A 576,716-nucleotide genomic window follows, 5' to 3' on the forward strand; every position below is an offset into this window, starting at 1 on the left:
ACATCAGAAACAGTACATCACAAAGCTACATGTTGATGGTGTATGTGGTTGCCATCTCACCAGGGGGCACCATAGGTGCCTGGCTGTCCATCAGTGCATATAAATGGACTTGTCCTGCACATGCTATGATGGAAGCAGAAACTGAAGACTACCTCTGCCATGGTGGTAAGCTTTGAAGCCTGGGACTAAGAAGACAGTCAGTAAAATAATTCAGTAGGCTAGGAGCATGCTGCATGGAAGCACTTATAATTGCAGCCTATGAGCAATATTTATCAAAGCTTTGTGTCTCCCTTTCACCAGGCATCCACTCATGGATTTTGGCACGTTCACAGATTCACCATAAGTGGTAGATCTGGGATGCATCAACATGCTACGCCTATCCAAGGGAAGCATAACAAGGAGAAATATCTTTATTTCTCCTCGTCTTTTCCCATTTCAACATGTGCTGCGTTGTGCAACACATTTAGAAAGAGGAAAACCCTCAAAGAATTGGTTTTGTGCAGGAAGGTGTACCTTCCTACACAAAAATAATCCTGCCAGCATCGCAGACACCCTTGCACCATGGTGCACGAGTTTCCCAGGTTTTCATTAAGTAGCACAACGAGAGAACAGGAATGCACCATATATTGTTAAATACGGCGTCCTCTCCCTTTCATGCAAAGTAGCACAGCACGATGTCTTGCTCCTCTGCATTGCTTGACATTTTGATAAATATGCCCCTATATGAGTCCTGCTGCCACATCCTTTCAGCCCTGCGTGTCACTAACTCGAGTACCATTACAATTCATATAAATTACATTCATTATGTAAATCACATATTGGCTTCCCGAAGGCTGTATTTAAGGGGCTTAAAAATATTTAAGGACACTGCACACCAGGATCATGTGTATGCACTGGGTTTATGTAGGAACACTGTGCAGAGGTGGAGCTGGCCCAACCAACGCTTCTGGTTTGTTTTGACAGCAATACATAATTTAATTGGTTTTGCACATAACCTGGCTTGTTTCATAACACATCTTTTTGAAGTAAAAACATAAACATTGATGACATTAGGGGGCATATTCTTAAGGGCTTATCGCCAAGTTAGTGGCACTTTATCGCAGTCAAAGTGGCGATAAACTTATCGCCCTATGAACAAGCTGATGCTAACAGCCGACATCCCCAGTTTTCATGCGATAGCAGCCGCAAAAACAACGCCACAGATGACACCCGCAACTAACGCTAATGATCTGTAGAATTGGCGTTCCTGTGCAAAAATCCGCACCAACACCACTGCGCAACATTCTCAACGACCAGCCAGATTGGAGATAAGATCAAAACATGCGATAAGGCGCGTCAGAAGCAGGGATTTGACACCTGATCTTACCTGATGTTAAGTCAGACGGCAACCTGCACCATAAAAGGGAGCCCAGCCCAGAGCCTCACCTGAAGAACAACAGATGCCATGGAGCTACTAATCATGCAGCTCGGACACCCAAGAGGGCCACAAAACACCCACCGCCAGCACCCCAGGGCCCCTCTAACCCCCTCTCCCCCCAGGGCCCTACCCCGGGCACCCCCGCATCCCTCCCCGCCCCCGGACAAAGATATTTAACTTCAACTTTACGAAATCATGAACAAAACAATAAGCCCGATGGTGCACAATTACAACAATTAATATTCGTGTGTGGTCAGAAAAAGGAGAATCATTCATTCAGCTTTGAATTTCCAAACTAAATATTTCATTCAAATGTAACTCAAAACAACTATTTGGAAGAGTCATGGCGGGTCTTCTCTGGACAATCACAGCCTGCAATACAAAATTCAAGATAAGAAGGTGTGTCATGCGATAATCAAAGGACAGAGAGAGGGAGAAAGAGAGAGAGACAAAGGGAAGGAGAGAGAGAAAGAGAGGGAAAGAGGGAGAGAGAGAGTAAGAAAGAGAAAGAGAAAGAGAATGTTAGAAAGAGAGAGAGAGAGAGAGAGGGGGAAAAAGAGAGAAAGAGAGACAGAGAAAGAGAGAAAAAGAGAGAGAGAGAGAGAGAAAGAGAAAGAGAGAGAGAGAGAGAGAGAGAGAGAGAGAGAGAGGGGGAAAAAGAGAGAAAGAGAGACAGAGAAAGAGAGAAAAAGATAGAGAGAGAGAAAGAGAGAGAAAGAGAGAGAGAGATTGTACAAGGAGCGCAAGGCCGCTCGGGCTCTTGGCTCATACATGCCAACTGTTGTGTGTATATCTCTATTGGTGCACCATACGCCTAAGACCTAGCCTCAATTGCAGCGCCAAAGCCACATCACATTTCCAGAATGCAAGCAGTAGTCAGACTAACATTAGGGATGAAAGCTCCTTTGTCTCAATACATTAGGCGGAAGGACATCTGCACCTCTGGCCTCGGTCTTGCATGCACCCCCTGAGAGAGATACCAAAGCAGACGATGAAGACTCCCACACTCTACGCACAGCAAGAATGAAAGACCAGCGTATCCACACCCCACACACAGAAGTCCGTGCTCGAGGTACTCTTGCATGGAATGTCCTTGACACTTACGTAAAAACAAACCCATAAGTCTAAACGTTGCACACACATACGACTCATTGCTCCGAGCTGTGGCATATCATCCACATAACTGCGGCAGGTCAGAAGAGTGCCGGTCCTACGAGAGCCACCAACACAATGGCAGAACATCCCAGGCACATGCACAATCCCTGTCACTTGGAACTATACCATGCACGTATGCTGCATTTGTTGGGGGCACTGCCACTGGCAGTGTTGAGCATTAGTTACCGTCCAGCCCTGCTTCCACTTTCGATCATGCATATTTGAGTGGCCAATTGATGTCTGTCTATCCAACATAACGGTAGCTGAACTGGATTATGACTTATGTGCGCATCCCCTGTTGGCCCATGTCAAGGAGTGTAACCGTGATACCCCTTCATAGGATGCCTTGATATTTGGCACATGCGCTGGCAGTTGGGCATGGGAGATTGCACAAGTCCTCGTGTGCAGGGACAACATCGAAGTGCTCCCCTATGGGGCTGTGTTGCGGACTGGTGAACGGCGTGGACGGAGCACATCTGTCCGGAGCAGTTAATGGATTGGCTAGCCCTTGTGTTAGTTGAAGTCGACGACATACACTTGGGATTGATTGCCCAGGAAGCTGCGCTCGCATTCATGGACGAGTAACTACGTTCCTGCAGCCACAACTGATTGTAACCCAGAGCACAGGTCCCAACACCTTGTTGCATCTTGGAGAAATGGTCACATATCCCACCACAACAGTGGACATTTCTGCATTCGCCTGGATTCAGAATGCATGTGCGTGCACTTACACGTGTTGACACACACCTGTGCAAGGTGAGGCGGTCCCATGAGCGGAGCTGCACATCGTCGTTTGGCAACGTTCCTAATTCTGACATACTGCTGGAGGGAGAGAACACACACATGGCAATGTATTACTACAAGTGACCTTGTTGGACCCTTACACCTGTTTACTGTCAGCAGACCAGACATTCAGCACGGGCCGGTGGTACAGCACTATGCAGATCCCATGGGATGTGAGTCGTGTCCCCTGACATGGGGCAATGAGCAGACGCCAAACATCACATAACTCGTACAGAAAGGCAAGGTGGGCCGAGACCATTGCCATCGGTAATGATTGGTGTTTATTTTTGCCTCCCTATTTCTTGCACCTCTACATGTTCCTATGCGGTCTGTTATTGTCTGAAACATTGGTCTGCATGTTGTGGCGCTTGTCTTGCCTCTACTGACACGCACATAAAGTCTACGCAACTTCACTAGCGTTCAACTGTGATGAGTGTTGATTAGAATGACAAATCATGTGCCTCCATGAGCACAGGGAGGGACTGACTGACGCATTTCACTTAGGGGTGAGTCCCTATTGCCAGGTCCACCTCTGTGAGCCAGATATTGTGGTTGGGATAGTTGCTGGTAGACCTGTGCTCTTACGTATCTTCAGCAATGTGAGTATGGTGTCCAACTTCTTGCCATGTGGATTAATGTGATCCATCAAAACAGGCTGTGTCCACACAGGTGAGTGTGAGTAGGTATGCGAAGAGATTTTCTGTTCTCACATGTGATGGGGACACTACTTTAGGCCTGCTACCGAATTTAACATTTTTACACACAGCCCTATTTAATACATGGATGTGGGGCTACGTTGGGGGGTTACAAGATTGTTGTTCATGAGCAATGAGGTCACAGCTAGTTAACACCTTCACAATCATCTAATTGGCCATGTGGGTCAGGGTCAAACATGCGCATTGATGTCATTTCCCAGGGTGTACCTTTTTGTACAATTTGACACATCTGTGTGATTTGGAATGTTTTATTCACATTCTGGGGAGTGTCAGAGCTGGAGCAGTACTTGGCCATGCAAACCCCACATTACGTGGTTGCCCAGGGGAGGGTCAACCAGAGTCCTTTGGAGAAGGACAAGTTAATCGAAGAGGAAGAGTTCAGCCTATGGCCTGATTGCTGTGTCATTGGTAACCAGAGCAGATATGGCAGTCCATGTCGGGGTCCAGGTGAATGTCGCGTGTTTCGGGAGACAGTGGAATGATGCAGAGGGCTGAACCAGACAGGAACAGGCCGTATGGCGGGGATCAATGCTACAACCTCTTTTCTCACACAGAGTCATTACCATCCACATCTTACTCCTCTGATATGTCTTCTGTGTCAGGTGTGTGTGGTGGTGTTATGGCTGCATCACTGTGTGCCACTGACACATCAGGGGGTGGAGGTGTTATGGCTGCATCACTGTGTGCCAATGACACATCACGGGGCGGAGATGTGTCTGTCAAAGTTCCTGCAGCAGTCCTCTGGGACAGGCTCTGTGGCAGCAATGGCACGATGAGGATCTGCAGGGCATGGAAGATCCCAGCTACATCTGGCTGGTGTTCAGCCAAGGCATCCATCCTTCCAGCCTGCATCCGCTCCATGGTCTCCATTGTCCTCCCCATCTGTGCCAACCCTGTGCTGTCACCGCTGGAGCTTGTCTCACTAGACAGTTCTTGGATCCAAGTAATGGCTCCAGCGAGGTCAGCCAAGGATTGTTGCAGAGCATGGAACGGACTGTGGGTGTTCGTTAGGGACTGTAAGTGGTCCATGATGGGAATTATACACCCACGTATGGCATCTAGTTTGCCTGCCATGAGGTCAAAACCCACCGCACCTGTTCAGCCAGCCCCCTCCGGCAGTCTAACACACGGCGTTGGAAGGCCATGTGTTTTTCCGTGAGGTACTGGGAGGCAGCCGTGGTGGTGGGTGCTTCCTGCCGTGTGGTCTGTGCAGGGGGTTGGGGCCACCTCGATGCAGCTGGTCTGCCCTGCTCCTGGAGGTGGCGTGTGGAGGCTGTCTACGAGCCGTTGGAGGGTGTCAGAGCAGATGGCCAGGGGGTCTTCTTCATCATCACTGAAGAGATGGCTGGTCTGCTCTGCAGGAGGTGTTGAGTGTCCCTCTGTAATGTAAAGGGGAGATGCAGGGTAACAGTGTGTTCCATGTATGTTGGTGCATGTTTACATACAGACTGCATGACAATGTGCATTGTGACTGTTTTAGAGGAGCTGGCTATTTGATGGGAGACAGTGGACATTTCGACTGCATGACGGATGTGAGGTTGTACTCGTACATTATCATCTCACAGTTTCCTGCTATGCCAGATGTGATTGTCCAGTTTCTACGCACACGCTGCACCAGTTGTGGCCTCTGTTCTGTAGTGAAAGTGTTGCACTTTGTACCACATTGTCGTCAATATTGATGTACTGTGATTGCTATGTGTGTGTGCTGCATTGTGGGTGAGTCGCCCCTGCAGCTCTGATTTAGCGGTTCCTTATCCCTTTGAGGCGGTGTGCCTTTGACTTGTGTGCTTTTACGGTGCTGAGATGTTTGCGACTTGGGTCATTTGTGCTCTTGGACGGTTTTTGTACTCTTGTGCATTGTTTGTCTGCAGATGTGTTGTTGACGTCAGGGGTAGTATGTGCACGTGGATGTGTAAGAGTGTGACCTGCTTCTTTGAGGATGTGATCCTCATTGGGCCACCTCAGTTTTGTGTCGTGCACCATGTCATGTATTTTGACTGCAGCCATGCTATTGGTCATGCAGTGTCACTTGCATTGTCAGTGTGGCTCACTGAACTGCTGCTTTGCTGGATTCAGCACATGTGCATTGGTAAGGTGTGAGAGTGGTGATAGGGAGGGGCATCTTTGTGCACATAGTGGACGGGGGACTACATGGTGTTTCTATGTGTGCTGCAGTGTGGCAAGGGTATCAGGGACATGTTCGACAATCATTGTGGGTGTGCAGTGTGCTACACATAATTGTACATGTGTGCCATTGTGCCCATCTCCACATCCCCCCAGTCCTTGGTCGTTACTCACCCTGTTGCTGTTGGGTCAGGTCATATTGAGCTGTTTCTGGACCCCAACTCCTTGCACCGTCTCCACACTAATGACTGTGGCCACCATTTCCTCCAACTCATCCAGCTCCTCCTGTGGCGCAGGACTCTCACCTCCAGTTGCCGTTGCTGTCTTCAGGTTAGCAGCGAGTTTCTGCTTGGTTTGGCTTTTCACATCATGGCAGCGCCTCTGACCTCCTCCATTGACCTCCTCAACACTCTGCCTGCATTCACGTTGTTCACGATAGACTGCCATATTTCCTTTTGTGTTGCCAATGACACAGTGGAGGTGACAAACAGTTGTTTTGAGTGTTCTATCACCTCCGTGACGATGATCTGGTTTTCCTGCGGACTGAACCCCATCTTCCTCTTCCTCTTCCCTGTGCCCTTCCCTGACAATGGGGTTCCCGGCTGGTCCTACGTGGGGCTTGTGGGGTTCGAGTTGTCCTCTGCACTTGGCCCGGGTGCATCCATAGTGCTACGCAGTTTATTTTGGTTTTGGTGTACTTTTTTTGTTGCTTTTACAGTGCATTTTCCCGCACAACGCTTGGGAATTGCAGGCCTGTCGCTGCTTGTCGCTGATTTTTTTATCGCGGTTGGCCACATCACAACTTTTTTCACGTTTGTGTTTTGCATTTTTTTGTTGTCACAGTGATTTTATCATGGTAATTTGACGCCGTGAAAGTATCGTATGGTACCGCCGTGTTGAGAATGCAACGTTAACAGCGTTAAAATTTTCCCACGATAGACTGCGATGTGTACAGTTGCGTTAAGCTAATTCTGCGATGATTATCACACGTTCTTGGGAATATCCCCCCATATGTTTATGAACTATGATAACCATCTGTTAACACTGCTTCGCTCTCCACCTGTGCTGAACACCGGAGCTGCCTGCACCTTTAGGAGGGAATCACCGTGAACGGGATTGCTGCTGACACTGGTCGCGGGGGTAAACGGAGCACGCTGCACGAGACTCCAATTCCCAGGAGCCCGTGATGGATGTAACCTGTGCTGAGGCCCGCCCCCCAGACTGCCAGCCCCTCATAACAACTTGCGGAACCCGCGCTCTCCACCTGTGCTGAACACCGGAGCTGCCTGCTCCTTTTGGAGGGAATCACCGTGTACGGGACTGCTGCTGACACTGGTCGCGGGGGTAAACGGAGCACGCTGCACAGAACTCCAATTCCCAGGAGCCGGTGCTGGATATCACCTGTGCTGAGGCCCGCCCCCCAGACTGCCAGCCTTATTTAACTTCCATCTTTACCCGCTGCGCGGGATGAGCCGGGCAAAGCCCTGGCAAAGGACGGGCCGTCTGTGGCCGTACGGGGCAGGACGAGGCCGGGCTGGGCCACGGACCTTGGTTTTTGGACATCGTAGCTGAGCTATATCACCCCCGACAAAGTGAGACTTTTTAATTATTTTGCGTATGTTTGTTTTAATGTTTGAATTATAAGGTCGTAGGACAAGGAGTTGAAATAAGCCCTTTACTACTGTAGTTTGGTCTTGTGCCAGTTTCTGTTCCCATAACCGAACTCTTTAGAAATAATCGACAGTGCTAATAATGTCGAAAGCTAAAGCTATTAAAACCCCCCCTGTATCAGCCACGTTAGACAACAATCTTGTGAAAGTTGTGAACAAAATCAATAGTGAACGACGTAAATCGTTCGGCCGGGGGACCTCCTCTGTCTCACCGCCTACATCGCCTATTTTACTGTCTGTATCCCCACCGGATGATAGTTGTGATCCTGATCAACCTGACTTATTAAACATGGAAGATCCAGCCCTTCCATTTATAGAACCAATGCTTAATCAGGACAAACCGGGTGTTTCTTATGATTCTCCAGCTCAGCGCTCCCCGGCCCCGAGAACGCAGAGAGTACTGAGATCATGTAAGAACACACACATTAAACGGGGGGGGGGCGTAACAATAAAAGAGCAGAATCGCCACCCACTAGTGTTGGAAGTGCTACTGAGTCAGTAGTTAACAATGCCACAGTTAAAATAGACACAGAGCAATTAGATCTCTTGATTGGTATTATAGACGCAAAAATTGCCAAGCTAGTTAAACCCCTAATGGCTAGACTTGACCTGATTTCTGCGGAAGTAGTGAGATTAGGTAGCCTTCTGGGACCCCATATTGATATAACTGAAAGTGATAAAGCTGCTGAGAAGGGTCCTGGGGTTAATAATGAGACCTTTAAGTTTCCCAATGGGGGATCTCGTACAGTTGAACCAGCAGTACCTGTAGCCCCGGAAACTGCACGTAAAAACCCTTCGCCAGCAACAGGCCCAGAGAGAAAGATAGGGCGAGCAGAAGTGAAGAATAGATGCTTGGTTAACTCACAACCAGATTTACCACCGGAATGTGCACCGTTTGAGGCAGTCCTGACTAATGTTCCACCTGTAATAGAAACCGGCCACTCAAACAAGCCAGAACCCCACGATTCCCTGAAGAACAAAACTGTGTCATGGCTTAATCGAGAGTGTGGGTTTCCAGTGGCATTATCACACCAGATCTTAACTACTAGAAGAGTCAGCTGGATAGGAAGATCTCATAAGAATATTAGTGGCGACTGTGTCCTTATTAATTTTAGAAATCCACATCTTGCGAATACTGCATTGTTAAGAGCCACCTCTCTACCCCATAACGACCAGGGTATTACACTTCGACCACTGGGATATTTTTACTGGTATTTAACCCAGCAGCCCTTTAATGATTCATTTAGGGGCAGAGGTAACAGCACTGATGGGTCTACTGGCTGTGGGGTTGCCACATCCAACCGTTATCAACCCCTGAGTGGTCTAGACTCCAATGATTGACTCGAACTTAGCCGGGTCCATTCTCCACCTGGTGTAAAAGCTTGTTTACCGGTTGTGGGGGCGGAGGCCGGAAAAGCAGGAAACTCAGTGAGTACACGTGGGGGTGGCAATTCCAACATTACAGACATTTTGGGAGATGTACAAGGTGGCTGCAGTGATGGCATGGTGGTAGCTAAGGTCCCTCGTCCAGGAACCAGGTTTCTTAGCTGGAACATTGCCGGGTTAAACAGTAAGGCAAATGATGCTAAGTGGAGGGACTGTCTTACGGATTGTGATATCATCGGGCTCCAGGAAACTTGGGATACAAAACATACCTTTCTTTTGGATGGGTATGCGGCTTTTTGGTCGCCAGCAGTTGCTTCCCCCATGGGGAGGGCGAAGGGTGGACTCTTAACCCTTATCTCACTAAAACTTCAGGGCACTTACACCAAAGTGGAGACAGGTACACCATACTGCTTGGCTTTGGAAATTTTAACCAAAAAGACCGGTAACTGGCTCATTGTTAATTTTTACAACTCCTTTGATAAGGCCCTTTTTAATGAACATCTAGTCAGTTTATATGATTTCTTAGAATTGTACAATGTTAACAGCACAAATTGTTATTCGGTTATAGTGCTTGGAGATTTTAATGTTCACTGTTGCAACGGTAACTGTTATGTCTGGGACAGTCTAGGACCAGCTAACCAAGACAACATTCATTTTGAGCATTCCCCGCAGGGATCGTATTTAGAAGAATTGGTGGCAGGAAACGATCTGATCTACCCTACCCAATTTAGAGGGGACGTTCCAACTTTTAAAGGCAAAGGTTCTGGGTCAACTATTGATTATATCTTTGTCAGCCTAAAAGTGGCAAATAGGGTTTGCCAGTATAATGTTTCCTAGTCCTCATATGGCGATCATAACCCTGTAAGGCTGACCTGGATAGATGACCTAAAGAAAAAACATATAACTAATTTGACAGCTGGAATGTTAGATTTAAGACCCAACGATCAAGCACGACGCTTGAAATGGTGCCGGGTGGTGCCCAAGGATTTTAAGGACAATTTGCTGGCAAAGGTTGGGCAAGATATGTCTACCTGTCTAACAGATGGTATAGTCTGTGAAGAGGTCCTTATGGCCTATAGTAGAATTTGCACCCAAATCGATAGTGATCTCAAAAAAGTAGTCAAGGGGCAATCTAGGAATGGGGAGAAATGGTTTGACTACAATTGTTCAATAGCCCATCGGAAGCTGATGGTAGCGTTGAAATCCAACCCTCCTGATAAAGCGGAAGTAGCTGTCCTTAGGAATTCATACAAAATGGCACAAAAAATCGGAAAAATGAAATTAGGGAGGAGGCCTGGAATGAGCTTTTATCCATTGGTGTAATTAAAAATAGTGCAAAATTTTGGACTGTGGTTAATAAGCCTTTTTTCCAGGACAAAAGCAACAGTGAGCTTGATTGTGGTATCCAGGAACAAGACTGGTACAGTCATTTTAAACATGTCTATGATGGGGAAGGGATGCCGGTAGGTCCAGCCCTAAATATGGAAAAATATTCATTGTCATTTACAGAGCTAGAGGTAACGCAAGCTATAATGCAAATGACGAGTAATAAGGCTCCGGGACCAGATGGAGTCCCGGCAGACCTTTTTAAAGCAGATGTAAAGACCTGGACAAAGATATAGTATAATGTTTTTGGCAACGCTTGTCATTTGGGCCTGCCTCCTACATGGGCAAGATCTGTTATTATACCAATATATAAGAAAGGGAATAGAGGTCACCCGAGTTGCTATCGCCCGATATCTTTAATTGACTCCTCTGTAAAAGTACTTGGCAGGGTGGTCCTAAGCCAACTGACTGGATGGCTCGAGGAAACGGGAACGCTTTCTGTAGCCCAGTATGGCTTCAGAAAAGGGATGGGCACAATAGATCAATGCCTAAACCTGCAACTATTGATAGGCAAATATACGGTGGCAAAGAAGGGAGCATTATTTTTGGCCTTTGACCGAGTAAAAAGGTCAAAGCTGTGGTCCAATCTTCTAACCCTAGACGTAGACAAAAACATTGTCTACTTTTTAGCGGACCTGCACAGGGATTTATCTAATACGGTGAGGTATGACCAGCAGGGCAATTGTACGGAAGGTATACCCATTTCAAATGGAGTCAGGCAGGGGTGCATTTTGGCACCCCTGCTCTTTACATTATATATCAACAACTTAGATACCACCCTAACTGCCTCCTGTAAAGATATTCCTGTGCAGGGAAACGCTTGATTCCCGCACTTTTATATGCGGACGACGACGCCCTCTTAGCGAGAAAGGCAGTAGGACTCCAGTTATTGTTAGACTCTTTTTCGACCTTTATGAAGTCACTAGACTTAAGTGTAAACTTTTCAAAATCACATATAATGGCCATTGGTCAAAAATCCCTAGAGGTCAAAACCCTTTATTGCGAGGGACATATACTAACCAGGGTCTCGTCGTTCCCATATCTAGGAGTATTATTCGACGACCAAGGATCCTGGGGAACCCAAATCACAGCGAAAAAAACTGTTTTGATCAGAGCCACATCGGCTGTGTTGGGTTTGGCCAGGAAGTTAGGAGCCAGGCCAATGAAGGCCCTAATTCAAATATACAGAGCAAAGTGTATATCACTAGCCATGTATGGGGCCGATTTGTGGGGCATTAAAAACACGAAGGCCATACAGATTGTCAAAGACAGGTTTTTAAAGAACCTTCTAACTGTCCCTAAAACAACAGCCAATTACATTGTCCATCAGGAATGTGGAATTGGCTTTGTTGAAGATGCAATTGCCATCGCACCCCTACAGAAATGGATAGCTACTTGGCTAAACCCTGATTTAGTGCTAAACCATGATTTCTTGAAAGATTGCATGTCACTCGGTTGTGGGTTGTGTATACCCTGGCTCAAATACGTTCAGAAGCTATCAGTTAGGCTGGGTAGACCAGAATTATATAACTCCCCAGAAACATTAGAGAAGGTAGATATAAAATGGTCCAAGGAAACATACCTGCGCTTAGCTATCACGGATAGAGAAGAGAGAGAGAGCTGGTAAAGGTGACAGTAAGGGCCCACCAGCTATGCAAAACAACACTATCCATGGAACCATATTTAGGCTATGTCACAAACAACAATCACTGTTTCTTATTGATCAGATTCAGACTTAATCAATTTCATTTTCTTCTTGGTGAACAGAAAGGTTGGAAGAAGATAGATGATCTTGGGCCCTGTACCTGCGATAGCTTTTCGGGACAGGATATCATACACTTCATATTTTTCTGTGAGCACCTTACTGTCATTAGGAAACGTTTTATTTTTCCAATTTTAATTAATAAAGGCTTTAAGCAAGTGAGATCAGCCCTTCTCTATTTGCAAATGTTGACAGATGTATGGGAAACTTTTAACATTGCTAATTTTTTATCTGCAGCTGTAAGAACCCTGAGGAAAATAACTTAATATTTTATAATCATGTATATTTTTATTATTGTGTTAAAATGAAATTAGTTTGTACTATTTTCATCCATTGATTTTATATGTATTTATGAGCTTTGATTGTGTTTTATACATTAGGGATTTACATTTGCTGACATAATCTGTTTTTTAGAATGCTTTTATGGTTTGCACATAAACCGAATAAAGATATTTGACTGACTGACTGACTGACACTGCTTAAGCTGCCATTTGTTTTCTAATATGCATCAGTAAAATATGTTTACTTGAACATATACATGATTGTGCTGCTGTTCTAACTATCCATGCTTCCCTGTCTATCCCTCTGGAATTGCCAGTGTTTTTATGCTTTTCTTCAGTGCTTAATTCGTGAAATAATGGGGATTTTGGGAGGGGGTTTTCGGGCGGGTGCTAGGGTTCAAGGGCTAGTGTCTGCTCTGATTGGTCAGGGGAATCAGGGAGGGGTCATAATGGGTTTTTAGGGTTATGTGGTGTGGGTGCAATTTTTTGGTCAAGCTTACACAGAGCCTGTGCTCTTAGGTGGTCTGTTGTATCTGTTTTGTGGAGTCTGAATTCTCCCTCGCCTTGCATTTCCTTTTTAATGTGTCATTTAAAAATCGTAGCCTCCAATTGGCTAATGGTTTGTGCATGTCCCACCTTTTTATAAAAGTTGACTCCCCTTGAGGATTGCCGTGGGAGCAAGCATCGACACACACGCAATTCCAACGTGCAGTGCAGCCGATGGAGCCCTGATCCCCTTCAAGTTGCTAGTTGCAGAGTCCGGGCTTCCACCTGGGGGATTCCTAATGCACAGATTGCTCGTAGCCCGGATGGCGATCAGGTGTGGCAACATGGCGGAGGAGCCTGCGCAGCATCTGGTGATCCATTACCTCCACGTCATGGGCAAGGGCAAACACCTCATTAAGTGGTTTGCCACGTCTCAACGTCTACACACAGAAATAGACCTTGCCCCCCTCAGAGGGAAATGGGAGCGAGACATGGGGAGGCTGTTGGCGGACAGAGAATGGGAGCGGATACTCAAAAGCCTGGTGCGCATACCCAGAAACATGCGCTTTCACAAGAACTAAGTCTATATAGTCCACAGGGCCTACCTCACCCCGGATTTAATTGACAAATACTTTCACAGGGCGGACGCAGCCTGCCCCAGATGTGGCGAGATTGCTGCGGCTCTCCTTCACGTCCTGTGGCGCTGTCCGAGGATTGGTGACTACTGGGTAGAGATATGCGCCCGGCTTGTGCAATGCACTGGTCGCGACGCCCCATGCGACTGGCCAGTGTTTCTCTTGCACCATTTCAAACGGCCCCCTACAGCCAAAGCGTCGTACAGATTCCTGGACCTGGGTATGATCACGGCGGTGCGACTCTTGTCAAAAAGATGGAAGGCGAGGGAACCGCCCAGTGTACGGGCATGGACCCTATCTCTCCTTTCGTGGTGCCGGGCAGAATGGACTGCCATTAGGATGGAGGAAACGTTGGGATTGCGCAAGGAGCCCATGCCGGAAAGTTGGGAATGTATGCTTAATGCACTCCAGGTGGCCGAGACGGAGGTGGCCGCGGAAGAGGTTGAGGGCATGGAAGGTGGAATAGAGCACCATGGAGAGGGAGGCACAGCTACCACCATTGACAGCAGCAGCCGCAGCGGCGGCATAGACACCAACGCGCAGGGAGCAGCCCATAGTAGGGATGATGGGAGGGTGTAGCATATGGAGGGTACACACGGGAGGCAGCGGAAGGTGTCAGAGGAGGATGGAGGGGCGCGAAGGGCTGCCCAGACAAACCGGGAGATGCAACCCACATTCACGGAGGGGGTGGGAAATGGGAGGAGGGCCTTGGGTGGGAGCAAGTGGGACTGATCTGTAATGTGTATAGGTGTTACGACTGCATCTTGTTTCTCTTTACTGTTTATTTGCTACAAATGTGGTGGTTAACACTGAACAGGGTTGATATGAACTGGCAAATCAGGTGGAGTGAGGGCGCAAAGGCACACATGTACTGTGGACATACACGAAGGACTGGAGCTCAGCTGCTCCTTGCATATAGCATAACGAACCAATGTATTTGTAGCGATAGATGTCGCCAGTTTAGTGATAATGTAGCACTGGGATGCTTGTAACTATTAGTGTAAACACGGCCTATAGGAGTGTCCATTGTGATTTTTAGAATTTGTTAGTTCCAAAATGCCAATAAAAAGAGTTGACCACTCAAGGCTTCTGCAACATCCACTGAGAGGATCACCGCCATTCTCTCCTCATCATACGTCTCTCCCAGAAATTGTAGCAAGCGGCGTACATTACCAGCAGTATTACGGGTGGAAATAAATCTGGCCTGATCTGCATGAATCTAACGCCCAATATGCGAGAGGATTTGAGTGGGCAGTATAGGGCTGAATATTTCGTAATCCGTCATGAGCATGGACAATGTGCGATTATGGTGAGGGGTCCTCATGGGCCATCCCCAGCTTAAGTAGGGGTAAGATCACCGCCTCGCTAGCACAGGCTTGCAAAACACAAAAATCCCTGGCCTCACAAAAGATCAACAGCAGTCTAGGGGCTAGGACATCAATAACGGTCAAATAAAATAGATGGCCAAACCGTCCATACACGGCGTCTTGTTACGCGCCATCTGCTTGATAGCACACATACTCTCAGATGGTGTGATATCCTGCCCAAGGGAGTCAGCTTGTTCCACATCTATGCTCGGCGTCCACGAAACGGGAAAATTATATGTTTGGTGCAGAGCTGCAGGCTCACACCTCCTCCGCAATCGGTTCCGATACCACACACCCAAACGTGTAATTTGTCACGTTAGGTTATGTGTATGCTCTTACTTAGCACAGCAGCACCAGCAATGGCATGTAGCAGCACTGATTGAACACAGACCAGGAGGCATGGCACAGAATGAGTCCATTCATTGTGATAAAAAGGTGTATCTTGAATGCCTTAGACAAATTATTTACAAAGTGTATCAATGATACATTTGTGTGTCTAAAATGTGTTTGATACTTTTGTTAGAAATCCAAAGGTCTTAAACAACACATTTCTGTGTGGGCTCATTACCAAGAGATGGAGGCCACCAGCATTCAATCCACTGCTCAAAACGTTTAACCACAGAAAACACCTTAGACTTACTAGCATTGAGCTGGTGCAGTTGGCAGTCACCCACCCAGCACCAGCTGCTAAATTAATCCAGAGATTAAGTGCATCCTGCACCCAGTGATTTCTGAGTGCAGCTGACAACTGGGTGTGATAGTACTTTCTGCCATCACATCCTGGACATTGTAGCTAAAGTTTTTCAAATTTGTTTAAATGTTGTTGTAATGAGAATTGCACCCTGTTACACAAACAGTTTATTATTGGGAACCATGGAGGTGGAAGAGTGTGTGCATTACATGAAAGGTTGTGTCCGGAAAGAAACAGTTGGACCAGTCCAGTGCTATGTCCGCTATGCCTGCCTAGTTCAACTTTGGCAGTGTAATGTGTTTGATGGATGTGTCATACACAGCACAGATATTGACTGGGACCACTGCCAACATACATCCCTCAAACAATGCTGCCCTTGTCAGTCCAGCATTTTCTTTGCAACATTGTATTTGTGAATGTATCATTCCATGTGAGTTACTGTGTGTGTTGACTCCTCTGAACCCAGGCAGTAGACAGATAGCAAGCTTTACAAAAAGAGTCTTCATTCTGCTAAACCATCTGCATGCTACAGTACACTAGGGGTTACAGAGAGTGGCACATTGATAAACTTTGCCTACTACACATTTCAGTGTGTAAGAGGTTGTGCTACAGTGTACGGCATGTTTTGCTTTGGAGAACAGTCAGTTGTGACATTTCTTGTGTGGGGATGGTAAACATTCATGTACAGCTATTATTCCAGGAATGACTCAAGCTTCCCAGAGGAATGCCACAATGGTGCCTACACAGGCGCATGACCGATGTTGTGGCACAAGCACAGGGTAGAGCACAGGAATGCAAGATGTACTTGATTCTGTGGCCATTTATGTGTTTGGAAAAGAGTTTTTGCTATGCACTGCTGTAGATTCCTAAGAAACTGTTATTTATGTTAACATATGTCACCATAAACTTTCACATTAGCATATTCTTTTCATACTGACCAACCTTGACCACGTCATTAGCCTCTCTTCCACGTGTGTCTACATTTCTCAGCAGACAGTGTACCCAGTGCTATAGTTGAATGTTACAAACATGACACAAGTGTACATTGTTATAGGCACACAGGGCCCGATTCACAGAATGAACTTAAGACTCAGTCCTAAACTTACTACTATTTTGGTATTCACAGAATGCACTTACTACTTTTGGTATTCACAGAAGTTAGGATTTTGTCTTAAGTTTGTCTTAAGTCTGTCTTAAGTTTGTCTTAAGACAGACTTAAGACAAAATCCTAACTTCTGTGAATACCAAAATTAGTAAATTCATTCTGTAAATGCCAAAAGTAGTAAGTGCATTCTGTGAATACCAAAATAGTAGTAAGTTTAGGATTGAGTCTTAAGTTCATTCTGTGAATTGGGCCCACAGGTGGTGATGACGAACTTGTTCACAAGTTTGACTGTGTTAGTACAATGATATTTTATTTCTGGAATATCATTGACACGTATACATTATTTTTTTCACAATGTGTATTAGTTTAGTCTTTCATGCCAACAATTTTGTTGTGCGAGATTTTTGTTGAGACAGGTGTTGGATATCAGACCTTGTTCCCCTCTGTGAAAGTTTTTTGTGTGTTGTCCAATGACACCTGTGTGAAAATGTAATTTACTGACCACTCTTCCTTTGTCTTTTTATAGTAAAATCTTCCTCAGAGTCTTCACTTTGTTGAGTAGGTGCAGGGCATATTCTGCTACTACTACCACCAGCAGTGGCAGAGGATGTTTGAGGGTACACATGTTCCATCGAGTTGAAATTAGCCCTTTGTTCATTCATCATCATTTGCTGGTTTTTGATGACGGTCATCAAGTCTGCATGAAAGGCTGTCATGGCTGACAGGAAGAGGTCTTGCCGTTGCTGCATGTCTCTCATTCGGATAACAATATCTTTGAGGTGCTGGGCTATATCCCTGTTGGCATTTTGAGGTGGCATTTGGACATGCCTCTCACTCATGATATTGGAAATGTTTTCCAGAGATTGAGACAATCCTGGTGTTTGTGTGGAGGTGGCTTCATCAGTGGCAATGTTTGCCAAATCAGGATTGATGCTTTGAAGTATGGATGGCAGGATGGCAGCGATACTTGGCAATGCCACATGTACCTCACTAAGGAGTTCACGCTGTACAGTTACAGCATTTCTTTGGAACTCACGTTGTGTGTTCTGCCACTCATTCATCATGTTTGTTGATGAAGGTACAGGTGGTGGTGGTGGTTGAGTTTCAACTTCAGCATCAACCACAATGTTGTCACACTGTGGAGGGGGTGTGGGTGACCGTATGGTGGCTCTTTGTACCTCGAGGGTGTCAGTGTCAATGGTGGGAGGATTATCATCCATATCATCCAAGACATTGTTGTCATCCAGTTCTTGTGCAGTTGATGCAGCATCCACTGTGAAAAAATTTGCAAATCTGTTAGTAGTGTTGGCAGGTTTAATTGTAGAAATGTTTAATCCGATCCATGACGTGTGCACTTTTTGTCTCACACTGCAATTGTAAAATGTAGTGTTATTACAGGGTGTTCTGCTCCTTTGAAAACAAACACTTGAGATGTATCATTGTACAATTTTTGAACATTACGGCCCATGGGTACATGTACTCACTCAAAGTATCACACACCCTATTTATCTGAAGTTTGTTGTGTGCCAGCCTATCACCGGCAAAGGACACACTGTTTGTGACGTTGTCAGATTATTTTCTGACAAGACAGGATTTGCAGTTGTCTGAAATTAAGAGTGACAGACACACTGCTTTGTAAAAATTGTTGTTTACATTGGAGTGAAGCACTGACTGTAAACAATACACATTTGCAACAAATTGGATGACATTATTCAACACAATCTCTTATGTCAAACATTTTGTGAATGATCGTAGGAGTCAACCTACAATGATGCCAAGGTAAATGACATTGGTTATTGTGCTGAACGGACTACCCAGGCCCCAAAACCTCACCATGGAACAGTTACCACAGATCCCCCAAATGCCATGCCCATACAGACACAAAGTAAAAAAAAAAAGAAGATATCTGTTCTACACTACTGAGTACATGCTCTTTGATGATCAATTGCAGTGTGCATGTCATATAATTGTACACTCTTACTACACAATGGCCTACCAAACATTGTCGGCACTGACAATTTCACAACTTGGGGAGGCAAAGCTGGTCTGCCATTTTTAATCCAACAAGGGATGCTGTGTTGCAGTGTTATTGCTGGGATGTGCTGTGAGACATTGATGTACACCCAAACATGGTGTTGTTTTTGTGGATGTTACATGTTATATGGAGTGAATACCTAGGGATAAACACATTGCATACTATGCTGCAACAGTACATCATTGTGCTACACCAAACAGGTTTGCAATGGTGGCCTACACATATCTGCATCCTGTCCAACAGGGTGGGACACCGGCATACGCTGTGGAGGGTGTTGTCCCTGAGATGATTATCACTCAAGTTGCACTGCCACTCAAACAACACACATTAGGGATGCATGTTGCATGTCCTTCATGTAATTGCCCAGCTGTCTTGGCAGGAAATGCTGTACCCAAGACTCTTTCAGTACACCTAGCTGTATCTCATGCTGGCAGAATAACCAACTTTGTGAGGATGCATCACATCGCACCACTGTGTGGTTGTCCATTTAAGTGGAAGGGGTGATGCGTAGTGGAGGATGCCCATGGAAATGTGGTGCACAGTGCACCTACATAATTTCTCACTTCAAGAAGGTGTGCATGCAAGCGCAGCAGGAAGACCAGTTACAGCTAATATTATGTTACAGTTTGTTGTCCGACATACCATTGCATTGCCATTGCTTTTACATATGATGCTTACCACTAGGTCTCTTATTACAAGAGTGTAGTTTGAGCTGGATAGGATAGCATTGTGCATTACATTTTCCATCATCAAATGTCCTACCCAAAAAGGAACATTTATTATGGGAGGAGCTACGCTAGCAACCAAGATGGCCGCACAAGCTCCCGGCTCCGTCGACCTCCGTCGCTGGCGGATCTATCCTGAACTTAATCCTGACCTCCCGCCAGACTCCCGTGTGTCTGATTCGTCTCTGAGTCCAGGGGCGCAATCCCGGAGTCATTATAACCTTTTTTGACGAAGTTACACCGTCTGTCATTTTCAGGCCTCCTCCAGACTATAAGCCGGGGCCTCGAGTACTGACCCAGCCGGGTTTCAGTTGAACAACATCGGCCGCGGGTACCAGGCAGGGTCCGGTCTCATCGGAGTGAAACGAATTCTCGATCCTGGTGGTGGTCTCGAGTCCCTGCGTATACTAGCCGGACGGCGACGAGATGTGGATGCCGCGGTGAGTGGGGGTCTGGTTCCTAGGACCCTGCTCCATCCCTCGGGGTCCGCGGGGGGGGGGCCCGCTCTCAGCAGCGGTGTAAAGAGCGCAAACCCTGAAAGTCGCCAGTCGCCTTCGCCCACCCCACTCCTGTTGGTTTCCCCGGAGTAGCCGGCCTCCGGGGTTGGAGACCTGCTTTGGCATCGATTAAGCGGAGATGGATCGGACGACATGTGGACCGACACTGGGGACCGTAATGGCTGCCATCGGGGCTCTTCACTGGCAAATGGAGGCTGCTCTCCACAAATTGACTGTACGCATCGAGACTCTTTGTTCGAGACCGGACTCTAGCCCTGAGTCAGACCCGCAAACATATGGTGACCCCCGCGGAGCTTGATTTTATCCGAGAGGAGAACCCCGAGCATTATCATAATCTGGTGCCAATTGATTCAAAGCAGACAGAAACATTGCCAGCGTCAAACAACCTTGGGACCTCGTCAGGTTGCAACTATTAGTAAGCGCTCAGCGCTCCTCGTTCTTCTTGTTTACTGGCTCCCTCGCGCATGGTGGCTGAAGAAGCGCCCAGCGAGTTGTAGAGCATTTGTTGTTCTTCTGTTAGCTTTCTTGTTAGCTTTCCCTTAATATCGGCTCCCTTGTGCACGGCGGCTGAAGAAGCGCCCAGCGAGCGTTGAGCACTAATCTAAACCAGCTTACATTATTATATCGCCAGCATGAGATGATTACGCGTTTTTTAAAAATTGTATGAATTGTTTTTAAAATTTAAACGCTGTCACAAATCACTTGCTGCACATTACCTGTTTATTGTAAGGCACACGGCGAGTCTCACTACTCCACCACCAAAAGTTTGGCTATGTGGAGGGGACTAGCGCCACTAAAAGGAAGTACTGCACACCCACTTCCGTTTTCACAACACTAGCGGCAGGTCAGCACTCTAGTGCCTCGCCTACCCCGGCCATAAAAGACCTGATCTAGGCGCTTCCCCTCAGATTCAAAGCAGACAGAAACATTACCAGCGTCAAACAACCTTGGGACCTTGTCAGGTTGCAACTATTAGTAAGCGCTCAGCGCTCCTCGTTCTTCTTGTTTACTGGCTCCCTCGCGCACGGCGGCTGAAGAAGCGCCCAGCGAGTTGTAGAGCATTTGTTGTTCTTCTGTTAGCTTTCCCTTAATATCGGCTCCCTCGTGCACGGCGGCTGAAGAAGCGCCCAGTGAGCGTTGAGCACTAATCTAAACCAGCTTACATTATTATTTCGCCAGCATGAGATGATTACGCGTTTTTTAAAAATTGTATGAATTGTTTTTAAAATTTAAACGCTGCCACAAATCACTTGCTGCACATTACCTGTTTATTGTAAGGCACACGGCGAGTCTCACTACTCCACCACCAAAAGTTTGGCTGTGTGGAGGGGACTAGCGCCACTAAAAGGAAGTACTGCACACCCACTTCTGTTTTCACAACACTAGCAGCAGGTCAGCACTCTAGTGCCTCGCCTACCCCGGCCATAAAAGACCTGATCTAAGCGCTTCCCCTCAGATTCAAAGCAGACAGAAACATTGCCAGCGTCAAACAACCTTGGGACCTCGTCAGGTTGCAACTATTAGTAAGCGCTCAGCGCTCCTCGTTCTTCTTGTTTACTGGCTCCCTCGCGCTCGGCGGCTGAAGAAGCGCCCAGCGAGTTGTAGAGCATTTGTTGTTCTTCTGTTAGCTTTCTTGTTAGCTTTCCCTTAATATCGGCTCCCTCGTGCACGGCGGCTGAAGAAGCGCCCAGCGAGCGTTGAGCACTAATCTAAACCAGCTTACATTATTATTTCGCCAGCATGAGATGATTACGCATTTTTTAAAAATTGTATGAATTGTTTTTAAAATTTAAACGCTGTCACAAATCACTTGATGCACATTACCTGTTTATTGTAAGGCACACGGCGAGTCTCACTACTCCACCACCAAAAGTTTGGCTGTGTGGAGGGGACTAGCGCCACTAAAAGGAAGTACTGCACACCCACTTCCGTTTTCACAACACTAGCGGCAGGTCAGCACACTAGCGGCAGGTCAGCACTCTAGTGCCTCGCCTACCCCGGCCATAAAAGACCTGATCTAGGCGCTTCCCCTCAGATTCAAAGCAGACAGAAACATTGCCAGCGTCAAACAACCTTGGGACCTCGTCAGGTTGCAACTATTAGTAAGCGCTCAGCGCTCCTCGTTCTTCTTGTTTACTGGCTCCCTCGCGCACGGCGGCTGAAGAAGCGCCCAGCGAGTTGTAGAGCATTTGTTGTTCTTCTGTTAGCTTTCTTGTTAGCTTTCCCTTAATATCGGCTCCCTCGTGCACGGCGGCTGAAGAAGCGCCCAGCGAGCGCTGAGCACTAATCTAAACCAGCTTACATTATTATTTCGCCAGCATGAGATGATTACGCGTTTTTTAAAAATTGTATGAATTGTTTTTAAAATGTAAACGCTGTCACAACTCACTTGCTGCACATTACCTGTTTATTGTAAGGCACACGGCGAGTCTCACTACTCCACCACCAAAAGTTTGGCTGTGTGGAGGGGACTAGCGCCACTAAAAGGAAGTACTGCACACCCACTTCCGTTTTCACAACACTAGCGGCAGGTCAGCACTCTAGTGCCTCGCCTACCCCGGCCATAAAAGCCAATGCTCCCAGTCAAGCGCAGCGGACGTGCGCAGCGGGCGCGACGTCTGCGCGCCGGAGTCCGCGCCGGGACCGCCGGACCACGGACCCGTTACCCTGATGTACCCCACATCAATCCTTTACACATATACCAATACTCTAGGGATCAGCTACTTTCCATCAGGCAACCTCTACATCTCCCCCACTCCTGTCCCACTCTCCTCAATCCCAATACCATGTGTGGGCCGATTAACTGTAACACCTGCACTCCCCACCCACCTACTCCCGCTCATAACACTATTTTAGCCGCTCTCCTCAATACTCGTTCCCTTCCTAGACACAAATGGGACATTTTAGAGCTCATATCGTCCAAATCCCTAGATCTATTATTTTTAACAGAAACATGGGTAGACCTATCATCGGGACCAGACTTTACGGCTGCTCTACCCTTAGGGTATTGTGTAAGTAGATTGGACAGAAAAGGACAGAAGGGTGGCGGAATAGCCATAGTACGTAGAGAAGAATTCCGCCTCCATACCACACCCCTTTCCCTCAAAGAATGCGAAGCCATGGCCTTTAGTTGCACCTTGTCTAAAATACAATCATTCGCTGGGACACTAGTGTATGGTCACCCTGGTCCACGTACTAAATTTCTTGCCAACTTCCATTCCATCCTGGAAAACTCTATAGGATCGACGCATTACACCATTTTGGGTAACTTAAATTTTCACTTAGAGATAACAAACGATACAGATTCTACTACTATTCTAAATGATTGCCTAGCGGTCGGCCTCCATCAATTAGTCGTAGCCCCTACCCACATTGCAGGACATACTTTGGATGCGATATTCACGAACAATAACGACATCACGGTCTCCAGAGTAGAACCTCTTACATGGACTGATCACTCGGTGGTGTACTTTAACATTAAACTGAACCCTACGACTGTAGTACCAACTAAACCACCACCCCATACGACATCAAGGAACTGGAAAAACCTTAACATCCCTGACTTTTCCACAATGTTAACGGAATTACTGCAAAACACCTACTCTGATCCCGACACAGCATCCAATAACTATCTCACACAAAAACAACACTGCCGAAACCTAGAAAGGAGATGGCGCAAGCATTATTACCCATCTGACAAACTAACTTATAAATCAGCCTTAACCAATTACAAACAACTAATCTTCACCCAGAAGACCAACTATTTTGTGTCACAAATCAACTCCGCACAAAACTCCACTAAACAATTGTTTCAGGTAGTGAACCAGCTTTCCAATCCCCCGGTACCCCCGGAGGATACATCTCAACAACTCTGTGACTCCCTTGCCAAGTTTTTTACAGACAAGGTTATGTCAATCTTTAGCACTTTTTCCCTTTCCACTCATTCTGGTGCATTAACATCTCTGCCTGACCCTTCAAACATCTCAGTTACATTTTCTCATTTTCAAGAAACCTCCCAAGAGTGCATCCAACACCTTATAACCAAAATCAAATCCGGCTCCCCCACTGACCCATGTCCACCTTCAATCCTTAATTTGATCGCACAGATTATTACACCAGCAATTGCCAACATCTGTAACACCATGTTCAGTACAGGAATATACCCCTCAGTATAGAAACAAGCAGTCATACGCCCACTTCTTAAAAAGCCTAACCTAGACCCTGGAGATCCAGCTAGCTACAGGCCTATCGCCTGCCTACCCTTTCCATCTAAGATATTTGAGAGTCTCATGAACACGCAACTCTCCAACTTCATTGAAACCAACGACCTTTTAGATGACACACAGTTTGGTTTCAGACAGGCACATGTCACCGAAACAGCACTCATCAAAGCGGCTGATGAGATTAGGTCTACTATGGACAAAGGGGGAGCGGCGGTCCTGATATTATTGGACTTGTCCGCAGCCTTCGACACGGTCGACCACACCACCTTGGTCGACCGTGTCTCTGCCTTGGGGATTACACACAAAAAACCTCATCTCTTCATTCTTAGAGAACCGATCCCTAACAGTCAAACTAGGACAATTTTGTTCGCCTACTTTTTCACTCCCATGCGGCGTCCCTCAAGGATCCTCGCTAAGTCCGACACTGTTTAATATATACGTGTCGGACTTGGCGAGGGTAATCAAAGCCCACAACATCAGCCTTACAACATACACCGACGACACACAGCTCGTCTTATCTATCCATCAAGATGGTGCTGATGTGGCCGCTAACTTTCAATCGGGCATGTTAGCAATAAGCGACTGGATGGCGGCCAATTGCTTAAAGTTGAATTCCTCCAAGACAGAGATAATGGTCTTCGGTAAACTGGAACCCATCTGGTCTCCCGTTTGGTGGCCTGACAAGCTAGGTCCCCCCCCTACCCCGGTCATCAAGGTGCGGAACTTAGGGGTAATATTTGATGACAAACTGCTATTCACCCACCATGCGAACAATGTATTGTCCACTTCATTTTTTACGTTACGTAAAATAAAAAAGCTACTACCCTATATCCCCAGTACCCATGCAAAAACACTCATTACCTCTTTGATTTTCTCACGTATAGATTATTGCAACGCTCTTTTTCTGAATGCACAGGCCAAAATCACTAACAAACTTCAGCTAGTGCAGAATGCGGCAGCCAGAGTCCTTCTGAAGATTCCCAAATTTCAATCCATCTCCTCCCACCTGCAAAACCTTTATTGGCTTTCCATCAAGAACCGCACCAGATTTAAGTCCCTCTGCATAGCATACAAAGCAATCAACAACATAGGTCCTGCTTTTCTCAGAGAGGCCTTTAAACCCAAAAACAACCCTAGAACCCTGCGCTCCTCTTCCTCTCATTGTGTTAACATTCCTCGCACCCGAAGAGTTAACTGGGGAGACAGATGTTTTGTCATAGCCACCGCCAAACTTTGGAACTCTCTCCCCACCTACATCAAAATCAGCCCCACACTCATGAACTTCAGGAGACAGCTGAAAACGTGGCTCTTCACTCAGTAAATGGCCCTTTCTGTTCAACCACTTTCTGTCTGACTACTTTTGATCTATAGCGCCGAGACACCCACGGGTAGTTGCGCGCTTTAAAAGTCGCATAAATAAATAAATAAATAAATTGTATCTGCGCAACTACAGCGGTCCGCGACTGGAGCCCCTGACCTGCCAGCAAGTTCGGCAAAGTCATCGCCCGTACAGGACTCATTTCTTTCTTTGTTTCTGAACACCTCCATCGATACTCTTCGGATAGACTTTCGTGTTTCTGATAAACTTCGAGACTTGACTCTTCTGACCCTTTCAGGCTATATTGGTCCCCTCACTTTTCTACAACGTTTTGACTCTTTTGCTACTATGCTGGTCCTATCGAAAAGGGTTTGTGTGATGGATCGTAGAGGCCAGGGCTGAACTTGACTGTTTTAATTCTGTACAGTGACTTCCTTTGATACTGCTGAGTGGTATCGATGGGAGTGAGGGCCAGATGGGATTCTGCTTTTTTAGGTTTGGTGTACTGATTGTGTTCGTCAATGGGATTTGGTGCCTCTGTGGTGTCTGGGGCTGGGCGGGATGGTCTTTTCTCTTTTGGTGACTTCCCTATCGGTTTGTTTACAAGTCTGCTTTACCTCGCTTAGTACCATGGTAGGGAACATCTGCTTGTGGCGGGGGGAGGGGAGTCCGAGAGCCTATATCATATCGTAAGACATTCCTTCCCCATCTTTTCCCTTCCTTGGGGTGTAGTCTAGGGGGCGACAGGCACGCTGCTAGTGGGGTTAGGTCGTAGCCATCCGCAGGGGTGCAGGGTGGGGTTTTTTTTATTTTTCCTTTATTTTGTTCTATGACCGATCTTTTTCCCTTTTCCCTTCTTCACAAGAGATGTGGCATATTCTCCTGAGCTCGTTGTTATGCGTATTCGGGTGTCAAGTGTCCATTTTTATATCCTGTATCCTTGGTGGGCGGGTTTTGATAATGCTTGCTTATGGTTCTTTGTATTGTATCGTTTTGACCCAGCTCCGGCTGGTATTGATACTTTCCGGATGCCTACAATTGTATTGTATTTCTTTATTCATCTGCCCGTTCACCTCTGTCATATGTTTTACCAACGATACCCGAAATGTACATTTCTACTCTTGTGTTATAATTAATAAAAATATATAAAAAAAAGGAACATTTATGACACATTACAACCACAGTTACATGAGCTTCATATGACTCCTCTAAAAGGACACTAGCGGGTCGATTCACATTAACTGGCGCATCCCTGCATATCAGCAGGGATGCAGCAGTTATTGGGCGTCACGGCAACACCTCTTTCCCCAACATTGCACACACCATGGTTTAAGACTAGACGGCTATGTGACGCATCTGCTGGCGTAAAGGAGCAACATTGTTAGAGTCACGTTGCAAGGGCAACGCAGCTCCTACAAAGCTTGGGGCACGAAAGTGACACAACGGATGTATGACGTTACAACGCATACTTTTACAACGCATGCCTTTACAACGCGGTATTTACAACGAATACCATTACAACGCATAGTGCTTTTGGGTGTTGGATAGTGAATTATTTAATTTACTATTCCAACTCCAGTCCACGTGGATAGTAGGGAAGGTGTTGGATAGTAAATTAAATATATTCCCTATCCTAGAGCGCCCCCCAGCGCAATGCGTTGTAATGGTTTGCGTTGTAAAAGTTGCGTCGTAAAGGCACTGCGTGGTAAAAGTTACGTTGTAAAGGTTGTACACCGACACAACAGTTGTGCTACTGTGGCATACGGGCATGTGAATCTGACCATAGATATCACAACAAATGTGACTCTGATTTTATATGTATCCCACCAAAAAACCCTAATATAATAATTTGTCCCAGACAACACCCTATTTAAAAATTTTGCATCAGAATACACACTATTGTAATCATTTGCAGACAAGACAATATCAAAATGGCTTATTTATCAACATTAACACACACTTTTGTGATTTTTCATGAAGAAATTTACTGAGAATTATTACATTTGCAACCACAGAACACCGTAGTTTCAAATGTACTCCCCTAAGGGAGTCCTGTTTTGTTTGTCGACACTTAAAAAAGAAATTAGACTAATGCACATTATTTAGGAACAGGACAGCCAATCTAATATTTGTTGACAATGGAAATCCATTACTTTGCTATGTCACAGATGAACACATTACCTAAGCAGGAACTACTGTAACTGCACTAGTTGCATCACAATGCATTCATAACACATACAATGTGATAGCAAATGCCTGCCTGTGGTTACTTGTAATTGACATTTCAATGTGATACGTGTGTTGTTGTGTACATGTGGCATGACGTCCAGAACCATGATTGAAAGCATATACAGGCATTTGCATCAGGAACACACTTATCAGTCAAGACCATTACTCTTTCACACTCCTACGCTGCAACACATGCATACAGAACATCCATCGTGTACACAAACACTAACTAGACATCTTGCAAGACTGTATGCTTATCTTGCACCCTGCACATGTCTAATCTCAGGGAAGAAATGCTTCCACATCAGGGCAATAGTGCCTTGTGCCACCCAGCAAAAGTACACTGCACACAACCCGCTCAAGGCCATCCTCCACAATGTGCATGCACTACACGTGCACACCACATAAACGTGACACTACACTGCTGTTGACTCTTCATTTCTCACCTACTTAACAGACACATACATTTGTTGCGGATCTATGTTCAACATCACCCTCAGTGACAGCTACTTAATTTCACACACAGCCCACATTAAGGGTGAGTAAATGCCATATCCGACAGGCTATGAGGACACTCTATCTAAACATGCAATTGAATGACCCATCAGTGACCATGGTACTACACAACTTACATAGACAGACCAGGCAGGACAACATCCACTTTGGTCCATTTATTTTCAGGCCCCCATGGGCAAGCAGAACACATATTCTCATACAATTGTAGCCACCATTGCACACCAGGCTTACACCCCCCCAAATCAATGAGTACATCATGACCTTGGTCCTCAAACTGCAAAAGACACACCACCATGTAGAGGACACCATTCCCTCCTTTGTCATATTTGTGACATTTAAATAAGAGTGCTCTTGTGAACACAAAGCCACATCACAGGAGACATAGACAGGCACTTCTCCTCCACAGTAGTGACATCCAACAGCACACCCCCACCCCTATTTACATGATCTAGCCTTCATGGTGACTGTCATTGATTCACCATGCCCACAAAACACCACCACCATCATGTATCCACTTCACAATTGTATACTGGACAGCTAAAGACTTGTCATGGAGTGCCTTGTCGTCATCACTTTGCCTACACTTACATACATGACCCCACTGCACATGTCCTCCACCCATTGTTCCCTAACTACCCAGGCACACTGGCACACCACAAGGACAGGCAGACAGTATGTGTCACCACTTGCACCTTATTGGCAACGTCACGCATGACATCCAGACATCCATTTTTGAGTTTTGGTCTCTAGGTTATGCATGTAGGCATATGGATAGTCATGTGCACATGTTTTAAGTGGTCCTTGCACCATCAGCTCTTCAGTTTGTACTTCCACAACAGTATAATTGTGGTGGTGCAAGAGCCTAAATACATTAAGGCCATTTTGTGTGCTCAAGGAGGGATGGACATATGATTGTATTTGTGACATTGATCAATCTAGATATAAATATGTGTCAGACTCATTGTGATTGTTGACCAATACAAGGACTATTATGGCATACAGAAATGTTTAGGTGCTATGACCACCATAACCCATTACAGAGATATGCGCACTTATTTGTACTTACCTGTTGTGTGCTCTGCAGTTTCTCTGGCAGCACTGTCCTGACCGGAGATTCCGATAACGATTTCCTCTGGTATGACTTGTGCCACCTGCTCCTCTAGTTCATCCAGGACCTCCTGGTCTGCTGGGCTGCCTCCTCCAGTTCCAAGGGCTGCCTTGCGGTTTGCCGCAAGTTTTTCTTTTGTGCGGTGCTTGCAATCATGCCACCTTTTTTTGCAGTCAAGGACAGTCCTCTTGGCCTGCGCTACACTATTGATTTTCATTACAATTTGCTTCCATATTGCCTCTTTTTTACCATGGGGCAGCTTTGAATTTACAAACAGCTGATGCTGGTACTTGGTGACCTCTGCCACCAGGATTTCATTTTCCTCATGGCTGAAGTTTGACTTCCGCTTGTGTTTAGCCTCAGCCTGTACATCTGGGCTTCTGCTAGCAGGATTTGCCTGAGGGTCCTGGCTGCTGGTATGTGCTTCTTCCATTTTTGTTTGTCTTCTGTGGTCCACAACTATCGCAATCGATATTTGCGTCACTTATCCTGCAACCTTTTGACGCTTCACGCACTTTCCAGTGTTGCGCCGGTGCCGCAATGGCGTTACGTGTCGCAAACGACCTTATGTGACTTTTCCGCACGTTGCGTCCGGCTGACTTGCGGCACTATTGCGGCACCTACGTCAGTTTGTCTGACGCAGATTGCCATGATGCGCCACGCTCTGTCACCTCATAGATTTGGCGCTTCAGCATTGACTTGCGCCATCGCAGCGGCGACGCATGCCTTTTGACGCATCTCTGCGTGGCGGCAGAGTTGCGTCACTCTTCATAAATCTGCCCCAGTATGTTTACCACCCGTCGCCCACAGCCTGAAGGCGCGATTGGTAACACAACTTTTCTTTACTCGCACTGCATGCAATGAGGAGATATTTTCCCACACGTCGCGCTGACTATCCGCTTTTGTTGTCCTTCTAAACCGCTGAAACACAGTCTCGTTTGCCAAGACTCGTGGACAAACTTTCACGCTGCTCCCACGCCGCTCTCTTCCACCAATCCGCCTTACTTCGACGCGCACCTTTCCCTGTCAACTCCGTTTCCTTTGCCAGGTCAGAGTCCAACATCCGCATGCAGCTCCTTCTTGCAACGCTTCCACAGTCACGACGCCAGCACAGTCTTCCGACAGTCTCACTGCTCATAGACTCACCCGTTGTTCTAGTCTCTCCTCATACCTTCGTTATTCTCAGGGTGTGATGTGCCGATTTCTTCACTTTACAGGTACTTTTTTTTTGTTTTATCCCCGCTGCTTTCTACTCCTACACCCCTCTCTCTGCCAGTGTCCATTCGCCGCTTCCACTTCACGCCTCGATTTCCTTTTCTTTCTCTGTGCGTGTTACCACTGTGGTTCGTCAGTTTCGTCTCAATACTTTCCCTTTATGGTGCGTGTTGAGGTCGTTGTCCTTGTTTACCCTCGTCGCCAGTGTAGTATGTACACAAAAGGAGGAGAGAGGCAGGAACGGAGTAATGAACAGGTTTATTGAGTAGAGTACACAACGACCTCAGCCACAGCTAACACAGAGCCGCAGGTGGCAGCCTCATCACAGCCACAGCGGCACTCACGCTGGAACCCTGAGCACGGTGACATTCGAAGTGATGTCACCGTGGGGTGTTCCACTATGCGCAGCGCTGTGGAATGGGAAGGTGAAATGAGTGGGAGATACCACAAAGTGTTCACAGAAGAGCACATGTGTCTACTAGAAAGCTAGCAGTTGTTCACGGAAAAGCACATGAATCTACAAGAAAGCAGAGAAATTGGAGCACCACGCCTCCCAGTCCCACCATTGTCCTCAACAGTGGACAACCTCAGCCTGGGCGTAATTCATTAGCCATAAGTATTGGTATTTCCAGCGACAACTTGTGTGATCCTAAGCACATTTAACATTCTTATCTAAGGAACTGTCACCTTTGGCTCCAGTGTTTAGTCATGTCAGATTGCTGAAATGGAAATAAGCTCAACATCTCAAGCATTCTACTTTCCGCACAGCCAATGTGTTCTCCGAAAGGGAAATCGTTGTACATGGTGCCACTGCATTTGGCTGCGTTTGGTTTCTGGAATGTGTCTACACAGCTCACTGCGTCAAGTAAACAGCATCCACTCTATAGGCAGCGGTGTCATACGCATTTATTTGCGAATCATGTTGGAGCAGTAATCTGGTTTGTCAATGTCTCAAATATGCACGATAGCTGCATGTGGGCCAGCAATTATTGGGTTGTTGGCCAACTGTGAGTACATCATTATCATGCACATTGCCTTTGCGCTGTTTTTTTTAACTGACACTGTGTGGGGTATGCGTGAGGCTCACCAGTTGAATGCCCACGTGCATGCCTCAATGAGGATCCTCTAATCTCCAACTGTGATGAACCACAGATCCAGCTAGACAGCTCTGGCTGCGCGACACTGTTTGGTGTACGCACTCACCGGGAGCCACCCGGCATGCTAGGGTCCTGCGTGTCACCATCTTTGTTGGTGGCAGCATGCAGGTCTCAGGAATAAGCTTAAGGCGGTGATGGTAGATCCGCTTATCAGCTGTATGGTCAGTCTGTGTGCGATGTTCAAGGATGGCTGGAGAAGTGATGGGGCTTGTTCTGTCACCACTTTGCGACATATGCTGGGGGCTCTCAGCAACTACAGCGAGCGCTCCAGTCACTTAATAAGGTAACTGTGTCTGGTAGTCCTAATTTCGTCATATGTCAAGGTTTTAAAGACATATTTCAGCAGAGGGACTAAAGAGCTTTCTAACTCCTTCACTATCCCCAGTCAATCGAGGCCGGTATTCACAATTACAAAGTGAGTTGTCAGTTGACTTTGTTTTTAGCACTGTAGTACTTAAGTGTTTTTAGGTCTCGCCTGTCAATGCGCTTGCACATTGAGCTTGCAAGAATATAGGGGCTTAACGAGAGCTTAACGATCGGGCGATTCCATGCAGTGCCCGTGAAAAGCAAGCTCAATGCGTAAGCGCATTGACCTCAAAAGCGCGTGCACATGAAAGCCAGCCATCTGCCGCCAGCAGCTTCACTTGCGCTCCGCCCCCTGCTGCATCAAAGGCTTTCATTTAGCACTTTTCACGGCCGCCAGGCCATGTCGCATTTCTCCTCCCCCCTCTCCACAGCAATGCCAAGAGCTTGTTTTCGGATTCTTTGCAGTGCTTCCACTGTAATGAGTATTTGTTCAAGGGCAGTGTGCTTGTCTTTGTTTTAACCGCGTGCAGCTTTGCGTTGGCCCAGGTCGAGGTTTTGTGAGACTGCAGTGTGATAGATGTTTACAGTGACTCGCCCCTTACATTACAAACAGGAGATACTGGAAAAATAAACTTTTTATTGCGTGAACATTCTTGTGTTTGGGTTTTGTAACCTCTGTTCTTCATTAAAGGTGTCAACGTACTTGTGTTAAAATACGTGTCTGTTTCCACCGTTACTTTATAATCCTTGCATAGTTGTTTCGTCGTCTTCCTCCTACTACCATGCCTTTGAATATCGAGTCGGGAACAGTTACTCTGTCGACGGAACACCTGCTCATGGCTTGGAGATGCTGTCCACCTTTTAGGAGCAATCGATGTTTGGCTGCATTGTTCTCTTATTGGCTTTGTCATTTTTGAGTCCTCGGACTGTTCTCCTGTAAGGGGACCGAAAAGGTGGTACTGTACAGTAATTACCCTTTTAGATAGTGTTGCATCCCGATCTGATTTTTTTTTTCCTTTCTGCATATCTCAGTCATTTATCCCATATACCTTCCCGACCTAAGTTTACTTTACTTCCCAGTTTGTTTTGTCGTTTTCTTTACCGGTCTGCTGGTAAAATGTCTTGTAAGCTGCTTGACGATTCTCTCGCCGCCCTCTTTGACTCCTATATCTGGTGTGTGTGTGTGTGTGAGATTTTGGCAGGCTTATATTCGAGTGAAACCCCTGTCACAAGTGCCAATCTCTGTTCTTTTCTGGTTCTAAATCCCATCTACTCTACTAAACTAAAAACACATCCTTGCCAGTAACCCTTTTTTTGGTTACACATTGTTCAGGAACCTCTAGTGTGTGTGTTTTTTTTATTTTTTATATTTTTATTCTTGAATTATATCACCTCATCTCCAATGATTTATTTACTCCTACTGATATATTTTCCGTTAATTAATTTTTGTCTATCTTTGACCTCTTAATCACAGCTATGCAACTTTCCCACAGGAGATAGGATTTGGCATAGCAGCCATAGCTGCAGACTTTGGAACTGGGGAACCAGGTTCAAGTCTCTGCATCTATCCAACATCCTGTGGTTCTCGGCAGATCACTTAATCTCCCTGTGCCATTAGAAAAATGAAATGAATAGCATATGAATAGCATAGCAGCAACATGTCTGGTTTCCATACCCAAAAGGCACTGATGAGGAATAATTACAGTAGAACCATATTGGCTGATGAATAAATTATATTGTACATCAGGTAGTGCTGTACACTACCAGAAATACTGCAATTTTTATTGGCTCCTGGCTGATCGATTTCTACTTGGAAGCTTCATGCATACTAACTGAGACAACCCTCATTAAAATGTTCGCCCAGCTCCCAAAGTACCTGCACTGGAAGACAGACGCCCCACACGCACCCCCCCCACACACACAACCACACACACACAACCCCCCACACACAAAACCCCCCACACACACAACCCCCCCACACACAACCCCCCTACACATACAATCCCTCACACACAACCCCCCCACACAACTACAGGCACACAACTACACACACACACAACCACACACACACAACCATACACACACACAACCCCAAACACCACACACACAACCCCACACACAAACACATGCACACAACCACACACACAACCACACACACAACCACATACACAACCACCCACACGACCATCTATCGCACTAACTCTATCTCAATCGCCCTCAGTCTATCTATCGCCCTCACGCTATCTATCGCCCACACTCTATCTATCGCCCTCACTCTATCTATCGCCCTCACTCTATCGCCATTTAACTATCGCTCTCAATCTATCTATCGCCCTCAATCTATCGCCCACTCTCTATCTATTGCCCTCACTCTATCGCCCTCACTCATTGTATCTATCGCCCTCACTCTATCTATTGTCCTCACTCTATCTATCTATCTATTGCCCTCACTCTATCTATCTATCTATTGCCCTCACTCTATCTATCTATCACATCACCAAAGCATCACTCGGCACGACCACAGCATCACTCAGGAGCACCACAGCATCACTATGGGCTACCACAGCATCACTGAAGGCCACAGCATCACTCGTCAACACCACAACAATACTCAGCGCCATCACATCATCAATCTGTGCAACCATTCAACAACAACTGGTTCAAATATGTTCTCTCAATGTTTCAAGCTTTATTACAAATGTCACAAAAAGATGTATATATTTCACTTCTCTTCGTGGATTTTCGTCACAATAAAATACACTGAACATAATCTTCACAAAAGTTTAAGTTATTGCCATTATAAATTACAATAACTTTTATTTAAGTATTAATTGTTAAAAAAAAATTAAAAGCCATTGGTATCTGTAATAGCAATACATCTAAGTCACGTAAATACAACACATATTGCATTACAAATGCTATAGGTGTCACATTTGCGAAAGTTATAACTATTGGCATTGTAAATGACAAAGCTATTAATTTTGCTATTTTCAAAACCAACACATAAATAAAAATGTGTCATTTACAATACCAATAGCTCAAACTTTCCTAATGTGAGACCTATTGTATTGCAAATGCTTGTTTCCCTTGGATGCGTGCTTGTCTACACCATATTCCTAGTGCGATCACTTTACCTCAATGAGCTGGTCTTCAGCTGCTCAGAGATGCAAACTTTTCCAGATCATCTCTGGCAGTAACTCTTCCCTCAAAGTTAACCTGAATCCTTCCGGTTGTAATTTGAAGTCTATTTCTTGGGGCTAGTGAACTTATGACGTTGTGTCAAATTTGTGTGAGATATCGGTCACTAGAGACCTTGCTGTGTCTTAATTGGATACAGGCCATTTTTAGCAAAGGAAAAAAAAAGTTTGCTGTTTTAGTGTTTACTTTTAGTCACATTTCCCTTTTTTGCCTAAGTATTTGCTGGTAATGCCTCATTCGAGCTTCAATGCATGTTATTGTACTTCTTACTTGTAGACTCGGTTTCCATCACATGACCCTCACATGAGGGGTGAGTATGAGGAAAATTGAATTTTGCCCTGCTATGTGTCCCCTACGTGTTCCCCATCATGTAATATATATGCATGATCTCCATGCATTTTCTTTCCATGGCCGAAAATAAAGACGCATTTGCAGTTGCGTCCAACGTTAATATGTCAGTTATCCAGTCCTCCGTGAAAGCAACGTGATTTAGGCTTTCAGGCCTATGTTGCCAACGTCTTTACATGGTGCACGTTAAATCATCGAGATGCACCCGTTTCTAAGGCTCCACAGGGCCCGGACACAAGATCCAGGCCTCAAGCCTCCTGAAACGTTCCGAGAGATGCAGCCCCGCCCGCATCCCTGACCCTTCCCTTACTTCCTGCCAAGCAACGCGGTGCCCGGCTCGGCCTGGCCTGCTTGCCAAGAATATATTATGCCTACAGTTATCTGTTCAGCTCCCCGGAGTCACATTCCTAGCTAACGAACAGGATAAACATATCCGTCTACAGTCCAGTCTTTCTGTCTCCATGCAAGTGATTTAATGAATTAGTATCCATACAAGACCCATAGCTCACGCAATACATAAAGAAATATATGCATACACTAGTTTTAGTGACAAGCAGCCTTTGCCCTGATGACTTTTAGAATCAAGCAACATGTACTCCAAACACAAGATATCAGATACGCTATAGCTACAGGTCGTTCTGACATCCCAGACTTCAGTCTCCTCTACTAGTGCTAGAAGTCAGCGACCCCCGCCCTCCCCAGTTACACGTCATGACTCGTTTTGCGCGCACCAGTAGGTTAAAGGTTCCAGCTGCCCATGAAACCCCCTACATGTGTCCACCCACTTATGACGCTTCTGTGACGTCTACATCACACACCTCCGTGCACGCCCTGTGCACGCCTTCTTTTACGCCCATATGTTCTTATCTTTCTCTTTTCACTTGTTACGCCTACTGTATTCAATGCAACTGTACAGTTCTACTATATATATTGTATGATGTTAATGAAATGTTGAATATCCCTTCCTGAACCTTAGTAGGTGATGGAACCCGATGTCCATTGGCTCGAGCCACTTAATTAAAGCCCGTATGACTCAGATACCACGGACTCTGCCTCTCATTTATTGAGCTATTCTTATAATCATTTAATGCATAGAAAAATAGTCCCGGTAATTATTATTTACCACATAATGGCGCCCGAACAGGAACGTCCCCTTCCCCACGCGCCGGCGATGTAACGCAGGCCCCCTGACCCCTTCTACAGCCGTGACGGACCCCTTCTGCGCACCTGCAGGTTTTCCTGCTAAAACTCCCTCAGGCCCACGGAGGAGACGGAGACTGCGGTCCAGCATCCAGACGAGGCGGTGAGGAATGCGGAGAGTCCCGACCAGAGCCCAAGCCGAGAGAGCAAGGTCCGAGGTATCCGGAGGCCCACCTGTTTCCGAAGCCCGAAGCGCATGCGTAGTGCGTAGCAGTAACCAGACGTCGTAGCAGTCCAGTCCAGTGTCGAGTTTCCGAGGCCTTCAGTTTGCTTCCCGGTGAGTACCATTGCTGGGAACGCATCTAGACGGGTTCATTAATTTGTGCCCGGTCAAGACGGGTCTGGGTACACAGATCCGGTCCAGACGTGTTCACCTAGGTGGATACGGTATGACGTGTCTCTTTATGAGACCGGTATGTTCTGTACTGTTTTAGCAGTGCATCCAGTAATTCTGTTTTCTAGTATAGTCTCTCGAGATTTCCAGTATTATGTTTTCGATGTACTAGGTAGTATCTGTTCGAACTGTTTTTAATGTGTTTTTGATGTCGTGGTATGAGTGATTTGTCTGCTATTTCATTACTGTGTTCATTGTACGTTCAAATATGCCTCTGTTTTCAAAGTTACGTCAGATAGGAACCAGAAAAGGGATACTCGAAGAATCAGTTCCCGTCCCACCTAGGGACAGTCCCGGACATTTCATGTATCATAAACATAGCTTAGATGCCATACTGTACTTAGACTTATGGGTAGACTATACCAAAAATCTGGAAGAGAAATATAGATGGCCTGTTTCAGGAACCTGGGATGCTGAGTGCATCATGAGAGTAGAGGAAGCATTATGGAAAAAGAAAGCCAGACAATCCCAGAAAGATGCCATAGAATTGTGGCGTAAAGAATCGCATAAAAGAACAGAAAAAGATATCAGGAAAGCAGAACTAAGTAGGGAAGCATCAGAAAAACCCCAAGAAAGGGAACTACTAGAAGAGGGTGAACGAGTTAGAGCAGAACAGTCAGACAGACAAAGAAATGCCCTTATTAAAGGCATGTATCCCCTTCTCGCCGAGGGCCTGCCTAAGGCGACCCCGGAAGCACCCTGTAATTTACCGCCACCATTGGTCCCGACTACGCTACGTCATAAACCGACCGCAGCTGAAATTTTCCTTTCTTCCTATTTAGACAACACTGTCCCAGAATATACTAATACGCGTCCTCCTCCGCCTGCTCAACCTCACAACCCTGTTAATAACGCGATTACTGTTCCTCCAGCCACTGGTCCCGGAAATCCTTTTAATCCGCCAGTAACCCAGGACCAACCTACATTACGTATGCCTACTTTACCAGTCACACTACCAACAGTGACGGCACATCCAGTATTAGTTGATGATCCTATTTCAGGAGGAGCAGTGGGAGGTATCCCTATCACCCCGCCTCAAGTAAAACGAATGACGCTGAGAGACGCAGCATTACAACGTACGCCAAAAGTAACTACATACGCAGCCCTCAAACAATACCTTACTGATTGTAGATATGACCCAGTGCCAGGCGAAGATCAGATGATATTACATTCCATACGTCTACGACGAGTTACAAACTATTTGACTATCTTACCAGAAATGAGGGGACATTTAGACAACATATATCATTTCATCAGAACAGGGGAAAGACCAGAAAGTATTCACGAAGCTATGGCACACAGGAACGTCGAGACTCAAAATATGATCCTGCAGTTTTTGATAAATTGTTTGATAAGGGAACAAGACCAGCCAGGTAAAAACAAAGACGAGATGAAAGCCCTGATAAAATGGAGTGATAACATAGCAGACGGAAAACACAGTAAACAAGGTTGTATAGAATCCATGTATAGAAAGATTCGTAAAGAAATTCTAGACATACACGAAAGGGAGAAAGCAACGAGAGAAACCGAGAAAGAGAATGACACTTCAGACGAAGATGTAGACACAGAGAACCCAGATAGAATAGCGTATGTAGGAAGGGCGAGACCTTTTGACAGACCCACACGCCTAGAATGTAAGAAAACTTTTATTCCAAGCTACTGATAGAGTTTTGAAACAACGAATAGTACCATGCATGAACAGGAACTAGCCCGATCAGCAGTTCAATGGACTAGTAATTCTAGCGCATTTACAGACGAAGTAGTGGCCCAAACGTTTCTGAATCTTTCACCAGACGAACAGCGACTGGTGGGTATGTACATGATCCAACACCTCATTACACTGTACGAAAGTCAGCATTCTGACCCAGGTCCCTTATATAATGTATTGGACGAGTTACTCCTAAACAGATGGAAAGGCCTAGGTACCGATTTGATTAATGTCATTTTAGAACAACGCCACAAATACAGAACGTTCCTGACTCCACATTTCGTTCCTGTTCCACCCCCAGTAAGGAAGACATTTTACATAGACAGACAGAATCCCTTGCGAGAAGTCCATCCTGTTCGGACAGGGGGAGGTGCGCTCGAACGAGTATTTGTTTACACCCCTTTAACGAAAATAGAACTACTGGAAATGAAAAAGTTAGTGCCCTGTCACGATAAAGATCCAGCAGGGTTCCACCGTGTATTAAAAGACATGCTCCGCATGGGAGAATACACGTATCCCGATATCATTAAAATGTTAAAGGTCCTGTTGCCTGCGGGCATATATGAAAAACTTAAAGAAAAAGAATGGGAGGTGGGAGAGAAAAAGATTGACTGGACAGAATTAGAGGACGAAGATAAAACACGAGTTCCTGGTACTGGTCTCGGGGAAAAAGCCAAAGCATTGCCCGAGTTGTTAATACAAGTCTTGCCAAGATTACTAGCCACGAAAAAGGAAGACTGGGATGCCATCTCAGCCTGTAAACAGAAACAAGACGAAGACACTAGTGATTTTTATTCCAGATTTGAGAAATGTTTCATTATTAATAGCGGCTTGAAAACAAGTAGTGAATCGTATCCACATCTTTTTGTTACCAAATTAGTAGAGAATTCTTTAGCACAAGTTAAAAATCGAGTACTGAAAGTTGAGAGTACCTGGCAAGCTAATACCCCGTCCCAAATGTTACAAATGTTACAGTACCACCAGAACCGAATCAGAGAAGAGCAGGAACACGAAAAGAGACGTATGAAAGACACAAAAATGAAAGTACTAGTTGCACAATCTGTTCCGGTGGATAGTCAGAAGAGGGGTACGGCTCAGACTAGTCATTCTGCGGCTCCTGTAAAAGGGACATGCAATTACTGTAAACAGCCAGGTCACTATATAAACGAATGTGCTGTTCTGAAACACAACATAGCTACCGGTAAGACGAAAGAAAGACCGCGTCCTCCTAGACAGGAACATGTTCCACAAAACACGCAACCACCGCAGAACGCACAACAGACAGTAGCAGTACCGCAGCCTATAGCTGCCACACAACATGTTACACAGCAGATGTACCAGTACGCACAGTCAGATTATCCAGATTATCAGCAGTATTCATGAAACAGCCTAGAGAGGGAGGTTGGCTTGCCTCTTATCGAGGTTCCTGTAGATCAAGAGGGTCCCTATGTACACAGCCAGGTATTAGGGAAAGACAGAAAATTTCTGATTGATACAGGGGCAAGTAGAACTACCATCAGTCATGACGAGGTTCCAGGGGCCCCTCTCTCCGGCTCAAGAAATGTTTCCCTGGGATTTTCAGGAAAGCCTATTGTTAATGAAGTATCGAAACCAGTTTCCCTAGAAGTTGGTCCATTGTCCCGAACTACAGACTTGTTACTTACGAAATCATGTCCAGAAAACTTACTTGGTATGAAAACATTGAAAGAACTGGGAGCAGTGATTTGTTGTTCTCCGGAAGGAGTGAGATTGTTTTTACGTGATTTTAAAGGACATTATGTGTTAAGAGATTTTGATCCAAGATTACTGAATGTACCACAGCATTTATGGGCGCACGGTCCTACTGATGTAGGTTATATGCACATTACACCATACCGTGTCACTCTGAAACAAGGAATTGTACTACCGCGAATCCGACAATACAAGTTGCCACCTGAGGCTGTAGCAGCCTTATCGAAAATCATTGACGAGCTCATTGCTCAAGGAGTGGTTGTAGAAACTGACTCCAATGTATGTAATTCCCCTATCATTCCGATCCTTAAACGTACTGACCCAAATGCACCTCCAGTCTATAGACTAGTGATTGACCTTCGGGAACTTAATAAATGTATCATACCCAAGTACCCAGTGGTTCCAGATATCTCTTCCCTATTGACTGCCATTGATTCCGAAGCTGCGTTCTTTACTGTCATCGATCTCAAGAACGCCTTCTTTAGTGTCCCCATCCATCCGGACAGCCAGTTCCTTTTCGGATTCTGTTTAAATGGACGAAGCTATAAATTTACACGTGCACCTCAAGGGTTCACAGAAAGTCCTAGTATTTACAGTCAAGCACTGAAACGACAACTAGATAGTATTCACATGCCAACTGACACTGCCCTGCTCCAGTACGTTGATGACCTATTGATTACAGCCCGTACAGAACGTGACTGCGAACGTGCGTCACTGACAGTCTTGTATTTTCTGGCAGAAACGGGGCACAAGGTGTCCCCTTCGAAACTGCAATTCTGAGTCCAGCAAGTGGTGTACCTTGGTCACTTGCTGTCCAAGAGGGGTAGGCAGCTGACACCTGACCGTATCCAGTTAATTGCACATCTTCCGCAGCCCAAAACACAGAAGGAGGTACGAGCTTTTATCGGCCTCACTTCTTACTGCAGACAATGGATCCCTCAGTACGCATATCTAGCCAAGCCACTGATACAGTTGACAACACAGGAGGCAGCGACATCGACTGTCCTCCCTTGGACCCAGGAACATACACTTGTTTTCGACGAATTAAAGAAAGCTTTATGTCAAGCACCTGTTTTAGCGACGCCATGCTACAGCAAACCTTTTACACTTTTTGTCACTGAACGCGATGGTACAGCATTATCTGTTCTCACACAAGATCAAGCAGGACAACACAAGCCTTGTGCTTATTTTTCTAGCACATTGGATCCAGTAGCCCAGGCTTTGCCTGCGTGCCTCAAATCAGTTGCAGCCACAGCTTTAGCTATCAGACAAAGTGATTCCATAGTGTTAGGACACCCCCTGACAGTACAGGTTCCACACTCTGTGGAGGTTCTTTTAAACCGAACACAGACTCAGCACTTGACCATAGCACGATTGACAGGATATGAACTGACACTGTTTCAGCCACACATAGAGATCAGACGCTGCAACATATTAAATCCTGCTACACTGTTACCCTCGATTACCTCAAACCCTGCAACACATGACTGTGTGGAAGTTATTAACACCATGACGAAGCCAAGACAAGACTTGACGGACATTGCATTACCTGACCCAGACCTGACACTTTATGTGGATGGTTCATGTATGAGAACAAGTACAGGAGAGTTAGTGGCAGCATATGCAGTGACTACTGAAACTGAAGTTATAGAAACACATCGTATTGACACCCTGTCTGCCCAAGCAGCAGAGCTCATCACTCTGACCCAAGCCTGCCTACGAGCCAAGAACCTGAAAGTAAACATATATACAGATTCACGTTATGCATTCGGAGTCGTTCACGACTTTGGAGTCCTCTGGCAAGAAAGAGGTTTTATGACCTCTCATGGAGCCAAGATTCAGCATGGCCCCCTCATTCAAGCTCTGTTAGAAGCAATACATTTACCTACAGCTATAGCCATTATGAAGTGCAAAGCACATACGAGAGTCACTGACACCATTTCCCAGGGTAACGACCTGGCAGATCGAACAGCCATGCTTACAGCTCAGACTCCAGACATTCCAGCTGACACGACAAAGACAGATGTTTCAGTCCTGACGACTTGCATGACAGTCAAGGATCCTACACAAGATGTACTAGACATACAGACACATGCTACTCCAAACGAAATCAGGAAATGGACTGAACAAGGAGGGGTCCAGACAGATCAGGGATGGTTGACGAAGGGAAAAGCCACATGGTTTCTCCCCGACTCTATGGTTCAAGTCATCATTAATACTGCACATAGTCCAGCACACTTAGGAGAAAAAGCCATGTTAGACAGCATCCAGAACCTCTGGTTTAACAAGCATTTACGAGCAGTAGCGAAGCAGAAAGTGCGTACCTGCATGATCTGTTGTCAGTTCAATCCAGGTAAAGGTGTTCCCGTGGAACAAGGTGGATTTCATCCTCCTGACCACCCTTTTGAAGTCCTCCAGATGGATTATATACAGATGGATCGATGTCGAGGATTCAAGTATGTCCTCGTAGTTGTATGCGCTTTGTCCAGATGGACAGAAGCATATCCAGTCCCAGATTATACTGCCGTGACCACTGCCAAGCAGCTGGTTCGTGAGTTTTTCCCTCGATACGGTTTGCCCCGTGTCGTGTATTCAGATAATGGACAGCCATTCTCGTCCGAACTCATGAAACAGGTATCACTTCTGTTAGGGTACCAGTGGAAATTCCACTGCGTATGACACCCCGAGGCAGCTGGCCTCGTCGAGCGACACAATCAAACTCTGAAAACACGATTAGCGAAGGTCTGTGCAGAAAAAGGTGTAGATTGGATGGTAGCCCTGCCGGTTGCCCTCTTCTATATGCGAATGGTCGCCCACTCTAGATCTGGTTTGTCACCCTATGAAATTGTTTTTGGTCGTCCCCCAAACATGTGGGGTACACCTATGCCTCGTAAAATTACCGATGTTGACAGTAACATGCTGACAGATTACCTGGCTTCCTTGATGTCTGCACTACTCTCTTGTCGTTCACAGGTCGCGGCTGCCTTCCCGGACAACACCCAGGTGAAACCGCACGAGGTCGTTCCTGGAGATCTAGTCCTGGTTCGAAATTTTGATCGCTCAAGCCCTCTGGAGCCCCGCTGGAAGGAGCCAAAACTCGTTCTGATGACCACAAGGACCGCCGTAAAACTAGAAGGAAGAAAAGGCTGGCTCCATTCCAGTCACATCAAGCGCTTCCATGGACCGTGTCCAAAGACTTTTTTCAAGGACTGCCCCGATACTGACTCTAAACTTCCCCTGTTAGAGAAAACTCCGCAACAGGAGTATAAAATCAAACTGAGGTCTAGTAAGTCAGAAAGCGTTTAATTGTTTAAGTCCCCCTCGGGTGAAGCGGTTAGACAGGTTTCTGACATGTATGAGATAGACCCACATAGTGAGAGAGATAGACAGAACTTCAAGAAAACGAAATATTGTAAAAATCTCCGAAGCAGATGCATCGTTACATTATTGTTTATGTTTATTCTGAGTCTTACGATCACATGTATAAGTTGTATGTTACATGTATTTTTTCCTCCTCTCGGTTCACATTTACACCTTTCCTCTAATGATACAGTAGAGCACACATTTAGTGAACTACCCCCTCACGAATTATCCTATCGACTTGCAATGCGCAACAATACTTTTATTCGTATGTTACCCTATTCACATCAGACCAGCAATGCCACTAATTGCTGGGTATATGGCCGACTCCCCCCTTACCAGACAGTGAAGGGAGCTCTGCCACTCTTTCCCTATCCGTTTTCACACAATGGTTCGTGTGGAGCATGGTTTACATTGACATCATCTTTAGACGATAAGTCCACAGTTTCCCTTCTGAATACAGTTATGAATAAAACCTGTTTCCCAGACAAGGACGGTCTTCCCCATAGAACAGGGATAGATCTAGAAAATGAAGTATATGATCTAGGTAATTTTTCCATTAACCTCATGGTTTTGAATGTTCAGTCCGAGACTAATTCAGACTTGCCTTCTATAACAGTTCTACCAGTGAAAGGTGAATTATGTTGTTGCAGGGTTTCTGTACTCACACAGAACTGTGCACAGAGGAGTGGAACCTCGGCAAATTAGGATGTCCCAAAACTTACCTTAGCAACCAACTCACCCCTTACCGAGCTAGCTACAGTGTCTCATTGGACATATCAAACACCCAATGTTTAGACAAACCAGAACATGAACTTACAGTACCTCAGGGTACGTGGGACTCATGAACACTCTTTCGTTATATTATCATTACAAACCAGAACATGGAGTAAAGAAGACACATGTGCATTTGAAATGTTTATTTACTAATGCCGTCTTCTCAGGCGCAGTATCTTTGATAATACAAGTATACTTATTATCAGTAGCAAAATTATCAGCATAGTTACTAAGACATAAAAAGCGAATGGTGACAACATGTTAACATGCTGTAATGAATAAGAGTTAACAACACTTATATCTCACCCTCCCTAACACATATATTATATTATTATCTAAGAAGGTCTCTTTGGGTTGTTTTAGGGCGGGCCCATACCTTAGTGTCCTAGCATGAAGGAATCACATCAGCATACACCAGCTCTCTCTGCATGTGCACCGCATCAAGTGTGTTAACAATTCTCGTGCAAAGCAATATCAATCCCGCCTCAAGCCCAAGTTGGCAAAGGCTGCACTTGTGTTATGACTATGAAGGCGTGGAGATCAGACCTCATAACAATTCCATATCGTGTTGCTCCTGAAACTTCAGCACTCTCCGTGCAGACATGTTTTATTAAACAAAGCAGATATCAGAGCAATAACATATTATTCTCACATTCACCACGGCAAACCACTAGGTTGAAAGCTAAGTCAACAATTAAGGGTCGTGTGCAGAAGTTGCAAGAAAGGAAAAATGGCGTTTAAATCTGAAATGTACCTATGCTAACTTAACACGAAATATGGATATATAGGAGCTATACAACACCCCCCCATGATCCGAGAACGGACTAAATAAGGTAACAGAAGTGCCATCACATGAGAGCAGAATCCATTTAAAAACGAGCATGAATAAAAATTCAATTATAAAAACTAATGCTAAAAAATAGCCCACAAATATAATGTGGCTCAAGCCAATAGGCAAGCAAAAATAAAATGTCTTGACCAAAAGTCAATAAAATCAAGGAAATGCTATCAATCAGCATGCCAATCTGAGGCAGTGTCTATGATAAGACCGTATATGAAAAGTAAGCTGCAACAGCCTCAAGGAGGAAGTCACTGTCCTCATCCGAAAACAGTTCAGCCATCCAGTTTAAAAGATGAAAGGAACATACGTGATCTTCCAGCACCGGATCCTCTATAACCATCAGAGGACAGCTCGGTGGGTTTTCAAGAAAACTTTGTTCCAAGAAATTTCGCGCTGCCGACAACACATCCCAGGGACCCATTAGTCCATGTGCCACCGCCAAGGCCATAATCCTTTCGTCAGAACAAACCAACTCGTGAGCAATGATAGGACTCATCAGTTGATCAAAATCGACGTCAGAAGATGCTGGTCCGCAGAGACACAAATCAATGGCCCAAAGGAAATCACAGGTCAGGCAGCGAAATACAGGCTGGACACAGGTGAAATAGGAGAACCGAAAAGATAATCCAAACGCCGTGCTTAGAGTCGCCAACGGCAGTGTGCCATAATAATCAAGCATGCGGTTGCGAAACCGCGTCAGTAGTAGCTGTGCGTGGTCTTGCACAGGAAGGGCATCCATATTTAAAAAGGCAGAAAACCACCAATGCGCCTGCCGCTAAAGCAAGTAAAAACGGGAACCCTCCAAATAAGGAAGAAAAAATAGAATGGAAGAAAGCAGGGATGACTCCAAAAATCTTCTCAAAGGAAGTCACGAGACCACCGCTAACAACTTTAAAAAAATGTGCTAGGCCCGTTGTGGAGGATGCGTTAAAGATAGAACGGACCATGGCTCCGAAATGCAAGGGCAAATCAGTGTTTAAAAGAGCCTGAACCTCCGTGCGGGTGTTAGCAATGTGAAGCACGAAAGTTTCACGGGCCGAGCTCAAGGCCACCTCTTTCTGGGACAATAGAGCTCTTATTCTAGCCATGCCGCTGAATTCTGCTCCCAAGGTCGGTATCTGTGGCCAAATGGAAGACTCCCTATGTTCACGTGTGGGAGGATAAAGAACATTTCTGCAGCAAATAACTCGCTCACTAACTGTTACTATGAAAGCTATACCTTTAATTAAACCACAACAGTTTTCATTATTGAGCATTAAATAACTACCATTCTCTAACAACTTAAACGTGGGGATGATAGCAGGAACTGGCGTGCCCTGTAAAACGCAAGCCATATTCGGGCGGTCCTTATTACATGAACCGTGTAACTGTATGTGTCTGCACATTAAAGAATGATCTGGCGTCTCAGTGCACTCATCCCCTGTTAGATAAACCTCTTGGTCATCCTTGAAACATCTGTATGTGTATGGGAGTGACCAGACCTCATGAAGAAAACCGCTACCTAAGGGTTCAAAACGACCTATTGGCACATATTTCATACAATTTGAAAACTTATATAAAGCAAAAGGCAGTGTTATTAAACCGTGGATAAGCCACGTAGCAGCGGTGGATTCTGCCACAGAAAAAGGTAAAGATTCCAACCTTTCAATATGTAGCATGGAAAAGGAAGCATCACGCATTGAAAGCAAGCGTTGTTTGTCTGTCAAATTAAACGGTGCAAATAAAGAAGAAACGTTCATGTATCCCCAGGGAACTTTACCCATTTTCAGAGTCTGAAGTGTCCACGCAAACTGCATGATTGAACGTAATTGATTTTGACCATGGTATAATACAGATACTTCATCATGTACAATATCAACAACAGACGACACAATATTATCCAATGTGTAAATTCTTGAGGAAAGCACGTTAATGCTATTGTCAACAACTGCAAGAACTTTCTCAAGATTTGCCTGATCAATTGCCCTAAGGCGTGAAGCAGCCTCAATTTGTGAGAGTTTCCAAATTTCATTGTAAACACCATATAACCAGCGTTTCGACCTGCCACTAGCTGGGCCCTTAATGAAATCATTCAAATCCACGTCTGCATTCAGTTTGGAAAGGTGATACTTAACCGCAGGTAAAGTTGAATGTTTCAGCCAAGCTTGACACAACTTGCCAACAGAGTAAGAGGTGACAGTATGACTCAAATCAAAACGGGGATCAGATCTAACAGTCTTAAAACCGTCAGTTATATTTAAAAATCTTTTTTGGCAAGCATCAGCACTACGGTGCCAAAGCAGCCAACCCTTGGGATTCATACTGGAAATGTTAAAGGAGGAATTCAGAAGCAGAGCCTGTATTTCTCTAATGGACAATTTAGTAAAATTACTCCAATTCTCATATTCCTCCAACTCCGGGAAAGACGGGGTGTTTAACCTTTTAGATGTAGCCAATCCAAAGCACGTGGTCTGGGAAATGGTTTCATTTAAAAACCACATATGATTTGGGATGAGACATGCACGGTGCAAAGCCTCAGTGCCTTGTACCTGCCAGGCCCTTGAGCCCCAAACTGATTTAAGGTCTATGGTATCCTTCCATAACTCATACCCTCCAGCAACTAATTTATCCAGGAAGGCCTTTGAATACAACAATTTTGTATTTGTAAGTCGAACCTTGGACAGTGGCTGTTTGTTAAATTTAAAATAAAATGACTCGGGATTGGACTGATTAAAGTCAGTGAAATAAGTATACTTTTTAAGAAACGTTTCTGAACTCCCTTGTTTTGGTGCTGGGCAATGTTCCCACTGAGTAAAATTAACCGCATCCCTACGGGAAGATGTCTTGTGTAAGAAGTGATTGCCATAATGTTGGTAACAGAACAATTCACCATAATTAGCAGATTCTAAATATAAATCCTCAGCATCAAAAGCAGCATAATATTTCAAATCAGAAAACAAACTTTCCACAGCATTAACATCCCAATCATCAGAACGAATGTTTTGTTTCACCACATCCCCCATATTAACTCTTAGTACATTAGGAACATTAACGACTTCCGTTGGGCCATGAATCTGAAAACGAACTGCATCCCACGCGATTCCATCCAGAACAGGCCATGCTGTGATGTTAACCAAAGGCAAGTCTCTTTTTAATCTGTGTGTAGAATGTGAAGAGGAAAGTGGGGCCAAAGTTCCATTTAAATGAGTAATGCAAGTTCTCTCCTCGACATAGTGTCCATTCATAATCCGAAAAAAATAAAACACAAAACCAATTGACATAAAAAGGTAAACTGAAAAAAGGACCAGCCAAATGTATATCCAAGGAGGTATCAAAAAATGTTTTTTAAACAGGCTGGCATATACTGCAATTTTAGAGGGTTTTTTCGAGGCAAGGGAAGCAGAGTCAAATGAAAATCTGGATTCCGTGGCTAAACGAGCTTGCAGGTCAGGCATGGACAAATCAGTGGGGTATGTATAGTCTGTCTCATCAAGATTAGTTCCTGGTAAGTTATTCAATAATGGACTGGAAATAGCAGGTAATTCGATGGCCACCTCAGGTTCATTATTAGAAGCAGTGGGCATAATTGAATTTCTCACAATGGAAGGACAGGAAACAGCCGGTGTCATGCTAAGAAGAATCGGCCACTCTGTGTATCTTGACATTGTCAATAGAAATAAACCTGTTTTCCTTACGACCTGGAAGTGGTGGTAGAATGACTGTTCTTGTGCCCTTCACTCCAAGCACTGGGACTGGAGCTCGATAGGAGGGACCAAACTCTTTCTTGTTGTCGATCTTCTCTCGAACCAGTTCTCCAACTTGGGGTAGCCAGCCAACTACCGGGATCTGCAACGCATCATCCGATGTGGAGGGCAAATGTTCCTTTGCAAGAGTGTCTCTCGTCTTTTGTAGATTCTGTAAAATATTGCAATGTTCATCTGCGTCAAAGGAAGTGGCGCGAACCACTGAGTCTAGACCGTCAAGGTCAGGGACGAACATCTTGATGCCAAAGAGCATTTCGTATGGGGTCCGCCCACCCAGAGACCTTCTAGGGAGATTATTAAGAGCACGCTGCACGCCATAGAGGTGGGCCAGCCAGTTTCTGCCAGTGCCTATAACTCGGGCTGTCAAAGATTGCTTTAAATCACGGTTCATTCGTTCAACTACACTATTACCCTCGGGTCTGTAGGGTGACGAAAACTTGACTTGGACCCCCATCGAAGTCATGGCATCCTTATACGCCTTAGAGGCGAAAGCCGGACCCTGATCCGAATGGAAGGTACCACAGGCAAAAATCCCTATAAAGATACGCAAATCTCTGATGACAGTCCGGGAATCAGCGCTGCGATGTGGCCATAACCACACAAAGCGTGTGCATGAGTCAACTGCTACTAAGATGTATTTATACGCAGTATCAGATGAAAATGGACCGCAGTGATCTAAATAAACACAGCCTAGTGGTTTATTAGAAATGTACAACTGAGTCTGAGGCGGACGCGTAGCAGTTGAAGGTTTAATCTGCTGGCATATGTCACAAAGAAGGACATAATCACGCGTCTGTTTGTACAGTCCCCGCCACCAGAAACGTCGTTGTAGTTGCGTTACAGTGGCTGAGACGCCCGCATGCGCAGACGCCACACCTTCATGAGCCGCTGTAATCAAGTCTGTTCTGCGATCCGAGTTGGGAATCAGCCGTTCCCCAACATCAGGAATTGTCACAAAAGGAACCTTTTCGGGACTTAAGTGGTATTTATACTTCGAAGGGAATCCCGAAGGATGTTTACTTCCCTTCTCAGAGGCAGCAACCGCTGCCAAGATGTCGCTATCAATCTTGGTTTTAGACCTAGTAACCGCTGCAACTAAGTATGTAGATACTGCTGATTTCGCCGCTTCATCAGCAAGCGAGTTGCCAAGAGCGTGTACTCCCACGCGCTGATGACCGAGAGTATGAATCACATAAACGAGTGGCAACATAGCCTTAAGCTCTGCCACTCGAACCCAGATCATTTTATGTTTTATTGTGCTACCCTTGGAATCACGAAAGTCATTTTGAATCCAAAAGAACAAGTTTTCATTGTAAGACTGGACACAGTAGTAAGAATCACTTACAATTAGAGTAGTAACACTTTGATCTGCGTACTCCAAAGCTAGTAATAGAGCACGAAGCTCTGCTAATTGTGCAGTGCAATCGCCCAGGGGCAACGTGTGTACCTCCCTGGAAATGAACTCGTCATTCAACATAGCACCGACCACAATGGCGCATGCGGAAACGTAGGCATGTTTAGAGCCATGCGCAACCTGCGCCGACCCATCAGTGTAAATGATGCAATGGAAGTCCTCCAAAGGTCGCATCGCCAGAGGAGCAGGATGAACGAATTCATACTGCAAGTACTCCTGTGACCGTAAGGAGGCGTCAAAAATAAACATGACATCTGCGGATGACAATGACGCAGCCCACTGAATCCACCGAGGGTGCAAAGCCTTTGAATTTGGTACACTGGCTTTCGTGACTGCCTCCAAATGAGGACAGGGTGTTACCACTAGCATGCGTTTCCCCTGTGACAGAGCACGTTCTTTTAGAATTGCCATCTGTACAGCAGTTAAAACCTTTTCTATGGTGGGAAACCGCATCTCAGCCGAGGTGTACAAGTGTGACTTGTAAGCAATAGGTACTGTGTCACCTTCATTAAAAGTGAGGTAGGTGAAACCCACCGTCCCAGGAATTATTCTTATTACCAGGTTGGTGTGGTTATCACGAGTCAGTAAATATTTAGAAGCGAGCAGATCAGCCTGCAAGGATTGCAAAATGGCTGAATGCTCAGGCAGCCAGCATGATTTTGAGAAAGTTGGTTGTATCAAAGCATACAGAGGCTTGACACGTTGGGCATATTCCGGAATGTAAGTTCTGCCGAAATTCAAAAAGCCCAGTAAGGATTGTAATTTCTTCAGTGTTGTTGGTGCGCGCAATTGTGCGCACTTCTCCAAGAAGTGAGGAGCCAAACCTCTACCTTCATTGTTGAGCTCATAGCCCAAAAACAACACTGTATGTTCAGCAATGTGCGATTTTGCAAAGTTGAATTTGTAACCCATGTCTGCGAAGTTGCAAACAAGAGAATTCACACGACACAGATGCTCCCAAATATCGTCGTCTGTGAGATATATATCATCCACATACGAAAAAGCATCAGGGTCGAGTGCCTCCAGAATAGAGACAATTCGAGCGGTAAATACACCAGGACTATTCTTGTAGCCCATTGGAAGACGCCGGAATTGCTTTTGGACTCCAGCGCTTGTAAAACTGGTCCATTGGGAGCTAAAGCTGTCCAATCTGTGGGCATAAAAACCATTGGATATGTCAAGCGTTGTCTTGAAACGCTTACGCACGAGACTATCCACTAGGGCAGAGCCGTGGGTATTCTGTACTGCACAGTTACGGCAATGCGAGTTCAAATGCCGGTAATCCAAAACCAAACGATATGATCCGTCAGGTTTATTCACAGTAAAAAGGGGATTATTCATCGGTGACACACACGTTTCAATAACTCCCTGATATTCCAATTGTTCAAGGATTACTGCGACGGAAGATTTTGCTTCACGTCGAATGGGATATTGAGGTTGAGGCTGCGGCTGAGACCGCAACGGAATTTCGTGGCAAGGCGACAATTTATCCCAACCACATTGGTTACGGTACAGAGCCGGCGCGAGAGCCCGAGCCCACTCTTCTGCAAAATGCTGCGCATGCTCTTTCGAGACAGTGTTCGCGAAACTGGGTAGGATTACCTCCTCCCCTCGCGGCGCCGCGAGCACAAAAGGTGGGGGCCAGTCAGCCTCCGAAAGTAAAATATCATATGTGGAAGACAGATTCTCCCAAAATACACCTTTAACGGTACGCTGTATGTCACCTTCAATTAACAGGACGATTTCATATAGTCTTTCAGGGGGAGCAAGTCTCGTATCCGCTGTTTCTATCACAACGTAGACATCAGTCGCTGTCACCCTCAGTAGTGGACGCAGCGCCTCTCTGACTATTGTTATCTCCGCCGCGCTGTCCAGCAAGGTCAGAGCCCACGTCAGATTCCGAAGCCGCGTTCTCACTATCTGTGGCATATCGATGCGCTGTTAAGGCTGCGACTTTCTTTTTCGCAAACTGCGGACGCCTAGGCGTAGAATCCTCCTGCTTCACTGCGCCGTCCGTCTGGCGGGACTGACCACGTCCTTGTTGGCCACCACGTCCACGTCCACCCCCTCCTCCTCCACCGGTTTTCTGTGCCGATGCGTCCTGAAAGGAACGAGGAGAGCGTTGATCAGAAACCTGAAAACGATCAGGTGATTTAATCATCGCGCGGTCGCGCAAATCATAAACTTTTTCGGATGGCGCAGGAGCTTCTATTGCAGGAAAAGAACCCTGAGTCTGCATTGTCTGCTTCCCCTGTGTCTGTTTTTTAGGCCAATTTTGTTTCTTGGACTTTGGCTGGGCATCTGCCACTGCAGACTGCCCCTGTGGTTGTTTTTTCTCCTTCACTGGAAAATATTTCAGACCTCTACTCGTGCGGCCAATCGTTTTATAAGCGGCCACCACAATCTTTGCTAACTGGCGGGGTTTGTCGGCATCGGGCAGAGCAGCCAAAGCATTCGACACCTGAAAGTTAACTGCATCTCCTTTAACATTGGAGAGAATGAGATCACTTACAATCTCAAAAGAACCACACAGGCGCATACCCAATTCAACCGCTGCCTCTGGACCGTGATCATTCTGAACACGTCGAACGATTTCAGGCAGGGCAGTCATAGACGGGGTGCCGAAGCACCTTGTATAAACTGCCGCAAATGTTTTTCCCCAGCTGTCACAGTCAGCAAGTTCAGGAGTAATATCCTTCGGGAGAGTAATCGTCAACATTCTATGTTTATCAGCAGGAGTGGAATTCGGAAAAACCGCTTCCAGTTGATCAAACTTCTCTGCTAGCCAGAATGGGAAGTCATCGTTGTCAACAGGACGCGCACCAAAAACCGAATTTACCATCACCGGATTGAGACGCATTCCGCCTCGTTCCAAGGGAGCGGCCGCACCCCCCTGGGGACCACCAGGAAGATGTCGACCGATGTATTGCACTAATGCACGAATCACGGAAATGGAAACTACATGTAGCCGGCGAATTTCTGCCAGGGTACAAGCCCCGTGATTCGGGTGCGGGGTAAAGCCACCCAACGCAGGCCAATTAGTACCTGGAATTGAGAGTGGACCTAACCTCGCACGGGACAAAGAGTGGGGGAGGGCGCCATCAAACCAAACTCGATGCTGCCAATGATCAATAGGTATTTCCAATGCCCTGTATGGCGTATATTCAGCCGGGACATCCGAGGCGGTGTAGGAGTGGTACAAACCAGAATTAGCGTCCACAGCCGGAAACGTAACCCAAGAGTAAAACAACTCGTAAGGAAACGCCGGATCCGCACTCACCACGAAAATCACAGCCATCCCATCTACTGGGACCTGGTACGTCTGAAGATGGTTGCGTATCGCTACGCGACTATGCTGCGCAATAGCCACCGCTGCCGCCATCACAGAATTGGAAACAAGAAAACACAAAGAATACTTTGTAGCACAACTGGGTAGTAATTCAAAGAAACCGTTTAAGTAAGAATCAAGCTTGAATAAAGACCTATTTCAAAAAATAGGTAGGTTTCACCAACACCCCGTTTTCCGGAAACGGATGTGAAGGGGTTAAGGCATGAATGATAAACTACTCGAGTGTCATGATATAAGACCACCGAAACCGTTGGGCGCCATGTTGCAGGGTTTCTGTACTCACACAGAACTGTGCACAGAGGAGTGGAACCTCGGCAAATTAGGATGTCCCAAAACTTACCTTAGCAACCAACTCACCCCTTACCGAGCTAGCTACAGTGTCTCATTGGACATATCAAACACCCAATGTTTAGACAAACCAGAACATGAACTTACAGTACCTCAGGGTACGTGGGACTCATGAACACTCTTTCGTTATATTATCATTACAAACCAGAACATGGAGTAAAGAAGACACATGTGCATTTGAAATGTTTATTTACTAATGCCGTCTTCTCAGGCGCAGTATCTTTGATAATACAAGTATACTTATTATCAGTAGCAAAATTATCAGCATAGTTACTAAGACATAAAAAGCGAATGGTGACAACATGTTAACATGCTGTAATGAATAAGAGTTAACAACACTTATATCTCACCCTCCCTAACACATATATTATATTATTATCTAAGAAGGTCTCTTTGGGTTGTTTTAGGGCGGGCCCATACCTTAGTGTCCTAGCATGAAGGAATCACATCAGCATACACCAGCTCTCTCTGCATGTGCACCGCATCAAGTGTGTTAACAATTCTCGTGCAAAGCAATATCAATCCCGCCTCAAGCCCAAGTTGGCAAAGGCTGCACTTGTGTTATGACTATGAAGGCGTGGAGATCAGACCTCATAACAATTCCATATCGTGTTGCTCCTGAAACTTCAGCACTCTCCGTGCAGACATGTTTTATTAAACAAAGCAGATATCAGAGCAATAACATATTATTCTCACATTCACCACGGCAAACCACTAGGTTGAAAGCTAAGTCAACAATTAAGGGTCGTGTGCAGAAGTTGCAAGAAAGGAAAAATGGCGTTTAAATCTGAAATGTACCTATGCTAACTTAACACGAAATATGGATATATAGGAGCTATACAACAATGTGTTAGAAAGAATGGTTCAGTACACCTAGGACACAGTGATTGTACTACTGTGGTCGAGTACAGTGACAAAGGGAAGTCTACTTTCAAAGCTTCACGTCATTCCTATTTTATATGTGGTCAGACCGCTTATGTACGTTTGCCCCTAGATTGGGATGGAACATGTTACATTGCATTCCTACTGCCACCAGTTTTCCTAGCCCCATCCGATTATCACCAAAATACCCATCTAGTACACGTCAGACATAGGAGGGAGATTGAGTCCCCAATTATCGATCAGACTGAAACTACATTGGAACAGTATACGGATTTCAATAAAGGTTTCTTTTTCTTCATAGGTCCCGTCCAGAATAGTAAATTAATACGCAGGTTAACCAGAACCGTTGAAGCAGTAGTGAATGAGACTACTTCTGCCCTAGGTAACTAAACAGAAGAGCAGTCTGCTATGAGATTTGTTGTTCTTCAGAACCGCCTTGTCCTTGACGTCATCCTGGCCGATAGGGGCGGAGCTTGTAGAGTCATCGGATCTAGTTGTTGCGTTTTCATTCCTAATAACGCACCGTCTGTGTATTCAACAATAACGAGACTTCATAAAATAGCTCATCAGCTACACCAGAATCCAGGCACCTGGACTTGGTCCGGCTGGCTCTGGAGTGTAATATCTGCATGGGCAAGGAAAGTACTGTCATTCCTGGGAGTAGTAGTAATGATCATATTCAGTTGTTGTCTCTGTTTACAATGTGGCCCAGCGATTTGCGGCTTGTGCGCTACAGCCTGTATTCCACGTCCACAATCCCATACCCGAATGAAAAAAGACGAGCAAATGATGCTGTATGAACAGATAGATGGCCTTATGAATATTGATGTTTCCTGAAGGGAACGTAGGGAACAAGGAGGGAATGAGGAAAATTGAATTTTGCCCTGCTATGTGTCCCCTACGTGTTCCCCATCATGTAATATATATGCATGATCTCCATGCATTTTCTTTCCATGGCCGAAAATAAAGACGCATTTGCAGTTGCGTCCAACGTTAATATGTCAGTTATCCAGTCCTCCGTGAAAGCAACGTGAATTAGGCTTTCAGGCCTATGTTGCCAACGTCTTTACATTGTGCACGTTAAATCATCGAGATGCACCCGTTTCTAAGGCTCCAGAGGGCCCGGACACAAGATCCAGGCCTCAAGCCTCCTGAAACGTTCCGAGAGATGCAGCCCCGCCCGCATCCCTGACCCTTCCCTTACTTCCTGCCAAGCAACGCGGTGCCCGGCTCGGCCTGGCCTGCTTGCCAAGAATATATTATGCCTACAGTTATCTGTTCAGCTCCCCGGAGTCACATTCCTAGCTAACGAACAGGATAAACATATCCGTCTACAGTCCAGTCTTTCTGTCTCCATGCAAGTGATTTACTGAATTAGTATCCATAGAAGACCCATAGCTCACGCAATACATAAAGAAATATATGCATACACTAGTTTTAGTGACAAGCAGCCTTTGCCCTGATGACTTTTAGAATCAAGCAACATGTACTCCAAACACAAGATATCAGATACGCTATAGGTACAGGTCGTTCTGACATCCCAGACTTCAGTCTCCTCTACTAGTGCTAGAAGTCAGCGCCCCCCAGCCCTCCCCAGTTACACGTCATGACTCGTTTTGCGCGCACCAGTAGGTTAAAGGTTCCAGCTGCCCATGAAACCCCCTCCATGTGTCCACCCACTTATGACGCTTCTGTGACGTCTACATCACACACCTCCGTGCACGCCCTGTGCACGCCTTCTTTTACGCCCATATGTTCTTATCTTTCTCTTTTCACTTGTTACGCCTACTGCATTCAATGCAACTGTACAGTTCTACTATATATATTGTATGATGTTAATGAAATGTTGAATATCCCTTCCTGAACCTTAGTAGGTGATGGAACCCGATGTCCATTGGCTCGAGCCACTTAATTAAAGCCTGTATGACTCAGATACCACGGACTCTGCCTCTCATTTATTGAGCTATTCTTATAATCATTTAATGCATAGAAAAATAGTCCCGGTAATTATTATTTACCACAAGTAAACGGGTGTTATTCCCATTTACATAGTTCACGTTATTAACCCTTACACGAGGGACGTGTTTATGGGTTACAGTCCCATATCTGCAAGATTTTGACCCTTTCAGCAGGGGTTTCAAGATGGTTCTTAGTCCCATGTTTATGGCTTACATGTTGATACAGCGGTAATTTCTCAATGCAAAACCTCATCTACCTCTATTTTACCTCTGAAAAGGTGTTTGGGCCCTTGCCACCATGTATTACCTTCAGGAGACTTTACATAAACATGAAAAATCTAAATACAATGATTATTTAAGCCAATGGAGAAAGTTGGCGAGTATTTTAAAGGGTTTTATTTTCTTAGTTAAAAATTACTTTTTTTTCTGACCCTTTATTCATTAGTCAAATATCAATCAGGTTACAGAATTAAAAATTAGGAAAATAGCATTAATACAGAACATAATACAGTCTGCATCACATGTAGAAAGAAAATGTGGAGCAAAATGTCAGTAAAAACTCTTAAAGAGTTTCTACGAAAAGAGTGAGTCTTGCAAGGCTAATCAATAATTAATAGTTGGCAAAAATCGCCCATAAAGAGAAATAAATGCATAAGACAAATAAATCTTTTCAAAACTAATTAATTAGTCAAAGGATACATTTAAAGTTTTAGTATTCTAAATCTACCTTCTGTCCTGGTCTGTTCATCTCTGCCACTCTGAGCTACACAAGGAGTGAGACAGCCCGCCCTTCACAGACCACAGAGGAATGTGATCTGCCTTGCCACCTCTCTCTGTCTCTCCTCGGACGCAATCTCCACCCAGGCTGCACCTGCGACGATCACGTACCTAACTCATATGATGGATGGCCTTATCTGCTCCCTCTCAACAGCTCACACGCCTAAGAGCCAACACACCTACAAAGAGGTCATTATTTATACTCTAATTAATTGACTGACTAAACTAATAATGTTGCATTTTTCAGTACAGCTTGTACCTAATTGGTTAGCATAGAGGGCATGAGGGTCTCACCATCCTGTTCTCATTGGAAATTCCAAACCATACCGGTTTTAACAAAAGAAGTGTTAATGATTAATACAATTATATGGTTTAGCAACATTTACAAGGAAAAATGTTTCAGTCTATTTCCTCCTTCCTGTCACATCGCACGCAGGAATGTCACATTCCACAACCACTGACACATTTGCAGGATACCAAGAATGTACAGTGCACATTGGCCTTGACTCCTTCTGTACTTGAGGCAAGCTGGTATAATCTGTGCATGCTCTCTTCTTTCAATACAATTCACAGCCTTACTGGATTCACAGGCAGCCATTTTATCTTAGGTCCAAAAACAAAACAAACACAAAAATAGTATTAACTAGCAGCCCGTCCCGACGTTGTCCGGGTATGAATTGCTGCCGGCCAGTAGTATATTGTTTCCTAGGATTTCGTTTTGATAGCATTTCTTATCTGTGACAGGCCTGTGAAACGCTCCGATTCACAGTGTACTGCTGATGCACTTAAGAGTGTGCGTTCAGTAGTGTGTGAACTCGAGTTTCCCTACTTTATTTTCCTTGCAATATTATATAGCGCGAACTCGACAACATGGCATGAACACAATTTACATTACAGAAGAACACATTCATTTGTGGTAGGCACGGGGAGACAAAGCGATTTGCCTGGAATCACAGGATGTTGAGCTGATGCCGAGATTCGAACGTAGCTCCCCATCTTTAAAGTTAGCAATTCTAGAACTTGTGGTGGGAGGTGTGTCTAAAAGTGTATGTCGGTGCTGGGCATCAATGAGAGAGACCTGTGCATATTTCCAATCGGTGGTGAAAAAATATGAGTATGTTGCTGGAGATGTGGGCCGCCGTGCCACCAATGTACTTACAGGGGAGGGTAAACACCCATTATTCCGCAACTTTCTTTCCGCATACCATCACTCCGCATACTTTCATTACGAAAGTACCATGACTCCGCAATGCCATTATAACGCATGGCATTACATTTTATATGCTTTTACCACGCATACATTTAGAACGAACTTCGCTGTAAATGCATGAATGATAAAAGCATGTTTTTTTTAAAATGTTTGGATAAGGCAAGTACGGGTATAGGGGTATACGTTTTGGTGTACTGAGGTATATGTTTCGGGGTGTTTGGGTATTTTAAGTGTTCAGATATAGGTTTGGGTTATGGGGTACAGGGGTATTTTTAGGGGTCAGGGCTAGGTTTGGGTTTTGGGGTATAGGGGTATTTTTAGGGTTCAGGGGTAGGTTTGGGTTTTGTGGTAAAGGGGTATTTTAAGGGTTCAGGGCTAGGTTTGGGTTTTGGGGTACAGAGGTATTTTTAGGGTTCAGGGCTAGGTTTGGGTTTTGGGATACAGGGGTATTTTAGGGTTCTGGGCTAGGTTTGGGTTTTGGTGTACAGGGGTATTTTTAGGGTTCAGGGGTAGGTTTGGGTTTTGGGGTACAGGGGTATTTTAAGGGTTATGGGCTAGGTTTGTGTTTTGGGGTACAGGGGCATTTTAGGGTTCAGGGGTAGGTTTGGGTTTTGGGGTACAGGGATATTTTTAGGGTTCAGGGGTAGGTTTGGGTTTAGAGGTACAGGGGTATTTATAGGGTTCAGGGCTAGGTTCGGGTTTTGGGGTACAGGGGTATTTTTAGGGTTTAGGGATAGGTTTGGGTTTTGGGGTACAGGGTATATTTATAGGGTTAAGATGGGTTAGTGTTTAAGGGTGTTGGGGTATTTTATAGAGTAAGGGTGGGTTATGATTATGGGGTGCAGGGGTATTTAAAGTAGGGGTGGGCGGAAATGGCGCGAACTTGGAACAATAAATCCGCAATATTTTGTTCCGTCAGATTTCCAATTATTAAAACAGAAACCTCATATATTCAAGGTAAAATATTAAGTATTTCTACATGCTAAAATGCATATAGTCATTTCACAAAAGTGAAATTGGCTTCCAGCAAGCAGTGAGAGAGGTGATGATTTTGAGATCAAGCCCCTGCAAAGCATTATGGGACGAGATTAGCAGTGGGAAGTGAATATTATAGTATCCAAATAATTCTACAAAGAGCTGCAGTTCACCTCGTCGTCCCCAGTTGTCCCCGATGAGGCAAATGCAATAGCATTTGTAATATTACACATCAAGCTGCAGTTCACCTCGTCGTCCCTAGATGTCCCTGATGAGGCAAATGCAATAGCATTTAAAATATTATACATCAAGCTGCAGTTCACCTCGCCGTCCCTAGATGTCCCTGATGAGGCAAATGCAATAGCATTTAAAATATTATACATCAAGCTGCAGTTCGCCTCGCCGTCCCTAGATGTCCCTGATGAGGCAAATGCAATAGCATTTAAAATATTATACATCAAGCTGCAGTTCACCACGTCGTCCCAAGATGTCCCTGATGAGTAAAATTCAAAAACATTGAAACCCTTTCATGAATGCAAAAAATTGATGCTAATCTTATCCCATAATGCTTTGCAGGGACTTTTAGTTGTATTTTTGCCCATAACTGTGCTTGGGGTGGTTCTAAGAGAATGGGACCTCCACAGAATTACTATTTAAAGGGAGCAGGAATGTATAGAACCTGGGAAGAAAAAACAACACTTGTGACGGAATGCCCCCAGCGATTGTCACGCCCCCAGCACACACCCACAGCACAATACAGACACGCCCACAAGGGACTACTTTGCTGGCACGGTTCTTTTACCTTTTAAATGTATATGGTGGGCGTCTGCATAGCCTATGTCCTTCTGCTGCAATTGGCCTTTCCAATGCTGTATTGGGTGTTGTGATTGGTGCTGTGGTTCCTGAGATTACCCGCCTCAAAGGTTTGGGCTCTCTCTTTATTATATCAGTATAGATATTATTAAATTCATTGGTCCATTTTCTGTCTTTTGAGAAGGTTATACCAAGATAACAAAATGTATCTACTTGTTGCACCTTTTCACAGTCAATAAAATAGGCATTAGTAAGTTTGCTTCTTGCCCCACAGGTCATAGTGAATGTTTTCCCCTTGTTAATAATAAGTTTTCTGTCCTTGATAAAGTTGAAAATCTATCAATCAGACGCTGTAATCTACGAGGAGTTCTTGAGAGCAGTACAGCGTTGTCAGCGTACAGTAACACTGGCACAGAAACACCTTTGATCTTGGGGGCATCGGCGTTTACATTTTTTAAAATAGCGTCGATTTCGTTAATAAACAATATAAAAAGGAGTGGGGCTAGTACACAGCCCTGTCTGATCCCACAATTGACACTAAATTTGGGGATACATTCCCCATTAGTACCGTAGCGCACACAAGTTTGTAACTTTTCGTACAGCCTGGCAAGAAAAAAGATTATGCCCTCAGGGGCTCCAAGCTGTAACAAGGTTGGCCATAATATAGAATGGCGACCATATCGAATGCGCTACTTAAGTCTGCAAAGCAGAGGTATAGTGCGCCATGTTTGGCTTCCGTGTATTTGCCAATCAATAAATCAAGGTTTATACACTGGTCCACTGTACCCCGGCCCTTCCTGAATCCATACTGGCTATCGGCCAAAATGGCCTCCTGCTCGACCCACAGAGAAATGGGGCGATAGTTCTTAACATCTGCCCTACTACCCTTTTTAGGGCTCGCCTGCTGTGCGCATAGCTGGCGAAGCTCTATAGGGGCTTAAACAGACTTTAAACAGACTTTACCCAACTTGGCGATTTGGTGCTGTGCCCGTGGCTTTTAGGTCAATGCGCTTGCGCATTGACCTAAAATGCGCGTGCACATCACCAAATCGCCGTCTGTTCCCTCAGCCGCATCCTCCCACACCTTTGAAGTGCTCACTTCAAAGGCCCCTGCTGCTTAACACCCTCTCCGCCCCCTCCCCTGCCCGCCATGTCGCAGTTCTCCTCCCCCCTCCCCACAGCAATGCCCTCCGTCTGTTAGCAGTGTTAGCGAAAACGAGCATACTTCAGTGGTGTATCGTGTCATGTTTATCTAATCTCTGTAGTTGTGCACCCTAGTCCGGAAGCATCTGCACTGTGGTGCGTGTGTTAAACCTAAACTCTTTTTGTGTTATTGTTGAATATGGATAAAGCTGGGCAGTCGTCACTTCATTAGGCTCCACCGGATGGTATTTTTTTTCTTTTCTTGATTTGGTATTTTTAGCAGCTGTCAACGTCACCTTTAATTAGCACGGTGATTTGTTCAAACTGCACATGCGCCTAGGTATTTACATTATTTAACAGTCACGTCACTGCGTTTGCTGCAATGTTAAGTAAACATGTGAGCAGCAAAATGCTATAATAAATATATTAAATAAAATCACCAATAAGGCACGTGCCACTGGCGTTTCATTACAGAGCTTACCCAGGCATGTGCCATAAAGAGAGCAAGAACGTGAGCAAAGTCCCTCCTCTCTACACAGCAACACTACATGTTGGCATGTGTGTATCTCGCCCCAACAATAATGCGTCAGGTGTAAGATGCGTACTGCTTTCTTTCGGCCCCATTAACAGCGTCGCTGAGACGTGAATGAAGAGTAAGCGTGAGTGGCACCTTCACGGCAGCTCTTCGTTACTTTTCCAAAGTGCGCTGCGGTAATACGGAATCAGAGATGGGGGATTTCCTCTTTATATTGTGGCCGGGTATTAAGAGCATAGGGCTGGTGGGAACCAAACGGAAATACGCAAAATATGATGCGATTGTTATTCAATGTTGTTCCTCATTCATTAGTCCACACTTAAAAGGCAATGATGTTAAAAAAAAAAATCTACAAATGTATAGATAAATATGCAGCTGGGTATTAACCGTACAGGCAACTATTGCCACAATATTTCGAAAATGTCTGAACATTTTGGGGAATAACTGGGTGGATACCTCGTTTCTGGCAGATTTTACTGCAGGTTGCCCCTGGCAGTACGAAATAGTCAGAATTTGTTCAATTAATATCTCAAACCTTTCGTTTTATCTGGACCCCCCCTGGTATTTGGTAGCTCCTGGCAATTCTCAGGAATTGTTTCAGTGCTCTAACTTACACTGCAGTGTATTTAGCAAAGTTTGACTAATCCAATAGGGGTCTTTTTAAAGGAGGTGCAATATCCCTGTGGGTTTTGTTGGGGCCAAGTTTGGGAACTCATGAAGGGAATCACGAATATTGAGCTACCTCAATTGGCACATATAACACCTTTGGCCCACCTATCTTGAGGAGGATAAATAAGTAGCCCCACTCCACCACCTCATCCACCACCTCATCCACCACCGCCACATCCACCACCGCCACATCCACCACACCCACCACCATCACTTCCACCACCACATCCACCACCACTTTCACCACATCCACAACCACCACATCCACCACATCCACAACCACCACATCCACCACCACCACATCCACCACATCACCACCACATCCACCATCACCACCACATCCACCATCACATTCACCACCCCCACCACCACCACATCCACCATCACATCCACCATCACCTCCACCTCCACCATGACATCTACTGCCACATCCACATCCACCACATCCACCACCACCGCATCTACCACCACCGCATGCACCACCACCACCACTACATCCACCACCACATCCACTACAACCACCACCACCGCATCCACCACCGCATCCACCACCGCATCCACCACCGCATCCACCACCACCACATCCACCATCACATCCACCACATCCACCACTTCCACCGCATCCACCGCATCCACCACCACCACATCCACCACCACCACATCCACCACCGCATCCACCACCACCACATCCACCACCACATCCACCACCTCATCCACCACCTCATCCACCACCACCTCATCCACCACCACTACATCCACCACACCCACCACCATCACTTCCACCACCACCGCATCCACCATCACCACCACATCCACCATCACATCCACCATCACACCCACCACCACCACCACCACCACATCCACCACCACCACATCCACCATCACATCCACCATCACCTCCACATCCACCATGAAATCCACCACCACATCCACCACCACATCCACCACATCCACCACCACATCCACCACCACCACATCCACCACCACCACCACATCCACCACCGCATCCACCACCACCACATCCACCAGCACATCCACCACCTCATCCACCACCTCATCCACCACCGCATCCACCACCACCACATCCACCACACCCACCACCATCACTTCCACCACCACATCCACCACCACTTTCATCACATCCACAACCACCACATCCACCACCACCACATCCACCCCACATCCACCCCACATCCACCCCACATCCACCCCCATCACCACCACATCCACCACCACCATATCCCCAGATCCACCACCACCACCACCACATCTATATCTGTGTGGCTCTGTGTGTGTGTAGGTGCAAATGCAATGTTCTTGGATTTTCGTCACAATAAAATACACTGAACATAATCTTCACAAAAGTTATTTACAAACGTTTAAGCTATTGCCATTATAAATTACGATAACTTTTATTTAAGTATGAATTATTTACAAAATTAAAAGCCATTGTTATTTGTAATATCAAGACATCTAAGTCATGTAAATACAACACACATTGCATTACAAATGCTATAGGTGTCACATTTGCAAAAGTTAAAACTATTGACATTGTAACTGACAAAGCTATTAATTTTGCTACTTTCAAAACCAACACATAAATAAAAAAAGTGTCATTTACAATACCAATAGCTCAAACTTTCCTAATGCGAGACCTATTGCATTTCCAATGCTTGTTATATATTGGGATTATAATGGATTCCTTCCAGGTTTTTGGTGCCTCGGTGCAGACTGCTGCGTTAAAAACAATAGCCAAAAGAGGACTCCACATCTCTGGGGCTGCTTTATAAACGTCTATAGGAACCCCTGCAGGTCCCTGGGCTTTCCCCCCCTTGCTTGCACGTATCCATGCGCCACCTCATTAACAGTGATTCCCAGAGGTATAATGGGCCACCTACCAGGATCGGTGTCTATACAGCTATCAGAGCCAAAAATATTTGAAAAGTGTGAAACCCATCCGTCGCTAGGTACATTGGAGGTTAACTCAGGTATATTTTCCTCCTTGAGAAAAGGGGAATTTACCGTGGCCCAGAATAATGTTGTAGCGTGGGGTTAGGAATGGACTGGAGACTTTTTCGGGTTAGTGAAGGTTTTATTTTCATAAGTGCTCTTCTACTTCGAGACGTCAGTCTCTCTCTCGCAAACTCCGCCCGGTCCGTGATTGCGATTCCACTCTCCAGCCTGGATGATCTTGCCCTCGTCCTGTCAACTTGTCGGAAGGTAGCACTCTGGTTCCCGGCGTCGTTCAGCCCCAAATGAAAACCAACAGAGGGGAGGCCGTCAGTCTCTCAATCAGTTTATGCGATACCCACAAGGAGACCGGGGGTGTATAGGGACAGCGGTGCTATACAATTATAAACAGTGCTCGGGGGTAGTGAGGAATGAGAGTGTGGGGAAGGGAGGGGTAGAAGGACGCAGGAAAGGTTGGGAAGGATTATCTACAACTTTATACAAGAGGACCTCCTCCCCTTCTCCCGACCAAGGTTGCCAAACGCCGCCGTACCTGTGTGAGCCACACTCCTCCCTCGGGAGTGTGGCACGGCGGTCCACTGGGTCGTTGGCCTCCTGGCACGCCTCCGCTGACTCCTCTCCCGTCTTCTCCGCACTCTTCGCCTTCCTTGTTCCGTTCTCCGTTTCCTCCGCTTTCACTCCCGACCTCCTCGCTCCACTCCGCTTCCTCCTGGGTGACGTTGCACACCGAGTAGAGGGCTTCCGGGTCTTTGACCATTCCGGACCCTCTGTCGTCATATGGGGGCGTGGTTTCGTCCCCGTCGTAGGCCCGGTTAAAGGCACCCTCCTCCTTTTCTTCGGTGTTGGAAAGTAGCGGACAGCTGGACCAGTCCGTCTGAGGGGAAGGATGTGAGGCAGAGTCAGCAACCCACCAATTAATCGGGGATGCCTCTGTTACCACCCTGCTACAAATGTATTATTGGATAATTCAGCGGCTTGGTTAAGAGAGTCCCAAGCCTCCTGCTGTAGCTCACGCTTCCTCAGTTTCAGGGCTTGCTTGTATTCTAGTCTTAATTTAATTATTAGGCGAGGGTCCCTGGGCTTTTTGGCAAGTGCGTGTTTTAACTCAGTTAATAAGCTGGTACACGAATGATCAAACTAACCCGGAACATTACTAATCTGGGTTCATTTTGGTCTGGTGAACCTAGCATCAATAGATTTATTAATGCAGTTAAAAACGTATAAAACCCTTTCAAAATCCGTATTGTTATCAAGAATAAGTGTAATGTCAATCAAATTTTCTTTAACAATGGAGCTTATTAATTCTTTGGCTTTCTCCCTTGACCATCTTAGTCTAACTCCATTTGGTCTGTGGGGCTCCACGTTGGCAAATATAGTTCCTATACCTACAGAGCTTCTACCCCAGAGAGAACAAGCTATGATTATGCAGTTATGATCACCAAGAGAAGTGACTTCAATACTAGGGGGAGCACAAAATGGGGTAATATTAGAAGAAACAATCACATGATCTATGACTGAGCTGCTCTGCTTGTTCTTATAAGTGGGGATAAACTGGCCCCTTTCATCTTTGGCAGAGTCCAGAATTTCCAAGTCATAGCATCCCATAAATTTGTGCAATGTTTCTCCATATCTGTTATGTCTAAAATGCAGGTCATCCGAACCATTATTGTTAGTAACCCCACACACTTTTTGGGTTGACAATTCGCATAACGGAATATTAAAATCACCCACCCAAATAATGTCAAAAGAAACACAACTTTCTACACTAAAATTATCTATTGCGCTAGCCAAGTCATTAACTACTGTCATCCTGGTATAATCAAAAACATTATTATAGTAGTTCACTAATGCGCCCTTGGTCCTCGACGAGCCAGAGAATCTGTGCATGCGCACCCACAGTCAGATATCTTTTTACTATGATTTGCCGACTAATAGAGACCAATATCCAGAGGCCGCCTTCCATAAGAGAAATACCCCTCATAATTAACATCTTCCCTGCACCATGTTTCCTGAAAACAAAGAATATCATGGCTATTGATGAAACTCTTCCAGCCCAAAACATTCCCCTGTTAGTTAAAACAGCTCTTCTATTTGTGCACAACATGCAAAAATGTGCAATGTGCAATAGAGAATAAAACATGCACTAGTGTTAATTTTCAAAGTGCACATAGTTAATACATACTCATAGTAACATGCTTTAATATTTTGGATAGCTTTTCATGCAAAAAGCATTTGCCCCGCATGTAGTGTTTGGTGCATGGTAAATTAATAAACATTATAAGATGTGTTATGAACTGAACATGTTTTGTCTAAATATGCAACAAAGCCAAAGTCGTTTAAGAGAGGAAGAGGGGTGTAGATTAAGAAAATGGGCTGGGAAGAGAGAACACATTCAATTATTATCTTCAAAGCTAAAAAGGCCACCTAAATCACAACTGCAAAAACACATGTTAATTCAGCACAAGTATTTCAGACTGACTGGGCCTCATTTCATGTCTCATGTGTTTTCACTTGCACCAAAATGTGTGTATCAGTTTGAATGCAGTCTATCTGAAGCACAAAACTAAAGCAATGTCTGACTCCAGATGAAATCTGAGCTCCAAGAATGTCTATTCTCTACATGAGGCATCCCTTGATGGAGTACAGTTATTCTCTGTGTTCACTTTTCTGTTGTTTCCCTTTGATTAGGGATTGAATTCTCGAGGAGCGTGTCACCTGTTCTCTGTTTTACAATGTATGGTCAGGTGTATTACACACGTCTTCTGTGTCTTTCATATTTAGTTTTTTAGGTCTCGGCCTTAGAGACGCGCGAAGCTCGTTCTCGGCAGAGAACTATAGCAATCGTTTCTGCCGACAAACGAGACAAGAGCTGGCCACGCGCCCAGCATTCTGAATGGTAGAGGGAGCGACAAGAGCTGGCCACGCGCGGATTTGGGCGCGCGCACGCTCACGCCGACGCCGATGACTGTTCTCTTCCTCAGCAGCCTTTGCCTGGCTACATCTCACGCACCTGATGTGCCGCACCGGGACGGCGGCGCGAGGCAGTGCTTCAAAGCCGCTGCCGAGCGCGTTACCACAAGTTGTTCGGCAGAGCTAGGAGGGACGTTTATAGAAAAAAATGATGAAATACCCAACTTTCTTGCATCTTGAGAACTTCTAGTGCCTGCTACTCAAAGAAATGCAACAGGGGAGTGGTGCGGCGTCCGAGTTTCTCTGCCCAGGCACCTGCTCTGTGGAAGTATTTCCAGATTATTTTAAATTAGAAACCGAGTTCAAAATTGTCTAGAAAAAACCTAAAAGCTTAGCTGTTTAGTTAGATACGTCTACGGTTCTTAGACAGACCTACTCAACTGATTTTTCTCCCCTTAATTTTGAAGCACCGAGAAACAGCTGTGAAAGTCGATCTAACGAAACACTTTGTACTGTTGCTGTACGTTACTCTGTTCAGAACATGTGTAAGAAATGCCACCAAGTCAAAGAATACAGAAAGCACGTGATGTCATTTCTTGAAACCACCCTGAGGTAACCTGGTGGACCTGTTCAAACGGGTGAGATTCGAGCGGGAGGGCAGCAGTGCGTGCCCTCAGCTCAGCACACGTTGTTTTTTTAAATTTAATTTTTTGCAGTTTTTATATAGCGCGGACTCGACCCGAGGTTATAGGAGCGCTTTACACGAGGGAGCACCAGGTGCATCTAACAAGGACACACAAATTACAGCTTCAAACTACAGTTTGTCCACTTTCCCCACCGTGCTTTTTGTGGGCGGGGCGGGGGGCCCTAACTAACAGAAACTAAAGGTTGAGGTGAACTGAGGTGTGAAACTAATAGTTTCCCCTCCCTGGCTGAGTGGTCCGTCCAGTCAAGCAACGGATGTGGCGGCGCTTCAGAGGCTGACAGGAAACCGAAGAGCAGCTCGGGGGCCTGCGAGGAGCTTGCTTCAGCCTCGGTGTCTGTCTGTCTGACAGTCGGAGGCGCGCCGTGGGATGGCAGAGACGGGCTGATGGAGACAGCCGGTAAGGAACAGCGTTTATATTCCATATGGAAGCACCATGAAATGGCAGGGCAGACCAACTTGTGCTACTGTGGGGCTAAAGCGGGCGAGTCAACAAAGTAACAGGAAAAGCCGTGCCAGGGGTTAGGCTTGGCTCTGAGTCTGAGAGACCGTGCTCGAGCCGAGCCCTAAAAATATTTGGCAAGCAAGTCATGCAACAAGTATCATGTTATACTATTAAAATGCAAGCCATTAACTTAAAAGCATTCCTGCCCACACTACCCATATAGGCATTAGTAAACTTAGAGGTAAGGCAGCCATCAGGGGTAACTTTTATATATGGTGTAGGTTTTTATTGCAGACAGAGCAACAATATTGTCTACTGAACAAAAACACGGGATGATTTTGTGTAGCGCACATCTTGAAGGCAGGTATTTGAAGGTTGTTTCAAATGTGATAGAAGATAAAGGAATTGTATTTGCCTAGGATCACACAATTTTGTCAAGCGGGGAAGCCGCGATTTCTTTTAGACTGCACAATTCTAGATGGATCTGTTTCTCGCTTTTCCATTTTATATCAAAGGTTTGGCATCAAAGTTGAGTCCTTTATTTCTTGGTGCATGAGGTGACCCCCTGAGTGGCATGCAGCAGCCGCGTTAAATCTCGTTTTGGGCTCTAGGGGTCAAGAGGACCTCGAACTGTACAGCCAAGCATCTGGCTCGCCCACCTCCAGATGGGGCACACATAGTGCCTAGAGGCGACTAAAAACTAAAGCAACTAAAACCTAAAGCAACATCATCATCCCTTATGGGACTCCCTGCCTTCCTTACAGAACCAATTGTATATATATATACTACGCCTAACCACACACGCAAGCTACAAAAGGCAGGAAGTGTGGTTGGGAAGGTATAGCTTTTTTTGTTTATGGGAAGTGTTCAAAAGCAATAACAATCAGAATCACTTGCACTACTGCACAATGCACACTGCGCCAGTGCATGCACCTCTCCTTTTATTTAAAAGCATTCCAGCTTGAGGCGCACATGCACACCTGTTTTGTGTGTGCCTCCAGGAGGTACATGCGCTCTAACTCTATGGAGTGTCAAGGCAAGAACGGCATGTCCTGTGCCCTGCCCCAGCACAGTCTGTGTGTGTGTGTGTTTGTGTGTATGTGATGTGAGAGTGTGTTCGTATGGGTATGTGTGAGAGTGAGAGAGAGTATGTGTCTGTGTGCATACCCAGAAGCGCACACTGCACCAGTGCACGCGCCTCTCCTTTTATTTAAAAGGATTCCCAGCTCGAGACGCACAACCAGACACACACACACAGCCACACACAGCCACACAGCCACACACACAGCCACACACACAGCCACACAGCCGCCACACACACAGCCGCACACACACACAGCCACACACACAGCCGCACACACACACACAGCCGCACGCACACACACAGCCACACACACACACAGCCACACACAGCCACACACAGCCCCACACACACACAGCCGCACACACACAGCCACACTCACACACAGCCACACACACACACAACCACACACACACAGCCACAACCACACACAGCCACATACACACAGCCACATACACACAGCCACACACAGCCACACACGCACACAAACACAACCACACACACAACCACACACACACAACACACACACACAACCACACACACACACAACCACACACACAGACAACCACACACACACACCACCACACACACACACACAACCACACTGTCAGTGCACACTTTCACCAGGCACAGGCACCATCAGTCGTCAGTGCACGCTTTCACTGGGCTCAAACACCACCAGCCGTCAGTGCACGCTTTTACCGGGCCCAAACACCACCAGCTGTCAGTGCACACTTTCATCAGACACACACCACCAGCCGTCAGTGCACACTTTAACCAGGTACACACACCACCAACCGTCAGTACACGCTTCCACCAGGCACACACACCACCAGCCGGCAGTGCACACTTCCACCAGGCACACACACAGCCAGCCATCAGTGCACAATTTCTACAGGCACACGCACCACCAGCCATCAGTGCACACATCAATTGTTAACGCATCCACAAATAACTATTGTAGCAATCGCAGTATGGTGCACTTTACTTTCAAACATATTCATCTAAAACGCAGCATGCCACCACTGCTACAAAAATAAATACACATTTTTTTGGCCTACAATTTATGACTTTTGGTGCAATTGGTGTTGCAATATTAACCCGAGACCTATTGCATTGTAAATGCTTGTCTTTTAGTGCTTTTAGTTGTCCTTAGTCAGCTATCAAGTTTCTTGTGACGTTCTTTCAAAATGTTTCTACATTTCAATATGCTTTTATAATGAAGGAGGAAGGGTGATATTTCTTGTGTACCTATTTATTATTCCTCTCTGTTTTCTTGGTTGTTCAACCCCTCTCGAGATGTTGTATTTTACCTTGCATCCCTGGCTTGTGGACTATTTTCTTTATGTACATTTTTGTGAATATTTGTTCCCACTTATTATTGTTATTTTAGATTTCATTTAAAAGGGGAAGGATATATTATATCCTGCCGATATACAAAATTTTCTCCTAGGTTACTTTGCTCCTAGCTGCTCAGCCATTGTGAGTGTTCTGAGTGGAATGTTGGTGTGATGATGAATGGAATGTTTGGGTGCCTGTGTGGTGAGGTGTGACTGTTGAAGATGGGCTGAGCAGCTGGCAGGCTGCTCCTGGTGGGGCTGTTTTACATGGACACCAACCCTTAACTTACACTTAATAAAGAAACTACAAAGATACTCCTCTGCTACGTCTGGTACATCACAACAGATTGGTTCGGGGGGTGGTGGATCGCTGACGTTCTTGGCCCTCCCACTCTGACTGAGTGGTGTGATGCCGTTGGCCTGAGGTGTTACATTAGAAAAAGGGGCATTGTAAGATATTGTCAGGTTTGGCAGCATAATAACTTGATGGAGTGTCTGTGCATTACTGTTCTTCCTGAGCTCTGCCACGTACACGTAGGGGACAAGGGGCTTTGAAAGTTCCCTTGCTTTATGGAATTTTTGGACTCTGTTATTGGCTGCTGTACAGGGTGTTTTCTCCTGCCTCATTTTAATTAGTTATACTTATGGGTGGCTGGTTCTGATTGGTCCTGGGTTTTCTGATGGTGAATGGTCTGGTTTTAATTATTGGAGGTGCTGCCTCTGGGTTTGACTTATCGTGGATGGTGTTAAATGGTCAGAGAAGTGTAAGCACTTGGAGGAAGAGGAGGTGGTTGCTTGGTCTTCCACTGCACCTTTCTTGGCTGACGTGCAAAAGATGATTGAGACCGTTGTGGCTGCGGCCTTTCTGGCTAGCGTGTCCAAAGGGCCTAAAAGGAAGAAGTTGGATGCCCCTGTTGCCCCTGATCCTAACGAGGATTCAGATGAGGAAGTGAAGGGTCGGTTTATTCATGGGGCTGACCTTTAGAATATTCTTCAACATGTGCGGGACAGTTTGAGGTCCCCTGATCCCTTAGAGGGTGTGGAGTCGGAGGACGTCTGCGCCAATTAGCAGAGGCAGGAGCCTGAATGTCTTCCTGTTCATAAATCAGTACGGAATGTACTGGAAGGAGAATGGAAGGACATAGATAAATATGCCTTTTGCAGATTTCTGGCTAAAAGATATCCTTTGCAGGGGTTTTTAGAGGAATTCCCTTCAGTGGTAAAGGTGGATTCTTCACTGGCTGGACTGGCGTCGCACAGCCTGTGATTTCAAAGGATGCAGTACCTTTTGATCCTGGGACAAGAGGGTTGAAGGGGCTATGGAGAGGTCCTTTCCGGTTTCCAACCTCGCTGTTTGTTCAGCCGCTTACACTAGTTATCTTAGTTATCTGGCCCAGTCTCTGCTGAAGGACTCTCAGTTTATTTCAGAGGAACTGGTGCAGGAGGAGGATCCTTCTGAGTCCTTGACAATGTTGGAACAGGAGTTGTGTTTCTTGGCTGACTTATCCTTTGATTGCCTTAGTGCTTCGACTGCGGCAGCTGGTACCTCAGTGGCAGGTAGGAGACAGTTGTGGTTTAAGCCCTGGAAGGCTAAAGCGGCACAGAAGACTGCGCTCATGAAGATTTCTTTAATGGGCTTCAAACTGTTTGGGGAACTATTGGAGGCTTTGATAAAGAAAATGGCGGAGGACGACAAATTGTTCGCTTAGGTCCGTTCGTCAAAGAAGGGAAAGTTTGCTAGATATAAACGGGCATTTGGACAGGCTTTTCAGTCTAAGATGGTCACTCAGCCCTTTCGTGGTAGGGGACATAGCTGGGGTGTCCCTTCCTTCAGCAGGGATCCTCATGTGTGCCAGGTCTGTCAAAATGATAACTATGAGAGGTTTACAGAGGAGGGTCCGGTTGGGGGGCACCTCAGGACTTTTTTCCAGTCTGGGAGGTGTTTGTCAAATTTGTTGAGCCCCCTGGGTAGGTGTTCCGGGCTACCCCTGTTCCCAGGTCTCAGGTCGGTGTACAGTCATAATATCGAGTCTTTTATTTCGACTGGACATAATATCGAATCAAAAATATAGAATGGACATAATATCGACTAGACATAATATAGACAACAAAAATATCGACTAGAGAAAATTAATATCGAATAGAATGGACATAATATCGAATCAAAAATATAGAATGGACATAATATCGACTAGACATAATATAGACAACAAAAATATCGAATTTAAGGTAAGTTAATAATAATTTTTATTTTTTGTGTAATATAAGTCTGTAGCGGGTTGTGGGTTTATAGGGGAATAGGGTGGGAAGTAATTTAATTCTAATTAATTAAATATGTTAATTTATTTATTGATATATATTTAGAATTAATTGTTAAATAATTATTAATTGGTAATTAATTAAAATATAATTGGTAATTAATTATAATTGATTAATTGATAAATATTTTAATTTTAGTAATTTATTTTCTGTAGCGGGTTGTGGGTTTATAGGGGAATAGGGTGGGAAGTAATTTAATTATAATTAATTAAATATGTTAATTTATTTATTGATATTTATTTAGAACTAATTGTTAATTAATTATTAATTGGTAATTAATTAAAATATAATTGGTAATTAATTAAAATTGATTAATTGATAAATATTTTAATTTTAGTAATTTATTTTCTGTAGCGGGTTGTGGGTTTATAGGGGAATAGGGTGGGAAGTAATTTAATTATAATTAATTAAATATGTTAATTTATTTATTGATATTTATTTAGAATTAATTGTTAATTAATTATTAATTGGTAATTAATTAAAATATAATTGGTAATTAATTATAATTGATTAATTGATAAATATTTTAATTTTAGTAATTTATTTTCTGTAGTTGGTTGTGGGTTTATAGGGGAATAGGGTGGGAAGTAATTTAATTATAATTTATTAAATATGTTAATTTATTTATTGATATTTATTTAGAATTAATTGTTAATTAATTATTAATTGGTAATTAATTAAAATATAATTGGTAATTGAAATTAATTTATTAATTTTTAAATTGTAAATTAATTTATTGTTAATAGGTAATTAATTAGTATGAGTAGGCAATTTTTATAATTAAATAATTTCATTTTGTATTTATAAATAAATATTTAATATTTTTATACACTTTTTTAATATTTTAATTATTTGTAATTGGTATTACTATTTATGTTATTTATATCTATTTGTGAAGTATTTACTTTCCCTACTATTGCACTCTCTGAAGTTGGAATAGTAATTTTAACCCCTACGCTATCCAACACTTTCCCTACTGTTGCACCCACTGGAGTGGGTATGCAACGTTTACAACGCTACTTTTACTATGCACTACCATTACAACAAAACTTTTAAATTGCAAAAACTTTTACAACGCATACATTTACAAAGTATGTTTTTAAAACGCAGATACCGGTACAACGCATACTATTACAATGTAAGTATTAGTAAGTATATAATTCTTTTTAAAAGGTTATATGTTTGGGATTTTGGGTAAAGGGGTATTTTTAGGGTTCAGGGTCAGTTTTCAGTTTTTGGGTAAAGGGGTATTTTTAGGGTTCAGGGTCAGTTTTCAGTTTTTGGGTAAAGGGGTATTTTTAGGGTTCAGGGTCAGTTTTCAGTTTTTGGGGTAAAGGGGTATTTTTAGGGATCAGGGTCAGTTTTCAGTTTTTATGTAAAGGGGTATTTTTAGGGTTCAGGGTCAGTTTTCGGGTAAAGGGGTATTTTTAGGGTTCAGGGTCAGTTTTCAGTTTTTGGGTAAAGGGGTATTTTTAGGGTTCAGGGTCAGTTTTCAGTTTTTGGGTAAAGGGGTATTTTTAGGGTTCAGGGTCAGTTTTCAGTTTTTGGGGTAAAGGGGTATTTTTAGGGTTCAGGGTCAGTTTTCAGTTTTTGGGTAAAGGGGTATTTTTAGGGTTCAGGGTCAGTTTTCAGTTTTTGGGGTAAAGGGGTATTTTTAGGGTTCAGGGTCAGTTTTCAGTTTTTGGGGTAAAGGGGTATTTTTAGGGTTCAGGGTCAGTTTTCAGTTTTTGGGGTAAAGGGGTATTTTTAGGGTTCAGGGTCAGTTTTCAGTTTTTGGGTAAAGGGGTATTTTTAGGGTTCAGGGTCAGTTTTCAGTTTTTGGGGTAAAGGGGTATTTTTAGGGTTCAGGGTCAGTTTTCGGGTAAAGGGGTATTTTTAGGGTTCAGGGTCAGTTTTCAGTTTTTGGGTAAAGGGGTATTTTTAGGGTTCAGGGTCAGTTTTGGGTTTTTGGGGTACAGGGGTACTTTGTAAAAATAAAGTAAAATTACATTTAAATTAAATTTATTTAATAAAATTAAATTATATTAAATTATATTATAATATTTTTTATTAATTTATATTCAAAAAATTATTATATACTTACCAATACTTACGTTGTAATGGTATGCGTTGTAAAGGTATATGCGTTGTAAAATCTTGCGTTGTAAATGTATGCGTTGTAAAAGTTTTTGCGTTGTAAAAGTTTTGTTGTAATGGTAGGCGTTGTAAAAGTATGCGTTGTAACGTCATACATCCCTGGAGTGGGAATAGTAATTTTAACCTCTACGCTATCCAGCGCTTTCCCTACTGTTGCACCCACTGGAGTGGGAGTAGTAAATTTTACCTCTACGCTATCCAACACTTTTGCTAATGTTGAACTCACTATAGTTGTAACAATAAATTTTAAACATTTTCTAAAATGTTATATATGTTTATTTAATAATATGTTTATATATATATATATATATATATATATATATATATAAATATATGTGTGTAATTTTTGGTGATATAATTTTTTTAATTATATAAATTATTTATTAAAATTACATTTTTTTATTAATTATTTCTAAGTTTATATTAAATATATTTATTACTATAATAGTTTTAACTTAATTTTAAGACATTTAAAAAAATCGATATTTTGACAGTCTATATTTTTGTAAGTCGATATTTTGGAGTCGATATTTTGGTACTTACCTGTTTGAAGATAGGGAGTCGATATTTTGTCAATCGATATTTTTGACTCGATATTTGTGTATCTCGATATTTGTGTCGTCGATATTATGTCAGTGATCCCTCAGGTCAAGTGTTGGGCTCTTTTGGAAGAAGTTCAGAACCTGTTATCAAAAGGGGCTGTGGTGAGGGTTCTTGTGGGAAAACAAGGAAAAGGGGTTAACTCGATCCTGTTTCTGAACAGAAAACCCAATGGATACTACCATCTTGTACTGGATTTGAAGGCTGTGAATTTGTGCATTCCTCACCGGTCCTTCAAGATGGTGATGCTACAGTTGATTTTGGCCTTCCTGTCGGTAGTGGACTTCCTCACTTCTCTGGATCTCATGGACGCCTCAGGTACCCCTATTTTCATGTGCTGGTTCACAAGGCTTTATATCAGTTTCTGCGGTTTTGTGTGGGCCACAACCATTACCAGTTTCAGCTATTGCCATGTGGTCTCTCTGCTTCTCCTAGGGTGTTTACTAAAGTTGTGGCACCCTTGGTTGGGTTGTTACATGCTCAGGGGATCCAGGTATTTCCGTACTAGGAGGACTGGTTGATATCTTCCTCTTCTTTCCTTAAGGCTCAGTCTCATACCCAGTCTCCCAACTCCTGCAGAAGTTTGGTTGGATTCTGAACTTTGAGAAGTCCCATTTCAGCCCCACTCAGGAACTGCTCTTCATTGGTGGGGTCTTCAATATGAGGGTGGGGAAGGTGTTCCTGTCAGATTCTGGTTGAAGAACTGAGGAAGGTGTTGGGCTCCCCATCTTCCACGGCTCGATAGTGGTTGAGAGTGCAGAGATTGATGTCTGCAATGGTGATGACTGTTCCCGGGCCTGGTTACACTGTACCCTCTGGTGAATCATGTTCTGGGTCATAGGTGTCTGGGTTCTCAGAATTACGACCAGTTGCTTCCGGGGGGTGTGGGGATTTCCCGGAAGTTGTCCTGGTGGCAGGAGGAGAGAAATCTCTTGAAAGGCTCTCCGTTTGTTTCTCAGGAGCTGTTGCTGCTGACTACGGATGCCAGCAAGCTCAGTTGGTGGGCTGTGATGGCTCAGGTGTCTGCTCAGGGGCTCTGGTAGGTCAGGGAAGCACGGATATATTCCAACTGGAGGGAGTCGAAAGCCGTTCAGTTGGCCTTGGTGAATTTTCTTCCTTGGGTCCTGCAGTTGGATGTGTTATTGTGAACGGACAACACAGTGGTATTATGTTATGTCAACCCCCAGGGGAGTGCAAAGGTGGTTTTCCTCAACTTGTTAGCTCAGCAGATTTGCCAGTGGGCAGAGTTGAACTTGTTGTCTCTGAGGGCATTACATCTGCTGAGGGTATTGAACTCCGAGGCTGATCATTTGAGCAGGTTGTTTCCCTCCCTGTCTGAGATGTATTTGGATCAGGGGGTGCTTGGAGTGCTCTTGATGAAGTTTGGGGTACCAGTGGTAGACCAATTTGCGACCCTGGAGAACACCTTGAGGGCGAAGTTGTGCTCTCTGAGTCAGTCGGACTTGGTTTTGAGGGTGGATGTGCTATCCTTTCGGTGGGAGGGGCCTTGATGAAAGCCTTTCCTCCGATTGCTTTGATTCAGAGGGTCCTTATGAAAGTCAAGTTGGACCGGGCGTCGGTGATCCTGGTGGCACCAGCCTGGAGCTGGAAGCCTTGGTTTCCTCCGTTGTTACAGTTGGCGGTGGGGCCTTGTTGGCCGTTGCTAGTGGTTCCATGTCCCCTGTTGTTTCCCCCTCTGTCCTGGGATTATCTGGTCCAATTACATCAGGTGGGCTGGCTGTTGAAAGGATGAACCTCATGGCTATGGTAGGTGGTTCAGTTTATCCTATAGTCCCATCTCCCTTCTAGCCTTAAATCTTATGCCCGGCAGGGGCTGTCCCCGGAAGCATTTCAAAATTTGGAAATGGTGGGCGGACTACCGGGGCCTGGACCTAGACCCGCCACCAGAGGAGGATACCCTCCCGACAATGTGAGGACATGTTATATGAATGATTGCAGCTGGTTCGGTCTGTACAAGGCATAGTACTGTATTGCTAGATTATGCGTTAGGTTGGGAGCAGGCACGCAGGGAGGGCATGGGAGGGGGAGGGACGGAGGTTTTCATATTGATTATATTCTGTTCGCCTTTGTTCCTGAAGGGACTCAATTGTTTCATATGTTTTAATTGTACCTGATGACTTTTTGCAGATACATTGATGGTGGCATTAGCCTCGGGGTGACGGAGCTGTGCACGATATGTGACCTCAATTTAAAAATAAAATTTGTTTTAAAAAAAAAAAAATCTTATGCCCGGCATTGAGTGTCTTTTCAGGGCTGGGTTGCGGATAGGCGCTGGTATGCATGCAGGTCGATCCAGTGTGTGTCTTGGATTTCCTGAAGGATGGGTACGAGTTGGGGCTGGCTGTTTCCTATTTGCTGGCTCAGTAGGCTGCGGTGAGGGCCTTTCAGGGTCCGGTCTGTGAGTCTGTTTTGCCTTTGGTGTCACGGGTGTTGAGGAGTTGTTTTCTCAAGAAACCGGTGGTCAAGTCCTTGGCGCTGAGGGCTTTGGTGACAATGAAGGTGGTTTTTCTAGTCTCTATTACCTCAGACAGGAGAGTTGGAGAGTTGGGCTCGTTGCTTTGTTCTGCCCCTGCAGTGACCTACAAAATGAATCTCATGACATAGACATACCTTTGCTAAACGCTTGCCTCAAGCAGGAGGCTTTGGTGAGTTTTAAAGCCAAAAATCTGGTCACCACAGAAAGTGTCAGTGACACTGACACTACACCTGTTGAACAGTGCCAGTTGCTGAAAAGCAACATGAACAACAGGCAAGGCAGAACCACGCGAATAATCGTGATGGCGCTGCCAGGGATGATCTGTGACAGGCAGTTCACTAGTCCAGACTCTGAGGCAGCACCGCACCTCGGATGACTTTAGCACTCCTACCTCAGGCTTCTGTGGCAGGTCGAAGGAATGCCAGTAGGGCGGGCCGGGTGGACGAAGCGCTTTGCAGGGTGTGGTGCTTTCCAGCTGCACTCCTGCTACCGCAGTGCGAGTCCGGGTGTTGTTGGCAGCCACGGTGGGCCTAGCTGGATCGGGTCAGTCGAGCCGAGGTATTCATTAGCTCATGAGTCATCAGGCAGTAACCACTTTTCTGAATTTAAATATTTGAAGGTGCACCGAAAGAGAGTAAATCAGTCTTTGTAGATTTTCTTCCTATTCTTTCTTTATTCAATTTTTTCATAAAAAGACAGCCAACGCGTTTCATTCCCAAATCACAGTTTGTGGAACTTCCTCAGGGCTTATGAGATAAATATAATCATGCACCGTAGCGGATAGGTAGAGCATAGCAAATGAAGTCAAAAAGCTGCAAAAGGACTCCAAGATGGGGACTTGCCACCTTGATAAGTAGATCCGGTCATCAGTTCCGTGGCGCTGTTTGTCATCTATGAATTTAACTGCCGCCTGCTTGCATGCCAGGAGGCAGCCTAGGCTATATAACTACCCACTCACCCTTTAACCCCGTCTGCGCTGATGACGAGCTCAGCTCGTCATGAGTTTTACCTGCCGTGCGCTCATGACGAGCTGAGCTCGTCATGAACCGCGGGGTTTTTAAAACTTCAGAGCGCAGTGGGAAAACCCGCCGCGCGCATGTGGTTAACTATGAGTCTGACAGAACTCACACTGTCGCCTCAATGTCTCTGTAGTAGCCATTGGCAGGCACTACTTGAAGTTCGGGAAATGTATGCCACGCTGTGATTGAATCCAGTGTTACATAATTATATACAAAATACATGCTTACATACGGATGTATGACGTTACAACGCATACCATTACAACTAAACTATTACAACGTAAGATCCATTACAACGAAGATGCTTTTACAACGCATGCCATTACAACGTAAGTATGGATAAGTATTTTTTTATTTTACTTAATGAGAATGAAAGAGTAGTGAAAATGTTGGATACTGTAGGGTCTAAAATTACTATTCTAACTCCAGGGGGGTGTAATAGTATAGTAGGTTTTGGATAGTATAGGGGTTAAAATTACTATTGTAACTCCAGGGGGCGTAATAGTAGGGTAAGTGTTGGATAGTGTAGGGGTTAAAATTACTATTCTAACTCCAGGGGGCTGTAATAGTAGGGTAAGTGTTGGATAGAGTAGGGGTTTCATTAAAATAAATGAAATTAAAATTAAATGAAATTAAAATTAAATTTAATTAAATTATTTAAAAAAATTGTAAGTAAATTAAATTAAAATTAAATTAATAATAATTAAATTAAATACTTACCCATACTTACGTTGTAATGGCATGCGTTGAAATAGCATCTGCGTTGTAATGGCATGCGTTGTATTAGCATGCGTTGTAATGGATCTTGCGTTGTAAAAGGTGTTTTGTAATGGTAGTGCGTTGTTGTGCCCGCGTTGTGATGGTTGTTTCCCCTCACATACATTAAGCAACGTATTTAGCCCCCATGAAGTCTGTAAAGAGAAGTCTGCACAGAAGTGCGAACCGCGCGCTGCCTGCCTATACCACTCAACTTTAGTGTAATTAAAATGAGCAGCTAGCTCTCGGGCCATAGCGTTTTGGCATAGGCTGATATGCGTGTCCTCACATTTCAGTCCAGTGATGTAGACTACCACACTGAAATGTGTGTCTAATGCTTGATGCGTGGTAGTTGGCAGGGCTGCAAATAAAGCAAACCGCTGATTAACTGCTGAGGATTACCTGCTCGCTGGATCTCCTCAAAGGCTACTTTCTCCTGGCTGTGCCATAGTCAGAAGTCACCATGAGCAGACCCCTGAGCCTGTTCTATAACACAGTGAAACTGCAGAGGCAGGAGGAGCCGGAGCAGGAAGACCTATACCAGCCTCCTGGTGACCAAGATGGTATTCACAACAGTAGCGGTCTGGTGTATAATGTCGGCACACCAAAGGGCACCTACCTGCTAATATTTATGTCTGAGCAAATTTGCAGAAAATACTGGGAGATTTGCTGGTCAAGGTGGGATGAAAATCCCTTCTTCAACTTCCACCTGGAATGCCAACTTGTTCTAGAACTCAGTAAATGACCGTGCCTGTCTACAACCAGCATGCCAATGTACAATATCTTTCTAAGAAGCCACTGCACAGTGACAAAATACCCTTCCCACAACCTAGACAGTGACGGTATCTGGATTGGGAAAAGGACAGTCATGTTGAAGCTGAAAGCGGACCCGTTGGACCCAAAAGAAATCAACCACCACCCTCTAGCTTCATCCTAGGGTGAGACTCAGGTTACCTGTACTACCCAGGGCAGCCCAAACTGTGAAACAAATGCATGAAACTGGGCCACATCACCAAGAACTGCAAAGTGGAAATTTGCAAGAACTGCAAGCAGGAGGGGCACACGTACAGGATTAGCAAAGCTGAGGTAGTCTGCAACTCTGCAGTGAAGTAGGCCACCGTTTCAAAGACTGCTTCCACAGAGCCCGGTCCTTGTCTCTGGTGGACAAACCACCCTGGAGGGAGACAGAGGAGTGGGTCACCTCGTCAAGGCCTCCAGTCCATGAACTCAGGATGGTGAAGGAAACCGGGGGAGGAAAAAGCCCCCAAAGCGGACAAACCCAACCAACCAACCTTGGAGTCACAGTTGCCTGAGGATGCCCCACCTGCCATCCCATAGCCCTGTGAGCCAAAAAAAGTGTCCCTCCAACCTGCCCCCAAAAACCAGGGAGAAGGCCCCTGGTCTACACAGGAGCTCAGGAAAAAGAGGCAAATCAACTCCCACACATCGAATAAACCCCACTCCTGAGCACCTACAACCCCTACTCCGTGCTCAAGGAGTCAGAAGAAGAACAACAGTCAGAGATGGGAAGCCTGGACGACAAACACACCCAGGTGACTAAACTAAGGGAGATGAGGCAGCTAGCAAGCATCATGGAGGCTTCCCCATCCCCAGGAGGATCATCAGTTCAATAGAGAGAGACCTCCACAGATGATGACGAAAAAGGATTGCCCCTCATCCCAGAGGTAGAAGAGTTCAAGACAAGTGAAGAGTGTGAGTAAGACCAAGAGCAACGCTAAAACAAGCATTTACAATGCAACGGTCTCACCTTTGCAAAAGTTAGAGCTATTGCCATTGTAAATGACAGAATTTTTATTTATGTGTTGGTTTTGAAAACAGATAAATAAATGGCATTGTCATTTACAATGTCAATAGCTTAATCTCTCGCAAATGCGACACCTATTGCATTTGCAATGCAATAGGTCACGTATTTACGCACGTTTGAGGTATTGACATTGCAAATAACAATGCGTTTTATTTATGTTTCAAAAACCAAAACATAATTAAAATGTCTCTCACACTGCTGTCTCTGTCACACTGCTGTCTCTCTCACACTGCTGTCTCTCCCTAGAACACACATATGCTGTTTCTCACGCTGCTGTCTCTCTCACACACACTGCTGTTTCTCACACACTGCTGTCTTTCTTACACACAATGCTGTCTCTCGAAATGCTGTCTCTCATACACACTGCTGTCTCTCATACTGCAGGTGTGGGATGTGGGTTTCCAGCTCATATCTGGAGGGTGGGCGCTGCTGCGTTGCATGTGTATTTTTTTTTACATACTCCCCAGGGCATTAGTGGTAGCTTCAGAAGCCTTTGTTTTGGGGGAGGGATGTTAGGGGTCAGATCTCAGCCCAAAGCCCCGACCTCTCTTCATGACCTGGTGCCCTCATGCCTCGTAAACGCAACTGGCTTATGATTTTGTGCCTTTATCGACACATCTTCTTTAAGATCCTCCCCCCAAACCCTTCCCCAATTGTGAAATGTATCTGCAAGTTGGCATGCCTGGGCAGTAATGTTGTGGCAGTCAATGGATCACTGCAAAAATGCAGTGTACAATTCATTCATTTTCTAGTCCGCTGCAGGCAGGAAGCGGATAATGCAAAAACTGAGATTTTGCACCTGAATCACATTTGCATACTATAGCTAAGAAAAAGAAAATAATTGCCCACTGCAAAGCGCAAGTTTAGCCCTGGCCCCTTTGAAAGAGAAGTCTCTGTGCCATCCAAACACATCCACCTGCCCCCATGGATGACACTTGTGAAAGAACTGAGGACAAAAGCAGGAAAAAGGAAGACAATAATGTCAGAGTGGGAAAATATCAGATAAACACTACCTCATGTCAGCGCCAGGCAGTGAGGCCTGAAAAAGATCAAAGCTGCCAAGGAAGGGCCCAGATTGGCGTTAATGAGCAACCTGGGAAGTGACCAGAGACTATGGGGACAGAAATAGCTATCAGGCCGTGGGGCTGATCAAAGGCAGAGAAGTCTGAGAGCCAGGCAGCAGTGGGCACTGCCCACAAGTGCAAGCTCCTCGCCCCGCCCACTCGTGCAGTTCACAAACTTCTCACCCATGACATGTTTTCACAGAGTTCACCCATGCCATTGTTTCACTCACACTCCAGAGGCACTTCCCCTGTCCACGACACTGACTTCTCACTCACCCTCTAGTGCCAACTTCTCACTCTACCCCTAGTGCCACACGTCTGCATCGGTGACAGCTTTTCACTATGCCATCCAGAACCTCCCTCTCACTCTTCTCACAACCCCCACCAGTGTCTGTCACAACACTACCCGCACAACCCTGGTTTTTACGCGGCCCAACAGTGCCTCACACTACCCTCATGCAAGAGGCACTCACGCTGCTCACCAGTGACTGATCCTCACACTGTTCACAAGTGCCAGCCCCTCACGCTACATAGCAGTCCCGGCTTCTCACACCGAATACAAGCTTTTCACACTATTCAGCAGTACTGAGTACTCACACTGCCATTCACTGCAGCAGGGTATTCATGGAGGATATTTAGTGTATGTTGAGTATCTGCCTGTGCCCTACACAGCTGTCAGCAGTGACAGATCCCAGACGCAGCCGCTACTGTATTGTGAGATTGAGTTTCTAGCAGGAAGCGCTCTGTCTGGCCTAATGTCTCCAAAAGCCCTTCTGCAGATAGTGCGGGTCACTCATAGGCAGCAGACATGGAAGGCTCGTGAAGAGATAATCCGCCTCTTTTCATCCCTGGGCTGGAGCGGTGTACCCCTTGGGGCGTGGATCGGCGGAGGGGCTGTGCTGGGCTGCTGCTCGGGTGTGCTGGGACGGCTCCAGCCTCCGGGACTGTGCTGCAGCCTGGGAGCCCCGGCCAGACAGGAGCGCGCGCCTCACGGAGTAAGTGGGCCTGGTGAGATCACAAGAGTAGAGCCCTTTGACTAGGGAGCCTCATCACCCCTAGTTCAGGAAGAATGTAGGGGTGTGCGCGTGTGGTATGTCCCTTCCCCCATGCCTTGGATGCATGTACCTCCAGGGACCACGCGGCCACTCGGCCAATGAAACCCCGGTGGGAAAAGACTAAAGAAACGCCTATAGCAATATTGGGTCAACAATCGGGCACACAGACCAATTTGTTATGTTACTCCTCACAGCAAGAGTTATCACGTGTAAAACAGTCTCAATGCTGTGCATTAAGACCATTTGTGCTGCTGAGTATTTATGCATATGTTTGCCACCTAACCTGCCTGAATGTGTCATTCTAATGCGTAAAGAAAGTAAACTCAGCACAGTAAGCTGCATGGCACACTGCTAGGACTAGGTTGCATGATGGTAGTGTGGGGGAGGGGCAAGAGGCGAGAGGAGAGAAGGTCGGGGTAACATGGCGCAGAAAGGTTTCACGGGACGGGCAGAGAGTGCAGGGAACACTCACCACAGACGTGACATAGACAGAAGCAGTAAATGGCAGACGGGCAGCTTATGTTCGTTAATTGTCACAGAGAAGGATTGTCTTGCTGAGTTGGGCAAACTGTAGCCTACATTTTAAATATAAAGATTGGAAAAATATACAACACCCCAGAAGCCCTGGGAGAGAAAACAATGCTATAACCAGTGAGTTCTGCCGTCCCACTTGGACGACTGCCCTGCTGGTGTAAAAGGTTTCTTATCTTCTTTATGGGGCGAAACAGATGGCCCCATAAAGAGGATAAGAAAGCTTTTACCACAGCAGTAAGTCAAGGAAGCCAGTCTGAAAAGGACGGGGCTAAAAGAGAAAGAGGTACGTCACTGGGACCTCTTTTCCAATGGCTGGCCACCGTTAAGCATGAACGGTGACGCCATCCAATGGAAAAGAGGGGCGGGGCTTAACCTTGCTAGTGAAACATACTCAGGATAATTAGATCTCGCAAGCGAGTCTGCGCATGCGCAGCCATCGCAGGCCGAGACCAAAAAACAGCGGCGACAACAGATTACTCGGCAACATAATTATTTAAAAGTTAAACTCATAAACATTAATTAATCATTGCTATTTCATTATTTTTCATGAATGTCAGAAGTCTCATAGACAAGTGCAGGCGTGCTAGCACTTTGAGCTTTCTTGCTAGCCATAAATGGGATGTGTGCATCACACAGGAATGCTCCATCCTCTTGCCAAAATCATACAAGCACTTAGATCAGCAGTAGACCTTAGTGTAGGAACGTGTCCCTTTTTGACATGGTCACCGCCACCTTTTGCCTGGATTTTGATGCAATTTTGATTGAAGTGCACTCAGTTCCTGCTAACCAGGTCCCCAGTACCAGTGCTCTTACCCTAAAGCAAGGTAACTGTTCAATTGTACCCACCCCAATAGGCAAGAACTTTAGCACCTATTAAATGGTACTTCTGGTACCATGGGCATAGGTTCTAAAGAGGGTCCCAAAGGCCTTCAGCATGTATTGGGCCACCCTAAACCACCACTAAACTCACGCAGACTTCCAATGCAGGCTGCATAAAATGATGTAAGCAAATGTGAAAACACCACGTGGCACACACCCTGTGTGCCATGACCACAGACACTGCATGCAATATAAGTAAGTCACCCCTACAGCAGGCCTTGTAGCCCTACGGCAGTGTGCAATATATTCCATGTGAGGACATATCTGCATGAGCAGATAGGCCCCTGTTGAGTCCAATTGTTAGATAGTAGATGTCAACAGGGAAGCAATCTTAAGTATACATACTGGACACTGGTCATTACGAGTTCCCTAGCTACATGATAGCTTCACTGAAACCTATGGTGTTTTGTATCAAGCTCTTTGTCTTAATAAATTCATACTGATGCCAGTAGTGGATATGAACCCACAGGGCACCTTAGAGGAGTCCCCTGAAAACCTACCGGTCTCTTAGCGTGTTGGCTGACTGGTGTCACCCAGTCTGCCATCACCGACATGTTTCTGACCCCCTGCAGGCAAGAGCCCATGCTCTCTGAGGCCAGAAACAATGCATGGCCCGGAAAAAGGTGTTCCCACCTTCCCCACAGGATGGCTAGTCATTTAGTATATCAAGGTGAACCGAGACCCTCCAGGGCAGGTAACCCCGAACTGCTGGTGAATCTTGTTACCTTGAACCCATAGTACCTTAAGTTCTAAAGGGGACCCCCGAAATATGATAGCAAATACTTTTATGCAGTATATATTTCTTTCCCTATAGGAAAGCATTACCACGTAAAAGAGCATTTGTGTGACTTTTTTGCTTGACAGTAAAAATTGATGACTCAAAAAGTACTTACCTGATTACGGAGGGGACGATTCACAGAACTAATCTGAGACAAAATCCTAAACTTACTACTTCTGGTATTCACAGAAGGCACTTACGACTCCTATTTTTACGTCTGAAGTCAGGCGGAATCACTGCACCCAGACCGTATTCTCCACCCAAACCGCACTCTTCGTCTAGGGCCGTACTCTCCGGCTCGAGCCATAATCTCCGGCTCAGGCCAGCTAAAGTGGAATCAATGGGCTGGAATGCAATTTTTACAAAACGGAACATTATGAATGTGTGATAAATGGTAGAGGTCATGAAAAACTGTTTGGGCAGGGAAAAGGGTATGGCCAGACACTACATCATAACCCAGAAAAGTTTGCTCCTTTGCATATGTAGCCATTGGTATATATTATAGCCTTATAGCCCGCCGTAGCGGGCTATACCGGCTATTAAAGGCCTGCTCAATCGTTAAAGGCCCGAGCCGAAGGCGAGGGACTTTAACGAAACAGCTGGACTTTAATAGCCGGTATAGCCCTGCTATGAAGGGCTATAAGGCTATTAGAACATTCTGCCACTAGAGGGCAGAATGTTCTAACAAATTAAACAAAGGGTTCTCGAAGCTCGAGGGGATATAAATCCCCTCGAACTTTGAGAAGCCTTTGTAGAACATTGGAATGTTGCTCTGCGGGCCTTTAACGGCCCGTAGAAGCAGGGAGCACTCCATTGTCTGCAATGGAGCTCCCAACATTCCAATGTTCTAATTCTCATTATAGACCTTCAGTAATGGTCATAGTTGTCGTGTTTTGGCAGCTCCTGAGTTAGCGTTTAGCACAGCTACACGGTCTTTTCGTTAACTTGACCAAAACGAACGGGGGCCATTTTGAATCCTTCTGGCTTCCATTCTCTATGAACACACTGCCTCGTGGTCAGTGTGCCCTTTCGTCCTTCCTCGATACCCATGGTCACCTATTCTGCTCGGCAACAGGCTATTTTTAGTACTGGTCAAACGCACATGCGCACTATGCATCAACTGGTCACTCTTTAGGAATGTTAGCACTAACTGACCAGTGCTATTGAACTCCTCCCATATGCTGGCTGTGTTCCAAAAATGACCTTATATGTACCGAAAATGTGTAACTTGTAACCGCCTATCTTTTTATTGCTATTAAACTGTATAAAAGAGGTCGCGCACCGATGTTCGGTGTGCTACTTCTTACATTGCCGAAGGGTGCTGTAGGAATGTATCACCACCCCATGGGGTCTTAATAAACTTGTCTTTTGCCTTTTCCAGTGTCCGTGCCAACTTCTATACTAAGGTGTTCGAGAGTTTAGCAGAGTATGTAGGCCTGATTTGAACCCAACACCACAATTGGCGACCACGAAGGGACTCATCGGCGACTCGGATGCCCGAAGGAGAGGTCGTGACGAAGGTCAGGAAACTCGCCATGGACGCGTACGCTGCCACTGAGTGACCCGAGTCTTGGCACCCACGGTGTGTTTTTCCTTCCTTCCGATCTGACCTTCCAGGTGGCGCCGGTCTTCGACTGAGATTCTGATCTTGGATTGTCGTGATGTGCCGTTTTGGCTGATTTGACCACAGAACTTGGCAGTTGGACCTTGGACGTTTTGAAAATATTTGGTAAGCTTTTGATTGGTGAGGTAGTCTACTGACACTTACTGTGGCTTTTTGAATTTTGAATTTGAATTTGATTGAAGTTAGCTAACGTTTGAATCTTTGAATTTGAATATGTGAAGTGCACCTCACATAGGCAGGCATGTAGGGATATTTCTCTGATTTATTTGATTTGAACGATACACCGTGTTAGGTGCCATTTTGTGCAGTATCGCGTTTTCGTGGTACTTTTTGAACATGCCTGTTTTTAGCACACTCCGAAGGAGGTGCTGTTTTGAAAATGGTACCAATTATCGATTAAATGAATCACAGCCGGCTCCCCCAGAGGGGACTCCAAATCGTGAGATGTATGTCAAATTCGGTATTCCACCAATAATGTACAGCACGTTATGGCATAAGTATACTAAAACTGATCGTGAATTACAGTGGCCACTATATGGGTCGTTTGACCTTCGAAAGGTTCAATATGTAGAGCAGTGTTTGTTTCAGCGAAGGTCTAGACAAGATATGTTTGATTGCGTGTGTATGTGGGAGAAAGAGGTGCGTGAACGAGTGAAGCGTGAGGAAGCCTTGGCGGAGAAGGTGCAGCGGAAGGCTGCACATGATAAAGCTTTACAGCTACAGGAGAAGGAATTACAGGAAAAGAAAGAGAGAGGGACGCGAGAACACAATTTACAGGTTAATGGTCAATTCCCTATCAGGCGTCCTCTTTATCCGGTCCTTACTAATGAAACAGATGATTTTTCATTACTAGATCGCTGTCCGCCTCCGTACGTCGCACCTACGGCTCCGAACGAGGAATCAGATGAGGATAGTGATCGTACACAGCGTACAAGGTTACATGCGGAACGAACTGCGGAATTACGTTCGTTTGCACGAAAGCTAAATATTAATACTGTTACTGTTTCTGAAATTACTGCACAAATGGAACAGTGGTCTGATCAGGAGCGACTGTATTTCTTAGATCATTTTGGAGATGAGGTTGTTGACCGGTTCAGAAAATATTCTCTAGAGTTAGAACCCAAGGATATATCCAAGGGTCGTGAGAATTTTCGTAAAGGTCTTTTTGTTCTTTCAGATGCGGATGAATTCTTCAAACGTTTGATTCATCTACGGAATGAGGCGACTCGACTACGGGAGTTGGAAAAGTCAAAGAATCCGCCTGCGTCCGGAGCGACGGGGATATCCAAAGAATGCCCTATCTTTGGAACAGATAAGATCGCTGCGATTAATGTTAGACCTATGCGAGAAGCTGCGCCTTTATATGTCCCTCATAAAGGGGATGGCACAGATGATGATAAAAGATCCAAAGACGCGAAAGGGTATTTTGTATATAACTGGGTTTATACGCCTTGGAATAGAGCAGATGTTATGGCGCTTAAGAATGCTTTGCCTGATCCCCGTAAAAATCCTGCGGCTTTTTATGAAAGTGTTGAAAGTGCAATTTCTTCGTGTATTATGACGTTAGTTGATATTGATCTGTTTTTCGGGTTGATATTGCCCCCTGATATGTGGAGAGCGATTCGTAAGTTTGATGACCACACGACTCTCGGGGCCACCTGGAAAGATCTTGTTCAAGCTGATTTGGATAGGGAACCAGCATGTAAGCCGTGTCAATTAATATTAGACCTTCCAGGGGCCATACTAACAAAATTAAAGACTCTTGCTCCCGCTAAAAAGATTGATTGGACTATATTAGCCTCTTGTAAGCAGAAGACGGATGAATCGGTTTCCGATTTTTTCTCTCGCTTTGAGGAAGCGTTCCATGATTACAGTGGTCAATCATTGACAGAAGATACAGGCAGGCATTTATTCGTTGATAAGTATGTGGCTAATCTCCTACCGGAGATTGCGAAACGATTAAAAGCGAGTGAAAGTTCATGGACCACAGCAACCCCTGCTTCTTTATTGACTATGGCTCAATATTATGAACGACAGGAATTGGAGGCAAAAGAAAGTAGTGAAAAGAAAGCGAAGGATTTGAAGACGAAGATAATGTTAGCTCAGGTTCAGGCTACGAGAGGAAACAACAGAGGAGGGCGAGGATCGTACAATAATGCTCCTCCCCCTCGTTCTGGCATTTCTGTGAATCAATGTGCATACTGCAAACAGTTTGGGCATTGGATTGCAGACTGTCCGGTGTTTCGAGAGCAGTGCAATTTGAGGGGGCGAGGAAGTGGAAGGTCTAGGAATAATTATGGAGGGCCAAGAGGATGGGGAACGCATGATCGAGGAGGTTATGGCACGAATGATCGCGGAGGATATGGAGCAAGGGGTCGTGGTCAGACAGATTATAATACGTTTGATAATCGCAATCAATATCAGATAAATGAGGGTGGTTCTGCTGAGCCACGGGATGAGCACTATGCATAGGATTGCGTAGGATGGGGTGTGGAATCGGTTGAGGTACCAGTTGATCAAAGAGGTCCATATATAGAAGCACATGTTTTGGGTTCTACTGATCAATTTCTGGTCGATACAGGAGCTACTCGTAGCGCTTTGTCCAAATACTTGGTTCCAAGGACTCCCCTGTCTGGCGAGGTAATTACAGCTATAGGGTTCGATGGAACACCTACTTCTAGCCCACTGTCTCAACCAGTTGCATTTCATGTTGATAGATTTGCTGCCCCTTGTCCCTTTTTGTTGTCTCCAAATACACCAGATAATATTATGGGACTCGATATGTTAAAACACTTTCGAGCTACTATTCGCTGTGCTCCAGAAGGAGTGCGAGTTGTGTTGAATGAGAATTACCCAGAATTTGAGCGAGTGTGTTTTCTCCATGAATCTGAAGTATTGGCCTCCTTACCAAAAACGTTGTGGGCCACTTCAGACACGGATGTAGGGCAGATGATAATTCCTCCAGTACGTATTACTGTGAAGGAGGGAGTATCTCTACCACGTGTCCCACAATACAAGATTTCCAGAGACGGTGAACTTGCTTTGATACACATTGTGAACGATTTGATTTTGGCAGGAGTAGTTGAGGAAGTCCCCTACAATGTTTGCAATAGCCCAATTTTACCGATCCTTAAAAGAGATACAGATGCTAAGGTCTACCGTTTCATTATTGATTTGAGGGAAATAAACAAGATAGTAGTGCCTCAGTACCCGGTGGTGTCTGACATCACCACGTTGCTTACGTTGGTTCCATCGACGGCAACTACTTTTACAGTCATCGATTTGAAAAATGCCTTCTTTTCGATCCCTGTACATCCTGACAGTCGATATCTATTCGGCTTTACATTAAATAATAAATCGTACAGATTTTGTCGAGTTCCTCAAGGCTATACCGAAAGTCCTAGCATTTATAGTCAGGCATTAAAAAGACAGCTTGATTCCTTTGAATTACAAGATGGAGTGTCTCTTATTCAATATGTAGATGATATCTTACTTGCTGCAGACACACCAGAACAATGTGAGAAGAGTACCTTTTCCTTGCTTTCCTTCCTAGCCAAACATAATCATAAGGTTTCGAAGAAAAAGCTGCAATATTGTAGACCCAAGGTGACCTACCTCGGTCATCTTTTGTCTAAGGAGGGCCGTGCATTGACACCAGATCGAATTCAAGCAGTTTTAGACACACCAGTTCCTCGCACTCAGAAGGATGTTCGTGCCTTTATAGGTTTGACGTCTTTTTGTAGGCAATGGATATTGGGTTTTTCACACATTGTTAAACCATTGTTGGCATTGTTGTCTAAAGATACACCGATCCCCATTGAATGGACGGATGAATGTCAGAATGCTTTTGAACAATTGAGACAAGCTCTTTGTTCTGCACCAGTGTTAGGTACACCTGATTACACGAAGATTTTCACATTGTATGTACACGAGAAGGATGGGTGCGCATTGTCAGTGTTAGTGCAGACACACGGAGACAAACAGAGGCCTTGTGCATACTTCTCGGCGGTACTTGACCCTGTGGCTCGAGGATTACCTGGATGTTTTCGAGCAGTTGCAGCAACAGCAGTAGCGATACGACAAAGTGAGGGAATAGTTTTGTCACACAAATTGTTGGTGTTAGTTCCCCATGCGGTAGATGCGTTATTGAATCAAACGAAAACACAGCATCTAACCAGTGCCCGCCTAACAGGATATGAGCTAACGTTGTTGGCGCCGCACATCACACTAAAACGATGTGCGACACTGAATCCTGCTACTTTACTGCCGGATCCTGTTGCTGAGACCCAGAAGGAAGAACAACATGATTGTGTTTTTCTGATTGAGGAACAGACAAAGGGTCGTATCGATTTACAGGATACACCATTTCCAGATGTAGATGGGGAACTGTGTGTTGATGGATCGTGCGTGAGGTTACCAGATGGTACGACTTCCGCAGCCTACGCGATCACGACACTTAAGACTGTGGTAGAAGCAGCACGAATACCCCAGAAATCGGCTCAAGCAGCTGAATTGATAGCCTTAACGAAAGCATGTGAGTTAAGTGCTGGACTATGTGTGAACATTTACACGGATAGTCGTTACGCTTTTGGAGTAGTGCATGATTTTGGCCTACTCTGGAAGGAACGAGGATTCTTGACTTCACACGGAGTACACATCATGCATGGAGAATTGGTACGCGATCTCCTGAATGCACTATTATGTCCAAAGAAAGTAGCAATAGTGAAATGCAGTGCACACAAAAAGGTGACGGACAAAATAGGACAAGGCAATGCTTTCGCAGATCGCATTGCGAGAGAGACCGCTATGCTGCAAAATAATTTCCCCATGTACGTGGTGAAATCACAAGCCGAGTGGTGGCATGATGCTAGAGAAGAAATACTAGATATACAGAAGTCAGCATCTGAGGCAGAACTTACGAAATGGGCCACTGAAGGAGTATTGGATGATGAGGGTTGCTGGCGTAGTAAAGATATGGAGAGATGGAAACTACCCATGGCCTATTTACAAACAATGGTGCAAATGACACACGGGCTGGCACACATTGGAGCTTTCGCAATTACTAAATTGCTTACACGAGTTTGGGAAAATGCTGACATTGCTAGCACGGCTAAGAGAGTAGTGCAGACCTGTCTGATATGTTTACAGCACAATCCTGGACAAGGGACTCATACTCCTAAAGGAGGGTTTGTTCCACCTACTGCACCGTTCGAAGTACTACAAATGGATTACATCCAGCTGGAGCGCTGTAATAATCTCAAGTATGTCCTAGTGGTGGTGTGTGCCTTCAGCAAATGGATTGAGGCTTACCCTACGAAAGACAATACAGCATTGACAACAGCTAAGGTGTTACTCAAAGAGTACTTCCCGCGCTATGGTGTTTGTAAATTTATGTGGAGTGATAATGGTCCTCATTTCATTGGGAAAATAGTGGAGTACGTCCTGAAAGGATTGGGAATCAAGCAACGATTCCACGCTGTCTTTCATCCGCAATCAACAGGTTTGGTAGAAAGATACAATGCAACTCTGAAGCTGAAGCTAGCAAAGATAGTGGCATCCACATCTCTGAAATGGCCGGATGCTTTGCCTCTGGCATTGCTGTCCATTCGATCAGTGCCACATTCTCGATCTGGCCTCACACCCTATGAAGTGGTGTTTGGAAGGCCGATGAATATTTGGGGAGTTCCAAAACCTCGTTTAATACATGATGTGCCTTGTATAATGATGAACGATTATTTGGCACGATTAACAAATGATTTGTTTTCTATTCATCAACAGGTTCGAGAGGCGCTCCCTGATAACTCCACTGGTGAGGCTTACGATCTTCGTCCTGGTGACCATGTTATGATCCGGATGTTCGAGCGCTCCAGCAGCTTGGAACCGAGATGGCATGGCCCTGAGCAAGTGCTGCTAGCGACTCGGACTGCTGTGAGAGTCACCAATAGGAAGCGGTGGATACATTCAACACACTGCCGACGTGTCTCTCCGGATCTGGTGAGCCCTGTGGTGCTATCCGACTACAGAAAGATTTTGGATACAGAAAAGAGCCCAGCTGTCACGCCTGATGAATTGGAGGGAGCCTTCCCGGACCACGTTGTTTCTGATAAAGTGAAGTACAATCTACGTCCCAGGAAATAAGATTCCTTTTTGTATTTTTGAACTGGTTGGTAACCGCTCTGAGGTTTGTGAAACGAAAGCCGGGAATATCAAGGGGGGGGGATCAGTTCTGCCCAGTGTAGCGACACCCGTCTTGAATCCCGGAGAACAAATCAACGGCAGCCTCGGTCCAGAACCATTGTTTTATTTTTTCGCTTAGTGTTGCTTTTGAAGAGTATTGTTTTGTGAACTATGGCATCTCCTTCGACACGAAAAGGGAGAATTCTTGGTGCTGTTTTGTTTGTCTTGACCGTAGTGGTGATCGCAGTATTAGCTTGGACTATAGAACTATTGTTTCCTGTACGAGAACATTTGCTGCCCACCACTCCAAGTCCATCTGAACATTTTCATTTTACTTTGCCTTTTCACGAAGAAAGACATAGGCAGACTTATTTGAATAACAGCTTTATTCAGATTTTGCATCATACTCATAACATGACCAACATGTCCAATTGTTGGGTATGTGGAATGTTGCCCGGACATCAGAAGAGGGGAGGAACTCCACTCATTCCTCTCCCGTTTTCTCATAATGGTTCTTGTCATGCCTGGTACACTCTTCTTTTCACCCTGCGATGGCCAACGAAAGGTGGACTACTTTTTCGATTGAATAAAATATGCTATAACGACAAAGATGGTTATCCACACGCTGAAGGAACTAAATTTGAATGGGAAGAGTATCGTCCGGACAATGTCTCTACACCTCGTGTATATACGAATCAAAGACTTATAAATGTGACGAGCTTGCATATGATAACAGTCATTGATACAAAAGCAGATTTGTGTATTAGAAATAAAGGTACAATCCCTGTAGGCCGCAGTGAATGTAATATTACACTTACCTTTGATATACCAACTGGAATTGCATTCGTAGCTTCACGTAACACATATTTCATTTGTGGAAATAAGGGATACCATCGTCTACCATTGGGATGGTTAGGAACATGTTACATAGCTTTTGTATTACCACCTGTATTTATTGCTCCTCCCATGTACCACAATGATTACGTTCTGTACCATGATTTCGTACTGAACAGAGTTAAACGAACATTAGATCCTGATGAAATCGACCAGACTGATACCACTTTACAACAATATGTAGATTTCAACTTGGGGTTATTTTCATTCGTAGGAGCTGCACTGAATAGCAGGAAGATAAGGCGGCTTACACGTGTGGTGGAAGCTGTCGCTAATGAAACTGCCTCTGCTTTAGGGAATATTACTGAGGAATTGCAAATTACCAGAATTGTAGCGCTCCAGAATCGAATGGTTCTAGATGTGATACTAGCTGATAGGGGCGGAGCATGCCGCGTCATCGGAAGTAGTTGTTGCGTGTACGTACCAGATAACTCACCTTCCGTGTATGATTCGATTACGAAATTACATAAGATAGCTGCTGAGATCCACCCAGAAAATGGAACATGGACCTTTTCTGGTTGGTTCTGGACCCTGCTTAGTACTTGGGGTTGGAAATTATTAACGATTCTCTGTGTTTTTATTGGAGTATTATTTTCCCTTTGTCTATGTATTCAATGTGGCCCTGCATTATGTTCTGTATGTATCACAGCCTGTATTCCGTCTAAACGAGCTATTGTTAAGCAAGAGAAACTGATCAATGATGAAGTATTGAAAATAATGGCTATTAACATTGATGATGAACATTCTGATTACGTTCACTATGAGGTAGCTTTTGCTAAACGCTAAAAGGGCCGTCTGTCGTGTTTTGGCAGCTCCTGAGTTAGCGTTTAGCACAGCTACACGGTCTTTTCGTTAACTTGACCAAAACGAACGGGGGCCATTTTGAATCCTTCTGGCTTCTATTCTCTATGAACACACTGCCTCGTGGTCAGTGTGCCCTTTCGTCCTTCCTCGATACCCATGGTCACCTATTCTGCTCGGCAACAGGCTATTTTTAGTACTGGTCAAACGCACATGCGCACTATGCATCAACTGGTCACTCTTTAGGAATGTTAGCACTAACTGACCAGTGCTATTGAACTCCTCCCATATGCTGGCTGTGTTCCAAAAATGACCTTATATGTACCGAAAATGTGTAACTTGTAACCGCCTATCTTTTTATTGCTATTAAACTGTATAAAAGAGGTCGCGCACCGATGTTCGGTGTGCTACTTCTTACATTGCCGAAGGGTGCTGTAGGAATGTATCACCACCCCATGGGGTCTTAATAAACTTGTCTTTTGCCTTTTCCAGTGTCCGTGCCAACTTCTATACTAAGCTGTTCGAGAGTTTAGCAGAGTATGTAGGCCTGATTTGAACCCAACACCACATAGTGGTTTACACCCCATTCTCCTTGCAAAGGCCAAGATCACTCCTGATGCTCTAGACAGGATGTATATTTTGAGAATTCGCTGTGCCACCCATGGCCCTTTTTCATCAAACAAAACGCCCAAATAGGGAAATTTGGCAACATTTGTCAGTTTTCCCTCTTTGCATATGAACGTACGATTGCTACGCTTTGTGACACCAGATGACATTAAGTGAAACCTGGAAAAATTTATGGAAAGATCAAGTGAAACCATAAAATCAATAAATTTATTTAAAAGACTTTGCAGCGCCACAGGTGTCCTAGCAAGTAGAACTGCATTGTTTGCATATAGGAGGGCTGGGATGAGTTTAGTACCTACTGTAGGGATGTTTTTGCTTGCAGATGACAGGGCAGCCCCCAAATGTTAATATTTAGGGTAAATTAAACCGGGGCTAAAATTCATCCGTGTCTCACCCCTTGCTTAACAACCTAGGATTCTGTAAGGATGCCATTTTCATTGTATCTGGCCTAGGCAGACAGATTTGAATGGGACCAGTGCAAAAAACCACTAGATCAGCATCCATGCCAATGTCTGACATTAAGTCCATGAATGCCAAGTACATATGTCCCCTTTTGGCGTGTGTATATTTGCCAATCATCATAAGTACATTTGTGCATTGGTCCACTGTCCCCATACCTTTTCCAAAACCGTATTGTAGGTCTGAAACTATGTTGTTTGCAATTTGCATCTAACCATATTGTTAAGCTATCCAAAATCACCTTCCACATGATTTTAGCTGCCGAGTCAAGTAGAGAAATCAGGCGGGCAATAACAGGCAGGGTCATCCTTGCATCTTTTTAATAAATAGGTAAGATAACTGCTGTGGACAATTGGCACTGTATTGGCAGAGTAGAACTTCTGTAGAGTTGAACAAAAACATTCAGTCTCATGCCAATTAATAAAACAATAACCTCACATACCTTTAATTATAAGGTCATCTCACAAAAGTGAAAATGAAAATACAGCAAGCAGTGAGAGAGGTGATGATTTTGGTGTCCTCCCTAACCTAGGGAGAGAACCAAGCAGATGCCTTGAACACAAAGAGCACATCATGCTGAATGATTAGGTGGAGGTCCCATCCTCCTAGGACCACCCCAAGCACAGTCAGTTATGGGCAAAAATACAATCCCAACCAAAGGCCCTGCAAAGCATTATGGGACAAGATTCTAGAGAGCAGTGAATATTATAGCATCCAATCGTTGAGCATACTTTGCTCTTTGTGTTCAAGGCATCTGCTTGGTCCTCCCCCTAGGTTAGGAGTAACCCCAAAATCATCACCTCTCTCATTGCCTAATATTTTTCAAAGTTTACTTATGTGAATTTGTTATATGCTTCTTTAGCATGTAATGTTAAGTTGTTTTTATCAAAGAGTTGTGGGTACAGTAGCTAACTTCATGAGCGAGATTACAGTTAATTAATGATTTCCACCAATGATTGTCAATCAATACTGTTTAGGTCCATCAGTGGGGCAAATTTATTTGCAAGGGGAATAGTTGTATTTACATTTGGGCATTTTAATAAAATTGCTAGTAAAAGATCCGACTTTGTAGGATAGAAAAAATGGAGCAGGACAACCTTAATTCCTGTTTCAGGGACAACCTTAACTTCTGTTTTAGATCCTTGCCTTCAAAGGCTGTGAATCATGGCTTTTGTGTGTGTCAGGTGCGTTAGATTAACCATAATGCGGTCCCCCCGCGGTCTTTTTTTATGGAGGATCCAACCCATTCCACTCTTCTGGCCATGATGACATGTGGTGATAAGTAACGACCGTTTACTAACGTGTTGTCACACCAGTGGATCACTTTCAGTTTACTAACGTGTTGTGACACCAGTGGATCACTTTATGTAGCAGATCATTGTAGACTCCCTAGTTACCTGCTTAAATGGTGGGACAAATATCAGAACGACCATTAGCGTGGCTAACTCAGGGGGCAGATCCAAAAGATCACTTCTCCCCTCTGTCATTTGAGGGAAATGGATAGAGTTAAAACCCTGAGGAAGAGCTGGGTGACGTTTTTGGGATCAGTCTTGTGGGCATCTGTGGGCCCCCGGGGTGCTGCGACCGCACCACCCCCCTCTTCCACCTCATTATTCCATACTCCCAGGCTCCTATACGATTGTCACCCTCCTGTAATGGGTTCTTGATCCCTTTCCATGGCTGCAAACTACCTCCGTGGTCCAAGTGCTGACAGCCAATTGTTGAGGTGGCTGAGGGTGCCGGTCCAGCCCTCTGTATTGACTCGGCACCCCGAGTCACCTCCACCTTTGCTGCTTTTGAGTTGTTGGATAGGTATCGGGATTGCAGCTCACTGGACTGAATAAGCACAGCTTCAATCTTTACCTACTGTGAAATAATAGGTACCAAGAGGGCCTTTATCACACCTTCAATTCTAGGACAACAAAGTAACTACAGACTGGCTCAAGTCTAACTGATCAGGGGTGACTGGACGAGCAACCTTCTTAGGTATCTACACAGTTTTTTCCCTCCTCCTCTCGTCCTTTTACCCGGGGGTTCAGACGGAAGTGTGACTTCTTCTTGGTTACCATCTACGCTGTCTAGCAAATCAGTAGTGATGATCGTATCAGGTGCCATCTCACCTATATCTTCCATTTGCAAAGGTTCGACAAAAGGCAATGGGACCGAAGGATGATTAGTAATTTTCAACAAAATTCTCCTTTCAGTCAAGGCAATTTCACATGGTCTGGGACTACCGGCCACCCCCCCCCCCGCCTTAACACACAGAATACGTTACCAATTTAACAAGTCAACACATGAGTCTTTGGAAGTCAGGGGATCAGAGACCCCCTGGCCGTATTTATTAAAATATGAAACAAAATTAACATTTTAATAAAATAAACATTTACACAATTATTAAATGCAAACTTCAGAACATTAGATTTACATCCATTTTGACACGATATGATGGGCTAACCTTAACAAGTGGCTAGTACAGCGTGGTTCCTAACCGAATCTAACATCCTGAAAATAGGTGTGCATTCTAATAATTTTTTGGTCCTACGGCAAGGTCGCTAACCGGTGTCAGATCCTTTTACAGCTACGCTCTCACGTCCGAGATGCGCATGCGCAACTAGTGCCCGTTTACCCCGTGCGCTCCCTGAACTTCATTTAACCATAACAGGAGGGCCCTTACACTCGCGCACCTTGATGACGTCATAGTGTATGTGCGGGGTGGCTACCAGCCTGAGGAAAGCGTAAACTCCCTCCCCCGCACCCTTCTAAGCGATGGATATCCTGCCCCTGAAGTTCTGGGAGAGACCAGTGGCCCCTCCCCCTTGGCGGCCCCTTTCGTGAATGGGCCCGCCCCCCCTAAGGACCTTAAATTGCTGCTCACCGATTATGACCTTACCGCCACAGGCCAGCATAGTTGACCGACTATCTGGCCCCCCCCCCAAAGACTACACTGCAAAAGGTCATATCCCCCTTGAAAACCCCTCTACCCATGCAACTATGTTCCCTATGAATAGGGCATTTCCTGCCTCTGTTAAATGTACCCCGTCCCGCACATAAAACTGCTCTCCCCAGATGCAACCGTGAGGTATGGTCTGTAAGACCGGAGTTCGGAATAGCTTGTCCAGCTTGTTGTTGACCCTCTTTACCGAGTTATTCAACGCGCTGATTGAGTCCCCCCCTCTCCAGTGCAGTCTCGGTATCAGCTGTGACCATACAATAGTACTACCTGGTAATCGTTTTGCCAGCCACCCTGCTGATATGATTTCTTCCAGGAGGACCCTTCTCCCCAGATCCGTTAAATCATTCCCCCCCAGGTGTAGGATCCCCGCTGAAGGAGGTGAGGTATGCCTTCTGAGTAACTCAGACATAAAATCCCTAAGCTGACTGAGCTGAAGCCCCCCCCTGCCATGAAAGGAAACCCTACAGCCCGCACTCTCCGCCCTCCGTCTACCCGCTTCCGCAAGAAAAATTGGGTTAGCTCGTTTCACATATGAGTGGCCCACTACCCACACTACCAAAGTCTTCTTTGTGTCCTCCTGGCGGTTCCGTGATGTTGATGAATTGTTGTGATGATCTTTGAGCAGTTTCCGTCCTGCGTCACAGGCCCGAGAAACTGTAAATAACCAGACAAAAAACAGCAGGCGTTATACACACGAAGTGGCGGCTGCTTCTTACAAAATGTGCAACCGCACGTAACGCTTATAGGCATTAGATGACCACCTCCCAATCCTTTGAACACTATTTGTGTTCAACCCTCGAGCCGTCGCCTCTGTGGCCGCCCCTATCCGGAAGGAGTGTGTCCCAAATTCTTTGTGGTTGTACCCTGCCTTGGCCATACTCATGGCTAGTACCCTTTGAAACTGAAACCTGGTCAAGGGGGTACCATCCTTATGCATTAGCAATGTTCCCCTAGACTCCTGCGGCCTTTGCCTAATCAATTCCTCCACATGTGTCACCGGGCAGCACCTGTTGTTCTGTGCCCGGTGTAATACCAGGCTTTGACCCCTCGCTTCCTGATCAGTCTTTGATTTCCTAATGTAAATCCGCATTGCGTCACCCCTTATGCTCACATCATGCAGCTGAAGGCCACCTCCACTATCCCGTTTGTTGGCTGCCACCAGTTCGCCTATCCTGAAAGCCCCATAAAATGCCAAAGAAAATGCGGCTCTAAATAGAACTACTTCGGACGTAGAGCTACATGTGTCAGGCAAGGCGAGGAGAACTGCTGACAATCGTTCCAAACCAATCGGTTTCCTAGCATCTATGGAGGGTGCCTGCAAGCGCCGCCACCCCCTCAACGCCTTCTGAACTAAGAAGCTATTTGTAGGATCCTTTGCTCCCTTGGCACGTGCGAAAAAGGAGACTGCTGCCTTGTGCCTGTTAGCTGTCGCCACAGTGCGCCCTTCCTTGTGTAAAGCGCTCATGTACCTGTTGAAGCTAGCTTCTAATTTCCACTCGCTCTCCCAACCCTGACCCAGAAAGTTACAGTAAGACCTGAACGCCCCTTCGTAAGCTGTCCTTGTCTTTGGCGCTAGACTGGCTGCCACGAGGTCTTGTAGCTGGGGGCACCAATCTGCCAGAGAGTCGCTGGGAAATGGGCTGGGGATACCTCTGCCTCCGGCATGTGATCCCTGAATACCGGCATCTTAAAGCGAGAAAGGGCATCAGCTGCATTATTTAAAACCCCAGGGACATGCTTGGCCCTGAAATGTATATTCAATGTCATGCAACACAGAATGATCTCTTTCATCAGGCGCAGTATGAATGGACACCTCGCCGCTTGTTGATTGATGCACTCAACCACGGTCATGTTATCTGACCAGAAAATGACTGAGCGGTTGGCCAAATCCTCCGCCCACACTTTCATTGCCACCCATATTGGGAAGAGCTCAAGGAACCCAATGTTAGCAGTCAACCCGCTCTCTTTCCACCAGGCGGGCCACTTCTGAGCCACCCACTTACTGCCAAGGATTGCACCAAACCCCACACTGCCTGCCGCGTCAGTCCATAAACCCAAGTCATCTGAGGACAGCGTGGGGGCACCCCACAGCACTCTGCCATTGAAGTCCTCCAGAAATGCCATCCATATCCGCATATCCTGGCGAACCTCGACAGATAGCCGTGTACGGTGATGTTTTTCCCGCAGACCCCTCATGGCTTGTGCAATGGAGCGGGAAAACGGGCGTGCCATGGGAATTACTCTCAATGCAAAGTTTAACTGACCCATCGTCTGTTGTAACAGTTGTAGTGTAACTTTCCTGGACTGCAAGCATAGTTCTAGTGTTGCCTTGAATTTCTGTATCTTATCTATGGGTAGTCTAAAGCAGCCCTCTACTGAATCCAATTCAATTCCCAAGAATTCCAGGCACGTCAATGAGCCCACCGTTTTTTCCCGTGCCAGGGGGACCCCGAAGGTACGCATGAGCACGCAAAATTCCTGCAATGCCGACGCACACTCCCATGATCCCGCTGGGCCCAGGAAAAGGAAATCGTCAAGGTAATGCATGACATACCGGTGACCTGTAGATTGTCTCAGGACCCATTCAAGGAAGGAGCTGAACTGTTCGAAATATGCACATGAAATGGAACAGCCCATGGGCTTGCACTTATCCATGTAGTATTTACCTTCAAAGGAGAAACCCAAAAGGCGCTGGTCTGCCGGATGCACTGGGAGCAGTCTAAAGGCTGACTCAATATCTGATTTGGCCATCAGTGCCCCAGAGCCCAAGCCCCTCAACATATCCGCTGCCTGATCAAAGGACGCATATTTAACACTACAAATTGACTCGTCTATTGCATCATTCAAAGATAGGCCCTTAGGTGACGACAAATTGTGTATCAGTCTATACTCGCCCTTCTCTTTCTTTGGTACCACACCCAAAGGCGAGCATACAAAATTCTGTGTAGGAATGACATGAAAAGGTCCCGCTACCCTACCTAAGCGCAGCTCCTTCTCTATTTTGCTCGCCACCACCGTGGGATTGGTCAGAACTGACAACTGGTTCCTGCACTGCGGTGTCCCGATATAACCCCCAGCTGGAATTCGGAAACCATGCGTAAAACCCTCTTGTACCAATCTCGCAGAAGTGTGGTTAGGATACCTATTGAGCCAGGGAATCATGGCCGTCAAAAGAATAGGGGAGTGTGCCATAATGGGATTTATCTTGTTATTCTGGTTTCTTCCTTCCCCTATTACCAGACCCATTGCCTTTTGCCCGGCATGTCGTCTCTGGGTGGGAAGGATGGCCGCATAAATTGCACGCGTGCCTGAATTTGCACGTGCCCGGTGCCCTGTTGCATGTCCGCCTGTTGAAATCCCAGCACACCCCTTTTCCGCCCGCACTGCCTCTGGTTTTCTGGCCTGCCTCCCCACCCTGCGCTGGTCGAAAGGGCTGCTGAAAGGGCTGTTGGGGCTTGGGGGAATAACCTTTGTTCCATGCAGTGCTAGTGCTTGCGCCCTGGCCCTTCTCAAATTGGGAATGCCATGAAATGGAATCAACCTTGTCCCATGCCAAAGACTTGTTGAACTCCCTAGATTTCCTGAAAGCTATATCGTATTCCTTCCACGCGTCCCCCCCATGATTCTCATGGTACATTGTAATCCTGCTCTGATAGCAGGCCATAACCGTTTGCATACCTGGGAAACGTTCCCCGATCACTGCACTATACACTGAAAAAGCCCTGACCCAATTGATGAGAGTCTCTTCCGCCCTGAATTTGTGCAGTTGTGCTCTCCATTCGCTAGGCAACATCATATCCTTCTGTGATTTCGCATATTCCCATTCCCTGTTGTCAATCAGCAATGAAAAGATATTCACATATTTGTCAGCCCAAATTTATTTATTTATTATTTATTTTGTATTCCTATAGAGCGCGATCCTGTCACCCAAAGGGCATCCTGGCGCTTGAACTTCGGACAAACCACACTTTTCATAGCTCAAACATTTTTTGGAAAGAGATGCGTTTTTAACGCTTTCCTGAACGGAAGGTAATCCCTCTGGCTTCTCAAGGAGAGTGGCAGGGAGTTCAAAAGTTTGGCCGCTGCGACGCTAAACGAGCAGCCGCCCATCCTAACTCTCTGAAACCTTGGGACCACCAGCAGTTGTGCCGAAGAGGAGCGAAGAGGCCGCGAGGCGGAGTACCTGGCAAACATGTTCTGTAATAGCACTGGACCCTGTCGATGTACCGCCTTAAACACCAGACACGCCGCCTTATACAGTACACGCAGGTGCACCGGAAGCCAATGAAGGTCTCTCAAAGCTAGAGTAGAAGAGCTGAGATTAGGGCGAGAAGAGCCAGCTTGGCGGCCATGTTCTGCACCCGTTGTAGCTTCCCCAGCAGATTTTTTGGAGCCTCCAGAAGTTGCCCATTACAGTAGTCTAAGCGACTTAGTATAGTCCCACGAACTACTTCTGGCCTGGCCTGAGCGGGGAGAAGGGGGAGAACTTTGCGCAGCATGCGTAGCAGCATCATGCACGTAGAGACGGTCTTGTTGACGTGCAAGTCAAGCTGTAAATTTGGGCCGAAGATCACTCCCAAATTACGAGCTGACTCCGCCGCCGCCACTGGTTCGGCAAAGGTCACCGGCCAAAAATGTTCTGGAAGTACTCGCGGAATCCGGTCCATGGAGCAGTGAAGCACCTCCGTCTTAGTGCTGTTAAATTGGAGGGAGTTAGCCCGCAGCCAATCCGCTGTGGCTGCCATACAACGATGGAAGGTCTCCAGTGGGACCGCGTTATTTCCTTCCAAAGAAAAAACCAGCTGGGTGTCATCGGCGTAGTTAAAAGCCGAGACACCAAAAGATTTTATAAGCTGGACCAGAGGGAGGAGGTACAGATTAAAAAGTATAGGGCTGATGGCCGAGCCCTGCGGGACGCCCTGCCCTACATTCCGTGGTTCCGATCGAAATGGCGGTAGCGAAACCACCTGCTTCCGATTGCCAAGATATGATACCAGCCAATTTTTTGCTCCCTCTGTGACCCCGCACTCCTCAAGCCTCCCGATAAGGGTCCGATGGCACACCGTGTCGAACGCGGCCGACATGTCGAGCAGCACTAAAAAGGCTGCCCGACCACTGTCGACTCGCGAACGAAGGTTGTCCAGTACGGTTACCAGTGCAGATTCCTTCCCGTGCCCAGGACGGAAGCCAAACTGTGACTCATCGAACCATCCAATTTCCTCCAGGAAGCCCGAGAGAGAGCGGGTCACCCACTTTTCCAAGATCTTAATAGGAAAAGGGAGCAAGGAAATTGGTCTGTAGTTGGAAAGACAAGCGGGATCCAGCGTTGGTTTTTTGAGCAGAGGGGACACTACTGCTAACTTCCAGCACTCCGGAACAGTAGCCGTATCCAAGGATTGGAGGCAGATGGAATATAGAGGCTGAAAAAGTTCCGCCTGAAATACCTTCCAAAATTTAGGGGGCAGTGGGTCGAGCGGAGAGCCCAATGACACCAGATGTGCCATACTACAGAATTCCTCAAAGGAAGGACTAGGGAAGGATCTTAGTTGGGGTCGACTGGAGAAGTTATCCGGAGCTACCATACTAAGGACTAAGTCACTCGACTGGGGTCGACTGAATGGCTCGTCCGGAGCTCCCGGACCTGGACCAAGGACAACCGGCCGGGGTCGACTGGACGGGCTAACCGGAGCTCCCGAGCCGAGGTTGCCCAAGCTAATAGACCAATCACTCGGCTGAGGTCGACTGGGTGACCCGCCTGGAGTTCCCAGACCGGGACCAAAATCGGCCAGCCGGGGTCGACTGGACGGGCTAACCGGAGCTCCCAGACCAAGAACAGGAGGCAAAGGATTCTTTAGGCCATCCAGAATCTTAGCGGTCTTTTCCTCAAAGGCACCAGCCAGGGAGTCACACAGGGCCTGTGACGCAACAACCGTGTTGGCCACGCAAACAGGATGTGATAGGTCCCTGACGATTTTAAACAGGGCCTGAGACTTGTTGGGCGCCTGGTTCAGAGTAGATTCCAGAAAAGCCGCTTTAGCCAGCTTTATCTGTACCTTATAGCCCTGAAATGCCAGCCTGAACAAGGCCCTTGCTGGAATCGAGTAGTGCTTCCTCCAAGCCCGCTCAGCGCGTTTACAGCTTGATTTCAGTTGGCTCAATTCCTCCGTGTACCAGGGACAGGCCCGGTTCAGTCTACCTCGAGACTTACGCAGGGGCGCGACCTTGTCTAGCATGTGAGTAATAGATCGGCACAGGGTTAGATAGCCTTCCTCCTTTTAGTCACTCAGACAAAAATTCTCTGACAGCAGAGAAAGTGACGAGGATGAATGTAGTAGCCGGGACCAAGGTCTACCCATTTTTGCCTGTCCGGCACCACCCTCCCCCGACAGATGGACTCCTATCTGGAGGGAGAAAGCAACCAGTGAGTGGTCGGTCCAGTATTGACATAAAATGTCATTGACCACTGCTAGTTGTTCGTCAGCAAAGACCAGGTCCAAGACATGGCCCCCCTTGTGGGTCGCTGATCGAACCAGTTGCTGCAACTGAATATCTCCAAGGGCTTGGCAGAGTGTCGTAAGTGCACCGTCCAGCGGGCCACCCTGCCATAGATTAAAATCCCCGAGGACCAGCAGCTTAGAATGGGTGTTGGACAGGTCATAAATCAGGTCAATAAAATCTGATAGAGAGGGAACAGAGCCCGGCGGGCGGTAACACAGCACGCCTGTAAGCAGTGTTCTCTCGGGGTCCTTTATGGAGAAACCCATTAGCTCAAAGCCCGAGACCTCCCTAATTTTAAATTGGAGGAACCCCAACGTTTCTCTGTAAATAACCCCTATTCCACCGCCTCTATTCTTCGGCCGAGGAGTATGGATGATTTTAAAGCCTGAGGGGCAGGCATGGCCCAGTTCAACCAGGCAGTCCTCACGAGTTCAGGTTTCAGTTAAAAACAAAACCTCCAGCCCCGAGGACTCAATGAGGAAAGCGATCTCTGTATGGTGCTTACAGAGCGACCGAACATTAAGCAGACCGCATGACAGCGAGCGAGGCAAAGATGAGACAGTGGCATTCTGGATCGAGGATGCCTGGTTCGGTCTCAGGTCCAACAGTACAGCCCGAGAGTAAACTAAGCGGGGAGAGTGCGAGTGGCCAGAGGTAGCGGCCCTGTGCGCGCAAATGGGCGCAAACGGGCTTACCTCTGGCGCGCCTACGTCGCGCCCGCTGCGCGCTTGGACCACCATTCTTTTATGGTATTGGACCGAGCGGAAGTCCGCCTCCTGCGTCCCTTGACCTACTCAAGATGGCGCCTGAAGTGCTCCCAAGCTTCACCCCCACCCAAGATGGCGGTCGGACCCGGTAATCTATCTATGTCCCGCCAAATGCGGGTGTAACCGAGTTAAGGTGCAAGTAAGCCTAACCAGATTCCCCGGCCTACGGAGCCGACACCAGGTAAGCAGCGCGATATTAACGAGCTCTAGCAGCTCTAAGCGCGATGACTAGCAGCGCGAGTAATTTTAAAACAGAGCACAGTTAAAAATATTGCAGCAGCAAAGAGCGCGCAGGCCAATAGTTCAAATTAACTCCTTCACACTTTGAGATACATGCTGCGCTAGGCTCTCCCCCCTGGAGGGAATCGCGCCCTCGCCCAGAACTGGCAGGGCAACTTCCTTACCATTGTCGTTGGGTTGCGTTGATTCCACGGTCTTGGCTGCTCCTCCATTGCTCGCTGGACCTATTTGGGGAGAAATTGATGCACCCGGCGTGCTACCCCGCCCACTAGCCAACAATATCTGAGCCACCAAATTTTGTTGGTCAGCTGTTGTTGCCGGCAACCCTCCCCCAACTCCCAACCAAGGAAGCACTGCCGCTATCTGTGCCGCTAATTCTGTTGGCACTGGACACGGCGCGGGCAGCACCGGGGGAACACCACTCGGTATAGGGGTATTTGCAGGTGCGCTTAGTGGCGGGACACCCAGGGGGACCGGAGTGGGGGGTGGCACAGTTGGCGCTACTGGCACTGCCACTGGAAGCTGAGGGACAGGGGCCGGGATACCCGCAGGCGCCCGAGGGGTAGGTGTTGTAACTGGCGGCACATTGGGGGTTGGGCTCGGAGACCCCCCACTGCCACCGGACCTCGGAGGTCGACCCACCAGCTTCTTATTTCTTGCCCGTTTGGGTGGTGTTTCAAACTCACCCCTTGGTTTGGGGGGTACTATTGTCCGCTTAGGTCTTCCAGATGGACCGGCCTGAGCATCCATCCTCGCTCCCAATTCTGCCACTGTCTTCCCCAACTTGTCAACCTTCCCCCATCGCTTATCCATTGCTGACATTCTGCGCATCATTTTTTGAAACATCAAACCCACGCTCGCATTTCCTGGCCCCCGTCTTGCAGACATAGCGCTCTTCACCTAGACTGCACAATAGTTTACTTATGAGCACACCGTGCTCCGTACCTGACCCAGTTGGAGGCACACGAGCTGAGTTCCACAGTCACCCGGGAGGGATCCTCGACTTTAGCTCCTAAAATAGAAATTACGTTAAAAACCCAATTGTGGCTATGTTTTACCTGGAAACGTAATACTTAACTGTAGAAGCTCCGTTAAAGTTAATAACGATTAGCACCCCTGACCATAGCCTACAGCAACAGAGTAATGGATCAAAGGTCTTAGTTAAATAGCATCAGCAAGATCACGCCTAAATCAGCAATTGCATGTGAAAACCCTGTTAAGTTAATAACGATCAAAATTAAAACAAATGACTGTAAGACAGCCCTTGCAGCAGCAGTGCAAACTCTCTAAAGTACAGACATGAAGAGCAGTCGTTCACACCCCCCCCCCCCACTCACTCAGAACAGGTGACTCATCGGACGAGCAGTGAACATATAACCTGCACTGAATTGGCAGAAATAGGGCGGTATTACCGGCTGATGTAGGCAGGAAAAAGATGTATGAACAAATGTGTGCAATAAAGCCTGAATCATGCAATGCCAGTGTTTATGCCCACGTCGTGGTTAGCCGGATGTTCACAATTAGAGCCGCAGTAGGCCAGCTGTCCTTAAGGCCCAACACGCCTGGGGGTTCTAAAGCATGCGGCGTCAGAAAGAGCCTAAAAGGGGGCTATACAATCCACCTACACGTGCGTGAAGGTCAAAACAGTATCTGTTACACGCTTAACCAGAGATGACTGACCGTGACCAAGGGCTCTCCACCGGGCAATCCCCGTACTCGCTTACTAGGATCAGCTGCACTGCCGAGCCCCCACCTTCCCCCGCACAATACCTCTTATCGCAGCTGGTGCCCGCCGATAGCGCTGACCCTCCGCGCACTCAGCTGGTGCCCGTCGATAGCGCTGACCCTCCACGCACTCGTAGGGTCCCGGGTGCCTCCTGCTCGTAACGCCGACCCTCCGTTTCGCGACTCTCCGTGCTCCGCTCCCAATCTGCTCCGCTCGATAACGCCGTCCGGATGTTCCCAGCGAAAAACACAGCGACTCAGCAACCGACCAAATAGGCTCCGCTCCACAGAGATCACCTACAATTAAAAAGAAGAAAATTAAACAGCCCCACGGTGGGGCGAGGAGCGAGCCTGGGAAGCGCGGGCACAAAGAGCCCGCTTCCCGCGCTCCCCAGGCTCTTAACCCCTTCCTAGCTGCGGCCTCGCCCACCGGCCAGGAAGTGCAAAATCACTTCCAGGGCACGGGCGGGGACGCGCAACCACGAAGGGATCGGCGGGAGAGGGGAGGGGCCGGGTCGGGCCCCGCCATGTGTGCGTGGGGGGCCGATTGGCCCCCCCTTTTCTTTCGATACAAGATTTGCCATGTGTTTTCAAAATGATGTGGGCTTAACTTCGTCCAGATTGACGTTTGTTTTCCAGGTTGCAAGGTCCTCGTCTGAGATACAGACACTAATCGACACTAGCTTCCCGCTGCATTTTGGGGAGCAGTTCCATCGTATCTTTAATATTTCTAATACGACAGGGATGGTGCGTTTTTTTTAGCTGTATCGAATCTGGACTGGTAAGCGCCTTTCAGATGATCTTCGGAGTTATTTCGTGTTTCATACACTCCATGTTGGGAAGAGTTTTTGGAGGGCTTCAGCTTGTCCTGCTACTTGTGGCGGTAATCCTGATTAAAATTTTTCTGCTCCGAAATGAACGTCCCAGTTCAACTCGGAATGGAGACAGCACTGCTTGTGCTGCAATGCCATGAGCGCATGGTACACATCTTTGGCACACCATGGCTTCGAGAACTGGACACGCACTGGCTCTTGTCCTTCAGGCCTGTCTGGCTTCACTGCATACAACCTGTATTCCGCTGCCTGCTTTGCAGCCATGAATGCGTATTGTATCTAATGTTCCCTCTAATATTTTTCCTCTGTGTGCTGCAGTGTAAGGTCTATGCGCACTGCAACCAAGGCTATGTGCGCCAGTAAACAGACTGTGCGTGAGGGTGCAGCACCAAATATCACTCCAAACTTTTGCTTACAAAATAAGTGAAAATACGGAGCATTTTCTCACAAACAGATCCAAGTGAATGTTGTTAAGGCAGGTTTGAAACCGTCCCACATGTCATTTTGAAACCTTGGCAGCTATATTGCTGAATTTCTTTTCTTAACCCCTTCGATGCTGATGACAGAGCTGTTCCGTCATCAGCATCGGTTGGGCTGTGCTGATGACGGAACCGTTCTGTCATCAGTACAGCCCTGGGTGGGGAGCGTTGGCGCTCCCCCCCTGGGGCATCGATCCTGGTGCTTGTACCTGGGGTGGCAGCGGAAGACTTTCCGCTGCCACCCCCTGGCCCCCCCACGCTTCCTGGTGACGTCAGCGCGTACAGCGCGCGCCGACGTCATCAGGAAGCGCTGGACGCGCTGGAAGCCATTTGTTTCCAGCGCGTCCAGCAGACAGGTCGGTGTTTGGTGCTCCCGTGGGGCGGGGGGGCGTTTTTCGGTGCCTTGAGGCATCGGGGGGAGGAAGCTGTGTTTCCTCTCCCCTGATGTCCCAATGCACGGCATTCCTGGTGCACGATCGCGCACAGCGTCGCGATCGTGCACCAGGAATGCCCCACTAGCCACCAGGGATTCTGTTTGTTCATATTTATTTGTCGAGGAAGCGACCCCTTGGGCAAGGGTCGCTTCCTGTTGGGGCCATATTATTGATCAGACTTTTCTGCCCCCCCCCCCCGGGGCAGATCGGCCGTTTTTTTGGCCGATCTGCACCCAGGGGGGGCAGAAAAGCCCACTAGTCACCAGGGATTTGTTTGTATTTGAAAATGAAGCGACCCCTTGGGGAAGGGTCGCTTCCTAGTGGCCCTAATTTCTTTTTTAGACTTTTCTGCCCCCCCCCTGGGGGCAGATCGGCCGTTTTTTGGGCCGCATCTGGACCCAGGGGGGGGGCAGAAAAGCCCACTAGACACCAGGGATTGAATTATATTTATAAAGGAAGCGACCCCTTGGGCAAGGGTCGCTTCCTTAGGGGGATAAAATATTTTTCAGACTTTTCTGCCCCCTCTGGGGCAGATCGGCTGTTTTTTTGGCCGATCTGCACCCAGGGGGGGCAGAAAAGCCCACTAGTCACCAGGGATTTGTTTACAATCGAAAAGGAAGCGACCCCTTGGGGAAGGGTCGCTTCCTAGTGGCCCTTATTTTTTTTTAGACTTGTCTGCCCCCCCTGGGGGCAGATCAGCTGTTTTTTGGGCCGCATCTGGACCCGGGGGGGGGGGTAGAAAAGCCCACTAGACACCAGGGATTTTATTATATTTATAAAGGAAGCGACCCCTTGGGCAAGGGTCGCTTCCAGGGGGCATTATAAATATTGTAGACTGTTCTGCCCCCCCTGGGGCAGATCGGCTGTTTTTTTTTACCGTTTCTGGACCTGGGGGGGGGGGGTAGAAAAGCCCATTAGACTCAAGGGTGTTTTTTTTATAGGGTGCTACCCCTTGGCCAAGGGTTGCTTCCTTGGGCCCATTTGTTTTCAAAAGTATGTTCTGCCGTGTCTTTATTTGGCCTCTCTGCCCTCCGTAGGGTTGCTTCCAGGGGGCCCACGTTTATAATGATTTATAATCTGCCCCCCATGGGGACAGACACCCCATTTGTGACATAGCCTGTTGTAATGTGTGTTGTTTTTGTTTCTTCTAATGTGTATTGTTTTTTTTCTCTTTAGATTGTTGCAGTGTGCGGTTCCGTTACTGGTGGTTCTGTTGTTCTGCTGTTTCTGTACTTGCATGTGTTTGGTAAGAGACCTTTTTTTTGTTCAATTGTAATGTAATTGTTTATTTTGCAAAGTGTGTAGTAATACGAGTATGTTTGGTTTCTGTTTGTTGTGATTGTAAAACATGTTTTGCATTTGTTTTTGATGTGTCCTTCTGTAGATGTAAGTTTTTTTTCTTCTTTCTAGTGGGATATCGTAGCCTATTTGCTGTGTCTTTGCAGAGTAGGTGCTGGTGAGTGTAGTTGTGTCTTGTAAGTGAATTGTATATTTTTCTAAATATAGTTTTTTGTGAAAAAGGCTTACATTTTTTATCTTACTTTGCGCAGTGTTGGGGTTGTTGAGTTGTTTGTGCAGACTCCTTTATTTGTAAGGATAATGGCTAGCCGCCGGATTACTGCTCAGCAAGTTGTTGGAATGCTTTTTGATTCTTCCTCTGACCATGGTCCAGAGACTGACTCTGATTCTGAGCCAGAGGTGGGAGGTGAAGATTCAGGTAGTGAGTTTTCTCTACACATGGCTTCATCTGATGATGAAGACACTTTGAGTGCTGATGAAGCTACTTTTGGTGTGGATGAAGTGCCTGTGGTTGCGGAGGACATAGCTGTGCCTGTGGTTACGGAGGACATTGCTGTGCCAATAGTGCGGCAAGAGACATCTGGGCTGCAGCCTGGGGCTGCTAGACTTCCAGTTGGTGTAGTGAGACAAGAGGCAGCTAGGCGGCAGCCTGCGGCTGCAAGACTTGACGTTGAAAGTTCTGACCTCTGGGTTGCACCAGGGATGGTGCAGCCGGCATTGCCTGAATTTACTGGTGTTCTAGGGTGTAGGGTGAACACTGAAAACTTTTTGCCTATTGATTTTTTCAAGTTGTTTATGGATGATGTGTTTTTGGCAGAGATTGTAGAGCAGACTAATTTGTATGCTGAGATTTTTTTGAGGGTGAACAGTGCCAGCCTTAAGCCCCTCGCTAGAGCTACCCGGTGGACTCCCACAAATTTGGAGGAGATGAAAAAGTTTTTGGGTTTAACTTTTTTGATGGGCTTGCTTAGGAAACCATCAATGGCTTCATATTGGTCTTCTAGTCCCTTGATGGCAACAGCTATATTTCCGGCATTCATGAGTCGTGATAGGTATGTGCTTCTGCTTCGGATGATGCATTTTGTTGACAATAGTCTTGCTTTGCCACGAGATCACTCCGATTGTGACCGTCTTTTCAAGATTCGGCCTGTCATTGATCATTTTGTTGATCGATTTTCTGAGATCTTTTATCCTGGGAAAGAAATTGCAGTGGATGAGTCTTTGCTGTTGTTCAAGGGCCGCTTGGTATTTTATTTATTTATTTAATATCTTTATAGAGCGCAAAACCTGTCACCCAGAGGGCATCCTGGCGCTTTGAACAAGAACCATGCACTCTAACCGCTCAAGCCGCTTTTGGAAATAGGTAAGTTTTTAATGCTTTCCTAAACGGAAAATAGTCCTTGTGACTACTCAAAGAAAGTGGGAGGGAGTTCTAAAATTTGGCCGCTGCCACACTAAAGGAGCGACCACCCATCCTCACTCTTTGAAACTTTGGAACCACCAGAAGGTGAGCCGATGAAGAGCGAAGGAGCCGTGGAGCAGAGTACCACGCGAACATGTTTTGCAGAGGAATGGGGCCCAAAAGGTGTACAGCTTTGAACACCAAGCATGCCGCTTTAAACTGTACCCGCAACCCTACCGGGAGCCAGTGTAGGTCTCATAGAGCAAGAGTGGAAGAGCTGGACCTAGGGCGGGAAAGAGCCAGCTTGGCGGCCATGTTCTGCACCCGCTGTAGCTTCCCCGTCAGATTTTTTGGAGCCTCCAGAAGAAGCCAGTTGCAATAGTCAAGACGACTTAGTATGGTCCCACGGACTACTTCCGGCCTGGCATGAACGGGGAGAAGGGGCAGAACTTTGCGTAACATGCGTAGCAACATCATACAAGTTGCAGTGGTTTTGTTGACGTGTATGTCAAGTTGTAAGTTAGGGCCAAACATCACCCCCAGGTTGCGGGCTTATTCCGCTGCCAGCACTGGCTCAAGGAAGGTACTGGGCCAGAAGTTCTCAGGGAGTGCCCGCGGAATCCGGTCAGTGGAACAATGGAGCACCTCCGTCTTTGAGCTATTAAATTGCAGGGAGTTGGCTCGTAACCAGTCCGCTGTCGCTGCCATGCAGCGATGGAAAGTATCCAGCGAGACCGCATTGTTCCCTTCCAGAGAGAAGACCAGCTGGGTATCATCGGCATAATTAAATGCAGAGACACCGAAAGATTTTATTAGCTGGACTAAAGGGCGAAGGTACAGGTTGAACAATATAGGGCTGATGGCCGAGCCCTGTGGAACCCCCTGTCCTATACTCCTTGGCTCAGAGCTAAATGGCGGGAGTGAAACAAGCTGCTGCCTGCCACCAAGATAGGATATCAGCCAATCTCTAGCCGCCTCAGTGACCCCGCACTCCTCCAGCCTCCTGACCAGGGTCCGATGGCAGACCGTGTCGAACGCGGCAGACATGTCGAGCAGCACTAAGAAGGCTGCCCGACCACTGTCGACACGCAAGCGAAGGTTGTCCAACACGGTCACCAATGCTGACTCCGTCCCGTGTCCGGGGCGGAAGCCAAACTGGGCCTCATCGAACCACCCGATGTTCTCCAGGAAGCCTGAGAGTGAGCGGGTCACCCACTTTTCCAAGATCTTAATCGGAAAAGGGAGCAAGGAGATCGGCCTGTAGTTGGAGATACAGGCCGGGTCCAGAGATGGCTTTTTTAGCAGAGGTGACACTACTGCTAGCTTCCAGCACTCTGGCACCGATGCCGACTCCAAGGATTGGAGACAGATCGAGAACAAAGGCAAGAAGAGTTCGGCGTGGAAAGCCTTCCAAAATTTGGGGGGCAGCGGATCAAGCGGAGACCCTGAGGACACCGAGTGAGCCACCTTACAGAATTCCTCAAAGGAAGGAGAAGGGAAAATCCTCAGCTGGGGTCGACTGGGTGGGCTGCCCGGAGCTCCCAGACCAAGGGCAACAGTCCCCGTCTGGGGTCGACTGGGCCGTTCCGCCGGAGCTCCCAAACCATCGGTTGGGGTTGACTGGGTGAGCTGCCCGGAGCTCCCAGACCGAGGGCAGCAATGTCCGTCTGGGGTCGACTGGGCCGTTCCGCCGGAGCTCCCGCACCGATCGGCTGGGGTCGACTGGGTGAACTGCCCGGACCAAGGTCAGCAGCACTTGTCCAGGGTCGGCTGGACATGTCAACCGGAGCTCCCGGGCCGGGAGCCGCAAGTAAGGGGTGTGTTAAGCCCTCCAGGATCTTAGCAGACTTCTCCTCGAAAGCAAGTGCCAACGAGTCGCAGAGAGCCTGCGATGCACGAACCGTATTAGCCGCACAAGCAGGATGTGACAAGTCCTTGACAATTTTGAACAGGGCTTGGGATTTATTAGGCGCCTGAGTCAGGGAGGCTTCTAAGAAAGCCGCCTTGGCCCGCTTGATCTGATCCTTATATCCTCTCAGTGCGAGCCTATACGAGGCTTTCGCCGAGGTGGAGTACTCCTCCTCCACACTCTCTCCGCCCGTTTACAGCTCAACTTCAGATGTCGTAGCTCCTACGGATACCAGGGAAAGGCCCGGTTCACTCTCACTCTCGCTCTGCGGAGGGGCACCATCTTGTCAAGCGAGTCGGTGATAGACCGGCACAAGGAGGAATAGCTTTCTTCCACTGAATTCCTCAAGCAGAAGTTAGCAGGTATTAAGGAGGGCAGAGGGGATGAGCTGAGCAATCGGGACCAAGGTCGGCCCAGTTTCGAAAGTCCCACCCCGGCAGCTTCGGAAGAGTGGTCCCCCAAACATAAGGAGAAAGCCACGAGCGCATGATCGGTCCAGCATTGGGCTAAGATGTCATTAATCACTGCCGAGTGAGCGCCAGCGAAAATCAAGTCCAGAATATGACCGCCCCTATGAGTCGCCGAGCAGACCAGTTGCTGCAGTTGAATGTCAGCAAGGGCTTGACAGAGTGAGGTAAGCACTCCGTCTAAAGGACCCCCCTGCCATAGGTTGAAGTCACCCAGGACTAACAACTTCGAGTGGGTATTTGATAGGTCGTACACTAAGTCAAGGAACTCCGGCATAGCGGAAGCCGAACCCGGCGGCCGATAGCACAACACTCCCGAAATCAGTGTTCTCTCCAGGTTTCGGAGGGAAAAACCCATTAACTCGAAGGTATTTTGGCAATACATTCCTAGTAAGAGGGCACGCTATGGAATCAAACTGTATATGCTGTGTGACAGTGAGACTAGATATGTCTCTAATTTCAGGGTGTACACTGGTAAGGAATCCAGGATTACCCCCCCTGGTTGTCCGTCGACTTTTGGAGTGACTGAGAAAATTGTGTGGGAACTTGGTCGTGGATTTTTTAACAAAGGCCATCATTTGTATGTCGATAACTTCTACACTGGTGTGCGGTTGTTCAGGGAATTGGCCAAAGTGGACACTGTTGCTTGTGGCACAATCCGCTCAAACCGTAAAGGTTTCCCAAAAGAACTTGTTTGTCGAAAGCTTGCTCGGGGACAGTGCAGTGCATTGAGTTGTGAGGAGCTTCTAGCTGTGAAGTTTTCAGACAGGAGAGATGTCTACATGTTGACTACAATACATGATGAAAGCACTGAACCGGTGCCTGTTTGGGGTCAGGTTGCAGAAGTGTGCAAACCTGTGTGCATAAAGCACTACAATAAGTACATGGGTGGTGTTGACAGAGTAGATCAGAGGTTGGAACCGTATGCTGCTCTTCGTAAGGCTTACATTAGAAGTTGGCTATCCATCTTTTCCACTTGGCAACCTTTAATGCTTTTGTTGTGTTCCAGAAATCTTGTCCCCAGTCAAAGATGACTTTTGTAAAGTTTCAGGAGTCTGTAATAGGCAGCCTTTTGTTAGTGGAACAGGCAAGTGTTCCTAGAGTTGGAGTGGTGGAGGATGTTGCCAGATTGAAAGATCGCCACTTTCCTGATACAATTCCTCCTACAATCTCAAAAGACTTTCCCAGTCGGAGATGTAGAGTCTGTTGGCGAAGAGGTTTGCGGAAGGAGATTCGTATGTACTGCCCCGACTGCCCTTCAAACCCCGGGCTGTGTGTACCTGCTTGTTTTAGATTGTACCACATGCAAAATAATTTTTGGGAGTATCAATGGGTGGTAAAGTGAACTGGTTGGTCTTTATTCTTTAAAACTTATTGTTCAGTTTCAAAGTTTGCATTTGTGTAGTCTTTTTAGATTTAGTTGTTGAGTTAGTAGATTTGTATCAATTTGCAATTTGTTTTTGTTTTTCTTTTATTTAAAAACAAAACTAAAGTATGATGTTGGTTTGCGTGTAGTGTCCATTGTAGTGTCCATTGTCTGACGGTGTGCATGGTTTGGCGCTTGGCTGCCGGTGTCTGTGGACTGGTGCTTGTCTGGCGGTGTCTGTGGACTGGTGCTTGGCTGGCGGTGTGTGTGGTCTGGTGTTTGGTTGGTGGTGTGCGTGCTCTTGCGCTTGCCTGGTGTTGTGTTTGGATTTGTCTTTGGCTGGTGGTGTGCGTGGAGTGGTGCTTGGCTGGCGGTGTGTGTGGAGTTGCGCTTGGCTGGTGGTGTGTGTTGAGTGGCGCTTGGCTGGTGGTGTGTGTGGAGTGGCGCATGGCTGGTGGTGTGCGTGGAGTGGTGTTTGGCTGGCGGGGTGCATGGTCTGGTGCTTGGATGGTGGTGTGTGTGGAGTGGTGCTTGGCTGGTGGTGTGCGTGGAGTGGTACTTGGCTGTCTGTGCACGGAGTGGTGCTTGGCTGGCGGTGTGTGTGGAGTGGCGCTTTGCTGGATGGTGTGCGTGGAGTGGTACTTGGCTGTCTGTGCACGGAGTGGCGCTTGGCTGGTGGTGTGTGTGGAGGGGCGCTTGGCTGGTGGTGTGCGTGGAGTGGTACTTGGCTGTCTGTGCACGGAGTGGTGTTTTGCTGGTGGTGTGTGTGGAGTGGCGCTTGGCTGGTGGTGTGCGTGGAGTGATGCCTGGCTGGTGGTGTGTGTGGAGTGGTACTTGGCTGTCGGTGTGCGCTGAGTGGTGTTTGGTTGGCGGTGTGCATGGTCTGGTGCTTGGATGGTGTTGTGGGTGGACTGGCGCTCGGCTGGCGGTGTGAGAGTAGTTACTTTCTGTTGGTCACTACACACACTGCTAGTTGAGTGACACTCCACACAGTCCATCATTTTGTGTAGTTGCAATGTCAGAAATGTGGGCGTGTGAAAGTGATGGGCCCTTGAATGGCGCTGTCTGCTGGTGCGAGTGTTGAAATGTGATGGGTCCGCGGCTGGCGGTGTGAATGTTTTGTATGTGTCACACGTACGAAAGGTGTATGAATGGCCTGTAAAGAGGTTGGTGCCTTGACGTGGCTTTACAGCTCACGAGCTGTGAGTCAGTGGTTCAGTTTATCATACTTTCAATTATACGCAGTGTATTTCATTTTTGTGAAATTACTTGCGAATACAATTGTATGTACTGAATCATCACTCACCCTCGTGCCAAATCCAACCATTATGTGTGTGTGCTTGCGGATTAGATGGCTGTGCAGTAATATTTTTCTTTTATCTCTTTCTGAAGTAGGGTGTACCTTGTCCCTTATTGTGATTGTTGTTATGTGTTGCTTTTCCTTCCGGATGGTGTCAATGGTCTGGTTTGTATCAGGTATGAAAGGTGCGTGAATGGCCGGTAAAACGGTTGGTGCCTTGTCGTGGCTTTACAGCTCACGAGTTGAGAGTCACTGGTTCGGTTTTTATGCATTTATTTATTGACAGAGCATTTCATTTTTTTGAAATATCTTGTTAATAAAATTTTATGTACTGAACCATCACTCGCCCTCGGGCCAAATCCAACCTGTATGTGTGTGTCTTTGAGGAATAGATAGCCGTGCTTGAATGTTTGACTTTTGAGTAACTCTGTTAAGGTGTGGTATCATTTTACTCGGGAGAACAAGGGGAACGCTGCGTGATAGGACATTTTTGCCGGCACGGAGATCCCACGCAAAAAAGTTTGGAAAAGTGATATTTTTACCTAATTTTAAGGTTTGTAAGGAATTCTGGGTAGAAAAACATTGGGGTACCCACGCATGCCATACCTCCCTGGACTCCCCCGGGTGTCTAGTTTTCAGAACTGTTCGGGTTTGGTAGCTTCCAAAGAAATTTGTGTGAGCCCAGTAATGCCACGCTTTCCCACACAAAAATGTGTGAAAAATCTGATTTTTTTGAGCTATAATCGAGATTTGCAAGGGATTCTGGGTAAAGGAACGTTGGAGGATCCACGCAAGCCATACCTCTTTGGAAGCCCCCGGGTGTCTACTTTTCAGAAATGTGTGGGTTTGGTAGGTTTCCCTAGATGGCCGACTAGCACGGGGCCAAAAACCCAGGTAACCCCTCTTGCAAAAGCTGGTGGTTTTGACAATGGTGACATTGTCAAAACCACCAGCTTTTGCAAGAGGGGTTACCTGGCCTGCCCTACATTGCCGGCACGGAGATCCCACGCAAAAAAGTTTGGAAAAGTGATATTTTTACCTAATTTTAAGGTTTGCAAGGAATTCTGGGTAGGAAAACATTGGGGGACCCACGCATGCCATACCTCCCTGGACTCCCCCGATTGTCTAGTTTTCAGAACTGTTCGGGTTTGGTAGTTTCCAGAGATGGCCGCCGAGCCCCGGGCCAAAAACTCAGGTGCCCCCCCCCCAAAATCAAGGTTATTTTGCTATAGGGTATTTTAAATTCCCCACCGTACGATTTGGACCTTTTCCTGTTGCAGCCACTATGCCTACCCACGCAAGGGAGGTACCAATTTTATCGGGAGACCTTGGGGAACGCTGGGTGGGTGGAAATTCGTTGATCCACGCAGATTCCAGAACTTTCCACCACAGAAATGTGCGGAAAATATGTTTTATTTTGTCAAATTCTTAGATTTGCAAGGGATTCTGGGTAACAAAACCTGGTGGTAGGCAGTGGAGTCACCCCATCCTGATTTCCCCTGGGTGTCTACTTTTCAAAAATGTATAGGTTTGCTAGGTTTCCCTAGGTGCTGGCAGAGCTAGGGCTCAAAAACAAAAGGTTGTCTCTTTGTCCAAAAAGGGCAAGATTTCACTGGGAAATTGAGGTGCCACCATGTTACGTTTTGCGCTGTTTCATGTCGCAGCCACTATGCCTACCCGAGCAAGTGAGGTACCATTTTTTTCCAGAGACCTGGGGGAACGCTGGGTGGGTGAAAATGTGTAGATTCACGCAGATTCCAGAACTTTCCACCACAGAAATGTGAGGAAAATGTGTTTCTTTTGTCAAATTCTTAGCTTTGCAAGGGATTCTGGGTAACAAAACCTGGTGGTAGGCAGTCGGGTCACCCCATCCTGAATTCCTCTGGGTGTCTAGTTTTCAAAAATGTATAGGTTTGCTAGGTTTCCCTAGGTGCTGGCAGAGCTAGGGCTCAAAAACAAAAGGTAGTCTCTTTGTCCAAAAAGGGCAAGATTTCACTGGGAAATTGAGGTGCGACCATGTTGCGTTTTGCGCTGTTTCATGTCGCAGCCACTATGCCTACCCACGCAAGTGAGGTACCATTTTTTCGGGAGACCTGGGGGAACGCTGGGTGGGTGGAAATTTGTTGATCCACGCAGATTCCAGAACTTTCCACCACAGAAATGTGAGGAAAATGTGTTTTTTTTGTCAAATTCTTAGCTTTGCAAGGGATTCTGGGTAACAAAACCTGGTGGTAGGCAGTCGAGTCACCCCATCCTGAATTCCCCTGGGTGTCTACTTTTCATAAATGTATAGGTTTTGCTAGAATTCCCTAGGTGCCGGCAGAGCTAGGGTGCAAAAACTACAGGTAGGCACTTTGCCATAAAAGGGTCAATTTGTAACTGCAAAATTGAAGTGTGACCACGTTGCATGTTGCGCCGTTTCCTGTCGCAGGCACAAGGCCGACCCACACAAGCGAGGTACCGTTTTTATAGGGAGACTTGGGGTAATTCAGATTTGTGAATCAACTGTTATTACCAATTGAGCTTTCATGCATTTCTCCCTTTCAATGAAAGACATTGTGTAAAAAAAAAATCTTTTTGAAAAATGACCAATAATTCTCATGCTAGTATGAGTATTCCCAATTTTGAAAATGTGCAATTATATACTGTTTCTGACCTCTATAATTTGTACCCAATTCAGAAATACATAGGTGTCTTTCATACAGATTTTTCCATGTATACATTTTCCAAGACAAAGTGCTCTATACCCAGTAAATGAAAAAATACCATTGCAAGTTGTTGCTCAGTTTTTGGATCTGGGTTCGTCGGGTTCTTGGTGAAACGGTAAATTGCTTTCCAAGAGCTGTCAAAATTAGAAAAAGTTATAGGTGAAAACGTTGAGACAAAAGGCTGTTTTTTTCAACAAATTTTCAATGATTCCAATATTTAACTGTTAGTTTCTATAAAGAAACCTTCATGGATTTAGACAAATGACCCCTTTCTGAATTCAGAATTTTGTCCACTTTTCGAAATTGTACAGCTTTCCAGGATCCATTATTGCTTTCAAACTCATTTCTACCATTAACTGGAAGGAGGGGGAAAGCTCTAAAAATAGCAGAAATAGGCTATGTCCCAGAAAAATGCCACAACTGTGTGAAAAATATCGCTTCTCTGACAAAAGACTGTCATTCCCTAAAAGCTGAGAAAATGGAGATTGCAGCCCCACAAACCCTTTTTTATAACATTTTCAGGAAAAAACCCAGAGGCTTTCATTTGCAGCCCGTTTTTCCCATTTTTCTGAAAAAAACTAAAAGTTCACTATATTTTGGTTAATTTCTGGGACCCCTCTAAGGGAATCCACAAACCCTGGGCGCCTTTAGAATCCACATGATGTTGGAAGAAAAGGACGCAAATTTGGCGTGGATATCTTATGTGGTCAAAAAGTTACAGGGGCCGAAGCGCGCACTACCCCAAAACGCCAAAAAAAGGCTTAGCACAGGAGGGGAAAAGGCCTAGCAGCGAAGGGGTTAATAGAGCTGGGCAGCGGGTTGACTGTGTGTATTTGTTCAAGTTTTCATGTTAATTTCAGCTCATGATGGGCACCGCGATTAACATGAAAACTTTAACAAATGCTCTCTTTGAGCAGGAAAAATAAAATTATAATATGATTATTATAATTTAACTTTTCACAGTTTCAGGGCTGGGTTAGGGTAGGTACGCATCAGGCTTTCGACTAACGCATTTTAATGCTAGTGTCCGCATCACAGCATTAAAATGCATTAGCCTCATATTCTAGCGCCCATCTGACAATACTGCAATTGAGGTACACTGCCAATGAGGCAGCACCAGCACGCTAAAATTATCTAACATATATGAGCATTCAACTGAGCCTTCAAATTTAAAATGCTATGCGTCAGAGATAGAATATTCATGAACAGCGCTGAGCAGGCAGGCCATAATGTTTAACAGATCAATTAGCCGAACCAGCTTACCTGTCTAGTCTGGGGGTACCAGCCAACACGGGGGTGATCCAAGAAGCGGGTCTTGCCTGCTGTTTTCCCACAATCACACCACCCTTTTGGTGACCAGAAGCACACACATGGTTCGAAGATTGGACACACCGGCGGGTGGTAGCTTGGTTTTCCTTCCTGCAACCCCCCAGCAGAGAAGTCACATAACCTGAGCCTCTTGCGCAGGATGTCATAGTTTTACAGCCTGCTGGGCCCATTCCCTCCTAAGCACCCGCATCAGCCTGGACAGAGATTGTTGACAAAACAGTCAACTTCTCTGCCCCTGCCGTGCCCTATGAACATATGAACCAGAGGCACAGTATTGGTCTTGTCACTTGATCCCGGTACTTGATTGTCGTCAGAGCGGCACACAAATGTTTAAGTGCAACCAACAGAGGTAGGAGGTGTTTTTAAAAACAAGCTTATAATCCATATTTTCAGACATTCTGTTTGTATGATCTGAGTTTGAAGCAATAATCACTTATATACTTCAAAACACTTTGTTTTGGAAATAATCTGCGTTGCTACACTTTTCGAATCATCGTCGTTTAACTAGTCTCACCGTCAATTAACTTTGCTTTACCTCTCTAAAGACAACTTTTTTGGGGGGGGAAATAGATTTCGGGAGATTCAGGTCGTTACCCAACCCTTACCTCAGCTACTACCTTCTCCACAAGGATGGGGAGCCGCAGTCTTGCTGCTTTGTCACACGGTAGCTGCTGCTGAGGGCCCAAGGCATGCCCCTACTTCGTTAATTTCCCTGCTTTTTTTATTTCAAACATGCGTCCCAGGATGGCAGAAACAGCCAAGGCCCACAGATAAGGCTCGATGTTCGTGGCGGGTAGAGAACGAAAAGGACTCTGTCTCATCCTTCTTGCCCAGAGAAGACAAGGACAGTGTACACTTATGCTCTGCCGCTAGCAAAAGCACTCACTGATTTCTGAATAATGAATGTAAAAGCGTTAAAGTAACCATGTTGTTCCTGCTTACATTTCACATGCTTTCCCTAAACTTGCATTCCCTATGGGTGTTTGGTTTTTCCAGGATGCTGTTATTTTTTTTTTTAAAAAGGGGGTGGTGATGGACAGAGTATCTGAGTTAATCAGAACACTCCTACCCAGTCAACAGATCAGGGCTTGATCCATCACCGTTTTTTTTAGCTCACTGCACCATCCCAGTTCAGAAGCTGGCTATATGCAAATTAGTCTGTCCCTGGCCCAGTGCATCATGGGAATAGGGCAGACCAAACTACCAAGCCAATTCTTTACTGGAAAGGAAACAAGCTTCCGGGGACCGGTTTCTGGCATTACAGCCTTCTTCGGCCCGGCTTGCTTGAATCCTGATGGTGCAGTGAGCAAGGGACTCACATCTGAGCATAGCCTTCCACACTTGTGGTGGCCAAAATGATTCAAAAAGGGGGTGGTGATGGACAGAGTATCTGAGTTAATCAGAACACTCCTACCCAGTCAACAGATCAGGGCTTGATCCATCACCGTTTTTTAGCTCACTGCACCATCCCAGTTCAGAACCTGGCTATATGCAAATTAGTCTGTCCCTGGCCCAGTGCATCATGGGAATAGGGCACACCAAACTACCAAGCCAATTCTTTACAGGAAAGGAAACAAGCTTCCGGGGACCGGTTTCTGGCATTACAGTCGTCTTCGGCCCGGCTTGCTTGAATCCTTATGGTGCAGTGAGCAAGGGACTCACATCTGAGCATACCCTTCCACACTTGTGGTGGCCAAAATGATTCAAAAAAGGGGGTGGTGATGGATAGAGTATCTGAGTTAATCAGAACACTCCTACCCAGTCAACAGATCAGGGCTTGATCCATCACCGTTTTTTAGCTCACTGCACCATCCCAGTTCAGAACCTGGCTATATGCAAATTAGTCTGTCCCTGGCCCAGTGCATCATGGGAACAAGGCAGACCAAACTACCAAGCCAATTCTTTACTGGAAAGGAAACAAGCTTCCGGGGACCGGTTTCTGGCATTACAGCCGTCTTCGGCCCGGCTTGCTTGAATCCTGATGGTGCAGTGAGCAAGGGACTCACATCTGAGCATACCCTTCCACACTTGTGATGGCCAGGGACAGACTAATTTGCATGTAGCCAGGTTCTGAACTGGGATGGTGCAGTGAGCTAAAAAACGGTGATGGATCAAGCCCTGATCTGTTGACTGGGTAGGAGTGTTCTGCTTAATTCAGAATACTCTGTCCATCACCAGCCCCTTTTCTGAATCGTTATTTTTTTTTAGGCAGCATATTACTCTTGTCTAATGCATAATTTGAATTGTGTCGCATACAGGAGGCAGGGCACAATTAGGTTGTAGCTGAAGGCAGAGCAAGTTTCTCTCAATTTGGTGTTCAGTGGAGGAGAGGATGTGGCACTACAGACAGAGCTGCCGAACTTGGAACTGGGGACCAGGTTCAGCCTTCATGACCAGTCCACTAGGCCACTCTCCTGAGGGAGCATATTCCCTTGCTAAACCTTAGAAGCCCTGGTGTCTTGGCACCAGCATGTGGACCCTAGCCTTGGCAATTGTGGGTTAACCTTAAAGTCTTGTCCACCACAATCCATACTGAAGTTCACCTCCAGTTTTGTGGGCAGGCCTATGAAGCAGCACATCCTAGCGTGACAGTTACTGAGGTCACAGGACCCGTGAGCTGGGTGGCTCAAGGGCGGCGCGATCAAACTGGGTGCTGACTTCGGGTGGGGTGTCATGCTTGCAAGTATATTATGTTTCTAAAAGCACTTGCTGCCTCCTTCCTGGCCTCTAGCAATTTTAGGCAACAATAAAAATGTCATTATAACTCCGGTGATTAATGTTCTTCTTAGAGACAGATGGGGTTTTGTCAAGTGGAAGTTTTGACCCATGTAAAGGTAGCGCAGAGGGCAAATTTGCCTGCTGCAAAGAACATGAATCATCAAGATCACAAAGTGCACATAATGTAAATGGGTCAGGGGGTTATTGCTTTTGTCAGTGAGATCCATTTGGTACTTGCAGTTTATAAGTCAAAATCCTAAAATAGAACAGTGAGCTATTAACTTTCTTTTTTTTTATTTTTTATTTCAAATGTTTTTATTGAATCAGTTTTCGCATATACAATGTATACAGTTGTCTATCTTGGGCTGCTCTTACAATGTGTACTTGGCCCAGTGGTACCGAAGAGAGAGAGAAAAGAGAGAAGAAAACGGAGAAGAGAAGAAGAAGGGGGGGAGGGGGTACAAAGGTAAAACGCTAGACAGCAGAGAATGGCTCAGCAGAGGTATCACAATGCCGGCTCAACTAGAGGTAGGGAACAATCCACTCACCTACAAGACACTCCAAAGTACAACCAGCCTACCAGACAGGGAATTCTACGAGTTCCTAAGAATCAAAGCAGCCATCACCAAAGCAAACCTCTCCAAACACACACCAACCATCATAAAGTTTGCACAGAACCTAAACAAGACAGGCCACCAAACAGCGCAGATCTACAAAATAATCACACCACGCACCACTACTCTCAACAACGAAACAATAGCCTTCTGGGAAGAGACCATCCAGAGACCGCTAAATGAAGAGGAGAGGGCCAGACTATGGACATCGGCGTCCAAAAACAAGATTACACCACAATTAGCACAAACAAAATACTGGATACTACACAGACTACACTGGACACCTGCGAAACTAGAAAGAGTAGGGGCGAGCGACAGCAGCGTCTGCTGGAACTGCCATAAAGCAAGGGGGGACCTAGCCCACATGATATACGAATGCCCCAAAGTCAAAGCGTTCTGGAATAAAGTATACAACCTAATAGACACAATCACGGGATGCCAGATACAACGAGGGCTAGCAGGGATAGTCACGGCTTCCTAGAGGCACAGCTCCAATCCAAAGAAATACGGGACTTAGTCGACGTGCTCCTGGCGGCTGCTGTAAAAACCATTCTGGGGTACTGGAAGACTACCAGCAAAGCCACCTTCAAACGCTGGTTTAACTGGGTAACAGCCAGCAGTGAGCTATTAACTTTCATTTAAGCGCTGCATGTTTTTCCCCAGTCTGATTACCCTTTTGTTGCAAAAAGGGTTCATTTGAATAGAAATCAATTCTGGTTATTTAGGAGAACCCCCAAATCATGGTATTACATTCTAATTTCAGTGTGTTGCTCCAAACCAATCACTATTAAACTATACTGCGTACTAGTATGGAAGTCATGTGACTCCTACACCTTGTAGTACTTTGTCTTATGTAACATGTCCTATACAGAGATTTACACACGCATGGTTAATTGTCTCTGTGTAATGAGTGAGATGGAGATGTAAAGTGCTCTGCCACCCTACACTGGTATGAGCGGCGCTGTAAATCAAGGTAAATTCATCTGAGCGAGAGTATGGTTATGGAGACTTGAGGGGTACTGTTAAAGGGCGGTAGTGAGGGAATCAGTGGTGGAGGGAGTCATTTAGAGGGCACCAACAAACGTTGTTGCACAGGTCTCTACGAGCGCTCATGCCCTTGAGGCATGGCCGCCTCACCCATTGGTCCCTCCGTTGGCCTTGTTTCAGCAGCAGTAGTAGCTGTAAATCACCAGGGGTCGGCAATGCATGATTTGCAAGCACACCAAACTAAGTTCACAATCTTCACAGTATCTCTGCTTCATGCACAAGCACTTTTAACATGTGCTCCCTGCTCTGAGGCCACTGGAATTATGCACCAATGGAGGACAAAAGTATACCGCAGTGTTGATTAAATTATGCACCAAAAAGAGGCTGGAATGTAATGCAGTATATTTTCTGATACTTTATTATTTTTGCATTTTTACCAACGCTACCAGTCTCTGGAAAGATATTTTTCCATTCATGCTTGAACTGCTCTTGTGGAAAAAGGGAGAAGTGCTGATGACAGAAGCTGCATGGCTCGGAGGCAAATGGTTTCACTCCTGCCAAGTACCACGCATCAGGTATTAGACTAACGCATTTCAGTGTGGTACTCTGCATTACCGCACTGAAATGAATTGTCAGGCATATGCATAGTCAGCGTGTCAGCATCTGTCACTGTACTGAAGGCTGCCTAAAAGTGTGGCAGCACGCAGCACGCCTACCGTGGTGTGCGCAGGCAGGCTTGGAGCTCACCTGAAGGCTCACACTCACTGCTACAAAGTAGCAGAAATCATTCATTATACTGTGTCTTGGCGCCGCAGGGAGGATGTCACCTCCTGCTGCCAGCAGGAGTTGAGTTTGTTGAAAGGGGCTGGCTATGCAGGCAGTGCCAAATTCAAGCATGGCGATCACAGCATCGTGCTGCCTACTGCAGCTCACACCAGCCCGGGCCACAGCCTGTGTACTGTCAGCTCCCTGTTGAATTCAATTATTCATTGCCGCACCCAAGGAAGACAGAGAGGAGTAAGAGACACCGGTGCAGTGGCCGCCTCGACAGCCTCACCGCTGAGCAGCCCTTTAGTCTTGCTACGTGCCACGTCGTTGGCAGTGCTCATCTCGTGTAGCCTATACAGTCCTGCATTACACTCAGGAGCTGAACTGTGTAAAACCTGCGGGTCGGGGACAATCGATATTTGCCCGGCGGTATTGCCTCTGTGACCCACGAATTATTAATCAATGAAGAGGCAGGCGCTGGAGACTGGAAAGCAGGAAACAAGGTTTTATTCTCTCCGGAGGAGAACACAGCAAAACAGACAGCAGGTATCGTTCTGAGGTGCTCTAACTTATTTCTGAGGCCTGGCCCCTTATATACAGCCTTTTGCGGTTTTATTACAGTTTACATACTCATGGCAATGCTTTGATGTACGGAAAGACATTCCCGGAATCCCCCCTTCGGGCCCGTTCCCACACACATTTACAGTAGAAGTCCCCACCCTGGTCACAACAGGTGATGACTATCGCGCAGCTGGATATTCCGCCAATTCATGGAATGCGGGGTTCGATCGGATCTCATGGGGTGGGGGCTTTGATCAACTCGGGGGTCCTTTGATGAGGGAAGCTTTCTATTGTACGGGGAGGGGCAAGGAATAGTATCGGCAGAGCTGGGTGTCGGCCTGGGAACGAGGAAGACAAACGGGCACAGGGTGAAAAAGGGGTTTGCATCAAAGGGCCGGGGACCAGGAAAGGGAAGAAGGGAGGTGTTGCGCTGGGAACAGGATGAGGTTCTGAGGCAGAGCCGCGCTGAAGAGGGGTTTATGATTCAAGGCAGGTGCGAGCGGGGGGGGTTGGTCAGCGTGCAGGCTTGGTGAGGGCGAAGGGCTATGTCGGGGGCCAGTGGCATGCAAAAAGGGATGGTCCTGATCGAGGCACCTAAAATGGCGGGCGCGCACGACAAAAGTGTGGCATCAGGGGAAAGGCAAGATGGCGCAGATAATGTTCACCAAACCGTACTAATTTTCCACAGTCCTCCCTTTAACATATTCAAGACATCTTGCTGGTTCATTTTCTACTCAGTTCTATTATGGAGGGCATAAGAAAAAGCAGTAGGAACCCTAGGTGAAGGAGTCGTAAACATTACATTTAAGATCTCTAGTTTTAGGAGGCGGACCTATTGATAAACTTTGATAAACTTGTTTAGCAGGAAAGTCATAGTAATGCAATACAAAAATGATTCGAAATGCGGGCAGTGAGTACATTTCATAAGGTGAACTGATGGATTGTTACATAATTAATACAATGTTGGCTGGGAGAGAAACGAGACGTAGCAGAAATGATAGTGAAGGAATGTTCGAAGTTTAGTAAGTTTTCAGCAATTTTTCGTCTTCTGTTGGCACTGTGGAGCACCGGCGGTGGAGCTACGAGTCCAGCTCTATTCTAAGTTCCGTGTTGCAGGGCACGACCTTTCCTCTCGTTTCTGGTCAAGAAAGGGTCTTTTTCGCCCTGTGTCCTTTGGAATCAATAGTCAAAAGTTCAGGTGGAAGAAGAGGGTACAAATAGTCCATCGGGTAGGTCGGAGAAAAAGGGGGATGGAGCAAGGCCAGATCGGGAACAAACTAGGGGAAAGAGAGATTTCTGGTAGGCGGGCTCATGACCGGGTCTAGAGGGCGGGGACTTCTCAGCACACATTCGAACATTGAGCAGGGGCATCGGGTTAGCCCTTTCCTCTCATTTTGTCGGAGATAGTGCCTCGTCCTGCAGCTCCGTTCAGTCGCGGTCTCGCCTTGGCCCATGTCGCAGACGTTCCATAGTCTGTAGTCAGGCCACGTGCTCCCACATCCGGTCCTTCTTTCCTCCGACAGCCGTACCCTTGAAGGAGTTTGAAAAGACAGTCTTTAGAGAATTGGTAGAGGAAAGTAATCACATAAGTCTATTTCTCTCCCAGCTCCAGGTAAATGAGAATAGAAACGTCCGTTATATTAGGGTTCACAACTGACATATTAATGATCGATGGTGAGCCTGCTGGGTTTACTATGACTTTCCTTCACAACTGTTTACTATAGTCACGACAGTTCATCTGATGGGGACCCACCTTTTTAATACAAGCCTGACAATGCTTATACCGTTCTCTAGGGGTTTATATTTACAAAAAGGGTGTTGTGAGCTATCAACATGGTACTAATAGGCCTCTCGCTGAGGGACGAACATAGGCTAAACATTTTTCATATTATCAATGCATCCTGCCCTTTAACTAAACATTTTCACTTTCGACAAGGTCCATTGTAATGGTTTTCTTCGCTTCGGTCTAAACTTTAACTTTGTAAAACATCATTCTGGTTCCTATGCAGCCTCTCATGGCCTGATTACTAAATTAGAAAAGACAGGGGTCTCATGGGAAGACAACTAGGGACATAGAAAACTGTGATGGGGGGGGGGCATCATCTTACTTTGGGTTATAAGGGTACTATCGGCCGAAGGCCATAGTTCAGTTGGTGAGCATTCAGTGGCGTTTCTCGAATTCCAAACTCTGAAATTTGCCTATATAAAAAAAATCATTTCTAGGAACCACAGCTGGCCTGTGTTAGTCGCGAGTCGACCCACCTTTTACAATCGGGGGATGAAGGATAGTTAAAAAACTCTTATCGGGGGGGGCAACTGAACGCAATACTGGGTGCGTCCTGAGAAGATGGGGAGGTTTCGATTACCTTTATGGTTTGGGTATCGCGACAATTCGGGACGGGGAAGGTCGCGTCATCTGAGGCATTTTATCTCATAATAGGAGCCGCTGACCTGTAGTTCCCTCATTTCGGGTCAGATTAGGGAACCTCAGTCGTCTTACCTGTCCTTTCCCTTATGGCCAATTCTCGGTTTCATCAAAATATTTTTCGGAAAGGAGAGGTGGTGACACAGCGTTAGGGTGATTTTATTAAAGACAAGTTTTGTGCAAATACTGGCGGTATTTGGAGCCAATCGGGTGGTGCGCTAGGGGTGGCAGTCTGCCAATTTCGGAGCTGATCGCTCGGCTGAGTAGGAGCGTGAAGGAGAGAGAGAGAGAGAGAGAGAGAGAGAGAGAGAGAGAGAGAGAGAGAGAGAGAGAGAGAGAGAGGGAGAGAGAGAGAGAGAGAGAGGGGGAGAGAGAGAGAGAGAGAGAGAGAGAGAGAGAGAGAGAGAGAGAGAGAGAGAGAGAGAGAGAGAGGGAGAGAGAGAGAGAGAGAGAGGGAGAGAGAGAGAGAGAGAGAGAGAGAGAGAGAGAGTGCAACAGCAGGCTAAATAGTACACGTGCTACATGGAGAGTGGCGGTGTATTTAAGAAAGGCTATTTAGTGCATTACACAGCAAAGGACATTTACGGGTCTGTGTTAGAATCTTGAAAGCATGCAGTTTGAGGCGGGCGAGCATTTAGACAGGGTAGAGGGGACATGCTTTGAGAAGAGGAAAAAAGGAGGTACCATTGTGTCGCACTTTCTTGCATTCTTGGTCCTTCGACCAGTTGAGTCAACGCTTCAGTCACACACGCACATTCTCTCATAGTTTCGATTCACCCGTGACATGGGTTCATTCGCGCAGCCTGGGTTAAGGGTGATCACTTTTCATCAGATCATACTAGTTTTACGGGCTCGTTTGCTACAGGAGTAGTTTATAGGCGTGCTTAGGCGCCACCTTGCAGCGTTGGTCCGCTTCGCGTATTAGACGGGGCAAGGCTTCAGATCTTCGCCATACCTCGGTTGCGGCCCCTGATGTAACCTGTAGAGGGAGGAAAAAGAGGGGAAGGGAGGGGGGACAACATTCGCGCATATCAAATACATGGATTCGAGAGTCCTTTACTTACCTCATACTCGTCTTTCCTCCTCGGGGTAGAATCCCCGGGGATATGGTTTCTGGAGTCGGGGGGGGGCAGTGTGTCCTTATAGGTCGTGTGCGGGGAAACATAAAAAAGGAAACCAGAGGTGCCTAGTGCGAGGTATCTAGTTAGTAGATGTATCTCACTATCGGGGTCCTTAAAGCTCCTTCAACACTGTGACGTTCTACGGTTCTTCGGTTCTTGGGTCAGCTCTGTTCCCTAATACCTTTGGACGTCGTACTTTGTAACATTTACGTCGTTTTATTTTACCCTTCTTTTACATTCCCTCATTTATACAGTTCGTTTTACCCATCCTTGGAAGCCGAGGTCTTCCTCCACGCGAGAGTTCATGAGTCGGTCGCGTACCTTGGAGGCAGAGTATCGTGTCGTAGATCCGATCCGTCCTCCGGGGCTGGGCAACCATCTTCTAATAACCTTAAAGAGAGCGCATAGTAGGGTGCACAGAAAAGAACTCTTCCGCCCATCCCATATTTCAAATAAAGCATGCAATACCCGTTCATAATTTCAAAAACCTTTATTTTTGCAAAATCATAGTACGTGGATTTATGAGGGTGCAGTCGTATTTGGCCGGACACGGCAATGGCTAAAGTGCGTACAGTGGGGGGTGTTGTTTTGCAGCAATAAAAACATTAGAAAGTTTTAGCAATTCATTTGTAGCAAACTAGAACGTCTATCAGTTGGCCGGGGGCTCGGGGGCGTTTATTTCATAATTTAGAAGCATAGTCAGACTAGTTGCAATCAGATTTCCTATATGCATACCTTGTGCGTGCGTCATAAGCGAGGTTATACATCGGCTATATATATAAAAAAATAGAATACATTGTACATTTATAATCATCATTTTTAACGGGATCCTTTTACATGTTCCTCGAGTGAGCTCTCCTTTCTTCTTGTCAAGTGTACAAAGGGTCATATATGTCTCAGAACATTAAGTTTGTATAGTAAAAAAGGGACACCACGAGGTGTTCGTAAGTTCCTATCGATACCGGCGCCATTTTGGGCGGGGCCGGGTTAGTCCGGAAGTGGCATCAGGGAAAAATGTTTCCTACAACCGGCAGTTGGACCAGAGTCCTTTTCGGCAGTTCTAGAAATCATGCTAACAGAAGGGGTGGCAATGTCATGTTTATTTCGTTGGCGATCAAGGCAGTTGTCCCTTACCGGAGGCATGCAGTGGCCGAGGGTTCCTCCGGGGACCTTTGTAGAATCTTCAAGGCTGTGGAGATGTTGTCGGAGGTGGGGGCTCGTGCTCCGGTGGGCGAGCGACCGAGTTACATTGCTGTTCAAAGTTACTCTAGCGGTCGAGGCCCGCCTTCCAGCAGACCCAGACGCCATTTTGAGGCCCCGCAGCAGTCCCCTCTCATCGAGTCTGCAAGAGTGGAAGAGACCTTTTTGGGGACAAAAATAGAGAGTGGAACTCCGTGTTGTGGAAGCGGGACATTCGGCTGGGGTGCGGCTGTGATGCCCCCACCTGGGGGGCGAGGGAGACTCGTTTGCGCCGTCTCCTTCTCCCGGCGCACTCCAGGCCGCTCTCTTCCATGGGCATGCACGATGGTCTCTCCACACCCTGTGCTCCACAAGGCCCATGCCCAGTGCTACGGAGGTATGGCCACCTGCGGCGCACATTCGGTGCTGCGCAAGTATCGGTGCAGTCATTGCATATTCGGTGCTCCGAAAATATGGGCACCATTGCACGTTCGGTGCTGCGCAAGTATTGGGGCACCATCGCCTGGCTGGGGGTGTTCGGCGTTGGGCCGGGGGCTGGGAGACCTCCTATCCGTGGAGGTGGGGGAGGCTCGTCCGCGTCGCCTCTCCCTCCCAGCCCGACCTGGACACATTTCTGCAGAGGTATGGACAGGGCATCCCGCCACCCAGAGCTGCTGCGGCTGTAACGGAGGGGAAAAGGAAGAGGTGTCTCGTTCTTCTCTGGACCGGGCTTCCTTAGGTTATCGGCTGCAGCCGGACTCAGTCGGCCCCGGGCCCTGGCCATTGGTGGCCGGACCGGGTGGACATGTGGCGGGACTACCTGAAACTATCCAGGGCCGTTGCGGCTGGGCCGAGGAGGCATGTGGCGGGACTACCGGCAACTACCTAGGGCCGCTGCGGCTGGACTCCGCTGGCCCCTGCCTCTCCTCCGGCTCCCCCATATGTTAAGATTTCCTGACCAAGTGTTGGCCGCAGGGCCCGCCTTATATGGGTTGCCGCCGGTTGGGCGTAGCCGTAACCCTGCCCTACTTTGGAAGGTTCCAGAATGTGGGGGGGGGTGTTCTGTTGACTTTCATGTTCTACAGTTTACCGTTCTTGTTTTTCTAGCGTTATTGTGTTTTTCTTTGCTTGTTATGTTAAAATAAAAGTTCGTGTTTATCAGTGGCTTACCGGTTTCGTTTCCCATTTCTTTCTTTCCAGGTTGTTTCATGCTAAAATTTCTATTAACATAGTTTATGTAACATGGAAGCACGTGCAGGGGGATGACGCAGATTCATATATTACGTACACACAAACTCAGACGGGGGGACAGTAAAAGCATGACACACAAGATCCAGAGACAAACATAAAAACAGTTATTGGCCATAATTATCTTTTTCGTCCGTTAATTTAGAGCTAGGCTGGGTTCCCGTCTCAACGTTGTCCGACCTAGGAAAATTCGAACATGTCGCTGAAATCGTTCTGGCGAAATCTGTGCCATCGGGCATAATCAAATGTGGTGGTTCTATCTGGTCTGTCCATGTGAGTCTGATTCTTCTTTGCCTCGCGCTTTTTCTCATTCTGCCGGCCTGTCGTTCCTGTCGGCCCTCTGCCCCTACTCACGCTCAGTAGAGTCGGGCATTGGGCTTTCCAGTGTCCGACATATCTACAAAAAGCGCATTGGTCTTGCCCTAAGTCTGGCCGTCTTTTGCGTAGTGTCGGGGGATAACTTTTGGGTCGTGGTGCCCCGGGGTTGTCCTGTCGATATGTTTCTCTACCTGATTTGTCCTCGTCTTTTCTCTGTCGTTGCATAGCCTCTCTGCGCCACATACCGAGACTGTCGAGCATAATAGGCGTTGTCTTATTATTGCGAAGGGCTATTTCCAACGTTTCTATTTTATCAAGGTCAAAGGACCCTACCAGTGGCCACTGTTTGTCTTGACTTTCTTTGGTATACCTGTGCCACAATTTATTATAGGCTATGGTGACTAATCCATAGTTTATGAACATGTCCTTATTAGGGGTGCCTTCCAGTGGAGCTATATGATCCACCTCTAATACACGGTCCGGGCTGAACCAATTATCAATCAGTGGGGAGAAGACAGACATGACGGCTCGCAACGAGGGACAAAAAGTCAGCACTGCCTATCTTATCACTGTGCGCAAAGACTAGACAGAATATTTCTATTCTACGTTGTTTGCAGGCAGTGAATACCTCATGAACAAAATAACAGAGTAACCAATAACGAGGAACAATCAATAATAAATAAGATAGAGTAGAATCAATGGGGAGAGTAAGTAGGGCGCAAAAGTCTGCGTCCTCTACCCTTTCACTATCCGCAAAGAGGAATCTGTTATTTCCGGTTTGCAGACAGAGAATCTCCAGAAGACAATCTGCGAACAGTAGTTCGGGGTCAAAGAACCCAGTTAATCAGTGAGGGAGAGGGAATCTCCCAAAAACCGTTAATAAATAATAGAGTCAGTGGGGGAGAAAAATAGGCACGACGGCTGCGTTACCTATCCTTCACTGTTTGCAAAAGGGAAAGAGCCTACTGTTTCTCCGCGTGCAGACAGTGAATCTCCAAATAAGTTAACAAAGAGTAATACTAGTATTTTTTTAAACAATCAAGCAATTATTTCGCAATTCGTCGTGTTTACACGACCTTACCCGGACCGTATGGACAGTTTCTTGTCTTCCGAATCCAGCGCCCGTTCGTCCTCTTTTTCTCGTATTTCTCACGGCACTCCTAATGGTTCCCAGTCAGGACCGTAGATCACTCGAGAGAGGTCTGTTCGGAACTAGTGAAGTTCGGATGATCGGCTGCCAGACGAGGGTCTATTGGGCAAGAGCTCTCCCGATCGTTGCAGTCGTTCACTCTGTCGTCGGGACCTCTCCCACTGGATCCACGAGTCGCTGATGGGCCCCACGCTTGGGACGCCAATTGTAAAACCTGCGGGTCGGGGACAATCGATATTTGCCCGGCGGTATTGCCTCTGTGACCCACGAATTATTAATCAATGAAGAGGCAGGCGCTGGAGACTGGAAAGCAGGAAACAAGGTTTTATTCTCTCCGGAGGAGAACACAGCAAAACAGACAGCAGGTATCGTTCTGAGGTGCTCTAACTTATTTCTGAGGCCTGGCCCCTTATATACAGCCTTTTGCGGTTTTATTACAGTTTACATACTCATGGCAATGCTTTGATGTACGGAAAGACATTCCCGGAATCCCCCCTTCGGGCCCGTTCCCACACACATTTACAGTAGAAGTCCCCACCCTGGTCACAACAGGTGATGACTATCGCGCAGCTGGATATTCCGCCAATTCATGGAATGCGGGGTTCGATCGGATCTCATGGGGTGGGGGCTTTGATCAACTCGGGGGTCCTTTGATGAGGGAAGCTTTCTATTGTACGGGGAGGGGCAAGGAATAGTATCGCAGAGCTGGGTGTCGGCCTGGGAACGAGGAAGACAAACGGGCACACGGGGAAAAAGGGGTTTGCATCAAAGGGCCGGGGACCAGGAAAGGGAAGAAGGGAGGTGTTGCGCTGGGAACAGGATGAGGTTCTGAGGCAGAGCCGCGCTGAAGAGGGGTTTATGATTCAAGGCAGGTGCGAGCGGGGGGGGTTGGTCAGCGTGCAGGCTTGGTGAGGGCGAAGGGCTATGTCGGGGGCCAGTGGCATGCAAAAAGGGATGGTCCTGATCGAGGCACCTAAAATGGCGGGCGCGCACGACAAAAGTGTGGCATCAGGGGAAAGGCAAGATGGCGCAGATAATGTTCACCAAACCGTACTAATTTTCCACAACTGGAGACCGAATACTGCAGCGCCACGGGAGAAGTGGCTGAGGACCCTGCTATCTGATGTACATCACACACGTTTGTCTGACGTCATGTGTGCCCCCCCTTCTTAGCTCAGGCGCTTTCCAGTCTGCCGGCTTGTATTATGGTGCTCATTGGGTGCTGGCAGGAGGTGTGTATACAAGCTTGTGAGCAAATATGGCAAAAACAGGCATGTGGCTACTTCAGGGTGTCCCGCTAACTGCACAGTGTGATATGGCTAATGATTTGAAGAACGCGGCATGGTTGTGACTGCCTGTGAGTTGTGGAACTTACTGTCCATCCTCGACGACACTGGGGGCGGGCTGGGGACCGGTGGTAAACTTGAATTGCCGCGGTTGCAGTGGCTCAGTCCTAAGCCTGCCAGTACCTCCAGCCTCCTGGCCAGCCTTGGCAGAGTCTGCATCACTGCCTCCAAGGGAGTGGCACCACCACCGCAGTCCGAATTGACTCCCATCTGCGGCCGAGGCCTAATTAAGTTAAGGTATCTAGCCTGTATGTGGCAGAGCGCGATCAGGCAGCTGCAGCCAGCGTTGCCTCCTGGTGTTAATGCTTAGAAGATGACAAAGGTGGCTAACTGGAACCTAATAATGTGTGTAACTAACTGAGGTTTCATGTTGTTGGTGCCTCGCTGACATTGGTTCCCTGTTGGCAGGTAACTCAAGTACCGTTTGAGAGGCCCAGACACTAAGCTCTACTGATTTTGCTGGGAAGAAGGGATCCACCACAAAGGCTGACAATCTCTGTTTGGCAAAGGCTGGAAGCACTTGTCTCAAAACACAAAACCGAAAAAAACAGCTCCTGAGCATGTGTGAAACACCTTGATTTAATATATTGCAAAGGAGCTCTCTGATATTTGTATGATTCTAAGTATACAACTTATACATGCCTCTGATAAATGGAAGTAATTTAATAATTATTTCTAACACTGTGCACGAGTTAATTCAGTTTCCCAATCCATAAATGAGTGTGATTTTTCATATTTATAGGTTTCCCTCATCTTCATAGCTTGATTTTGCTCGTAAGAAAGTATCATTCATACTCGTTAACATGTCACTCATAATTACTCTGAAATTATGAAAATGTCCACACATGGCAATCTGAAACCTGGGCTGCTATGTGGTTTGCGCTTCTGCATATGCACCTGGAAGCAAATGCCGCGTTTGTAGGCTTCCTGCATTTCTTATCTTAATCAAGCGCAGCTGTGGGGTGATTGTTCGCCTTTGTTAACGTTTTCATGTTAATGGCAGCACCCTTCAGGACCTGCAATTAGCATGTACACTTTAAAAAAAAGGCACACAATCACGAGGTAGCACAGCTCTATTAAGAGAAGAAATGCTGCAAGTCTAGCAACTTTGCTCTACTTTACGCAAGATAATATATAAAAAAAAATTTAAATCTTTTTATTATTTTAAACAAGAAAAAAAGAAATAGACATATCCGGTGCCTACATACATATGTTGACAATGGGTGAACGGGAACGATAGCAGGATAGACGTGTAGCAACAGAAAAGTCTCTGAGAGGTCAGCGCTAGTGAATACGGAATAAGACTTTCAACATTACAATCGACAAACAGTTTAAATGCGGACCCTCACGACCCTCCCACCCATAATATCAAAACAGCAGAAGAATCATGGCAACCAGGCACTAGAATTTGAAAAACAAATCAGGATATTTCGCCAATATTACTAGTAAAGTAAAAACTAAAAAGAGAATGAAAAAAAGGGAAACCATATGAACGATGACAAAAAGAAAACAAAAATCCCATCCCCCCACCCTGCACCCCTGCAACGGCTATCGCCTAACCCCCACTAGCAGTGTGCCGGTCGCCCCAGCTAACTAAATTCTTAAAGTAGAAAGAGAAACCGTGGGGGAGGGCATTTCCATATAAGCTCCCGGTCCCCTCTTCCCCTGCCAGAGATCAGCACCCTCTATGATGAAAAGTCAATAAAATCTGTAGTCAACAAAGGATAAATTAGGGGGAGCCGTGATGTACCGCCCAACCTCTCGCAAGAGCAACAGTCACAAAATCTACATCCATAATACCAACTATAGTCGATCACTCTCAGCCCTGGCCTTCCCGAACCATTATGTGAACCCCTCCCATTACTTCAGCAAGAGAATCAAAGGGAAACAAGCATTTACAATGCAATGGTTTTGCCTTTGTTAAAGTTAGAGCTATTGGCATTGCTCTTGACACTCTGAAGCTCCACTCTGCACTCTGAAGCTCCACTCTGCACTCTGAAGCTCCACTCTGCACTCTGAAGCTCCACTCTGCACTCTGAAGCTCCACTCTGCACTCTGAAGCTCCACTCTGCACTCTGAAGCTGCACTCTGAAGCTCCACTCTGCACTCTGAAGCTGCACTCTGAAGCTCCACTCTGCACTCTGAAGCTCCACTCTGCACTCTGAAGCTCCACTCTGAAGCTCCACTCTGAAGCTCCACTCTGAAGCTCCACTCTGAAGCTCCACTCTGAAGCTCCACTCTGAAGCTCCACTCTGAAGCTCCACTCTGAAGCTCCACTCTGCACTCTGAAGCTCCACTCTGAAGCTCCACTCTGCACTCTGAAGCTCCACTCTGAATCTGCACTCTGAAGCTCCACTCTGCACTCTGAAGCTCCACTCTGAATCTGAAGCTCCACTCTGAAGCTCCACTCTGCACTCTGAAGCTCCACTCTGCACTCTAAAGCTCCACTCTGAAGCTCCACTCTGCACTCTAAAGCTCCACTCTGAAGCTCCACTCTGCACTCTAAAGCTCCACTCTGAAGCTCCACTCTGCACTCTGAAGCTCCACTCTGAATCTGCACTCTGAAGCTCCACTCTGCACTCTGAAGCTCCACTCTGAAGCTCCACTCTGAAGCTCCACTCTGCACTCTGAAGCTCCACTCTGAAGCTCCACTCTGAAGCTCCACTCTGCACTCTGAAGCTCCACTCTGAAGCTCCACTCTGAAGCTCCAAAGCTCCACTCTGAAGCTCCACTCTGAAGCTCCACTCTGCACTCTGAAGCTCCACTCTGAAGCTCCACTCTGCACTCTGAAGCTCCACTCTGAAGCTCCACTCTGAAGCTCCACTCTGCACTCTGAAGCTCCACTCTGAATCTGCACTCTGAAGCTCCACTCTGCACTCTGAAGCTCCACTCTGAAGCTCCACTCTGAAGCTCCACTCTGCACTCTGAAGCTCCACTCTGAAGCTCCACTCTGCACTCTGAAGCTCCACTCTGAAGCTCCACTCTGCACTCTGAAGCTCCACTCTGAAGCTCCACTCTGCACTCTGAAGCTCCACTCTGAAGCTCCACTCTGCACTCTGAAGCTCCACTCTGCACTCTGAAGCTCCACTCTGAAGCTCCACTCTGAAGCTCCACTCTGCACTCTGAAGCTCCACTCTGAATCTGCACTCTGAAGCTCCACTCTGCACTCTGAAGCTCCACTCTGAAGCTCCACTCTGAAGCTCCACTCTGCACTCTGAAGCTCCACTCTGAAGCTCCACTCTGCACTCTGAAGCTCCACTCTGAAGCTCCACTCTGAAGCTCCACTCTGAAGCTCCACTCTGCACTCTGAAGCTCCACTCTGAAGCTCCACTCTGAAGCTCCACTCTGAAGCTCCACTCTGAAGCTCCACTCTGAAGCTCCACTCTGCACTCTGAAGCTCCACTCTGAAGCTCCACTCTGCACTCTGAAGCTCCACTCTGAATCTGCACTCTGAAGCTCCACTCTGCACTCCGAACTCTAAAGCTCCACTCTGAATCTGAAGCTCCACTCTGAAGCTCCACTCTGCACTCTGAACTCTAAAGCTCCACTCTGAATCTGAAGCTCCACTCTGAAGCTCCACTCTGCACTCTGAACTCTAAAGCTCCACTCTGAATCTGAAGCTCCACTCTGAAGCTCCACTCTGCACTCTGAACTCTAAAGCTCCACTCTGAATCTGAAGCTCCACTCTGAAGCTCCACTCTGCACTCTGAACTCTAAAGCTCCACTCTGAACTCTAAAGCTCCACTCTGAACTCTAAAGCTCCACTCTGAACTCTAAAGCTCCACTCTGAACTCTAAAGCTCCACTCTGAACTCTAAAGCTCCACTCTGCACTCTAAAGCTCCACTCTGCACTCTAAAGCTCCACTCTGAAGCTCCACTCTGCACTCTGAAGCTCCACTCTGAATCTGCACTCTGAAGCTCCACTCTGAAGCTCCACTCTGAAGCTCCACTCTGAAGCTCCACTCTGCACTCTGAAGCTCCACTCTGAAGCTCCACTCTGCACTCTGAAGCTCCACTCTGAAGCTCCACTCTGAAGCTCCACTCTGCACTCTGAAGCTCCACTCTGAAGCTCCACTCTGAAGCTCCACTCTGAAGCTCCACTCTGAAGCTCCACTCTGAAGCTCCACTCTGCACTCTGAAGCTCCACTCTGAAGCTCCACTCTGAAGCTCCACTCTGCACTCTGAAGCTCCACTCTGAAGCTCCACTCTGAAGCTCCACTCTGCACTCTGAAGCTCCACTCTGAAGCTCCACTCTGAAGCTCCACTCTGAAGCTCCACTCTGAAGCTCCACTCTGAAGCTCCACTCTGAAGCTCCACTCTGAAGCTCCACTCTGAAGCTCCACTCTGAAGCTCCACTCTGAAGCTCCACTCTGCACTCTGAAGCTCCACTCTGAAGCTCCACTCTGAAGCTCCACTCTGAAGCTCCACTCTGAAGCTCCACTCTGAAGCTCCACTCTGAAGCTCCACTCTGAAGCTCCACTCTGAAGCTCCACTCTGAAGCTCCACTCTGCACTCTGAAGCTCCACTCTGCACTCTGAAGCTCCACTCTGCACTCTGAAGCTCCACTCTGCACTCTGAAGCTCCACTCTGCACTCTGAAGCTCCACTCTGCACTCTGAAGCTCCACTCTGCACTCTGAAGCTCCACTCTGCACTCTGAAGCTCCACTCTCCACTCTGCACTCTGAAGCTCCACTCTGAAGCTCCACTCTGAAGCTCCACTCTGAAGCTCCACTCTGAAGCTCCACTCTGAAGCTCCACTCTGAAGCTCCACTCTGAAGCTCCACTCTGAAGCTCCACTCTGAATCTGAAGCTCCACTCTGAAGCTCCACTCTGCACTCTGAACTCTAAAGCTCCACTCTGAATCTGAAGCTCCACTCTGAAGCTCCACTCTGCACTCTGAACTCTAAAGCTCCACTCTGAATCTGAAGCTCCACTCTGAAGCTCCACTCTGCACTCTGAACTCTAAAGCTCCACTCTGAATCTGAAGCTCCACTCTGAAGCTCCACTCTGCACTCTGAACTCTAAAGCTCCACTCTGAATCTGAAGCTCCACTCTGAAGCTCCACTCTGCACTCTGAACTCTAAAGCTCCACTCTGAACTCTAAAGCTCCACTCTGCACTCTAAAGCTCCACTCTGAAGCTCCACTCTGCACTCTAAAGCTCCACTCTGAAGCTCCACTCTGCACTCTGAAGCTCCACTCTGAATCTGCACTCTGAAGCTCCACTCTGAAGCTCCACTCTGAAGCTCCACTCTGCACTCTGAAGCTCCACTCTGAAGCTCCACTCTGCACTCTGAAGCTCCACTCTGAAGCTCCACTCTGAAGCTCCACTCTGCACTCTGAAGCTCCACTCTGAAGCTCCACTCTGCACTCTGAAGCTCCACTCTGAAGCTCCACTCTGCACTCTGAAGCTCCACTCTGAAGCTCCACTCTGAAGCTCCACTCTGCACTCTGAAGCTCCACTCTGCACTCTGAAGCTCCACTCTGAATCTGCACTCTGAAGCTCCACTCTGCACTCTGAAGCTCCACTCTGAAGCTCCACTCTGAAGCTCCACTCTGAAGCTCCACTCTGAAGCTCCACTCTGAAGCTCCACTCTGAAGCTCCACTCTGAAGCTCCACTCTTAAGCTCCACTCTGAAGCTCCACTCTGAATCTGAACTCTAAAGCTCCACTCTGAATCTGAAGCTCCACTCTGAAGCTCCACTCTGCACTCTGAACTCTAAAGCTCCACTCTGAATCTGAAGCTCCACTCTGAAGCTCCACTCTGCACTCTGAACTCTAAAGCTCCACTCTGAATCTGAAGCTCCACTCTGAAGCTCCACTCTGCACTCTGAACTCTAAAGCTCCACTCTGAATCTGAAGCTCCACTCTGAAGCTCCACTCTGCACTCTGAACTCTAAAGCTCCACTCTGAACTCTAAAGCTCCACTCTGAACTCTAAAGCTCCACTCTGAACTCTAAAGCTCCACTCTGAACTCTAAAGCTCCACTCTGCACTCTAAAGCTCCACTCTGAAGCTCCACTCTGCACTCTAAAGCTCCACAATGAAGCTCCACTCTGCACTCTGAAGCTCCACTCTGAATCTGCACTCTGAAGCTCCACTCTGAATCTGCACTCTGAAGCTCCACTCTGAAGCTCCACTCTGAAGCTCCACTCTGAAGCTCCACTCTGCACTCTGAAGCTCCACTCTGAAGCTCCACTCTGAAGCTCCACTCTGAAGCTCCACTCTGCACTCTGAAGCTCCACTCTGAAGCTCCACTCTGAAGCTCCACTCTGAAGCTCCACTCTGAAGCTCCACTCTGAAGCTCCACTCTGAAGCTCCACTCTGAAGCTCCACTCTGAAGCTCCACTCTGAAGCTCCACTCTGCACTCTGAAGCTCCACTCTGAAGCTCCACTCTGAAGCTCCACTCTGAAGCTCCACTCTGAAGCTCCACTCTGAAGCTCCACTCTGAAGCTCCACTCTGAAGCTCCACTCTGAAGCTCCACTCTGCACTCTGAAGCTCCACTCTGAAGCTCCACTCTGAAGCTCCACTCTGAAGCTCCACTCTGAAGCTCCACTCTGCACTCTGAAGCTCCACTCTGAAGCTCCACTCTGAAGCTCCACTCTGAAGCTCCACTCTGAAGCTCCACTCTGAAGCTCCACTCTGAAGCTCCACTCTGAAGCTCCACTCTGAAGCTCCACTCTGAAGCTCCACTCTGCACTCTGAAGCTCCACTCTGCACTCTGAAGCTCCACTCTGAATCTGCACTCTGAAGCTCCACTCTGCACTCTGAAGCTCCACTCTGAAGCTCCACTCTGAAGCTCCACTCTGAAGCTCCACTCTGAAGCTCCACTCTGAAGCTCCACTCTGAAGCTCCACTCTGAAGCTCCACTCTGCACTCTGAAGCTCCACTCTGAAGCTCCACTCTGCACTCTGAAGCTCCACTCTGAAGCTCCACTCTGAAGCTCCACTCTGAAGCTCCACTCTGAAGCTCCACTCTGAAGCTCCACTCTGAAGCTCCACTCTGAAGCTCCACTCTGAAGCTCCACTCTGCACTCTGAAGCTCCACTCTGAAGCTCCACTCTGAAGCTCCACTCTGAAGCTCCACTCTGCACTCTGAAGCTCCACTCTGCACTCTGAAGCTCCACTCTGAAGCTCCACTCTGAAGCTCCAAAGCTCCACTCTGAAGCTCCACTCTGAAGCTCCACTCTGCACTCTGAAGCTCCACTCTGAAGCTCCACTCTGCACTCTGAAGCTCCACTCTGAATCTGCACTCTGAAGCTCCACTCTGCACTCTGAAGCTCCACTCTGAATCTGAAGCTCCACTCTGAAGCTCCACTCTGAAGCTCCACTCTGCACTCTGAAGCTCCACTCTGAAGCTCCACTCTGAAGCTCCACTCTGAAGCTCCACTCTGAAGCTCCACTCTGAAGCTCCACTCTGAAGCTCCACTCTGAAGCTCCACTCTGAAGCTCCACTCTGAAGCTCCACTCTGCACTCTGAAGCTCCACTCTGAAGCTCCACTCTGAAGCTCCACTCTGCACTCTGAAGCTCCACTCTGAAGCTCCACTCTGAAGCTCCACTCTGAAGCTCCACTCTGAAGCTCCACTCTGAAGCTCCACTCTGAAGCTCCACTCTGAAGCTCCACTCTGCACTCTGAAGCTCCACTCTGAAGCTCCACTCTGAAGCTCCACTCTGAAGCTCCACTCTGAAGCTCCACTCTGAAGCTCCACTCTGAAGCTCCACTCTGCACTCTGAAGCTCCACTCTGAAGCTCCACTCTGCACTCTGAAGCTCCACTCTGAAGCTCCACTCTGAAGCTCCACTCTGAAGCTCCACTCTGCACTCTGAAGCTCCACTCTGCACTCTGAAGCTCCACTCTGAAGCTCCACTCTGAAGCTCCAAAGCTCCACTCTGAAGCTCCACTCTGAAGCTCCACTCTGCACTCTGAAGCTCCACTCTGAAGCTCCACTCTGCACTCTGAAGCTCCACTCTGAATCTGCACTCTGAAGCTCCACTCTGCACTCTGAAGCTCCACTCTGAATCTGAAGCTCCACTCTGAAGCTCCACTCTGAAGCTCCACTCTGAAGCTCCACTCTGCACTCTGAAGCTCCACTCTGAAGCTCCACTCTGAAGCTCCACTCTGAAGCTCCACTCTGAAGCTCCACTCTGAAGCTCCACTCTGAAGCTCCACTCTGCACTCTGAAGCTCCACTCTGAAGCTCCACTCTGAAGCTCCACTCTGAAGCTCCACTCTGCACTCTGAAGCTCCACTCTGAAGCTCCACTCTGAAGCTCCACTCTGCACTCTGAAGCTCCACTCTGAAGCTCCACTCTGAAGCTCCACTCTGCACTCTGAAGCTCCACTCTGAAGCTCCACTCTGAATCTGAAGCTCCACTCTGAAGCTCCACTCTGCACTCTGAAGCTCCACTCTGAATCTGAAGCTCCACTCTGAAGCTCCACTCTGCACTCTGAAGCTCCACTCTGAACTCTAAAGCTCCACTCTGAAGCTCCACTCTGCACTCTGAAGCTCCACTCTGAACTCTAAAGCTCCACTCTGAACTCTAAAGCTCCACTCTGAAGCTCCACTCTGAACTCTAAAGCTCCACTCTGAACTCTAAAGCTCCACTCTGAACTCTAAAGCTCCACTCTGAAGCTCCACTCTGAACTCTAAAGCTCCACTCTGAACTCTAAAGCTCCACTCTGAAGCTCCACTCTGCACTCTAAAGCTCCACTCTGAAGCTCCAATCTGCACTCTAAAGCTCCACTCTGAAGCTCCACTCTGCACTCTGAAGCTCCACTCTGAATCTGCACTCTGAAGCTCCACTCTGCACTCTGAAGCTCCACTCTGAACTCTAAAGCTCCACTCTGAACTCTAAAGCTCCACTCTGAACTCTAAAGCTCCACTCTGAAGCTCCACTCTGCACTCTAAAGCTCCACTCTGAAGCTCCACTCTGCACTCTGAAGCTCCACTCTGAATCTGCACTCTGAAGCTCCACTCTGAATCTGCACTCTGAAGCTCCACTCTGAAGCTCCACTCTGAATCTGCACTCTGAAGCTCCACTCTGAAGCTCCACTCTGAAGCTCCACTCTGCACTCTGAAGCTCCACTCTGAAGCTCCACTCTGCACTCTGAAGCTCCACTCTGAAGCTCCACTCTGAAGCTCCACTCTGAAGCTCCACTCTGAAGCTCCACTCTGAAGCTCCACTCTGCACTCTGAAGCTCCACTCTGAAGCTCCACTCTGCACTCTGAAGCTCCACTCTGAAGCTCCACTCTGAAGCTCCACTCTGAAGCTGCACTCTGAAGCTGCACTCTGAAGCTGCACTCTGAAGCTGCACTCTGCACTCTGAAGCTCCACTCTGCACTCTGAAGCTCCACTCTGAAGCTCCACTCTGAAGCTCCACTCTGAAGCTCCACTCTGAAGCTCCACTCTGCACTCTAAAGCTCCACTCTGAAGCTCCACTCTGCACTCTAAAGCTCCACTCTGAAGCTCCACTCTGCACTCTGAAGCTCCACTCTGAACTCTAAAGCTCCACTCTGAAGCTCCACTCTGAACTCTAAAGCTCCACTCTGAAGCTCCACTCTGAACTCTAAAGCTCCACTCTGAAGCTCCACTCTGAACTCTAAAGCTCCACTCTGCACTCTAAAGCTCCACTCTAAAGCTCCACTCTGCACTCTAAAGCTCCACTCTGAAGCTCCACTCTGCACTCTGAAGCTCCACTCTGAATCTGCACTCTGAAGCTCCACTCTGCACTCTGAAGCTCCACTCTGAAGCTCCACTCTGAAGCTCCACTCTGCACTCTGAAGCTCCACTCTGAAGCTCCACTCTGCACTCTGAAGCTCCACTCTGAAGCTCCACTCTGAAGCTCCACTCTGAAGCTCCACTCTGAAGCTCCACTCTGCAGCTCCACTCTGAAGCTCCACTCTGAAGCTCCACTCTGAAGCTCCACTCTGAAGCTCCACTCTGAAGCTCCACTCTGAAGCTCCACTCTGAAGCTCCACTCTGAAGCTCCACTCTGCACTCTGAAGCTCCACTCTGAAGCTCCACTCTGAAGCTCCACTCTGAAGCTCCACTCTGCACTCTGAAGCTCCACTCTGCACTCTGAAGCTCCACTCTGAAGCTCCACTCTGAAGCTCCACTCTGAAGCTCCACTCTGAAGCTCCACTCTGAAGCTCCACTCTGAAGCTCCACTCTGAAGCTCCACACTGAAGCTGCACTCTGAAGCTCCACTCTGAAGCTCCACACTGAAGCTGCACTCTGAAGCTCCACTCTGAAGCTCCACTCTGCACTCTGAAGCTCCACTCTGCACTCTGAAGCTCCACTCTGCACTCTGAAGCTCCACTCTGAAGCTCCACTCTGAAGCTCCAAAGCTCCACTCTGAAGCTCCACTCTGAAGCTCCAAAGCTCCACTCTGAAGCTCCACTCTGAAGCTCCACTCTGCACTCTGAAGCTCCACTCTGAAGCTCCACTCTGCACTCTGAAGCTCCACTCTGCACTCTGAAGCTCCACTCTGAAGCTCCACTCTGCACTCTGAAGCTCCACTCTGAAGCTCCACTCTGAAGCTCCACTCTGAAGCTCCACTCTGAAGCTGCACTCTGAAGCTGCACTCTGAAGCTCCACTCTGCACTCTGAAGCTCCACTCTGCACTCTGAAGCTCCACTCTGCACTCTGAAGCTCCACTCTGAAGCTCCACTCTGAAGCTCCACTCTGAAGCTCCACTCTGAAGCTCCACTCTGAAGCTGCACTCTGAAGCTGCACTCTGAAGCTGCACTCTGAAGCTGCACTCTGAAGCTCCACTCTGAAGCTCCACTCTGAAGCTGCACTCTGAAGCTCCACTCTGAAGCTGCACTCTGAAGCTGCACTCTGAAGCTCCACTCTGAAGCTCCACTCTGCACTCTGAAGCTCCACTCTGCACTCTGAAGCTCCACTCTGAAGCTCCACTCTGAAGCTCCACTCTGAAGCTCCACTCTGAAGCTCCACTCTGAAGCTCCACTCTGAAGCTCCACTCTGAAGCTCCACTCTGAAGCTCCACTCTGCACTCTGAAGCTCCACTCTGAAGCTCCACTCTGAAGCTCCACTCTGAAGCTCCACTCTGCACTCTGAAGCTCCACTCTGAAGCTCCACTCTGCACTCTGAAGCTCCACTCTGCACTCTGAAGCTCCACTCTGAAGCTCCACTCTGCACTCTGAAGCTCCACTCTGAAGCTCCACTCTGCACTCTGAAGCTCCACTCTGAAGCTCCACTCTGCACTCTGAAGCTCCACTCTGAAGCTCCACTCTGCACTCTGAAGCTCCACTCTGAAGCTCCACTCTGCACTCTGAAGCTCCACTCTGAAGCTCCACTCTGAAGCTCCACTCTGAAGCTCCACTCTGAAGCTCCACTCTGAAGCTCCACTCTGAAGCTCCACTCTGCACTCTGAAGCTCCACTCTGAAGCTCCACTCTGAAGCTCCACTCTGAAGCTCCACTCTGAAGCTCCACTCTGAAGCTCCACTCTGAAGCTCCACTCTGAAGCTCCACTCTGAAGCTCCACTCTGCACTCTGAAGCTCCACTCTGAAGCTCCACTCTGCACTCTGAAGCTCCACTCTGAATCTGCACTCTGAAGCTCCACTCTGAAGCTCCACTCTGAAGCTCCACTCTGAAGCTCCACTCTGAAGCTCCACTCTGAAGCTCCACTCTGAAGCTCCACTCTGCACTCTGAAGCTCCACTGAAGCTACACACCGCGCAGGGCAGCTCTGGATGCTGATGCGAGAGGCGAGCTGGGAGGCGCGCTGCTCGTCTTCCTGCTCGTGCTGACTCGGAGAGAAAACTTGTTTTCATTGGGAGAGCGGCCTTCAAAGACCCGGTCACTGCGCCTCTCCGAGTGTTTAGCTTGGGATAAAATGGGCGCAGTGTTGTGGTGATGACAGTAGAGCAAGGGAGGTGCCGGCAATGCCGGACCAGACTCGGGGGCGTTCCCGGCGTCGCGTGACGTCGGCAAAAGGCAAAGAATGTCAGGAACGCCCCCGTGTCTGGTCCGGCATTGACGGACAGGCCCCTCGTCCAATGGCAAGGCTCCGTTTACGGAGCCAGCCAATCAATGACGAGGGCCGACCCAAAGCACCCTACAGTTCTCAACAGGATTTCGCCTGCGCGAAAAGCTGCGCAGAGCGCAGCTTTCGCTAGGCAAAACCTAAAAAGAGTCTGAATAAATGCAATACAGTACAATTCAAAGTCAACAAGTTGCCGAGAACTTGAACAGCACAGGAACACTCCTTCATGGACGGATAGTCCCAATGTAGTTTTCTCCATGATCTGAAAGTCACCAAAGAGGGAAAGGATGATACAGAAGTCCACGAACAATCACCCACAGGATTCTCCGGGAAGGGGACACAAATCGATTCTCCCAAAGTCAGCAACGATGGTGGGTATGCCACTATGTTCAAAACACTGGGTTCAGGATTTTCCAGGAGACCAACCAAGGGCTGTTGCTCCTCTTGTCGCACAGGGTCCTCGTTCGGAGTCAAGCCAGTCGCAGCCGAAATCGTAACTTGTGGTAATACTTGAGACGCAACCGGGTCCGGTTCCACACCTTCCATCATCGATAAGCCCGTGATCATTTTGTGAATCAGGGCTTCCACATGAGAATGGAACGCCCCGATGGCTGCCAATATTGTCTTTAGCGACGGCTCCCTCTCCGTCCGGTCCGATTCTCCACGCTCAGCAACGATCATGTTTTACCACCCCCGGGGAGCCGGCTTCCTCGGGGGGAACAGACCAGAACGGACGGCGTCGGAGGGGACTGAGCGGTTTCTGCGGCAACAATAAGTATCTTGCTGCGAGAGCGAAGACCCCGACTCACCGCAACCCGGCCGGGCCACACCGGGTCCGCGGGCCAGGGACCTCTCCTCCCGGCCACTGTCGTGCCAAGTCACTCCTCCCTCAATGTTAGTCAGGCAAAATGAGCGCCGTCGAGATCAGGCAAAGTAAAAACCTCCACTACAGTGGACCGGACCCTGAATGCCACTCACGGCCGATGTTGTTCAACTACGACACGGCCAGCCCAAAACTCGAGGCCCCGGCTTTCCTGCTGGATTAGGCCGCAAACTTCAACTCGATGTAGCTCCGGCAAACAAGCAAATTAAATTTTCGAAATTGCTTCATCAGAATGAGCATCGGTTCATCTATACGGAGGTCGGACGTGAAATCAGGATTATCGAGAGGTTCTTCTGGCAGGATGCGGAGGTCGGCGGAGCCGGGAGCCTAAGCGGCCATCTTGGTTCCTAGCGTAGCTCCTCCCCCGATATTTTTGTTTTTGATGCTTCTTGTCCTTATCGTCTGCCACATAGCCTTCTCCCTATTTATCTTTCTTATGTATTTCTGTGTGCTTATTTCTTCTGCGACTTATGTAAAGCGCTCTCATACCCACTTGGGTCATGTTCGCGCTATACAAAAATTATAAATAAATTAATAAATGTGCTTTTAGGGGATCCTAAGTACACACTGTGTTTGGTGCTGCATTTCTTGTGTCTTCTAGAGTATGAATGTGGGGCATATCGTATGCCTTAGTTTAAAGCATTCATGTTAATTGTAGCTTGTCACGCTCTGCAATTACCACAAATACTTAAACAAAAGCACACAATGAGCCTCACAACCGCACTCTAGAAAACAAAAGGAATTTAGCAAGTGCTTCCTCCTTCAGAGGGAGCACTTGCTAAATGCCTCTTTCTCAGCAAGTTAGAAATGCCCGTTTTTCGCGCTGCTTCGGCAGCGCAAATGCTCTCAGGGATGTGTGTGCGCACCACACACACAGCAGTGCGCGCTCGAGGGCACTGAGGTGCACGGGAGCCCAGGGGCGCACCTTCAAGGGAACACTGATTGTATCTATATATAGGATCACAATTGCATCATTGAACATTGAAGTACTGATGGACCCCCTTAACGGCCCATGATATTGTTGTCCCCAGCGTATTCCATTGTTGATGAATGCATTTCTTGAGCCACCCTGGGATTCTTTGGCTCCTTGTGACTTGGACATCAGCTCTATGATACGCCTACAGGATGCCGTCCCTCCCTCACCGGCTGCTGTGGAAACTGGATGGAATCACCTCTGCCCCATAAACCTGCTTCTAGGTGCTCCTCGAGGATTGTCGACTGCAGTTGTACACAACAGCAATGTTGCGTCTACAATTCAGAACACATAAAATAATTGGCCTTTTTCCGTGTGGGAACAATTCGGCTTGTTTTTTAAAAAAAAATGATTCAAAACTGTTTTCTTTTTCTAGGCATCGTGGCTCTCGGAGTGCTTGGGATTTCAAATAGTATAATCACATTAACCTCATCGCTGCTAGAGAGATTCCCCTGCTGTGCTGGACAGCAATAAAAACGGGTGTGGTCATGACGAGCTCAGCTCGTCATGAGCACACGAGCACTGTGCTGCATGACGAGCTCAGCTCGTCATGAACATAGAAGGGGTTAAGACTTTTTAAATGAATATTTTAAATGGGAAGCTTGGTTTTAGATGATTTTAAGAATATTTCTTAACCTTAACAAAAACTAAATTCCATTATTGTCTGCTGGCTTTTTCGATAGCTTTCATACATTGACTCTTAGTATGAGGAGTGGGTGTTATATACATGAGTTAGGCCCATGTAGCAAAGCAGCTTATTTCTTACAGTACCCTAAAAAATAAAATTTCAGCTGTGAACTTTTGCACATATTTTCATACACAACAATGTTGGATTAGTTTCTCTGAAACTACTTTGTTTACCCATTCAGCTTTGCACAACATAATCATGATGCCTCGAACAGCATGTACTAGGCATCTCTACGCACTAGGTACAAAAGTCGTCGTATCTTCATCCACGGGGCGACTACGCATCTACTTAGCCATAACATCACTAATCTAATACGCACATCGCAAGGCTGCTTTTTAGTTTAAATAATGAGCATCCCGATAGATTGGTAGAGGGGCTACTTCTGCTGATACCGAAGCTCCTTGCAAGCTGAGAATTCACCATGCAGCGGTCTGATATTCCGTGAGGGGTGTGCAACTCGTGATCAGGACGGGGTCCTTTACTGTCTCCCATCAAGTAATGGGGATGGATCGTCCCTTGGGGGGGATACTTGGCTTTACACCTACACACACTTTAGGTACACAGAGTAGTATCCGCATCGCAGGAGTATGCTAGATTACGATTTTGCATATATGTCTGCATATATTCACTGCTTCAGCACCATGGTAGAAATGTATCTACTCTTCACTCTTTTGGTGCTTGTAATCACTTTCATTTGCTTGTCTCTTGATCATTGCAGCACATATGTTTTATACTAGAATAACTATGGTTCAATAAATATATTAAAGACGTCCCACTGTGTATTCTCTGTATACTTCTCTGAGAGTAAGTGAGCACGAGTGGCTGAGCGAAAGGTTCTGTTTCCACGATACCTGCGGGATCCGGGTCGTCATGTTCAGTGGTTGCCAAAATCCATTCGCTCCCTGGTTAGGTTAGGGGGGTTATTGATGGCACTGTGAGCTAGCTAATTTCCAGGCCGACATATCCTGAGGGGGTGTCCAGAATCAGTCTAGGCACCAAGCACTTAGTTTATGTTGGCCAAACAATGTGCAGATCCTACGGATTATTAGGAACTACGCAGCATCGCCTGGGCAGACATAAGATTGCTGCAAAAAAATGAAAATATAATAATAAAGCTGGCGAACAAGGGTTGGGCTATAGTGGTGCTTATTACCTGTGACTATAAGGCTGAAGCCCAAAGACTTTTGGGGAACGTACCAACTAAATGCCACTCATGAGGGACCCCACGGTGGAACTACAGGGAATAATCCAAGCTATGGTGGAAGACAATAAAGATAACAAGTGGATTACTGTGAGAAAAGCCTATTTTCTAGCGAACCCATCACCTACAATACCAGCATTTTACATCTGGACGTAAATACATAAACCCCAACGCCCGCCTTCTGGGTGCTCGATAGTTTTGGGCATCCAATCGCCATTAGAACCATTTTTCCAGTTTGCAGATTTTTTTAAGGTAAGTGGTGATCAAGCAACCCACCTATGTATGAGACACACTGGATGTGCTCAATGTACTGCATGACATTGAATATGGTGGTCCCTCCACCCTGTTTCTTATTACTCTTGACATCGAGTCGCTGTACACCAGCATCCACCAAGATGCTACATTGGTGGCAGCCTTGCGAGCGCTTGTGGCACAAGAGTGGTTTGATGACAACCCCACTCACAAGGAAAGTTTTCAGTTATAAAGACCAGTTGTTCCTACAGACATGAGAGATTTCGATGAGGGCAACCTTCACTCCGAGTTGGGCCGGCATCTAAATAGGGATGTTTGAGGAGAACTGCATCTTTCAACGTTCTCTGCATTTGGTCTGGCAATGAGGAGGCATTAATACAGTTTCTGCTTTAGATCGATGGCCTGGATCCTCGCTTTCATTTTACATGGTCTATAAGCAAAGATTCAGCAGTGTTCCTGGATTTTGACATCACAGCTAAAGATCAGGTGGCTGTACAGTATGTAAATTAACCACAGCCTCAAAAAGCGTAGTTCTTAATGATGGGCGTACTTGGTTCCAGAACAAATTCAGTAATTGTAATTTGACTACATTGTTTATAGGCTGACCTGTGCTTGTGGTCTCCCTAGGTGTAAATCAGAATCCAGGAACAAATCAATGCATCCAGGAAAGACAAGTTCACAATACGCCTTCTTAAAAATTGCAAGAAATTGAACATGGGTCCCTGAATTTCAAATGGACAGTATTTGAAAAAATGGAACAAGAGTGATTGGGGTAGACAAGGCACTCAGTAGAAAAGAAGCCCAATAGATTTTATAAAGAAAGAAAAAAAAAAGACCAAGGGGGATTGAATGATATGTTGGAATAGCATAAACTCAGAGGCTAGCTGCGGGTGGGCCCTTGTGTCCCCATTAACCTGACAAGATAGGTTCTCTCTTAATGAAACGTTCCTTTACATAAGTACATGACTGGTGTTCACTTTAATGAAATATACAGTTTGCAAATAATGTCATGAAACCATTCTGGAACTGAATAACCTTTCTCCCCATGATCCTCTATCACTACCAGCCAGGGATGGCAATATCCTTCGACTCTGCCCTCCTCTTCAGTCCCAAGCAGACAACCACCGCTCTTGTTTGACATATGTCTCTGTGTATTTGTAACAAATGGAAAATATGTTTTACTGGATCTCTGACACCATCAATAGTTATTTCCATCCGGGACCCGACTTTCTAATCTCTAGAGTAAATATTGAGGTCCCATGTGGTGATCCCAAGAAGCACTAAGTCAAGTTGCATACTGCTTCCTTTTTGTAAAAACAAAGGGCCCGATTCACAGAATGAATTTAAGAATTCCGTGAATACCAAAATAGTAGTAAGTTAGGATTGAGTCTTAAATTAATTCTGTGAATCGGGCCCAGTCTCTTTGAAAAACATTGCTAATAAGTGATTGCATAGCTGAAGTGGAACTCTATAAGTAATTTTCCATTTGGAGATGGGCCAGTACATCAGATTCAATCTCCAGAATATTATCAGGACCATTAATTGATGAAGACACCACTCTAAGATGGCGCCGGTTCTTCCATGTACTCTGTAACTTTCAGGAAGGCTTGCCCTGCCCATGAACACGCCCCAGAAACATGCCTCAGAGACTTTAAAATGGATATATACCTTTCCCGTTTGAGGCGACCGAATATTTTCTCTGATAGCTATATCCTGTTCCATTCCTGTGGCCTACTGGTAGCCACTCACCTGGTAGCCATATGGTAATCATCCCCCTTGGATTGCGGGTTGTGGGTAACTGTATTCCAGGTTGGACTTACACTTGCCTTTATGCTGCTTGTTCTCCTTTTTATTTCTTTTAAATACATAGGTCCGGTGCACTTATGGGTGAAATGTGGTCCTCTTGCCCTGACGAAATTGCCAGTAAGTGGGAAATGCCAATAAAACATGTTGGTCGTCCTGTGTAAAATCCTCTAAACATGGGATGTTGTTTTAATCATGAGAGCGGGTATCAATAATTAAAGACATTCGCTCATTGCATACGCTAATACTTTATAACTTGTTTTCTTGTGAGGAATAATCTTCTCCTCCTTCTAAATATGTCTTCAATCTGAGGAGAACGACCCCCAGGGGGGCATGGAGTCATAAAAAGGGGGTTGCGCACTTCTGCCTGGAACTGGAATTTAAAACACTCCTTTTTTACGCCCGCCTTTTCCCCACTGCTGTTTTTGGGATTCCTCTGCTCTGCCCTCGCTTTTAGCTGTTGCCTGTTGCCGTTCTCCGACCCCCATTTGTCCGGCTGGCTTGAGGAAAGTCCACATAAGCTATCCCGGGCTCGGGTTGGTGAGGGGCGGGGGGAGGCAGTCACACTCCCACCAGCGCCAATGTAAGGAACAATCTTTTAAAACTAAAATGGGTTTCTTTAAAAACAAAACTAGCCATTCTTAACAAAACCTAAGGATCAGATCCAAGAGGTAAAATGCACTGACTATGTGGAAATGGAAATCCCAGTTTAGCTCACACTTCTCTGTGTGCTTACTTTCCCTGTTAATAATTACCCCAATCAGCTCAGTTCTTCCCGACTACTGCTTACACACCTTAAAACCAGAGTATGCACTGTCCTTGTGGAATCTACCAAGCCAGTTACATTTGGTAAATAGCATGAGTTTCACTTACTGATATCTGTTATTCTACTTTTAATGCAAAGTTGTCCTACAGTCTTTTAAATTTGAAACTTCCATCTGTGCTTTAAAGTTCGCTAGGGAGGCAGTCAAATTCCTACCTGCTCCACCGGACGGAACAATCTTTGCAAACATAAAGGTTTTTTAACCTCTTCAATGCGGCGCACATTTTCCCGCGTTGTGGGAGAATTTCAAACATGCGGGAAAACGGACGGCCCCAACCGTCTTCCACACACGGCCACCGTCAGACGCATCAAAGAGGTTAAGACAAAACTAGCCATTCTTAAAAAAGCTCAATAAAGTGTTGTTATTTTCATTGAGTATTCAACACATGAATTAAGGAGAATCCAATCAGAGGCGTCACATGTTGTGTGTACTCGGACCCAAGAGATCTCAGGGGGCTATGGGTGTGCCTTTTACTTTCTTCCAGAGGCAGGGACAGTGCGGCTGTGGTGCAGACTGCGGTGCTCTTTCCCCTTTAGAAATGGCACTGCCATCATGCAGCTGACAAAAGGGCAGAGTGCTTGGTGGGGGCCAGGGGAAGTGGGGGGCTTGGAGGGGGCATAACACTGAAGGGATGAAGGGGAAGGGCCTGGACACACGACGCACTGTCTTTGTGTGAGTATTAGGTATTGAGAGACAGTGCAAACATACTTTAACTGACAGAGATGCGGGATGGGAGATGGGGGTATGCGAGGCCGATTGGAAGGCAAGAAGCGAGGTGTGGAGCCAGTGGTGAGAGGCGGGATGAGGCTGTGAGAGGGGACTGGAGAGAAGGGATGGATGATGTGAGGGAAGTGAGGAGAGGACAGGTGAGACGTGGAAGAGTGAAAGTGGTGAGGGGAGGATGTGAGAGTTGAGATGAGATGAGGGTGAGAGGAGACGGGATGAGATGATACAGCCGAGAGAGGTGAGGAGGAGGGCAGCAAGGGAGTCGGAGAATTCGATTTAAGAGGTCATGGAAGGGAAGTGGCGAAGGAAGTGCAGAAACGCAAGGGGAGAGGTGAGTGTGGGAGAAAGGTGAAGGCATAGAGGAGGGCTATTATTAAAGGGTGAAAGAAGATAGTCGAGAGGTGATCTGTGAGGTAAAAAGAGAATTTGATGTGACATGGGTGAGGGAGAGCAGCGACAGTGGAATAGAGGGAGTCCTGGAATGGGTGCTGAGGGGACAGGAAAGAGGGAAATTGTTTCAAGAAGGTGTGCAAGAACAAAGGGGAGATGGGAATGATGAACGGGGTGTACTGGAGAAGTGTAAGATACAAATAGATAAGTCAGACATTTGAAGGGAGGGGCTTGAGATGAATGAGAAGTGCTGAGGGTTGAGAGAGGAGACAGGCTAGGGAGGCCATGAGATAGACTGTTAAGAGATGAGGGGATTGAAAAGACAGAACAGCGAGAGGTGATTAAAGGTGAAGTGAGAGGTTTACTGGGGAGAGTTCAGTAGTTGTAAAAAGGAGTGAAGGAAAATGGCCTGCAAAGGGAAGAGAGGGATCCGGGTTTGAGAGAGGGGCGAGGGATGGAAGAGAGGGGCGAGGGATAGAAGAGAGGGGGTGGGAGGAAAGAGTTGCGGGTGAACTACTTACCTCTGCACAAGACCGCCCAGGTTTTAAGGGACCCGCTGCTCTCTGCCAGGGCCAGGTGAGCTTCTAATGTGGCGACACTGCGGAGTGAAAGGCCCTTCACAAAGGATGACTTGACATTTTTCGGTTGTTTATTGCTGTATTTTGGTTAGAAACTGGTACTGATAAGGAGAAATCTTTGCCCAGTGTTACCATGTGTAAAAAATGTCAATGCCACCACATAGCATTATTTAAAAATGTTTAACACACAACTTAATCAACCCTGCAGCATAATTTAGTCCTCCCCTGCCTCATAATTCCAGTAGCCCTGCCTTTAGGGCATGCTGGCAGTGCCCAAAGGGATGGTCAGTCAGCTCACTGTGTGGGCTTTTTTGTTTTGTGACTTGTTTGCCTTTTTTATGGTCTGGTGGACTGATTTTACTATTGATTTCTGTGCTGTGACCACAAATCTTGTCTGCAGCAAGCACAAATGCATGCAGTCTCCCATACCTTGCAAAATACCTATACAGCTCGGCCTTTCCAAGTTTGAAAGTGCGGCATAATGTGGTCCTTCCTGCTGCCTGTAGAATTCCAGTAGCCTTGCTTATAAACCCGTCTGGCAGTGCCCAAAGAGATGGGCAGGCAGGTCGGCGTGGGCTTTTTATATCAGTAGACAATGAACTCTGAGGGTATTACTACGTAGTGGGGTTCGCTACTACACCCACAACCCTTTGAAAGAAGCATTGGCATTGCCAATAGGTCTCGCTTTTGGGACCTTATCAGTGTTTAGCCATGCAACAGTTGATGTTGTTGCACCAAGGATATTGTGCTGCATGACTAAATACTTATAAGGTCCCAAAAGTGAGACCTATTGGCTATGCCAATGCTTGTTGTATAAAGGTCACCCAGTATATATGGGCGACATCAACAGCAAATGGCCAATGTGGAGAAGTGTGGCTCACTGGTTAGAGCAGGCAGACCCTGAAGCAGAGGTCAGACCCGGGACCAGGGTTCAATTCCCGACGCGGCAGGGTCTCGGGCTCAAATGTCCACGGACTCGATAATTCTCGCTTCGGTGCCTGACCTAATCATGGGTTCACACTCTGCAACTCTGGGCATTAAGCTTGCTTAATCTCCACAACGGCCCCCTGCGGCGGGATGCCTGGCTTTCACCTTGGGGATGCCCTGTAGGGGCTATCTCACAGGGAAAAGCCAGGACGGGTTCCCAAGGCAAAGCGCTTAGAGACCCCTGGGTTATAAGCGCTATATAAATCCAAACATACATACATACATACAAATGTCAGCAGTGACATATCATAGGCACCTGTGGGCAGATGGGTGAGGACCCATGACAAAATACAAGCCATGGCACAGTGAGTGGAATTCTAGACATATTGGGGAACCCAAATCAATTTTTTTTTTAATGGGATCGACTCCCGAGGGACGTCAGGCTTCATTGACTCATAATGAAAGTTATGGAATATTTTACAAATGCCTTTCAGTGCCAATGGTTTTTTAGCAAATATATTTTTTTATTATGCTATAAAATGAATAATTTAAGCAATTTTTTTGCTAAATGTTCCCGTGGAGCGAAGTCTCCTATTCGCCTAGAAGTCTGGATCGGGCACTATATTTCTGTTCAAGTGTTTTGCTCTCACCGCTCTCAGAGATCACCAGCTCTCACTGCTGAGTGGTATTTCAGCGGTACTCACGGTGACGGTACCAAGAGTACATAATTAACAAGATGGCCGCATTTCTGCCGGACAGCACCTCTAATCCGCTAATGATCCTGTCATACGGCAACTATTGTTTCAGAAGACAGAGGCCCATGCATGTAATATGCCCTAGAGGACAATAACTCAGCAATTGGCACCTGGCGTGGTGAGTTGAGCGCACCTGGCCCTTGAGAGCTGAGCTGCGTGGAAGGCCTGCCAGAGTAAAGATGGTGGCCCTATGATGTGCCTTGGTGAGGGCCCGCCTCACTACAGAGATACTACTGAGCCTGTGGCGGACTAGTTTATGGGGTAGTCACTGCAGGAGACGTCAATAGTGGCCTGTGGCGCAGCCGAAGAGGACCTGAGTAACCTGCAGTGCTGGAGTGCCACTTCGGAACTAAGGGCTAAGAGAGGAACAATGAAAGGGAGGGCGGCAGACAGAACCAGTGTCCTCTTGCCTGTTGAGCTCAGCCAAGGCTGATTGTCTCCAGATAACGGTCGCAGGACGACTGCGAGCGGCCTGGGCATGGCAGGCTGACCCGAGCATTAGAGATGACCATCACAGCCTGAGAAGTGACCTGGGAGGTACATGTCAGCATTAAACGGAGTGATCTGCAAAGGGCGTTAGAAAATGTCAGCGCCTTTTGTAGGGGGTGTTGTGTGGATGTGCGGGCTTAGGGAGATGAATCGACAATTGGTGCCTGTAAGAGTCATATATACTGATGAAGGCAATACAGAGCCTCGCGCTTGAAACTAGCGCGGGTGCCGCGATTGTAGCAAAAGTAAAGAAATAGATTTTTTTCCTATTTCTTTACTTCTGCTATAATCGCGGCACCCGTACTTTACTTTTAATGTTTAAAGTAAAGCGCGGGTGCTGCGATTATAGCAAAAGTAAAAAAAATAGAAAAAAAATCTATTTCTTTACTTTTGCTATAATCGCGGCACGCACTCTTTACTTTGAAGTAAAGCGCGGGAGCCGCGATTATACCAAAAGTAAAGAAATAGATTTTTTTCTATTTCTTTACTTTTGCTATAATCGCGACACCCGCGCTTTACTTTAAAGTAAAGAGTGCGTGCCGCGATTATAGCAAAAGTAAAGAAATAGATTTGTATTCTATTTCTTTACTTTTGCTATAATCGCGGCACCCGCGCTTTACTTTTAATGTTTAAAGTAAAGCACAGGTGCTGCGATTATAGCAAAAAAAACTTTTTGGCATATAATCAATTCACATGTTCATATGCTCTGGTAAGTCTGGCTCAGCCCTTCATGATGCCAATGAGGATCAACTGAGTGACATTAACCCCTTCGGGGCTGATGACGAGCTGGGCTCGTCATGGAGCAGGGCGCTCGCACGCTGATGACGAGCCCAGCTCGTCATGAGCCCCACCCTCGGGGGAAGCACCAGCGCTCCCCCAGAGTCTGCTAGATTTTTTGCTTTTCAGCCGGGATGGCAGGGGAAGACCTTCCCCTGCCTCCCCCCGCCCTCGTCATCAATGACGTCAGCGCGCGAGGCGCGCTGACGTCACTGGGGGTTCCTTTTGTTTACCGACGCGCAGGGAAGCCATTTGCTTCCTGCGCGTCGGATGGGAAAGAGGTTTGTTTTGCGGCTGGGGCAGGGGGGAATATTTTGAAACGTTCATCGAGGGGAAGGAAAGGCCTTTCCTTTCCCTCGATGCAACTTTAGAGCATTCCTGCTGCACGATCGTGCGATCGTGCAGCTGGAATATTAGGGATTTAATTTTTTTTCTTTTTTTTTGCCACTTTCGTTGTTCGGGGAGCGGCCCCTTGGGGAAGGGTCGCTCCCCTTTTTGGGGGATCATTATTTGGATGTGTTTGTGTGCCTCATATGTTGAGGAATGGTCGTTTTTTCAAAAGAAAATGCTTATGGGGGACATTTTGAAAATAGTGTTATTGTGCTAATATTTATCAAGGATGCAAGTGCCTCTGTCCTTCATTTCTATTACTTTGTGTTTATCTGAAGTGGCTAAAAAACACACCTGTCCTGCCTAGGCAAAGCTCACTATTGTTTTTGGGCTGATTTTTTTTATTTTTGCAGCAATTCAAACACATGCTTTGTCTCCAGTGACCATGTGTGTGTTACTATGCCATCGCAGCGATGTGCGAAGGGGTCCCTTGAGTGAGCTGTCCATCATAGTGGGAAGCTCACAAATGTTTTTGGGCTGATAATTTTTTTCCTGAATTTGTGCTGCAACTCGAGCGCCATCTTTGTCTCCAGTGACCATGTGTGCGTTTCTATGCAATCGCACAGATGTGCGCAGGGGTCCCTTGTGTGAGCTGTCCATCATAGTGGAAAGGCCACAAATGTTTTTGGGCTGATGAATGTTTTCCTGAATTTGTGCTGCAACTCGATCACCTGCTTTGTCTCTAGTGACCTTTGTGTGTGTTATTATGCCATTGCACCAATGTGCGCAGGGGTCCCTTGAGTGAGCTGTCCATCATAGTGGGAAGCTCACAAATGTTTTTGGGCTGATGATTGTTTTCCTGAATTTGTGCTGCAACTCGAGCGCCATCTTTGTCTCCAGTGTCCATGTGTGCGTTACTATGCAATTGCACAGATGTGCGCAGGGGTCCCTTGTGTGAGCTGTCCATCATAGTGGGAAGGTCACAAATGTTTTTGGGCTGATGAATGTTTTCCTGAATTTGTGCTGCAACTCGAGCGCTTGCTTTGTCTCCAGTGACCGTGTGTGTTACTATGCCATCGCACCGATGTGTGCACAGGTCCCTTGAGTGAGCTGTCCATCATAGTGGGAAGCTCACAAATGTTTTTGGGCTGATGATTGTTTTCCTGAATTTGTGCTGCAACTCGAGCGCCATCTTTGTCTCCAGTGACCATGTGTGCGTTACTATGCAATCGCACAGATGTGCGCAGGGGTCCCTTGTGTGAGCTGTCCATCATAGTGGAAAGGTCACAAATGTTTTTGGGCTGATGAATGTTTTCCTGAATTTGTGCTGCAACTCGATCACCTGCTTTGTCTCTAGTGACCTTTGTGTGTGTTATTATGCCATTGCACCGATGTGCGCAGGGGTCCCTTGAGTGAGCTGTCCATCATAGTGGGTACATTTAGGAAAGATGGTGCACTCTGCTAGTTGGTGGGCGTTGCCAAACGGGGATCTTCTGTGTGAGTTCACATGCCTCTTATGTGTATAAATGGTCAGAGACTGATGAGAGCAGCAGATGCGGAGAAAGAAGCTCCTGGTCATAGGAATTGTTTTTGGATTGCGCTTGTGAAAATCAAGGATGAAAGTTCCTCTGTCCAGCATCACAGTTAACCACAGTAATTCTGTTGTCCCCCTCCCCACCAGAATCCCTGATGACGTCAACGCGCACAGCACGCGCCAACATCTTCAGGGATTCCCAGGCGGTCGGGAAGCCATTTGCTTCCTGCGCCTGGAGGTGTTAGGTTGGTTTTGAGATATTTGGGGGGGTTTGGGGCTGCAAAGAGGCATCAGGGGAGAGGTAAGTGAATTTCCTCTCTTCTGATGTCTCTTTGCAGGGCATTTCTGCCTCACGGTCGCGCACAGCATTGCGATTGTGCGGTGGAAATGCCCCCACTAGCACCAGGGATCTTATTTTAGATTGTAGGAAGTGACCCATTGGGCAAGGGTCGCTTCCAGGTGGGTCGGATTTTAAATTTAGATTCCCCCCCCCCCCCGGTGGGCAAATCAACCCGTACTTTTGTCCGTTTTGCCCTTTTTGATGGCCCATCTGTGTGGATGTGATTTTGGGGGTAAATTTGTGTGCTGTTTATTCATTTGTTATGTTGTTTGTGAAATGTAGTATTAATTTATTTTTTTCCTTCTTTGTTTTTGATCCAGGCTTTTGCTGTTTGTATTGGTGTAGGTTGTGGTACAGTTAATGCTGGTGTTGCAGCTTGTGTAGTTGCATGTGCTTGGTAAGTAAATGTTTTTTGTACTACTTTTCCTAGATGAATGTGTTTTTATGAAAAGTGAAGTTATTGCTGTTTGTGTGGCTTTGTGTTTCTTGATTGTTAACTTTTTTTTTGTATTGCTGCTTGATGTGTACTTTGTCTAATCTATACTTTTTTTTCCTTTCCAGTGGGATTTCCTTTCTTTTTGCTGTGTTTCAGCAGAGTAGGTGCTGGTGAGTGTTCTTATATTTGGTTAGATTTGAATTGTTTTTGAGTGTATTGATTTTTGTGTGAAAACTCTACCTTGTTTACTTCTTACTTTGCACAGTGTAGGTTGTTGTTCACTTGTGTGTGTAGTCTTCTTGCTTTGTAAGGATAATGGCTGCTCACAGGATGACTGCTAGGCAGGTTGTTAGTTTGCTTTTTGAGTCTTCCTCTGACCATGGTCCAGACACTGACTCCGATTCGGAGCATGAGGTAGGTGCAGAAGATTCAGGCAGTGAGTTTTCTCTTCGCATGGTATCATCGGATGATGATTCTTCTTCTAGTGCTGATCAATCAATCAATCAATCAGGTCATTTGTAGAGCGCACTACTCACCCGTAGGGTCTCAAGGCGCTGGGAGGGGGGGGGGGGGTGCCGCTACTGCTCGAACAGCCAGGTCTTGAGCTTCTTCCTGAAGGAGAGGTGGTCTTGGGTCAGGCGCAGATTGGTGGGAAGTGAGTTCCAGGTCTTGGCGGCCAGGTAGGAGAAGGATCTTCCTCCTGTTGTCGCTCTTCGGATGCGGGGGACGGCGGCGAGGGCGTGGTTGGTTGATCTGAGGAGGCGCTTGGGAGTGTAGAAGTTGATCCGGTTGTTGAGGTAGCTCGGGCCTTGGTCGTGTAGGGCTTTGTGTGCGTGGGTGAGGAGGCGGAAGGTGATTCTCTTGTTGACCGGGAGCCAGTGCAGATCTCTCAGGTGTCCGGAGATGTGGCTGCGTCGGGGGATGTCGAGGATGAGTCTCGCCGAGGCGTTCTGGATCCGCTGGAGTCTCTTCTGGAGTTTGGCAGTGGTTCCGGCGTAGAGGGCGTTGCCGTAGTCCAGTCGGCTGGTGACGAGGGCTTGGGTGACCGTCTTCCTCGTCTCGGTGGGGATCCACCGGAAGATCTTACGTAGCATGCGCAGGATGTTGAAGCATGATGAGGAGACGGCGTTGACTTGCCTGGTCATGGAGAGGGAGGAGTCCAGGATGAAGCCCAGGTTGCGTGCGTGGTCCGTTGGTTTGGGTGCGGTGCCTAGGGCGGGAGGCCACCAGGAGTCGTCCCAGGCGGAGGGTGAGGAGCCCAGGATGAGGACCTCCGTCTTGTCTGAGTTCAGTTTCAGGCGGCTGGTCGTCATCCATTCGGCTACGTCTCTCATCCCTTCGTGCAGGTTGGCTCTGGCGGTGGTGGGGTCGTTGGTCAGGGAGAGGATCAGCTGGGTGTCGTCAGCGTAGGAGATTATGTTGAGGTTGTGTTGGCGTGCGATGGCCGCGAGGGGGCTCATGTAGACGTTGAAGAGGGTGGGACTCAACGAGGATCCTTGAGGGACGCCGCAGATGACTTTGGTGGCCTCTGACTTGTACGGTGGTAGGCGGACTCTTTGTGTTCTTCCGTCGAGGAAGGAGGTGATCCATTCCAGTGCCTTCTCCCGGATTCCGATGTTGCTGAGGCGCTGTATTAGGGTGCGGTGGCAGACAGTGTCGAAAGCCGCGGAGAGGTCCAGGAGGATGAGGGCCGCTGTTTCTCCGTTGTCCATCAGGGTTCGAAGGTCGTCGGTGGCGGCGATGAGGGCGGTCTCGGTGCTGTGGTTCGCTCGGAAGCCAGACTGTGAGGGGTCGAGGGATCCATTCGTCTCGAGGAAGGCTGCCAGCTGTTTGTTGACGGTCTTCTCGATGACTTTGGCCGGGAACGGGAGGAGCGAGATGGGACGGTAGTTCTTGAGGTCGGTGGGGTCTGCTGTGGGTTTCTTGAGGAGAGCGCTGAGTTCGGCGTGCTTCCAGCTCTCAGGGAAGGTGGCGGAGTCGAAGGAGGTGTTGATGATGTCCCGCAGGTGGGGTGCGAGGACAGTGTCGGCTTCGTTGAAGACGTGGTGAGGGCAGGGGTCAGTCGGAGATCCGGAATGGATGGAGTTCATGGTGCGGATGGTGTCTTCGGTGCTGATCGGGGTCCAGGTGCGGAGGGTGGTGGTGGGTGGCGTCGTTGCGGTTGTGGCTGGCGTTGGTTGGTTGTTGAAGCTGTTGTGTATGTCCGTGATCTTGTTGTGGAAGTAGGACGCGAGGGAGTTGCAGAGTTCTTGCGACGGGGTGATGTCATTGTTTCCGGCGTTGGGGTTGGATAGCTCTTTCACGATGTTGAAGAGCTCCTTGCAGTTGTGTGCGTTGTTGTCCAGCCGGTCCTTGTATGCATTTTTCTTGGTGGCGCGGATCAGTTGGTGGTGCTTCCGGGTGGCGAGCTTGAGGGTGGTCATGTTGTCCGTCGTTGGTTCCCTTCTCCATGCTTTCTCGAGGGCTCGACAGTTCTTCTTGGAGCTCTTGAGTTCGTCGGTGAACCATGGTGTTTTTCTGCTGCAGGGTCTGCTGGGTGGGGTTCTCAGAGGGGCGAGTTCGTCCGCGCAGTCGTTGATCCATTTCGTGAGGTTGTTGGCGGCCTGGCTGGGGTTCGCTGAGTTGGCGGGAGGGTGCTGGCTCAGGGAAGCGGTGAGCTGGTCGGCTGTGATCTTGTTCCAGCTTCTTCGAGCAACCTGTTGCTGGTGGTGGTGGATCGTCGTTCTTCTGAAGGTGAAGTGGACGCAGCTGTGGTCCGTCCAGTGGAGTTCTGTTGCGTGGCTGAAGGTGACGTCTTTGCTGGATGAGAAGACGGCGTCGAGTGTGTGTCCGGCGTAGTGGGTGGGGGTGGTCACCAGTTGCTTGAGTCCTAGGTTGTCGAGGTTGTCGAGCAGGCTGATGGTGTTGCGGTCGTTGTTGTTCTCCAGGTGGAAGTTGAGGTCCCCCAGGAGGATGTAGTCAGCGGAGGGGAGAGCGTGCGGGCTGACGAAGTCGGCGATGTCCTCGCTGAATCGTGTGCGTGGTCCCGGGGGTCGGTAGATCAGGGTGCCTCTGAGGGTGGTCTTTGGGTTGGTGTGGATCTGGAAGTGCAGGTGTTCAGCGGTGGTGAGGGTGTCATCGGTGTTGGTAGTGATGCGGATGGTGTCTCTGTGGATGATGGCGATGCCTCCTCCGGTCTGGTTGTCGCGGTCCCTCCGGGTGATCTTGTAGCCCTCTGGGATGGCGATGGCGATGTCTGGGGCTGAGGAGGCGTTCATCCAGGTCTCGGTGATGAAGGCAACGTCGGGGGCGGTGGTGTCGAGCAGGTTCCAGAGTTCTACGGCGTGTCTGTGGACGGAGCGGGTGTTGAGCAGGATACACTTGAGGTGGGTGCTGCTGGAGTTCGGCTTGGCGGGTGCAGGGAAGGTCCGGATGCAGGTGAACTTGCAGGCGTGGCAGCTGAAGGGTCCGTGGGTGTGCTTCGGGGCGGCTCGGTGACATCCTGGGATGTGGCCGGTGTTGAGTGCGGTGAGGTCGGCGGCGCTGTAGGTTCGTCGGGTCGGCTTCCGTCGGTGGGGGCCAGGGGTCCTGGCGCTGGTCGCGATCCGGTCGCGGACGGGCGCAGACGGCTTACCTTTGGCGCGCCTTCGGCGCACAATCGGCGCGCCCGCTGCGCGTGACCGCTGCGCGTTCGCACGGTCGCTATTTAAGGCGAAGTGCGCGGGTGGGCGGAGCAGCTGGGAGGCGGGAGCGGGGAGGGAAACAGAAGAGAAAAGGGGCGGGGCTGAAGGCGGTGGCGGGAAGCGGGAGCGGGGGGCGGCGAGGGGGCCAAGCACGACGAGAAGCGGCAAAAAGCAAGCACAATTACAGGCAGAGACACGGGGGAAAAAAGACAGTGAAACGCTCTGGGGAGGAAAAAAACAAGCACAATTACAGGCAAAAACACGGGGAAAAAAGACAGTGAAACGCTCTGGGGAGGAAAAAACAAGCACAATTACAGACAACAACACGGGGAAAAAAGACAGTGAAACGCTCTGGGGAGGAAAAAACAAGCACAATTACAGGCAAAAACACGGGGGAAAAAAGACAGTGACACGCTCTGGGGAAGAAAAAAATACAAGCACAATTTCAGGCAAAACGAGGAAAAAACCAAGGAGAGCGCTCAGGGCGGCAGCGAGGCCGGCGCTGAGGCAGAGGCAGGCACTGATGAAGTGCCTGTGGTAGAGAGGGACATTAATGTGCCGGTAGAGCGCTCAGGGCGGCAGCGAGGCCGGCGCTGAGGCAGAGGCAGGCACTGATGAAGTGCCTGTGGTAGAGAGGGACATTAATGTGCCGGTAGAGAGGCAAGAGCCATGTGAGCGGCAGCCTAGGTCCTCAAGGTTTCCCTTTTTTTCTCGTCGGGAAGAGGCAAGTGTGGTAAAGGCTGCGCCCAAAAGGTTTCACATTGCTGTGGTGCGCCAAAGGTTATCTGGTGCTGCTAGTCTTCCTGTTGTAGAGCAGCATGAGGCATCTGGTGCTGCTAGTCTTTCTGTTGTTGTTGAGCAGCAAGTGGCATCTATTTATCATTTATTTATTTATCGATTTGTTGAGCGCGGTTGCTGCCCAGAGGCGTCCAAGCGCTGAGATTAAACAGAGACGTGGCGGGCCGGGAGTGTAAGAACTAGAGGGAGTTAGTGAATAAAAATGTTTTCAACTTCTTACGGAAGGAGAGCAGGTCGGGTGTGGACCGAAGAGGGAGGGGGAGGCGAGTTCTGGGGATGCGAGTTCTTCTGTTGATGTTGAGATGCAAGAGGCAGCTGGGGATGTGAGTTCTCCTGTTGGTGTAGAGATGCAAAATGTATCTGGGGATGCTAGTATTCCTGTTGGTGTAGTGATGCAAGAGGCATCTGGGGAAGCTAGTGTTCCCGTTGATGTAGTGCAGCAAGAGGCATCTGGCCTGCAGGCTAGGGTGGCTTCTTCTTCTGATGTTACTGATGACGTCTGGGTTGCCCCTGGCATGGTGCAGCGGAATTGCCAGACTTCACTGGTGTTCCAGGGTGTAGAGTGAATACTGACAATTTTTTGCCAATTCAATTTTTTCAGTTGTTTTTTGACGATGAGTTTTTGCAGGAGATTGTGGAGCAAACTAATTTGTATGCAGAGCAGTATTTGAGGGACCACAGTGCCAGCCTTAAGCCCCATTCTAGAGCTACCCATTGGTCTCCCACATATGTTGAAGAGATGAAGAAGTTTTTGGGATTAACTTTTTTGATGGGCTTGCTAAGGAAGCCATCAATGTCTTCTTATTGGTCCACTAGTCCCTTGATGGCAACATCTATATTTCCAGCAGTTATGACTCGTGATCGATATATGCTTCTTCTTCGCATGATGCATTTTGTTGATAATGATTTAGCGTTGCCACGCGATCACCCTGATTGTGACCGTCTTTTTAAGATTCGGCCTGTCCTTGATCACTTTGTTGATCGTTTTCCTGAGATCTTTGCACCTGGAAGAGAAATAGCTGTGGACGAGTCTTTGGTATTGTTCAAGGGCCGCTTGGTTTTTAGGCAATACATTCCTAGTAAGAGGGCACGCTATGGCATCAAACTGTATATGCTGTGTGACAGTGATACTGGATATGTTTATAATTTCAGGGTGTACACCGGTAAGGATTCCAGCATTAACACTTCTGCTTGTCCGTCCACTTTTGGAGTGACTGAGAAAATTGTGTGGGAACTAGGTAGACGATTATTTAACAAAGGCCACCATTTATATGTAGATAACTTCTATACTAGTGTGCGTTTGTTCAAGGAGTTGGCCAAAGTGGGCACTGTTGCATGTGGCACGATGCGCAGTAACCGGAAAGGTTTCCCAATAGAACTTGTTTGCAAAAGGCTTGTGCGGGGACAGTCTACTGCATTGCGATGTGGGAAGCTTCTAGCTGTGAAGTTTTCAGACAGGAGAGATGTTTACATGCTGACTACTATCCATGACGAAAGCACTGAAGCTCTGCCAGTTCGGGGTGAGACTGCTGAAGTGCGTAAACCTGTGTGCATTTTAGACTATAATAGGCACATGGGTGGTGTTGACAGAGTAGATCAGAGGTTGGAACCTTATGCTGCTCTTCGAAAGGCTTACGTTTGGTACAAGAAGTTGGCTATCCATCTTTTCCACTTGGCATCCTTTAATGCTTTTGTTGTTTTCCAGAAATCTTGTCCTGAGTCAAAGATGCCTTTTGTTAAGTTTCAGGAGACTATAATAGGCAACTGTGCCAAGATTTGGAGTGGTGGAGGAAGTGGCTAGACTGAAAGATCGCCACTTTCCAGAATACATTCCTCCCACAACTGCAAAAGACAATCCCACTAAAAGATGTAGAGTCTGTTGGCGAAGAGAAGTGCGGAGGGAGTCTCGTATGCACTGTCCTGACTGTCCTTCAAATCCTGGATTGTGTGTGCCAGCTTGTTTTAAATCGTACCACACACAAAAGAGGTTTTGGGAGTTTCATTGAGCTTGTAAGTGTACTGTCTGGTCTGTTTTCTGTAATATTTTTTTGTTTGCTTTTAGGTTTGCATTAGTGCAAAGCATTTAGTTTTTGAATTTGTGTTAGCAGATTTGTAGGTTTCTACATTTGATTTGTGGTATTTCTTTAAAAAATTCTAATTTCGATGGTGGTGTGTGCAGGATTGTGCTTGGATTGTTGGTGTGCGTGGACTGGCGCTTGGCTGGTGGTGTGCGTGGTCTGGTGCTTGGCTGGCATAGTGCATGGATTGGAGTTGTGCTGGGGGGGTGCGTGCATTTTTGCATGGCTGGCGGAGTGCATGGTTAGGTGCTTGGCTGGCGGTGTGAGTGGAGTGGTGCTTGGCTGGCGGTGTGTGTGGAGTGGTGCTTGGCTGGCGGCGTGTGTGGAGTGGTGCTTGGATGGTGTTGTGTTTGTGGAGTGGCGCTTGGCTGGTGGTGTGCGTGGAGTGATGCTTGGCTGGCGGTGTGTGTGGAGTGGTGCTTGGATGGTGTTGTGTTTGTGGAGTGGCGCTTGGCTGGTGGTGTGCGTGGAGTGATGCTTGGCTGGCGGTGTGTGTGGAGTGGTAGTTGGCTGTCGGTGTGCGCTGAGTGGTGTTTGGCTGGCAGTGTGCATGGTCTGGTGCTTGGATGGTGGTGTGGGTGGACTGGCGCTCGGCAGGCGGTGTGTGAGTAGTTACTTTCTGTTGGTCACTACACACACTGCTAGTTGAGTGACACTCCACACAGTCCATCATTTTGTGTAGTTGCAGTGTCAGAAATGTGGGCGTGTGAAAGTGATGGGCCCTTGAATGGCGCTGTTTGCTGGTGTGAGTGTTGAAATGTGATGGGTCCGCGGCTGGCGGTGTGAATGTTTTGTATGTGTCACGCGTACGAAAGGTGTATGAATGGCCTGTAAAGAGGTTGGTGCCTTGACGTGGCTTTACAGCTCACGAGCTGTGAGTCAGTGGTTCAGTTTATCATACTTTCAATTATACGCAGTGTATTTCAGTTTTGATGAAATTACTTGCGTATCCAATTGTATGTACTGAATCATCACTCACCCTCGTGCCAAATCCAACCAGTATGTGTGTGTGCTTGCGGATTAGATGGGTGTGCAGTAATAGTTTTTTTTTTCTCTTTCTGCATTAGGGTGTACCTTGTCCCTTATTGTGAGTGTTGTAATGTGTTGCTTTTCCATTCGGATGCTGTCAATGGTCTGGTTTGTATCAGGTATGAAAGGTGCGTGAATGGCCTGTAAAACGGTTGGTGCCTTGTCGTGGCTTTACAGCTCACGAGTTGTGAGTCACTGGTTCGGTTTTTATGCATTTATTTATTGACAGACCATTTCATTTTTTTGAAATATCTTGTTAATAAAATTTTATGTACTGAACCATCACTCGCTCTCGTGCCAAATCCAACCTGTATGTGTGTGTCTTTGAGGAACAATGGTGAAAATGTTAAGTTCACCAGCTTTTGCAAGAGGGGTTACCTGGGTTTTTGGCCCCGTGCGAGACAGCCATCTAGGGAAACCTACCAAACCCACACATTTCTGAAAAGTAGACACCCGGGGGCTTCCAAGGAGGTATGGCTTGCGTGGATCCTCCAACGTTCCTTTACCCAGAATCCCTTGCAAACCTCATTTTGTGCTTTGAAAAAATCCGTTTTTTCACACGTTTTAGTGTGGGAAAGCGTGGCATCACTAGGCTCACACAAATTACCACCCACCCAGCGTTCCCCAAGGTCTCCCGATAAAAATGGTACCTCACTTGCCTGGGTAGGCATAGTGGCTGCTTTAGGAAAAGGCCCAATTCATACTGTGGCGACCAAAACTTTACCTTTAGCCAAATAATCTTATTTTTTGAGGGGGTCACCTGAGCTTTTGGCCCGGGGCTTGGCGGGCATCTTTGGAAACTACCAAACCCAAACAGTTCTGAAAACTAGACACCCGGGGAAGTCCAGGGAGGTATGGCATGCGTGGGTCCCCCAATGTTTTCCTACCCAGAAACCCCTGCAAACCTGGAATTTTGATCAAAAAACCCACTTTTCCGTACTTTTTTGGGTGGGATCTCGCTGCCGGAACAAATGTCCTACCACCCAGCGTTTCCCTTGTTCTCCCGAGTAAAATGATACCTCACTTGTGTGGGTGGGCCAAAGGCATGTGACTCAGGCTGAGGGGCTTAAATTTGTCAAACTTAAATATGACTTAAAAACTACTTTTTTCAAAATTCATTTTTGGGGTGTTCTGCTTTGGGGCACCCACACAAGTGAGGTATCCTTTTACTCGGGAGAACAAGGGGAACGCAGGGTGGTAGGACTTTTTTGCCGGCACGGCGATCCCACGCCAAAAAGTTTGGAAAAGTGCTATTTTTACCCAATTTTAAGGTTTCCAAGGAGTTCTTGATAAAAAACATTGGGGGACCCACGCATGCCATACCTCCCTGGACTCCCCCGGGTGTCTAGTTTTCAGAACTGTTTGGGTTTGCTACTTTCCAAAGAATACCACCGAGCCCCGGGCCACAAACTCAGATGCCGCCCCCCCCCCAAAATCAAGGTAGTTTTGCAATAAGGTAATGTAAATTCACCACCGTACGATTTGAACCGTTTCCTGTTGCAGCCACTATGTCTATCCACGCAAGTGAGGTACCATTTTTTTCAGGAGACCTGGGGGCACGCTGGGTGGGTGGAATTTTGTGGATCCACGCAGATTCCAGAACTTTCCACCACAGAAATGTGAGGGAAATGTGTATTTTTTGTCAAATTATTATGTTTGCAAGGGATTCTGGGTAACAAAACCTGGGGGTAGGCCGACGAGTCAACCCATCCTGAATTCCCCTGGGTGTCTAGTTTTCAAAAATGTATAGGTTTGCTAGGTCTCCCTAGGTGCTGGCAGAGCTACGGTGCAAAAACAAAAGGTAGTCTTTTTGTCCGAAAAGTGCTAAATTTCACAGGGAAATTGAGGTGCGACCATGCTGCGTTTTGCGCTGTTTCATGTCGCAGCCACTATGCCTACCCACGCAAGTGAGGTACCATTTTTTTCGGGAGACCTGGGGGCACGCTGGGTGGGGAGGAAATTGGTTGATCCACGCAGATTCCAGAACTTTCCACCACAGAAATGTGAGGAAAATGTGTTTTTTTGGTCAAATTTTTATGTTTGCAAGGGATTCTGGGTAACAAAACCTGGGGGTAGGCAGACGGGTCACCCCATCCTGAATTGCCCTGTGTGTCTAGTTTTCAAAAATGTATAGGTTTCCCTAGGTGCTGGCAGAGCTACGGTGCAAAAACAAAAGGTAGTCTTTTTGTCTGAAAAGTGCTAAATTTCACTGGGAAATTGAGGTGCGACCATGCTGCGTTTTGCGCTGTTTCATGTCGCAGCCACTATGCCTACCCACGCAAGTGAGGTACCATTTGTTTTGGTAGACCTGGGGGCACGCTGGGTGGATGGAAATTTGTTGATCCACGCAGATTCCAGAACTTTCCACCACAGAAATGTGAGGAAAATGTGTTTTTTTTGTCAAATATTTAGGTTTGCAAGGGATTCTGGGTAACAAAACCTGGGGGTAGGCAGACAAGTCACCCCATCCTGGATTGCCCTGGGTGTCTAGTTTTCAAAAATGTATAGGTTTGCTAGGTTTCCATAGGTGCTGGCAGAGCTACGGTGCAAAAACAAAAGGTAGTCTTTTTGTCCGAAACGTGCTAAATTTCACTGGGAAATTGAGGTGCGACCATGCTGCGTTTTGCGCTGTTTCATGTCGCAGCCACTATGCCTACCCACGCAAGTGAGGTACCATTTTTTTCGGGAGACCTGGGGGCACGCTGGGTGGGGAGGAAATTTGTTGATCCACGCAGATTCCAGAACTTTCCACCACAGAAATGTGAGGAAAATGTGTTTTTTTGGTCAAATTTTTATGTTTGCAAGGGATTCTGGGTAACAAAACCTGGGGGTAGGCAGACGGGTCACCCCATCCTGAATTGCCCTGTGTGTCTAGTTTTCAAAAATGTATAGGTTTGCTAGGTTTCCCTAGGTGCTGGCAGAGCTACGGTGCAAAAACAAAAGGTAGTCTTTTTGTCCGAAAAGTGCTAAATTTCACTGGGAAATTGAGGTGCGACCATGCTGCGTTTTGCGCTGTTTCATGTCGCAGCCACTATGCCTACCCACGCAAGTGAGGTACCATTTGTTTCGGAAGACCTGGGGGCACGCTGGGTGGATGGAAATTTGTTGATCCACGCAGATTCCAGAACTTTCTACCACAGAAATGTGAGGAAAATGTGTTTGTTTTGTCAAATTTTTAGGTTTGCAAGGGATTCTGGGTAACAAAACCTGGGGGTAGGCAGACAAGTCACCCCATCCTGGATTGCCCTGGGTGTCTAGTTTTCAAAAATGTATAGGTTTGCTAGGTTTCCCTAGGTGCTGGCAGAGCTACGGTGCAAAAACAAAAGGTAGTCTTTTTGTCCGAAACGTGCTAAATTTCACAGGGAAATTGAGGTGCGACCATGCTGCGTTTTGCGCTGTTTCATGTCGCAGCCACTATGCCTCCCCACGCAAGTGAGGTACCATTTTTTTCGGGAGACCTGGGGGCACGCTGGGTGGGGAGGAAATTTGTTGATCCACGCAGATTCCAGAACTTTCCACCACAGAAATATGAGGAAAATGTGTTTTTTTGGTCAAATTTTTATGTTTGCAAGGGATTCTGGGTAACAAAACCTGGGGGTAGGCAGACGGGTCACCCCATCCTGAATTGCCCTGTGTGTCTAGTTTTCAAAAATGTATAGGTTTGCTAGGTTTCCCTAGGTGCTGGCAGAGCTACGGTGCAAAAACAAAAGGTAGTCTTTTTGTCCGAAAAGTGCTAAATTTCACTGGGAAATTGAGGTGCGACCATGCTGCGTTTTGCGCTGTTTCATGTCGCAGCCACTATGCCTACCCACGCAAGTGAGGTACCATTTGTTTCGGAAGACCTGGGGGCACGCTGGGTGGATGGAAATTTGTTGATCCACGCAGATTCCAGAACTTTCCACCACAGAAATGTGAGGAAAATGTGTTTTTTTTTGTCAAATTTTTAGGTTTGCAAGGGATTCTGGGTAACAAAACCTGGGGGTAGGCAGACAAGTCACCCCATCCTGGATTGCCCTGGGTGTCTAGTTTTCAAAAATGTATAGGTTTGCTAGGTTTCCCTAGGTGCTGGCAGAGCTACGGTGCAAAAACAAAAGGTAGTCTTTTTGTCCGAAACGTGCTAAATTTAACTGGGAAATTGAGGTGCGACCATGCTGCGTTTTGCGCTGTTTCATGTCGCAGCCACTATGCCTACCCACGCAAGTGAGGTACCATTTTTTTCGGGAGACCAGGGGGCACGCTGGGTGGGTGGAAATTTGTTGATCCACGCAGATTCCAGAACTTTCCACCACAGAAATGTGAGGAAAATGTGTTTTTTTTGTCAAATTTTTAGGTTTGCAAGGGATTCTGGGTAACAAAACCTGGGGGTAGGCAGACGAGTCACCCCATCCTGAATTGCCCTTGGTGTTTAGTTTTCAAAAATGTATAGGTTTGCTAGGTTTCCCTAGGTGCTGGCAGAGCTACGGTGCAAAAACAAAAGGTAGTCTTTTTGTCCGAAAAGTGCTAAATTTCACTGGGAAATTGAGGTGCGACCATGCTGCGTTTTGCGCTGTTTCATGTCGCAGCCACTATGCCTACCCACGCAAGTGAGGTACCATTTGTTTCGGGAGACCTGGGGGCACGCTGGGTGGGTGGAAATTTGTTGATCCACGCAGATTCCAGAACTTTCCACCACAGAAATGTGAGGAAAATGTGTTTTTTTGGTCAAATTTTTAGGTTTGCAAGGGATTCTGGGTAACAAAACCTGGGGGTAGGCAGACGAGTCACCCCATCCTGAATTGCCCTGGGTGACTAGTTTTCAAAAATGTATAGGTTTGCTAGGTTTCCCTAGGTGCCGGCAGAGCTACGGTGCAAAAACAAAAGGTAGTCTTTTTGTCCAAAAAGTGCTAAATTTCACTGGGAAATTGAGGTGCGACCATGCTGCGTTTTGCGCTGTTTCATGTCGCAGCCACTATGCCTACCCACGCAAGTGAGGTACCATTTTTTTCGGGAGACCTGGGGGCACGCTGGGTGGGTGGAAATTTGTTGATCCACGCAGATTCCAGAACTTTCCACCACAGAAATGTGAGGAAAATGTGTTTTTTTTGTCAAATTTTTAGGTTTGCAAGGGATTCTGGGTAACAAAACCTGGGGGTAGGCAGACGAGTCACCCCATCCTGAATTGCCCTGGGTGTCTAGTTTTCAAAAATGTATAGGTTTGCTAGGTTTCCCTAGGTGCTGGCAGAGCTACGGTGCAAAAACAAAAGGTAGTCTTTTTGTCCGAAAAGTGCTAAATTTCACTGGGAAATTGAGGTGCGACCATGCTGCGTTTTGCGCTGTTTCATGTCGCAGCCACTATGCCTACCCACGCAAGTGAGGTACCATTATTTTCGGGAGACCTGGGGGCATTGTGGGTGGGTGGAAATTTGTTGATCCACGCAGATTCCAGAACTTTCCACCACAGAAATGTGAGGAAAATGTGTTTTTTTTGTCAAATTTTTAGGTTTGCAAGGGATTCTGGGTAACAAAACCTGGGGGTAGGCAGACGAGTCACCCCATCCTGAATTGCCCTGGGTGACTAGTTTTAAAAAATGTATAGGTTTGCTAGGTTTCCCTAGGTGCCGGCAGAGCTACGGTGCAAAAACAAAAGGTAGTCTTTTTGTCCGAAAAGTGCTAAATTTCACTGGGAAATTGAGGTGCGACGATGCTGCGTTTTGCGCTGTTTCATGTCGCAGCCACTATGCCTACCCACGCAAGTGAGGTACCAATTTTTTCGGGAGACCTGGGGGCACGCTGGGTGGGTGGAAATTTGTTGGTCCACGCAGATTCCAGAACTTTCCACCACAGAAATGTGAGGAAAATGTGTTTTTTTTGGTCAACTTTTTAGGTTTGCAAGGGATTCTGGGTAACACAACCTGGGGGTAGGCAGACGAGTCACCCCATCCTGAATTGCCCTGGGTATCTAGTTTTCAAAAATGTATAGGTTTGCTGGGTTTCCCTAGGTGCTGGCAGAGCTACGGTGCAAAAACAAAAGGTAGTCTTTTTGTCCGAAAAGTGCTAAATTTCACTGGGAAATTGAGGTACGACCATGCTGCGTTTTGCGCTGTTTCATGTCGCAGCCACTATGCCTACCTACGCAAGTGAGGTACCATTTTTTTCGGGAGACCTGGGGGCACGCTGGGTGGGTGGAAATTTGTTGTGTTGATCTATGCAGATTCCAGAACTTTCCACCACAGAAATGTGAGGAAAATGTGTTTTTTTGGTCAAATTTTTAGGTTTGCAAGGGATTCTGGGTAACAAAACCTGGGGGTAGGCAGACAAGTCACCCCATCCTGGATTTCCCTGGGTGTCTAGTTTTCAAAAATGTATAGGTTTGCTAGGTTTCCCTAGGTGCTGGCAGAGCTACGGTGCAAAAACAAAAGGTAGTCTTTTTGTCCGAAAAGTGCTAAATTTCACTGGGAAATTGAGGTGCGACCATGCTGCGTTTTGCGCTGTTTCATGTCGCAGCCACTATGCCTACCCACGCAAGTGAGGTACCATTTTTTTCGGGAGACCTGGGGGCACGCTGGGTGGGTGGAAATTTGTTGATCCACGCAGATTCCAGAACTTTCCACCACAGAAATGTGAGGAAAATGTGTTTTTTTTGTCAAATTTTTAGGTTTGCAAGGGATTCTGGGTAACAAAACCTGGGGGTAGGCAGACGAGTCACCCCATCCTGAATTGCCCTTGGTGTCTAGTTTTCAAAAATGTATAGGTTTGCTAGGTTTCCCTAGGTGCTGGCAGAGTTACGGTGCAAAAACAAAAGGTAGTCTTTTTGTCCGAAAAGTGCTAAATTTCACTGGGAAATTGAGGTGCGACCATGCTGCGTTTTGCGCTGTTTCATGTCGCAGCCACTATGCCTACCCACGCAAGTGAGGTACCATTTTTTTCGGGAGACCTGGGGGCACGCTGGGTGGGTGGAAATTTGTTGATCCACGCAGATTCCAGAACTTTCCACCACAGAAATGTGAGGAAAATGTGTTTTTTTGGTCAAATTGTTAGGTTTGCAAAGGGATTCTGGGTAACAAAACCTGGGGGTAGGCAGACGAGTCACCCCATCCTGAATTGCCCTTGGTGTCTAGTTTTCAAAAATGTATAGGTTTGCTAGGTTTCCCTAGGTGCTGGCAGAGCTACGGTGCAAAAACAAAAGGTAGTCTTTTTGTCCGAAACGTGCTAAATTTAACTGGGAAATTGAGGTGCGACCATGCTGCGTTTTGCGCTGTTTCATGTCGCAGCCACTATGCCTACCCACGCAAGTGAGGTACCATTTTTTTCGGGAGACCTGGGGGCACGCTGGGTGGGTGGAAATTTGTTGATCCACGCAGATTCCAGAACTTTCCACCACAGAAATGTGAGAAAAATGTGTTTTTTTTGTCAAATTTTTAGGTTTGCAAGGGATTCTGGGTAACAAAACCTGGGGGTAGGCAGACAAGTCACCCCATCCTGGATTTCCCTGAGTGTCTAGTTTTCAAAAATGTATAGGTTTGCTAGGTTTCCCTAGGTGCTGGCAGAGCTACGGTGCAAAAACAAAAGGTAGTCTTTTTGTCCGAAAAGTGCTAAATTTCACTGGGAAATTGAGGTGCGACCATGCTGCGTTTTGCGCTGTTTCATGTCGCAGCCACTATGCCTACCCACGCAAGTGAGGTACCATTTTTTTCGGGAGACCTGGGGGCACGCTGGGTGGGTGGAAATTTGTTGATCCACGAAGATTCCAGAACTTTCCACCACAGAAATGTGAGGAAAATGTGTTTTTTTTGTCAAATTTTTAGGTTTGCAAGGGATTCTGGGTAACAAAACCTGGGGGTAGGCAGACGAGTCACCCCATCCTGAATTGCCCTTGGTGTCTAGTTTTCAAAAATGTATAGGTTTGCTAGGTTTCCCTAGGTGCTGGCAGAGTTACGGTGCAAAAACAAAAGGTAGTCTTTTTGTCCGAAAAGTGCTAAATTTCACTGGGAAATTGAGGTGCGACCATGCTGCGTTTTGCGCTGTTTCATGTCGCAGCCACTATGCCTACCCACGCAAGTGAGGTACCATTTTTTTCGGGAGACCTGGGGGCACGCTGGGTGGGTGGAAATTTGTTGATCCACGCAGATTCCAGAACTTTCCACCACAGAAATGTGAGGAAAATGTGTTTTTTTTGTCAAATTGTTAGGTTTGCAAAGGGATTCTGGGTAACAAAACCTGGGGGTAGGCAGACGAGTCACCCCATCCTGAATTGCCCTTGGTGTCTAGTTTTCAAAAATGTATAGGTTTGCTAGGTTTCCCTAGGTGCTGGCAGAGCTACGGTGCAAAAACAAAAGGTAGTCTTTTTGTCCGAAAAGTGCTAAATTTCATTGGGAAATTGAGGTGCGACCATGCTGCGTTTTGCGCTGTTACATGTCGCAGCCACTATGCCTACCCACGCAAGTGAGGTACCATTTTATTCGGGAGACCTGGGGGCACGCTGGGTGGGTGGAAATTTGTTGATCTATGCAGATTCCAGAACTTTCCACCACAGAAATGTGAGGAAAATGTGTTTTTTTGGTCAAATGTTTAGGTTTGCAAGGGATTCTGGGTAACAAAACCTGGGGGTAGGCAGACAAGTCACCCCATCCTGGATTGCCCTGGGTGTCTAGTTTTCAAAAATGTATAGGTTTGCTAGGTTTCCCTAGGTGCTGGCAGAGCTACGGTGCAAAAACAAAAGGTAGTCTTTTTGTCCGAAACGTGCTAAATTTAACTGGGAAATTGAGGTGCGACCATGCTGCGTTTTGCGCTGTTTCATGTCGCAGCCACTATGCCTACCCACGCAAGTGAGGTACCATTTTTTTCGGGAGACCTGGGGGCACGCTGGGTGGGTGGAAATTTGTTGATCCACGCAGATTCCAGAACTTTCCACCACAGAAATGTGAGAAAAATGTGTTTTTTTTGTCAAATTTTTAGGTTTGCAAGGGATTCTGGGTAACAAAACCTGGGGGTAGGCAGACGAGTCACCCCATCCTGAATTGCCCTTGGTGTCTAGTTTTCAAAAATGTATAGGTTTGCTAGGTTTCCCTAGGTGCTGGCAGAGCTACGGTGCAAAAACAAAAGGTAGTCTTTTTGTCCGAAAAGTGCTAAATTTCACTGGGAAATTGAGGTGCGACCATGCTGCGTTTTGCGCTGTTTCATGTCGCAGCCACTATGCCTACCCACGCAAGTGAGGTACCATTTTTTTCGGGAGACCTGGGGGCACGCTGGGTGGGTGGAAATCTGTTGATCCACGCAGATTCCAGAACTTTCCACCACAGAAATGTGAGGAAAATGTGTTTTTTTTGGTCAAATTTTTAGGTTTGCAAGGGATTCTGGGTAACAAAACCTGGGGGTAGGCAGACGAGTCACCCCATCCTGAATTGCCCTTGGTGTCTAGTTTTCAAAAATGTATAGGTTTGCTAGGTTTCCCTAGGTGCTGGCAGAGCTACGGTGCAAAAACAAAAGGTAGTCTTTTTGTCCGAAAAGTGCTAAATTTCACTGGGAAATTGAGGTGCGACCATGCTGCGTTTTGCGCGGTTTCATGTCGCAGCCACTATGCCTACCCACGCAAGTGAGGTACCATTTTTTTCGGGAGACCTGGGGGCACGCTGGGTGGGTGGAAATTTGTTGATCCACGCAGATTCCAGAACTTTCAACCACAGAAATGTGAGGAAAATGTGTTTTTTTTGTCAAATTTTTAGGTTTGCAAGGGATTCTGGGTAACAAAACCTGGGGGTAGGCAGACGAGTCACCCCATCCTGAATTGCCCTGGGTGACTAGTTTTCAAAAATGTATAGGTTTGCTAGGTTTCCCTAGGTGCCGGCAGAGCTACGGTGCAAAAACAAAAGGTAGTCTTTTTGTCCGAAAAGTGCTAAATTTCACTGGGAAATTGAGGTGCGACCATGCTGCGTTTCTCGCTGTTTCATGTCGCAGCCACTATGCCTACCCACGCAAGTGAGGTACCATTTTTTTCGGGAGACCTGGGGGCACGCTGGGTGGGTGGAAATTTGTTGATCCACGCAGATTCCAGAACTTTCCATCACAGAAATGTGAGGAAAATGTGGGTTTTTTTGTCAAATTTTTAGGTTTGCAAGGGATTCTGGGTAACAAAACCTGGGGGTAGGCAGACGAGTCACCCCATCCTGAATTGCCCTGGGTGTCTAGTTTTCAAAAATGTATAGGTTTGCTAGGTTTCCCTAGGTGCTGGCAGAGCTACGGTGCAAAAACAAAAGGTAGTCTTTTTGTCCGAAAAGTGCTAAATTTCACTGGGAAATTGAGGTGCTACCATGCTGCGTTTTGCGCTGTTTCATGTCGCAGCCACTATGCCTACCCACGCAAGTGAGGTACCATTTTTTTCGGGAGACCTAGGGGCACGCTGGGTGGGTGGAAATTTGTTGATCCACGCAGATTCCAGAACTTTCCACCACAGAAATGTGAGGAAAATGTGTTTTTTTGGTCAAATTTTTAGGTTTGCAAGGGATTCTGGGTAACAAAACCTGGGGGTAGGCAGACGAGTCACCCCATCCTGAATTGCCCTTGGTGGCTAGTTTTCAAAAATGTATAGGTTTGCTAGGTTTCCCTAGGTGCTGGCAGAGCTACGGTGCAAAAACAAAAGGTAGTCTTTTTGTCCGAAAAGTGCTAAATTTCACTGGGAAATTGAGGTGCGACCATGCTGCGTTTTGCGCTGTTTCATGTCGCAGCCACTATGCCTACCCACGCAAGTGAGGTACCATTTTTTTCGGGAGACCTGGGGGCACGCTGGGTGGGTGGAAATTTGTTGATCCACGCAGATTCCAGAACTTTCCACCACAGAAATGTGAGGAAAATGTGTTTTTTTTGTCAAATTTTTAGGTTTGCAAGGGATTCTGGGTAACAAAACCTGGGGGTAGGCAGACGAGTCACCCCATCCTGAATTGCCCTTGGTGTCTAGTTTTCAAAAATGTATAGGTTTGCTAGGTTTCCCTAGGTGCTGGCAGAGTTACGGTGCAAAAACAAAAGGTAGTCTTTTTGTCCGAAAAGTGCTAAATTTCACTGGGAAATTGAGGTGCGACCATGCTGCGTTTTGCGCTGTTTCATGTCGCAGCCACTATGCCTACCCACGCAAGTGAGGTACCATTTTTTTCGGGAGACCTGGGGGCACGCTGGGTGGGTGGAAATTTGTTGATCCACGCAGATTCCAGAACTTTCCACCACAGAAATGTGAGGAAAATGTGTTTTTTTGGTCAAATTGTTAGGTTTGCAAAGGGATTCTGGGTAACAAAACCTGGGGGTAGGCAGACGAGTCACCCCATCCTGAATTGCCCTTGGTGTCTAGTTTTCAAAAATGTATAGGTTTGCTAGGTTTCCCTAGGTGCTGGCAGAGCTACGGTGCAAAAACAAAAGGTAGTCTTTTTGTCCGAAACGTGCTAAATTTAACTGGGAAATTGAGGTGCGACCATGCTGCGTTTTGCGCTGTTTCATGTCGCAGCCACTATGCCTACCCACGCAAGTGAGGTACCATTTTTTTCGGGAGACCTGGGGGCACGCTGGGTGGGTGGAAATTTGTTGATCCACGCAGATTCCAGAACTTTCCACCACAGAAATGTGAGAAAAATGTGTTTTTTTTGTCAAATTTTTAGGTTTGCAAGGGATTCTGGGTAACAAAACCTGGGGGTAGGCAGACAAGTCACCCCATCCTGGATTTCCCTGGGTGTCTAGTTTTCAAAAATGTATAGGTTTGCTAGGTTTCCCTAGGTGCTGGCAGAGCTACGGTGCAAAAACAAAAGGTAGTCTTTTTGTCCGAAAAGTGCTAAATTTCACTGGGAAATTGAGGTGCGACCATGCTGCGTTTTGCGCTGTTTCATGTCGCAGCCACTATGCCTACCCACGCAAGTGAGGTACCATTTTTTTCGGGAGACCTGGGGGCACGCTGGGTGGGTGGAAATTTGTTGATCCACGCAGATTCCAGAACTTTCCACCACAGAAATGTGAGGAAAATGTGTTTTTTTTGTCAAATTTTTAGGTTTGCAAGGGATTCTGGGTAACAAAACCTGGGGGTAGGCAGACGAGTCACCCCATCCTGAATTGCCCTTGGTGTCTAGTTTTCAAAAATGTATAGGTTTGCTAGGTTTCCCTAGGTGCTGGCAGAGTTACGGTGCAAAAACAAAAGGTAGTCTTTTTGTCCGAAAAGTGCTAAATTTCACTGGGAAATTGAGGTGCGACCATGCTGCGTTTTGCGCTGTTTCATGTCGCAGCCACTATGCCTACCCACGCAAGTGAGGTACCATTTTTTTCGGGAGACCTGGGGGCACGCTGGGTGGGTGGAAATTTGTTGATCCACGCAGATTCCAGAACTTTCCACCACAGAAATGTGAGGAAAATGTGTTTTTTTTGTCAAATTAGTAGGTTTGCAAAGGGATTCTGGGTAACAAAACCTGGGGGTAGGCAGACGAGTCAGCCCATCCTGAATTGCCCTTGGTGTCTAGTTTTCAAAAATGTATAGGTTTGCTAGGTTTCCCTAGGTGCTGGCAGAGCTACGGTGCAAAAACAAAAGGTAGTCTTTTTGTCCGAAACGTGCTAAATTTAACTGGGAAATTGAGGTGCGACCATGCTGCGTTTTGCGCTGTTTCATGTCGCAGCCACTATGCCTACCCACGCAAGTGAGGTACCATTTTTTTCGGGAGACCTGGGGGCACGCTGGGTGGGTGGAAATTTGTTGATCCACGCAGATTCCAGAACTTTCCACCACAGAATTGTGAGAAAAATGTGTTTTTTTTGTCAAATCTTTAGGTTTGCAAGGGATTCTGGGTAACAAAACCTGGGGGTAGGCAGACGAGTCACCCCATCCTGAATTGCCCTTGGTGTCTAGTTTTCAAAAATGTATAGGTTTGCTAGGTTTCCCTAGGTGCTGGCAGAGCTACGGTGCAAAAACAAAAGGTAGTCTTTTTGTCCGAAAAGTGCTAAATTTCACTGGGAAATTGAGGTGCGACCATGCTGCGTTTTGCGCTGTTTCATGTCGCAGCCACTATGCCTACCCACGCAAGTGAGGTACCATTTTTTTCGGGAGACCTGGGGGCACGCTGGGTGGGTGGAAATCTGTTGATCCACGCAGATTCCAGAACTTTCCACCACAGAAATGTGAGGAAAATGTGTTTTTTTTGGTCAAATTTTTAGGTTTGCAAGGGATTCTGGGTAACAAAACCTGGGGTAGGCAGACGAGTCACCCCATCCTGAATTGCCCTTGGTGTCTAGTTTTCAAAAATGTATAGGTTTGCTAGGTTTCCCTAGGTGCTGGCAGAGCTACGGTGCAAAAACAAAAGGTAGTCTTTTTGTCCGAAAAGTGCTAAATTTCACTGGGAAATTGAGGTGCGACCATGCTGCGTTTTGCGCGGTTTCATGTCGCAGCCACTATGCCTACCCACGCAAGTGAGGTACCATTTTTTTCGGGAGACCTGGGGGCACGCTGGGTGGGTGGAAATTTGTTGATCCACGCAGATTCCAGAACTTTCAACCACAGAAATGTGAGGAAAATGTGTTTTTTTTGTCAAATTTTTAGGTTTGCAAGGGATTCTGGGTAACAAAACCTGGGGGTAGGCAGACGAGTCACCCCATCCTGATTTGCCCTGGGTGACTAGTTTTCAAAAATGTATAGGTTTGCTAGGTTTCCCTAGGTGCCGGCAGAGCTACGGTGCAAAAACAAAAGGTAGTCTTTTTGTCCGAAAAGTGCTAAATTTCACTGGGAAATTGAGGTGCGACCATGCTGCGTTTCTCGCTGTTTCATGTCGCAGCCACTATGCCTACCCACGCAAGTGAGGTACCATTTTTTTCGGGAGACCTGGGGGCACGCTGGGTGGGTGGAAATTTGTTGATCCACGCAGATTCCAGAACTTTCCATCACAGAAATGTGAGGAAAATGTGGGTTTTTTTGTCAAATTTTTAGGTTTGCAAGGGATTCTGGGTAACAAAACCTGGGGGTAGGCAGACGAGTCACCCCATCCTGAATTGCCCTGGGTGTCTAGTTTTCAAAAATGTATAGGTTTGCTAGGTTTCCCTAGGTGCTGGCAGAGCTACGGTGCAAAAACAAAAGGTAGTCTTTTTGTCCGAAAAGTGCTAAATTTCACTGGGAAATTGAAGTGCTACCATGCTGCGTTTTGCGCTGTTTCATGTCGCAGCCACTATGCCTACCCACGCAAGTGAGGTACCATTTTTTTCGGGAGACCTAGGGGCACGCTGGGTGGGTGGAAATTTGTTGATCCACGCAGATTCCAGAACTTTCCACCACAGAAATGTGAGGAAAATGTGTTTTTTTTGTCAAATTTTTAGGTTTGCAAGGGATTCTGGGTAACAAAACCTGGGGGTAGGCAGACGAGTCACCCCATCCTGAATTGCCCTTGGTGGCTAGTTTTCAAAAATGTATAGGTTTGCTAGGTTTCCCTAGGTGCTGGCAGAGCTACGGTGCAAAAACAAAAGGTAGTCTTTTTGTCCGAAAAGTGCCAAATTTCACTGGGAAATTGAGGTGCGACCATGCTGCGTTTTGCGCTGTTTCATGTCGCAGCCACTATGCCTACCCACGCAAGTGAGGTACCATTTTTTTCGGGAGACCTGGGGGCAGGCTGGGTGGGTGGAAATTTGTTGATCCACGCAGATTCCAGAACTTTCCACCACAGAAATGTGAGGAAAATGTGTTTCTTTTGTCAAACATTTATGTTTGCAAGGGATTCTGGGTAACAAAACCTGGGGGTAGGCAGACGAGTCACCCCATCCTGAATTGCCCTGGGTGTCTAGTTTTCAAAAATGTAGAGGTTTGCTAGGTTTCCCTAGGTGCTGGCAGAGCTACGGTGCAAAAACAAAAGGTAGTCTTTTTGTCCGAAAAGTGCTAAATTTCACTGGGAAATTGAGGTGCGACCATGCTGCGTTTTGCGCTGTTTCATGTCGCAGCCACTATGCCTACCCACGCAAGTGAGGTACCATTTTTTTCGGGAGACCTGGGGGCACGCTGGGTGGGTGGAAATTTGTTGATCCACGCAGATTCCAGAACTTTCCACCACAGAAATGTGAGGAAAATGTGTTTTTTTTGTCAAATTTTTAGGTTTGCAAGGGATTCTGGGTAACAAAACCTGGGGGTAGGCAGACAAGTCACCCCATCCTGAATTGCCCTTGGTGTCTAGTTTTCAAAAATGTATAGGTTTGCTAGGTTTCCCTAGGTGCTGGCAGAGTTACGGTGCAAAAACAAAAGGTAGTCTTTTTGTCCGAAAAGTGCTAAATTTCACTGGGAAATTGAGGTGCGACCATGCTGCGTTTTGCGCTGTTTCATGTCGCAGCCACTATGCCTACCCACGCAAGTGAGGTACCATTTTTTTCGGGAGACCTGGGGGCACGCTGGGTGGGTGGAAATTTGTTGATCCACGCAGATTCCAGAACTTTCCACCACAGAAATGTGAGGAAAATGTGTTTTTTTGGTCAAATTGTTAGGTTTGCAAAGGGATTCTGGGTAACAAAACCTGGGGGTAGGCAGACGAGTCACCCCATCCTGAATTGCCCTTGGTGTCTAGTTTTCAAAAATGTATAGGTTTGCTAGGTTTCCCTAGGTGCTGGCAGAGCTACGGTGCAAAAACAAAAGGTAGTCTTTTTGTCCGAAACGTGCTAAATTTAACTGGGAAATTGAGGTGCGACCATGCTGCGTTTTGCGCTGTTTCATGTCGCAGCCACTATGCCTACCCACGCAAGTGAGGTACCATTTTTTTCGGGAGACCTGGGGGCACGCTGGGTGGGTGGAAATTTGTTGATCCACGCAGATTCCAGAACTTTCCACCACAGAAATGTGAGAAAAATGTGTTTTTTTTGTCAAATTTTTAGGTTTGCAAGGGATTCTGGGTAACAAAACCTGGGGGTAGGCAGACAAGTCACCCCATCCTGGATTTCCCTGGGTGTCTAGTTTTCAAAAATGTATAGGTTTGCTAGGTTTCCCTAGGTGCTGGCAGAGCTACGGTGCAAAAACAAAAGGTAGTCTTTTTGTCCGAAAAGTGCTAAATTTCACTGGGAAATTGAGGTGCGACCATGCTGCGTTTTGCGCTGTTTCATGTCGCAGCCACTATGCCTACCCACGCAAGTGAGGTACCATTTTTTTCGGGAGACCTGGGGGCACGCTGGGTGGGTGGAAATTTGTTGATCCACGCAGATTCCAGAACTTTCCACCACAGAAATGTGAGGAAAATGTGTTTTTTTTGTCAAATTTTTAGGTTTGCAAGGGATTCTGGGTAACAAAACCTGGGGGTAGGCAGACGAGTCACCCCATCCTGAATTGCCCTTGGTGTCTAGTTTTCAAAAATGTATAGGTTTGCTAGGTTTCCCTAGGTGCTGGCAGAGTTACGGTGCAAAAACAAAAGGTAGTCTTTTTGTCCGAAAAGTGCTAAATTTCACTGGGAAATTGAGGTGCGACCATGCTGCGTTTTGCGCTGTTTCATGTCGCAGCCACTATGCCTACCCACGCAAGTGAGGTACCATTTTTTTCGGGAGACCTGGGGGCACGCTGGGTGGGTGGAAATTTGTTGATCCACGCAGATTCCAGAACTTTCCACCACAGAAATGTGAGGAAAATGTGTTTTTTTTGTCAAATTGTTAGGTTTGCAAAGGGATTCTGGGTAACAAAACCTGGGGGTAGGCAGACGAGTCACCCCATCCTGAATTGCCCTTGGTGTCTAGTTTTCAAAAATGTATAGGTTTGCTAGGTTTCCCTAGGTGCTGGCAGAGCTACGGTGCAAAAACAAAAGGTAGTCTTTTTGTCCGAAAAGTGCTAAATTTCATTGGGAAATTGAGGTGCGACCATGCTGCGTTTTGCGCTGTTACATGTCGCAGCCACTATGCCTACCCACGCAAGTGAGGTACCATTTTATTCGGGAGACCTGGGGGCACGCTGGGTGGGTGGAAATTTGTTGATCCACGCAGATTCCAGAACTTTCCACCACAGAAATGTGAGAAAAATGTGTTTTTTTTGTCAAATTTTTAGGTTTGCAAGGGATTCTGGGTAACAAAACCTGGGGGTAGGCAGACGAGTCACCCCATCCTGAATTGCCCTTGGTGTCTAGTTTTCAAAAATGTATAGGTTTGCTAGGTTTCCCTAGGTGCTGGCAGAGCTACGGTGCAAAAACAAAAGGTAGTCTTTTTGTCCGAAAAGTGCTAAATTTCACTGGGAAATTGAGGTGCGACCATGCTGCGTTTTGCGCTGTTTCATGTCGCAGCCACTATGCCTACCCACGCAAGTGAGGTACCATTTTTTTCGGGAGACCTGGGGGCACGCTGGGTGGGTGGAAATCTGTTGATCCGCGCAGATTCCAGAACTTTCCACCACAGAAATGTGAGGAAAATGTGTTTTTTTTGGTCAAATTTTTAGGTTTGCAAGGGATTCTGGGTAACAAAACCTGGGGGTAGGCAGACGAGTCACCCCATCCTGAATTGCCCTTGGTGTCTAGTTTTCAAAAATGTATAGGTTTGCTAGGTTTCCCTAGGTGCTGGCAGAGCTACGGTGCAAAAACAAAAGGTAGTCTTTTTGTCCGAAAAGTGCTAAATTTCACTGGGAAATTGAGGTGCGACCATGCTGCGTTTTGCGCGGTTTCATGTCGCAGCCACTATGCCTACCCACGCAAGTGAGGTACCATTTTTTTCGGGAGACCTGGGGGCACGCTGGGTGGGTGGAAATTTGTTGATCCACGCAGATTCCAGAACTTTCAACCACAGAAATGTGAGGAAAATGTGTTTTTTTTGTCAAATTTTTAGGTTTGCAAGGGATTCTGGGTAACAAAACCTGGGGGTAGGAAGACGAGTCACCCCATCCTGAATTGCCCTGGGTGACTAGTTTTCAAAAATGTATAGGTTTGCTAGGTTTCCCTAGGTGCCGGCAGAGCTACGGTGCAAAAACAAAAGGTAGTCTTTTTGTCCGAAAAGTGCTAAATTTCACTGGGAAATTGAGGTGCGACCATGCTGCGTTTCTCGCTGTTTCATGTCGCAGCCACTATGCCTACCCACGCAAGTGAGGTACCATTTTTTTCGGGAGACCTGGGGGCACGCTGGGTGGGTGGAAATTTGTTGATCCACGCAGATTCCAGAACTTTCCATCAGAGAAATGTGAGGAAAATGTGGGTTTTTTTGTCAAATTTTTAGGTTTGCAAGGGATTCTGGGTAACAAAACCTGGGGGTAGGCAGACGAGTCACCCCATCCTGAATTGCCCTGGGTGTCTAGTTTTCAAAAATGTATAGGTTTGCTAGGTTTCCCTAGGTGCTGGCAGAGCTACGGTGCAAAAACAAAAGGTAGTCTTTTTGTCCGAAAAGTGCTAAATTTCACTGGGAAATTGAGGTGCTACCATGCTGCGTTTTGCGCTGTTTCATGTCGCAGCCACTATGCCTACCCACGCAAGTGAGGTACCATTTTTTTCGGGAGACCTAGGGGCACGCTGGGTGGGTGGAAATTTGTTGATCCACGCAGATTCCAGAACTTTCCACCACAGAAATGTGAGGAAAATGTGTTTTTTTTGTCAAATTTTTAGGTTTGCAAGGGATTCTGGGTAACAAAACCTGGGGGTAGGCAGACGAGTCACCCCATCCTGAATTGCCCTTGGTGGCTAGTTTTCAAAAATGTATAGGTTTGCTAGGTTTCCCTAGGTGCTGGCAGAGCTACGGTGCAAAAACAAAAGGTAGTCTTTTTGTCCGAAAAGTGCCAAATTTCACTGGGAAATTGAGGTGCGACCATGCTGCGTTTTGCGCTGTTTCATGTCGCAGCCACTATGCCTACCCACGCAAGTGAGGTACCATTTTTTTCGGGAGACCTGGGGGCAGGCTGGGTGGGTGGAAATTTGTTGATCCACGCAGATTCCAGAACTTTCCACCACAGAAATGTGAGGAAAATGTGTTTCTTTTGTCAAACATTTATGTTTGCAAGGGATTCTGGGTAACAAAACCTGGGGGTAGGCAGACGAGTCACCCCATCCTGAATTGCCCTGGGTGTCTAGTTTTCAAAAATGTAGAGGTTTGCTAGGTTTCCCTAGGTGCTGGCAGAGCTACGGTGCAAAAACAAAAGGTAGTCTTTTTGTCCGAAAAGTGCTAAATTTCACTGGGAAATTGAGGTGCGACCATGCTGCGTTTTGCGCTGTTTCATGTCGCAGCCACTATGCCTACCCACGCAAGTGAGGTACCATTTTTTTCGGGAGACCTGGGGGCACGCTGGGTGGGTGGAAATTTGTTGATCCACGCAGATTCCAGAACTTTCCACCACAGAAATGTGAGGAAAATGTGTTTTTTTTGTCAAATTTTTAGGTTTGCAAGGGATTCTGGGTAACAAAACCTGGGGGTAGGCAGACAAGTCACCCCATCCTAGATTGCCCTGGGTGTCTAGTTTTCAAAAATGTATAGGTTTGCTAGGTTTCCCTAGGTGCTGGCAGAGCTACGGTGCAAAAACAAAAGGTAGTCTTTTTGTCCGAAACGTGCTAAATTTAACTGGGAAATTGAGGTGCGACCATGCTGCGTTTTGCGCTGTTTCATGTCGCAGCCACTATGCCTTCCCACGCAAGTGAGGTACCATTTTTTTCGGGAGACCTGGGGGCACGCTGGGTGGGTGGAAATTTGTTGATCCACGCAGATTCCAGAACTTTCCACCACAGAAATGTGAGGAAAATGTGTTTTTTTTGTCCAATTTTTAGGTTTGCAAGGGATTCTGGGTAACAAAACCTGGGGGTAGGCAGACGAGTCACCCCATCCTGAATTGCCCTTGGTGTCTAGTTTTCAAAAATGTATAGGTTTGCTAGGTTTCCCTAGGTGCTGGCAGAGCTACGGTGCAAAAACAAAAGGTAGTCTTTTTGTCCGAAAAGTGCTAAATTTCACTGGGAAATTGAGGTGCGACCATGCTGCGTTTTGCGCTGTTTCATGTCGCAGCCACTATGCCTACCCACGCAAGTGAGGTACCATTTTATTCGGGAGACCTGGGGGCACGCTGGGTGGGTGGAAATTTGTTGATCTATGCAGATTCCAGAACTTTCCACCACAGAAATGTGAGGAAAATGTGTTTTTTTGGTCAAATGTTTAGGTTTGCAAGGGATTCTGGTTAACAAAACCTGGGGGTAGGCAGACAAGTCACCCCATCCTGGATTGCCCTGGGTGTCTAGTTTTCAAAAATGTATAGGTTTGCTAGGTTTCCCTAGGTGCTGGCAGAGCTACGGTGCAAAAACAAAAGGTAGTCTTTTTGTCCGAAACGTGCTAAATTTAACTGGGAAATTGAGGTGCGACTATGCTGCGTTTTGCGCTGTTTCATGTCGCAGCCACTATGCCTACCCACGCAAGTGAGGTACCATTTTTTTCGGGAGACCTGGGGGCACGCTGGGTGGGTGGAAATTTGTTGATCCACGCAGATTCCAGAACTTTCCACCACAGAAATGTGAGAAAAATGTGTTTTGTTTGTCAAATTTTTAGGTTTGCAAGGGATTCTGGGTAACAAAACCTGGGGGTAGGCAGACGAGTCACCCCATCCTGAATTGCCCTTGGTGTCTAGTTTTCAAAAATGTATAGGTTTGCTAGGTTTCCCTAGGTGCTGGCAGAGCTACGGTGCAAAAACAAAAGGTAGTCTTTTTGTCCGAAAAGTGCTAAATTTCACTGGGAAATTGAGGTGCGACCATGCTGCGTTTTGCGCTGTTTCATGTCGCAGCCACTATGCCTACCCACGCAAGTGAGGTACCATTTTTTTCGGGAGACCTGGGGGCACGCTGGGTGGGTGGAAATCTGTTGATCCACGCAGATTCCAGAACTTTCCACCACAGAAATGTGAGGAAAATGTGTTTTTTTTGGTCAAATTTTTAGGTTTGCAAGGGATTCTGGGTAACAAAACCTGGGGGTAGGCAGACGAGTCACCCCATCCTGAATTGCCCTTGGTGTCTAGTTTTCAAAAATGTATAGGTTTGCTAGGTTTCCCTAGGTGCTGGCAGAGCTACGGTGCAAAAACAAAAGGTAGTCTTTTTGTCCGAAAAGTGCTAAATTTCACTGGGAAATTGAGGTGCGACCATGCTGCGTTTTGCGCGGTTTCATGTCGCAGCCACTATGCCTACCCACGCAAGTGAGGTACCATTTTTTTCGGGAGACCTGGGGGCACGCTGGGTGGGTGGAAATTTGTTGATCCACGCAGATTCCAGAACTTTCCACCACAGAAATGTGAGGAAAATGTGTTTTTTTTGTCAAATTTTTAGGTTTGCAAGGGATTCTGGGTAACAAAACCTGGGGGTAGGCAGACGAGTCACCCCATCCTGAATTGCCCTGGGTGACTAGTTTTCAAAAATGTATAGGTTTGCTAGGTTTCCCTAGGTGCTGGCAGAGCTACGGTGCAAAAACAAAAGGTAGTCTTTTTGTCCGAAACGTGCTAAATTTAACTGGGAAATTGAGGTGCGACCATGCTGCGTTTTGCGCTGTTTCATGTCGCAGCCACTATGCCTTCCCACGCAAGTGAGGTACCATTTTTTTCGGGAGACCTGGGGGCACGCTGGGTGGGTGGAAATTTGTTGATCCACGCAGATTCCAGAACTTTCCACCACAGAAATGTGAGGAAAATGTGTTTTTTTGGTCAAATTTTTAGGTTTGCAAGGGATTCTGGGTAACAAAACCTGGGGGTAGGCAGACGAGTCACCCCATCCTGAATTGCCCTTGGTGTCTAGTTTTCAAAAATGTATAGGTTTGCTAGGTTTCCCTAGGTGCTGGCAGAGCTACGGTGCAAAAACAAAAGGTAGTCTTTTTGTCCGAAAAGTGCTAAATTTCACTGGGAAATGGAGGTGCGACCATGCTGCGTTTTGCGCTGTTTCATGTCGCAGCCACTATGCCTACCCACGCAAGTGAGGTACCATTTTTTTAGGGAGACCTGGGGGCACGCTGGGTGGGTGGAAATTTGTTGATCCACGCAGATTCCAGAACTTTCCACCACAGAAATGTGAGGAAAATGTGTTTTTTTTGTCAAATTTTTAGGTTTGCAAGGGATTCTGGGTAACAAAACCTGGGGGTAGGCAGACGAGTCACCCCATCCTGAATTGCCCTGGGTGACTAGTTTTCAAAAATGTATAGGTTTGCTAGGTTTCCCTAGGTGCTGGCAGAGCTACGGCTCAAAAACTAAAGGTAGTCTCTTTGTCCAAAGAGCTTAAGATTTCACTGGGAAATTGAGGTGCGACCACGTTGCATTTTGTGCCGTTTCCTGTCGTAGGCACAAGGCCGACCCACACAAGTGAGGTACCACTTTTTTCGGGAGACCTGGGGGCACGCTGGGTGGGTGGAAATTTGTGGATCCACGCAGATTCCAGAACTTTCCACCACAGAAATGTGAGGAAAATGTGTTTTTTTTGTCAAAATCTTAGTTTTGCAAGGGATTCTGGGTAACAAAACCTGGTGGTAGGCAGTCGAGTCATCCCATCCTGAATTCCCCTGGGTGTCTACTTTTCAGAAATGTATAGGTTTGCTAGGTTTCCCTAGGTGCCGGCAGAGCTAGGGTGCAAAAACTACAGGTAGGCACTTTGCCAAAAAAGGGTCAATTTGTAACTGCAAAATTTAGGTGTGACCACGTTGCATTTTGCGCCGTTTCCTGTCGCAGGCACAAGGCCGACCCACACAAGTGAGGTACCGTTTTAATCGGGACACTTGGGGTAATTCAGATTTGTAAATCAACTGTTATTACCAATTGAGCTTTCATGCATTTCTCCCTTTGAATGAAAGACATTGTGTAAAAAAAAAAATCTTTATGAAAAATGACCAATAATTCTCATGCTAGTATGAGTATTCCCAAGTGTGAAAATGTGCAATTACATACTGTTTCTGAACTCTATAATTTGTACCCAATTCATAAATACATAGGTGTCTTTCATACAGATTATTCCATGTATACATTTTCCAAGACAAAGTACACTATACCCAGTAAATGAAAAAATACCATTGCAAGTTGCTGCTCAGTTTTTTAATCTGGGTTCGTCGGGTTCTTGGTGAAACTACAAGTCCTATATATCCCCACAACCAGGAAGGGCTAACGGATGTAACGGTATATTGCTTTCCAAGAGCTGTCAAAATTAGAAAAAGTTATAGGTGAAAACGTTGAGACAAAAGGCTGTTTTTTTCAACAATTTTTCAATTATTCCAATATCTAACTGTTAGTTTCTATAACGAAACCTTCATGGATTTAGACAAATGACCCCTTTCTGAATTCAGAATTTTGTCTACTTTTCGAAAATGTAAAGCTTTCCAGGATCCATTATTGCTTTCAAACTCATTTCTACCATTAACTGGAAGGAGGTGGAAAGCTCTAAAAATAGCAAAAATAGACTATGTCCCAGAAACATGCCAAAACTGAGTGAAAAATTTCGGTTCTCTTACAAAAGACTGTCATTCGCTGAGAAAATGGAGATTTCAGCCCCACAAACCCTTTTGTGATACCATTTTCAGGGAAAACCCCAGAGGCTTTCATTTGCAGCCCGTTTTTCCCATTTTTCTGAAAAAAACAAAAAAATCACAAAATTTTGGTTAATTTCTGGGACCCCTCTAAAGGAATCCACAAACCCTGGGCGCCTTTAGAATCCACATGATGTTGGAAGAAAAGGACGCAAATTTGGCGTGGATACCTTATGTGGTCAAAAAGTTACAAGGGCCTAAGCGCGCACTACTCCAAAGCGGCAAAAAAAGCCTCAGCACAGGAGGGGAAAAGGCCTAGCAGCGAAGGGGTTAAACTGGGTGATAGTAGAAAAATATATTGATAGTGACTAGAATGTGTTTCATCTTGAGAGGAGGCGATTTAGCATTTACACCGTTATAACTGGAGCGGCCCACTCATATGCCTCACGTTTCGTGTTTATGTGCGGATTCTGTGTGTTCCGGTTGCTTCACTGCAGTCACATTTTTCCTCCTTCTACAACTACTCTAAAAATAGATTTAAAAACACTTGAGACGAACATGGGAATACACATGAAAGAGGCAGCCATGTAAACCGAACCTTGCTGGTTTTGCAGAGTCTGCAATCTGGCTTAAAGAGCAAGATGGCTGTTCAGCCTTCCTGTGTTCCATTAATTGTACATAGTCCTCATAACAAACATGCTTAATGATATCAATCATAAACACTGTGCTTTTCTAAGACTTATTTTCCACATGATCATGTTCCGACTTAATTATAATTTGTTTGCATTGCATGTGAAAAATCAAGCTTTTTAAATGTCCGTTGCTTCCCATGAAAAATCAGGCAAATGAAACACTTCAGCCCATATGGATATGTGCAATGCCTTACTAAATGCATGTCCCTTTCTAAAGTAAGGTACTTAAAAAGTGAGAAAAAATTGGCTGTTTTTGTGGCATACACTCTCTTTTTTGCAATTGTCCTTGCTGTAGAAGAGTCAACGAAAGCTTAACAATAAGGGATACCAAATGACTTGGAGGCTTGGCAGAGGGCGGGGCTCAAAGCTGAAAGGGGGGCTTGGAGAAGGATGCGTTCCAAACCTTGTGTAGTAATAAACGAAAGAGGCAAATAACTTGGAAACTTTGCGGAGGGCGGGGCTCAGGGCTGAAAACAAGGCTTGGAGAACAATTTGTTTCAAGCCCCATATAATAATAAAGTTACAAAATAAAGAGAACAAGGACCACACTGGAAAGAAAGTATACTAAAATGCTTACTTTTGACTGCCACAAGGAGATTACATAAAGAGCGGAAGACAAACAATACAAGCACAGTGTAAGTGCTTGCACCCAAAACATTTTAACCCCTTCAGCGCTGAAGACAAAGCCAGCTCGTCATGGGCGTTACCTGCGCTACGCGCATGACGAGCTGGCTTTGTCATGTAACGCGGGTTTTTCAAATATGTAGCGCACAGCGGGAAAACCCGCTAGCGCGGTAGAGGTTAAAAAAGTTCCCCAAAAAAGTGAACAGTACTTAGGCCTCGGGACACTGATAAGAGCAAACACACGAGGAAGAACAGGAAATATTATGTTACAGCCAAAAGAAAAGGGTGGAAAAGGAAGTGGCAACCACAGGAAACAATGAAAAGCAAGGGGTCAAGATGGAAGCCCCTTTTAAGATATTGTATTGTATCTGTGCTTATATAGCGCAACTGCCACCCTACGGGTATCCTGGCGCTCAGATATAATAACACCTGATCAGCATGATGGCGAGCAGAAAGATAGAACGTACGGATCAGACTTTTGGAAAGAGCCAGGTTTTCAGGCACTTTCTGAATTCAATTAAAGAGTCAATCTGTCTGATCCTTTGTGGCAGCTCATTCCACAACTGAGCTCCAACCACACTGAGGGCCCTCCACCCCATCTGTGAGCGTTTAAATCTGGTGGTTGCTAGTAAGCTAGCACCAGAGGACCGGAGCTGTCTCTGCGGAAGGTACCAGGAAAACATTTCCTGTAACGGGATTGGGCACATCTCGTGTGATGCTCTATACACCTGACAGAGTGATTTAAAGATATATATATATATTATATTATATATATATAACGCAAGTTCTGTGCAGGCAAAACCTAGACAGTTATGTCTAAACACCAACCTGCATGGCCATGAGCATTTAGGAGTGACTCAGAGGCCTTTAGCAAATGAAGGGCCAGGCAGAAGAAGAAAACTGGGACTTTGTTTATATCAGACATTTTTCTGATGCCGGACGTACATGTTCTATAAGGCAGATGGAAAATGACAGCACTCAGATCTAGTGCCGGGGGTAAAGACGAGTGAAGAAAATAAACTTGCTAGTTTATACAGCTTCCTCTTCGGGATTTACTTTTCTTCAAGCCTCCTTTTACATAGGAGAAAAGATCCTTCAACTTCCTGTTTTAACTAACTGTAGACCATCTAGCACTTGCATAGATATTGACGAAGAAAGAATATACTCATCTAGTAGTGGCAGCTGATGGAACAGATGTATTGTCTGGATTAGTCCATGAACAAACCCAACTGTCATCTCCAAACACTTTGAATCAAAAGCTGTGCTTGCCACAGTTCTTAGTTATTCTAGGCAAAATATGGTTACATGCCCCATTTAGTGTCTGTTCGGTCAAAAGCATGTCCCTTTTTGACTAAGAGTATTGTGCACAACATTGTACTAAGGATTCCCTTCGGAACTATTCAGTAAGCCAAAAAAAGTGTCCTGTCACTATAGTGACCCCTTAACTAACAATTATTCTTGAGCAGTACCATGAATTTCATGATACATTCAATTAACCCAAGGAGATGAAATTACCTCCTCCTGGAGTTTGATTGTGCTACTGATTTGGAACCAGAGGCAATGTTTTCTTTTGGTTGAATCAAAAACGAAGGTGCTACCAAAGCATTGCCTAAAGTAGTAATCTGGTATTCTTAACAAGGCTTTCTTTGAGATAGTAAAACAACCATCTCAAAGAAAGCCTCGTTAAGAATACCAGATTATTACTTTAGGTAATGCTTTGGTAGCACCTTCAAAAAAAATCTCCAATCGGAACATCACTTTTTTGTGTCCCAAAGAAAGATAACTCCAAACTCTGTTCTGGTATATGGAGGATTAAATCAAGAGTGAACTACGGAGATCTGCTTCGGGTAATTTCTAATACCTTGGAAACTGTTCGAGATTCCAAGGATTTTACTAAATTTGAACTCATTGGGGCCTACCATATACTCTGTATAAAGCCTTTCATACATTTCTTGGACATTTTAAATATTGAGTCATGTCTTTCAGGGGTAATAAAATGCTCTAGTGTGCTCCGTTTTATGGATGCAAATTGTTCGAAATTGATCCTCTGCAATATGGTTATCTATTTAGATTACATACTTATTTAGGGATTCTAAGCAACATGAAGACCATGATAAGGAAGAGTGTATTGATTACGGCAACACCATCTCTTCCCGTACCCAAAGAAATGTAATTTACATAAAATAAATATTGAATATTTGGGATATGTGTTATCAGCAGATAAATTATCAATCAATAACTGAAATTTCCTTCAGACTCGACATTTACAACGAATGCCAAGGACACAAAGGGTAACATTTGCAAAAAGAAAACAATATTCACACAATGCAGCATGGCAACCAAAGTTGTGCTATGGGAAGAGAGAATTGCAGAGACATGTCTACTAAGATATACCACTGCTGCTTTCTTCTCCAGTGCCGACACACAATCAAGCTGCCTAGCACAAGTTTAAACCGGAAAGGCGCCATTTTAGTGCAAAATATTATGCCTGGACATACTTTAGAACCTTTCCCACAGTGTGTATGTGCTGTACAGTACACATGCAACATTGAAAATGTTAAGAGAAATTAAAAGATTTCTCCTGGTTAGTGTCTTTCTCAAAGAGGCATTATTTTTTGCAAAAAAGTGTGGGCTACCGTTGTTTTAATTCATAGGGCTTTGTGTCAATAACTCGGGTGGTAGCATTGGAACACTTGTGTACCAGCCATGAGAGACACCCCTTGATGCAGAGTAACTCAAAAGACTAGTTGTGTAACCGTAAAGGCTTCCTTTGAGCACAAAAAGTTTTACACTAGAAAGTAAATATTTTATCAACACTCTGTGCCGATTTTTCAGTTTTTGTGACTTTGCATCGGTGCAAAGTGTTGATAAATAGGCTGTACAATGTTTCTTGGAACAAGCTAACACTATTCAGCTCTGGTTATTCCAGAGATGGATATCCTGAGGAAAGGAAAGGCCTGAGGAAGGCATTTATAAAGGTTCCTGATCTGGTGCATCCTGATGTAGCCAAACACTGTATACTCGAGACAGATTGTTCAGCTAGAGCCCCGTGGGCTATTTTACCAAGACAAGATTCACAAAATGAGTAACATATGTTGCCTATTACTCCCCCAAACAATTCTGGAGCAGAACGTTGTTGATATTGTCCGAACTGATGATAGAAATTTCCATGTTTTACAGCAGGCAACATGCAGAAACAATAGACGAGCATGATTACATTTTTCTGCAAAAGTATAACTTCCTAATCACATATATACCTGGTTCTCAATATGCACTTGCCGACTATTAATCACAATAGTTTTGTGAAAGGATTTTACTTTTACTGAAAGGAAAACGTTTAAGGTCTTTTTGGCCATAGATATAAATCACTACTTCCTTGATCAAGTTCAAAGCAGAACCAAAAGTCCTAGGGACTAACATTGGATTAAAAATCTGATCCAAACTAACTTAAAGTATCAAGATGGATTATTGTTTTTCCAAAACTAATTGTTTATGCTAACTTCAATTATCCATTTTGAAATCTTGTCACAATAAACTAAAGGCAGGCCATAAAGGGAATAAAGATGCTGAGATAGCCTACACAAGATGTTCAAAAATATACTATATTCAGAAGGTGGTTGGAAGGGTGATCATAAACCGTACAGAAGTATGGCTTGTGGATAAGAGTATTTTGTCCCATTTCCAGGCCGGGTTTAGAAGCAATATAGGTGCAATAGACCAGGTATTTAGATTCTGTGCAGTCTGCTGGAAGTCAGTATTAATTACTAAGGGTAGTCTATACTTGGCTTTCATAGACTTGAAGACAGCATTTGATGTGATCCCACGGAATAATCTCTGGTCGGTCATATCCGATATGGGTTTCCCTAGTTACCTCCTACAATTCATTATTAAACTCCATGAGGGGAATTACGCCAGGATCCGTTGGGGATCCCAGGGCCAACTGACAGAGAAGATCCCGGTAAATAGGGGAGTGAGGCAAGGGTGTGTGATGGCCCCAACCTTGTTCTCCCTCTTTATTAATGGGGTTGTAGCCCATTTGAGGGAGGATCCTGCTGATGCCCCCGTCCTTGCAGGAGAGAAAACACCCACTCTCCTCTTTGCCGACGATACTCTGCTCATGTCAAAATCCCCCATGGGTTTGCAAAAACTACTCGATCGTTTTTGCAGTTTTTGTATAGATAGGGGGTTGTCAATAAACACTTCAAAAACAAAGCTGATGGTGTTATCTAATAAAAAGAAACATAGGAAGGTAAACCTCAGGCTGAATGACACCCCGTTGGAGGTGGTAGAGGAATTTGATTACCTTGGGGTGAGACTTTGTAATAATCTGAGCTGGTCAGCCCATATCGCCAAAATGGTTTTAAATCTCAAAAGGGTTGCAGGAGTAATTCTTAAGAACCAGCGTCGATCTTTCAGTAGACCCATAGCCCCCACCCTGGCAATTTATGAAGGGAAAGCATTGGCAGCGGCAGTTTATGGTTCAGAACTTTGGGGGGCGGAAAATACAAAAGTTTTAGCGGTGGCCGAGAATAAGTTTATTAGAGATATGGTCTCGCTACCCTTATCGTCCCCTCTGAAACCTCTTTTTCTTGACATGGGTAAAAAATCGGTTGTTGATCTAGTGCAAATTCGCCCCTTGTTATTCTGGGTTCGTCTTAGAAGGACCCCAGAACTTTATAATTATGCTCAGGTTCTGGATGAGCTGATTAGTCTGAACGTAGCAAACAAAATCAAATGGCTCAATAATTTAAAGAGGCTTGTAAAATCAATAGGTCTGGAGGAGAGTTGGATCTCGCAACTGCCACCCCCAAAAGCAATTGTCAAAAAACTTTATTGGGATTGGGTTGTTGCCAAAGAACACAGGAATCCAAACTGGGGTCAACTAACTAGTACCTTCCTTGATCACAAGCCCCTTAGGAAGTTAGAGCCCTTCTTGGATTTTATCCAGGTCCCTCGAGATAGAACACTGTTTATGAAACTCAGATATGGTATTCTACCCCTTAACACATTCAAGGCAGGTTGGAAGGGATACAGAGGAACAGAGTGCAAATGCCCAGGTTGTTCCTGCCCAAAAGAATCCTTGGGCCACTTCCTATTTGCATGTGTAGCCTACAAAATACCTAGAGGAAGGTGGTTGAAACCTGTCTGTAGGAACCTAGGGGTGAGGGATCATAGATTAGCTATGCGTATTTTTCTAACAGATGTTTCTTCAATGTATATGGTCTGTGGGGTGGCTAAATATGTGGCGAATGCTTGGCTCATTAGGTCAAAACTCGTACCCATTGTCTGAATTGTTTTATGAATTGTTTTATGTACAGTTTATTATGGATTTATTATGGATACTGCATATGTACTTTTATGAAATTTTGTTTCGAATAAAGTATTTTCAATTGGAATAAAGATGCTGAGATAGCCTACACAAGATGTTCAAAAATATACACACAGTCTTGTGAAGTATGTGCTCAAGCCAAAGGTGATGATCAATAGAAGTCAGCCCAATACAAAATCTTTATTACCTGCTAAACCATTTGATTAGATCTCAACTGGTATATTGTTGATTTTCCTCTCTTTGAAGGAGGCACAGAAATCGTGGTCACCTCTGATCCCAATACTATGACTCATTTTTTTCACCACTTTGAAAAGTTCCTACAGCAGCTCAAATTGCTGTTGCATTTCTACATGACATCTTCTGGTTTCATGGCCTCCCCATCTGATCGAGGTCAACAATTTGTACCAAAAGTTTGGGCTGCCTCATATACAAAAGTAGATAATCAAGAAGGAATGTGGTCTGGGTTTCATCCGCAGACTAACATACAAATGGAGAGGAACAATTAATTGTTAGAGGAATATCTATCTTGTTTTGTAACTGAAACTCATGATAATTTGAAATCCTGCCATCAAAATATGCTTATAATAGGGAGAAATATTTCTCTACTAGATTTAGGTTTTCCTTTTCTTGCTAAGGAATCCATCCTCGTACTTATCCAGTAGTACCAGCTTGCATAGAATCCTCTGTTCCAACAGTACAAGACATTTTCAACATCCTAAAAGAAACACAACAATTTCTTGTCTAATCTGCAGAAGGCTTAACAAAGGCAAAGCAAACAATCAAACAGGCATTGAAGATCAACAATATCTTGTAAAGGGAGACACATCATGCCTGCACGAAGGGATGAAAGACGTCGCCGAGTGGATGAAGAACAGCCGCCTGAAACTGAACTCAGACAAGACGGAGGTCCTCATCCTAGGATCATCGCCCTCTGCCTGGGACAACTCCTGGTGGCCCCCTGCCCTGGGCACCACTCCCAAGCCAACGAACCACGCACGCAACCTGGGCTTCATCCTGGACTCCTCCCTCTCTATGACCAGACAAGTGAACGCCGTCTCATCATCATGCTTCAACACCCTGCGCATGCTCCGTAAGATCTTCCGATGGATCCCCACCGAAACCAGGAAGACGGTCACCCAGGCACTCGTCACCAGCCGACTGGACTACGAAAACACCGTCTACGCCGGAACCACAGCCAAACTTCAGAAAAGACTCCAGCGCATCCAGAATGCCTCCGCACGACTCGTCCTGGACGTCCCCCGACACAGCCACATCTCCGACCACCTGCGAGACCTGCACTGGCTCCCCGTCAGCAAGAGGATCACGTTCAGGCTCCTCACCCACGCACACAAGGCCCTCCACGACCTGGGCCCCAAGTACCTCAACAACCGCCTGACCTTTACGCGCCCACCCGCCAGCTACGATCGACCAGCCTCGCCCTCGCCGCAGTACCACGCATTCGCAAAGCCACCGCCAGGGGAAGATCCTTCTCCTACCTGGCAGCCAAAACATGGAACTCCCTCCCCATCCACCTCCGGCTGACCCAGGATCACCTTTCCTTCGAGATGCTCCTCAAGACCTGGCTCTTCGAGCAGTAGCAGACCCCCTGCCCCCAGCGCCTTGAGACCCACCGGGTGAGTAGCGCGCTATACAAATGTCCATGATTGATTGATCATAGGCGTTTCCTCAGCTAGCCTACCTATCTCGATTCATCCTTCAAATAAGTGCAAAATAATACAGATCATATCCAAATTTCCAAAATAATTAATCTCGTTACTCTTTGTTTGAAACCCGCACCTTCTGGGAAAATTAATCCAACCTTCCATGTTACAGTAACACCAGTATTATTTATTCCATCTCCTAAATGAAAGGCTGCATCACCTACTGCCATAATGAAGAACACATATTTTGAGAAATGTGCGACTCCCATGTTCATTAAGGAATCTTGAAGTACCTTGTTGCCATGGAAGGTTACTCACTCTGTGATCAATCTAGAGAGACTGCATAATTTTTTTATACTCTAATTCTTTGACAGATTTCACAGATTGTATTCCAATAAATCTTCATGAAGGAGGCAGAATGTCGACAACAAGAAGAAAACAGAGAGAGAGAGCAGCATCCGGACCACGTCAGTGAGGATACCGTAGTCTGTAGTTTTATCTGCCAATGTCCTCGATGCCGTTCCCTTATGTCTTGGCCTTGTGAGTTCATTCTGGGAGAGCCCCAACTACTGGATTTCCATTGGGGAAGCATGTTTTATTCTAGAATCCTTTTTGTATTGAATCATACATGGCAAGTTGGAAAAATAGCCTGTACAGTTAGCTGTTTATCTTCAGGACTTTTTTTTATATTGTCATACACACTAAAAGTAGGAAAGATACTGGAGTCGGAATAACGCTTTTTCCAACAAGCTGCTTACTCGAAGTGGTTCTAAAGCTCTTCATTCCAACGTTTTTCTTACACTCCCGATTTGGGTTGTTTCTTCTTATTGTTTTTTTTCATAGTTTACTCTGTTCCCCTCTCAGAGAAGTGGTATCCAGTCAGCTTTGTACACCAAAATGATCAGTCCTGGAGTGCAACATCAATGAAGGAAGCAGTAAGCCCTACCTGTGAACCAAGAACTTAAGGGATTCAAAGAGAACGTGATATGAAAGATGCAGCCTTAAAATCTCAAGATCAGCAAATACAATTTCACTTTTTCTATCTTTGCGACAGAATATAATTGTTAATATGGACTGACAATCTTTAAATTGAACAGGGACAATAATTGATCTATCTTAGTAACTGGCTTTGCTCAATTTACTGGTTTAAACCAAGCTTTTAAATGTACTTTTATGTTATGTATTTGTCTCTTGAAACATGATATATGCTAGTTTACCATGTTGTGAACTATCATACCAAAATACTGAACCCCACAATGCTCCACTTGCTAGGCCTCTGAGCACTTGAGCCATACTCAGCACTGGGAGACACCTGTGAAAGATGGTGGCTAAAGCACTTTAGGGCATATTATCAAGGACCGGTGTTAGAATTATCGCCGTTTTATCGGCAGGAAACTGCAGATAAAACGGCGATAATGGGCTTGATAATACGCCCTTGTTAATTTCCATAGAAGCCATGTTAACATCAGAACATGGGGTTCTATGGGAATTAACAAGGGCGTATTATCAAGCCCATTATCGCCGTTTTATCGGCAGTTTCCTGCCGATAAAACGGCGATAATTTTAACACCGGTCCTTGATAATATGCCCCTTTATTTCCTAATGGCACTGTAGCAATCCAATTGTGTAACTACCAGATCACAATGATGTCAGCAGTGAGTGTTTCTTAACTCAAGGAGTCACACTGCCTGCTCTAGAAGATTCACTGAACCTTTGACATTCTGTTCCATCACGAATTTGCATTCCCATTCGGTGAACTGGGGTGCACTCCTCACAGGACGAAAAAGTACCCTACAAATGAGGATATCTATAATAAAAAATAATGATTGAAATGGTCCATTTGTAGAACAAAATATTACCTTTTTTTGTAATCACCTTTTATTTTTCATTGATCACCAATTGAAGCAAGCCATCGTTGGCGTTTATATTTAAAAATAAAAAATAAAGCAGAAGAAAAGAGATGTGTTGATATGTTGATGCCACTCATTTTTCCTGAAAGAATAAACAAGAATGAAATATGTCCCCTGTAGTTCAATGATCTGAACCTTAGCTTGAGCTCTGTGCAGCTGGGAGCATGAACGTGTGAGCGGCTCCAAGAAGAAGCGGACTCTTTCAGTGGCTCATACTTTGCTGGGTGTCTTCTTCGCTATGTTTGTTGATTTGTCCCAACACAGCTGCATCAGGTGCTGACTTCATCATCGTAGGCGATGGCAATCCCCCTCCGTCCCTGCACGGCCTTGGTAACAGGAGTCTCCCCAAGCTTCTGCTCCAGGCCTTTCCAGCTCCGGGAGTCCAAAAAGTAAGCTGAAAGAGAAGAGGCAAAGGCACCAATGGAAGAGACGAAATAGCATCAGTCTTAAGTGAAAAGCACAAAACCAGGTATTTTTAGGACGAGTACAAGAGTGCTGGCAGGGGAAACACTGATTGTTGGATATTAACCTCAGTGTACAAGAAACCAGGAGAAAAGGGGGTAACACACACGTGCATTTCTCAGTAGCCACACATTCTGCAAAACTGGTCTGAATCTCTCAGGACAGGCGATAATTGAACAAATAGCTTGAAAGTGCCAGCGGGGGCAAGACCCGATATTCAGGATGTAAACATCTCTCTTTCAGTACGGAAATAATGTCTTCAGAGTACTCTTTGTAGGCAGGTAGTAATCCCCCACTTCTGGCAATTATGTGCATTATCAACATTATGTTAATTCATTCAAATAGAAGGCAACATAGTTCTTGACTGCAATAGAGAACTGCTGGTTTGTGCAGAAGGAGGATGAGGTTTCACAGAACCCCTCTCCCCCGCATAGACCTTCTTTAATTGGAATTGCGGGTTAGAAAGAGGCAGTCACTTATATACACAATTCCTACAGGCATCAGACAAACATCATCCACCGTCCCGCTCACTATTCAATTGTAGAGAGGGCTTCTTCAGTGCGATACCACAAAGCAATTTTGTAAGGAGGTAAAATCGTACATATCTCCTGGCGGAAAGGATTGATGCTCAGGAGCCCATCTTATCAACCAAATCACTCTGTGTTATCAACCCAACAAGACACCAGAGGAATCCAAGTGAGCCATGGGCTGAGCATCTTACCAGCTGGGCTGACCTCAGCCACTGTCAGAGAAGCATTTCTGTGGACCACAGCAGTGCAGGAGGGATTGGTCTCAGTCTGAGAGAGGCGGGCTGAGCGGAGCGCACCAGTGATCAGGGAAACATCAGTCCATTCTTCATCCAAGGGATCCTCGCTTGGGAATTCCACATGGGAGCTTGAACCTATGGGGAGACAGCGAGGGCAGAGGGGAGTGAGAGAGCAAGAAGGTGAGAATGGGAGGGAAGAAAAATGAAGAAAGAGAGAATGGAATGAAGGGAGCCTTGCAAGTATAACCATGAGCCAGGGAATAAAAGGTTGGAGGAAAAGGGGAGGGGGGTGGGCTAATAGACAGAGCATTGAACTAAGAAGACAAAATAATTTTAGGATATGAGATAACAAATAGGAAAGGACTAATAGGGACAAGGAAAAGGGAGAGAACAGAAAAAAGGGAAAGAAACAGAGAATTAAAAGGGAAAGGGGGTTATGAAGACGGATTATGAGAAGGTAGAAGAACAAGTTACTTATTTTCTGTATTACTCATTCTGGTGGATACTCTAATTGCATCTTACCCACCTTTAGAATATTCATAGATGCTAGACTGGATCTGGAATTTTCTAAAGGAATTGCTCCTGCGTACTTTCAGCTGGAGCCATTGGACTTTGCAATAGTCTTGTTTCCATGGATGTGACAGAGCTGTCCTGCACCTAGGCACCACCCCTAGCACTAAAGTCAGTTTCTATCATGTTCTCTTCTGATCCCTGAGGTACAGAGCAATGGTGACAGATTGAAGGCGAAACTGTTCCGAGACACTTGGGACCATTTTAGAAAGTGCAGATGTCCACTCCGTGGGCAGGGTGGTGGGTGGGCGGGGAAGAATCTTTGGTAAGACACAGTATCTACCAGAAAGAGCGTTACCAAAGGTAAGTCATTAGTTCTGATGGATACTTCTAACTGCAGATTCCTTACCTTCATAATTGATACCCAAGTAGTACGTCCCAAAAGGCAGTGCGACTGGTGGGTAGACTAAAACCAAAAAGTCTTGCAGAACTAAGCAGGCAAAATTGCCCTTTTTGCAGTCATACTGTTGAGGTAATAGTGTTGGTTAGTGTGTGCGTGGACGCCCACATTGCAGCTTGACCAATCTCCATGACAGGCACCCCACTTGCTAATGGTGTTGTGGCAGAACCTCAGGAAGCATGTCTTAATACATAAGACGAGTCACTATGGCAGAGTCTTTTCTGTACTGCTTCCTCACCTTGGTACACGTAAACTGAACAGAGAGATAACTGCCAATACGATAGCCATTAATGCATTCAATTTAAAAGCTTAAAATGCTTTTGGGATCAAGCTGATGGAACGTCTCTTCTCTTTTTAGGGATAAGTAGGGAAGTAAAAAGCAGGAAGGGTGATGGAATGGCCTACATGGAAGAGCAGTGGAATCATCAGCAGAAAGGCTGCTTGAGTCCTCAGCACCAATTAATTTTGTCAGGAGAGTGATGTGCTGGGGGGGGAGGGGCCACATCAATAGTCAAGTTCAAACTTTTATCATCAGATCAGATACAAAACATCCATCAACATATACATTCTTCTGTCCTTCTGAATCCAAATAACTGACTAACCTATCCACCACCCAAATTACTTTAATATTTTACTATACTAATTCAACACTAATACTTTATGGGTTCCGGAGTAGCGTGCTGCTTGCCTAAAAAGCGATTCAAACCCTCGTCAGTGGTACTAAGCGCTATATAAATGCAATTACAACACAATACAATACAAAACATAGTACAATCTCAAGGACACAAATTCTATCAAAATTACAAATTAAAATCAAACATAAAAACTTTTTAAAATAATCTATAAAAGTGCAATTACTTAAATGCCATGCTACCTGCAAATGTTTAGCAGTTGTAAACCCAACACAAGTTCTAGTATCAATCTTGCTTATTCTCAAAACAAGGTTGCACTACCTCAGCCCCAGTAAAGGGCAAAGTGGTTTGATCCATTTCTGTCTATGTCTCTTAAAAGAGAGGCAGAAAAAGAAACCCACTCTTCAGATTCATTCGCTAGGCTACATAGTGGGCAAAGAGCACAAGCAAATTTTATCTTCCGTCATCTGTTTGTAAAGGAAGATAATGATATAGTCCCTATCCAAAATGTAATGTATAGGGTCCCCGCTGTGGAGGGGTTTGAATATAATCCATATATTCCTCAAATTCATATTCCCAATTAATGGATAAGAACTTGTTTTTCACCTGGCCTATCTTGGTTATCAAAAACAGCTTTTCAAGTGCACAGGACCAACAACTCTGTATATTTCAGAGAGTGGCCGTGGGGGCAAAATACAAAGGAAAAAAATACCACTTACCTCCTCACAGCGGCCGTCTCTCTACCGCTGTATCTCCGCTTCTCCAGCGGGTCTCGGAAGCAGGGAGCACCCAAGCTCCCTTAAGCCAATCACGAAACTGCAATGCAGCGTTGCGATTGGTACGAGCACCGTGGTTCGGCGCTCAGACAGGGACCTGGCTGTGCATGTTCCCCACCAGGCTGTGCATTTCAGCCCAGTGGGAAACATGCAAAGTGTGCATGACTGTCTGGCCAGCACAAGATGTCCGGCCAAACCGTCATGCGCACTTGGAGTGTGCAAACCACTCCTCCCCCTGTGCCACCAGCCCCACCCCACCCTAACCAGGCCCGAACCTACGAAAAATAAAATCATAACATTATCATCATTTTATTTTTCCTGCTCTGAGAGCAGTGGTGTGATGCTCCACAGCAGAGGAGCCAACCCTGCCCAGGTGGACTAGTGTGTTTTTTATGTATCTCAGCCATGGGATCTTCAATACTACAGGGTGCGTCATGTAAACTCTCTCTATATACCTCAAGTTCATACATCCACCAAATTCTCAACCAGAAGATCGGTTTTAGCTCTGTGTATTTCAAAATCGGTTTTAGTGGCAGGTCTAATGCAATGGTCACCAATGGAGAGCTCCTTGAGAACCTCAACAACAATCTTATGTAAGCATTTTCTTCTTTCACGAAGGTTTCCAAGTCGCAGTATTATCCCCATAATTCCGAGCTGTAGGGGGCTGCACTAATGGCCAGGGCCCTTTATATCACGAGGACTGGCAATACAGGGTGGGTTACTCCATGTTTAGCTAATTGAATCAATGGACAAGTACTATGCTTTAATAATGATTTACGCTTTGCAGTTTGCTCACACTATGAATTGGAGTCCGACAATCTGACAGTCAGAAAGTCAAACTCTGTAACTCTTTCTAAAGAACTGTTGCACAACGTTGTTTTGCCCCTAAAATGTTTGTGCAACCTAAATAACATCAACTTTATTTTCTGTGTGTTCATTTCTAGACCACTTAGTAAACCTTTGGAACAAGAACTCTAGCCTTTTCTAAGTTTTGGAGATGAGCAAAGGGTCATCCACACAGCTACCATCCAAAAACTGTGGAATCTTTCTCAAAGTCTGCCAAGTAAATGTGCAACTAGTTATCCAGAGAAGAGAGAGAGTAGGCACCAAGATACAGCGCGAGGTGACACCCTTTTTAACATAGATTCTTTTGGTCAGTCCTCTATTTAGGCCCTGGTGACCTGGGCCAAGCTGTCATCATTCAGACATCTAATTAGATCCAAAAGGTCTAGGAAGATGCCTAGGGATGTCCAATAACTTCTCCCTGGGGACCGTGTAGGCAGCCCTTAAGTTGGTAAATGCAACATATAAGCTGCGTCCCGCCGATACGGACTGCCTTCCATTTCAGCAAGAAAAAATTAAAAACCTAGTTGATAGTCCTTGTTTTAGGTCTCAACCCATCCTAGAACTGGCTCGGTATGTGTGAGAAAGTGCCATCTTTCTTACATTGGTATGCCCCCACTTTTTTTTCTGAACAGCTGAGGTGCTTTGACTGAGTGTGCCCTGGGTTCCTGCCAACCAGGTATCCAGGGCCTGTGTTCCTTCCCTAAAACTGTGTTGAAACTAAAACCTAATTGGCATCTCTGGCCACCTGTCAGCCCTTAGTAAATGGTACCCAAGGTACCTAGGGCATGGTGACCAGAGAAGACCCCTGAGGGCTGCAGCACTTATTGTGCCACCCTCAGGGGCCCTGTACCCTGACACCCACACACTGCCTTTGCAGGCTGAGTGTCTGAGTACAGAACCAAACAAAGAGTTGACATGTCCCACAACCCTGTGTGCCCACACAACCCACTGCCCTGGCATACCTCAGTCACCCCTCTAGCTGGGTGCCCTATGCCAGAGGTGTGAGTACAGGTGATTGAGCCCTGTGCCCCTACAGTACCCCGGGCCATTCCCAGGCACTGTAAGTGCAGTGATGCCATTAAGAGTATATGGTGCTGGGAGGTTGTCATTACGAACTCCACAGCACCATAATGGCTACACTGAAGACTGACAAGTTTAGTACCAAACTTCTCAGCACATTAAACCCGCACTGATGCCAGTGTGGGATTTAATGTAAAATGCGCCAGAGGGCATCTTAGAGATGCCCCCTGAAAACCTAACCTACAATCCACGTCTGGGCTGAGTGGCTGCCACACAGCAGACATGTTGCTGGACCCCTTGGTAGGAGAGCTCCCGCTTTCCTGGGCCTGCAACAATGCACATCCTGGGCGAGGTGCTAGGTCTCCTCCCCCAGGATGGGCAGGGGGAAGCTCCAAAGGCATGCCGCCTCTGTGAGCTTGTGGTAAATAAATAAATAATACCCTATTTTTGACTAGACATATATCATAACAGATAGCTCAATAAATAAGAGTCAAGATTCGAGGTAGTAGGAGTTTTGCAGGTTTAATACAGCATAAGGACGGGAACAGGACAACCTGCATAGGAATAGGATGACAGGGCCCAGTAGGGCGACAGGGGCCCAGCAGCTGCTGGGGCTGGGATGAGCGCGCTAACTTTTAATAACAATACACGAGCATATATACATAGCGCGAACACATAGCATTACATTGCAGTAGGCGTAGCAGTGGGTGGAGCAGAAGGCGTGACGCGTAGCAGTCGCGAAAGATAAGGGTAAAAGTAGGTGTAACTGGGCGTATACATAGACATGTGATGTAAACGTAACAGAATATGTCATGAATGGGGCGGAAACATAGGAGGGGGCTACCTAAGGAGCCGGGACCTCTAACCTGGTGGTGCGCGCAAACTGGCAATGACGTGTTACGAGGAGAAGCTGGGGGCTATGAACTCTGTGCTAGGAGCAGAGACTAAAGTCTGGAGGGTCGGAGCGACATGTACCTAAACCCTATCTGGTATCTAATGTTTAGGGAACATGTTGATATAAACTAGAAGTCATGAGGGGAAAAGCTAACTGACTCTAAGACTGGACCATGCATTATTCTACATGTAGTGCGTGATGAAGAATATTAAATGACCATTAAATACAGTATTTCTCTTAACATGGAGCCGCATAGGCTAGACAATGACGGAAACTATTGATGCAGTTCAGTAGCTTAGGAATGCAGAGAAGGGGGACTGAACTGATAACAGGAATCATAACATACTCTTGGCAGACTCAGAGGCAGAGCCAAGCTGCACCGGGCACTGCGAGGCAGGAAGTAAGTAAAAGGTCGAGGATACAGGTGGGGGCTGGATCGCTCCTCAGCGAGGCTTCAGGAGACAGGAGCTGAATCTGATGTCCAGGCCCTGTTGAGGCCTGGAAACGGGGACTTTATAATGGAATAACGTGCACACTGAGAAACGTGGCAACGTAGCTTTACATAGGCCTGATATTCGTAGTATTCACGAGGACTGGAAACTGGCATACTAGAGGTGGACACAACTATAATTGCGTCATTAATCGGACATGGGGAATAACATATGCATATTGGTCATGCACACATAACATATGATGGATGATACGTAGGGACACAGAACATGGCAAAATTTACTTTTCCACATTCCCTCCTTGTCACTACGTTTCCATCAGGAAACATCAATATTCATGATACCATCTATCATTTCATACAGTACCATTTGCTCGTCTCGAATTGTCTTGGAACGGGATTTAGAACGGGGCTTGGGACTAGGAATACAAGAGGTAGCACAAATGCCGCAAATCGCAGGGCCACATTGTATACAGAGGCAGCAGCTGAATATGATCGCTACTGCGATACCTAGAAAGGACAGGACTTTCCATCCCCATGCGGAAATTATATTCCAGAACCAACCGGACCATGTCCAGGTGCCTGGATCTTGGTGTAACAGATGGGCAATTTTATGGAGTCTGGTTATAGCTGAATAAACAGACGGCGCGTTATTTGGAATGAAAATGCAGCAACTAGATCCGAGGACTCTACAGGCCCCGCCCCTCTCGGCCAGTATGACGTCAAGGACGAGACGATTCTGGAGCACAACAATTCACATAAAGGATTGCTCTTCAGTTAAGTTACCTAGAGCGGAGGCAGTCTCATCTACTACTGCTTCAAGGGTTCTTGTTAACCTACGGATTAGCTTACTGTTTACAACTGTACCTAAATAAGGGAAAACACCTTTATCAATATCAATGAATTGTTCTGCAGCAGTTTCAGTATAGTCGACAATCGGGAGGTTTCTCTTGTGTCTAGTATGTACTAGGAAGGAATTCCTATGGTAGTCAGGTGGGGCTAGGAAAACAGGTGGCAGTAGGAAGGCAATGTAACAGGTTCCCTCCCAATCGAGGGGCAGACGAACATATGCGGTCTGACCACAAACAAAATAAGAATGACGTGAAGCTTTAAAAATAGATTTCCCACTGTCACTATACTGGATAATAGTAGTACAATCACTATGTCCTACGTGTACAGAACCATAATTACGGACACATAATTCGCCTTTGACTGGTAGTACTGAAATAGCAGGTGAGTCTGGAGTAGTATCAGACTGAACATTCAGGACCATGAAATTCGAAGAATAGTTACCTAAATTGTACACTTCATTCTCTAGATCTAAACCTGTTCTGTGGGGGAAACCTTGCTTGTCTGGGAAACATGTACTGTTAAGAAAAGACATATCTGTTAAGGATGACGTTAACGTGGACCATGCTCCACACGAACCATTATGTGAAAAAGGATAAGGAAAAAGTGGCAGAACTCCCTTCGGTGTCTGGAAAGGGGGGAGTCGACCACACACCCAACAATTAGTGGCATTGCTGGTCTGGTGTGAGTAATGTAACATACGGATAAATGAGTTATTACGCATAGCGAGGCGGTATGAATATTCATGAGGAGGCAGATCACTAAACGTGTGCTCTACTGTAACATTAGCAGACTTATTTACATGAGGAACTGGAAAATACAGGAAAAATGCGTAACTGGTGCAGGAAATCATTATGCTGATGAATAATATGAAACTTAGAAAAACGATACATTGAATTGAGTTTTGACTAACTCTCTCACTATGGGGGTCTATTTTATACATGTCAGAAACAGTCTAACCGTTTCACCTAGGGGAGGACTTAGACAATCAAACTGGCTGACTTATTTTACTAGACCTTAATTTGAGTTTATACTCCTGCTGCGGAGTTTTCTCTAACAGGGGAGGGGTTGTATCAATGTCATTTGCGGGACAGTCCTTAGGAACAATGTTTTGGCAAGTCTTGATATCCTGGGAAATGTTCTTTAAGACGGGTTTCAGTCCTTTGAAAAGTTTTACATGAGAAAGGTGCACCCAGCCGCGGCGTCCTTCCAATTTCACAGCTGTACGGGTGGTGAGGAGGACCTGACGGGGCTCCTTCCAACGTGGTTCCAGCGGACTTGATCTGTCAAAGTTCCGGACCATCACCATCGAACCTGGAACGATTTCGTGCGGTGCCACCTCGGTATTGTCTGGAAATGTGGCGGCAACCTGTGAACGACATGAGTTGAGGGCAGACATCAAGGAAGCTAGGTAATCTGTCAGCATATTACATGAAACATCAGTAATACTTCGGGGTCTGGGAGTACCCCACATGTTAGGGGGGCGGCCGAAAACGACCTCATACGGGGACAGACCTGATCTGGAATGTGCGACCATGCGCATATAAAACAAAGCGACTGGCAGAGCTACTAGCCAGTCCACACCTTTTTCTTTGCATACTTTGGCAATTCGGATTTTCAGAGTCTGATTATGTCTCTCGACTAGACCGGCTGCTTCAGGATGGCGTACACAATGAAACTTCCACTGGTACCCTAACAACAGGGAAACGTGCTTCATCAACTCAGATGAGAATGGCTGACCGTTATCAGAATATACGACTCTAGGGAGTCCATATCGAGGGAAAAACTCACGAACCAACTGCTTGGCAGTGGTCGCGGCTGTGTAATCTGGAACTGGATATGCTTCTGTCCATCTGGACAAAGCGCATACAACTACAAGGACATACTTGAAACCTCGACATCGCTCCATCTGAATATAATCCATCTGGAGGACTTCAAAAGGGTGGTCAGGAGGCTGGAATCCACCTTGTTCCACCGGGACACTTTTACCTGGATTAAACTGACAACATATCATACAGGTACGGACTTTCTGCTTGGCTGCAGCTCGTAAATGCTTGTTGAACCAAATGTTCTGAATACTGTCTAACATAGCTTTTTCTCCTAAATGTGCTGGACTATGTGCGGTATTAATGATGACTTGAACCATAGAGTCGGGGAGAAACCATGTGGCTCTACCCTTTGTTAACCATCCTTGATCTGTCTGGACCCCTCCTTGTTCGGACCATTTCTTGATTTCATCGGGAGTAGCATGTGACTGGATATCTATGACATCTTGTGTAGGGTCCTTAACTGTCATACATGTAATCGGATCTGGAGTATGTGTCTTGTTAACTGGAATGTCTGGAGTCTGGGCTGTAAGCTTGGCTGTGCGATCTGCTAGATCGTTACCTTGAGAAATAATGTCAGTAACTTTCGTATGTGCTTTGCATTTCATAATAGCGATAGATGTCGGTAAATGTATGGCATCTAACAGAGCTTGAATAAGGAGACCATGCTGAATCTTGGTTCCATGAGAAGTCATAAAACCTCTCTCCTGCCAGAGCACTCCAAAGTCGTGAACAACTCCAAATGCGTAGCGTGAATCTGTGTAAACATTAACTTTCAGGTTCTTGGCGTGTATACAGGCTTGTGTCAGAGCAACTAGCTCTGCTGCTTGAGCGGACAGGGTATCAATACGGTGTGTTTCAATAACAAGCCCTGTGCTTATTTTTCGAGCACATTAGATCCAGTCGCCCAGGCTTTGCCTGCGTGCCTCAAGTCAGTTGCAGCCACAGCCCTAGCTATCAGACAAAGTGATTCCATAGTTTTAGGACACTCTCTGACAGTACAAGTTCCACATTCCATGGAAGTTCTTTTAAATCGAACACAAACTCAGCACTTGACAATTGCACGTTTAACAGGTTATGAATTGACACTGTTTCAGCCACACATAGAAATCAGACGCTGTAACGTTCTGAATCCTGCTACACTGTTACCATCAGTTATTTCAAATTCTGCCACACATGACTGTGTGGAAGTAGTCAACATTACGACAAAGCCAAGACAAGACCTGACAGACATTCCGTTACCAGATCCTGACCTGACACTTTATGTGGATGGTTCATGTATGAGAACTAGTACAGGAGAACTAGTCGCCGCGTATGCAGTGACTACTGACACCGAAATAAGGGAAAACACCTTTATCAATATCAATGAATTGTTCTGCAGCAGTTTCAGTATAGTCGACAATCGGGAGGTTTCTCTTGTGTCTAGTATGTACTAGGAAGGAATTCCTATGGTAGTCAGGTGGGGCTAGGAAAACAGGTGGCAGTAGGAAGGCAATGTAACAGGTTCCCTCCCAATCGAGGGGCAGACGAACATATGCGGTCTGACCACAAACAAAATAAGAATGACGTGAAGCTTTAAAAATAGATTTCCCACTGTCACTATACTGGATAATAGTAGTACAATCACTATGTCCTACGTGTACAGAACCATAATTACGGACACATAATTCGCCTTTGACTGGTAGTACTGAAATAGCAGGTGAGTCTGGAGTAGTATCAGACTGAACATTCAGGACCATGAAATTCGAAGAATAGTTACCTAAATTGTACACTTCATTCTCTAGATCTAAACCTGTTCTGTGGGGGAAACCTTGCTTGTCTGGGAAACATGTACTGTTAAGAAAAGACATATCTGTTAAGGATGACGTTAACGTGGACCATGCTCCACACGAACCATTATGTGAAAAAGGATAAGGAAAAAGTGGCAGAACTCCCTTCGGTGTCTGGAAAGGGGGGAGTCGACCACACACCCAACAATTAGTGGCATTGCTGGTCTGGTGTGAGTAATGTAACATACGGATAAATGAGTTATTACGCATAGCGAGGCGGTATGAATATTCATGAGGAGGCAGATCACTAAACGTGTGCTCTACTGTAACATTAGCAGACTTATTTACATGAGGAACTGGAAAATACAGGAAAAATGCGTAACTGGTGCAGGAAATCATTATGCTGATGAATAATATGAAACTTAGAAAAACGATACATTGAATTGAGTTTTGACTAACTCTCTCACTATGGGGGTCTATTTTATACATGTCAGAAACAGTCTAACCGTTTCACCTAGGGGAGGACTTAGACAATCAAACTGGCTGACTTATTTTACTAGACCTTAATTTGAGTTTATACTCCTGCTGCGGAGTTTTCTCTAACAGGGGAGGGGTTGTATCAATGTCATTTGCGGGACAGTCCTTAGGAACAATGTTTTGGCAAGTCTTGATATCCTGGGAAATGTTCTTTAAGACGGGTTTCAGTCCTTTGAAAAGTTTTACATGAGAAAGGTGCACCCAGCCGCGGCGTCCTTCCAATTTCACAGCTGTACGGGTGGTGAGGAGGACCTGACGGGGCTCCTTCCAACGTGGTTCCAGCGGACTTGATCTGTCAAAGTTCCGGACCATCACCATCGAACCTGGAACGATTTCGTGCGGTGCCACCTCGGTATTGTCTGGAAATGTGGCGGCAACCTGTGAACGACATGAGTTGAGGGCAGACATCAAGGAAGCTAGGTAATCTGTCAGCATATTACATGAAACATCAGTAATACTTCGGGGTCTGGGAGTACCCCACATGTTAGGGGGGCGGCCGAAAACGACCTCATACGGGGACAGACCTGATCTGGAATGTGCGACCATGCGCATATAAAACAAAGCGACTGGCAGAGCTACTAGCCAGTCCACACCTTTTTCTTTGCATACTTTGGCAATTCGGATTTTCAGAGTCTGATTATGTCTCTCGACTAGACCGGCTGCTTCAGGATGGCGTACACAATGAAACTTCCACTGGTACCCTAACAACAGGGAAACGTGCTTCATCAACTCAGATGAGAATGGCTGACCGTTATCAGAATATACGACTCTAGGGAGTCCATATCGAGGGAAAAACTCACGAACCAACTGCTTGGCAGTGGTCGCGGCTGTGTAATCTGGGACTGGATATGCTTCTGTCCATCTGGACAAAGCGCATACAACTACAAGGACATACTTGAAACCTCGACATCGCTCCATCTGAATATAATCCATCTGGAGGACTTCAAAAGGGTGGTCAGGAGGCTGGAATCCACCTTGTTCCACCGGGACACTTTTACCTGGATTAAACTGACAACATATCATACAGGTACGGACTTTCTGCTTGGCTGCAGCTCGTAAATGCTTGTTGAACCAAATGTTCTGAATACTGTCTAACATAGCTTTTTCTCCTAAATGTGCTGGACTATGTGCGGTATTAATGATGACTTGAACCATAGAGTCGGGGAGAAACCATGTGGCTCTACCCTTTGTTAACCATCCTTGATCTGTCTGGACCCCTCCTTGTTCGGACCATTTCTTGATTTCATCGGGAGTAGCATGTGACTGGATATCTATGACATCTTGTGTAGGGTCCTTAACTGTCATACATGTAATCGGATCTGGAGTATGTGTCTTGTTAACTGGAATGTCTGGAGTCTGGGCTGTAAGCTTGGCTGTGCGATCTGCTAGATCGTTACCTTGAGAAATAATGTCAGTAACTTTCGTATGTGCTTTGCATTTCATAATAGCGATAGATGTCGGTAAATGTATGGCATCTAACAGAGCTTGAATAAGGAGACCATGCTGAATCTTGGTTCCATGAGAAGTCATAAAACCTCTCTCCTGCCAGAGCACTCCAAAGTCGTGAACAACTCCAAATGCGTAGCGTGAATCTGTGTAAACATTAACTTTCAGGTTCTTGGCGTGTATACAGGCTTGTGTCAGAGCAACTAGCTCTGCTGCTTGAGCGGACAGGGTATCAATACGGTGTGTTTCAATAACTTCGGTGTCAGTAGTCACTGCATACGCGGCGACTAGTTCTCCTGTACTAGTTCTCATACATGAACCATCCACATAAAGTGTCAGGTCAGGATCTGGTAACGGAATGTCTGTCAGGTCTTGTCTTGGCTTTGTCGTAATGTTGACTACTTCCACACAGTCATGTGTGGCAGAATTTGAAATAACTGATGGTAACAGTGTAGCAGGATTCAGAACGTTACAGCGTCTGATTTCTATGTGTGGCTGAAACAGTGTCAATTCATAACCTGTTAAACGTGCAATTGTCAAGTGCTGAGTTTGTGTTCGATTTAAAAGAACTTCCACGGAATGTGGAACTTGTACTGTCAGAGAGTGTCCTAAAACTATGGAATCACTTTGTCTGATAGCTAGGGCTGTGGCTGCAACTGACTTGAGGCACGCAGGCAAAGCCTGGGCGACTGGATCTAATGTGCTCGAAAAATAAGCACAGGGCTTGTATTGTCCTGCTTGATCTTGTGTAAGAACAGATAATGCTGTACCTTCACGTTCAGTAACGAAAAGTGTAAAGGGCTTACTGTAGTTCGGTGTCGCTAGAACTGGAGCTTGGCATAGGGCTTTCTTTAACTCGTTGAAACTAAATGTATGTTCAGATGTCCAAGGGAGAACAGTCGATACGGCTGTCTCCTGTGTCGTTAACTGTATCAGTGGCTTGGCTAGAAATGCATACTGAGGAATCCATTGTCGGCAATAAGAAGTAAGGCCGATAAAGGCACGTACCTCCTTCTGGGTTCTGGGCTGGGGAAGACTCGCTATTAACTGGATACGGTCTGGTGTCAACTGCCTACCCCTCTTGGACAGTAAGTGTCCTAAGTAGACCACTTGCTGGACACAGAATTGAAGCTTCGAAGGGGACACCTTGTGCCCCATCTCGGCTAGGAAATACAAGACTGTAAGTGACGCTCGCTCGCAGTCACGTTCAGAACGGGCTGTGATCAGTAGATCATCGACATACTGGAGCAGGGCAGTGTCAGTTGGCATGTGAATATTGTCTAGTTGTCTCTTGAGTGCTTGACTGTAAATACTAGGACTTTCTGTGAAACCTTGAGGAGCTCGTGTAAACATATAGCTCCTTCCATTTAAACAAAATCCGAAAAGAAACTGGCTGTCTGGATGAATAGGAACACTGAAAAATGCATTCTTGAGGTCTATGACAGTGAAGAACGTGGCTTCGGAATCAATAACTGTCAATAGGGAAGAGATATCTGGGACAACTGGGTACTGAGGAATAATACATTTGTTAAGTTCTCGTAAATCAATCACTAATCGATATACTGGGGGTGCATTTGGATCAGTACGTTTCATGACTGGAATGATCGGAGAGTTACATACATTGGAGTCAGTTTCTACAACTACTCCTTGAGCCATGAGCTCGTCAATAATTTTGGATAAGGCTGCTACAGCCTCAGGTGGCAATCTATACTGCCTGATTCGTGGTAACACTACACCTGGTTTGAGAGTCACACGATGGGGTGTGATTTGCATATAACCTACATCAGTTGGACCTTGCGCCCATAAATGCTGCGGAACTTTAGACAGTCTGGAATCAAAATCTCGTAAAACATAGTGACCCTTAAAGTCACGTAGGAACAGACGTATTCCCTCTGGGGAACAGCATATGACTGCTCCTAATTCTTTCAGTGTCTTAATGCCTAATAGGTTTTCTGGACATAACTTAGTAAGTAACAGGTCAGTAGTGCGGGACAATGGACCTACTTCTAGAGTGACTGGCTTTGAAATCTCATTAACGATCGGCTTTCCTGAAAATCCAAGGGAAACATTTCTTGAGCCTGAGAGCGGAGCCCCTGGAACCTCGGCATGACTAATTGTGGTCCTACTTGCCCCTGTATCAATCAAAAACTTTCTGTCTTTCCCTAATACTTGACTGTGAACATAGGGACCTTCTTGATCTACAGGTATCTCGATGAGAGGCAAGCCTACCTCCCTCTCTAGGCTGTTTCATGAATATGGCTGGTACTCTGGATACTCAGACTGTGCATACTGGTACATCTGCGATGTAACATGCTGTGTTGCAGCAATAGGCTGCGGTACTGTAACTGACTGTGTATTCTGTGACTGAGGAGTCTGTGAAACTTGTTCTTGTCTAGGCGGACGTGGTCTTTCTTTAGTCTTACCAGTAGCTATGTTGTGTTTCAGAACTGTACACTCATTTATAAAATGACCTGGCTGTTTACAATAATTGCAGTTCCCTTTAACGGGAGCTGCAGGATGACTGGCTTGATTCGGACCCCTCTTCTGACTGTCTTGAGGAACAGATTGTGCAACTAGCACTTTCATTTTCGTGTCTTTCATACGTTTTCTTTCGTGTTCTTGCTCTTCCCTGATTCTATTCTGGTGGTACTGGAGCATCTGTAACATCTGGGACGGAGTATTAGCTTGCCAGGTACTTTCGACTTTCAGAACTCGGTTTTTAATTGATGGACTTGAATTCTCGACTAATTTGGTAACGAAAAGGTGAGGGTATGACTCACTACTTGTTTTGAGACCACTGTTGATGCTAAAACATTTTTCAAACCTAGAATAAAAATCACTAATATCTTCTTCTTGTTTCTGTTTACAGGCTGAGATTGCATCCCAGTCTTCTTTTCTCGTTGTCAATAATCTGGGTAAAACTTGTATTAATAATTCCGGTAATTCTTTACATTTTTCTCCAAGACCGGTACCTGGTACTCGTGCCTTGTCTTCAGCTTCTAGGACTGCCCAATCTATCTTTTTCTCTCCCACCTCCCATTCTTTTTCCTTTAGCTTTTCATACACCCCTGCGGGCAATAGGACCTTTAACATTTTAATGATATCTGGGTAAGTGTATTCTCCCATACGGAGCATGTCTTTTAATTCTCTATGGAACCCTGCTGGATCTTTGTCATGACAGGGAATTAATTTCTTCATTTCGAGGAGTTCCATCTTTGTGATCGGAGTGTATACAAACACTCGTTGCATTTCGCCACCCGTTCCTTTAACTGGGTGGACTTCTCGTAACGGATTTTGTCTGTCTATGTAGAATGATTTACTTTCTGGGGGTGAGGCATGAACAAAATGCGGGTTCAGAAACGTTCTATATTTGTGACGCTGTTCTAGAATGACACTAATTAAATCGGTACCTAGTCCTTTCCATCTATACTGGAGTAACTCGTTCAGGACATCATGTAACGGACCTGGATCAGAGTGCTGACCCTCATACAGAGTAGTGAGGTGCTGAATCATATACATACCCGCCAGTCGTTGCTCGGCTGGGGGCATTTTCAGAAACATTTGTGCCACTATTTCGTCTGGAAAAGTGGTAGAATCAGTAATCCATCGGACTGCTGATCGGGCTAGTTCTTGTTCATGCATGGTACTTAACTCACTATAACCGATTCGTGATTTCAGAATGTGATCGGTAGCTTGAAATACTTGTTCTAGAGAACCTTGTTCTGGTGCTGAATGATGGAAAATTGGCTTGTGTTCTAGACGTAAATGGCGATCTGGAAATCTAGATTTTCCTACATACGCTATTCTGGCGGGATTCTCGTCCTCTACCTCTTCAGTATCAGAGATACTTTCTTTCTCGCTTACTTGTGCAGCTTTACGTTGTTCGTGTATCTTTATTATTTCTCTACGGATTTTCTTGTACATACTCTCCATAGCACCGACGGTCTTGTGCTTACCCTCGGCTATATTATCACTCCACCTTGTCAGGATTTTCATTTCGGCAGGATCTTTAGACGAGTAATCTTGTTCTCTTATTAGACAATTTATCAGAAACTTTAATATCATGAGCTGGATCTCGGCTTTTCTTTGAGACATGGCCTCGCTAATACTTTCTGGATCATCCCCTGTACGGATGAAACGATATATTCTGTCTAGATCTTCTTTCATATTCGGTAAGGTGACTAGATACTCGGCCACCTTTCTTACGCGGAATGAATATAAAACCATATTATCCTCGCCTGGGACTGGATCATAGCAGCATTCGGCAAGGGATTTTCTTATTTCTGCTACAGTCTGATGTCTAGGAGTACGCTGTGACGCTTGTGCATGTAATTCGGCTAACGTTAAACGCTTGTGTGGCGGCGGGGTTTGAGGAGGACCTCCCCCCGCGGCCCCTAAACTAGAGTCTAGGTCTACTGAGGCTCTTCGTCCTGGCAGAGTGGGAAATGGAAATGTAGGCTGGACTGGTATGGCGGGCTGGACCGGGGGTACCGTAACAGGTACTCCGGTGTCTGGAGGAGCGGGAAGTGCCTGGTTTACAGGGACTAGCGGAGCGCGAACAGGATTTGCATATTCGGGGACTGTGTCGTCCAGATAGGACGAAATAAAAATATCAGCTGCGGTCGGTTTGTGACGTAGCTTGATCGGAACTAATGGTGGCGGGAAATTACTGGATGCCTCCGGGGTCGCTTTTGGCAAGCCCTCGGCAAGAAGAGGATACATACCCTTAATAAGGGCATTCCTCTGTCTGTCTGACTGTTCGGCTTTGACTCGTTCACCTATCTCGATTAGTTCTTTTTCTTGTGCTCGTTCTAAGGATTCTCTACTTAATTCTGACTTTCTGATTTCTTTTTCGGTTCTTTTATGAGCTTCTTTACGCCATAACTCGATGGCATCTTTCTGTGACTGTCTGGCTTTCTTTTTCCATAATGCTTCTTCTACTCGCATGATGCATTCGGCATCCCATGTACCCGATACGGGCCATCTATACTTTTCTTCTAACTGTTTGGTATACTCTACCCATAAATCTAGATACAATATGGCGCTTATGCCATGTTTCTGATACATAAAATGACCTGGACTGTCCCTCGGCGGAACAGGAACTGCTTCTTCTAACAAACCTTTTCTAGTTTTTAGCTGACGTAATCTCGAAAAGAGAGACATTGTAAACTTGAATCGGAACACAATACAATACACGAGGAACAATAACAATTGGGAGAACAATTCAGGCATACCACGACATTGGAAATACATTGAACAACATCATAACATAACAGTTCGGACGGAATATTACCTGGAATACTGAGAACAGAAACACAAGAATTTCTCGAGAACGGAACAGACTAGAGTTACTGGATGCACTGCTGAAACAGTACGGAACATACCGGTCCCATAAAGGGACGCATCAAGACCCGTATCCACCTAGGTGAACACTTCGTTTGTGAGTCTGGGTACCACCAACCCACAGACCAGAGTCAATTTAGATTGACCCTGTCTAGATACTACCCCAGTAATGGTACTCACCGGGCAGCAAGAACGGAAAGCCTCGGACTGGACTGGACTGCTACGACGACGGACGACGAACTTCGGACTTCAGTTACGGGTGGGCCTCCGGATACCTCGGACCTTGGACTCTTGGCTTGGGCTCTGGTCGGGACTCGCCGCGTTCCTCCACCGTCTCGTTTGGATGCTGGACCGCCTCCTCCGTCTCCTCCGTGGGCCTGAGGGATACTTGAAGCAGAAATATCTGCCGGTGCACGGTATGGTTCCGTCACGGCTGCAGAGGGTCAGGGGGTCGGCGTGGCTTCACCGACGCGTGGGGAAAGGGCAAGTCCCTATTCGGGCGCCATTATGTGGTAAATAAATAAATAATACCCTATTTTTGACTAGACATATATCATAACAGATAGCTCAATAAATAAGAGTCAAGATTCGAGGTAGTAGGAGTTTTGCAGGTTTAATACAGCATAAGGACGGGAACAGGACAACCTGCATAGGAATAGGATGACAGGGCCCAGTAGGGCGACAGGGGCCCAGCAGCTGCTGGGGCTGGGATGAGCGCGCTAACTTTTAATAACAATACACGAGCATATATACATAGCGCGAACACATAGCATTACATTGCAGTAGGCGTAGCAGTGGGTGGAGCAGAAGGCGTGACGCGTAGCAGTCGCGAAAGATAAGGGTAAAAGTAGGTGTAACTGGGCGTATACATAGACATGTGATGTAAACGTAACAGAATATGTCATGAATGGGGCGGAAACATAGGAGGGGGCTACCTAAGGAGCCGGGACCTCTAACCTGGTGGTGCGCGCAAACTGGCAATGACGTGTTACGAGGAGAAGCTGGGGGCTATGAACTCTGTGCTAGGAGCAGAGACTAAAGTCTGGAGGGTCGGAGCGACATGTACCTAAACCCTATCTGGTATCTAATGTTTAGGGAACATGTTGATATAAACTAGAAGTCATGAGGGGAAAAGCTAACTGACTCTAAGACTGGACCATGCATTATTCTACATGTAGTGCGTGATGAAGAATATTAAATGACCATTAAATACAGTATTTCTCTTAACATGGAGCCGCATAGGCTAGACAATGACGGAAACTATTGATGCAGTTCAGTAGCTTAGGAATGCAGAGAAGGGGGACTGAACTGATAACAGGAATCATAACATACTCTTGGCAGACTCAGAGGCAGAGCCAAGCTGCACCGGGCACTGCGAGGCAGGAAGTAAGTAAAAGGTCGAGGATACAGGTGGGGGCTGGATCGCTCCTCAGCGAGGCTTCAGGAGACAGGAGCTGAATCTGATGTCCAGGCCCTGTTGAGGCCTGGAAACGGGGACTTTATAATGGAATAACGTGCACACTGAGAAACGTGGCAACGTAGCTTTACATAGGCCTGATATTCGTAGTATTCACGAGGACTGGAAACTGGCATACTAGAGGTGGACACAACTATAATTGCGTCATTAATCGGACATGGGGAATAACATATGCATATTGGTCATGCACACATAACATATGATGGATGATACGTAGGGACACAGAACATGGCAAAATTTACTTTTCCACAAGCTTCCCAAGACCATTTGCTGTACCCAGCAACCAGCCCCCACCAGTCCTGACCCCCACTCTGGCGGGAAGACTGGCGGGAAAAACTACGTCAGGAAGGGGGTTGTGCCAGCCTGTGCCAACTCCACCCACCAGGTGGGGGAGACTAGGTGAAGCAGTGAAGCACAACCCCGGGCTCCGGCCATCTTGAAGATGGGGAGCCCTGCCCAATCCCAGATAGGTTCCTGCCCCCCTCCCACAGGAGAGGAGCAGGCTAGGGGCTGTACTCACCCCAGGACAGAGACCCATTGGTCCCTGTCCTTGCCCTACCTGTAACGCCCCTAAATTCAGTATTTAGGGGTTCCCTGAACCTTCCTTCCTCAGATCCCGATAAGAAAAGAAGATCAAGAAGAAGAAGACCCGCCGTGCAGCTGCTAACAGGACGGCAACAACTGACTTGGCCCCAGCCCTACCGGCCTGTTAACACTGGAACCTGCTCCTGCCTAATTCCGGCTACTCCTGCAGACAGCAACCTTGGGACACCCACAGGACCTGGCTGCCTTGACCATCTTAAAGCCTGGGACTCCCATCAGCAGAGGCTCTTCGGCAACAACCCCCCTGGTGCCAGCAGGAAGCTCCGGACCAGCCCACTCTGACCGGGCCGAGCCCAACCGAACCAAGACCACGAGGACGTCCCCCCGGCGACTGGGACCCGAAGTCCAGTGCCCAAAGACCCTCCTCGATGAACCAGAAGATGCCAGCAGACTCAGAACCAGGGGCCACCCCAACCGCGACATGCCGAGGATACGCTTTTCCGACACCCAAAGACACCCCTGCAACCGGCGCCCTACAGCCCCCCTGTGCCTCCCTTTGGGGTACCTACCTGTGCTCCAAGACCCCAACTTACCTCTACAAGTGCTGGTCGCCCCTGGAGAGTCTCCGTCCCCGAGCCTGCATCCTTTGTTCCCTTTTGACCTTTCCCATTGGATAACATTGCGCGCCCAACGGCTCAAAAGCCCCCTGCACACAAGCTGCCCGAGTGCCGCTGGCTCTGCCACCTTTGTCTTATCCTACTTCCCCCCTTGCCCTGGGCAAGTCACCAGGAGCTCAGCTCCCACAGCAGTGTAGCCTGCTAGCCAGCAGCCACCAACCAGAGGCCCCCTTCCTTATTGGAGAACATTGGGCCTAACTATCTTTGCACCCGGCCGCACCTGTGCCGCTGGGGGTGAACCAACGGTACTTACCTGACCTTGGGGGACCCCTGAGTCTATGCCCAGAACCTCAACTTCACCAGCCAAGTACTCACCTGGAAACCGGTAACTCACGTACCTGCCATTGGATAACATTGACTCATTTTGACTCGAAAATTTTCTAAGTTTGAAGTTTTGGAAACTGAAAATATTCATATAAATTCACCCAAATTCCAAAGTACTCACCTATGATCAGGGGAGAAGCCAGTACCGTACCTTGTAGCCCAGGAATGAACCGCAAAAGTAATCCCTACCGAGTTTACTAGTAATCTGTATTTTCTCCATAGGAATCCATTGTCTGCTTTTCTGTGAAATTTCTTCTAAGTTTCTACTTTTGAAAACTTTAAATATTCTTTAAAAATCATACAAAATACTGAAACACAATTACCTACCTGTTTTAAGTTGAGACCCTAGTGCTGGCCCTAGGAGCCTAGTATTGGATTACAAAAGTAACGAGATCGTACTTTACCTGCCACGTGAATTTTCTCCCATTGAATAACATTGCCAGATTTTCATTGAAAAGTTTCTAAGTGTGAACCTTTAAAACATGAAAATTCACTACAGTAAGTAAAACGTTTTTGCTAATCTGGTTTCAGCTTAAACCCCAGGACTGAATCTAGGATCTAGTCCTGGGACCACTAAAGTAATCTATATAGTAATCAACTGTACTTACCTGATGAAAACCCATTGAGCACAATGCTATAGTGTGTTTTAGAATTGTGTTGCCTACTGCAACTCCTGCATCTACTGTGTTCACAAACTCGCTTGCTCATTGCAAAGTAATTACATGAGAACACTCATATTGAGAAAAGTATGTTTTGATACCTGTTGGTTCTAAAAATAAAACATCTACATGTGTGGATATAAAAAAAATTGGCCTGGAGTTCAGTCCTTCAGTGTGTGAAACCTGTTTGCGGACTGAGTGTGTACAACGAGTGCTTTACACTGTCGTGTGGTACTGCCTTCCTGCTCGACCAAGCTACCACTTTGGAGAGTAAGGTCAGTTCTGACTTTAACCTCTGTTATACCTTTGGGGTTTGTGGACTCTATACACACTGTTCCATTATAGTCCAGTATATATAGAGCCACTTTCTCATAGTATGTTATTTTTCATTATCCAGCCTGTAAGTTTATTCAAGGCCTACTAGCATAATATTTTCTGCAAATTGTCAATCGGGGTTATAGATTGATAACTACTGGGCTTGGTGCAGCAAACCTTTTTGTGTACTGGAACCATCTCTGTTATCCTCCAAATGTTTGCGATTAGTGCCCCAGCATCTATTGCATTGGATATGGTGTTTAAGTAAGGAATCCATATGTCTGAATCAGAAAGAAAAATATCTGGAAAGATTTTATCTAGGCCCGAGGCTTTGGCCTTATTTTCTGATATAACAGCAATTGCAATTTAGTGTAAGGAAAATAATGCCCATCCATCACTTCAGGTGGCAAATCGAAGCAACTAAGTTGTCTTCGTTCAATCTCCATGCATGCAGGCATAGATTGTGGAGGTTCAGATGCAGTGGTCCTTCTGAAGGAGCAGCACAATAGGAGTGCAAGTGCTCCCGTAATCGGAGTACCACATTCTTCTGGCCCAATTTTTGCCTTCAAGATGACCCAGGTCCAGTCTTTCCTGACCTTCCTCAGAATGTGAGTCAGGAGAGGCAGTGGTGGCAATGCACACAGTAGACCTGAGCTCCCCTACAGGAGGAATGCATCTCTAAGAAAATATTTTGGCAGAAACTGCACTTCTCAATAGTCTCTATACTGCAGATTCTCAGTGGTGGTGGAAATACTCATCCAGGACACACCCTAACGATCGAAGACTGCCCGGGTGCTGCACCCAATGTAAATAGTTTCCACTACACAGCCCTCGTGGCATTTGGGGCGAGGGACGAGGAGGCAGGTCGAAACAAGGAGCAAAAGAAGCTTTGGAACATAGAATTAAGCGACACATACAAGGATCATATTCTGGATGCCCTGAATGTGCTTCAGAGGTGGAAGAGTCCTAAATGCCTGATGTCCAGGATAACCACTATAACACGCATTTACAATGCAATAGGTCTCGCAGCATTAAAGTTTGAGTTATTGGCATTGTGTATGACAATGCGTTGCATAACTTTTTTAGCAAACTTTGAATTGGTGAGCAGTCAGAGTGTGTGCAAGAGTATGCTGTTCTTGAAAGCAGTGTGGTACAGAGTGTAGGAATTTGGATGACCTGAGCAATGTGGATGATGCACCTCACGCACAGGGCTGACGCAGTTGTTATTCACACAGCTCTGATGATGCACCTCACGCACGGGATCACAGTTGTTATTCACACAGCTCTGATGATGCACCTCACGCACGGGGCTGACGCAGTTTTTATTTACACAGCTCTGATGATGCACCTCAGGCACGGGTTCACAGCTGTTATTATTCACACAGCTCTGATGATGCACCTCCGGCACGGGTTCACAGCTGTTATTATTCACACAGCTCTGATGATGCACCTCACACACGGGGCTGACGCAGTTTTTATTTACACAGCTCTAATGATGCACCTCAGGCATGGTGTTAGAAAGGCGAACCCGGGGGCAGCAGAAGGTGTCTGACTGACCACCCCTAGGTCTACCCCTCCTTCAGAGAAGGGACCGAGCGAGGTTGAGGGGCCTTCGGCGTGAGGGCCCTCCCTTAGGATCGTACAGCAGAATAACCACACCACTACAAAAGTACACCACACGTAGGTAGAGTTTTCAAGCTTTATCTGGCAATAAGTATTGTTTCAATATATACAGCAGCTCCTAAGATCTGGAAAGTCTCGTGACAAAGGGGTAAGGTAGCGGGACAGTCTTATAGATGGTTGGTTGCAAGGAGACCCTGCGCACAGCTCTCAATCCTCGAGCTGGGGGGTACCGGAAGGTTGGGCCGCGGCAGTGCCAGCAGGCTCCAAAGAGGGTTCAGCGAGGGTGGACCGCGGTAGTGCCAGCAGGCTCCAAAGATGGTTCAGCGAGGGTGGACCGCGGCAGCGCCAGCAGGCTCCAAAGATGGTTCAGCGAGTGTGGACCGCGGCAGCGCCAGCAGGTTCCAAGATGGTTCAGCGAGTGTGGACCGCGGCAGCGCCAGCAGGTTCCAAGATGGTGCAGCGAATGTGGACCGCAGCAGCGCCAGCAGGTTCCAAGGTGGTTCAGCGAGTGTGGACCGCGGCAGCGCCAGCAGGTTCCAAGATGGTTCAGCGAGTGTGGACCGCGGCAGCGCCAGCAGGTTCCAAGATGGTTCAGCGAGTGGGGACCGCGGCAGCGCCAGCAGGGTCCAGGTAGCACAGCAAGTTGAGTTCGTCTCAGGGTCAGCCGCGACAGCGTCAGCAGGGCTTCTCGACTCCGGGATACAACTGCCGTCCTACTCTTGGGCTGGCCCAGATATAGGTCTGGAGTCCTTTGATGTCCGGACCCTCTCGCCTTGGGGTCAGAGGGGCCGGGATGATGGTGTCCAGACACCCAGCAGGGGGGCGGAGCCAGCGCCCAGGGAGGCCGGAGGGTGATCGATACCAGGCGTCCGGGGACGGTTGGAGAGCCATCGAAACTCCCCTCCTCTTGTCTCTGGTTGAGTGGCCACTCTACCACCCGGAGGTTTTTGGTGCCTCGATGGCGGGCTCGCTGGGGCTGTGGCCGCGGCGGGGCCGGGACCATGTGTCTGTGACGTGATGGCCCAAGATGGCGTCGGGCCTGGAATGTGGGTCCGTGGTGGGCACCGGACCGGTACTGCTGGGGCGGCCTGGGGGTGCCGTGTCAGTGGTTGTGGGCCGCCGGGTGGCGGATCTGGTGGTTTGTAGGTCGTGCAGAGGGGTGCCCAGGGCCGACCCGGGCTGGATGGAGGGGCCGATGTGGTCCGGGGCCCGCCATGCGGGAGGGGTAGGACCACGCCACGAGGCCGGGTCCAACACACGTCCCCTCCAGCTGAAGGCAGGGGAGAGTCACCCATCTTCTTGGGGATTCTCCTCGCCGAGGCGGAAGAATCTGGAGAGGCCGTCAGCGTTGGCGTGGTCGTTGCCAGGGCGATGCTCCACGGTGAAGTTCATCCCTTGGAGGGAGATGGACCAACGTAGCAACTTCGGGTTCTCGCCCCGCATCTGCATCAACCACCGCAGGGGCTGATGGTCGGTCTGTACCCGGAAGTGGGTGCCGAAGAGGTAGGGCCGGAGTTTCCTGAGGGCCCACACGACGGCGAAGGCTTCCCTCTCGATGGTGCTCCATCGTTGTTCTCGGGCCAGCAGGTGCCGGCTGATGAAGGCCACCGGAAGGTCGATTCCGTCCAAGTTCATTTGGGAGAGGACGGCCCCAATGCCGTGTTCCGAGGCGTCAGTTTGGACGATGAACTCTCGGCTGTAGTCGGGGGCCTGGAGCACCGGGGCGGTGCACATGGCAGTTTTTAGTGTTTCAAAGGCTATTTGGCACTCGGGGGTCCAGTGCACCTTCGGGGGTAGTCTCTTGGAGGTTAGTTCTGTGAGGGGCCCCACAATGCTCCCATAGTCCTTTATGAACCGCCGATAGTATCCAGTGAGCCCCAGAAAGGCCCGGACGGCGGTCTGGGTGACGGGGGGCTCCCAGGCCTGGATGGCGTCGATCTTGGGTTGTAGGGGAGCCACTTGGCCGCTCCCCACTTGGTGGCCCAGATAGGTCATGGACCCTTGACCGATCTGGCACTTGCTGGCTTTTATTGTTAGTCCGGCCCGTTGGAGGGCCGTCAGGACCTTCCAGAGGTGGGACAGGTGCTCATCCCACTGAAGGCTGTACACTGCAATGTCGTCCAGGTAGGCGGCACTGAACTCTTCTAGCCCCGCCAGCACCCTATTCACCAGTCTCTGAAAGGTGGCCGGGGCGTTTTTCATGCCGAAGGGCATCACTTTGAAATGGTAGTGGCCATCCGGGGTCGAGAAAGCGGATCGTTCCTGTGCTCCTGGCGTGAGGCCGATTTGCCAGTACCCGGCCGTGAGGTCGAAGGTGCTGAGCTACCTGGCGGCTCCCAGGCGATCGATAAGTTCATCCGCTCGGGGAATGGGATGGGCGTCGGTCCTGGTGATGGCATTCAGTCCCCGGTAGTCGACACAGAACCGCAGCTCCGGGGGCCCCCTGGGGGCGGCGGCCTTAGGGACCAGGACGACGGGACTGGCCCATGGACTGTCTGAGGGTTCGGCTACCCCAAGGGCTAGCATTTTGGAAACTTCGGCTTGGATGCAGGCCCGGACTCGGTAGGCTTGGTGCCTCACGGGCGGGCTGTCCCCGGTGTCAACGTCGTGAACACACCACTGTGTGACCCCGGGGGTGAGGGAGAATAAGTTCGCAAATTGACCCAGCAGTTTCTGGCAGTCCTGGCGCTGTTTGGGTGTCAGCGTGGGAGAGAGGGAGACCCCCTCGACAGAGCCATCTTTCCCGGAGGTGCCCAGGAGGTCTGGTAGAGGCTCGGAGACGTCCTCTGCTCCGTCATCTGTAGCCAACAATAGGCTCAGTTCAGTGCGGACAAAGTGGGGCTTGAGCCGGTTGGCGTGTAAGACCCGGAGGGGGTTCTGGGGGGACTCCATGTCCACTAGGTAGGTGACGGGGCTCCTGCGCTCCACCACATTGAAGGGCCCCGTCCATTTGTCCTGGAGGGCGCCGGGATCAGCTGGGGACATGACCCAGACCTGCTGGCCCGGCTCGAATTCAATGGACGAGGCGTTTTCATCATACCAGCGCTTCATCTCTTCTTGACTGGCTTTTAGGTTGGTTTCGGCCAGTTCCCGGAACTTCCGAGTCTGGTTGCGGAGAGTCAAGAGGTATCGGAAAACATCTGGCGGAGCATCGGAGGTGGCCAGCTCCCAGCCTTCTTTGACCAGGCTGAGGGGGCTTCGCACAGGGTGTCCATATAATAGTTCAAAGGGGCTGAACCCCAGGGATTTCTGGGGTACTTCCCGGTAGGCGAACAGGAGGCATGGCAGCAGAACGTCCCATTTGCGCCGGAGGGGTTCTTCTAGGCCCTTGATCATTCCTTTCAGGGTCCTATTAAAACGCTCCACTAGTCCATTCCCTTGAGGGTGATGAACTTATATGCGACCCCGCACTGTTGCCATAGGGACCGCATATATTTGGATATAAAGTTTGTGCCCCGATCACTTACGACCTCTCGGGGGAAGCCGACTCTAGAGAAGATCCCCATGAGCGCTCGGCCCACTACGGGGGCTGTGATAGTCCGGAGGGGGATAGCTTCTGGGTAGCGGGTGGCATGGTCCACCAGGACGAGGATGAAGCGGTGGCCCTGAGAGGTTGGAGGATCCAGGGGCCCCACGATGTCGATCCCTACTCGCTCGAAGGGAGTGGTCACCACAAGAAACGGTTGGAGTGGGGCTTTGATTTTCCCCACACTCTTTCCACTGGCTTGGCAGGTCGGACAGGTTCGGCAGTGGTTATACACATCGCTGCGCATCTTCAGCCAATAAATGTGGGTCACCAGGCGGCTGTATGTTTTGTCCTGCCCCAGGTGCCCAGCGAGGGGCACATCATGTGCCAGATTTAAGAGGAAGTCTCTGAAGGGAAGGGGGACGACTAGCACTCGGCCGGCCCCCAGCTCGGCGATTTTCTGTTCACTGTACAGGAGGTCCTGGTCCCAATAGATCCAGTGGGACCCCGAGGGGGCTCCTGTGGCTTGTGTGGCGGCTTGTTGTCGGAGTCCCTCAAGGGAAGGACAGGTCCTTTGTTCCCGAAGGAACTGCTCGCGGGTGGGGCCCCCTTCTTGGCGCCACTGGGCTAGTTCGGGAAGGGGCCCGAGCTCGGGAAGTTCTTCATGGCTGGGACCCTGCAGCCCCCGTTCGGGTTCGGCTGTGGCAGTGGCGGGTGGCGGAGGTGCCGGCCATTCAGGTTCTTCGGGCAGATTGTCTTCAGTTGGGACTGCGTCCCGGGGGGACATGGATCGGGTCGTTACGCAAACCCACTCAGGAAGGCCTAGCATCCCCAGATGCTCTCTTCGTTCGATCTGTGCCCAGGGGGAACTTTCCAGGTCGTTCCCTAGAAGGCAGTCTACTGGGGCATCGTCTCGGACGGTGACTTTCAGCATGCCGGACACTCCTCCCCACTCGAAGGGGATGCGGGCCATCTGGCACAGGCTCTCGGAATTGTCCGCTGACCGGACAGGGCACAGAACGTGTGGCAAGATTTGTTCTGGGGTCACCAGATGGCAGCGGACGGCGGTTATGCTGGCCCCCGTGTCACAGAGAGCCTCGGCCCGGTGTCCGTTGATGGTGACCCACTGGCGGTACTTCTGGGTGTTGATCGGAATCTGGTCTCGGGGGATCATGTCTTTGTCGCCCAGGGAGGCGAGGCACATGGCCGCGGACTCCCATTCTTCGGGTTCCATAGGGACCTCTTCTCCTTCATCTTGTTCTTCGCTCGGGGCGGCTGCGGTGATTTGTCGACCGGGGGGCCCGGTGGGGCCGGGCCGTTGGTTCATGGGGCAGAGAGGATCATTGGCATAGTGACCCAACCGCTGGCATCTGTGGCACGTAACGTTGGGGCGGGGCCCCGGTCGGGCTGGAGGGGCCCCCCTTGGGCTGGAGGCTGGTGTAGAGGAGGCGGGCGAAGACCCCAACGGAAGGTCTCGGCCTCGGCTGATGCCCGACCCGCCGCCTCGCGGCCGCTGGTTCCCCAGGGACCCGCGTCCGTATTCTCCTGTGGGGTTCCGATGGACACGGTTGCTCGCCCACCGATCTGCTTCGACCGCTAGCTTTCGCGGCTCGGTCAACTTGCTGTCGAGGAGGTGCTGTCGTAGTTCAATGAAGCAGTTGTTGGAGAGGTGCTCCCATAATATAAGGTCGACCAACTGCTGGTAGTTAGTGACCTGACTGCCTTTGACCCACCCCTCGAAGGCTCTGCTAAAAAAGTTCACATATTCCACCCAAGTTGTACCGGGGATTTTTTTACAGTCTCGGAACCTCTGCCGGTACATTTCGGGGGTGAGTCCGTAGCGTGTGAGTAGGGCCGATTTCATGTGTTCATAGGAAGTAATTTCGGTGTCAGGGAGTTCCAGCAGGGCGTCCCTCCCTTCGTTGACGAACTTTCCCCACAGGCCGGCGCCCCAGTCCTTCAGGGGCACCCGATGGGCGGTCATGGCCACCTCGTAGGCTTTGAACCATTGCTGGATGTCATCGTTCTTGTAGTATTCTTTGACTACATCTTTCGGTAGGAGAACCTTGGTGTCCACGGGAGGGGCCGAGGTCTTGGCCCCGGCTGTGCGGTCTTCGTTGAGCTTGGCTTTGATTTCGAGTTCTTTCAGGCCTCGTTCGTGTTCATAGGCTAATCGTTTTTTTTTCGAGGTTACGTTGTCTCCGTTTTTCTTCTAGATCCCCCTCCAGCCGTAGTTGCTCGAGGGCTATCTTTTTCTCCGCTAGCTGGAGTTCTCCGTCTAACCGGAGTCGTGCAAGCTCCAGTTCGTGTAGCCGGTTGCGCTCTCGTTCTCGAGCGTCTTCATATATGAGGTCCGCATTTAGGGTTGCGGTTCTTTCCCCCGTCGGGGGTGCGCTCGTTTCCGGTTGTCCATTCGGGCTATTCTCCTCTTGGGGTGGCCTGTCTCGGGTTTCCACCCAGGCTTGTAGGGCCGATTTGAAGTCCTCTTTTGTGTTCAGGCCAGTGGTAGCGATACCCATATCTTTACAGAATTGTTTTAGTTCTTTGTGGCTATATTCTTCCATCTTTTCTTTCTGGAATTCGGTAGGTGGATTTGTTCCTTGGGTCGTCATGGTCTCCGTGTGCTGTAGCGGGTAGATCCCTCTCTGTACGATTTTGCGTGGGCTCGGATCGCAGCGCCTGCCACCAATGTTAGAAAGGCGAACCCGGGGGCAGCAGAAGGTGTCTGACTGACCACCCCTAGGTCTACCCCTCCTTCAGAGAAGGGACCGAGCGAGGTTGAGGGGCCTTCGGCGTGAGGGCCCTCCCTTAGGATCGTACAGCAGAGTAACCACACCACTACAAAAGTACACCACACGTAGGTAGAGTTTTCAAGCTTTATCTGGCAATAAGTATCGTTTCAATATATACAGCAGCTCCTAAGATCTGGAAAGTCTCGTGACAAAGGGGTAAGGTAGCGGGACAGTCTTATAGATGGTTGGTTGCATGGAGACCCTGCGCACAGCTCTCAATCCTCGAGCTGGGGGGTACCGGAAGGTTGGGCCGCGGCAGCGCCAGCAGGCTCCAAAGAGGGTTCAGCGAGGGTGGACCGCGGCAGCGCCAGCAGGCTCCAAAGATGGTTCAGCGAGGGTGGACCGCGGCAGCGCCAGCAGGCTCCAAAGATGGTTCAGCAAGTGTGGACCGCGGCAGCGCCAGCAGGTTCCAAGATGGTTCAGCGAGTGTGGACCGCGGCAGCGCCAGCAGGTTCCAAGATGGTTCAGCGAATGTGGACCGCGGCAGCGCCAGCAGGTTCCAAGGTGGTTCAGCGAGTGTGGACCGCGGCAGCGCCAGCAGGTTCCAAGATGGTTCAGCGGGTGTGGACCGCGGCAGCGCCAGCAGGTTCCAAGATGGTTCAGCGAGTGGGGACCGCGGCAGCGCCAGCAGGGTCCAGGTAGAACAGCAAGATGAGTCCGTCTCAGGGTCAGCCGCGACAGCGTCAGCAGGGCTTCTCGACTCCGGGATACAACTGCCGTCCTACTCTTGGGCTGGCCCAGATATAGGTCTGGAGTCCTTTGATGTCCGGACCCTCTCGCCTGGGGGTCAGAGGGGCCGGGATGATGGTGTCCAGACACCCAGCAGGGGGGCGGAGCCAGCACCCAGGGAGGCGGAGGGTGATCGATACCAGGCGTCCGGGGATGGTTGGAGAGCCATCGAAACTCCCCTCCTCTTGTCTCTGGTTGAGTGGCCACTCTACCACCCGGAGGTTCTTGGTGCCTCGATGGCGGGCTCGCTGGGGCTGTGGCCGCGGCGGGGCCGGGACCACGTGTCTGTGACGTGATGGCCCAAGATGGCGTCGGGCCTGGAATGTGGGTCCGTGGTGGGCACCGGACCGGTACTGCTGGGGCGGCCCGGGGGTGCCGTGTCAGTGGTTGTGGGCCGCCGGGTGGTGGATCTGGTGGTTTGTAGGTCGTGCAGAGGGGTGCCCAGGGCCGACCCGGGCTGGATGGAGGGCCGATGTGGTCCGGGGCCCGCCATGCGGGAGGGGTAGGACCACGCCACGAGGCCGGGTCCAACACATGGGCTCACAGCTGTTATTATTCACACAGCTCTGATGATGCACCTCACGCACGGGGCTGACGCAGTTATTATTCACACAGCTCTGATGATGCACCTCAGGCACGGGCTCACTGCTGTTATTATTCACACAGCTCAGATGATGCACCTCAGGCACGGGGCTGACAGTTATTATTCACACAGCTCTGATGATGCACCTCACGCACGGGCTCACAGCTGTTATTATTCACACAGCTCTGATGATGCTCCTCAGGCACGTGTTTATAGCTGTTATTATTCACACAGCTCTGAAGATGCACCTCACGCACGGCTCACAGCTGTTATTATTCACACAGCTCTGATGATGCACCTCATGCACGGGGCTCACAGCTGTTATTATTCACACAGCTCTGATGATGCACCTCACGCACGGGCTCACAGCTGTTATTATTCACACAGCTCTGATGATGCTCCTCAGGCACGTGTTTATAGCTGTTATTATTCACACAGCTCTGAAGATGCACCTCACGCACGGCTCACAGCTATTATTATTCACACAGCTCTGATGATGCACTTCAGGCACGGGCACACCATTCAAAAGTTTTGAAAACAAACCAAACATGCATTAAAGCCATCCTTTAAAACAATGTTAATCAAAGCAATGCCACCTTTAAGATTAAATCAGGAACTCCTGTCATTGGAAATCATGTCTCTAATCTCAGAGGGACATCCTACACTTGGATTCTGAATAAAATGTCACTTTCTGCATTCAGTATTTCAGGATTTGCTTTCCAAATAAAATGCTTACAAAGGCAGAGTCATAATATTTAACTTAAATTCCTGTGTGTTGCGATGCGACAATCAGCGTGGAGGTCCCCTGACATATACATATAATCTGTGCTGAACATTACTTTACTTTACCGTGATAAGATACGAAAGCAGAGCGACAGAGCTGCTGAACAGGAGAGCGAGCCCTTCTTAAAATGGCCAATGACTGCAATATGTGTGCGCGCACTCGAAAACGAAACCTAGCATGGGGGCGGGACTTCCGTCCTGTGCGCGAAGCCCGCGCCCACGGAGTTCCTGGTCCGAGGAGCAGTGGTGACGCGGGGCTCCCATGCCTGAGGGAGAGCCCCGTGGAGGCGACAGAACACCGGATTGGCGGTAAGTGGGCCTTGGGGGGAGCATGTGTGTGTGTGTGTGTGTGTGTGTATGCGTGCGACGGCGGGGGTGTCTCTGTATGTGTGCGTGTATGTGCGCTCCTGTGTGTGTGTCTCTGTGTGCGACGATGGGGGGTGGGGGGGAGTGTCTCTGTTTGCGTGCGTGTATGTGTGCTTGTGTGTGTGTGCGCATGCGTGCAGGGGGAGGTGTGCCTGTGTATGTTTGCGCTTCCCAGGAGACAGCCACGGCGAGCGCGGCGTGTGCCAGTCTCAAATCGCCTCCTGGCGATGCGCGCGGCTAGGATTGTCTCCTGGAAAGCAGACACGGCGACAAGAGGTTCTCGGCGAGAACGCGCTTCCGCGCGCTTAGCCGAGACCTAAAAAGGATCCTTTGCACAGTGTTTAGGTGGGACTTTGGTTAACTGATGGAAAACCCCAGAGATGGCAACCGTTATCTGAAGTCGAAGGTGGTCCAGGATGGGCTACAGGGAGCCGGTCTTTATTAGCCAGTCACTGATGTACAGGAATACATGAATCTCCAACCTGTGAAGATGAACCACAAACATTACTACCACCTTCGTAAACACCTGAGGTGAAGTTGAAAGGTAAGACTGCAAATTGGAAGTTTTTATCCCATCATGAACCACAAGTAGAGCCTGTGGGATTACAGGATGAGTAAATGAAAACACATGACCTGCAAATCAAAGGAAACCATCCAGTTCTTTGGATAAAGAGCAGAAAGAACCCAAGCAATTTGAATTTGGCTAACCATAAGAGGGCTGTCACAGGCCAGAGGTCTAGAACGAGTCTGCCCTACATCCTTTTTAGGCACTAGAAATTGTGCAAGTAAGACCCCATGCCTCTATTGGACTGTGGCACCTTCAAGATGACTTCCTTGCACAGGAGTAAATCTTCCTTCTCGATAAGGATGGCTACATGGCCAGTCGACATTTAAAATAGTACTGGGGGAATGCAATGAGGGGACGCCTCTTAGAAGGGAACAACCCCTTGAATGAACTGCTGTACTCAGTGGTCTGAAGTAATGTATTTCCATCTGGGGAGGAAAAATCTAGAACGGCCTCCTATTGACTGAGTGCGGTCCTGCAACCGGTTATCAGAAGGGAGTAAGATGGAGAGGACTGTGGTCCTTGGTAGTGCACAAGGCCTCGGCCATGACCACATCCCTTGGAGCCTGTTAGACGGGGACCTGGAGGGTCGGCCGAGCACAAGGGGAGAGGCCTCCGGGGAGGGCCGTCTCCAGCGATCGTACAGACAAGTAACTTCCCCCCCACAGATGGACACCACACGAAGGTCAGATTAACACCTTTTATAGGCAGTTCTTGAAGTAAGGTAGTACGATACAAGGAGATCAGGACACGATGATCCTCTCAATTCTAGTCTCTAGTAGGGAAAGGGGGTAGCGGGACAGTCTTGGTACCTACGGGTACTGGGGTGAAAACGGCGGTAGCTCACAATCCTCGAGCTCGGCGTTCGGATGGATCGGACCGCGGCAGCGCCAGCAGGTCCCAAAGAGATCGTAGGTGGCAACGGGCCGCGGCAGCGCCAGCAGGTCCCAACGAGGATGACGGTTACAATGGGCCGCGGCAGCGCCAGCAGGTCCCACGAGGATGAAGGTTGCAACGGGCCGCGGCAGCGCCAGAAGGTCCCACGAGGATGAAGGTTACAGCGGGCCGCGGCAGCGCCAGCAGGTCCCATGAGGATGAAGGTTACAGAAGGCCGCGGCAGCGCCAGCAGGCAGGACAATAGTTCACAAGGCAGGGCTGCGGCAGCGCCAGCAGTCCGTCAAGGATGAGTTCTTCTCGGTGTCTCTCGACTCCAGGATACAACTGCCTTCCTGTTCTGGGGCTGCCTCAGTTATAGGTCTGGCACTCTTTGATGTCCGGACCCTCGCTCTTGGAGGTCGGGAGGTCCGGGATGAGGGAGTCCAGACACCCAGCAGGGGGGTGGAGCCAGCGCCCGGTGAGGCTGGGGGTGATCGGCACCTGGCGGGAGGGAGCCATCGACACTTCTTACTCCCATTGACCTGCCAAGTGGTCCGTTCACCTCCTGGGTGGATGGTGGTGCCGGGATGTCGGGGCCTGGCCAGGCCCGGGGTTGGGGTCGAGCTGAGGCCACGCGGCCTCGTGGCGCAGTGTCCAAGATGGCGGCTGGCCCGGGCAAGGGTGCTGCCGGTGGCCCAGGCCAGGGACACCGGGATTCCCGGGAGCAGACGTCCCATGGGGGACGGGTTGCGGGTTGCTCTGGCGGGTAGCACCGGAGGGCCGGTACCAGGGCCCTGTCATGCGGGGAGGGAGCGAGCCCTTCATGGGGCCTGTCCAACATGCGTCCCCCCCCAGCTGAAGGCGGGGAGAGTCATCCATCCTCTTGGGGACTTTCCTCGTCGAGGCGGAAAAAGCGGGACAGGCCGTCCGCGTTGGCGTGGTCTTGACCAGGGCGATGCTCTACAGTGAAGTCCATCCCCTGCAGGGAGATGGACCACCGCAATAGTTTGGGATTCTCCCCCCGCATTTGCATTAGCCATTGCAGGGGCCGATGATCTGTTTGTACCCGGAAGTGGGTTCCGAAGAGGTAAGGCCGGAGCTTCTTGAGGGCCCACACTACGGCGAAGGCCTCCCGCTCAATAGTGCTCCAGCGCTGCTCTCGGGGCAGTAGGCGTCTGCTGATGAAGGCCACTGGATGGTCGACTCCCTCGGGGTTCAGTTGGGAGAGGAGGGCCCCAATACCATGGTCGGAGGCATCGGTCTGAACGATGAACTCGCGGCTGTAGTCGGGTACCTGGAGCACAGGAGCGGTGCACATGGCGGCCTTCAGCTTCTCGAAGGCCGCTTGACAGTCGGGAGTCCAGTTGACTCTTTTTGGGTGGTTCTTAGACGTGAGTTCCGTGAGGGGCCCCACAATGCTGCCATAGTCCTTCACGAACCGCCGGTAGTATCCGGTGAGCCCCAGAAAGGCTCGGACCTCGGTTTGTGTTTCGGGGGGTTGCCAGGACTGAATGGCAGCTACCTTGAGTTGAAGGGGGGCCACCAGACCGCTCCCCACTTGGTGTCCGAGGTAGGTCACGGACCCCTGGCCGATTTGGCACTTGCTGGCCTTTATTGTGAGGCCGGCCTGTTGGAGGGCCTGCAGGACCTCTCGGAGGTGGTGGAGGTGGTCTGTCCAGTGGCGGCTGTATACCGCGATGTCGTCCAGGTAGGCGGCGCTGAATTCTTCGAGGCCCGCCAATACCTGGTTCACCAGTCTTTGAAAAGTGGCTGGAGCGTTTTTCATGCCGAATGGCATCACTCTGAAATGGTAGTGCCCATCCGGGGTGGAGAAAGCGGAACGTTCTTGGGCCCTGGGGGTGAGGCCGATCTGCCAGTAGCCGGCTGTCAGGTCGAAGATGCTTAGGTAGCGGGCTGCCCCCATGCGGTCGACTAGTTCATCTGCTCGGGGGATAGGGTGAGCGTCGGTTCGGGTGACCGCGTTCAGACCCCGATAGTCGATGCAGAATCGGAGCTCAGGTGTGGTGCCCGGGGCCGCGGCCTTGGGGACCAGTACGACCGGGCTGGCCCAGGGACTGTCCGAAGGTTCGATGACCCCGAGGGCGAGCATCTTGGAGACTTCTTCTTTGATGCAGGTACGTACCCGATCCGGTACTCGGTACGCCCGGTGTCGGACAGGAGGACTGTCCCCAGTGTCCACGTCGTGCAGGCACCAGGAGGTGACTCCGGGTGTGAGAGAAAACAGGGTTGCGAACGGCAGCAGGAGGGCCCGACAATCTTGACGCTGCTCCGGGGTCAGGGCCTCGGAGAGTCGGACCCCGTCCACCGAACCATCTCTTTCACGGGTCCTCAGTAGGTCAGGGAGGGGCTCGGAGTCTCCTTCTGTGCCACTGTCGGTAGCCATCAGCAGGCTGAGCTCTGAGCGCGCGAAGTGTGGTTTGAGTCTGTTGGCGTGGAGAACCCGGAAGGGGTTCCGGGGGGACTCCAGGTCGATGAGATAGGTGACGGGGCTCTTGCGCTCGATCACCTTGAAGGGCCCCGTCCATTTGTCCTGCAAGGCACACGGTTCGGTGGGGGACATCACCCATACCTGCTGACCCGGTTCAAACTCGATGGAGGAGGCATGTTGATCGTACCACTTCTTCATGTCCTCTTGACTGGCCTCAAGATTAGCTTTGGCGATCTCCCTGAATCGCCAGGTCTGATTGCGGAGGGTCAGGAGGTATTTGTAGACGTCTGGAGGGGTTATTAGGGGGGCCATTTCCCATTCCTCCTTCACTAGGCTGAGAGGCCCGCGAACGGGGTGTCCGTACAGGAGTTCGAAGGGGCTGAAGGCGAGGGACTTCTGGGGGACTTCTCGGTAGGCGAAGAGGAGGCACGGTAGTAGCACGTCCCACTGGCGGCGTAGGGGTTCTTCTAGCCCCATGATCATCCCCTTGAGCGTGCGGTTGAACCGCTCAACCAGTCCGTTTCCCTGGGGGTGATAGGGGGTTGTGAATCGGTAAGTGACCCCGCACTGCTGCCAGAGGGATTTCATATACTTAGAAATGAAGTTCGTACCCCTGTCGCTGACGACTTCCCGGGGGAAGCCCACTCGAGAAAAGATCCCCATTAAGGCTCGACCCACTACTGGGGCTATTACAGTGCGAAGGGGGACCGCCTCAGGATAGCGGGTGGCGTGGTCCACCAGGACCAGGATGAAGCGATGCCCTTGTGCTGTTCGGGGGTCCAGGGGCCCCACAATGTCTATTCCCACCCTTTCGAACGGGGTGGTCACCACGGGGAATGGTTGTAGGGGTGCCTTGAGTTTGCGGCCGCTCTTCCCGCTGGCCTGGCAGGTCGGGCAGGACCGGCAGTGGTTGGAGACGTCATTTCTCATTTTGGGCCAGAAAAAGTGAGTCACCAGGCGGTGGTAGGTCTTGTCTTGCCCCAGGTGCCCAGCCAGGGGGACATCATGGGCCAAGTTCAACAGGAAGTCTCTGAAGTGGAGGGGCACCACCAGCACTCGACCGGCCCCCAGCTCTGCGATTCTTTGCTCGCTGTACAAGAGATCATTGTCCCAATAAACCCAGTGGGCCCCGGTGGTGTCTCCTTGGCCCTGGGCGAGCGCTTGCTGTCGCAGTCCCTCGAGGGAGGGACAGGTCTTTTGCTCCTGCCGGAATTGTTCTTGGGTGGGCCCCCCTTCTTGACGCCACTGAGCCAGGTCGGGAAGTTCGGGGGGCTGTGCGGACCCCTCTGGGGTTGGTTCCGGGTGGTCGGTATGGATGGAGTCTTCTTCTGGAGCGATCGGGGGAGGAGGTGCGGACCACTCGGGTTCTTCCGGTCTAGGGATGGTGCGGGTGGCCATGGACCGGGTGGTCACGCACGCCCAGTCCGGGAGACCCAACATCCCCAGATGCTCTCTTCTTTCAACAGCTGCCCACGGGGAGCTCTCGAGATCGTTCCCCAGGAGGCAGTCCACGGGGGCATCGTCGCGGACAGTTACTTTTAGCATGCCGGACACTCCTCCCCATTCGAAGGGGACGCAGGCCATCCAACACAGGCTCTCCGAATTGTCTGCCGATCGGACGGGGCAAAGAACGTTTGGCAGGATTTGTTCTGGGGTCACCAGGTGACAACGGGCGGCCGTCACACTGGCCCCGGTGTCACGCAGGGCTTCGGCCTTGCGTCCATTTATGCTCACCCATTGGCTGTACTTCCGAGTGTTGGCTGGCAGGGGAGTCCGCGGGACCATGTCTCTTCCCCCTAGGCAGGCCAGGGTCATGGCGGCAGGTTCCCACTCGAACTGCTCCGACTCGTATGCTTCAGGGTCTTCGGAGACTTGTTCTTCTCCTAGGGCGGCGGCCGCCACCTGGCGGGGCCCGGGAGTCTGGTTCTTCGGGCAGGTCGGGTCACTGGCATAGTGGCCGACTCGCTGGCATCGGTGACACGTAACGTTGGCTCGGAACCCCGGGCGCATCGGGGTGTTTCCCCGGCCGGCTGGGGGCGGGGTGGTGTTAGCGGGAGTGGCCGGGACAGCGTCTCTGCCCCGGCCCTGTCCTCCTCCTCCTCCTCGGGGACGATGATGACCTTGGTTGGTTCTGTTCTGCTCATTCGGCCCACTCCGGGCCACTCGGGTGCTCTCCCACCGGTCCGCCTCGGTGGTGAGCTGCTGTGGTTCAGTCAATTTACTGTCGAGGAGGTGCTGCCTGAGCTCGACGAAACAGTTGTTGGAGAGGTGCTCCCACACAATGAGATTGAAGAGTTGTTCGTAGGTGGTTACGTTGTTACCCTTGATCCACCCCTCGAAGGCTCGGCTGAAATAGTTTACGTATTCCAACCAAGTTGTACCTGGGATCCGGGTGCAGTTGCGGAACCTCTGGCGGTACATTTCGGGCGTAAGCCCATATCGACTGAGGAGGGCGGCCTTCATGTGGTCATAGGACGTCATTTGATGGTCCGGAAGCTGCAGCAGGGCATCACGGCCCTCATTGACGAAACTTCCCCATAGCCCGGCTCCCCAGTCACTTCGAGCGACCCGGTGGGCCGTCATGGCGATCTCGTAGGCCTTGAACCACTGCTGTATGTCGTCGTTCCGGTGGTATTCTCGGACCACATCCTTGGGGATGTGGACCTTCTGTTCGGTAGTACCTGGGGAGCGCGGTGGCTCGGGCACCCCTAGGTTTTTGTTCAGTTTGCGTATTTCTATCTCTGCTAGTTTGCACTCGTGTTCGTATGCCAGTCTTTTTTCTTCGAGATCCCTCTGTCTCTGTTTTTCCTCTCGCTCTTCTCTGAGCCGTAAGTGTTCTAAGTTTATTTTTTGTTCCGCCAGCTTCAATTCTCCGTCTAATTTGAGCCGTGCCAAGTCTAACTCGTGTAGTCTATTTTTTTCCCGCTCCTGGATCTCTTCTCGGGAGGGACCTGTTCTCCGTTCTTCCGTCAGGGTGGTGTTGACTTCCGGGGCTTCGAGGTCCCGGGGTGTGGCGGTATTCGTCTCTGTCCAGGCCTCTAGGGCGTTTTTGAAGTCTTCTTTTGTGCTTAGCCCGGTGGTAGCAATGCCTAAGTCCATGCAAAATTGTTTTAGCTCTCGGTGGCTGTATTCCTCCAGCTTTTCCATCTGGAACTTCTCTGCAGATCCGCTCTCTTTGGTCGTCATTGTGGTTTAGTCGTAGGGTGAGTTACTATCTGTACGGTAGGCGTTGGTTCGGATCGCGCCGCTGGCCACCAATGTTAGACGGGGACCTGGAGGGTCGGCCGAGCACAAGGGGAGAGGCCTCCGGGGAGGGCCGTCTCCAGCGATCGTACAGACAAGTAACTTCCCCCCCCACAGATGGACACCACACGAAGGTCAGATTAACACCTTTTATAGGCAGTTCTTGAAGTAAGGTAGTACGATACAAGGAGATCAGGACACGATGATCCTCTCAATTCTAGTCTCTAGTAGGGAAAGGGGGTAGCGGGACAGTCTTGGTACCTACGGGTACTGGGGTGAAAACGGCGGTAGCTCACAATCCTCGAGCTCGGCGTTCGGATGGATCGGACCGCGGCAGCGCCAGCAGGTCCCGAAGAGATCGTAGGTGGCAACGGGCCGCGGCAGCGCCAGCAGGTCCCAACGAGGATGACGGTTACAACGGGCCGCGGCAGCGCCAGCAGGTCCCACGAGGATGAAGGTTGCAACGGGCCGCGGCAGCGCCAGCAGGTCCCACGAGGATGAAGGTTACAGCGGGCAGCGCCAGCAGGTCCCACGAGGATGAAGGTTACAGAAGGCCGCGGCAGCGCCAGCAGGCAGGACAATAGTTCACAAGGCAGGGCTGCGGCAGCGCCAGCAGTCCGTCAAGGATGAGTTCTTCTCGGTGTCTCTCGACTCCAGGATACAACTGCCTTCCTGTTCTGGGGCTGCCTCAGTTATAGGTCTGGCACTCTTTGATGTCCGGACCCTCGCTCTTGGAGGTCGGGAGGTCCGGGATGAGGGAGTCCAGACACCCAGCAGGGGGGTGGAGCCAGCGCCCGGGGAGGCTGGGGGTGATCGGCACCTGGCGGGAGCGAGCCATCGACACTTCTTACTCCCATTGACCTGCCAAGTGGTCCGTTCACCTCCTGGGTGGATGGTGGTGCCAGGATGTCGGGGCCTGGCCAGGCCCGGGGTTGGGGTCGAGCTGAGGCCACGCGGCCTCGTGGCGCAGTGTCCAAGATGGCGGCTGGCCCGGGCAAGGGTGCTGCCGGTGGCCCAGGCCAGGGACACCGGGATTCCCGGGAGCAGACGTCCCATGGGGGACGGGTTGCGGGTTGCTCCGGCGGGTAGCACCTGGAGGGCCGGTACCAGGGCCCTGTCATGCGGGGAGGGAGCGAGACCTTCATGGGGCCTGTCCATCAAAGGAAACCATCCAGTTCTTTGGATAAAGAGCAGAAAGAACCCAAGCAATTTGAATTTGGCTAACCATAAGAGGGCTGTCACAGGCCGGAGGTCTAGAACGAGTCTGCCCTACATCCTTTTTAGGCACTAGAAATTGTGCAAGTAAGACCCCATGCCTCTATTGGACTGTGGCACCTTCAAGATGACTTCCTTGCACAGGAGTAAATCTTCCTTCTCGATAAGGATGGCTACATGGCCAGTCGACATTTAAAATAGTACTGGGGGAATGCAATGAGGGGACGCCTCTTAGAAGGGAACAACCCCTTGAATGAACTGCTGTACTCAGTGGTCTGAAGTAATGTATTTCCATCTGGGGAGGAAAAATCTAGAACGGCCTCCTATTGACTGAGTGCGGTCCTGCAACCGGTTATCAGAAGGGAGTAAGATGGAGAGGACTGTGGTCCTTGGTAGTGCACAAGGCCTCGGCCATGACCACATCCCTTGGAGCCATGAAAGGATCTGCGACAAGCTCTTGCATTTCCTGTATTAATGGTGGAATTTAAAGACTGGCGAGAGCAAACCTTGGGGTTGGGCCCTAACACAGCTGCCCATAAATCTCTCTAGTGCTGCATGGGCCCTCTCCATGCAGAGTCTAGGGCCATCAAAGGACATGCCCATTAGGGATGCATGGACACCCCCCAGATTGAATGCAATCAGGCATACCGTCTAAGCACTAAGTCGTGTGCATAGCACAGCCTACACAATTTGTTGCGCTAAGGTCAGCAAACAAGACATACCGTGCTTCACATTGGTCATTCTAAAATGTTGGGTAAAAGTTGGCCTGAGTACCTTCATGACAGCTGGTAAGATTTCTCTGGTGATCTCCTACAAAACATGTGTACAGTGTCCCAAGAGGCAGACTGTATTCAAAGAGCGTATGGCTAGACTATTAGATGAGAATAGCATTACGCCAAATGGATCCATACATTTGGATTCCCAATCTAGAGGCACTGAAAGGAAAGCATTTGGATTAACTCTGCTGGTTAATGCCTGTACCGCATGATTTTCTGGAGTTAAGTTAAGAAGGCCAGATCACCAGGAGCTGGCCTAGGCCGCCTGGCTAGACGCCAACTGTCTAGGGAAGCCAAATTCGGCTTCGCTTATGTAGGTGTTAAGTTGTTTGTAAGAGCCTCATTGAAGGGCAATACAAGAGAGGCTAGGCCAGGTTAAAGAATCACCAGTTTGTAGGTTTCATTGTGTCCTAACAGTGGCTAGCTGTAGATCCAGGATGTCTACTGCCCGGTAGACCACCATAGCAAAGGAAGCACTCTGCTCAGTAGGTGGCTCCGAGGAGAGGTATTTAACCCACTTGCATTTTGTAGCTCCATGCATAGTCCAGCATCAGTGTAAGCAGGGAAGGAGTAAATTGTCCACCTCCTCACCATTCCATAGTGGGTGATTGTACCTTTTCTGTTCCACAGCATGTCACAGGTCTGAAGCAGGCTGGTGTTGTGGGTCGTAGATTGGCATTGGGAATATATCTGGCACAGGCAGAGTGGGAGTGGGGACCAGGAGTGAATCCTGTAGTCAGAGGGAAGTTATGGACTGTTGCCGGCAGTAGGCTCAGCACCGTCAGTCATGGCCAAATGAGAACCCACAGGCGAAAAAGCGGCTGGTGGCTTGTGGGCCTCCATGGGGACTATGATATTTTGACTGATGTAGAACAGAGTCATAACTTTCAGCAAGAAGGATGCTTGTGACCGTCGAACCAGTTTTCTTTGAAAGCAGGTGGTGTATAGTGGCTTGAAGCTCACTTACGCACCACACCCATGTTATGGCGATGTGGAACACGGTCTTGAGGGTAAGAAGCCACAGAGGACAGCTGTGAAGCAGATCAAAGGGAGTACACATCAAAAACATAAGACCAAGTCAAGTCCCCAATGACAGGAGGGAAGATACATGTGTTGTAGAGTTTTCCAAAAATGCATCACAACAGGTGATATAAATAACGAGGGCTGATCTGGCAACCGCAGAAGGTCCGAAGTAGCTGACAGATAGCCTTTCACAGTGTCCAGAGCTAGGTCTTGTCAAGCAAGAGACAAAACAAACAACAAAAAGTTAGATAACTTTGCCAGGAGAGGGACCGACCTGCTGTTTGCTGTACCAAGCCATACATTTGTTATCATGGAAGATGGGCTCAGCAAATTCAAATGCACTTAAAACAAGTTACAGAAATGTACCAAATTAAACAAGCATTTGCAATGCAATAGGTCTTGCATTATTAAAGTTTAAGCTATTGGCATTGTTAAATAATGCCCACCAATAGCTCAAACTTTAATAATGCGAGACCTATTGCATTGCAAATGCTTGTTATAACCAGAGACCTGGGCTGCTGCAGGGAAATACACCAGTAACCAGTTGTTGCAGAAATTAACTCATAACTTATACGAGGGAAAGGCGCTTAGAAAACAAGAGACGACAGTGAGTGATGCATTTGAGAATGAGGGAGCTGAAGACCTTTGAAATGAGAGAGGAAAGCGAAAAAGAGAAGATATGAACGGAAGGGATGTGACTGAGACGGAAGACATCAGAGGGGTAAATGGGTGAGTTACCAGAGAAGCAAGAGCGCTGAATCTCAGAGAAGGTCTGAGGAATTTGGTTGGGGTGGTGAGTGCAGATCCAATGAACGAGAAAGGGAGGCTACAGAACAAAAGAGAGGGGCGGAGTAAGCTGCAAAAGAGTGAATAATGTCCGGGTAAACAAAAGATGTGGGTAAGGGTCTGGAGAATGATAGCGGGCTCTTATGTTCTGGGAACCATGATGAGGCAGTGAGTGATATGGACAGTGCTACCAGACTGGAGTTAAAGAAGTCCTGTCCATTGAAAGCAGGGTATGTTCAGATCTTCAGAATGAAGGGATGGGAGGGAGAGCCTGGCAGACTGGAATATGGGAAGATACAGAAGGCTGTGAGTCCAAAGAAGGTGAAACGCGAGTCAGGATGTGGAAGAGCAAGAAAGGGGGAATGAAAGGGAAATAAGCATGTGAGGGTCTGCAGAATTTAGAGGAAACAAGAAAAGGGTGAGGTGCCAAGGCAAAGATGTGGGAGGAAATGGGTTGGGGCTTTGCTATAAGAGATGAGGGAAACTGGGTGTATGCCTGGGAGAATAAAATGGGGAATAAGTGCCGGCTTGGGTCACAGAGCAGTACAATGAAGATCTGGGGAGCAGGAAATGGGGTAAAGGGTGTGCATTATGACAAATGAGTGTGTGGGAAGGTGGGGGTTATCAATTTGAAAGGGAGTGTGAGTGAGGGTCGAGTGACCAGAGGCAGAGAATTGACTGATAGAGGGGATTGAGATAAATGGACAAAATCAAAATTGCCATTCTAGTTCACTCCATTTGGCACCCTACATAGCACTCAGAAGACCAGAAGCATGTTAGTATACTGCTTTAAAAGAACAATGATGATGGCATTGAATAAGAGTCTGAGCAAGGTAAGTGATGACCTGGGAAATGTGATAGGGAGAGTGGTCACCTTGTGACATGTGATGGATGAAGGATGATGGATGATGGATGATGGATTTAACCCAGATCTCCTGACTGGGGTGAAGATTTTGATTTGTTCTGCATTCCGTCCATCAATTGTGGGTCTTTCACCTCGTGACATATGACACTTGGTGAAGGCCTTCAGAAAGGGAAGTGGAAAGGGATGAGAGAGGAGCCAATGAATGATTAAGGGGCATTAGGAAAGAATGGGAGATAAAACAACAAAGGGTCTCAGGGGAGTGAGTGAGTGAAGGCCTGTGATTGTGAGAATTAAAAAGTGTGTGACAGCTAGTGAACAAGTGACGGAAGGAAAATCAGTGTGGTACAGGGGAACAAAATAGACAGAAAGCTGCAGTAAGAGAGGGAAATCTGTGCAAAGACATATGGGTGGAACAAGAGTGAGATAAGAAAGCCATGGCCTACACAGGGTCACCGTAAGGATTTTCAGAGCCTGGGCAAATACATATTTGGGGTTCTCGTGCCAGAACAACTAGAGACTTCAATATCAGTTTCAGTTTATTCAAGAACTCCAGGTGCCATTGTACATTATACTTTCGGAAAAAGGGCACAAAAATCTACCTGGCATCAGTAAGCCAAACTGTTAGAAAAAGAAAGTGTGAACAGCTATTGTCCAAAGCCATTTTTTCTGTGCTTAGATATCGATTTTTCGACAATATTTTAAGTGTAATTCAATATCAAACCTGACTTGTTAGGAAAGAGGTGAGGGTGGATATTAAGCTCCTAAGGGGACACTATTAAAATTAAACATGCACACATCATGCGTGAAATTGTAGATTTAATTGCAGAATATTCGTAATAAAAAATAAATCATCCTTCACAACTGGCATTCTCGCTTTAATAGGGAAAATCAAAGCACTGCTTCATGGTTTTTCTACATTCAGTCTGGAGAAATCGGATACATTTCTACTAAATTCTCTTCATCTGCCTCCTCGTGGATGACATCCTTCTATGTCTACACTTCTCGTTCCCTATCTGGACAGTGACCTCTGACTCTACATTGGAGAAAAGTGGGAGGGGGCGGCTGACCTGCAGATAGAGCAAGGAAGTAATGAGTGGAGAGGTAGACAGGGGGCTGAGACAGAGGCAGAGCGAAGTGAGGTGAAAGAGATACAAACAGAGAGGTGGGCCGAAGATAGATGAGTTTGAGAGTGAGCCGATGTGAGGTGAGGTAAATGGGAGAGATATCCAGGGAGCTGCAATGGACACTGCAGAGGTTGAACTGGAGAGAACTGCTACAGGGGTAGAGGGAATCACCAGAGAGTGGAAAAGAGATAGATGGGAACATGAGAGACTGATAAAGAATAAAGATGCGGCACTGAGAAGTGTATTGTGAGTGGTGAGGTAGACAGAGCGGTGTTAAGCAGTGATAGTTTGTAGGAGAGGTGCATAGAGATGTAAAGGGTAAACGAGAGGTAAAGAGGAACGAGGTAGAATAGATGAGGTGAAATAAGGATAGAGGTGGGATAGAAAGATATGTGAGTGAGACCGAAAGAGACAGGCAGGTGGCGGTAGACAGGTGGCACAGAAATAGAGAGAAAGGCAAACACAGAAGCGAGGTAAGGAGATGCGCGTGCATTCTGTGATTGGTGAGTGTGAGAAGGTGGCTCTATATATACTGGACAATAAGGCAGTACAGTGTGTATAGAGTCCACAAACCCCAAAGGTTTAACAGAGGTTAAAGTCAGAACTGACCTTACTCTCCAAAGAGGTAGCTTGGTCGAGCAGTAAGGCAAAACCAGAGGACAGTGTAAAGCATTTGTTGTACACACTCAGTCAGCAAAAGGTTTCACGCACTCGAGAACTGAACTGCAGGCCAATTGTTATTATATTCCTAGATAAAGTTGTTTTATTTTTAGTACCAACAGTTATAAAAATATACTTCGAGATAAGAGTACTCTCAGGTAAATACTTTGCAGAGGAGCAATAAGTTTGTCCACACAATAATCACAGGTTAGCTAATAGCAATACAGTTCTGAAACACACTATAGCATTGAGCTCAATGGGTTTTCATACGAAAGTACAGTTGATTATTTTATGGATTACTTTGGAAGTTCCGGGACTAGATCTTGGATTCGGTCCTGGGGTCTAAGCTGAAACCAGATTAGCAAAAACGTTTTAGTTACAGTGATGATTTTTCCTGAATATAAAGCGGTTTTAAAAGTTCACACTTAGAAACTTTTCGAGGTGATTCTCACAATGTTATTCAATGGGAGGAAATTCAGGTTACAGGTAAAGTACGATCGCGTTACTTTTGTAACCCAGCACTAGTCTCCTAGGGCCAGCACTGGGGACTTAACTCAAAACAGGTAGCTAATTGCGTTTCAGTATTTCGTACGATTTTTAGGTCTCGCACCGGCGACGCAATCGCGTAGCGATTGTCGCTGGGAGGCCTATTGTGATCAGTTTTACTTACAAGGAGGGTAAGGGCAGACAAGAGATGTGCACGCGCCGCCTGCCGTAATCGGATCAGGTCGTGCGCGCGTTCACCATCTCCTGTCTCCCCTAGCTCGTACAGCACACAGAGACACACGCACGCGCACAAGCACACACACACAGACAGACACACGCACACACACCCTTGCCCAGCTGGCGGCCGCGGCACTTGTCGCTCACCACCAACTCCTCGATGCGCCGGAAGGACACAGCGTTCAGGTTCCAGTCCAGCAGCAGCAGCCGGGGGCAGCAGCAGTCCAGCAACAGCCGGGGGTCGAAGAGCAGCGTGTCGTCCGGCATCATGGCAGGAGGGAGTGGCTACGTGTCCAGCCCCGGTCGCCGATACCAGCCCGGCAAGAGCGCGAGCCTCTGACGTGGCACGGTGGGTACGGGCTCCTGGCACGCGCCGTGTGTCCGCCCATTGGGAAACAAGCGCAACCGCAGGATGAAATAGCTTGAAAACAAGCCGCGCCCCTAGCGTGACGGAGAGGGGCAGGAGCCAACCGATGTGCACACTAAAGCAGAATTTCGGGTAAAGACTGTCGATTGAAAGCATTTAACCTCGACCGAGCAACAGTCTGTTAATAGGATCTGCAACAGCATAATGCTGCCTTTCTTTCCTTAAATGTTCTTCACTGTCAACAATATGCAGTAACTTAGTGGTAGTTTTGCTTTGAAGACTGTATTCTCCACGTTTCAACAAGAATTATATTTGATCATACACTTGGGTGGCCACGTTTCAGTCTTTACGTTGCAGGATGCACTGACGTGCGCATGGAGCCACTTTTCACACTTGGAGATATCGGAAGATGTGTTTTTGAGGAGCGGGGTGACTTTGAGTCATTGAGCGCATTTTCTGGGCATATTGATGAGGCACAAGGGGCATTCACTACTGGCTCAGACAGTGCAGTTTGCCGAGCCGGGTCCCCACCGTTAGAGGCATCATTTAAGTTTCTCGCCGCTCCAGGTTCGGGGGTGGTATAGAAGTTGGGGGTGTGCTGAGGCCAGTGGCTACATGTGGGGTTCTTCCTGCCTCAGTGCCTGCTGGTTTATAATCGGTATGCACTTTAGAACCTTCATTTTATTACACTGTCTGACACGAAAGGATCACTACGATGTGAATGCACACTAGCTACTGTAAACCGTATTCCAGTGACAATCTTTGTGACAATACTTTCATACATAGAATAGTCCAAGGCCGTGAAGATTCATGGGGGATCAAGGACCCTCTATCTCCGTGATTTGTCAGTTTTTTTAAAGCCTCATTGTTGTAACGTTGTTTTTCTAGCGTTCCATGTTAGTAAAGGAGGTACCCAGTTAACTTTAGATGAAGTGAATGTTTGAAGGGTAAAGGGTCTGAAACATCTCATGTTACTGTGTGGTCCATAAACTCCACGGGCTTGCAACTCTTGTTTACATTTAATGTCTGTTCTTGTGGTGACTTGAAGTTCCTGTGTTGTTTTATTTCATAGCACTACTACCTTCTTTTAGCAGGATGTTGTGAATCAGTAAGTATCTATCGTTCCTAACTTATTGTTTAGATCTATAGTGGATTGGAGAGGTAAAGTTTAAAATTGAGTTGTTATTATCCAGGAATGCCAAGTCATCTGTCTGTAGTCCATATTTATTTCTCTTTTTTCTTCTTTTGATGCAAGACAAGTCCCTCTACTAACAGTATTTAAATGTGTGTATTAACTGGATGATTACAATTTTATATAAATGTATTTTGAAGCCTTGGGAGAAACAATAGTTAACAGTTTGACAGACTTTCATGCTAAGGTTGTGTTTGGAGCATCAATGAGTTTAGATAAGGAGAAACAACAACTGTAGTAAAATGTGCTTGAAGTGTTCACACAGTAATCTTCTGAGAACACAGCATTTGATGCATTTTGGGGCAGTATTTATTCCTTTACTCCGACTGTAACTGTGTATTTGGAAGTGGGATTGCTTGCATATAGATACAAACTGCAATGGGCTGCCACTCTTCTCCCCTATGCATCATATCACAGCTATCATTCACACTAGTTTGACAGTAGTAAATGTCCATGTACAGCCACAATTCTTTTCTACATTTTTGCATGTGTGTTGGTCTTTGATGTAAAGGGCAAATACTACTATGAGTTTTAGCCAAGGGATATGTGGGATGTCGGGTTGATTTAGAGAACTAGAGCCTTACAGCTTTGCTTGTGGGCTGGCTGGTGGCCGGAGTGGCTGCCCCATCATTTACTCTGGATTCAGTTTACTGTTAGTTGGACAGGACTGAGAGTGGAGTGGGTGTCCACCCATTGTGATAAAGGAGTGTCCATGCCTCTAGTAACCTTCTTGCTTCATCTTTGGAGCTGAGATATAACTGATTGGGAAGGTAGCTTCGGGGGCAGGGTCCATAAGTACTTGAGTTGGGTATGAAGAGGATACATTTTGAAAAGTTTTATGTATATTTGGACCAACAAGGACCTGCAGATAGCCTTGAATCCAATTCGAAAAGTACTCCAACCCATCAGTCATTTCAGTATTGCAGATCCATGTATGGATCCATGTTACAGACACAATCTTACAACCCCACACACACACAACCACACACACACAACCCCAAACACACACAACCCCACACACACAACCCCCCACACACCCCCACACACACCCCCCACACACAACACCCCCCCACACACAACACCCCCCCACACACACAGCCCCACACACACACAGCCCCACACACACAACCCCACACACACACAACCCCACACACACACACCACACAGAAACCCCCACACACACAAACCCACACATACACATCCAATTCAAAAAGTACTTGAACCCATCAGCCATTTCAGTATTGCAGATCCATGTACGGATCCATGTTACACACACAATCTTACAACCCCACACACATAACCCCACACACACACAACCCCACACACACACACAACCCCCCACACACAACCACACACACACAACCACACACACACCACACACACAACGCCCACACACACAACCCCCACACACAACCCCCACACACAACCCCTCACGCCACACAATTACACTCTACTAAATACAACATACACTCCTCATAATACCACTCAGTGCCACATAATTATATGCTACATATTTACACTGTGCTCAACGCAACATAGTCCAAATACCACTCAGTGCCACATAATTACACCTAACATAATTACACTGCGCTCAACGCAACATACACTCCAGATACCATTCAGTGCCACATAATTACACGCCACATAATTACACTGCCCTCCATGCAACATTCACTCTAAATACCACTCAGAGCCACATAGTTACACGCCACGTAATTACACTCTACTGAATGCAACACACACTCCACACAATTCCACTCAGGGCCACATAATTATATGCTATATAAATACAACGCACTCAATGCAACATACACTCCAAACAATACCACTCAGTGCCACATAATTACACGCCACACAATTACACTATACTGAATACAACATACACTCCACACAATGCCAATCAGTGCCACATAATGCGACATAATTACACTGCGTTCAACGCAACATAGACTCCAAATACCACTCAGGGCCACATAAGTATATGCTACATATTTACACTGCGTTCAACGCAACATACACTCTAAATACCACTCAGTGCCACATAATTACACGCCACATAATTACACTGCACTCATTGCAACATACACTCCAAATACCACTCAGTGCCACATAGTTACAAGCCACATAATTACACTCTGTCTATCTCATCACCACAGCATCACTCAACACCACCACAGCATCCCTCAGGGGCACCACAACATCCCTATGCGTTACCACAGCATCACTGAACGCCACAGCATCACTCGTCACAACCACAACATCACTCAGCGCCACCAAAGCATCAATCTGTGCAGCCATTCAACAACAACTGGTTCAAATATGTTCTCTCAATGTTTCAAGATTTATTACAAATGTCACAAAAAGATGTTAATATTTAACTTCTGTTCTTGAATTTTCGTCACAATAAAATACACTGAACATAATCTTCACTAAAGTTATTTACAAAAGTTTAAGCTATTGCCATTATAAATTACAATAACTTTTATTTAAGTATTAATTATTAAATAAATTAAAAGCCATTGTTATTTGTAATATCAATACATCTAAGTCACATAAATATATTACATATTGCATTACAAATGCTATAGGTGTCCCATTTGCGAAATTTAAAACTATTGGCATTGTAAATGACAAAGCTATTCATTTCGCTATTTTCAAAACCAACACATAAATAATACATTTGTCATTTACAATACAAATAGCTAAAACCTTCCTATTGAGAGACCTATTGCATTGCAAATGCATGTTAAAGAATATTTGCAGTTTTCAAAAGTAGACAGAAGAAATTTCATAGAAAAGCAGACAATGGGTTCCTATGGAGAAAATACAGGTTACTAGTAAACCCGCTAGGGATTACTTTTGCGGTTCAGTACTGGGCTGAAAGGTACAGTACTGGCTTCTCTCCTGATCACAAGTGAGTATTTTCGAATTCGGACTTTGGCTAATTTTATATGTATATTATCATGTTTTCAAAACTTCACACTTAGAACATTTTCAAGTCAAAATGGGTCAATGTTATCCAATGGCAGGTAAGTGAATTACCGGTTTCCAGGTGAGTACTTGGTTAGTGAAGTTAGGGTTCTGGGCATAGACTCAGGGTCAGGTGAGTACAGTTAGTTTAGTCCCAGCGGAGCAGGGGCGGCCGGGTGCAGAGCTAGGTAGGCCCAATGTTATGCAATGAGGGAAAGATGGCCTTTGGTTGGTGGCAGCCACGCGGCTCTGGGCGCGGGGCTCCTGGTCACTTGCTTTGGGCAAGGGGGGGAAGTAGGATAGGGCAAAGAGGTCACCGCCAATGGCACTCGGGCGGCTGGGTGCAGGGTGCTTTTGAGCCGTCGGGCGCTCAATGTTATCCAATGAGGATCTTGAAAAAGGAACAAAGGCTGCAGGCTCGGGGACGGTGACTCTCCAGGGGCGACCAGCACTTCGAGAGGTAAGTTGGGAGGTTGGAGCCCAGGTAGGTACCCCAAAGGGAGGCACAGGGGGCTGTAGGGCACCGGATGCAGGGGTGTCTTTGGGTGTCGGAAAAACGTACCCTCGGCTGGTTGCGGTTGGGGTGGCCGCTGGTTCTGAGTCTGCAGGCGTCGGCTGGTTCGTCGAGGAGGGTCTTTGGGCACTGGACTTCGGGTCCCAGTCGCCGGGGGGACGTCCACGTGGTCTTGGTTCGGTTTGGCCCGGCCCGGGCTCGGCTGGTGCAGAGTGGGCTGGTCCGGAGCATCCTGGTGGGCACCAGGTGGGTTGTTGCAGCAGAGCCTCTGCTGATGGGAGTCCCAATCGTCGAGAGGGTCAAGGCAGGCAGGTCCTCTGGGTGTCCCAAGGTTGCTGTCCACGGAGGTCGCCGGGTTTAGGTAGGAGCAGGTTCCAAGATCAACAGGCCGGTGGGGCTGGGGCCAAGTCAGTTGTTGTTGTCCTTTTGTTAGCAGCTGCACGACGGGTCTTCTTCTTCTTGATCTTCATTCTTCTTTTTTATATCGGGATCTAAGGAAGGAAGGTTCAGGGAGCCCCTAAATACTGAATTTAGGGGCGTTACAGGTAGGGCAAGGGCAGGGACCAATGGGTCCCTGTCCTGAGGTGAGTACACCCCCTAGCCTGCTCCTCTTCTGTGGGAGGGGAGCAGGACTCCCCATCTACAAGATGGCCGGGGTCCGGGGTCGTGCTTCACCTCGCCTCCTCCACCTGAGGTGTGGAGTTGGCACAGGTTGGCACACCCCCCTTCCTGATGTAGTTTTTCCCGCCAGTCTTCCCGCCAGGGTGGGGGTAGGCCCGGTGGGGGCTGGTTGCTGGGTACAGCAAATGGTCTGGAGAAGCTCTCAGAGGCGGTATGCCTTTGAAGCTTCCCCCTGTCCATCCTGGGGGAGGAGACATATCACCTCGCACAGGATGTGCATTGTTGCAGGCCAGGAGAGCGTGGGGCTCTCCACCCAAGGGTCCAGCAACATGTCTGCTGTGTGGAAGCCTCTGTAGCCACTCAGCCCAGACGTGGATTGTAGGTTCGGGTTTTGGAGGGCATCTCTAAGATGCCCTCTCGTGCATTTTACATTAAATCCCACACTGGCATCAGTGCGGGTTTAATATGCTGAGAAGTTTGGGACCAAGCTTGTCAGTCTTCAGTGTAGCCATTATGGTGCTGTGGAGTTCGTAATGACGACCTCCCAGCACCATATACTCTTAAATGGCATCACTGCACTTACAGGGCCCAGGAATGGCCCTGGGTACTGTAGGGGCACAGGGCTCATGCCCCGGTGGCCTCTCCTCTGGCATAGGGCACCCAGCTGGAGGGATGACTGAAGTATGCCAGGGCAGTGGGTTCTGTGGGCATGGCACACAGGGATGTGTGCCATGTCGACTCTTGCTTTAGTTCGGTACTTAGGCTCTCAGCCTGCAAAGGCAGTGTGTGGGTGCCAGGGTACAGGGTGCCTGAGGGTGGCACAATAAGTGCTGCAGCCCTCAGAGGTCTTCTCTGGTCACCATGCCCTGGGTACCTAGGGTACCATTTACTAGGGGCTGACAGGTGGCCAGAGATGCCAATTGGGTGTTAAGTTTTAGAATAGCTTGTCTTTGTAGGGAAGGAACACAGGCCCTGGGTCCCTGGTTGCCAGTGGCCCAGGGCACACTCAGTCAAAGTACATCAGCAGTTCAGAAAAAAAGTGGGGGCATACCAAGGCAAGAAAGATGGCACTTTCTCACAGTGAGGTAGAGAGAAAAGATACATCAAGACAGATTGGGAGGTATGGGAGTGACTAAAGATCATGGGAAGTGGGAACGACAGCAGGAGTGCACTAATGGGGCGAGGAAAATCTTAGGAATAGAGGAATTAGTGAGAGAGGTGAGGCACGAGAGATTAGGAATTGTTAAAAAAGCAGACCAGGGAACAAAACATGGATACAAATGATGGGCAGCATCGCATCTGAGCGACGTCATGGGATTGGAGAAACGTAAAAAAGTGAGGGATGGGAAACATAAGGAGAGGGTAGGAGCGAGGATCTGGGAGAAGAGGGCCCGTTTTATTAAGAATAAATAATTCTGTAAAAAAAAAAGCTCATCTGTATTTAACGATGTATCTGCTGCTGTGCTTCAATTCACAAGCGGCCCTTGCAGCCGGTGTCTGTCAACGAAAGGCCCTTACAGGCAGGTGTTCTTGGTGCACAAGCAGTGTATTGTGCACACAACGCTTTCTAATCAGCCAGAGGTGGAGCTTGCAGTAGCTCTCGCGGCTTGTGTGTTTCTGGGCGGCCACAGCCAGTGAACGTGCACGCGACGCCTCGCGCCTGTGCTTACAGAAGTTCCTCTCAGACGCTCTCAATCAACGAAATTCCCTCACGTTTGAGCTGCGCGAGGAGAGTCGAGTAAGCACGGACCAGCCAGGACTTTATTTATGTATTTTTTTCCTGCCTGCTTCTGCTCAAGAACAGCTTTTATAGCCCCAGGGACATGAGCTCATGTTCCCCGTGCCCCACCCCGTGTCGACTGCAGCCCAGCCCGACTGTGCCTGACTCAGAGACTGACTGAGGCTGGAGAGGGGGGAAGAGTCAGCCCCACTGTCTCTCACACCCCAGGTGTGCGCCCCAGGTTCTTCCCTTATTTGAAACTCTCAGATATCTGATCTTTTATGCCAAAATGTGAGCTAACGTCACGAGGGCTGGTATACCTCTTCAGACGAGGCAGGGCGCACCCTCCCCCCTGGAGATGCAATCCATGCTCGGCAAAACCAACAACCTTCTCTCTTCACCCAAAAAAAACAAGCGGCACTGAAAGTGATCGCGAGCTATTGTAAAAAAAAAAAAAAACACGCCTGTGAGTCGTGCGCGCGCGCGCCATTGCGAAGCATATGTTTTCAATTATCGCTCCCGTGTCTGGGCACGATAATTGAGAACATATGGGCTTTGGTGCACGTAACAGACACCAATAGGCCATAGGCGGAGCTACGCGACCGCCTGTGGCCTATTGCGTGCTCTGTTAAAAAACAACACGCACTACAAGCCCAATCAAATGGACCATAGGAAATGAACACGCACGAGCGTGTGCATTTCCTAGGTCCATTTTGAAAACCTGGACAGAAGGACTTTTGCTGCCCGAACACTACTGCGCAGTGTATCACTAGGCGCGAGACCTAAAAAGTAACGGACAATTTGAATGTTCCTTCCTTCAATGCATTCTGATAACGCAGGTGTGAAAGTCCTCACCCCAAAACTATTGAATGGAAAGGACTATTAGGATTTTCCAAATGTAGCTTAGTTGAGGACAAATGCAAATCAGATGCTGTATGAATTCCACTGTAGCTCCACAAAGTATGCAGCACATGCAGCTAAGGAGCCTCCCCCCCCTTACTCCAGCCGGCACCAAACTCTAAAATTGGTAGCAATAGTATTTCAAACGTCATGATACTCACTGAGACCCTTGTAGATGCTGCTGAAGATATTGTAGAGGTTACAGAATAGAAAAGGATTAAGCCAAAATCTGCGCCCCTTGTCAATTTAAAAAAAAGTTTCATGTTTTCCCCAAAAGATAAATACTTTATTTTTAAACTTCAGTTTTGAAAACTGTATAAACAAGATTCTGAGACCCTTCTTCAATTATATCCAAATATGTCAAAATTCTCTCCACATTGGAGAGCCGTGGTGAAGGACTCAAAGACAATGAATTATTCAAATCCTTTCAAACTAAGAATTTTAAGGGACGTTCTTGTGCCTATTTCAAATGATGGAAGTAGTTGATAAAATGCCTGATTAGTACATGGTCATATTCATTAAGCCAAACCTTAGCCTCAATTGCGAGAGAGAACAGGAATTGGGCAGGAAAACAGCTTTAATGCTCTGCAGATTAAGAGCTCTAGGCCTGCATTGATCTTACTTGGAAACCTAATGACTCCATAAGTTACAGCTGGGACATATTTGCTTGAAAAACACTGTCAAGTTTGATGTCGCCTTGAACTATGAAGATTCACATATCGTCTGAATGCAAATTGTAAATAATGGACTTATTTTTCACTGGATTGGGATGTGATTTTCAATCACTCCTCCAATTTTGCCATGCTTGCAGATACTGATAGGAGTAGGTCTGCCCAATTTTGGTACAGCCAATATAACAACTGAGCTTGCCGGGAGGTTTTCTGTAGGAGATTATTTATTCTTTGCTGATGTTCATGACCAGGTTGTCTTTCTGAATATTGGTATGTAAGGCTTCCAAAGAACACTACAGCCCAATTGGAGTAACTTCAAGAATTACTGTATCATGGTAGTGGAAAAAAGCTGGATGCTGACTCCCCAATTGGCCATTGACAGCCAAACGCTTTGCAACGCCCACAGAGCCGTACAAGAGGACGGCCATAATACCTACAAATAAAAGTCCAACTATACTCCCAGAACTGTACTCAAGATCAGCACCCCCAACTCACCTGCCTTCTCACAAGAAAAATCAGTTGGTGGGACATCAATCTCAGTGCAAGCTTCAAAACTTATCAACTCCTTCACAGCCAAGATATAAAATATCCTGGATCATCACGAGATTGTGACCCAGTACATCAGACATCAAACAAAATAAGCAATTAGGGTTTCATTATAATCTTTTGCAGAATGAGTAAATCCAAATAACTAAGAGGAAACAATAACATGTATGTGGAAATTGGATAGGAACTGAGCGAATAATAGCAAACTTACTGAATGTCACCAAATAAATGTCTGCTCACTTGTAGTTTAAGTTGCACAATTTTGAAAAATATGATCGACCACCATCTACTCTGTTAATTTATCCTTAACCCTCGTCCACCGTGAGTCTGGACATCTGCATAAGATTGTCCAGATGTACAATACATGAGTGTTAACATGTGCAGGGCCGAAGGCATAGAGGTTGAATCACCATGTAAAGAAAGATGGGTTCCGCGTATTTCATAAACCTTTGGTAGACATCCTCCCAGTCATGATGGGGAATTGTGACAACAATGGTATGTGTAACAGCGCATGGTATCCTCCACTTAAAAATATTTATATGATGCCTCCTGGAGACGACAATGCTAGTGATAACAGGCATTGCTCTACCTGCACTTCATAGGGATCAAGGTACTTTGGCTTCCTCACAGTAGTGTAATCCAACGCAACAGCTGGTCACTATGAATATGGAGTCTTTAAGCTTGTTCTCACTGCTCCCAGCATACTCCCTCATTCTACTTCATTCTCTCTACTTTGCAATATCCAATAGACCTGCATACTGATAGGAAACAGTAGTTACATCTGCCTGTCTAGAGAAATGTTGCACCACTCAGGAAGCACAATATACAAGAGCTCACTACGAGTGTAGTCTATTTCCATGCAATGTCTTGTTCCCTCCTTCCCATGCCCCTCAACTATAGGGCCCCTTTTGTTTAGAGGTGAAATGGAAGATGTAGACACCATATCTACAAAACTCTTTTATTGCATGGAGTAGTAACTGGGAGGGCAAGTGGACAGCTTATTCATGATTCCAATGCATCCTTGGAAAAGTATGCTGAAGGCACCGATTGCAAGTGAGGAAAAAAAACAATGACTCAATTAGCTCTAATACGAAATCCACTTTTGGGTAATTGACGCTGTGGAAGGGTGTTACAGTGTTATTTGACATAGACTGGGAACCCACCATGCCGGGAGTTATAATTTGCATAGGAGGCCAGGAAGAGGTTTTATTCTTCCTGTAGGTCAAACTCAGTGGAGGAGCAGAGGGTCACCAGAGGCACCAGTGCAACCAGATCTGCTGTGTTATAAATCAGAAGGGAAGGTGTTGTGCACTGTATGTTGGGATACTGCATCCGATTTTGTAGTTAATATCTGAACGATTTTTGCAGCGTAGTTGAGGGTATATCAAGGGCATGCACGTAATTACTATAGAATTTAATCATGGAGACGTAAGAAGCCAAAAAGCACCTTGTTTGGAAATAAAGAGTTCACTTCTGCAACAAAAAAAAATTTGGCAACCAATTTTTCTCTAGAACTGTGCCTTAATTATTTATGAAAAACTGTTTCCTAAGAACTAAGGTATGAAGAAAGCCTCCTACGGTTCTACAAAAAAATGAAACTCTTCCTGCTCTACTTACAATTGTTCACCCCATTGCTTTTATTTTTTTACTCATCTGTTTTTAGCTACTCCTCCAACATCTGCCATACCCACTGTTTTAACATTTTCCTGGTACCAAAATGCATTTCTATTAGAAATGTGTTCATGGTTCTGGATTTTTTTTTTACCTTAAAAGAGCATTGATGCCCTCCATGGGCAAAACCTGTACTATGAGGAAAAAAAAGACACAAAGACATAGTATTTTTAGATACGAATGTTGCTTGTTCAATCATTATTAAGCCGCTCAAAGCCTCAAACCTGTGATAAAGGTGAATACTTTGGGAAGATCTGGTTCTGGAGTTTTAGGGCGGGGCTGTGCCTCTGAAAGGGGAATTTTGCTTCGATCATTCTAGAGTCACACATTGAACCACATGTTAAGCGTGTGGCCAAGGGGGCAAAATCTTCAAAGTGACAAGTGGCCTCTAAAACAGAGTTGCTTAAATGTACAAATAGGGAAAATATCCTGTGCCCAAGTCACTGTTACCAACCGTAATAAGATTACACTTAGATTCCCACTTAATAAAATATGACCAAAAGCAGCACTAGTTGGATACATATGCGTAAAGCATATAAATGAGCCAAGATGTTATACCTGGGCACCTTATGCCAGGCAGACTACATCCTCAAGCTGCTCCACTGGCTGACAGTAGAACATACCCAGTTCAAAACTCTATGCTTAGTACAGAACAGTACACAAATACAGCCACTGGGTTGTGATGCCCTTCCACTCCAGTCAAAACTGTTATGAACTGTTGTCCTTGGCACTGCTCACCCCCTGCAGATTACCCAGAAGGTAATGTCAGAATTACATGAAACTCTGAACATAACTTTAATGGTTTCGGCGTTGTTACCTGGCAAAAGTTCCCGGTAGTCTGTAATGTAGTCTCCAGTCCACTCCCGGGCCCTGTTGCATGCTACATCCATCTCAAAAGGAGTCACGACTGGTCGGTAGAAGTTGCTAGAATCTAGCAGAGAGTTTTCGGGGCAGGCTACTAACACATAGATGTCCACCTCCAGGAAGTTTGCGAGCTTTGCAGCGTTCAACTTTCCCATCACAAAGATGTAGCTCTTCTTCCCAGCCCTTCGAATGACTGTCTTTAGATGCTCGATGACCGAGAGGTAATCTGCAACGCCAAGTGTGCCCACCAGAATGCCAACAACCTGGGCATCACGAGCCCTCTCAATCAAATAGTAACGCTTCATCAATGCCCTGCTAATGTTCAGAGTCTCACGCCGGCCCTGACCACTGGATGGGTTGAAAGTGCAGAACGCACACTTGTTCCACGTCATCATGAAGTTCGTCAGCGTCAGACTCTCTTCACCAATATAGAACACACTGTATCCTTCAAGTCCAAGTTTGCCGTCAATAGAAAACCGGCGCCCAAACTTCCTCACTATCTCTGCATCTGGGCACTCTGTGGAGTCATCAGTCTTGACAGGATGGAGGTTTGTTTTTTGGATAGAAAGTGAACCTCTTTCGGATTCGATACTGGAGAATGATGCACGCAGGTACTCAGACCTCAATATGGATTCAAGACCACCTGCAAGGGCAAGAAAGAGAAAACCTTCTAAAAGCAGCAGTATTACCAACATATACCAGTAAACATCTAAGTCTAGTAAAAAAATAGAAGGATGCACACCCCATTTAAAAGTACTATATTACAATCTTGAGATTAAATGGATCTTGTACAGTACACAATGCTAAATGAATTATGCACATCCTATTTTAAAAGTACTATATTACAATCCAGAGATGAAATGGACATGAGTGATTTTGTACAGTACACATTGCTAAATTAATTACACAATCTCTAATTCAATGGTGAGAAGATAGTTCAAACCCAGTGACCAGTCACAGCCTTCATGCTAATTTTTCTGTGCAGTGGACATATGGCCATTGTCAGACAGACCAACAAGCATACCTTATTTAACAATTACAAGTACATGTAAACAATTCTCAGCTAAGAAATGTACAGATCCCCATAACAAAGGAACCACCGGGCAAAAGATGTACAACCCAGTCTTTGACAGTAAGCAAAGGGGGCAGGTGGGGGGGGGGGGGGGGAGAGAGAGGTCTCTATAAACGAAGTCTCTGAAAACAGTCATTAACCCAATTTGGAGACAGTATGTCCGTTTTTTATGAGAAAAGATTTACGGATAACAAGGTCATAACTACTTCAGGGTCCATAAACGAGCTCTGCTATTCGAAACAAAAGTTTACAATTACATTTTTAATTAGTGATGGTCCATAGGAAATCTGAAGTACAGTTGTGTTATTCATACAACCACTAGGAGCAGACGAATTCACGTCAATCACTCTATAATTTATGTGATCTGGTGTCCATGCCTCATTTCTCAAAGAAATCTATTACATTAGATGACAGCCACCACAGATGGAGAGTTGTGTTGTATCTGAGGAACTCTCTTTATCATCTGACCTGCAACTAACTTTTTGTAAGCAGGCAGGACTTGTGTATATGGCATTTAGTGCAGTGTATTGTAAAATCGTCGTCAATGAGCTTCCAATCGATCTGGTCCATGACATGATATAAGTGAATTTACAGTGTTAGCTGGCCCTTTGCACTTGCATAGGCTATTAGACGGGTATTCACAATGGGGCACAATTCTATAAACAGGTTACGTCATTTATTGCTCTTGACAACAATGTATTCACAATGGTCTGGCACAGCGTCTGCAAACATCTAGTTTTTTGAAGAGCTGTAAGTCCATATACAGTAGAAGCAGGACCCTCGAAAAGATCTAGGGTTGTTTATTAGATACAGAGAGTGGTGTTAGGGCCTGTGAACTGGTCTAGAATCACTTACAGAGATGGTAGGGCACTCAAAGGGTTTCCGTTCATATATACTGATAACATGGGGCTTCACAGTGGTCCATGTTCACCTAACAAGATGATTAAATGTAATGGGGTAACCCTATGACCCTCAGAACCTGGGCGGGTAATAGAATTAATAATAATGGTTCTGTCGGTACGCAATACCTATTGCTTTGGTATTTCACTGATATTATTTGTTTACTTTGCCCATGAACATGATACAAAGGTAGCACGATTTATGGCACACACAATCAAAACCCACTGACCAAAGTCTAAAACGAAAGCAAATTTTACTCAAATACTTTCATGTTTTGAATTGAAACATATAATACAACAATAGCTGTCCCTAAAACATACTTAACATATAATTTGGCATACAAATTTTATGCAAATAATTGATACACAATAAAAACAACTATTGAATTTGTTATTTCTTGTTCTCATTGATGAAGGCAACTATATACACAATAATCTAATAGGTGTAATGGTTCGATGTTGGTTCCTAAGAGATCTTGAATAGTTGGTTCAAACAACGGAAAGAGATGCGTCGACGTTTCGACCCTGGGAAGGATGCGGTGATTTAACGCATCAAGGGCGGGTCTTCATCAGGACTGTATATATGATCATTCACGAGCATTGGAAGAGTAAACGGACGACAGGCTGTTAGCACGAATAAATTGGAGAATAATCGCCTTGCTCTGCCTCCTGTACAAATAAATTACTACAGCGGGAAGAAGAGCATCTACGCTGTCTGAGTTGGCTGACCGACAGTTGGTTAAACAAAGTGACCAGGACTCCGAGTGGAGCAGGTTCCCAAGAGGCTGTCCTATATATATATATATATATATATATATATATATATATATATATACACAGTCCCGATGAAGACCCGCCCTTGATGCGTTAAATCACCGCATCCTTCCCAGGGTCGAAACGTCGATGCATCTCTTTCCGTTGTTTGAAGCAACTATTCAAGATCTCTTAGGAACCAACATCGAACCATTACACCTATTAGATTATTGGGTATATAGTTGCCTTCATCAATGAGAACATGAAATAACAAATTCAATAGTCGTTTTTATTGTGTATCAATTATTTGCATAACATTTGTATGCCAAATTATATTTTAAGTATGTTTTAGGGACAGCTATGGTTGTATTATATTATTCAATTCAAAACATGAAAGTATTTGCGTAAAATTTGCTTTCGTTTTAGCCTTTGGTCAATGGATTTTGATTGTGTGTGCCATAAATTGTGCGACCTTTGCATCATGTTCATGGGCAAAGTAAACAAATAATATCAGTGAAATACCAAAGCAATAGGTATTGCGTACCACCTAACAAGATGGGCTTCAGAACGATGCAAGCTGATCTACAGTGATAGCAGGGCCGTCAGTGGTCTAGATTTATATATAGAAGCAAATGGATGGTCAAAGTTGCGTATGTTCATTTAATGCAGTTGGCAGGACCTTCAGACCAGCTTCGGTTTATATTCATGGATATAAGCGCCTTCAGGTGACTCTTATTGACCAGAAGAGGTGGAAGTGGCTGCATGCTGGACTTGGTTTGTCAAGATGGTGACAAGGTTTACAGATTGGTCTGTGTTCACCTTGAGAACTGGCAGTGTCTTCAGGGTATACTAGAGCAATATTCAGTGGTGGCAGGGCCTTCAGGGTGGACCAGGTTTATATGCAGTGGAGACAGGGCCTCTGGGTGGTCTATGTCAACCTACAGAAGGAGCATTGGTTCGTCTACATATGATGAAGGCTGCTGACACCTGTTGAGGTTGGAGGGGATACTGAATGTTAAGCTGGAACAAAGTGTTTATCAGAATACATGGACGATAACCTGCAATAGCTTTTATGGATTGATTAGTCTTCACTGTGATCTGGATTTACTGATGGTACAGCCTACAGGTTATTTATGATGGTCTCCAGCTGAGCCAGCTTTTGCTTATATAGTGCCCTGAGCATGAATACATTAGGTGCCCTTGATGCTGCTGGTCAATAAAATGAGGCAACAGAGAAACCCTTTTGGTTTTAGAGGCCAGTCTCTGGCTGACGATATCAGAGCAATGACTGGCTTCTGAAAGCAAAGATTCTGCCCCTTCTCCACTCACTTGAATTGTTGGTGGGAAAGGAGTGGGCAGGGGTTGTAGGTTCCTGGAGGTAGAGAGAGATTGAAGGACAAGAGAAAACCTTGATAGGATTCTAAAAATAGCACTTCTGGCATGTAAAATAAATATTAAATGCAGTATGAATGTAAACACTGGAGCCAAGTGAGTGGGCACTGTTGTTTTTGTAACATTAATGCTGAGAGCTCCATGTGCCCATTAAAGGTGGGCGCCCTGGACGTGGGCTCATACTGCCCGCTCCAAGTGCTAGATATGTGACTAGGATGCCAATGTCAAGTTTGGGCCTCAGTGTAGTCACTGCATTCTCAGCTCTTTACGAACCCCTCAATGGTTACGTTTAGTCTGCTGGGGAAGCAGTAACATTTCAATGATGTAGTGCCCTTTTACTATATCCCTGACATTAATCTGCCTACGGAAGAAGGAAAGATATCGAAGATCTGATTACTTCCACTTTCCGTCTAGACTTTAAAAGTGGTTTTGGTTTGATCCCTGATGCCATAGTGTCGTATTAGTTCTCCACATGTATTTAAAAGCAGTAGGCATTGGTACAAGGATAACAGAGAATCTCTAGGCTAGGGGGCCAGACACCCACTTTTGGTTCAATCTTTCACCATTAGGGGATGCAAAATTCATATGGGTTTTCATCACCAGTTCAAACATTGCTCGACCAAAAGGTGTGTGAGTTTTGACATTTTCTAAGACCAAGACTGAGTTGGGTATTATTAATGAGTTACTAACATAGCCCTCAGGGATACGACCATGGTGACCTGTAACTTACCAATGATATAGGAGTACACCACGTCACTAACTACCACCACGTGGCTCAGCTGGTCAGGGTACAATGTCCGAAAGACAGCAGCACAGCTTTTCACATCCACAGGTTGGCGCCCAAATATATAGAGCACAGGCAACCTGGTGCTCGGGCTCAAGCAAGCCCTTCCATAGTGAACCAGGGAATCTGCCTGCACATGCTCCGCTGCAACCTCGTCCACGCAGCAACTGCAAGAGAAAAATGAGAGGTAAATAGGAGACAAAAGAAACTCAAGAAAAAGAAATTAAAAAGAAACACGAAAAAGAAAAAACGAGAGATTCAAGAAAGAAACTTAAATCCTGAAGAATAATGGCCACAAAGATGCATCTCCTGGTAATTCACATTCCTGGAAAGGGGAGACTTAAAAACAGCCAGGATAATGTTAGAGCTGATTAATATTTATTCATTTTTAAGATATATCTCCATTCATATTTAAACAGGCATTGGTTTTAAATGAGCCATGAACAGTTAAAAGAGATTTATTAGAAACATTGGTCTCTTAAGGAAACAAATGTAAGACTTTGGGCAAAACTTAAAGTTGAGAGAAACAAGTAGGTGAATCCTTGTGCACTGGAACACCAGTGACTGCAGTTCGTCAATCAAAAGGCCATACTTTGTACCTGAGATTTGAGAAAAGGTAAGGTCTTTGCGAAATGGTTTAAAATACAGATATCCAGAAATTGTTTATGTTTCCCTATAATAAAGCATCAGACTTACCAGAGTTCACTTTAAGCCACGCCAGCAGCATCCACCAGCTGACACACTAAAAGCAATTGTTTCACCTGACTGCTGACGACACACGGCCACCACCCAAGTGTTATATGAGCTGGGTGTTACAAACAAAAGCAAACAATGCAAGCAGCACATCCAGCAAATGCACTTAGAGGTTTACGACACTGAGAAATTGAGAGCATACTTGAAGAATCCACACGTGACATCCAGTTGCTGTGATGAGAAAGAGGAGGGAATCTGCTTGGCATGTTGGAGAGGAAGTTCCGCAAGCTGCTTTTATCTCTCCCAACATCCTCTTGTAGTTTAATAGTTCAGGCAACCATATTGAGTCACCTAGACTACTGTAACTCGGTTCCTTTGTCGATTTTACAAGTCTTCAATGAATTCAACATGAGGAAACACATCGTGCCCGTATCATGAATCTCCAAAAATATGATTCAGGAAGAAAAATCCTCTTACTTCACTGACACATTTACATCGGCCAAAAATTCAGATAGAACTCTCTTCAAAACAATTGACTCCCTCACCAATCTCAATAATACCAATCTGTTGATTGCCAATCAATCCTTCTGCAACTAATTTTCAGAACATTTTCAAATTAAAGTAGCAGAAGTTTACAATAAATTTGCCTCAAATGAGGAAGCTAGACTAACTTCTGCTGGTGTTTTACGGCACCTCAAGTAAGTAACACACTAACCAAATTCTCTCCTATCACACTAGAACAGGTTAACGAGCTACTGGACCATTTGATCCATGCCCCCCAGTAACACTACAGATGGCTTCAAAGACTGCAGTGCCTCACCTTATGAAGATCTTTAATGAGATGTCCAGTGTGGGATACTTCCCAAAAGCCTGACAAACAGCATGTATCTTACCTCTTCTAATAAAACCTTTACCCCTTTAAACCAACAGTTATTGCCCAACATCTCATCTCCCATTTCCCAAGTGGTGGAAAAAGCAAAACAAACCATATGGAACCGTTTTTTTTTTTTAGAGTAACATTCTTCTAGGTCATACTAAATTTGGTTTCCATGGGGGGCATAGTACGGAAACAGCCCTGATTGTTGCCCCAATGAAAACCACAGCTAGTAGTGATCAGGGAGGGAAAGCAGCCCTAATCCTTCTTGGCATATTGGCGGACTTCAATATGGTCAACCACAAGGTTTTACTAAACCACGTTAACACCATAGGACTAAAGTACACTGCACTGGCCACTCAGAACGTTCCTCTCAGGTAGAGAATAATCTGTATGTTTTACTGGATTCATTTCTACCCCCTTCTCCTTGCGTTCTGGTATCCCGCAGGGATCATCATTAAGCCTGACACTCTTTAAAGTGTACATTACACCTCTTCCCAACCTGATTAGATTCTTCAGTTTCTTCTTGGTGTCATATGCCCATGATACACAATTCATTGTTTCAATCTCTAGTGATTTTCATAAAGCAGCTATCAGATTCCATGGCTGCATGGAAGAAGTGGGGAGACCCTTCTGAGCTTCTATATAGTGACCACAGAATCTGGGGACATTCCCACACCTGTCAAGTAGGGCAGGATCCTGGGCGTCTTGTTGGACGACAGACGGAAATTCTGAGCCCAGGTGAATGCGCTCCTCTCATCCTTCTTCAACACCTTAAGCATAATCAAAATTAATTCTTCCTTTTATTCCTCACAAACTTCAGAAAACAGTGATTGTTACGGAATACGGAAGGAGGAATGCAGGTCAGGAGATCAGCACAGGGCACTCCACACTGCTGCAGACACCCACAACTCCTGTGTAGCTAGTATGCCACCAGTCAGCAGTTCAGGAGGGAGGGTCACCTCCGCATGGAGCCCTCCGGCACAGTCCAGAGAGCACCAGGATGCCCCCTACTCCAACACAGTGCCACCAGGGGCCCTCCAAAGCGATACAAAAGGGGATGATGGACAGCGCGTTTGAGCAAATCAAACACTCACCCCCAGTCAACTGATCTGGGTTTAATCCATCACCATTCTTTAGCCCACTCAGCCACCCCATTTCAGACATGGCCATATGCAAATCAGTCTGACCCTGTGCCTCATGGGAACAGTCCAGCCCGAACTGCCAAGCCATGTCTTCCATGGACCGGAAACAAGCATCCTGGGACCGGTTTCGGATTCATAATCCTCATCAGCCAGGCTATCTTGAATCCAGTGGCCAAGTGAGCAAGGGACTCACGTCTGAGCATACCCTGCCACACTTAGGGCGAACAAAGCGATACCAAAGGGGATGAAGGACGGAGCGTTTGAGCAAATCAAACACTCAACTCCAGTCAACTGATCTGGGTTTAATCCATCACCATTCTTTAGCCCACTCAGCCACCCAATTTCAGACATGGCCATATGCAAATCAGTCTGACCCTGTGCCTCATGGGAACAGTCCAGCCCGAACTGCCAAGCCATGTCTTCCATGGACCGGAAACAAGCATCCTGGGACCGGTTTCGGATTCATAATCCTCATCAGCCAGGCTATCTTGAATCCAGTGGCCAAGTGAGCAAGGGACTCACGTCTGAGCATACCCTGCCACACTTAGGGCGAACAAAGCAATACAAAAGGGGATGATGGACGGAGCGTTTGAGCAAATCAAACACTCACCCCCAGTCAACTGATCTGGGTTTAATCCATCACCATTATTTAGCCCTCAGCACAAACCCCACCAGTAGTCTCCAGGCAGCCACACTTAAGATCCGCTGCAGCAGGGTCCTGGGCACAGGAGTGCTGCCACATTCTCCAGGGCGCGTTCTGCTGCAACTACATGATTTGGACGACCGTTGCTGTAATCGCGGCTTCTACGTCCGCTTCCACTCAGTTCCTGGAGACTGGACCAACAACGCCCCCAGGAGCACTGAGCCAGCCTCACCAGGCATCCGCCCCATTTATGCCACAGGTCAGTAGTCGACAAAACAGCAGGGTCTAGGAGCGCCGGCTCTAAGATCATGCACCTTAGGGCTCTAGCATTTGAAGGAAAGCCACCAGCAGGAATGCGGCTACCCCGTCAGCTCCAATATAAGAAATGTCACGTTTGGTCTCAAAAGAATATTAATTTAAAATTCTCTACAATGACAAAGTCAGATTTTAAGTTATAAAATTCAGAAAATGTCACTGTTGTATCTTGTGTGCTGTGGAATGCACACATTGGTGGTGGGATTTGAGGGAGTTAGTTCGAGAAGGCGGTGCTTAGCTATTCGCTCCTAATGTGTTATACGTAAACTACACTACACCTATCTTTAATGACGCCTCGTTTTGTGAAGAGTCACCACATTTGGCGATGAGCGGTGTAAAAAAAACCTGGGCAAATCATTTTGCTGTGAAGACTGCAGCGACGTCTCACATTGGAAGGGAAGAGCCCGGAACCTTGTCAACTGGTGAGCACAAATACACATCTTTCCGTGCCGATTGGGGGGCAAAAACAAGGGAAAAAGGAAAAACATAAACTAATTGCCTTGCACTCGAGCCAGATGCCAAGCACAAGCACAATGGCTGTTGCATGAGTGACACACGAGTCAATTGGCATTCACGCATGCTTGCATCTGTTGTAAGGAAAAGTATGCAAGGAGCATCAGATTTCCACCAGTGAACGGAACTTAAAGGGAAGGCATGCATAGCAACGAGATAAGGTCACAGGCCCATTGTTTCTTGATGGGTGATTGTGCACCGTATGGCAGAAATGCTTCTAAAAGGAATACAAATACGGCGTATTCACACAGATAAAGGAAAGCTTCCAAGTGTTGACAAAAAACATGGAGGACTAAATAAATGAGTAAAGCCAACAGCAGTACTAAATTATGAATAGTGCTCCCAGTTTGATGGTATTTTAGTTTTTTTCATTTCCGTCTGTATTTATCCATATTTATTTTTGGGCCATTTTATCTGTATTTATCCATATTTATTTTGTGTTTTGTTTATAAATGAAGTTATTAAACTACATATCCATATTTAACTGATAGGACACGCACTCATACTTTGATGTCTGTAGTGATTTCGCTATTTAAGTTGCCAAACATTACGCTACAATACATCCACTAAATATTACCATTATACCACACAGATGCATGTTGACATATGCCATTAAAGAAATGTCATCCTGTTTTTTAATTTCCCCTGCTGTCCATCTGCTCAGTCGTTAGGCTATAATTCAAGAAAGACAGCAACCAGAGTCAATTTTCTGTATTTGTCCACTTTTAAAAATAAATGTGGATTGAAAACACATTGTTTTCTGTCTGTATCTGTAAAAAATCAGTAAAAACGGAAAACAGGGAACCTTAATTATAAACATTGTTTACATTACTTACCATGGAGGGAATAATTTCGCCAACTTTTTGAACCTAGCTGGTGAACCAGTGACACTGAGGGAGGATTAGAAGAAGGGTTTTAAAGCCAATGTAGCAACCATTGGAGGAGACATATTTACGGCAGAACACAAATTCGCAATGCTTAGGAACTATTTAGGGGCAGAAGGCCGGTGCATTTTGACAAATCTTCCACCACTGCATGCTCAAAAGGATGATGAGGCTAGAGAAAAACAGACATACGGGTTCTGCAAGGATTTGAGGAAGAACAGAGCTACACAGCAACATTTTAAAGTATGACTCTTGCAAATTGGTACAATAAATTTGTGTCGTTCTTGACAATAAAAAACACAAAAAAAAACTAAACTTGGAGATCATTTTGTGGGGACTTGTTGTCACAAGGACATACGAAGAGATTGGAGTGTTTATATTGCTTCCCTGGAAATCCTATCAGAGGGATCATATTTAAGCGAAATCTCAGTAGACTGTATTGGTGGTGTGAGAGTGTGACATCAGCCAAATAGAGAAAACTTCCCTCGATCAACACTGGTGTTAATTCATACAGACGAGCCGTCTAGGTGTGGGAGTTTTTTTTCCTTTCTCAGATATTGTGCCCTCAAAATGAATATCTAAACCAGTTTTTGCTTAGACATGGACTTACAAGTAGAGGGGTCTTTAAAAAGGCGTCTTAAACCAATGGCAGATGATTCCGACTCCACATACTGTAGCCACTTAACACTTGTTCTAAAGTCAGGTAACTACAGTAGGGTTATCAGGTTTTGCGTGAGGGGAACTGGTACCCTGCGCCAGATAGAGTGCCACAGTAGGAGTGGTGCCATTTTAATCGTATCAATGATGTATGGTAAAGCCAATTCCATATGTAAAACATAATTTGAATAAGACTGTGGAAAGGAAGTAAAGGACTTAAGTTAATTGTTCTCTATGGCCAGCAGAGTAGCAGAGGGAGCCATCCCCATATAGCTGCACCATATACTGCTGCGGCCTTAGTTTTAGCATGGCAAACTGTTTTCATTGGATCAGCGGTTTGACTCCCAGCTTTTAGAGAGCTTTTTTCAGTGCCATAAGGCTTCTCTGCATGCCCAATGCTCTTCCCTCTAGTAATGTAGACCATGATTGGTTTCTATCAAAAAGGAGTCTAACCTAGGGGAAGGAGTCCACCACCTCAATCTTACCGGAGTCCATAAAAAAGAAGGAGATCTGTCATGTTCCCCCTCCCCCCGTAATGATAATAAAAGATTTGCTTTGGTTGACCTTTAAATCTAATGATTCCATGAAATTTGCATAGGCAAATATAAGATACTGGAGCCCCCTCCCAGTTCTCGCCATCAATAAGGCATCGTCTGCATACGCTAGCATTGGTAACCGCTGAGGGTTAGCAAGCACATGGACGACCAAGGCTGCCCCCTCAAGATGTTTTCCCACACCATTAGTGTAGATGGAGAATAAATATCCCAAAACAACACTTTTCATTCTTAGGTATTTCAATTTAAACATGAAAAATAACTTGAAATCAACACCATTCACTCACATCTTCTCCAACCACTCCTTCCTCAGACCTTTCACAGTCTACTTATAGAAATGGTTGAACACTACACCCACTTCCCATATCTCAAACCAGAGAACACTCTCCTTCAACCACTACTCTTTCTTCCTCAGACTCAGCAATTATTCACATATCGGCCCCCATGGCTTCCAATGCTAACCCAAAATAACACTACTATTCCCAAACAAAAACACCAACCAAACGCTATATTGGCATTCTCAAAACAATTTCACAATGACCTTGAACTCCACGTACTTGAAGGAATTCAATAGTAGGCGGAGAATGGTATTCAACTCGCATTTACCGCCACCATGCCCAGGGCCACACCCCCATGTCAACCATGTACCCAGATAAGATACTCAAGTATGTACAGTCTTGTATGCACGTTCTTATATCACCACTCACTTAGCATGGCCAAAAAACACATCCTGTTTGCTATCCACCAAACTGTTCAGATGTTGCTATGTACTGTGTATTAGGTTGCTACACATAATGTTTACTGCCAAAATACTTTTGCTATTTTTCTTTCAATAGCTATTATGCCCCAAAAACGTTGTGGTGATGCCACAGATCAGACAGGAAATTAATGCTCAGAGCAGTTTAATTCCAAATAACATAACAAGAGGTAGTGCGCCGAGTCAGAATTGAGAGTTAGCGGTAGGGCGGTGAGGATGGGAGAAGCCTAACACTAGCTAATATATTTAAAGTACTTTAGAACTACTTTATAACTTATTATAATGCCACTGAAGTGCTCACAGAGCTTCTTAAATGTGTCTCAATTTAAAAGATAGCTGTGATAGTGATAATTAAAAGTGGTCTAGATCTGTCTGCACATATAAGACCTTAAAGCTGAAAAGTGTACCCTGGGAAAAGACACACTGATGCCAGCTGCCCTTCTTACCTGCCGTAAGACGTGTCCCCAAGGATGAACGTCTTGGAGCCAGTGGCTTCCTCTATCTTTGCTGCGATGGCAGCAGAGTCAACAAGAAGCTCATCTGGGAACTGGAGGGCGACCTGTGGAAATCAGAAACACATGAATCACGAGAGATGAAGATCAGCAACTTTTATAAATCCCCTCCTCTGGATCTTGCCGCAAGGAAGCAGACAGCCATCAATATATATATTTTTTTACTTCTATAGTTTTGCATCTTGTGTATTTCAGTGTAAACGTTTAATTCTCCTGTATGATTAATTCTCATGATCACGGCTAGTTAGAAGGGTAGCTGTGTACATCATTAAATCATAGCGTTTTTTAAACTTCTTTTTCATTTTATCAACGTATAACAAGGCAGACAAAACAAGAGTATGCATTTCATGATATTAAAAATCTATACCTGAGAGGGTCCATCATAAAATATTCAGTAAGCTCATGCTCACCACTCTGCTCTCCTAGACTCGAAGAAATTGATAATGAGTCCCCCTCCCCTATCTGTATGAGCATCTTGGGGAAACAATGTGGGCTCACTAACCTTCACTCATCCAGTGCTGTGGTGTTCGGAGTCACCAGATTCAGAGCTGACGCCAGAGTCTGTAGTCACACCGGAAAGGGGGTCTTGAAGTTTATCAGAGAGGGCACTCCAGGTGCTTAATGCTTCCTCAACTTTGTCATCCCTTCTATTTAGACGTATATGCGTCTCCTCTGCCAATGCCCACTCAGCTACATTCCTATGCCAGTGTGCGATCAGCAGGGATCTCTGTGACAGCCATATAATTGCAACTCTTTGTCGTACTAATACCATGGCCAGCTGACAAAGTCATTTTACAGGCCATCGGGCGTTTAAAATAGCCTAGTAAGCAACAATGGGCCGTAAAAGCTATAGGAAGTCGAGTAGCATGTACCATCTCGTCCACTACTAATTGCCAAAAGCTTTGCACTGAATCACAGGTCCAAGCCAGATGTAGGAAGTCCACCACCGTAGTATTACAACGAAGACAGGTATCCGGCTGAGACCTAGCCATGTGAGGGAGCTCCTTGAGGGTTAGATAGGTCCTTTGCAGAAAATTGTAATGTCTCAAACGAACACGGGCATTACTGGAGACTGTCTGAGTTAGTTCACAAACCCATTGACACTCAGTATTTCCAATTGGGGTGTCAAGGTCTATATCCAATGCCACACGGGCCCGTTGTGGGATTTCTTACGCACCGACCGCACAGCTCTGTAAAGGTGTGTAATCAGGTGTCTACCTGAGCCACGGGTCAGCAGTATCACGAGTGTGTGAGTGGGTTGCGAGGCTGCTGGGTAACATAGCCGGGTGTGCCTAGCCATTCCTGCAAGACCTGCATGGTGTAATAACTGCCCCGGCCTCGTTCAAACTCTTCAATGGCATTTTTAAATGAGGTAGAAGACTCATCGGGGCACAAGTCACCCCATTGTTCACATCCTCCCTCTTTCCATGACCGGAATGACACACTGGTCATCATTTGCCTGAATGGTTTTAATATCCAAATTGGGAGTCCCCTGTGGAAAGGTGCATGTTTAAGTACTGCAGCTACAAACAATTGCCACACTCTGCCGTCTGTCTCACAATGTATGGAGCGTCTTTTGCCGTACTTGCCGCTTCCATCAGTAATTCAGAAGACAATCAACGTCCACAATTCTTACCAATAGCTGTGTCTCCCAACTAGGGTCTGCATCGAGCCAACATGCTGCGTGTTTTAATTTGGCGGCATAATAATATAGGTCCAGGCGTGGGACCTCCAATATGGCTCGGTCAGTGTGGCCGGCACTACTCTACTATGTCCACCTGCCCATAATAGTGAGATAAGGAGCAAGTCCAGCTGTCAAAATACTTGCGCTGGAAGTGGGCACAGCGTATTCTGAAGTATGTACAGACATCTGGGCAGAATTACCATCTTAGAGATGGCCAGTCTGCCCATAATGGACATGGGGAGCGTGCTCCAGGTCACAGAGCATTTCAGAGAATCAAGCACATGCTCATATTAAGCAACAATTGTTGGGCTCTTGAGTGGGCGACCTGCATCCCCAGTTATCGAAAACATACCAACTTCCCGCGCAGCCCCAGGGTAGGAAGGTTTTCGAAGAGAGTCCCTACCAAGTAGGCCAAAGGAAACATAAGAGACTTGGTTCGATGAATTCAGAGTCCCAATACATCCCAGAATTCATCCAGGAGATGCAGGAGCACTGGCATTGCAATGCAGGGAAAAGAGATATAAAATAAAGCATCATCTGAATACAATGAGATAATATGGTGATGGTGCATGTCTCCCAGTGGTATACTGCAGGTCGCTCTGATTGCTAGGGGCTCTGTGCCCAGGGCAAATAGGAGCGTGGAAAGGGGGCAACCCTGTTGAGTCCCACGAACCAACGCCCACACCTCAGAGTCTGCCCCATATGCACCCTAGTGACAGGGTCTGTGTATAGCGGTCTTATTCACTCTTGAAATTGAAGTCCGAACCCCACGACACGTAGAATTTCCAATAAATAACCCCAGTCGAGTGTATCGAACGCTTTCGCTCAGTCAATGGAGACCAGAGCCATTTCATCATCGTTGCCCCGCGCCTTATTAAGCACTTGGGCAAGTCTTCTCAAATTCATACCCTTGCTCCAGTCCAGGATAAAACCACACTGGTCCGCAAGAACCAGTGCTGTCATGAGGGGCTAGCCAATTAGTCAGCAATGTACATATTATTTTCAGGTCTGTGTTAATCATCTTGATAGGTCTATATGTTGCTGGGTTTATTTGGTCTCCCCCCGGCTTCAGTAATATACAGATCTCCCCCTCTCGCATAGTTTGTGGGCGAATCCCCGTATCTTGCGCTTCAAGTAAAACCTCCAATAATATGTTGGGTAGTCTCTACTGTGTGTGCCTGGTAAAATTTGGCTGGAAAACCATTCTCCCTACCATCATTTGGTGCCTTCGAGTAAAGCAGGCTCAATGCAGCCGAGTTCTTCAAGCGCCAGCAGGGCATCCAACTCCTCATAAGCCTCTTCAGGAAGATTCAGTATGGCTAAGATGTCCAGAAACGGGGTGTACCTGTCAGTGGTGATGTTGGGGTCCACTGTATACATTTCCAGTAAGTGCATTCTAAACACGTTCAATATGCCCTCTCTCATAGCCATGGCATTACCCTATGGTGTAAGTAAATGAGTTATGGTCTTGGGTGTTTCCTATGCAATATCCACACTAGAAGGCGTCCCGATTTATCTCCCTCCCTATGCATTTACCCATTATACTGCTTCAGTGCATACTTGTCTAGGCGATCCCAGATGTCTTCTTTACACCTGTGCATTTGCTATTCCTCTGCCTTGCAGCCAGATGTTTCTTCCCTATGCAGCTCCGAATGCAACTGTCTCCTTCCGCCACACATCAGTCCCATACATGACCCACACCACAGATCTCAGGGCCATCCCCCTACATTGCCCTGTGCACTGCGGATCAATGGTCAAATAGTCAGTCATTGATTGTGACAAATGTTTCCCTTGCCACTGGATCGGTCAGTATCTCTGCAGGCCTCCGGAGGGCGGACTGCCCCATCTCATGTCACAAAAGACCGGAGACATCCATATCTTCCAGCCGACTTTGGCCAGCACGAAGTATTCTATCTAACCTACTGAAGGTATTATTTGTTGTAGAGGGACATGTGTATGCTCTTTCTGTTGGGTTCCTCCTTCGCCATACATTTGTTAGTCCCAGGTTATGCATGATTCCTTAAGTGCTGCAGTCATGTGGGGCTTTGTGTTCGATCTAGGGGGTGCTCTGCCTAGGACTCCATTTGGACACAATTAAAGTTGCCCAGCCAAACCAACGGGGTCTCCACTTCCTGCATTTGCCAGATCTTGCATGGACAAGAACAAGGTTGGGTCGTCAATATTAGGGGCACAACTGTTAAGGAGTGTGATCACTTGACCACCGAGGGAACCTTGTAGGAACACATGCCTCCTCCATTAAATCATAGTGCTAGGCACAGTAGTGTAAAAAAGTGTTTAATGCTACTGTCTTTGAAGGAAATTAGGAAATGCTGGGGGAACCATCAAAATATTACCATGTAGAATAGATTGTATTGTTAGACAGTCATTAATACACATTTAATGTATCTATGGTGCTTTAGCCCCTGACAGAATATATTGTTTATACCAACTATTACTTTCCGAGGGCACTCATTGTTGCAAAAATGCTTTTGTGTTGTCTTACCAGCAATGACCTTCAAATATTGCCCAATAGAGCCAAACTTTATTAATGCATTAATTTTAGCAGTTTGCAACAGGATTCTCTGCTGCACCTGGTTAACAGTAAAATAAGTGCATGCTCAACCTCTGCGTCATCTGGCAGCACTAATGTTAACCTTTGCAATTTGAATGCTTCTTTCTATTGTGAAATTGAATACGTTCCTTTAGCACTAGAAAGGCCCCATATTTTTAAAGGCTGTTATGTTAAATGAGTCTACATATATGAGATTTGTCAATTGCAATCAACTTATTTGCTGACTTACCTCAACCCAACATTCAATGGGAATTTCTTTAGAAACAAACGGCTTGCATTTGCCATTTGCAACAGTGCGTCTGTAGCAAGGCATCTTTTCTATAATCATAGGTCAACATGGAAAGGTGGAACAGACTCAAAAATATGTAAAGTTATCGTAGATGAGGTCAAAGAGTTGAAAAGTTATGTCATAAAGTCATATTTTAGCTGCTTTCTCTTCTAGAAAGGCTAAGAAACCTTTTGAATGTCTTCAAAGGCTTACAACAGCACACCTGAAACATGCAATTAAGTAAAGATCGGAAGATACCACATTGATGAAACTAAAAATCACACCCAAATGCTCATCATTGTTCTCATCAATTACTTCAGGCTTTTTTCCCAAAGACTTCTTATTACTCAATTTGCATGTGCCATTGGATCCATAACTGGTGTCACATTGTTTAGCTACACAATCATTCACCAGACAAGACTTCTACTTATATTTCTAACCCCAACACTTGCCAACCTCCTATGTACAGCGGACTACTGCATTTGATGTAATTCCCTGAAGAAGACTTTGAAAGAAAGTGGCTCTGTATATACTGCACCAAAGTAAGGTTCAGTGTGCACAGAGTCCACAGCCCGCAGAGGTTTGGCAGAGGCTGAAGTTAGATATAACCTTACTCTCCAAAGTAGTAGCTTGGTCAAGCAGTAAGGCAGTATCAGAGGACAGTGTAAAGCATTTGTTGTACACACTCAGTCAGCAAATGGTCTCACACTCTCAGGAACTGAACTCTAGGCCAATTGTTTTCTATAGAAAAATATATTGTTGTTTTATTTTAGAACCACAAGAAGGTATAAAAATACTTTCTCAGAATGAGATGCTACAGTTGAAGACTTTCAAATAGCAGTAAACTTTTACATGCAATAGATACAGTTGTTGCAATATGCAGATTTATAACATTGAGCTCAATGGAAATTTTAACCCCTTCGGCGCTGATGCATCTCCTGTAAACAGTTGAAAGAAATTGTTTTTGTTACACAGGTGATTTTTAAGGAATATTTGTATGTTTCGAAAATCGACACTTAGAAGACATTTTGGTCAAAACCAAGCAATGTTATCCTATGGGAGGAAATAAGGTTATCGGAAAATCACAGCGGTAATTACTTTTGAGGGTCAGTGCAGGGCACAAAGATCCGGCACTGGGATCTGTCCTGGTAACAGAGGGGTGAGTAATTTTGTTTTCATTGATCGGATGATTTTTAAGGAATATTTCAAAGTTGCAAAACTCGACACTCAGAAGAATTTCCAAGTGAAAACCAGTCAATGTTACCCTACGGAGAAAATGTAGCTTATCAGTTTTCAGGTAAGTACTCTAACAAGAACGGAAGGCTTTTAATCAGTAAAAGAACCGGGTGCACAGCCCGTATATACGCACATCAGTCTAGACTTGCTGACTATTCAGGTGCAAGACGGCGAGTGGAAAAACCTTGAACCACTCAATTGAGTAGAAAGAAAACTACCCCTACACGAACAGAATTGATTGCCGTTGCACTCAAGACAGTGTATACAATGTTAAGTAACACAATTCAACCAAGCACATAACAAACTGACAGAATTATCAAAACAAAAGAACTCTCAATGAGTAGATCTTGGAGTCTTTAATGTTGTAAACAGCCAGCCGACACGTGTTTCATCGCATTCGCGATTCCTCAGGGCTGAAATGAACAAAGGTTGACAATGGAGCATGTATCTCACAAAGTTACATTTTACCATAAGACTTGGTTACATGGTCTTGCATGCTCAGTAGTTGCTGCTACCAGTGTACAGCAATGCGTCTGTGATGAAAAAAGGGAGAGAGAAAGTAGATTAACACCTGTACAAAATACTTCTGATACATTATCAATAAAAGATGTGCATGCAACTCACCTTCTGTTGTCATTAACTGATATGGAGGACTCTCCTCTAGACATGGACCAACTGTTGGAGGAGCTAGACATAGAATCTGATTTCAGCATTGTCAGTGGTTTAAAATCGAAATCCAAATGGATTCCCACACTACCTGGTGGCAATGCTATAGACATGTTTCACAAACGGGTGTTAGAGGACTTGGATAACCTGAACAGTCATCGAAAGGACAGGATGTTTAAGTACAAGGATAACCTCACCCATGGGGAAAGACATGCACTAACTACACTCATGAAAGACAATACCATAACTATCAGGGAGGCAGACAAAGGGGGCAACGTAGTGATAATGGATCGTGTAGACTATCACTATGAAATCTCTCAACAATTACAGGATGAGTCTTGCTACGAACATCTTACACATAATCCCATGGGTCCTTTAACTTTGAAAATCAACTCACTATTGCTTAAATGGAAACAATCTGGGCTATTGAACGAGGAAGAATTTCTATATCTTAAGGTGTTTAGACCAACTTACCCATGGTTATATACGCTTCCTAAAGTCCATAAAAAACTCCCTTTTCCACCAGGGAGACCAATTGTTTCTGGCATTGGGGGCCCCACCGAAAGATTAGCGGAATACGTGGATCTTTTCCTGGGTCCCCTGGTCAGAAACTTACCTTCCTACATACAGGATAGTAAACATATTCTAAGTACCTTAGCAGACATCCAGTGGCAAGAGGGATCTCTACTTGTCACTTTAGATGTAGTCTCACTGTATACCAGTATTAATCTAGACCTAGGCATACAGACAGTAAACAAGTTTCTGCATAATAGACCTGCCACACTCTGGCAACATACTTTAATGCTATCCACAATGATTGAGCTCATACTCAAAAACAACGTGTTCATGTTTGACAAAAACTGGTACTGTCAAAAGAAGGGAGTGGCCATGGGTTCAAAAATATCACCCTCGTTTGCCAACTTGTTCATGGGTGCTTTGGAATCCGACCTCATTTGGAGCAAGAAGGGTGCACAATATATCGACTCCATTATTTTTTGGGGTCGATATATTGACGATTGCATCCTGATCTGGTCCGGCTCTGAGGAGCTTTTACAAGATTTTTTTAGATATCTCAATGACAACTCTTGGGAAATCCGGTTTACCATGAACTGGAGTAAAACTAATATTGAATTTCTGGATATTGAGTTTTATGTTGCATCAAACTGTCTTCACAGTAGACTGTTCAGGAAATCCACTGCATGCAATGCAGTCTTGCATGCCTCAAGCTCACATCCCCCTCACCAAATAAACGCCATACCTTATGGCGAGTTTTTAAGGGCGAAAAGGAACTGCAGTGAGGATGGAGAGTTCAGGAGATGTTTGACTGGCATGAAGGAGAGATTTTACAACAGAGGTTATTCTAACAAGATCATTGAGAAAGCCGAAAAAAGGGTGAAGAAAGTAAAGAGAACACACACCCTCACGTCTACACACAAGGCCACCACTACTGGAAGGGAACAGATTAGAATGGTGACTGACTACAATTCACTCCATGACGCTTTACGTAAAAGTCTCACCAAACATTGGGGTCTATTAAGGTCAGAAAGAGCTCTTACCGATTGTATTTCAGACAGACCTCAAATTACATTCAGAAGAGGTAATACACTTAGAAATAAATTGAGTCCCACGGTACCTAGAGATACTACTACCACAACTTGGATGACACAACACAGTCTCGGCTTTTATAAATGTGGATTTTGTAGTATGTGTAAATGGGCAAAACATGGCACTACCGAATTCATGGGCCCGGATGGTGTCGCCTACACTGTAAAATATAACATCAATTGCACCACTAAATTTGTGATCTATGTGATAGAATGTGTATGTGGAAAGTTTTACGTAGGGAGCACTATTAGACAACTTAAAGAGAGAATGATGGAACATGTCAGGGCAATACTCAACGGCGATCCTAAATATCCGGTGGCCCTACATGTGGCCTCTTGTCAAAGTGACAGAACCAACAAAATGGTTAAATTCTTTGGCATAGACACAGTGCCCCAGGATGTCAGAGGGGGCAACCGAGAATTGAGGCTCAGGCGCACAGAGGCCACCTGGATCATGCGTCTTAGATCGGTGGAACGGGGACTCAATTATGACCATGAGATGCAATATTTCTTGGGTAACTAACATATGAAAGGGGTGTGTAAACATGATACTGCTACATTTCTATTTACAAAAAAAAGTATTGTTATAATACATCTTGACACTATGATTTTGTATTTCCCTCATGTTACAATAACTCCCCTGTACTCTATCTTGACATGATGTATTGTCTTACAATTTATACTGAATATTATTTTGCAATACACATGCTATTATGAAATGATAATACACTGCGGGTAGTAATGTGTAAGTAGATACCCACGTGTGAATGAGACTGGCACCGGTAGTCTATAGATTTTCTAGCACGGTGTTCACAACTTTAGCTCACCAGAATATATCTTTTGTCCAAAGATCTAACTTATGATTATATTGACCGACCATGAATATGTGTGTTAGTCAATTAAGGACATGAGTTTGTACTTCGCGCCTTGCCAATCTCAGAAACCGAATATAGGTAAAGTTTTACCTCCCCGTTTTGTTTTCATGCCTGTAATAATGAGGCAACATTTAATCATAGAAATTCGTAAAATATTGGTATAGAACGAATCCTTATAAGTTTGGCAGATTCTTGGGGTTTTTTCCGTTGTGAGAACCCAACATGGATGACTAGAGCACGAAGCTCACGGTCTAGTCTATTGACACGCCAGGTAGAGACGCTACTTAACGACGTCAGAGCGCCGGTCACGTGTCCAAACAGGAACACGGCCGTCGGATCCGGACGCATTATACGCCGCTTCTCCGCTTGATAGAGGTAAGCCACTTGTAACATGCAGGTATAAGCTCTTACATTCAGCCTAGTGAATTAAACAGCATAGGACTATCCCAGGAGCATAACTCCCCCCTTATTTTGGTGTTGTTTCAGCTTGAAGCGCAAGACACACCGATAGCTACCACGGCAATCAAGTATACCGTATACCAATAGGTAAGACTTTGCTCATATCGCACCGAATAGGGATGTATTAAGTCCGCAGTTTCAACAGAACTATTTATTGATATTGCCTATGATTTCTACAGAGCATTACCCTACTCGCCGTGGGCCATCTATAAAGAAACCCTTACAATTTTGATCGTCAAGCGGATATGTACTGATACACAGTGAATAAGTAAGTGTACAGGGTAGTTACTTACTACAGAATCGCTTAACAAGAAGTGTATCGTAATAACATACAATTTGAATTAAGGGGAGGTGATCTGTGGACCTGACGTTTGTTATATCATTCCTTTATATCATTTATGTGACAGGCTAAGGTGCGCTGTCTTCTCTGGTGTTAAGTCGGTGATTTCGTACTTACAATAATAGGCTATTAGATAGAACATATCTTCTATATTACTGCATTCTAAAATTATGAAATGCAGACATATGTATAGTAATTCAGACTACTAATCTGATTGCAGAATTGTTCTCACATCGGATACTAGATCGGAGTATCTGTGGTCAAGGGCCCGGCTGGGTTGGAAATATCACCAGCTGAGCGGTGAGCTTTTATATATATTTTTTGCCCCACATTCTCACTGCTGTATTCTTCTTGTCTGAGCAATGGATATATGACAATTAGTGATGAGATTTTTTCCGTTGTCATGTTTTATTTTTCTGTCGTGTGGATATCTAGACCTTCTGACTGGATTTCAGCCATTTAGGTATGTGACGGATACGTTCTTAGGGTCAGAGTTTCTAGACTACTCACATATTCACCATAGCATGCAGTATGACTGAATCGTACACAAATAGTTCACTTCTTTAACAGAGATTCTGTCTCCTAATAAGAATATTTCTGTCACACCCACGCATATTTCACTAAATCACTATTGAATTGCACGGTTAGAAATAATAGTGGTAAACCTTACACTTACGACACGGATGTGTTGGGGTGGCACTCAGGAATCACAGACGCATTGCTGTACACTGGTAGCAGCAACTACTGAGCATGCAAGACCATGTAACCAGGTCTTATGGTAAAATGTAACTTTGTGAGATACATGCTCCATTGTCAACCTTTGTTCATTTCAGCCCTGAGGAATCGCGAATGCGATGAAACACGTGTCGGCTGGCTGTTTACAACATTAAAGACTCCAAGATCTACTCATTGAGAGTTCTTTTGTTTTGATAATTCTGTCATTTTGTTATGTGCTTGGTTGAATTGTGTTACTTAACATTGTATACACTGTCTTGAGTGCAACGGCAATCAATTCTGTTCAGGTAAGTACTCGACTGGCAGAGTTAAGGTTCTCGGGGTAGACTCAGGGGTCTCCCAGGTTCAGATAGGTACAGTAGTTGCACACTCAGCGGCACAGGGGCAGCCGGGTGCAGAGAGAGTAGGCCCATTGTTGTCATATGGAGGATAGGGGGCCTTTGGTTGGTGGCTGCTAGTAGGCAGACCACGCGGCTGTGGGAGCTGAGCTCCTGGTAACTTACACAGGGCAAGTAGGAATGGACAGATGCTGCACTTCGAGTGGCACTCGGGCGGCTGGGTGCAGGGTGCTTTTGGGCCATCGGGCGCCCAATGTATTTTTAATGGGAAAGCTGCAAAACAAACAAAGGCTGCAAGCTCGGGCGGAGATTCTTCAGGTGCGACCACCACTTTGAGAGGTAAATTGGGAAGCTGTAGGTTATGTAGCAACCCAGGAGTTGGGCACAGGGGGCCGCGAGGCGACGCGACGGGTACAGGGATGTCTTTTGGCATCGGGAAATCTTACCCTCAGCTGGTCGCGATTGGAGGGGTCCCTGGTTGTGAGGCTGCAGGCGTCGTCAGGAGCATCGAGGAGGGTCCTTGGGTGCTTGGTTCGTGGTCACAGTCGCCGGGGGGACGTCCTCGTGGTCTTTGTTCACTCAGGCACAGGTCGGGCTCTGCGGGTGCAAAGTGGGCTGGATTTGCGGTTCCTGGCTAGCACCAGGGGTTGTTGCTGTTTGAGCAGAACCACTGCCTTTGGGAGTCCCATTCTTTAGATGAGCAAGGCAGTCCGGTCCATCAGGGTTTTTCAAGTTTGCTGACCACAGGAGACGCCGGGATTTAGCAGGAGCAGGTTCGAGGGTCGACAGGCCTGTAGGACTGGGGCTAAGTCAGTTGATGATATATTTATACTCTGGGCAGGCACCCACACCAGTCTTTCGAATTGTTTAGAGAACTGGAATTGCATCAATGATGGCATCCATTTCACATGGAACTATGATGAAAAAACTATTCATTTTTTGGATGTAGCAGTACATAGACATGAGGGTAAAATCACAACCACAATCTTTCAAAAGCCCACGGATCGCAATTCAATACTACATTTTGAGAGTTTCCACCGGCCCGGTCTTAAACTCAACCACCCGTACTCTCAACTATTGAGAGTGAAACGCATTGTGTCCTCCACTTCGGAGAGCGAAATTCAGCAAAGGCAAATGTTGGAAAAATTCAAAGAACGAGGGTATCCACAGGAGGTATTAGAAAAGGCAGCTGCCCGTAGTATGAAGGCCAATCACAGTGACCTGCTGCGCACCAAACTCAAGACTGAGAACACACGCATGGTAGTGGTGTCCAAATACAGCGTAACCAGCAATCAGTTTCGCAAAATCATCAACATTGGCCACTTCTAAGCACAGAACCTGATTTTAACAACATCTTTGCTCAAACACCTATTTTTGCCAATACTCGAGGACACAACCTCAAAGAAATTCTCACGAGACCAAGCGATCACACAGAAACTCCAACATACAAGGGGCTCGTGCCATGTTACAATTGCAGCAACTGCAACAATATCATACCAGGGAACTACACCAACCATCCCATGAAAGGATATAAAGTGAAAGTCAAAGTCAACGCCACATGTAATGCTTCTAACGTAATCTACATGCTCAAGTGCCCGTGTGGCTCTTGTTACATAGGTCACACGGAGAGAAAGATTCGAACTCGTATCCTGGAGCACAAAAGCAACATTCGGACAAAGAACATCAGGTCCTCAGTAGCAGCACACTTCTTAGAGAAGAATCACACAGTTGCCCAACTCAAATTCCTGAATCTGGAACAGATTAAACTGACCAGACACAACAAAAACACTCTCCTCAAACGAGAGAACTTTTGGATCCGCTATATGGCGACGATGCCACCGCATGGGTTGAACGATAGGATGGAATTCCTTTGTTATCTTTGACTTTTGATTGAACTGTTACCCTTCAATATACCATGAGATATGTTTGTTAGTCATACACATTTGGTCATTTTCGATATGTACAAATTAATTTATAATTATAATGCATTTATTTAATATAATCAATTAATAGAGAACTTCATGTGTTTAATTTAGGTTGTATAATCATTACATGTAGTGTTTCTCCAGACTATCCTCCTTTTTTTCACCTTTCCGGTATTTCCAACACATTCACTAGTCCAAGATGGCACCCAGTACGGTGGGTGAAGTCCATCTTCGATGTTTACATTATTAGACATGTAGGCACAGCGTTACACCCCACACGGGTTTCACTCGCGAGTACACCAGAGGGGTATCAACTACGCACGGAACCACACCAATTAAAAGTAAGTACCCCAATTAAAAGTAAGTACCACACCAATTAAAAGTAAGTACCTCATACCCCGTTTTAAATGTTCATGAGGATATGAAGCCGAGCGCTAAACGCTTGTGTGTCACTTCATGTACTTTCATGTTAATGTACACGTTACAGCGACGGACCAGTGAGTTACCGACTTAGTAAATGTTATGTTTGTTTCACACATGGGAGCACTGTTTTTATTCACCCTGTAGCTTGATACATTGATTTACAGCGCTCTCCATCACGACTCGTCATGTCACACGTTATCGAGTAAAGCCTATCACCATATTTTTGAGTCACAATCCTTGGGGAAGCATCTTTTGGACCTGCCACAATAGTATACAATTCGGTTCACATCATTGCTTTTCACCGTTTTTTAACCTAATAAATGCGTGTATGTTTACAGACACCAGAACCTGTTCACAATCACAGGCGTTCAATCACTCTTGCATGACGTTCACCCAGTACTAACTAAAACACAACTATTCTAAGTTCAGGCTCTCAGCCATGTTCTTTTTTCTTTTCGTAGAGTAATCCCCTGATGAAGGGCTGAAGGATAGCCCGAAATGCATTGAGACACGTGAATTTTGATGATATATGCATTTGAGAATACATGCTTTGGACATCTTGTTTGAGATTATTGCAATCATGAAAATAATGAATTCACATTTGAATGAAATATACAGTAAACCACTTGTGATTGAAAAAACTTTATTAAATTCATCAAAGTGAATAAAGACGCGTCCAGTCTTTTCTGCAGTGCTCGGAGGAGTCTTCCCCCTTGTTGGGGGAGCCTTGCAATAGACTAAGTCAGTTGGTGTCATCCTCTTGTTAGTAGCTGCACGACAGGTGTTCTTTCTTCTTGTTTCGGAATTGGGATCTGCGGAAGGAAGGTTCAGGGTGCCCCTAAATACTAAATGTAGAGGCGGTACAGGTAGGGGAAGGTCAGGGACCAATGGGTCCTTTCTCTGGGGTGAGTACACCCCCACTCTCGAGTGGGACGGGGCAGGAGCCTGTCTCTGATTGGGTAGGGCTCCCCATCCTCAAGATGGCGAGAGCCCGGAGTTGTGCTTCACCTCGCCTCCCCCACCTGAGGGGTGAGGTTGCCAGAGGCTGGCACAGCCCATATCCTCACTTAGGTTTTCCCGACTGTCTTCCCGCCAGAGTGGGGGTCATAACCGGTGGGGGCCAGTTGCTGAGTACAGCAAGTGACCTGGAGAAGCTCACAAAGGCGGCATGCCTTTGAACCCAATCCTACCCCCACCATCGTGGGGGAGGAGGCCAGGCACCTGGTCCCAGGATGTGCATTGTTGCAGGCCCACAGGAGCGGATGGCTCTCTACCCAGGGGTACAGCAACATGTCTTGGGTGGCAGCCTAAGCAGCCTCTCAGTCAGGATGCGAGTTGTGGGTTAGTTTCAGAGGGCAACTCTAAGTTGCCCTCTGTCGTGCATTTTTACATTAAATCCCACACTGGCATCAGTGTGGATTTAATGTGCTGAGAAGTTTGATACCAAACTTCTCAGTCTTCAGTGTAGCCATCATGGTGCTGTGGATTACGTGATCACGACCTCTCAGCACCATATACTCTTAATGGCAGCACTGCACTTACAGTGCCCAGGAATGGACCTGGGTACTGTAGGGGTACAGGGCTCATGCACCTGTACCCACACCACTGGCATAGCGCACCCAGCTAGAGGAGTGACTGAGGTATGCCAGGGCAGTGTTTTGTGGGCATGGCACACAGGGATGTGTGCCATGTCGACTCTTTTTTTTGTTCTGCACCAAGACACTCAGCCGGCAAAGGCAGTGTGTGTGGGTCAGGGCACAGGGCCTCTAAGGGTAGCACAATAAGTGCCGCAGGCCGTCTCTGGTCCCAGTGCCCTGGGTACCTATGGTACCATTTACCAGGGGCTGACCTGTGGCCAGAAATGCCAATTGGGTTAGTTTTTGGGAAAAGAACACAGGCCCTGGGAACCTGATTGGCAGGGACCCAGGGCACACCAAGGAAAAGTGCATCAGAAATCTGGCAAAAAGTAGGGGGGTTACTGCAACAGAAACCCACTTTCCTACAGACGTAAGGCAGCACTCCCGATCCAATGTTTAATGGACACTGAAGAGATTTGTCTGATGCACTGGCAGATTACAATGAGGTCCATGATGTTTCGGTAATTTCAGTCAGGCTTATCAGGGTTTCTGTGAGTCCAGTACTAAAGAGGTTTCAGTTTTCAAAACGCTGAAGAAGGCCAACGTGAAAAGCTTTACATTTACTTGCAAAGATCAGGTGTGACTGTAACTTGAATCTGCCATGCATTCCTAAGTGTGAAAAGTCAAGACAAGCTAGCTCAGCCAAAAAAACAGTTTACCTGTTTGTTACTATCTGGAGGCCTTTCTCCCATTTCATGAGTTAAGTCAGACACCTGATTGTTTTCATTTTATGTAATATTTGCTATGTGGCTGCTACTAGAAACTAGTGTACTTTACAATATAAATCTGGACCATGTCATCTGTCTACAAGTTTGCCTTCACTGACCTTTGCTGCGAGAGCCCTTAAAGGATGACATGAGATTAATTTTTCTTTTCTCAGAAATCGCTTTCAGACTTGATTGGTGAGTGGGGAGGTTTCTTTGGCACCACAGTCTTGAATTTGCTGGGAAAAGCCAACCATTCTGCTTAAAATGAGTGCAATACGTATTGTACTTCAGAAAACAAGACTGGATTCAAACAAGACTGGGTTCTGCATTCCTTTCTGTCAAGGTGTGTGGTAGTTCTCTCTCATATGTTTTCTAGCACAAATAGTGCTTTACATCTGTACTACCACAGTTTCACAGTTAATGGTATTATAGCCTCAAGTAACAGCTAAGCACCAGATATCCGTCTATTTCACAGGTTTTTCAAATTCAAACTCAAACTAAACTACCTATTGTGAATATGTTTCTACTGACAATCGATAAAGATCATGTGAAAGCTGTATGTTCGAAAACAGTTTGTCTGGATCTGTCACAGCTTTCCAGAGTTTCCCTTCCGCTGATGAAGGATAAGTTCCTCTTATAAAGACTAAGAAAATTGGAAGCTTTCTTAAACATGTCCTTCAGGAATAGACAAATGTGTCAGACACAGCTTTCCACTGTATTGGTTCATTTCTCTAAAACACAAGCAAACCAGTTAGGAAAAGAACATTTCAAAACTATCAGACTTGTCTTTTGAGGGTTCCACAAATGTCAAGTCATTCTCTGCTACTGTTTGATGACCTCTTGTCCAAATTATCGATCTATACAACTTTCTAGCTCCGGGTGTAGGCCAAGCACACTAAGGGCTACCTACAGTTTGTGTTCAAAACAAGATTTCTAAATACACCACGCATACATTCTCGTAGATTAGGGGAAAATTCCTATGTCTAAACACAGGTAGAAATGAGGTCCCAGCCCTAGGTACAGATGCTAACACCATGTACCTTCATTTGTCTGCTTTAGCACAAATACAACGGTGATACGTAAAACAAACAAAAAGAACATTGGGGAATCCAGTTTTACTAACTGTCCTTTGCCCCTCAGATTAATTCTGTGGAGAAAAACACTTATCATTTATTCACGGATGTATGGTGATCCCCTCATCGCTGCTGTGCTGAGTGGTCGCTCCCCAGTCTCACTGCCGAGACCTGGTATCGTTGTGCTGCATTTTGAAATAATAGCGCCTGGAAATTACTTGCATTTTACTGCCTTGGTTGCTGCTTCGCTTGCTCTGAAATTGACATTGTGACTTTTTGATTTAAAACGCGATATCCCCCGGCGCCCTGCTCTGCTCTCCCCTCCATTTTGTTTGTTGTTGTTGTTGTGCTCAGTTTGCGTCCTCTTGAGCCCGCCCCGCCTCCCAGCTGAGCCGCCCTCACCCCTCCCCCTCCCCACTATCCATATATGACTGATGCATTTGCGCGCAGCGTTCACGCGCAGCGAGCGTGCCGAAGTCGTGCCAAAGGTAAGCCCGTCTACGCCCGTCCGCGCCTGGACCGCGCCCAGCGCCAGACCCCCTGGTTCCCGTAATGCCCTGCCCACTCGCATCACTTACGATGCTACCACCCTCCTAGCCCTTAACCCCGGCCGTTCCCCCAACTGCGTCCAAGCCGCTCCTGGTCACACCCATGGACCCTTCTCTTGCAACTCCTGCAAGTTCAACGGCACCACAACCAACTCCTCATCCACCAACACCAATCAGAGACCTGACACCAACCACCTTAAATGCATCCTGCTCAACACCCGCTTGGTCCACAGACACGCCATCGACCTCTGGAATCTACTAGACAGCATCTCACCGGACGTCGCCTTCCTAACAGAAACTTGGATGACTACCTCTTCAGCCCCAGACATCACCATTGCCATCCCGGAAGGATACAAGATCATCCGCAAGGACCGCATCAAGCAAACAGGAGGAGGCATCGCTATCGTCCATAAAAACTCCATCCGCATCTCAACCAGCTCAGACGTCAACCTTGCCAGCGCCGAACACCTCCACTTCCAGATCCACACCGACCCCAAGACCACACTCAGAGGCACCCTCCTCTACCGGCCTCCAGGACCCCGTGCACAATTCAGTGACGACATCACTGACTTTATCACCCCACACGCCCTCCCCTCCGAGGACTACATTCTATTTGGAGACCACAATTTTCACCTGGAAAAGAGCAATGACAGCAGCGCCACCACCCTTCTGGACAATCTCGCCAACCTCGGACTCAAACAACTTGTCACGACCCCCACCCACATTGCAGGTCACACACTCGACCCCATCTTCACCTCCAGCAAACATGTCTCATTCAGTCACACCACAGCTCTTCATTGGACAGACCACAGCTGCGTTCACTTTATCTACAATAAGACCACAATCCACAACCATCCTCAACCCACCCTGCGAAGAAACTGGAACAAAATCACCATCGACCAGATCTCTTCATCGCTTCTTCTAAACCCCCCCACCCACTCCTCAAACCCTGACCAAGCAGCCATTAACCTCACCCAATGGCTATCCAACAGCGCCGACATCCTAGCACCGTTGAAAAAACGTCAAATCAAACCAGGCAGCAAAAACGCCTCCTGGTTCAACGATGATCTTAAGAAATCTAAGAAACTCTGTCGCTCCCTAGAGAAGGCCTGGAAAAAAGACCCAAACACCAGCACCAGGGACGCCTTCAAAAACGCCACCCGCACACACCACCAACTAATCCGGTCTGCCAAGAAAGCCGCATTCAAAGACCGACTAGATAACAACGCCCACAACAGCAAGGAATTATTCAACATCGTCAAAGAATTTACCAACCCATCAGCCAACTCCAACGACATCACCCCCTCCCAAGCCCTCTGCGACTCCCTAGCCTCCTTCTTCCACAACAAAATTGCAGACATCCACAACAGCTTCGACAACCGACCCGGAGACCAACCCACCCAACCTTCTGCAGGACCTTCACCCCCCCTGAACATCCTTAACGACTGGAACCCAATCTCCACTGAGGACACCATCCGCCTGATGAACTCCATCCACTCAGGATCCCCAACTGACCCATGCCCTCACCACATCTTCAACAAAGCAGACTCCATCATAGCACCACACCTCCGAGATGTCATCAACTGCTCCCTCAACTCCGCCACCTTCCCGGAAAGCTGGAAACACGCTGAACTCAGCGCCCTTTTGAAAAAACCCACAGCTGACCCCACCGAACTCAAAAACTACCGCCCCATCTCGCTCCTTCCATTTCCGGCCAAAGTCATCGAAAAAGCTGTCAACAACCAGCTCGCCGCCTTCCTCGAAACCAACAAATCCCTCGACTCCTCTCAGTCCGGCTTCCGAGCCAAACACAGCACTGAGAACCACAGCTGACCCCACCAAACTCAAAAACTACCGCCCCATCTCGCTCCTTCCATTTCCGGCCAAAGTCATGGAAAAAGCTGTCAACAACCAGCTCGCCGCCTTCCTCGAAACCAACAAATCCCTCGACTCCTCTCAGTCCGGCTTCCGAGCCAAACACAGCACTGAGACCGCACTTATCGCAGCAACAGACGACATTCGAACGCTACTGGACAACGGAGACACAGTCGCCCTCATCCTCCTTGACCTCTCCGCAGCCTTCGACACAGTCTGCCATAGCACCCTGTTACAACGCCTCAGAAACATCGGAATACAAGGAAAAGCATTGGAATGGATCACCTCATTCCTCAACGGAAGAACCCAGAGAGTCCGCCTCCCACCATTCAAATCTGAGGCCTCTGAAGTCATCTGCGGCGTGCCACAAGGATCGTCACTCAGCCCCACCCTCTTCAACATTTACATGAGCCCCCTGGCGGCCATCGCTCGCCAACACAATCTCAACATCATCTCCTACGCTGACGACACTCAACTGATCCTCTCACTCACCAAAGACCCTAACACCGCCAAAACCAACTTACACAAAGGAATGAAAGAAGTAGCCGAGTGGATAAAGCACAGCCGTCTGAAACTTAACTCAGACAAAACAGAAGTCCTCATCTTGAGGAAAATTGAATTTTGCCCTGTTATGTGTCCCTACGTGTTCCCCAACATGTAATATATGTGCATGATTTCTATGCATCTTCCCTCCATGGCCGAAAATAAAGACGCATTTGCAGTTGCATCCAACGTTAGTATGTCAGTTATTCAGTCCTCCGTGAAAGCAACGTGAATCAGGCTTTTAGGCCTATGTTGCCAACGTCTTTACATGGTGCACGTTAAATCATCGATATGCACCCGTTTCTAAGGCTCCACAGGGCCCGGACACAAGATCCAGGCCTCAAGCCTCCTGAAACACTCCGAGAGATGCAGCCCCGCCCGCATCCCTGACCCTTCCCTTACTTCCTGCCAAGCAACGCGGTGCCCGGCTCGGCCTGGCCTGCCTGCCAAGAATATGTTATGCCTACAGTTATCTGTTCAGCTCCCCGGCTTCACATTCCTAGCTAACGAACAGGATAAACATATCCGTCTACAGTCCAGTCTTTCTGTCTCCATGCAAGTGATTTACTGATTTACTGAAATTAGTATCCATAGAAGATCCATAGTTCACGCAATACATGAAGAAATATATGCATACACTAGCCTTTAGTGACAAGCAGCCTTTGCCCTGATGACTTTTAGAATCAAGCAACATGTACTCCAAACACAAGATATCAGATACGCTATAGGTACAGGTCGTTCTGACATCCCAGACTTCAGTCTCCTCTACTAGTGCTAGAAGTCAGCGCCCCCCAGCCCTCCCCAGTTACACGTCATGACTCGTTTTGCGCGCACCAGTAGGTTAAAGGTTCCAGCTGCCCATGAAACCCCCTCCATGTGTCCACCCACTTATGACACTTCTGTGACGTCTACATCACACACCTCCCTGCACGCCCTGTGCACGCCTTCTTTCATGCCCATATGTTCTTATCTTCCTCTTTTTCACTTGTTACGCCTACTGTATTCAATGCAACTGTACTGTTTTACTATATATATTGTATGATGTTAATGAAATGTTGAATATCCCTTCCTGAACCTTAGTAGGTGATGGAACCCGATGTCCATTGGCTCGAGCCACTTAATTAAAGCCCGTATGACTCGGATACCACGGACTCTGCCTCTCATTTATTGAGCTATCCTTCTCATTTAATGCATAGAAAAATAGTACCGGTAATTATTATTTACCACATAATAAAGTAAAGTAAAGTCCACATTTGTAAAGCGCACAATCACCCGTAAGGGTCTCTAGGCGCTGGGGGCCGTCGGGAAGATTAAGCGAGCTATTGCCCAGAGTCACATGGTGCTGGGCTAACCTGCCGCCGGAGCCGGGGATCGAACCGTGGTCCCCAGATTCCAGCGTCAGTCGCCCTGGCCGCGGCGCCACACCTCTCCCATAATGGCGCCCGAATAGGGACGTCCCCTTCCCCACGCGCCGGCGATGTAACGCAGGCCCCCTGACCCCTTCTACAGCCGTGACGGATCCTTTCTGCGCACCTGCAGGTTTTCCTGCTAAAACTCCCACAGGCCAATGGAGGAGACGAAGACTGCGGTCCAGCATTCAGACGAGGCGGTGAGGAATGCGGGGAGTCCCGACCAGAGCCCAAGCCGAGAGAGCAAGGTCCGAGGTATCCAGAGGCCCACCTGTTTCCGAAGCCCGAAGCGCATGCGTAGTGCGTAGCAGTAACCAGACGTCGTAGCAGTCCAGTCCGAGGCCTTCAGTTTTGCTTCCCGGTGTGTACCATTGCTGGGAACGCATCTAGACGGGTTCATTAATTTGTGCCCATGTCCAGACGGGTTTGGGTACACAGATCCGTTCCGACATGTTCACCTAGGTGGATACGGTATGACGTGTCTCTTTATGAGACCGGTATGTTCTGTACTGTTTTAGCAGTGCATCCAGTAATTCTGTTTTCTAGTATAGTCTCTCGAGATTTCCAGTATTATGTTTTCAATGTACTAGGTAGTATCTGTTCGAACTGTTTTTAATGTGTTTTGATGTCGTGGTATGAATGATTTGTTTTGCTATTCATTACTGTGTTCATTGTGTTTAAGTTCAAGTACGTTCAAATATGCCTCTGTTTTCAAAGTTACGCCAGATAGGAACCAGAAAAGGGATACTCGAAGAATCAGTTCCCGTCCCTCCTAGGGACAGTCCCGGACATTTCATGTATCATAAACATGGCTTAGATGCCATACTGTACTTGGACTTATGGGTAGATTATACCAAGAATCTGGAAGAGAAATATAGATGGCCTGTTTCAGGAACCTGGGATGCTGAGTGCATCATGAGAGTAGAGGAAGCATTATGGAAAAAGAAAGCCAGACAATCCCAGAAAGATGCCATAGAATTGTGGCGTAAAGAATCGCATAAAAGAACAGAAAAAGATATCAGGAAAGCAGAACTAAGTAGGGAATCATCAGAAAAAGCCCTTGAAAGGGAACTACTAGAAGAAGGTGAACGAGTTAGAGCAGAACAGTCCGACAGACAAAGAAATGCCCTTATTAAAGGCATGTATCCACTTCTCGCCGAGGGCCTGCCTAAGGCGACCCCGGAAACACCCTGTAATTTACCGCCACCATTGGTCCCGACTAAGCTACGTCATAAACCGACCGCAGCTGAAATTTTCCTTTCTTCCTATTTAGACGACACTGTCCCAGAATATACAAATCCGCGTCCTCCTCCGCCTGCTCAACCTCACAACCCTGTTAATAACGCGATTACTGTTCCTCCAGTCACTGGTCCTGGAAATCCTTTTAATCCGCCAGTAACCCAGGACCAACCGACATTACGTATGCCTACTTTACCAGTCACATTACCAGCGACGGCACATCCAGTATTAGTTGATGATTCTAGTTCAGGAGGAGCAGGAGGAGGTATCCCTATCACCCCGCCTCAAGTAAAACGAATGACGCTGAGAGACGCAGCATTACAACGCACGCCAAAAGTGGCTACATACGCAGCCCTCAAGCAATACCTTACTGATTGTAGATATGACCCAGTACCAGGCGAAGATCACATGATATTATATTCCGTACGTCTACGACGAGTTACAAACTATTTGACTCTCTTACCTGGAATGGGGGAACATTTAGACAACATATATCATTTCATCAGAACAGGGGAAAGACCAGAAAGTATTCACGAGGCTATGGCCCACAGGAAAGTCGAAACTCAGAATATGATCTTGCAGTTTTTGATAAATTGTTTAATAAGAGAACAAGACCAGCCTGGTAAAAACAAGGACGAGATGAAAGCTCTGACAAAATGGAGTGATAACATAGCAGAAGGAAAACGCAGTAAACAAGGTTGTATAGAATCCATGTATAGAAAGATTCGTAAAGAAATTCTAGGCATACACGAAAGGGAGAAAGCAACGAGAGAAACCGAGAAAGAGAATGAGACCTCAGACGAAGATGTAGACACAGAGAACCCAGATAGAATAGCGTACGTAGGAAGGGCGAGACCTTTTGACAGACCCACACGCCTAGAATGTAAGAAAACTTTTCTTCCTCCCGTACCAGAACAGTGTTCTCTTGAGCATTTATTCCAAGCTACTGATAGAGTTTTGAAACAACGAATAGGTTACAGTGAGCTTAGTACCATGCATGAACAGGAACTAGCCCGATCAGCAGTTCAATGGACTAGTAATTCTAGCACGTTTAAAGACGAAGTAGTGGCCCAAACGTTTCTGAATCTTTCCCCAGACGAACAGCGACTGGTGGGTATGTACATGATCCAGCACCTCATTACACTGTACGAAAGTCAGCATTCTGATCCAGGTCCCTTATATAATGTATTGGACGAGTTACTCCTAAACAGATGGAAAGGCCTAGGTACCGATTTGATTAATGTCATTTTAGAACAACGCCACAAATACAGAACGTTCCTGACTCCACATTTCGTTCCTGTTCCACCCCCAGTAAGGAAGACATTTTACATAGACAGACAGAATCCTTTGCGAGAAGTCCATCCTGTTCGGACAGGGGGAGGTGTGCTCGAACGAGTATTTGTTTATACCCCTTTAACGAAGATAGAACTACTGGAAATGAAAAAGTTAGTGCCCTGTCACGATAAAGATCCAGCAGGGTTCCACCGTGAATTAAAAGACATGCTCCGCATGGGAGAATACACGTATCCCGATATCATTAAAATGTTAAAGGTCCTGTTGCCTGCGGGCATATATGAAAAACTTAAAGAAAAAGAATGGGAGGTGGGAGAGAAAAAGATTGACTGGACAGAATTAGAGAACGAGGATAAAATACGAGTTCCTGGTACTGGTCTTGGGGATAAAGCCAAAGCATTACCTGAGTTGTTAATACAAGTCTTGCCAAGATTACTAACCACGAAAAAGGAAGACTGGGATGCCATCTCAGCCTGTAAACAGAAACAAGACGAAGACACTAGTGATTTTTATTCCAGATTTGAGAAATGTTTCATTATTAATAGCGGCCTGAAAACAAGTAGTGAGTCGTATCCACATCTTTTTGTTACCAAATTAGTAGAGAATTCTTTATCACAAGTTAAAAATCGAGTATTGAAAGTCGAGAGTACCTGGCAAGCTAATACCCCGTCCCAAATGTTACAAATGTTACAGTACCACCAGAACCGAATCAGAGAAGAGCAGGAACACGAAAAGAGACGTATGAAAGACACGAAAATGAAAGTACTAGTTGCACAGTCTGTTCCGGTGGATAGTCAGAAGAGGGGTACGACTCAGACCAGTCATTCTGCAGCTCCTGTTAAAGGGACATGCAATTACTGTAAACAGCCAGGTCACTATATAAACGAATGTGCAGTTCTGAAACACAACATAGCTACTGGTAAGACGAAAGAGAGACCTTGTCCTCCTAGACAGGAACATGTTCCGCAAAACACGCAACCACCGCAGAACGCACAACAGACAGTAGCAGTACCGCAGCCTATAGCTGCCACACAACACGTTACACAGCAGATGTACCAGTACGCACAGTCAGAGTATCCAGATTATCAGCAGTATTCATGAAACAGCCTAGAGAGGGAGGTTGGCTTGCCTCTCATCGAGGTTCCTGTAGATCAAGAGGGTCCCTATGTACACAGCCAAGTATTAGGGAAAGACAGAAAATTTCTGATTGATACAGGGGCAAGTAGAACTACCATCAGTCATGACGAGGTTCCAGGGGCTCCTCTCTCAGGCTCAAGAAATGTTTCCCTGGGATTTTCAGGAAAGCCTATTGTTAATGAAATATCGAAACCAGTTTCCCTAGAAGTTGGTCCATTGTCCCGAACTACAGACTTGTTACTTACAAAATCATGTCCAGAAAACTTACTAGGTATTAAAACATTGAAAGAACTAGGAGCAGTGATTTGTTGTTCTCCGGAAGGAGTGAGATTGTTTTTACGTGATTTTAAAGGACATTATGTGTTAAGAGATTTTGATCCAAGATTACAGAATGTACCACAGCATTTATGGGCGCAAGGTCCAACTGATGTAGGTTATATGCACATTACACCATACCGTGTCACTCTGAAACAAGGAATTGTACTACCCCGAATCCGACAATACAAGTTGCCACCTGAGGCTGTAGCAGCCTTATCTAAAATCATTGACGAGCTCATTGCTCAAGGAGTGGTTGTAGAAACTGACTCCAATGTATGTAATTCTCCGATCATTCCGATCCTTAAACGTACTGACCCAAATGCACCTCCAGTTTATCGACTAGTGATCGACCTTCGAGAACTTAATAAATGTATAATACCCCAGTACCCAGTGGTTCCAGATATCTCTTCCCTATTGACTGCCATTGATTCCGAAGCAGCGTTCTTTACTGTCATCGATCTCAAGAACGCCTTCTTTAGTGTCCCCATCCATCCGGACAGCCAGTTCCTTTTCGGATTCTGTTTAAATGGAAGAAGCTATAAATTTACACGTGCACCTCAAGGGTTCACAGAAAGTCCTAGTATTTACAGTCAAGCACTAAAACGACAACTAGACAGTATTCACATGCCAACTGACACTGCCCTGCTCCAGTACGTTGATGACCTATTGATCACAGCCCATACAGAAAGTGACTGTGAACGTGCGTCACTGACAGTCTTGTATTTTCTGGCAGAAAAGGGGCACAAGGTGTCCCCTTCGAAACTACAATTCTGTGTCCAGCAAGTGGTATACCTTGGTCACTTACTGTCCAAGAGGGGTAGACAGCTGACACCTGACCGTATCCAGTTAATTGCACATCTTCCACAGCCCAAGACACAGAAGGAGGTACGAGCTTTTATCGGCCTCACTTCTTACTGCAGACAATGGATCCCTCAGTACGCATATCTAGCCAAGCCACTGATACAGTTGACAACACAGGAGGCAGCAACATCGACTGTCCTCCCTTGGACCCAGGAACATACACTTGTTTTCGACGAGTTAAAGAAAGCTTTATGTCAAGCACCTGTTTTAGCGACGCCAAACTACAGCAAACCTTTTACACTTTTTGTCACTGAACGTGATGGTACAGCATTATCTGTTCTCACACAAGATCAAGCAGGACAACACAAGCCTTGTGCTTATTTTTCTAGCACATTAGATCCAGTAGCCCAGGCTTTGCCTGCGTGCCTCAAATCAGTTGCAGCCACAGCTTTAGCTATCAGACAAAGTGATTCCATAGTGTTAGGACACCCCCTGACAGTACAGGTTCCACACTCCGTGGAAGTTCTTTTAAACCGAACACAGACTCAGCACTTGACCATAGCACGATTGACAGGATATGAACTGACACTGTTTCAGCCACACATAGAGATCAGACGATGTAACATATTAAATCCTGCTACACTGTTACCCTCGATTACCTCAAACCCTGCAGCACATGACTGTGTGGAAGTTATTAACACCATGACAAAGCCAAGACAAGACTTGATGGATATTGCATTACCTGACCCAGACCTGACACTTTATGTGGATGGTTCATGTATGAGAACAAGTACAGGAGAGTTAGTGGCAGCATATGCAGTGACTACTGAAACTGAAGTTATAGAAACACATCGTATTGACACCCTGTCTGCCCAAGCAGCAGAGCTCATCGCTCTGACCCAAGCCTGCCTACGAGCCAAGAACCTGAAAGTAAACATATATACAGATTCACGTTATGCATTCGGAGTCGTTCACGACTTTGGAGTCCTCTGGCAAGAAAGAGGTTTTATGACCTCTCATGGAGCCAAGATTCAGCATGGCCCCCTCATTCAAGCTCTGTTAGAAGCAATACATTTACCTACAGCTATAGCCATCATGAAGTGCAAAGCACATACGAGAGTCACTGACACCATTTCCCAGGGTAACGACCTGGCAGTTCGAACAGCCAAGCTTACAGCTCAGACTCCAGACATTCCAGCAGACACGACAAAGACAGATGTTTCAGTCCTGACGACTTGCATGACAGTCAAGGACCCTACACAAGATGTACTAGACATACAGACACATGCCACTCCAGACGAAATCAGGAAATGGTCTGAACAAGGAGGGGTCCAGACAGATCAGGGATGGTTGACGAAGGGAAAAGCCACATGGTTTCTCCCCGACTCTATGGTTCAAGTCATTAATAATACAGCACACAGTCCAGCACACTTAGGAGAAAAAGCCATGTTAGACAGCATCCAGAACCTCTGGTTTACCAAGCATTTACGAGCAGCAGCGAAGCAGAAAGTGCGTACTTGCATGATCTGTTGTCAGTTCAATCCAGGTAAAGGTGTTCCCGTGGAACAAGGTGGATTTCATCCTCCTGACCATCCTTTTGAAGTCCTCCAGATGGACTATATACAGATGGATCGATGTCGAGGATTCAAGTATGTCCTCATAGTTGTATGCGCTTTGTCCAGATGGACAGAAGCATATCCAGTCCCAGATTATACTGCCGTGACCACTGCCAAGCAGTTGGTTCGTGAGTTTTTCCCTCGATACGGTTTGCCCCGTGTCGTGTATTCAGATAATGGACAGCCATTCTCGTCCGAACTCATGAAACAGGTATCACTTCTGTTAGGGTACCAGTGGAAATTTCACTGCGTACGACACCCCGAGGCAGCTGGCCTCGTCGAGAGACACAATCAAACTCTGAAAACACGATTAGCGAAGGTCTGTGCAGAAAAAGGTGTAGATTGGATGGTAGCCCTGCCGGTTGCCCTCTTCTATATGCGAATGGTCGCCCACTCCAGATCTGGTTTGTCACCGTATGAAGTTGTTTTCGGTCGTCCCCCAAACATGTGGGGTACACCTATGCCTCGTAAAATCACCGATGTTGACAGTAACATGCTGACAGATTACCTAGCTTCCTTGATGTCTGCACTACTCTCTTGTCGTTCACAGGTCGCGGCTGCCTTTCCGGACAACACCCAGGTGAAACCGCACGAGGTCGTTCCAGGAGATCTAGTTCTGGTTCGGAATTTCGATCGCTCAAGCCCTCTGGAGCCCCGCTGGAAGGAGCCAAAACTCGTTCTGATGACCACAAGGACCGCCGTAAAACTAGAAGGAAGAAAAGGCTGGCTCCATTCCAGTCATATCAAGCGTTTTCATGGACCGTGTCCAAAGACTTTTTTCAAGGACTGCCCCGATACTGACTCTAAACTTCCCCTGTTAGAGAAAACTCCGCAACAGGAGTATAAAATTAAACTGAGGTCTAGTAAGTCGGACAGCTTTTAATTGTTTAAATCCCCCTCGGGTGAAGCGGTTAGACAGGTTTCTGACATGTATGAGATAGACCCACATAGTGAGAGAGATAGAAGGAACTTCAACAAAATGAAATATTGTAAAAATCTCCGAAGCAGATGCATCGTTACATTATTGTTTATGTTTATTCTGAGTCTTACGATCACATGTATAAGTTGTATGTTACACGTATTTTTTCCTCCTCTTGGTTCACATGTACACTTTTCCTCTAATGATACAGTAGAGCACACATTCAGTGAACTACCCCCTCACGAGTTATCCTATCGACTTGCAATGCGCAACAATACTTTTATTCGTATGTTACACTATTCGCATCAGACCAGCAATGCCACTAATTGCTGGGTATGTGGTCGACTCCCCCCTTACCAGACAGTGAAGGGAGCTCTGCCACTCTTTCCCTATCCGTTTTCACACAATGGTTCGTGTGGAGCATGGTTTACATTGACGTCATCTTTAGACGATAAGTCTACAGTTTCCCTTCTGAATACAGTCATGAATAAAACCTGTTTCCCAGACAAGGACGGTCTTTCCCATAGGACAGGGATAGATCTAGAAAATGAAGTATATGATCTAGGTAATTTTTCCTCTAACCTCATGGTTTTGAATGTTCAGTCCGAGATTAATCCAGACTTGCCTTCTATAACAGTTCTTCCAGTGAAAGGCGAGTTATGTGTTAGAAAGAATGGTTCAGTACACCTAGGACACAGTGATTGTACCACTGTGGTCGAGTACAGTGACAAAGGGAAGTCTACTTTCAAAGCTTCACGTCATTCCTATTTTATATGTGGTCAGACCGCTTATGTACGTTTGCCCCTAGATTGGGATGGAACATGTTACATTGCATTCCTACTGCCACCAGTTTTCCTAGCCCCATCCGATTATCACCGAAATACCCATCTAGTACATGTCAGACATAGAAGGGAGATTGAGTCCCCAATTGTCGATCAGACTGAAACTGCATTGGAACAGTATACGGATTTCAATAAAGGTTTCTTTTTCTTCATAGGTCCCGTTCAGAATAGTAAATTAATACGCAGGTTAACCAGAACCCTTGAAGCAGTAGTGAATGAGACTACTTCCGCCCTAGGTAACTTAACAGAAGAACAGTCTGCTATGAGATTTGTTGTTCTTCAGAACCGCCTTGTTCTTGACGTCATCCTGGCCGATAGGGGCGGAGCTTGTAGAGTGATCGGATCTAGTTGTTGCGTTTTCATTCCTAATAACGCACCGTCTGTGTATTCAGCAATAACAAGACTTCATAAAATAGCTCATCAGCTACACCAGAATCCAGGCACCTGGACTTGGTCCGGCTGTCTCTGGAGTGTAATATCTGCATGGGGATGGCGAGTACTGTCATTCCTGGGAGTAGTAGTAATGATCATATTCAGTTGTTGTCTCTGTTTACAATGTGGCCCAGCGATTTGCGGCTTGTGCGCTACATCATGTATTCCACGTCCACAGTCCCATGCCCAAATGAAAAAAGACGAGCAAATGATGCTGTATGAACAGATAGATGGTCTCATGAATATTGATGTTTCCTGAAGGGAACGTAGGGAACAAGGAGGGAATGAGGAAAATTGAATTTTGCCCTGTTATGTGTCCCTACGTGATCCCCAACATGTAATATATGTGCATGATTTCTATGCATCTTCCCTCCATGGCCGAAAATAAAGACGCATTTGCAGTTGCGTCCAACGTTAGTATGTCAGTTATTCAGTCCTCCGTGAAAGCAACGTGAATTAGGCTTTTAGGCCTATGTTGCCAACGTCTTTACATGGTGCACGTTAAATCATCGAGATGCACCCGTTTCTAAGGCTCCACAGGGCCCGGACACAAGATCCAGGCCTCAAGCCTCCTGAAACACTCCGAGAGATGCAGCCCCGCCCGCATCCCTGACCCTTCCCTTACTTCCTGCCAAGCAACGCGGTGCCCGGCTCGGCCTGGCCTGCCTGCCAAGAATATGTTATGCCTACAGTTATCTGTTCAGCTCCCCGGCTTCACATTCCTAGCTAACGAACAGGATAAACATATCCGTCTACAGTCCAGTCTTTCTGTCTCCATGCAAGTGATTTACTGATTTACTGAAATTAGTATCCATAGAAGATCCATAGTTCACGCAATACATGAAGAAATATATGCATACACTAGCCTTTAGTGACAAGCAGCCTTTGCCCTGATGACTTTTAGAATCAAGCAACATGTACTCCAAACACAAGATATCAGATACGCTATAGGTACAGGTCGTTCTGACATCCCAGACTTCAGTCTCCTCTACTAGTGCTAGAAGTCAGCGCCCCCCAGCCCTCCCCAGTTACACGTCATGACTCGTTTTGCGCGCACCAGTAGGTTAAAGGTTCCAGCTGCCCATGAAACCCCCTCCATGTGTCCACCCACTTATGACACTTCTGTGACGTCTACATCACACACCTCCGTGCACGCCCTGTGCACGCCTTCTTTCACGCCCATATGTTCTTATCTTCCTCTTTTTCACTTGTTACGCCTACTGTATTCAATGCAACTGTACTGTTTTACTATATATATTGTATGATGTTAATGAAATGTTGAATATCCCTTCCTGAACCTTAGTAGGTGATGGAACCCGATGTCCATTGGCTCGAGCCACTTAATTAAAGCCCGTATGACTCAGATACCAAGGACTCTGCCTCTCATTTATTGAGCTATCCTTCTCATTTAATGCATAGAAAAATAGTACCGGTAATTATTATTTTTTTATTATTATTAGGCACCTCCCCCTCCACCTGGGATGACTCTTGGTGGCCAGAGGCCCTTGGAAAAGCACCCATCCCGACGGACCACGCACGGAACCTGGGCGTTATCCTGGACTCCTCACTCTCGATGACCAGACAAATCAACGCCGTTTAATCATCTTGCTTCAACATTCTTCGCATGCTCAAAAAAACATTTCGCTGGATCCCCACTGAAACTAGAAAAACGGTCACCCACGCACTGGTCACGAGCCGTCTGGACTACGGAAACACCCTATACGCCAGGACCACCGCGAAACTCCAGAAAAAACTCCAATGCATCCAGAACGCTTCAGCCAGGCTCATACTAGACATCCCGCGCAAAGAACACATCTCTGGTCACCTGAAAAACCTCCACTGGCTCCCCGTAAATAAAAGGATCACTTTCCGCCTCCTAACCCACGCACACAAAGCACTTTACAAACTTGGACCCGAATGCCTCAACACACGACTGTCCTTCTACACCCCCTCCCGTCAGCTACGATCCTCCAACCAAGCCCTTGCCACTGTACCTCGCATCAACAAAACCACCATGGGAGGTAGATCCTTCTCCTACCTGGCAGCTAAAACCTGGAACTCACTTCCCACTCACCTTCGCCTTACTCAGAACCACCTAGCATTCAGAAAGCAACTTAAAACTTGGATATTCGATAAGTAATTCCCATCCATTCCTCAAGCGCCTTGAGACCCTATGGGTATGTAGCGCGCTATATAAATCATTTGACTTGACTTGACGTTACAACGCATACTTTTACCACGCATACCTTTACAACGCGGTTTTTACCACGCCATCCTTTACAACGCATAGCGCTTAGAGGCGCTGGATAGTGGTAAGTATAATTTTCTATTCCAACTCCAGTCCCCGTGGACACTAGGGAAGGTGTTGGATAGAAAATTAAACTTATTCCCTATCCTAGAGCGCCCCCCAGCGCAATGCGTTGTAATGGTTTTCGTTGTAATGCCTGCGTTGTAATGGTAGTGCGTGGTAAAAAATGCGTGGTAAAGGTTGTATACCTTTATTCACTCATAGGAAGGAACGTCTGCCTGCTTTTTCAGACCAACTCTTAGGTTCTCTTGTCTAAAATAGATTACTGCAATACCATTTATGCCTATATGCAAAACTTAAAAAATTTAAAAACTGCAATCCTGAGTCAGGCCACCAGACTGTGCTTAAAACTAGAAAGTGATCAGCGTGTGACCTCCTGCTCTGTGTAGTAAAGGATTCGCTTTAATGAACTATGTACCATAAACAAGTCCTTTCAGGATAAAGTATCACATTATTTGCAAACTCTGGCCTCTCTACCAACCCACGAGGAATTTAAAGTCCAAGAATATATCTTGCCTGTGCTACAACAACCCTACATGTTTAAAACATGGAGGAAGATCTCTCAAATTGAAGGTCTCAAGCCCTCGACGCTTATTTGTGAGACTAATCTAACTACCTCGGATACAGGGAAGACCTAAAACCCCATCTGCTCAGGAAAGACTTCAACATATCTCCTACCTTTGCACAAGAACCAGGTGATTTTCCGGAAGAGATCTTATACTAGAACTGATATATCCCATTCAATTCAATTCGATCTTCATTTCGACGGATTCAGCCATAAAAGATACATATAAAACACACAACATATCATTTTACACATATGTTACTTAACACAAATTAAAATATATCCCATTCAATAGACCAGGGAGTTGCTGTAAACGCCACTGAGCATTTGGAAGTGCCCGTAAAACAACATGATTCAACAATGTACAAAACATAATTAAAAAATGTAAATAAAAATAAAATATGCATAGCTTCTCTGTGCTTGTATTTGTCCTTGCCCTTTTAGTCGATCCTCATTGTGTGAATGAATGAATGAATGAATGAATGAAATTATTTTTTATGAATGAAATTATTTATAGAGCGCACGATGGCCGAACGGCTTCCTGGCGCTGAGAAGTCTAGGGGACAGAACAAGCGGCGCCAGGAAGGATTTAACAGGGGTAGGCCAAGGCAAACAAAAATGTTTTAAGCGCTTTACGAAAGTGTGAAAAGATGGGAATAAAACGCAAAGAAAGAGGGAGGGAGTTCCAGAACCGGGGTGCAAGGACAGAAAATCTAGAACCACCAGTGCGAGTTTTGCGGAAGCGGGGGACCGTGAGGAGGGCAGAAGAAGATGAGCGGAGAGTGCGGGCAGGGGTGTAGGAGGAAATAAGAGAGTTGATGAACGCCGGTGCCGAGCGATCAAGGGCCCGATAAACAAGGCACCCTAATTTAAACAAGGATCTCTGCGGGATAGGTAACCAGTGAAGGGATTTTAGGACAGGAGTGATGTGAGAAGTTTTGGGTAAGTGGAAGATGAGACGGGCGGCCTGATTTTGGATTGCTTGAAGACGGCGGGTATCGTAGGCAGGAATGCCCACGAACAAGCTGTTACCATAATCAAGGCGGGAAGTGATGAGGGCAGAAATGGTAATTTTAAGAGATTCAAGGGAAAAGAAACGAGAAATTTTTCGGATCAACCGAAGAGAAAGAAAACAGGAAGATACGACAGCACTGACCTGGCCATGCATGGACAGGTCCTGGCTGACCTTGATGCCCAAGGTTTTAACAGAGGCAACCGGGATGGGAGGGGGACCGAGGGAGGGGGGCCAAAAAGCAGAGGACCAAGGGCTGGATGAGCCGCCAGTCAGAACAAGCTCAGTCTTATCTGGATTGAGCTTGAGGTGATTGGCGCTCATCCACCCAGAAATGAAAACCATGGTGGAACGAAAAAAGGATAGGGAGTGAGAGGCAGAAGAAAGGTCAAAGACAAGCTGGATGTCATCTGCGTAATTGAACACCGAGACCCCCAGTTGAAGAAGAGAAGAGAGAAGTGGGTGAATATAGAGATTGAAAAGAAGAGGGGAGAGGGAAGAGCCTTGGGGGACCCCACAGGGCACCGGGAGGGAAGGGGCAGAAAAACCGGGGAGGTGAACCGCTTGTGAACGTCCTGTTAGAAAGGACGTAATCCAGGAAAGGGCAGTGCCTCTGATGCCCGCTGCGCTGACACGGTCCAGAAGGATGTTATGATCGACCGTGTCAAACGCAGCGGACAGGTCGAGGAGAACCAAAGCTTGGGGAGAGTTAGTGTCAGCCTTTGCTTTCAGCTCGTCGAGAACGGCGAGCACCACAGATTCGGTCGAGTGACCCGAGCGAAAACCCGCTTGGTGAGAAGCAAGGCGTTGGTTCTGCTCAACATAGGTGGAGAGACAAGAGGTAACATAAGATTCCAGAAGTTTAGCAAGGTAGGGAAGGAGAGAAATGGGCCTAAAGTTAGAGGGGAGGGAAGAATCAAGACCAGGTTTTTTTAAGAATAGGGGAAACAATAGCAGATTTAAATGAGGAAGGAACCGATCCAGTGGAGAGGGAGGCATTAAGGAGGGAAAGAGGGGCAGCAGGACAAGAAGAGAAGAGAGTTTTATGAATGCGAGCAGGGGCACAATCAGTAGGGGAGCCGGACTTGATTTTTGTGAGCAGGGACTAGAAAAGAGTCCAGAGAAAGGGGTGGGAAAAAGGAGAAGGACGAATTAGACATAGGGGGGACAGAGTGAAGTGGAGTAAAAGGAGTGGCAGAGATGTTAGATTTGATTTTAACGATCTTCTCAATGAAGAAGTCGTTTAAAGAAGAACAGAGGGCCTGAGAAGAGATGAAGTTAGGGCAAGCTCGATCAGAGGTAGCCAAATTGTTGACCAAGGAGAAGATCTCTTTAGATTTGTTAGCCGAAAGGGTTACTTGTTCGGAAAAGTACTTGGATTTAGTCGCAAGAATAGCTTTCTTGTACTCTTTAAGAAGAGATTTGTATTTCTCCTTGAGGTCGGGGCAGTAGCTGCGGCGCCAAAGGCGCTCAGAGCGTCTGAGTTCCAATTTGAGGACCTTGAGCTCAGAGTTGAACCAACGGTGAGCCTCGTGTGGGCGAATGGACTTAACTAGCTTGAGAGGGGCTACTAGATCGCAGGCGGACGAAAGCCAGTTTCCAACTGCAACGGCCTGTGAATCAAGGGGAATGCCATTGAGGTCAGGGGAAGAAGAAGCAAGGGAATGAGAGAGGGAAGACAGGTCGGCATGATTCCAGCTGCGTGCAAAAACATTCTTGGGGAGGGGTGTTTGTGAGGGGAACCAATGTTAATAGTGAAGGAAATGAGAGAGTGATCGGACCAAGTACAAGGGAGGATGCTGGGGGGAGAAATTATATCCGAAGATGACCAAACTTGGTCCAGGGTGTGTCCAAGATTGTGAGTAGGGGTCATTACATGAGACTTGAAATTAAGACATAAGAGAGTAGCCGTGAAGTCCTTGGACGCTAGATCCTCCCTGGGGTCGCCTGGATAGTAATTAAAGTCGCCCAACAGGAGCACAGAGGAGTTGTTGACTACAAGGGTAGCAAGAAGCTCCTGCCAGTAGGCCACAAACGAGGGCATGCTCAGGGGGGGGGCGATAGACAAGGACGACAGTAAGAGGTGCGGTGAGATTGGTGGAGCAGGCGACCAGGAAGTCCACCCCAGCTATAGAAGGTTGAGAGAGGAGCTGGAATTGAAGGGTGGATCGGGCAATCATAGCGACCCCCCTCCCCAACCCCCCCCCGGTCTTGCCGTCGGGGCGGTCAGCCCGGAGGGCATAATAAGAGTCGGGAGGATGGCCAGAATGTCGGGGAGAGAGGCTTCAGTGAACCAAGTTTCCGTCAAGAACAGAATGTCAGGGGAGTCAGTGGTAAGAAGGTTAAACAATTCCAGGTGGTGCTTGCCTGCCGAGCGAGTGTTAAGGAGGCAGGCAGAGGCAGTGTGAGAGGGTAATGGGGTTGTGGTGGGGGGAGGTCTGGTGTGCAGAGAGGGCAAGGGAGGCGTAGGGCGCGGAAGGGAGACACGGTCTGAGTGAGGGACATAGATACCTTGGGTAACAAGGTGCTGCATGAGAGAAGGGGGAAGGGGTACAACAGCAGTGCAGGAGAGGAGTTGTCCAGATGTGTATGCCAGTGAGGAGGCAGGGGAAATGGCCCCTGGGCCCGTCCGGCCGCGGACGGGCGCAGACGGGCTTAACTCTGGCGCAACTCCGGCGCGTTTATGGCGCGCCCGCTGCGCTCATCCGCTGCGCTGACGCATGGAGGCCCTATAAATAGGCTATGACGAGGGAGGTGGGAGGAGTCAGCGGGGCGGGATAGGAGGGGTAATTTAAAAAAGGATTACCGTCTAGCGCTCGTATTCAGCGCGATGGGGAAGCGGTGGGTCTGCTAGTGCTCAGCAGAGAAGGTGAGGGTATTAAAAAGCGTTTCCAGCGCGCGAGCCCTCTGCCACAGGGCTGCTTGTCTGTGGTAGGAGAAGAGTGGGCGGAGCCTAAATAGGCTATGACGAGGGAGGTGGGAGGAGTCAGCAGGGCGGGATAGGAGGGGTAATTTAAAAAAGGATTACCGTCTAGCGCTCGTATTCAGCGCGACGGGGAAGCGGTGGGTCTGCTAGTGCTCAGCAGAGAAGGTGAGGGTATTAAAAAGCGTTTCCAGCGCGCAGCGCGCGAGCCCTCTGCCACAGGGCTGCTTGTCTGTGCTAGGAGAAGAGTGGGCGGAGCCTAAATAGGCTATGACGAGGGAGGTGGGAGGAGTCAGCAGGGCGGGATAGGAGGGGTAATTTAAAAAAGGATTACCGTCAAGCGCTCATATTCAGCGCGACGGGGAAGCGGTGGGTCTGCTAGTGCTCAGCAGAGAAGGTGAGGCTATTAAAAAGCGTTTCCAGCGCGCAGCGCGCGAGCCCTCTGCCACAGGGCTGCTTGTCTGTGCTAGGAGAAGAGTGGGCGGAGCCTAAATAGGCTATGACGAGGGAGGTGGGAGGAGTCAGCAGGGCGGGATAGGAGGGGTAATTTAAAAAAGGATTACCGTCTAGCGCTCGTATTCAGCGCGACGGGGAAGCGGTGGGTCTGCTAGTGCTCAGCAGAGAAGGTGAGGGTATTAAAAAGCGTTTCCAGCGCGCAGCGCGCGAGCCCTCTGCCACAGGGCTGCTTGTTGTGTTGTGTGATGCAAGTAATCATTCTAACGTCAGTTCTTCTGGTCTCAAATATGTTTTGTTCAGCTTGCTTCCGTTATAGAGTACATGGGGTTATTTATATCTGTTCCATCTTCATTCAGAATGTGCTTACATTTCACACTTTTGTGTACCCTCTATAGCTGAATTTCTCAAAGGTAACAATTGCATTTTTTCCAATCATGCTCTCATCAACACAATTTGTTCACTATTGTTATCTCACTGCAATCTACTTCTGCTGTTGCAAACCGGATATAAAGTTTGTGCCTTGAATAGACTGGATTCTGTCCTTACATTCACTGCTAAAATAAGATGTGCTGATGCTTCATGGATTGTGACATTTTCAATATTGCTAAAAGTCCTTCTAAAATAATGTATTAGTTAGACAAGTGCCCCATATGGCATTTTATGAATTCGGTTATATTCTGTTGCTGTTTTGGTTTGGTCTGGTCTGGTCTGGTCTGGTGTAGAGAAATTTCAGACAGGTGAACTCTAATGGGTTATAAGTTGCTACTCGTATAGATAATCCAAAGAGACAACCAGTTAGTATGATGTAGTACAAACATACATACCTCAAGTTGCTTTGAAATTGATTACAACAATAAGTATATTCGTTGTGTGGAGTAAATGGTGTCAAAGTAGCAAAAGAGGTATAACCTATCTATATTCTATCTTCAAACTGGGAAAAAAGCGAAAAACCTTCTCTCATCAAAACAGACCATCTCATCTAAGAAGTCTATAAACACTGCATTTAGTGGAGAAGTGTGGCTCACTGGTTAGAGGAGGCAGACCCTGAAGCAGAGGTCAGACCCGGGACCAGGGTTCAATTCCCGACGCGGCAGAGTCTGAGCCCAAAATGTCCACGGACTCAATAATTCTCGATTCGATGCCTACTCGAATCATGGGTTCACACTCTGCAACTCTGGGCAATAGCTTGCTTAATCTCCACTACGGCCCCCCCCGCGGCGGGATGCCTGGCTTTCACCTTGGGGATGCCCAGTGGGGGTTATCTCACAGGGAAAAGCCAGGACGGGTTCCCAAAGCAAGCGCCTTGAGACCTTTCGGTGAAAAGGCGCTAAATAAGAACCTTTGACATTTGACATTTATCTCATAAAAAGATCTTATATTAAATACTAAATATGACTGACTGAACAAATCTATCCTTCACAAACATTAAACAAGGATTGGCAAGGAAAACAGGTCTGTCTTTGCCAAGGATGAAAGAGTTTCTTTTAATTGATTTTTTGCAAGCACATGCATATGAAAAAATATAACAAAATAAATGAGTGGTAAAGCAGCCCAAGCACTTTAGTGCACTCTTTCTCTGATGACTGAGCACATGATAAGGCAAAAGGCAGCTACTCTTAGTGCAAAACTGTTGGATGAAGAAGTGGGCTTTTTCAACCAACTCAAACGCCTTGTATTTTTAGTCAATCTGGCTCTGTTGTTGCCTTGCCTTGTGAATAGCCAACCAGCCGACGTGTGCCGAGAGCCGAGCAGAGTCGAGCAGAGACGTGCACAGCCCAGGTCGCTGATCGCGGAGTAAGGATCGGGACCGTGGGGCGACACGGCAGCGGAAGCGCGAAGTGCGTGGGGAATAGATCCCGTCCCCGAGATTCACAGGAGCATTCTTGGAGCCTGCCTGTACCAGCCTACACCGCGAGATCCAACCGGGAGTGGCATAGTGGATCGGCGGGGGCGGGCAGGCGCGCTGAAGCAAAAGAGCGCCGACGAGCTCAAACGCGCTCTGGGTGGTAAAACTCGGGCCATCAGTATCTCGCCCCGGTGTAGTGAAGGTGGGGCCGAATTAGCCCAAAGAAGAGGAGTTGCTGCACCCCCGACGAAAAGAAGAAAAAGAGAGACCACAAGACCAGAGCTCAGTTAAAGTGTCTCTCAAAAAAACAGCTAGGCAGGCTGGCGGGCAATTGGCACAACAGAGGTAAGTGAGTGTGTGAGCAAAAGCATTATTATAATTGTAGTAGCCCACCACCCCGCTAAGCATATACAAACTGTGAATTGGGAGTTTACAGGGGATAATTGCAGGGGGCAAAGTCTGAATTACGCCCCACAGCAACACCCAAGCCAAAAGTAGCTCTAAATTAAAGGATGATGGCCCCGAAAAGAAAGCAAAAATTACGCAAGGAAGCTTTTGATGACAGTCCAGGCAGGAGTGAGTTACATATACATAACTAATATGCAGTTCAAAATTGCTTTAAAAAAAACTCAGCATATACATGTTGAGGATGAAACAGAAGACTGATAAAACAATGAACTTTGAATTGGAGACAGAAGTCTGGAACTGTAGCATACAAATGGACTTTGTTTTTGCTTTCTGCTCTGTACTCTATGCAGCCTGATCAGGCTCCGTCCACCCACGCCAAAAATCCATCATTATCCTGTGTAGATCCTGCCCAGAGGAGATTTAAAATACTGCAACCGATACCCTGATCCGCTGGGGCCACGGTGCTGTGCTCATACCTGGAATCGCTGCACCGCTGTGGAATCTTTGACGACGAAGACCCGGAGGGAGAGACGTGGGCTGGGCCTCCCCCCGGCTGCCCGACTGAGCTGCGGCGTGGAGGTCTGCATGCCGGAGAGGTGCAGAGGAGGCTCGTCAGCTGCCATTGAGACCCAGTGTGAGGTACTGGTCCCGGATCCAGGGCGGGGGTGCCGCTGCCCCTTCCCCCCTCCTGACTTGGAGGCCCGCAAACTAATTGGCTGCCTGGCCGGAGGAGCGGCTGGGCCGGCCGAGGTGTTCGCCGCGGCCCACAACCTTGCCTGCCAGGGTCGCGGGGATCCGGCCAGCGCCCTCAGCAATTTCGGGGTTGGTTGGACCCGCTTTTGAAGTGTGGTCTGCTCTAGGGGGGCCGGCTGGTCCAGCTGAGCCTGTGGCGACGTGGGAGCCGCATGTGAGGCCCTGAAAGATTACTGCAGGCCTGGATCGATCTGGTCCGTGGTGGCCGGTGGACTGGACCCCCCCCTCCCACTGGTGAGTGGTGCTCCTAAGTGTGGGTGCCGGCTTGGATTGTTGCCCCTGCCCTCTGGGGGGCACCGCGAGATACCCGAGTGCTCCTGCTTTAGTTGGGAGCGCAATGGCCGCCCCTCCCCCTCATGAGACACCATTTTGTGGCACAGTCGGCGCTGGAAGAGGCCTGTATCTACCCGATCGGCGCAGACTGGTAGGCGCTGGTGTATGCGGCTGGTTGGGATGACCCGAGCCTCTGCTAAAGGGGGATCAGAGATCGCGAATCAAGGCAGCAGACTCACAAGGTGGGAGAAGCGTTGCGACTGACCCTGCGCGGTTCCTCGCTGCTGCAACCGCGCTCCCATCGCCTTTCTCTTGGCTGGGCGGTCGCGCGCATGGTGGAGCACGGCCCGTCGCTGTCTGGGCGATGTTGGGCCCTCTGGAGGTCGGGATCCAGAGCACCGCTATCGCCCTGGCAGAGATCCGGATTGGGCAGAGGTGATGTGGGGTCATCTCTTTATCAAGACCCCATCCAAAGATGTGCGGCCTGGCCAGGTCTTGAGGAGGCCTGAGAAGATAGCTAATTCCCTTCCACGACCCTTGCTTGCGGACCCACATTTGCTGGACTGGATGTCCTTCGTGCCTTAGTGTTACTGTTTGACGCCTAGGTGGGCACACCTGAGAGACTAATAGAGCTTCACCGCCGTCAACGCTGCCTGACTTGGGACCTCGGGCGAATCCTATACCGTGGTGCACCCCCCCCCCCCGGAGAGGGGCAAGGGCGGACCTGGGGGTGAAGGCCCCAAACAGAGCATCATCGACCAATTCACGACGCCTGCTGGGGAGTGGGGATGGGTGCGCCCACGAGTGGGGATGGGTGCGCTACAGCTCCCGATAATGCGGCCCTCTTGGAGGCGAACAATCATGCGAGGGACGCTCTAGATGCCAAGATAGGTGCAGTGGGGTCCGAGGTCTCCTTTTTACGCCAAGATCTTCGCAAGGCAGTGGACCGCATTACTGAGGCTGAAACCCGGGTCTCGACGGTGGAGGACACAGTATCCACCCTCCAAACAAAAGTGAACAAGCTCACTGTGGTGTGGCAAGAGCTGGCCTCCAGGGTGGAAGATGCAGAGGGGCGTGCAAGGCACAACAATCTGCGCTTTGTAGGCCTGCCGGAGGGATGCCAGGGTGGCTCAATGACCAATTTCATCGCCAAATGGCTAACGGGCATCCTGCACGGACATCCTGCAATAAGGTCTTCTCTCCTCGTCCTTCGTAGTGGAACAGGCCCACCGAGCCTTGACACAAAAACCTCCACTGGGTGCGGCTCCCAGGCCAGTCATCGCCAAAATAATGAACTATGCTGACAGGGATGCAGTCTTAAGATTCGTCAGAACTCATAATGACGGCTTTCAACATGACTCTCACTCTATTATGGTGTTTCCGGACTACACGCGCCTGGTCCAGCAACAGCGCCAATCCTTCACAGCTGCGAAGCGCAGACTGCGTGAGCTGAACTTGCAATACACGTTGCTGTATCCAGCCAGGATGCGGGTGATCTACAACTCAAAATCCTTTTGTTTTGACACCCCTGAGGCCGTTTTCACATGGACAGATGAGCGCCCTCAACTCAGACCTAACTCTCCACCTGTAGTTGACTCCGATCCCTCTCGCAGCTGATGTAGTCAACGTCCACGGTGAAACAAATCCAAAAAACAAGATCGGCGAGTCCGGAGCGGCCACCTGGACGGTCCAGAAGCCATTCTCGCACTCAAACCGCAAGTTGATTTGGGACTGGTCTAGCTAGAACCTTTTTTACATAGTCTCCTCTGGGTGGGCGTGGGGCACAACCATGGGACTGCGTAGCCACAGACTTATTGTGCCCCCTTGTTATGTATGGCTGCGGGGTGGGAAATCCGTTGGGGGTCTCCTATGTCACACACCGCGACATATACTCCTATTTCTTTGCAGTGTCGGGTGGGGGGTGGGGGGATTTTATGGAAATTTAGTTTTGATGTGTTTGAGTTAATATGTTTTTTTTCGCAGGCAGGCCATGATCTCCGTGCTCTTCTACCTGTAACTTCAAGGGGTGATAATGTTAGGTGATGCTACTCAGGTTGGGGATCTAACCGTAGTGTCTTGGAATGTCAAAGGTCTTCTCAACAAGGTGAAACGGGGTGCAATCTTGCACCAAGCAAAAAGATATGGGGCAGGCATCCTACTCTTACAGGAAACCCACTTATTAGGCACCAAGGCCCCTTGTCTAGCTCGATTTGGTTTCCACCATGTGTACCACGCTGGGTTTACTCGGGGTTCCAGAGTGGTGGCTATTCTCATCCACCGCAGGGTCCAATTTCAATACATTACGTTATGTGGAGAAGCGTGGCTCAGTGGTTAGAGGCGGCAGACCCGGAAGCTGAGATCGGCTGTGGACCAGGGTTCGATTCCCCGCCTCGGCGGGTCTCGGCCTCAAAATTCCACGGACTCGACAATTCTCGCTCCGGTGCCTACTCGACTCACGGGGTCACACTCTGCGAATCTGGGCAATAGCTTGCTTAATCTCCACTACAGCCCCTCGTGGCGGGATGCCTGGCTTTCACCTTGTGGATACCCTGCCGGGGTATCTCACAGGGGAATACCAGGACGGGTTCCCTAAGCAAGCGCCTTGAGACCTTCGGGTGATTCGTGCGCTATATAAGTCGAAATACATTTACATTACACACCAGGCGGATCTGGGAAGCCGGTTCCTTTTGGTCACATGCACATTGTCCGGGAATCGGGTCACCATTTATGCGCCTCCCCCTCTGGGAACTGCATTTATTGATGAACTGGTGGCAACATGGGGCAGAGTACACAAGAACTTGACCCTACTAAGGGGCAAATGGAACAACACCATGGGACCACCAACTAAGCCCAGACAGCACACCTTTACAGGGCCAAACTAAGCTGCATACCTTAGTCACTACCTTGGGATGGGCTGACGTGTGATCCGAATATCATCCCACCGAACTTAACTTTACTTATCTTTCCGTGGTGCATGGGTCACAATCGCGATTAGACTATTTATTTGCCCCACGGATACATCTTCATAGGTTCTCCCGTGTGACCCACCTGCCCAGCGGGCTCTCCGGCCACTCTCCGATTAGTCTACAGTTCCATATTCACTCCCGTAAACCCCCCTTCCGGTGGCGGAGGTCACCGTGGCACCTATGGGACCCGGCATACCAGGATATGCTTCACACAGCGGTCACTACATATTTAGAAGATAACTGCCCCACGGCCCCCTCTCGGACTATTCTACGGGAAGCCCTAAAACCGACTGTCCGCGGTGTTGCGATTAGTTACCATACGAAGGAAAAGGCCGCGACGGGAGCAGTTAGAAATCTCTTCCTTTGGTTTTAGTATCTTCAGTTATTTCTCTCCACCAGATTTTATGATTTACTTCGCAGTACTCCGTGTTGAAATCTGTGGCTAAGTTTTTTAAGAGGAAGATGCATATTTCAGTATTGTATTTATTAAGTTTCTCAGAGCTTGTGTCTGCTGAAAAGTGTGCAGGTGCAACAGAAATGAAAGAAGAATTACTGGATGCACTGAAAGTATCTCAGAGGCAGAATTTAATAGCAAAGTTCCAATGCTGCCACTGACTAGGATTCTAGGTACCCCTGGCAGCTCAGCAGTTGTTTAGTAGTCTGAACAGCCACCACCAGAAATGCTGCCCAACTTGAGTTACTTAATCAGGAGGAGGCACTCTTCAATACCAAATAAATTATAGCGGGGAATATGTATGCTTTTAGGCAGATGTGGCCGAAGAGGGCCTTAGTTGTTGGATAGCTTCCGGGCGAGGTCAGGGTGAAGTCATTGACATTTGGTGGAAATCTCTAACTGAGATATATTTGAATTTCGCACCCCAAGAAGGTCCCTTGCCAGTTGGATACTTTTTACACTTTCGATAGTAAGAATTTCTACCTCCAGACATAGTCACTTCTTTGGACCTCGATTGTTCCAGTGGAGCAAGGCTGCAGGCTGTAGTCTAAGAGAGCTCCACAAGGCGAGATACCTTCTACACCAGGTCCAGCTGAATTGGATTTGCTGATGCAGAAAAGTTCAGAGCGGGAGCAACCTAATTTTAGGGGCAGTGTCAATGCAAAGTCATCGGATCAGCTTGGCAAGGGTTCTTGAAGATCTGAGTGTGATTTGGGCCTTCTCAGCCTTGGTGGAAACTCCTGTTTTAGCAGACGCAGACTGTCAATCATTGGCACATCTGCAGCATTACTGAGTCTTTGCTTCCATACTTGGTACTGGGTTGGAATTGCTGCTCGCAGTATGAGACATTTTGACCCCAGTAATGACAGATTTTCTGCACAGACAGTTCTGCACCCATACTCATTTCTAAACTAGATAGTACACTAAATAGGGTATCCCCGACCTCTATTTGCCCTACAGAAACCAGTGAACAAACTATAGAGAAGATATCTTACCTTCCGTACACATATATAACTTCCATGTACCTATGTATGTATGTATGTATGTATAGGCGTTCTTATATAGCGCTGTAACTGTCACCCGACGGGCATCCTGGCGCTTAGACTGTTATGACGCAGAGCATGATGTTACCAGCTTCCATCTATTTACATTGTTCTGGGGAACAGGTGGGTCTTTAATGCTTTTTTAAAGGAGGAAAATTCTTCTAGGCCCCTCAGGCCTAACGGTAGAGAGTTCCACAGCCGCGCTGCGGTAATCCTAAAGGACCGACCGCCCATCCGGGACCTCAGAAACTTGGGTACTACCACCAAGTAAGCTGAGGCCGACCAGAGTGGTCTTGAAGGGATGTACCAAGAAAAGAGATCCTGCAGAGGGGACGGGCCTTGACTGTGTAAGTCTCTAAAGACCAAACACAAAGCCTTAAAATTCACCCGTTGAGAGATTGGCAACCAATGAAGGTCCCTAAGTGCCTTGGCCGAGGAGTCCAAGCGGCACCGCGAAAGTGCCAGTTTGGCAGCGAAATTCTGTACTCGTTGGAGTTTTCCTAGCAAAGTAGCTGGAGCCCCCAGCAGCAGCGCGTTGCAATAGTCGAGACGACTTAAAATTATGCTCCGCGCTACCTCTGGTCTTGCCTGTGCCGGGAGCAGAGGTAAAATCTTTCGCAAGGATCCAAGTAGAGCCATACATGTGGTCACCGTTTTATTTACTGAAGTGTCCAGCTGAAGGTCGAAACTAAACATTACCCCCAAATTCCGAACCGAATCGGCAGGCAAACTGGTACCTTGGAAATCAGGAGGCCAAAAACCCTGCGGTAGGAGTCTGGGGGTCCGGTCCATGGAGCAGTGTAGCACCTCGGTTTTCGAGCTGTTAAATTGTAGGGAGTTGTTACCCAACCATTCTGCCATGGTGCTCATGCATCGATGGAAGACCTCCTGTGACACCTCGCCCTTACCTTCAAACGAGAAGATAAGTTGGGTGTCATCGGCGTAATTGGTGACTGTAATGCCAAACGATTTGATCAGCATGTATCTTTATATTTCTTTATTTACTCCTAATTCAGCATCTCCAATACACTAACCTATATCAATCTCATTATATTCTCTACCACTACTCTCTGACTCATCCCATAGCTCATTCAACAAATCTGTACAAGTTCTAGATCCCTTCCGTAAAGGTGAATTTTCTCTGGACTTTGATAAGTGCTGCTTCATTTTTGCCTGCTTCAATAAATGAGGGCATATACACCCAGTTCAATACATTGTTGCAGCACCTGTCTCAGGGAATTACAATCTTCAGCTGCAGCAAATTGTGTACTGGCTGTTTTGATGTTGCCTGTCTCAATTGGCAATATGGAAAGGGCCTTTACACAGATGACAGTTTACATAGGAAGGAAAGCGCGAGTGTGCATGATCAAAGACTCACTGAAGAAGTATTGTATCTTGTACTACAATAAGATTGATTTGTAAAATGTGTTTGGACCCCATAAACGCTGTAGTACACTGCCCAGATACCAATCCCTATCATTGCAGAAAGCAAGCAATAATAAAAGCAAAACGTTCCATAAACACCGGAAAAACACCTTTTATGTTGTTTTTAACTGCACGAAAATGTGTAACCACTGATAACCACAGTTTTTTTAAGGTTTTAAAATCACTGGAATACACTGAAAAGACCCCACCAGAATTTACCAAAATTAGAAACTGAAAACAGGAAAGCCTAAGTATAATCAGTGGAACTCCAGGGGTGGTTTATGTAAAGTGCCCTGCTGGAATTTAAGTGGTTAAAATCTAAAATCCAAGCTCTCTTAGTGCAGAATTCATCATTCTAAATTGGACACAAACACTTTTTTCTGCTGATTCTGAAGTTATTGCAGCCCTGGAATGAGGCGATGGCCAGGCTTTTGATACCACAGGAGATGCCTGTGTAATTATTTTAGAGAAACGTTGACTCCGTTCTGGGAAGAGCTAAGAGCTAACCATCCCAGGACGGGGTTAATTCCTAGAGCTGAAATGTTCCTTGCTTTTGGTTTCATAACAGAGGAGACTCCTTAAATTCTACTGCAGCTGAAGTATTTCAGCTCTAGGAATTAACACCGTCTTGGGACGATTTGCTCTTCAAAATATACAAAAGCATGGGCACGTTGTGCCCCACCGATTTCCCCTCCCTCCCCCCTACAGCCCTCCGTTACCACCGAACCCCTGGGCTAATTGGCTGCTGCTCCAGAGGGACAGTGGAAAACAAAGGTAAGAGTGTAGGGTGGAGTTCGTGCCCCCCCGAGAGGGTGTCGCGGCCCCCCAGGGGGGTGCGCACCACAGATTGAAGAACTCTGCCATAAATCATGCGCTGAAGTACCTATAACTCGTGCCCCTGCCATGCACAGTGATGTCATCAATGATGTCATTTCCTATGTTGCTGTGATTTTATCGAAGTCATTGAGCATGTCATGAGTAAAGAAAAGTGTAAGGTCATAAGCAGTGCATGGGGAGGGCAAAAGTTATAACTACTTTAGGGGACAAGTTATAGTTACTTGAAATAACTATAACTGGTGGATTTCAGTGGTTTTGTTAGTTTAAAACGGCATGTTTAACTGACATTTTCACCTAACTATAAATGAATTTCTAAGGTTTTTTAATGTAAAGTAAGATATTACCATACCTAACTATACTGTCACTGTAACCGTAGATTTTTTCAAGAATTTATAGGATCTAACCACTCGCAGGTGCACACAGCTGATTATGTAATGTTCCAATACATTGTAAGTAATGCAGAACTACTGACTTTGTCAAAGGGTCAGAACATCAAAATATAACAAGCATTTACAATGCAATGGTCTCGCCATTCTTAAAGTTAGAGCTATTGGCATTGCTCATGACATTATTTTTATTTACGTTTTTTGTTTTTAAAACATAAATAAATGGCATTGTAATTTACAATGCCAATAGCTTAATCGCTCGCAAATGCGAGACCTATTGCATTTGCACCCACACAGAGCCACACACACAAAGCCACCCACACACACATACAGAGCCACCCACACAGTCATTCACATAGAGCCACCCACACAGAGCCACCCACCCACACACAGAACCCCACACACAGAGCCCCACACACAGAGCCCCACACACAGAGCCCCACACACAGAGCCCCACATACCGAGCCACACACACACACCGAGCCACACACACACACCGAGCCACACACACACACCGAGCCACACACACACACCGAGCCACACACACACACACACACACACACACACACACAGAGCCACACACACACACAGAGCCACACACAGAGCCACACACACACAGAGCCACACACACACACACACAGAGCCACACACACACACACACAGAGCCACACACACACAGAGACACACAGAGTCACACACACACAGACACACACACAGAGACACACACAGGGAACAGAGGCCTGAAAAAACGCTCACAACGAGGGAACAGGGGGCAGGAAAGCAAGCACAACCAGGGGGCAGGAGAGCAAGCACAAACAGGGGGCAGGAGAGCAAGCACAGCCAGGAGAGCAAGCACAACGAACGAGGGGGCAGGAGAGCAAGCACAAAGAACGAGGTGGCAGGAGAGCAAGCACAACCAACGAGGGGGCAGGAGCGCAAGCACAAAGAACGAGAGGGCAGGAGAGCAAGCACAAAGAACGAGGGGGCAGGAGAGCAAGCACAAAGAACGAGGGGGAAGAAGAGCAAGCACAAAGAACAAGGGGGCAGGAGAGCAAGCACAAAGAACGAGGGGGCAGGAAAGCAAGAACAACGAGGGGGCAGATGCCAGAAAACGGACACAATCAGAGAACAGAGGCAAGAAAAGCGAGCACTCACCGGAGGACTCGGCAGCTTCTCTACTTCTTCCGGCGGCGTTCCAGCAGAAATGGCTCCCGAAAAAGCCCCGACATTTTAGGACTGGGGGGGGCGTGTTTTTCATTCTCTCCTCTTCCCATTGGCTGGAATGTAAAATTCCAGCCAATGGGAAGAGGAGAGAAAGAAAATAGAAAGAACGTAAAAAACACACACCCAAATCCGGGCTTGAACGGAGTGACGCCCCTCTCCTCCATTCACTTCATGACATGCTTAATCAAACATTGAGAACACAACGAATTTGCCAAATGTTCAAGAATTACCTGAAATGGAATGAGCCCTATTTAGACAGGTTCTGCTGACTACACTGTCACAGTGGTATTACCCACTCCTCCTTCATACCCCTCCAATGGCAGGACTGATTATCCTTCTTGCATCTGGTTTATCAAGCTAAACTCATGCCACCAAGCACATAACCCACCCAAGAGAAGTTCAAGTCATCCACTAGACACTAATTCAGCGATCCTATGGGTCTTACAGTGCTCCAATTATTGTGAATGTTAACTGGCAGTTGTATACCACACAATCTGCTGCTATAGTGGCATCTCTGTGCCCTTTGCTAGGCTAAAGAGAGACTATGAAAATATTTCGACAGTAGACAAGCAACTACTCTGGTTTTGTGGACACTGTCAATCTCAAAAATCACAAATGCTCATTAGAGCAAAGGAAGGAAATGTACATCTCTCTCCTATTTTTCAAAATAAATACTTACATAACTTAGAGAAAGGCACTCACTGTATTCCATAGAATTTCCTTACAAAAGTGTCTAAATATTGATACTGTAATCACAGATGGGAAAGCCTCAGGAACCTGAGCTCTAATTTTGTATAAACTAAGTTGTCAAAATCTGGCTGCATGGTAAAGTTCCAGATTAACATGAATATGAAAATGTCTTTCCAAATACAGAAGGCAACAATGACCCAGCAACTGATCCAGAGGTCAGAGATATGACAACCATTAAGGAGTGACTAGGAAATCGACAACAATCTCTAAATGTTGGACTAAAAACAAAATGGCTGTATTAATTCATACCTAAAATTATACCATTTAGACAAGGCTACAAAACACCAGTGAGTTGTATTTGGTAGAAAAATACTGTTTCACATTGACAAACATTTAAAAAAGGCCCCATAGTGTGTTTTGGACCATACATGGGTGAAAAACAGCAGATTGTAAACATACATCTGGATCCTCCACAACAGAGTGAAAATGTATCACATAAGCAGACTCTATTTCTCCCATTAACAATGACCGACAAAAAAGCTGCTCATTTCATTGCTGCTCATGTCCCTGAGTTGAGGGGATGATGGGAACGAGGTTTAGGTGAAACCCCAAGTTAGCTCAATAATAAGGGCTGCATGTCACGAAGGGGTGGACTATAATAGCTGATTTAAAAATGATTCGAAGTCACAGCAATATAAATTTGACTTGATATGACAAGAATCTTCTTAATATTCTCCAATACGAATTGTGCAACTGCCCTCAAGTACAGAAAAGAAATATGCATTTTAGGAAGCGATGCAATTGCTACTCCTGCAGCACAAAATATAAAAATATAACTTCCATAAATTGTGTTTTATTATCATTTTATCCTACATTACAATTGAAGTACATGCTCAAACAAGACACCACGCTTTGGTGGTTAGCGGGCTAGTCTTTGCGAATACCTCATAGCCATATTCCATAAATATCCACTAGTATGCAGGCGCGCAGCGATCGCGCGCAGCATCGCGCCGGAGGAGCGCCAGAGGAAAGCCCGTCTGTGCCCGTCCGGGTCAGGACGGGCCTAGGGGCCATAATCTCTGGTCCAACCCGCACATACTCGCCTGATGCCTTATGGGCGCTAAAAACAGACTCCATTCGCTTAGATGATGTCACATTGGCCACCTTGGTGTGGCTGACTGTTTGATACGGTCAGCCACACCATCTTGCTGGACCGTATCGCGAAATTGGGGTTCACAGGCCAGGTGCTAAAGTGGCTAGAATCCTTCCTGTCAGGTCGAACCAGAGAGTGCAGCTAGGAGACCAGCTGTCGGAGATCAGTGGGGTGACTTGGGGGTGCCCCAGGGGTCGGCTCTATCCCCCCTGCTTTTTAATATCTATCTACAACCGCTGGTGGAGGAGCTCATGCGTATGAACTGCGAAATTTTCAACTACGCAGACGATACCCAGCTATTGGTACAGCTGGACGACACCAAAGAGACCCAGGAATCAGTGAGGAATATGCTCAGCTTCACGGTCAACTGGATGACCAACAATCTGTTGAAAGTGAATGCTGACAAAACGGAGGTGCTGGTGATCAGCTATAAAGAAGATCCCTGGTGTGATCTGTTTTGGCCCCCTGAGTTGGGAACCACCCCTTCTCCCGGTGCTGTGGTAAAAAGCCTGGGGCCTAGGATCGATGCGGATCTCTCAATGGCTCCTCAAGTTTCTGCTGTCGTAGGATCTTGCATAGGTGTGTTGAGGCAACTACGTAAGCTGGTTCCCATCTTATCCGCCTCCACCCTGCAATCGATCGTATCTGCCACAGTCATCTCGAGACTTGATTACGGCAACGCTCTATATCTTGGCCTGCCACAGAAGCTGCTGAGGAAGCTGCAGGTAGTTCTCAACGATGCAGCTAGACTTATCCACTCCCTGCCTAGAAACCCCCTTGCTTCAGAAGTTGCACTGGCTCCCAGTGAAATTTCGAGTCTCTGTGTGGCCCATAAGGCACTCTTTGGGAAAGCCCCAGAGTACATCAAGCAACGTTTGAAGAGGTATGTTCCCGGGAGATCTTTGCGCTCAAGAACAACTACCAATCTGATTCAACCCAGGTTCAAATTAAAAACCAGAGGAGGCAGGGCCCCGTCTGTGCTTCTCCCGAAACTGTGGAATGAGCTTCCGTCTACCCTACAGGAGGAATCACAGCTACTTCCCTTCAGAAAAAAACGGAAAACCCATCTATTCAGAAAGGCATTCATGACAGTTTAGGCGGTAGAACAACTGAGGATTCTCGGGGGTACCAGTGTGTTATGTTTTCTGTTAGGCGCTTAGAGACCGGCGGTGATAGGCGCTATATAAACACTCCATAACATAACATAACTTCAGCAGTATTTTGAAGCAGAAACCCGTCTAGTCAATTTCTGTATATTCTGTAGTTTTTCTAATCCGCTCTCCCTGTGGTTGAGCAAAATCAAATTGCCTCTCACATTTTCAGACAGCTCTGTGAAGGTGATAATAGAGCTGCTCCCTGCGGTCATGAGGCAGAAAATGGCATACGGGGCTAGAAAGAAATAATACAAGCATTTGCAATGCAATAGGTGTCGCATTTACGCTACTTTGAGCTATTGGTATTGTAAATGACAATGCCCTTTATTTATGTTTTTAAAACCAAAACATAAATAAAAGGCATTGTCATTTAAATTGCCAATAGCTCAAACTTGTGTAAATGCGAAACCAATTGCAGATGCTTGTGATCTGGTGGTTTCGAGACAGACTATCGGTGCCTGCCACGAAATGCCTCTGTGAACTGGCACTGCTAAGCGATATATTGTTCCCTCAAATGACGTGCTCTTGCTAACCTTTAGGGAGAGGGGTGAGGATCAGAATCAGAAGCACACACCCAGGAGCAGTCAAAAGAACAAGGGCCCTGGTACCTACTGTTTTAAAAAAGTAAGTTGAATTTGCTTTTCTAGGGGATGAAGGGTGTAGCGGGCGGCGGTGTAAGGAATGGGACAGACATACTTGGACCTCGAGGGTGAAAGGCCACGCATGGACGAGTCCGATGGGAGAGCTGTAGCAAATGTTGGCTATTAGCCCAAACCTGCCTAGCTAGAATGTAAGGTTGGCAGCCACCAATTGTGTGTTAACGGGGAAGGGTGTGTCATAATTTACACTGTCACACTAAAAAGTACATAACAAGGGGTACACATCTGTAGGAGCATGTGCTGTGTCCAAGTCATGCAGGAGGCTGTAGCAGATGCATCCTTCATCCTAACTATCCGTAGAGCACCAGACAATGTACTATGGTCCTTATAGAACGTATCATAAAAATACAGTGTTCCAAGAAAAAAATCAATGGGAGTTCAGGTAGGTGGTGATGCATTGGGTGCACGTATCAGGATGATGAATATTAATATCTTGTAACACCTCTACTTCAATAATAGACACCAATGTGCTAATAAACCACTTCTGTATGGCTGCACATTTTAGGATCATGGAGGTGACGCATCTTGTGTACAGACAGTAAAAGGTTTGAGAATAAATAAAAACAAATCTAAAATAAAACCATAAATAAAAATGAATAGGTATGCACTAAAATATTTTAACTGTGCTGCCGGTACCTGGGCTTGGTACCCAAATAATACGATCAACACATATCTGCAAGCCTTGAACCTCTCCACTTCCTCCTAATGCCCCCCCCCCCCCCCAAAAAAACAAAAAAAAACAGGGTAAACATCTGTAGGAGCTACATTGGATGTAACGAAAGAAAATAACACACGAAAATAATAAATAGCGCCCAGCAGTTCATGGATGCATATACTGTCCCGGCCTCTTTGAGAAACAACCCAAGTCAACATTTCGATTCTACCGGCAGCCACGCCCACGCTACGAAAAGGAATCGATCGCAGGCTCCTGAAGATGTCCTTAAAATGCTGTTTAAAATGTTTGAGACCTGAGAAGAAGTCACCAAGAGAAAAGGCGCGCACATTTTATTGTAACCTTTGCACAAGTCTATTGAAAACTCAGTCGAAGTGAACAGAAGCACACACACACAGCAGAAACAAATAAGATATACGTGGTTCCTGTAATATTTTAGTAGCAGTGCAGCCGGCTTACAATGGAGAAACAAAGAAAGTCATTATGACAGCATGCCGACAGGTGCCCCTCATAGAGCTGATATAATGTAATACCAGCACTGTTCCACGAGTCATCTGCATCGGTAATTGTCAAGAAAATCGTTTCTTACACATGCATCCCATGTGCAACTTTCTCCCCATCTTGCAAACATCTAGATGTGCTTACCCCTCCTTCCCAGCCAATACAAAACGCAGGCGATACTAATCGTAATATATATGGCGTTACACATAGTCTATAGGCGCTTTTCTCGTTAGCATTATGATTACGATGGGATGTGCCACGTCAATAACAGGTAAATGTCCTTATAGTGACAGGTCAAAAAAGTGCACAGAAAACAGACTCCTCCCTACAGCTTGTCCCGTGCCCTAATTCCCCTTCTCTATACGCAGCCAGTTTGAAGGAACACGCTGAAGGTCTTGTGCAGCACCAGTTTACATTTGTGAGCCATCAATATATTTGGCTGGATTCTGGAACTTGTGGTTCTACGTAGACATCCACGTACACACTCTCGCTTCTCTTACATTACTATACAGACCTTCATGAACGCATCCTTGTCAAAACACAAACTCTCTGGCGCCGGGGGAAGGCCCAGGTTCTTCTTCTCCATGGCTTGTGAAGGCTCCGCACTGACAGCTGTTTAGGTACAGAATAAGAACATCCGACAACTGAAGCGCTGGAAAGAGAGGACCACACACATGACAACAACGATCCTGGTGATGTCACACGCACAGAACAGGGAACGTCGAACGCGAACTACACCAGGACGCCTCCCTCTACCGTGCAAGGGTTAATTATAACATACCAGTCATTAATGGAGAGGGTGAGACTTCAGCTAACCCTTTACGTTCGGAGGGGGGAGTGAAACACTTACATAGACTGTAGTGTGTTTCACAGACTTGCTGTGGTGTCTCTAAACTTTTTTCAAAGTGGCTAACTCCAGGCTTTTACCTTTGAAGACTTATTTTCATCTCCTAAAACCAGACGGGGTGCAGGTCAAATAACATCAGCTTGTAAAGTGCTATTTTAAGAGTGTGACGTGGATTTAGACCGATTATTTCATGTACGATCTGAGGCAGATGTGGTATTGTAAGATCTCTGACTGCTGTAATTGCCTGTTTTTTAATTATAAATGTAATGCTGATGGAAGGAAGAGGGGATGCCGGTGTGTGCTTGCCTATCTTTTAGGGAAGGCCCGGGGTTCCTAGAAGCAGTTTGAGTATGATGGTGACCACACGTGAGAAAGTGAAAGTGTGAAAACAAACAGTTTCCTCGTGGACTTGGAAACTAATTTCTGCCCCGTTGCGCACCAGCTGCGATGTTGGACAAGGACAACTCAGCAAGTCAGGGGCTCGGGGCCTGGGCGGGTAGGGCCATGACCTTTTACATATTTGTTGTCTTAAACCCGGCGGGCCCTATATCGAGATTGAACCGCTAATCATATCGCTTATGGAGGCACCGAAGGCGAGCTGCCTCCCACCATGCCAGTGATCTTACTTTCAATCGGACCGCCACGCTAACAAAGAATAAACAGTGTTGGTTTTGGCACAGCATATTTATCAATATATTGAAATAGTTAGCTTAGCTACTAGTACAGTAAGTCAGTTGTTTTCTACTTAGCGTCTTACCGTTAATCGCGGTGGGCCGGCCGGTGGGGACACACACTGGCTGCACTGCCTTTGCTCAGCCTCGGTTTAATAATGGATTCGTTCAATTAGGCGGGGGCCTGGTGCTGCTTGCTACCAGACAGTCACAGGCTCACAGTAGTACTGTACTACTGGCTGATCGATGCGGCGATGCCTGCACATGCTGCCCAAGGTCGTCATCGGTCGGATCGGGCTGACTTCAACGACGTTGACGAGGACGACTCGCCAATCGTATTGGATCACGGCGCATGCGCAAGCACTGTGCTTTAAAGGGACAGCACGACGGATGAGCTGCGCTCGCTAAATTATAGGTTTCTAAATAAAAAGAGCACTATCCGTCCGCGCTTGCGCTGTCATTCTAGGCATGCTTCTGGTCATCGGCTGACCACGCTCCACACGTCAATGGTTGTGCCTTTTGGTCAGGTTGGTGCAACTGTGGAAATGGTAATGTAACACGCTGAGGATCGCCGGGCGCGAAACAGCGCAGTGGGAGCGCACGTCGCCGTGAGCGTGCACATCGGATCGCCGGAGAAGACACGCCGACCTCCGAGGCTGCCTGCTGCCTACACTGACCCACTGCAGAGGAAGAGGGACACGCGGAAAGAGCCAGGTGAGTGGGTGGGGGGGCAGAGAGGGGGGGAGGGTGTGTGTGTGTGTGTGTGTGTGTGTGTGTCAGCGTGTGTGCGCGCGCGTGTGCTTCCGTGTGGATGTGTGCGTGCGTGATTGTGAGAGGCTGCCGCTGTGAATGTGGAATGTGGAGCGAAAGATGTGCACGGCTCGGGGGGGGGGGGGGGGGGGGGGGGGGGGCTGGGCATGCGCGTCCACGATGTGCAATCGGCGCTCGTGCACCAGTCTATCTCCCTTGAGGAGCAACTCAGCGACAATAGGTCGAGAGAGCTCGACCTAAAAAGTGGGCCTATTAGCTTTATGAAGGGACTATCAGCCCGTCCCGACGTTGTCCGGGTATGAATTGCTGCCGGCCAGTAGTATATTGTTTTGTAGGATTTCGTTTTGATAGCATTTCTTATCTGTGACAGGCCTGTGAAACGCTCCGATTCACAGTGCACTGCTGATGCAGTGCGCGTTCAGTAGTGTGTGAAATCGAGTTTCCCTACTTTATTTTTCCTTGCAATATTATATAGCGCGAACTCGACAACATGGCATGAGCACAATTTACATTACAGAAGAACACATTCATTTGTGGTAGGCACGGGGAGACAAAGCGATTTGCCTGGAATCACAGGATGTTGAGCTGATGCCGAGATTTGAACGTAGCTCCCCATCTCTAAAGTTCGCAATTCTAGAACTTGTGGCTGGAGGTGTGTCTAAAAGTGTATGTCGGTGCTGGCCATCATTGAGAGAGACCTGTGCATTTTTCAAATGGGTGGTGAAAAAATATGAGTATGTTGCTGGAGATGTGGGCCGCCGTGCCACCAATGTACTTACCGGGGGAGGGTAAACACCCATTATTCCGCAACTTTCTTTCCGCATACCATCACTCCGCATACTTTCATTACGAAAGTACCATGACTCCGCAATGCCATTACAACGCATAGCATTACATTTTATATGCTTTTACCATGCATACATTTACAACGCAATTAGTTGTAAATGCATGAATGGTAAAGGCATGTTTTTTTTAATGTTTGGATAAGGTGGGTATGGGGGTATATGTTTTGGGGTACTGAGGTATATGTTTTGGGGTGCTTGGGTATTTTAGGGGTTCAGATATAATTTTGGGTTATGGGGTACAGGGGTAGTTTTAGGGTTTAGGGATAGGTATGGGTTTTGGGGTACAGGGGTATTTTTAGGGTTCAGGGCTAGGTTTGGGTTTAGGGGTATTTTTAGGGTTCATGGGTAGGTTTGGGTTTTGGGGTACAGGGGCATTTTAAGGGTTCAGGGCTAGGTTTGGGTTTTTGGGTACAGGGGTATTTTTAGGGTTCAGGGATAGGTTTGGGTTTTGGGGTACATGGGTATTTTAGGGTTCAGGGGTAGGTTTGGGTTTTGGGGTACATGGTTATTTTTAGGGTTCAGGGCTAGGTTTGGGTTTTGGGGTACAGGGGTATTTTAGGGTTCAGGGGTAGGTTTGGGTTTTGGGGTACAGTGGTATTTTTAGGGTTCAGGGCTAGGTTTGGGTTTTGGGGTACAGTGGTATTTTTAGGGTTCAGGGCTAGGTTTGGGTTTTGGGGTACAGGGGTATTTTTAGGGTTCAGGGCTAGGTTTGGGTTTTGGGGTACAGGGGTATTTTTAGGGTTTAGGGGGTAGGTTTGGGTTTTGGGGTGAAGGGTATATTTATAGGGTTAAGATGGGTTAGTGTTGGCGTGGCCAAGCCAGCCAAGATGGTGGACGTACCTTCTTAGTGCTCCGTTCCGCTGCCCAGCTAATGATGCAGTAAGACATGCCTAAAGCCGGCGGTCCATCAGCAGACGAAGTCCTGCCAGCTTGTAGTGTAGTTCCTATTATCCCAATAGGCTCTGCGCATTGGAATAATACCTTCAATAGTATAGGCCTAGACCAGACGTTAACTAGGTCTACTACTGTTGATATTAGACTTAAAGTTTTGGGTTTGCCAGCTAGCTCAGAGTTCACTAGAAACTTTCTCAAATAGGCAAGGAGTTGAACCTCCCTGGATAGACAAGAAGGGATTTAGTTTCTGACAACCATAGAACATGACAACTTTGCTCTCCCCTAATCAAGAGTATATCTCTAGAGTCGTGTGAACAAAAGGCAATTTATTTTACTCAGTCAGTACGTGCATTCTTAGTCTCACCAGTTTGTAGAGAAAAGGAAGAGACGGGCGTGTTCAATAAAAGATGTTATTTATTGATCAGTCTCTTTTCTCATACAAGAGAAATGGATCGATATTATTGCAATACTTATGGTTAAGTAAAGTGCATACATTAAAAGCAGAAGTATAAAATAATACTGTAAAAACATTGATATGGTTTCTAAGCCATAAGATGGTTTAAAATGAATAAAATATATACATACACATATACATTTGACTAATCGTACTCAACTGGTGTTTCTAGCTACGCCTACCCTGTGTACCTGACCTAAGCCTAATACGTGGGCGGGAATAGAAAGTTACAGTTTAAGTTAAGTTTGTTTTGCCAAGTGACTGACTAAAGAATTCTCTGCGAGGGGTTATTCAGTTCTGTACCTGGAATCTAGGATGAATGAGGGATGGTATCTCTCGTCTCTGATCTCGATATTCCAGGCTGCCTGCGAGGGCTACCCGGAAGCGCCGGTGCTGGATTTCTCGGCAGGAGAAAAAGCAGCTTCTCGTTCTCAGCGCGTCAGGAAGGCGGGGCTGCGCCAGCGGGGTCTGCTCTGCTCTGGGCTTCGGCAAGTCTGGCTGCTCCGATCTCGTCACCACCGCGTGTCTTTGCATAGGGCAATATCGGTAATATTTATACCTTTAATGTGCCGAGATTGACGTAAGGATGGACATAGATACGTCAATAAGGATGTCATACGACTTGGTCGTTAGCACATTCTTTTGCTGAAGTTCTCGATGAAATCAAAACAATGGCCGCAGGGTTTTTCCAGGTTGACATAGGTTTGATTTGTTTTGAGAACTCCGTATGCCTTATCAGGGGCTGGAGGAATATCGCTTGTCTAATTAGATGGCAAGCGTTATGACCTAATCAGATAACACGTTCCTGTGCCGTAGTGTGGCTTTATCAGATAACGGTTCCTGCATCATGGGGGTTTTCTGCATCATGGGCTGGCTGCTAGTTAACTTGTTAACCAGAATAGGGTCAGGAATAGGGGTTCGATACAGAACCTATAGGAATACATCACACCCACTCCACGCTAACTATGGACATATTTACTAATCTATGCATAGTAAAACATACTGTAGAGTATCGTGTATACCTTACCACCCCAAAATACATAAATGCATTTTGAATTTATCAAATATACTGAAAAAAAAACAGTCACATGTATTGTATGCACTCAAGCTGTAGAATAATGCTAAAGTAATCACGCATATCTATACATTATTGCTAATTTGTATATGAGAATTTACACATGAAATGGCTCCTAATACAGGAAAAAAAATTCGAGACCATTCCATCACAGAATAAAATATTTATGAACATACCAGCGGGCAGCTAATGTCTATAAAGTGTCTAAAAATAGAAATTTTAGTTCTCTAAGAATAGTTCTTACTTTAAGCAGAAGATAAGTGTCCCGAAAAATATGCAAAAATGTTTTGGGGCTGCTGGAAAAAATTGCTGTCCGTGAACTGGAGGGAAAATTGTTCATGTGACTTTATTATTAAAGTTGAAGGCCAAATTCAGGGAACGCCGAGTGCGAGCTTGCTCAAAAGTCTCTATTTCTGCCCTGGTGAGAACATCATATCATTTAGGCTTTCGAAAAAGCTGTCAACAGCCTCCTGGGAAAGTTCCACTAACTCTGAAAAAGGTGTAACCATGCATTCGTGCGCATGATTGTCTCCATTGACGTTCTGATTTGGATTGCTGACAGAAGGTCGTACCTGATCGATGCTGCTTTCATCTTGAACTTCACTACCCCTTAATCGTAGTGGTGAAGCTTCCACGAATGACGTCATCAGGATTGGTAGCCTTTGAGGGCAGCACAAAGCGTGAGCCTTGATTGGACTCAACAATGTTTCTGCATCCATTGGCGCATCCGATTGTAGCGTCAGACAGGTGTCTAACACACATTCTTCTCCGCATAGCAGGCACCTTAATACAGGTAAAACACATCGTTGCCACATTGGTCGAAATGATAGAAACCAAGTCATGTTCAGGTCTCTAAGCCGGGCTAGTCCCAGGATTTTTGATATCCGGTCCCGGTATCCAATGGCTAGGATTGTTTCTTCCCTTGTCGCAGGTGTTTTGTCTGTGACATGGTTTGCCATAACGAAATATAAGGACTAAGAATAGGATTCCTGCAATTAGTCCCAAAATGAGGGGAAGTCCGCCAAAAATCGAATGGACGAAATCTGGAAAAATACCCAGTATGGCTTTGAATGGTGTTAATGCCATCGAAAATACTGTCTTAAATACTTTTGAGACTCCACTGGTATCAGAAATATTTAAGATTTCATTTAGGATTTCTGCGAAATGTATGGGGGAATTAGTTGATAACAAAGAGTGGATCTCTGCAGTCGTCCTTGCGACTTGGAGATCATACGTTTCTTTTGATGACGTGAGCCTGGTTGGCGTCTGAAGAAGCACTGTTTTCATTCTGCTTAAAGTATCTATTCGAATAGAAGTAATTTTCAAGTTGGGCCATGCCCTTGCCTCCCTGTCTGGAAAGGAGCTGGGGAACAATGAGCGTCCACAGCACTTGACCTTCGCAGTCATAGTTACGAGATAAGGAGTCCCGGGCATAAGACTACAACATCTGGGATCTACAATTAGAATGTAACTCCTATTATAGAGTCTTTGAAAGAATGGTTCTATCTCTGTTGCAGGTGCGCCTTGCTGGTGACATGAAAGGTTATATGAATTCCCTTCACAGGCTCCATGCAAACTAATTCCATTACACAGAAGTGTACCGCTTAGTGACATTGCACAATTATTGCCACTAAGAAACACTTTCTGTCCTTTATTACTGACACATGCATGTGAATAGGGCAGGTTCCATGTTGTTTTAATGTACCCCTTTCCCAATTTTCGTACATGCCAGCCTGTATATATTTTTGGCAGTATTGAAACCTGAAGGTTGAGATTGGAATATTAATTATCCCATGTATTATCCATTCACTGACAGGTCGTTCTGACATTGTCACTGGTAATCTTTCGAGTTTTTCAATGCTCAAGATTGTATAATCAGCACCCTTTTGTGCCATACTGATTTGTCTATCAGTAAGGTTAAAGATATGGAATAGTGACGTTGTGTTGATTAAACGCCAAGGCACATAGCCTGAACGCAGATTTTGTAACGTCCAGCCAAGCTGTACTATAGAACGCAATTGAGACTGACCGTGTTGTAGCAACAGTAAGTCTTGCGATAATATGTCGATTGCTGAAGACACAATGCTGTCCAAAGAAAAAATTCTGGAGGACAGAGTCATTAACCCATTGTCCACTACAGAAAGTGATTTTTCCAAATTAATACGGTCAATTTCCCGTATACTCTCTGCTGTTTCAATTTGAGTAACCTTCCAGGCCTCGTTGTATGCTGCATATACAGAGGCTGCTATGAAACGTTTTTGACGCTGTTTGCGTGGTCCCATAATGAAATCACGCAAGTCAGCACCATCAGTAAGTAAAGTTAGGTGTTGCTTAATTTCTGCCAGTGTGGAAGTTTGTAGCCATTGAAGGCATAATCTGCCCACACTGTAGGTGGTTATTATCCCTGGGTGTTGTCTTTGAGGATATCTAGGGTCTGGCCTGGTCATTTTGAACCCCTGTGTTTTGTTCAGGAATCTGTCTTGACAGTTATTAGTATCTGTGGGCCAGATCAACCACTGTTTCCAATCAGGATGTGTTCTGTTTTGGTTTAATACATAGTTTACGTCTATCTCTTCATCTGTAGAGCTATTGCTGAACATTGTTGGCTTTGGAATAGACGGTTTATTTAAGTCTTTGATTTTGGCTAGGCCAAGACAGGTTGTTTGTTGAACACTGTCATTTAAAAATATCATTTGTTCTGGGATCATGCAGGCTCTAAACAAAGATTCTATACCTTGTACTTGCCATTCTTTCGTACCCCAAACACTTTTCAATTCAACATTTTTGTCCCAATAATCAAAACCAAAAGTATTCATTTGTTCAAAGAATGAGTCTGAATATATCAATTTCGTGTTTGTTATCATGGTCTTTGTCCCTGTCTTATTTGACAATTTGAAATAAAATGTTTCAGCATAACTTGTGTTAAAACCTGAAAAGTATGAATATTTGTCATAAAAGGTTCTTGAGCTTCCTTTTGGAGGGGTTGCACAATGTTCCCATTGATTATAATTTAAAACATTTCTAGGTTGTGCAGATCTATGTAGAAAATGGTTGCCATAGTGGTTATAACAATACATACTATCATAATTTGTAGAACCCTGCAAATAATCATGTTTGGTAAATTTAGCAGACATTACTAAGTCAGACATCATATTATTTATACTTTCGAAGTCCCAATCATCAGCAAATGAGCTTGGTTTTACAAAGTCACTCAATGAGATCTTAATTTGGTGTGGATATTTCAGGATTTCAACCGGACCATAGATTTCGTAGTCAGTGTTGTCCCATGCTACCCCACCCGGTATAGGATTGGCTGTGAAGTTGACTGAAGAAAGTTCTCTTTTCTCGATGTGTGAAGATGTGTGTGGTTTGAGGATCAAGTTGATTTTCTGACTTGCTGTGTCCATTTTAGCATATTTTCCCTCAATGAAGCGTCCCAAAGTTAGTACCATGATGAGCCAAAGTATGAGGATAAATGCACCAAAACCCACCCAAAATTCGAGCCATGGAGAAATCAGATATGTTTCTTTCAGTTGTTTCAAAAGTTCTTTAGCTTTATCTTTAAAGGTTTTTGTTGATGGCTGTGTTTTTGATTCACTGAAGCCTTCAGAGGAATCATCGAAGTTTATGAAGTAGCCGGATGCAGTTCTGTCAATTGTTCCAATTGCTTCAGGATTACTGTTTCTTGCATATTCGTTTGTTACTTCATTGGAGATTGGTGTGTCTCTGCTAAATGTTTTTATTTGGGTTTTCAGAGGTTTAAGTTCCATTGCATTGTTGCATAGTCCTTGTTCTTCTGTAGGCGTTTCGAATGTGATTAGCCTCTTAGTTAGGACCTCTGTACTGGTAGCAAACCTTGGTGTTCTGCTACTTATTGGGAGTCCACTTGGCCTACTATTTGTTATCAGCCACATGATTGTGGTTTTACCAGGTCGATGGATACAACTCGGTTCTCCTTTTTACCAGCAAGTGGCGGTAGTACAACTGATCTTGTCCCGTTGATAGACAAGACAGGAACTGCTTTTCTGTAAGAAGGCCCAAATTCCTTCTTTACCGCGATCTTTTCTCTGACTAGATCCCCGACTTTTGGAATCCAGACAGGTCTTGCTGGGACAGGTGGTGGTTCTTCAGTGGTTGTTGGCTGTTGTTTCAACTTTATGTTGCTCAGGTCTTTTCTTGTTTTGTTTAAGTCCTGTAAAATAGCCAAACGGTCTTTGATATCAAAGCTTTTTTCCTTTACCACTGAAGTCGGACTGTCTAAATCTAAGACTAACATCCTAGTTCCAAACAATAATTCGTACAGACTGAGTCCCTTCAGAGAATTTCTTGGCAAGTTATTTAGACTACGTTGGACACTTATTAGATGTTTGACCCACCCAGCTCCCGAACCTAATATCCTTTCCGTTATAGATTGCTTTCTGTCTTGGTTTTTTCTTTACACCATCCCGTATCCCTCAGGAAGGAAGTGAGAAGAATCCCGCTGTGCTATGCTCATTTGGCCATGTTTCCCCACAGGCTTGAGGGCTAATGTGAAAACATAGGTCAAACGTAGCATGTTCCTAGCGTATATGCCATTTAGACTCGCAAATCTTTGTATAACAGTCCAGACGTCAGCCGAGTGCTGAGGATCTACATTATAAGTGGAAACTAGCCTGTATATGTTAATCGGACGCTTTGCTTTTTACTGTTGATCTTTTCTGGCGTGAAACGCCACAGTAGTATACCGTTTCTCTCACCACTGCGATTTCTGTTGCAGTTTGGGTAGTTTTTTACAACAATGGTATGATGCAGGCTCATGCCTGGCCACCAGTACCTTGATTGTAATTCTTCCAGAGAATCTTTTAGTTTGAGGTGTCTGAGACCATCGCCTATATGTGCGTCTGCAATTAACAAGGTTCTCCTGTCCGTGTTTGGAATTACTCTATCCCCCACTCCAGGGATTCGAGCAAAAGGGACGGAGTTTGCATCGATTATGTATGTATAATTGAGTGGATAGTTGATCGGTAGTGCTGAGCAGTCGCCTTTTGATGACGTTTTCACCGCCAGCACTGTTTCACCGTCAATGTATTTTAATGTACGCTTTTTTCTTGCTACGGAAGCCGATTTAGTGGCTGCCGCTGTGGCTGTCTCAGCCAATGAATTCCCTGCAACGTGAACGCCATCACGCTGATGACTCAGTGTATGTACCACGTGAGTCTTTGGTAGTTCTTTTTGTAACAGAACTATTTGTTCCCAAAGCAGTTTTTGCTTTATTGTTGCACCTGTGTCATCTTTGTAATCGTTTTGAATCCATGTCTGCAAATCGTTGTTATAAGCTTTGACGCAGTAATAGGAATCGGACACTACAAGTGTCGGGAATTCGCGATCCGCATTATCTAGCGCCATTTTCAATGCTAATATTTCAGTCTGTTGTTCTGAATTAGTTTCTACTGAGTGTGTTTTTGTTAATAGAGGTCTTAGTTTACCTCCGCGCCACACTTATTTTGTAATCCCACATGTGGGGTTGAATGCTTGTTCTCCCCAGACGGAGGGTTGAGCATGTCCGTCTGTATAGATTACACAAGCGTATTGTCGTAAGGGCAGAATGTCGATTGGCAGAGGGAATGTTCTTTCATATTCTAGATTTTTCAACTCTTCTAGTTCTGGATCAAGGTAGTAGTATACTTTGTCCGTTGTAATTGAATTCACCCATTGTATCCATTCCGGATTTAATGTTGTTGTTGGTAAATTACACGGTGTTGTTAATGTCTCAAAGGCTGATTCTGCTGTTCTGACTGTGATATGTCTACCGTCAGCTTTGTCTTTTTCTCTAGCTATTGCGGTTTGAACTGCATGAATAATGTTTTCTGTATGTGAGAAGTTGGCCTGATATGCAGTGCTCACTATTCTAGTGATCACTATGTATCAGTCCAAACAACCCTTATTGATGATTGGTTGTAAGTCAACCTTATAGACCAGCTATCCTAGTAGCATGGATACGAGCAGTCTAAGGCTAAGACTCTAGAGGGCGTGTTAAGCCAGCTGTTTTACCATCACATTACCCCTTGAACACCCAGTGAAAGGACACCACACAAGTGTTATGAAAATAAACAGTGTATTTATTAGAATCACAACAACCCTGTACTCTTTATGAGGACAGGGTGCTAGGCACACAACAAAACTCTTACGAAAATACTTAAGTTAGCACAGTATATACAAATGCCCGAGGGCACGAAAAACCATATACTCTAAAAGTGGAATGCGAAATTACTAGCAGGTAAGTACAATACTAATAGGCTTTGGAATCGCTAGGACTTGACTATGGAATCGTTAGATTACTTCTAGGAGGCCCAGGGGACTCGGGTGCAGAGTGTGCACTCTCACGCGGGATGCGGGACAAAGTCTATGATAGCTAGTAAAGGTAAAGTTAGTGTTCACGGGCGAACCCGACCTGGTAGGGAGAAAACGACAGTGGATCCTGACCCTTGGATAGTGAGGCTATGCTGGGGCACCGAAATGCCGAAGTTACCTAGCCCAGGGGCTGCAGCTGCATATGTCTCAAAAGACGTCGGGAATCCTCGTTGACGGACCAGGAGCCTGGAAGAAAGATGCTGGCAGGCGACCAGTGAAGATAGTTCGAAGTGATCCAAGCCTGGATCTGGAAGATGGATGACACCTTAAAGCAGAGGGGACCAAGTTCGTGACTACTAGCCAGTAGTCAGTGGGCACCAGGAGGGCACCGGATGGTAGTCACCTCGACTAGGTGAGTGGGCGACGCTGGGCTCTGCAGATCTCACGGACCAGGAGGCGTTGTCGGCGACCAGGATGGAGAGGCGAGCTGTCCCACGATGGATGAAGCTGTCGGCTTCGAAGTACCCGGATTGGGCAACAAAGCCTTGGCTAATTCAAGCCCACGCGGTGGACTCAAAATGGCGTCTTGAGTGGACCAGGAGGGTCCGGGGTGCTCCTCTTCTGGAAGGGAGCAAGAGCCAGTCTGGAGCAGCCAGACCAGCAGCAGTGATGTCGTCGGGCGTCGTTCAGAAGGCCACAAGCCAGCGGGCTAGTAGCCAAACAACGCGGTGAGCAGCAAAAAGCAGAAGGGCCCCACGCCGATCGTGGAGATGCTGGGGGGCTGCTCTTCGGTGCTGGAGCTGCTCAGGGTCGGGGCTTCTCGGACCCCAAAGCACTCGCCAGGAAATTACTCGGCGGGCTTGCTGTGCAGAAGTCGTGCAGTCTTGGCAATAGTAGGTCCCTTGAGGTCTCGTCGCACTCACGGTTCTCAGCTTGGCTGTAGAGGTGAGTAGAGGTCGGAGGTGCCAGGGAAGCCGGGTCTTGTCGAGCTGGGCAGTCGGATTCCGGAGGAAGGACTTACAGCAGACCGCAGTGTTCTTGCGATGGTGCCTGCGGATGCAGGGTGACTACTCCTTAGTCACAAGGGAGAATCTTGAAGAAGGAAATCTTGAAGTCCTTTTGCAGAAAGTCGTGTCTTGATTCCAAAGATGATCTAATTTGGAAGGGGGCCTGCTCCTACCTTTATCTGGGAAAAGGGGGCTGGCACGCGACTAAGTCCTGCCCTAGGGGTGGGACCAGGAGGGGGGTGGTTACACCCCTCTCCTTTGGCGGGCTTTCCCCAGGCCAGGGGCTGGAGTGCCCCTGGAACTGGTTTCAGCCGGCCTATGCACAGTGAGCACCGGGGTGCCACTTGCAGTCACCTTCCTCTGAAGCCCTGCCTGCCTAGGATACACAAAATCCTGTCTGGGACGGTGCTGGCACCGCCCCTGGCAGGAAACCCTTTGTCCTTATCTCCTGCTCTGGGAGGTCTCCCAGCAGCAGGAGGGCAGACTTGTGTCTCGGTGGCAGCATCCATTTTGTGGAGCTGAGGCTCTGTTTGACTTTAACCGGGTTTAGGGGTTACATACATGTCGTGTCCCTCTAGAAGGGTGGAATGCTAACCCCGTCGCCAGAATTGGCGAGGGGTTAGTATTCCAATTCGTATGACACCTTACTCGACATGTTTTGATAAAGCGATACCAGAGTTGGCATATAACCGCGAGGATTATAATGCACTTAAGAGTATATGGTATGCGATATCATGGAAACGGCTAAGGGATAGATCCCGAAAGCCGCAGACAGGCTCAGCTCATGCCAGAGCACCATCTCACACGATTCCAAGCACTCTGCCTTCAGGATTGTTAAGGCCTGCCATAGGAGTGACTGATAGGAGATCTGTGTGTCCATTTTAGGGTTAGATATAGGTATACTATATCTAAAGCAAGGGGTGATTACACCACCTTGCCCCAGCTGTCAAGCAGCCAGTTGTGTCAGTTTTGGATGGCCAGCAGGGGTGGCATAATACATGCTGCAGCCCCTGGTAGGCCCTGGGTACACCTATGCCCTGGGTACCTAAGGTACACTGTACAGGGACTGATAAGGTGACTCAGTATCCAATTTAGATATGTACCTAAGGTACATGGAATCCATTTTACAGAGAGAGCAGTAGGCCTGGGGTCCTGAATAGCAGGGCCCCAGGTCAACTAAGTCAGGAAACCAGCAAAACACCAGGCAAAAAGTTGGGGGCAACCATAGTCAGGGATCTACCTTCCTACACTGTACTACTGAACTTCTTTTCAGCTTCTGTGCACAACTGTGATTTGAATGCAATTGGTACCTTTTCTCCCTCATTAGAGGTCAGGTATGTGAATCCGCATCTTCCTGGGATGACTCGAATCACAAGATTGCGTGTATTATCACGTGTTTCTAATTTTGTTTTAATTAGCATGTCTGTTTGTAAGGATCTCAGAATTTCTGTGTGTATTTGAGTCCAATTGGTTCTTTTAAAATCTGGTTTTATTAGATCATAAAGGGGTTTGACCCTTTCTGCGTAATTTGCAATGTATGTTCTTCCGAAATTTAGGAAGCCTAGAATTGACTGTAGGTTTTTTAGTGTTCTAGGTGCTTGGATTACGGCACATTTCTCTAGGAAATTGTCAGCCAGGCTTTTGCCTTCACTTGATAATTCATATCCTAAGAACAGGACTGTCAGATGGGCAATTCTGGATTTTTTAAAGTTGAATTTGTAACCCTATGCTGCGAACCCAAGTATTATGGTGTTCACTCTTTTCAAGTGAGTATCCAAGTCATCATCTGTTAAGTAAATGTCGTCGACATAAGATAATGCTTCGTCATCATATGTTTGTAGTAATTCTGTTACTCTCGCTGAGAATACTCCCGGGCTGTTCTTGTACCCCTGGGCTAACCGACAGAATTGTTTTTTAGTGCCATTTATTGAGAACGCAGACAAATATCTGCTCTCTGGTGCTATGTTTTGACAAAAGAATCCATTAGAGATGTCTAATGTTGTTTTGTATTTTTTGCGCACTATGTTATTCATTAGTGCAGCACTATGCGAGTTTTGCACTGCAAAAGTTTTGCAACATGAGTTAAGGTGTCGGTAATCCAAAACTAGACGATATGAATTGTCTGGTTTGGAGACCGGAAACAAAGGGTTGTTCATTTGTGAGGTGCAAGTTTCAATCACCCCCTGGTATTCTAGCTGATCTAGTATTTCTTTTACCTGTTTTTTAGCCTCTTGCTTAATTGGGTACTGCCTTTGTGCAGTAGTTTGTGATTTTAACTGGATTTTGTGAGGAGGAGAATCCTCATCCCATCCTATGTGATTTTTGTATAAAGCAGGAGCTAGAGCTACTGCCCACTTTCTAGCAAGTGTGTATTTTTTATGATTTGAGAAGGCAGGCATAATTATTTCTTCGCCATGAGGGCAATCCCTGACAAACTCTGGTGGCCAGTCTTTTTCAGCTAGAAGGATGTCATAGCCCTTGGAGAGATTATCCCTTATTTTCCTAGTCTTATCCCCCTCTATACGTAATGTTATTTCATATATTTTGTGAGGTTTGCTAACTCTGGTGTCTGCAGTTTTCACTTGAAGATATTCATTCGTGTCCACTGTCTCCAGATGATTCATAAGGACTTTGCGAGCTATGCTCACTTCTGCTGCGCTGTCTAGCATTGTCTGAGCCCATTCTCCGTTTTTCAGTTGTGTCCTCAGAATTCTCGGCATTGTTAACTATTTTAATGCTGGCTACCTTCTTTTTTGGAAATTGTAATTTCTTTTTTAGCTGAGCAGGTTCCTTGTCTTTGGACTTGGCGTGCTCTTCTCTTTGTTCTGATCGTCCTCTTCTTTCCGATTTCTGCGAGGAAGTCTGAAAAGATTGAGAGGGACGTGTATCAATGTCTTGATATCTATCAGGCTTCTTTATATTATCCCTCTTTCTAAGGTTATATCTTTTCCCAGAGGGGTCACTTTGGGGTGACCTGTGTCTTTGGTTCGGAGATTTTTCTCTCCGCCGAGGAGACCTTCCTCTGGACTGGAATTTCTTTTCTTTAGGATTGGATTGTTTGTTTCCATCCCAGCTCTTTTTTTGTGATGTTGAATTATTAAAAAATATTTTTTCAGGACTTTCAATCAGTTGTGGTTTTACTGGTATTCCACCTAAACTATCTCTACCTAGTTCCTCATAGGATTTTTCTATGATTCTGGCAATTTCAGCTGGTTGGTCTGCTATATCTGTCTCTTTTAACCTCTGGCGGATCGCCACGTTTGCTGCTTCTCCCTTTATGTTGGCTAATAATATAGCCGAGACCTGCTTGAAGTCTTTTAGTAATTTCATACCAAGAGTTAAAGCGGGTTCTGGACCGTATTCATCTTGAATTTGTTTTAGCACATCTGGTATTACCGAAATGGATGGAACACCGTGTGTTTTTGTGTAGATGGAAGCAAAGACTGTACCCCAAGTGTCACAGTCCTCAATGTGTGGTGCAATTCCCATTGGAAGACAGATAGTCAGAATCCTGTGTTTTTCTAACGGGGTGGTGTCTGGAAACACCGCCTCTATTTGGGTGATTTTTTGTGCTAGCCAGAATGGTATTTGTTCCCGTTTAGCCGGTACTTTACCTAGGCAGGACTGTATGTTCTGTGGTGTAATTTTATTTGTGTTCCCCTGGTGAGGGGTCAGCTGTGGAATTTTAATTGCTGGTTGAATTGTTGAAGTCCGCATCACATATTGGACTAATTGTCTATGTAATTTTATTAATTGTTTTAGCTGTGTTAAAAGCTCTGCTGCAGACATCCCGTCGATGTCTGGATGTGGTGTGTATCCGGCTAGGACCGGCCACGTTGCTCCTGGTCTACCTAAAGGACAGAGCCTGGTGATGTGATTATTATGTTTTAGGGCGCCATTAAATAAGAGCAAATGCTCTTGAAATTTAAGTGGTACTTCCACCTCCTCGAAAGGAGTGTAAATATCAGGAGGTTCCTCTATTTTGTAATAGTGGAAGTACTTTGTTACAGCATTTGCTGCTGGAAAATGTATCCATGAATAGTATACCTCTGTCTGCCGATATTCGTGTGCCTCAATTACGAATATGACTGTGCCACCTCTAGGTGTCAGTCCATTTTCTATAAGTTTTAAGGTTATAGATTTCCTTTTGATGACCGGGATGAGTATTATATCCTGGTCTGCATCTTGCATAGCAGTATCAGCTGCTGCGAGTTCAGTTGCTATTCTAACTGTCTCTCTTTCTTCATCACTGCCTACCATTTTACCGACAGGAAGGTTATTTCTTTTGTTTGCAGATCAGGTTTCTTATGGAAACAAAGATTAGATGCACAATATTTTGGAACAGTGTATCCTTCAACGTTGACTAAACCAAGAACCATACATAGGAGTTCCCTCCTGCGAGGTCTGGCGGATATAACCTTTCACCCACTCCAGACGTCTTTGGAGTATTATGGGAAAAAGGGGTCTGAGTGAGAAAGCACGACTGAGTTACTCTAAATGTCTTACGTTAGTTTTATCGCCCTTCCAAACGCGTTGGGCGCCATGTAGTGTAGTTCCTATTATCCCAATAGGCTCTGCGCATTGGAATAATACCTTCAATAGTATAGGCCTAGACCAGACGTTAACTAGGTCTACTACTGTCGATATTAGACTTAAAGTTTTGGGTTTGCCAGCTAGCTCAGAGTTCACTAGAAACTTTCTCGAATAGGCAAGGAGGAGTTGAACCTCCCTGGATAGACAAGAAGGGATTTAGTTTCTGACAACCATAGAACATGACAACTTTGCTCTCCCCTAATCAAGAGTATATCTCTAGAGTCGTGTGAACAAAAGGCAATTTATTTTACTCAGTCAGTACGTGCATTCTTAGTCTCACCAGTTTGTAGAGAAAAGGAAGAGACGGGCGTGTTCAATAAAAGATGTTATTTATTGATCAGTCTCTTTTCTCATACAAGAGAAATGGATCGATATTATTGCAATACTTATGGTTAAGTAAAGTGCATACATTAAAAGCAGAAGTATAAAATAATACTGTAAAAACATTGATATGGTTTCTAAGCCATAAGATGGTTTAAAATGAATAAAATATATACATACACATATACATTTGACTAATCGTACTCAACTGGTGTTTCTAGCTACGCCTACCCCGTGTACCTGACCTAAGCCTAATACGTGGGCGGGAATAGAAAGTTACAGTTTAAGTTAAGTTTGTTTTGCCAAGTGACTGACTAAAGAATTCTCTGCGAGGGGTTATTCAGTTCTGTACCTGGAATCTAGGATGAATGAGGGATGGTATCTCTCGTCTCTGATCTCGATATTCCAGGCTGCCTGCGAGGGCTACCCGGAAGCGCCGGTGCTGGATTTCTCGGCAGGAGAAAAAGCAGCTTCTCGTTCTCAGCGTGTCAGGAAGGCGGGGCTGCGCCAGCGGGGTCTGCTCTGCTCTGGGCTTCGGCAAGTCTGGCTGCTCCGATCTCGTCACCACCGCGTGTCTTTGCATAGGGCAATATCGGTAATATTTATACCTTTAAGGTGCCGAGATTGACGTAAGGATGGACATATATACGTGAATAAGGATGTCATACGACTTGGTCGTTAGCACATTCTTTTGCTGAAGTTCTCGATGAAATCAAAACAATGGCCGCAGGGTTTTTCCAGGTTGACATAGGTTTGATTTGTTTTGAGAACTCCATATGCCTTATCAGGGCCTGGAGGAATATCGCTTGTCTAATTAGATGGCAAGCGTTATGACCTAATCAGATAACACGTTCCTGTGCCGTAGTGTGGCTTTATCAGATAACGGTTCCTGCATCATGGGGGTTTTCTGCATCATGGGCTGGCTGCTAGTTAACTTGTTAACCAGAATAGGGTCAGGAATAGGGGGATCGATACAGAACCTATAGGAATACATCACAAGCTATGCACACTTGCTGGATCGCGGCGGCTCCACAGAACGAGAACAACTGAGCGCTAACGCTGCGAAACGGCTCTGGACCGAGCGCCCGATCCCGCATTCAAAATGGCGGCGCCCAGTGCCGATACCCACTACTGATGCGATGACCCTCTGTGTAGCCCAGCTCCCGCAGCGACGACACCCGTGAGGCCCATAAGATCCAACGAGGCTCCGCCAGGACCGATGTGAGAGGTGGCGTCCACATAGACGTCAGGACACCCCTTGCCTGCAGCCAGATTCCCAAGATGGCGGCACCCATCGACCTCGGGGTCAGATGGTAGCCTGTGCCGTGTCCAGTGCCCCTGCCTGAGAAGCGGCGCTATGGTAGAGAACTCTCTATGTGCCCGGAGAGTACTTTGATGCCGTGATCGCCCGACGAGGAGACCGAGGTTTGGAGCCTGCCTCCCGCTGGAGAAGTGCCCATGACATAGCGGCGCCCATTGGCGGGTAAGCGCTGCGATGTGAATGAAGGAGCGCGACCCTCCGCCAGCTGACAACCGCGAGATGTGCGGCTCGTTGGGTGAAGGGGAGAGAGAGGTTGCGGTGTGACAGCCCCCGTTCCTCCTTTCCATAACCCATTACGCCCGCAGCTGCACAATGAGGAGGGGCCCCAGATCCGCCCCCCCCCCGCCAACGAGTGCAACACGCTCCGGCGCCCACCTAGATACGGGCGCACGCGGGGCTGTTTTTTAACGGGCTGGTACCGGAACATCAGTGACACCACATGCCCTGATTCCCCTCGGAACACTCTTACATGGGCTCAACACAGCATAATCCCAGGAGGTGATCATAAGCATACTGAGAGGCCCAGGGTAATCCACAGCAGGGGACCTGAGCGGCGACTATAGCGAGTGGACCAGACTTTGCCTACGATAACGGAAGCGGTTGGGAACCGGAGACCCGAGACCCCCCGTGTGAGCCGAAGTAACAGTCAGACGAGACAGTCACCCCCGCGAGCCATGGGGAGGCAAGCGGGCCACCACTGCGATCTCGGCCCCGAAATCTGGAAGGCCACCCTCTCCGACTCCCTCAGGGATGACCCAAGATGAAGAATTCGTGCAATCACACGCCATGTCGGCCAAACTCGATAAAGTCCTGGCGGCAATAGAACATTCCCGAATGACAATGGAGAGTAAATTTGGGGAACTCGCCACGGACATCAACCTGCTCCGAGATGATCATAGAAAACTCGCGGATCGAGTTAAGCAGGGGGAGCGGACACTGCAAGAGATGGAACCGCAAGCGCAAGCGCAACAGGTAGCTATCAAAGAACTGCAGGCCAAGGTGCAAGCCCTAGAACGAAAGACAGATGATTTGGAAGGTCGGTCAAGTCGGAGCAACATTCGCATCCTTAACCTGCCGGAGGGAGTGGAAGGGATGGACCCCATACAATACATGGAGACGTGGATTAAGACATTTACCCGAGCGCAAGACCTTTCGCCTTTCTTCTCAATCGAACATGCACATAGGGTCCCAGCGCGGAAGCCTCGCCAGGGAACTCCGCCCCGACCATTCCTACTGAAATTACTCCATTATCAAGATAGGGACACTATACTACGAGCCGTCAGGCACGCAAAGGCACTCAGGGTGGAAGACAAACAGGCGATGCTGTTCCCGGACTACTCGCAAGCAGTTCAACGAGAACGAGCCACGTTCCTAGCAGTGAAACGCACCCTCCGCAACAATAACATTCAATATGCACTCCTGTTCACGGCTTGTCTGAAGATCATCTACAAGGAGGCCGCACACTTCTTCACCGACCCGACGGAAGCAGGAGACTGGATGGAACAACATATCGGAGACCTGGCTGCCAAACCGAACGCGCAGAACCACCGATCCCGCGGGGGGCGACGACGACAGTCCAAACGAGTTGCTCTGACACAGCTCCACCGACCATCGGCTCCCAATGCCAGAAACTCCCCTGGTCTGGAGCAAATAAACGCGGAGCGCAGAAAAGCTTTGCAGGCTGCGGCGGAGGCCAGGCGCATGAGCGAGGGCTCAGAAGAGGATCGAGGCCCACACATCTTCTCCTCTGAGGAGGAACTCAGCAAAACGCATACCTCCCGTGAGGGCTCCTTAACACCTCCTCTCGTGACCCCGCAAACAGCAGACACTCTGATATGATAACCTTGGACTGGACGATCGGTTACCGGACAGAACACCTCATGGTGGCACGGCTTCTCCAGCACCATCGGACAGAAAAATGCAAAGGACACAATGGCAGGCAGATTGAAATGGGCAGCGACAACACCGGCCAACGGTGAAGAAACGCTAGCACCCCCCAATGTAACGAACTAGAGACACTGCAAGATGCATAGCTTGGACGTATTGTCTTGTACAATAGGCCCTATTAGTTGGGACTGGTTCCCGAACATTTTTGTACCATTCTCCTTGTTAACCTACTTTTCTATGCTCCTCGGGGGGAGACTGGCTGGGATGACACAAACGACGGGACAAGTGGGGACAGAGACGGGAGGAGCAGAGACGATACACGATGACGCCCATGACAACGAGGGCTCCTAACACTGACTTCACCCTTCTTACACTGAACGTACGGGGAATGCACACAGCAAGCAAACGGTATGCAGTATATGCCTACATAAAAAGACAACAGGCACACATAGCTCTCCTGCAGGAGACTCACCTGACGGCGGTGGAGGTAACACGTCTACAAAGGAAATGGAGAGGTACTATATGTGCCACAGGGTATTCAGCGTTCGCTCGGGGAGCGCTTGTTTGGATTAGACCGGGCACCCCCTTTAAGGAGCAAGTACGTCACACAGACAAAGAAGGTTGGTTCGCAATGATAGGGAGATTACTAGATGGTCAACCGGTGACGATAGGTAGCATATACGCCCCAAATGTAGAACAGGCCACTTTCTGGGACCGTCTTACAGGGACACTATCTCAACACACACTCACCCCATGGATACTAGGCGGGGACTATAATTGCGTCTTAGACACTAGTCTAGATAGATCTCATCCCCCGCCAGCACATTCACCGATCCATAAACAAACAGAACCCTTTAACAGGTGGGTGGAACACTGGGCGCTAGTGGATGTGTGGAGAGCGTGCCACACTACCGCCAAGATATACTCTTTCCGCTCTGTCCCTCACGACCTGTGTGTCCGTTTGGACCGCTTTTTATGCTCTACCATCCTCCTTCCCAAGGAGAGACACACAGATTACCTAGGTAGGGTCCTGTCGGACCATGACGCACATATCCTAACTCTTACGTGGAAACCGCCTCACCCCCCTATACCTATTTGGAAATTGCCACGGGAGTGCCTCACGGATCAAGTGTTCAAGCAGGAACATGGAGATCATATTCGGGAGCACTTTGCACTAAACATAGGAACAGCTTCTACAAGATCACTAGGATGGGATGCCAATAAGGTAGTAGCGAGAGGGCAATGCATACAGATGATAGTAGGAGTGCGCAAAACACTTGAGAGAACATTACATGGCGCGGAACAGACCCTGGCGACACTCACGAAAAAGGAAGACAAGGGGGAGGCCACTATTGAGCAGATAGCCACAGCAAAAACGGCTTATGCTGCGTCCCTGAGGGACCTCCGTAAATATAACTTCAGGCTCTATGCCGCTAAGGTACACCGGGAGGGTAACAGGGGAGGGACACTCTTGGCGTGGCTTGCTAAACAAGACCTAGAGATAAAGCCAATCACCGAAATTAGAGATCAGGCAGGAAGACTCCGCCACTCACAATCCGAAATATTAACGGTCTTTCACACCTATTACTCCTCGATTTATCGAGCACCGAGCCAAGATGACCCGCACGCGATTGATACATTCATGCACCCACTGACGCTTCCACAGGTCCCACCGGCAGATCAAAAACAGCTGGACAAAAAAATAATAGCCGCGGAGGTCAATCAAGTGATCAGAGCGCTAGCTCGAAACAAGGCCCCAGGCATAGATGGATTTCCCCTCGAATATTATAGCACATTCTCAGCCCAGTTGGTCCCACATTTGGTGGCTATGTACAACGAGACGCTCGATAGAGGTGAATTACCGGAATCCTTGAGGGAATCGGTGATAGTCACATTTCCGAAGCCACATAGGGACCCGACTATCCCATCTTCTTACAGGCCCATTACGTTGCTCAATGCGGACTGCAAAATATTGGGCAAGATACTGGCAGACAGGGTGGCTCAAATACTGCCCCTGCTGGTCCACCCGGACCAATGCCGTTTTGTTCCGCGACGAAATATGTCGCAAAATATACGTAGATTGTTCCACATACAGGACACCACAGGGGGGCGGTTCCCAAATGCTGCTTGCCTGATCCTAGATCTTGAAAAAGCGTTTGACACCCTATTGTGGTCCTATTTATTTGTGGTCCTTCGCAAATTCAACGTAGGCCCGAGGCTGCTGGCATACATTAAGCTCCTCTATACAAACCTTACCACCCGGGTTAGACTGGGCAAATACATCTCCCCGGGGTTCGTAGTGGAAAGAGGGACCAGGCAGGGATGCCCGCTGTCGCCCCTACTTTTTGCCCTGGCGGTGGAGCCTAAGACTAGAGGGAGGTGACTGGGGAATTCCGCTCGCAGACAACGCACTGTGTATCATTATACGCGGATGACCTACTAATCTACATCCGTGACGCCACCCGAGACTTAACACTCATCTGGGAGGCACTGGGAGATTTCGCGAAGGCTTCAGGTCTCAAGGTAAACTGGGATAAATCCACGATATACCCGCTAAGTCCCCACTTAGCCCCGTTCGAGGTACGGATTGGATCACAATCCCTTACATGGAATGGAGATGCTCCTAGATACCTGGGAGTGCGCCTGTATCACACCCCCGAAGATATGTATGAGGGGAACCATCGTAAGACATTAGCGGGGCTACGAACAGCGGTGGGATTTTGGAAAACGTTACCCCTGGCTCCCATAGGACGGGTGGCCATAGCGAAAATGATAATGGTCCTCCGCATACTGTATCATTTTGCTGATCTCCCAGTGATTCCACCGCGCTCCTTTTTCAAGGAGTTGGATCGCCTTCTCACAGAGTTGATTTGGGGAGGCTGCAGACACAGAGTGGCACTAACAACACTATATCTGCCCACGACAGAAGGGGGTTTAGGAGCACCGGCCTTTGAGGCATACTTTCTAGCAGCACAATTACAGTGGCTATCGTATTGGACGGCGGGACGACACATGGGGGAATCGGTCACTGCGGAGGGCCCCACACCATTACCGGCACTCCGTAGACTGTTGCTGCCTGTAACCAGACCGACACGCTCTCGACCGCTCCCGGTTTCAATAGCCCGTACCTGCATGATGAGAGTTCACTGTTTGTCAAAGGACAAACCCCCATATTCACCTTTACTACCGCTAGTGGGCTTCCCTAGAGGGGACGACTATTACACGGAGGGTGCCTTACTAATCTGGACGGAACTAGCAGTTACAGAAATGGAGTGCATGTTCGAAGAAGGACAGATTAAGACATTTGCTCAAATGATGGAGCAGTACGATCTCCCACCTGGGCAATTCCTGATACACAGACAGCTCATGGATAGTAGCCAACAGTTCTGGAACCCCAACTTGGAGGAACCCCCGACACATCCAGTAATTCATGCTATCCTGCACATGGGGGTAGGTTGCCATCTTGTCACTTGGCTCTACAAGGCGGTGCGTACACTGATCCTTCCGACATTGCAATCACTACGCCAGAAATGGGAAACGGACATAGGCAGGGTAGTACACGACAAAGAATGTGACTGCCTTGGAATACCCCAAAAAGGTTTCCAGAAATGCACGATTTGGTAACATACAATTCAACATCCTTCATAGGGCATACCTCACACCGCACCGTCTCCGTCAGTTCTTCCCTGACACACAATTCACATGCCCCCGCTGTCACGCTCTCACCGCGGACTTCCGACACATGTTCTGGGATTGCCCCACTCTCCAGGGGTATTGGGACATAGTACACCAGACACTGAGAAACACGACCCATGTCACGAACATGCCAACCTGGGAGGCTTGCGCTCTTGGGATATTTCGCAAGAAGAAAACTGAGAAGGTGCAGTACCGCTTTCTGTTCCTAGCTATTCTACTAGCGAAGAGGGGGATAGCCATGTATTGGAGATCTCCAACGGGACCACCAGTGGCGGCCTGGATAGGCGCGGTGAAAAAATGGGGGAAGGCAGAGGAAGAAACACTTAGGGAGGAGGAACTGAAAGGGACCCGTAAACATCCTATTTCCTTAGAATGGGCACAGTTGCTACATACATTTACCCGCGAGACAGACCCCCCCGAACCTACCACAGATGAACAATCTCAGACTCAGCTGTCCCCTCTAATCCCACCAGCCACGGGGGGCATCTGAGAGACACAAGCCACGTGAGGGCACCCATGGTTGCAGGCTTACCTAGAACCCCCACTGGGCAACGCTGTAGACACCGCAGTAGCTGTGTCGCCACTCCCCTTCTCGTACGCCTTCTGATATACTCCCACACCCCGAGAACCTACAATTATCTTGTCAACAGCAATCCTGTTGAGTCACAGCTTGAACCCCCCCAGACACCCTACTTTCCATGTTGTTAATCCCTCACAGTTGGGAATAGTTGAACGTTAGACCGGCAGACGATCCGGACTCAGTTATACATTGGGGACACACATAGTTACGATAGCTCACAAAGATTTTGAGACACTCCTACATTAATACCCCAACCTAATACGCCTGCAATGGTAACCCACACCCGACCGAGCCATACTGTCATGAGAGGACCGACAGTGCTGTATAAGACACACCCACCGCCATTTACTGATAGGATACACACTATGGCCTCACCACCACATCACGCTATACCTAGATCAGGTCGCACATTGAACACACATGGCTCCGGACGTATTGAGGAATAAGACCTATGGTCATGAGACTTGCATTTTACCTATCTGATGTAAGAATGTATTGATGTATTGAGTTCTATTGCCATGATATTTGACGGTTAAAACCCAATAAACAAATGTAAACAAAAAAAAGATGGGTTCGTGTTTACGGGTGTTGGGGTATTTTAAGGAGTAAGGGTGGGTTATGATTATGGGGTGCAGGGGTATTTAAAGGGAGCAGGGTGGGATTAGCACACAATATGAGACATGGCATGAAGGGCGGAACGTACCACACGCCCCCAGCGTTTGTCACGCCCCCAGCACACGCCCACAGCACAACGCAGACACACGCCCACAAGGGACTACTTTGCTGGCACGGTTCTTTTACCTTTTAAATGTATATGGTGGGCGTCTGCATAGACTATGTCCTTCTGCTGCAACTGCCCTTTCCAACGCTGTATTGGGTGTTGTGATTGGTGCTGTGGTTCCTGAGATTACCCGCCTCAAAGGTTTGGGCTCTCTCTTTATTATATTAGTATGTATATGTATATGTATGTATAAGCATATTAACATATTAAAGAAAACCTATTACCCTCGTCAAAAGTCACCAATAACTATAATCAACTGTACATTTATAATTTCACACATTGCAATGTTCAATAAAAGTGTAATAATTCTTATTTTAATAAAGCCTTATTAAAAAAACATCAACATGTTGTTGAGTCTTTCTTTTAATTTTTTAGGGCCATAATATGCAGCCATAGAACCCACCACAAGAGGGCTTTGCACTCCAGCTGAAGAGCATACAAATCCAGCTCAGATTGATTTAGAAAAATATTCTAAGACGTTGCTGGGTGGGTGGGGAGGGGGTGGGGGGGCTGGGGGTTTTACTCCCTGCAGCCTCCCCCCAACATTAAACAATTCTTGGTGGTGCCCCTGCCCCTAATTGGGACACCACCAGCCTCCAAAAAACATATTTAAAGAAGACCTTGCAGGGCATTATGGGGTGCTCCTTGCAAGCAGCAGTGAATAATAAATGAGTGGCTTCTGCTCCTCATTTATTATTCCTTTTATTAGGATTCTTTTTTAGGTCTCGCTGAGCCAGCGCATGCGCTGCACGCTCTGCGAGACATTTAGTAGTGGGCTTTGAAAAGTCCTACCTAAAGGCTTTTGCTCGCCTCCAGCTTGCGTTCACGAGCATGTGGCCGTGCACAGGCCATCTGGCTTTCTGTAATGGCTCATTAAGCCTTATAGCCGTGAATCCCCTCCCCTACTCCCTACCCCCTCCCTTCTCCCTGTCCCTCCTTGTCAGTTTCTCTCATTGTTGGATCCATTTCACAGGGAAGCAAGGAATGAGAGGTGGGCTGCTCGCACGCTACACTCGCGGGCTTGTTTAATTTTAGTTCCCATGCTTCTTGTTATTTAAGTATTTCTGTTAAGTAACACTTTGGAAAACCAAACCTATAAAATGCCTTACCTATAACAGAGTTAACTGAATGCCTAAACCAAACCCTCACAAAGAAAGCTTGCACTGGGGATATTGGAGGAAGGGATGGTCTGGTGATGAGCCAGGACTGAGAAGTTTAAAAGAAATCCGCTCACATCCCGTTCAAGGTCTCTAAATGTTTGTTGACAAAAGAAAAATCAACTGTATGTGAATCACAGACTCAACTGGCCAGAAGTCCACTCCCACTCGATAGAGGTATAAACCGTTTCAGCCGAGCATGCTCTTTTTGGTTTTTCATGCCTCGAGAGCCAAAATGCAACAGCGGCTCCTCGTCAGGGACTGGCATTCCTGGAAGCAGTGTTAGCTTGGACACGGTCATATTGCTGCAGCAAATTACAGTTACAATAGAGTAAATATGGTTTACGTTTTCACAGAAGGGAACTGTTCCCTATTGAGAGGGAAGATTATTTTCAGTGATCGTTTGTAGTGAGTTTGTTTACAGCAAGGATAGAAGAAAGTCCTTGGTGTGATTAGATTGCAAATCTGGATTCGATGCGACGTGTGATATGTGGTAAAGCAGGATAGTGATGAGGAATTGTTCGGAACAGTAGCACATAAGATGCTGCTTCAATTACGAGATAAAGAATCAAGTCACTGAGAACTGCAAATGCTGACAATGAAAAGAAAGTATTATCTATGAAAAGGCACCACGTATAGAGGCTTTTTTTTTTTATAAAGAACATTTCTGCCGTCCATGAATGTATTGCTCCTGTAGGACCGTTGTAGTGTGTGGCCACTGACGAGGAGAGTGCACTCTGAGTATATATGCATGTTCTAAATATAAAAAAAAAAATTATTGTCCCTGGTGGAAAAATATGGAGTTTTTAGAGTTTTTTTCAGTTAAGGTTCAACAGACTTATCAGTGATGCAAATGGTATGGGCATGGGTTATCAAAGTGGAGTTTGAGGTAAAGTACCCCTCCTGCTGTGACCTGCATTTCATAAATTCCCTCATTGCCCGCGATGCCTCTCTGTAGGGGTTTGCAGCACCTTGGATCACTCTGACTCAAATGAAGGGATGAATATTCTAAAACACACATAGGTGAAGGAAATCAATACATGATATATGAGCATACCACTATATAAAGTCTATTTCTGCTGACTTAAATACTTCCTCCCTACACTATGAAGCATAATGTATACCTCTCTTTGCCCCTTTGTAAAACACAGACATTTTTGGTGCGCTAGAAGTGATATGTTTTTGTGTCAAATTAGTTTGCAAGGAAAGGCCTCTATGGAAGGTTAGACTCACAATGAGACAGCTCACTTTGCAATCTAGCATTGGCACTGCCTGTCTAGAATTGTTTGAAATACTCTCTGAAGGAGGGCCACGTTGTGAATCCTTCCCAAGCTGCCATACTGAACACTCTTCATTGCTTAGAAGGGATCTAAGATCTGAGGGATGCAGGTTGTGTCTTTGCTCCTACTACACCATCGCAGGTTAGGAGGTGCTGTAGTCTTATCTCCCTTCTTCATTTTTTAAGCTTATCTCTCTCCCTCAGAAGATTATTTCACTTACCAAACCTTCTCTGGCTCTCACAAAACTTCTCCTCTTCAAACATAGATATTTGATGCAGCTGCGCTTATTTTCCTGTTTTTTTCGAATTATGCATCCTCCTCTTTGCAAGTCCCTCTTCCACAGCCTCCGCCACAAGTCATGGCAGACGTTTTAGCTTGACTGATGCTTCCATCGACACAAGCTCAGATTGCACAGCTCCAAAAGGGCTACTGCTAAACACTTAAAAAGCCACTTGGTTGCCTCTTGAAGACAAAATTCAAGCATTAAACTTGGTCACTGAAGCACACATCTGAGAAAGGATTCGTTTGTCAGATGTTTACTTTTTTGATAGCCTTGTTTAGTGGTATTGTAAATCTGACAGGCTTTTTATTAGGTGGCAGAGAAATTATGCTTGGTGTAATTTGTGACCTATTTATTGTGTGTGAGGAGATACGTAGGAAGAGTTCCTGATGATGGGAAGTTTCTGAAGTGTATGTATTATGGTGGTTAGACGGTTGTTATTTCAACTGGCATGTTATTTTAGCAGTAGGACTACTGATGCGAGGAAATCAATATAGTTAATTAACTTCCAAAAATGTAAGGAATTTGCAATGTTCCCTTCCTCTCGCCTATTCTTCCTTCTAGTAACATGACCTGTTCTGGAAAGCTTTGCCACTTTGCTTATTTAACTTCATTCATTTTTTGTATGATGACAAAAGGATATTCATTCAGTGTTATACTGCAGAATGAAAATCGCAGTGTTTATTGTACTGTATCAAAAGGGAAAGAGAACCCCAGAATCCGAAGTATCTTTCTTAAAAACATAAGACCAAAGTCACAGTCTTCGGGGTCACTTTTCCAAAGTGATTTAGGAATTGGCTTTGGCTTTAGCACTTATTGTACACTATCTTCAGAGCAGATGTCATCTTGATTGGCTCTGTGCCGTCTCAGTTAGTGCAAACTGGTAGTTTATGTTTACAAAAATGGCATCCACCATTGAATTTCACACACTGGTTTACTAACCCTGATAAACCCAAAGAACACAAATATATGCGATTATTGCATCAGTAGATGAATACTGTAGTTTACCACTCTGGTTTCCTCGTAAAAAAGTGTCAGCCCAGTCTCAGTAGTGTGCTACTTCAATAGCCTGTTTAGAAATCTATGTCTGTACTGATCTGGGCAGATTGCCAGATAGATCCACAAAAGACTTTAAAAGGTGGGCTTGAGAGAGATGACCAGTAGGAAAAGGTTGGTATTGGTTGAAAAGGTTGGTATTGGTTGAAACGGCGCATTGGCTATAGGTCAAATATCTTAATTGCTTTTTTGTGCATCAATTAGTTTCTTGGCATACATTTTGTACCAAAAAAGCAAATTCAATGACATGCAAGTCCTGCATAAATCCATAGTAAGATACAAATGCTGTTTGTGATACATGTACCAATACCAAATATTACTAAAATATAAGACGGGAAGAAAAGAGATGGAAAGAAGTGAGAAAATAAGCCGTAGATGGAGAGAAGAAAAGAAAGAAACAAGACAGACAAGCATTGGCATAGCCAATAGGTCTCGCTTTTAGGACCTTGTAAGTATTTAGTTATGCAGCACAATATCCTTGGTGCATCAACATCAACTGTTGCATGGCTAAGCACTTATAAGGACCCAAATGCGAGACCTACTGGCTATGCCAATGCTTGTTATCTCATCCTTTTTGGGTGCCCCAGTGCCAACCCGGGGCATCCTCACCTTTTTTAATATTGGGGGTAGCGAGGGGAGACTCCGGACCCGCAGCCACTGCCAGCTCCATGCTAGCAACCATACCAGTGGTGCCAGTGGGAGCGAGCAATTTTTTTTTAAGTGGGTGCTCACCAGGGACTAGAAACAGAAAAAGGAGTACCACCAACGTGGAATCACAGATTCCTAATGGGGTGTGTGGTTGTACAAAAGTGAGAAATTCTCCTTTTGTTAAAAAAAACCCTCACTCACCACCTAGTGGTGACATGCTTCATCATCGGGGTCCACCCTAATGACCTAGCGTCATCAGGGTGTGCTACAACACCTGTTTACAGTGGAGCAGGTTGTGAGTGAAGGTGCGTGAAAAAAATGGTAAGTGTGTTAAAAATTGTCCTGGTTTAACTTGGGAAAAATAAAACTTTATTTGCAAGCAACTGGACAATGTTAAAATAGTGGCGAGATAAAGTGAGGGTAACTATGAACCCAAGTATCTCTGTATGTGTCTGGTCTACATGTTTCAACCGTGAAGGTTTTAATTAACCAGGTTTTCTTCAGGACCAAAAAACCAGTTGAGTGGATGGTCTGCGTCCCCTAAAAGACGCACCCGGTCCTACTCTCTGGGACCACTGAAAGGCAAAAGTGTGCCCGTGGTGTCAGCTTGCACCACAATGGGTAAGCTTAAAAAGTCAAAATACCTGTAAAGGAAGGTGAAAACAAATGTCAGACTTTAAACATTATACATGCCTGTTACGTAGTGCAGTGCCTCAAATTCGTGCCTGCATGCTGTCACTCCCATTAGGAAAGATTTTAATTGTTTGGCGTCGCAAAAAGTCAGGGCGCAAAGAATCGCCGATTATAACGGTATACAATGTTTACAACGCGCGCGTTACAACGAAGTACCATTACCACGCGGTTATAAGAACGAAAGTTGTTACAACGAATTGCGCTGGGGGGCGCTCAAGGATAAAAAACCATTTAATTTACTATCCCAACACCTTCCCTACTATCCACGGGGACTGGTGTTGGAATAGTAAATTATATTTTTTAAATTTGCGCCCCCCCCCCAACGCAAGTCGTTGTAACGACTTGCGTTGTTACAACCGCATGGTAATGGTACGCGTTGTAACAGTGTGCGTGCTAACGTCATACATCCATTATAACATTATCCGTGAGAGGATGTGGATGTGCATGGCCGTGAATAGGCGGTAGGTATTAACCACAACTTGCAAACTCTATAATTGTAAGTGCTGCGTGTTGACTATATATCTAGACAACTCACGCGCTTCTCAACATTTAAAGTGGCGTGGTAACATCTCGCATTCAATATTGTGAGGGCGAGATCATGTCAATTTGATGCTGCATGCTCTGCCTTACTTTCATACTGAACATAAAACAGACACACTGACAATAGTACATGTAGGACACACAAGGGCTGAGGCTTACTCTCAATGGGGTAATGGTTGACATCATAGGGCAGGGGAGGTTATCCTCGTTCTAAAACGTATTCTGAAACAAGAGATCGATGAGCCGTTTCAGAAATGACGTTAAAGGGAGACCGGCTTAAGGGCTCTGAGCCGCGTCTGGGATATATGTATCGGAGCTCGGTTGACTAGCAGTACCCGTAGGAATACTGTGGGCACGTCTGACACGGTTTCTACTTACAGTTTAGGTGCGAGGTCTATGGCCGATAACCTACTTCCATCCGCCGCCCTGTTACAGTGAGGCCGGGGCTCGGGAAATGTAATAAGGACGGTGCACTTCCGCGGTGGGCGGAGTTTCGTCCCGGTCATGTGGGGCGTTGCTCGGAGCGCCGGGGAGTCAGCTACGGGTATGGTGGCTGCGTAGGGTCAGAGTGCATGACTTCGAAGGAGTTCGATCCCTGGTTGGGGGACATATTTGGGTTGATGGATCGGGAGGCACAATATTAAGTAAAACGGATTATCCACAATAACATCTCAATATTATATGTCGATATTTAGTGGAATTTAGGAATACTGGTTATAAAATATCTGGAATGGCCATAATACCTTTTAAAGAGGAAGGGTGTTGTCAATTGGGTCCAATATTGGTTTTAATCAGGATGTGTAACCTGGTGGGGTGTACATGAAAATGTTATTAAATAGGAAAGTATTATTAGGTAGGAAAAGAGGGAGGAGTAGAACTCATTCATTATTAGTGTGGGTTCACGATCCTGTTTACGTTATTACGGGCTTGGCATAACTCTCGTAATAAATGCCATTTATTGTCAGAATGATGGATGTGAGGTGGGTAGCCCTGTGGGGTAACCCTCTACTCTGGCGCTATTACCAGGGATGTATACGGTGGGTTTATTTTAGTACTGATGCCCACGGGATATTGTCATTAAGGCCTGTTTTGTGAGTAGATAATCTGTAGACCCAGCGTTGCTCTTTTTCATATAGGAGCTGTTGTGTGTTTGGTCCTGATGGAATCTGTTCAATGATGGTCCATCTCATGTCGTTTGGTGTGTGGTGTGCATCTAGAAAGTGGTCCGTCAGTTTTGTCGCATTCTTCTTGCAGCGTATGGTGCTGCGGTGCTCACAGATACGTTGCTTGACTTTGCGTGTAGTCATGCCGATGTAGGCCTTCCCGCATGTACATTTGATCATGTATACGACATTTCCACTGTTGCAATTCGTATGTGTGCGTTGTTCCCATACTTTTCCTTCCTCCAAATTCAGAGTCTTAGTGTTCTCTGTGAGGTGGCACACACTACAGTCCCCGCATTTGAAGTGTCCTATTACTGGTGGGAGGTTCCACATCTCTTTGACACTCGGGTTCAAATTGGTTGGTTTTGCTTTTGGTCTGGTATTGACTAGGCTGTCTTTCAGACTCGGTGCCTTTTTATAGGAGAAGAGTGGTTTATCCCATTGTAGCACGCCTGTGTTCAGTATTGACCAATGCTTATTGATACTCTTACTCACTTGGTTGGATATTATATTGTATGTGGTAACACAAGTGAGTGGGACCGAGTCATTGTGGACCATGTTGTCTTCTAGGAGCGCGTCTCTAGGTTGATTCCTGGCTCTTTTTTGGCACTTCTCAATAATCTTGGAAGGGTACCCTCGTTGCTTTAGTTTACCGGTTAGGTCCTGTGCCTGGGCTTTGTAGTCCGACAATTTGCTACTATTTCTCCGTAACCTTAGATATTGCCATAGGGCAGGTTTTCTCTAAGTGTGCGGGGGTGGAAGCTTTCGTATCTGAGCAAGTTAGCATTGAAAAGAAACTACTTCGAGTATGAAGGTTCACTGTACCTCAGAACCGGAGGCACCTCCATGGGCAGTGTTTTTGCACCTAGTGTAGCCGGACTATACGTCCATGATTTTGGTAAATGGGGCCTGAATTATGCACAGCGCGAAAGGTGATTGTCAATACTTTGTGGAGGACCCTTTTAGTTAGCCAGTGTAATGCATTGAGGGCTTTGGTTGCTGAGGATTTTCTTGGCCATTTCAGAACCAGCCTTGCAGCCGCGTGCTGGACCATCTGGAGTTTATGGGTAACCATCTTATTGGTACCAGCATACAGGCTATTGCAATAGTCAATGCGAGAAGTAACTAATGCAATCGTAACAGTTTTCCTTGCTTCGAGGGGCAGCAAGTCGAAGAACTTTCTGAGCATTTTTATTACCCCGAAGCAAGTGCCTGCCACTTTTGACGCCTGCTGTTTAAAAGATAGATCGGCGTCAAACTGTACCCCAAGGTTACGAGCCGAGGAGGTAGTGTGGGGTGGTATTTCCGCCTTCTCGGGCCACCACAGTCTGGGGATGAAATCATTATTTGGGCCTATGGGCATGATCTCGGTCTTGCCTGTGTTACATTTTAAGTGGTTTTTCCGCATCCACTCAAAAGTGGCCGTTAAGCAGCACTTAAGTTTTTCCTCCCAGGCCTGGTTGTCTTTGTCCATGACCAGTATCAGTTGAGTATCGTCGGCATATGCTATTACCTCTATGCCGTAGGACGATATCAGCTGTATCAAGGGTGCAGTGTAAACATTGAACAATGTCGGACTCAGACTGGAGCCCTGAGGTACTCCCGTAGACAGTGGTTTCTCACTGGAACGGAATTCCCCCAAGGTCACCACTTGTCTTCTGTCACTAAGAAAGTTTTTTATCCACTCTAAGGCAGTGCCTTTAATGCCAGATGTTATTAGCCGGTCTATTAAGATGGCATGTGAGACCGTGTCGAAGGCCGCCGACAGGTCTAATAGTATCAGGACGGCCTTCTTGCCTTGGTCTAGAGCTGAGCGGATGGTTTCAGTAGTGAACAGGAGAGCCGATTCGGTGGAATGCGGAGTCCTAAAACCAGCTTGATTAGGGTGCGATACCTCATTATCTTCCAGGAAAAGTGTCAGCTGTTTATTCACTGTGGACTCAGTGATTTTACACAACGCTGGAAGTAATGAAATCGGACGTAGATTGGAGAGTGTGGAGGGGTCGGGGAGTTGTTTTTTTTGTAAGGGTTTTACAGCTGCCAGTTTCCACTCAGGGGGACGTAGGCGGTGGACAGAGAGTTGTTAACGATAGCATTTATGTCCGAGTTGACAATATCAGCAATAAGATGTAGGAGTCCTATAGGACATGGATCGAATGGTGATCCTGATTTGGTTGCCAGGATGGCCCTTTTTGTCTCCTCCAAGCTGATTGTACGGAAAGCTGTAAGCTGGGTGACTTCCTGCCTAGTATTATCGTCCTCATGAATTTGATCGAAAATAGGAGCCTCAAAATCTTTCGTCAGACCCCTAACCTTTTCCTCAAAAAAGTCTGCGATGGAGTCACAAAGCATTTGTGAGGGAGGGATATCCTGCATTAGACATTTGGGTTTACTAAAGTCTTTTACAATATTAAAGATCGCCTTCTGTTTACAGTTGGCTGTTGCTATGGCTGACGTAAAGTACTTTGTTTTAGCCTGTTTGATTAGAGCATGGTACGCTTTCTTTGTCTTTTTATATTTGCTGCGTTCTGTGCTGAGGTAGTTTTTCCGCCAACTACGTTCAGCCCGTCTTAGTTCCCTCTGTTTGTTTTTGAGCTCTAGGTCAAACCAAGGGGCAGGTCTCTTCTTATTCCCGGGTTTGAGCTTGCGTCTTCCCTGTCTAGTCATATTTTTTAGTTCCGTCATCCATTCCCTAAAGGTGTTTAGGTTAGGGGATCCTGTTAACTTAGGTCTACATTCTCTAGCTATTGATATCAATTCGGGGTGCTTCATGGTGGCCTTCCAGTCCTCCTGTCTGGCCTGGTTACCTTTGCAGGTATTCTTTTTATTGGCATTAGTCTCTGATGTAATCGAGAAAGGCATTAGTACAGAAGACAACATGGTCCACAATGACTCGGTCCTACTCACTTGTGTTAACACATACAATACAATATCCAACCAAGTGAGTAAGAGTATCAATAAGCATTGGTCAATACTGAACACAGGCGTGCTACAATGGGATAAACCAGTCTTCTCCTATAAAAAGGCACCGAGTCTGAAAGACAGCCTAGTCAATACCAGACCAAAAGCAAAACCAACCAATTTGAACCCGAGTGTCACAGAGATGTGGAACCTCCCACCAGTAATAGGACACTTCAAATGCGGGGACTGCAGTGTGTGCCACCTCACAAAGAACACTAAGACTCTGAATTTGGAGGAAGGAAAAGTATGGGAACAACGCACACATACGAATTGCAACAGTGCAAATGTCGTATACATGATCAAATGTACATGCGGGAAGGCCTACATCGGCATGACTACACGCAAAGTCAAGCAACGTATCTGTGAGCACCGCAGCACCATACGCTGCAAGAAGAATGCGACAAAACTGACGGACCACTTTCTAGATACACACCACACACCAAACGACATGAGATGAACCATCATTGAACAGATTCCATCAGGACCAAACACACAACAGCTCCTATATGAAAAAGAGCAACGCTGGGTCTACAGATTATCTACTCACAAAACAGGCCTTAATGACAATATCCCGTGGGCATCAGTACTAAAATAAACCCACCTTATACATCCCTGGTAATAGCGCCAGAGTAGAGGGTTACCCCACAGGGCTACCCACCTCACATCCATCATTCTGACAATAAATGGCATTTATTACGAGAGTTATGCCAAGCCCGTAATAACGTAAACGGGATCGTGAACCCACACTAATAATGAATGAGTTCTACTCCTCCCTCTTTTCCTACCTAATAATACTTTCCTATTTAATAACACTTTCATGTACACCCCACCGGGTTACACATCCTGATTAAAACCAATATTGGACCCAATTGACAACACCCTTCCTCTTTAAAAGGTATTATGGCCATTCCAGATATTTTATAACCAGTATTCCTAAATTCCACTAAATATCGACATATAATGTGGAGATGTTATTGTGGATAATCCGTTTTTCTTAATATTGAGCCTCCCGATCCATCAACCCAAATATGTCCCCCAACCAGGGATCGAACTCCTTCGAAGTCATGCACTCTGACCCTACGCAGCCACCATACCCCGTAGCTGACTCCCCGTCGCTCCTAGCAACGCCCCACGTGACCGGGACGAAACTCCGCCCACCCCGGAAGTGCACCGTCCTTATTACATTCCCCGAGCCCCCGGCCTCACTGTAACAGGGCGGCGGATGGAAGTAGGTTATCGGCCATAGACCTCGCACCTAAACTGTAAGTAGAAACCGTGTCAGACGTGCCCACAGTATTCCTACGGGCACTGCTAGTCAACCGAGCTCCGATACATATATCCCAGACGCGGCTCAGAGCCCTTAAGCCGGTCTCCCTTTAACATCATTTCTGAAATGGCTCATCGATCTCTTGTTTCAGAATACGTTTTAGAACGAGGATAACCTCCCCTGCCCTATGATGTCAACCATTACCCCATTGAGAGTAAGCCTCAGCCCTTGTGTGTCCTACATGTACTATTATCAGTGTGTCTGTTTTATGTTCAGTATGTAAAGTATGGCAGAGCATGCAGCATCAAATTGACATGATCTCGCCCTCACGATATTGAATGCGAGACGTTACCACGCCACTTTAAATGTTGAGAAGCGCGTGAGTGGTCTAGATATATAGTCAACACGCAGCACTTACAATTATACAGTTTGCAAGTTGTGGTTAATACCTACCGCCTATTCACGGCCATGCACATCCACATCCTCTCACGGATAATGTTATAATCGGCGATTCTTTGCACCCTGACTTTTTGCGACGCCAAACAATTAAAATCTTTCCTAATGGGGGTGACAGCATGCAGGCACGAATTTGAGGCACTGCACTACGTAACAGGCATGTATAATGTTTAAAGTCTGACATTTGTCTTCACCTTCCTTTACAGGTATTTTGACTTTTTAAGCTTACCCATTGTGGTGCAAGCTGACACCACAGGCACACTTTTGCCTTTTAGTGGTCCCAAGAGTAGGACCGGGTGAGTCTTTTAGGGGACGCAGACCATCCACTCAACTGTTTTTTTGGTCCTGAAGAAAACCTGGTTAATTAAAACCTTCACGGTTGAAACATGTAGACCAGACACATACAGAGATACTTGGGTTCATAGTTACCCTCACTTTATCTCGCCACTATTTTAACATTGTCCAGTTGCTTGCAAATAAAGTTTTATTTTTCCCAAGTTAAACCAGGACAATTTTTAACACACTTACCATTTTTTTCCACGAACCTTCACTCACAACCTGCTCCACTGTAAACAGGTGTTGTAGCACACCCTGATGACGCTAGGTCATTAGGGTGGACCCCGATGATGAAGCATGTCACCACTAGGTGGTGAGTGAGGGGTTTTTTAACAAAAGGAGAATTTCTCACTTTTGTTCAACCACACACCCCATTAGGAATCTGTGATTCCACGTTGGTGGTACTCCTTTTTCTGTTTCTAGTGATATACCCAGGGGTACAGGAGTACTCCCCGTTCACCTATGTGAACAACAACCCTTGCTCTCCTTTTTTTTTTTTATGCTCACCAGGGACACCAACAAATTGTTGTGGTCATGAGGGAAGCCATTAGCCTTTTAGGCCCCAACTGGCTCCCCATCCAGCACCCATTGTGGTATTGGCAGGAGCCAGCATCATTCTTTTTTGCTCCCACCTGAAGAGATGATTTCACTGCTCCTGCCTGGGCGGGAGCTAAGGTGCGACTGCTGCCTAGGAGATTGCAGGCAGGGTATTCCAACTCTCTCCTCGGCAGAAGACAACAGTGTCGCAGGAAAATTGGTGCCAGAGACATTGCTTGGTTTTGCCCCCGAGGGATATATTCTGCCACTTATGCATATTAATATTTATTTGTGAATTCATTATTTCAAATGTAATGCTGTACACAGTAGCCGAGTGGGACACTAGATCATAGGTGGGGGATCAGGTTGTTGCAGAGGCTTGGATGGGAAAATAAGACACAAGCTGAGCTTCTCCTGCTCTCGTCAAGCGACATTTCCCTATATTGGGTGTCCCAGCAATCTGTCAAGGCACTGTGGTTATCATTGTCTCTTTATTATACTAGGCATAACGGCCAATGAGGAAACTAGCTCTCTGTAGTGAGCTTCTGTTTCAAAGTTTTCCTGTTTAAAGTGCCATTGGTCAGGCCCTCGTCTGCAACAATCACAGAACAGTTGCTTCAATAGCTACAAGATGGTCCTACTTTATTTAGAATGCTTCATTTTTTAGCGATATAACTGTGCAAGAAAAGCACTAACAATTGGCATGGTCTACTCACACTACTTCCAATTTTTATTCCCCTTGCTCATATTCCACCCATAACCAATCACGCAAAAAAAAGCAACTCCTTCCTGTCATTGCATATTATGGTACAGGGTGAGGACCTATTTTACGTTACGAGATAATAAGAAATAACTATGTTTTTTAGGCAAGGTTTCAACTGACTCAAACAAAAATGTATTTTTCTATCAAAGTGAGGAATGTGATTTCTCCACACTCCTCCTCTAAAACAGAAATAGTTTCATAAAAGGCATTGAAGTTAGACAAAAAAACAAATTTGGCACTCACCCTCTTGGATTGGTACTTTTGGATGAAGTTGAATGTTTTCTTCATCTCATAAACCTCTTCCAGGTCATCAGCCAGCGTTCTGCCGCAGGTCTCCTTGGCGACTGAGGCGTGCTTCATGACCTCAGTGCTGTCGCTGCTGAATTGCATCGCCATGGTCACCCCAAGGTCACTCTCACTCATGCTGAATTTAACAAGAGGACATGAACAGACTTATTACAGATTTATAACAAGAATTGCGAAGAATACTTTCAGTTCAGGTCATGTCCATCACTTTTCTCAGGCTGGCTTTATAAATAATGTTTATGAAGAAATAACCCTAGAAGTTCCTTGTCATGTTATAGAAGTTGATGAAGTACCTTCAGGGCACTTAAACTGTTAAATCACTCTTTTAAAGTCATGTGACATGGCTCTATGAAATAAACAAATAGGCTTGTATGATCTCTTTGATGACTTAATTAATGGAATAAAGTTCTTGTCAGACATTTTCATCGACATTATTCAACAAAATCTATGCATGCTCTGGTCCATAAACTTTAAATAAAATATCTCAGAATGGACAACCCAGTGTAGGGACTATCCAAGTGTATTGAGATGATAACAAATAAAAGGGTCCTTCAGACCTGCTCAAAGCTGCCAGCTTATTGAAAACCCAAAACGATGTGCCTTTCACTCACACTTCTTCCTCTATCACACTGCTCAGCGATGTGTAACAATAAAACAATAACCACACCTCAGAGGTCCTTGTGAGGGATATGGAACCACTTCATACATAGGGTAAACAAGCATTGGCATAGCCAATAGGTCTCGCCTTTGGGACCTTATACGTGTTTAACCATGCAACAGTTAATGTTGGTGCACCAGGGATATTGTGCTGCTGCATAACTAAATACTTATAAGGTCCCAAAAGCGAGACCTATTGGCTATGCCAATGCTTGTTTTTCTAGGCATGGATGCCAACAGAAACAGTCATCATTTCACCTATTTTTTAGTTAGCAATCTTTATTTAAAAAGGAAGTAATGTAACCCATCGATTGGGGAGTCTATAACATGCCTCAGTGTCGAGCTTTTAAATTTGCTGATGGCAGGAAGCACTAGAATGGGTGCGTCGGGCAAAAGTGAAACTGTGCACACCACATTTGTTTAATTGACAATGTTCATGCCTGGTCAGTACTCTGGTAAGCATTAACGTAACCGGTGCCAGTAGAACGTATTCCGTGAAAACACGGCATAAAAACCTCAACGAAGCTCACTTGGGACAAAACAGATAAAAGAGGGACAATGTAAGCAGGGGAAGGGGCAGAACGAGAGTGGAGGGGAGAGAATGAGCGAAGGACGGGACAGAAAGAGATAACACTATGCCTATAAACAGATGAAAGTCGCAGTGCGCCTGGCTTAGGATGGGGCAGAAAAGAAACGAGGGTAAAATGAACGTGGAATGGAGGAGGACGAGAGTCCGTGCAACAAACAGGCAGGCAAAGGGAGGTGGGGGAAGTATGAACAAGAGATGGAAGAGGAAGAGGAGACTCTGAGCAGAGGGCGCAACAGAAATTAAGGACATGGTAGAGTATATGCATTGGATGGGCATAAAGAAAGGTGATGATGGGGCACAAGAAGGAATAGAAAGGGGAGGTGAAGTGTATGTGCATGGGGCAGAGCGGGGAGGGAGGGGATGATCAATGGACAGGAGAGAAAAAGAACGAAACGGGAGACGTGAGCTGGGGCAGTGAGAGGAAGGACGTAACCGGTGCCAGTAGAACGTATTCCGTGAAAACACGGCATAAAAACCTCAACGAAGCTCACTTGGGACAAAACAGATAAAAGAGGGACAATGTAAGCAGGGGAAGGGGCAGAACGAGAGTGGAGGGGAGAGAATGAGCGAAGGACGGGACAGAAAGAGATAACACTATGCCTATAAACAGATGAAAGTCGCAGTGCGCCTGGCTTAGGATGGGGCAGAAAAGAAACGAGGGTAAAATGAACGTGGAATGGAGGAGGACGAGAGTCCGTGCAACAAACAGGCAGGCAAAGGGAGGTGGGGGAAGTATGAACAAGAGATGGAAGAGGAGACTCTGAGCAGAGGGCGCAACAGAAATTAAGGACATGGTAGAGTATATGCATTGGATGGGCATAAAGAAAGGTGATGATGGGGCACAAGAAGGAATAGAAAGGGGAGGTGAAGTGTATGTGCATGGGGCAGAGCGGGGAGGGAGGGGATGATCAATGGACGGGAGAGAAAAAGAACGAAACGGGAGACGTGAGCTGGGGCAGTGAGAGGAAGGCGAGGTGTAGTATGAGCCAGGAAGAGGCAGAAGGGGGAGTAGGAAAAGTGTGAACAAGAGATGGGACAGAAAGAGGGCGAAGGATGAGAGCTTGAGTATGGGACGGGCTTAGAGAGAGGGAAGGAGGGACATTTTTGCAGAGTAGTATCGATGGATGGGTAGACAGATAAAAGGCGGAGAGTATGAGGAAGGGATGGGACAGGAAGGGAAAGATACAGAGTGTGTGCAAGGGATTGACAGAAAGAGAAAGGGGTTGTGAGTAAGGAATTGGGAAGAAACAGATAACGGGAGGAGCGCATCAGCTTCAAATGAGGCAGGACGAGACCGGGGAATAGAGTATGAGGAAGTGATGGGACAGCATCAAATAAAAGGAGAAGCGTAGGACAAGGGGTGCAAAAGAGGAAAGCAGACCCCTGCGTCTAAAGCAGGGTCGGAACTGCAAGAGATTCGAGAGGGGGGATGAGCAAGGGATGGGATAGAAAGGCAGGCGGGGCTGTGAGCAACGGATTGGGCAGAAAAAGAGCGGGGGTATGAGCAACGGATGGGACAGGAAGAGAGCTGGGGTGAGACCAACGGATGGGGCAGAAAGAGGGCGGGGTAAGAGCAACGGATGGGGCGGAAAGCGAGGTAGAGGGGGCAGTATGAGCAGTGGATGGGGCAGAAAGAGAGGCAGAGGGTGCAGTATGAGCAGTGGATGGGGCGGAAAGAGAGGCAGAGGGGGCAGTATGAGAAGTTTATGGGGCAGAACGAGAGGCCGAGGGGGCAATATGAGCAGTGGATGGGGCAGGAAGAGAGGCAGAGGGGGCAGTATGAGCAGTGGATGGGGCAAAACGAGAGGCGGAGGGGGAAATATTAACAATGAATGGGGCAAAAAGAGAGGCGGGATGTATGAGCAACGAATGGGGCAGAGAGCGAGGCAGAGTGGAGTATGAGGAAAGGAAAGGGTAGAAAGAGAGGAGGGGGAATATTAGCAAAGGATGGGCAGAAAAACAGAGGGGGAGTATGAACAACGGATGGGGCAGAAAGAGATTGAGTATGAACTTCGAGTGGGCAGAAAGAGAGGCAGAAGAGGTAAAAGGAACGGATGGGGCAGAACGAGAGGCATGGGGAGAGTGGGCAACTGATGAGGCAGAAGGAGGCAGAGGGGGTAGTTTGAGAATCGGTTGGGGCAGAGGGAGATGCAGAGGGGGCAGTGTGAGTAACGGATGGGAGGAAGAGGCGTGGGTGAGTAACGAATGGGAGAGAAAGAGAAGCAGCGAACATGAAGCACCTGAGCATGCGAGGCCGAAATAAAGTGCAACAGTCTGTGGAAATATTTATAAGATGCGCAAGAGGAATTATTATTGAAGGATGGGGGTAGGGACAACAAGCTCTTTGCATTGCTGTGGGGAGGGGGGAGGAGAAATGCGACGACATGGCCTGCCGGCCGTGAAAGTACGGCCGGCCGTGAATAATTAGGGGAGGAGAAATCCTTTCAAGAGCTGCTGGCGGCACCAAGCTGGGGAACAGATGGCTGACGATTTGATGCTGTGCACGCGCATTTTAGGTCAATGCGCTTGCGCATTGACCTAAAAGCACACGGGCACAGCATCAAATCGCCAGTTAGTTAAAGTCTGGTTAAAGCCCTATAGTCTCGCTTCCGCTCAATGCGCATGCGCATGCGCATGCGCATTGACAGGTCGCGAGACCTAAAAACAAAGACAACGCTCTTCCTAACACACACCCTACACTATGCTGCCCATGCAAGCAAGGGCTTTGGTGCTTCACATAGGGGTAGTAAGCGGTAAATAAAAATAACATTACAATACAATCTGAGCATGGATTATAAAACAGCTGGAAGCCTTTCAGTACTACTATCCTACTTATCACTGCAGGGAATCAAGTATCCCCGGGTATTCTTATCTCAGCTCTTGTTCTGTATCATACTGCTGTAAAAGAAAATCAACAGGAACTGTTACCGCACAGTATCCCAGTACTGAAATGACAACATCATAAGAAATTTCTATTACAGGTGCACATGATTTATAATGTAATGATTTTAATTAATCGAACATTAAAGGGTGTACCTACTTACTTACTAGGTTCTGCACTTAAAGTATTGAACCAACAAAGTTAAAGGGTGTTGCGATCACACTGCGCCAGCATTAAAGAACTCTATGGAAGACATCTCGAGCTCTTCTATCGCACTCAATCACAACATTGTACAGGGAACCATACCAGGCATTTATATCAAACTGAAATACAGACCTGAACAATGTCATAAAGCAGTACTAATGCAGTATATCACAGTTTCAACAGAAAACAGCATTGGACATTCCCATTAGTGCTATCGCACTGCACCACACTATTGAAAAGAAATCGTCATGGGGACCTTCAAATGCACAGTATTACATTATTGCAGAACAATGTTGTATGGAGAACATCCGAGGATGCCGATATTGCAAATTATCACAGTTTTGAACACAGAATTTCCTTTGCCGCGCTATCACACTATATCACAGTATTGTAAAGACAAGCTTAGCAGGTGTGTACCACACTGTATTATACAAACACACATTATCTGGGACTGCATTCTCCGTGTCACAGTATAAACAGAGCACATCACATTATCTGATAGAGAATATTACCAGGCATGTCTATCCCTGCCACCCCTAAAATCTACAGAATATGTGCTATTACCCCAACCTCACACTACTTTACAAAGAATGGTATACAAACCGCATACCTTCACGTTTTCATAGTTTTGTACAAAGGACATCAAGAGGTTCTACTACCTCACTATTTCACAGTATTGCACAAAGCATAAGCCCAGCAAAGTTCCACGCATCACAGGTTAGCATGTACCCACATTGCTATACTAAAATGCTAGGTCATGCATTTAAGCTGCATGTGTGGATTGCTTGAGGTGCGTATTTTATCTGCTGAATGAGGTGCCAATGACAGTTGGAGGAGTGTGAGTGGGGGTCAAGGAGAGGTAGGTGATTGGTTGCTATGGATGCCAGTCATCTCAGCCTGGCTCTAGTATGTTCACTTTATATGCCACAGACATTTACAGTAACAAAGGAGAGCCAGGCTACTTCTGGCCATCTCCTGGTGAGGCACCTAGCCCTCTATGCTCTATTAGTAGTAAATTACGTTTTTTTAATCAAAAGGTTATAATAAAAACATATAAAACATCACAGTCAGCATAAACATCAAGTGATTGTTAAAAGGTTATAGACATGACTAAAAGTATAAAAACAGTTTGCTTAGATCAAGTCACATGAGTTAAATTCGATGTCAAAATAAAGTTTGTATAGACCACGAAATTAGTGCTTTATAGGCTTGATCTAAGAACCTCATTAGTATTATTATAGCACTATTGTCAATGACACTAAAAAAGTATCTAACCGCCTCCACAGCAGATCTAATTTGTTCTCTTATTAACAACAAAAAAATGGATCACAGATACATTTTCTTCCATGCTGTATCTGGCCCATACTGCGCTGTTTTAAGATGTCATGAACATATCATTTCCTCCTACGACTTAGGGACTGATGGCACCGATCAACATAGAGCTCAGGTCACATTTGGAAGCTGGTGCATTTTTCAACGAAGACTAAAAATCCTTCCGGTAATCCATGTAATTGCAGGCGCCATTGATTACATTTCATGTTTTTTAGGTCTCGCCTACGCAGCGCGCATGTGCTGCATGGGAGACCTTTAGCCGTCGTGAGCTCTTATTCAAAGCACATACTCGTGCTTGTGGCGGCATACAGCTTGAGGGAGTGTGCAGCAGCGCGCCACAAGCACGAGTATGTGCTTTGAAAATTAGCAGACTGCTCTCCCAAGCTTGCGCTTCTCTCCCGGCAACTCACTTTTTGCTTGCGCTTCTTGTTTAACTTTAAGTGCGAAGCGCACGCACTTGTGTTTAACCCCTTTAGTGCTGCTGTCGGCCGTTGCGAGCACTACCTTCGTAGTGCTGCGCACGTCCAACGGCCAACGCGGCCGCACCGGTTTCTTCGAACGTTCAGCACTGGCGCAGAACGTTCGAAGCAACAAACAGGTTAACTTGTTCTTCCAGAGGTTGTCGCGCCAGGAAGACTGCCTTTTTTAATTGCTCTGGAAATCAGTGAGTTGAATTTGGGATTGAACAAGAAGCGTCTCTGTTTCGTGCAGTCTTGCGATCAACTTAGCGCATCAGAGTAATCCTGCTTGACAGCGGTATGAATATGGTTGCCTTAACAGTTGGTATGAAATCCTGGCCCCATTGCGCGAAATAAAAAACGTTCACACATGCAGCTGGGCATTGTAACGAGCATCAATAGAATATCTTTTCTTTCCCTGAAACGGCAGCAGTCAAAGTGTGAAAATAAAGGTATGGGATCTGGAACTGTAATCTTCACTGCTTAATTGGTAGTAGGGTCCAGGTCAGTGGAGGACTGAAAGGGGCAAAATATCCTGACACTCTTTATCTGACCTTTCGTCTGCAGCTTACGACAGTATGTGTTTTACTCGATTGCTCAAGTGATTTCTAAATTACACCCCGTATCCACCACACCTGTAGTGCAGAATCCAGTGCACTCCTAACACGCATCGCCCAGTGCTTCCTGTAGACATTTTATCATGTGCACACCCGAGAAGCGTTACACTCGGCAGCCCTAAGGCCTCAGCCAGTGAGCGAGTGCTCCCTTGGTGCTCTTCACCACGCATCCCTTGGTGCACGCCATCTTGTTGTCTGATGCTCCATAGCCTTGTGTGCCTGGTGCTGCACTTGGTTATCTGTTTCTTTCACTCCTCGTGCTTGACGCACGTGTGGTAATAATATGCGGGCATAAATGCAAGGGCTTATTTGTGTTTAGTTGGCCTGTGTGCATGCTCTCTGTACGTTTGTATCAGCATGTGCCCCTGTGTGTGCACTACACAAAAGCCACAGAGATTGGCTCTTTTAATGTTTATTTCCCTCGTTTTATTTTCCTCTTGTTTTTTTTAACCTAAGTTTACATGTTCACGGACTACAGTTGTTGTTGGAAAAGTTAAAATCACCTGTCTGATATTTTTTGAATTCCCTATGCACACATTCATTATCTGCATCATCTCTCAACCTCCACGAACTAGCAAATTTAAAGTATGCATGTTAATAACGAGTGAGTGCCTCTCAAAGGTGTTGTGTGGCTGAGGAGACAGTCTGTCACAGGCCAGGCAACCTCGTTCCATACCTGTCGGTTGTTCAAAGCTGCTCCCTACTCCCCATATAGACCAGTGGATCGGAAGGAGCAGTACTAGTGCACGCACACGGTCCCTGAGAGCTCTGCGGGCGTCGCCCCCTACACCAGGGACTCGCTCACGGCCGGCAGGGAGTCCGAGTCTTGGCTGTGCATAGAGCTCAGCCCCGTGTTCGAGTCCTCATAGTGCTCCTCCGGGCTGCTTTTGCACGGTTCCTGTCCCTCCTCATCCCAAACCTCCGGACTGTCCTCGGGTGTCCGTGTGTTCTCCGGGTTGCTGCCTCCCTCTGGGACCTCTTTCATGGGGCACTCCTCGCTGCCCCCCACCTCCAGGGCGGCCACGCAGCCCAGCAGCCTGCGCAGCTCCTGCTCCTTGTCCTCCCACACCTGCTGGCTGCGCCCAAGGTCGCCCCGGAGGGCTTCAAGGTCCGTGTTGAGTCGCAGCCAGATAAAAAGGCTGGTGCGTATCTCCGTGCCTGGTCACCGCGCCCTCTCCATGAGGAGATTGCTGCCGCTGCCCCCCTGCTCGAGAAAACGCCCCTCGCTGTCCGCAGAGCTGCCCTCGGCCTCCCTGGCTCGGAGCTCCCCCTTCCTCCCCTCTATCCACCGGTGGTTCAGCTCCTCCAATATCTCCGCGGCGATCTGCTCCACGAGCTGCTCCTGGCGAGACCAGCTCCTCCTGCAGCCCCAGCACCTCGTCGTACTGCCAGGCAGCCAAATTGCAGTTACCTTGCAGTTCAAAAAGGCTGTATTTAGAAGGTGTAGTGACAAAGGGGCCCAAAGCTCTGGGAGCCCCTCTAACCACCAGCTATCGCAATATTTTACCACTAAACAGGCAGTCACAAGTGCTCTACAACATAGCTTAAACACATTAACAAAGCGAATAGCTCTGGCAAAACACTTATAAGGTCCCAAAGGCGAGACCTATTGGCTATGCCAATGCTTGTCTTTATCTGGCTTTCCACATTTGGCAGGAATGTCCCTCCTTCCCACACAGAAACAATAGAAATGTCACACAAAAGCAACAAGAAAACCTGGCAGCTATGAGAATATCAATAGGCGCTGCTCCTGCACTGCGTTACAGTATTGCAAAAAAAAAAATAGCATTGATTGCTATTGAGCGGTATCACTAAGCTGAACTCCCTTTGGAAGCACTAGTGATATCTTTCTGCTACTGTGTTTTTCTCTGTCCTGAAAGTCCCTCTGATCCCAGGCACACCCCCAGGAACCGGATATGCACAATGACTCCACTTTAAACAAACCCCTAACCCCCACATTCAGAGCATCTCCACGACTCACCTGGAAAGCACCCCTTAAAGTTTTGCATGTGCTCCGTGCTGGTAAACAGAGCGTACAGGGGCGGCCATCTTGGAATGGGCGGAAGTGTGTGTAATAACTACAAGCGAAGTTTTCAGCCGAGCCTGTCCATACTCATAGCACGACGGCGTCTCTAGAGCAGTCAGGGTCACCCACTCGCACGCGTCAGTCATTAGCTATTGGCAGGTAGTGACTAGTCCTACACACCCCCATTCCTTGATGACCACCGTTAAACATCCATATTCATTCTTCGTTCACATTAGAGGTTTTTCTGCGGCGGCAACTATTCGGCGCTTCTGTATCGAACCTCCGTGTAAGTCTTCGTTTTCTCCGTGTTTATGTCTCCGTCCTACTATGTTGCTTGGATCACAGCCCGTAGCCTGTCTTCTGTTTCGCTGACAGCAGCGTAGACGCCACCAAGATGGCGGATAATCTGCGCCGTGACGTCGAATCGATCGATGACGTGATGTCAATAGAGTAGTCAGTAGGAGCGCTGGGCTTCAGCTGGAGGAAGCAGCGCGGGGGCGGAGGGGACACCTCCCGGAACATGATCAAGCGTCCCGGCGCCTGCTGAGCAGCAGGAAGGGGCGCTAGAACGTCAGCTATGAGGTGAGCGCGGAAAGGCCTCCTTCTGCTTGTAGCTCTGGCGCAGGCAGGCAGCCGAGGGGCATGCTGTAGTCTATGCTGTACCCATCATTTATTCTGACAGACTGTCAGGAAGAGCTGAAGCTAAAACCATACCTGGTATAAAGTGACTGACCTCCAGATAGCACCCAGCTCCTGAAATGGCAATATTCAAGTACATATGTTTATTATCTCTGAACACCTGTATGCTCCTGAGCTATGCCTGTGCTCTCCCATTAAATGCGTTGCACATCTGATGACAAGTGCTACTCTAACACTTGAGTTAAATTATGCAGCACCCGCCCATTTAAAGTACTGATGTTTATTTATTTATTTATGTCATTTCTAAAGCGCGCTGCAACCCTACGGGCATCCTGGCGTTGATAGCAAAACAACAATAAACAGCAAAGCCAATAGGTATCGCTCTTTGGACCTATAGGCTTTCCCAATGCTATGTCGTATTGACAGAAACAAATACAATGTTCGTTTATGCTACTTAGCATTGGCAGAAGAAAAAAATATTAGCTAAGCCAATAGGTCTCGCTTTACAGACCTAAATGCATATCTTTCCTTAATGCTGTTCAACATCCTCTTTGATACTGTACATCTTTAAGGAAAGATATTTTTTTTTATAAAGGAATACAAATAAATGATGATGTCGTGGCCAATGAGTATATCATTTTGTGGAAGAATGTTTGCTTTAAACGCGTATGCACACCTTCAAAAGAAGCAGCCCAGTGGCTACGTCATCATGTTTTTTTTAAAGAAATGTTTTTAAATGCCAGTCAGGTCCTGTAGAAGGTTGGGGAGGGCAGCAACGTAGAGCGGGTAGGAAACATGGAGGAGAGCTGGGGATACAGCCTGCCCAGATGAATGAGCGCTACGTGGGAGGCATAGAAGGACATTGGAGAGAAAGGGTATCATGAGCGGGGTGAGGGTCTGAAGCACATGGGTGAGAGAGTTACGCAGCAGGCACAGTAGCTCACAGGCAAGAGTTGGGATAGGGGACAAAGTTACATTAATGAGGGAGCGCGATATGGAGCAGGAGGGAGATAAGTGCATGAGGGAAACACTTTGCAAACACATGTACTTTGTTTTGTTAGCCAACATGTTTCACCTCGCGTGTAGCCTGCAAGGCTGGGCTTTTTTCATTCCTAAAGAAATCAAAGTATATTCTCTTAGGTTTTTGCATGTTTGAGACCCCTGAACAACAAGCATTTGCATAGCCAATAGGTCTCGCCTTTGGGACCTTATAAGTGTTTAGCCATGCAACAGTTGATGTTGCACAAGGATATTGTGCTGCATAATTAAATACTTATAAGGTCCCAAAGGCGAGACCTATTGGCTATGCCAATGCTTGTTGTTTTTTGGACTGCAGTTTTATTACATTCCATGGATTGGTTCTCACCATGGCAGCTGCCTCGCAGTTTAGCTGCTCTGCCATTTCTTTATTAAAGAGAACTAGATACTTGAGAACTAGCCTATATCGAGGAAATTAGAGGCAGGCTTTTACACATGTGTTGCAGGATCCCATGTGCTTTACACACATACACAAACGTGCAGAATGTAATATGCATCTGATTACCACTGCTGAGTGTGAGAAGGGGCCATGGTTCATGAGAGGTGAATCTTTGAGTGGGTCATGATCAGGGCCACTGGAATTGTGTGATTCTGCGGCTTTTCTCGCATAATTAAGGATTTGAAGTATCTCCCACATAATCCATTATCTGACTCATAATCTGCAGATTTTAACAAAAAAAGTTGTTTCTATCGCTAGTAAAATCAAAGGTTACTTAAAAAATAGTGGGAACATGTATTTTCACGCTTTGGAAGACTCTTTTCAAAGGTTAACTGGTCATCTACCAGATGATTATTTACGCATTTGGTAGTAAAACTGGTACTAATGGGGTTAAATATTTGCCCAGACAGTGTAACCATGTGAACACATTACAAAATAATGAAGTAATACTGTAAGAATGTGCTGCATTATACAGTATAACTTGCCTTTTTTTTGGTGCAGAATTTAGTCAACCCTGCCGCATATATGGTGCTCCTGTGCCACATAATTTAAGTGGCCCTAGTTTTGATGCCACTTCCCTCCCCTAACAATAGTAAGCATTGTCATATTATGCTGCACATCTACATGTACACGGGCAAATACACAGACAACCCAAATACAGATTCACATTCAGTCTCGTAGAAAGGCACAAACACATGCAGACACACCCAGGAGAGGCCGAGGGGAGTTCTGAGAGTGAAGGCTGTGTGTGAAACAAAAGAAGGACATATCAAGGTGCAGTTCTAAGGGTAAAAAAATAATTGGGAAATAAAGATTTGAAGTGTAAGAGGGGGTATATTAGGGAGAAAATACAAGGGTGGGGATGTAAGGTGGGAAGTATTTATTGCGAAATTCGAAGTTGGAGAAAACAAAGCAAACAGAGGCAATAAACGTATGGAAATAGCTGACCCGGTATAACTCCCAGTACCGAGGCCGGCTGGCAGTGTTGTGCTACGGTAGCCCGGAAGGACCAGGCCACGCCCACCCTGCCCTCCACTGAAGCTAGAGTGACGCCATCTTACGAGGGGAACAGAGGTGACGAACCCCGAAGATAACGGTTTAGAAAAGAATACCAAGGCCAGCAGTTAAAGACCAGGGAGTGACACAAGATTTATTGCAACACCCGCTGTTTCTGTTGAATCCACAGTTAAACCAGCGACTTTGCAGGTACAGGTAGTCTGTAAGAAGCGACTATGGAAACAAACAAGCATTGGCCGGGCCGCGAAAGGAAATAATAATAAAAAAAAATGTGAGTTGTGCGCATGCGCGCGCAACAAAGAAGAGTGTTGTGCACGTCGTGCGCGTGCTTGTGAGGGTAAGCTGGTCACTGCTTTGGAAGTACTTCCAAAAGAGGCTTACTAAATGTCTCGCTCACAGCGCATGCGCGCTGGATCAGCGAGACCTAAAAAAGGAAAGGATAACACCTCTTATGTCGTGAGGCCATAGATTGTGCTGGAAAAGAAGAAACCTAAGGGGGTCAGAAGGTGCTGCTTTAGTCTCAAGTTCCAGAAAGGATCCAGAGGAGAAAAATTGAAACTAGGGAAAAGGGTCGTAAAATAGTGAACAAGCAAAGCAAAAGGCTAAAAAGGAGAAATAAATAAGAAACTATTATGTTGTTAGTTATGACAATCCTTAAAATGGAAATGTTAGTTAAGTCTGATAAAGTATGTGCTCTAAGTGATAAAGGTGTTAAAAGCATCAAGGCACCCCATATATTTTTTCAATGCATCAATCTGTGCTGTGTAACTACGTGTAAATGCTGATGAACTTTATGGTTGTGTTATTATAAAAATTCAATAAATAAAAAAAGGAAATGTTCTGAGTGGCAACGAGCCAACCTGCTTCAGGTATCTTAGATTTAGTTGCATGGCAGCAGCTACAGTCAAGTCAAGTCAATGATCTTTATTCGGATATACATTATCCATAAAAGTACAAACATACACATAATCACGTACATAGTTCATCATTATTAATAATAAAATCAACGTTAAAATATTCAGATAAAATATTGCTACGTTATCCATGTCTTTGATGCCGATGACGGTGTTAAAGGGACAGTGTGCAAAGTGCAATGTTTCCCTTAGGAGCAGCTAGGAGTGAACAGGTCACTAGATCTCATATAGATTACAATTATCAGCATCAGATGAAGTGCAAATGTGCGTAGTGCAAAGTGCAAGCAGTACAAAAAACCACTAGATACATATGGTACAGCCTAATCCGACAATCATTAATTCATAGAAGAACGTGAGCGAATGGCCATTTTCCGAAAGGTGCACACTCGATATATATTATATCATCATCTTTAAGCTGGTAAATAATTTTGTATGCTACCTTAAAATCCTTTATGCCTTTGACTCTAAAAAACGGTATCAGTAACTGCATGCTGTAATTTTGATAAAAAGAGCAAAAGAACAGAAAATGTAACATGGACTGTTTCCCTAAGTTGCCACATGGGCAGTCCAAATTCTCAATGTTGAATTGATAGCCTATAGGGAAACACAGCAAATACTTTATTGATCCTGATCTAAGACAGAAAAGAAGGCTACGCTCCCAGCGTGTAATGTCTTTTAAAAGGTAACTAATGGGTAAACACGAAGGAGGTCTGCCATCACCTGTCATTAAAATGTACTGTTTCACAGAAACTTTGGCTGATTCCTGGGCGTGTCTTGCATCCCCGTAGTGTTTATATAGAATTTTGCGACTGATCTTTCCGTCAATTCCATCTAATTGATCAGGGTTATTGAAGATATGCTCAAGATTAACCGCAATCAAATGCGCCCTTACTTGGGCCAACCAGGGGATATCACTGCCCTTATCACATTTTAGGCAATAAGCCAAAATTTCCCTAGTCAGTGGCTGCTGGGGTTTTCCACACCTTTAGCCAGAACAGGACAGGGCGTGACCTAATATAGTCCTCCAGGTACGACATTCTTACCTGGAGCAGCTATAGTTTCAGAGATGCCTGCATGGAGAGGATTTTTCTTGCAAAAAGTAACAAAGTCCCTTTCTGGAGTGGGACGTAAAAACCTTTTTTCACCAGGACCAATCTGCTTTGATACATTCTACCCGGGCTCCACCCCGGTTGACCTCAAATTATGCCTAGGTCTCAGTCTACCACGATCATTGACTACCATTGGTGCTTGGTGCATTTTGGTGCCTAAATACTCATATCTTCGGTCCACCCTATTTGATTTTTGTCATTTTAGTGTCATTTTTTGTTTATTAAATGTTACTCTATTAAAAAAAGTACCCCTTAGTTTGTGTGCAGTTATAGATGCCAGGAACAGACTTTCAGACATTGAGACGAACACATGACATAGACAAACACTGGCACGTTGAAGTCAATTATGTATTTGACCTTCTAGTATTATCGTATAGGTATCTGGTCATATATGGCATCCATTTGTAATCTGTAGCGAGATGAGGTAAGGCTTGATGATCGCTGACATGTGTAAAAGACTTTCCATACAGAACTGTATGGAAATGTTCACAAGCCTGCTCCACGGCTAAATGTTCTTTCTCAGGTTGTGAATAAGCACATTCTGTTTGGGACAAACGTCTACTGTCATACGCCACAACATGCCTTCTAGCATTTGGTGTCCGCTATGCCGTGCAAGGATATCTCCTAACCCGCCTGGGCTATCTTCAACAGCAATCTCAGTATGAAGTTTTGTATTCAATTATGCCAGTTCAATAGCATTCTCAATAACTTGAGTGATTCTTTTGAAGCTTTTCTCTCATTAATATGACCAATGAAAGAGGACGCTTTTTTGTCAAGTGTCTTAATGGAGCTCTTAAAGTGGCAGAGTCTTGTATGTATCTAGAGCAGTAGCTGGCCATGTCAAGGAATGACCGCAACATAGAAACATCTTGTGGGGATTGGCATTTTACAGTGCTTGCACTTAAGCAGGATAGGGTGTCATACCCCCATCAAAAAAACGATGCCAAGGAATTTCAGCTTGGTCTTATGGAACTCGCACTTGTCCACATTTAAAGTCTGACCTGCATCTGCAAGTAAACAAATACTTATGTTAAAGCTTTATTTATCATTCTCTTTTGTGTAACTCTGTAAACCAATGTGTCATCACTGTAATTGAGAGCATTCACGGCAGGCTGTATGATACGTTGAATGACATCTTGGACAAGTTGTGCAGCTGATGACGCACCAAAACTTGGTAATTTGTATAAAAACAGATCTCTGTGTGTAGAAAAGGCAACAACATACCTGAAATTTTCTTTGAGTTCTGACTGATGATTTCCTTTAGTTAAATTAAGCCGAGAGAAGAACTTGGCACATTTAAGTTTGGTTATATCAGGAATGTGGGGACCTGGATGTCACGCTCTTTCAATTGCCTTTGTTCGCCTGACGCATGTCAAGGTATATGCATACAGCTCCTTCACTGTCATGTTTGGGTACTACCACTCGGGGAGAAACCCATGGCGTTGGACAAGTAGACTGCTCAATAATATCATGTTTGAGTATGATTCAAGTTTTTTTCAACAGGTTCTTGTAAATGAAAAGCAATTTGCCTATGTATTTGAGCAATGAGAGGGACGTCATCATGAATATGCGACTTATATTATTAATATGCTGATGATGGGTGGTGCCCCGAAACCGGTCCCAGGATGCCTGTTTCCAGTCCAGGGAGGACCTGCCCTGGCAGTTCGGGCTGGACTTTTCCAATGACAAACAGGGTCAAGACTGATTTGCATATGGCTGGGTCTGAACTGGAATGGCATGGGGGGGAGCAAAATCACGATGGATTAGGCCCAGATCTCTGTACTCGAGTGAATGTTTGACATTGTGCAGCGTTCTGTCCATCAATTGTTCTTTTTACATTTGTTACCCTCTGTGGGACGTGTATGCCCAGACGTGGGTCCCGTGCTCTCCATACCTCTGGAGTCAAGCTACCCTGGTTGATGAGGGGGGATGCCCTGAAAACCGGTCCCAGGATGCTTGTTTCTAGTCCAAGGAGGACCTGGCTTGGCAGTTCGGGCTGGACTGTTCTCATAGGGAACAGAGTCCAGACTGATTTGCATATGGCAGGGTCTGAACTGGAATGGCATTGGGAGCAAAATAACGATGGATTTAGTTCCAGATCTCTGTACTGGGGTAAATGTTTGACATTATGCAGCATTTTGTCCATCAATTTTTCTTTTTGAAGCTGAGTATACAGGCACTTGACGCTGTACCTGGGAGCACAGGGGTAGGTGCTTATACCTTAATTTTCTTGTGTTTCATCATCACTACAATTGAACCGTGACTTTTTAATGGTGTTGATAAAGTTCATGTATATACTTTGGTTTTCAATGGCGTAAGTTGTGGTAATAGAGACAGTTCATTGTAGATCTCTTCAGGCATAATGTTTTTCAAGATGCTACTGTCAATAATGAATGGTATCAAACAACCATTTACTTTCATTGTAATTTTTGGACAATATTTATCTGACTTTGGTGCTATGGCATGTAGACTTTCCTTTGATATTTTTCTTAGTGTGTGGCTAGTCCAAGATGCACATGTTTTTCTGAGATAAGCATCGACCTAGCACAACCATCTTATTCACGTTCACTCAACACTTATACTGAAGAACTGCTTGACGATGACTTAAATAACGATCATCTTCATTTAGTGTCAATTTGCCTCTACTGGTGTTGTCGCTTAGCCTTGTGGGTGAGGTGGAATGTCTCACCTGGAACGTTTGGGCAGCTATTTTGTCTTTACGCATGACACACTAACATTGTCCTTCGATTTGAAAACTGTTACAAAATGTTTCTCCATCCCACCGCCTTTACATATCTGTCCAGTGGCTGGACATTTACTGTCTCTTGGAAAAGAAAACCAACACCTGAAGCACAACTTCTTTTTTCGTGTAGACATCACTTTGTGTCCTTCAGTGTTTTGCTTCAGCTTACTTTTAATACTCATGACTGATTCACTCCGGGCACCTCCGGCCTCCGTGTGAGCAGCTCATCGATGAGCATGCTCTTCAGCTCCAGCAGCCATCAGCACTCGCTCCAAACTAAGCGTTTCTCTCGGTATTCATCATCTAAATGAATTTGACAAGCATCCATCAATATCTCCAAGACCTATGGCTTTTTCTTCATAAATCATTGAACTTACAGTGTTTGATGACTGTATTGAGTCTCTCAACAAATTCATTGATGGTTTCATGAAATTTCTGTCATTCTTGACTGAAAGTGTACCTTTCGTAATGTAAATTTGGCATTGGATTGAACTTGAGATCAAGGCATCTTTGATCTGACGGTATGCAGCTTTGTCAGTTCGCAGCATTTTCTTTGTCTTCTTTTACACCTTCACTAAAAAGATTTTTTTGTACTTGATACATGAGCTGGGACCGGAGGGAGCGGGGCCCCCTTCCCTGAGCTGTTGCCAGGTTGAGGTGAGGCCACTTATCCAAAACTTTGGGTACATCCAGTAAAATCCGACCTAGAGTCATAGGATTACTGGTTTGGTATCATTATTTCGTTTAGTTTCTTCACTCCAACACAACAGCAACTTTAGTTTTCTGGTCCTGATGAAAGCCTATATACTTACTGAGGTCACTTAGGCTGAAGCATGTTGATCGTTTTCTGACACTCAGCAGTTTAAATCCATACTGCTTATTGCCCTGCTTTTTGTGCGAGCAAGTGAATAAAGTATTCTGTTTTGCCCCCCACTAGGTAGTTTTAATTTCACTATTTTTGATTCACTTTTTTTTTTTTTGCGCTGCGTCCCCACTTCACTAAAATTCATCTGTGGGATTTTAGCATCCTCGTTAGTGTATAAATATCTTTAAAACATCTCTGAGCTCCTTCCTCACATTGAGGGTGTTGTAGCCCTCAGAGGGACTAGGTTTTCCCACTGGGAGGAGAAACCCATATCATGAAGCCTGCCACCTACGGTGGGTTAGGTTATTCTTCCTAAAAGGGATCTCTCCCATGTGGAGTTTTTGTGCGACATCAGCCGACATCCTTCAGTTTTCTTCGTGCTAGCACAGACCCAAAGATTTTTTGTGTTATAATTGTATTTGAATAGGGGATATTTTCCTTGAAGGTCTTTAAACCTTCTCCCTTGGACCCTCTCCTCCCGGTTTTTATGTTACCATAGTATGTTCAGAGCCAGCCTCTTACAATAATCCCTTACCATGCGGATCACATGGCACCATTTACGGGATAAAAAGATTGGAATGCACCCCACTCGCACCTTTAAAATTTCAATCTGCCTTAAAGTAAGTTTGTCTACGTTCTTTAAATCTTTCAGTTAAGAGACCCCCCTGCTTATATTGCGCCAATGTCTACTTCACATTGATGAAGTTAAGCAATAGGTAGGTTAAAGCAAATATCTTCAAGTTAATTGCAGAGTTAATACATGCTATTGCTGACTTTAACAAATATGACATTTACTCTTGCACATCAACATGCCACTTGGTGTATACCACAGTGAAGCGATGTTCTATGTTGTTTTTCTTGTACAAAATCAATAAAATTGATTAACAAAAAAAAACATGCCATTAGCTTTAACTATCCATTCACTGGGCTTTTTGTGTAGTGCAGCAGTGCTCAATGAATTCTTAACCTAGTTAGTAATTTTTGGCATGGTGGTGTCTTCCCCAGGGTAACACTAGCACTGGCATAAACACACATCCCTCTTCCCTTCCATGCTCTCAAACATCCAGCCAGCAATACATGAATTCAAGCACTCGCTCATCCATTCACACGTTCACTAATTCATCTAACTGTTGAGGCATTCATTTAATTTTCTAAACACACTAAGACTCGCTAATTGATTAAAAGCGCTTTCACTTATTAGATAGCCAGACTTACCGACTTTTCCAGTCCTTGTTACTGAAATGATACTGGATGTCGAATAGGACATCACTAGCTTTTACAGGCACGCCTCCGGAGGTGTTTTGTGCCTGTAAGTGCATAAATGGCAAGAGAAGATGTGGTTTTGAACGTGGCTTGTATTGCTGCTCTTTCACTCTTAGACTCATTAAATTCACTCTTAGGCATATTAAATTCAGCTTCCCTATTACCTTGAATATAAATATCAACCAGGAGACCTCACAGAACAGCTCACATTTCTTGTGTAAGTTCTGATGGCCACCCAATGTTGAGGGAAGACTGCAGCCTGCCTATAGGTTACAAATAGTGTGCAAAATAGGAATGTGTGGATTTGCAGTTCCATGTAGTCCTAGAGTTTAAAGTTGATTTGTATTTCAACTGAGCCCACCCAACAGGCCGTCATTCCTGTGAGTTTTTCAAGATGTGGTCTCGTGGCTAGAGGTGCTGACTTGGAAAGTGAGGAACCAGGTTCAAAACCAGGCCTTCGCTCAACATCCTGAGTCTGAGAAAATCACGTCACCCACTGATACCAAAAAATAATAAAAAAATGTGTAATACCTGGTTCCCCAGTAAAGCTCTGTAATGGCCTTGGGACAAGTTCAATCAACATTCTGCAAACAAATTGTTTAAAATGTCTGCCTTGTCTAAATACCTGTTAATGTATGTCATAAGCCGTAACGTCATAGACAACAAATAGCTTTTTTTGAGATTTTAACTTCATGATCAGTTGGACTGATAGTCTATTTTGAAACCAATCAGTAATTTTTAGGAATCTAATGCACATAATTGCACTTTAGGTTTTTATGATGTAGTGTAATATGCAATATTGTAAATTGGGTTTATTGTGAATAGTTTTTAATATATGCAGGTGAGGTAATTTATATGTAAGAGCTACATCCTGCAAACCATTAAACCTCAAAAATAAAAGTGTGCTATGTTCTCCAATTGTCAGTGTTAAGCATTACATGCATGTATATTGGTGTTGAAATTATTTGACAGTTTATTGCATATTTGTATATGCTTTTAGCTTTTAAAACCGAAAAAAGTCTGCTGCTACTGTTTGAAAAAAAAAAAAGTTCTTCATTTCACCTTATTTTTTTGTTTCGAAACCCCCAAACGTATTGGAAGCCATGTGTGGTGTCGCACCAGTCTCTTGACCTAAAGACATGGATATCTCCGAAACCTTTCCTTCTTGAGGGCGGGATAAAAATGCCACCTTTTCAAATATTTCAGGAAACTATTTTTCTAAAATTGTCTTGTGAACGTCATCAGAAAGCGAAAAGTTACCTTCCACGCTAGACCTTCATGCAGTACTTCCTTAGAAAATAGTGTTCACACATTGTGTTGATGTTTCTCACCAGGTGAGCAGCACATCATTATAATGATACACAAAAACATCACATGGATGCCTGTGCATGCCGCAAGCCTTCTAAAAACCCAGTTCTATTTCCAGATTCAAGGCTTCCAAGTGCCACACAAATAAGCATCTTGTTCGTGTTAAAAACTTTATTGTTTATAAACATTACAGCAACATCTTGAAAATAAATTCAGTAGCGAGGTGCAGAACCCCTCTGCATGCCAAGATTGAATCCTCACTGAAGGTGATATCGAGAACCACTGTAAGGAGGATATATCATCAGTTTTTCAGGCATTATTTTATGGGTTGGACTAAAGGTTGCCAGGGTTGGTTGAAGTTCTTTCCGGGTTGTTGGTCAATCCCTGTCTTTTCTACGACACCTCTAACTTGTTTGTGCACAAGTCAGCATGCATAGCCCACTTCCAAGTGCTAATCAGAAGTGAAATGTAATCCATAGCAAAATTAATTGAGTGTTAACTAGCTTGCCGAAAGTGATTCAATAGCATGGCATGGAAGCATTGCTTTGGCCCCAAAGCAGTGCTCCTGCACTATAGAGGAATTCAGTAGCCAACAGTTGATCAAAGATCATTCAACTTTGAAATGATGATATTAACTCTAAAGCTTTGTGTTTTGTTTTTGCTCAGGTGACTGGTTATGGATACCCTTTTACCACCATTGCTCGCAGCCGATCATCAGCGATGGAGACCTCTACACCAAACAAATCCATTGGGACCCTCCATTCATCCGACCAGCATGCGCAACTGATCCTGGCGCAGATTAACACTATGAGAGGTCAAGCAGATCTGTGTGATGTACGACTGGTGGTGGGGGATTCGCAGTTTGCAGTGCACAGGCTGGTGTTGGCTGCCAGCAGTCCTTACTTTGCCGCCCTGCTCTCCGGAGGCATGAGCGAGTCCTCAAAAGAGGTGGTGCAAATCTTGGGTGTGGAATCCAGCATCTTCCAGCTTCTCCTGGATTTCATTTACACAGGTACAGCAGAGGCAGATCTCCCCCCAGAGGCTGTGCTGTTGTAGCAGGAAGGGATATCAAGGTAGTTTAACAAGACTGGCCCCCTCTCCCTTAAGAGCAAGGGGATTTGTAGGCTACAATATGTGCTACTGAAAGATGGGAAAGGTTTTCCTTACACACAGATGTTAAAAGGAAGGTAAAATGAGTCCACATCTGGAGAGAAGCAATTTCCAATAAGGAGTATCAGCTGTGGAATATATGCCCACTGACAGGGAGGTGTGCTATTTTTACAGTGTGTTGTTACAAGCTGTAAAATAGGAAGGGGCTCTTTTAAAAAAGAGGTGTTTTGAAAAGTGAAGTATAAACCCGCACATTGAGGAAGCCTTTTACAGTGAGGGCTTACAAGCTTTAGGTTCCAAGCCTAAAATGTAAAGTTTTTTTTATTTTAGGATGTTTTGCTATGGTTATTATATATGTTGCAGCTGTAAAGGTGCTCTTTCTGTTTTTAACCCCTTCCCCTGCAGGTGTGGTCTCCATCAGTCCAGCAAATGTGCAAGAACTTCTGACGGCAGCCGACATGTTGCAACTCACCGAGGTAGTGAACCTGTGCAGTGATTTTTTGAAGGGGCAGATTGATGCCTCCAACTGCATTGGCTTCTTCCAGTTCTCTGAGCAGATCAGCTGCCACGAGCTGCTAGAGTTTACGGAGAACTACATACACACACACTTTTTGCAGGTACAGAGTGGGGAGGAGTTCCTGGCACTCACCAAGGAACAGCTGGTGCGCTTACTACGGAGCGAGGAGCTGAGCATCGAGGACGAGTACCAGGTGTTTGGAGCCGCCATGTCCTGGATTCTCAAAGATTTGGTCCAACGTCGACGGCATGTGGTAGAGGTGCTGGACCCAGTCCGATTCCCACTGCTGCCACCACAGCAACTTATGAAGTACATTGAAGGTAACATTGTTTAGAACATCATAGCCTCTACCTGTAAACCGGAAAGTCCATAGGTATTTTTACATAAAAGGGGAAAATATTTTATTCTTGGTAATGGTCTTTGTGGGCACTTCTTTGCAGGGGTTCAATGGCAGATCATTTAGGGCCATTGTTGGAGCTGTGTGTGGATCCCAGCAGTTGATTTGCAGATTGTGCTGTAGATCCTGGCTGAGGTACATTGCTAGAGCTTCTCATTTGTTTGACTATTAAAGCAGCAGAAGGTACTGCAGCTCAGTTGTGGCACACACTAGCTAGGTTGTGGGTGCGCTCCTGTACAGGAATAACATGAGATGATGCAGGTCACGAGTGAAATACAGTAGCATTGACCTTTGTCTGTTCTATTTCATGTTACTGAATTATTGTAAGGTCTGGGTTGCGGTGAATGTGCCACATTCTTCATTCAGACCTGAGCAGGGATGTGCTTTCATCTGGCAAACCACAGAAAGACCAGCATGGCTCATTGCACAGCACCTTCCACCTTATCTGACCATTGCACCCCTCTGTGGATTGATTGCATCTTCCTATGTCACAATCCACATGTCCTTCTGTCTTGTTTTTCTTTTTTCTTTTACTGTTTCAAAGTGTTTGTTCTGAGGTGTCAGTGTAACGCTAAAAATAGATATGAGCTAAAACCGTGTTTCGGCCTTGTCCCGACAGGGCGGTGGGCCAGAATGCCTCTAGCCTAAACATTACCACGTTGTATTTGGTAGGCACCAGAACTGCAACTCTCCTACACACACACTTAGACATCTCTACTGACACCCTGGAAATGTTATCTAAATCCATCACACCTGCAGACGCGCCCCTCCTCCTTCAAACACCGCTTTTGACTGACCTGTGCAAAAGCATCTGCTCCATCATAACACTTTAATATAGTGAACTATGTATATAGAATTACCTGTTAAAATTGCACTTGAATGTACTATGTAAAATTGGCTTGCTTGAATATCTTCTTCATGGCGAAATTGAACTTGAGTAATGTGCCCAGGAATATTTGCTCCCTGACAAAATTATTCTAAATCTGAATGACTCAAGCCGTGTGCACCTGTTACCTAGCAAAACGGCATTTGGGTCAGCTGCCCAGTAACTTTTACTCGCTGGCATGAGAGTGCACACATTCAAAATAGCTGCTCCCTGACAAATTGAATTTGAATTTATGGTACAAACTCTTTGATCCCTGACAAAAATAAACATTACTGCTACATTATCAGAAAACACAACCACAAGAAGATTAATAGAATATATATATATATGCCTTTAAATTTTTCATACAAACACAATAAAATATTTTGCACTTTTAAAATTTCATATATTTAATAACACCTTTAAAAATACAATGCATATATAAAACAAAGGGAAAATCATCTAAGACATTACACTTGATCTTCACAAACAAGCACGTTCACTTTTTATGGTACCTGGTCTCAATGGATTCATTAAATAAAATGTACAGATCTCCAGTGCATTGCAGATCATGTCTTCAACAATTAATCAACACTTTTCGGTGGACACCACAAATAACAGCGTCCTTCTTCAGGACAATGTAAATATCTCTTCCCCAATATTTTGTCATATGATATCTATAAAAGAACATAAACATTAAGCATCATATTTAAACAGCAATGCATAGGCATTCGTGTCAAACGCAACATTTAATTTCAGATATTACTTAAATAAAATACATGCAACCAGTTCCAAATTAAAACCCTATACATCCCCCATCCTTGCTTTGTGTTAATTCACAATTTCAAAAAAGAATTCCTCTTCATTTTGTGGTATACAAACCCCCTATGATTCTAAATAACACCATAACTCCCTAAATTGGTATTCACTCATTCTTATTACAATCCTTAATTGTTATGGATTATAGGCACTCGCCAGCTGGAGATGTTGACATCAATAAATTATGATCACCAACCAATCCCTTATTCCTCAACAGGAGATATATGGTCCTGCCTACAATTTTTTTTAAAAAGGAACAAATGTCCATCAAAAAATCCTTCCATGAGCAGGCATCTAGCGATCACCAAACAATGAATCATCTCACCTGAGTACACCCAAGGATGATGCTCTGACGCGGGTTATGCTTGTGTTCCAGTAAATATTTTCTACTCTGTGTTCATGGGGACAGAATGTATAATCACGCCTTCCAGGGAGTATTTAACCATAGGTATTCCACTGTCCCTGAAAGGGCAACACTTTTCACTTTAAAAATATGTAAGGCACAAACTTTGCGCCTACCTAACCCTCACCTATAAATAATCGCCCGGCTCTCACCACACTTGAAAATAGCTCCCCAGCATAATGTATTCCAATATACCACCTTCTGATAGTCTAAAGGGAGGGAGAAACCGTATATTGAATTCCTCAATATTGCTTGTCATCACCAGCATATATCATATCACATTTCCCCTTTGTTTAAAAGTAACCTAGGCAACATTACATCCCTTTTATCCCAAAGTAGTAGGAAACTATATCTTCTCACAGATGAAAATCTCCTCATTTGGTTCTAAGTTGCTATTACACTAATGTTTTTTTTTTTTAAAAAAGCGTATTCTACTGACCTGTATTTTCAAACTCTATCCGTCTGCAATGCATCCATGGTCACCTCCAGAAACGAAATACCAAACTCACTAGTACGCCAGTCCATATGTCCAATATCAGTACAAAGCACCTTGCATTGCCCTCCCGTGCGACCCTCACATATCACCTGACTTCTCATGGAGTCTCGAATGAATCCAGCATTTGTATTTGGGCGCAATCTTTGAGTAGCTTTTTTTCCTGGTGCCTCCTAATGTTACCTCTCATGCTTCTCAATCAGTACACAAAATATACCCCACTTGTCTGCCGTTTGTATATCTAATACTCTAATATACAGTGCAGCGCACACACCGGTCTACATCTCTACCTTCAAAATCCATTGTCTAATGTATCCCTGGAATCAGAAATACTATGTGGCACATGACGCATCGCTTGCACTCAAAAGAATCCACCTCCTGCCTAACGTAGCAGTCATCTTGGAGTGGCTTCTTTGCCCAGTATTATAACTATACCTCCTTGTGTTCCTGTCAGTCTGTATCCTCCAGGACTTTTTAAAATCAGATGCCTCTTCTTATTACAGTAACAAATGCATTCTTTTGCAGCTTTAATCAAGAGGATTCTGTTAAGTTAAAACATAACCTTATCTCTTACCTTACTAATTAACTAGTTGCTATTGGGCACCCATAAAGGGTGTAGATAAGCCAGAATATATACATCTGCTTTAAGAAGCCAATTAATTTAGACGTATGCCCTGTCCCCAATTGTTCTTGTTAAATACTGGCTATTATTTGTCCTTTTCCACTCCTTGATCCTAAAAACTATAGAAACATATCCTAAATATTTCTCTAGATGTGTACCAGCATGGGAAAAAAAATCAACACCTAGCGCCTGTATTACACAGTGACGAAACATGCAAATTCTTCTCTACTATTCTGTCCACTTGTAAAGATATTCAATTTTAACATGAAGAGCTGCTTTCTAACTTTTCTTACTTTGTCAGTATTTCCTCCTCTCTTCTTTACTGTAAGTTTTTCTAATATGAACCAATGGAACGCGCTTTCTCCATGCTCCATTTAAAGGAAATGGTCCTCTGAGTTTTTCGCCTACCTTGTTCTGAAGGCCAACCTATGTTCATTAATATTAACTCATAATTCACGACTAGTTTCACCAGCATAACCAAGTCCATGTGGTCAAATAAACCACGTTTCTAGCTCCAACAATTTGTGAGTGATCCAGTTTCATATATCATCCCCTAATAACCTTGACATCCCCTATACACTGTTGCCATGCATTGCACCCTCCACATCTATGATTGCAGTAATCCTTTCTTTGTTTAAATGTACTTGTATCTGGGGTCTCTTCACTCTGTACGTATGGACTAGCTTTTCCCCTGAGAAGCGAACAATGGTCTTTCCAGTTTTGCACTATCCTCACTGTTCAAGATTTTCCACTTCTTATTGATGACATTTTTAATGCTTTTATTCACCCCAGAGAAATTACTCAAACACAATCCTATCAATACTGCACTCTCCCTTAGATTGCTGAAACATACTCTCCCTATTATAATACCTAGCGCTCTTTGAGTGCTTTATTGATTTCTTGGCTTACCACCTTTCCTTCAGTTTGTTGTTTACAAATTCAGAATGCCAGTCCTAATCCTCATTTGAGGTACACTTTCTCAAGAAACGGAGCAATTGACCAAAAAGAATATGATATTTTAGGCTCTTTGGATGGTAACTTGAATAAGGTAGTAATGGATTTGTGTAAGATGGTTTTCAGGATAATTTGACTTACCCTGAGACTTCCTTAATCGAAATGTCAAGGAAATCACATTTATATTTACTGTTGGTGACTGTGAATAGAAGACTGCTATCACCCAAATTCAGCCAAGTAATGTACCCATCCAATGGATCCTCGGGTCCTCTCTCAAATAAAAAAAATAATCTGTGAAGTGGGTACCATTAGTTCACATTTTCAAAAAAAGGGGGAATCTCACTGTAAAGATATATGCACTTGCTTCCAGACTAAAATGTTCACCTTCAATATCCGTACTAACCTCCTAATCCCCTCGACATAATTCTCCATGTGTGCAACGGTAGGAGACTTATCCTGCCCCCAAAAACAGTCAATCAAGTCAATCATTTAACATTCACTCACTTAGCATCCCACTGTCATATGTATTCACTCTTATTCCACTGAAACACTCCATCAACATTACAGATCTCCTCATTCAGTGCTTGCAACATGACCTCTTTTTAACCAAACCCTGACATTCACTTTCATCCTTTGCGGAAACAAATATTGGCTTATTCCAGACAGTACATCTTTCTGCTACCCCACCTACACAAAGCAAACAGTACCCTCACCATACTCCACAAAATCGCTTTCACCACTTTTACTCCCTATCAGCATGCCTATTTCCATCTCGTATACTGCTGCCAGGGACATAACACACACTTTATATACAACTTCTCTAACCTAATCACTTCAAACTCCATCTTTAGCACTAACACCTACCAAACTACGTTAAGCATGATCTCCATGCTGTCTGTCCAATCTAGACAAGTACCCTATAAGAATGCGGAGACGGAAGTTCTCAAGATGACCATGTCTTCTCCGAACTCTCACTAGAGCTCCAATCTTCTTGTGAAGTGTCACTGGGGCCAAGTGAACTGGAGATCCAGAAACAAGGAGACAAACAAATAGATTAATTTCCCTCTGATTTCTTTTATAGAGACCTTCCTGGTGTTGTGTGGAGAATGTCCCTCCTTCTTTCCTCTGATATGGTGTTGCAGTGGCCTTTGGGCTATGTAACGTGATAACAATTTTGGCGGACCTCGGGATGAATCTCTCGATCATATGGGAATAGCAGGCAGGATAGCGCCAGAGTTATCATGTGATCCAGGATTGAAGGGGGAAGCAGAGAGCTATTAGTGGACCTCAGTGCATGGAAGCGGCTTAAGCATTCTTTATGTCCGCAGATTATTCATCCTATATGCTGCAGCTGTGAAAGTAAGGCTGACATATGAGAGTGAGTTGTCGAAAGTCAAGTGTGAGGTGGGATGAGAAGAGTGAGCTGGAGCGAGGAGAAGGTGAAACAGAGTGGGCAGGGTGATGGGAGGAAGAGTTAGGGAGAGAGGGATGAGGGTGTGACAGAAAGGTGGAGGACAGTGAGGAAGCAAGAGGGAGGACGGTGAAGCGGAGAAAAGAAATAAGGTGATTCAGAGAGACAGAGGAGGTGAAGCAGACCGTGAGTGTAGGATAAAGCAGCGAGAGAAGGGTGACATGGAGAGGGAGGAGGTTGACCCACAGTGATAGGCTAGTGAGATAAAGAGAGGGGGGGTGGAGAGAAATGAGGATGAGGCCGAGAGAAAGAAGGGGAAGGAACGCAAAAGAGCTTAGGTACAAATCCAAGAAAACAGAGTCAAACTAGTAGGAATGACACTGGCAATGGGTAGTGTGCAGCTCTACCTCTATCAAAATGGATTTGGCCCATCAAAGTTTCAGCCGTGCATCAATGCTCCCAATACAGATTCAGATGGTAGTTTAAAATGCTGCTGTGTTGTCCAACTGTTTCAGAAATATATTTTACCAATCCAGACTTCACATGAGAGAAATAAAGTTTTAACTTTCCACTCAATAGATTCTGAAAGTAGAGGCTCACTTCGAGGTGCTTGGCAGCACACCGAAGTCCCATTTAATATATATTTTTATGTTGAAACGCCCAGCTGCACTTTACAGCCAATTCCTATGAATTAACTTGGGGAAATCCATCTGTGCGTTGTCTATAATCTCTGCCTCGGACCAAAAGAGGTCTAGCTACAGGCAATCCTATTGCTTGAGCTTAAAGCTGTTGATGACGTCTTGAGGTATCCTACTGCTGCTCCAATTGAAGATGCGCTTGGATCTAAGCAGCACTACCACATTTTTCTTCTTCTTGAAGTTAACCTCTTCCCATTCTCGTTTCGCTCTGTTGTCTCCTTCATTGCATCTTCCCCGCAACTCTCCATCTTATAATGTTTTAGAATTTATTACTACAGACTCTGAGTTGTATCTTGAGGATTGTTTTAAGTATATGACTGTATCGCCATACTCTGTTCCAAATATCGGTTGTCACCCTATAGTTAAGTTGTCATAGTTTACAGTAGGAACCCATAATTCATTGACTAGGTTTGGAAATTGCAAAACACATTTTCTTCTTTGCTAGTAATTATGAATGTCATACAACCAGAGCCATCCACTCATTCTGATGGCCCCAGTCTAGGCACAAGAAATACCCACTGGAGTATGCCACGTAGAGATCATTGAAAAGCCTCTTCAATACAAAGATTGTCTTTTCTATCTGGATTGAGTCCTCTGGATAAATGTTTGTAAAAATTAGACACTATGCCCTCGCCTATTAGTTACTAGGTAGTAGGCTGACCATGAACTCTTTACGAGAGCAGCTGTTTAGATGGGAGTTCCTAATCCTCTTTTATTTTACCATTTTATTTTTTATCAGTATTTTTAGAAAAGAGTTAAAAAAGAACAATACATGTAACTGCATTCAAATTTCATTGCCCAAAACCATAGATCAGCGGTTCTTAACCTTTTGAATTTTGTGGATACTCACTGAATCACAACTGGAAGCATGGGTCACTCACTGGCCTAAGAAAAGTGTACAATTCGAACCTCCAAAGCATTATACAGAAACCATTAAATATTACCTTCTCACATTATAGAAGCTTTTATTTGATTCGTAATTTTTTTATGGGAAGGCTGGAGCTTTCAAAATGTAATTTTATTTCTAAAAGAGAAAGCACCTAATGCGTGCTGTTGCTTTGTTGGTGCGTTCCAGTATTTCAGTTGAGGCCACCAGTTACAAGTACCAACTTCATTTTAGCCTCCAATTTCAAATGTCTTCACATTTACAGAACATTTATAAAATGTCCTTTTTTGGGGGGGGTTCCCTAAATATATTCTTTATTATTTGCTAATATTGTTTAACTTTTGAAACTGTTGTGTACCCCCTGAATAGGCAAAATGATCCCCAGGGATCTGCAACCCCAAGTTAAGAACTACTGCTAGACCTAATATGACAGTGTTCCATAGTTAAAGCAGATAATCCACTTCCACCCCTCCACACTCCTCGTTTACCCCATCCTTTAATAGATGGATAAAAGACATGTGAGGTGTATCACAGCAGTAGTCTACAAAGTTTGTGCAACTTTTATGGGTACAACATATGTATAAAACATTATTATTTAATTTCCTTCAGATCCAGTAATATTTTCTTATTCGTCTTTGACTCTGTTAATTGTCGTCTCTTTTATCTCCAGGACGGGAAATGAAACGGGTTTAGAGATTCTAATTGTAGGAGGTAGACAAGACTAGAGGTCCCCTAGTCTAGAAATAGCTTTTATATTATTCATAATCTTTTTGTATGGTTTTGTGTTACAGTCAGTCAGTCTTTCCAATGCTATTACATTCCAACATCTCAGATATCCTAAATTTAATAGGTGATGGTTTCCTTCTTTTCCAATATGCTACTATAAGAATCTAATCTTTGCTGCCGGTAGGCTGTTCCAAACCAGCACCTGATCTACTTTTGCCTGATAACTCAACTTGGATGAACAATGTCCCAACAGCGCAAATGCCAATTCATTGGGTATAGGCTATCCCACAATATTGATTTGTGGCTTCCAAGATTTTTGCCCAGGAGGGTTTGATTGCTGTACAATCCCACCATATGTGTGAAATCTTCTCGTACCACACATCCTCGCCAGCAAAGCAGGTGTGTAGTCAGGAAAAACATGTGTAATTTAATGGGGTAAACATAAACATACAAGTCATACACTACTTTATAATGCATTACCCTTGTATCACTGGTCACATTCTGTGTCTCACGCTCCATACCGGACTCGTGCCCTGGTGTTGATGTAGCCATAGCGTGCCCATAGCAACGCCTACCATGCCTATTCCTTCTGGCCAATCGTAAGCTTTGGAAAGCATCCTCTCCAAGCCTCCGCTTCGCTCCCCATTGGTATGATAAGGGTGAACGCTGCAGCATCATCATCCAGCTGACACGGACACCACTGCGAGGCTAGATTCTTGCAGCGCATCTCTTAAACACATCAGAGGATCTTCCACAACCACGCTGGGTATGTGCTACACCTGTTACTGGTGCTTGGGTCCCCATTGTGGCACCTTTCATTTAATTCTTTAGCATTAACTTTTGTGGTTGTTCATCTTCTCGCGGGTAAGCCTTTTTTATTCATTTTGTTTTTCTCACTGCCAGACCATCTATCTTGTTGAGTTTCTGCTCAGTCCATTGACACCATTTCTGTTTCCTCATTTAGCTCCCACCCGGGGTCCCCATCTAAGTACCCTCTTCACCATAACTGTCAAGTTTGGTGTGCACACTGGTTGTTCATACTCCATGTGTCAGATACGGCGTCAACTATGGATTATCTTGACGTGCCATTGCAGCTCCATAGTATGGAGTAGTTGTGATGTTTTTTCTTAATCCCTAGCTCTCCCCACATTCTTTTGGTCCTGATGAGACCTTACACTATATAGGGGTCGGTACGTCATCGACATATACAAACGAGCCAGCTATTCGGTCCCTTTGATTCATACAAGAGCGCGTTTCATTGGCTAATAATATTACAGTGTGGTTGTTTTGTTTTTTGTAAATATGTATTTATTTTGTGTAATGTCTGTATAATTGTTATGTATTAAATTGATTTTCTTTCTGTTAATTAGCTCAAGTGGGACACTGACCACATAGTGTTTTGTATTTATGAAACAACAGAAATTTTCAAACACAATGATTGTTTGACTTTTTTCCCCTTAGTATTGACATCCTTGAACAGTATTATGTTATTCTGCCATTGTGCTTGTCTATATATCGTTGATTCCTATACATCTCCAATGAGAACTGCTTTTCTTCTGTTTGAGATTCTTAATAGTACATTTAACCTCCTCTATATTGGGTTCCTCAAGGGCAACTTTCTGCTCTTCTCTGACCTGGGGTAAACAGACAGATGTTGGGTATTTTTTTTCTTTTTTTTCTACCCTATCGGGTCTGCTGTGTAAAGTGAGTTATAAAAATGTAAACGTCTCATACTTTATATCCCCGGATACAAATAGCTGACACTACCTATTTTAAAAGTTTGTTTTCATCTTCTGTCTGAACACCCCTTGTTAAGAGCGTGCCTACTTTTATTATCCTGGTTGTACAAGTTCTTCTTGAGGCAGAGAATAACCAGTTCGCCTTGTTAGTAGATATTGCATGTAATTTACCACAAAGCATTGTACTCTTCCTTAATCTTCTTCGGATATGCTTTATGGGTATTTTCAGCTTGTGCAAGTTCACTTTCTAGCATCTCTTGTTCTCTGCGTCTCATTTATTTTAGGTTTACGAAGCACACATATACTCTTCCCACGAATTACTGCTTTGAACCCGTCCCATGTGCATGCATGATTATTGTTGTCTTTGGAGCTTGAGTTGAAAGTACTCTGTAATATGTGTATGTAGTTCTTCCTTAAGCACTCTGTCCCTAAACCAGAAAGGGTGAAAGATCCATTTGCCTGTGGATGTTGAGAATATCCTATGAAAAAATGATTTCTTAGGGTGGAAGGTAGAAAGGAGTGTTTTTTTGTATGCATTACTTAATAGTGCATGTGTCTGGTATGCATGAAGGGACACTATTTAGTTCCTTCGGTTTATATTAAATTCTCTCCAAGCATCTCTCATACCTGTGGCTTTGTAGTATATGTTAAATACTAGAAAAATGCATACAGTGAGATGTGTGATGCCATGATCTTTCCAAGAGAGGATTCCAAATTGAAACTCCTGTAAAAACATGTCGTCTTTGTAAGTATGGCTAAAGTATCAAAAAGTTTAGTTGGAACTTGTCCTGGCCTGTGTTTGGGTGTACACCGTGGCTACTGTTACCTTCCTCCCCTGAAGAGGCTTTGCCACTATTGCATATCTACCCCCTGTGTTGATTGTATGAGCTATGAGGGTATCCCTACATAGTGTAGGTTACAGGGACATGTCAGTCTATACACGACGTTCTCGCTGTTACAGTTTGTGTGTCCTCTGAGTGTCCATATCTGTTTTTATAAGGGTTCAAACACTCAAGAATAAAGTCTTGAAGTGAGTAGCTTTGGCCCCTTTTTAATACACTTATCACTGTATTTTATGCACAATTAAAAAATTAACCCGCTCCACTGTAATCCGGTGTCGCAGTACACCCTATGGGCACTCGGCCTATGGGGTGGGACCCCGATGATGAAGCATGTCACCAACTAGGTTGGTGAGTGAGGGGTCTTCTTCAAGGACATGCACTGTCCGGTAATGGGTTGGGGCACACTGTGCGGACCTGAGCTGTGTGCTCTAGAAGTAGAGATTCTTTTCTATTTTCTTTCCCTCTTTGGGTACTCCTCCTTTGTTGTTGCATTGGTGTTCCTTTCCCTTAAGAAACTGGCTCACTGAGATAGTGGTCTCAGTTTGTTGGATTTTCATATGTGAGCTTGCAGAACTAACTTTTTACTTTTTCACTGGGGTTAAGGAAAAGTTTGTAACTGTTTTTGTTGTTGTGCTTCTTTGGGGGCATCGTGCCTAATCCCTGAGTAAGGCAGTTTTAACTAGTCCTCAATGAAATGTAATGGTCATCCATGCACCTTCCCCATTGATCTGTACTACAAATAGTTTTTGGGTTCCTTCAAGCCAGTGTATGTGTAGGTATGGGGGCGGGGGGGTCTTATTACAAGGCATTTTACCGCCCCCCTCCTAAGACCAGCGTCCAAGTAACTAGATGCATCCAGTCATTTTGTTTGACTAACATGCCTCCACCTCCTCCCCCCAACAGGTTTCCAATCTGTCCGTTAGATGTTGGGCTTGCTGTGCCTCTAGTGGGCTGGTTCGGCCCTGCAGCGCATGCGGTGCAAACCTTGGCCCTGTGCTTGCTAGAGTGTATTTTCTTGTGGCTCCATCCCAGTCACACAGATCCTGGTCCTCCCCTAGCTCCTTGCTGTGTGCTATTTCTTTCAGATGTGCCTCACCGCAGCATTGGTCCAAGACATGGTCCTGTAGACGTAGCGAGTCCAGGGTCCGAATATGCTTTACTGTGTGGCAGCCCCGCAGAGCGTCACTTCCAACTTACTTGTGCCTCTACTGCCTCACTTAGCCTAATCCCTGTGAAAAGATCAGTCCTTCATGTATTTTTGCCAGCACCTATAATGCGTTTTGGAATGTGCAGCGTGCTACGCCCTCACCATCCTCCTTAGGGTCTTGTCTGCACCATACTAAATCCACTGACTCCCGCCGCTGCTGTCCCCGCTGTGCATGTTCTGTGGATTCCTAACACAGGTTAACTCCAAAGTCAAGTAGTTGTGTTTTCGCTATCATTTAGTATCATTTTCTTGTAATCTGCAGTTTGGATGGCCACTGTAGATAGTTATTTACCCTGGATTTTGCCAAAGCCTCCAGTTATCTTTTGCATTATTTTTATAGTATTAGTTAGAGAATGTGGGCTTATTAGGTTACATTTTTCAGTATTAAGATGTTGGTCTTGAGTCATACCCCACTCATACGAAATGGAAAACCAATAAGGTTTGACCGAGTAGTGGTGTTGTATTGGAAACCTCCCACCTTATTTTGTCGATCAACATTTTTCTGCTCAGCATTCTTCTAGACCAAAGTGGAGCTCTAAATCCTTTAACTCCCTCCTATTTCTCTGTACTGTATTTCTCTGTGTTTTGTGCAAGGATTAAGAAGTGAAACGTAAAAGGCCTGTACATGGAAGAACCTAGGATACTTTACAAATCAGAGCCTTTTTGTAAAGTTTACAACTGAAGAAAAGTAAGCTACCTTGCGCAGGATAAAGTTATTTTGTAACATCCTGCTCTGTTGCTCACATATCGTTCACATCTGATTTGGGCGTGCAATGGTTCATAGACCGCCACCTCTCTGGCTATATTAAGATTCCTGAAGATTTGTGTCAGAAGCTGTTCAGATGTTCTGGAAGCAATGGTGGCCTTCTGACAACGCTTCCATCTTTATAGTTGAAGGCTGTGTTCTTGGAAAACTAGCAGTTGGATTGCTGTACCTGGCTAATATTAGAGCCTTGCAGGCAGCTAGAAATTAATCAGAGAGTTCACATTACCAACGTAAATCACTTATGGGTTGTTACCCTGTCCAGGAGTGAAAGATTAGTCATTAAATTGGCATAGTTGATTCCGTCTTGTCTACACTGCATCTCCCTCTCACATATATTCAATATAGGATACTGTAAATTGTCAGTAAATTAAAGTTGATGATAGGTCCCTTTCTCTGTTGGAAACTGTTTATGGCAGAAGGTGCAACGATTTGACGCTCACTCTACCAACGTTAAATCAGTTTGCACAGATTATTCTGATGTCTGAGAAATATGTAGGAGCCATGTGGACAACTCAATATGACTTCTAAATATGGTACTCTGTGCCAGCTTGAGGACAGTTACCCATTAGAGCAAAGCTATGTTTCATAAGTTGGTCACCCCCAACACTTGTCCGGTCCTAAGGAGCCACTGTTCTCTTTTTCTCTACTCGGTGGCCTCTTCAAGAGTTTGGGAAAAGAACAGCTCTAGATAAAAGGGTGAAGGAACGTCATTCATTCATGTGTTTCTGGCTAATCGCTGGACCCCTCCTGAGGCGACAAGCCGGGAGGTAGATTGTTTCATAAACTGTTAGCGTGCTAAATTGCTGAATACGAGCATTTTAAACGGCGAATTTTAACATTTATTTTTTATTATTGCACTTACTAGAATTTTGCCCTCACCAGACCTTGACCCTGCACATAGACGGTAACAGCCGATTTGCGGGCTGAACACCGAGTCCAGGGGAATTCATTCCTAGACGGCAGACATCTTAGGTGGGAGGCGTGAGCTTCAACAGCGCTCTAGCCTTCCCTACATAAGGAAACGGCAATCCTCCGCGATAGCGGACGCGATTGGTGGACGCACCCTCGTCAGCGCCGGAGTCACGCCTGAGTCAGCCCGTCTGCGCCCGTCCGCGCCTCGGACGAGCCCGACGGCCATGGCTGTTTCCTTTGCCTCCCAGATGCCTTCCACAGGTATCTATTAGTAGAGCTATAAATGGACCCAAAATAACCCCACGTCCTATTAAATATAGCTCTAAACAATTACTAGCTCTGAAAACCCCTAGACAACCGCTCTGCTGTCCTTTTGATTTAGACAGAGAGAATAATATTTGCCACAACTGCATTCTTGCATCAAATTCTGTTGGGATAAAAAAACTGGAGGATAGATTCATTAAAAAACTTACTAATTCTGGTTCTGGACTATTTACATTTCTCAGCTTGAACTGTCGCTCCCTACCAAAACACAAGACAGAAATATTTAACCTATTACTAGATGAGGCTCCCGACGCCTTGTTTGTGACTGAAACGTGGCTTCAGGCAAGCTCCGGACCGGATGTTGCCATGGCTCTCCCTGATTCTTATGCGATTGTACGCTTGGACAGGATAAATATACTAGGAGGAGGCATAGCCATAATTTTCAAAAAAATTTATAACTGTGATTTCAAAAAACTCCCATGTGCTGGATGCAAAGGTGCCATTTTTAAAATTATACTGGCCCCTAATTTCGCCTTCTCAGGAGCACTCATCTATCGGCCACCTGGTGCGGCTTCACACTGGTTGACCAATATGTCAGAACTTATTGGCCCCTTAGTAATGAAGGCTGCTAACTTTACTATCATTGGTGATTTGAATCTACACCTGGACAATGATCATTGTATAAATGCCCCACGCATATCGCTGGTCATCTATTAGACCCTATTTTTTCCAACATTGCTAATATGGATACTTTCCCTGCTTTGCCTATTCCTTGGTCAGACCACTATCCTATTAAATTCTCATTTCAAGTAAGACTGTCAAATAATGACCCCTTGTTGGCTCCAACTTATGTCATCAGGAAATGGAAAAGATTAGACATTAACATTCTGAATACTTTTCTAGAAGACACTACACCTTGCACTAAAAGAGTGCAAGATCTTTCGACATCTGTCCAAACATGGCTTATGACAGCCATCGACTCATGTCTGCCCAAAACGAAGTTAAGGGGTCAAAATCAACGCCCCCCTGCCCCATGGTTCAATGATTCTATAAAGCAAGAAAAAACTAAATGCAAAAACGCTGAACGTCAGTGGAGGAAGTCTTACTCGCTAGAAACTAAGAAGGAATATAAAATAAAACTAACACACTACCAAAAGATGTGTAGTAAAGCTAAAGCCGACTTTGTATGTACCAAGATCACTGCAGCTTTCAATCAATCTAAAACACTTTTTAAAATAGTGAAAGAGCTGGCTGGCTCAAATACTTCACAAGCTCCACCTGACCTTCATAATACACAATGTGACCAACTAGCTACTTTTTTTGTAAACAAAGTAGATAAAATATATCAGAGCATTGAACAAGAACAGAGTGAACATAATGAAGCTAATACAGAGGCTCCAAATTCCCCCCCTTGACAGACCGAGCAACCTCACTGACATCCTAGACCCGAATATCGGCTATACTCATACTGGCCGACTAGCAAATTGGCCTATGCTGGACATTGATACTGTCATTGACCTAATCAATACGATAAAATCAGGTTCACCAAAAGACCCACTACCGTGCTCCACTTTAAAATTACTTAGCAGGAAAGCTATGTCTATTATCACCGATCTTTTAAATAAATCCCTACAGGAAGAACATGTGCCAGATGAGTGGAAACATGCAATGATCCATCCATTGCTAAAAAAAGTTGACGCCGATCCAAACTTGCCCTCAAATTTCCGGCCAATTTCTCTTCTCCCTATTTTTGCCAAGATTCTGGGGAAACATGTTCACCGATCTCTCACAGATTTTATAACTACCCATGACCTATTGCCCCTCCCATCAGTCAGGCTTTCGGGCAGGCTTCTCAACTGAGACCACTCTATTGGGTGTTACAGAAAATATCCGCGCTATGATAGACCGAGGAGAAACGGTGGCACTTGTGCTTCTTGACTTCAGTGCCGCATTTGATACGGTGTCACATGCGGTACTAATGCGGACTCTTCATTCAATAGGCATCTGTGGAGCTGCCTTAAATTGGATAAAATCATTGCTAGAAAATAGAACGTTTCAAGTATATTCACAATCTGCCTGCTCCGATACCCTTACCTTCAAACACAGAGTACCACAAGGCTCAATTTTAAGCCCGTTACTTTTTAATTTGTTCATGAGTCCACTTGCAAAAGTAGTTGAAGAGACTGGCTTGCTGATGTTCTCCTACGCTGATGATTCTCAGCTTCTTTTCTCCCTCCCCTCGTCGGAAAGTAATGATCCCTCCACATTAAATCTAGGACTGGAAAAAATTGCAGGGTGGATGCAAAAAAACTTCCTGAAATTAAACGGTGATAAAACCGAGTTAATTGTCCTGGGGAAAAATAAAGAACTTTGGGGACCCCAACACTGGCCATCAGAAATGGGTACTCCCCCGATTCCATCTACACAGGCCCGTAATCTAGGTTTCATTGTGGACGACTCGCTGAATATGCACCAGCAAGCTGTGAAAACATCGGCCACTTGTTTTGCTATTCTCAAATGGCTAAAATAAATATGCTGGATGCTACCAGAACGCACAAGAAAAACGGTCATCAATGCCTTAATAACATCCAGGCAAGATTACGGCAATGTGTTATATCTGGGGGCAAAAAAGGCTACGATCCGCAGACTACAAACTGTGCAGAACGCGGCGTCGAGACTATTAGGTAAAATTCCCATTTTCTCATCCACCGCCAAATTTATCCGTGAGCTGCATTGCTGAGAATAGAGAATAGGATCACATTCAAATCATTATGCTGTATGCACAAGATTTCTACCAAAAAAGCCCCTAAGTACCTACAAAATCTAGTCTGCCATTACCATCCTTCCCGAACCCTAAGATCTGCAACAGCTAACATTGTTGTCCCCAAAATAAAACTATCACGCATGGGTGGCAAATCTTTTGCTTTCCTTGGACCCTCTCTGTGGAATGCTATGCCACAGGCTCTGCGCTCTGAGGTAAACTACATGAAATTCAGGAAAGCCTTAAAAACCTGGCTATTTAACATCTAAGTCCTGCCAGTCCTGCCAGCTATCACTGAATCATTGCGCCGGGAAGCCCTTTGTTGGGTAGCTGTTTGCGCTATATAAGTTAAATAAATGAATAACAATGTGAGCACTGATTCTGTTGCTTCCTTTCCATTACTGGTAATCTCATACGATCCTCAGCAGGGATACAGCCCTTTAGTAAACTGCATGCTATGTTTAGGTCTGAGGTCTCATACTTTTTAAATGACTAAGCCAAGGTTTCTAGTCCTTCTATGTCTAGTTTTCAATTAAAAGAGGGCACAAGTAACTGCAGGTAATCAGCCCTTGCTTTTTGTAAATGTATGCCGTGCTAAGCTCTGAGAATTCGATCTAGTAGTTTTGCTAAAGAAAGGTCTTCTTTTCAAGGGATTCCAGACTTCAATCTCCGGGTGGCTCTGCAAACGCTGTTGAAGGAATACTGTGAGGTGAGCAAAAGCCCTAAAGAGAGCAAGATCTGCAGTTTCATCCAAACTTGCAAAGTGCGCCCACGGAGGAAGGCCAGAAAGTACCTGTACGCAATTGGTGAGAATTTGTTTAAGTATCCCTATTATCCTTACTTTTAGCGTCTTGTTTTTCCTCCAGGTTGCCTGAGACCCATATGTATGGTCATACAAGTGCAGAGAAATATGAACAAAATGCAGGAACGGTGAGTCAGTGATATCGCTCCCTACAGAACTCCCTCTGAATGGGCTGAAAGAGGGTATGTGGCCTGTATGTATTCCTTCCGTTGCTTACTTCTTTATTTGTGTTGATAAGTTTGCGTTGATACTTCTTTATTACAGCACACCTGTTCTTAGGCCTCCAAGTGTAAGACTTGGTAACAAAAAAAAAAAAAAAATGAGCGTAATATTTTAGTAGGATTAACCTCCAGGTCTCCCATTCAGCATGTGTTAAAAATGAGCAGCGCTTCAGCCCTAGAGTGTCGAGATGGGATGAAAAAAATCGACTTTAGCACTGAAATGAAAAAGTGGTATCACTTTACAAATATTGATTCAAGATTTTTATGACACTTTTTTTGTAGAGACCAGTGGTGCATTTTAAAGCATGATGATCCGGTAACACTTTACAAAACTAGGTCAGATTTTAACCTTTACCGAACCACGAAAATAATTTTGGTTGAAGTCCATGTAAACTTGGACAGAAGGGAGTATCATAATTGAGTGTTGAATGAGTGTCTGCTTTACCTCCAGCCTGAATACCTACTTGCAAGAAACAATCAAAGATTACAATATTAAATCATGGAATATATAGATTGTAAAAACTACATGTTCGCTTTCCTGGTTCTATGCCTCTTTCCAGTCCCAGCAATTGCTCTGCGTGTGTGTTTCAGTGTTTATTGCACTAATGACATTACCGTTAGGAAATAGGCCTGAACAAGCACAACACAGCCCACTTTGGCCTTATGATACCGATGTTTGGCACTATTTTATTGCAAGTAGGCCAGCCAAAGTCTGTTCCATCTAGAGAAGTGACTGCTTCCTCTTATGTTTCTGCCTGTCATTGTTTGATGCTGCTTCTTTTGCAAAGCTTCCAATCTTTATGGCTCAAGCGGATGTTAATGCAGCGCTCTTATAGGTCCATGGTCCTAGAATCCCCCATTTAGAGACGATGGGCCTTATTTAGAGTTTAGTGGATGGGATACTCTGCGTCCAATGTGGTGACTGTCCTGCCTGCCATATTGCAAGTGAATTATATCGATGATACTTGTAACTTGTAATATGGCAGATGGGATCTCCGCCACAGAATCCCAAAACGCGTTTTCCCTGTATTAATTCCCATAGGATATTTAGATGGCTACAGCCCGACCCGCTGAAGGACATTACACTAAATTTGGAAGAAAGGTAGATAGGGAAGTGCCTTTTTCTGATTTCATGTAAATCTATTTAGTAGTTGCGGAGTTATTAAAAGATTTTCAAATTTGTATATTTAGGGACTCCAAATCTCATGCTGAGATTTGTTTGGCTGCAAACACTTCAAACCAGGAAGTTTTGGGAGCCCTCTTGGGCCTCTCTTTGAGCCGATTCCCGCCCAAAATGATTTGGTTTTTTTAAAAGAGAAGGGGGCAGAGTAGAAATACCCTGACTCCTAGGCCTCTTGAAGGTTGGAGAGGGAGGGTGCGGGGGGTCCAGAGGGACCCCACCAGGCAAAAAAAAGATTTTAGAAAAAAAATCCAGACGGAGACACCGCTCCCACCGAATAGGCCCAGCTAACTTTTTCTTTTTGAATTGAGATTTTGATCTTTTTTGTTTGTCGGATGAGCGTTGTCATTCCTTTGTTTCACATGCTCCTCTGATTCACTCTCCGACTGTCCTCCTCTTTCTGAACGTCTACCGAATGTATCCTGAAAGGAATGAAAGGATCGTGTATCAGTATCCTGATAAAATCAAAAAACGGGGGGAGATAGAGGGATATTCCCTCCTGATGCAATAGTAGACCTACAAAATCCGAAATGTCAGATTAAGGAACCTAGCAAAAAAGGAAAGGATTTTTGCTCAGTCTGAATCGGAAAATCAACAGGAAAGAAAAGATTTTCTTTCTTGAGTCCCCTCACTCACCAGGGTTTCCCCATGACGACATGCTTCATCATAGGGGCCATCTCAATCCGCTGCGGATTGAGGCGTGCTGCGACTTGCGACGTTACGTAGGAGCACAATATAGTGAGGATCTATGTGTAGTGCAATGATGTAGTGGAGTGGAATGAGTAAAAATACCTAATTAGTGGGCGAATTAACTTTATTCTGGCTCCTAGTCGGCATGGTAAAAACAGGGTTAGTTCCTAGGGGGCCTAGCTATAATGAGTTAAGGGTCCCTAGTAAACGTCAACATGTTTCGAGCCTCCCAGAGCTCTTCTTCAGGATAACACAGGGTCCAGCCCTGTGTGTAACAATCCAAAAGGTGACCTAAGTGAGGTAAAATTAGTGAATTAATTAAAGAAATCAAGAAATACGCTGCAACTAATAAGCAAGCGTTAGTAATACATACGATAAACCAATGGTCACGCGTTGGTAATACATACGATAAACCAATAGTCACGTAGTATCTGTGAAGTAAAAAGAAGAACATTGTTATCAGTGACAGCCTCCCCCAAATGGGATCGGTTAGTATATGACTAATACACATGTTGCTCCTCTATGGTGTGTGCCAGTAGCCGCATTCTCGTATTTCGCCATTCTTGCTATAAAGGAAAAACACATTGCTGCTTGCACAGGTGCGTGGTATTAAAAACATGTACACCTCGTGACTTGACATAAGACATGACGAACAAGACATAAAATATTTAAAGTATATGCAGAAAAAATTCACATACTCATTACGAAGCAAAATGGTGCTTCATGGTCTTGAGTGGGTGAGAGGGTTCGAACTCGAACTCTGAAACGGAGGACAAAGCGTGTTTAATGGCCTGTCTCTCTTGGAAAAACTCTGTAAATGTTTGGGGAAAATGCGAGGATTGCTGTGGATGGTATCCCAGTCCGCCCGGTTTCTGCTTGTCTCCTGCAAAGGAAAGTGACTTACTTTATATGCTCTCCTCGTTGGCACATTACCTAATCGTTCCCCTCGAGACCACATATTAGCGTGTCTCCCATCGGGTGCCGGTATATGTAGGAAGTGTTTCCACTCAGTCATGCTGTGAAGACTAGATCGAAAACCTTAACAAGATTACCGCCGGAAAATGGCAAAGGGAATCGGCCCTCTTAGAGCTGGGACATTGGTGTGAGAGTTAAGAGAGATGCGCTATAATACGCTAAGTGCGCAACAAAAATATATATGAAAAACATAAGCACTACGGTCGTCATCTAAGCTAGAATGTCGTTGTTTGTTAGCTGAAGGAGGTTGATGTTAAAAACTTCCTAAAGTTGCTGTAAAATTAATAGCTCGCCCTCGCTGGTAACAAAGAATAATAAAGGACTGAACCTATTAGGGCCACGTTGTTTGCACACGGCTATTCCTTTAGTGTTAGCCGTCCCTAAGGGATATTACTATTATTTGCATTGAATATGCTGACAGTGTCTACCCTCTAGTGGTTGTCAAGCAGGATGTTGGTTTACATGCTTGTGTACCCCGTGGGGGGTCTTTTGGTTGTGCCATGAGTTGAGAGAGATGCGCAGTCCTGAAGGAAGTGGCAGAGATGGATCCCAGAACCATAAAAGTCTTCCATAATACAAGAAAAAAGGAACAGGAGGGCATACAACTACTGGCCAATGAGAAAAGAATCACTATAAAACCATCAGACAAGGGCGGTTCCATACTACTACAAAATACCGCAGCATATCAGAATGTATGCCTACAACTACTGGCTGACGAAAGAAACTACATAAAAATCATGGAAGACCCTACTCTGCGGAGGAGGAGGTTCCCCCACCACCATGGACATCTCCGGGTAAAAAGATGTGTGGGGATCTCTGAGGAAGCACAATAGAGCTACTCAGTCGATCTATACATAATAAGAAACCAACCAACATTGGAGGTGCCAGGTCGTGTAGTTTCCACCCATCAGTAGGAACTGCACGTTTGGGGGGGGCAACATAATCTTAGGATGTTGCCAGACTGATTATATGCACCCCACAGGATAGTTTGTCCCTTGGACCAGATAGCCCACAGTGCCACCATTATCCCCCAAACTTAAACTGGGGCGAATAGTTCAAGCAGCCACTGAACAGGACAACTCTGTTTCCTCCGGAACCGTGGTGACAGACTTCCAACTTTTTGCTTAGTCGCTCATGCTCTCTTTTGCTCAGAGAAATATACAAAGACAGCAGAGAGGAGGGTTTCCAATATTTATTGAACAGTAGTGATTCTTGCATAGAATCTATGGGCTGCAATGATTAATAGACAGAAGCAGAAAAAAATATACTGAATGTCAGATTGGTGAACACAATGAATAGATCAACCATTTTGTTTTCACAACTTATATATGCATACATATATAACAGTACAGCTGTGTAGCACATTCCTACAATAGAAACCCTAACCAACCTGGCTGGGGTGCAGATATATGTTTTGCCATGAAGCCCTCCCCTGGATGATTTAACCCCATGTTACTGGATGGGTAAGAGTGTAAGACCCCTCTTGGTCACAAACTGGACAACCCTCACGGAGATGGCAGTCAGCTATTAGGTGAAAGTTTCAGCATGCAGGGTGTAGCAGGGTTTCTGTTCTCCCACAGAACTGTGCACAGAGGATTGGAACCTCGGCGAATTAGGGTGACCCAAAACTCACCTCACTATCCAACAAACCCCTTACCGAGCTAGCTACAGTGTCTCATTGGTCATAACAAACTCCCAATGTTTAGACCAACCAGAACATGAACTTACAGTACCTCAGGATACGTGGAACACATGAGCACTCTTTCATTATACAATCGTTTCAAACCAGAACATGGAGTAAAGAAGAACACGTGAGCATTTGAAATGTTTATTTACTAATGCCGTCTTCTCAGGCGCAGTATCTTAGATAATACAAGTAAACATATTATCATAAGCAAAGTTACCAGCATAGTTACTAGTCCATAGAAAGCGAACGGTGACAGCATGTTAACATGCTGTAAATGAATAAGGGTTAACAACACTTATTTCTCACCCTCCCTAACTCACATATTATATTAATAGCTAAGAAGGTCTCTTTGGGTTGAATTAGGGCGGGCCCATAACTCAGGATCCTAGAATGAAGAGATCACAGCATACACCAGCTCTCTCAGCATGCGAACAGCATCAAGTGTGTTTTTTGTGCTCTGAGCATTGCATTATATAAAACCCGCCTCGAGCCAGTATTTGGCAGGAGCTACACTTATGTTGTGTCTATGTACGTGCGGAGATCAGTTCTCACAACAATCTGTATCTTGTTATCCTTGTCTCTTCAGCACTCACTGTACAGACATTATTTATTAAGCAACGTTGATTGGAAGGCAATAACATATTATTCTCAAGTAAACGACTAGGGTGAAAGCTATATCAACAATAATGTAACGTGTGCAGAAGCAGCCAAAGGGAAAATGGCGTTTAAACATTAAATGAGCCTACGCTAACTTAACACAGTATTCAGATTATCAGTAGCAATATGACACCCCCCCATGATCCGAGAACGGACAAGATAAGATAACAGAAGTGCCATCTCATGAGAGCAGAGTTCAACAACATATGAGCTGGGTATTTCAAACGAAATGTTGAAAGAGTTGCATTATTGCAAAAAAATAAATGCCAAAACAGCCAAAATTCTACACTGGCTCAAACCAATAGGCAAGGGAAGTAAAAAGCGTGACACAAAAACTCCCAAAAAAAATGTCAATGATATGCTAGTTATCAGCATGCCATGTCAAGCGGAAATATCTAAAAGTGTCTAGGACATAACTGTGTATGCAAAATAAGCAGCAACAGCCTCCAACATGAAATCACCGTCTTCATCCGAAAACAGTTCAGCCATCCAATTTAAAAGTGCAAAAGAATATACGTGGTCTTCTAGCACCGGAGCCTCTATTACCATCAGAGGACAACTCGGTGGGTTCTCAAGAAAGCTCAGTTCCAAGAAATCCTGTGCTGCCGCGAGTACGTTCCAGGGACCCATTAGTCCATGCATCGCTGCTAAGGCCATAATCCTTTCGCCAGGACAAACCAACTCGTGAGTAGTGATTGGACTCATCCGCTGATTAAAATCGACGTCAGGAGAAACCGGTCCGCAGAGACACAAATCAATGGCCCAAACGAAATCACAGGTCAGGCAGTGAAACACAGGCTGGACACAGGTGAAGTAGGAAAATCGAAATGATAATCCATATGCCGTGCTCAAAATCGCCAACGGCAGTGTGCCATAATATTCAAGCATCCGGTTGCGGAACAGCGTCAGAAGCTGCTGGGTGGTGCCTTGCACAGGAAGGACATCCATATTTAAAGAAACAGAAAACGACTAGAGCGCCCGCTGCTAATGCAAGTAAAACTGGGAATCCACCAAACAAAGTCGAAAAAATGGAATGAAAGAAAGCAGGGATGACTCCAAAAATCTTTTCAAAGGAAGTCACGAGACCACTGCTAACTGTTTTAAAAAAATGCACCAGACCCGTTGTGGAGGACGCGTTAAAGATAGTACGAACCATCTCGCCAAAATGTAAAGGCAAATCAGTATTTAAAAGGGCCTGAACCTCTGTATGGGTGTTGGCTATGTGAAGAACGAAAGTTTCACGAGCCGAACTCAAGGCCACTTCTTTCTGGGACAAAAGAGCTCTTATTCTGCTCATGACGCTGAACTCAGCTCTCAAGGTTGGTATTAGCGGCCAGATGGAGGCCTCCCTGTGTTCATGTGTGGGTGGGTACAGAACATTTTTGCAGCAAATTACACGTTCAGTTACGGCTACTATATAAGGAACACCTTTTATTAACCCACAACACTCTTCATTATTTAAAAGTAAATAACTACCATTGCCCAATAAGGTAAACGTGGGGATGATCGCAGGAACCGGTGTGCCTTTTAAAACACAAGCCAAATTTGGACGGTGTTCGTTACATGAACCGTGTAATTGTATGTGTCTACACATCAGTGAATGATCTGGTGTCTCAGTACACTCCTCCCCATTCAGATAAACCTCTTGATCATCTTTTAAACATCTGTATGTGTATGGAAGCGACCAGACTTCATGAAGGAAACCCCTACCTAATGGTTCATAACGACCAATGGGAACATATCTCATACAATTCGTAAATTTATATAAAGCAAAAGGCAACGTTATCAAACCGTGGATAAGCCACGTTGCAGCAGTGGCCTCTGCCACGGAAAAAGGCAAAGATTCTAACCTTTCAATATGTAACATAGAAAAAGAAGCATCACGCATTGAAAGCAAGCGTTGTTTGTCAGTCAAATTAAATGGGGCAAAGAGAGAAGACACGTTCTTGTACGTCCAGGGTACCTTACCATTTTTCAGAGTTTGAAGGGTCCATGCAAATTGCATGATTGAACGCAACTGATTTTGGCCATGGTATAATACTGACACTTCATCATGCACAATATCCACAACGGAGGACACAATATTATCTAATGTGTAAATTCGGGAGGAAAGCATGTTAATACTATTATCAACAACTGCAAGCACCTTCTCAAGATTAGCTTGATCAATAGCTCTAAGGCGCGTAGCCGCCTCAATCTGTGATGTTTTCCAAATGTCATTGTAAATAGCATATATCCACCTTTTTGACCTACCACTAGCCGGGCTTTTAATGAAATCATTTAAATCCACATCTGCATTCAGTTTAGAAAGGTGACTTTTAACTGCAGGTAAAGTAGATTGTTTCAGCCAATTTTGACACAATTTGCCTACAGAATAAGTTGTGACTGTGTGGGCCAAGTCAAAACGGGGATCTGATCTAACAGTTGTAAAACCGTCAGATAAACCCAAAAATCGGAGCTGGCAAGAATCAGCACTACGGTGCCAAAGCAACCAACCTTTTGGATCCATGCTGGAAATGTTAAAGGAAGAATTAAGGAATAAGGCCTGTAATTCACTAATGGACAACCGAGAAAAATTACTCCAGCTATCATATTCCTCCAAATCCGGGATTGTAGGGGTATTTAATTTTTTAGAAGTAGCCAATCCAAAGCATGTGGTCTGGGAAATTGTTTCATTCAAAAACAACATATGATTCGGGATGAGACACGCACGGTGCAAAGCCTCAGTGCCTTGTACCTGCCAGGCTCTTGAACCCCAAACAGATTTAAGGTCTATTGTTTCCTTCCATAATTCATAGCCGCCAGTAACCAACTGATCAAGGAAGGACTTCGAATACAACAATTTAGTATCGGTAAGTCTAACCTTGGACATTGGCATCGTTATAACTTTAAAATAAAAGGACTCGGGACTGGACTGATTAAAGTCAGTAAAATAAGTGTACTTCTTCAGAAATGTCTCAGAACTGCCTTGTGCAGGGGCTGGGCAATGTTCCCACTGTGTAAAATTAACAGGAACCCTCCGGGATGATGTTTTGTGTAAGAAGTGATTACCGTAATGTTGGAAGCAAAATAAATCACCATAATTAGCAGATTCTAAATGTAAATCTTCAACATCAAAGGCAGCATAGTATTGCAAATCAGAAAACAAACTCTCTACTGCATGAATATCCCAGTCATCTGAACGAATGTTTTGTTTTACCACATCCCCCATATTTACTCTAAGGACATTAGGAACCTTAACGACTTCCGTAGGGCCATGAATTTGAAATTTAACCGCATCCCACACAATTCCATCAAGGACTGGCCAGGCAGTGATGTTAACCAAAGTCAAGTCTCTTTTCATTCTGTGTGCAGAATGTGACGAGGAAAGCGGGGCCAAAGTTCCATTGAGATGAGTAATGCATGTTCTTTCCTCGACATAGTGTCCATTGATGAGTCGGAAAAAAATAAAACACAAAACCAATTGACATAAAAAGGTAAACTGAAAAAAGAACCAGCCAAATGTATGTCCAAGGGGGAATAAAAAATGTTTTTTAAATAACGTGGCATAAACAGCAAATCGAGTCAAACGAAAATCTTGAATCAGTGGCCAAACGGGCTTGTAAGTCTGGCATTGATAAGTCAGTGGGATAAGTGTAATCGACATCATCGTGGTCAGCGCCAGGCAAAGTACTTAACAAAGGACTGGAAAGTGCAGGTAATTCGACGGTCACTTCAGGTTCAGGATTTGAAGTAGTAGCCAACACAGAATTTCTCATCATAGAAGGACAGGATACTGCTGGTGTCATACTAAGAAGAATCGGCCATTCTGTGTACCTTGACATTGTCAATGGATATAAACCTGTTTTCTTTACGACCTGGAAGAGGGGGTAAAATGACTGTTCTTGTACCCTTCACTCCAAGTACAGGGACCGGAGCTCGATAGGAAGGGCCAAATTCTTTTTTGTTGTCGATCTTCTCTCGAACCAGTTCTCCAACTTGGGGTAGCCAGCCAACTACCGGGATCTGCAGCGCAACATCCGATGTGGAGGGCAAATGTTCCTTTGCAAGACTGTCTCTGGTCTTTTGTAGATTCTGTAAAACATTGCAATGTTCATCTGCGTCAAAGGAAGTGGCGCGAACCACACAGTAGAGACCGTCAAGTCAGGGACGTACATCTTGATGCCAAAGAGCATTTCGTATGGGGTCCGCCCACCCAGAGACCTTCTAGGGAGATTATTTAGAGCACGCTGCACGCCATTGAGGTGGGTCAGCCAGTTTCTGCCAGTGCCTATAACCCGGGGCTGTCAAAGATTGCTTTAAGTCGCGGTTCATCCGTTCCACCACACTGTTACCCTCAGGTCTGTAGGGAGACGAAAACTTGACTTGGACCCCCATCGAAGTCATGGCATCCTTGTACGCCTTAGAGGCGAAAGCAGGACCCTGATCCGAATGGAAGGTACCACAGGCAAAAATTCCCACAAAGACACGCAAATCTCTGATGACAGTCCGTGAATCAGCGCTGCGATGGGGCCATACCCATACAAAGCGTGTGCATGAATCAACTGCTACTAAGATGTACTTATATGCAGTATCAGAAGAAAACGGACCGCAGTGATCTAAATAAACACAACCGAGTGGTTTATTCGATATGTACAACTGTGTCTGTGGCGGACGCGCAGCAGTTGAAGGCTTAATCTGCTGACAAATGTCACATTGAAGGACATATTTGCGCGTCTGTTTGTACAGTCCCCGCCACCAGAAACGCTGTTGTAATTGAGTTACAGTGGCAGAGACACCCGCATGCGCCGACGCCACGCCCTCATGAGCCGCTGTAATCAAGGCAGTCCTGCGGTCCGAGTTGGGAATCAAGCGTTCACCAACTTCAGGTATTGTCACAAAAGGAACCTTTTCGGGACTTAAGTGGTATGTGTACTTCGAAGGGAATCCCGCAGGATGTTTACCTCCCTTCTCAGTGGCAGCTACTGCCGACAAGATGTCACTATCAATCTTACTTTTGGACCGTGTAACAGCTGCAACTAAATACTTAGATACCGCTAATTTCGCCGCCTCATCAGCAAGCGAGTTACCGACAGCGTGGACTCCCACACGCTGGTGGCCGAGAGTATGAATTACAAAAACAAGTGGCAATTGAGCCATAAGCTCTGCCACTCGAACCCAGATCATCTTGTGTTTTATTGTGCTACCCTTGGAATCACGAAAATCATTTTGAATCCAAAAGAACAAATTCTCATTGTAAGACTGGACACAGTAGTAAGAATCACTCCCAATAAGAGTTGTCACATATGGACCCGCGTACTCCAACGCTAGTAAGAGAGCACGAAGCTCCGCCAATTGTGCGGTGCAGTCCCCAAGAGTCTGCGATTGTACCATCCTGGACTGGAACTCATCGTTCACCATGGCACCGATCACAATGGCGCATGCGGAAACGTAGGCGTGTTTAGAGCCATGCGCAACCTGCGCCGAACCATCAGTGTAAATGATGCAATGGAAATCCTCCAAAGGTCGCATTGCCAGAGGTGCAGTGTGAACGAATTCATACTGCAAGTACTCCTGCGACCGTAATGTGGCGTCAAAAATAAACGTGACATCCGAGGATGTCAAGGAAGCAGCCCATTGAATCCACCGAGGGTGCAAAGCTTTCGAATTTGGTACACTGGCTTTTGTAACCGCCTCCAAATGAGGACACGGTGTAACAACCAACATGCGTTTTCCCTGTGACAGCGCACGTTCCTTAAGAATCGCCATCTGCACAGCTGTTAAAACCTTTTCCACAGTGGAAAACCGCATTTCAGCCGAAGTGTACAAGTGTGACTTGTAAGCAATAGGCACTGTGTCTCCTTCCTTAAAAGTCAGGTACGTGAAACCCACCGTCCCAGGAATAATTCTTATCACCAGGTTAGTGTGGTTATCACGAGTCAATAGAAATTTAGAAGCGAGCAGATCAGCCTGCAAAGTTTGCAAAACGGCTCAGGCAGCCAGCATGATTTCGAGAAAGTTGGTTGTATCAAAGCATACAAAGGCTTGATACGCTGGGCATATTCCGGAATGTATGTTCCCCCGAAATTCAAAAAACCCAGCAAAGATTGTAATTTTTTCAGTGTTGTAGGAGCGCGCAACTGTGCGCATTTCTCCAAGAAGTGAGGAGCCAAACCTCTACCTTCACTGTTCAGCTCATAGCCGAGGAACAACACCGTGTACTCTGCAATGTGCGATTTTGCAAAATTAAATTTGTAAACCATATCTGCAAAGTTACAAATAATAGAGTTAACACGACACAGATGCTCCCAAATCTCGTCGTCAGTGAGATATATGTCATCCACATACGAACAAGCATCTGGGTCGATTCTCTCAAGAAGCGAGACTATGTGGGCGGTAAATATACCAGGACTATTCTTATAGCCCATCGGGAGACGCCGAAATAGTTTTTGCACTCCAGCGCTTGTAAAACTGGTCCATTGGGAGCTAAAGCTATCCAATCTGTGGGCATAAAAACCGTTGGAAATGTCAAGCGTTGTTTTAAAACGCTTACGCACAAGACTATCCACTAGGGCAGAGCCGTGAGTATTCTGTACTGCACAGTTACGGCAATGCGAGTTCAAGTGCCGGTAATCCAAAACCAAACGATATGACCCGTCCGGCTTGGTTACAGTAAAAAGAGAATTATTCATCGGTGACACACATGTTTCAATAACTCCCTGATATTCCAATTGTTCAAGGATTTCCGCGACGGAAGCTTTTGCTTCACGCCGAATGGGATATTGAGGTTGAGGCTGCGGCTGAGACCGCAACGGAATTTCGTGGCGAGGTGACAATTTATCCCAACCATATTGGTTACGGTACAGAGCCGGTGCGAGAGCCCGAGCCCACTCTTCTGCAAAATGCTGCGCATGCTCTTTCGAGACAGTGTTCGCGAAACTGGGGAGGATTACCTCCTCCCCTCGCGGCGCAGCGAGCACAAAAGGTGGGGGCCAGTCAGCCTCCGAAAGCAAAATATCATAAGTAGAAGATAGATTTTCCCAAAATACCCCTTTGACAGTACGCTGTATGTCACCTTCAATCAACAGGACAATTTCATAAAGTCTTTCAGGGGGAGCAAGTCTTGTATCGGCTGTTTCTATTACAACGTAGACATCAGTCGCTGTCACCCTCAGTAGTGGACGCAGCGCCTCTCTCACTATGGTAATCTTCGCCGCGCTGTCCAGCAAGGTCAGAGCCCACGTCAGATTCCGAAGCCGCGTTCTCACTATCTGTGGCATATCGATGCGCTGTTAAGGCTGCGACTTTCTTTTTCGCAAACTGCGGTCATTTCGGCGTAGAATCCTCCTGCTTCCCTGCGCCTTCTGTTTGGCGGGGCTGACCACGTCCTTGTTGGCCACCACGTCCCCGTCCGCCTCCTCCTCCACCGGTCTTCGGGGCCGATGAGTCCTGAAAGGAACGAGGAGAGCGTTGATCAGAAACCTGAAATCGATCAGGTGATTTAATCATCGCGCGGTCGCGCAAATCATAAACTTTCTCAGTCAGCGCAGGAACTTGTGGCGCAGGATAAGAATCCTGAGTCTGCTGTTGTTGCTTCCCCTGTTTCTGTTTCTGAGGCCAATTCTGTTTTTTGGACTTGGGTTGTACATCTGCCGCAGCAGATTGCACTTGTGGTTGTTTCTTCTCCTTAACTGCGAAGTACTTCAAACCCTTACTTGTGCGACCGATTGTTTTATAAGCTGCCACCACAATCTTCGCCAACTGTCGGGGTCTGTCGGCCTCTGGTATAACTGCCAAAGCGATAGACACCTGAAAGTTCACCGCGTCTCCTTTAACATTGGAGAGAATGAGATCGCTTACAATCTCAAATTAACCACACAGGCGCATACCCAATTCAACAGCCGCCTCCAGTCCGTGATCATCCTGAACACGTTTTATGATCGTAGGCAGCTGTGTCATTGTAGGGGTGCCGAAGCACCATGTATAAACTGCCGCAAAAGTTTTTCCCCAGCTCTCACAGTCGACGGGTTCGGGAGCTAAATCCTTAGGTAAAGTAATCGTTAACATTCTATGTTTATCTGCAGGAGTAGAATTCGGAAACACAGCTTCCAGCTGGTCAAATTTCTCGGCAAGCCAAAAAGGAAAATCATCTTTATCATCGGGGCGTTTACCAAAAACTGAATTGACCATAACTGGATTAAGCCTCAAACCGCCATGTTCCGTGTGAACGACCGCACCCCCCGGGGGACCTCCCGGGAGATGACGACCTATGTATTGCACTAATGCTCGAATCACAGCAATCGAGACAACGTGTAGTCTACGAATATCCACTAGTGGACAAGCGCCGTGATTCGGGTGCGGGGTGAAGCCACCCAATGCAGGCCAATTTGTACCTGGAATGGATAGTGGACCTAACCTCGCAGCGGACAAAGAGTGGGGTAGGGCACCATCAAACCAAACACGATGCTGCCAATGATCAATAGGTATTTCCAGTGCCCTGTACGGTGTGTACTCAGCCGGTACAGGGGATGGAGTGTAGTGGAGGAACACACCAGAAATTGCGTCCACCTCCGGAAAAGTGACCCACGAGTAAAACAGCTCGAAAGGGTACGCCGGATCTGCACACACCACCAAAATCACAGCCAAGCCTTCCAAAGGGACTTGGTAAGTTTGTAAATGGTTGCGCACCGCAATGCGACTATGCTGCGCAATGGCCACAGCCATGATATCACCGGAACCACGAATAAACAAAGAAAACTTTGTAGCACAACTGGGTAGTAATTCAAAGAAACCGTTTCAGATAGATTCAAGCTTGAAAAAGACCTATTTAAAAAAATAGATAGGTTTCACCGACACCACCGTTTTCCGGAAACGATAATGTAGGGGTTAAGGTTTGAACGATTCACTACTCGAGTGCCATGATATAAGACCACCAACGTATGGGCGCCATGTAGCAGGGTTTCTGTTCTCCCACAGAACTGTGCACAGAGGATTGGAACCTCGGCGAATTAGGGTGACCCAAAACTCACCTCAGTATCCAACAAACCCCTTACCGAGCTAGCTACAGTGTCTCATTGGTCATAACAAACTCCCAATGTTTAGACAAACCAGAACATGAACTTACAGTACCTCAGGATACGTGGAACACATGAGCACTCTTTCGTTATACAATCGTTTCAAACCAGAACATGGAGTAAAGAAGAACACGTGAGCATTTGAAATGTTTATTTACTAATGCCGTCTTCTCAGGCGCAGTATCTTAGATAATACAAGTAAACATATTATCATAAGCAAAGTTACCAGCATAGTTACTAGTCCATAGAAAGCGAACGGTGACAGCATGTTAACATGCTGTAAATGAATAAGGGTTAACAACACTTATTTCTCACCCTCCCTAACTCACATATTATATTAATAGCTAAGAAAGTCTCTTTGGGTTGAATTAGGGCGGGCCCATACCTCAGGATCCTAGAATGAAGAGATCACATCAGCATACACCAGCTCTCTCAGCATGCGAACAGCATCAAGTGTGTTTTTGTGCTCTGAGCATTGCATTATATAAAACCCGCCTAGAGCCAGTATTTGGCAGGAGCTACACTTATGTTGTGTCTATGTACGTGCGGAGATCAGTTCTCACAAGAATCTGTATCTTGTTATCCTTGTCTCTTCAGCACTCGCTGTACAGACATTATTTATTAAGCAACGTTGATTGGAAGGCAATAACATATTATTCTCAAGTAAACGACGAGGGTGAAAGCTATATCAACAATAATGTAACGTGTGCAGAAGCAGCCAAAGGGAAAATGGTGTTTAAACATTAAATGAGCCTACGCTAACTTAACACAGTATTCGGATTATCAGTAGCAATATGACAAGGGACCCTTCGAATTCAGCAGAAGTGTCTCCTCTGATTATATCAGGAAACAAAACTTTATATATAGAAAATGGTATTTGTGCCTTAGGCTGAGATTGTGATTGGGCAGCCATTGTTTGAGTTTCACAGATAGCTGCATCGCCACATGGACATAACAACGAACATACTGTCAAGGCAGTGTAATTTTTTTTCCCCACACTGCTATCTTGCTAACACAGGAGCTGAGCCGTGTGATCGGCTCCACCGGGCACTGTTGAAGCCTGGGGACCACAAAGAGTGGGTGAGTCCTCCTTGCAACAAAGTGTTTTTTCTATTCTGTACTTTCCACAGGGCCATGATACACCATAGTACACTGTGCAAGATCACCTGTTTTTAAAGTTTTTAACCTTATTTGTTCTTTCGCCCGCCAGTGAGCGGCCAAACCACAATTTAAGTAGCATGCTTTGGACTCACCATTGGATAATGTTGGTGCTGGTGAACAAAATGTCATTATTAGAATCTTTTTTCCTTCAAATACCTCTTTCTCTCCCATAGGTAGATCCAGGCAGGTCAAGAAGACTTAGGGTAAAAGTACCATCGCTGACTTTCTAAAATACTTTTTGTTTACCCGTTATTACTTATTGTAAATAGCTCACATTTCTAGGTCCTGAAGAATCGCAGGGTTAGCACACCACTAACGAGAAACATGTTGACCAACACACTTTAACAAGAGCATGTAGACACGCACAGTGGACGTGACAGCGCCTTGTTATACTGTTTTTAATTAGGACAGGAGACCCCCAGAATAAAGTTTGTCCGTTCTAGGTGCTCCCAGCCCTATTTTATCTCCCATCACAGCATCTACACCATTAGACCCCACACCCTCACTTCACCATTTGGCAGTTGGATAGAAGATCTCCGACAAAGAGCCCCTTTTTAGGGAGCCCGTTGGGGATTGCACCGCCGCCCCAACGAGGAGCAGCCCATATGATGAAGCATGACACCTGAAAGGGTGTGTGAGGGCATTATGATCCAACAAATGGATCCCCACTACTACCCTCTTTAGGGAATAGTGAGATCCAACCACTTGGCTATTCCAAACCGCTACAGTTTTTAGCGAGGAACTTCATTGAAATCACTTTTTGTAGTGTGATAGTGTGCTCACAAAGTGTTCCATGTCAACAAGGCAAGTGTTTTCAAGAAACTAGTCCAAGAGTTACGACCACCAATGTGTGCCAAAGGTTGATGTGACTAAGAGAAGGAAACTTTAGGAAAAGGACTGTGTGCATGCAAAAATGGCACTAATTCCTAGGCGGTCTAACTTTGGTACATTTCAGGACTTAAAGGGGAGGGAGGATGCACGGGCCATCCTGGGGCTTATAAATGCCCTGAGTACCACCACCTCCCTGGGGCTAAATTAAATGTAATGGGAGGGGGGTTGCGCAGTCGCCCGGGCACCAGGGGCCACCAACTCCGTAGGGCTAATTTAAATGTAATAGCGGAAGCGGTGTTGTTTGGTCCCCCAGACCCCAGGGACCACACTTCTCCAGGGCCAACGTAACGTTTGAAGTGGGAGGGGACCACGTAGCCCACTCTTGGGCCGGTCTCTGCCCCGGGGACTGCCATCTCCCCTGGGCAGGCCCTACTAAATGAAAGGAGAAGGGCCACAGATGGCCCTGGGAACCTCTACCTCCCCCCTCCGTCCAACGCCCCCCCCCCACGGCCACCCCTCTGATATGTCCCGGGGGGCCTAACCCTGAGAGATAGCTGTTTGCTGTGGTTTGACAGGAGCTTTAACTGCACCCGCCAAGCCACAGCAAACGCCACTTCCAGCAGACAAGAGCAGTGAAGCGGTGGGGGGCGATGCTGCCCCTTACCCTATTTGTAAATGGCTTATCCCTGAGTTATGGAGTACCCATGGTCAAAATCGGCACCGGGAGGAGGGGCGCGTGTACCCCTCCCCTACTAAAAATAGGCCAGGCACGAGGGATGGGGTCCCCGGGGGCAAAAACAGCACCAGGGTCCGAATGGCCCCCCTTCTTTATTATAATTTATTTTATTTTATTTAGAAAAAGGTTGGTCCCGTGGATGGGGCCACCAGGGCGAAATCAGCCCTGTGTGGGGGTAGCCAAGCGCCCCCCCATTGCGAAAAGGCCCGGCCACAGGGGATGGGGTCCCTGGACCCGAAATCGTCCTGGGAAATGGGGCCACATGGCTCCCCTCCCCTAATAACATTTGTTTTTAAAGGTTTGGCCCTGGGGAAAGATGCCAGAGGCCCACCCCCTTTTTCAACCACTCTGCAAAGGGTCCTCCTGGCCTCAAGTTTTTCAGTGAAGAAGTCCCCTTGGCTGATGATGGTCCTTGGGGGCCAAGAACCCTTCCTGATATCTCCAGTAAATCTCACACAGCGAAATAGCTGAGACGTGATCCAAGGCCCACCCCCGTTCTTCACCACTATGCAAACGCGCCTCCTGGTTCACTTTTGTTTAGTCTCCTTATATGCTGATGTTTCTTGGGGCCCAACATCCTCTCTTACCTCCTGTAAGTCCCACCCAGTGGGATTGCTGAGTGCTTGTGGGAGGCCTGCCCCCTTTCTCCACCACTCTGCAAACGCGCCTCCTAGCGCACTACTGGTTGGGGGATGAAGTCCCCTTGGCTCATGATGGTCCTTGGGGCCAGCAACCCCTCCTGTTACCTCCAGTAAATCCCACACAGTGTAATTGCTGAGAGGTGCTCTGAGGCCCTGCCTCCTTTCTCCACCACTCTCCAAACACGCCTCCTGGTGCACTACTGGTGGGGGATGAAGTCCAGTTAGATGCTGAGAGTCCTTAGGGCCCAACAACCCCTCCTGATGCCTCCAATAAGTCCCACACAGCAGGTTTTGGGAGACCCTTCCCCCTTTCTCCACCACTCTGAAAACGCACCTAGTAATTAAAAAACCGTTGAAATTCACTTAAAAAAACAAAGGCTACAGGGATGTTATATTTAGGCTCAGATTTCACTCGTACAAAACCATTGAAATACAGCAGTTATAGTTACCTGTGCTAGCTATAACTTACACCCCGAATGCACTGCTTATGACCTCACATATTGCATCACTCATGACATGGTCAGTGACATCATTGATGACATCTCAAATGGCATCACTGATGATAATAAGTGGGTGTGTTTTTCAGAGTATTTGTTTTTCTGACCTGTTTTGCCTTTTCTGCCCTCGGTTTTGTCTTTTTCTGCTCATTTCCTCCCTCTTCCTGCTGTATCCTGAAGACCTGTCGCAGGGGGACCTGGCACGACGGAGACCTCACAACCCAGCACCCAGATACCCCTAGGGGTGAAAGTACAAATGCCGATTGATTGATTGGTTGAGTTGAACACAAAGGCATTAGAAAGAAACTGTGCTATTTTGAACATTCCAGCTGAGATGTGGTTACATTCCCTTTCGTAGTGAAAGCTGTGGCTCTGAGAACCTAATTTTCTTGCCGGTTTCAGGAACCAGAAGAAATCTAAATTTGCACTGATTAAATGTGTCTTTATGGTCCTTGGAAGCAAGTTAATGTTTTTGTGAGTTTGTAGAATGAGAAGTAGTTTATGTTCTCATGATGGCACATTGCATCCTGATGAGTTTTGGGTTGTCACTTATATTATCAACTAATGTTGTTTTCCTCTTTCTCTGGTCTATAGGTGGATACACTAGGCTGCAGGGCGGGCGTTGGAGTGACAGCCGTGCACTGAGCTGTGTGGAGCGCTTCGACACCTTCAGCCAATACTGGACCACTGTATCTTCTCTCCACCAGGCCCGCAGTGGGCTGGGCGTGACTTCGCTGGAAGGACTCATCTATGCTATTGGAGGTAAAGGAAGTTTTTGGTCCACATCCCTGTAATACCTTTTCCAATAACCATTTTCCCTGTGTGTGAGAGGACCACTGTCCCTCCTGCACAAACACTAGTACTAATGGGAAGTAGGCATTTAAGCATGTTAAGAAGACACAACATCATCATTTTATCAGCTTGTTATATAGTATATGGATTTTTTCCCACCAAAAATGTTTCAAATTGATTTAGAGATATAATTTTATTTTAAACAAGGGGGAATGCTTTGTAGAGATTCTTACATTATCTTCTAGCTCATATGTTAGGTTGGCAGCTTATAAAACCTAGCACTTACCTCAGCTTGCTGAAAACAAGAAAGGAATAACTGTTAAGTTCTGTTTCTTGCATTCATTCTGATTGTAAAAGTGTGTTGAAGGGAAATGGCATGTATAGTAAAAGCAGTGAAAATAAAAAATGTTTTGTTGTATTCATACTAACTGCATTTTAAACAGTGTAGGTGGGAAATGTAGTTCTTGTAAGAAGAAAGAACACTTATTATTTGCTCAGCTGATTTCATCCATCCTTGTAAGCAGTTTCCCCCAAACCGTGGCTACTGATGTCCAAGTAGTCCTTCTGTGTATAAGGTACTGGCTCCTTCTGGCTGAAAAGGATGTCACACCTACAGAGTTAAGCAGCTTGGGCTGACACGCGCCTTAGGAACAGGTTGTAGAGACTGCTCCATTTCTGTTAGTATGTGTTTGTCTCTTCCTTGCATAATGCCAGAAGATATGGGGAAGAGGGTTCCGTATGCTGGGTACTGCGATAGGAAGCTTATGACCCTGTTTTATCCATATTGAAGCTCCCCCAAATGTGAACATTATTTTGAATTTATGTTCTCCTCTGCTCAGTGCTGGAAGCCCCCATTAAGGATTGTCAAAGTCTTGTCTTAAATATTTTGCTTCCGGCTGGAAAAATGTTTCTCATGAAGTGTGCCTTTCTTCCTGTGTGTCGGACATGGCCAATGAACAAACGTAAAGCATAGTGGTAAACAGAGGTGGCTGAAAAAAGTCAAATAGTAGTATCAACGATTGTTGGTGGTCCCATCCTCCTAGGACCCCCCACCCCCTCCCCCCCCAAGCACAGTTATGGGCAAAAATACAATTCCAATCAAAGGCCCTGCAAAGCATTATGGGACGAGATTCTAAACTGTAGTGAATATTATAGTATCCAATACCAAAACATTCCTCAAGAGGCAGGCTCTCCAGGCTCAGGTGAGAGCTAATACTATAATACTCACTAAACTCTTCTTGCCCCATAATGCTTTGCTGGGCCTTTGGTTGGGATTGTATTTTTGCCCATAACTTTGCTTGGGGTGGTCCTAGAAGGATGGGACCACCACCGAATCGTTCAGCATGATATGCTCTTTGTGTTCAATGCTTCTGCTTGCCTTCCACTAGGTTAGGGGGGACCCCAAAATCATCACCTCTCTCATTGCCTGGTATTTTTCAAAGTTCACTTTTGTGAATTGGTTATATGCTTTTTAGCATGTAAAGGTAAAGTTGTTTTATCAATGGGTTGTGGGCGCAGTAGCAGCGTAACGGATGTTATTGCCCATGGTTACCTATCAGTAGAGATTGCATTTAGACTGGACACCCTTTTTCAGCTGAGCATGATTTAAAGATTACAGATTGTATTTGGGTGTTTCTTTCAAGGTACTAATGTTGCTCTGAGGGTTTGGTCATAGTTCTTGCTTTTTTATGGGTTTTATGTATTGTGTTGGAGCTTAACTGGTTGAACTAAAGATGGTAGTATTTGTGTGGGTCTACGGTGGGGGCTTCTAGTCTGGAGGTAACCTGGGCAGTCTGTGGCACTGTATACAGTCAGACATTTCGGAGACGTTCATTATATGAATGAAAAAATGTTGTTACTTCCACCCCTTAGCCCCCCCCAACTCACACACAAACATAAACACCCCAGCCATGGTAAAGGTTCCGCCCTAGAAAATGCCCATAATACAAAGCAACCAGAACGTCAAAATACAGGGTTCTTTCACTTGCTTATTCCCCAGTGCATCACGCCTGACCCTGCACAAAATCCCCAAATTGCATTTCCCATAACGGCAATACTGGGCAAACTCGCAGCAGAGAATGATCATGCCGAACTACATCATGAGTCGCAGCAAGCAAGACACTGCATTTCTAGCCTAGGGCCTAACATTATGTACACGCGTGATGATCGTTAATAGGAACACCAAAACACAGATTTCAAAAAAGTGCAAACCTATGTGGCCTTCAAAATGGATAAATATAACTTACAAGATGTGTAATTCTTCACATAATGTCCAGCTTCTCCAAATCTTCCACCCCGTTCCCAAACTGTCATGCACTCTGCAAGGGACACTCAAACAATAGAAATGGGCCCTCCTCAGCTTGTGTTCAGAGAGGACTGTGAAACTGGTTATTCAACTTTCTGATCCCTGCAGGCACAGATATCCTATCCTGTCTAGACCAGGACACCCATTATTATGAAAAGATGTACACAAAAGGGCTTTTGACACTTAGCGAACTCTGTTCGTCAGATAATTGCTTTATGGACAGCTGAACTCAGCAAACAGTCATTAACATGTCGGTTCTGTGCTCTTCTTACCAACCCGAAATTTCGTCTTTAACATTCAGTAAAATGAAATTCAACACAGAAATAAGTGTTTGCCGAGATAACTAAACACATATTCTCTTTTCCCTCATTGATGCATTGATTCTGATTGTACTAGATGAGCATAAATGAATCTGTTCTTTCCTGCTTTTATCAAATGTGTGTTTATCTTTCCCAGACTCAAAAAAGTAGATCGCTCTTCTCTATAAAGGAAGAATGTAATTGATCTTTTCAATAAACTACCTGCAGAAAGGGTCTTTATGTATTTCAAGCTAACAAACTGTATGATCTACCCTATTAAAAGCTATCTTTACGTTGTTTTTATGCCTTTTTCTTTTAAACTATATTCAAAACAGAGAAGCTACATCTATTTTAAGAACTTTTTTTTATTTCCTAGAGAAGTGTTTTTTCATTCTTGCAAGAGAGGCCCAATTGTTTTTTTTCTCATTTGTGCTGATCATTCTGAATTAAGTTAGATCACTCTTCTTATGAGCTGGTTTGGGCTTGTGAGCAGAGTTTTTTTTAGGTTTCAAGGTTCCATTTTTGAGCCAGTCACTAGATAACTGAGACTCCCTATAGGCTGTTTAGGTTGTCTCCTTGTTTAAGCCATCTAGTTTTTGAGCCTGCCTGTGTCTTGCTGATCCTTTGTTGAGCTTGCTAAGCTGTCCTCTGTTTCCGAGCTTATTTCTTTGTTGCTGATCTTTTGTCGTCTACTGCTTCCCTAAAGGTGAAAAGGATTCCATGATCTTCGACTGTGCCGAATGCTATGATCCTGTAACGAAGCAGTGGGCAGCGGTGGCATCTATGAATCACCCACGATGTGGACTCGGAGTGTGTTCTTGTTTTGGAGGCATATATGCACTGGGTAACATGGATGGTTCACTGTCCCAAAGAACTTTCTTTCCCCTGAAGCCTATTTGGCACTCGTTTGTGTTCCTAATTCTTTGAGTGATAAGCTTAAGTATGTGATAGTAGGTGCATCCTGACCATTGGGTGGCCTGGAGCAGACCTATCCCTGCCCTCTTCACTTTATCACAGTGGTGCAGCAAGTTCCAGGACACTTTGGGGCATTTATTGCTGAACCCCAGAAGTCTCATTCTGACCCTTTGGTTGAAACTAGTTTAGATGTTCATTTCCGGTATTCCACAGACTTGAATGTGCACATATTCCTGAGGACGTTTCACAACTTGAATCTGTGAGCATCTAAAGGCTCAGTTATAGTTTCCACAAGAATGCAAGTCCACTCGGATTTCTTGATCATTAAAATTGAGGTCTTCCACATATGTATTTATAGACTGAAGATTCAAATCGGATAAACATTTTTCACAGCTTATCACAACCAAAGTTCTTATCACAGTTCATAGTTTCCAACAGAGCCTAGATGTGTTTCGTAAAATGACTTCACCTGGGCTGTGAATTAAAACAAGGCACATTTTAAGTATTTATATAACTGTTAAATAGAAACAAAAAACATATTCAGTATTCCTTAGTAAAATGGTCACCAGCGTTATGACCTTCCTGAAACATTGTCATCATTTTGCGCTTTATTTGTACAAGAGTACCATAACACAATACTGAATAGTTCATTAGAGAGTTGTACAAAATATTCTCATAAAAAGTATACGCTATTAATCATTTGTTCGGTATCAGGACGTGAATGAACAAGGAAAATGGTTTATTCAAGTATAAACTCAACACTTGCTTGAATACAAAATCCTACTAGAGCCACACACACAGGTGGGCACATACCCCTTGAAATGGCTTAATTGAGGTGGCTAGAGCTCATGTCTGGGGAGTCACTATTTGCATTGGAGAGGTCCTTTCTTTACCTCATTATCTGAAATATTTCCTGAGGTTTTAGATGTCACAGAAGAGATCATCTGTATGCTTGTTCAGCCTCATTTACCCTTCTTTCTATAAGTCATAGCATGTCACCACTGCAGCCAGTTGGCATCGACTTAAGGCATTAAAAGATGGCAGGGAAAGACCTGAACTTCTGATTTAAGTTTGTGCACTTGGTGTAAAGTTCCAACAAATTTTTACTTCATTTGCCATTAGAAGAAGGATCACTCCATATGCAAATCAGGATGGTCTCACGATAAACAAGCCCTTGCAGGGCCCCTTTCCTGCACTACCACCTACTTATGTCAACTCTATTGTGCAATGGGGGTTGCCACCTTTTTTGCTGGCTTTCATGGAAAAACACAGGCCAAGCTGCGAAAAACTGGCTGCAGTGGCGACGATATTGTCCTAGCATGCCCATCTCATGTTGTTCGTGGTAATTCACACTTAAATGGTGCACAATCTGGCATTAGTATAGCATTGCAACACCTTTGCGTACTCTGTGCCTTTCGGTGATCTATTTTTGGAGGTGTGTATTCAGTAAAGTTTTTTTGTTGGTGTTTGAGACCAGGGGCGGTACCAAATTGCTTACATTGTTCTTCAGCTGATAAGGTTGCATGCTGGGCAGTAATTGTACATGTATAGAAAGTAGTTGATTACAGAAATTACTATTAGATACCTTAATAGCAAGTTGATTGAAAATAATGTTCCAAGGTATATCTTGTTGTTTGTTGTAGAGTAGTGTATAGCTTGTCTTGGTGGGCAGTTCTGTTTTAAGTCCAACTCAACTGTAGGATGTCTGCTGTGCTTCCTGAAGGGTTCTGTCTGATCGTTCTGTGGCTGGTTGTGTTATTACTGAGCATTATTGGGTTCCATGGCATCTATTTAAGACTAATCTGAGCTGTATGTTTGACATCATAAGCCAGATGAGGCTTTTGTCTGTAATCACAGCAAACAAGCGCCAACTCTAATTCATATTCCCCCATTGCCTGGGTCAAATTGACACAGCACAATTGATATGAGGGACGGGACCTTGACAGTCCATTTGTCCCACTCTGTGTAACCACAAGTAATTTCTTCTGAACTCTCAAATGATAATAACATTCCTCACCTTTCTACGTTCAAAACAATTTGGTTATTGCTAAACGGACTAGAAGTCCTTATATCCATATGCGATTGTATATACTAAGAGCTTTCATTTGTGAATTAAACAAAACGATTAAAGTTGTTACAATTACCCGAAGTGTAAGAAAGCAAAATCACATATCAGATCCATCAGAATTAGGAATGTCACTATTCACATGAAAGATGGTGAAATAACATCTACATTTCAAAAGTAATACGCCTTTTTGAACTCTGATAGCTAATATTCAAGGAGAGGTGGGCACTAAATGTGTATCATATTAAACTGCCTTCATTTTTGTAAGAAGCAGATAAAAGTTAAATAAACCCTTAAAGCCTTATTCAAACAATCTTATCCTGGTCCTTATTGAACCAGTTCAGGATTGATCAACGATGTTAAAAGTTACTGGTACTGTTTTAGAAGCTATCATAGTTATGATACATAAACAAGATGATAAAGATTCCTTCCATCTTCATTCCTTAACGTAGAGTAAGATTTATGCCAAAATTCTGGCCAACAGACTAGAAAAGGGATAACTTTAAAAACTCTTGCACATGAGATGCAATACTGTGGTCCTTTACCCCAATATTAAAAAATCTGAATACATTATCCCTTTACTACTGCTATAGCTCTGGTTGCATAGAAGGCTTTTGACAAAGTATCATGGATTTTTCTTCGTTCAGTGCTAGCCAAGACCATATTCGGAGATGCTTTTACCAGGATAGTCGTGGTACGATATGATAATTTTGAGAGCCAGTCCGAGGCCTTTGACCCAGAACAGGGAGTAGACTGTGCTGCCTGCTCTCACCACTGCTTTATCTTTTGACGATTGAACCCCCGTTTGCCTCAATGAGAGAATATGGCTCCATGTTGCGTATCCTTTAAGGTGGTCAATCTGTATGGCATATACTTGTCGCATCCTAATATTTATGGCAGAAGCCGATACATCTATTCTATTGTTACTTGACATTTTATTAATACATATATGTTCAGGACTTGGAATATCCATATCCATACTAATATTATAAAGAGAGAGCCCAAACCTTTGAGGTGGGTAATCTCAGTAACCACAGCACCAATCACAACACCCAATACAGCGTTGGAAAGGGCAGTTGCAGCAGAAGGACATAGGCCATGCAGACGGCCACCATATACATTTTAAAGGAAAAAGAACCGTGCCAGCAAAGTAGTTCCTTGTGGGCGGGTCTGCGTTGCGCTGTGGGCGTGGGCTGGGGGGCGTGACTAACGCTGGGGGCATGTGGTACGGCCATCACCTCGTGGGCTGTGGGCGTGTGCTGGGGGTGTGACAAACGCTGGGTGCGTGTGTCCGCCCTTCATGCCAGACGGCCACCATATACATTTTAAAGGAAAAAGAACCGTGCCAGCAAAGTAGTTCCTTGTGGGCGGGTCTGCGTTGCGCTGTGGGCGTGGGCTGGGGGGCGTGACTAACGCTGGGGGGCGTGTGGTACGGCCATCACCTCGTGGGCTGTGGGCGTGTGCTGGGGGCGTGACAAATGCTGGGGGCGTGACAAACGCTGGGTGCGTGTGTCCGCCCTTCATGCCATGTGAGTCGTACATACACGCGCTAATTACGTTGCTGCGCAGCATCAAGGGGCACACTGGGGGCATAAGAAACGCTGGGGGCGTGTGTCTGGCCTTCATGCCATGTGAACGCAATTGCGCCGCATCAAGTGGCACACTGGGGGCGTGTGCTACGTTCCGCCCTTCAAGCCATGTGGGTCGTACATTAATCACAAGATCATCGGCTATGGCCGTGGGCTGGAGGCGTGACAAACGCGTTCACCTGGAGTCCTGATAAGTAACGTTACTGCAGCCTCTCCTGTGCGCTGTTACTGAACTCTCTCATTCAATGAAATTACACGCGCCTGCTACCATCAACCAGGGCTCTAGCCGGGCTCAGGCGGCGGATCAGTACACTAATTACGCGCGCCTGATAACATCAACCAGGGCTGCAGGTGGGCCTCAAGCGGGGGAACACGCGCCTGCCAACATCAAAGAGGCCTGCATCTGGGCCTCAAGCGGGGGAACACGCAAATGAGCGTGTCTGCCGGGACAATTACTGCAGCCTCTCCTACTCGCTGTCACTCAACTCTCTCATTCAACGACATTACACACGCCTGCTAACATCAACCAGGGCTGTAGCCGGGCTCAGGCGGCGGATCACTACACCAATTACACGTGCCTGCTAACATCAACCAGGGCTGCAGCTGGGCCTTCTCCGTCCCTATTCTAATGAAACAAACAATGTTGTCTACCGCGAGATTATAAAATAAGTTGCCCTTGCCAAATACACACATTACACCCATTCTATTTCATACCCGGACAACGTCGGGACGGGCTGCTAGTAGTCTTGATAAAGGCAAACCAGATGTTTGTGTGTTAAACCTGTTATGCTCCCCAAACATATTAGGAGAAATGGACCTCTGTTGACCTTTCTCCTATTTGAAATACCTAGGAATCTGGTTTACTGATGCTGTACACATCTGCAATTTACAATGAGAAAATAACAAGCACAAAGATTGATGTTTTTCCGGATTTGTGATCACACAAATACTTGACCTGGTGGGGAAGAATGACAACAGTCAAGATGATGGTCACATCCATCATTTACTACCTTTCCAGCGTGTTTCGGCCTATCTAATGCCTTCTTCGAAGCCATTGATGAATCTAATTTCATTTGAAAGGCAAAAAACCTGGTATCTCACTCCACAAACTAAGTCAAGAGGTCTTAATTAAGCAGACTTTTTCACATGTCAGACATTGTACTCAGTAAGGCAACTGGTGCTCTGACTCCCTTTGGTGTGTGAAACCCATTGTCTGGCAGGAAATTAAAAAGTTTTTACTCTGATAAGTCCAACATCATTTAATACTTTTAAAAGTCCGTATTGCAAACATATCATACATAAAAACCCCAAGGCCATACTTCAACTCTTGGAAAGGTATCCAACTGAATGTCACCATCCTCCATGATGTATGTATGGGGTATATAAAAAGAAATACAATTGATGAAATGCAGCCTTCTTGGATACACGGCATAACACTGGACAGTTCCTCCTAGAGAAGAACCAAACTGATTTGTAAACCACTGTTCTATGTCTGGAGGTGCATAATGAGCAAAAAACTGCATACTGGAATCAGGCCATAAACAATAGTCAGTGGCTGAGATTAATTCAAGCAGCTCCTTCATCATTTTCTAATTTAAAAAAATGTACAGACAAGGCTGACATTATTCTGATAATGCTTCCTGCAGCCCATAACTGCCAATTGCCTTTGATGAATTACAAAGAAACTTCTATGTATAAAACGTATATTTCAAAATTTCCGAAAGCATGTATAACACATCAGTGACATTTTCCACATTCAGCCATGCCAGAGGTTTTCCTAGAACGTGTTAACCATGGCCATAAGGTTTTTAAATTGAATAAAATACTTACACCTAAGTGTAAAATCAAAAAATGCAACAAAAGTGGGGAATGATCTAAGAACAGAAAGTCAAATATAATAGATGATGACCAATCGAAGGTGCATGGAATTTGCTATTTATAGCAACAGTTTCCCCCACGCTTACCCTAATTAGGCACCTGTAGTGTTCAAGGGTTATTTTTAACCTTGTCGCCATTAAATAAGATGGTACTTCTACCAACTGTCGCCGTCTGGTGCTGACAAGAAGTGAGTGGTAATCTCCGTATTTGACCTATTAAGTGCAAATTAATCTGCCTCTTCAGGAAAAATATATCCAAGCTTATCAAAGGGATGATTTTAACTGACATGACCGTGAACTCTGTTAACTCAATTAGTCTGTTCAGTGATGTATACCATTTATGATACACTCGACTTGGACCATAAGGATACCTTTCTCCTGGATTTATTTTTGACCAAGGGTCTAAAAACAATACTAATTCGAAGAATACCGATCATATATTAGATGATGATTAAGATGTCAACAACAGCAAGGGGCCTATGGACCAGATGCATATCTACAGAAAAGCAGCCAACACGCGTCCTGTCCTTTGAGTCACACCCCTCTGCAATATGTTCTCTTGAAATTACTCACCTTCAGCAGGTTCAATTAATGCATTATAGTCTTGTATATTTGTTATGTTAAAGTTCTGCAAAAATTCCAAGCCTTTTACTTTAGGAATAAACCTAATGATTTTTTCACCTCACCATGACAGAATCCACAAACGGCCCTGCAGACCCTTTTGTATGTTTCTCTTATTTACCAGTACCATTGTGAGATTTTCTACTAGCTTACTTTCATACTCTGACAAAAGTTCTGCCTGGTTCAGTGAACGTGCCAAACTATTTATCATTGTGTAATCACTACAGTGGACATTTGTTCTGATTTGTATTTTTGAATAAGTGCAATAAGGATCGTTGAATTTAAAAACATTTTTTGAAACCCTGCCCTTTTTGTACAATTGCAATAACAGAAGGCTTCTTGCCCGCTATACCTCTGTGGTGAGATATTATGATACTTCCATGGATGCACTTAGGCTTCACAAGCCTACAGCTACCACACATACTGAGAATACGCTCTGCTGCTAAAGAAGTACAATTGTAGTACAGTGGCCTTAAACGTCAAAGGCCAACATATGATCAGAATTCAATCTCCATGTTCAGAAAAAAATTGTACTGCTCTTTTATATCCCATCCTGTATGCTTCTTCCAGTAGCTGGCTGGTCTGCTAGTGTAATCGCTTTCATCACTCTAGATTGAAATTCACCTGTTTTCTATGTAGTAGCTGGCAGGATAAACCCAGTTTTATTCTCTCTCTGTCAGGTGGCTGGATAGGAGCAGAGATTGGAAACAGCATTGAACGATTTGACCCCGTGGAGAACATCTGGCAAATCGTGGGTTCAATGGTTGTACCACGGTACTACTTTGGCTGTTGTGAAATGCAAGGTGGGTGCTTTGCCTATGGACCGGTTTGTAAGTATTGCCTGCCACTGGTTATTTTATGCCACTGGCCATTTTTTTTACAGATCAAATGTCTTCACTGATGCCGATGATTAGTATATAGAGGCAGCTTCCTCATGCCTGACATTCATTTAATAGCCTATTTGAAAAGTGCGGGCTGTTAGACCAGGGGCGGCTCCTCCATGTGGGCAAAGGAGGGTCGCCCCACTGCTTTCTTGCAGAGCGAAAAGCAAAATACATAAAATGGTATTTATAATACCATTTTATATTTCTGGTTCTCACACTGCGAGAAAGCAGAAGTGTTTGGTTGGGGGCGGGCGGGTGTATGGATCTGCTCAAGGGCAGGGCAGAGTGGCTAGCCCAATGCTGGGGGTCCTGACTGTTTGGTCGGACCTCTGGGGCTGACCAAACCAGTCATGTCCACTCTCTCTTTCTCCATGTAGGCTGCATGTGGGGTCGGCGTCCCAACCAATCACAACGCTGCCATTTCAGCATTGTGATTGGCTTAGGGGAGGGAGGCTGCCTCAACTGTTTTTATTCAAGTGTGCACCTACCTTAGTCCACATCCATCAGGCCGACTAGGTGCTCAAGATGATTTATAACTTACATATTTTTTGAATAAACAACACTTCTCAACTCCCCTCCTCCCTCTCCTTTCTCGATTAATATTGTATGTAGTTTATTCATTGACAGATTTTTAAAAGGGTCTGGTTGTGCCATTCAAAAATGTTCAGTGGTATTCTCTTTAGCGTTCTTTGTAGAAAAGGCCAAGATTGAGTGGGCACTGACACTTTTGGCATTGAGATGCGATCAAGTGTGCACATACTGTACATGTACACCACATTAACCATCTATGTGACTGAGTTCCCAATCAACCAGGCTGAAGCACTGACGCTCAGATGAACTGTTTTCAATCTGGTGTAGGGCCACAAGGCCAATGTAGCACATTTCAGACTCGACATCTTCACACATTTCTGAAGTATCTCAATGTTGACATAGTTCACTACTTTTAGATAAAGGTTAGTTTCAGTCAAGAAATCATTGTGAATGGGATGACTGTGCTGTTAGCGAGATTGCAGTAGAGTGAATATGGAGGGGTTGAATACAGAGCGGGAATAGATGCTGCTCCATCCTTCTGTATACTAATTGCAAATCCCTCAAAGGGAACCATAATGTAATGAGGACTGAGATACTCTAAACCTATCTTCAGGAAATGTATCTTTTGCAATGACTGGTGCTCTGAGTTCTTGGGCTCTCGCAAATCACCCTCTCATAAGAACTTTTATTCCCTGGTGGCAGGACTGGAGTGGATTTTGGTTGTGAGCAAGAAAGTCAGAAAATGCCTGGGTGAAAGAGAAAACATATGTCCAAGAAGAACTCAAACAAACATATTGCAAGGGACAATGATAAATTGAAAATAATGCACAAATGTTATTTAGTGGTCCTAATTTGTAACAAATATGCAGTCTCTATGAAAACCTATGGTTGACTAAGTAACATCGGAGACTATGCACCTCAAAACAATTACTCGCATCTCTTGCCATAACAGGTGTCTTTAAAGTTTTAAACAGTGCTTCAATCCCATGCCATACCCGCCCATAACTCATTCACTGGACTAATGTAAGTGCTGTATTTGCACTCCCTAAACTACCACTGTTCCACCCATACCACTATACAATAAACAAAGATGATTCCAATCGCCCTCCCACCCCCCGACTGTCTTGAAATCTTTCGCTACTGAAGCACGAAAAGCACTTTCTTGGATGAAATCAAAATAGTACATCTTCCAGCTCCTGAAGAGTTGGAGAATGAGCTAACCAACAACAGGTTCATGAATAATTTTTTTATTTGAAGGATAATACCAAAAGCAGCTCCCATCAAATTACAAGCATGGATGGAGACAAACCAAGGCGTTCCAATGTTCTATTCTGCCTTCCATGGTGCGGCAATAAGACAGCTACCATGTAAGTCATCAATGAAACCCTCTTTATTGCAGGCAATGGCTACCCACATTTCCTGCTCCTACTAGACGTCTGCTCCCTTCACATCATTGGTCATCAAGCTCTCGTCAAAGTCCTGCCAGCATAACCCACTGGGGAGTCTCACATCACACCAATTCTCATTTTGCTTACCTGACCAACACTTACTTGTCCTAAAGGGCACCTCTGAAACCCAGTGGCTGAAGTGGACTCCACTGGGAACTGTTTGGAGCTCTTCTTACTCCCAGTTACTAAAGCACACAGCAACCAAATTTACTCGAGTCTCCATATTCAAGAAGATAGACCCCCAAAGATGGCCTCTTATCACCCAAAAATTAGATTTCAGGTGTCGGGTTACTTGATTGTGCTCGTAGTGTTTCTGCTTCCCACTTAAGAGTATGCGGTTCATCTGTGAAGAAAAGGAAGGGACAATAATATTTGAGAATGGATCCACTGAGTAGAGAAATTTGATCAGAAAACAGTAACTCATAAGAGGAATGTAACTCTTCCATCCTCCTTCCATGTTGTCCTTCACTGATTAGTGCACGTGGGGCCCGATGTTTATAATTTGTGGTGGGGTTGGTGTTGAGTGATGTAATCCTTACAGAACAAATACATGGTCATCCACATAGCTTATGTGCAACTTTTTCTTTGTTACATTACACATTTGGAAATGTATTGTTTAGAAGGGTGCCTAATAACAGGACAGTTTCAGCCTGCTCAAATGTCTGCCATAATTGTCTCCAGCACCACCTCAGTCCGTGACACTACGATTAGATACATGATAATCAGGAAGAAGGGTAGTTTCCCAACTCGCCTCAGTATTCAGACGCTGAATGGGACCAGTACTTGCCATTACAACAATCGGACAAGCATCGCATCCGACTGCTGAGTGTTGGATCTGATAAATTGCAGTCATGCAATAGAATTTGCAGAAGAGCCTCCAAAGCTGCCACGACTCAGAGTAAAACATCAACATCTATATCTGCATCTGTTACAGATGGAAATATACAACGTGCTAAGGATGGGAGCAACATAACTAGTTCTCAAAGCGCTACAGAAGTTGGGGGTTTATTCTAATTTCTTACCTATATGGAGAAAGATAGGAAAATAGAGATCAATATTAGATCTTTGGAACCTTCACTGACATTTAAAGAAACAAAAGTGTTTTTATGATAACACTGCAGGAAATTCTACACTTTCTTAGACACTGAGATTTCATGACATCTCTGGATCTACAGGATGCATACTTTCAGATTCCTATTTATCCTATACATCGAAAATGTCTAAGATTAAAGTAGCTAATCGTCATTATCAATTCAAAGTTCTCCCTTTTGGCCTCAAATCTGCTCCCAGAATCTTTACCAAATGCATGACACCAGTAGCTGCCCATCTCAGGAAAAAGGTTATCAAATGTTCCTTTATCTAGACGACTGGTTAGGCAAGGAATTCACCAGCAGCTGCGGAGGCTACAGCTGGCACGGTTACACTATTGAAAACATTTGGCCTTGCATTAAACAAGGAGAACTTTTTTTAATATCCCTAACAAAAAATGAATTTCTTTGGGGCAGTTTTTGGTACAAAAGTAGGCAAAGCTTTCCAGACAAAAGAAAGATTGTCCCACTTAATAGTCATGGTGACACGTTAAGAAAAAACAACCACCGAGAGAATCTTCAAGTCCTTTTTAGGGATGATGTCATCCTGCATTCATTTGATCCCACACTGCAAGCTGCATATGAGGCCATTTCAAGAGACATTGGAACGGCAGTGGCTGCAGAACACCAGTACGTTCGAAGACTGAATACTTATACTACCCCCAACTCCAAATGAAAAAGGCATTCACATGGTGGTTTCAGCGCAAAAATACTGCAGTCGGAATGTCTGCAAAAGAAGATGCTTTTTGTAATGACCATGGATGCCTAATCGGGTGTGCACTTACAAGACTTGCAAGACTGTGGAAAAGGGAGAGGAAGAGAACCAATATGCATATCAATGTTCTGGAAATGAGAGCAATCTTATTCGGGCTCCACTCTTTTCTCCATCAAATAAGAAACTTGCCAGTATTGATAAGAACTGACAATGCATCCAGCATATATTACAAACAAGGTGGAACACAAAAATGCATAAAAGTTATGGATCTGGGCAATACTGCATCATATTCAAATACAAGCAGGCCATCTACCAGGACTGCCAAACCCCTGGGCGGCCAGAATCAGCAGAATAACAAAGGAATGTCAAGAATTGGAACTGATCTAGTTCCAGCTATGGAAAATACTCCGAAAATGGGGCCTACCAACTAGACCTCTTTCCTACTAACCAGAATTGGAAGCACCAGTTTTATGCCTGCAGGCACCAGCTGCCAGGTTTGTAAGGAAATGCCCTTTTGATGAATTGGTCAGGAACCTTTACGTATGCATTTCATGCAATCCCATTGATACCAACAGTACTAACGGAAATGAGAAGGGAGTTATGCTGAATAATCTTCATAGCTCCATCTTGGCCAATGCAATATTGGTTCAAAGTTTTCCTTCTCCTATCAGAACAGCAATAAATACTATTAGAACCAACACTGAGTTTACTGTCTCGACACAGTGGGAAAATTCTTTAGCAGGAGCCTCCTTTCTCAGTTTGTCAGCCTGGCTCCTGAATTCAGCAAATTCATTTATTAGAAATCCCACAGGAATGTAAAGAAGTACTTTCAAAATCCAAAGCAGGATTCGCAAACGGAACATGCGCCACAAAATTGAAATGTTTTTGTAACTGGTGTTTGCAGAACAGACTAAATCAGTTATCTGCCTTGCCTCAACAAATATGACCATATCTACTACATCCGGCAAGTTCATGACTCAGTCTTGCTTCAGTTGGAGTCCCTCTAGCTGCTATTTCTCTTTTTAAAAGAACATGGAATCAACAGTCTTTTTGGTCTGACAGACTTATAAAGTAGTTTCTCAAAGCCTTCTTCAGTACATTTCCCCCAATAAGCCGTCCTACTGCATTATGGACGCTTAATACAGTACTGGCTCAACAAATGAAGGAACAATTTGAACCCTATCACAAAGAAAACCTAAAATATATCTCATGGAAAGTAGTGCTTTTGTTAGCTCTCGCAAAAGCCAGAAGGATAGGAGAGATCCAAGCCTTTACAATAAAAGAGCCTTTCCTCCTTCAGTTTGGAAAGGATGAAGATATCAACAAACTTATCCGCGCCTCATCTTGAAAGTACCTTCGGATTTTCATTTGAATGAATCAGTAGTTCTCAAGACTTTTTTTCCCCAAATCCAATTACTGCAGCTGAAAGAGCACTCCACTTTTTAGATATTGGAAGATATCTAAAGTTTACATCGAGAAAGTCAAGTGAATCAGATCAGTTACTCATAGCATACAGTGACCCTCTTAAAGAGCTACCTCTATCAAAGCATTGTATAGCTGAGTTTTTTCAACAATCTTTTTCTGCCATAAAGAAGCAGGTCATCCATTACTAGGAACTTTGTAGCCTTATTCTATAAGAAATGTATTTACATCTGCAGCACCCTTTGCTCGGGTATCTAATGTTGACAAATGCAGAGCAGCGACCTAGGAAAACAGAAATACATTTACAAATCACTACTGCCTATACACAGCGTAAAGGAAGAAAAAGGCAGTAGTAATCCTGCAACATTTATTCCAGTAAGGTTAGACTTATTTCACCTTGGTTTCCCTCCTACCACTTTCAATACTTTTTTTTTTAAATTTAAAAAAAACCTTTTTTTGCATTTATTATGTCAAAAAACACGGCGGTACATTTCCTCAAATACAGTTGCTATTCTGTACATCTAGTATTCCAGAAAATGAAAGTCAACACAAAGTAAGGGCAGTACATATACCAAGTCTGTGAACTAACATGACTGTATATTTATCAAGTTCTCACTTGGTGATTACACCTCTTGCATTCACTAAACACCTCTCTGAAATTCATGTTTTCCATTCTCACTGATACTTTTAATGCTTATTAACAGTTGACTGCTTGCTATTCTGATTCAAGCATGTGAATCTATGAAAGATTGAATACTGTAGAAAAAGTTACTTATCTGTAACTGAAGTTCTCCAGTATTGTATCTTTCATAGATTCACATACGAGACAAAAAAAAGGAAAGATGACTACTATACTCCAGTGTGCTGAAATCTAAACTTGCTAGCTTGGGTGAGGAGAGGGAAATGCTGTGATTGGCTGAGTTTGGGTATTTTCTTAAGAAGTGGATAGGCTACGGTTGTGATTGTTAAAGCTATCTAGGTGTAGGTTTAACATTGTACTGCTTACCATATATACTGTTTGTTAGACCTGGCACCTTGGCGTGAGTCTCCCTTCCACTTTTTGCTGATGTGCCTCAGATGTTTTGCTGGTATTCGATGCTCAGGGCACTGCGCCACGGCCAATCCGTGCCGCAGTGCAAGGGCTCCCAATGTAAAGTGTATGTTTAATTGATTTCCACGATTGGCTTATTTGGTTTACTGTCAGTCCCCAGTAAAGTGCACGAGGAGTGCCGGGGCTTGTAGATACAAATGCTGCTAGTGGGGCTGCAGCTCTGGTTGCGCCACCCACAGAAGCAGCCTCGTAAGATATGTCTCGGGTCCGCCATTGCCGACCCCGCGTACGGTCTCGTACTGTCACGCTGACTGCGCAAGTGCCCACACTTGCCAGTCCCTGAACCTTCCCTAACCTTCATATCAGTCACCCCTATGGTAGGCCTATGGGCAGGGTGCATTGTAAGCGTAAGGTAGGACAAGCCTAGAGTGTGGCATGTCCTAGTAGTGAATTACCACCCTTTTCGTTCTTCACTATTGAAGGGCTACCGGTTCTCTTAGGCCAAGATGAGCTGTCGGAACTATTACACGCTATAGTCCCGGCAGGCTCAGGGAAAACGGTAGCACGTCGAGTTTAGTATGCCTGAACTCGGAATAATAAAATATTTCCATTAGTAAGGTTTATTTTAATATCCTGTGTTTGCAAATGCTACTTTTAGAAAGTAAGCCTTTGCTGGCCTAACTGTTTCAGCCCGCCTCTGCCAGGATGTGTCTCTGCTGTCTGGGTTTGTGTGTGTGACAGGGCTGGGAGATTCACGGTGACAGTCTGGGGCTCCAGGTGGTGAATAGGGTGCTTACTCCAGGATGGGTGGGCGGAGTAGTCCTTGACTCTGAATAGGGTTGTGCTCCACCACCACAATGCTGGCTCCACCTCCTGCGGAGCGTCTGATGTCTCTGCCCTGCGCTCTGAAAGAAGACGGCAGCGTCCTGTCAACAGAGTACTCCAAAACCGGGTTGAACTAGGCTCAGACCCCTGGCCTGCAAAGACAAAAGAAACGCAGTATAAATATAGGAGCTCCGCTCCTTACAAATCAGATCCAGTTTTGACCAGGACGAACCTCTGCCTGACTAGAAGGACCAAGAGAAGCTGAAGGCCGGAAACCAGTCTGTATCCGGTAAGACTGGCCTGCAGTGGTGCCTTGCTGAGAACGGAGAGGAAAGGACCAGAGAGGACTTTGTAGACTTGTGCCTGAAACGATCTCCAAGGGCTTGATCGAGAGCTTGCCACCTGAACGGAACCCCAGGACCATTGGGTTCTATCCTGCTTGTGCCCGTCTGCTGTTGGGCCTTTGTTCTTATGCCCTCGCCAGAGTTGTGACTCGGGTGCCTTCGCCCCCTCCCAGGTCGTGACAGCTCGGAGCTTGGTCGCCCCGCCGTAGAGAGCCTGCTCATCCCAGAGTCGCTCTCCGCTCCAGTGCCGGGCCGCCCGCTCTCCTGTCACCTCGCCGCTAACGGAGCGCGTTGTGCGCCTCTCATCTTCTCCAGCCGGAATCTGCACGGAGAGCATTCCATAGCCCCGGGCGGTCCGTACGTCGTAACGTACCCGACTGTCTCGCTTCTGCCCTCCTGCATACCAAGGCTTGTGCCGCACCTCAAGAAAGGCCTCCCTGTACAGTGGTACCAGAAGCCTGGTGCTGCACCCGTCTGCCCGAGAACGCGACGCCCCTCACAGATCCACGAGTACGACCCGGTGTGCTAAGAAGTAGTACTTCCCGCAGGCCTGAACGGCGCTTCACCCCGTGAGCTGCATCGACCCCGGTTCGCTGCAACCCTCCACAGTCCTGCTCCCCCGCCTCGCTCCTCGAGGGGGGTCGAGTCGGAGAGATCCTCTGGAGAACCGTTGGCCTCGTCCCGGGTCTGCCCTCACCAGTAGCCGCGCCTGAAACGCCTCGGACTTCTACAAGCAAGGTACACTTGGACTCCGTCTCGAGTTCACATCGGATCCAGGGTCCGCAACGTTCTTATTTCCTTGTCATCGTACCTTGCTGAACAACGAACATTTAAAGACTAAACTTGCCTATTGTAATCTGGTGGCCTCAAATCGCTAAACGTTATACGGTCTTGTGATAATCCTGCTTGAATCTATCTTTTATATAAAGTATACGTATTTTTGATACAACCATACGACTGGTGTCCATTGTGGTGGGTCAGTGGGTTTACTGTGTGTGATCATAAATGCTTAACTTACTATCGCCCTGAGGATTAGCCTTGTCTGCTCGCGCCACACTACCTAGAGGGTGAGCAGGGGTTATTCGAAGGAGTAGTTCCCTTGCCCTGACTGGAAGTGAGGGTCCCTGCTTGTCACAAGTGCATACCTGTGCCAACCAGAGACCTCTGGTTCGAACACTGTTAGACTCTCAGCTCGACGACGGGGCTGATTAAGGCATGTAAATCAATGAATGATACCAGTTCTGTAGAATTTCAGTTACAGATAAGTAATTTTTTTCTTATAGAGCCCAGACCAGGTCAGCAGCTATGTATGGGGCAGAGCTATGGGGGCACAAGAACGCACTTAGTCTTCTAAAGGTGGAGCAAGCTTTTATGAGAAATTTGGTTGGTCTACCCCAAAGCACCCCTCTCATACCGTTGCGGCTAGATATGGGCCTTGAGTCCATTATCGATCTGATAGCCGCCCGACCCTTGCTCTACTGGACAAGGCTCTGGACTGTAACGGAGCTGGTTGATTACAGAGCGGAATTTTCAGCAGTCTGGGGACAGCTCAAGAACAAAAATATACCCTGGCTATCCCACATCAAGGTTCTTCTTTACCAAATTGGCTTGCCTCAATTGTGGGACTCCCCGGGTGAGAGCTGTCCTAAGTTCCAGAGGTCAGAACTGTTGGCTATTTTGAGAAACTATAGCCTTAATTTGCTACACGGCTCGTCAACTCTGGGCAGGCTAACAACTGAATTCCTGCAGGTGAAAATTGTGCCCAAGAAGGAGGAATTTTTAGACCTAGTGCAGCCTCCTCTTGCAAGAAAACTATATATCCAACTGAGGCATGGCTGCTTGCCCATTAGGGTGCTGACCTCTAAATGGAATATCTCAAATGAGGGAACCTGCCCAGCCTGTAATAACAGTACAGAAGATATCATGCATGTCCTGTTCTTCTGCCCGGCGTATAGTAAAATACGGAAATGCTGGTTGGCTCCACTGTGCAGGAACTTGGGATTTAGACAATGCGCACAGGCTTGCAGAATTTTAACATATGATACCTCCCCTCCTATTGTGTTTGCTGTTTCCCGCTTCCTACATGGTATGTGGCGTAGAAGAACCACCTTTCTGATAAGGACCTAATTTGGAGCAATCCCCCTTTACCATTCTTTTTTCCTTTTATTCCCCCCTTTTTCATAACTTTTGATAACTTGTTGTTTAATAACTTTTTAACTGCTTGTATTTATGGATTTTATCATTGTGCTTGTATGTATTTTATCTGCACTTTTATGGACAATGACCGAAATAAAGTTATCAAAATGAAATTAATTTTTTTATTTTCCTTCTTTGCTTAAAAGAAAAATCAAAAAATCATAGAAATGTAGTTCAAGGTAAGAATTATATCAAAATGGCAGTCTTGTACTTCTACAAAAGTGAGAGACCCATTTGGGATGAGCTGAACAGCGGTGCGGACACAACCTCAACTATTCTCTTCCCCTCATCAGCCGCACACACAACTCCATCCAAGCAACTTGTAAATTATCTTACCTTTGTGATGGCCGGTTGTTCATTTTGCAAGTACTGGAGTTGACTGCTTTGTTACCTGATAGGGCTACGTTTAAGATGACTAGGAGACTTAGTCCTTGTACAAGTAATGTTAGCTCTCTGCCAGGAATGGTTTTAATTGGGCAATATTAGTTTGCTCTTGACGCTTGACATTCGTACCCTTTCAGGATGTGAGATGATGAAAGAATGTTTTTTTTAGGTTTGATTTATGTCATTGGAGGAATTAGCAATGAGGGAATGGAGCTCCGCGCATGTGACGTGTACAACCCAATCTCCAAGCGTTGGACAGCACTTCCACCGATGGAGGCCCGCAGAGCATACCTTGGGGTTGCGGCTCTCAATGACTGTATCTATGCTGTAGGAGGATGGAATGAGCGAGAGGATGCTCTCAACAGCGTGGAAAAATATTCAGTGGAGGAGGTAGGAAGTGCTACTGAGATTATGTGCTTGAGACTTGCCAAACTCTATGCTGGACTTACTGAGCATTGCAACCAGTAAAATGTTCAATGCAAATTATTCTAATAAAGGCAATATACCCTTTATTCCATTGGCATTTAGTTACACCAGTACAGTCCTTATATTAGCTATTGAACAGAAACATCTTAATATGTAGATTGCATAGGTCTCGCTTCTCCATCATGTAATCTAAATATCTATCCTGCAGCATCACAAACGTCTGTATGTAGAGAATCTGACCCGCTATTATTTTCTAAGCAAAGCGTCACTAACAATAACTGGATCAAGTCATTCAGGATTGGTAACATACTGGAATGAATCCACAGTACAGATTTCATCCTTGCTGTTCCCTTTTGTGATAGAAAAAGAGGTCTTGTGCAAGGGAATGGAGCTGATTACATGGCTGCATGAAACACCTCATGGGAAAACGTATCCTTTAAAAGAGTTAGCAGCTTCAATGCACCTCAATGCACAGCACTAGCAGTTGAACATTCATTTAATTTTTTGCCACCTGTGTGTTACCTCCCCATGCCCTTAGCTCTGCCATTTTCAACATTCCTGATAGGAACAATGGCTACTTTTAAAAAATATTCTGCTTTTATTAGCCACTGCTGAGTGTGAGCTCGCTTTTTCAATAGTTCTTTTTGTTTTGATTTTCCTTTTATTTCAGTGGGGCTCCCCCATATCTTTAGCTTTTGTGACGTGATTGCATTGGAAGGGATTAGACAGAGAAGTACTCTCATGCTATCCCTCTGCTGCACCTGTTAGACCCTAATGATGGAGAGCAGTGCTATATTTTTGCAAATTATCCAGAGGCCTGTGAAGGCCTTCAAGAGCATCTGACTATTTGAAATACTAAAGGATGCCCAGAGGCTCTCTACTTCTGAAGTGGGTTAGTTATCATAGCCTAGGTGAGAGGCCACTCTAATCTGAGCCATCAAGAGGCCTTCAAGAGGGAGATTAGAAAAACAACCCCAGAAATCTCGAGACCCAAATAACACATAGCTTATAAATATAACAAAAGGAAAAGGCATAGGTTGACTTTGGTAAGAGAGCTAAATCTATATTTGATTTTTGTTCTAGTTTGATGTGTGTTCAGGTCTAACTATAGTTTCTTTGTGTTCCTCTTCAAATAGGAAAAGTGGGTTGAAGTTGCGGCCATGAAGCTGCCCCGTGCTGGAGTTTCCGTGGTGGCAGTCAATGGTTTTCTCTATGCGGCTGGGGGCCGGGCTTCCAGTCAGGATTTCTCAGCTCCAGTCACTTCGGATTCTGTTGAAGTTTACAACCCTCACACTGACTCATGGACTGAAATTGGCAACCTTATCACTAGTCGATGTGAAGGAGGCGTGGCTGTACTATGAACCTCTCTAGGACGCATCGTCTGATTTCTCATGAGCTGCACTTGAACACTGCCACATAGACATGCCGCTGCTGAGCACACTGCTGCATGGAGCAATGGAGTTTGTGCTCCAACATGTACTCGCTCTATGTTGTGCAGTAGCTCTTGGGATTCCTTAGTTCAGCACACAGGCTTTAGTAGACCATGGTGTGACAACCTAGCCTATGAGATGACTGTTCTAGCAGACTGTTTCTTTACATGACATACTGCGACACTTTGGCACCATGAGAAATAATCCAGCAATACAAACACATTTGCAGACGCAGTGTCGCCATCTTAGTCTGTTCTGAGAAGCCATGATGCTGTGATCTTGGAGGTGTCTGTGGGGCGAGAGTAAAGTCCAAGGGATGATACAGAGAGAATAAGCTTATGGTTTGCGATGGACCAACAACCTGTTCTGCTGAACAACCAGCCATTAACACCCATTTCTGGCCTGTGGAAAAAAACATGGTGCCTTGTCTCTTCCAACCATCCCATGGAATACTCCTATGTGAGAAAAATGTGCATGCGGCTAGCAGTGCAACGATTCGGAGTCTCTTTCTGGGTAGGTAGGTCACAAGTTCACCATTCACATCCTAATGTACAGTTCAGCACAAAAAGGATTATTGGAAGGCATACCGTGGTTTTCAAACGTAGATCACTTGTTCACAGAACAGCCTCCTTTGGTAAACAGAACTTTAGCCGCTCACATGCTTGCTCCTTCCCCCATCTCGTGGCAAGATGTCAAATGTCTTTCAAAAATAAATGTCTTCTCCAGATTCCTAATCTTTAAATTACCTTCAGGACAAGAGGAAGTGCCTTTAAAAGCAAAAACATTTTACAACATTTCAAAGACTGAATAGGAAAGAGCGGACTTTGCATCTTTCGCAGGTGGCTCTCATGATGCTCTTAAGTGAATGTAGGAATCTTACTTAATTGTTCCCACTCCTCAGAGCTGTGATTTCTGACCACATCTTCTTTTGGGAGACTTCTGATATGAATATTTATTGTGCCTCTTGTAATATTTTACCTCCATTAGTAATTTCCTTGTGTTGTTGTTGAGCATTTTAACAATATTTTATATTTTTTCTGGGTCCTTGAATCCATGGCACTCGGTTCAGTCTCATAGTTAAAGTGTGACAGGAGGATGGCCAATCTGGATATGTGTTCCAAATATGATCTGTCCATCATTCACAAATAATCCTGCTGATTGCGGTTATTGCAGGAGACTGTAGATCTCATGTAGCAGAGGTTGACCGTGCTAGCCCGACTTCAAGAAAAAGATTCCTAGATCAGGTAAATGTGCAGCAGGGACCTAAGGCTCCAGTTGTGACCAGTCCTGTCCAGAGTAGATTTGAGGTTTCAGAGTTATTATCCACCCTCATGTAGGACCTCTTCTGATTTGTTCATGCATTATTCTGTTCTTAAAAAGCTAATAACGCCCTTCCAGAAAACTCGTGAATAAAGAGGGCTTTGATATAACTCATTAAAGTATCTGCATAATGGGAATTACATAGCAGTACTAGACCTATGTGGGATGCCCTCCATCCTATCAGAACAGGACACAGGCTTTAGCTGAGATTTACAGCAGGTCGACTTGGCCAGTGCAAAGTTCATCCTTGCTTTGTGCTGCAGACAAAAGTCTTGAAGGCACAGAAAGGCGCTCTCTTCTCCTAAAGGTTGCATTATATTGTATAGGTGTTTAATTAGTACTATACAAGTGCCTTGTGAGGACTAAACCTCGTTCTATGGATATTAACTTGCATTTTCTTCCCAAATGAACATCTCCACATGGTCCTGTGGAGCTTACTCAACAAATGGGATCAAATACTGCACCACTGGGAAAATGAGATTTCCATTTTGATGGTTCTTGGCAGCGTCTTACTGGTGAGCTCAGGAGTCCATTTGATCCCCACCCAGATAGTGGGGTTTGTCTTGAGAGATGTCCCAGAGTTCAGTGCCACCAGCCTGACTTGTCAACCACTTCTGGTCATCACAGGAAATTCTCCTCTAATTTAACTTATTCTATCACGAACCATGGTGATGGATCTAATCCCAAAGAATATCCAGGACAATTCAGCCCCAAATCCACATACTAAGCAATCACATTTAGGAAGCATCGCAATGGGAGCTTCATCCTAAAATAATACACTGCTTTTCTGAGGCTAGCTCACATACATGCCTTTAGTGAGAACAAAAAGCCCAAACTTTGCCTTCAGGCATCCACTTCTGGGTAAATGCCCGACAGAAAGCTTTTAAATAATTTGTTTTAATTTGTATTACTTTCCACTACCCCTGAATTTCTAGGCAGTCCTGTGGCCTAATTTGCAGTAAATAGATTTTCACAGGTCTGTTTGTGAATTCTTACATCAAATTACGAACAGAAAAGGCAATCTATGAAAAGGTCAAGATCACACATGTCGCACCATCTGGCATCTTACAGCTTGGCTTCTGGAACTTAGCTCTGTTGTCATTGCTAAAGGCTTTAACCCGCCTTACATCTAGTTAAAACCTAGTTACAATACTCTTCTTCACAATAAGTCCACTATAATTTTGAAAATCAGTGTAAAAGGTATTCCATGCTAGAGCATAGGCAGGCCATGTCTTGTGAAATCAACCTCAAACAATGGTTAAGACTGAAATTGAACTTCTTCAATCTTTTATAATGGTCATAATGTCTGTGCAAACTCTATTCTTTGAAGAACCATACACTGTCTTTCATAGTGATCAAGCAAAGACAGCCATTCTTAGGAAAGTAATTTTGGAAATCTAATCTGAATCTCAAAACGTTTTTTCGCAAATTCCTAGTCTCCAATAGGGCAAGCTTCACATATGCTGGATACTAAAAGTGTGCAGAAATACTGTTTGCACAAAACTAATTTCAGGTAAAGTTTTGACAATCTATGTTCCTATTCGCAGAAGGTGGTTATTTTCCAAATAGGCTGTCCCTACATGGATCTTTGTTTGCACAGGTTTATGCAACCAGCAAGCAGGAAGTAAATAGAACTCTACTGGGCTAACAGCCAGGTGTAAAGCAGTATCCAAAGAGCATTTGGACTAATGGACAACAATCTGAGGTTTGCCATACAGTCTCTTAGAAGGGCAGTCACGCAATCTGTAAACGATTCTGTTCTGACTTTAATACCTGAAAGCATTCCTAAGTAGGAAAGCACTTTTAAGAGAAATCTCTTGAAGCGACCAACTGAGCTCACACCAGCGTCTCTGAAACGTGAGTTATTGTTCTCTTGTCTATGCGAAGCATTCGAGTGAAAAGAGGATATCTTGATAGAGAACCAAACTATCTTGTACAGTTGTATCATAAGTGAAGCACCCACCTCCCTGCCCGCGGACAATGGTGATATAATTAAATAAACTAGTGTGGCTGCTGTGGCTTTGACCATAAGGCACGTATTGAGGGCACTGCTGAAAAATGTCTCTGTGTCTGAAACATTAATAAGTATATTTGTAATTTTTAAAAGCTGGTTTTGGGGTGGCGACTTGGCAGCAGGTGAGGATTCAAACCTTGTGAATCTGGAGATCATACCCTCGCTGGAAAACTACTGATGCAGATTATTAACGTTTGTATGTAGTCACTGTTGTCAGAACTGTCTTTTTTTTAGCAATACAACCTGATAATGTTGACAAACATTCGTTAAGAATAAGTTACCTGGATGAAAGGCCTTTTCTTCCTTTTTATGTGCAACTGCAGTAAACTATGCCACAGTCAGTATCTGCCTGGAGGCAGGACGGATTTCATAGTTCATGAATACAAGTTGTCATTCGATGCTGGAGAAAAAGAAACCTTAGAGGGCATTCATCCGATCAACAAATGATAGTCCCCGTCCTTGACGCAGTTATTGCCATTACCTCCCTGGTCAGGCTGATTGTAGGACTCTGTATCAGCAAGCAGTAACCTCACAACATTTCTAGCTTCCGTGTAGAGCCCACAGCAGCTATTATGCTGCTTGGTTGAGATGCACTGGGCAAGTAGACCTTCAGGCTGTATTTCAATTGTGTTTCTTTCAGTATGGCTACCATGCCACCAGGTTTGACCCTGCAATCCATGTAATCTGCTGAATGGTGTGTGCTGTTTCCTTCTTGCTCCCTTTTCCTTGACAGAGACCAGGTGTAGTCTGGATGGCCCCTATCAAAGTTACTGGACTTTCAAAATACACAAAGATGCTGTCACATACATCTTAGTAGAACAAGTAAAGTGAGTTATAATGTACACGTTCACTTGGCAACATCCGGTCATTGGTAGAATATTCAGTTGAACCCACACAGTGCTTGAGTCTCTGATTATGAAGAGGAGGTGGCAGGTACCAGCACCCGGTGTGGTAAAACTGATTCAGTAATGAAATCCTGGCCAATGGAAGAAGACCGGATTATCTGTCATCCTTTATCATTTTATTTGTATAATACAGCACTAGTGATAAACCTGCCTAAGTATGCAATTATGAGTTCGAACTATCTGAAGCGATTTGGATCACATTCTCTAGTTCTTATCAACTGTATATCTGAGTTGCCTGATTTGGTTTGTTCTGGTCTCCAAAGATTTAGTTTTTGCTTTGCATCATAGTATGTAGTTGCAGAGTGTGTAAGTGGGGAGAGAGATGTGGCATCTTGTTTTGCACTAGGGCATATGGCATGCTTTGTACTCGCCATTTCCCCTTCACCTATGAAGTCACAGCTCTTGTCTGTTGTTTGTATTGTGGGGAGGGGTATGACAATGTTGTCTAAACTGAAGAATGTGTGTTTATGTGGTGTTTTGTTTTAAACCTTCTTTTTTGCTTTTTCTCCCCCCAAACCTACTAGTTCCTTTACATAGTTTGTGGTATCTGACCTTCCAGTGAGGTTTGGTGTCTGCTTGCATGGGGCAGGGCATGCTGCAGTGTCCACTGTTAGATTTTGAGAAAGAGATCTGGAGCATATATCCTGCTTTCCCGCACTTTGAAATATCCACATCCCTAGTATTTCTGCATCGGTGATGGACTGGTGAAGGGGAGTCAAGTACATATACCAATAACATCTCACCCTTGCAAGACAGTGCTTAGTTATGCTTGTGGAGTGAAAAGGTGGCGTAGAGCATTGAGTTAGTGCTAAAGATAATGGGCTTCTCCACAGTAGACAGCAGCTACAAACTCATTGTTAGTTTCTCTTTTTACCATATTTGTGTCATTTTACTTTAATATCTTTGCAAAATGTGTGTTGTTACAACTCATCTCTGCTTGTTACAGTATGTGATTCCGATCTCATGCTCTACTGAATGTGCTTGTGAATAAATCTTTGGTTTCAGCCTAGATTTCAACATATCTGTGTTCCCTTTCACTTAAGCCCGTGGAGGACGAGGTCACCAAAACAAAGCCAGTCCTCCTCCTCCTCATCTTCAAGCATTACTGGTAAACCTCTTTAGCTTTGCTGTTAGCAACCAGGTAAGAGTTTGGATCAAGCATTATCTACTCCACCAGTGCTCGATTACTTCATAGCAATGGTTTAATCAAAATGTTGTACAGGCGTCAGCAAATCATGTTGCTATTCTGTCCAAACAAGTGATGGTGTTGCTCAACAAAAGAGCATTCAATATCTTATTAGGGACGGAGTGAAAAGTGACTTGCTGTTGCATTTACCTAAGAAGACTGGGCCTGAGACCTTTTTTGGACTTCCGGTTGTTTAACTTGTTTTAAAAACAGAAGGTGTTCAAAATGGTTGCACTTGCTCAATTTCTGCTGGCCTTGGACTCATTGGACTGATGGTGTCTCTCAATCTGCATGACATGTACTTACATGTGCCACAGGACGTATCTCTGCTTGGTTGTGGGTACAGACCACTTCCGACCCATTCTCCTAATTTCAGCCACTCAGGACTTTATAAATGGTCTGTTGATAGTTGCGGCCCGTCTTCACAGATTGGCGATGTATGAATTCCCGTACCTCGATATAGGGTTGTTAAAGGTTAGTTTGCCTCAGCTATTTTTGGACCACCTTACAGACAATGGTGTTAATTTTATGTACTTTGGGATTTTCCATCTATTATCTCAAGTCCTTTACTTCTTTTACTTTAGGTTACCTCTTATTGGGGTGTTTAGAGCCAAGCCTTTATTGGGGCCATTCTGGATACCGTTGCTCTGAAGTCTTTTCCACTGCTGCAGAGTCTAGGATGTTAAGCCTATGATTCAAAGTTTCAGGTGAGAACTTCTATACCAGATTTGATGGGTCCGAGGTTGTTTGGTCTTCTAGCATATTGCGAACATCTGGCACCTCACACTTGTTGCCACATATGGGCCGTTCAGGGGAACCTACATATGCAGTGAGCCCAGAATTGGGAATGCCTTCTGGATAGGATTCACATCCCCAAGGAGGCAGTCCACGATCTTCAGTGGTGGATGACAAATGCCAACATGCTATGTGGCAGGCCATTCTCCGCACCTCCTCTGAAGGTATCAGTAGTGATTAATGCATCTGCTCTGGGATAAGAAAGTCACCTGAATGGCCCAGAGACTAGGGGGCCTGTGATCTCCACTTCAGTGACATCCAGCTCTCCGTCATAGGATTTCTCCATTCCATCAAGGACAGGTCGATTCTGGTGCTGAGAGACAAAACTACTGCCATGTGGTACTGCAACTTACTCCAGTATTGGAACCTTCTTAGATTCCCATGCTTGAATCATTCCCAGTCATCGAGATGGGAGTCCCCGGTAAAAATAAAATCGCAATAGAAACCATTACAAAAGAAGAAACTAGACCTAGGCCCATTCTAGTTTTGTAATATATCCACCTCTTTTTGTAAAAGAGACCAAATAAAATGAACAACCAATCCAATTAGCCTCACCCTCTAAAACCTTCCTGAGAGAACCTCAGATTTTCTACTGCACGTTGTGCAAGGGGGTCTCCACTGAGCTCAGCTCAGTTTTTTCCTGTCAACTTTATTTCTACCGTTTTTTCACCTGTTTTTCTACAAGAACTGCTTGGACCTGGTGTCAGGATGTCTGATAAAGAGAAGAAAGCCCTCTTTAAAGTGTGTGCAACCTGTGCTATGAAGAGACTTTATGTGGAGGACGAGCACAAGGATTGTATTTACTGTCTCTACCCAGACCATAAGGCAGCAGACTGTAAAATATGCCGCACCTTTTCAACAAAGACTTTGCGAGACCGTGAGGGGCCTCTCTTGACCTGGCCCCAGAAGCTCAAGTCCAGGAAGGAGCCAGTCTCCAGTGATAGTGATGAGGCCTCCTCTGCTACATCTTCTAGGAGGTCAGTGAAGAGGGGTAGGTCTTCTCCTTCACCTTGAAGACCGTCCTTGAAAAAGATTTCTCATAGGTCTGTGAGGCGTAGTCCTTGCAAATCTCCTCGGACTGTCAGAAGGAGTGGTATCAGAGAGGAAGTCCAGCTCAGTTACTCTATCTTCTCCTCCAGCGATTGCAAAAGCCTTCAAAAAGCCCTCAGACCTCTCTTTTGATGGTAAGCCCGCGAAGAAAATTCACTCTACGACGCCGTCAACAACTCCATCGACAAAGATGTCAAAGGTACAGTCAAAGGCCCCGTCTCCTCCAGTTCTGGCTTCATCGATGGGCTCGTCAATGGTGATTTCCTCGTCACCGACGCTGCAGGGTCCAGCGTTGACAGATTCGACGCCGATGGCAACTTCGTCGTCGACAATGGTGTCACCGACCTCTATGTTGACGAGGATGTTGACAGTGGTGGTGACGACGGCAACCACATCTACGATGACGGGAACATCTACGGCTGTGGTGACGATGATCTCGACGACGGCTCCTTCAATGGCGCTCACATCTTCGTCGATGACCCCGTCGACGAGGGAAAAACCTGCGATTACCATCAGGAAGCGCCAGATTACCCCCGAGATGACTTCTCCTAGGAGGGTGACACCTCTACCACCTGCACTCCTCCTTGAAGAGGAGGAATCTGAGGAGGATGACGGGCCGTATGGCCACGCGAATAGTCCTTCTCAATTGCACGTGAAGTGCCAGGACACAAACTCGGAGGAAGAATACTTGGAGGAGCAGCAGTATGATCCTCCCTCAGGTTATCCAGAGGTCTACCAACAGCAGATGGTATCTATGCCTTCGTCCCTACTAACAGACTTACAATTTTTGCTTTCAGACTATACACGGAAATTCCCAACACAATCTCCGGCTTCAGTTGGGGTGCCAGTTACTGCTGTTCTGCCTACACTGCATTCTACCCCTCAATTGCCACCACCTCCTCCACTGCCCGTGGCTCCTGATGCGCAGCCAATCGTCACTCTCACCCAGGAAGAGACCTCTGATGAGGACCATGGCAATGTAACTATTCCCTATCCAGATACTGAGTGGTATGAATAGGTCATTCCTGATCCTGCTTCACCTTCACCAGCACCAGTGGATTATCCCCCTGGAGACAGCAGCCCTATCCATCAAATTATGGAAACCCCCTAAGAGATTTGAACTGCCCATGGTGTAGTCTGAATGTTTCCTTTATGACTTCAAGGAACCTTACAAAAAATCAGTTCGCACCATCCCTATAGTTGGTCGCGTTTGGGACGAGGGTCTAAAAGTAATGAGTAGTCCAGCCACAGTTATTCCAGTACTACCTCGCCTTTAAAAGAAATATAAGGCTCCGGGGTATAGCCCTGCCTGGTCAGTCAGCCTAAACCGGACTCGGTCATCTCCCAGGCTGCCCAAAAAAAATCCAAAAATCCGATAACGTAGGCAAGAGGTTTTCCTCCATGTCCAGCCTAGATGTCAGGGCCGCAAACGCTTTAGCAATACTTGGTCGCTACAGTCGCCAGATGTGGTGCGACTTTCCCCTTATCTGGATCAATTGCCGGAAGATGCTAAAGTAGAGGCAAAAAAGATTCTTCAAGAGGGAGAGAAAACTTCTTAAGCAATTAATTGTGCAATTGACATTACAACTACTACGTTGCGATCTCTTGCGGGAGCTGTTTTACTTCGTCGCCAAGGCCGGCTGCAAGCTACCTGGTTTCGTCCGGAGGCCCAAAACAAAATCTTGCATTTTCCCTTTGATGGGGAAGCGCTCTTTGGGAAGCATATTGATGATGCTCTCCAGGACATTGAGAGACACAGAGACAGCAAAATCCTTATTGACTCTGCAGTACCGCATGGTCCTCTTCCTTGGGGGTCAGAGGCAGAGGGAATGATAAATACATAGGGGGGTACCAGCATCAACGGTATTCTTCATATGGAACAAATTCTCAATCTTACCGCCTGAATTATAACCAGCGGCAAAATCAATCATCCTCTTTCTCTAGAGCTAACGGCAGCGGAAGACAAGGACGCCATGGGAGGGACTCCTCTAAGCATCAATAGCGGCTTGCTGGCTCTTACTACTTTCCCTTCTCCTTTAACACCAGTGGGAGGCAGAATCTCAAATTACTTCCACACCTGGCAGCAAATAACATCGGATCATTGGGTTCTGTCAATCATTCAATGCGGCCATGCTCTGGAATTTGTCCATGCATCACTTTCCAAGCCCCCTCGCGCCATCGTGTCAAAACATCTTTGTCTTCGAAGTTTAGAAGCCCATCAAATGCTCCTGAAAAGGGCACTAGAGCCGGTTCCTCTCTCTCAGCAGGGAGAGGGTTTCTACTCCAGGTTCTTTCCTATCTCATCAAACAATAATTTTGAATGGCTTTTCTGCAGTCAATCCTATGTCTTCTAAACTCAGGAGATTACATGGCCACATTGTATCTAGAGGAAGCATACTTTCATGTACCCATCCAACCAGCCCACAGGAAGTTCCTTCGCTTCAGAGTAGCCAAGAGCCACTTTCAGTTCAAGGTCCTGCCTTTTGGACTCAGATCTGCTCCGTGGATCTTTACAAAAGTACTAGCTCCCGTGACAGCGGAAAAGTCAACTCCATCCAGAACAGCCCGATTCCTAGGAGCCATTCTGGACACGTCCTTCAACAAAGCCTTTCCGACCATGGAGAGGCAAGAGAAGCTGATGGCCATGGCCCGTGTACTGTTAAGAAGGTAGTCACTTTCACTTCGCCTCTACAAGTCCCTCCTAGGATCCATTTCCTCCTGCATTCCTCTAATACCTCACTGCAGGTTACGGATGTGCCCTCTGCAGGAGGAGCTGGACTTGCAGTGGTGCCAAGTCGACGGGTCCTTCGAAGACAAGATCTTCGTTACCATCTCCATGACGGACTCCGCGTCATGGTGGACAAACGAGTGAAACATTTCTCAGGGCCTCTCCTTAAGGATCCCCGCAGCTCCTCAGATAATAACTACAGGTGCCTCGCTGGAGGGCTGGGGAGCGGTCTTGCAAGATCTTCACGTAAGCAGCCGTTGGCTAACCCAACATTGTCTTCTCCATATCAATCTGTTGGAGCTCAGAGCGATTCGCCTGGCCCTGCAGGCTTTTCTCCCACGGATAGAGCAGTCTGCATTTCTAGTGCGAAAAGACAATACGACGGCCATGCATTACATAAACAAGGAGGGCAGCATCAGATCTCGTCTTTTGTCAAAAGAAGCTCAGACAGTTTGGGAATGGGCGATCTTCCAGGCTTTCTCAACGAAAGGGCAGACACGCTGAGCAGACTGAAATCAGTAAGCTACAAATGGGAACTGGACCAGTCCACTCTGGAACAGGATTTTCGCCTATGGGTCAGTCCGTCCAAAGACCTCATTGCCATGCCGGAGAACAAGAAATACAGATTTTACGCAAGCAGGCTTCACCATCCGGGATCATTGGGGAATGCGCTTCGATAGCCTGGTCATGTGCCTTTGTTTACGCTTTTCCCCCTATTCCGCTGATCTCCAGGCTTCTCAGGAAGCTCAAGGCGAAACCTTGCAAGATGATTTTGATAGTTCCTGAGTGGCCACGCCAATTTTGGTTCACAGAGCTGCATCTCCTCTCCCTGGACCGTCCACTTTCTTTGCAGCCGATTCCTTCACTGCTGACAATGTCCCATGGCCAAGTCTGGAACCCGGATCCTCAATCCCTGCAATTATCAACATGGCTCCTGAGCACCGAGAATTTCTTGGTTTGACCCTTTCAGCAGAATGCTGAGATATACTTTCTCAGGCACGAGCCCCAAGTACCACCAAGACATACAGGTTAAAGTGGAAGCATTTCTACCTTTGGTGCCAGCAAGAGAGTATTCATCCTCTTTCTTCTGCGCCGCATGAACTTCTTCCTTGCTTTCTTTAGTTAGCAAAAGCAGGGCTGGCTCACTCATCCATCAAAGTTCATCGTGCGGCCATCTCTCGGTTCAGACGCACATCTTCTAGTCCTTCCCTCTGGTCAACAAGGATAAGCAGTTTCTCAACGACTTTTTCAGAGTTTTCCCTCCAGCCAAGCCCCTGCCTCCTCTTTTCACTTTAAATTGGTTCTCACCCAGCTCATGAAGCATCCCTTTGAACCTGGTCATCGGGCGGATTTCAAATTCCTCTCCTTGAAGGTGGCTCTTCTGCTAGCCTTGACTTCGGCTAGAAAAGTAGGTGAATTTCAGGCTCTCACCATTGAGGAACCTTGTCTCCAATTCAAGAAGGGGACAGTGATTCTCTGTACCAACCCAAAGTTCATACCGAGAGTGCCTTCAGACTTTTATTTGAATGAGCCAGTCGCCATACTCGAAACGTTTTCCCCTCAACCTATACTCCGGCAGAAAAGCACTCCTCTCACTGGACATTCAGAGGTGCTTAAAATTCTATCTTCAACTTACTAAGGATTTCATGAAGTCTCCTCAACTATTTGTGTCTTTTTAGCGCCCCTAATAAGGGCTTTCCCCTTTCCAAGCAGGGGATAGCTTGATGGATTACAAGCGCTATCCAGTACTGTCACAGAGCAGCGGGCAAGACCTTGAAGGTTGAGTCCATGCTCACTCCACAAGGGTAATGGAGCAATCCTGAGGAACCTCTTCCATTAAGTGGTGAGCTTTCCCTTTCTAACCTCCTTCTGTCTTTCTGCATATGCTCTTTGCGCATTTTTGAAGTTCATTTACTTAGTTCTTCATTTTTTCCTTATATTTAAAGGTGTTTCATTTCCATTGACTGTGGATTTTAATGATTGATGATGAATACATACGGTATCGAGGTTAAAAAAATTTGCCCGTAACTGCTATCTACTCTGATTCAAGCATGGGAATCTATGAAGGTTCCAAAACTGGAGTAAGAAAACAAGTTACTTACCTGTAACTTTGGTTCTCCAGGATTGGAAACTTTCATAGATTCACATGCGACCCACCCTCCTTCCCTGGGAAAGCTCAGCCTTCAGAAGCTTCATTTATGGTATTACATTACGGCTACGAAAATCCTGAGGTGAGGCTAATCTGATTGATTGTTCATTTTATTTGGTCTCTTTTACAAAAAGAGGTGAATATTTTACAAAACTATAATGAGCCTAGGCCTAGTTTCTTCTTTGTAATGGTTTCTATTGCTATTTTATTTGTGCCGGGGACTCTAATCTCGACGATGGGGAATGATTCAAGCAAGGGAATCTATGAAAGTTTCCAATACTGGAGAACCAAAGTTACAGGTAAGTGACTTGTTTTCATCTGGGGCAGAGTAGGGTATTGCTACTTACATCTGGAGGCTCCAAAATTAAAGTGATGGCTGGAACTTCACAGATCATCACTCACCCCCTCATCATAGCAGACTAAGTTGTCAGGTGTCATCTGGCTGATCAGAAGTTGCATCTGCACCCCGAATTGCACAGTGTATCTTCTATCAGTGGGTCATTCTGCCAGGGCAAAAGCTGTGACTACAGCCATGGCTCGGGTGTGAGCCTGTCGTAGAAATCTGTTAGGCCGCCACATGGGAACTGGCCAGACATTCATCAGGCACTACTTCAGAGATTATTGTGGTCATAGAGAGGGACGTTTTGCTGAACTTTGTGATGCAAAGGCTATTTCTGAGACCCACCTCCTTAGCAGTGATTTTGATATTGAGTCACAAGGTAACGAATCTGTGATTAGAAGTATCCGAAAGAAAAATAAGTTATTACCTTGAGCCAGTAATGCTATTTATGGTAGATACTACAGATTTCTAAACACTGGCACATATCACCATTATGTGGAGTGGGGTTTCAGGAGTTATAAAGGACCACATTAAATTATCACATTTCCTTCAATACTGTCAGGTACTCTCTGTGCCTGTGGGCATGGAAAAGAAAGTAGTTAAGCTGATGTCAGCATGAGGGAGTAACTCCTATGTACTGCTGTGTGTGTCACTATGTCTGGGATCACGACAGATGCTGATGGCACCACCTGCAAGTGCGCAGGTGCTTTTGTACGAGTTTTCTGAGTCCAGTCTAAATCTTGGGAGACTTCACAAGGTGAGGTATCTGTTATTTGATAGGCTAGAGAGACTGTTACCAAAGGTAAGTACCTTACCTTTGTATATATGCATATGGATTTCGGTTCTGCACACCTAGGCACAAGGCAAAGGAGAGCGGTACATGGTCAAAGACAAGCATAAAGTCAACAAATAAGAGGAGAGAAAGCAGGGTTGTGGATGGTTATTGCATTCTGATGTATTCTTTGAAGAGGTGTGTGTTCAATTCTTTCGTACATTGGAGTAGTTTTGGCGGCAGTCTTGATGGTACGGGGATGTTGTTCCAGTTCCAGGGTGTAAAGAGGGAAAAGGTTTGCAATCTTGTTTTTTCTACTTCTTATTCTACAATCTGATGGTGTCCTGGCTGTGGGTGTGTCGAGATCCACCCCAGCCTGTGAGCTTGTCTGCGAATTGCCTGGCTTTTAATTTGTATACAAATTTTTAGTTTTAAATTTGTTTTATTGATTTCAAAGGTAGCAATATGCATTACAACGCATAAGAGGCAAAGCAGACAAGATAAGTCGTCGAGGCAAATAGGTACATGGGTGCTGCAAAGCAAACAGGCTCAAGGTGACGCCCGAACCGACTATGATGTAATGTCAATCTTGCAAATGTCACTTGCAATGAGGGATTGGAATTGCAAAAGTAAACACCCAAACCAACATTCCCGCCCTAGCCCCAAACTCCCCCCACCCTTCCCACCCCGCCCAGTGTGCCAGATCCATGAAATTAACATAGCTATGGTCGTGTAGCCGAGGGCGCTGTCACCCAGATGAGCCTGGGGGTTCATGTGCATGCTCTGTGAGTCGCAATATGCGGAGGTATCTGGGACATGTGACCTCATTGAATTCCTTGGATAGTAGAGACAGTAGCGGATGCCATGTCTTCCGATAAGTGGCTGTGGAGTGTGTGAGCGTAGCCTGGATGCGTTCCATGCCCAAAGTAAACCATATTTTATACAACCACCCTGTGTGAGTGGGCCTAGTGTTGGAGCCCCAAAGGGAAAGAATGTGTTGTGTAGCCGCCTGCATGGCAATCCCCATCTGGCGGCCTTTGGGGATTTCAAGGGGAAAGTGAGGGCGTTGGGCAGACCCAGGATGGCGTAAGCCGGGAATCTAGGGACTTCAGTGTCAAATGTTGAATCTATGTCGTCCAGGACCGCCTTCCAGTATTCCTGGACTTCCCTGCATGCCCAGAGCAGGTAGGTCAAAGTGCCAGTTTCCCCGCACCCTCTCCAGCAGAGCGCACTACGTGTGGGATTACTTTTATGATGCCGGGCTGGGGTAAGGTGCCAGTAGATAGCTAACTTCGTTGCCGCTTCCCTACCTGCAGTGTTTCGAGTGGTGTGAGAAGCTCTGTAGTACACGGCACTCCATTCTTTGGGTGAAAGGGTCCGCCCTAGTTCCGCCTCCCATCGTTTCTGACCTGCCGTCTTGCCTGAAGGTTTGTTAAAAACAAGGGGACCCCATACAGTAGAACCTGGGGTAACGAAATGCTTTTGAAAGAACAATGGTTCAAGGTAGGCCTTAAGAGATCCTTAGTGGGGAATAGAACAGAAAAGCGAGTACTTAATAAGTCGCTAGGGAGCAGAGGTAGTAGGTACAGGTAGGAGTTTTTTTATTTTACTCTTTTTTCTCAAGGATATACATAAATAATTATACTGTATTGCAGGTGCTCAAGTGAATAGTATGGTGCAGGACGTGACATAAGTGATAAAAGTGAACGGACTGTCACACAACAACAACAAGGATAAAAACACAACAATTATGTACAAATAGGGCGAGTGAAATTCCTTGGGTAGGTCGACGGCGTTTCGATCTATATAGCTTTAGATCATCATCAGGACAGATGAGCCTCCTGAAACTATAAGAATTACAATTATGATCTGTTTCCTACATGTATGCTTAACTGGCATTCCTACTAGTATGCTTTAACTTGCAGATAATTTTGTGCTCCCGGTACAATAGAAATAAAAGCATGCACATGTTCATATCTTTTCACATGCGCATTTGGTGAAGAATTAAATTAGATTAAATTAAAGTGTGGAGGTGTATGGTTTAACCTCAGCTTAGTATGTGGCGCTTATTTAGTCAAAAGTTTTATATAAGAGATATATAAGAGGCCACTCGTGTATTCACTGCCTGCTGTTTGTTTCCCGGTGTGTGCTGCTAGCGCGACTGGAGTCGCTGACCACCCCGCCCTGACCTGCTGAACCGGCTTGGAGCTTGAAAAGACCTCGTGGCCGCAGAGGAGGGAGAGGCGCCGGCCCCGGGACTGCGAGGACCAGCATTCACCAACTCCAGCTGGTCCTCTTCCCGTGTGCAGCCGCGCCCCCTCCCAGTGCCACGCCTCTAGCCGAGCCCTTCAACTTCTCGCGGCACCCGCTTCTCGGGTGCCACTCGTGTATTCACTGCCTGCTGTTTGTTTCCCGGTGTGTGCTGCTAGCGCGACTGGAGTCGCTGACCACCCCGCCCTGACCTGCTGAACCGGCTTGGAGCTTGAAAAGACCTCGTGGCCGCAGAGGAGGGAGAGGCGCCGGCCCCGGGACTGCGAGGACCAGCATTCACCAACTCCAGCTGGTCCTCTTCCCGTGTGCAGCCGCGCCCCCTCCCAGTGCCACGCCTCTAGCCGAGCCCTTCAACTTCTCGCGGCACCCGCTTCGCGGGTGCCACTCGTGTATTCACTGCCTGCTGTTTGTTTCCCGGTGTGTGCTGCTAGCGCGACTGGAGTCGCTGACCACCCCGCCCTGACCTGCTGAACCGGCTTGGAGCTTGAAAAGACCTCGTGGCCGCAGAGGAGGGAGAGGCGCCAGCCCCGGGACTGCGAGGACCAGCATTCACCAACTCCAGCTGGTCCTCTTCCCGTGTGCAGCCGCGCCCCCTCCCAGTGCCACGCCTCCACTCTCAGCCACCCTTCTTATTCTAACTCAGGGAACGCGCCTCGCGGGACGCGCGCGGGCCGCAGCCCGGGGCGAAGACCGGGCAAAGAGCGGGCCGTTTGAGGCCGTTCGAGGACCGGAGGGACTGGGCTGGGCCACATTTCTTGTAAGTAGTTACTTGCCCCATATAATCTTCTGAACACTGGCTTTTTAACAGTATTTATTAGACTGATCAGAACATTATCCTTTCCAAGACCTTTTATTCCATACAATGGTAGTCACGAGAGGGAAAAAGACTTTAGCCCCTGGGAGCGTTGGAAGTCTAGTGGGCCCGATGGACGACTTTATCACCAAAGCAAACACGTTCATTGATCAAAGTATTTCCCTCATGGAAAATAGAGTCTCACTAGACCTAGAATTTGCTAAAAGATCCTCGTTGGGTAATTTAGCACAAGCTAGAACCCCTGTGTCAAAGACTAATACAAAGGCACCAGGGATCGCATGCGAAGGCAGACGTAGCCTTCCCAACAACGTCGACCTTTCAGTGTCAGAGCTCATTGACTCTCCCTTGGGCTCAGAACTAGAGAAGACCCCCGAGCTACCTCCCCAATCTCCTACTCCAATACCATCAAGGGAGGACACTCATGCCAGAGGCAGGAGGGAAGGAGCAATCAGTAAAAATACCTCTACGAAAACAATCCCTACTACCCTTTTAACAGCTTCTATCCCCATCCCACTACCCCTACCCCAGAATCAACTTTGCACTGCAATAGTGCACCATGACCACCAGGAAAGTCCTACTCCGATTTTATTGGTCTCACAAACCCAACTACCTGCAGAGAAGAGCTCAGACCAACACGATAACTCTATCCTTGTAAATAAGCTGACCAAACTTTTTAAACAACTCATTCAGCCTTTAGAACAAAAATTAACAAGGATCGAAACTAACATTGCGAAACTTATCTCCAGGCCAGACCTCAAACAGGGACCCCCCCAACAAAAGACAGGGGGCACAAACCCTTTTCACACTACTCTTCCTACTCTTCCAAATCCCCCGAACACAAATCCTAAACCTTCCAATCCTCAAACTATCACACCACAGTTAGTCATAACGACAGCCTCACTTCCCACCCCTATATCGACAGCTACGTCGACTTCAATCATTTCAAACTCTAATTGTGCAGTCTCAACTTTGCAAAAAAAAGATAATCACCACCCTCAGGTACCCGCAAGCACCGTGTCACAATCAGCCCCAAAAAAAAACGTACCTCCCAAGACTCAGACATTTAACCCCTTTTCCCAACCGACCCAAAGAAAAACTTCAAGAGGAGCTGGAGAAAGCAAAACTCATCTTGATCTTCCCCCTGAGGCTGCCCCTTACGTAGCAGTGATGATTGGTGTCCCCGAATTACCTCTTAATACGGTGGAACCACCATGGTCACTAAAAAACAAAGTGCATCACTGGCTACAGACAAATCGCCCTATGCCTCCAAACTGCCACGGAAGAATCTCTTCCTTGCGTAGGACCTCATGGGTGGGTAAAGGTATTAAGCAGTTCTCAGGGGATTGTATTATTATCACCTTTGAAGACCCCTGGGCGGCAGATTACATTAGTTCTTGGGATCAATCCAATGAAACCGGAGGAATTAGAATCAAGCCACTTTCCTTTTTTTATCCTTTTATACAAACCATAAACAGTAACTTTTTTGAGGACTCAGTCCCCCCTTGGATAGAACGACCCCAGCGCCAACCCACAGTGTATGAGGCCAGGCATTACGCCCCCCCTCCCCCCCGAGAGCAGGAAAATCCCTGGGTTACAATTACCCCACGACATCATGGACCAAATTGGGGAGAATGGGGATACCACCAGCAGAGAATGCCTCGGAGAGAACCGCCAAGATGGGAATCCTGGTACAATATCCCTGTAGGAAATAGATATAGCTCTCTGGAAATGGTGGACTGACCACTAACAGACACACAGCACACTAACCCTACCCTCCCAGTTTCCCCTTTGGTAATAAATAACATTGTGACGACTCCACCAACCCCAGTTTTAAATACCAACCTTCATACATTATCATTTCTATTCTGGAACGTAGCGGGTCTACGGTCCAAGACCAAAGACCCGATGGCTGTTAATTTCCTTGAACAAGGTGAAATTATCTGTCTCCAAGAGACTTGGCTAACTTCGGAGGCCCATCTATTAGGGTATAAAACCTACTCCTCCCTAGCGATTAGTAGCACAATAGGCAGACCCAAAGGTGGATTAACGACTTACATCGCCAACACCCTATCCCGCCTAAAAGTTACTAACCTTCTCACTGATCCCAACTGCCAGATTCTCTCTCTCTCCTTCCTAAAAGAAGACACCACCATCATCCTCGTTAACACCTATAATAATTTTTCGGATAATGATTTCCTGAGTTTCATTGAAAACATGCAGGAGAGATTAGTATCTCTATTACAGCGGGAGACCTCCTCCAAACCGATTCACCTCATTTGGGGAGGTGATTTCAATCTCCATCCATGCAGAGCGGCAACCTTCCAACAATGTGGATTCGTGGACGAGCAAGAAACCCCACTAGCTCATTTCGCCCATAACAAACCCGGCAAAGCTATGAACATCATTTTGTCAGAGTTTGACTTAGTGATTACCAACTCCTTAAAGGCGAAGGAACACCAATTCGATCCAACCTATGTGGGTAGAGGCCACCAGACAACAGTGGACTATATCCTGCTTTCTCAAAGATCGATCACTATGGTCACGGACCATCAAGTACTGGTTAATACATTAAGCGACCACTACGCTCTCAGGATAGAGCTCCTTCTTCCAGACCGTAAATCCAAAACCCCTTACATAGCGAAAGCTCTTGCACAAGAAAGCTTGCAACTGGGGAAATACAATGGATACTCCATAAAGTGGGAGAAGATTGACCCGCAAAAGCTCACGAAGAAACTAGTGACCCAGACATACTCAAAGATCATTAATTGCCTGGACCCAGCGATGAGCCATGCAGAGGTTCTCTCAAACTTCGGAGAAATTCTGGCCGTGGCCAAGGACCTACTCACAGGGAAAGTAACAAATAAACACCACAAAAGAATAGGCTGGTTCGATCATAATTGCACGAGGGCCTTAATTGACTTGAAATCTGCCCTCCACAAAAAGCCAAGAGACGTAGGTCTCATCCAACGTTTGAGAAGGGAATATAAAAAGGACCGCAGGACAAGATTACTGGAAATTAAAGACAACCTTTGGAAAGAATTAGATAGGAGTTCCTTATCAAAAAATGGCAAGGACTTCTGGAAAACGGTTAGATCCCCATATCTAACAGATAACAACTTACCGAAGATAGAGGTGGCCATCGATGAAGGAACTTGGGTAGCCCATTTTGAGAGTATATTTAAAACACACGAAACCTCAGACCATCGATTAAGTCAAAACTTCGAGGTTCAATACCCAATCCCAGTAGCCTTTGACATTTCGGAAATCCTGGTCGCTCTGGAAAGAAGTAAGACAGGCAAAGCTCCGGGCCCTGATGGCGTCCCAGTCGATCTTTTTAAGAGCAATCAAGACTTGTGGGCACCCATCCTCACAAGAGTATGTACAGCCGCAGCTAGCGAAGGCATCTTGGATTCCTGGACAACATCAGTCATGGTCCCCATTTTTAAAAAGGGGGACCGCCAGGATCCAAAGTGCTATCGTCCTATCTCGCTTTTGGACTCCCTTGGTAAAGTGATGGGGAGGGTCATTTTGGAGAGATTCCAACAGTGGAGTGAGGAAAAAGCCATCATTTCTGATCTTCAATTTGGCTTCAGAGAAGGCCTCGGGACAGTAGAGCAGGCACTGAATCTTAGCCTCATAATGGCTAAATACACGCAGGTCAAGAAAGCTACGGTCTACATGGTTTATGTAGACTTATCTGCCGCCTTTGACTGTGTTTCACATTCCAAACTATGGGCAGTTTTAAGAGAAATGGGTATGGAGCTTCCCTTGCTGGACCTCCTGAGAGAGCTATACTCTGGGGCCTCGGCGAGAGTTCGCTTCGGAAAGAGGGGTGAGCTGACGGACTCGTTCCGGGTGGAGCGGGGAGTCAGGCAGGGCTGTGTCCTGGCCCCCTTTCTCTTCTCTCTCTATACAAATGGGCTGGAAGAGGAGATGCTGAGGGGGGCTCAGGATATCCCAAAAATGAAACAGAGACCAATTCCTGCGCTCCTCTACGCGGATGACGCTGTCATCCTTGCCCGAACCCCTCGTGAACTCCAGTCCTCGCTCAACAGGTATACTTCATTCATGAGCTCACTGGATCTAAAGGTCAACATAAAAAAAACTTTTGTTATGATCACTGGGGGTGCAAAGAAAGATACTAAAAACATCTTTCTGGATAACCAACCTTTAGAGACAGCTACCCAATACCCATATCTTGGGATTATGATGGACCACAAGTTAACATGGAAACCAGCCGTGGAAAACAGATGTCATCTTTTTAATCGCTCGATAGCGGCCCTACAATCCTTTTCACAGAAACTAGGTAGGAGACGCCCAGTAGAACTTCTGAGAATTTACAAAGCCAAGTGTCAGGCTATCGCTCTCTATGGAGCAGGAATCTGGGGCCATACGGAGGTTGGCGCCTTACAGAAAATCGAAAATAAATTCATCAGTTTTCTCCTCGCCACACCAAAGGGCGCATCGATCTACGCCATGCACTTGGAACTCGGAATTCCTTACCTCCAGGATCTTATTAAAATCCAACCTTTGTTACTCTGGAGACGCATCTGGGTATCGGACACAAATATATTAACCAAATTGATCGTGACCGACACAATTTCACTTGATCACTCTCCTAGACTGAAATGGCTACGCTATATTAGATCTTTCTTCACCGACCTTGGGCTCGAGAAATACTACCTCCAACCAGAGGCAATTGCATCCCTTCCCAAAAAAGAGCTCAAAGAACTTGCTCTACGACATCTGGAAACACTAAGACTGTCCAGTGACGCTGCAAAACCATCAGTCATCCAAGCGAACATAGTCCAACATTCTCTCGGCATCCAACAATATCTTACTCTACAGACTAAGCTATACGAGAGGATGTTGTTGACTAGGTTCAGACTGAACCTTTTTTTCAGACTGGTCGTGTTTCCTACAAATAAGGCCTGGGAACATAGTCTGCCCCCATGTCCTTGCGACGGGATATCTACTCAATCGAACATCCATGTGATCATGTTCTGTAAATTTTACCACCCTCACAGAAAAAACTGGATCCTCCCGATATGCAAGAGATGGGGTCTGAGACAGTGTCGACCGGCCTTTTATCGCCTGCAATCACTAGAGTCCGAAGAACTTTGCTATCTAGTTACAAACTTTTTAAAGTCCATCGTGAACCACAGGAAAAATCTGTAGCTTTATGTACAAGTAAAAACAATGACTTTTTTAATATACGTATACTGTATTAACTGTATTTTATAAATTGCTGAAATTGTTGTCTTTTATGGTTATCTTTGTGATTAACCGAATAAAGAATTTATTATTATTATTATATAAGAGTGCATGCATTATTTAGCACAGTTACTTTGTAACAAATTAAATTAAACTGTACCTTGCCGAAGCTTTTTAAGGCAAGGATGATTGTTTGACAGTACAGCGACATTCAATCCGCTGTACTGTCAAACAATCATCCTTGCCTTAAAAAGCTTCGGCAAGGTACAGTTTAATTTAATTTGTTACAAAGTAACTGTGCTAAATAATCCATGCACTCTTACGAAGGGATAGAGCTCGGACCCTCGAAGGAGTTGAAAAGCCGAGCGAGGATTGGGGCAAGCATGTGACTGAAGATCTTATAGAAACCGGCTGAAAAGCCATCCGGTCCTGGGGATTTAAGAGGGCGAAGGCGGGAAATAGCCGCAAGTACTTCGTCCACGCGGATAGGGGCATCAAGAGTGTCTGCGTTATCTTGTGACAACTCGGTGATGTTCGCCGAGTCTAGGTAGGTGCGAGTTTCCTCCGGTGAGACCAGTCAGCTTTGTAGAGGTTGGCATAAAACGTTCTGAAAACATCCGCAACCTGGGAGTCGCCCGCGACGGCCATGTCGTTGTCGTCCGTGAGGCTAGTGATTTTGGAGCGCTGAATCTTTGCCTTCAGGGCGCTGGCCAGTAAGCGGCCCGTTTTATTGCCACCCGTATAATATGAGTGACGTAGACGCAGTGCAGCGAATTCAGCCCGATCCGTATCGAGGCCGGCTAGCTGGGCCCTGGCAGCTTTAAGCGGTCTCCAAATTCGTGGGGTACCTGTGCGGCTATGGACCCTCTCGAGCTCAGAAACCCGAGCAGTGAGGTCATCCCTTTTTGCTATGCGGTCTTTGGCTTCCGCTGATGCGATGGCAATGAGCTCGCCGCAAACCACAATCTTCAACGCCCCCCATAGGGGGATAGCGAGGTTCCAAGGACATCGCTAGTGGTCAGGTAATCAGTGATGCAGGAGCGGATCTGTTCGGTGACCTCCGGGCGTTGCAGGAGAGTCTCTCTCAGCCGCCACATCCCCGGGGCCCGGGCGGACACAGGGACCTGTAGTGTCAGTTCCACTGCATCATGATCAGACAACGCCGCAGGGACAATGTTTACATCTTTAAGAATGGCTAGTAGCTCGGCGGAGCCTAGGTAGTGATCCAGTCTGGCGTATGTGTGATGGACGTGTGAGTAGAACGTGAAGTGTGATGCGGTGGGATGGGTGGCCCTCCACAAATCTACCAGCCCCCTCTCTTGCAGCCAGTCCCTACCAGCAGTAGTGATGGCGCCAGTGTCTCCGTAGCGGTGACCTGACCTGTCGGCGTTCGTATCCATTACTAGGTTAAGATCCCCCCCAATGAGTAAAAGAGAGGTCGGAGAGTGAAGGGATTCGGAGATGGCGCTTTTCAGAAAAGATTCCTGCCCAGAGTTCGGAGCATAGATAGAGGCAATCGTGAAGCGCTGGGACCCCAAATGGAAGGTGTGTGCTAGTAACCTCCCCTTAATCTCCCCCACCTTATCGCCTATGCTGCCTCGGAAGCGCTTGGAGACCAGAATGGCCACCCCCGCCTTCTTTGCGGCGAGTGAGGTGAAAAACTGCTGGGGAAAGGCGCGGGAGCGCATCCTATGCCAGTCCTTGGGCAAGAGGTGGGTTTCTTGTAAGAGGCAGATGTCCACTGCAGAGTTTTCCAAATAAGAGAGCACGGTTCTGCGCTTAATCGGGTTATTCAGGCCCTTCACATTGAGGGTTAGTATCTTGAAACTAGGCACCATCCCAAGGGGTCAATCGCATCTTCAGCCATAGAGGGGCATAGCGAGGCAAACCTGTCCCCAGCAACAAGAGCACAGATATCTGGTGTGTCTGACACTGAGTCAAAAAGCGATACAATCTCACAAAACCCCTTGGCACACTGAGTCCCCCCCTCCAGGCCATTTCGCCAGGCGTGGCCCACAATAAAGCGATAAGCAAAGTAGTTACAAACAGATCCCCAGCACACTGGGTCCCACCCGCCTCCCCCAACCCCATCCGAACACCCCCCTCCCTCCCGCAGACCCCCCCGGAACAAACCCCATCCATGCCCCCAACTCACCCCCCCCCCCCCCCCAAAGGACCAACCCCACACCCCAACTGCGGTCCCCCTCCCAGACCCATCCCCACTCCCCTCACCCATTCCCAACAAGAGAAAGTTAATTTGTATACAAATTTGAATTACTGTTGAGGAATTCTGTTTCCAGTGCTCTCAGTCCCATACCTTTAGAAGAGTCTCAACTTCACATAAGCACCTACTTGTGATATTTAAGCGTGCCCCAGCTTTTCTATCATAATATCCACATCCTCGTATTTACCTAGATCGACAGTTCACGTTTTAGCTGATATTGTCGCCAACCCCTGTGCATGCTGTCAAGAACACGTGGAGATTAATTAAGCCACAAAGTATTTTGGGTTCTAATTCAGAATAGTAAACCAACTGGTTCAAGAACATATTGAAGGGAAAAAAACTTGCCTCTACAGCAGGCATGCTAAGAGCAGGTCTAAAAATAATCCTTCCTCCCAGGTAGCAGGCTCTAGAGGAGTTACTCAAACATGCGCACAATTATATAAGCATCCTAAGTCTTGAGGTAGTGACCTAGTGTGCATTGTGATACCAAATGAGATGGTGAACGGAGCGTTTGAGCAAATCAAACACTCGCCCCCAGTCAACTGATCTGGGTTTAATCCATCACCATTCTTTAGCTCACTCCACCACCCCAGTTCAGACATGGCTATATGCAAATCAGTCTGACCATGTGCCTCATGGGATCAGTCCAGCCCGAACTGCCAAGCCATGTCTTCCCTGGACCAGAAACGAGCATCCTGGGACCGGTTTCGGGTTCATAACCCTCATCAGCCAGGCTATCTTGAATCCAGTGGCAGAGTGAGCAAGGGACCCTGTAATGGCCCGATCTTTGCCAATAATCAAGACTTGCAAGCTCATTCCTCTGGGGATCCAAAAGATACAAAACTCCACAATACTTACCTAAGTTAGGAACAATTATATAGCCCTTGCCATGAGGACTCAAATACTATATCAATCTTCCTAGTGACAAGTGCTGCGCCTGAGGCCATTGATTGCTCCTCACTGCTAGAGAATGCTCACCTAGGAAGACACTCTCTCCCTCTCCCTCTCCCTCTCCCTCTCCCTCTCTCCCTCTCCCTCAACAAAGCTGGGGGTGGAAGAATTAGAATTTACACTCCCTGGTTAGGAGTCGGACCACTTCCCAATACACAATTACCTGCTAGAAGAGAAACTTACCATCCTTCTAAGCATAAATATTTGGCTCAGAAGAATCCACACCTCCCGTCCCAGGGAAAACAGACTAATAATTATATGCTCTGGGTTTTTTATTGTATTAGTGTATGATACACGGTAGGCCTTCTTTGAACTAACACCTAGGCAATTGCTAAACGCAATCAGTGAAACATATATAGAACTTATATGTATATAAATGCATGGAACCTGAAAATAGAAGAAGATAGGCAAGCTCAGTAAGAATATAAGAATTAGTGGAACACCTCACCAACTGTCGGCTCAACCCGCTTCCACTTTGCCAGACGGGAGCCCGTTTCTCCAGCCGAATTGGGAGACAGGGCGATAACATTTGCTCCACCGTCACAGCTGCATGTCTGCCCTGTGGTGGACTTCCGATGATCGGAACCCAGACATCCCCTTTAGTATCAGTGGAAACGTAAAATGAAGCTCCTGTGAGCCTCGCCCCCTTTTCCCATCAGATTCCGTACCACTCTGCACCAAGGCCACAGCTTCAGCTGGCCAGGCGACTGTTATGGCTTCAGAGCAGAGCGAGTACATTCCTCCGACAAGAACCAGTTCCTACCAGTATACGAAGTGCAGAAAACAAGTGAAAAGCTCAACATAGCTTCTCACCCAGAAAGGCTCAGAAGATGGCGACAGCTTAGAAAATGGAGTCGCTCAAGCATAGGCCACTATTCCCGTAAACAAGCAAAATTAGTATGCAGGACGGAATAAGAGAATGCCAAAGCCAAATATCAAGCAAGATAAAGTCGGAAACAGAACATAATCAAGCCCTACTTTGTAGCTTATTCTTACTAGGCAGGCCTACACATCACTATATTAGGTCAAAATATACTGAGATGGTGATGGGCAACAGTCATAATCAGGCCATTCAACCATATAAATGGTACATTCATTACATTCCACCCATGACCATTGTCCAACACCGTCAAACATATATTTACATCAAACAGTCTGCAAATCATTACTAAAATAATAGGAAACATAACTGACAGATCTAGTAAAAGAAGTCCCAGGTCGAAACATATGCAAAAGATTAGGTACACATTGAATGCAACAACATATTGCAACTAGAAAACAAATACCTAATAGTGCACCACCCAAGATAGAACGAAGGGAACCAAGATCCCTCAAAGAGCCAATCCCACCATCCTCGATCTAAATTTTGTCGAACTTCTGAAGATAATTCATGAAAGGCATGAATATGAGACTGCATAGATTTAGAATGATCAGAAAGATTAAAACAACATAAACCATCAAAATCAGAACACCCATGATCATGTTTCAATAGAAGGTAATCGATAGCCGCTCTATTCTGCAAAATGGCTTGTCGTTCACCACGTGCATCGAGCAAGAATTCTGATAAAGCAATTCAAGTGTGGTTAATTGACTTATCCATAAAACAAGCCAGTCTACTAATAGCTCTAGAGTTGTAAATCGACAATCCAGGAATGCCTACAATTGAGGCAGCTAAACTAATATATTTAGATTTAGAAAGCAAATGCAAATTAGACTCGCAGTGTTCATCCAATTGAGGAGTCTCACGTACAGTCCGACTATGAATAGAAGGATTCAAAGAAAACCTCATCAAACTAAGTCTTGTTAAAGCACACGGTCCATCAGAAATGTTCGCTGGAATAAAGGACCAAGATAAATTTCCACATGAATAGAGCCATCCGGTTGGCAATAAAACATTTCTATAATGACTAATAGCAAGGACGATATTGTTGCAGAACATAGAGTAAAGAACTGATGAACACATATTAATTCTACGATTAAAGCATAAAGTCTGTTCATGTTGAGAAAGCTTAGAAGCATTTTCCTTTTTAGTCTTTACACATTTGCCAATCAACTGTGGATCACACGTGAAATTATAGCACACGTCACCTTCAGTGACATTGTAAGTATTTATCTCGAACATGCGCAACTCATTAGAGTCAGTTGTCTCTGGACAAAGTTTGCAAAACTCATAAATGGACAAATGCGATCGGACATCATCAATGTCAGCGTTTCGGTCGATATGAGTAACATTGAAGAAACGCATCAAAACAGCAGCAGGAGTCGGCACAGTTACCAAACAAGTGGAAACTATATCAAGAACACTCCTCATGTTCGTAATGCAGAAATAGGAACGGTTCAGCACCTCGCGTGCGAGGTTTTGCCAAATGTTCAGTTTGTTGGTCAAAAGCGGATTCACTATGCGCTGACGGTCAACCCCCTCCCCTTGGGATCCTTCCAGCCCTTCTCGGCCCCATTTGCACCATGCCGAAAGGAGTCCAGCGACGACAAGTCCCGCATCAGCAAGCATACAATGACCTAAAGAAAAGAGTCAAAAACAGGTATTACTCATTCTCGAAGGTAACATTTATCCGCTGGGACCCAGTCCCATTTTTCCTGTCTATGTTTCATAACCAGTATTGTATTATCACTGCCCGTGGCGATTACTTTAGCCTGGTCGGGGGGTTGATTGGGCGACTGAACCTTTACTCTGGCTCCTGGATTTTTATCAGTTGAGCCAAAACCTCCTTCTCCACGTACAGTTAGGAGGGTTGGGGCAGTCCCCTTTCTCACCACACCTCCCAAAACGGGCATTATAACCAACTGGGCAGCTCAGTCTCCGGGCTGGACGGTTAAATCCAGATCACCACTATTCAACAGAATAATTTTGATTTCACCTTGATAATCAGAATCAATGATATCACCCAGCACCTGGATGCCTTTAAGCGCTAGTCCAGAGCGTGGGGCAATCAAACCAAAGTGTCCTGCTGGTATTTGGATACCAATTCCAGTTTCGATAAGAACAATGTTCCTTTGTTTCAAAGTACGCTGCTTCAAAGTGTGTAAATCCAGACCAGCAGCTTCAGGAGTCGCTCTATGGGGAGCCAAGGCTCCAGGAGTCATTTCCCAATAAACAATCGTAGCAACTGCCGTATGGGGCTCAACATTCACAGATTGAGATAACATTCGCATTAAAGGAGTCTCAGCATTGGTTAAAGGTCTATTAAAAATTTATAAAGCATCAAATAAATTATTTCTCCAATTTTTCAAAGAACCATCAGAAAGTTTTTTCAATTGATCTTTCAAAAGACCGTTCATGCACTGAATTAAGCCTGCGGCTTGTGGGTAATAGGGAAAATGAAAAATCCATTCTATATTATGTCGTGCACAATATTCCTGTACCATACTGCCCTTAAAATGTGAACCAATATCTGATTGAATCTGTAAAAGAGTTCCATAGTATAAAATCAATAAATCAAAAGTTTTAAGTGTATTCATCTGAGCAGCACGTTTGTATGGGTATGCAATCAAATATCCGGAATACGTGTCTACAATTGTACATATATATTGACAACCTCTACACATTGGTAAGGGACCTATGCAATCTATCTGCCAAATCTGTGCTGGTAACTTACCTCTATTCAACTGACCTCTCACTATCTGCGGTATCACTCGACGTCGGGAATGTTGGCAAATGGGACACTACAAAATTACAGTTTTAACCATATCATGGGGAAGCTGTATCCCTCTATCTGCTGCTCACCTGCTAGTGACTTGTTCTCCAAAATGTCCACACTTCTGATGTGCCCACCTCGCCAATCCAACCAGGTCAGAATTCTGCGTTTCCACCTCTGCCTCAGAGATTTTAGCATTTTCGTCAGCAATGAGGTTAAACCACCTATCAAGGTTATCAATTGAACAATGAGCATCAACATGATATGCGGTCACAGTACTTTGGGGGAGCATATCCCACACTTCTTTCCTTAGTTCTTTTCCCCATACTTCCTTAGAGTGTATTAACCAACTGTGAGCATGCCACGTGGGAAGCCATATGGCTAACCCATTAGCAGTAGACCATGAGTCGGTGTGAATATGTCAAACTTCAGGTAACTCTCGTTTTAAAGCTTGGTAAACAGCATAAAGTTCTGCAAACTGACTACTTTTTCCTTCACCGGTCGTGCTCAACAATTTCTAGGTAACAGGGTTGTATGACACTGCTTTCCATTGCCTCTTTGCTCCAACATACCTGGCTGAACCATCTGTAAACCACACATGCTTTCTGTCCTCCGCGGAAAGATCGCTAAATGGTCTACCCCACTTAACAGGAGATTCCTGCACTATAGGTAGGTTGTATTCCATATCTGTCTCTTCTATTGGTGCCTGCGCCACTTGCTCATGTAACATAGCTGTGCCTTTAGGACCCACCAAGCCCTATCCTGTATGTACCACTTCCATTTAATCACACTGGCTTCTAGTGCATGTCCCGATTTTGTGAGTTTTAGGAGTGCTCATAACCCATTGCATTATTGGAATCTCAGGTCTTAAAATAACATCATGTCCCAAAGTCAATTGTTCAGTATCCACTAAAGCCCAGTTACATGCAAGCAATTGTTTTTCAAAAGGTGTATAGCGCTCACGAGCGTCTGGCAACTTTTTCGCCCAAAACCCTAAAGGTACTTCCGTCCTACCTTGCTTTTGCCATAAACTCCAATTTGCATATAGACCCTGTACAGTCACATTCAAATTAACATCGCCATCTCGCACCAGCCACAAATCCAAAGCATGTTAAATAGCCTCTTTTGGGGGAGGAGCCTAGCACGGGACCAAGATGGCCGCGTGATCGTGTAGCTCCGTGAGACCCGCTCCTTCGCTCGTCTATCCTGTCATATATCCTGATACCCGAGGACAGCATTCGATGGGAGAATAGTGTTGCTGCGTCCTGGTGAAATCGTGGCTCGAGGGGTGCAGTTCTACCCCCTCAAATTGTCGTCCGAAATTTTGGGCCTTCCCGTCGCCGATACAGCGGACTCTGGTGTCATTGGTGGCCGGGACCTAATGCGACAACAGCGGCATGGCCTACCGGAAGTGGTGACCCCACCTGGACCCACTGCTCAAACTGACTTTTGGCGACTGGGCGCTTCGGAGGTGACTCTCACAGCCTGATACGACTACTCGTGACTCGGTCCCCGGGCTGTGTGCCCATGTGAAGAGCAGTCGTAGGTGTAATCAGACACATCGATAGCCTAGTTGCCTGGGTCTCCGGAGGTCGCTCATCATGGCGGCTAGAGTGGACTCGGAGAAACCCTCTGTTAAGGGTGGCAGAGTTCAGAGATCCGTCCAGTCCAATAAATTGGACAGATATACTCTCCCTAAGGGGTCCCCGGCTGACCAGAAGCAACCTCCAGCTACCGAAACCACCTCACCGAGGGCCGGCGCCGAGCCTTCTTTACAGGACATAATGGAGGTTGTCACCAGAATCGAAGCTTGACTCGGTTAAGATTGACTTTAACCTATTGCGCACGGATCACGTTAAGACGAGCGAAAAAGTGAAATCCCTCGACATCCTAACCTCAAGTCTGTTCGATGACACCGCCGAGCTACAGAGAGAGGTCCGAGCTCTTCAGGCGGCGCGGGAGGAAACCAGAAGGCTCCTTGATGATTATGAGGGTCGCAATCGTCGCAACAACGTCCGCATTTTGGGTGTTCCTGAGAATGCGGAATTGCGCACGCCTGACCTATTTGTTGAGGACCTGATACTTAATCACCTGAAACCTAAAGGCCTCAGCAAGTTTTTTACGGTGGAAAGGGCTCTTAGAGTACCAGGCGGGCCGCCGAAAGTGGGTGCACAGCCTCGACCCATGATTGTTAGGGTGCTGAACTTTCGGGACCGAGATGCTATTCTGCAGGCCTCGCGGACGGACGGCCCACTACGATATGAAAACGTCACCGTGTCCCTTTTCCCGGATCTCACCCAAGTGGTACAGAAGATGCGCCAGAGCTTCCTCCACGTCAAGCGGAGGTTGAGAGACAAAGGGATCAAGTACTCTATGTTGTATCCTGCTAAGCTGCGAGTCGAAGCTGATGATCGAACTTGGTTTTTTGATAAGGCTGAGGTGGCGTCAGACTGGTTGGACACTGTTACACCTGATGACACTGGGGAGCAGCAGCCGGACACGGAGGACAATCGGCAAGGCCCAGAATGAGAGACTTTTATTTTGATTTTTTCTTGATTTTGTCTTTATGGGGGGGGAAAGGAATGGCCTTTCTCTATAATTGTATTAGAGCTGTGTTGGACTGTATTGTTTGTTTCTTGAGATGACTATGTTTGGGGGTCGGGTTGTGGGCTGCACGGCAGGCACCTCCTCTTCCTACTTTTAGTAACCATTGTTGGGTGGGCCGACAGGCACACTGCGAGTTGGGTTTGGGGCGTAGTCCTGATGCAGGGGTGCAAGGAGGGGGGAGGTCTTTTGAGTTGGGGAGGCGGGTTGTTAGTGGGCTTTTGTTTTCAGTTTCGTTTCACATTGCATTGGGTGTTGAATGATGTGCGCGTGCGTGACGGAGTTGGGTGAATGTCTGGCTCTCCCTCGGGATTGGGGATTCGGGTGCTGAGTTGGAATGTAAATGGTTTGGGGGACAAGATCAAGAGGGGCATGGTCAGCCAGTTTATCCGGCATCACTCGCCGGATGTAGTACTTCTCCAGGAGACTCACCTTGTGGGCAATCGCTGTATGGCGCTCCATAGAGGGGGTTATAAGTTAATTGCACATGCCGGGTTTACGACAGGCTCACAAGGTGTTGGGGTATTGGTGAGGAGGGCCCTTCCTTTCGATGTGCAGGCTACGTGGTCTGATCAGAGGGGCAGATATGTGGGAGTGTCTGGGAGAATAGGGGGTAAAGTGGTGACTTTCTTTTCTGTGCATGTTCCCCCTGCCCTGCAATCTGACACTTTTAGGGATCTTGCTAATGTATTCCTTTTGCTCCCGCTTGGCCTTCTGATCTTGGGTGGGGACTTTAATACTGTTTTGGATGGCAACCTTGATCGTGTCCCGCCGAGGATACTGCCCCCGGCACGTCAGTGGCTATCTAAGTTTTTGGATTCTCTGGGTCTGGTCGATGTCTGGCGCCTTTTGAATCCTACACTTAGGAGTTATACTCATCTCTCGGCTGCTCATGGCTCCATGTCACGACTCGACCACGTTATCTTGCCAGCTGCGATGGCTGATAGTGTGCGGGAAGCGCGCCATTTGGGTAGGGGTATCTCTGATCATTCCCCGGTCTGGGTCCGAGTGGAGCTGGGGCAGCCCATGGTTGGCAGAATTGCACCCATTAATGCCTGGCATCTTCGGGACCCTGTCATTAAGAAGGAACTGTGTGGTGCCTCCGAGCGTTATTTTCAGCATAATCGGGGGACGGTGGATTCGGCCCAGACTTTGTGGGAAGCCTGTAAGGTGGTCTTGCGTGGTGAGGCGCTGTCTCTCATTGCTAGTAAGAAGAAGAGGCGTTTGGCGGACATTACTGCGGCTGAAACGAAGGTTATTCATCTGGAAAGGCAAGCCGCGGCTGATGCGACGGCTGAGATCCGACATCAGCTGCGTCTCAAACGGGACGAGTATCATGGGTTATCCAGAGAGTCGGCTGTGACGCAGCATAATGATGTCCAGAGTAGGATCTACGAACATGGGGACAGGGCCGTGAAGCTCATAGCTTGGCTAGAACGGGGGGATCGCGCGTCCCGGTTGGTCCCTGAGCTTGAGGGTGATGGTTCTGAGATTTTGACAGACCCACAGTTGATTGCTGACTCCTTCGGTTCCTATTATAAGAACGTCTATTCCTCGTCGGATGTGCACGATGGTCTTGAGCACTCTGAGCTGATTCGGGATATAATTATGCCTGCATTGTCGGAAGATGACCGGAAATATATGGATTCCGCGCTCACTGACAACGAAATCGGGGGAGCCATTAGGAGTATTAATTCGGGGAAAGCTACGGGTCCTAATGGTATCCCCATTGAACTCTATAAATTAAATGCTCAGAAAATAGCACCACATCTGAGAGCTATGTTTCTTAAAAGTCGGGAAGTCGGTGTTCTCCCTTATGATCAGCGAATCGCCAACATTGTTGTGATTCACAAACCGGGTAAGCCCCGTGCCTCCCCTTCCTCTTATCGTCCTATCTCCCTGCTAAACGCGGAGCCTAAGATACTGGCCAAGTTGGTTGCGATCAGGTTAGTCAAGGTGGTTTCTACATTGGTGCACCCGGTTCAGTCGGGCTTTATGCCACGCCGTAATACCGCACTCAATTTGAGACGCTTGCATGGCGTCATAGGTAGAGCCCACACACTGTCACATCCCGCGGTCCTAGTGTCTCTTGATGCCACCATGGCCTTTGACCGGATTGAATGGTCATATCTCTTTGCTGTGTTGGAAAAATTGGGTTTTGGGCCCGAATTTATCGGATGGGTACGTTTGCTCTATGCTGCTCCCTTGGCCCGCGTGATAGTAAACAATTGCCAATCCTGTGATTTCGAGTTAGAGAGGGGGACGCGGCAGGGGTGTCCATTGTCGCCCCTTTTGTTTGCGTTGGCGCTGGAGCCCCTGGCGGCTTGGATCAGGTGGGAAAAGATGATACGTGGCTTGCGGTGGTCCCCTGAGTGGGAGGATAAGATCTCTCTCTATGCTGACGATGTGCTTCTCTATCTCTCTACGCCTCGTTCCTCCCTTGATGTCTTCCTTGATATTCTTAGAGTGTTCAGTGAGTTCTCGGGCTTTCTTATTAATTGGTCTAAGTCGGTGATGTTGGTGTTGTCTGGCGATCCGCCGGTGGTTCCGCAGACCTGCCCGCTCCAGGTGACTACCACCGTTTTTGTGTATCTGGGTATCTATATTTCTCTGGACGCCAAAGCGAGGTATGCGAAGAACCTGCTACCACCCTTGGTTAGATTGCGCACTGACGTGGAGCGTTGGCGGGCATTGGGTAGATCGGTACTCTTTAAAATGTTGGCTCTTCCGCGCTTTTTGTACGTTCTTCAAAACGCCATGGACCCGGTGCCTGCCAAGTACTTTAGGGAAGTTGAGACACTCCAGAGACTCCTCCTTTGGGGAGGCAGGTCCCGCATTGCTTACACTAAACATACTCTCGCCTGGTATGTTGGCGGTATTGGTCGTCCCGATTTGAGGAAATATTATTGGGCTTCCCAGTTGGCAGCTATCAATCAAATAGTTTACGGTCTTCCGGGAGACCCTGGATATGCTATGGATCGTAGCCAGTCCCCTGGGGGAAACTTTCTCTGAGCTTTATATAATCGGCCGGGGCGTTTTTCCCTTACAGGTCTCACTTTACACGCTATAAGAGTCTGGCATGCAGCTAATAGGAACCTGGGGTGGGAGGGGAAGCTGACCCTTGCGACCCCTCTCTTCGACTCTGCCAAATTGGGTAATCTGTGGACCACCAAAGGTTTTGACAAGTGGGAGTTGATTGGGCTTAGTCAGATAAAAGACGTCTGGGGGAAGGGGGAGATATTGACTTTTGAGGCACTTCAGGGGAGCCACCACCTACACGCTAAGGAACACTTTCGCTATTTGCAGGTCAGGCATGCCCTCTTGTCTCATGTTTCGTTGGGAGACCCCCTTCCAGAGGCCTCCCCCCTCGAGGATCGTGGACGGGCATCTACCTGTTAAGACAATCTCCCTGATCTACCGTAAGTTGATTAACCACATGGGTGATCCGCTGCGGTCTCTCAGCGAGGCTTGGATGGCGGATGGGTTGGAGATGGATGATGAGGACTGGGTTGAGGCGGTTTCCTCCCCCAGGGTTGTAGCGGTGCACGGTCCTGGGCTGGTGAGGATGGGATGGACTACGAATGGTGAATGCAAGAGGGGCTGTGGAGAGGTTGCTACATTCCTCCACATTTTGTGGCATTGTGATTACGTCCAGGCCTATTGGCGAGACATACATGATGTTCTGCGGACTGTTTTGGGTTGTGAAGTGAGCTTGGAAGCGCGTAGATGTCTCTTAGACATCTGGGAGCCCACGGACCTTAATCAGTATTTGAAACAATGGGTCACGCTAGCCTGCATGGTCGCAAAGCGCAACATAGCGCAGCTGTGGGGGGCCACTCAACCGCCTCGACGTGCTAAATGGTCCCAGGATCTCGACTGGTGTATGTTCAGAGAGCGGGCGGTTTATGTGGCGAGGGGTTGCCCCGAGAAATGGACAAAGATATGGGGACCGTGGAATGTATATCGGGGAGATATTTGTGTTCCTCCAGCCAGGCGGACTGACTCTGGCGCTCTGGACTCCCCTTGATCCCTAGCTTTCAATATACTGTCTTTATCCTGTTGCCGGACGTCCCATGCTTCTAGCACTCTGTATTAATGTCGATTTATTCCCAATGCAATTGTTATGTTTGTTTTATGTTTTATTATTAATAAAAAGAAATATATAAAAAAAAATAGCCTCTTTTGCTCATTCAAATGCGGTCTGCTGTGTCTCACCCCACTCAAACAAATTCTTCTTTCTAGTGACTCTATACAAAGGGGCCAAGATTTGACTTAAATGGGGAATATGCTGTCTCCAGAATCCAAAGAAGCCAATGAATCTCTGAATCTCTTTTCTGTTTCGGGGTACTGCAAATTCTTTAATTTTCTGTCTCACTTGAGGAACCACTTCTCGATTTCCCTGATGCCACTGGATGCCCACAAATTTTACATCTTGTGCTTGACCTTGCAATTTGTCAGGGTTCATTTCCAATCCTTTGCCTTGCATATGATTTACAATTCCATCTAACTGAGTTTGGACATGCTCTTGCGTCTCACCTTGAATCATTATGTCATCAATGTAATGACAAAGCTGTACTCCAGGAATTACCGGTACCTCATCTAAATGCTCTGCCACCAGCCGGTGACATATCGTCGAACTATGTAAATAGCCCTGGGGCAAACTTCGAAATGTCATTTGTCTGCCACGCCATGAAAAACTGAATTGTTCCGGACATTTGTGAGCAATAGGGATTGAAAAGAAAGCATTGGAAATATCAATAGTTGCATACTAAGTCCCTGTATGTCTCTGAATTCTTTCTATCAAAGTAACAGTGTCAGGGACGGCAACAGTCAAAGATGGTGTATGTTTATTCAGTTCGCGATAGTCCACCGTCATGCGCCATGAATTGTCACTTTTGTGCACCGGCCAGACGGGATTGTTCCAAGCAGTAGTAATTGGAACCACTACTCCTGCGTCCATTAAATCTTGACTTGTGGCATTGATTTCATCATGCCCACCAGGAATTCTGTATTGTTTCATCGAAATCACCTTGGTCGCCTGAGGCACCTTCACAGGAGGAATTTTCAAACGACCTACTCTCACTGCTTTAGCTGAAATGTAACGTTTTATTCCAAATTGATAGTACCCGTCGTCTAAACACAAAGACATTCCTTTTAAAATGTCAATTCCGATGATATATTCAGAAAGGGGCACAACTAATACATTATATTCTCTTTTTGGTATCCTTCCAATATTTTATTTAACATTAGTTTGCACTGCCGGGGTCTCTTTACCACCTAAACCTGTAATTGTAAAATACTGTCCTCTAAATTTCTTGGGATTTCGATATATTAAAGTGGCCCCGCTCCCGTATCTACTAGGGCTCGGGCCCTTTGTACATTACGATGTTTCCAAAAAATCTCTATATCCACATAGGGTATATTATCTATGCGAGCCCAATTCTGTACCGGAGCTTGACCTATTTCCATCTTTACTTTTATTCTGAGCCCAAGACAAATCAGGGTAGAGACTTTCATATCGTTTGGGAAGCACATCTTCCTCATACACTCTCTCTTCATAATATGAATTTCTCATATCTCTGTCATTTTCTGTTTTCCGATCTAAGGATCTCCCTCTTTCATTCCTCATTCTTTGTCTGGGGATCTACCTCTTCCACTTCTGACTTTGCAGTCTAAAGATTTTCCCTTTCATGTCTCGTTCTATGTTCCGGGGATTCTTCCCTTCTCCCCCTGTATAACTCATCACCGCTTTCGTCTATATATCTCTGTTCATGATTCTGTTTGTTAACTCTCCTGCTCCCTTCCTTCCTGTCTAAACCCCTTTTTCGAAACATGCTCCATGAATTTGTAGTAGGTTTACCATCTATTGCCTCTTTCTTCACCCCATCATTAAGTAAAGCTGTAAACAAGTCTCGTCTAGACAGTCTGTTATCATCTGTGCGAGTTTCAGGTCTAGTAGGTCTTTCGAATTTCATCCATTCTCCTAGTTCGCTCAACTCACGAACTGCCTCAACCACCTGTGCTAAAGTATTTCCAGTCTGATTTATCAATAATGACCTCATCACCTGCTTATAAGCAGGAGGAGCAGTACAAATGATTTTATTTCGCACAGAAGTATTAAGCAATGCTTCCATCAATCTACGTGCTTGGTCTAAGAAAATAGAGGTTTTCATCACCTCTTCCTTCAGTCTCTGTATCGCGTCTCTCAAAGTATACCAGGGTTTCTCATTTATTGGCCAGTCCGATTCAGTTGGGTATTTGTGACTACATCCAGTCACAGCTAGTTGCAATAAACTAACCTGGTCATCGAGTGCATAATTTCTAAATTGTTCTTGAACTGTTGAATCTGTGCTTAACGTACAGAATTTCACTGCATCTCCTTGGTCTAACATCACGCCAGCATTACCCAAATCATAGATGCGAAACATCCATGTGAGAAAATGTTTACCAGGTTTCTACCGAAACCTGTCCAAGATGTCATTAATCTCTTGTTGCGTAAAATCCTCCAAACTGTCTAAAGCTACCCCCTGGGGGTATTGTGAACCACCCTACAGCTTTCTTCGATGTATCGGCTGCGCATGAACCTCTCTGCGCCCTTCTGATTTATTCTCTTTCTCAGTCTTATTAGGCTCCTCTTTCTTGTTATCTTCCTCACCCGAGCCTGGAAACTCCAAAGAATACCAAATATGTCCATCCCACTCCTCTGGATCCCAGTCAAGTCCTGCCTTTGCAATAGCTGAATGTACTTTCCTCATATTAATTCTCCCTCTCCTGTTCCTGTATCTGTACTTTGCAATACGCACCGCAGCCCTCGCGGCTACTGTCTGGTAAGTCTCTAGCTTATATAACAATAATTTATTTTAACAACGTAGTGGCATTCTTTCCTTCAACATACTGTTCATCAAACGCTTTACACGTACGCTGCAACTGTACATATTTCTCATGTATTATTTTGTACGCATTTAAAAGAATCCAACCCCTCCTACCTAATATAGGAAGCTCTTCTCCTCTTTTTACAGGCACTTTTTAGGTCGAGGACCGAAGGCTGCGCTTGGGCAGTCTCCGGGAGGACATTTAATGATTTCGAGTACGGGGGCTTGAACCAGCCTCGCTCCTCCATTGGCTGGCTTCCTAAACGGAGGCCAGCCATTGGAGGAGAGGGGCATCACTCCAATCAAGCCTTGTCTCTTTCGGAATCGGGGGCGTGTTTTTATGCGTTCTTTTGCCCTGTGACGTCATCTGTCACTCAGAACGCAAAAACACGCCCCTGATTCCGAAATTTTCGGAGTTGCGGCCGCCATTTTGACACTCTTTCTCTGTCGTTCCCTGTTGTTTTCTGTCCCATCCAAGCCTGTCTCTCTTATATGACTCTCTTTCGCTCTCTTTCCCTGCTGTTTCTGTCTCCCTTCCTCCTCATATCCGCTCACATTTTCCTGTCTCTCGATCCCTGCTTCGGCGTCCACGTATCTGTTCCTCTGTCTCTGGTTCGCTTATACTCCCCTGGTTCTGTGTCGTTACTAATTTAAGTGTCTCCTTCTCCACCCCTGACCTCTCGCCTTCCTTCCCGAAGCTCCTTGTCCGTCGCTCCATATTGTCCTTGGCGCTCTCTCCTTCGCCATGCCTCCCTCCGGCTCTCTCTCCCGCCTTCCCTCTCTACCTTCCACCGTCTCCACCCTCTTCTCCCTCCCGTCTCTCCTCCCCCTGTTGTTTCGCCAGCCGCCTGCAGCCCACCTTCTGTCCCCTGCTTGCCTCATCCCTCCGGACGGGCTGCGTGGATCTCACCAGAGCTGGACCCGTCGCTGGCACAGTCTGGGGGAGACCGCGGTCGGGTGGCCATAGAAAACCCTCCCGCTTTCTGCGTGTGTTTTTTTCTACCTGGGAGTGGCGGTAGGTCGGCGGGGAGCAGAGCCGTGGGACCCCGTATCGGAGGCAGGGGAGCCGAGCCGAGCCGTGCCGTGCCGTGCCATGGGACCCCGGATCGGAGACAGGGGAGCCTTGGACCGCCACAAGTTGCGCGGAGGAGCGAGCCTCGAACCTGCCTGGGGACCGTCCTGGGGTGAGCCGGGGGGGGGGGTCAGCCAAGGGATTGCATCCATGCACCGCCCTCAGCTAGGGGAGCCTGTGGCACTGCAGGAGTCAAGGAGCAGAGGCCAGGAGAGCACCGACACCGCAAATGGCAGGTAAGCATTTTTTAAATTCTTTCCCCTGCACTGCCCCCCTACACTGACTCCCCCGCGCTGCCTCACCACATGAATGCCACATCAACCGTCACCGAGAGCCACAGCACTTTAATGAGTTGTAGAAGAACTGTAGGAAAATAGATTGGAAATGAGATTGCTTCGAGGGTTTGAAACTTTGTGTGCATCAGTTTGAACTGCCTGCCCACGTAGCTGAGTATAAAAGACGGAGGTGATGCACTTTCACAAGGAGAAGAGACTGTGCTGCTACCTCAAGAAGTACCTCATTGGACATTGATGTGTAAACAAGATACAGTCACGCTGGTGATCGCGTGTAATGATGCTTGTCATAATCAAAATACAAACACCGATTTTTGTTTACTCCGAGTAGCATTGACATCCGCAAAAAGAAATGGACCAAAACAGCAACCCACTTTCAAATATTTAATTTGGTGCTAAATTTCACATCAATGGTTTTCAGCATAAAAAAAAATATCAAAGACCAGAAAACTTTTACTACGTCGTAGAACTGCTTAAGTAACCAGGCCCATCCGTTGAGGGCACTTCAGTTAAGACAGTGGACAAAAGTTGCCAAATGTAATGGCCGTATCCAGAGAGCCCTTGGTGTTCCAGGGACATGGAGATGTACAGGAACCCGTACCAGACTAGCCTCCTATGGATTCAGTGACAGGAATACCCTACATTCCTTCACCATCCTCAGAAGCTTCACGTGGGAGCAAGAGAAGCCGGTTACTGCATAATCATAATGTTGTGGTATGTGAGGTTCACAGTGTAAACATGCTATTCATGGGAACCTTTGCTTTCTGCAACAGGCGCACCAAGTGTGCCACCGTTTTATCTACCTTTCAAATAGTTCATGGGCTTAATATGGCTTCTGTAGTGATCCACTTTAACTACAATGTCTGAGGCTTGAATCCTACAGGGCTTTGTCAGCCGCTCCTGCTTTGTAAGTTGAGAAAATCAGCATGGCAAGGTCGCTCCTTGAGTTAAATGTTCCGAGCTGACATCTAATGTAATCTGAAGGTTGCAGGTCGTGAGTTCAAATCGAGAGAAATCCAGATCACCCTCCCATCCTTCTGAGATTGGTCAACTGAGTACCATTAAATGGAGTAATAGTTAAACTTGTCATTTACAGAGCCTAGAAACAACGGTAGTGCGAGATCAAGCACCATAAAGCAAGTTATTGATTGGCCAATAGTAACACTCGTTATTTACAATGCTACTAATAGAAGAAGTAGACAGTCGTAAGCACAAGTTAGTACCGTCTGGAAAACCTTCTTTCGAAGTACAAGAACGTTATGGAAGGTTTTATTTTTGCATTGTGGTGAGTGATGCATAAATAAGGCTTAAAAGGTGTGCCTCAAAAAATGAGCTGCTGTCAGGAGTTACTAAATAAATAAAATACGCTATATTATATTAATCAGTGTCCTGTATACAAACTTGAAAGCTGCAGTTAAGGCAGTTCAGCAGAACTTCCTCGTAGATCATCTGCACCTACTGTGTGATCTGCACATGGTCTCAACATCTCTGCTCTTTGCAGAAGTGAAAATGCGTAATGTGCGGCACTCTCCTTGTATTAAAGTTAATAACGCTTCTGGTGCGTACTTTGTGAAATCACATTTCTTATGGGGGCCAATGGGAGTAAAAATCGTGAACAGTGTTTGTATAGTGTCAAAGGTATGACACCGTACTCTACTGGCACTCCTGGTGAGACGTGTTCTCTGCTTTTCAAGACAGTGTCCTACGATAGTTTAGGTATCTTTAAATCCCAAAAATTCACATGGAGGATAAGTATTCCAAATGTATCGTTTATTTGCATTCCATATTGTTGTTACTTCACAACGTGGAAAATTCTTTTCAACATAAGTTATTCCATATGCTCCCTTTAACCACTGTCTGCTCCCTTTAACCAGTGTCTGCTTCCCTTCACCAGTGTCTGTTGCCCTTCACCAGTGTCTGTTGCCCGTTAACCAGTGTCTGTTGCCCTTTAACCAGTGTCGGTTCCCCTTCACCAGTGTCAGTTCCCCTTCACCAGTGTCAGTTCCCCTTCACCAGTGTCAGTTCCCCCTTCACCAGTGTCTGTTCCCCTTCACCAGTGTCTGTTCCCCTTCACCAGTGTCTGTTCCCCTTCACAAGTGTCTGTTCCCCTTCACCAGTGTCTGTCGCTTAGTGTCCACCCCTCCCCAATATCTGCCCTAACACCAGTTATCTTTCCCTCATACCAGTCTCTATCCCCATACATGTCCGTCCCTGTACATCTGTCATCACCTACACAAGTGTCTGTTTGTGTCTGTTCCCCTTCACCAGTGTCTGCTGCTTAGTGTCTACCCCTCCCCCAATATCTGCCCTAACACCAGTATCTGTCCCTCATACCAGTACTATCCCCATACATGTCCCTCCCCATACATCCGTCGCCACCTACACTTGTGTCTGGCTCCTGTCGCCAGTGTCTGTTCCACTTCACCAGTGTCTGTCACTTAGTGTCCACCCCTCCCCAGTATCTGTCCCTCATACCAGTGTCTATCCCCATACATGTCCCTTCCATACATCCGTCGCCACCTACACTTGTGTATGTCTCGCACCACCAGTGCCCTTCCTCACCACTGAGGTCTGCCCCAACACCATGTCCGTCCTTAGACCAGTAAGAGTCTGCCTGTCTCCCTACGATGGCACCAGTCCCTCAGCAACAGTGTCTGCCCCCAAATGTTGCAGTTTCTGTCTCAGCAAGGAGGGAGCACATATTTGCAGACTGTAGACATGTGAATAAGTCAGCAGCTGTTAGGTGTCTGGGAACCACTAGGAATCCATTTCAGAAAGGGGCCAATGACACCAGGATGGCAACATTTTCCATCTACATCCCTCCACCAGGCATACCCTCCACAGACATTTAGGAGCAGTTAGAAGTGTGAGTGCATGGAAAGGAATGTGGGATCTGCCCTTTACGGACATCAACTGCTGGAGTCGATATCAAAGGGTCGCCTCTTCCCCGCTTTCCAAGAAGCAAACTCAGTTATAGGTGAGACTCTATGTGTGGGTGGCTCTGTGTGTGTGTGTGTGTGTGTGTGGGAGGCTCTGTGTGTGTGTGGGTGGGTGGCTCTGTGTGTGTGTGTGTGTGGCTCTGTGTGTGTGTGTGTGGCTCTGTGTGTGTGTGTGTGTGTGGCTCTGTGTGTAGCTCTGTGTGTGTGTGTGTAGCTCTGTGTGTGTGTGTGTGGCTCTGTGGATAGCTTTTTTGTAGCTGGCTCTATGTGTGGGTGGGTCTGTATGTGTGTGTGTGTGGCTTTTTTTGTGTGTCTCTGTGTGGGTGTAAATGCAATAGGTCATGCATTTGCAAGCGATTAAGCTATTGGCATTGTAAATGACAATGCCATTTATTTAACGATTAAGCTATTGGCAATGAAAATGACAATGCCATTTATTTTTGATTTTAAAAAAAAGTCATGAGCAATGCCAATAGCTCTACCTTTAATAATGCCGAGACCATTGCATTGTAAATGCTTGTTGTAGACATGCACCTGCCCGAGCCGGTTCGGCTTCTAGTAAACACGCATTCCAGTTTTCACTCAAACCAGTACTATTAGCCCACTCAAGGGCCAGTACTCCATACGGAGTCGATTCCCATCCGCCTCAGCCTGGCTGATGAGGGTTATGAACCCGAAACCGGTCCCAGGATGCTTGTTTCCAGTCCAAGGAAGACATGGTTTGGCAGTTCGGGCTGGACTGTTCCCATGAGGCACAGGGTCAGACTGATTTGCATATGTCCATGTCTGAACTGGGGTGGTGGAGTGAGCTAAAGAATGGTGATGGATTAAACCCAGATCAGTTGACTGGGGGCTAGTGTTTGATTTGCTCAAACGCTCCGTCCATCATTCACTTTGGTATCGCTTTGTTCGCCCTGAGTTGGCAGGGTATGCCCAGACTTGGGTCCCTTGCTCACTCTGCCACTGGATTCAAGATAGCCTGGCTGATGGGGTTATGAAACCGAAACCGGTCCCAGGATGCTTGTTTCCGGTCCAGGGAAGACATGGCTTGGCAGTTCGGGCTGGACTGTTCCCATGAGGAACAGGGTCAGGCTGATTTGCACATGGCCATGTCTGAACTGGGGTTGTGGAGTGAGCTAAAGAATGGTGATGGATTAAACCCAGATCAGTTGACTGGGGGCGAGTGCTTGATTTGCTCAAACGCTCCGTCCATCATCCACTTTGGTATCGCTAGTGTGCATTGTGGGCATCAGAATCTACATAGTTTGAAGATTCCGTGTTTCTGGTATTTCGGTTGTAATGACTTTAGAGCGAGGAATTTCCCTTTTTTTTGTGCTTTTTTTAAAACATATTTTTCATAATTTTCATTGGCTTAGGTGACTGTTGTTTTTTTATTCCTCCATGGCAGTTATTTTTTTTAAGAACACATTTCTTCTATGATTCGAAATCATTCCATACCTCCTCGACTAGTCATTGCAGGAATGGTGACATTGAGGGGTTGGTTTGGGTAATCTGCCCTGAATAGTGCATCTCGTTTGGTGCTCCGGTAAAGACTACCAAAGGGCCTTCTTGCAAGTTATACTGAAGGCAGACTTTTGTTTTAAATGTATACCATTTGTTAATTCTGAATTTTCCCTTAGAAAGGACCAAGTTACACTCCTAAGGTAATTAAAGTACAATCTTGTACTATAAAAATTAAATAGTGTCCTCTCCCTGCGTTGGAATATCCCTAATCTCCAGTCCATGATGCCACCATGTACCTCACCAAAGTGTTCACTTTTGTTATTTATATCATGCATATTGTTTACTTACAAAATTGTGTTCATGCAAACATTTAGGCTTCTGAAAAAGTAAAGTGAATTTCAAAACATATCGGATGCTCTTTTATCCCCTTTTAGATTAACCTACTTACCGCAGTGCTGCCGGAAGCCCGACTGGCAGTCAGTACTTCGACAGGCATTACATGATATGGGTCTGGATCCAATCCCTTTCACATTAGCTTGGGCACAGTAGTAGTGGAAATAATTTCGATGGAACCCTTGATAACATGTTTGTTTACCAACTCATTTCACCCTCCTCCTCCCAATAATAAATAGAATACTACAGACATTGAAACGTTTTGGATTTGATACCTGTAGCAATTGTCATTGAATTAGTTCCCTATCCAAAGACAATAGATTATTTTATCATCTGATAAACATGGTGCGGGGGCTGTTGGTGATCATGTGTTAGGCACTTAAGCCCACCTCCCTAGCTAAAATAGGTATTCTCAAACTGCATCGAAGTCTTTACAAAGTCTGTTGCTTTGCCCTTCATCGTTTGCCTCATCTCCAGTATGTGCCTGGTCCTTTTTATAATGACTGGGGATGCTATGGAGTAAGGTGGGCACTGTGTTGGTTCACTGAGGGTGGTCTGGCATGTCAGTTTATCATAAGAAGTGAAGTTTGTGGGTCGACAAGCACAGGCTTTAGTTTACTGCTAGATCTATTTAAAGCGCTAGTGTAGAATAGGAAGAAGGGAGTCTGATAGCCCCATGTCTTGGCAAGGCTAGTCTCTGCTGTCTCACAATACTGAATATTACAGAAACTTTATTTTCAATCTGGCTGGAAAAAAGATTTTGAGATTTGCAATGTGTGAGTGTGAATGGTGCACTATTAATAAATGCCTTTCTGCTTTGGTTTTTTATTTACTTCTTTTATTTTTCCAAATGCACTTTTATTGAACTTTCACAAAAAAAAAACTACACACAGATGGACATCAAAAAAGACTCCCAGGAAGACATCTGGCGCAGATTCCTTAACTTAGAATATCTCCCCAGGCGTCAGACTGGATCCGGAAAATCTTTTTTTCCCCAGCAATACCTCTGCACGCCGGGATGGTGCGTCGCCCGGCTCCGGCTCCGTCCTGACGTCGTCCACGGAAGTGACGTCAATGGAGCCATATAAGCTCCTCCCGGCATGCTGAGGTCAGTTTTCTTCTTTTCCGCGTCCTAACGCGGATCCGGAAAAGTAATGCCTCGGGCTTGTTTTTGTTACTTACAGGACTTTTCGATGCCTTTCGCATCCAGGAACAGTGTGTTCGATGCACCTTGCGGGATTCCAACCGGGCCGGTCATGCTTGCGACAGATGTCAGCGACGGACCCTCACGACATCTGTATGTGGTGCTCAGTGGAGTGCTTCACGTGCCACCAGCTGTGGCCGAAATCCCTGCGGGAACACCGCATGAAGCTGCTGTCTGCTTGGATGTCTCGAACATACCCCTTAAGACGCAGTTCTCCTTCTCCAGCGCAGTCGTCCATGCGGCGCCAGTCCTCAGGGGAGGACGTTCTTGTTCAGGACAGGTTTCGGGACCATCTCCGTCATTCGCCTCCCTCAGGGTGGGTAGGGACTCAGGTTGGGACAGCGCCGGCAGGTTTACCCTCGGCTCCAACCGAGTGCCCGGACTCTGACACCAGAGTCGCTGCAACATCGGGACACGGCCCGTAGGGGCATCCCACGACGACTTGCCCTTCCATAGCGCTGTCGCACAGCCTTCCGAGGATCCCTGTGGTGTCGCTGGTGGTGGATGCGGCATGCTGTACAACACCGCTTCGGCGCACTCTCTCCCGCAGGTTTCTACCTCAGGGAATTTTGAGTCAACGCCGGTCCGACTCCGAGCGGTCGGGCCTTTTAGGAGGTCGCCGATGCCGCCTCGACTCAGACGGTCAAGACCTTTTCGAGGTCGCCGATGCCAGCTCCGCCCGTAGAGTCGAGGCTCAACTCAAAGGGTCGAGGCCTCTTCGGAGGTCGTGGACTCGAGGAGTCGAGGCCTTTTCGGAGGTCGCCGGCTCGAGGAGAGGAGAGGCCTTTTCGGAGGTTGGTGCCGGCTCGATTCTAAGGGCCGAAGCCTCTTCGGAGGTCGCCAGCTCGACTCGAGGAGTCGAGGCCTTTTCGGAGGTCGCTGACCTAGACTCGAGGCCTTTTTGGAGGTCGCCGACGCTGGCTCCACTTGAGGAGTCGAGGCCTCTTCGGAAGTAGCCAACGCCCGCTCGACTCGGGCAGTCGGGGCCTTTTCTAATGTCTACGATGCCGGCTCAACGTCACCTCAACACAGATCGACGCTGGTACCGTCTCCAGCTTTATTGGTGGGGGATGTGGTCCCAGTGGGTTCACCACCCCCTGAATCATTTCACTGCTCGCCAGCGCAGGCGCCAGTGGAACATTGGCCAAATCATCCTGCTGCTGAGCCTCTATTAAGGGGCCGGTTTAGCTTACGTCCATCACCAACTGATGACTTGCTCTCACCGCCTCGCGGGTCCATGAGGGCTAGTGGGACATTCGTCAGGGCTGTCTGCAGGGCTGCAGACATTTTAAGGATGGAGCCACCCTCAGTCGCTAGTCTTGGAGCCTTTGCTGAATGTTCTCCACCAGGGTGCGGGGAACATGGAACCATTGTTACCTTTTGCTGAATCATTGTTTGACATCCTCACGGAACGTGGGCAAGGCCCTCCTCAAGGGGCCCCGTGGATCGTGCTGTGGCGCATCGCCATCAGCCAGCTCCCGCCTGTTTGAGGCAGCTCTCTCTGTGACTCTGTTCCGTTGCATCCTCCCACTCGGGAGTCTTGGTAGTTGGAGTCATATGGCCACGATGTGTTTGCATTCGCCAGCTTGGGACTCCGGTCCCTCAACACATTGCGTATATTTGCTCAAGCTCAATTTGCCCTGTGGGACGCTGTTGAACAGTTCCTCCCCTCCGTGCCGGAGAACTCTCGTGCCGATGTGGCTCGCTAATCCGTGATGGCCATGAAATGGCGCACTTTTCTATTCGGTCTGTCATGGACACCACAGACTCTGTGGGTTGTACTATGGCCAAGTCGGTTGCCATATGCCGCACACGCTTGGTTGTGTGCTGGCGTTTTCCAGAGCATCTTCAGGAGCGGCTTAGAGATGTACCATTTGAGGGGGCCACTCTTTTGGACCCCCATGCTGATCTGGCGGTCAGGCGCCTCCTGTCTATGTATCTTTCTCTGTTCTAATCTTGGTGGAGGATTTTTGGTTTTGTGACGGTGCTGTCCCTTTCTTTTCTGTTACCCGTTGTGGGTTCCAGATGTTCTGGGTTGTGTGTTGTTTACTTATTCCAGTACAGCTGGTTAAGATGTGTTTCTTTCTTTTGAGCCTCTGCCTACGAACTTGTCTCAAGAGGGACCTTTCTTTTGTAGGGTTGTGCCTTACCACTATATGGGGTATTTGTTGGCAATCATATTGCTACTCTTCCATCCCAGGAACTTTTGACGCAAGCTGACTCTTCCTACTGTTGCAGGATGTCTCCTCTGGTGAGATCCATAGGATTGGTTTCTCTCTAAGGTTTACCATTAGTTGTCTACGGTTGGTCCGTAATACATCCCTGCCTCCGTAGGGGGTTTTGTCACCCTGGCCTACAACCTCACTGTGCACGTCCTGCCTGTCTATCGGTGGACATGCGCTCCTGGGGGGGTGGCAGTTCTTCCCTGGCACGATCTCCGGTTCCTTGCTTCGTGCGGGACATGGGGTCCGGTTTGTCCCTTTCTGTCCTGTGCATATTCCTAGTACTCAAGGGGTGGCTCTGTTTTATGCCTTTCTTCTACTGGATCTGTGATCCACCCCTGATGTTTTTCTGGGTGTGAGTTCTTACTCTCATTCGGGCACAGGTGCTTCTTTAGGTAGCATTACTGTGTGTGTATTCTTCTCGACGTTCTCCATTTTGGTAGACGGTGTCAGTCTTTGGTTGTGTAGGCTGTTTGGCGCCAGGCTTCTGTCTGTGCCTTCTTTCTATCCTTTATGGGCAGTCTTGTGGTCTATGTTTCCGCTGTCTCTCGGGAGACCAGGATTCTTCCCCCTCGGGGACCATGTTATTTTTCTGCATTCTTAACTGTTATGCAGCACAACGGTGCCGTGGTACCGCTTGCATGACTCCCCTATTTAGGATGAGTCACTCCACGTTCATGTGTCAACTTTCCTGTCTCTTTGTGGGTATATCGTGGATTCTACACGGCACTGGGGTGCTCGCATGCTAAGTCTTTTTGCCTTAGTGTCAGACATTCTTGCTTACTCTGTCCTTCAGGATAGTGTCTGTTATGTGTTCATAGCCTTGCAGGTTATCCACTCTCAGTGGTGCCTTTTATTTCGTTTGGCTGCATGCCTACCTCCTGAGCTTTTGCTCAATGGGGGCTCCTCTGTCTCTGTTGGCACTAGGCTCTGGTCTCGGCCCTGCCACTGTAGTCACATGTCCTAAGCAGTACACATGAATGTGTTTTTATCTGACACCCACGGGCCTCATGCTGCAGCTCCTGTTCTGGGGTGGACAGTCTTTCCACTGTCCCCTGTTTCTTGTGGCTTCCACTGTGGTGTGTGTTTTGGCGGTATGCTCTACCGTTGTCATGTTGTTTTGACCCTTGGAACTTTGTTCCTCTTGGATTATAGGGACCAATGCTTGGATCCTTCTTGAAGGTCTCCCTGCATTGTTTCTTAAATTGGCGCGGAACTTCTAGATCTGTTTTTCTTTCGTCTGTGTCTGGCCGAGAGAGGATTTGGTGTCTTTACCTCCCTTGTTCATACTACTTAAGGTGGGTCATGGGTCTGATCCTTTCCTCCCTGTGAAGGCCTTTTCATATGGTGTTTTTTCCACCTAGCCCCACTTTCTGGTGGCCTTGGTCTTCCGAACGTGTGCTCTCGCGCCTCACTCTGGGGTAGGGTTTGTTGTTCTGCGTGTGGCCCTTTGGCTCTCCACTCCGTCCACATTTTAAGGTGGATCAGGTCTGTACTTTTTCCTACCTTCTCATGTTGTTCCAACTGCGCTCCTCACGAGTGGAGTTATGCTGTATTGAATTCCCTCCCACCGCCCACATGTATGCCGCCTTCTTTCTCTGTCAGTCGGTTGGTTTGGGTTCTCTTTGGCGCTACAGTCCTTAAATCTCTGGAGGGTGTGTGTAGTGGACTTTCTAGTGATCGTTCACTTCTAATCACTTGTTTTTCAACATGTTGCTTCAATATTGTGGTTCTTTAATTTCCCTCCTGTGGTGACAAGCTGTACCTGGCTTGTCATATCTTTCATGCCTTGTTGCCCCCTAGAGGTGGGGCATGGCTTGGTATTTTGTCGGGCCCTTGCTCGCAGCACGTACTCTGTGAGCTCCTTTCAGTCCCTCCGGGGACTGGGTGCATTGTTAAACGATTTTGTTCTTTGTTAACACACTGTTCCTATGCATTCGCAGTTTGTTGCACGAAAACTGAAGTCAGCATGCCGGGAGGGGATTATATGGCTCCATTGACGTCACTTCCGTGGACGACGTCAGGACAGAGTGCGGCGACGCCCCCTCCCGGCGTGCAGAGGTATTGCTGGGGAAAAAAGATTTTCCAGATCCAGTCTGATGCCTGGGGAGATATTCTAAGTTAAGGAATCTGTGGCTAGACTGTTTCTCTACCAGATATATCGTTACTGAAGGTGAGTAACTCTTCCGTTTAAACAAGAATAGGGTGAAATAACAAGGATGATATGCTACACATAGAGAAAGTAGTATTACTCAATCAAGTATATCAACATTAAAATATGATATTTGCATGCTCAGCAAGGTCCATGCATAATTGTTTCATTCTCTTTATATCACCTAAACTAGCTCTACAGAGCAGACCATAACTCAGTGTTGAGAGAAAAAAAGGCCATTTTGTCAGTAATCTTGACACAGAGATTGAAGGAAAATTCTTCCCATATGGCCTAAAGTTAGTTTTATCGCTCTTTTAAAATTCCTTTTAATGACAAGAAATCACAATTCAGCCCAGCCTACTATTCCTGTGGATAAGAATATAGCTCATACTATTAGCCTCTGCTGATGAATAGCACTGAAGCTCAATCCATGCACCAGTTCCATACACACTATTTTCCACAAATCTTTGTTGAATTATGTTTGAAATAAGCATTTTGGTCAATATTCAGAACAGTTGGTCTTGTAAGAAAATAATCTCTATCTGTTAGTACACCTTGTTCCACATGGTTTCCTGATAGATCACGTTACTTGAAGCCAATCAAAATATATATATATATAGTTTTCAGAATTAAGACATCAGTCCAGATTTGTATAATTTCCTATGGACCACAATGTTCTGTGTATGATGAAATAACCCATTTGTTTGTACTATGAAAGTCTGACCAATGGACCTAGTGCTTGTCAGCCTTTACTAAAGAACAGGGGGCCTGAAGTGAGTCACTTTTAAAGAATGTCTGAAAGACCTCTTACAAATAAGTCTGTCAAGGTGCTCTTATGTCCATCCAGTACTCATTGTGCATCTCTCAAGATAGGAGTGCTTTCAAAGATTCTCTTTTTTAGGGCTCTTCCTACGCAACGCGCATGCGTTGCATAGGAGGGGACCTAATGCTATCCGCAGAGCTTTTTCAGCAAAGAAGTGCACGCGTTGCATTGCTTGCAATGCAAAGCGTGCACAACTTGGCGATTTCCTTTCGGGAGCGCGCGGCGCCATATGGTGGCACTCTCCCGATAGGAAATTGCCCATGCCCCCTCCCCCTGCTGCCACTTTCACTGCCGTGCGGCTTTACTGCCGCGCGGCCAATGTTTGTTTATTTACCCGGCGACTGCAGGCACGCACTTTTTTTTTTTCCTCGTTTGCAGACAAATGTCATCGTTCTTCTATCAAAACAGCAATTTCTAAATTGCTGTGATAGGTTGGTGTCTCCGTTGTCGATGCCTTCCATTTCCTCTGCAAGTGAAGGTCCCGCTCGAAGACGGTTCTCTTTAATTAGAGTGACAGGCATCGACATTCAATTCTCAATTGCCTGCTTTTAGCAGGAAGCGGCAATTTGGATTCCGCATCGCTGCAAGCTATTTGTTCAAGAAATCCGTGAATATATTTCCCAAGGAGCACTGTGCAAGCCATTGACAGTGAACCCCCAGCTGCAAGCGATTATGGTTCCGGATTGCATCCAGATTCGTGTTTACTGTCAACTGTTTTCTGTTTTAAAAAGGATTATGCCAGCTAAGCCTAATGCCTGCTCATTAAGTGAGTTTAGTTTCGTTTTGGAATAGAGATATTTCGTCTATGCCATTTTCACTCTACTGGGGAATATTACAACAGATAAGTAGCATTTTGTTGTTTCGCTGTATAAAATAATTTTATTTTTTTTAAAGGAGGCAGTTATTAGTTCTGTTATGTCAAACAATGGCAGAAGGATGTTTTTTTTAGTGATAGTATTTGGCGCATTGTGATTTGGGAAACTATAGAGTCAAACTTGTTAAAAAGTTAAACTGAAAGTCCCAGAATGCAATTTACTGCTGGCTACGAACATACAAATGTCTGAATAGGTCATGGCATTGGTCTGTGTCGCACCCGTAGATGATTACTTTCTGTGAGAATTGTTTGTTTATTTGTTCATATAGCGCCATTTGCTACACTAATGCACATACATTCAATACACACACGCACACACCAGTCAATGAAAACAGAACACTTACCTGCTGCAACTCTTTGAGTTGTGAGGAGGGTTGGGACTACCGCCTTCCCCTTGGGTCAGCCAATGATGGTAGGCAGCATTCCTAGTCATAGAGTGGGATGGGTATTTAAGGGTGGCGCCTTCAATTTCCCCCACTGTGGCTTTGAAAGGAAACAGTTATGGTTGGCGAGCACTGCCAAAAACGTTAGAGCACTCAAATACCAGTTGACAGCACTATCCAGCCTCTAGATGCTATCTCCTTCTCCCACTGGCTGATCCATATAAGGGCCAACTAATGAGTGGAGGTTGTGGGATCCCAGAGGGAAAGAGCAATGCATGTGTCCCTGTCTGACCACTGCATGTTCCTGCTTCCTCCATTCTCCAGCTGCCTCCTTCTGTGCCCTGGGCCTTCACCCTGACTTGTGACTCCTTGACCACTCTTCTGTGGCGACCTCCAACTTAGCTGTGAATGGTAAACATTATCCAGGCTTAGGAGGGAGAGAGCTGCAGTGGGATGTTCTCCACCAATTGGGTCCTGGGGTAGCCTAGCAGTATGCGCTTCCTTCTCCTGCCATCAGCTGCCATTTTTGACGACAACAGGGGAAACATTTCCTGGAGCTGCAGAACCATGTGCCATATTATCAACAAAAGGCGATACATTATCGCCGCTTTTATCGGCAGAAAACTGCAGATAAAACGGCGATAATGGGCTTGATAATATGCCCTTGAGAATTCCCATAGAGCCCATGTTCACACCAGAACATGGGCTTCTATGGGAATTCTCAAGGGCATATTATCAAGCCCATTATCACCGTTTTATCTGCAGTTTTCTGCCGATAAAAGCGGCGATAATGTATCGCCTTTTGTTGATAATATGCCCCCATGTTCGCTACCACCTCGTGGGAGGTAAGCAGTGGGGAGCTGGACCAAAATCAAGTGACAATGTATGTGTGCGAAAGAGCATGTGAGTGTGTTTGATGTGTATGTGAGTTTTGTCTTTGTTGGGGTGGAAGGTTTCAGGGCAACTCAGTAGTGCCTACTGTGGGCCAATCATGATGTTTTGTCTGCATTTTTGTCAACCCCCTGTCAGTGCAAATAGTGGACCATCATACCTTTATTTTTTTGCATTTTTGGTGACATACTAGTCACCCCTGACATCATGGTGACCATTCAGTGACATATTGTGGGCATTATTGTTGACAGGCTTCCAATTTCTGTCATATAGTTGCCCATCAGAAACATGTTGGGAGTGATCCGTCTACAACATATTATTGGGACTCATGGTGATATGGCGCTAATCTATGAAATAATAGTGTCTGTTGCCGCCATTTAAGACATTGATGTCTGCTCTGCTGTAGGTGCCAGCACATACCTTAAGTGCTTTCTGCAGTGAGGAATACATTATAGTTTGATTTTTCATTAAGGTTTATCAAGTTTGTGTTTAAAACAGGTGGTTCCTGACACTGGATATCTCCACCATCTCTTTAAGATATTGCTTTAAAGTTTGGTTTCTGTCATGTCTTTAAGATAGCGTTTCTATGTTTTATTAGAGATACCAAAGTTTTTAATGAGCTTTCAGAATTTATATAATATAATATCAATAGGGAGGATGTTATTTAGCATTTGGACAAAATAGTGCAAATACTCAGATTTCTAAAGTCGGATATTGTGTAAAAGCACTTGCAATGCATGCTCGTTTTAGATGTGTTACAGATGTTTGTTAGTAGATAGGCTTCAGACTTGTTTCTGAAAGGTTCGCAAAGGCACTTGATGTTATGTTATGTATGCAAAGGCACTTGATCTCAATTCTTTATCTATCAATGGAGGATTATGATGACTAACAGAAGCAAAAAGCTCATAACCAGATGCATTTTGTACGGAAGTACTTTTATAAAGTACTGAACGCAGACAGGCTCGTTCCTTGTAAAGGAAGAATGGGGTGCATCATCATGCTGAAGGCGCAGGTTAAAGGTCCACATGGGTTCTGACAATAAGTCTAAACAAGCATTTGCAATGCAATAGGTCTCGCAATTGCGAGATTTTGGGCTGTTGACATTGTAAATGACAATGCCTTTTATTTATGTGTTTAAAAAACCTGCAATACTAAAAGGCAGTGTCATTCAGAATACCATTAGGTCAAAGTTTCTAAAATGCGAGACCTATTGCATTGCAAATGCTTGTTTGTTATTGCATGTCGTCAACAGCCCTGTTAACCGCATGCGTGCGGGCGGAATTCCGCCCGTACGCTGGGTTTTTCGTAATCGCACTTTACGTGACGAGCTGGGCTCGTCATGAGCGTGCGAGGAGGCTACGCCATGACAAGCCCAGCTCGTCATGAGCGTCGAAGGGGTTAAGTCTGGCTGTTCAGTTTCTGGGACCAACAGTTTAGTGGAAGCTCGTAGCGAAATTTCTATTAGCTAAAGTAAACCTTAACTGATAAGATATTATTGCTGATATAAAAAATACAGTATTTAGACTACCCCATGCGCTTGCTTTTTTTTTTTTACCTGTTCTGTAATGTTTCACTTCTCATAAGGACGAGATGTTAGCCCTTGCTACCTTTCTATAAAACATTTAAAAAACACAAAGGACATACGTACATTTTTATGAAGAAATCCGAGCTACAAAACCTCCGCTTACTTCATCCAACTACATGCCCATGTCGCATATTAAGCTAACAATGCCAGTGTAGCTTTGATTTAAAAAACGTTTGAAAACTGGCGTGAATTGTAACTTGTAAAAAAAATTCTCCATCATAGTTTGTTATGATGGTAAGAAGCCAATTCCTGATGGGCTGAAATCAGAATTCTTCAAGGCATTCAAAAGGATAGAAAATAGAGGCAAAATTAGGGCACCATGTCCAGCGAGTAGGGGCTCTAAGGTGGTTGTTGCCTCCAATTTACCTGGCCAGTTCTACAATGTTATAAAAGAAAATGTAAGAGGCACCCAAAAAAATATTATTTAAAATGCAGTTTCCTTCAAATCTATCCAAGTTTATTTATTGTAAGCAATATCACATACATCTATATATAGTCTTATTTCATACATGGAGACAATCTATCTTTCTTCCTAAAAATAAACAATGTCCACATTAGTGGTGTTGGATTCATAAAAGATGGAATTTGATATGCATGCGAGAAGTATCAGATGAAATTATAGCCAACATGTGGTTTGTGACTTCTGTCGCTTTGTCAAGGCTGCAAGTATCCTGCACAGAGAGCAAACCACTCGAGGACATTGAGTATGGCCCCACACAGGAGGAGGAGACAACCACTGGCAGGATTACAATGCAGACCCTCAGAGCTATATGACCTCTGAGCCCTACCCATTGAAGGCTTTGCCACTGGGTGATATTAGTGTTTACCATCGTCCTTCAAAGGGCAGCAGGTCAACTTGGCATGAAGGCGCATGTTAGCGGAGGAGGATTTCCTAGTACAGACCTTATCCAAGACGAGGCAGTTTGGCCATTTCTGCCCAGGCTGAAGAGCATGACTTACCTTTAATGAGCCTAAGAAAGTTAGGGTGTTAAGGTGTAGGGTTGAAAAAAAATCCAAACCAGTGCCTGTACCACCCAACTCCTTTGAAGGGCTCAGTGCTAGGAAGTGAGCCTTTCCACAAGGGAACGAGAGAGCTCCACCACCAGATAAGAAGAGCTGCAAAATTGATGCAGCTGGGAAAAGGGTATTTGTAGGAGCGACAACACAGTGTCTTAAAGCCAACTCAGTGCACCTCCTTTCCAGGTAGGAAAGGCACAACTGAGAGGAGATGGAGTAGCTTATTAAACTTCTGCCCAAAGCTTACTGCAAGCGTAGCAAGGAGTTGGTCCCTGAAGGCCTTGCAGAGGGAGTTGAGCAGCTGGGTCATCTCCCCTGTCCCCTTGGCCTTCCTGCCCTCCTGCATCACAAAGCGGGTCAGGGTCATGACGTCGGTATCGAAGGGGGCCTGGCCCGACATGGCTGCTGCTTGGTGGGGCTGTCAGAGAGAGCTGTGAGGTGACGAGCACTGCCGGAGCCCCACGCACCCTGCACCTCTTTTAAAAGCAGCTCCACATCCGGGCAGGGGAGGAGACCTGAGAGGGCGACGTCTGCCCGCATATGCGCGGTACCTGGAACTTTTCGCCCGCATTCTAACTCGAGTCAGCCTGGCGGTGCATGGCCTGCGGCTCGTGCCCAGTGGCGGCGCGTGCGAACTTGAAAAGCCGCCTTACTTAAATGAGTGCTGCACGGCTCCTGCGGCCCAGGTAGGGGGCCGCCAAAGCGCCCAAGGCAAAACATTTTTTAAAAAGCAGTAGAGGAAGTCCGGCGGGAGCCCACCCTGCCTTCGTGAATGCTGCATGGTGCGGCCAAAGCAGGATTTCAGGCGGGGCTCCTGTGAGCAAGACGGAGCCCTGTGTGTTGCTGCAGTGACCGGCTGAAGACGTGAGACCAGCCGAGGAGTAGCACAGAGTCCCCACAAGAGCTGATAAGTGGGGTGAGGCAGGCTGTACGTGTAAAGCGCACCGCGCTTGCACAGGAGATGTGCACGTGTATGGTGCGAGCAGGAGTTGTGAGAACGCCGCGACCCGTACGCGTGCACATCTCCTGTCTCTTAAACCTTAGGCACAGACAGTTGATGTGCACGCGTAAGGCTTGAGGCGTTATTACAACTCCTGCTCACACCATACGCGTGCACATCTCCAGTCCAGGCCTTACCGTACGCGTGCAAAGGTCACTTCAGAGCCAAGTCGGTAACAATAGAGGTCGCCGATAGCGAGCAGCACTTTGCGCTGCATCGCTAGGCGAGACCTAAAAAGGACACTGACACAGCCAAGACATTGGGAGCACTACAGACTCACGCTGGCAAGCCTGGTTTTGTCCCCAACAGGAGAGAATTGGTACTAAAGCTGCAGAAACACCAGTGTTCTGATTTTCATAGAGACCAGCTATTTCAGCCGTGCCAGCCCCAAAAAACCTATCCAACAGGAGGATTCTGAGGAAGTGGAGGGGAAAGAGGTGCCTTTGCCCCCAAGCAAATGACTTTTCTACCAATCCATCCCCCGGATCACACAATGCCTGTTGGGAAGAATCAGGATATTCCTTCTGCAATGGGAGGAAATAACCTGAGAATAAGTGAGGCCTGTCAATTGTCCAATAAGGATACTGCTTAGACTTTTACACCACGCCACCAAACATCCCACCTCGCCTTCATGCATGTCAGCGAGAAATATTAAAGACTGCTGCTAAAGAAATTGCATGCACTTTTCAACAAAGGTGCTAATGAACTTGTTCCTCTGCACCAAAGAGGTCAGGAAGTGTATTCCCTATACTACCTTATCCCTGAGTAAGACGAGGCTCTCGGGCACATTCTAGGCCTAAAGTTGTTTAACCATCACATGCTCCTGGAGCACTTCAAGATGTCCACCATGCAAGACATCCTTCTGTTTCTATACACTGGAGATCACATGGTGACCCTCCGTCTCAAAGAAGCTTACTTTTACCTCCCCCTTCATCCAGCGTATCATCACTACTTCAGATTTGCAGATAGTAGATATCACTATCATTTCATAGTGTTACGCTTCAGAATATCAACAGCCTGAGGGTATTCACCAGGGGCCTCATTTATGAGAAATGACACATCGCTGCTTGAAAGCAGCGATGCGTCACTTCTCTGTGCGCACTCCTTGCGTCATGATCGATGCGTCATATTTATAATATGACACATCATGGCGCAAGGTGTTACAGATACATCAGTATTTCTGATTATCTGTAGGCGCAAAAGTAACACATTGCTGGAGGGTGTCACAAAAGTGATGCAACTCCAGCAATGTGTACTTTCACATGGACAAGTCCCATGTTGTCAGTGCCTGCGTCAGTCATACGCCTGCCATGAAGCAGGTGTAAGATTTTTACGCATTACGGCCAAGAAATGGCGCAGTGAAATCTTATAGATTTCACTGCATCACTTCCATGACCCTTACTTGCGTCAAAACGCCCCCCTTGCATACATTATACCTGGCGCAGGTATAATGTGGTGCAGGGGTTTACAAATTGACGCATTTACCTAGATGCGTCACTTTATAAATATGGCGCAATAAGGCACATTTTTTACGCCACTGGTGCATCACAAAAAGTTTGGCAATCTTAAATGGTGGTACAAAACATGTTACTATGCATTTCTCGACACTTAACTGCAAGTCACATAAAGTGACGCACCGGGGGCGTAAAAGTGACGCACAGCCTCATAAATGAGGCCCCAGGTGTTTAGTGTTGGTGGAAGCACATTTGCGCCACAATGCCATTCCTATCTTTTTGGATTTCCACTGGCTGATAAACAGCAGCACTCGTCAGCAATGCCTGGCACTCTCCAAGGAGTTTCACTTCTTCACACTCTAGCCTTTACAGTGAATGCCAAATAATTCAATCTCTGCCCCCTACAGATGCAACCCTTTCTGAACGCTGTACTGGAAACAGTGACAGGCAAGGCCCATCCCAGCCTAGAGAGAGGGATAGGATTTCAGAGCCTGCTTCCTCGTTACCAGATGCTGTGTCCTCAGACCGTAAGAACGATCATGAGATTGCTGGAGATGGTGGCATGCATTGCTATAGTTCCAAATTATCGACTGCCAATGTACCCATTACAGAACCATCTATCCATGCAGGATCGCAAGCAATTAGTCAATAGGAAGATCCAATGTTGTTAGATCCCAGAGTTCAGCGCAATCTTAAATGGTGTTACAAAAAATGTTACAATGCATTTCTCGACGCTTAACTGCAAGCCACCGTTATCACAGACGCCTCTCTGTCAGGGAGGGGAGTGCATCTGGATAACCTGGCTGTTCCGAGTACAGGGACACAGCAACTACTAAAGATGCACATCAAATTCTTGGAGCTCAAGGCATTTTACACGTTACTCCGCAACAAAACAGTTTTTAAACAGACAAACGTGATCTGTAAAGCAGGACACACAAACAAGTACAGGGCTGGGAGGTGAATCCCTAAGTCCTTCAGAAGTACTTTAAAAAATGGACAATGCTCAATGCAATGAACGGGTCACAGATATCTGCAGAGGCTTTTCATCCACTATCTAGGATTTCCCTGTGTAGGAGGAAGATGAGACAAACGTCCATGAAACTTATTGTCACTACTCCAACATGGATTTCTTGTTATCCCCAAATTCAGATATGCGAGGTGGGGAGACCGAAGCTTTGTTCTAGGGTCACTCGAATCTCTTATCATTCAGATAGGCCTTGAAAACCTGGCTTTTTCCTGACGGTTAGTTCTCCACCTGGTCTCATCACTCAGCCAGCGCCAAGACAGCCCTTGGGGCAGTCGCGCAATTTATAAATACATAACATTACATAGTGAAGACAATTAAGGTATTTAGTGTTGCTGGAAATTTCTGTGCACTCAGACCTGAAGTTGACCCTGAGGTCTAACCTTGTAACTCAACGTCTGGGGCAGCTGAGATATCCCATCTCAAGGGAGTGCATCTTGTAATTCAGCACTTGAGCTCTTGTTTGCATTTGTCAGGAGTGTCTACTCATTTTGTGAGAAATAAATTGGCCTATCACACAAGTTTTCTATGTCTCAAAATGGAAACGACTTCTTCCTCATTATTTGGCCTATGCAACCATCGTTTCAAGATATCTGTTACGCTTGCAGAAATCAGGGTAGGCATACACATCCATAACAGCGATAGGTGCTTACATGCAGAATAGACAATTCAGATCATTTTTAACAGCCCAGTAGTTTTTTCATGAAGGGACTTAGGAGTTTGTCCTACGTCCACTGCTTTCTGCACAATACTTTCATATAGTCCTATACAAGACTCATGGAATCACCCTTTGCGCCCCTTCTCAAATGAAATATCTGTCATGAAAAGTAGTGTTTCTAGTGGCAGTCACTTCCCTTTGTAGAATTAGTGAATTGTAAGCTTTAACGGCAAAGGAGCCTTTCGTCCAGGTTTTTAAGGCTCGGGTCATCCTGAGAACAAACGCACATTTCCTACCAAAGTATGTCTCCCCAGCCCATGTAAATCATACGATTGACTTGCCTGTTTTATTCAATACTGTATACTGTTTTATTGTTTACTGTACAATTAATTAAAATCATTACAGTAAAAGCAATCAACAGGTTACAGCTAGAGAGTAAAAAAAATTTAACATTTTTTGTAAAAGAAATTTGCCGCCCATCCCCAGTTCCACCACAATCAGCCTTCAAAAGGGTTTATGGATGCGGAGGTGTGGCTTTATGGCAATCCGAAATCCACATTGTTCTATAAGGATAGATAACATTGTGCAACTGTGGCAAGTGCCCATTGACCTTGGTTTTTGGAAATGAGGGGAAAGAGGTCCCAATTCCTTACTCGCCAGAAAGTGAGCGTGTGTTGGACCCGGCCTCATGGCGTGGTCCTACCCCTCCCGCATGGCGGGCCCAGGACGACATCGGCCCTCCATCGAGCCACGGGATCCCCCTGGGCACGACCCTACACGAACTACCGATGAGAGCAACCACCCTGGCAAACCACGGCTCTCCCCCCTGGAACATGGCGTACCCTGCACGCCCCACCACTGCCGGTCCGGCTACCACTCCGGATCACCCCTACAGGCCCGACTCCAGCTTGGGCCCATCACGTCCCGAGCACGTGGCCTCGCCCGACTCCATCTTGGGCCTATCATGTCCCGAGCACGTGGCCTCGGCCCCGGCCAAGGCCCCAGCGAAGCCCCGACATCGAGGCACCAAGATCCCCCCAGGTGGTACAGGGGCCACTCAACGGATCCAAGAGGAGGGGAGTTTCGATGGCCCTCCAGCCGTCCCCGGACGCCTGGTATCGATGGCCCTCCAGCCTCCCTGGGCGCTGGCTCTACCCCCCGGCTGGGTGTCTGGACACCACCATCCCGGCCCCTCTGACCTCCAGGCGCGAGGGTCCGGACATCAAAGGACTCCAGTCCTATATCTGGGCCAGCCCTGGAGTAGGACGCCAGTTGTATCCTGGAGTCAAGAGCCCTGCTGACGCTGTCACGGCTGACCTGAGAAGAACTCATTACCCTGAAGCCTGAAGCCATCTTTGGTGCCTGCTGGCGCTGCCGTGGTCCATCTTAGCTGCAGCATCTTTGGAGCCTGCTGGCGCTGCCGCGGTCCATCTTAGCTGAACCATCTTTGGAGCCTGCTGGCGCTGCCGCGGTCCATCTTAGCTGAACCATCTTTGGAGCCTGCTGGCGCTGCCGCGGTCCATCTTAGCTGAACCATCTTTGGAGCCTGCTGGCGCTGCCGCGGCCCATCTTCGCCGAAACCCCCTCGAGGCCTGCTGGCGCTGCCGCGGCCCCCTCTCCGTTAAAGACCATCTGTCGAGTTCTGCTGGCGCTGCCGCGACTCGACCTCTCGGAACCCCCCGGCTCGAGGATTGAGAGCTGTGCGCAGGGTATCCCGTCCTTCACCAGTACTGAGACTGTCCCGCTACCCTGTCCCTTATTTACGAGACTTTTCAGATCCCTAGATCTGCCTGTACATATCGCTGAAGACAAGCAACCTTTATTCTTGATAAAGCCTAAGAACTTATCCTCTTGTGTGGTGTCCATTTGTAGTGGTGTGGTTACTCTGCTGTACGATCCTAGGAGAGGACCCTCACCCAGGAGGCCTCTCGATAACGCTCGGCTACTTCTAGACGGAGGGGTGGACCTAGGGGTGGTCAGTCAGACATCTTCTGCCTCCCCCGGGATCGCCTTTCTAACATTGGTGGCAGCGGTGGGATCCGAGCCAACGCAAATCGTACAGAGAGTGATTCACCCGCTACCGATAAAAACACACTGCGGCCATGACTACTCAAGAAACCAGACCCACTGCAGAATTCTGGAAAGAGAAAATGGAAGAGTACAGTCATAAGGAATTGAAACAATTCTGCAAAGACCTGGGCATCGCTACCACTGGCCTAAGCACCAAGGAAGACTTTAAATCGGCCCTGCAAACATGGGTGGAAGCCGAAGACACGCCACCCCAGAATGAAGATAACCCGGGCCAGAACGGACGCCCGGAGACCGACGCGTCCCCAGCGGGGAAAAGACCCGCAAACCTAGACACGGGCCTCTCCCATGAAGACGCCCGAGAACGAGAGAGGAACCGGCTCCACGAACTAGAGCTAGCCCGACTCTGGCTAGACGGAGAACTACCGCTGGCGGAAAGAAAAATAGCCCTCGAGCAACTACGGCTAGAAGGATACCTGGAGGAGAAACGAAGACAAAGAGACCTCGAAGAAAAGAAACTCACGTTCGAGCATGAGCGTGGCTTAAAGGAACTAGAGATCAAGGCCAAGACGAATGAGGCCAGCGCCTCCGGGGGCAAGACCTCGCCCCCTCCTGTGGACATGAAGGTGCACATACCCAAGGATGTCGTCAAAGAGTACTATAAGAACGACGACATCCAACAGTGGTTCAAAGCCTATGAAGTAGCCATGACCGCCCATCGAGTACCCCTCAAAGACTGGGGCGCCGGCCTGTGGGGAGGGACGCCCTGCTAGAGCTCCCCGATGCCGAGATGACCTCGTACGAACACATGAATCCTCACTCGCTACGGACTCACCCCCGAAATGTACCGGCAGCGTTTCCGAGACTGTAAAAAAATCCCCGGTACCACATGGGTGGAATACGTGAACTTTTATAGCAGAGCCTTCGAGGGGTGGATCAAAGGCAGTCAGGTCACCACCTACCAGCAGTTGGTCGACCTCATTATATGGGAACATTTTTCCAACAACTGCTTCATCGAACTCCGGCAGCATCTCCTCGACAGCAAACTGACAGAGCCACGAAAACTCGCTGTCGAGGCTGATAGATGGGTGAGCACCCGAGTCCCCCGGAGTCCGATGGGAGACTACGGCCGGGGATCCCTGGGGAACCACCGACCACGAGGCGGCGGAGGAGGCCAGAGCAGGGGCCGAGACGCCCCCACGGGGTCCTCCCCTACCTCCACTTCGCCAGCCCTGGGCCGAAGGGGGGCCCCTCCAGCACGACCGGGGCCCCGCCCGAACGTTACTTGCCACAGATGCCAGCGGCCGGGTCACTATGCTAATGATCCTCTCTGCCCGATGAACCAGCGACCCGGCACCACCGGTCCTCCAAACCGCCAGATCGCGGCCGCCGCCCTGGGTGAAGAAAGAGGCGAGGAAGAGGACGACAACCCCGAGCAGGCCGAGTGGGAGCCCGCCTCTATGTCCTTGGTGTGCCTGGGTGAAAGAGACATGATCCCCCGAGCCCCGATCCCAGGCAACACACAAAAGTACCGCCAATGGGTCACCATTAATGGACACCGGGCCGAAGCCCTCCGTGACACTGGAGCCAGCGTGACGGCGGTCCACTGCCATTTGGTGACCCCTGAACAAATTTTGCCCAACGTCCTGTGCCCAGTACGGTCGGCGGACAACTCCGAGAGCTTGTGCCAGATGGCCCGTATCCCCTTCAAATGGGGAGGAGTGTCGGGCATGCTGAAGGTGACCGTCCGGGACGATGCCCCCGTGGACTGCCTCCTCGGGAACGACCTGCAAAGTTCCCCCTGGGCCCACGTCGAGCGGAGAGAGCATCTAGGGATGCTAGGCCTTCCCGAGTGGGCCTGTGCGACCACTCGATCCATGACCGCCCGGGCCTCTGCCCCGAACGAAGACACCCCGTTCGGTTTAACTGAACACTGAAGGGGATGATCAAGGGCTTAGAAGAGCCGCTACGACGCAGATGGGATGTCCTGCTGCCCTGCCTCCTGTTTGCCTATCGAGAGGTGCCCCAGAAGTCCCTGGGGTTCAGCCCCTTCGAACTGTTGTATGGGCATCCTGTCCGAGGTCCCCTCAGCCTGGTCAAAGAAGGCTGGGAGACGGCTGTCCGAGATGCTCCACCGGATGTCTACCGGTACCTCCTGACCCTCCGCAACCAGACTCGGAAGTTCCGGGAACTTGCCGAGGCCAACCTGGAGGCCAGTCAGGAGGAGATGAAACGCTGGTATGACCAGAACGCCTCGTCCATCGAGTTCGAGCCGGGCCAGCAGGTCTGGGTCATGTCCCCGGTCGAACCTTGTGCCCTCCAGGACAAATGGACGGGCCCTTCAAAGTGGTGGAGCGCAAGAGCGCCGTCACTTACTTGGTGGACATGAAGTCCCCCCGGATCCCCCTCCGGGTTCTACATGCCAACAGGCTCCAGCCTCACTTTGCCCGCACTGAACTGAGCCTGCTGCTAGCTACAGATGACGGAGCTGAAGACGACTCCGAGCCCCTACCCGATCTCCTGAGCACCACCGAGAAGGACAGCTCCGTCGAAGGGGTCACGCTCTCCTCTACCCTGAACCCCGGACAGCACCAAGACTGCCGAAAGCTGTTGGGGCAATTTGCAGACCTATTTTCCCTCACTCCCGGGGTCACTCGGTGGTGTGTCCACGATGTAGACACCGGGGACAGCCCGCCTGTACGACACCGGGCTTTTCGAGTTCCCGACCGAGTTCGGGCCTGCATTCAGTCCGAAGTTGCCAAGATGCTAGCTCTGGGGGTAGTCGAACCCTCAAACAGTCCCTGGGCCAGTCCCGTTGTCCTGGTCCCTAAAGCCGCCGCCCCCGGCGCACCCCCGGAGCTCCGGTTCTGTGTCGACTACCGGGGGCTGAATGCCGTCACCAGGACCGACGCCCATCCCATCCCCCGGGCAGATGAACTGATCGATTGCCTGGGGGCCGCCAAGTATCTCAGCACCTTCGACCTCATGGCCGGTTATTGGCAGATCGGCCTCACCCCTGGTGCACAAGAGCGATCTGCCTTCTCGACCCCCGACGGCCACTTCCACTTCAAAGTGATGCCCTTTGGCATGAAAAACGCTCCGGCCACCTTCCAGAGACTAGTGAATAGAGTGCTGGCGGGGCTAGAAGAGTTCAGTGCCGCCTATCTGGACGATATTGCGGTATACAGCCTCCATTGGGACGAGCACCTGACACACCTCTGGGAGGTCCTGACGGCCCTCCGACGGGCCGGACTGACAATAAAAGCCAGCAAGTGCCAGATAGGCCAAGGGTCCGTGACCTATCTGGGGCACCAAGTAGGGAGCGGCCAGGTGGCTCCCCTCCAGCCAAAGATAGACGCCATCCGGGCCTGGGAGCCCCCGGTCACCCAGACAGCAGTCCGAGCCTTCCTGGAGCTCACTGGATATTATCGGCGCTTCATAAAAGACTATGGGAGCATTGTGGGGCCCCTCACAGAACTGACCTCCAAAAGACTACCACAGAAGGTGCACTGGACCCCCGAGTGCCAAGCAGCCTTCGAGACTCTAAAGTCTGCCATGTGCACCGCCCCTGTGCTCCAGGCCCCCGACTACAGCCGAGAGTTTGTGGTCCAAACCGACGCCTCGGAGCACGGCATTGGGGCGGTCCTAACCCAAGTAAACCCTGAGGGAGTCGACCTTCCCATGGCCATTATCAGTCGGCGCCTGCTGGCTAGAGAACAACGATGGAGCACCATCGAGAGGGAAGCCTTCGCCGTCGTGTGGGCCCTAAAGAAACTCCGGCCCTACCTCTTCGGCACCCACTTCCGGGTATAGACCGACCACCGGCCCCTGCGGTGGCTGATGCAGATGCAGGGCGAGAACCCGAAGCTACTGCGATGGTCCATCTCCCTCCAAGGGATGGACTTCACTGTGGAGCATCGCCCTGGCAACGACCACGCCAATGCGGATGGCCTGTCCCGGTTCTTCCGCCTCGGCGAGGAGAACCCCCAAGAAGATGGGTGACTCTCCCCTGCCTTCAGCTGGGGGGGACGCGTGTTGGACCCGGCCTCATGGCGTGGTCCTACCCCTCCCGCATGGCGGGCCCAGGACGACATCGGCCCTCCATCGAGCCACGGGCACCCCCTGGGCACGACCCTACACGAACTACCGACGAGAGCACCCACCCTGGCAAACCACGGCTCTCCCCCCTGGAACCCTGCATGCCCCACCACTGCCGGTCCGGCTACCACTCCGGATCACCCCTACAGGCCCGACTCCAGCTTGGGCCCATCACGTCCCGAGCACGTGGCCTCGACCCCGGCCAAGGCCCCAGCGAAGCCCCGACATCGAGGCACCAAGATCCCCCCGGGTGGTAGAGGGGCCACTCAACGGATCCAAGAGGAGGGGAGACTCGATGGCCCTCCAGCCGTCCCCGGACGCCTGGTATCGATGGCCCTCCAGCCTCCCTGGGCGCTGGCTCCACCCCCCGGCTTGGTGTCTGGACACCACCATCCCGGCCCCTCTGACCCCCAGGCGCGAGGGTCCGGACATCAAAGGACTCCAGTCCTATATCTGGGCCAGCCCTGGAGTAGGACGCCAGTTGTATCCTGGAGTCAAGAGCCCTGCTGACGCTGTCGCGGCTGACCCGAGAAGACCTCATTACCCTGAAGCCTGAACCCATCTTTGGAGCCTGCTGGCGCTGCCGCGGTCCATCTTAGCTGCATCATCTTTGGAGCCTGCTGGCGCTGCCGCGGTCCATCTTAGCTGAACCATCTTTGGAGCCTGCTGGCGCTGCACCGGTCCATCTTAGCTGAACCATCTTTGGAGCCTGCTGGCGCTGCAGCGGTCCATCTTAGCTAAACCATCTTTGGAGCCTGCTGGCGCTGCCGCGGCCCATCTTCGCCGAAACCACCTCGAGGCCTGCTGGCGCTGCCGCGGCCCCCTCTCCGTTAAAGACCATCTGTCGAGTTCTGCTGGCGCTGCCGCAACTCGACCTCTCGGAACCCCCCGGTTCGAGGATTGAGAGCTGTGCGCAGGGTATCCCGTCCTTCACCAGTACTGAGACTGTCCCGCTACCCTGTCCCTTATTTACGAGACTTTTCAGATCCCTCGATCTGCCTGTACATATCGTTGAAGACAAGCAACCTTTATTCTTGATAAGCCTAAGAACTTATCCTCTTGTGTGGTGTCCATTTGTAGTGGTGTGGTTACTCTGCTGTACGATCCTAGGAGAGGACCCTCACCCAGGAGGCCTCTCGATAACGCTCGGCTACTTCTAGACGGAGGGGTGGACCTAGGGGTGGTCAGTCAGACATCTTCTGCCTCCCCCGGGATCGCCTTTCTAACAGCGTGGATTTCTTGTTCTTGGTTCTTGCCTTTGACAGGGAGAGTGCCCCTAGCCCCCTAGGGTAAGCAGGATTTTAGCAGGTTGTCTGGGCAGGGTTTGTTTCAGGTATCCTGGAAAAATTCCAGTTCCGCAATGGTTTTTGTATTTGTTGATAGTGAGTTTATTTGTACTCTATTAATAAGAGTCGGCGAAAGAGAGACAGCCAACACGTGTTTCGCCCCCTTACATGGCCAGCCGGCCTGGGGCTTCCTCAGGCCGGGTAATTTTTATTTTTATTCCATCAGCGTCATCGGTAATTTAGAAAGGAAAAGTTTATCTTTTTGGAGGTTCTCAAATTCTAAGCAAAATGCCAGGGCGGAAGCAGCGGTCTGGTCACGTCAGTGTGGACCGACGTGACGAGACCGCCGCTTCCGCCCTGGCATTATGCTTAGAATACTTTTCATTTCTAAATTACCATGTTGGCTGTCTCTCTTTCGCCGATTCTTATGAATAGAGTACAATAAACTCACTATCAACAAATACAAAAACCGGGGGAGGAGCCACGCTAGCAACCAAGATGGCCGCGTAGACTCCCGGCTCCGCTGACCTCCGTATCCTGCCAGATGATCCTGTCTATAATCCTGATCTAACGCCCGACCTCCGTGTGGATGAACCGACGCTCACTCCGGTGGTGCAAATCCGAAAACTTAATTTGCTTCGGGGACGGAGCTGTGTCAAGTTGAAGTTTGCGGCCTATTCCAGCAGGATAGCCAGGGCCTCGATTTTTGACTTGGCCGTGTCGTAGTTGAACAACATCGGCCGTGAGGTCCGAGCAGGGTCCGGTCTACCGCAGTGGAGGTTTTTACTTTGCCCGATCTCGACGGCGCTCATCTTGCCTGATCAACACCGAGTGAGGAGTGACGTGGCTCGACAGTGACCAGGGGTGGAGGTCCCTGACCCGCGTACCCGGTGGGATCCGGCCGGGGTTTGGTGGGTCGGGGTCTTCGCTCACGGAAGCGAGATAAGTATTGTTGCCGCAGAAACCGATCTGTCACCCTCCGACACCTTCCGCTCCGCTCCTGCCTGTTACCCCCGCAGAAACCGGGCTCCCCGGGGAAAGTGAACGTGATCGGTATTGAGTGTGGAGAAATGGACCGGACGGATCGTGAGCCGTCGCTGAAGACGGTATTAGCAGCCATTTGGGCATTCCATTCACATGTGGATGCTCTAATTAATAAAATAATAATGGGCTTATTGGAGATGGAGGGCGTGGAACCGGACCCTGTTACATCTCAGGTATTACCGCAAGAAGCAATTTCAACGACAACCATCCTGACTTTGAGCGAGGACCCTGTGCGACAAGAGGAGCTGCAGCCCTCAGATAGTCTCCTGGAACATCCTGACCCCAGCGTTTTGAACGGATTGACACATCTATCATTATCGCTGACTTTGGGAGACTTGATTTGCGTACCCCTCCCGGAGAACCCTGTGGCTGATTATTCTCGGACTTCTGTCCCATCCTTTTCATCTTCAGTGACTGTGCGACCTTGGAGGAAACTACGTTGGGACTATCCGTCCATGAATGAGTGTTCCTATTTTGCTGAAGTCCTTGAACACTTACCGACTTTGAACTGTTTTGTATTGTATCTATTCAGACTCTTTTTTCACTTTGATTCTCCTGTTGAAGTAATGGTCCCACCGGGAGGGCTTCACGTAATGGTTCAGAAAGGCCAGGGCTGAGAGTGATTAACTGTAGTTGGTATTACGGCCTTAACGGGTGTGAAATTAATAGCTGTTGGTCCCACCGGAGGTTGGGCGGTGCATCATGGCTCCACCTAATTTACTCTTTGTGATTTTAGATATTATTGATTTTCATCTTAGGGGGTGCTAGTTTCTGGCAGGGGGGAATGGGACCGGGAGCTCGTACGGAAATGCCCTCCCCCACTATTTCTCTTTTCTTCTTTTAGAACCTAGTTAGTTGGGGCGGCAGGCACGCTGCTACTGGGGGTTAGGCGATAGCCGTTTGCAGGGGTGCAGGGTGGTGGATGGGTTTATTGTTTTCTTTCTGTTATCGCTCATATGGTTTTTCATTTTTTTCAATTCCCTTTTAGTTTTTCCTTTACTAGCAATATTGGCGAAATATCCTGATTTTGTTCTTCAAATTCTAGTGTCTGTCTGCCATGATTCTCCTGTTGTTTCGATTTTGCGGGTGAGAGGGTCTTGGGAGTCCGCACCTAAATTGTTTATCGATTGTCTTGCTGCAAATCTTATTTTGTACCCAATAGTGCGGGACGCTCAGTGATCCTTCTGTTGCTCTACGTCTATCCTGATATAGTACCAGTTTCATCCTATTATCAATGTATGTATGTTTGGCACCGGATATGTCTATTCCTTTTTAGGTTTCGCCTGTCAAAAGCTGCGCAAGCAGCGTTTTGCGCAGGCGAAATCTTTTGTTTAGAGTATGTGAGTCTAGTCCCGCCCCTCTGTTCCATTGGCTAGCTCCATAAATGGAGGCTAGCCATTGGAACAGAGATCTTCCGTCAAAGCCGGAGCAGATTCGTGGGCGTTCCGGACATTTTTACTCATCCCGCCCCCTTGCGATCGTCATGCGGCGGTGGGCGGTGTTTATATATATTTTTTTTACAGCTTTGTTTTCCACCATTTCGGAAGTGTCCTTTGTAGGGGTGGGTTGCGCGATGTCCCGCTGTCCGTTCCCGCCCCCCCTCCCGCTGTACGTGTGCCCGTTCCTGCCCCCCCCTCCCGCTGTTCGTGTGCCCGTTCTGCCCCCCCTCCCGCTGTTCGTCTTCCCGCCCCCCCTCCCGCTGTCCGCGTGCCCGTAGGTGCTTGTTATGCTGCTCTGGCAAAAAAAAATCCGCTGATGCCTTGGTAATCTGGTGCCGTCAACAGCCCTCGAGGTAAAAAGTCGGGTTGGCACAAAATCAAAGAAGTGAAGCAAAACCAGGGCGCTATTTGTTTAGGGGTGTGGGAAGTTTTTACTCAATCCTGTAAAGCTTCCTTAAAAATTACGCAACCTTTCTGAGGCCGGTAAGTGTCTAAATTGCTGAAAATAAGAATCTTAAATAGCAGGGTTTGTAGGATAAAACCAAACCGAAGCAAGCATTTAGTGGGAGAGATTTTTTGTAAAATGCATTTTGTTGCAAAATAATTCTTCTGCGAGCAAGGTTATGCAAACTTCGCACAACGTTGTAACTTTAACGATGTGCAAAGTTTGTAGACTCTGGGGCAACGTAAGTATCGCCCGCCCCTGGATTGTGACGAAGCGAAGGCAAAGTACAGACAGTTGGTGATCTGAAGTCAGAAAGGCAAATCTCGGCGTGAGCTCGAGCGCCGAGAGCACCTTCAGTGAGCACGTGTCTGGTGAAAGGGAGAAACTAGCAACGTGAGGCAGGCAGTTGGTGCAAAAATGTGGGTCTGCTCGTAGGCCTAGACTCTAGAATCTACTCTAGACAGACCATGTGTTTATTCAAAATAAGGAACTTTGAATTGACCGTAGGCTAGACGCCTGAAACAGACCCCATGTATAGGCAGTAACTAATCTACGCCTTTAACGAATGTGCTTCAGATGCCTGTGTAATCAGTATATTATACGTCATATTGTTACTGTGCACGCGAAGTTGCCACTTCATCTGATGCGAGCCATAACGTGTAGGTTGGAAGTTTTTGTTATGTCACTTGCTTTTCCATATTATTAATTAAATGGAATGGCTGCCATGGATACTGTCCTAAGCTAGCAGAGCAGATTGTGTCTCCGCATCGGGGGTTTCCTTGGGTGAGAGAGAGAGCTAGAGCCTTGTGAGCCATGGGGTTTGCACTCTTCCCCAGCACGCGCACCCTTCTTTAACTATATGCTAAACGTGACCTCTGAAACATGTTGGAGCACTGATCAAATGCATAATGGTCGATCACGTGCCGACAGCGGCACTATCCAACACGACACCCCTTTCCCCAGCACGCAGTGGCACACGACAAGACGGGCCTACTACCTGGCTACCAATGTACGGAGCAGCACTTGCTACCATCCTCTGCTACAATGCACAGCATTGCAGATGCTTTTCTTTCACGAAAAGCACACATTTGCTCACATCTCAACTGGCAAGTTAATTCACTTGAGAAATAGTAAAAAAAAAAAGAAGTCAGCATCTATTTTATTTTTAAATCTCCAGTGACCCAATATTAGTTGTTTTCCACAAACTGAGAAAAAACATTAAAAAACACTTCCAGGCAGCGCTCGTCGGATTAGTCCAATGGATTTCTTATGTCACCCTCTTAGTTGATGCGACCCCTCCTTGTAAACAGCAGCAGTGTGTGGGGGGCTCGCTGTGGGTGGGGGGGCTCGCAGTGTGTGGGGGGGGCTCGCAGTATGTGTGGGGGGCTCGCAGTATGTGTGGGGGGCTCGCAGTGTGTGGGGGGGCTCTGTGTGGGGGGGCTCGCAGTGTGTGGGGGGCTCTGAGTGTGTGGGGGGCTCTGTGTGGGTGCGTAGGGGGGCTCTGTGTGGGTGTGGGGGGGTTCTCTGTGTGTGTGGGGTTCTCTGTGTGTGTGGGGGGCTCTGTGTGTGTGGGGGGGCTCTGTGTGTGGGGGGGGCTCTGTGTGTGTGGGGGGGGCTCTGTGTGTGTGTGTGTGTGGGGGGGGCTCTGTGTGGGTGTGTGTGTGTGGAGGGGTCTGTGTGTGTGTGGGGAGGGCTCTGTGTGGGGGGCTCTCTGTTGGTGTGTGTGTGTGGCATTTGCGAGAGATTAAGCTATTGGCATTGTGTTGGACCTGCGATGGGCAAGCCCAGCACAAAGGGGGTAGCTTGGCTCAAGTGTCAAGGCAGTGAAGGCTGTAGTGCTAAGCCGGCTCTGACCCAATAATAACCCCCTGCATAGTCACACCAAAAAGAAGGACACCACACCACTGCTGTAGAAAAATATGATTCCTTTATATAAAAGTTCTCTGCTGTAAATAGGGATCAATTGGGGAAGCACATTCACATTTCATTTGTTACAGCACTCTGGGATTCAGGTTGAGAATAAATACAGTAAATAGGACTTCAGGAACACTGGTGTTGCATAAATATTAGGAATAGCTCTATCAATAAATAAAATGAAAAGAGGAGCTTCGCGCGCACCCAAGATGGTCGCGTGAGCACAGGGCTCCCGGACCCTCGCCACCTCCATCGACTATCCTGTAATTTATCCTGATTCGGACGACGGGTGTTTATTGGCACAGTTCTGCTGCTCATTTATTTGTTTCATCAAACTTTTTTAGACTTCGGGGTCCAGAGCTACAGACTTTCGCAGTTTTCTGGCCTGCTCCAGGGTGACGCCCCGCGCTATCTTGTCTCGCTTGCCGTCCAGTAAGTGAACAACAACGGACTGCCAGACTTGCGTGGGCAGGCGACAGCTTTCGGTTTCGATTCCTGTCCGGAGCTCAACCTGACTTTGTTGGCTCCGTGGCCGGCCGGACGCTCCTACACCCTTGGTCTCTCCGCTCCTGCTACCGATCTGTGGCAGCTTCCGGATCTGAGACTGGCACCACTTTCGCCCCTTTTGGTCCTATATTTGCCTCCGCAGTCACCATTTTTACCCGTCAACAGCCGACCCGTGCGGGTCCGGGATCCAAGATGGCCACCAAGCCTGAGAGTGGGAAGCGCGGGCCTAAACCGGGCGTTCGAGGGAGTGCTCTGCAAACAAACATTATGGACCGGTACACTCTAGCTAAGGGATCGCCGGGAGCAGTCGCTAAACCCTCGACGACAATGCCGGAGGACTCGCCGATTGAAGACGAGCCCTCGCTGCGAGATCTCATGGGTGCCATCACCGTTATGAAGGCCTCATTGGGGCAACAATATGAGGCCTTGACTCTCAAACTGGATACGGTGGCGATTGATGTCAATCTGATCAGGGCGGACTTGGCGAAGACAAACGAAAAGGTCAAATCCCTGGATCTTAAAACCTCTAGCCTGGTCACCGATGTCTCTGAATTACAGGCTGAAGTCGGGACTCTGAGGAAAGCCAATGATTATTACTCTGGGCGCCTAGAGGACTATGAAAGCCGTGCCAGGCGCAATAACATCCGCCTGATTGGGGTCCCGGAATCATCGACTGCTGCCTCGACTGACCTATTGGTGGAAGACCAGGTGCTGAATCACTTGGCGCCCAAGGGTCTCAGCAAGTTCTTCGCTGTAGAACGTGCACATAGGATCCCCGGCGGCACACCTAAATCGGGTGCGAACCCTCGACCCATCATTGCGAGGATCTTTCATTTCCGGGACAGAGACGCTATCCTGCAGGCTTCGCGGCAGTCTGGTCCCATTGCCTTTGAGAACTCTACTGTCAGCTTCTATCCGGACTTTACACAGCAGGTCCAGAAACAGAGGCTGGGGTTCCAAGGGGTCAAGAAGAGACTCCGGGAAAGGTCTATGAAGTATGCCATGCTCTCTCCGGCCCGTCTGCGGGTGGTACATGGGGATCGTACCTTTTTCTTCGACCATCCTGGGGTCGTGAGTGACTGGCTTGACACGCTGCCTACGGATCCTGAACTTTTTGAGGCCTCTGGCAAGTCGGATCGGGCGGAAGGTGGCCCGACAGAGCAGGAGTAGCTGTTGACTTTGACCCCGTACCCTTCCCGTTGGCTTTGAACTGTGCTATGTTGTGTTCTTAATGTTTGCAAGTAACAGTCTTTTTGGGGGTGGGTGGGGGGTGAACGGGTCCTTTCTCCTCCTGGGTTTTCTTTTCGTAGACTAGTTGGGTGTTGGGCGACAGGCACACTGCAAGTTTATGGGGCTCTTTGGTCTTCAGCAGGGGTGCGGGGTGGGGGTATAGTTGTTTTGACATTGTTGGGGGAACTGGGTTGTTTGTTTGAATTTTCTTGTTACTTGCAAGGCGAAGGAAGGGCGCACTCCTGTTTTTTGCGGTTGCTTTGTGTGTGGGGCGGGGGAGGGGCTGAACACGGGGATGGGGGGTAGGGGACTTCGGTTATTGTGTTGGAACGTGAACGGGTTGGGGGATGGCATTAAGAGGAGGGTGGTGTTGCAATTGCTGAAACGTTTGACTCCAGATGTCGTTTTACTGCAGGAGACTCATTTGCTCGGCAACAAGTGCTACGCTTTGAATAGGCGTGGTTACCGCCTTGTGGCGCACTCGGGTTTCACTTCGGGTTCTAGGGGGGCGGGCATTTTGGTTCGGACCTCCCTCCCCTTGGCCATTGATGATGTCATTCTGGATGATAAGGGACGATACGCCCCCATTGTGGGGCGCTGGGAGGGGAAGGTTCTTATTTTGATTTCTGTGTACGTGTCCCCCGGGCCTCCAGGCCACCACATTTGCTGATCTGAGTGGACTTATCCTGGGTCTCCCCGAGGGTCTGCTTTTGGTTGGGGGTGACTTTAATGCAGTGGTATCGGGGATGCGTGATCGTCACCCTCCCAGGGAACTGCCGAAGGCCCAGACTTGGTTGAGTGACTTCCTGGAGACGCTGGGGCTCACTGATTGCTGGCGGTTGCTTCACCCAGGACAGTTGCAATATACCTATCATTCTGGTGCTCATGGTAGTCTCTCGAGGTTGGACCACGTATTACTGCCCTCGGCCCATGCATCCCTCATACGGGAAGTTAAACATCTGTCACGGGGCATCTCGGACCATTCTCCTCTTTGGCTGGTGGTTGATGCACGGCAGGGTTCGGTGGGCCGAGTGGCTCCGATCAACCCCTGGTATTTGAAGGACCCCAGGGTCAGGGGTGAGCTGGTTAAAGCACACGATTGTTATTTTGAGGAAAATGTGGGTTCTGTTTCCTCCCCTAGTTTACTTTGGGAAGCTTACAAGACGGTCATTCGTGGCCAGGCCCTCTCACTGATTGGTAGCGTGAAGTTGGCCAGACGTGCTGAGATGGTTCGACTTGAGGGGGAGGTCACGGCCCTGGAGGAGCGCTTGAATCTGGGGTTACCGCTGAGGGGTTACATCTACTGGAGTTGAAGCAACATGAATACAGGGCTCTGGTCACTGAAGCTGCTAAGGAAATGGGGAGGTAACAGCAGGGACGCTTGTATGATGTGGGTGATAAGGCTGGGAAACTGCTTGCTTGGTTGGATAAGAGGGAGAATGCAAGTCGTGTCGTCCCTGTGATTGTTGCGGAGAATGGAGAGTGTTGTACAGACCCTGTTGATATTGTTGCAGGTTTTGCCGATCACTTCCGCGAGGTGTACTCCCAGGTGTCTGATCGGTCAGAGCAGGACTCCTGCTTGCTATTGCGTGATATTGCACTTCCCCGATTGTCTGACATTGATAGGGATGCTCTGGAGGCCCCGCCTACTGTGGACGAGATTGCCGCTGCTGTCCGTTCGGTCCGATCCGGCAAGGCCTCGGGCCCTAATGGGCTCCCCATTGAGCTATATAAACTGCGCCCGGATTCGCTAGCTCCTCATCTGCGCTCTATGTTTCTTGAGTCTTTGGAGGTGGGTTTTCTCCCGCCAGACCAGAGACAGGCCACTATTGTTGTCATCCACAAGGATGGTAAACCTCGGGATCGCTGTGCCTCTTTTCGACCCATTTCGTTGATTAACGCGGAACCTAAAATCTTGGCCAGGTTGCTGGCGACACGTTTGGCGACCGTTATTGGAGAACTGGTTCACCCTGATCAATCCGGCTTTATACCGCATCGTAACACGGCGCTTAACCTCCGACGGTTGCATGGCGTCCTGACACGGGCCGAGACGCTGCGTGAGCCCGCCATCTTGGCGTCCTTAGACGCTACGATGGCGTTTGACACAATAGAATGGCCGTATTTGTGGGCGGTTCTTGCTAAGTTTGGTTTCGGTTCGGAGTTCGTTCGGTGGGTCAAATTGCTTTACGCCGGTCCCATGGCTCAGGTGGTGGTCAATGGTCGGGTCTCTGCGCCCTTTGCACTGAGCAGGGGGACGCGACAGGGCTGTCCCTTGTCCCCCTTGTTGTTTGCTCTCGCCTTGGAACCGCTGGCGGCCTGGTTGAGGTGGGAACCGTCCCTGAAGGGCATTAGGTGGAACTCGGAGTTTGAGGACCGTGTATCTCTCTACGCTGATGATATTCTGCTCTATCTTACATCACCCCGTAAATCCCTCATTGTACTGTTTGATGTCTTAACGTCTTTCCGCAAAAACTCGGGTCTTGTCATCAACTGGTCGAAGTCCTGTGTGTACGTCCTGTCTGGTGCCGCCCCCCTTCTGCCAAGTGGTTGTCCTATCGCGATTGTGAAAGATGGCTTTAAATACCTGGGCATTTTTATCACGCTGAGCCCTGCACTGCGGTTTGACCGTAACCTACTGCCCCCTCTTCAGCGCCTTCGGGCGGACGTGGTCGCTTGGGGGAAACTTCCTCTCTCTCCCCTGGGTAGAGCGGCATTGTTTAAGATGATGTCACTGCCCCGCTTCCTCTACGCTTTGCAAAACACACTTGACGTCGTCCCGGCTACATACTTCCGTGAGGTTGAAAGTTTACAGAGGCAACTGGTGTGGGGGGGTAGGCCCCGGATCGCCATTGCTAAATTGTCGCTCCCGTGGTACGATGGTGGAATTGCTTTGCCTGATATCCGTCGCTATTATTGGGCGTCTCAACTGGGGGCGATAAATCATTGCATGTATGGCCCTTTGCCGAATCCGGCCTTCTTGATGGACAAATGGTTGTTACCGGGGGGCGACTTCAATAGAGCCCTCTACTCGAAAATAACCCCTCGCCATGTGACGGGCCCCACCAGGACGGCCGTCCAGGTGTGGCGACATGCTTCCATGGCGCTTGGGTGGACTGGTAAATTGACTCGTGCCACCCCCCTGTACGCGTCTGATAGACTTGGCTCACTTTGGCAGTTCCGGGGGTTTGATAGGTGGGACTTGATTGGTATCAGCAGGATTGGTGATGTTTGGACTAAGGGGAGAATGAAGACGTTCGAGGAATTGAAAACCGAGTACGCTTTGAGCGATCGTGAATTTTTTCGCTATGCGCAGGTCCGCCACGCGGTGCTCTCGGTCTTCCCTTCGGGTGTGGAGATACCGGAGTCGTCCCCGCTTGAAGACAGGGTACTGGACGGACACGTTCCTGATAGTACGATTTCGCTTATTTATAAAAAATTAATCAACTCCAGGTCCGATCTCCTGGTTCGCCTTAGAGAGGTCTGGACTGGTGATGGGCTGCAGCTGGACGATGAGGACTGGCAGGCGGCGATCTCCTCCCCTAAAGAGGTGGCCATCCAGGCGCGCCTTAGATTTGTGCAACTTAAAATCCTGCATAGAGTGTATGTCACTGGTCCCCGTTTGGTACACATGGGCTTCTCTGTGGATGGTTTGTGTCGGCGTGGATGCGGTCTCCTGGGTACCTTTTTACATATCATCTGGGAGTGCCCTGAGATAGTGCGATTCTGGTCCCGTGTGCACGAGGTGATGAGTGAGGTTACGGGGGTGCGATCGATGCCGGAAGCTAGGAGATGCCTGCTAAATGTATGGGAACCGAATGATTACTCCGTGTCGCAGCTCCGGTGGGTGACCTTGGGCAATATGATTGCCAAAAGAGACATTGCGCAACTGTGGGGCGCTCAGGGCCCGCCCGGGATTCGGAAATGGAAACAAAACATGGACTGGTGCATGTTCAGAGAAAAAACTGTATATATTTCTCGAGGTACCCCCCGAAAATGGGGGAAGATATGGACTCAATGGAACACTTACCGTGGTGATATCTGTGCCCCTCCTCTTCCTGACCCAGATGTCGCACCCACGTCCCCGTAACCCGAGGGTTCCTTCACATACTATTGTATACTGGTTGCAATTTGTCTCTTCTGCCCCCCCTCCCCCCTGTGGGATTATTTCTCGATGGAACAAATGCTCATGGTATTGCCCTTCCCGCTCCGCCACCATGTACTGCAACGTTGTGTATACTGATGTCTCTTTTTCTTCTCTCCTTGCAAGTTGTTTGTGTTTGTGTTATAAAATCAATAAAAAGTTTTCAAAAAAAAAAATATGAATATCAGGTTTATATATCACCAATACATGGAATAACAAAGCCTGGTTCATTTAAATGCATAACCACATTCTCATTCTGGTATCGCGCCACCAATTAAATAAATCAGGAAGTTTACATTTGCAAGATAAACCCACTTTGAAAAGGATAACAGTACTTGTGGAATCATGGGGAATGCATGCGGGCTTCTCTGGATTCAATGTGCACTGGGGACTCTTTTATGTTCACGCGGGGCCCTTGCGCGTGTACCTAAAGACAAGGAAACACGGTAAATATGACGTTTGGCCCTCCGCTGCCACCGGGGAAGGATGTCCGCTTGCCGGTGTGGTTTACTTGAGCCTACGGCAATATCGCAGGCACCAGGGTAGCACAGTTCGAAGTCAGTAGACGAACGAACGGCTGCCAGCGGGGTCTCTCAGTCTCAGCGCTCGCTCAAATCAACACCGGTGCACAGTTCCTTGATAACGCGGCACCCCTCCAGGGGAAACGACCCACCTCACTACGGCTGCAATCGAATAGCGATTCAGTCGGGGCACAGCACTTCCTACGCCAGCATAAGGGTTCTCAGGGGCTTCACGGACCTCCCTCCGACTTCCTCATATGGGGGCTGGTCCCGCCCACGGCAACAGTTTCCCGGGTCTCTGGGAAAGGGCAGGGACGCTAATCCCGCCCAATGCAGGCCGGCCTCTCCCCGCCCCGGCGCACCACCTCACCTTCGATCACTGCACAAACCAGGAAGAGTGCAACGCCGGTGGGGCTCAGAGACGTCCGAGTCCCCCGCGATAGGTGCTATTCACGAAGGGGGCACTGTGGAAGGTCGCGTCTCGCCTTTTCTTCACGACTTCGCCACCGGGGGGGGGGGGGTGGCGGGGAGGCACATAAACTTGGCCACAGTCTTTTGGGGCAATGAGGCACTAGCTGGGCAGGCGCTGTAGGCGCAAGGTTACTGGAACACGCCTGACTGGAACGCCAGTCAGGAATCAGGCTATTAACCCTTGCCACTCTACTGCCTGTGCTCTCAGCCACCTCAGGGGTCAGCAGGGCAGGTGTCACTCTGGTGTCAAGTCTGGAACCTGAATTACATCTAAAATGGCCGCCAGGGACTGGGCTTTATATAGCCAGTGCCCTGAGGTACTGGCACGAGCCAGAAGGTTCTAGAACCTTCCCTGGCTGTGTCAATGGCATGGCACTTTTGAGGTGTTTTTTGGTCACTCAGAGCCACCGTACTGGGGCTCTGGAGCAGCCATTTTGTGTACCTGAGGAAAGTTATGAAATTCCTGTCAGGAAAGCGCGCCAACCAGAAAGGGCGCCAAAACCTCAAAAGGTCAGGGTTCAAGGAGGCTCCAATGGGAGTCACTCACATGAGGGAAATATGTGTCCACCATTTTAAGGTTAAACACACACAGGTTGCCAACCTCAGTTTTCATGTCCACAGGTTTCGCCAGGCGCCTTGTACATAGGTGCCAGAAACCTTGTGAGCAACTGGGTGTCAAGGAACACCTAGCCCCATGAAACCACACACAAAAAGGTCCTGGTAGACAAATAAAAAGCGGCAAATTTTGGGAGGTTCAGGGGAACAAAAGAAATCATATTGGTGAGGGGACTCTCAGAAGCAGACGGGTCCAACACATTGTAAATGACAATGCAATTTATTTATCTGTTTTGAAAACCAACACATAAATAAAAATGTTGTCATTTACAATGCCAATAGTTCTAACTTTTGCAAAGGCGAAACCGTTGCATTGTAAATGCTTGTTAGTAACTTTTGATCCGTTAGAGCGCGAAAGAGGTTTTTTTTCGTAATCTGCAAATTCTGCAGCAGTAGATGGATTATGTGGCTAGTGCAGAAAGAGCTCCAGCTAGCAGTTGTATAGTTCCAATGATCCTGGATGTAGGCTGGGTGGTGGAACACTGTGGCAACAGAGTACCAGGTTGTGTCCGGATTCACCCAAGTACGTAGCAAGGGCGGTCTTGTTGGGTGGGACCTGCTTCAGAACAGCCGAGGGCCCATTATTAGGATTGTGCAACACTGAGCGACATGGGGGCTTGTGCAACCTTCGATTCTTTAGAAGTTTTATGGGCCTGGGGAAATAGAGGCACATCTGTGACCATGGCAGCCGTCCCCTAGAGTCCTTCTTTACAGTTAAGCCCCCCCAGCCCAGAGATTAAGCTATTGACATTGTAAATGACAATGCCATTTATTTATCTGTTTTCAAAACCAACACATAAATAAAAATGTTGTCATTTACAATGCCAAGAGCTCTAACTTTTGCAAAGGCGAAACCATTGCATTGTAAATGCTTGTTTTCCTTGTTTTAAAATAATAAAAAGAATTATAAAAATAAAAATAAAAATAAACCCTTGCGGAGTTGGAATTTTTTCCAGGATACCTGAAACAACTCTTGCCCAGTCAAACCTGCAAAAAGCCCATTGACCTTTGGTCCGTATACCTGTGAGGCTCTGTCCTAGGGGGGTGTTAGAAGTGCGGGAAAGCGTCAATGCAGATTCAAGACCACTTCGACGTCGGTCCTTCGGTTTGTAATGCAGTGCTCCAGAGTTTTGTTTAGTTCATTTGCCGTTTTTAAGGCGATCCTGATGCTGTAGATCAATTTCCCCACTCTTGCTAGGGTCATTGTGCTAGACTTGGAAAAGCACCTAGCTGACGCTTCGCTACAGGATTCTATTACATCGATGGTACAGATTGGACGCAGTAGACGCCTTCGATCTCCATTGATATTTGGACAGCAGCATAAGAGGTGCAGCCACGATTCCTTCTTATATGGGCAGAGTCTGCAGTTTGTGGCATCTCCCCTTCGTGCTCACGCCGGATTGAAGTCCGCAATTCCTAGAGTGATTAATCTCATGGACAATATTTTACTTCAGGTTCATGGAGTGAGAGTGTCACTTAGGTAAGCCTGGGCTTTGCCTACCATGTAGGAGCTGTTCAGCGGGTCTAGGTGTGGACTTGAACAGAGGGATTTACAATTGAGGCGGAATGAAATTCCGCCCACTTGTTTATTTATAGCTATTTTTTAGGTGATCATTGGAATTTCCGGCCTCAATATGCTCTCTTCCACTATGTTCAATGCCTTGGTTGCTTTATGCAGGGCGGTGTGCCAGAGCGTACGTGGCTCTTCGAAGATAGAGCTCATTTGGTGTTTTAATGAATTCGCTGGGGCCCTTAAAATCCTGAGATAAAGTTTTATAAAGTCCCCTTGGCACATCAAGTCGGGCCTTGCCACGCCTAGTTCCAGCCTTAGTCTTGCATTCCTTGCTGACCTCGGAATTTGGAGCATGGTTTTATATGCTTTAGATTGTGTTGAGTTTAAGCTAGCGTGCCGTGACCCGGGGAAGGCTAGTTGGCCATAACTGATTGCTGGTAGAAGTTTTGCTTTTAGAACTTTCAGTATTGGGCCAGCAGTCGGGCTTGAGTAAATGTATCAACATGTTGGCCTGAATACTCTGGTATTTCAAGTGGGCCTTCGCATTTGCCCGTTCCGTCAGCCAGACCCCCAGGTAATTGTATGACTCTGCTGTATTGATATGCAAGTTGCCCATTTGCCATTGCGCTATCTTTTTCTGAAGGTAGGTCCCGAAGATGACGACCTTGGTCTTTCCTTGGTTTACTGTCAGGTTATTGATTCTGTTGAAGTGATTTAGTGCAGTTAGGGATCTTTGTAGGCCCACCTTTGTGTGGTCCATTATGGCGTAATCGTCTGCGTTTTGGAGCACCGACAACCTCAAGTTAACTAGTGCTACTAGGCAGGCTCCTTTTAGGGCGTCCCCCAGATCAGCCGTGTATAGGTTAAACAGAATGGGTTCCAGCACGCACCGTTGCTTCAGCCCATTTTCTGTGATTATTTTCGAGGACACTGTGCTGGTTTTGACTCTTACCCAGGTATCCTCATAGAGCGATCTTATTGCCTTCAGTAGGTTTGGAGGAATGCCCCAGTTTTCTAACTTCCACCACAATCTTCTGTGAACAACTTTATTGAATACTGTGCTGTAATCCACGAAGCAACAGAAGAGTGAGGTGTGGTTCTTCCGGGTAGCCTGGGCAGATAGGTGGGTCAGTGCCAGTACATTGTCTATTGTCGATGCCTGTGACCTGAAGCCGTCTGGTATGCTATTCTCCTCCACCCACTCCTCCGGGTCCTTTAGTAGCAGGCGGGCGTAGGCTTTGGCCTCAAGATCGAGTAGGGCAATAAGCCTATAATTTGATGGCTTTAAGCGGTCTCCTTTTTTAAAGATAGGGACCAAGATGGAGCCCCTCCAGGCATCGTTGCTGTCTGGAAAGTGTAGTTGTATAGGATAGTTAATATTGCAGCCTTTTTAAAAATTGGCGCTGGATTCCCGTTTGGCCCAGGGGCCCCATCATTCTTCATGTTTTTAATGGTCTTGATGACCATTTGAGGGTTTAGCTGGGCTGTTACTGCACTGTGTGTGACCGCCGGCATCTATTACCCTCGGACCAGTTGCAATGGCTGGCTTTTGTCCCTGTCTGGCTGCCAGTCTAGGCAGGCCCCGTCTGAGCTATCTTTATGTGTGGGGGTAATTGTGTAAAGCTGTTTGACATAGATCAGCCAGTCCTTTTCTGCTACTCCGTTCTCTCTTGAGATTCCTCTGCTGCTCAGTTGGTTTATGTGTCTCCACAGATACGCTGGTTCTTCTGCTTTAGCAGGGAGAAAACTTTGAGCCTTTCCCTGGTGGCGTTTTTATGTTCCCATATTTTCTTCCTTAGTGCTGCCCTCAATGAGGCAACCAATGGTCCCTCTAGGAAGCCGTCCCCTCTTTTCTTGTTTGCGAGGGCCTTGCGCGGGAGCCGTTTTCTGTCCTGTATGTCTTTGTTTAGCCCTATGCTGCCCCTTTTTGGTTGCGCCTGGGGGGATGTGACTGGGGGTTCCTGAGCTTGGCTTGTAGGACCTCCACGATGTCTTCCCAGGCCTTTATGGGTGTGAGAGCCGAAGACAGATTACCTTCCTGGTTTTCTTCGAGCCAAGTTTGTAGTGTGTTGCCTGTATTGTCCGACCATTTGATCCTCCTCAAAGCGCTGTGTTTTTCATCCCCTCTTGATGCTCCAATGGTTTGGTGATAGAGAGCTGACGGAACTGTCATCTGGAATACCACTCTCAATGGCCTGTTGTCACTTTCCGACCTATCTTCCACTTCAAAGTCATCCAGTCTGGCCGCCAGTGCTTCGCTGACCATGGTGTAGTTGATTCTTGATATGTCTCTGAAGGTGGGGGGGGGAGAATTCCATGTGTTCGAGTGGGCCTTTTTCAGTGCGTGAGTTGAAGTCAATTTATGGTTGTTGATGAAGTTGGACAGGGGGCTGCCCTACCGGATCTCAGGGTAGGGGGTTGCTTGTGTCCAGATCTCTCAGATTGAAACCACCCGCTAGGATAACCTGGTGAGTTTTATATTTGCACAGGAGGTTTTCAAGTTTCCCCAGCAGTCCCTCCAGCTTCTCTTTCATGGTGGGCTGTGCCAGGTTAATGTAACAGTTAATTATTAAAAGAGGCATTGAATATGAATTAAGGTACAGGCCTCTGATGTGTAAGACTTGCAATCCGGGTATGTTTAAGTCGATTGCGGCGGCTTCAAGGGCGCTTTTGTGCTTTATAAAAACTGATAGACCGCCAGCTGGTCGGCCAAATAGATTCTTTTTTATGGCTGGGATGAAGTGTTCATAATACCCTACCAGTGGAGTGTTGGACAAGGCCCACGTCTCTTGGAGACAGAGTATTTCACCTGTTTCCAGAAACCGCTTCAGAATTTCAATGCTGCTGATTTTACTTATCCCTGCTATATTCCAGGAAATTATGGTTAGTTGCTGTTTGTGTGCTGCTCTTCGCCTGTTTTAATCCTACACCTTCAATCAGTATTAGAAAGTACCGCACACATTAGATATAAAAAGGTATCTAATGTATTACATTGACAGTACAAACTCCACTCACAAAACAAAGCAACTCTGTTGCTTCTTTAAAACCCCCACTTGAACAAAGTCATCTTAAAGCAAAACAAACTCTAGGGCATATAGTACGCACAAGATGGAAGTCATAATGGCCTTCCTAGGAAAACATACTGCTTTAATGCAATTGTTATGCTGCCACATTATCTACACTTTCACAAACAATACTGTGTAGACAGTCATGCCTCACAGGAGGCACTGGTTGGTAAACAGTCCTTAAAATATTATTTAAACATCGGCTTAATTTCCTCAAAAACCACTGCTTTAAGGGGAGAGGACTGTTTAACATTTCAAACAAATCATGTGATCCCAGATACACATGCTACAAATGAAAAATGTTATCTTGTACTAACTGTGCTTGTAGTGCTGTTGTTTCACATGTGCCCTCCCCACCTACCTCAATCAAAGAATTTGCTTTAGATGAACTACATATATATATATATATATATATATATATATATATATATATATATATATATATATATATATATGTATATACACATTACAGATTCCTTCTCAATGCAACTGTAGGCATTTACTAACCTGCTTTGTTTCACTCCCCTTACTTTAACTCACCCCTAGGGGGAAAATAAGAATTCTCTGTCCTGGTTTATTGTGGGTTTCAGGAAGGAATCACAAGTCACCTGGAAACCAAAACTTCGAAGAAAAACAACTTGCAGTGTCCACACCCACAACTGGAAGCCACATGTATACAAAGCTTGTGAATCTACAGCACGAAAAGCTACAAACATATTTACAAAACTTTGGGCACCAGCAATTATTTATTTATATTTCCTTATTGATTGCTACATAAATACTCTATTGTGTCCAGTAGCTATATGACATTGCTTAGGTTGCAAGGGCCGACTAAACCCAGAATCTGTCAGGAATTTCATAGCAGGCGCATTTGAAGGAAACACTGTTCCCTTTATATGTTGCTATAAAGGTTCCTGGGGTGTTGGAGTTAGCCCCTTCATTGTTCTATACCACTATTTAGCAAATGCAGCATTATCATGGTGCAAAAAATATAGTAAGCATACCTCGCCTTAGTGGGGAGACTCAAACCTAGCCATTCCATATAATCCTTTTCGATTTCGGCGTCAAGTCCATCTACCGCCATTTTCCTCCAGCAAACATGAACATAGTCCACTCCTGTTGCCCTTTCATGTCCCCATTCATTGTCACCATTAATATTCACATAGGTTGGTGCAGGCCTATCCTCCCCTGGTCACCCCTATTACCAGTTCCTAATTTCTGAAAGAATAAGTGCTGGTGCCCAAAGGTTTGCTCAGAACCCTATGGCCGGCACAATTGAAGGTTGGGTTTGGGAACACCCATGCTGTGTTGTCTTGGTTCCACATGATTCCTCTTTCATCGACCACCAGGCACTCACTACCTCTTAATCCCACAGGTTTGGTTTTTTTATGCCTTATTTTCCATCTTTCTTTTACGTCTCTTCCCCTTTTGTGTTTTTCTCTCTCTTGCGCACAACCAAAGTCTGTTCAGGAAAAATAAATGTAGGTTCCCAAAAATCAGTGTGGTAAGCCCTATTTGCAACCATCGGCTCAAATTAAGCACTTTTGCATGTAATTGATAAATCCTCAACTGTCCCCATTGTTGCTACAACTCTGCTAAAACGTCTCAAAAGGTTTGCAGATTCACTGGGCAGGGAAGCCCTGCTGCTGCATGGCCCCCGCAGCAGGGATCATCTGAGTATGATCAAGTACCGTAAGCGGACATCAACCCAGTGTCATTGGCCAAGTGAATGGCGAGTCCTCAACCTGCTCCCAATGGGGTCATTTTTTTCTTTATTTTTTAATTTTAACATTTTATAAAGGTAGCATGCCTGAAGTAAATGGTCATAAGCAATGATGGACGGCAAGCAATAAATGGAAGTTGGTTACATCAAAAGCATGATGTACATGGGTTTAAAAAATAGTTGAGAGATTGTGGAGAAACAGAATCAAGTCTGTGAGCAGTCAGACACAGTCATGGCCCCATTAAGCGCACTATTATTTTAGAAATGATCGGAAGAGATGGACCTTGAAGTGTTCCAATAGTATTCCATCAGTGTGGAGGTGCCGTACTGCATATAGAAATTGAAGATAGTCGAATTACAGTCTGTGTTACGCCCAACAGAGACAGAGCCATTACCTATGAAACAAAGAGAAGGATTTTTTAGTTTGAATGCTTTTTATGTTTGTACATTCTTTCCCCACCCCAGGTGTATCTGCTTCCTGCCTCATTCCAAATTTGTTCACAGTTATCCTCGACATCCCAGTCAATATTTTCTTCCCAGTCTGTTTCACCTGCCCAAGGGGGGCCTAGAGATGCTGCCTTGCAGTACACGTTGCTAGGTTCATGCCACTCATTGTTGTAATAGACTCGTGCCCGCAGCCTCAGTAATGTTTTTTTTTTTGGCATAAGCACTCACTGGGGGAATGAGGAGCCTGGTACTTTACATGGTCACATGCTGCTATGGGGGTTGATTGCACGACATATCCTAATTGTCTTATTATCGGTGGCCGGTGATCCATATTAGGTGAACCTCTCCTTCGCATTGCCTTTATATGCTTCTCTATTTCTGCCCTGTCAGAAACGATCCTGAATATAACGTTGTTGTAGTCCCATTCCGTTATATTTACAACTCTGATCCATATTTCAACCGCACTTACTTGGACCGGTCCCTCCATGCGGCAAAGATACAGGTGCAATAGGCACATGACAATATTTGGAGGGACTTCTTTAGGAAAAGTTAGTCTGTCCGCTCCTACGGCATGAGGGATGTAGGAACATACATAGCAGGACTCATTCGTAATTGTTTTCCCTACTGATGTCATGTCCCTGTACCACGAGTTCCCTCCTAGGGAGGAGTGGACTGAGTGATCTCTTATGGATTGTTGTAGGTCTAGCATGGGCCCTAGGCCTTATTGTATTTCTACAAGATGTTGGAATGTTTTGGATGGGTATCCTTTAGACTTGTCTCGACTCTCTATATGGGAACCAGGGACGAATGGGGAAGGGACACGGGGTTTTGACTTTGTTAAGTAGGGGGGATGGCGAAGGCAAATCTGCGTTTTCTATGGTGGCGAGGAAAGCGATGGTGGGACACTTGTTCTGTGGCGTTTGTAGCTGTATTCCATGAGCCATTCCTTTCCCCTGGGGTGAAGTGTGAGAGTTCAAGCTGCCCACTAGTGTGTGCGTTGCTAGCCGTACTATTTTCTGGGAGTTCAGGACCTAGTGTGCGGTGTGTTGCTGTCTGCTGTTTGAGTGTGACCGCTGGTACAGTGGCTGAAACAGTGGATGCTAAGCCATTTTTGTCACCTATCTCATTGAAACTTTTTACAGCTAGAAAATAGACACACCAATTGAAAGCTATTAGTGCCACTCCAACAATGATACAGAACATAAATGTGATAAGAGTACATAACTTCGCATCACGGCTGCTGTATTCCCGGAACAGCACAGGGGTGCCTTCTTCTTCAGTGGACGGGATACCGCTGTCCTCATTCAGGGGGACCATGGGCATGTCACTTTCCTCTCTCAGTCCATTGTCTATTGCTGTGGAGGCGCAGGATCGAGCCGGACCTCTCGTCAGTGGATCCATGCCTTGCCCTCAGCTATCCGGACGGCAGTTGGAGATGAATCAGTCACAGCAAAGGGACCGTCGAATTTGGGGTCTTTCCACTTCCTGACGTGCCTCCGGACAAAGATCAGAGTCCCAGGACGAATAGGTGGCAGTTCTGGATCGTTGGAGCTCTTCTCCTTCCTTTTGGACACCTGGGCAGAAAGGAACTGCGTAGCGCGGGTTAGTGTGTACATAAATCCGTAAAGCTCAGCTTTAACTATCTCTGAAGATGATTCACTGTCAGTTTTGGGCCTGGTGGAGGGGATAGTTACATTTATGGATCGTCCGGTGACAAGTTGGTGGGGCGTGAGGTGGTGATCCGAGCTTGGGGAGTTTCTTAGTGAGTAGAGGGCAAGTGGAAGGTTGTAGAGCCACTACCGATGGTGGCGCTGATTTTGCTTATTTTATTTTTGAGCAGGCCGTTGAGGCGCTCGCAAATACCATTGCTTTGGGGATGGTAGGCAGATGTTAGTTTGTGTCTTATACCTAGCATTGTGGTCAGGGAGGAGAAGATGGCGTTTGAAAAATGGCTCCCATTGTCAGTTCTTATGGCGGTGGGAATTCCAAAGCGTGAGATGACGTCACGCAGTAGGAATGTGGCTGCTGCTTTGGCATCGCAGTGGACGCATGGTCCAGCTTCGATCCATCGCGAGAATGGGCATACCACCACAATGAGATATCGGTAGTTTTGGCACCGATCGATCATATCAACATAATCGAGGTGGAGTTCTTTGAAAGGGCCAGAGGGTTTGGGGATGGTGAAAGCAACTGTTTTGAGCGTTGGATTTGGTAAATACTGTTGGCAGATGAGGTAATTATTAACAAAGAGTTGTATTAGTTCGTGGGCATTGGGAATGAACCAATCTGCTTGTAGTGTTGTGGACATGTTATCTCGGGAGACATGTGCGGGGTGGTGCAGTTGGTCCAGTGCCACTTGCAGTAAGGCTTGTGGCATGACATGTTTCCCTGACATGGTCTGTCTGTAGATAAAATCAGCAGTGTCCTGCTGTACTCCCCTCTTCTTCCATAGCTTTTTCTCTTGATGTGGTGCACTCTCTTGTATTTCTCTGAGGTGCAGTTGGGCTAGGGAATCGTATTGTTGCGTGTTATCTATCGGGCAGGAAGCATTTGGGACAAGAGTCCCATTGCTGGTGTCTGTGTCATTGTTGTTGTCTGTGTGCTGTGCTGGAGCTACACTGTCTTCATGGGTCGTCGTCTGTTCTGCTGGTGCTACAGTTTGGGCAAGTAACATTGGGGCGTTGTACGGATCGTGTTCAGTGAAAGGTAAGGGGGCTCTGGCTGCAGCTTTGGCTGCCCAATCTGCCAGAGCGTTACCTCTGGAGACAAAATCTTGTCCATTCGTGTGCGCTGCACATTTGACAACCGCTACCTCAGTGGGAAGTGTAAGGGCCTCAATCAAGTCCTCCAGCAATTGTTTGTGGCATACAGGTGTCCCATCTGATTTGAGAAAGCCGAGCCTCTTCCAGCGCAGAATGCTTGAGTGTGTCGTTGTTGTGACATATGCAGATTCTGAGTACACTGTGATGCGGTTATCAGCCCCAAGGTGCAAAGCGGCAGTTAGTGCCACCAATTCTGCAGCCTGAGCTGAGTAGTGTGGAGGCAATGTAATTTGCTGTACGATATCTAGGGAATCAGAGGACTCCTGCTGTTGGGCCCTGACTACTGCGGCACCTATGTACCTAATCCCTGTTTCTTGATCAATGGTGGAGCACCCATCAACAAAATACACAGTGCTGTCCAGCAGGGGGTCCTCCTTTGCTGCTCCTGACTCGTCAGGAGAGTATGTGGCACAGTCATGGGTGTCGTCATCTGAGGCTGCAATGGGATGGGCAAAGAATGTGGCAGGGTTGACTATGTGACATTTGACAACCTTCAGGGAGGGCAATGACAGAAGGACTTCGTAACCTGACACTCTCTGTGTAGTCAATGTTGTCTTGGCTTTCTGAATTATAGCAAAGATGCCGTGCTCTTTGTACATTGTCAGCGAGGACCCCATGACAATGGGGGTGCTTTTATCCACAGCAAAGGCTGCAGCAGCGAGTGCCTGTTCGCAGGGATAATGACCTTTCATAACTGAGTCTAGCAAGCCGCTGAAGTAGGCAATTTGCTTGTGGCCCATGGGGTATTTCTGCTTAAGGACAGCAGTCATGGCCTGACCATTGCAATGGGCGAACAGATAGAATTCTTTTGTGTAATCAGGTGTCCCTAACACTGGTACATTTGTTATCTCATCTTTGAGCTGTTGGAAGGAAGCTGTCATTTCAGGTGTCCAGTCTAGTCTGTTTCGTCTGTCTTTTGCTGCTTTGACTGCCTTCAGCAAGGGAGCAGTTATCGTGGAGAAGTCAAAAATCCATTGACGGACATAATTCACAAGTCCAAGGAATTTTTGCATCTCCTTAACCGTTTGGGGATCTGGGGTGTTTCTTATGGTCTCGACTCTGTCTGGTGTCACTCTTCTCCCTGATGCTGATAGTACCTGGCCTAGATAGTGTACCTCTGTTTGGCAGTACTGAAGCTTGTTCTTGTCCACTCTATAGCCTCTGTGAGCTAGGGTGGTAAGCAGAGAGATGGTGTCTGTTCTGCACTGCTGTTCTGTGGTGCTGCAGAGCAAAATGTCATCGACATATTGCAGCAAGGTGCTGTCACATTGAAAGTTTGATAAGTCTTCTTTGACAACTCTGTTGAAGACGCTGGGGGACTCACTGTACCCCATAGGGAGTCTTTGGTAAGTCATTTGTACCCCTTTGTAGCAGAATGCCAATAGGTACTGACTGTCTGGATGAAGGGGTACTCTGAAAAATGCATTTTTCAGGTCGATCACGGAAAAGTATTGTGCATTCGGGGGAACATTGGTGAGGATGACAGAAGGGTCTGGGACGATGGGAAACTCTGATACTACTATGTTATTGATCGAACGCAGGTCATGAACCAAACGCCATTGATTTGTCTTGCTGTTGCGGACAGGAAAAAGGCACGTGTTGCAGGGGATACACAGGGGTATATGACTCCCTGATCTAGCAGGGCTTGTATAGTGGGGGCAATGCCTTCCTCTGCTTCCTTAGAAAGTGGGTACTGTTTAATTCTGGGTAGAATAGCGCCTGTTTCAGTGTTATTTTAAATGGGGTGGCCGAACGAATGAGGCCTACATCATTGGGACCAGTAGTCCACAGATGTGGCGGGACTTGTGCTAAGTCCGCTTCACGTACTGAATCATATTTTAGTGGGGTAGCGGGTGTTCTCTTTTCCACTGTAACCGAGAGGGGTACCTCATACTGATAGAGTATCTCTGTTATTGGAAATTCATCAGGATCACCAAAGAGTTGCTCATCTGAAATGTCTCTCACTTGGTGTCCGGGCTCGATGAAAATTACACAGGCCCAGGAGTGCATATTGTCGTCTCCTGCTAGGAATGCCCCGTAAGTAGGTGTAATGTGAAGAGCGAGTATGCCTAGGATCATGCTTTTGTCCGATATCTGGTAGTGCTGGGTCTGTGGGCGAAAGAGAAATTCCTTTGGGAGCTGGACAGTGCGCTGGTGCAGTTCAGGTGTGTTGGCTATAACGATGTGCACCGCGGTGGAGAACGCTTGCTCATCCACAGGGCGAGCCCTTATTTGATCCTTCAAAGAAGAGTCAACAGTGAGTGCCAGCATCCGTGCTAGGGGTGTGCCTGGTATAGAACAAACCATTGTTCCGTTCTCATGGAAGTGAATGGTCATGTTCAGCTTTGCCATGAGGTCTCTCCCTAAAAGGTTGACTGGAGAGTGCGGTGAATAAAGCAGTGGTTGCTCCAGCACCCGGTCTCCTATTTGTAGGAGTACTGGCTTGGTAAAGGGGACCCTTGCTATTGCCCCAGAGAATCCCTGTGTGTCCGCTACTTGATCAGAAATAGGCAGATGTAAGCCTGTAATGCAGGAGTACATGGCGCCTGTGTCAATGAGGAAGCTATATGTTTTGTTATTTATCGTGACCAGGACGGTGGGGTCATCTTCAACGCTCATGATGCATGATAAAACTGGGCACACGAGAGTTGTCTGTGGGCTGTCCTAGCAAGTGTATCCTCCAGCTTGGTATTGCTGGATGGTGCCCTGTGTGAAAGGGTTGTTGGGAGTAATCACCACTCCTCCCTGGGGTGTAGTGTTTTGGGCTTGGGACACCATTTGGTACGTGGATACTTGCTGTTGCGGCTGTATGGGAGCTTGCATTTGCTGGGGCTGCATGAGGACTTGCATCTGCTGGGGCTGCATGGGGACTTGCTGTGGGGCAGGCTGGGTATAGGCATACAACATCTGGGGCTGTTGTGAAAACGTCTGTTGTTGTTGTAATTGTGGTGGTACTTGTTGGATGGGGACTTGGTGGATGGGGCCCATGAGTTGCTGGCCTTGCTCTCGAAGTCTAGTACGACATTCCCTCATCATGTGGCCTTGTTTGTGACAATAAAAACAAGTGCGTGTCCCTGCCTGTAGTTGGGCCCTCTGTTGCCCCATTCCATTTCCTCGTCCCTGCATGCCCGTGTTTCTGTTGGAGTTGTTTCTGTCATTGCTGTGATACTGTTGTTGGTCATTTCCATAAGCAGGTAGTGGTGCCACGTATTGTACAGGAGGCTGTTGTTGTACGTACTGCACTGTAGGCTGTTGCTGGGCCTGTACATACTGCACTGCTTGTTGTGGTGGGGTCTGCAAGTACTGTATGGCTGGCTGTGTTTGCTGTTGTGTCTGTGCTTGCACATATTGCATGGCAGGCTGTATGGCAGGCTGCTGTATCTGAGGAGTGTGTGCCGGGACATATTGTATGGCAGGCTGCTGCACTTGTTGCGGAGACTGGGTATTGGTGGTAAGCGCGTTTTTAGGCGGCCTGTGGAAAGGTGGTAACTGCTGTCATTTGGCTGACAGGTGCAGCCAACATGACAGTGTCTAGGGCGTCTTTTTTCTTATTAAGCTTCTGCTGCACCATTTTTTCAGCTGCATTCTCTATAGCTAGTTGTCTACTTTTTTCCTGTTCTATTTTCTTTTTGCAGAAATGTATAATGTGGTCTTGTATTTCAGGCCATGGTTTTCCTTCCATGGCTACTACCCCATCTAATTTCTCCTGCACATCGTCTGGCAGTCCTCTTTTAACCATGTGGTAAAAGAGCCTGCTGTTTCCTCCAGTTGTATTCCAGGAGTCACCTAACTCCTGGTCTTTTCAAAAAACAAGGGAACCCAAATAAGTACCAAGGACCTTGGGCAATAGATTATTCAGGAAAACAATGGTCCTTAGAAAAAGGAATTTTTAGTACAATATCACATATAGACTCCAATAAGTACTATATCTCAAAGATTTTCAGTGCCCAGCCGGACCTGAATTTTAATTACAAGTGTAAAAAGTATATACAGAGTTCGTGGAAAGAAAGATAAGGATAGAGTTCGTTCCTTATCTTTCTTTCCACGAACTCTGTTCGAATGTACTCTGGATAGGTGCAGGCTTGTACCCTATCAATTCCTAAATCAGACCTCATGGTCACTGTATATACTTTTTACACTTGTAATTAAAATTCAGGCCCGGCTGGGCACTGAAAATCTTTGAGATATAGTACTTATTGGAGTCTATATGTGATATTGTACTAAAAATTCCTTTTTCTAAGGACCATTGTTTTCCTGAATAACCTAACTCCTGGTGCCATTTTTCTTTCATCCTGGAAATAAAGTTTATCGGGTCTTCATTTGTTTGCATAGTCAGTGACATGAGAGACCCAATATCTGGAACATCAGGGTATTTTAATCGCAATTTAGTCCAGACTGCCGCCCTAATTTTATCAAATGGTTCTCCATCGTATGTTGTGTCGTTCATAGTTATCAGTCCTCTACTCATACTTGTGAAAACTTCTTCTGCTTCCCCTCCCATGAGGGAGATTAGCAAACTTTTCATATCGCCAACCCCTGGTTTGGTGCCTGTGGTATTTTTCTCTAGGGCCACTATCCATTTGCTGGCACCCACCGTGAGGGGCGGGAGGTTCTTTTTAATGGCTTCCTTCTCTGCATAAGACCAGCAGTTATATATGGGGGGGCCTTTGCTGTTTTGTATATTAGCGGCATCTGGCGGCTAATCCCTGCACCTGGATGCTTCGGTCTTGTGGTGTCATATCGTATGGCATATTCCTGCCAAATTTCGAGACTGGCTCGCATATAATCATAATCCCACTCCCCATCCCCTGCACCCTGCAGGATACATTCTACTGCTGTGGCCATATGCTGAGGTTCGAAAGACCCTTTTCTTGGCCAGGGGATCATCTGCGGGGCCAAGGATTCTGTCCATCCGGCCAGATCGTCTGTGAAGGGGGTTTGATAGCGTAATCTGAATTCTCGCCTATTGTCACTATTTGGTTGGGAGTTAGGTCCTGGTTCCGCAGGGCAAATGGCCTGCTGAGGAACATGCCATTGGTTGTTCTAAGTCGAGTGTTCTGCATGGAGGAGGTGCCAGTGACCTTGTAGTTGATGTGAGCGTCAGTGCCAGGGACATCGTATACGATGTCCTCTGGTCGTCTGTGTGTTCCCAACACAGTAAGTCTTTCTACCTCTGTTGTTCTTTTCCTCCTTTTCCCCCCTGTGTCCTCTGTATTTTGGAATTCTTGATTGTCGTAGAATGGGTTTGTTGATTGCTTTGTCAAATTTGTGGCGCGTGGCTGGCTGGAGGAATCTATCTTGGCTGTGGCGGATGGTGGGGCAAACGGGTCCGCTACAGGCGCAGGGTGCCGTGGTGGTATGTCAGGGGGTGTAGGCTGGACCTGTGTTGTCTCGGCAGTCATATGTGTGTGGTCTGGCGCAGCTGTCTGGCGGCAAGGGGAGGGGGACCTATGGTACTGCACTTCTGGCCTTCCTTCATAATCCCTTATGTCCCGAGAGGGACCCGCACTCGGCAAAGGTGTGGATGGCAAATGGGCTGTCTGTTGTTTACTATGGCCTAATTCCCCAGTCCCTTCCGTGCTTTGAAAGATGTCTGCCTGTTCAGTAAATTGTCGTGAAGTGCTCATTGTCGCTTTAGTATTAGGTGTGTTAAAATGGGCAATCCTGAGAGTCTCGGATAATCTGTCACTTATTTGTTCTAGCTTTAATGAGGCACGTCGGACTACCTGTGATATGTCGTCATGTCCGGGGCTGCGAGTCATTTCTGTGATGCACAGGTCTGTTTGGGTATCCCCAGTGGGGCTTTCCTCAAAGCTTTTAGTGAATTCTGCGGCTGTCCTCCATGTGTCATAATGGACTTGATATGGTGCTGGAAGGCCCTGTAACCCTCTGTCCTTATTCTGTTGTTGGACAGAGGAGAATGTGATCAGTGGTTCGCCAGTGTTTATGCCGCAAAATGGCATGTGGTCTCGGGGGGTGGCCTCCTGCTCCTGGAGTTGTGGAGCATTGGTGTCTCGGAGGCTGCCGAGATCGGGGTAATGAGGGAGTGTATGGCGAAGCGAGTCGGATGAGTGGTGAGGTGACGTGCGTGAGTGGTTTGATGGTGCGAGGGACACATTGTCGGACACTTCCTCTTCCTTCTCAACAGGCAGGACGGCGACAGAAGTGGGGTTCAGTTGTAGCGTAAACTGCGCATTTATTTGCCCTGGTAACCCTGGCACCGTGGCGTGCAGTGTTGGACTGCCACCGGTGACAGGTGTAACAGGTGGGGGGTTGACTAGGGCTGGCACTGACACGGGTATGGTGGCTGGCACTTTAACGGGTATTGTTGGGCCACTGCTGGTGCCGGGTGGTGTCGATGGGGTAGCACTACCTTCAGTGACAGGTTAAGGGTGTTCGGATGTGGTAAAGAGATCACTTGGGAGTTGACTGTACCCCACAGTTGCCATATTATTAGTTGTACACTGTAGGTCTAGTTCTTTATTTTCGGCGGATGCTCTTGCGGTATACGTGCCATTGGCCTGATACGGTGGGGGCGCCGAAGGGGCAGTGGGCCGAGTGGCAGTGTGTTCTTGCGTATTGTCCTCTTTAAAGATACGCCAAAGATCTAAGGTGGCCTTCCTTTTTTGTAATTTGGTGCCGGAATATTTGGTGTTTAGGAAGGTGGTGGCGTGCTCAAGGATATTTACATCAAAACTTCCCTCCGAGGGCCATGGATAATTCATATTTCTTGTTAACTTGTGGAGCTCCCTACAATGTTTGAGTATGCGTTGTTCCTGCCCACTAAACATTTTCAGGACATGTTGGAGCGGTGTTGCCATGATGGGATATTTGTTGTGGAAGCAAATTAGGCTCTGCAATGGGGGGTGGTGCAGTCTGTGCGGCCCTAGAGATCAGGTATAAGTTCACCTGCTACTGCCTCAAGGATGCGGTCATATATGACGTTCTGTAATTCAATATTCTGGGAGGGAGTGCGCCCTGGGAAAAGAAGCTGGCCCCCGAAGAAAGCGTCAGCTATTTTAGAGTGGTGTGGGTGTCTGGGAAAAACGCTGGATAGGACTGTCGGTCCTCCCCACCCTTCAAGGTCTAGGATAAAATATATATAAAAACCAGCAGGTGTTTGGTATATAGTGGAACTCAGTATCCTGTTCATGGGCGAACTGACAGCCGGTGTTTGGTATATAGTGGAACTCAGTATCCTATTAACAGGGTACTAACGTATTGGTGATGTGGTGTGTTCTGCACAGGAGGGCGGGTGTGTCTCACCTATGTATTTCTGCCCGAGACGATGGGAAAGTTGGGAAATCGATCCTTTATGAGTTCGTCTCCTACTTCACAGAAAACAATGTCCATAGGTATTAGCCTGAAGTCCAATTCGTCGGGTCCCCGATATACACCTGTCCCTGAGAAATCAGGGAATTCGAGATTATAGCGGGCAAGGGACAAAATTATTTTACTCTGTAAAGGGTTTCGGGGCCAGGAAGAAGTGTAAGTGGTGGGTATTTCTAAGCCTGGAGATACTAGGCGGACATGTATGTGAATCCACTGGGGAGTTTTGAGTGATGATACGCTTATTATTCTTTTGTCAGATAGTGCCTGAAGTGCTTGAGTTAAGCTTGCAATGAAATGAGTTGTGTCCTGCGTGAGGGTGTGTTATTTGCGTCTGTGTTTGAAGGCGTTTGATGCCGCCTCAAGGGGGCACAAAAATGCTGGTGCAATAGATAGAGTAATTTGTCTGGCGTGGCTATAGTCAATGTTGAGTGCTTGAAGGATTGTGAGAAGAACCGTGCTGGTGAGTGGTGTCACGTGGATGAAACAAGATGGGCATCCGTCTGAAATACCCACAACGTTATCGTTGATTAGAAATATTGTGATATTATCACGAGTATTATCGTTCATTACCCTACATAAAGTGGGAACAGTGGGGTAAGTTATCGATGTTAGGTAGGGATGCAGAGCCTGCGGGATCTTGTAAATAATCGGATAACAATGCTCTCAACAGAGGTGTTGTATCGTCCTCAGACTGTGAGTGGAAAGAATTGGCGTCTGAGACTGAGGGTGGAGGGGAGTCGGGACCTTCGCCCTCCAGGGGTGGGATGGACGCTGCTTCAGATGGGGAGGCTGACTGTATGGAATCTACTGAGGACTCTTCGTCAGTGATAAAGATGGGTGCGTTGGTGGGATGGTGAGGGTATCCTAGGTATTCACGGGGTAGGAAGGGGGGACAGATAGGGTGGAGGAATTAGAGGTTTCTTCAGCGTATAGCAGGTCAGGGCGGGTAGTGTCTGGAGATGGCGGGCTGAGAGATATACCTGGGAGGGCGTTATATATGTCGTTTAAAGAGATCGCAGAAATGCGAACTTGGGTGTTTTGGGTGAAGTTGATGCCTAAGAGTGCCCATGTGGCAGTCAGTATTTCGTGACCCTCGACGTCAAGGAGAGCGATGTGGTCAGTGGTGGTGTTATGAACAGCTTCAGGGATACCGTTAACAAACTGGATATTACAATGGAGGATGCGTGGTGGGGCGTTGGACATCACGGATATAAGGGGAGGCAGAGCATGACCGGTGTGGGGGAGGCAGAAAGAGGGAGGCAAGGGCCAAGACCAAATAAAGTTTACCCCTCCTCTTTTGACAATCAATTGCATGCGCAAATGACAGGCAAAAGAATGTACTGGACGTGGGAAAGAGCGAGGCAAGGGCAGTTACTTTGTGAATGAGAAGGCGATGCTACCTAGCAAGAGTGCAATGCAGGTAATGTCAGTGAGTATGCACCCCAGACACCGGGAGGGCTGGAGAGGGATGTGGCACAAGTGGGGGGCAATGGGACCAATTACACAAGAGGCACAAGCAATGTTATCAAGAGCACAAGCAATGAGACTGATGACATGAAGCACGACACATAAACAGTGGACAGAAAACAAAAACAACGAAAAAAGTATTTTTAGATGGAGCAATAAATGCTGACAAGGAAAAAAGGATGCATGCTGAAAGATGGTATTTTAATTCTTTGAATGTGCTAGTATATGAAAGGGAAGGAAGGACATGCTTTAGTGAAGGCACGGATGAGGCAGGCAGCGTAGGATCCTGACAAGGGAAGTAAGTCGTGAGGCAAGTGTGCCGATGCAGAGTGGAGAGGGGTGGGCTGGGGGAGGAGAGAGGATAGAGAGAGATAGAGAGAGAAAGAGAGAGAGAGGGAGATGTCTAGAGGGATGACGAAATAGCGAAGGAGAGTTGATAGGGGGTGGGGGTCAGGAGGTGGGGGCTGCGTGAGGCAGGCGCTCAAGAGCGTCCGTGGACAAGGGAGGTGTGAAGTGCCATGGGATGTAGTGTATGACGGAGGCAGGGTGTTTTCTACAAATAGGAAATACCACTTCCTCTTTTTGTGCGCGCAGAGTGCAAGCTGACAAAGGCGATCGGTACTGCCTTCTGACAAGGTGAAGCGTAAGAGACACAACAATACCCACTCCGTGAACAAGAATACCCAATCCTTGAAGAAATAAATCAGGAAAAGAAGGAAGGGGAGAAGTGAAGTGTGGAAAGGCCGTCCTCATAAATGAATGTGGAAGGTCAAGGCCAAATTTTAAAGCATGAGAAAAACAGTAAATGAGATTCGTATATACCAAAGCATAATGAAAACAGAAAATAACATTGTACTATAATAGGAAACGAAGTGAAATCTGAATGCAGGACAGATAAATGCAGTCAGTACTGGCCAAAATAAGAGACACAACACTGGAGTGTTTGCAATATGAAAAAAGAGACATCAAAATAAACCAGAAGAGAGGCTAATCGTAGGATCTGTCAGGGACTTGAACCCGGACTCCATGCAAAACCTGAAATGCCGATGGAGGATGAATCTAGAATTTGTCGGGGAATTAAACCTCGACTTCATGCATGCTGAGAACAAAAAAGAACCCTAGATTCTGTCGGAAACTGAAAGTCCGACCCCATGCAGTGATCAGTAATGCTGAGGAAGCGGAAATATATTTTTACTTAAGTGCGACCCATCCCCTCCGGGCTCACAACCGGCGCGGGGGCAAAACAGAAGAAAACCACAAAAATGACTATATGTGAAGTCACAGGAAACACACACTAGAAACGAGCACCGTAAACTCCACCTGACACGAAAAGCCTATAGAGGCAGATGTCAAGAAAGTGACAAAGCGTGACCACACAAAGAGAGAGAGAGAGATAGAGGGTACTAATCCTGGCCAGGCAGTGTGCCGACAGCAGGTCAAGAGCCAGCAGAGAGGCCCCAGAGAGCCCGCAACCAACCAGACCCCAAAGGCAATTCAAGGAAAAACAAAAATATCCCTGACTTACCCCGTGGTCAGCAGAGGAGACCGGACCCTGTGGCACAATCTGTAGTGATACTCCAGACCCAACACCGGCAAAATCTTCTTCGCAGGATGGAGTCGTGGTCGCCAGCTGAGAGAGGGTAAGTGGAAGCCCTTTCGAGCCCCCCCTTGAGGGTGTGGTCCCGTTCACTGAGATCTGGATAATCGTCTCAATCAGGCACTGGTAGAAGGAAGAGCAATAACGTGAAATGACGACTTTTCAGGTTGGAGTGGCACGTTTATTTTCACAAACACATGTATATCAATAAGGCATATTGCTGAAGAACCCTCTTAAAAAGCTCTGGCTTCACTCTGCCAGAAAGTATGCAAGTAATCAATTGTTTCTCAAAGTACTGAGGTGCAAACAGAAGTGACTATCTATTAAAAGATGACTTTCAGTGTAAAGAGGAAACGTTAAGAAGACATTAAAACCTGTTCAAGAAAATACGTTGTCTTCACACAATTTCCCTGAAGAGAACCATCATTGCAGGTTTAAATATTTAAGCAAGAATAAACATCAGAGGTTAAGATTCTTAAAAAGGCATAATAGAATTTCAGCTTGATTATACAAAGTACATTTCTATCAGGCCTAGTGCCTTAAGACAACTACCTAGGGGAAATAACCCTAGAGGATCTAATGCTGAAAGATACCTTTAACTAATGCAAGGAATTGGGTATGGATGAAAAAGCACTTAGCAAGTTAGGATAAATAAGAGGGTTTAAGATGCTATCTCATTCAGGAAGGCATCACCTGGTAGAGTAGGTTTTTGCTGTCCCAAATCAGATAGTCAGTCGACCGGAGAACCACCCAAAAAGTCAGCTTGGAAAGTTCTGCCTTCTAATTGTGATGGTGAATCTTTCATACCTGAAATCACAGAACTGACACTGTCCTGACGTACTTTCTGACGGAGGTGGCTTGACCACATTGTCCTAGGACAGTGGGGGCGGTCGGGTGTCCTAACTGTCGGTTGGCCATGCTTGACCGCAGAACATAAACAGAGAACATCTTGTTCTGTACATATTTCTAAAAATGTATGTGTGACCGGAACTTACGCTAGGTGCTAGTTTTGCAAGAAGTTGCAGCTTATTTCGGCAAGCTAAGTTTCAAAACAAGACTTCAGTGGAAACTCCCTAGATGTGTCAACCTGCACCAGCTGGGTCTTGTGTACGTGTGTGGGCGTTGGTCTTGATGATGTGGAAAATTACTGTACTTCACGTCAGGCCAATTTACCACGTTATTTTTCAGTGCAGCAGGAATGCATTTTTAACATTATTGTGGCCTCGTGCACTCTATTAGCCTAAGGCATGTCTGTGGTCGTGGGGTTTCCGCGGGCCGGTAAATCAGGCAAGGAGGCCGTAGGTAGTGTGCTATTATTAAGGGTTTTATTAACAATACAAGAGACACGCAAGGGACGAGTACAGCGGGCTCCAGATGTTCGGATCCTTCGTCTGGGTAGGTGCGATTCCCCTCGGATTGGTCCTCGGCGGGTGCTCTGTCTTCGTCGTTGGGGAGATACCTCGGAGGGCAATAAGAGAGAGAGGGACAGTTAGTCCGAACAGGGACTCAGCACGTATGCCACTACCAACACCGGGAAGTGAAGGGGCAGAGCAGAAGGAGTCGTGAGGGATGGAGGTACGGGGAAAAAGGGGGGCAGTAAGGATAAAGACAGTGATTCGGCAAGGGTGTTCGGGACGTGACGGGAAGTTGGGCTGTGTACGGTGATAGTGCTTTACAGAATTCACAGTGCTTCTACTACGTGATAGGTGCCTACAAGAGAGTGGACTATATACAACATGTACAATGAGCACCTAGCGAGCTCACGGGGAGGTTTACGTTACTCACGCGGTCCGCCGTAGCTCTCCAGTGAGCTACGGCCGCTCTTCAGCCTCCGCCTTAAGGGCTCCACCAATCCTCCGACCACTCGTCTGCTTCGGTTGGCTCCTCTTCTCCGTCTCCAAGGCCAGTCTGAGTATCCTGCCACGATTCTCTGACTCCGCCTTCAATGTTCTTTCCGCTTTTCACTTGTTCTGACGCTTCCTCCAGGGCGGGACTTCCGGGGTCAAGGCGTAGTCCTTCCGGTTGTTGCTGGTCTGTGATTGGTTCCTGGAATAGAGAGAGAGGCGGGGGACTGTGGATCATAGTTACTGTTCCGGCAATGTTGCGGACCCGAGGGGTTTGAAGGCAAGTGTTCGTGCGGACCACCCCGGGATGAGGTAGCGACTCAGGGGGGAAGAAACCTGGGGGGGGGACGCCGGGACTCCGTCACATCCCCTTCCCCTAGCTGTCCTTCTTGTACGGTTTGGAGAGGGCGAGGTGGGGTACCGGGATAGGAAATCAGCATTGCCTTGTTCGGATCCTTTTCGATGTTGGGTACGGAAGTGAAAGGGCTGGAGAGATGGAACCAGCGGAGGACCCGGTCGTTGTGTCCTTTGTTCCGGGCCATCCACTCCAAGGGGGCATGGTCGGTATAAAGGTGAAGTCACGACCCTCCAGGTAGTATCTCAGGGTTTCGATAGCCCACTTGATGGCGAGGGCCTCTTTTTCGACCACAGCATAGTTTAGTTCTCTGGGGAATAGTTTTCGGCTGAGATATAGGATAGGTTTCTCGTTTCCTTGTTCGTCTTCTTGTGACAGGACTGCCCCTAAACCCTGGTCAGAGGCGTCGGTCTGGAGAATGAAGGGCCGGGTGTAGTCGGGGCTCACTAGGACAGGACTGGAGGTTAGGGCTCCCTTCAGGTCGGTGAACGCCTGCCATATGAGGGGGTTAGGGTGCTTCAGGGCGTGATCGGTGTGTGTAGCTTTTTTGAGAAGATCTGTAAGAGGGGCGGCTCTCTGAGAGAAGTTGGGCACGAACCTCCTATAATAACCTAGGAGCCCGAGGAAAGCTCGGAGATCTTTTTTTGTCCTAGGAAAAGGAAGGGTCTCTATGGCTTCGGTTTTGGATTTCTGGGGTCTGATCATACCTTCGCCCAACAGGAACCCCAGGTACTGGACGGTTTGTTCAGCCAGGGTGCTTTTGGCGGGGTTAATGGAAAAGCCAAAGGAGCCCAGGGAAGAGACAACGTCATGTAAGTGGACTAGGTGTTGCTCCCAGCTGTCGCTATAGATGACTATGTCGTCAAGATATGCACCTGCATACGGCGCGTGTGGCCGCAGGACTTGGTTCATTGCACGCTGGAAGGTGGCGGGGGCACCGTGGAGCCCAAAGAGCATGACGATGAATTGGAACAATCCTTCAGGGGTAGAAAAGGCAGTCTTTTTCTTGTCTTGGTCTCGGAGGGGAATCTGCCAATAACCCTTGCAGAGGTCGAGGGTGGAAATATATTTGGCCTTCCCTATTCGTTCGACCATTTCGTCAACTCTCGGCAAGGGGTAGGTGTTGTACCTGGACACCTTGTTCACTTCACGAAAGTCTATACAGAACCTGACAGACCCGTCAGGTTTTGGCACCAGGACTATAGGGGAGTTCCACTCGCTGATCGAAGGCTCTATGATCCCCATCCGTAACATGTCCTCGGTTTCTCTTCTTATGACTGCCCTTCGAGCTTCAGGGACACGATAAGGACGCAACCGCACCACTTTCCCTGGTTCTGTGTCTATTGCGTGTTCGGTGACGGTGGTTCTTCCTGGGTAGGATGAGAAAACCTTCTTCACGGGTGACAGGGCTATTTGGAGTGCATGGATTTGTCCCGGGGTCAGAGCAGGGTCTAGACAGGGATCAAAGGGAAAGGGAACCGGGAGGCTGTGCCCTAACAGGACAGGACGGGGTCCCTCCCATTTCTTCAGGTGATTCACATGATAGATCTGGGCCGTGCCTTTTGTGGGGTCGAGTTCGATCTCATAAGTGACCGGGGTTACCGGTGTACAGTCATAATATCGAGTCTTTTATTTCGACTGGACAGAATATCGAGTAAAAAATATAGAATGGACATAATATCGACTAGACATAATATAGACAACAAAAATATCGACTAGAGAAAATTAATATCGAATAGAATGGACATAATATCGAATCAAAAATATAGAATGGACATAATATCGACTAGACATAATATAGACAACAAAAATATCGAATTTAAGGTAAGTTAATAATAATATTTATTTTTTGTGTAATATAAGTCTGTAGCGGGTTGTGGGTTTATAGGGGAATAGGGTGGGAAGTAATTTAATTCTAATTAATTAAATATGTTAATTTATTTATTGATATATATTTAGAATTAATTGTTAATTAATTATTAATTGGTAATTAATTAAAATATAATTGGTAATTAATTATAATTGATTAATTGATAAAAAATTTAATTTTAGTAATTTATTTTCTGTAGCGGGTTGTGGGTTTATAGGGGAATAGGGTGGGAAGTAATTTAATTATAATTAATTAAATATGTTAATATATTTATTGATATTTATTTAGAATTAATTGTTAATTAATTATTAATTGGTAATTAATTAAAATATAATTGGTAATTAATTATAATTGATTAATTGATAAATATTTTAATTTTAGTAATTTATTTTCTGTAGCGGGTTGTGGGTTTATAGGGGAATAGGGTGGGAAGTAATTTAATTATAATTAATTAAATATGTTAATTTATTTATTGATATTTATTTAGAATTAATTGTTAATTAATTATTAATTGGTAATTAATTAAAATATAATTGGTAATTAATTATAATTGATTAATTGATAAATATTTTAATTTTAGGGTTCAGGGTCAGTTTTCTGTTTTTGGGTAAAGGGGTATTTTTAGGGTTCAGGGTCAGTTTTCAGTTTTTGGGGTAAAGGGGTATTTTTAGGGATCAGGGTCAGTTTTCAGTTTTTGGGTAAAGGGGTATTTTTAGGGTTCAGGGTCAGTTTTCAGTTTTTGGGTAAAGGGGTATTTTTAGGGTTCAGGGTCAGTTTTCAGTTTTTGGGGTAAAGGGGTATTTTTAGGGTTCAGGGTCAGTTTTCAGTTTTTGGGTAAAGGGGTATTTTTAGGGTTCAGGGTCAGTTTTCAGTTTTTGGGGTTAAGGGGTATTTTTAGGGTTCAGGGTCAGTTTTCAGTTTTTGGGGTAAAGGGGTATTTTTAGGGTTCAGGGTCAGTTTTCAGTTTTTGGGTAAAGGGGTATTTTTAGGGTTCAGGGTCAGTTTTCAGTTTTTGGGGTAAAGGGGTATTTTTAGGGTTCAGGGTCAGTTTTCAGTTTTTGGGTAAAGGGGTATTTTTAGGGTTCAGGGTCAGTTTTCAGTTTTTGGGTAAAGGGGTATTTTTAGGGTTCAGGGTCAGTTTTCAGTTTTTGGGGTAAAGGGGTATTTTTAGGGTTCAGGGTCAGTTTTCAGTTTTTGGGGTAAAGGGGTATTTTTAGGGTTCAGGGTCAGTTTTCAGTTTTTGGGGTAAAGGGGTATTTTTAGGGTTCAGGGTCAGTTTTCAGTTTTTGGGTAAAGGGGTATTTTTAGGGTTCAGGGTCAGTTTTCGGGTAAAGGGGTATTTTTAGGGTTCAGGGTCAGTTTTCAGTTTATGGGTAAAGGGGTATTTTTAGGGTTCAGGGTCAGTTTTGGGTTTTTGGGGTACAGGGGTACTTTGTAAAAATAAAGTAAAATTACATTTAAATTTATTTTATAAAATTAAATTATATTAAATTATATTATAATATTTTTTATTAATTTATATTCAAAAAATTATTATATACTTACCAATACTTACGTTGTAATGGTATGCGTTGTAAAGGTATATGCGTTGTAAAATCTTGCGTTGTAAATGTATGCGTTGTAAAAGTTTTTGCGTTGTAAAAGTTTTGTTGTAATGGTAGGCGTTGTAAAAGTATGCGTTGTAACGTCATACATCCCTGGAGTGGGAATAGTAATTTTAACCTATACGCTATCCAGCGCTTTCCCTACTGTTGCACCCACTGGAGTGGGAGTAGTAAATTTTACCTCTACGCTATCCAACACTTTTGCTAATGTTGAACTCACTATAGTTGTAACAATTAATTTTAAACATTTTCTAAAATGTTATATATGTTTATTTAATAATATGTTTATATATATATATATATATATATATATATATATATATATATATATATATGTGTGTAATTTTTGGTGATATAATTTTTTTAATTATATAAATTATTTATTAAAATTACATTTTTTTATTAATTATTTCTAAGTTTATATTAAATATATTTATTACTATATTAGTTTTAACTTAATTTTAAGACATTTAAAAAAATCGATATTTTGACAGTCTATATTTTTGTAAGTCGATATTTTGGAGTCGATATTTTGGTACTTACCTGTTTGAAGATAGGGAGTCGATATTTTGTCAATCGATATTTTTGACTCGATATTTGTGTATCTCGATATTTGTGTCGTCGATATTATGTCAGTGATCCGGGGTCACCTGCAGTAGGACGGCGTAGGGTCCTTGCCACTGACCCAGGAGTTTATGGTCGGAAGAGGGCATCATTAGGAGGACAAGGTCTCCTACGGCAAACGTCCTATTCTTGGTGCCCTTATCATATTGTCTTTTCTGGGTGTCTTGGGCCTTTTCCATGTTTTGTTTGACTAGGTCTCGGATCTGTGCCAGATGGGTCTTTAAGTTGTTGACGTACTCGGGTAAAGGGCGTGTGCGGTCCGGGTCAGCTTCCCAGGCTTCCTGTGCCATATCCAGCAGGGTACGAGGGGGTCTTCCATACAGCAACTCGTATGGGGAGTAACCAGTACTGCTCTGGGGTTTACACCGGATGGCAAAAAGGGCTAGCGGGAGGAGCTCCTCCCACCGTTTGGCCTCCAGTCCCAACATTTTCTTTAGAGTCTGCTTTAAGGTGGCGTTGTAGCGTTCGACCAAACCATCCGTTTGCGGGTGGTATGCTGAGGTCCTGATCTGTTTTATCCCTTGAGCAGACTTGCTTCATCAGGGCAGAAACGAATGGGGTGCCCTGGTCAGTGAGGATCTCACGGGGAAAGCCTACACGGGAAAACAGCGTGATAAGAGCTTTGGCTATGTTCTGTGCTGTGGGCTGGCGTAGCGGAAAGGCTTCAGGGAAGCGTGTGGCATAGTCTACGATGACAAGTGTGTATCGACAACCGCTTCGGGAGGGCAACAGGGGCCCTATAATGTCCATTCCCACCCTCCTGAATGGTATGTCGATGAGGAGAAGGGGACACAGGGGCACCCTAGGGGGTCTGTAACGACTGTTTTTTTGACAAATAGCACATTCACGGCAGTAGGTTTTTATGTCCTGATAGATCCCAGGCCAGTAGAAACGGTCAAGGACCGTTTGACTCGCCTTTTCATCCCCGAAATGACCCCCTAACAGGTGACTGTGGGCTAAGAAAAGGACTTTGTCCCGGAAGGGGCCAGGAATCAATAATTGTGGGTTTTGTTGCGGGCCTCCCTTTCTGTATAACAAACCCCTTTTCTTAAAGAAATATGGACCTACTTGTGTGGGGTCTTCGTTCTCTAGGGCCCTTCCCCAGGCTTCTTGTAGGAGCGGGTCTTCCAGTTGAGCCCCGCGGAACTCCTGGTCAGTCTGCCACGGATGTTCATCCACAGCAACGGGATAGGCAGAGGAGTGTATCATCTTCTCCTGTCTTTTCTGTCTCTTGCTTTTGTAGGGTTTCGGATCTCTAGGGGTTGAGGTCGGGTCCTGAGGGTAGGGGGCCTCTTTCCACCACTGGGCCAGGGAGTCCGTTGTATCCTGGAGCAGCGTAGGGAGGCCTGGGTAGTCGCTTCCCAGGATGGCTTGTTCGGGCAAAACTGGGATAAGTCCGACCGTGAGGTTGGTTCCTGGATCGCCGGGATGTTGCACCCAAACCCGCGTGGTGGGGTACCGTTTCGTGTCCCCATGTACGCACTGGATGGCCACTGCTCCCGTTGGGGTCCTCTGGTGGAGAGCCAAGTCCTGAGGACGGAGGACGCTTTGTCGACACCCAGTGTCCGCGAGGGCCAGAACCTCTTGTCCATCTAAGGCCACGGGACAATGAAACGGAGGGGGAACAGCCCCGGGCGTGTGGCAGACGTAGTTTCTTACCAGTCCGATTTCCATCGGTACCTCCTTTTGGGGGCACACGCGGGCTATGTGTCCGAAGTTCCCACAATGGTAGCATTGGGGTCCAGGGTTGGGGGGACGGTATATGATCGGGGAGGGTAAGAGAGGAGCGGGTTCTTGTCTTCGAGGTTGTGGAGGCCTGGGGAAACGGTTGGGGTTGGAGTTGTGTGATCTGTGGGTGGCTTCGTCCCTACCACGTTGTTGGTCTTGAGCTCGGCCATACGCGCAAGCAATTTCCACGGCCGTCTCCAGGTTGAGCCTGGTATGCTGACGTACCCATCTCTGTGTGGCGGGATGAAGGGAGTTCAGAAACTGTTCGAGACAGATCTTTTCTACGATGTCCTCTTTTGTGGAGGCCTCCGGTTTAAGCCACCGGTTGACGAGATCCTTGATTCGAAAGGACAGAGCCCGAGGGTTTTCTTGGGGCCCTTCCTTGGTCTGTCTGAGTTTCATCCTATAAGTGTCGTCGTCTACTCCTAGACGTTCAAGGATGCATTTCTTTATATCTGGGTACGGGGTGTTGCCTTGAATGTTGGCCTGTTGATAAGCGGCCTGCAAGTCTCCAGTAAGAAGGGGACCCAGGTATTGACCCCATCGTTCTACGGGCCAGTTCGCGGCTTGGGACAACCTCTCGAAATTTGTAAAGAAGTAGTCGGGGTCTTCCCCTGGGACGTATTTCTGCAACACCACGGAAGGGAGAGAGGTCATGGGTCGTGGTTGTCCCAGGACGGCAGTCAGTTTACCCAACGCTTGTTCCTGCACGGTTCCTTGTCCTTTTAAGACGTCATGAATTTGGCCCCGGTCGTCTTCAGCTGTTTTTAAGAACTGTTTCATGAGTTTCCCCAGCTGCTCCTGGGATTCGGCCATTCTCTTCATGACGGCCTCCATGCTACCGGCAGATCCCACTTCTGACACCAGATGTGGTCGTGGGGTTTCCGCGGGCCGGTAAATCAGGCAAGGAGGCCGTAGGTAGTGTGCTATTGTTAAGGGTTTTATTAACAATACAAGAGACACGCAAGGGACGAGTACAGCGGGCTCCAGATGTTCGGATCCTTCGTCTGGGTAGGTGCGATTCCCCTCGGATTGGTCCTCGGCGGGTGCTCTGTCTTCGTCATTGGGGAGATACCTCGGAGGGCAATAAGAGAGAGAGGGACCGTTAGTCCGAACAGGGACTTAGCACGTATGCCACTACCAACACCGGGAAGTGAAGGGGCAGAGCAGAAGGAGTCGTGAGGGATGGAGGTACGGGGAAAAAGGGGGGCTGTAAGGATAAAGACAGTGATTCGGCAAGGGTGTTCGGGACGTGACGGGAAGTTGGGCTGTGTACGGTGATAGTGCTTTACAGAATTCACAGTGCTTCTACTACGTGATAGGTGCCTACAAGAGAGTGGACTATATACAACATGTACAATGAGCACCTAGCGAGCTCACGGGGAGGTTTACGTTACTCACGCGGTCCGCCGTAGCTCTCCAGTGAGCTACGGCCGCTCTTCAGCCTCCTCCTTAAGGGCTCCACCAATCCTCCGACCACTCGTCTGCTTCGGTTGGCTCCTCTTCTCCGTCTCCAAGGCCAGTCTGAGTATCCTTTTATGTGTAGATGAATGTCGCACACTCTTATTAATTTCCTCAGTGTTACACGGTATGTGTGCTGCTCTGCATTAATGCCTGCTAAGCATTGTAGACTACTTTGAATTATGGCCTAACACCACCTGGGCTGTTAGGACTGCAGTGCGCACTACTTAAATGAAAAAATTCAAAATGTTCAAACAATTTCTTCCAATTGACCAAATAATATACGATATGATAACATTTATTTAAATCATCATTAAATCATGAACGTAAACGCTATTCATAGAATGACTTCAAATTTCAATCATATACATTATTATTTACAAGTTTTTCTGAACCACCACCCAATGCATTTCGGGACTTCTTCGTCCCTTCGTCAGGGGTTCCAGTTGTCAACTAAAAAAGCAACAAGGAAACAATATAAAACGATGCCATGTCTCATATTATAAGTTAAATCATTAATATACATCAACATTAAATGTCAGCAATAGAACATTAGCAACAGATATTTTCTAAGATGTCATAACTACATTCATCACAGGTGCAATCTCAAAACAATGCCTATATGATCATATGTAAACAAACGTATATGTGCTCATGCAAGAAAATTGCCCAATCAGCCGATAGTAAAAAATGGAAAGAGCGTACCTTGCAATTGTATAAGATACTTATATCTGAAACGGAAATAAATCCAAGCATCACTATAACCAATCACAGTGAAGTGATGAAAGACTCCTGTATTAAATGACATACAATCAACCTGCTCACCTTTTGAACAAAGCTAAGTCCTGGTTCTATAAACCAATCATGTAGTCAAATGACGACTCTGTGAAGGAATAGAGTGTCTATAATCAGTAACGCAGTCCTAATGAAAAAAATCCGTAACGTAATTAAAACCGCCATCTGCTCACCTCTGTCGCAGCTAGATATCTCAAAGCCGAGAGTCTGTCAATACAATAGTCAATGCCTAAAGGAATATGAAGGTAGCATCAGTACCTTTAAGATGTAAATCGATCATTAAGTCGCAGAACAGACCATCCGCGCTTACCTGCAAGGCACACCGAGTGGTTCAAACCTAACCCGCCTGGCTGTGTGATGCACTTCCGTGTCGTCACTTACAGCCTATAACCACAGCTACCGGGTGAACGTCCACCATAAGAATAGAAAACAGACTACATCGGACTACAACAACAGAGTTAAAGAACTACGAGTGTACATGTAAAACGCACATGTAAATCAATAAATGATTCACGCATGTGAATAGATAATTCGGTCTGACGCGACGCATATTTGTAAAACGGACATCACTAATATAAACCGTAAACCATAAGAAAGCAAAACAGCATATTCAAACTGAAAAAGCTTTATCGAATGACTAGACAAGCAGATTGCTGCATGAAGCTAACTGACAACAAGGAAAATAAACGATTTTAAAGAAACTAAATAGATCCCTGCCTGCTATTTACACCTTATAAAAAATGAAATTACATGATGATTAACCTGCCTGCTATTTACAACTAATAATTTTTTAGCCTTCACTCACTACTCACGACTACACCACTTCCCTGTACCAACTCCCTCATACCCACATGCAAAATATGGCAGGAACAAAAGATCTCCGATAAAGAGCCCCTTCGAGGGTGCCCGTCAGACATTGCAGCGCCAGTCTGACGAGGAGCAGAACCCATATGATGAAGCATGACACCTAGCTTTCTGGGTGTGTGAGGGTTTTAGTTCCGGAAGGGGAATTCCCCCCCTCCTTGGTCCCCTCCACTAGAGCACACGCTAGACTCACTTATTTCCATTCCTTCTCTATCTGGGGAACTTTGTACCTCTTTTGTGTCACAGTTCTACTGGGCTTGTACACTGGACCCCATTAACAAAAGCCCTGTGTGTTCCCCCCCCTATAACATCACACTATTAAAGCTTGGTCTTCAGCATTTGCAATTCAATTTGCATAGGAGGCTGGGTATTGGAAACGGTTACATCCTTCAGACCTGAAATTCTTTGTTTGTCTGGCTATCACACTGCCAGTTTGGTTTGCATTTTCTCTAGTTTGCAGTGCATCCAGCTTCGCGCCTTCGTCACACTTCAACTCTCCACAAAGGACCTTGTCATCCTTGTTAGCAAATGGATACCGTTCCCCTTTCTACCTTCTTTTGCTTTATTTGCATTTAACACCTACCGTGGAAAATGAGTTCCGCCTCTTTTCTGTCTGGTGCACATAATATCCTACTGCGACTTTGAGAGCCTAAAATGTCTAACTTAATTCCAATTTTGAGTTCTACTTTTTTATCGCCACTGTGCATCATTACAAGAGCATTTAACAACAACGCTCACAACTTTAGCCAGTTGAGTTAGGGGACTTGTCCGCCATTCCTGCACCTTTTGAGCTCTCACTAAACCAGTCCTGTCCCCTCATTCAGTCTTGCCAACAAAAGGGCAAGTTAGCCATTTGCAATAAGCTGCCGAACAGCATGTGCCTTCCCTCGGGCTATGAATGTGTGTGCCACTGAGGTTCATGATGCCCAAACCCTGATCGCCAATGCCTCCTCTTCACTGGCACCAGTAGGGTAAATCATGCCCCAAATCCTTGGCCACAACAACTTTCCCAAGTTGCTGGATGCTTCGTTCCTCCGTGTCAGGGTCTATCTTTGTGTTTGCACCTTCCCAGCTGTTATATCAGGCAGGTCTGTAGAGAACACTGTCACCTGGGTGGGTATCCTGGTGCTGGGCAGGTGTATGTCCAGCCAAACCTAGGCCTAGTGGGACTACTAAAAAAGCCAAAAAGCCAGGTCTTAAGCTTGTGTTGGAGTTCAAGAAGTGAGGAGGAGGCTCTTATGTGTAGTGGCGGGTCATTCGACTGCCGGATCATTTTTTTCTCCATATGCATAGGATGTGTGTATGTAGGAGTCTGGACAATCAGAGGTGTCTGGAAGGTTTGTGAAAGCTGGTGCGATTGTTGAGGTATGTTGGGCCAGTGATATGTAAATGGGGATGAGGAGGTCCAATGGTGCTGGTTTGTGAATGGGGAGCAAGTGGAGTTCCTTCAGGTGTGATGAGTCTGGCATTGCAGCAGAGCTGGTCCTCTGCATGGCCTCTGCCCCCACCTGTTGAGCGAAAGATGGATGTCACCCAGCTTCACCAATGCCAACAACTCTGTGCCTGTACCCCACAGGATATGCACTTGTTTTTGTGCTTCAACTTCGCAAGAGGAACACCACACATCTGTTACAGCCGAGAGTTAGACCAGCTTTGTATTGCCTCCAGCAGTGACTCTCCCAACTGAATCTCACGACAATCATGACCAAATCAAAGAAGCATGAGCAATTTTCGGCACAGAGCAATCAGGTGCCTTAGCTTCTTCCTTCATGCATCTCTAAATGGTTCTTGCAGGATTCAGTTGCAAAATGTTGATGTTAGCTCAACAGTACAATGGAGGTCCTTAAAGAGAAACTATGCTAGCACCTAAGGGTGTTTCTGATTTACCCCACTTTTTTCCATGAGTAGTTAAGGTTTTGATAAATCTCAGGATGGCATTCGATGTCAGGATGTGTAGTAATGTATATGGCCACCTCCTATAACAGCTTCAGGGGTTCCGCAATGGACTTCTTCATGTCAGAGGGATACTCAACATGACTGGGTCGCCATCATAAAATATCAACTCATGTTTGCATATCACCAGTAAATTTCAGGAATCTCTTCCTCATCCATAAAGTTTCTCTTCCTGAGTAGTGATGTATCAAAATTCATTAGTATATGACCACTAGCTGCGTTGTGGATTTAAACAAGGTGGTGATGTAGGGCTTTACAAAATAAAAACATTCAATAGTTTGCAGTTTTTATTTATTCTGGTTTCTTGAACTTCTTTTAGCTTTGTCATCTTCAGCCTATATTATAATCTTTCCTATTTCGTGCAAATATATCCATAGTGTTCAAAATCCTCAGTTTATACTCTGGTTGTGTTTTACAGGTCAACAAGAGCTGCCTGCATTGGCCGGACAACAGCATTTACAGGCCCACTGTGTAGGAAGCTGGCTCTTTATATAGTGGACCAAACAGGTACACTGTGTAAAGAGTCCAGGCAAAACCCTATTGGCTTACAGAGGCACAAATGCTCTCTTTTGTGGTAGTTGGGTGAGCAATTAGGCATATCAAAGGGTAGTGCTAAACATTTATTGCACATTCAAAGGCAGTAAGTGAGCCACAATAAAGAAATTTGACATCAAATATAAAGTTAACACATACTTTTATATGAATTTTCAGGCACATGCACAACAGAAATTGCATTCGTAAACGGTGCGAATCGCAAAAATCGGCCGTTTGCGAATGCAATTTCTTAATTTGGGATGCATCATGTTGAAACAAGTTTTCGCTAACGTCCTTAAAAAATCGCAAATTTAAGGAATCGCAAAATTTTTTCAAAAAAGTACATGGATCAAAACTCGCAAATTGCGAATCTCTAAGGAATCGCTATTAAGAATTCTTAAATTTAGAAGTAGTGAGAGCAGGTGGTATTTTTTTTTTTCTTCAAAACATGTGAAACTAATTGGGAGTGTATTTAAGGGGTTCCACAGTTGTTCAAGAACTATTTGAGGATGGCAGCAGTCTTTGTCCTGGCACGTAGGTGGAGGTTGAGAGCAGCAGGAAGGAGGAGAAGGATGCTCAATGAAAGAATATTCAGATTGCGCATCACTTTGTTTGGGCAGACAAAGGCTGAAATTTATGATAAGTATAGGCTAAATGCTGACTCCATTTTAGACCTGATAGCTGAATTAGACCCCATTTTGCATAGACAAACACGTAGGACCCAAGCCATACCCACCCATGTTCAGGTGTTATGTTCTCTTCATCTTCTAGCCTTGGGGTCCTTCCAGGGTGTCATAGCTGTTGCTGGGGGGTTTTACAGAGTGCACTATCTAGATTTTTTAATGATTTTCTCAATGCAATGCTGCAAAGGATAAGGCATCACATTATTTTTCCAACCACACAGCAGGAATTGCTAGAAACAAAGTTAGACTTCTACAACATGGCTAATTTCCCACATGTAATAGGCTGTGTAGATGGCACACATGTTCCCATTTGTCCCCATCTGTATATGAGTATATTTTCCGCAACAGAAAAAGTTACCATTCTTTAAACATTCAAGTAATTTGCAACTCCAAAACTATCATCACTGATTTAGTTGCAAGTTACCCTGGGAGTGCCCATGACTCCTACATTTTCAAACATAGTGCCATCCATGCTCGACTGCTTTCTGGAGAATTTGGAGATGGTTATTTGCTTGGTAAATACAGTCAATTTTAAAGTTATTTCGTTTTGCACCATGCAGTGGCTTGATATTGCAACTTTATGTCTACCATTTCCCCACACCATAGGTGATAGTGCATATGCTGTGAGGTCATACATACTCACACCATATCTAACTCCAGCATCCCGCAAAGAACAGCACTACAACCATGCCCACATAGCCACCCGCAATGTGATAGAGAGGACCTTTGGTGTCATGAAGTCTAGGTTTCGCATACTGCATAAGACTGGCAGAGCATTGCAATATCGTCCAGAAGTGTAATGTTAAATAGTAGCAACATGTGGCATGCTGCACAACATAGCCACTAGGAGAGGCTTAGAACTTGATTTGGAGGATATACTACCAAACATTGACAACCAGCCTCAACAACCCCATGCAAGACTACATGGACATGATGCAGCAGAAGGGAGGAGAAGAAGGGCAGAAATTACTCAACATTACTTTTAAAAGAGGTAAGAAGCATGTCACTTTAGTTCAAAAGTAACTTAATTTTATTTTTTGTCATAAAATGAAGTATGAAGCAACTCAGAACACATTCATGCATGTCAAGTTTAAACATAAAAATAATTTGTTTTGACTTTCTCCAGTCACTGCACAGTATTTTCATGTTTTAAATCCTTATAAAGGCAGTCAAGTACTTTGAGAAATCTTTATTTTCGTCCTCGCACACCTAAAGCTTTGCTTCTTAAATTACCCATACCCATGGATGTGCTTGTTTTCTATTCAAGATGTCTTGAGCTGCGGCGTTCACCTACGTGATTAGGTTTTGCATTACTACTGGTTTTGCACAATCATCACTAATCCTCCCTTGTACTGATTGAAGCATACTTAAATGAGGTTGCATGTCAGCCTCAGCACTTTTGAGAGAAATTATTCCTTTGGAAAGCTTCCCACAACATTTACTTAAATCCTTCTGCATGCAAACTGTATGTTTTATTAGTTGAGCATTGCTGCTGGTCAATCGATGTAATGCCCAAGTGTAAGTGTGCATGCTTGACATTAATCTCATGTGCCTATTGCAATTGGCAATGTTCTGTGTCTGTATGGCTTCACACATGGTTTCCATGGCTGTTGCCATGCGGTCCAGTTTATCACATAACGCAATATGTGCACTTTCAATTACCTTTGTCAATTGACAAAGACTGCTACTCATGGCACTGATGTCTTGACTGATATGATTGAGTTTGCCCTTCATTACCCTTATATCTTTGCCTTGCAGGCGTTGAACTTTGAGCAGCTTCATTTCAACAACACTGGCATGGCTGTCATCAAGTGAGGATGATCTCTGGTTTGAAGAACGTGCCCTTCGTCTATAAAATGTTGAATTCTAGAACGACGACTTAACAGTGTCTTTTGAGTGGCAGGGATTTCAACAGTCTGCTGCTCATGTACATGTGCATTGGGCTCTTCTTCAGTATCTGAGTCTTGTAGTTGCTGCACTCTGTTCCTTGGTTTTCTTGTTTGTAGAGTGGGTGAGGATGTCATAGAATTTTGTTCTGCTGTGTTCTGCATTTCATTATTGAAAGTGTTGTCAAAATCAATTGTTTCACTTTCCTTTTCTGTTTCTATGACTAAAAGAGTGTATGTAATGTTTAAATTTATAATACAGAACATTTGGGTGTAATGACACAATGTACATTGCCATTTAAATAAACATGCGTCATGCATGGAAACCTACACTGACATTTGTGATGTTTAATTTTGATTTAGAAAGTTCTATTTCTCAAAATGTACCTTTTTCTAAACTGGAAAAACTACATCTCCCATGATACATTGCTTCCTTCATTGCAATAAAAAGACTATCTGGCCACCCTCTTTAAATGCACTTAAAGTAACATGTTGGGGAATGATCAAGTCCATCTGTGATGTTAAAAAAGGTCCGCTATACTATAACATATCTTTTAAAAAAAAAAAAATATATATATATATATAACACACTTACCTTGAGATGTGCCAGCATGCTCAGAGGTGTCTATTTGAATCACTCCAATGACTGCTTCTGTGACAAGGGTCCCCTCAACCATGTCTTCCAAGGGGTATTTGGTCTATCCCTGGGGGTGCCACCACCAGTCTTTTTGGCAGTTTTAATCCTGTTAGCCATTCTTTCTTTGGCACGACTGCGTAAATCATACCAGCGTTTCTGAAGATTTGTGATATCACGGTGGGCAACCCCCACAGCATTAACTTTCGCTAGTATTGCCAGCCAAAGTTTTCTTTTCACTCCTTCAGGGACCTTAACGGATTCTTTTCCAAAAAGCTGGTCCTGCCTCAAAGTGACCTCTTCAATCAAAATCTCCAGCTCCTGGTCACTAAACTTTATTTTCCTTTTTCTGGCATGCAGGTCTTCAACAGCACTTTCAGAAGCTATTTCTCCTTCAAGAGCTCACAAAAAACCCTCCACCACTTGCTGCAAGCAGAGCTCCAACTGCCAAATGCCACTCCTGCAGTTTGAACTAGGCTTTAGGTGTGTGTAATCAGTCTCCTGGCTTCCTGGGTGTGTCTTCATTGAAATGCATGAATATGCGAATTCGCAAATAAGAATTCGCATAAATCTTGCGATTCGGTAAAAATTGCGTTTTTTACCGAATCGCAAAAAAATTGCGAAAAAGATGATGCATTGCATTTTGCGATTCTTTATTTGCGATTCGCTATTTTTCGCAAATAAAGAATCGCAAAAAGTAACAATGATGCATGTGCCCGTTTCATACCAAGATCATCGGACTCAGGTAAGTACTTTTCGAGTACTGAATTCATTGAATTTTCAAAAGTTGACAGGGCAATTTCTGGAGCAGTAATGTTATCCTGGGGGGCATGTACTACATTTGGGCACTTAACAGTGACATATGGGGCTGTTCTTCAGGACTTAAGGGGAATATGGGTAAGGCCCTGTGGGGATGAGGAGCGGATGGAGCACTCAGAGACGGACGAAGAAGAAGGAAACACCACTTCCTGGTTGCCAAGAACACAGAACCAGGAAGTCAACGGCCGCGGTCTAGTTGTTGCACTGCGGAAGGGGGAGGAGTCCAGTCAGCCGACGGAACCCGGAAGGATAAGAAGGAGAGGCGTGGAACGGACGGTGTGCGAGGTCGGAGAGGAGGTTGAGGAGCACCCGGAGGCGGAGGAGATCAGAAGAGCGGAGAGCGTGAGAGCGGAGGCGGAGGAGATCAGAAGAGAGGAGAGCGTGAGAGCGGAGGCGGAGGAGACCCGGAAGGCAGAGAGGACCCAGCGCGTGCTGCTGAGCGACGTTCCCGAAACTGCTACCATACCCGGTGGGCTGAAGGGAGAAGACGCCACGGGTCCAGCTGCTGTGGTCCGAGAGTCGGGCCACAGCCCAAGGCAAGTGCTGTTAAAAGGGGCATTCTGGTGGGGTGTTTGGGGAGGCGGGAGGTAGCAAGGTTGGGGAGGCGGGAGGCCCCGCGGTGATCCTTGCACGAAAACACAACCCTTTCTTTGGTAAATCGGTGAAGGTAGCACTACAGTAGATACTGAGAGCAGATCAGTAAAAACCCGTTTGTTTTCTCTTTTCCCTGAGGCCACACGAACCGGGACGACGGACCAAACCCTGACGTTCCCAGCAACCAGCAACCACCCCTTTGGGAAGAAGGACTGTGGTCAAAGCCCCACTTACAAACAAAAAAGCAATAAAACACTATTGTTGACTAACCGTGCTCTGGTCTCATTCTCTGTCCCCCACTGGCCCCTGACAAATTGGTGTCAGAAGTGGGATAGACAGGTGACGCCATGACACAGCCCGTGCCTCTCCCGGCGGGCAACATTATCACCCAGTTAGCGGAGGGACAGAGACACCTGCAACTGGTGTTCGAACAGCAGTTGGCAACTGCCAAGACAGAGAGGGATGTCCTGCAAGAGGCTTTAAAGGACCAGGCCACCCTTCTTCTCGCCAACCAACAGGTACAGGATTCGGCTATCCTGCGCCTTACTGATGCGATCGCCACTGCTCGCATACATCCCAATGTACCCAGTCGGTTCTTCAGAAATTCCAGGATGGGGAGGATCCGGACTATTTCTTTACTAATTTTGAACGAGTAGCAACAACTGCGTCTTGGCCGAAGGAAAGATGGAGCCAGTATATAGCCCCCCTTCTTGCAGGCGAGTTACAGGCAGCGTACCAAGCAGCAAATCCCGCAGGCAGAACATCATATGAGGATGTGAAGAAGGCTATCCTCGAGAGACTTGGGTGCGACCAAGAGTACTATAGGGCCAAATTCAGGAAAGAAAGATGGAACCCAGGAGATAATCCACGAGCCCTGTATTATAGGATACAAGATTTAGGTATCAGGTGGCTGACTCCCCTGAACTCCACCGTAGACGATCTGATGGCAAAGGTCTTCCTAGAACAATTCCTGGATGCACTGCCCCCTTCCACTCGATCCTGGATAAAACAACACCCTAACCTTTCCCCAACTGTAGCGGTGGACTTAGCCTGTGCATTTCACCGGTCACCTGAATTCCGCACCAGCTCTAGCAAAGCACCCCTACCCGGCCCTCGACCCCTGATTCCCAGACCCCAAAACAGACCAGAACCCAGGGTTCCCTTCCTTCCCCGGGTCCCCTTTAGGCCGGCCAACCCCGGCTCTGGGTCCAGCACACAGGGACCCCAGTGTTACCACTGTTCTGAGTGGGGACATATAGCCCGGAACTGCCCCCGTAGAGCCCAACCGGCTGAACCCATGGAGATAGGGTATACCGGAGGGCGTGTGTACGTCATAGGCAAGGGACCTTGTCAGTACAAATGAGAAGTATTCCTCAATGGAAAAAAACAAAACGCCCTGTTGGATACCGGATGTCGTGTATCCGTGGTCGACACCTCGCTGGTCCCATCCCAACAGCTACAAAAAGATGAGACCGTCTATGTAACCTGTGTTCATGGGAACACCAAAGGATATCCGGTGGCGGAGGTGTTGCTGGAGGTTTCCAACGACCCCCAATTACACCGAGTGGGCGTTATACCCTCCCTGCCAGAGTCCATTATAATAGGAACTGATCACCCCAAGTTTGATCAATATATGGAGGAAGCCAAGAAGGATTCCGTGAACTGGTGGAGGGAGGCCCCTTTTGGGAACAGTGAGGTCGAAGGAGTTGCAGGGAGAGATCGTAAGAGCCGAAAAGAAAAGAGAAAAGATAAAGCCGGATATTCCCAGATGAAAGGGCGGTTATCTGTTTTTTCTATGACCCCTGCAGATACGGTGGGACCTGCTCGTAGCTTCCGGTCAGCCCAGTTGGATGACAATACCTTGTTGCACGCCTGGGAACAAGTACAAGAACAGGACAACAACAAGGTAGGACCCTATTTTTTTGTACAGCGGGGTTTGTTGTATAGGACCACCAGAAAGGGTGACACGATCACAAACCAACTCCTTGTGCCGCTGGCATTCCGTAGGCATGTGTTGGAGCTCGCCCACAATTATACTGGGGGAGGACATTACGGCAAAGAGCAAACCCTCTCTTACCTCCTAACCAGATTCTATTGGCCCGGTGTTTTTCAGGGACGTGGCCCGACACTGTGCTGCATGTCCCCGGTGCCAGTTTTCCAATCCTGCTGCTGTCAGAAAGGCGCCCTTACATCCTCTCCCCATTATAGACGTACCGTTCAAACGGGTGGGTATGGATATCGTGGGGCCTCTGCCTCCCTCAGCAAGAGGTCATACATATCTGCTGGTGATTGTTGATTATGCCAGTAGATACCCCGAAGCCTTCCCTTTGTCTTCGGTGTCCACTCCAGTGATAGCCAGGGCTATGATCACTCTCTTCTCCCGAGTGGGTTTCCCCGAGGTGATCCTCACGGACCAGGGGACCCCCTTCATGTCTCGCTTAATGTCCCACATATGTGATATCCTGGGAGTCAGGCAGATACGGACTGCAGCCTATCATCCTCAGACAGATGGCCTTGTGGAGCGGTACAACAAGACCATAAAGAACATGCTCCGCAAGGTCATCTCGGACACAGGAAGGAATTGGGACCATCAGCGCCCCTTATACTGTTTGCCATAAGGACTCACGAACAAAAGTCTACGGGGTTTTCCCCCTTTGAGGTTCTATTCGGGCGGAGACCCCGTACCCTACTAGACATGGCCGTAGAACAGTGGGAGGAGGAAGAAGAAGAGGGCAAACCCCTACCCCAATATGCAGCCGACTTGAGAAATTCCATAACACAGATATGGGGAATGGTCCATGACCACTTGGAGAACGCCTAAGCGTCCCAGAAACGACTGTACGACCGCAACAGCCAGTTACGGACGTTCCAACCCGGGGATAGAGTATTGCTGCTCCTTCCCTCGTCTGACAATAAATTATTGTCCAAATGGCAAGGACCCTTCACCATAGAGAAGCAGGTATCCCCTGTCACGTACAGCGTACTTCAACCCTTACATCCGGGTGGGAAGCAAATATATCACGTTAACCTGTTAAAAACATGTGTAGAACCCCCTGAAGAGGTAGCAACAGGACAACCGTCATTACTTGTAACCACACAGAAACCCCTGGACATCCCAAGTATCCCCACTGCAGTTCCCTCCCCGGAGAACATCCCCATAGGAGAAGTCATAAACCCAACCCAAAGAAGCCAACTCGAGGCCACTCTCGCACAGTTCCCGGGGCTCTTTTCCTCCACACCCGGATTAACCTCCATGGTACAACACGACATCGTCGTCCTGAACGACACCATTGTCAAACAGAAGCCCTATAGGATCCCCGAAGCGAGACGGGAAGCCGTAGAAAAGGAAGTTACCGCCATGCTAGAGGCCAAGATCATAGAACCCTCCACTAGCAACTGGTGCTCTCCCATCGTGATTGTGCCGAAGCCCGATGGAAGCCTACGGTTTTGCATCGACTTTCGGCAAGTGAACAGTGTCACTAAGTTCGATACCTACCCGATGCCTAGGGTCGATGAGTTGTTAGAAAAGCTAGAAGCGGCATCATACATGACCACTCTTGATTTAACAAAGGGTTACTGGCAGATCCCTTTGTCCCCCCTTGCCAAAGAAAAAACAGCCTTTTCAACCCCCTCAGGACTCTACCATTTTCGTGTGTTGCCCTTCGGCCTCCATGGGGCCCCCGCTATATTTCAAAGGCTTATGGACCACCTCCTCCAACCCCACCGAGAGTATGCAGCCGCCTATCTTGACGATATAGTGATTTTTATCACATCCTGGGAGGAACACGTAAGTCATCTGTTTGAGGTATTCACAGCCATACAGAACGCCGGCCTAAAAATCAATCCAAAGAAATCCCTGTTGGCCACTGATTCCATCCATTACTTAGGATATACCATTCAAGGCGGCCATCTCCTACCCCAGATGAGTAAAGTGGAGGCCATTAAAGCGATACCAAGCCCCAAAACAAAAAAAGACGTCAGATCATTCCTTGGGTTTATTGGCTATTACAGGCGGTTCATTCCACACTTTTCCACTCTCGCAGAACCCCTTACTGACCTGTTAGCTAACAATCGACCTGCCCACATCAGGTCATGGGAAACAAAACACGAAACCAGCTTCCAAACTCTTAAAACTGTGATATGCTCAAAGCCAATTCTACGGTGTCCAAATTTTCAGAAACATTTCGTGTTGCAAACGGATGCCTCAGGTGTTGGCCTAGGGGCGGTTCTTCAACAACCTGATCAGACGGGTGAACAGATACCTGTATTATATATCAGCAGGAAGTTGTTCCCTAGGGAAGTACACTACTCAACTATAGAAAAGGAGTGTCTTGCCATCAAGTGGGCCGTGGAGGCCCTGCAGTATTATCTTCTGGGTCACTCTTTCACTTTGCTAACTGATCATGCTCCCCTCACTTGGCTTGCTCGGAATAAAGACACCAATCAACGTATACTCAGGTGGTTCCTGTCATTGCAACCCTTCTCGTTTCAGACCCTGCATGTTCCGGGAGCCAAACAGGTCTGTGCTGACTTCCTGTCCCGTCATCCGTACCCCGATTGGCCACCCCGTCCGTTCTTGAGGGGGAGGATGTGTGGGGATGAGGAGCGGATGGAGCACTCAGAGACGGACGAAGAAGAAGGAAACACCGCTTCCTGGTTGCCAAGAACACAGAACCAGGAAGTCAACGGCCGCGGTCTAGTTGTTGCACTGCGGAAGGGGGAGGAGTCCAGTCAGCCGACGGAACCCGGAAGGATAAGAAGGAGAGGCGTGGAACGGACGGTGTGCGAGGTCGGAGAGGAGGTTGAGGAGCACCCGGAGGCGGAGGAGATCAGAAGAGCGGAGAGCGTGAGAGCGGAGGCGGAGGAGACCCGGAAGGCAGAGAGGACCCAGCGCGTGCTGCTGAGCGACGTTCCCGACACTGCTACCATACCCGGTGGGGTGAAGGGAGAAGACGCCACGGGTCCAGCTGCTGTGGTCCGAGAGTCGGGCCACAGCCCAAGGCAAGTGCTTTTAAAAGGGGCATTCTGGTGGGGTGTTTGGGGAGGCGGGAGGTAGCAAGGTTGGGGAGGCGGGAGGCCCCGCGGTGATCCTTGCACGAAAACACAACCCTTTCTTTGGTAAATCGGTGAAGGTAGCACTACAGTAGATACTGAGAGCAGATCAGTAAAAACCCGTTTGTTTTCTCTTTTCCCTGAGGCCACACGAACCGGGACGACGGACCAAACCCTGACGTTCCCAGCAACCAGCAACCACCCCTTTGGGAAGAAGGACTGTGGTCAAAGCCCCACTTACAAACAAAAAAGCAATAAAACACTATTGTTGACTAACCGTGCTCTGGTCTCATTCTCTGTCCCCCACTGGCCCCTGACAGGCCCCCACCAACAGGTCACGTCAGGAGGCTCTGGAGCATCCTGGTGCAGAAGTGTGTCACGGCGTCGGGTGACCCAATCAGTTCAATGGGGATCGGTTGGATCAGAAAGTGGCAGCAAGCTGGGACTAGAGGACCAGTTCGGAGGAACCCTTAGGGTGACACGACCCATGAGATCCTCGAGCACATCCTTGGTCCACTTCTCCTTGGGCTGTGGTGGTTGGGTGCAGTAGTGCCTTTTGGCATCGCATCCGCTGCTGGAGTCTCGTGTGTAGAGGGGGACCTACAGAAAGAGGCTGCAGGCGGTGACTGGAAGTCCAGTCTGGGCAAACCAAAGGATGAGCTAATCTCTTGTGGGTCTGGGGACCTCGTTGGCACAGACACTTCCCTTGGACTCTTGCTCCGGGGAGCTGGTGCACAGGTTCTTTGAGGCATCAGCTGGCAGCAGTCACAGACTGACTCTTGGTCTTTGCTTCTGCTGCAGAGGGGCAAACAGGTCAGCTGGGCCACTCTCAATGTGGGTCTCACTGTTCCTGAAGTCCCTCGATGTGCGTGTCAGTCTTCCTCGGCATTGGTGTCCAGACTGGACATAACAAGCCTTGGCTGCTGCAAGGGATCAGTACCCTTGGTATTGATACTGTGCGTCTCAGGTCCGTCGCGGCATCCCCACACTTGGAGGGAGGACATATCTGGCCTGTAGGAGAGCTGCTACTGCTTTCTGGGTGGCTGCCGCGTCAGTAGATTCTGTAGGCAGCAGGTAAGTGTAATAGGTCTTCCTTCTTGGGTGCCTGTGGCTGCAGGGGAGTAATTCCTCTACTCCAAGGGAGTTCCTTTGGCAATTGGTGAAGCACTGGCAGCCCTCCAGGTTTCTTGAGGTTTGCACAGTGACATAATGAGTCAGTTGCTCCTGGAGGGTTGGGTAAAGCTGGCAGGGTTGGCGCTAAGTCAGTCGTGCCCCTTGGTTATCGGGTCGAAAGTCTTCTAAATCCATCTCTTCTTTTGGTCCATAGAAATCTGAGGTCCTGGTATCAAGGGGTCCACTAAATACTCAATATAGGGGCATTAAGGAGAGTGAGGGGTAGTAGCCAAAGGTCTACTCACCCCTAGGGCTACTCACTCCTGGGGTTTCTACACCCCCTTGATCACCACCCTTTTGGGAAGTGGGCATCACCCCATCCCATAATTCCTAATTCAGCCACACACAAGATGGTGAAATCTTTAAAGTCACATACACTTCCAGCTGGTCAGCGCAGCCTTGCAGTGCAACATGCCTCCTGTATAGCTGATTTGGATGTTTTTCCTGGTGCCAGATGGTCCAGGGCATGGGGTTATGCATCCTCTCCTAGGAAGCAAGGCAGATTTGCATACCACTTGAGCTCTTTGAAGCTCCCTGTCTTGGAATGCTAATTCTAAGATCATCCTGTGGGAGGGGGTTAAACACACACTGCCTGAGCAGGCTTTTGTTCCTGATCTCCTGAGAGCAAAGGCCCTCACCCCTTGGGGGGGGAGGTCAGAAACTAGTCTGTGGTGGCAGGCTGGCTAAGACCAGCCAGTCAGCACACCACTTGTTGGTAGGTTTTCAGGAAGCACCCCTAAGGTGCACTCTGGGTGCATGTATTAATAAATACATTACTCAAATCATTGTGGGTTTATTAATACGTGGTGTTTGATACCAAACACTATGTGTTTCAGTGTAACTATTATGTAGCTGGGTAACTCATTTTGACCAGTGCACAGTACATACCTTAAAATGGCATCCCTGCTTACTTGTCCTGATAGTAATGGAACTGGCCCACACTGGGGCATATCTGCTCATGCAGAGATGTCTAAGATCAAGAAGATCATCAATAAACACTGGAGACTTATTCAGTTAGAACCAGATCTTAAAGACTTGTACAATGAGAAAATCACATTCGCCTTTCAAAGATCAAAAAATATCAAAGAACTATTAAACATTCCCAAGAAAATCACCATGACATACCGAGGCATGCAAAAATGCCAAAACTGCATTCATTGCGGGAATGTTATTGTTGGTAACCAATTTACCCATCCTACCAAAGGATATCCAATCGAACTAAAACACAACAGTACGTGTGATACTATGAATTGTATATATGCCATCAAATGCCCATGTGGCAAAACATATGTAGGTCAGATGGAAAGGAAGGTGAAGACACGCATAACTGAACACAAGAGTAATATAAGATTGTTGAATACTAAATCCACTTTAGCATGTCATTGGATGGAAGCTAAACATCAGATCATCCAATTACGTTTCATGGTTTTAGAGAAAATCTCACAACGCCGAGACCAGGATCCGATCAAGCAAAGACTGAGATCCGAATACTTTTGGATTAAAAAGTTGAACTCTGCCCATCCAATTGGGCTTAATGATCGAATTGAACATTCGTGTTTTTTGTAAAATGTCTCTGGTAGAATGAGCAGTTCACAGCATTGCACTTAAACACATTCTGGGCCGACTGTAGGGGCAAGATGGCCGCTGAGGCGCTGTAGGAGTAAGTCGCACTCAGACCCCTCTCCGACCTAAGCACAGAATTCAGGCTTGAATGGAACTGTGAAAGCAAGCAGAATGAGAGCAGAATGCGAGCAGTATGCAACCCGGCACCTGGATTAAACAAGCAGGAGGCTTTTATGCGAGATTACTTCACGGCGGGGCTGCTGGCTTTACACGAATTGTGGAGAAGGCAAAGCTAATATATAGCAAATTCCTGAAAATGTCTGTGGCAGAGATGGCAGAAATGGCGACCCGCGGCAAAAACAAACAGCAGCAACAGCCACCCATACTCGCAGCAGGAAGAACGGGCACTATCCCGAAAACCAAAATGCCATCTATTAACAGAAGAGCAACCCCCACAGTCTCCGCGCTAACGAAAGCGCAAATGCGCAAGATGGAAAAAGCTAGTGAAAAAGATAAAGATAAGGCGGCCGGTCAAAGCAAAGACCCACGAGCTGTTAGCAACATACCAGCAACGCGGGATACAGCGGAAAAGAAGAAACATGATACCGTGTACCGTCAGCCGTCAGTATCAGAGGTCTTCAGCGCCAAGGCTCCCTCAGAGGCGTCGGGAGCTGCCATGGCAACCTCGCTAAGCACTGCAGTCACGCTGCCTGCCGGAGTTGGTCTGAGCGTCCTCGTGGACGCTAGTGGCGGCGTTGCCAAGCAACCGGCAACTGCAGAGCCCATGCTTCCCGCGGAACATCCTGCAGCGACTGAGGCAGACAGCGCTGGGCAAAATCAGGCGCAGGAGAGGCAGGATGACCGGGACCGGGACGCGCTAAAGGAGGTGAGAGAGGCTGATCAAGGGGCAGGGATGTCGAACACAGGGCAAATGCTTGAGGCCCTCATAGAAGTGGAGGCAGAAATACGAGAGGAGCAGGCACATGCCCAAAAGAG

At 46.6% G+C, this 576,716-nt stretch overlaps 3 protein-coding genes across 5 annotated transcripts; 1 reads left to right on the plus strand and 2 right to left on the minus strand.

Annotated features, from left to right (window-relative positions):
• Window positions 1–17,285: 17,285 nt before the first annotated feature.
• On the minus strand, window positions 17,286–31,192 carry LOC144768525 (uncharacterized). Its single transcript, XM_078652272.1, has 2 exons — window positions 29,595–31,192; window positions 17,286–18,237 (listed from the first exon to the last, which is right to left on the minus strand). Exons 1-2 carry the CDS (start codon window positions 30,067–30,069, stop codon window positions 17,459–17,461), a joined length of 1,254 nt encoding a protein of 417 aa, XP_078508398.1. The 5' UTR covers window positions 30,070–31,192; the 3' UTR covers window positions 17,286–17,458.
• Window positions 31,193–204,145: 172,953 nt separating this feature from the next.
• DPH2 (diphthamide biosynthesis 2) lies at window positions 204,146–379,045 on the minus strand. Of its 2 annotated transcripts, none has more exons than XM_078664206.1 (7): window positions 377,255–377,683; window positions 369,778–369,958; window positions 277,036–277,148; window positions 269,501–269,721; window positions 264,608–265,297; window positions 206,575–206,754; window positions 204,146–205,785 (listed from the first exon to the last, which is right to left on the minus strand). In XM_078664206.1, exons 2-7 carry the CDS (start codon window positions 369,955–369,957, stop codon window positions 205,661–205,663), a joined length of 1,509 nt encoding a protein of 502 aa, XP_078520332.1. In that variant the 5' UTR covers window position 369,958; window positions 377,255–377,683; the 3' UTR covers window positions 204,146–205,660. The 2 variants fall into 2 exon arrangements, with proteins under 2 accessions (XP_078520332.1, XP_078520365.1); XM_078664239.1 differs by lacking the exon at window positions 377,255–377,683 and adding an exon at window positions 378,560–379,045 and having other exon boundaries at window positions 205,321–205,785.
• On the plus strand, window positions 378,786–455,917 carry IPP (intracisternal A particle-promoted polypeptide). Of its 2 annotated transcripts, none has more exons than XM_078664122.1 (9): window positions 378,786–378,890; window positions 390,606–390,951; window positions 391,455–391,886; window positions 408,982–409,137; window positions 428,057–428,224; window positions 431,565–431,702; window positions 438,606–438,728; window positions 448,983–449,203; window positions 450,376–452,099. In XM_078664122.1, the coding sequence occupies exons 2-9, from the start codon at window positions 390,660–390,662 to the stop codon at window positions 450,598–450,600; spliced, it is 1,755 nt and encodes a 584-aa protein (XP_078520248.1). In that variant the 5' UTR covers window positions 378,786–378,890; window positions 390,606–390,659; the 3' UTR covers window positions 450,601–452,099. The 2 variants fall into 2 exon arrangements, with proteins under 2 accessions (XP_078520248.1, XP_078520184.1); XM_078664058.1 differs by lacking the exon at window positions 378,786–378,890 and adding an exon at window positions 379,060–379,186 and having other exon boundaries at window positions 450,376–455,917.
• The last annotated feature ends 120,799 nt before the right edge of the window (window positions 455,918–576,716 follow it).

This window comes from Lissotriton helveticus, chromosome 1_1, assembly GCF_964261635.1.
Source record: "Lissotriton helveticus chromosome 1_1, aLisHel1.1, whole genome shotgun sequence".
NCBI classification, from domain to species: domain Eukaryota; kingdom Metazoa; phylum Chordata; class Amphibia; order Caudata; family Salamandridae; genus Lissotriton; species Lissotriton helveticus.

Excerpts from the sequence above, each read along its gene's own strand:
- LOC144768525 (XM_078652272.1), bottom strand. The coding sequence starts at position 30,069 with ATGGAAGAAGCACATACCAGCAGCCAGGACCCTCAGGCAAATCCTGCT. Across the intron at positions 18,238-29,594 it reads AACTGCAGAGCACACAACAG|TGGATGCTGCATCAACTGCA; the intron begins GTAAGTACAAAT and ends ATTTTTTCACAG.
- DPH2 (XM_078664206.1), bottom strand. The coding sequence starts at position 369,957 with ATGAGTGAGAGTGACCTTGGGGTGACCATGGCGATGCAATTCAGCAGC. Across the intron at positions 277,149-369,777 it reads AAAAGTACCAATCCAAGAGG|GTCGCCCTCCAGTTCCCAGA; the intron begins GTGAGTGCCAAA and ends TGATTTCCACAG. Across the intron at positions 265,298-269,500 it reads GGTGTACTCCTATATCATTG|GTGGTCTTGAATCCATATTG; the intron begins GTAAGTTACAGG and ends TTGCCCTTGCAG.
- IPP (XM_078664122.1), top strand. The coding sequence starts at position 390,660 with ATGGAGACCTCTACACCAAACAAATCCATTGGGACCCTCCATTCATCC. Across the intron at positions 391,887-408,981 it reads ACTTATGAAGTACATTGAAG|GGATTCCAGACTTCAATCTC; the intron begins GTAACATTGTTT and ends CTTCTTTTCAAG. Across the intron at positions 438,729-448,982 it reads TGGCTGTTGTGAAATGCAAG|GTTTGATTTATGTCATTGGA; the intron begins GTGGGTGCTTTG and ends TGTTTTTTTTAG.